The 576,716-nt window shown below is 41.0% G+C and overlaps 3 protein-coding genes and 1 long non-coding RNA gene across 6 annotated transcripts; 2 read left to right on the top strand and 2 right to left on the bottom strand.

Moving 5' to 3' along the window:
* Nucleotides 1-63,072: 63,072 nt before the first annotated feature.
* NAA30 (N-alpha-acetyltransferase 30, NatC catalytic subunit) lies at nucleotides 63,073-87,853 on the top strand. Its single transcript, XM_047079586.1, has 5 exons — nucleotides 63,073-63,133; nucleotides 63,411-64,179; nucleotides 69,872-69,995; nucleotides 72,020-72,075; nucleotides 81,461-87,853. The coding sequence occupies exons 2-5, from the start codon at nucleotides 63,412-63,414 to the stop codon at nucleotides 81,596-81,598; spliced, it is 1,086 nt and encodes a 361-aa protein (XP_046935542.1). The 5' UTR covers nucleotides 63,073-63,133; nucleotide 63,411; the 3' UTR covers nucleotides 81,599-87,853.
* A 44,235-nt stretch (nucleotides 87,854-132,088) lies between these two features.
* CCDC198 (coiled-coil domain containing 198) lies at nucleotides 132,089-160,521 on the bottom strand. 2 transcript variants are annotated; one of them, XM_047080228.1, is made up of 6 exons: nucleotides 160,299-160,521; nucleotides 157,830-157,912; nucleotides 143,208-143,294; nucleotides 141,268-141,369; nucleotides 140,297-140,456; nucleotides 132,089-132,324 (listed from the first exon to the last, which is right to left on the bottom strand). In XM_047080228.1, exons 1-6 carry the CDS (start codon nucleotides 160,519-160,521, stop codon nucleotides 132,089-132,091), a joined length of 891 nt encoding a protein of 296 aa, XP_046936184.1. The 2 variants fall into 2 exon arrangements, with proteins under 2 accessions (XP_046936184.1, XP_046936185.1); XM_047080229.1 differs by having other exon boundaries at nucleotides 141,268-141,366.
* A 45,288-nt stretch (nucleotides 160,522-205,809) lies between these two features.
* Nucleotides 205,810-510,064, bottom strand: SLC35F4 (solute carrier family 35 member F4). Of its 2 annotated transcripts, XM_047079584.1 has the most exons (9): nucleotides 509,875-510,064; nucleotides 489,729-489,839; nucleotides 236,452-236,637; nucleotides 231,156-231,453; nucleotides 225,615-225,834; nucleotides 215,125-215,250; nucleotides 212,932-213,124; nucleotides 209,260-209,349; nucleotides 205,810-206,222 (listed from the first exon to the last, which is right to left on the bottom strand). In XM_047079584.1, the coding sequence occupies exons 2-9, from the start codon at nucleotides 489,772-489,774 to the stop codon at nucleotides 205,981-205,983; spliced, it is 1,401 nt and encodes a 466-aa protein (XP_046935540.1). In that variant the 5' UTR covers nucleotides 489,775-489,839; nucleotides 509,875-510,064; the 3' UTR covers nucleotides 205,810-205,980. The 2 variants fall into 2 exon arrangements, with proteins under 2 accessions (XP_046935540.1, XP_046935541.1); XM_047079585.1 differs by lacking the exons at nucleotides 225,615-225,834; nucleotides 236,452-236,637; nucleotides 489,729-489,839; nucleotides 509,875-510,064 and having other exon boundaries at nucleotides 231,156-231,228.
* On the top strand, nucleotides 505,256-506,120 carry LOC124512157 (uncharacterized). The gene is made up of 3 exons (XR_006962081.1): nucleotides 505,256-505,380; nucleotides 505,480-505,559; nucleotides 505,666-506,120. It is a non-coding gene; the product is annotated as an uncharacterized LOC124512157 (long non-coding RNA).
* Nucleotides 510,065-576,716: the final 66,652 nt, after the last annotated feature.

The raw sequence follows: 576,716 nt of genomic DNA, 5'->3' as shown, positions 1-576,716 counted from the left end.
CTTGGTCTCCAGAAGGAAATTTTGAGAGTATTCTTTGCACACCAGTATTTACTTAGGCCATACAAATGCATACTGTTCTAGGCTGGTTCTGAATGTAGATCATAATAACATTTGTTAAGCACTTACTGTTAATTGATCCCTAGGCTTTTTATCTTTTAATCCTCCCAATAACCCATGGAAATTTGCTACCTGCACTTTGTAGGGGAAGGAAATTGGAGTTTGGTGAGGTGGACTGGTAGACCAGAATCTGGACACAGGGGAGCCAGTCTCAGGAGCTCTCTCCTCTATAATGCCTTCCAGGAAGCAAACCTCGTTCTTTGGCAGTTGGAATGAGAGACCTCACATCTATTTCCAGCACCTCCCCCACAATTGGTCTTTCTAACACAGGTAACAGTGAAGTTACTCTAAACACTGAAAATACCAACATGGATCCAGTCCATCTTTCCCTAATTAGGTTGGCATGAACATTTCTCTGCTTTCATCTTTCAAAGCCCTCCCTTTTACAAACCCACCATTCAGTTTGTATGTCCTCTCCGGCAAGTCTGCCAGTGACACTTTGCAGTCATCTATAAAATAAACTTTTAGTCCCAGCTCCGTCTCCACAAGCAAATGACTCACTCAGATTCCATCATCGAAAGGTGGGGAATGTAAATATGATGCTTTGAAATGTCTCCTTTGGGTTCAGGGAATGTACATGGTAGGGGCTAATTGTCAGGAAATTTAATTGTTACTCTGTGTATCGAGCTTCCCTTGTGTGCTGGGGCACACCATAGGTGCTAATAGTGAGAAAATTTGACTGTAGCTCTGCTGTGCTCTCTTCATTAAGCTAATGGAACATTTTCCTTTCATTTTCTCCCTAGGGTGGCTGTAGGAGTGCAACCTTATAATTGTTGCTCTTACTGTAATTGGAGGTATTAGGAGTATATATAATCTTATTGTCTTTCCTATGTGGTGGTAGTTTATTTATGACCTATTGATAATTCCCAGCCGGCAGCAGAAAAACTCAGTGAGTATTACATTAGCATTCCCTACTAGGAGAGCACCTACCAAACAAAGACTATTATTAACCAGGAAGAACACGTATGAGGGATGGCCCATCATACCAAATATAAACTTCATTACTGCAAAGATTGACCCTTCTGGGTATCATGGGTGATTATTTGTTTCGCTAAAATTAATAAAGCCATCGTCTCTATCTTTCTTTAGATGTATGAATATAGTTTCATGAATCTTTTTGGGAGGCTCTCAAGGCTACTGCATATCTTCAAAGTGATAAGGAGTTTTATTTGGCCACTGAGGTCCTTGGAGTGTAATGGGCCATGCAAAAAACATAAGTATTTAGCATCTACCACCCTGATTCAGGGCACTGGGGTGTGCTGAGTACAGCTTAGGGCCAGCAGGACCCTCCCCAAAGGGCATCCCAGGGGATGACCTGGGAACCTGTTGCCCCAAATACAAATGAGGAGATCTGCTGAGGCACAAACATCTGTGTTGTCAAATCTTGGCCTCCTACAACATATTTTGATGAAATAACCTTTTAATTTTTACAAGATGTAACATTTTTTAGGACACTGAGTATTCTCTGGATATTGTCCACAATCTATGTGTTCCATTTGGCTTTCATTAGAGTCACTGAAGAGAACTAGCATGTTAACTATTTTGCTGTTTAAAATGGTTCCATTCAAGGACTGCCCTTTACTTCTGAACAGAAAGTATCTTCTAAGGTCAGTACACAGAGCTCATAAATATAAACAAATTAGGCTGGCATCCATGAGAACATAGAATTATGTATTCCACCCCCCACTAGATTATTGAATATCAAAGAATTCAGTAGTGAACTGAATGCATAGTCAAATATCTAAATTGTTAAAACTTAAAATCTGAAAATTGGCATTTGGTCAAGTAGCTATTATGTGGCAAGCACAACACTACAAATCTCCAAAGATATTATTTCATTTTATACTCCTGTAGTAGGGCAGAATAATGGCCTCCAAACATGTCTATGTCCTAACCCCTGAAACCCCTGAAGGTCTCTTACCTTCTATGGAAAAAGAGGCCTTGCAAGTGTAATTAAGGTAAGGATAAGATATTGGAAAATTAACCTGGATTATCTGGGTGGACCAATATAATCACAAGGGTCATTATGAGAGGGAAGAAAGCGGGTCAGAGTCAGAAAAGAAAATGTGACACCAAAGCAGGAGTTGGAGTGATGCGGCCAGGAGCCAAGGAATGTGGGCAGCCTCTGGAGGGTAAAAAAGGCAAGAAAATGGCTTATCCCTCTAGAGACTCTGGAAAGAATGCAGTCCTGTCAGCCCATTTAGGACTTCTGACCACCAGAATGGTAAATGAGAAGGCTGTGTCATTTTAAGCCACTAAATCTGTGGTAATTTGTTATAGCAGCAACAGGGCACTATATAACTCTCCACAATTTTATAAAACAGGCCTATCTCCATTTTGCAGATTGAGGAAATGATATTTCAGGGACTCAAGTGGTTTAACTCACCCTGCTTCCTCTCCCAGTGCATGGAGTGTAGCTATTTTTGAGCGTACCTGTGTTTTCTCTTCAAGTAGTTGGGTCCTCCCAAGGTTCCGAAAAAGCTGCAAGACGCATGAGGTAGGTAATTCGCTAACTGCACATCCACACTTTTGTCTTCAACATAAGGTTAGATGACTTTCTAATGAGCTTAGCTGAGTTTTTTCTTTTCTAAAAAGTTGGCCGTTTTTGTGAAGATTAATTCAGCATTTCTGAAACCGGAGCTTCCTGTATTGCTCTCTCTTTTGGCAAACGTTTTCCTTTGTCTCACCATTTAAGTTTAGATTCAAAAACTAGACCAGGAGGGAATAAACAGTCTGTGAGCGGAAGGGGTTTAATGTGTTTCTCAGTTTGCAATAGTAACTTCAGTCAGGTAGGGTCTTAGAGAAAGATGTCCTATTCCAGTTTTAACTTCAAAGCCCACAGAAATGGAGAGCATGCTTTTGGAGAGTTAATGGTCATTTTCCATATCCTTAGTATTGTGGCTCCCTGGGTTCTGCAGCAAGTCTAGATATAAAGGTCTGAGCCTTTAGGTTTGTTCTGGTTTTAAGCACATTTGGTTCTGTAGTAGATATGTGTTCATTACCCATCTCCCCTAGCTTGGGGGAATATTCTTCCCCTTTCTGTGTGGTATGATGAGTGAGGGCAACCTAGCCATCCCCTTGTGACCTAGGCTTGGCCAATCAGAATACAGTATGTTAATTTTTTTTTTTTTCAACGTTTATTTATTTTTGGGACAGAGAGAGACAGAGCATGAACGGGGGAGGGGCAGAGAGAGAGGGAGACACAGAATCGGAAACAGGCTCCAGGCTCTGAGCCATGAGCCCAGAGCCTGACGCGGGGCTCGAACTCACGGACCGCGAGATCGTGACCTGGCTGAAGTCGGACGCTTAACTGACTGCGCCACCCAGGCGCCCCCAGAATACAGTATGTTATATCCTGACTACAGTGATTGGTTCAGGGATCAAGAAGGATGGTGCAGAGGTTTATATGTAACCTTAAATATTTTCTTCATGTATATATAAGCAACGATAAAAATACATCCCTATTTTCTCTATTTTAACACAGGAAGTATATTAGACATACTGTTCTCCAATGTGCTTTTTTCATCTAACAATGTATCTTGTCAATCTCTTCCTATCAATAGATAGAGAACTTCATCCCTTATGCAGCTAGATAGTATTACGGGATCCATTTTGATCAGAAGGACCTTGGAAAACCAGGTTGATTTTGAGGAGTTGGGTCAACTCTATATGAGAAAGGAGTGGTAGAAGGTTATAACTGGATCCCATCCCTTCTTCTACTGGCAGAGAACCAGTACCTGATTCTCTTACAGAGCTAGGAGAAAGAGTGTCCCTGGACTGGGAGGTGCTAGAAACAAGTTAATGGTGTTGACCTTATTTTGAAAGGATGAAGTTAAATAACGTATACATGCTAAATGTTGAAACTACTGCCAGCATGCCTCCCAACTTGGCTTCTAGACAGCAGACAGTTACTTTTATACCACTCAGGGAGGAATGAAAAAGGTTCTTCTTCAGAAACCTGACCCCACCAGGAAAGATGACCTAGAAATACTGCTGTGGGCTGGGAGTTCTCATCAACAGCCTGATCACTCTAGAGTGAGACCTTAGTCATCAAGCCTCCCAGCTAACCAGAGAACTTTCACTGAGCTTTTAAGTAATCTACTCTTAATTATCATCAAGCAGTTAAGAATTCTTAGATATCTGAGGGAAACTTCCAAAATAAAAGATATAGTCCAAAATGAGCCAAAAGCAAAAAAATAAGTAAGTTGCTGCTTGGAGGAAACAAAGACTACAGGGGGAGCTGAAAACTTTTTGAAAAAGCTATCATCAAAATCTTCAGAGAAATAAAAGATGATACTGCATCCATGAAACATGTTCTATTAAAAAGGAACATTCAGAAAAATGTAGAAGAATTATTGGAAATTTAAGAAAAGAGAAATTCAGCAAATGGATTGGAAGAGAAATTGAGAAAGTCTTCCTGAAATCAGATTAAAAGGCAAATAGAAAATATAAAAGCAGGCTTAAGAAAATTAGAGAAATACAGAATGTCCCTAAATATGGGTTTGTCTGATGTTTATTTTCATGGCTAGACTGGGGATATGGGTATTTGTGAAGAAGAGCATGGAGGTGAAGTGTCATTCTCGTCACATCATGTCCGGGGTACACGCTATCAATGTTACATCACTGATGCTGTTAACCAGGATGACCTGGCCCAGATAGCATTTCCCACATTTATCCATGTAAAGTTACTTATTATTTCTCCTTCCCCTACTCTACTCTTCAGAAGCAAGTCACTAAGCATAGCCCATGCTCAGGGGTGAAGAACTGAGACAGGTGGTGAGTATCTACTTAAATCGTTTAGAATTATACCCTTCTCCTTTATTTATTTTTTATTTGTTCAATTGTATATTCTTGGTTATTAATTTTATATTTTGGATTATAATCCGATACTACCTTATTTATTTTGTTGCCTAAATTTTTCCAGGTTTGTCCACTGGTGATCTGTTAGGTTGGCTCCTGTTCCCCTTTGATATGCCTCATTTTCTGTTTGTTTTTTGAGTACTTCTCTACTCTCTGGCATTACAGGATCCTCTGAGTTCATCTGGAATATTTTCTCCCTCAGCTCTATAATCAGTCATTTTCCCAAGGAGTCTGGTTCCTTTTATTAGAGAATATCATATGCCCCCAATTTATTGCTGTGATTCTTTTTTTTCCTTTTTCTTTTAGGACTCTACCCCCTGTCAACTTAAGAGCTATTGGGAATATCAGGGAAAGAGCAAGATTTTGACAAGTTTCCTCAGGATTAAGGTAGACTTTATTTTAATACCTCACTCTAGCTCCTTACAAGACAGAGGCTATATTAATTGTCACTTATCCTAAAAGAACAGTATTAGAAATTGGAATTTTCATCCTTAACCTTATACCCTCAGAAATATTATTTAACCAGCATTTTACAATTCATCCAAAGAATGCTAAACAGGTATTCCAAGAATTAGATTCCATGATATTAAGTATTTTAAGAGCAGGAATCCCATCAATACATAGGATAGTTAACTTCTTAGTCTTTGCATTTTTATTAGGAATATCTAACAGATTTTATAAATCCCATACTCTGAGTCATTCAGTGTGTGCACAGCTAGTGTCATTTTTTTTTTTTTACTTAAGAAAAGAAAAAGATGTTTTCACTCTATACATAAAATGAATAACCAACACTAGAATTAAAAAATTACTTTAGAAAGAGGCAGTTCAATTAATCTGAAATCTATACTATATAAATGTGAATTCAAAGTTAATTGTATTCTTTTTCCAAAAAGCTACATTTGCACTTACAGATATAAGGCTCAACTCAACTGTGTGTGTCAAATGACTTAATCTGGTTATTGGGTTTATGGAGGGATTTAAACATTTTAGTGAAAGGAGACAAATACAACATTCTTTTGTTTAAATTAAGTTTTGTAATTCAAAGGATTTGTTCATTTGGGCCTTCAAGTTCCTTCTTTCAACAGGAGAGAGTCTTGAAGGTAGAATCATTGCTTGAAAGGCTTTTGCTTTTGCATCTAACTTTTACTTTGAAACTAACCAAAAAGAAACTAAGTGTATCAGAAGCATACCTAATCTCCTGGAAGTCAGCATTGCATCAAGTGTATTAAAATTAAAAACTACTCTTTTTTTTCTCCTCCTTAAATAGGCATCTGGTAATAAAAGGCCAATCAGCTGGGTTAGGATAAAACAGACAGTGTTTTTCCTTCACTAGTTCATTTGGAAAAGTCGCTTTGCTAATTGAGAAAATTTTAATGAATTTCACTTGCATTAAAATAAAGGTGATTGCTTCATGGCAACAATGTACTCATTTGAGAAAGTCATTACATTTATGCATTGTGTTTTCAAGTAAATACTTTTGCCAAAATGTATTAGCAAGGAATATAATATTATGGTTCATGGTTCTTGTAGTATCTGAAAAGAATAATTGTATAACCAATCAATGAAAACAAAGTAAATGTTCCTCTTGGGTTTGTACAATAAAAATGGAATTAAAATTACTCAGGCTCAAAAATGCAAATATAATGCATCTCTACAGCAGAAAAATAAAAATTTTAAGAAAGAACTTTGTCTCGTAAGGCCAGTATTTCAATTCCTCTTAAAGGCTTCATTTGATTCCAGAACTGATCACTTCAAAATTCAGTTCCATGCATTTTTAGAAAGTAATCAAATATTTCACTGCTTTTAAAACAAAATTATCATTCATTCTCCTGAACAAGCTCACTGATATTCAGAACACATTCTGGGGAAAATTAATGCTAATCAGCAACCAAAATAGCACTTTCATGTATTAGACAGTAACATAAGATTAAATTCACATTAAACTCAAGAGCAAGTAACCCATATCAATTTAAATAGATTAAATCCTGGGAAAGGGCAAAGGTGAGAAATGATCTGAAGGGATAACCAAATTGTACTGAGAACAATAGGCCTTGTATTAGACAACAGCAACCCCTACCGGAAGCCTGAAGCTGCCTGGACAGGCGTTCTTGGAGGCTGCAGGGGTGGGGGGCGGGGGAAGGGAAGGAAGCTGAGAGGATGCTCAGACCTCCACCTGGCAGATGGAGGCATCGTCAGTCTCAGAATCACTTCTTCTCTATTGTGTAATCATAAACCTTAGGTATATCACCTAGAATTTTTGTTATTTCTCAACTACAATTCAGAAGGAAATTGATTCTGAAGGTTTTATTAGTAAACATTTAGAGTGCCTTTTTTTTAAAGAAAGCTCAAATTCTGTGATAAATACTTGATATGAGAAAGCAATATAAAAGCAATATCTGTTCATGCAGTGATTTTAATTAGGCTTCCTTAGAATTTCCCCCACAGTGCTCAAAATTATTCCTGTCCTTAGTAGAGAATGTTTCATAGGGTGCCTTGTTCTAATAATACTTCAACAAGCATGCATGGTGGCTATACTTAATACATCTTTATACAAATACATATGTACACACATATAGCATATATATATACATATATATACGCACATACAGTATGTATATACACATGTGTATATATATACATACGTACACACAGCATATATTATGTACAAATATACATGTATATATCACACATGTATACAAATACATATGTACACACAGTTTGTGTTTACACACACACACACACACACACACACACACACACTGTGTGCAGTCTATGGTTCAAAGTGGACCCTTGAGAAGCCTTGGTGAGATGGCAACCTTTCATCATCAATTTGTCCCTTAGGGTTCAGGTTTACAGCTTTTTTTTCTATGTTATTCTTTGAGTGACTAAACAACCTTAAAGACCACAAGAAATATGAAAACTTCTGAGGAATAGTAAAAGGCAATCATTTGACAAACAGACTAGCCATATATAAAACATCCTCTTTTTAAAATTAACGTAGGGGCATCTGGGTGGCTCAGTTGGTTGAGCATCTGACTTCGGTTCAGGTCCTGATCTCAGAGTTCGTGAGTTCCAGCCCCGCATCGGGCTCTGTGCTGACAGCTCAGAGCCTGGAGCCTGCTTTCGATTCTGTGTCTCCTCTCTCTCTCTCTGCCCCTCCCCCATTCATGCTCGCGCGCATTCTCTCTCTCTCTCAAAAGTAAATAAACATTAAAAATTTTTTAAAAAATAAAATAAAATTAATGTAAAATACCTAACAGTATTTTGAATTCAACAATTCATATAAATCAAATATTTTTAAACTGGGTTATGTTCTATAACTAAAGGACACCTCAGTCAAGCTGACGTGCTAAACATGTTTAAATGCCATAGCAATAAGTACAGAAATCAGACAAACTGAAGACAAATCAGGGGAAATCATTTTAGCAGATGGGGGCAGATACAGAGTGACTAGGGGAGAAAAGGAAATAGAAGCAAGCACTCACACCAGGTTTGGTTGAAAAGAAGCCTAAACTATTATGAAAAATGATCATGGAAACAACTCTCATCTTTGCATTTTATTTTCTGAACACCCACCCCACCACCTCCAGCACCAAATGCTTTAGTTCCATGACTAACCTGTGAATCGTTTTTATAAAAACCTACCAGGGAGGCCCATTCCCCGACCAAATGGATCCTATCCCAGAGACCGTGTTCATGCTCCCAGCCAAACGAGAAGGTGACTTTCCCTCCCTGCAATTTTTGAAGTGTGTGGAGGAGGCCAGGGGCAGCTGACTTGGAAGGTGCTCTGTTTAATTTCTCTTGCCTGAAATATGGAGTAAATTCGTTTCAGAAAGGAGCTAAGTAGCTATTGGGAGTTGTCTGTAGGTGGGAATGTTCATTTCCTGAGGCTAGAAGCTCTCAACACAGTTCTCAAAGCAACAAGATCAAAAGTATTTGCAATTACAGGTGCCTGAGGGAAGCAGTTTAGTAGTTGGAAAAAAACAAGAGTGGTGACAGAGGAGCCCAGACTGCTAACCCAGCTTGGCCCTGCTGTGTGCCCGAGTGTCGTTTAACCTCTCTGTGCCTTAGTTTCTTCATCTGTAAACATGAAGACCTCTATTTCCCAGCTTTTATAGCAAAAGAAATTTTCATGAGGGTACTGTGTTCATACAAGACCCGATCTAGCAGTGCTTCATAGAATCATCGTTGGTCAGGAAGAGAATGGGTTCACAGAATCGAAGAACTAAAGTTAATGGCACATCTTTCCTGGGTTCACTCCTTCATTTATTTATTCTTCAATAGCTATTTATTAAGGGTCTACTATGTGTCAGACTCCAAACCAGGGGATGGAATACAAATTTGAACAAAACCCAATCTCTTTCCTTAAAGAATTTGCAGCTTAGTAAGGAAAAAAGACAATTAGACGTGTTTTCACAGCATAGGGTAGCGAGTCCTCTGCTAGTATAGACCACAGTGCTGTGAGAGTGTGTCCAGAGGATCTCAACCAGGCAGGCACGGGTGAAAACTGTCACCCAGGATGTGTGGAACAGCCCTACCCAATTCCCACCTTTAACCATGAACAGGAGTTAGCCATGGGAAAAAAAAAAAAAAAAGAAAACAGGTATTTAAAGGTATTTTAAGCAAAGTGAACAGCCTAGAGCAGGGAGAGAACACCGTTCAGGCAACAGCAGACTGTTCAGTGTGGCTGGAGGCAAGAGTGTGTTCAGAGAAGAGGCTGCAGAGGGAGCAGGAATGTCCCTAAAGTGCTGAAGGAGAAAGCTCATTCTGCCTGGGGTGAGGGTGGGCATGGGGACAGGATGGAACAGATTGAAGGTTTTTAAGACTGGCGACAAGCAGACCAGTTAAAAGCTTGTGATGAAGAACTGTACCAAGACCACAGCAATGGAAATAGAAGAGAATAAATGTGCAAGTATTTATAAAGTAGGATTGACGGGGTTTAGTGACTGATTGTGTTTGGGGTGAGAGAGAGGGAGATGTTGAGGATGCCTTCCATATTTCTGGCTTGGATGGCTGGACACTGACAGCAATGTTGGATGATCAGTTTGGGCAGGAGGTGAGTGCATTGGGGGGGGTGTGAAGAATTCTGTCTGGGTCATTGGTTGATGAGGCATTCAGATGGAGAGGTCTATAAAAATTCTAGAGGATAATGGAGAGATTCAAGTCAGAGATACAGATTTGGGAGTTGTCTGGAGCGTTGTCTAGGATAGTGTAGTGTATCCTCATAGTTCATTGCCCTGAGAGGAACTGCCTTCTACCTTCTAAGCACCACCCACTTGCCCAACTAAGTACTGAAAAATCTTGTGGAAGGATTCTGATTGACTTGGATGGTATGCCCAACCCTATGGCCAAGAAGGCAGCCTCTACTAGGACCATTTACTTGAAAGGATTATTTCCCAAATGGCATAAGAGTGCTGTGGAAAGCAACAAATGTTGCAACAAATGTTCCCCAGTCAACTCATTTTTTTCCCATTTAGTATTCAATAAATATCTGTCAGGCAAATGATATTTTCAGCAGACATCCATAGCCTTTAAATTTTTATTCCGTAAGCATTTTAATAAATAGAATGAAACCTTTTAATCCTCTCTTGACAAAATACCCAACCAATAGGGTCCATTGAAGAATATGGCGAGGAAGAGGTGACCCGGTTACTCCTAGAGTTAAGTAAGTCACACCTACATAAAATGAACATCAACAGCTACCTAAGGAAATAAACCAAGATATTATAAATATGTGACCTAAATCCCCGCAGTTAGGAACACCCACAATTCCAATCAAGGTGATCTGGAAATTGTGTTTAGAAAGGATAAACTTGTATAGTAAATTAATTATGTGGTACCACAACTGGAAATAGAGTGTATGAACTGTTGAGGAAAGAAAGCGACCTCTGTGAATACACACTTACATTTTACCTGATTATTTGATTATAAGAAGAGAATGTACTAGTTTTGCAGATAAAAATGCACCATCTTCCTAGCAGCTATATTTCTCTGTATTTCTCATTGCCAATGAGAAATTTTGTATTAATTTGCCCATGTGTGTCAAGAGTAGCTCTAGGTACTTTATAGAGGTATAAAAATGTATGCAAAATTCTTTCCTTGAAATCTTATTTGTAATGATGTGCTATGGACTAAACGTTTGTCTTTCCCAAATTCAAATGTTGAAGCCCTAATCCACCTCCAATGGTATTTGGAGGTGAGGCCTCTGGGAGGTGATTAGGTCATGAGGATGCGCCCCTTGTGAGAATAGAGCAGGCTCTCACCAGACCCTCTATCTGCGGACATTTTGATCTTGGATGTCCCAACCTCCACAACTGTGAGGAATAACAAATATTTGTTGTTTAAGCCATCTAGTCTTTGGTAATTTATTATAGCAGCCCAAGCTGACTAAGACAGTGAAGAACTGGAATTAACTTAGACATTCAACGTGCAGTAATAGAATGTGATCCCAATTGGTAAAAACATATAAAGGAAGAGACTGAAGAGCTATACATCGAAACATTAATGGACAGGATCAGGTGTCTTTTTTAATAATCTGCTTTGTTCTCTTATGTATTTAAATTTTTTCTACGGTGAACATATATTTTATAATTGAGACATTTTCTTTCACTATTAATTCCTAAGAAGAAACTTCAATATTATTGTGTAAGTCTACAGAATCTTCTTCAGATTTTATTATTTTGAAAATGTAGGAGTTCTTATATTGAATTTTTAGAGGAAATACAGTTAGACTATCTCTTCGGTTTACTGAAGACTTGATTTGTCATTCAGCTTATACATATTTGGTTCTTCATTCCCAACAAAACCAATAGCGCAGCATCAGCCCAATTTTGCTTCATTACCATAGCAACATAACTGTGACAAAAGCACACAGGCCCTTCTCTCCCTCTCACATATGTGCCTTCTTATTGTTTCTCATCTACTTTCATTCATTGCCATTTTCTTCCATCCTTTTTTTTTTTTCATCCCTTTTCATATATTGGTTCCTTCTTCCCCAAAAAATTCATGTATGGCAAAAAAAAAAAAAAAAAAAAAAAAAGAGTCCATGTGACTAATCAAAATGCCCTAAATTTTAAATGCCAACTTTGTTTTCTCTGTTTTATTCTCTTCAGGGATCCTCCTCATTAACCCTAAGTAAGGAACAGTTATATTTTTCCTGGGAAGCTTGTCTAATGCAAATAGTTTCAATATTCAGAATTTAATTCAAATTAACTCTTAAGTAGAAGGAGAGAATGCATATGGGGGAGCTGTTAGCAGTAACTGGGTTTGATTGGGCTTTGTTCCTCTCCCCACAAATACACAATAAATTCACTATTTGGGGAGCTGTGAAGAGATGAAACTATCACAAGAACCATCACAGACAGATATTTTCTTTACTTTTTTTTTTTAATGGACAGTATCCTGGCATATTTTTAAAAATTTATTGTCAAATTGGCTTCCATACAACACCCAGTGTTCATCCCAACAAATGCCCTCATCAATGCCCATCACCCACTTCCCCCTCTCCCCCACCCCCATCAACCCTCAGTTTGTTCTGTGTATTTAAGAGTCTCTTATGGTTTGCCTCCCTCCCCCTCTGTTTGTAAATTTTTCCCCATTCCCTTACCCCATGATCCTCTGTTAAGTTTCTCAAGATCCACATATGAGTGAAAATATGGTACCTGTCTTTCTCTGACTGACTTATTTCACTCAGCATAATACCTTCCAGTTCCATCCATGTTGCTGCAAATGGAAGGATTTCATTCTTTCTTACTGCCAAGTAGTATTCCATTGTATACATAAACCACGTCTTCTTTACCATTCAACAGATAGATATTTCACTTGTACTTAAAATCAAAGATGTGGACATTGTTGTACTCTATACAGAAGGATGGCACCTGGGTGGCTCAGCTGGTTGAGCATCCAACTTCCATTCAGATCGTGATCTCACAGTTCATGAGATGGAGCCCGACATTGGGCTCACTGCTGTCAGTGCAGAACCCACTTTGGATTCCCTGTCCCCCTCTCTCTGCCCCTTCCCCCACCTGCATTTTGTCTCTCTCAAAAATGAACAAACGTTATAGAAGGAGAAGAAGAAGATGAAGAAAGAGGGGGAGGAGGAGGAGGAGGAGGAGGAGGAGAAAGAAGTGTGCAAGTGACCTTGCCTACCACATCCACCCTGGGCCCCTCCTTTTCCTATGCCTCTTCCTCCTTCTTATGAGTTCTAACTTTTGTCAGGTGGCTGCTTTCTTTCTGGAAGCCATGTCTTTTTGGGAGAGGATAACTCCAGCCCCAAACCTAGATGGTGAACCTTGATTGACACAAGCTAATTATGATGGTACCATTCCTTTACCAGGATTGGCCTAGGCATGGTCATGCAATGCTTGTCTGTCCAATAAGACATAAGAGAAGGTCTGCTGGTAGCTTCTGAGAAAAGTGACTGAGAGGTACAAGAAAGTGGCAGTGTCTCCTTCTTGTTGCCCACATGCATGCTTCACTTAGCCAAAGTGGTAGAAAGTTTCACTGGGCACACGGACATCCAGATTAAAGAATACATTTCTGACTCTCTTTTGCAGCCCATTGTAGCCTGATAAGTTCTTACCAATATGATAAAAGTAGAAGTGTGGTGTGGCAACTCCTGACAATCTTCCTTATTAGACACTGACATGTGCACTTTACCTTCTTCCTTTATTCAGCTGTATGGAATGCAGATATGATAGCTGGAGGTAAAACAATCACTTGGGACTGTGGACAACCTTGGGAATGGAGACCATGTATAGAACAACAACAGCAAAATGAAGCCACACCTAACCCACTGTTATTTTGGGTGTTCTGTCATTTATAATAAAATCAAACACTAATTCAAAGAAAGAGAGAGGGGGCCTGGGTGGCTGAGTGGGTTGAGCATCCAACTCTTGATTTCAGCTTGGTCATGATCCCAGCGTCATGGGATCGAGCCCCACATTAGGCTCCATGCTGAGTGTGGAGCCTGTTTAAGATTCTCTCTCTCCCCACCTCTGCCCCTCTCCTCCACTTACACTCTTTCTCTCTAAATTAAAAAGAAAATGCCTTTTAATTTAAAAAAGAAAGATGGCCTATTTTCAGCCTCTAAACGTTGTTGTTTCTAGATGTGATGTCTGGAACTACTGCAGCCATTGTGCAACCATGAAGGAACTAAGCCTGAAGCCTAGGCCAAACATAAGAATGGCAGGTGGTAAGACAGAGCTACAGAGTTAACCAACCTTCCAACGATTCCTGTGGATTTTTTATTATGTAAGAAAATATTTTCATTATCATTTAAGTCACTGAGTTGGTGATCTGTTTCTTGAAGCTGAAAGAAATCTAGCTGGTACAGAATTTCATGGTTTCTAATGATTGTAAACTACGTGCTCCTTCAGCAAAGACTTAGCTAACCAAATATTTGGAAGAAACAATTAAATATGAAGAGTTGAAAAAGGTGTGTTATAAAATATTTAGAAAACATAAAATGAGGAAAAAAACCCATAATCTTACCAGTACCAAATTACCAAGATGAGAATTTTGACCTTCTGGTCTTTAAAAAAAAAAAAAAACAAATGGCACCTGGGTGGCTCAGTCAGTTAAGTGTCCAACTCTTGGTTTGGGCTCAGGTCATGATCTCATGGTTCTGGGTTTGAGCCTCGCATCAGGCTCTGTGCTGACAGTGCTGAGCCTGCTTGGAATTCACTCTCTCCCCCTCTCTCTGCCCCTCCCATTCTCTCTCTCTCTCAAAATGAATCAACATTTTAAAAAAAGATTTATATATGATCACATATATTTTTACACAATGTAATCAAACTCTATGTTTAACTTTACCTCTCCCATCGAATATAAATAAAAACTCTGGACAAAAGACAAAAAGCTACTACCTGGAGACTCTGAAAAATAAAACAGGGCAGATTAAGGTGGGAATTCAAAATTTGGAAGGAAAAAAATACCCGCTGTGGTGGGGGCAGTTTTTCTGCTGAGAGTTTTGTGGGGTTTGGGGCCATTTTTTGGTTTTTGGCTTTCCTGCTTCTTAATCTCTTAGCTTTTACTGGAGGGCGGGCCAGATCAGTGAAATGCTCGGTAGTTGCAGACAACAAACACTTTCTGACCAGAGGACTTAAGGAGAATCCCTGCAAGCTGAAGGGTAAGGGAGGAGTCTTGTTTTTCTATTTTCTATTTCCTCTCCCAGCCCTAACCTGAGGCACTGTCACTGCATGAAAAGGGTGTCTTGTTATGTGAAGAGTATAGAGAAAGCCCCATTATTTTTCTCTCATTTTTTTCTCACTTTTTCACCCTGAAGATGGGTCAGTTGTGTGGACCTGGGATCTCCTTTAACACAGGAGGCTAAACCTCTTTTGTTGAGTCTTTTTTTTTTAATGTTTATTTATTTATTTTGAGAGAGAGAGAAAGAGAGAGAGAGAGAGAGAGAGAAGCAGCAAAAGGGCAGAGACAAGGAGAGAAAGAATCCCAAGCAGGCTTCATGCTGTCAGCACAGACCCCCACGTGGGGCTTGATCTCACAAACTGTGAGATTGTTGACCTGAGCCGAAATCAAGAGTCAGACGTTTAACCAATTGAGCCACCCAGGTGCCCCAGGAGGCTAAAACTCTGAAAGAAAACCATTCCTATGCCCAGAGGAGCCTGGAAAAAAGATCCACGGGAACTGAAGAGTATGAAGAAAATCTCCGAGAAGAGAGATCTGAAGAATGAACCTAACTCTGTAAGCGAACTGACACAAGTCCCAGGCTCTCCTACAAGCATCGTGAAGGCTTTGAGAACTGAACTGATATTGGAACCACACCACCCACAGATGGGCTAGAACTTGTGATTCAAACTATGCAGGCTGATCACCTGCCAGAAAAATAAGTTCAACATTTTCTAGACATTTTAACAGGACCCAGAGAATCACAATGTAATATTTGAAATGTCCAGGATACAATCCTAAAGTATTTAACACATAAAGAACCTTGAACTCTGACCAATTCGCATGAGAAAGACAATCAGTTAATGCACCTCCAAAATCATCCAGATGTTGGAATTAAAATACAAAAACTTTAAAGAAATTTTATAATCAATGTCTAGGAGATAAAGGTAAATATTAATGAAATCATGAATGGAAAGATAAATTATTTCAGCAGAGAAATAGAAAGTATAAAAAAGAACCAAGTGGGAATTTTGGAACTGAAAAATATAATATCTGAAATTAAAAAAAAAAAAAACTCACTGGATAAGTTCTGTAGCAGAATAGAAAGGGCAGAGCAAGGAATCAATATGCCTGAAGATAGATCAATATAAATGATCCATTTGGAAGAGAGAACAAAACAAAACAAAACAAGAGCTTCAGGGACCTGAGGGACAATATGGGAGGTGTAACACTCATGGTATTGGAGTCGCTGAAGGAAAGGAGAAAGTGATTGGTGGAGAAAAAATATTTGAAAACACAAAGGCTGAAGAGTTCCCAAATTTGGTGAAGGATACAGATTTACAGATTTCAAGAAGCTTGGTGAATGCAAAACAGGATAAATTCAAAGAAAACCATGTCCAGACATCATCCAAACCGCAGAAAACCAAAAGGTAAAGATGGCGGAAGAGGCTATGAAGGGGAAGGAGTTTCAATACCTGAGAGTTGATGGATAAATAGAAAGATGAAAATGAGGCATTCACTAATTTTGAATGAAATATGTGGTCTTACAAAGTAGCCCCAATCTCCATATTGTGTGAAATTCAGTGTGAACTGCAAAACTCTCTGATGCCTTGGGGTATGTGCCTGCTTCTGGGAAATTGTACCAGAGTCCTACTTCAGCTTCGATGAGGGCGAGACAGAGGCTGTCCTATGTCTTGTCATTTCTGATCACACACTCTTTCACTTGACCTTGCTGCTTGCTACCTGCTTTTCACTTTCTCTCCTTCTGTCCTTTTTCTAGATGGGAGTGAGCAACATTTTCTGCAGGATGGCCATCTCAGAAAAAAATCAAAATCTGAAAGCATATTAAAATATTATGTTTTAGACAAAAAAATATAATATCTAAAACCAAGCTTAGGTATTGAAACTTTTTTCCATTTCACTAAAGGGTTTCTCTTTCTTTGCTTTTTCTTTCTATCTTTTCATTTTGCTTGAAGTTCAGAAACTACATAATTAGTGCACATTGGAATATCGATTATACATTTCTGTAAACAAATTTTGTTGTTACATTGTTTTGGCATCTTTTTATTTGTTTGCCTCTTCTTGATTTACCTTTTAGTACACCTTCAAGACAGTATGGTACTACCTTTTAGTCTACTTACTTGCAAATGTTGATACCTCAGTAGGCTCCTTAAAATTGTGCTTCTTAAAACAAGAGATTTTCTGGAGTATTTAAGTGGCTCAGTTGGCTAAGCAGCCAACTTCAGCTCAGGTCACGATCCCACAGATCGTGGGTTCAAGCCCCGCATCACGCTCTGTGCTGACAGCTCAGAGCCTGGAGCCTGCTTCCAATTCTGCGTATGTGTGTGTGTGTCTCTCTCTCTGCCCCTCTCCAGCTCGTGCTCAGTATCTCTCCCTCAAAAATAAACATTAAAAAAATTATTTTTTAAGAAGAGTTTTTCTTCTCCATTTTAAACAAGATAAACAACTATGTCCTAATCCTCAGAAGAACTCCTTGATTCACTTATTCCAAACCATACATTTCATAGCAAAGATTTCCATTTTCATTATACTCCATATCCAGCCAATTTGGCCCCATGACCAGCAAGAAAATTCAATCCATTGTTTTCTTCTGTCTCCTAGGGAGGACAGAAACACTTGGTTTTCCAAAATAGGAGGTGGGAGCAATGACCAGATGGCTGGCTGACTTTGGCCATCCCTGGGCTGTTTTCTCCCATCTCATGAACTAAAGGATTCCCGAGACTAGATGCCAGGCCACAGCTAATCAAGATGGCCTCACCCTCACTGCCAATGGGCAAAGAACGTGAGGACAAATCAAAACAGAGACAACACTGGATAAGGAGAAAGAGGATTGGTGTCATCTTGGCAGCAAAATGTTCATTAATCCTGAAGAGTAGGCCACTGAGATGGTTGGGATGTTTCTCTCCTTCCTAGTGAATGGATTTTCTGATAATCACAGCTCAATAGTTGCTCCTTTTCAAGCAACAGCCTTTGGGTAGTGCCCTTTAATCAACTCTAAGTAATGCTTATTTTAAGATAACACTAAGGGGGAGCCTGGGTGGCTCAGTCAGTTAAGCTCAGGTCATGGTCTCATGGTTCCTGAGTTTGAGCCTTGCATCAGGCTCTGTGCTGACAGCTCAGAGCCTGGAGCCTGCTTTGGATTCTGTGTCTCCCTCTCTCTCTGCCCTCTCCCACTCACACTCTGTCTCTCACTGTCTCTGAAAAATGAATAAATGTTAAAAAAAATTTTTTTAAAAGGTAAGTAATATTGAAGAAGACTAAAGTGGGAGGCATCACAATCCCAGACTTTAGCCTCTACTACAAAGCTGTAATCATCAAGACAGTATGGCATTGGCACAAAAACAGACACGTAGACCAATGGAATAGAATAGGGACTCCAGAACTGGACCCACAAAAGTATGACCAACTAATCTTTGACAAAGCAGGAAAGAATATCCAATGGAAAAAAGACAGTCTCTTTAAGAGACTGGGAGAACTGGACAACAACATGCAGAAGAATGAAACTAAACCACTTTCTTATACCATTCACAAAAATAAACTCAAAATGGATAAAGGACCTGAATGTGAGACAGGAAACCATCAAAACCCTAGAGGAGAAAGCAAGGGAAAACCTCTCTGACCTCAGCCACAGCAATTTCTTACTTGACACATCTCCAAAGGCAAGGGAATTAAAAGCAAAAATGAACTATTGGGACCTCATCAAGATAAAAAGCTTCTGCACTGCAAAGGAGACACTCAACAAAACTAAAAGGCAACCAATGGAATGGGAAAAGATATTTGCAAATGACATATCAGACAAAGGGCTAGTATCCAAAATCTATAAAGAACTCACCAAACTCCACACCCGAGAAATAAATAATCCAGTGAAGAAATGGGCAGAAAACGTGAATAGACACTTTTCTAAAGAAGACATCCAGATGGCCAACAGGCACATGAAAAGATGCTCAATGTCACTCCTCATCAGGGAAATACAAATCAAAACCACACTGAGATACCACCTCACGCCAGTCAGAGTGGCTAAAACGAACAAATCAGGAGACTATAGATGCTGGAGAGGATATGGAGAAACGGGAACCCTCTTGCACTGTTGGTGGGAATGCAAACTGGTGCAGCCGCTCTGGAAAACAGTGTGGCGGTTCCTCAAAAAATTGAAAATAGATCTACCCTATGACCCAGCAATTCCAGCACTGCTAGGAATTTACCCAAGCGATACAGGAGTGCTGATGCATAGGGGCACCTATACCCCAATGTTTATAGCAGACTTTCAACAATAGCCAAATTATGGAAAGAGCCTAAATGTCCATCAACTGATGAATGGATAAAGAAATTGTGGTTTATACACACAATGGAATACTACTTGGCAATGAGAAAGAATGAAATATGGCCTTTTGTAGCAACGTGGATGGAAGTGGAGAGTGTGATGCTAAGTGAAATAAGCCATACAGAGAAAGACAGATACCATATGGTTTCACTCTTACGTGGATCCTGAGAAACTTAACAGAAACCCATGAGGGAGGGGAAGGAAAAAAAAGTTAGAGAGGGAGAGAGCCAAACCATAAGAGACTCTTAAAAACTGAGAATAAACTGAGGGTTGATGGGGGGTGGGAGGGAGGAGAGGGTAGGTGATGGGCATTGAGGAGGGTACCTGTTGGGATGAGCACTGGGTGTTGTATGGAAACCAATTTGACAATAAATTTCATGTTAAAAAAAAAGGTAACAGTGAGAACAAATTTTTAAATATTTTCTATGTTTTAGTATACACACGATTCGTTTTTCTAAGTGTGCTATTTATGTTGTTTTTAAAAATAGTCCTTTTACCATTAATAAGGGAATTGAGACAGTTCTGACATTTAAAAAATTCATGCTGCTTTTTTTACATTTTATTACTCGTAAGGCATTTATCTGTCAAAAGTGCAAAACATCTTTGTAGATACCAAGTGCAATTTTTAAAAAATGGAGTCATTTCAGAAGCTAACTGTCCAAATAATTGTTAAACTGGATATGCATAATACAGCGATGTGTATACAGATATTTGAACTATTTATAAACTTCAAATGTAGCAAATTGAAGATTACCCATGTTTAAAAAAATTATCTTTGGCCTGACACAGCTTGCAAGGTGGTAGCTTTTTGTGTAGTCTAAACGTTCCTCCTAGTTTTATAGAACAGAGACTAGAAAATGTTCACGAATGAATAAAAATAAAGGAGAATTTCAGGTATGAACAAAAACTGAAAAAGAACGGAAGCTGTTACAAACCTTTATCAATGCATTCATGCTGGCGGCACTGCAACGAAAGTGCTAGAAATGTTTGTTGTGATCAGGATATTGCAAATCAATGAAAAGCCAGGGAGGTACATAGAGAGAGCTGAGCTGCCCTACACCAAGAAGGCAGAGCCTGCGGTCCTGTGGGGAGAGGCAGTGCTCAGGGCACAAGGGCAGGAAGCCCAGGGGAGTCTGCTCTCGGGAACGCCCGACTGTCACCTAGAGAAACATCCATCTCCCTTATTACCCCACGGTGCTTTTCTGCCACACATCAAACACCAGATGGACAGCCAGCTGTCAGCACACACTGTCTGCCTGCCTCCTAAATGGAAGGATAGTGTGCGGAAGGTGCCGTTTTAGAGTCTTGTACTTTCATGTGAGACGAGCTTGTAAGGCAGCAGGAGCTCAGGGTGGTTATGTGTTGCAAAAATGTTCAGAAACATCAAACATTGCGCTCTCTGCAGAAAGGTAGACTCCAGCTTCGGCTGCTGATGCTTTTGGCTCAAGCTGAGTCAAGTAGTACACAAAGCATACACAAAAGCCCGCAAACGACTGGCAGTCGCCACAGGAGACGACAAACCAAGGCCAGCCGACTCCGGACATTGTTCCTTCTCTGCAGAAGACAGGCTGCACCTGCGTCTGGGTGAAGCGTGGCCGCATGTCCTCCCACCTCTGGAAAACTCTCCTCGGTGAGCAGGCACGACTCTGGCCACTGAAGCCCCTGGTTTCTGTACGTGTTTGAATGTGTATGCAGATGGAGATTTTACTCCTCAGGCTTCACCAGTTTTAAGCTTGAGCTTTTTTTAAATGAACTATAAAATGAGGCACGACACACTGTTAAAAATAATTTCTCCTTCAATAACTGAAGCCCAGTGCAGTTTCCTTTTTCCAGAGGCATATGGAATTAGCCATGTGCCTTGGATATTAGTTCTTCTATCTCCCACATTAGTTGTTGACAACCCAGACTAATCACTCTTTCAATTATCCACTGACTGTTTACTGCGAAACTAATCTTCACAGACCACTGTTCTGAGCGTCTTCTGCCCCTTGTCATGGTATATCAACTTTTTGAAAATATCATTGTTTTCTTCAATAAGAAGTAAAACAAAAAAGCATTTTCTTTCATTTAATATCACAGATGTCAAAAATAATAAGATACTTATTGGATCTTAAAAACAGTGTGCTCATAGGGTTTATTTCTTAAGTAAACACTTCTTAAATGTGTATAAAACATCCCACTCCGTAAGAATTGTAGTAGGGACATGAGAAATTCCTGCGATACTATCCAAAAGGTGATTTAACTGCTATTATTTTGTTCTCTTTCAGTGCAGGAATAGCATCAAGAAATCTGCACATTTCGATTCTTTATATGGAATGCAAAATTGTGGAAAGGAAAAACACTTCTCTCACCACCTCCCCTTTGGATTTTCTCCTGTGCTAACAGTAGGACAGGACTGCTGATCGCTGTTTACAGCTCCAGTGTGATCCTGGGCATCTCGAAGACAGGGCCTCCCTGAGTGGGAGATGTCTAGGGGTGAATGGAACCCTCAGCGTTCTGGAACAGTGGACGCAAGGAGGACTGGTCTGTCATGTTGGGCTTTCTTTCTGATTTGTAGCTGTGTAGTTGGAAGGCCCTCCTTACAATCAAGGGTCAGTCTTCTTCTACACAAGTACATGGCTATTTTTATGTTCACAAAGCACTCTCTTCAAAACTCGACCTTCATGGATGTAAATTAAAAAAATTTAAAAAATAAAGGAGAAGTCCCGAGAACAAGTGAGATAGCTGTCCACTTGTAACTGAGATATTTTCATAACTCGTTCCTAAGAGCTTCAGAGGAAATACTTTGATATTCTTGGTGCTAAGGAGGGCTCCTTTTGTTCGAGATAGTGATGGTTCCCTGCCCTTTTGGAACGTCTGGCCTGATGATTAAAAAAATATTGGCCCAAACAAACAAAAATTCGACCTTCAAATATCCTTGAAGGTGGAAAGGCAAACAAATGTGCTATTGTTCACTTAGATGACATGAGGCACCTCCCAACATTTGTTCTAATCTGCTAATACCCCGTGGCAGGTGGACAGAGTCAAAAGAATTCCCACGAGAGCCATTTTCTTATTTGAACAAGATGGAAATGGTGCTGGAATAAGTTCAAATATCGTCTGTGACTGTAGCATATAAAGACATGCAAGAAGTTTACAATACTGTGATGTCTACCCTTGCAACTATTACTCTCTTAAAATTCACCCCTCTAGCCCATTCCCACAGCTTGTTAAGAAAATACATTGTGAAAAGGTCAACAGCATAGCTTTTCACAGTATAGCTAGTAATCCACATATGGTTAGCAATTCATTCAGAGTCCAATTTAAAAAGACAAAACAAGTAAAAATGACACTGGGATTGTTTCATTCATGGTCAATCACACAATTCCTCAGTGTAGACATGATCACCACCATGAGACATGCAAGATACAAGTCGATCACTTGCCAAAAATAATTTCTATGGAAGGGCGCTTGGGTGGCTCAGTCGGTTAGGTGTCTGACTTCCACTCAGGTCATGATCTCGTGGTCCATGAGGTCGAGCCCTGCGTCGGGCTCTGTGCTGACAGCTCAGGGCCTGGAACCTGCTTCAGATTCTGTGTGTATCTCTCTCTCTTCCCCTACCCCACTGTGCTGTATGTCTCTCTCTCAAAAAGAAAAAAAAATCATTAAAAAAATAATAATTTCTATGGAAATTCACAAGAGAAAAATTCCTAGACAAGATGACTTCAAGAATAAAATAGTAGATCTGGTTTCTGAGTACAACTTAACAATGAACATATAAATAGAAAATGTACAAGTATTGCAGTACTGATGAGATTTTAAGTTCTGATAACTTGTACAGTGGTAAGCCAACAGACTCAACACAAATGTTCTACGATTTTAAAAAACCAATTAATTTTTGGAGAAGTAACTGATACCACTGTCTCAACAAAAATATTATCACAAAGGTAAGTAGACTAGTTTTGGCAGAGGAAAAAGTTAAATGAAGAAGCATAAAAATAAGACAAGTTATCTTAGTAAGTCTCTAGTTTCATGTAGACGTGATACATTTTAAAGACAGTTCAGATAATATCTTAAAGATATTTCTATGCTAACAAATAGTTATTAAGTGCATGGTGTTATGCATTTGTAACTGTTTCAACCAAGAAGCAGTTGTAGTAAAAACATGAAAACATGGAATATGGTATTTCTGGTGTCTTAAAATACAGCCTTTATTATACAGCAAACATAATTAATTTTAAACTTGATACTTTATTAAATCTTTATTATCTCTGTTCTATTGTTATGTTTTGAATGAAATGTACAAATTGGCCTGAGTAGTATAATACATCCTGTGGCAAAACAAGATGAATAGTGTTATCATACACGGAAGAATATTCCATAGTTACCAAGAAAGACTTCAAGTGGTCCTATTTAATGGGAAAAGGAAAGAAAACACAAAAGAGTCCTGACCATGGAGATAAAGATTTTCCTGACGTAGCAGTATTTCAGAGAATAAAACAAGGGAAAGCAGATAGAGTGATACCGGAGTTAGTAAAAAGAAAGTAACATTTGAAAACCAACTTAGGTTAAAAGAAACTGGTGGAAGTGTTGGTGGATATTTGGTTGGTTTTCTTCAGTAAAAAGAGATTTTTAATTATGCGAATAGGTGTAATGTATAAAATAGTCCATGTTGAGAATAAAATAGTATAATAAATGTGAGACCCTGTGATAAAAAAGAACTATACAACTGCAAAGTATATTTGCATTCATTTTGCCTTCATCGAGATGCCCATCTTGCTGTCATTTATAATCGTCAGCATTAATGTGATGCTGTAGGGTATTGACAATAATAAATGCATATTTAGACAAATGTTTGCCATTGCTACTAAAGTCAATGTAAGTTTAACTGTTCTATTAGAATTCTTTAAAAAAAAAATTCTTTTTTAACATTTATTTATTTTTGAGAGACAGAGCACAAATGGGGGAGGGGCCGAGAGAGAGGGAGACACAGAATCCGAAGCAGGCTCCAGGCTCTGAGCTGTCAGCACAGAGCCCGATGTGGGGTTTGAACCCAGACTATAAGATCATGACCTGAGCCAAAGTCAGACGCTTAACAAACTGAGCCCCCCAGATGCCCCCTAGAATTCTTAAATAAGATATCCCTTCTTTGTATATGCTTGATAATGTGCTTAGTTTCACTTCTGCTGCAGAAGGTGTATTAATTTCAATTAGTCATTTTTTAAAAATTGTTTTTACTTGCTTCATAAAAATGAAAGTCTATGACCATAATTTTGGTAATTTTTATATTATTCTAGGGAGGTTACTGAGCATAATTTATTATATCCCTCTTTATCTCAGGAAAATCAATATGGGGTAATTATTCACTATAATAATCTATGCCTATAAATAGTGCTCCAGCTGAAGCAAAGGAACTAGTTCGCGGAGATGGTCATCTGGAAATTCAGAGTTTAAAAATTCAGGTAACCAGTTAAATAAATCCCATTGTTTTTGTTTGTTTAATAGAGACACATTTTGAGCTCAGTCTCAATATCATTACATATTTTACCTCTTTGAGACTCTATGATTTCTTCATCTTGCCATTTCTCCAAGAAATAACAAGTATAAGAAGGATATATATTAACGTATCTTACGTTTGTCTCTTGACTAAGCCCCCATCTTTTTTTTTTTTTAATTTATGAAAACGTAGAGACTGTACTACCAAAATACACAATTTCAATACATTTATACGTGCTTCTACTTCCAGGTGAGAAATGAAACAGTATTGCTGAGAAAACTATTAGAAATATGAGCCACATCTCAGTTGTGATTGCCTTAAAATCAATATCCTTTTATTTGAACAAATAGCAGCAAGAATCATTAAGATAGGACCCTAGCAATTCAGGATAAATTATAGCTCAATGGTGAAGTTGTTATATCATTTGAACAAATTGTTTCAACAACAATTGCATTTCTGCCTCTTGTATGTATAATAAGCATAATCATCCTTGCTGGATGCTGTGACTTTGAAGAACATGTTTTTTGGAAAAATGTTTCTAGATTCTTAGGTATCTAATATAAGAGAGGAAAGATATTGCTATAAAAGTATTATCTGTCAAGAGGAAAGTTTTCATCACATATATATGAGACCATGTCCTTATCCCCATGTGAGTAGCATTCTCATATAATTTCAGAGGAACACAGTACATGAAATCAAACCCAGAATGGCCTTAAAAAAAAAAAAATAACAGGGCTCCTGGGTACCTCAGTCAGTTAAGCATCCAATTCTTGATTTTGGCTCAGGTCATGAAGCCACAGTTCCTGTGTTTGAGCCCCGGCATCAGGCTCTGTGCTGACAGTGGGGAACCTGCTTGGGATTCTCTCTCTCCCTCTCTCTGCCTTCTCTCTCTCTCTCTCTCTCTCTCTCTCTCTCTCTCAAAATAAATAAAATAAACAACTTAAAGTTTATTTAAACAGCTAGCATGAGCAGGGAAGGAGCAGAGAGAGAGGGAGAGAGAGAGGATACCAAGTAGGCTCTGTACCATCAGTGCAAAGCCCAAAGTGGGGCTCAAACCCACGAACCGTGAGATCATGACGATCTGAAACCAAAAGTCGGGCACTCAACCAACTGAGTCACCTAGATGCCCCAATAAAATAAACGTTAAAAATAATCATCATCATCATCATCATTATCATCATCATCATAAAGAGCTTGAGGAATAAAGCAGATGAGTTGATTTAAATGCCTGAATCCTGAGGACTCTATTCATTCCACATAGTATTCAAAACATGTTGATTCTATAAATTCCTTGGCTGATCTTGTTTTGAATTTCCCAAGTGAAAAACATAACCAAGAAACAAAATCCAATTTATTTTATTTATATATTTTTTAATGTTTGTTTATTTTTGAGAGAGAGACAGAGTGCGAGTGGGGAATGGCAGAGAGAGAGGGAGACACAGAATCCAAAGCAGACTCCAGGCTTTGAGCTGTCCACACAGAGCCTGACACAGTGCTCGAACTCACGAATTGTGAGATCATGACCTGACCTGCAGTCGGATGCTTAACCGACTAAGCCACCCAGGCGCCCTACAAAACCCAAATTTAGAATGAGCTCTACTGAGAGCTGTAGTTGTGACTGGTCATGTTTGAACAATGGCCAGCTTCTGCCTGCCTATGCAGGCCACCCGGCTGCCCCTCACAGCCCCCTGTTGTTCCAGGGATGACGTTCCATGGCTATCATCCACCATCTCTCTGCACCTACAGCCTATCAGACAAAACCCTCTGCTATTTCAGAGTAACAGAGTGCTTGCAAAGCCACGTAATTATCCTCCATAGCTTCAATTTTCAAGAATTTGAGCACTAGCTAAAACAACCATTTACCTAACTGTTCTCATAAAAATTATTTTCAATATTATTATTTCTAGTGGTTTCAACATTACAATATCTGCTATTTCTACTCTACAATGCACATCCTTTTCCATTAGCTCTAAGTCTACCTGAAATCTCAGCTAACAAGATCACCAATAAGGGGTACCCGGCTGGCTCAGTAGATAGAGCATGTGACTCTTGATCTCTCAGTCATGAGAAAAAAAATCACCAATATATAACGAGCCATTCCTTTTCTTTGAATGTCCTTTAAGACAGACAAACCGCAATGAAGACACACAGCTGGCTAAAAGTGCATCATTGGGTGATTCAACCACAGGCAGCAACTGCTAAAAAAATACCAGAAGTTGAAAGGAAATTCTGCTCTCCAGACCCAGGAATGTAAGAACTATCTTCCAGGAGCATTAGGATTAGCAGATATTAAGCCTCAGGTCATTGCTAGAAGATGTATTTCTTAGGGAGCTCATCCAAACTACCAGAATATCTTGGTCTTTCAGTTCTGCCTGGTGTATCTTCAAGAAAAGAAATTAACTATAGGGGAGACTGGGTGGCTCAGTTGGTTAAGCATCTGACTTTGATTTCAGATCAGGTCACAATCTCACGGTTCATGAGTTCGAGCCCCGCATCGGGCCTTTGCTGAGAGCTCAGATCCTGGAGCCTGATTCAGATTCTGTCTCCCGCTCTCTCTGCCCCTTCTCCACTCACACACTCTCTCTGTCTCTCTCTCAAAAATAAACATTAAAAAAAGTTAACTACAGTTTATGTTTGGAACTAAAAGAGATTTGTAGATTCACAATGTTTTCTCTGTGTCTAAAAATTTTAAGAGATAAATTTCCTTTTGTTCCAAAGATTATTATTCAAGTGTTTAACAATGTTAAGTCTTTTCAAAACATAAGATCTTCTTTTAAAAAGTGCAAATTCAATTTGTTAACATATCAGAATATTTTTTGAATTAATTTTAAGTATAAAATAACTAGTGCTTTTTACTCTATGCCTTCAGTTATTCATGTAGCATTAATTTAAACTGTATGAGTAAGTCATTTCTACTTTCCATGTATTACAAACTGTCTTGCCCCTAACAGGCAATTTTATATCACAAAAAATGAAAATTTCAATTTGCAATAAGTAGCTTTTTTTTCTCAGGTTGAATATCAAATACTATTTATAAAGTGTGTAAGCAGGATTTCTTTTGGTAGTGTTGGACTGTGCACGTTGACAATAATATTAGAAGGTGAGTAATGAATTTTCCTGATTTATGCATATTCTCTTAATATAGCTGGAAGATAAAACCAGTTGTATGAGTGGGGTTGTGAGACAGAGATTATCTGACATTTTAATTATCAATTGAAATTTCAATAGTCAAATACAGTTGTGATAGTGGCTTTGCAACCATTTCCAAAAGTCAAACAACATCCTTGCCTGCAAGCCACCTTAGTGTCTTGAGTGGCCTGACATGCTAGCTTTTCCACTCTCCATTTATGGCACTGTGATGGTGGCTGCCTCCCCGCTGGGGGTCTAATTTACTGACATACTGAATATCAAATCAGAAAATACACAGACAAGCGACTCAGTATCACGAAGTTAGGAACACTATGGGGGTCTTTTCACCTTTCCAAAACCAAGCACTTTCTAACATATTCAACTCCCATTTTTCACTGAAGACAGGTAGAGTTCCAGCACTCACATCCTGTAAACCATTTGGCTCCATAAATCTTATAGTATTTCATAATGTACCATAAGCCACACAGTTCAGAGGGTTCTAGTTCTGCTAGTATGGTTATTCTTCGCTCCTTCAAGTCTCCTGAAGAGGATGGGGAGGGAACTCATATATATTGATATGTTTGTGGGACTCCATTGGGTACTTCATGAATTTATTCAGCAAATATTTATTGAGGTTCGACTATATACCATGCACTGTACTAAGCCCTGGGGATATAAGGGTGAACTAAATATGTATTTAATTCTTACAACAACTCTGTAAGGTAGATATTGTTAATTCACATATTACAAATACAATTGTACTATCCGAATATTTTTAACCCACAGAAAAACATTAATACTTTGATCCTTTTACTACATGTTTAAAAAGGAAATTTAGTAAGCATATCTCTTTCTATGATGGAAGCAAAGAAAATTTCAATTTTTTCCCTATTGAAATCTGATAGTTTCCCTTTATTCTTAGATATTGATGGTGGGTATGTCTGTATGACTGTCTCTTGACAAACTCGTAAAAAGAAATCAGAACAATAAAAAAGACAACCCAAGTTAAAAAAAAAATGGCAAAGGATGTGGATAAATATTTCTCTAAAAAGATATACAAATGGCCAACAAATACATGAACAGATTGTCAACATAATTAGTCATCAGGGAAATGAAAATCAAAACCACAAAAACATATGACTTATTCTTACCCATTAGGATAGCAGTATTCAAAAAGACAGACAATTAACAAGTATTGGCAAGAATGTGGAGAACTTAAAATCTTCATACATTGCTAGTATGAATGGAAAATGGTGTAGTTCCTTTGGGAAACAGTCTACTAGGTTCCTCAAATAGTTAAACATAGAGGGGTGCCTGGGTGGCTCAGTCGGTTGAGTGTCCAGCTCTTGGTTTCGGCACAGGTCATGATCTCATGGTTTGTGAGTTCGCACCCCACGTCAGGCTCCATGCTGATAGTGCAGAGCCTTCTTTGGGATTCTCTCTCTCCCTCTCTCTCTGCCCCTCTCCCACTCACTCTCTCTGTCTCTCTCTCTCAAAAATAAATAAATAAACTAAAAAAAAATGTTAAACATAGAATTACCATACCACTTGTAGGTATATACAAGCGCTCCAATAAATGCTTGTACATGAATATTCACAGCAGCACTATTTACAAGAGCCAAGAGGTGGAAACAATCCAAATGTCCATCAATGGATGAATGCATAAACAAAATATGATATATCTATACAATGAAATTTAACTACAAAAAGGAATGAAGTACTAATACCTCCAGCAACATGGATGAACCTTGAAAACATTTTCCGAAGTGAAATAAGCCAGACACCACAGACCACGTATTCTATGATTCCGTTTACGTGAGATGTCCAGAATAGGCAGATCTATAGAGACAGAAAACAGATTAGTGGTTGCCAGGGACTCAGAGGAGAGGGACAGTGACGGCCAATGGGTAGGGGATTTCCTTTCGCGAGAATTAAAATGTTTCAGAACTAGACAGTGGTAATGGTTGCACAACTCTGAATACACAAAAATCTACCAAACTGTGTGTTAAATATTATATGTTAAAGGGAGAGTTTTATGGTATATTAATTTTATGTCACTTTAAAAAATTTTTGAAGTGAGCTAGACAGGGATGCCTGAGTGGCTCCATCAGTTAAGCGTCTGACTTCAGCTCAGGTCATGATCTCATGATTTGTGGGTTCGAGCCCCGCGGTGGGCTCTGTGCTGACAGCTCAGAGCCTGGAGCCTGCTTCGAGTTCTGTCTCTCCCTCTCTCTCTACTTCAAAAATAAATAAACATTTTAAAAAAGTGAGCTAGACAGATTTAAGATAAAATCTTAAGAGTACAGTTCCTGTTCCTTTTCACCCCAAAACATATCAAACATCACTGGCCTCAGTGTAATAAGGACAGCAATAGCACATGTAACTTCATGCTGCCTCAGTTTACTTTAGATATATTTCACAGTGAAGCTTGGAGTTCGGAGTTTTTTGTTTTTTTTTTTTTAATTTTTTTTTTCAACGTTTATTTATTTTTGGGACAGCGAGAGACAGAGCATGAACGGGGGAGGGGCAGAGAGAGAGGGAGACACAGAATCGGAAACAGGCTCCAGGCTCTGAGCCATCAGCCCAGAGCCTGACGCGGGGCTTGAACTCACGGACCGCGAGATCGTGACCTGGCTGAAGTCGGACGCTTAACCGACTGCGCCACCCAGGCGCCCCTGGAGTTCGGAGTTTTGAACAAAGGGACCCATGTACGGGGATTTGATTGTGTACCAACCTTGTGGTTTGAGCTTGGATTCCTTGGAAACAGCAGCTAGTATCATTTATAACATCTCCAGTGTAGGTACTTTACGGTTTTTACTACCGTTCCCACAGATATAAATGGGATTAGCTTCTTGAAAAAGGATTTCTCTTCGGAGACATGTAAAAATATTGATAAGAATAATTTTACTCAAGTAGATGAAAAATACCTTGCAACTTCAGTTTACACACACACACACACACACACACACACACACACGGTTTGTGTGTATGTATTTGTGTGTGTGTGCAATGGAGAGAATTAGAAATTCTTAAAGTTCCATTGGACTTAGAATGAGGTTTAGGCAAAATGTTAAGATGAATGAATGTTCTTAATTCTTAGTAAATTTGGCATTATGCACAATCTGGCCTGTGTGAAGTGAATTTTAAAGGGAGTGATCTTTTCACATTTCTTCATTAGTAAATATCAAGTAATCTTTGACTTGTAAAAAGTTTTCTAGTCCCCAGGAGTAAGGAACTAAGTTGGAATGCATGGGTTCATTAATTGGGAATGACATAGATTAGGAGATAATTGGTTAGGACCCAGTAAATTCAACAGTTCTTCAAACAGGCCGCACTTTATGTTATCACAAACATCCCTGCCTTTGTGCCCTAGAATCCTTGGAATCATTCCTAGCTTTCTGCTTCGGACTTGGACCAGTTCAAGTGAAAGTTCAGAAATCTTATTGGTAAGTGTTGTCTTTTATTGATCCCAGCCCAAAACAGTGTCTGTAAGAATCATACTTTTAAGAACAGACTTGTAAGAATCTCCTATTAAGAAATTTGAAGTAAAGGGGTGTCTGGCTGTCTCACTTGGTAGAACATGCGACTCCTGATCTTGGGGTTGTGAGTTCAAGCTCCATGTTGGGCATAGAGATTACTTAAGAAAAAGAAAGAAAGAAAGAAAGAAAGAAAGAAAGAAAGAAAGAAAGAAAGAAAGAGAGAGAGAAGGAAAGAAAGAAAGAAAGAAAGAAAGAAAGAAAGAAAGAAAGAAAAGAAAAGAAAAGAAAGAAAGAGAAATTCACAGTGAAGTATAGCTGTCTCAGGAGATACATGTGATTTGAAATAAACTATCAATATAATTATTTGTCTTCTGAACACAAAGTGAGATATTCCATTCTTTCCTTTCTCATATATCCAAAACAAAAAGTAAGAGAGAAATGGAATGCTTCTTTATAAACTTGTGGTCCTCTTTGAAGCTCAGTGGCTATATACTAAGAAGAACGTTAATTACAGAAAAAAAATAGATTCAGTAGTTAACCTGTATAAACCCCTGGTCCCTTCCCTTCAACACTATTTTTAAAGGTTTTGTTGCATCTACTCATAATTATCAAAGGTATTTCCATTGGTTATAAGGACTTGGGCAAATAAGATTCACATCTTCAGGAATCTTTAAAAGGACAGTATTTATCATTAGTTAGGTTCAGTGTAATACTGAATGTTAATACTTTCCTATTGATTACCATTTAACATTTATTTATTCAACTGAGAAGATATAATATGCAAAAGTTGAATTTGGAAGGTAACTTTAATAAGACGTGTGGTATGACAGAAGTAAGCATAAAAAGAAAGGATGCCGAATTTTAAAGGTATAGAGCCTCCTGAAGATAAAAGAGTAAGAACAGGGTCAGTCTGAGTATAGTTCCACTCGGTGACAAAAGAATGAAATAGATCTATGATTCTATTATTCCAAGACATTGTGATAATACAGAAAATAAGCTTATAAAAATTCTTTTTTTTTTTTAATTTTTTTTTCCAACGTTTATTTATTTTTGGGACAGAGAGAGACAGAGCATGAACGGGGGAGGGGCAGAGAGAGAGGGAGACACAGAATCGGAAACAGGCTCCAGGCTCCGAGCCATCAGCCCAGAGCCTGACGCGGGGCTCGAACGCACGGACCGTGAGATCGTGACCTGGCTGAAGTCGGACGCTTAACCGACTGCGCCACCCAGGCGCCCCTAAAAATTCTTAACACCCAAGGAAAAATGAACCATTCAAAGAAAGTAGAACAATTCTGAGCAATTGATAATCCTCCTATACTTTCCAAAGCCACTCAGAGAAACCAAATAGGCCACAACTCAAATGACTACTCAGAACACGATGTGTCAGAGGGTTGCTTTCAGTTTTGCCAGGTTTCCAAATCTTTCTTTTTTTTTTTTTTTAATGTTTATTTATTTTTCAGAGACAGAATGAGCTCACAAGAGCCTGGAGGCAGGAGGGGCAGGGGAGGGGCAGAGAGAGAGAGAGAGAGATAAGCAGAGGATCTGAAGCCAGCTCTGTACTGACAGCAGAGAGCCCGATGGGGGGCTTGAACTCCCATGAGATCATGATCTGAGCCAAAGTAAAAGTTGGACGCTCAAGTGACTGAGCCACCCAAGCACCCCTCAAAAACTTCTTAATGTCCTAAGTTATTAGCCCTGGGGAAAAGCTGTGGAAGTGGTGGTAGTTCTCGGGATGATACTCGTTGTGATATTTATGGTCTGAATTAGCAAATGCAAGGCACAAGTGCGGTATCACCCTCACTCATGGCCAGCATTTCTAGTTGATCATGCTGCTATGTCCCAGATTTGTCCTCTGGATGCTTTTCAGCGCAGTCCTACAGGCAGCACTAATTTTCATTTGGATCTGCCTCAAGAGAACAAGCTCATTCACCATAGGCTGCTCAAGGGTGCCCAGAGGCTGGAGGCCAGGGAGTGACTCATTAAGCAAGCACCAGTAGGAGCAGAGGAAGGAGGAGTCCTGGGGTCATAAAGAACAGAGTTTACTTGATCTCATGGCCCTCCTCCTTCCATAAGTATACCCACCGATGCCATATGTGGCTTGCACAAAAATGTAAGTGGTGTTATTTTTTAAAAAGCACACTAGACTTGAAGTCCAGAGGCAGAATGCTATTCCTGCTTCACCTCAATGAACCACTCTGGTTTGCCTGGCACTGTCTTTAGAGCTTTTATATGTATTTATGATATGCTTACATGAGTGTGCACTTTTGCTAACAAAACAATTTATTGTTATTTTGAAAATTCAACCATTAGTAAAATATATAATGGAGAGAATAAGTAAAAATCCTCCATAATGGTTCTGCTAGAGAAATAATCACTTTTAGTGGTTTTGTGTCCATTCCTCAATATTTTTTCATGCATATTTAGTTTAGTCTTTTTAACAATTGTATACTAGTCTACTCTCTAAATGTATCATATTTTATTTAATCAGCCCTTTTACTAATTGGCTTTTGAGTTGGGATAGTGTTATTCCATTACAAATAGCACCGCAGTGAACAACCTAGGATGTATGTTTTTGGGTACTTGTGCAAAAATTGCTTTGGGGGAAATCTCTAGAAGTGAAATTGCAGGATTAGAGAGTATGCACATTTAAAATGTTAATAAAAATTGTTAAGTCAACCTCCAAATTTATCAATTTATACTCTCACCCACAGTATATTAGACTGCCTGTTTCTGGTTTGTGCTCTAAGGAACACAAAAACAATGAGGGAAAATTGTTTAATATTAGGCTCATATAGTCTTAAGCCACAGTAATTAATAGAAAAACATCTGTCCAAAGGAAGTAATATTTCAGTCGCCTGCTGTGAATGCAAATATTACAAAATGCCTTCTTGGAGATTCAGTTGATTTCTGAGATTCCTCTGTATTATCAGAATGGAAAAACAGAACAGTACTTACATGGTTTCACATTAAGGGAGTGAGATAAAAGGAGAAAGTCAAAACATTATTATTATTATTATTATTATTATTATTATTATTATTATTTGGTTCATCTTCTGTTCTGACACTTTGTCTCAAGATCAAGACAGTATATTATTGAGAATAACATAATGTAAAAAATTAGGTTCCTAAAAGTGACAATGTATTTTCTTCACCAAATACCTGTGTTTGGGAAAACGAATTAAATAATAGATTTGGGTGGGAAAAAAATACATGCTTTTTAAAAATCACTTCTTGTTTAGTTTAAACACAATACTGCCTAGCCTTATGCTATTTGTATATTAAATAGTGAGAAAATGTAGCTTAATGGACAATATTTGCAGATGTTATCTCATTTGATCCTTATTACAACCCTATGAAGTAAGTACCATTTTATAGACTCAATACGTAATTTTTTCCCCTGATACAACATTTTAAGCACAGCCACCATTATAGGTGCTTTAGACGGGATTTATCAGGCTGGAAAGCACCTTATAGCTCATCTTCTTCCTTTGAGTCATTTCTCCCTCAGAAGAGGATACTGAGTGATTACACCTGTACTTCTCCTACCTTGGGTACTGTGAGGATTAAACATTAGCACAAAAATAGGACATGTAATCTGCTCTGGATTTACTTGAAAATGAAGTGGAGAATTTTAAACATGGTGGTAGATCCTTTCAACTAGGGTGAGCCGAGGAGGCTGGAATCCTGCTTACGGGATGGCTTGCTTCACTTCCTCCTTGACGCCCCTGTGGGCAGAATGTGGCTCTGCAACTCTAGTTTTCTTGACACAGAGCGTCGCAACAAGCCCTAAACAAGCAGCAGGAATAGGTCACTGGTGCTCATGGATAAGCCATCATGAGGACAATTTACCTCATTGATAAATTACTGTTGGACAATTGATAGATGACATTATAATGTGAGAGTAAAGCAGAAGAAAGTCCTAATCCACAGTAAAGCCAAAATTACCTTTGGCAGGGAAGATCCATGTAGAAAAAGAAGCATGCAAATCTTCATAGATACATGCCGGGCACAACATGGGCAATAACTTCTGAGTTCTGTAGACGAAATAATGGCATCACTGAAGACAAAAGAAGAGAAGAGACAAATTGATGTAAATGCGCAAAGGGGGACTGACCTTTGTTTCACTTCAATACAAAGGTATATTGGGTTTGTATTGAAATATCAAATCCGTACCCTAGTATATTCGTTTCAACGGTATTGCCCTTAGAGCACAGTGAGAAAGTCTCAGAACGTGTGCAGGAGGAGGGTCATAATGAAGCATCCTTGAATCAATTTGGTCAAAAGTAATGAGAGAGATGGAGAGGTAGTTGAGTGGTTTAAGCAGCAAAACTTAAAGGAAAGGACATCAGGTATCGCTGGTGTAATCTTTGGTATATAATGCATTTACAAATTAGAATTCACTTGCAGCTGCCATTCTTCCTCCATTTGAACAGTCATAGTTTATTTATTTACTTGTTTACTTGCTTGTTTGAACAGTCATAGTTTATTAACCTCAATTCCTGAACAAAAAAATATTGAGTGTCTGGCCATGCTTTTACCAGAGAAAAGATTCCCCATGAGAGGGAACATTTCAGAAATGAACTTCTCGGGGGCGCCCAGGTGGCTCAGTCAGTTAAGCGCTAGACTCTTGATCTCAGCTCAAGTCTTGATCTCAGGGCTGTGAGTTCAAGCCTTGCATTGGGCTCCATGCTGGGCATGAAGCCTACTTAAAAAAAAAAAAAAAAAAGAAAAAGAAAAGAAAGAAAAAAAATGAATATCTGGGCTTTTAGTTTCAAAATATCCTCCTTTTCAGAGCCTATAATTGCTTTCTGTCAAACTGGGAAGTTAATCTGGAATGTTCTCAGGATGCCCAAGTTCTCGCAAGCTTTATACCTAAAGCAGATTCACAGCTATGCAGAGAACAACCTTTGAAGTCACCATGCCTTGCTAGTGTCTCAGGTTCTGCTTTGATCTTTAGGAACCATTTTTCCTAGGAAACTTTCTTGCAATTGTATTTTCTGTCACCACGTATTTTTATTCTATAATGTCCATATTTCTTACTAACCAAGGGGGTTGTTTTTGGTGATATAAAGATAAGAGAAACAATATCACAGAAGCTATGTGATTTCTTTTATTTTATTTTATTTTTTTTAAATTTTTTTTTTTCCAACGTTTATTTATTTTTGGGACAGAGAGAGACAGAGCATGAACGGGGGAGGGGCAGAGAGAGAGGGAGACACAGAATCAGAAACAGGCTCCAGGCTCCGAGCCATCAGCCCAGAGCCTGACGTGGGGCTCGAACTCACGGACCGCGAGATCGTGACCTGGCTGAAGTCGGACGCTTAACCGACTGCGCCACCCAGGCGCCCCTATGTGATTTCTTTTAAATGCTCATTGTAACTGATTTTGATTAAAGTAATTAATTTTTTTTTATTTTTACCTTCTGGCATTTGAACAGGAAAAGTGGAGTCACTTGTTTGTAAACATTATGTAAAATGAGAAAGAGGCAGAAAAGGTCCAATTTCTTGATGAGTTTTATCCTTTTATTTGTTACAGGTTGGGTTTGGGGAAGCTTTGCATTAAAATATCTAACAACTATTTAATAGATGTTTAATATTTAATAAAATAATAATTATATTGCATATGCTGCTATATTTTTAAAATGTGATGACAAAAGAGGAGAAGAGTCAAGAGGAAAAAAGAAAGGAAGGGAGAAAAGGGGGAAATTTAAACAAGGGAAAATGGAAGTAAAAGGGAAAAGAACCAAAATCAAGGAAGAACATGAAAGAAAAAGGAAAGAGAGAAGTAGATAAAAAAATGAAGAGAAGCAAAAAGGGAAAAGGGGTAAACATGAAAACATGAAGCAATTAATTCTCTCCAAATCTTGCTATAGTTGTTGCTATTACTTCAAAAAATATATACTTCTTTAAATAAATGTTCTTATTACCTGAGCACACACGATACTAAGAAATAGTGACCCTGAATGCTTTTCTTTCCTATTATTATATTTTAAGGAGAAAGGCTTTTGAAAGTGATCTTTATTTCACAATGTTCTTGAATGCAAGGATAGGCAGTGTGGTTATTACTTCTTAGTTATGGTTAAAAAAAAAAGCATTGTGTAGATTTTCCTATGCTGATATTTACTGTTAAGATGTTCATATATTTGTTTTTTCTAAAAGTTAATTGAATAGATGAAGGGGTACTTTATTTCCCACCAAAGGAAGGTGCTAAAAAATGTTGGATAAATGAATAAACTGTAGATTCGTGTCTACAAAAGCTATTTCTATCTTAAAGTCAAATTTTACTCTGCAACCAAGAGCACACTGTATACACTGTATGTTAGCCAATTTGACAATAAATTATATTTTTTTAAAAAAAGCACAAATTACACTCTGCAAAACTGACATCCAATTCTTCCAGAGGGCAATGAATACTTTTGGGACCAGAAATTAAAACCGTTGCATTAAGACAATGTATGATAATCAAAAGTCCCTGATCTTGATAACAAATATTTTTAGTGCAGTTTTTGTTTCGAATGCAGCTTTACTACCAGGACCGCCTTGTGATTATAAATGCTATGTTATCAGTTAGAACTCAGCCTACTGCATTCAGTCCTGCCTATCTGGGCATTAGCTTTTTGGGCTGCCACGTACCTTGAGCGTACACATCGCCTACAATATGTACAGACAGATGCATGGTGTCTGGCACAGCACATAAAATATCTTTAAAACAAGCCTTAGCACTGGAATTTGGATCTGAATTTAAGTTGCTTTTTCAAATTTTCTTCCTTATAAGATGGCAGTCTTTTGAATTTCAGCCAGCTACTTGCAACACGGGGCACTCAGGCTAACCCATTTCAGGTTTATAAAGGTTTGGTCTTCTTGTTCCTACCTATGTGTTGGCACGCTGCAGTTATGTTGGAGCAGCAGAAGTAGCCGGGGATCAAGCCAATTGGCTACATGACATTGAAAGTCAATTGCTGAGGAAGATGAAGCCAAGTATAGCCTTCTCTGTAAAGAACAGCCAAGAAGATTCTAAAGGTATTTGAGGATCGTAAGAGAAACAGCCCCAGACAGGAATACTACTAGTCTTGGGGGATGGCTGATAATTTATACATACCCAGCTCCTCTTCTCCCTGGGGCAGAAAACAGGACATTTTGAAATGTGCAGCACCTCTGCACAATATACAATGGTACCTTTCATCTATTTCTTGTGACTTTTATTTGCTATTGTTGTCGGATCCCCTACATAATTGTAAGCATATCGCAGGCAAGCACAATGGTAAACAGTGGGTGGACACTTCCTCTGCAGATGCAGACAATATCTGCCTGGCTGGCACTGCTTAATTCAGCCATTAACCCACTTTTATATACTCTTTTGAGCAAAAGGTACAGAAAACCTCTTAAGAACTTAAAGGAGAAGACGTTTTTCAAATTTCACTTCCTGGTTGAAGATATTTTGGTGAGTCGTTCTGAAAATGCTAAGGAAAAATCAGAAAGAAAGGCCTTCCAAAGAGTCACAAACAACCCTGGGGCCTCTTTTAGAGTAAGCAACATGTGTGACCTTTGTCAGGTGCAATACTGCAACTCATAAAGCAACCCAGTCAGATAAAGAAATATATGGGTATATTTCAAGCAATCTTCTGGTGGGGTGGGGAGAGCCTCTGGATTATGGAAATTTTCAAATCACAAGCAAGCAGGCCTTTTGTGCCCCAGGCGGAGAGGGTGTGAAGGTGAGCGCATGCACCCTAACCCACTGTCTTTGGAAGTCTGGTGTTTGCTGCCTGACCTCTCTGAGGCAGCTGCAATTATTTCCTCTCTGGTTTTCCTGCCTCCATTAGTTTCTCCCCCTAATTACTTTTCCACAAAACTACAGCATAATCTCCCTAAGACACCAATGACTGAAAGCTTCAGTCGTTGACCATTTTCTGGAGAATATGGGCATAAGACCCTCTCCCACAGTTTTCTTAGTTGCGACATGCTCTCAAAAAACTGGACAAAGTACTTGAAGTTTCTGGACATGCCCTGTACTGACAAGTCTTTACTCATTTCTCTTCTCCTAGGATACCTACCCTTCACCAACTGCCCTCCCTTTTTCTCCTCTGTTGGAATATTATCCATTGTTATGAATGAAAATGTATCCCCTCTCTCCCCCTCTCAAAGACATGTTGAAGTCCCAACTCCCGTACCATGAATGTAATCTTATTTGGAAATAGGGTCTTTGCAGATGATCAGGTTCAGTTAAGATGAGGTCATTTAGAGCGGGTCCTAATCCAATATGACCGGTGACCCTATGCTAAGGGTTGCCAGCCCCCACCAGAAGCTGGGCAGCAGCAAGGAAGGATTCTACCCTGGGTTTCAGAGGCAGCATGGCCCTACCAATACCTTAACTTTGGATGTCTAGCCTCCAGAACGGTGAGATAGTACATTTCTGCTGTTTTAAGCCACCAGTTTGTGGTACTTTGTTACAGCAGCCTTGGGAGACTAATACATTCGTCCTTCAAGGCCCAGTTCATATGGCACCTACTCCATTAAACCTTCCCTGACTCCAATCTGTTTAAAGTAATCTCTTGCACTTCCTACAGCCTCGTAATATTATTTTAAGAGCACAGCTTTTTGTTTTCATTTTCTGTATTAAATTGTGAGCTTCCTGAGCTAGGCTTTTATCCATTTAATCTTTTTGTCCCCGTGGAGGGTACGGCTCTGCATTTGGAAAGCTTCCCTTAAGTGTTTATTGAACTAAGTGGAACGGAATCTGTTTTTCAAGACACCAATGACAAACAACTTCTTCTTAGAAGAAACTAATTTTAGATAATGTTTTAGTATCATCTGTTAACTCATTAACCATTTCTGGAAGAGCTCTTAGAAAAAAAAATGCAATGAAAAATGAGGAATGAACAGCAACAGGCAATTCTCAGAGTAAGGTATAAAAAAATGCAGAAAGAGATCACATTACTCATAATTAAAGCAATGGCAATTATAACAAGTTACCATTTTCCACCTATAAATAACTGTTGGCATTGATTTAATAAAACTGGCATTCTCATTCAAGATGGTGAGGATGTAAATTAGTAAAACTTCTTTAGAGAGTAATCTGAAAAATGCCTATCAATGTTTTCAATGCACATGTCTTTGACCTAACAATTGTGCTTCCAGCAATTTCTCCTCTGGAACGCTCACACAACTGCTCAAATATAAATGAGCAACTCTATTCAAGGCAGCATTGTTTGAAATAGCTAAAACAAATTTTGGAAACTGTTGATGAACAGAGGACTAACTGAACAAATTAGGATTCATCCTAAAATGGAATATTTTGCAGTCCATAGAAAAAATGGAATAGAACTACATGAGCTAATAGGAAATGATCTCTAACACATATTATCAAGAGAAAGCAAATAAAAATATACGATGTTGGGGCGCCTGGGTGGCTCAGTCGGTTAAGCGGCCGACTTCCGCTAAGGTCATGATTTCACGGTCCGTGAGTTCGAGCCCCGCGTCGGGCTCTGTGCTGACAGCTCAGAGCCTGGAGCCTGTTTCAGATTCTGTGTCTCCCTCTCTTTGACCCTCCCCTGTTCATGCTCTGTCTCTCCGTCTCAAAAATAAATAAAACGTTAAAAAAAAATAAAAAAATATATACAATGCTATATTTGGTATGCTTCTGTTTGGAAGAAGAAAGTATACATACATATATATGATTATGTATCATATGGTGATTTCATAATGATATATAAGAAACCACTGATTGTGATGGTCATTGGAAGGAAGACAGAAAGTCTCAGGTAAGAGGAAGATTATTTTTTACTCTGTACTTTCTTTTGTACTATTGGAGATTTTAACGTATAACATATAATTGTATAATTATAGCTGTAAAATGTATAATTATTCAATTTAAAATTTATTTTTTATGTTTATTAATTTTCTTATTTTGAGAGAGCGAGCACAGGAGTGGCAGAGAGACAGGGAGAGAGAGAATTCCAAGCAGGCTCCACACCCTCAGTGAAGAGCCTGATGAAGGGCTTGAAATTATGAAACCATGAGATCATGACCTGAGCCAAAATCAAGAGTCAGACACTTAACTGACTGAGTTACCCAGGTGCCCCTCAATTTAAAATTTAATAAAGAAAGTTTTCATAGATACTAGTATTCAGCATGTGCATAAAATATTATTTGATAATATCAATGTCTATTAGATTTATTTTGCTTATTGCAATAAATAAATGATTCATCTAACATGATTTGATTAAATATAATTTTATACCTGTTAAAATTTGTAATTTGCAGATTCACTTAAGTACATTTTGGAAATCAGACATTTTAGAAAGTTTCCCAATTTTATTACAAAAGCAAAACATGATCACTGAAGAATAATTAGAAAATAAAGACAAAAATACATAAATATCCTTATTTCCATCATCCAGAGATTATCAAGTAATAATCTGATGAGTATCTTTCCAGAATTTATTTTATGCTAAAATATGTATACACAGAAAGGACTTGTACATAATTATAATTTTTCACTGATAATATATTATTAATTTATTTCCATGTTTATATTTTAGAATGGAAGAAACCTTAAAATTAACTTAGAATAAAGAAAAAACTGCACTTGCACAAACCACCATACGTATACTGCCCTCCTTTGCATGTCCATGACAGATATGCTGACTCATCATGATCATGGCACGTTCTGGTAGAGTTGAGACACAGCCTTTCATCTTCCTCAACAAAGTGTTACACAAAACCACAACCAAAAGACTAAAGGTTAAAGTCAGGCAAGCTGATTATTTTTGACTAATCTAAGCCAATAATAAGGAGTCAAGTGATTTCCTGACCAAAGCCACACAACAGCAACAGGATTCAAGGTTAGGAACTTGCCAGAATATTATATTGTCATAAATTTAAAATAGCATTTTATGGACTACGCTTCACAATAGTAATTTTTAAACACTGAAATTAAAGGGATAAATGAAGTTTGGGGCAAAAGTATGTAATAATTAAGTGTACCTAAATTTCTATTTATTCTTTGTGTTTAATCCATATTTATACAGTGTGGCAATTTCACTGCTGCTGTGGTACCCTGTCCTGAGAACACAACTGCTCCTCTCCTTGATATTCTGCAGATTAAGACTTTTCAAATGTTTAGCAGATTAACACTGTTATACAAAAAACTAAAAGACCCTTCCAAACTCTTTGTTTATTAAAGCCGTCTAGGATTCGGAGATTCCCTGAAGCTCATGGTGTGCATTTTAGAAATCTGACAGAGAGGAATGTCACCTCTACCGGGCTCTGGGAGAAGAAAACCATCTGTGCGTGATTCATATCTTTGGATTCCTGAATTCTCAAGGCAGGTAGTAGCCTGTGGCCTTCACCATGTGATATGTAGTGGTATCTTAAACAGCCCAGGTTCACATACTATATGAGCACATCACTGCATTAGCAATATATTGTACCCTGAAGCACACATTGTAGGACCACACTCTACCAATACAAGATGATAAATACTGCCCATTGAGTCAACAATACTTAACAAATGTTTAATGAGCATTTATCTTGTGCCAAGCATTGTGTTAGGTTCTGAGGCTACAAAGATTGGGCAGACACAGTCCCTGACCTGAAAGAGCTTGCAATAAAACAGGGGGAACAGACATAAACAATTTTTTCTTACACTTTGAGGTTTTTCTATTGTTTATACTTATTTCATGGATAAAGAAACAAGAGGTGGGGCACCTGGGTGGCTCAGTCAGTTAAGCTTCTGACTCTTGATCTCAAGGTTGTGAGTTCAAGCTCTGCATTGGGCTCCCCACTGGGCAAAACATAAGAAATGAGAAACAAACAAAAAGAAGTGAGAAACAAAAAAACAAAGAAATGAGGCAATATTTATAATAATAATCTATTTTTTCTTTCCTAAATATTTTAACAAATAAATGTAGGAAACACCAAGTTACAGAACAATGTGCTTTGTTATTATATTCATAACATATATTATTTTATTTGTTGTTATGTTATTTATTTATTATTATTTACTTTATTTATATATACTAGATAGACAAAAGATAGACCTGTTAACATTGGTTATTTCAGAAGACCAGTATTGTCTGCGATGGGTGAAGTGGGAAACTGTCATATTTATTCTTTATCTGCCATTGTTGTTGGCTTTTTAAGTGAAAATATATTATTTGATAATTTTAAATAATAAAAGATATCTCTAAATAATTTCCATAATTTTAAGAATAATGGTATATTTTCTTAAGATCCTTTTATATCATAAAGCAAGTTTTTAAAGAGGTTTAGCTAATTCCAAAACTTACGAATTTGAGTGTTGTTTTTTTTTTCTTATAAATCAAAGCAAGTCTGCCCTGCTCCCCACATGTGGTGATTAAAATATTTCTACAGGACCAAATAGGTGTTAGAAGTAAAAGGGTTTGCATATATTTTTATTAATTCTGTAAAAAGAGTTTTCTCATACTGGAAGGACCATCTTCAGTCCTACACTTTCTTTGTAGACCTTGTCCTAATCCACGCATCCTCTTGAGGTCAACAGGAGCCTATGTCATCTCCAAACGGCATACAACTAGGTGAAAAAATTGCAATTCCATCTGACAGTAAGGACATGCTAAGAACAAAAGCTCAATAGAATCACACAAAATATTACAGCACTGTCCTTCCTACCACACTCTTCTTGTAATCCATGTTGTTACAGGCTAATATTAGGTACACTAAACCCTCAATATAAATAGGATACTGGAACAAAGAAAGCAATCCAAGATTTTATAATAATGATGATGATGATAATACTACAGTATTCCTTGCATGCAAAAATACTTTGGATGGACAATAAAACAACTACAAGGTAGCTAAAAATGTTGAAAATATTCAGTGTAGAAAGAAAAACACAAAAATTAAAAAAATGTTTTAGCTTTATAATAGAAACAATACTGACATACAAGGCACTGGGCATCCCATAGTGACAGCATCTGGACAGGTGACTGTATTCCCCTCATTCTCCCAACTTTTCAGATAGTCTTGTGTTTTTGTTTTGTTTTTGTATCTTTTTATTATGGTAAGATATATGTTACATAAAATTTGCCATAAAGTGTATAATTCAGGTGGTATCTGGGTGGCTCGGTCAGTTAAGCATCCAACTTCAGCTCAGGTCATGATCTCACAGTTTGTGGGTTCGAGCCTGGCGTCCAGCTCTGTACTGACAGCTCAGGAGCCTGGAGCCTGCTTTGGATTCTGTGTCTCCTTCTCTCACTGCCACTCACCTGCTCATGCACTCTCTCTCTCTCTCAAAAATGAATAAACATTAAAAAAAATTTTTTTTAAATAAAAAAAGAAACTATACTCGTTAAACAAGAATTCCCCAGTCTCCCTTCCCAACAGCCTGTGGTAACTTCTAATCTACTTTCCATCCCTATGAATTTGGCTGTTTTAAGTATCTCGTGTATAGGTGGAATTATGTAACATTCGTCCTTTTGTGTCTGGCATATTTCACTTAGCATGATTTTTTTTAAGATTCATTCATATTGTAGCATGTATTAGAACCTTATTCTTTTTCAATGCTGAATAATAGTTCATTGCATATGACACTTTGTTTATCCATTCACCTGTTAATGGACATTAGGCTTGTTTCTACCTTTTGGCTACTGTGAATAACACTGCTATAAATTTTTATACCACTTGGCTAGGTGGCTGTTTCCTGCTACTTCATTCTGAAGGCACAGGACTTTGATCAGAGCATACATTAACTTCTGAATAGTTTTTGTTTTTGCCATGAGTGTAGTGGGGCACTAAGGAACCCACAAATTCAGATTTATTTTATCATTATCATTATTTATTATTATTATTATTATTAATTATTAGAGAGAGAGAGAGAGAGAGCATGAACAGGGAAAGTGGCAGAGGGAGACAGGAGAGAATCCCAACCAGGCTCCACACTAAGTGTGGAGCTGGATGCAGGGCTTGATCCCACGACCCTGGGATCATGACCTAAGCCAAAACCAAGGGTCAGACCCTCAACCAACTGAGCCACCCAAACACCCCAGATTTTGACAAATGACGTCAACAAACAGTGAAAGACAAGACTCTGAAGCTAAAAGAATTTCTTCCTTTCATATAACTTGATCTGTGATATTAGCATATTTGAAGAAAGAATGTATCAACAATTGGAAATGGCTTATATAAAGGTGTAGAAAAAGCAGAAGGTGAAGATGCAATTTGAAGCTGGAGAACCCTGATAAGCAAACTGTAAATTATAAGTCTGTGGAATAGATACATTTATTGTGGAGACAGATGCAGCTATTTATTACAGTATGATAACATATTTAACTAAATAAACAAAAATACCAATGTATACCATAAAAAACAAAAAGTCTTTTCTCATAATCTACTTGATGATCATACCCTGTCACATGCTCTATAGCTCCCAGGACTTTTTACTCAGAGTTTTTAACTTGATAATTAGTTGTGCAATTATTTGTTTACTCTTTCTCTCCCTTAAGCTCAATGAGGATGGGGATTGTTTATCTTTTGTACAGTGCTAGCTGCATTTATAATCAGTCTCTTACAATCTTGGTTGGTCTAATCTGCTCAGCCCAGAACTTGGAAATTAAATGCCAGAACTTGAAAAGTTAAAGCTATAACTTTAAGTAATTCACCAAGATAAACTTATAATAAAGTCAGCCAGGCAATTTTCCCTAAAGAAATCTTCCCAGCCCACTGGGCACCCTCTCAAACCACAATAGCACTCAGAATTGCTCAAGCACCACAGGGATACGATAGAAATTTTCATTGATATTTCAAAATGACCTCTGTAGAAATGTGCACAAGCACTTAAATTACTGTGATTATTTCTTCCTAGCAAGATATTGTCAGAGTTTAACCACTCTATCCAAAGTGGAAACTAAAATATAGATGGAATACTACAAAGCAAAAGTACAGCATTGTTAATAATTTTTTAAATGACTCATTTAACTATCTACTCTATATTTCAAACAACTTAGAAACCATGATAAAGGACATGAAAAATTCACTCAAAGAACAAAAAGAATCACAGAGAATCCTTTACCTGTGCTCAGAACATAGCAATGGCAGTGACAAGAATAGAACTCATATATCTTGGGTTTCCAATTTCAGGGTTGCCTGAAGAGAAACTAGTTTCTGAATATGAAAGTGACCTGACCGAACCATCTTGTACCACAAGTCATGTTGTATATGACAGAAATAAGCCTCTGCTTATTTCCTTCTAGAAGGTGTTGCTTGTCTCATTTGCCTTCTCAGGAAACCTGTATCCTAACTCCACCATTTGAAGCATACTCATTAGTTCGGATTCTGTGAGTAACAGCACTGGACCTTAAGGGTCTCTTTAATAAAGAGTTTTATGGGCATTAAACAAATGACTTTAGAATAACTAACCATTTCTCACAGTGGAGGAAGAAGCAGATATGGTTTCTACATGGCTAATGTGAACAAAACTTTTACAGCATTTAGTAAATTGCTATTGTTAATTTCTGAGTCCTTCTCCCTAGGAACTATAGAAAACCCTTAGCCAAACTTACCTTGAAAAATGGTCATAACTGGGGTGCCTGGCTGGCTCAGTTGGTTAAGATCTGACTCTTGATTTCAGCTCAGGTCATGATCTCATGGTTCATGAGTTCGAGCCTCATGTCAAGCTCTGTCTCTCTCACCTTCTCTTTCTGCCTCTCCCCAGCTTGTGCTCTCTCTCTCTCTCTCTCTCTCTAAAAATAAATCATTAAACTCAAAAACAAAAAGAAAACTTGCTATAATCTCAAGTTTTTTTTTTCTTGTTTGTTCAGTATATCAAATAGGGTTCCTGCCTGTTTCATTTTTTAATATCAGGGTTCTTATTTCCATTAGAGATTTTCCTAGGCTGCCTCGCATAATAGAAATTATTAAATAAAGCTTACTTTGCACCAGACATTGCTCCAAGTATTTATATATTCATTTAATATACAAAATAAACTTCATGAGATGTGAATGATTATAACTGCACTATACATATAAGGAAAATAAGGCACAGAGAGGTTAAGAATTTGCCCAAAGTCACACAGCTAGTATGTGGCAGAAACTGAGGATTCATTCTCCATGTGATTAACTACTATGTTATGTTGCTTGTCTAAGTACCAGGTACTTGATCACAGAATTCTCTGGGCTTGCTCCCACCAGTATGCTCAGAAAAACACCTATTTATTTCTCTCTCTCTCTCTCTCTCTCTCTCTCTCTCTCTCTCTCTCGTTTGACACTCTAAACTCCAAATTAGTTTAAGGGTATGGGAAGTATGACCACACAGACACTATCTCTGTGCTTGCTTTGTAGATGAAATCAAGATCTGTGAGAATTTGCACATACAAAGGTGCATGTAATTGTCTTAAACATTTCATTTTCTCATGCTCTTAATTTTTAGGGCCTAGTCAGTTAATCAAGATTATAGTCTTATTCAAGTGTCAGGAAATTAAAGTATGTAAAAAAAATACATGTTTGCTTATCTAATCATTAGAACATGCTCTTCCTTTAGCATTTCATTAATTTTTTTATTAAAAAATTTTTATTTTAAAAGAAAAATCTCTTTCGTGGAGATTTAATGGATCACATATTCCTAGTCAGAAAAAAATGAAATGATTTCCATTTTGAAATATACATTCCAGGAGAAAAAAAAATTATTTTTGGTGTCACTTCTATAGTGGATCAACTTCCTTGCTTTTCTATAAACTGAAACCAGGCAATATGTAGTGGTCAATGGAAAGTAGATTCACTTCTTTTGAGAATTAAAAAACATAACTCAAACACATGCAAAATTCATTGTATTGATGTTGGCACTAAATTTTCTTGCAAAGTCACTCTTCTATCACTGTTAATAAAAAGATAACACATATTGACAAGATTTTAAACATCTATTGAAAAAATTACAGTTGATTAAAAATACTGAATTATTTTTTATCTGATACAAACATATTTATTGTTGTGCAATATTGCCCTCTTGTGTTTTCTCTAGTTAAGTCATTATTATTTTTATCAATTTAATATTCAGCTTTTAACTTTTCCATCTAAAATTAACTCACTCAATGACATGGGTGGGTCTAGAGAGTATTATGCAAAGCAAAATAAGTCATTCAGAGAAAGACAAATACCATATGATTTCACTCATACGTGGAATTTAAGAAACAAAACAGATGAACATAGGGGAAAGAAAACTATAGAGAACAAACTGAGGGTTGCTGGAGGGGAGGCGGATGTGGTAATGGGCTAAATGATTGATGGGTATTAAGGAAGGCACTTGGGGTGAGCACTGGATATTGTATATACATGATGAATTACTAAATTCTACTCCTGAAACTAATATTATGTTAACTAACTAGAATTTAAATAAAAACTTGAAACATTAAAAAATAAATTAATAAAAAAAATAAACTCACTGCTAAATGAACTTCAAAGCCTTATATTCAAAACCACCCTCAAACTCAATACCCAAAAGGAAATAATAACCCAGTTAAGAAATGGGCAGAAGACATGGATAGACACTTTTCCAAAGGGGACATTCAGATGGCTAAGAGACACGTGAAAAGATGTTCAACATCATTCATCATCAAGGAAATACAAATCAAAACCACAATGAGATACTACCTCACACCTGTCAGAATGGCTAAAATGAACAACACAAGAAACAACAGGTGTTGACAAGGATGCAGAGAAAGGAAAACCCTCTTGCACTGCTGGTGGGAATGCAAACTGGTGCAGCCACTCTGGAAAACACTATGGAGTTTCCTCAAAAAACTAAAAATAGAGCTACTCTATGATACAGCAATTGCACTATTAGGGTATTTATCCAAAGAATACAAAAAGAAAGATTTGAAGGGGTACATGCACCCCAATGTTTATAGCACATTATCAACAACAGCCAAACTATGGAGAAAGCCCAAATATCCATTGACTGATAAATGGATAACGATGTGGTGTGTGTATATATATATATATATATATATATATATATATATATATATACACATACACAATGGAATATTACTCAGCCATAAAAAAGAATGAAATCTCGCCATTTGCAACAACATGGATGGAACTAGAATGTACTATGCTAAATGAAATAAGTCAACCAGAGAAAGACAATACCATATGATTTCACTCATATGTGGAATATCAGCAATTCACTCATATGTTTAAGAAACAGAACAGATGAACATATGGGAAGGAGGAGGGAAAGAGAAGAGAGGGAAACAACCTACAGGAGACTCAATGATAGAAAACAAACTGAGAGTTGATGGATGGAGGTGGGTGGGAGATGGGCTAGATGAGTGATGGGTATTAAGGAGGGCACATACAATAAGGGTGTTGTATTAAGTGATTTATCACTGAACTCTACTCCTGAAGGCAATTTTGCACTGTATGTTAACTAAATAACATTTAAATTAAAAAACAAAAAACATCATGATCAGTAGTTAATGTTAGTGTTATGGTTTATGGTATACCTATTCCTTTAAATCTCTGAGTTAATTTATAAAATATTGTGATCAAAAGTTAAGAGAAGCAGAGTCAAGCAGAAGTAAATACATAAACAAAAATCTAGCATTATGTCAAGGAATACTAAAACCCTGACGCTTAGTACTCATTTTACCAAGTTATGGAAGATGCAGCCAATTTGTCTGTTAGGATAAGTCTGGCTTAATATCCTTGCAGTCCAGTTTCTCCCTCTAGCTTACTTAGTTTTTATGGCTATATAAATACACTGCTAAAATTTTAAATTATTTTGAAAACATTTTTCCTTGTCTATTAAATTAGCAAAATTTTCTTTTTAATATTGTCTAATTAGAACAAGTACTCTTGGAGTGCCCAGGTGGCTCAGTCGTTTGAATGTCCGACTCTTGATTTCAGTTCAGGTCATGATCCCAGGGTTGTGGGATCAAGCCCTGTGTCAGGCTCTGCACTGAGAGTGGAGCCTGTTTAAGATTCTCTCTCTCCCTCTGTCCCTCTCCCAGCTCATGCTCTATGTTTCTCTGAATAATAAAAATAAAAATAATAATAATAATAATAATAAAAGAACAAGTACTTTCATATGTTGAAAAGTAAATTTGGTACACTCCCTTTTGTAAATCAAGTTGACAGTATATACTAAAAGTCTTAAAAAAGGATTATTAGGTTTGCTTCTAAGAATTTATCTCAAATGCGCAATCCTAAGTACCCCAAAAATTTATGCTGAAACTACTCATCATAGCATTATTTATAGTGCAAACATTGGTAACAACCTAAAGATGGATGTGTGTTGAATTTGATTGGAATATATACAGTGAAATTTTTGCAACAATTAACATTTTAGTGTAATATTTAAAATAACATGAACTTTTTCTATGTTGTTAAGTTTTAAAAATTCAGAATATAAATATACGTGTGTGTATGTATCACAATGATCTAAAAGCAATTCTCCCTAAACTATAGACAAAGACTAAAATAAAATGCCTCAAAATATTAATAATGGTTATCATTTGAGGGTGGCACTATGTGTGGCTTTTTTTCTTTCCACTTCTCTGTGTTTATGTTGAACATGTATTACTGTTACAGTGGGGGGGAGCCTGCATGTTACTGCAAAATCGAGCAGAATCGAGGCACTGTCCTCTATACAAATCAGGAATTTTATGGGCTTTCTGTGCAAGCTCAGAAAGCTTTTATAAAGGAAATGAAGACTTTGGCAATAGGCTCAGGATAGTTGAGCCATTGTAGGAAAGTGGAGAAGTCCCTCAATTAGGAAAAAAAAGTGGGTAAGTCCCTTAGGATGGATACTTTCTCTTCTAACACTTCATTCTTTAGAAGAAGAGCAAAAGTAGAGTTAGGTGATGGATTCCTTTTCCAAATACATAAAGGAACAAAAAAGCAACAGCCATTTAGTTAGTGCTTAATATGTGCTAGGTTGGTTTGAAAGGGTGAAAAGCTAAATGTGATGAATGGGTGAATGAAAAGAAGGATGGTTACAGAATTTCACTTCCAGCCATCACATAGGAAGGACCCTGCGGTCAGATTATAGCTAAAGAGCTGGTCTTCCCACCTGTAATTCGGCAATAATCCTTGTCGCCCTTACCTCCCATTCCCATCCATCTTCAAGACTGCAGAGAGAGTGATCTTTTCAAAGAACAAACCTTCAACGGATTCCCAGTACCTCTCGAGATAAAATCTAAATTTATGGTGGCTGACAACGCCCTTTAAGATCTGGCTTTGACTTATATCTCCAGCTTCCTCTTCTGCTTCCTCACTCCACCTTCCAGGCATTCTGATCTTCCCCAGGGTTTGACCATCCAGTCTCTTTTGTTTAGCTAACTCCTGCTTGCTTTTCAAGTCTCTGGTTAAATGTTGCCTTCATTGGGAAAATACAGCTGCCCCTACAATATGCACCTACCATAATCACTGCTTTCCTTGTCAGCCCTTTCTGTATGTTACTAAATTCTCTGGTTTGATTGTCCTTATCAGGACTATAGGGTCTGTGAGGGCAAGGGCTAAGTCTGCCCTTCACCTTGATACCTACAATGCCTAACAGAGGAGCAACAGATGTTTACTGAATAAATGGATGAATAAGTGAGATTGTTTGATTATATCCAACTTCTCCAAAACTTTCTCTAAAGACTCACTCTCACTGATGAAAATGCATATTAATATAAAGATGATACACGTTGTGATGGTGGTGGTCCCGGGGATGCTTTGAGTTCTTCATTCAGCACTGTAGTCCTGAATCCTATTCTCACTTAACAGATACATGTGCATGTGTGTATATATTTCAAGAGATTTTTCAAATTAATTTTCATGCCCCTTATGGGGAAAAAAGAGACACTCTGATACATTAACCAATTGTTTCTAATCCTTACAAAAAGATATTTTCATCCAAAAATAGGGGAGTAAATATAATTCATAAAATAATTATAATTTTTAAAGACATAAGAAAATAATACAATACTTTTTATAAAAGTATACAAACTACATATACAAAATAAGCTAATCACTCCCATACATAAAAGTACATATTATATATTTACATAATAAAAAGGTTGGAAGAAAATGCATCATATACTGTGATTCCTTCTGAGCAACATCACATGTAAAATACTGTTCTTGGGGCACCTGGGTGGCTCAGTCAATTGAGCAGCCGACTTTGGCTCAAGTCATGATTCTCATGGTCCGAGAGTTCAAGCCCCACATCTGGCCTACTGCTGTCAGCACAGAGCCTGCTTTGGATCCTCTGTCCCCCTTTCTCTCGCCCACCCCTGCTCTCTCTCCTTCAAAAATAAACATTAAAAAAAGGGCACTTTTCTTCCTTACACTTTTCAGCATTTCTCTTCAGAATGAGCATGTATTACCTTGTTTAAAACACCAGAAGTTATCTTAAAAAACTTTATAATATAAAGACAAATTCGTTTATGGGTAGGCAGTTGTTTCAAATATTGTTTTAAGACAAAAGTCTAGGCATGAACATTTTTCATAGAGCACACATATATATTTAAAAATATTTTACTGGGGGTGGCTGGGTGGCTCAGCCAGTTAACTATCCGATTTCGGCTCAGGTCATGATCTCACAGTTAGTGAATTCAAGTACTGCCATGGGCTCTGTGCTGACCACTCAGAGCCTGGAGCCTGTTGCAGATTCTGTGTCTCCCTCTCTTTCTGCTCCTCCTCCACTCACGCTTTCTCTCTCTGTCTCCCAAAAATAAATAAACATTAAAAAAATTTTTTTAAATAAAAATATTTTACTGAATAGATGTAAAAATGCAAATATTTTATACTTAATAGATTCAATGATACAATGACCTTTAATGTAGATGCTACTAGAAGACACTACAGAACTTAATCATCTTTATGTTTTTTACATTTTTTTAATGTTTATTTATATTTGAGAGAGATAGCATGAGCAGGGAGAGGTACAGGGAGATGGAGACAGAATCTGAAGCAGGCTCCAGGCTCTGAGCTGTCAGCACAGAGCCCGTCACAGGGCTCGAACCCATGAAACCGCGAGATCATGACCTGAGTTGAAGTTGGTTGCTTAACTGACTGAGCCACCCAGGCACCCCAAGAACTATAATCATCTTGAATCTGACTTCTCAAATATCCTCATGTTCAGAGTTTTTCATATTTCTCAAGGGAAAACAATTCTTTTTTTTTTTCAACGTTTTTTATTTATTTTTGGGACAGAGAGAGAGACAAAGCATGAACGGGGGAGGGGCAGAGAGAGAGGGAGACACAGAATCGGAAACAGGCTCCAGGCTCCGAGCCATCAGCCCAGAGCCTGACGCAGGGCTCGAACTCACGGACCTCGAGATCATGACCTGACTGAAGTCGGACGCTTAACCGACTGCGCCACCCAGGCTCCCCAAGGGAAAACAAATCTATTAAAGAATATTTCATGAAAAGTTTTGGAAAGTAAATTAATGCACATATTAATATGCCAAACACAAATAAGATGGACATTTTTAAAAAAGGATGGGTGGAGGCAATTAACCAACCATACAGGTACTGTAAGTTGATTAGGGGAGAGGTAATTTGGGCAGAACTGCCTCTTTGAAACAGGCCAGAAGGAGCAGTTTCTACAGCTAGTCTGGGAAAGTCCCTCACCTGCACCACCTATCTCAATAGATCTAGGAAGTTGCTTTTTTTTGTTGTTTTTTTTTTTTTTTTAGCTTAACAATAGGTTCAGTGATAAGCAAAGTTGCCCTCCTCCAAAGCTCCCTGAAGTGCAAAAGGACTAAGAAGATCAAAGGAGCCATTAACCACTCCCTGAACTTCAAAGGTTTCTCCTATAAGAACTCTGAGAAGCAGCTGTGAGTTTATAGATTACTTAGGGACTTCCATTGCAGTGTATAAATATAACATAACAAATACCTTGGCTATCATATTCTTTTTATTTCTTTACTAGGGTTGCATTTTAGATTTTACAGTTTTGTACACATATGAAAATGAACAACAAATCAAAATATATTAAGACTAGAGACCTACACATTCCCAATGAACACAACATATTCTTAGCACTGTGCTCTCTTTTTGCTTTCTAAACCTAGCTTCTTAATGTCTTGTTTCTATATTTTCCCATTCAGAAAGAAAGTAATGAAACAACTACTTTGCTTCACATAGTTTGTGTTTTAATGCAATATTCAAACAAAATCTACAAAATCACTTACTTTTCCTGGATTGGTTTCCAGACTCAGGTCCCTAGTAATGAAAGTGTCTCTTCACTAAAGCATTTCATGCAAGCTGGGGTGACCCACAGCCCAAACAATTCAGTCAGTCATGTGCGTGCAGACTGTTGTGTTGTCATTGAACACGTCGTCTCAAAGTGGTTCATTTTAACAATAAGAACTGCATCTCTAAGTGATTTTTTTTTTACTTTTAATGAAATTATTAAAAAATTAAATTCTGTATTGAAATATCACATATATACATAAATCATAAGTTTACACTTCAATACATGTCTATAAAAAGTATACACTCCTGAAATCACCAGCATTCAGATTAAAAAAAAAAAACAGATTATAGAATATTTCCAGCACCTCAAAACTCTCTCTTTGACCCTCCTCTACATTCCTGACTTCTGATACCGACTATAGTAGCCAACAATGGCCAGACACACATAAAAACAGCTCTGACCCACAACCCGGAGCAACCTGCCCACCAACCCCCATCTACAGTGAACAACCCAGGAAGCCAGGCTGCTCTGATTTGGACCTGGAGGAAGCCAGAGTGCTACCTCTGCTAACAATGTGGGAATCCAAACCAACTTTTGTAACAACTGACCCCAATGACCAGGACTTGATTAATGACTGACAGCTTCTCCAGTTTTCGTCCCTGCTTCCAACTTCAGACCAATGCGAGAAAGACAAGTATGCACCCCTAGCCAATCCTGTGTTTATTTTAATAAAAAGAATCTGAAGTGAAAGACCCTAGAATATACTACTAGATTCTTAGGACCTTTGAGGATACTTTTCTTACCACTTCTAGTGATGAGAAGTCCTGTATAAATAAACGTGTTTAAAGACATTTATACCGAGAGACATTTACAATCTGAAAAGGGTAGAGCAAGATCAATCTTTGATTCATGCATTCAGAATTATGTATTATGCATCTACCAGTAAAAAGAGAAGTAAGACACAATTCCCATCCTTAAAAGTCTTCTATTCTAGGAGTGCCTAGGTGGCTCAGTTGGTTGGGCATCCAACTCTTGATTTTGGCTTAGGTCATGATCTCACAGTTTGTTAATTTGAGCCTCACTCAACCAGAGGGATTCTCTGTTTCCCTCTCTCTGCCTCTCACTTGTGTGCTGTCTGTCTCTCAAAAATAAATAAATAAACATTAAAAAAAAAGTCTTCTAAAAGAAGCCACAGAAGAGCAAAGAAGCCATGAGCAAGTTTGGTCACAGAAATCGGAAGAACTCAGAGTAGGGAGAAGTCAGTTTTGCAAGTGGTGAGAAGGTAGGCGTGTGTGTGTGTGTGTGTGTGTGTGTGTGTGTGTGAGAGAGAGAGAGAGAGAGAGAGAGAGAGAGAGAGAGAGAGATATTAGGAATGGTGGAGGTAATGATTTTAAAAACCAGTAGCAGGATGAGCACAGATACACAGACCAGAAAATCATCTTACACCTTACACATTTTGGGTATTACAAGTAGCAGTTTGGTTCAAAGTTCACTCATTCATATATACAATAATTATTAAATGAATGCTTTCGGTTGAAATTGTGAATGGCAAGAAATAACTCATGCTTCAAAATAAGATGATCAAGAGCGTCTGGTCTACGCAGTGAACACAAAACATGGCCTTCCTAACATCCATTCCCCATTCTTCTAACAGAACCTCAGTTTTGTTAGTATACACCTTTCTCCCCCAACATGTATGCCTCCAAAGAAGCTCACCCACTCTTAGTCCCAGGTAGCCTAGTATTATCCATATTTAATAAGTGGGATAAACCTAGTCTCTTTCCACTGGCTGACTCTGGAATAGCACATGAGCAATTATAATCAAGGGGACACCAAGAGAGGTTTGCTAGAGGCTTCTGGGAAAATAACTCTGTGAGTTACCGAAAGCCTGTCCCTTCCTTTCACTGGGCATGAATCAAGAAACACATAGCCCCAAACACTTATGGCAACTGTATTATAACTAGGAAGGAAAGCAGCTTTAGGATGGAGCTGACTTAATGAAAGGCAGGAGAAAGAAACCTGGGTTCTCAAATAATATCATTGAACCAATTAACCCTAAAGTTCACCTTGTCATCGATAGTCTTTTACATGATCTAGTTCACTCCCTTATTTTCTTAAAAGCTAGATTGAGTTGGTTTTTCTGTTATTTGTGACCAAAGCACCCCAATTAGATTTGATTATTAGGCAATGGGGAGTCACTGAAGAAGTTTAAGCAAAAGACTGAAATAATCGATTTGCATTTTTTGAAACATTTATTTATTTTTGAGAGAGAGACAGAGAGAGAGAGAGAGAGAGCAGGTGAGGCAGTAAAAGCAGGGGACAGAGGATCTGAAGCAGGCTCCGTGCCAAGAGTAGAGAGTCCGATGCGGATTCAAACTTATGAACTGTGAAATCGTGACCTGAGCTGAAGTAACACTGTGAATGACACTTAACCCACTGATTCACCCAGGCACCCTTGGTTTGCATTTTATGAGGACGACAGTGGCAGAAATGTTGAGGATAGATGGGTGGGATGGGAGAATGGCTAACATCTACTGAGGGCACACCATGTGCTTATATTAGTCTGAACACTTTATATATATTAATTCATTTAACCTTCCAAAACTCTATGAGGCATGCAGTATTACCCATATTTGATAAGAACAATCTGAAACTCAGAGACATTAAGTTGTCTAAGATCACATAGCTAGTAAGTGGCAGAGCCAGGATTTGAACCCCAATTTTATTATAGATATTTCTTCACCTCCCCTGGTCCCCAGCCATATATATCAGGAAAAGCTCATCTTACTCTCAGCCTCAAATATGCCTCATTGATGTAAGAGTATACCCAATAACTGGGTTTCCGGTGACCGACTCAGGAATAGGCCAGTCACCCAATTCTGGTCTGGCTTCTAACCACCAATTTATGCTGCTTATTTCATAGGGCTATTGTGAGAACTAAAATGGGTTATTGCTTATAAGATACTTAACATATGGTAGGCCCATAATAAATGCTAGCTACTGCTGTGATGATTTTGTCTACTATATCAAGAAAAACTGAGGAGGGGCGCCTGGGTGGCTCAGTCGTTTAAGTGTCCGACTTCCGCTCAAGTCATGATCTCACAGTCCGTGAGTTTGAGCCCCGCGTCGGGCTCTGTGCTGACAGCTCAGAGCCTGGAGCCTGCTTCAGATTCTGTGTCTCCCTCTCTCTCTGCCCCTCCCCTGCTCATTCTCTGTCTCTCTCTGTCTCAAAAATAAAATAAAAACATTAAAAAAGAATTAAAAAGAAAAAAGAAAAACTGAGGAGTGTTCAGAGGAGGAGGGCATAGGTGTGGTAGGACAGAAGCCAAGGGAAGGAGTTTCGGAAGGGCATAGCAGGATCAAATGCCATGGGAAAATAAAGTGACATGAGAGTTCAAGAGACTAATGGGACTAGCCTTTGGGACATACAAGTGACTTTTTGCCGGAGAGGTGACCGTGGAAGGGTTGAGGTGGAAGCCAACTGATTGGCTAACAAGAGACTTGCACCTGAGTGCAGACTGTGGCTACCTACTACATATTAGCAGTTTCACTGTGATGGAAAGCAGAGAGAGAAAGGATGGTAGGAGGAGTCTCCAGATGGGGTGCATTTATAAGCTTTGAGGCAACAGCCAGCAAACGTACCACTGAAAATTCAGGAGAGAGAACGATGATGGGACAGGTCCCAAAGGAGACTTGAAAGAAACTGTAAACAGTGTATCGTTCTACTTTTTACCCTAAAACTGCTCTAAAAAATAAAGTTATATATATACATATATATAATATATACACATTTTATATATATAATATATATTATATATAATAATATATAATATATAATAATATATAATTATTATATATAAAATATATTTTAAAAATATATAAAATATTATATATAATATATTATATATTATATTATATATTATATATAATATTATAATATATAATATAATAATAATATATAATATAATAATATATAATATACATATTTTATATATATTATATATTATATATTTTATATATATATAAAAATAAAGTTACATATATATATATATATAACTTTAAAAAAAAAGGAGACTAGAGAGAGGTATTAGTCTTGAAGAATTGGGTCATCTTCTACCCTCTAAAACTGAGGGGGAAGGATATAAGGATAAGTGCAGATATAGATGCATTTATTGACACGGGGGGATGGGAGTGGCGCAAGTGCGTCTCTGGAAGAGTTCCTTTTTCCTAGCGACGTGGAGGCAGGGGCATCTGCTGAGAAGGAGAGTGTGAAACAAGTAGTGGTCAAAGATGAAGCTAGCCTCGAAAACTGGTAAAAACAACTCTAGAGTACCGACAGCTGAGAGCATAGCTAAATTGGAGACCAAATATTTTCAATGGCTTTAATATAGAGGAATATATGATTCTGCCAGCACCTCTCACTTACCCAGGTGGAGATAGGAGAATCAGCCTGTCCCTGCCCTTGGCACGTTATGAAAGTACGAGGTTGAAAGTAACAGAAATAGTGACCATTTGCCCATAGTCCTCTCCCGTTCCTCATACTCCCCTGAGGCCTCAGTTATACAAACAAAATCTGTGCCTACAATTGGGACTGCCAAACACTGCTCTCAAAGGGACACAGCATTAAAAGAACAGAACGTCACTTCCTCAAATTCAAAGGGAAAAATCAAGTTGTTAATTAAAGCACTTTACCTGGGAATCTCGTAGTGTTCCAGGATTGCAGGTGGTAAAACAACATCCTTATATTCATCCTTTGATTAAATTCTATAGACCTCAAATTCGATGTATCCCCTTTCTTTCATCTAAGATAAAACAAAGAACACTCATATTCAAGGCTTTATGTATAATAGATAGGATTAGTAGGATTAAGAGCCACATGGCACATAAAACTATACAAATATTTAAATTATTCAGTATATGTGCCTATGGCACATAACATGACATCCTGCTGAGTCCAGATAACTTAAAACATCTCTCTGTTATTAACATCTTCATTCCCAGTTACCTTTATGAAAACTGGCCAATAAGAGAAAAATGTCTAGTTGTTAGAATTAGGAAGGAACTTTTCTCCTTTCAAGCTAACTTAAGGAAGCTGCTTGAGGATATTGTTTCAAAATTGATGTTGGTTATTTTAGTTGATTTAATGAGGAGTTTTTTCTTCTAAAAAAAAAAAAAACTTAAGGTGTGTCCTTTCATTATTCAAAAGAGAACAAAGACAATAGTAACTAAGTGACTATTGTATCATAAGATATTGCCAAGCAATGAAAATACTAATTATCCAGACAAAAGACTGTCCCTTGTTACACTTCCCTGCTCCAAGACCATTTCTTCCTCCTTCCCATGAAGTCATTGCTCATGGAGATAGTTGCCTTTTCAATGCCTCAAAATAGGCAAACATGCCCAAAGCGCTGAAGTGAATTAATCCTATTTCTATACCTAAAATAATGCTATCACCATATCAGCATATTACTCACAAACATGAGTTTGAAAATACTTTACAAATATAAGGACAGATTTCTTAGGGAAGTCTTCTGATGTCGATGGATCATCATTGGGATCTTACTACTGGGATGTAAAACAAGTCACTGGAGCTTAGATGTCAGAGATCCTATTAGCTTATTCACTAGGAAGGAGGCCAGAATTTACTTTGTAATTGTAAACATCCTGCACTGCTGAGAGAATAGCATAATGTAGTTAAAAAAAAAAAGAAAAGAAAACCCAATAGGTCCCCTTTTATATATTAAATATGTGAATACTAAGTGAAGAAGACTCAGTCACTGACCTCAGGTAGGTCTTTATAATTCTCATCTCTCTGAAAATAACTGTGGGACAACATTAAGTGAGCCCCTGGGTGTGGGAAAGCTCAGTGCCACGTGACAATATGGAAAGAACAGTAAGACTTGGTGCCGCTCATTCATTACAGTGGAGTCGTATCTTTTTTAGGACAGGGTTATTCCACAGATACGGAGAGGCATTTTGCTAGGTAAAAATTAAACATGTCTTGGGGAATTGTGTGGAGACACTTTGGCCATTTTTTTCCCCTGCACTACTTGAACAGATCATTGTTTCTTTGGCTGGCCCCCCAGGTTAAACTTAGAAACTATGTCATTTGAAAAATATGTATTGTTAAACAATGCATGTACATTTGAAAATATGGTTTTATTTTGTACTTTTTAAAAACCATCAGTGGGATCCCATTGTACTTATTAGTTTATTTTACCTCCTTATGGTGTTTAGAAGGTCTTAAGCACTTAAGACAATGTGTGTTTTCTAAAAATGGCCACAGCAGTATTTCTGGTCCCACATGTTCTCTACAAACTTTGCTTCTCCCTATCAAGAAGTAGAATCTATCTCCCCTGCCTCTGAACCTGGATGAGGCTTTATAAGGGCCTGGGTAAAGAGAACGCAGCAGAATTGACACTGCATGACTTCTAAGGCGGATAAACCATAATATGCTTCTACCTGGCTCTCGCTCTCTTAGGATACTCACCCTTAGAACCTAACCCTCATGCTGTGAGGAGCCCAACCAAGTCCACATTAAGAGACCACCTGCAGAGGTCTACAGGGAGTTGAGCTGAGGTCTCCAGCCTGCAGCCTCCAGCCAGTATCAATCACCAACATGAAAGTGAAAACTTTTCAGAGGATTCCCATCTTCAGCCTTCCAGTTGAGGCCCTATGCATAAGGGAGCAGAAAAAAAGTCATACCTGCTGTGCTATCTCAATTCCTGACGCACAGAATCTGTCAGCATAATAAATGGTTGTTTTTTACCACTACCTTGTGGGCGTAATTTGCAATGCAGCCATAGTACCTGGAAGTGTACCAATATATTTTATTATTAATAATTCAATATATTCTATCATATTCAATCTTTCAAACAATAACATAATTAACTATAGTATTTTGGTATCTTAAGCTTAATCATCCTGTATTGATAGACACTTAGGTGGTTTGGACTTATTTTTTCCTATTATAGACAAGGCTGAAATAAACATTTACATCTCTTTGTACACAGATGCCAGTATTTCTACAAAAACCTATAAATCAGTTTTTGTAAAAACCTATAAATGAGTTAATAAATACATGCAAGATACTTACAGCAGTGCTAGCACAGAGTAACACATTATTTTTATCACTACAGATTGAACTTCTAGATGGAACGTGATAGCTTTTCCTTGCTGTCTTTAGTGACAAGGATCCTAATTGTACCTAACTGCTATGCTACAGTAGAGGCCACTTTCTAGAGTTTAGATCAAGGCAGAAAGTTGTAAACATAATCAGTCACAGATTATGTCCCTGAAAACATCCATCTGCTGCTGACATGACTAGCTCTACAAATCAGTTTTCAAAAAACTTGAGTTTGCTCCGTGGGCTGGTGAGTTACAAGAACAGAACTGCTGGAAATCACCGGTTGCGGACTACAGGGGAAAGAGCGCAGCCACATGCTCAAGTGCGTGCGGCTGTTCTATCTGCATCCGCCTGGGCAGACCACTTGGTGGAGTGACTGGGGAGAAGGTTCTGGACGTGTCTTTCCCGGTGACAATTTGTGTCGCAAGTTTAGGAGTGTGCTTTACCAGACGTTGTCACTTTCTTCCACCATCTCTAACTCTTCCCCAGGCGTGCTTGCATCTGTCTAGCACTTTAAATCACATTTACCTCTAAATTCCTGGGCGGAGTGAAGGGGACAAGGAGAGAGGAAGAGGACTGACTATCTGTCCACCGTCTCTGGTCTCAAAGGGGCAGAATAGTTAAACTTAATTCACACTGCAAACAAACCAGTTTTCAACAGCTTTTAACTTCCTGTCTCTTTCGATTTTCTCCCGTTTTGCTCCATTTTTAACGGACTCGGGTAACCGCCCTCCTTTCTCTGCCTTCCTCCCCCGCCGCTCCTCGGGTCAGGGCAAAGGTAGCACAGCTGAGGAAGAGCATTTTTAGGAGAGTGGCGTGGTCAACAAGACACAAGCGGGCGGGCTTCGCGACAGCTCCGTGGGGGCGACGGGGTTGGGAGAGGGAGCGCCCGTCCAGCCTATCTCTCCCCGGTCCTGCGTCGCAAGCTCCGCGGGCTGAGGAGTCCCAACGCCGAGGACAGTGGACTAGGCGCGGGAGACTCCAAAGCCCTCAGCGACTTCCCCGCCCCACAGCCCCACCCATTAGCACGCAGCCTCCCCCAGAGCCCACAGGAGACACCTTCGTCCCCGCCCCTCCACAGGTCACCTCCCTCCACGCCCCTTTCCCTTGGCCCCGGCAGCCGGCAGGCAGGGAAGTGTCGTAAAGCCAGGCCTAGGAAACTTTACCCGGGGTAACAGCCGAGGCGCTTTACGGCGACGGCGGCTGAGTGTGAACCTTGGCGGCGGTGGAGGCGGCCGCGGCGGCGGAGGAGGCGGCGGCGGCGGCGGCTGAGGAGGAAGAGGAGTGGCGGCAGTGGCGGCGGGGACCTGTGCGGGGTGAGCCTCGCGGAGGGGACAGGGAGGGGCCGGGGGTGACAGGGCCAGCGGATGGGTGCGGGCGGACGGGGACGGTGGCCGGCTGAACAGCTGGGCGGCGCTGAAGAGCGGGGGGGGCGCGGAATTGGGGGGGCTGCTCCGTGAGGGACGGTTTCTGCCTTTGTTTCCCCCCTCCACCTTCGCCGCCCCCCCTCCCCCCCCCCGCCCGACGCCCTCTCTGCTCCGCGCTCGTCCGCGGGGTCTCATGGCCTCCCCTCTCGGTCTGTGTCGCCTCTAGGATGGCGGAGGTACCGCCTGGGCCTAGCAGCCTCCTCCCACCACCAGCACCTCCGGCCTCGGCGGCGGCCGAGCCCCGCTGTCCCTTCCCGGCGGGGGCCGCCCTCGCCTGCTGCAGCGAGGACGAGGAGGACGACGAGGAGCACGAAGGCGGCGGCGGCGGCAGGAGCCCGGCGGGCGGCGAGGCGACGGCGGCAGCCAAGGGGCATCCGTGCCTCCGCTGCCCTCAGCCGCCGCAGGAGCAGCAGCAGCTCAACGGATTGATCAGCCCCGAACTGCGGCACCTCCGGGCGGCCGCCTCTCTCAAGAGCAAGGTTTTGAGCGCGGCCGAGGCGGCCGCGACCACAGCCACCCCCGACGGGGGGCCCAGAGCGACTGCAACAAAAGGAGCTGGGGTACACTCGGGCGAGAGCCCCCCTCACTGCCTCCCCAATAATGGAAGAACTGCGCTCCCCAGCCCGGCGGAGGCAGTGGCGGCGAGCGATCCTGCGGCGGCCCGCAATGGACTGGCGGAGGGCACGGAGCAGGAGGAGGAGGAAGATGAGCAGGTGCGGCTGCTGTCTTCATCCCTGACCGCCGGCTGCAGTTTAAGAAGCCCCTCAGGCCGGGAGGTTGAGCCTGGGGAGGATCGGACGATACGTTATGTCCGATATGAATCCGAGCTACAAATGCCCGATATCATGAGACTGATCACCAAAGATCTGTCTGAACCCTACTCCATTTATACCTATAGATATTTTATCCACAACTGGCCACAGCTGTGCTTCTTGGTAAGTGGATGGAATGCAAAGAGGGTGAACGCAGCAGAGAGATCCAGGCCGTGCAGGGCAGGGAGTGTGAGGGCTGAGAGTGGCAGTGGATGTATACCTCTGCGTTTCATAGTACGTTACATGATGTAAAGTGCGTGTCCACACTCCTAGTTTTTTAATGAAACTGTTTTGAAGGTAAGACTTCTTGATCTGGCTTAACTTGGTACTTATGTAAATGCAACAAGCCTGTATGATGCATGTTGGGGGTCTTCGATTCTGTTTATATTAGCTTATAATCATGTTTAACCGTCTTTAATTACCCTCCCTCATCCTCAAAGCACTTTGCAATCATTTAATTTGAACATGGTTCTGTTCGGATACAGGCTTTATTAATCTCTCAATTACAGCCGTAATCAGGGAAGAGTGTATGCATAAACATGTTTTGGTGAACATGATTGTCAGTAAACTTGCTGTGGCCACATTGGGGAATTAAATCTTACAAGCGTTTTCCGTAATTATGGAGATTGTTTCCTTTTACTTCGACAGGACAATTCAGGACAATTAGCAGTTGTAGCCAGCCTGCTTTCTGGTGCTAGATTGTAGAAGGCACTACTAACACTTCTGGTGGCTGAAAGACCCTGAAGCTCGAACAAAATACCGTTTTGTGGAATGTAGGAAACTTAAGTGTGAAACTGTTACTAATCTCATTTTTTCCTTTAAGAAACTGATCATCCATATACGTACATCGTACATATTAATAGTGACACAGGCTGTGTAAAGCACAGTTGACAGAATTTTTTGATTTCCATGTAAGTGAAAAAGATTTGGCTATGAAACAAACTAAATAGTTTTCTTGGTTTTTTTTTTTTTTAATTTATGTAGTACTGGCAGTACCAATAGTTTTCTTCCCAAAAATATTGACCAATTTTATTCTGAAACCTTTCACTTAAATATTAACTGGAGGTATGTTTTGTATCGTGTCCTCACAAGCATTTTATTTCTTGAATTTCACCAAAGAAAGGCAACATGCTTTTAAGAAATATTTTTTGCTATGTAAAGGGAAAAGCTACTACTATTTATGTTTTAGCATTGACGTAATTGCACTTAGCACTTCGTTGCACATCCCCCCAAGATGTTTTGACAGTTCTTTAGAAATCCATCTTTCTGATTCTGATTCTGTATGTTGGTGGTAATCTAAAAATATAACCTCAGAATTGTAGATAATGGTAGTTCTGCTGTTTTCTATGTTCACTTTGCTAAACTTCAATTTAGTATATTTGTTTAAACTGTAGGAACTATCTTATATTCTACAAAACTGCTCTTACAGGATTCTAACCATTGTATCAACATAGAAGTTCTAAGACATGCCTATGTCAGTGCATATGGGGATGATTTTATAGCACTATATATGTGTCATTAAATGCCACTGTAATTGCTAAAAATTGTAGATTGATTTAATTGTAAATTTATCCACAAAAGTATATGACTGAGTCAAACCTTAAATTGAAATATGTATTTCTATTAATTACAGAAAATAGTTATATATATAATATTTAGTCAGCTTTGGGTTCTGATATTACCTGGACCTCTCTCAACTTGTCTTCCATTTTCGACTCTGATAAACCTAATATTAAACTTTAGATTTGATTTTACGTAGACTCCTTCCAGTTCGCCAGCTAATTTGTACTTTAGTTCTTAATAGTTTGTTTAATATTAAATTCTGAATATCTGGAAATTGAGATATGTACAAGTGGTTGACATCTAAGATTTATTAGTGCAAGTATGTATCTGAAGATATGGAACAGAAAACAATAGTTAATCGAGGCCACTTAGAATTGGGGCCTTTATGTTGGCATTTAAAAAATTTGAATTTCCTCTAAGAACAATTTAAAATAAATATAAGTGTGTATGTTTATTTTAAATCATATCATTTTAGAACTCTAACGGGTCTTAAATATAATCTAGCTCAACTTCATTTTTTTTTTTAATGAAAAAAATTAAGGACCTGAGTGACTTAAAAATGTTTAAATCTTCAGATATTTAGGGGTGCCTGGCTGGCTCAGTCCATGGAGCATCCGACTCTTTTTTTGTTTTTTAATGTTAATTTTTGAGGGAGAGAGAGAGAGTGCGAGCGAGCCAGCAGGGAGGGGCAGAGAGGAGACAGAGAATCCCAAGCAGGCTCCATGCTGTCAACACAGAGCCTGATATGGGGCTCTAATTTACAATCCATTGGATCAAGACCTGAGCTGAGATCAAGAGTCGAATGCTTAACCAACTAAGCCACCCAGGTGCCCCATAGCATGCTGCTGTTGACCTCAGGGTAGTGAGTTTGAGCCTCAAGTTGGATATAGGGATTACTTAAAAATAAAATCTTAAAAAAAAAAAAGCTTCAGATATTTAGTGGCAGAGAGGTAAAGTTAGAACTTTACCTGACCTCTCATTATGGAAATAAGTAAGAATCTGAAAAATGACATACCCTTGATCTTCAGGGAAGATCATTGTGTCCCCAAGTTATATTGTCCTGGCAAACATCAATAATCTCAAGAGATTAAAAACCTCCAAAATGTTTTTGGTTTCTATATATAACCTGTAATGGATCAAATGGAATGTATGAGGTTGAACCTTCCGTAGAAAATTGCCAGCACTTGACCAAACCTGACTAACAAAAATGACAGTTTCTTATGGCTCTTCTAATAATTGTAACAGATGTGATAGTAGAGTACTATACAAATGGGAGACCCTGTCAATTTTTCTGTTCTTAACTAATTTATCTTTGCCATTTTTGAGTTCATGGTATTTTTATCTTTTAGTGCCTTTTTGAACTTCTTAAACTTATTACCAGTGATGTACTATAGTATTTCTGTTTATTCTAAATTTAACTTTCTGGCTTCCTCTGTTTTCCTATGTATAGCATTCTGGAATTTGGGAATTTCTATTTCATACAACTTGTAGTTTTCAAGTTTTGTAGATTGACAAGCAATTGGCCTTGTAGAGTTAAGTCTTAATCTTGCCAAGATTTTTTCAGTTCCCATCCTTGAAAAAGGAACACATTTAATGGTATGACTTCCAAATATATGTGGAGAAGCTTTTATTTGGAAAAATTGATAAGCAGTTTAGTAATTCTTACATATTCATCAGCAATTTCTCAGGAAAAAATAGCAGGGTAGGCCTTCCTCTCTACGAATATCTTATTAGAGTACATTATATATTGGGCTTTTATTTTTTTGTAATTTAAAAAAAATTTTTTTTAACATTTTTTACTTGTTTTTGAGAGACAGAGCATGAATGGGGGAAGGGCAGAGAGAGAGGAAGACAGAGAATCTGAAGCATGCTCCAGACTCTGAGCTGTCAGCACAGAGCCTGACATGGGGCCCGAACCCACGAGCCATGAGATCATGACCTGAGTGGAAGTTGGACGCTTAACTGACTGAGCCACCCAGGTGCCACATTGGGCTTTTATTTTTTAACGATGAGTACCACTTGATTTTTGCTCCTACATATTCTTAATTAGGAAGAGTCAATCTAGTCCAAGCATGAACTGATAAAACACTTTGTTCGCCCTTTACTACCTTGGTCAAAAGAAGATTTGTTTGAAATTCCTATCCAATTTGGAAGTATTGTCCAAATGTATTGTGTCTAGTGGTTTTGATTCTTTCTTCTTTGGGATGGTTTATTAATTGTGAAATGTAGCTGTCCTACAGTTTTATATCATAGATTTATATAGATTTCTGTTTTCCCTAATTTACAACCTTAGGTCACAAAGTTTTTTAATGTGGGGTGCCTGGGTATGGCTCTGTCATTTAAATGTCCTACTCTTGATCTCAGGGTCGTGAGTTTGGGCCCCACGTTGGGCTCCATGCTGTGCGTGAAGCCTACTTAAAAAAGTTTTTAAATGTACTTTTGGGCCTAACATGTATGTACATACATATATACACAACCACATATATTTGAGATGAGTTATTTTCAAATCAGAAAATGCTGTCAGAGTTGTTCAACCAGGCCACTTTTGTGTGTATTTCAGCTATTATTTCATAAAGAAATTTTAAGTTGTTTTTTTATTTTTTTAATTTTTTTTTTATTTTGAGAGAGAGTAGAGTGTGAGTGAGAGCTGGGTAGGGCCAGAGAGAGAGAGAGAGACAGAGAGACAGAGAGAATCCCAAGCAGGCTCTGCACTCTCAGTGCAGAGCCCGACGCTGGGCTCAAACTCACAAACTGCGAGAACATGACGTGAGCCAAAATCAAGAGTCAGATGCTTTACTGACTAAGCCACTGAGGTGCCCCAGAAATTTTAGTTTTGAAAACAGCTTTTACAGAACCAGATTGATTTATTGTGAATGAAAATGGAAATAACAGTTTTAGAGGTTTATTGTCCAAGATAGTTTTGGATTGTGTGATAAAACAGAAATGAATTAAGTGGATTATTCAATTTAATATCCTTTCAAAAGGATTTTTCTGACCTAGTTCAGGTTTGTGTGAAATGGATTGGAATTATCTAAAAGATTTTTCTCACAGTTTAAAAAAGTCTTTTTAATCATTTTACAGAATGATGAATTAAATGTCACATCAAAATTAAGTTAAAATTAAGTGTAAACTGGGCTTTTTAATTTTTTAAACCAATTCCTGGTTTTTGCTGTTGAAATAGTTTCTTCTGGAAATTTTGTTTTATTAAGAGATAATTTGAAGTTTTCATATTTTTTAAATGAGTGCTCTTTAGAGCAAACAAATATTTCTAACTAGCTGCCACATTATTAAACAATTAAAGCTATTGCCCTATTGATATTTACCAGAATACAGTATTACTAGAACTTTTCATCAGTGACAGAACTTTTGAAAAACTTATTTTCAGTGGTAACACTGGAAATCTTAATAAAAATGGGGGATTATTAGCATTTATTCAGCATTTAACCTTTAATACGCTGGGAAGACATAAATTTTTATTAAAGTAGCTCTGTAAAATTAAAGCTTTCACTTTAATATGAAGCTCTGGTTTTAAGTGCTAGATATTCTTTGAGCTTTGTGATAATGACATTGTCGGGAGTGACTAGACCATTGAATATCTAGTCTTTGTAGTCCTTCACTAACAAAAACCCTTGGGGAGGATCCAACGAATACCCTAATAACCATCTTTTTTGTGAAAGTCGTTTGCATTTTTTTGTCTTTGTTTTTGTTTTATTCCTGCTCAAAATCGAACTCTACTGTGAGGTAGTATAAATATTAGGTGTTCTGTCTTTCACTAAAACTTTGTTAGAATTACATTTAAATTTATAGTACTTTGATAAGTTTCACAGTATTTTATACCCTAATGAAGAGACATTTTCTTTCTTTCTTTTGAAGAGACATTTTCTTAAAAAAATTACTTTCACATATTTCTCCCCAAATCTTAAATATGTAGGTCTTTATTGCAAATAATTATAAGCACTTCTTATAAAGTACTTGAGTATTAACTTTGTGGAAATCTTGCTTTTTCCCCCCAGGCTTTGATAATGAGCATAAGACATTTATGCCCTAAACAGTGTTGAAAGATTTTAAAACTGGAACTTCTGAAGGAGTTCTGGGATTTAGATTTCTGAAACTTCTGTGATTGCTCTGTTACTAGAATTCTTCTCTCTTCTTTCCTCAAAAATGCTGACCAGTGGTTGGTTGCTGTTTCCCTGGGTAATTGTGCGGTACCTGATGGCAATGTATTCTTCATAACTGTTTGTTTATTTTTAAGGCCATGGTAGGGGAGGAGTGTGTAGGTGCCATCGTTTGCAAGTTGGATATGCACAAAAAGATGTTCCGCAGAGGTTATATAGCCATGTTAGCCGTGGATTCCAAGTACAGGAGAAATGGCATTGGTAAGGAAAATATTATGTCACTAAAAGAATGCATAAGTTATTTTCATATTTGTTTTTTGAAGCAAAAGACTTAAATGTAAATGTATAGAAATGAGAAAGAAGCTAAGGGGAGAAAATTAAGGTTATTTTTATTTCAAAATATTTTCAAAATGTTCCTAAAATGAATTGTTTTCTTTATTAGTGTTTTGTTTGAGAAATTATCTTTCTAATAAGTAACAAGTGAATCAGTTTTTACTTCCAAACATTTTTTTTTTTTTTTTAATTTTTTTTTCAACATTTTTAATTTATTTTTGGGACAGAGAGAGACAGAGCATGAATGGGGGAGGGGCAGAGAGAGAGGGAGACACAGAATCGGAAACAGGCTCCAGGCTCCGAGCCATCAGCCCAGAGCCGGACGCGGGGCTCGAACTCACAGACCGCGAGATCGTGACCTGGCTGAAGTCGGACGCTTAACCAACTGCGCCACCCAGGCGCCCCCCAAACATTTTTTTGATCACATTCAAAATGCTTTGCATTGTACTACGTACTGCAGCTCTTAATAGCATTTTGGGGCACTTGATCACAGCCCTCTAGGAGCTGTCTATACTTGGGTTAAGTGGAGCTCAAGGCAAAATTAAGGAGAAATTGTTACCATTATTTAGTTCTAGTCCTCAAACATTATATTAGCAATTCAGGGAGGACCAGGAGAATTGTTTCCTACTATTCCCAAATTCATCTCTTTCTTGGGTCTACTTTTCCTGGCATTTTCAGTCAATCTTATACTTATGATTTATAATGGTCATTAGAATCATGTGGGTGGTTTAAAAACAAATGTTTCGGTCTCTCTTCCTGAGAATGTTGTGTGTCCTGTTAGAAGTAGGACTGAAGTGTCCCCAGCTGACTGTGATATAAGCCTGGTTAAGAACTACTGTCCTAGTGTCTAGGACCTACTGGCTCTTTGTTCAGGATGGGGGATTGAGCACTTGTCAGAGCATGTCAAATCCTGGGATCTAGTGAAGCTAAGTAAGTATTTGTGAAAGAAGAATTGATGCCTATTCCGGTATTTAATTACTAGCAGTTTGTCACTTGTAGTTTGTTGTTGTTGTTTCAAATACGAGTATTATTGTCCAATTTAAGAGTTTCATACAGTCTGAGAGGTCATGAGAAATCATTGTGAGTATGCTGACTTACTACATTAGTTTTAACCAACTTATTTTTTATAGTGTTAGAGTTTACTGCTAGGGTTTTTAATGAATTGGACCTGTTATATTGATGCATTGAAAAGAGCTGGTAAGAGCTCATGGCAAATGATAGGCAATTATCTGTCTAGTTCAGAGGGCAGAAACTGGTGGCTTGAGGATTGCATCCTGACCTTCAGACATTTTGTTTGGCCCATGTAATGTGTTCTTGTTCATGTACATGGTTTGAAAATGAAGAGATTTCCTAACAATTTGGTTTTCTTAGAATCAGATTTGTCAGTTTTTTCCCTTTAATGTACCACGTGTATCTGACCCTAAACCAGGATACATTTAGCTAGACATTTACAGAGATACCACTGGCATCATTTGGGAATGCCCGGACTCACTGGAAGGTTTGTAGGAACCAACCCAGTGTCTTGGGTCCACTCTGGGCCACAGCAGTTTCTGGTGTGATCTTTGGCAAGATTGGCCCAAGGGTCTTGTAGCTTCTGGCTAGTTCAAGGATTTCCTGGGCTGTTCTGGCCGTGCCATATCTTGCCTTTTTCTTTTTTCCCTTTTCTCTTACTTTCAAACAGAAGAGCACAAACTCCTGCTTGGAGCAAATAATTACACCTGAGAAAAAGAGATGCCTAAGGAGCTATGTCTTTTAAGAGGGAACTTATATTACTATGTGTAGGTTTGTTGGGCTCTCAGTTTAAATCTGAATTTTTTCTCACTTAAGATAGTCTGTTGTCTGCGTTCAAGGTAGAACCCAGCATTTGATATTTCTGTGCTTATAAATACGATAATTTAGGTATCCTTAAGAAACTAAATTTTCCTTCATTAATACTCAGATCTATATTCTAGGTACTAACTTGGTTAAGAAAGCTATATATGCCATGGTTGAAGGAGACTGTGATGAGGTAAGTCTTTCTAAATGTTTAAAACCTTTTTTCCTAGTCTGTATTTTATCAGTTTGGTTTTTAAATAAATATCCCACAATAAATTGTATTGCAGATTTCATTGCAAACTATTACTATAACATTGTAGCTTGTGGTGAAAAGCACTTGAGTTTTGACCTAGAACAAATTCTAAGATGATAATGGGAGCTAAAATTTGTTCTTTGTCAAAACATAAAGGTGAAATCTTAGACATTTTCAGTAAATAATTGGTATTCAGAGGAATTGGTATTCAGAGGATTTGTTATCAGTTAAGTCATTTAAGGTGGCTCTTATTACATATCTTACTGTAATTTCCTTACATATCGGCCTTAGTTTCTCTCTAAATAACTTTTTTTTTTGTTTAATCTATGGGCCAACTGTCAGTTCATATGAAAGACATTTCATGTTTGAAAAAAAAAAAATCAGCATTAGCTAATGATAAGGCTAAGGAGAAAAAAAGACAACCACTTTTAAAATTAGACCTGTCTATGTTTCAACCTAAGAGCATCTCTTCTGTTTAGCTTGTTTGTACAGCCTAACCATAGGTATAAATTTTTTGGTATCCTACAGCACTGTGCCATATACATGGTGAGTGCTCCATAACTAATGGTGATGGTTGGGAATGTTACAATTTACTGTTTCAGGTGGAAGAGAATAAGTATAAACTAGAGAAGTGTAGATGTTTTTGATATAGCAATGGTGACTATGAAGGAACAAAGTTGTATGATGCTAGTAACTTTATGAACGTTACAAGGGACAGTTGGCTTTGTTATTAGAGGGCAAATATGCCTTAGAGAGTTCTCAAAATACTTGAAATTAGGTAATTTTTCCCCAAAAGTTTGTAACTTGTTTTGGTAATTTTTTAAGGTGGGTTTTTTTCTGTACAAAATTTATACACACTCATTAACCATTATATGTATGTGTATATTTGGGGGTGCAAAGTCCCTTCTTTCACTGTCCTCACACTCTTCAATGCTTTGTTCTTCTTTCCACTTATAGCTACTGTTAATCTTTAAATATGTATCCTCACATTCTAAGTACACATCTTAGCTGTGTAATAGTTTTTCTTTATACAAACTAAACCATAATTATTATTCTGCAATAATTACTTTTTCATTTAACAGTATCTTGTGAACGTGTTTCCATGTCAGAATACAGAGATTTACCCTAGACTATTCTCATGCTCCTTGTTCACATTAGTTTGTATTCCGACAGGCCACACTAAATAATGGTTGTATGAGTAGGCCTACAGATACATTGGGTAGCACGGAGGAAGTCATCCTGAGATATCAGGGCATTCAGTGTTATTTCAAATAAGATAATTCACATACAGTGGAGGATCTCATATAATTCACAGCTATTAATATCAAGAAGTAAAAGATCCAGTGACCGTGACCATTTTAATGTAACTAAAATTTGCAGAGGAGGATTGGACTGCATATGTTGATCTGTTTGGACCATAGTCACACTGGTGTAGCTCATCAGGAAGAGAAGTCAAGCTTCATAAAAGTTGCTGAAGAATTTGGAAAAATCTTTGGGTTGATAAGACCATGTTTTGATCCTCTACTGCTCCTGAATAGAGTGGTTTCCAGTGAGCAGGGATGTTATGAACAAGGAGTATTATGTTCCTTATAGCTATGCGTTTTGTGAGTTATCCTAGTCACTACCTGCGAGACAGGGTGTGTGCCTTACCTTAACTGAGCAAATGTTTAAATGGTATTGGTTTTTCTTTGAAAGTTCTGGGGAATGATACGGAGATTTGGATTATATTGTTTTAGTCTCAAAGTTAGGTCCTAAATTAGTGATACGTTTTATGGTAGAAATACTCTTTTCATTGTGGACCTAAAGATCTTGTTCTGAATTTTCTTTTGAAGCAATGAGTTTTACTTAATATTAATCTGAAACGGAGATAGTTCAATGAACTTAACGTTTTTGCAGTTTGAATTACTCTGCCTTTGAATTAAAGAACTCTTCCATGTTTTTTGTTTTGTTTTGTTTTTAACTCTTCCATGTTTTAAACAAAATTTAGTGTGTCCCATATTGTTCAGATAAAGGATTTGCTCTATGCAGAGTTAGAATTTTGTTTACTCCTTATAAGGCTTTCACTCTCCCTTTCATTGAGTTTTAAACTATATAAGCAACAATTCTATCCCCCTCTCTCTTCTAATTCTTGATAATTTGTGTTTGTTGGTTCCACTTCCTTTTACTACCATTTCATCCCCTTTGGTTTGGTTTCTTCCCCCTCCAATCCATTGTAACTACTTTCTCACTGATGTGTTTGCTAGGCCTAGTAGCTTTTTGGCCCTCCTACTTGTTAAACTAGTTCTCAGTCTTTAAGACCCAATACAATAACAATTTTTTAAAGTTTTCCTTAATCCTTCTGGACAGAATCAATTGTGTAGTTTCTGTGGTTTTCTTAACGTTTCTTTTTGTAAAATATACTTCACTGAAATTTACTTGTTCAGAGTCTGCCTTAGCCACTGTGGAGAGCAGAGATGCCTTTTCTTGTTTACTGCTGTATTCTTAGTACTTAGTGTGGCATTTGCGATAGAGTATGATGGTTGACCAATTAGTTCTGTGCCACCAGCATCTTATCTGTACCTCCTTTTTTTTTTAATGTACTTGTGAATTTCGACTTGCATAATTGTTAACTTGTCTTTCTCTTTGAGCTTTCTATAAGCTTTCTGGGAAGAGCAGTTATCTTATTTTTGTACATAGTAAAATTTTTTGAAGTATCTACAGGGAGGGGTGCCTGGGTGTCTCAGTCGGTTTGGTGTTTGGCTTCGGCTCAGGTCATGATCTCACAGTTCATGAGTTCAAGCCCCACATTGGGCTCTGTGCTGACAGCTCAGGGGCTCGAGCCTGCTTCGGATTCTGTGTCTCCCTCTTTCTCTGCCCCTTGCCCACTCACACTCTGTCTCTCTCTCTCTCAAAAATAAATAAACATTAAAAATTAAAAAAAAAAGTATCTACAGCATTATTAATCAGTTAAAATACCTTTTGGTAAAAAAAAAAATTGCACATAAAAATAGTCATATATAATTCATTGTTCTGAGGAAAACTGAAATTTTAATTCTCTAAGGATGCAGTGACCAATTTTGAAATAACCAACATGTAATTTTACTTTTATTAAGTTAGGCCAACCTTCCTTTCTTTAAAAGTGTTAAGGAGTTTTGACAAATTATCAGAAATACATTTGAAAAGGGATTTAAATTACATTTTCTACTACTTAGGTTGTACTGTTTTTTTTTTTTTATTCTTATAAAGATAGAAATGTTTAAATCTATGCACCTGTAGAGAAAGTGACATTTGGAAATCTCTGTGAAGCCTTACCATGCACATCCAGTCAATTTTTACTTTCTCTTCTATTTGTAGAATTTGTGACCTTGAGCTGAGTTTATATTGCTCTTGGTTGCTCTTGTCATTTTTAAAATAATTTCACAGCATATTAAACCAAAATTAGTAATCACAGAGTTGAAATGTAGATCATGTTTTTGTTCAAATAATAATGAAAGACTCTCCTGATCTAATAGATGTTTTCATTTTGCCTTACTATGACTTTCCTAACTTTTTATGTCAGAATTAGACATGTTAAAACAGCATAACTAAAAGATGTTTTTCATTTTCTGTATATTTGGAGCTGTCTAAAAAATTATAGCATTAAAAAAAGAAACAAGGGGATTTGTTGCTTCATGAATGAGAATGCATTACCCATATTACTGATCTGGCTTGAATTTGGTTACACCCACACATGCTGTTGCTGCCATACTGGTGGCTACTAGGACAAGCATCTTGGCTTTGTGTATTACATTAGGGGAAATAGTAAGAAAAATACACACAAATAGCATGAATGAGTTTTCTAGGATGTCTTTATTTATTTATTTATTTATTTATTTATTTATTTATTTAGAGAGCACTTGCATGCACGCATGGAGAGACAGAAGGATAGGGGGAGAGAGAGTCCTAAGCAGGCTCCACATCCAGTATAGACCTCAATGTGGGGTTCCTTCTCACGACTGAGATCGTGGCCTGAGCTGAAATCAGTCAGACAGATGCTTAACCGACTGAGCCGCTCAGGCACCCCTAGAATGTTATTTTTAAAGTAGGATTCGTATATCTAAAATAACCCACACAGTGGCTGTTTACTTTTGTGTGCTTTTTTCCTGAAATAAATTAGAATGGGGTGATTGGTCAGCATGATGAACAGTGCTTTACCTTTAATCTATAGATGTCCTTTTGAAGTCTTCATCTCTGGGAATTTAAATTTCAGAAATTTTTTTTAGATTTAAAGTATGATTGCTGTGATGTCAATACTCAGAATTAACTCCTATATGATGAGAATACACCACATTTCTTAATTGAGTTTAAATGTGCTCTATGTGCTCTATTTTTAGTTGACCAGCATCTTCCCATTTCCTCTGGGATCCACCATTCTACTTTCTGCTTTTATGAGTTTATTTTAGTTTCTACATATAAGTGATATCATGCAGTATTTGTCTATGTGTGATATGTTTCACTTAGCATTATGTCCTCCAGGTTCATCCATGTTGCCACAATGGTAGGATTTCTTTAAGGCTGAAAAATATTCCATTGTTTGTATATGCTCCTTTTCTTTATCCATTCATTTGTTGACAGACATTGGACATATAGGTTATTTCCGTATTTTGGCTGTTGTGATAATGCTGTGATAAACATGGGAGTATCTATTTGATACTAAGTACCTATTTGAGGTCCTGATTTTGATTCCTTTGGATATATACCCAGAAGTGGGATTGCTGGATCACATAGTAGTTCTGTTTTTAATTTTTTGAGGAACCTCCGTACTGTTCCATGATGGCTGTACCAATTTACATTCCTACCAACAGTGGTCTAATTTAGCATAACCAGTAATAAATCTGTTACATAGTAACAAAATACATATGGTATTTAGTTATGTACAAATACATATCAGGTATTTTTATTATTTTTTGATAATGTACGAAGGTGACTTTTAAGCTTTCTATGTTTAACAATTATATGTTGAACATTTTTAGTTTCGCTGGAAACCTATTTGGCTATCAAACAGAGGCTGCTAGGTAAAGAACAGAGTAAAACGGAGTTATTTAAACTATAAGGATTTTTTGATCGAGTAGTCTGTCCTAATTAAAGAAAATTAAAGAACTGGGTATGAGAATCCTGGGTTCTAGATTCATCTTCTGTCACTTAGTAGTTGTGTGATTGTAGGCAAGTCATTTAACTTTTTATAGTCTTTCTCTTTGTGTATGCAATGTGGTAGTAATTCTGATCTTAAAGGAATGTTATGAAGAACAATAAAGTTTATTCAGCAGTGTCAGTATAAGGTCTATGAAGTGCCAGATGATAAGCTAGTGTTTAGGTTCTAACAGTGAACAGCTTGCCCTCCCTCCAGCAGTTCCAGCCTAAAATATTAAAAAAGGCTTTCTAAACTGTAATAGTTTGGCTTGTCCTGACAGTGGTTTGTTGCTAAGAGAATCCGTGGAACTTCACTGTAATCTTTTTTTTCTGTTAAGTAGAATTCAACTTTGCCAAGTTTCTTTGGGACCAAAATAACCTCATTATCCTTTGGCTTCCTATGTAATACTCCCATGATGTGGACTAAACGAATAGTTTCATACTGAGTTTTCATTGTAAACCCAGATTCTCTTTTAATTTAAGAGAATTTAAGTGATTAAGTATTAAAAAGTTACTTTTTTCTGACATTTCCTATTTTGTCAGATGATCTCTTTATTGACAGAATGTGAGTGTACCGAGACTATCCTTTGGTTTTAAATAAGGTCAGCCCTTTGTATAATTCCATGTCTGTGTAATTGGGCTGTATTTCACTCATCTGCTAGGATGCCAACAAAGGCGAATTCAACTCTTTACCACACCTCAAGTGTGTATTTATGTAGCCATAATTAGCCTCAGATGTGTCTTAATATTTTCAGTTGCCAAATACTAATGAACATGGACTTAGGTCCCCTTCATTGTGTCATAAGTAGGTTAGATCTCCCATTGCCGCTTTGGTTTACTCTGGGGAAAGAATCAGGGGGAGGCACAGAAGAGTGGATATTATAAGGTCTAGTTCAGATATGGAGTCTGGTCTGTTTTTGCACTACTGGTGGCCTTGAGTTTCATTCATTTGTTAACTGGAGAAAAATCATATCTATTTCATAGGATATTTATGAAAATAACATCACAAATGGATATAAAATGACAATGCATATAAATGCTTTACATAGCATTTAGTAAGCCATCAGTAAATACTAGCTTAAAAAAAAACAAACAAACCTGTCACTCCTTTTTCTGTGAAATCAAGTTCCAAGTTTTGAGTTGTACTTTTATTGCTTCACATATTGTTTTGATGTAACATTTTAGCTGTAATTAGGTGGTGGCCTAAAACAGAGTTCTAGGAGTTACCCAAGAGATTTGTTCAAAATTGAAAACCTGTATTGATCAGACTGGACTGTCCCAGACTGGAAGATGGTATACATTACTAAAAAATAAATTTCCATATTTTTAAGAGTAGAGAAAAATTGTTGACTTTTATTCTTATCTTAAACGAGCTTGTTTGCTGTACAACATTTCTTTAAATGTTCTTCCTAGGGGGGTGCTTAGGTGGCTCAGTCAGCTAAGCGTCTGACTCTTGATTTTGGCTTAGGTCATGATCTCAAAATTTGTGAGATCAACCCTGCATTGGGTTCTGTGCTGACAGTGCACAGAACTGTCTGTCTGTCTGTCTCTCTTTCAGAATAAACTTAAAAAGAAATAAGACAAATGTTCCTTCCTAGGAACATTTTCTCTTTATCCTGAATTATTAATTACCTGTTTTTAGATCTTTTAAAATTTAAGATTTAGCATGTGATTTGCTCAATTGCTTTAAGATGATGCTTTCTCTTTAAGCCCTTTGGTCATTTAAAAATTTAATAATACTTTTGTTTAATATTTAAGTAATGTGTGTAACATAATGAAAGGTGCTAAGGATGCATATAATTAACATATCTGAGAGCCTTCTATTTGTCAGGCAGTGTTAGGTATACAGGAAATGGCTGTGAAGGAGGTATACATGATCCTGCCCTTGTTGGGCTCATCAGCTAGGAGAGATGACATGGTCATCAAATGTTGAATGAAGTCAGCGGGGTAGTATAAAAAGAAAGGGATAATCCATCCAGTCTGGAAGTAACAAGCTAAGGCCAAAAGCAAAGAGGACAGGAAGAGCATCCTTCCAGACAGAAAACAATTTATGTGAAAGATCTAAGGTGGGAAAGATCAAGGTGGGTTCCAGAAACTGAAAGTTTAGTGTTGATCATGGAGAACCAGGGGGTAGACCTAAAGCAAAGTTGGTGAGGTAGGTAGATGCCGTAATTTGAGGGCCTTTTAAGTTTGTTTAGATTATCTTTATTTATTTTCTAAACTTTTTTTTAAGTTTATTTATTTTGAAAGAGAGAAAGAGTGTGGGAGGGGCAAAGAGACGGGGGGAGAGAAAGAATCCCAAGCAGGCTCAGCACAGAGCCTGATGTGGGTTCAGTCTCATGAATTGTGAAATCACAATTTCACATGATCATGACTGTCAGTGACTGACATGCCTGATCATGGCTGTCAATGTGGAGCCTGATGCGGGGCTCTGTCTAACAAACCATGAGATAATGACTTGAGCTGAAATCAAGAGTCGGATGCTTAACTGACTGAGCTATCCAGGTGCCCCTAGATTATCTATAATTTGTGAACTTTATCTTGAGGACAAAAGGGAGTCAGTAAGTGGTTCTAAACAGAGGTTAACAAGAACATCATTCTACTTAAAGAAAATGGGAGACTTTTTGAGTTAGGAGTATCTTGTAATTACAGTGAAAGTTGATGCCAGCTTGGACTACAGTGGTATGAGTAGGGATAGAAGGAAAAGAGGTTATTTGAGAGATTTAAGAGAGAAGAGAAATAGTGGTTGGATGTATATGGGGGGGGTGGGTAGAGAGGAAAGAAGCTCAATAGTGACTCCTAGGTTTTCAGGTTTGAGGCATTGTTACTGACACGTGGAATTGAGGAGGAGTTGAGTTCAGTTTTGGATATGATGAAGTACATTTTCTTCTCTATTATTTACATCTACTTGAATATTTGTCAAATGTTTTGGTAGCTTGAGATAGAAAGTGACTCATAGGCTTCACTTGGACCCTTGTTTAATTATACTTTGCCCTTTTGTCTCATTTCAAACACCTGAGGGTTATGACATCCCAACAGTAACTGTGGCTCACTTTGTTGACAATTCTCAATGAGGTAGGTTGAGAATCAATAGAAAGGCAAATAGAGCTGTGTATATAAAAGGTAGGAGGATGGGATAGAGGATGGTTGGGTAGAGGAAGGTAGAAATAATAATAATAAAAGAAAATCACACAATGTTCAAAAAGTGTCAGTTCTTCATTGTCAGGGCCATTGTTCAGTAATACTAAAAACAACTCAGAAGTTAATATTTTATGTGTTCTTCTGTTCAGTGTTGATGTCCCTAATGTATAGTCCATGGTTTCAGACTGTTGTTTTCCAACTAGCATCATCAGCATCAATTGGCGATTTTTTTTAAATATAAATTCTTGGGCCCCACCCCAAATCTACTCAGAAACTCCAGAGGAGGGTGTCTGCAATCCAGTTAACTAATGTTTGGGTATCTTTGGTCTAGGATTGGCAAACTTTCTCTGCAAAGAGCCTAATGGGTAAATATTTTAGACTTTGCAGACTATAGATCTCTGTTGCAACTGTTCAACTCTGCCTTGTATTGAAAAAGGAGTCATGGACATCATGGAAACAAATGGCCATGGTTGTGTTCCAATAAAGCTTTACTGACAGAAACAAGCAATAGACACATTTGACTCCAGGGCCGTAATTTGCAGATTCTGGTCTAGATTCTAGACAAATAGGGTAGTTGTTGCCAGGATAAATGACGACAAATTAATGAAAATATAGGAGTTAGGAGTTGGAGGTCAAATTGTATTTTCTTAAAGTTTGTATTGTTGATTTTTTTTCTTTTCTTCATCTTTTTGTCACACTACTTTTCTCCACGGGGAAATAATTCATCTTTGTTTTAGTATAAAATGTATATTCTCATTGCTAAAAATTCCAAACATCACAAAAATCAATAGAACAGAAAATGTCCGCATTCCTACCTCCTCTTGCCCCAAGAGAAAATTACTATTACGATGACCATTTTCTGGGTTCTTTCTTTACATCATTAACATTTATTGTTTTCACCATCAATCTTAAAACCGATATGGAATGTTTTTCTTAAGTATTTGATGTTTACTTTGTGATTTGTCAACTTAAGAAATTATAAGCTAATTTCAAATATATAAAATTATAACTTAGTTTTCTCATATTTTTTTTGAAGGTTGTTTTGGAAACAGAAATAACGAATAAGTCTGCTTTGAAACTTTATGAAAATCTTGGTTTTGTTCGAGATAAGAGGCTGTTCAGATACTATTTAAATGGAGTTGATGCACTGCGACTTAAATTGTGGCTGCGTTGAGAAACTGATACCAAGGAACAACTTTCCAACCACACAGAATCGACCTTTGCATGCAATGCAATTTGTACAGAATTGCTTTGCAGGTGGATTTAGTAATTTCCATGCAGCTCTTACCTGTCAGTGTCTCATTGAGTGTCGCACAATATTTGTTGCACTTTGGCATGGCGCATTTGTTCTGAATTAAAAGAGATTGTTTTAAACTTAAAGAGTTCTTTTGGTACCAGCAAGATGTGCCAGTTGATAGCCAAGATTTGTTTGTTCATTTGCAAAGTCTGCTGACAATGTTATTTACACAGTGATCATTTTGTCACAGAACCAGTAAGTGGAACATGATTTTTGTTCCTAAAAAAGCCAATGTAGATTGTAAAAATCTCTAAGTATACTAACATTTCACATGAAACCTGCCATAGTTTTCTGAAGGGGGTGGGGGAAAAGCTTCAATTTTAGGTTTTATTTTTTCAATATTAAATTTTCCATTCTTGGATATTGGTACCTCAGTGATTAGTGAATGAAAAAAAATGTTATGTAGGGTTGGGTGTGTCTTACAATGAGTAAAGATAACAATTAAATTGCGTCTGCCAGTGCCTGTGTAGATAAGTATATTTGTCTTCATCTCTAGTTTTTGAATGCATGCTCTCTTTTCCTTTTCTTTCAGGCCTTTGCAAGCAAACTTTTGTTTTTATTTAAATTCTAAATTTGATAATAAATTATTTCAGATTTTTATAATTTGGATACTTTTTTCCAGGTGAGTGACAGAGTGGTTTACTGTAAAGTCCCTTCTTTCCTTACAGTAAGAAGTTGAATCTACTTGGAAAATCTTTGAGAAATGACTCAAAAGGGATGAGAAAAGTTGATGGAGCCGGGAATTGCTGGGTTTTGGATGCACTTTTTTTTTTTTTTTTTGAGAGTGAGGGAATTTTTGGAAAAGAATAGAAAATTAATGTAAATCGGTATGATTTTATTTAATCAAAATTATTGCTAAGCTGTGAAGAACAGCTTTTACAAAGTAGCTGGAACTTTTTCCCACTTGATTTGGATTCACATTGCTTCCATTTCTTAAATTGTTTCACTTTTGGTTCTTGGCCTTGGAAATAAATTTGAAGGTTCATTGTATCCATTTTAAACTGATTTTATTTTCTTTTCACTTATTTAAGCAAATTCTTGGGGAAGCTTTGCTTAGTTTCCAGAAAAACAAAAGGGAAAATTGGAATATTTTTTTGGAGTGAGTTTTATGGGTTTTCTTAATAGTTATCACCATGTTCAGTTACATTGTATTTTGGTCAATCTGTGCAGTGTAACAAATTTATAAGTTAATTGCTTTCAACTGAGTCAGGAAACCTGTGATGGATAATTTAACTGGAAAACCTAGGGACCCATAAAAAAAAAAAAAAAAAAAGATTGATTCTCTGTGAAAAATGTTTTGTAGGAACTATGTTGTTTTTTCTTTAATTTGGATATGCTTTACTTCTGTTCTAGGATTTGGTTTGAATTTTATTTTATGGCTATAATTACTGTATTTTTAAAAACCCTACCTCCATTAACAGTTGGTAAAAGCCCCCTTTCAGGAAAGTTTGTTGCCTTTTTTTTTTTTTTTTTTAAAGGAAAGCTGCTCCTTGCTCAGTGCAGTGTCTTGAAAGTGAACATGGTAACAAGTATTTTAAAAATAAAGATACACAGATTTGGTGAAAATAAAATCTTCCTGCTGGTGGGATCATTTATAGTTCCTCATTTTTAAAGTCAACTTTTTCTTTCATTTTATATTGCTCTTGAAAGTTTAATGGGTAGAGTACTGATTGCGTTAAAATATAACGATCACTCAATACTCAGCTTTCCAGCTGACTGTTTTGAGTATGTCTTTGATCAAATGTCATTTGGGCTCTAGCATTTAGAGGAATGCCAATCATAGTGATGCTTCTGTTATTTTTGATATGGAGGGAACTGAACTAAAAGAGTTATCAAATTTTATCTCACCACTTTATATTTGACTTGCTGATTCATTAGTAATGATTGTTGATGAACATACATTTGCTTGACTCCCTAATGGGGACGGTTCTAAAGTAGATAGATACATGCTAGATTTTCATTTCAGCCATTATGTTTTGGCGAGCTGTCAATGAAACCATCTCTACTGACCTTTTCTCCCAGAATTGACCAGGTTTCGCTGAACTGACTGGGTGTTTGTAAACGTGACCTTAACCATGTGGCTAAAAAGTCAGATGGTTGCCGTATTGTTCAGCCTGGTGTATGTTGAACAGAAATGTCTACCTTATGTCTTTAATTGGGTATACAAAAATTGTTTACTTAAGTAGACTAAAATTTTAATGTCTAGCATGATAACCCAGCATCAAAACTAAGTCTCCATTCCAGTTGAAGCAGCATCAAACATTCATTTACTTTTTGATATTGGGCTTTCATCTTTCTTATATAATCTTAAAACAATCTCATTTAAAATTGATAGCGTGAGTTCACTTGGCTAAAACTGAGCAAGATTGGTGCAACTTTCTTTTAACGGGGTGCTGCCTCTTAAAGACTGACTGTACTATCCACTGACACTGGTTTGGCAGTTCGTACTGCTGAACATTTTATACATGCTACCATGAAGCTATATATGTTAGTATTGAAGAAGCTAACGGGTATGCTACCATTGATGTGTGGACTGATTGTAATTTCCCTTACATTAGGATGAAACTACTCTAGGGGAGTCCACAGATCAGAAACCAGACAGTAGTTTTTGAAGTTGAAGCCAACAAAATTAAAAAAGTAAAATTAAAAAATTGGTTTTTTACCCTCCCTACTTACTGAGTAAATTGCCCTCCCTACTTGCTTGACAAATCTGTGTAAAGGAGTTTGTTTGTCACATGTTTTAACTTTACCTTGCCCTGTGTTATGGTATTGGCTGACATGTATAAGACTGGATGTGTATATTTATTATGGTGTCTAAAAATCATGAAGTTCATCACTTTCCAGGAGCATAGATAAAAGCAAATTGGTAGTGCATCAGAGTTACTTTTCAGTGCACCATGACATCACTAAAATGAGTGCTATAATGTTACAGGGCTTTCAGGTTTGTAAAAACATAACCATAAATTATATTGACGTCAGATATGAGTTGAGTATCTATAAAATATCACGTGTATTTCAAAATATTGGACTGCTGTTTGATGACTGGATATTGCTGCATAATTTTCTTCTATTGTCCCATATCCTTTTGGAGAGAGAGATTTAATGGGATTTGAAATGTGCAAGCTGTCTAAATAAGATGCAGTCAAATAAAGTTGGTTAAGTTGTGTTTGCATTTTTCTTTTAGATACAGCTGTGTGCATTTTATGATTGAGTTGTTCTGCTTTTACCTACTAAGAAAAAAAAAAAAACCAAGCAATCTATTCAGCTCCCCACTTCGTGCCTCCCATCCAAGAATTATTTGGAAGAAGTGATATATAATTATTATCTACTTTGTGTTCTGACAAAGTAAATTTGAAAATAACATGAACTTGATTTTCCTAAAAGTATTCAAAGTTAGTCCACTCAGATATCAGATATCAATACAAATGAGAGCATTTTTGCATGCCTAAAACCGAAACTTGGTTTTTTGTCCTTGTTTGGTAGCAATTCCTAAGACTGTTTTTATTTTAATTTACTATTTTGTTGTTGTTGTTGTTTGTACTTAAGTAATGTCCCCCCCCCACCCCCCCGCCCCCTTGCTAAAACACCAAAGTAAAATAGAGCAATATCTGGGCTATTTGCCCCATTCTCATGAGAAGCTTTAAATGGTAGTTACGCATGCTTTTATATTTGAAGATTTATGGATATTAGTAGAAGAAAGAGATCTGTTTTAAATACGAGTGCTGAATTACTTTCATCATCCATGCAATCTTCACTTTGTTCTTTTATAGTCAGATAGCGAAAATATCTTGAGTTCATGTTTTACTTGAGTCTTACTTACATGAAACTCCTGAGTACCTCATAAATTGAGTGATGGTCGGAAAGTTGACACCGTCCTGTGACAGCTATGAGCAGAGATCACTATTCATCTGTAGCCCAGAGATATGGTGATACTTTTAAACAGCTTTCAAAAAGAGTGAAAAATCTCATGAGCATATAGCACACTGCACTTTCTTCAGATCAGTGCTATCCAATAGCACTTTTTACAATAATAAAAATGTTCTTTGTGCTCTCCAGCCACAAAGACTAGTGGCTCTCTAGTAGCCACTAGTCACATGTAGCTAGTGAGCCCTTGAAGAGAAGCAACTATGATTGAAGAAGTGAATTTTTGATTTTAATTAATTGAAATTTAAAGTCACATGCGGTTAGTGGCTATTGGACAGCATAGCTTTAGGTAATATTTAAGTGGGAGTAACTAAGGAAAGCATTTTTTCAGTAGAATTTTTAAGGCTAGTAATTTATTGAACTATGAAATGGAAGGGTCATGATTAAAAGTGATCTCTAAGCAAGAGTATAGCTGCACTGTTTCTATTGACTGTCTATTGCATCAATACAGTATTTGACACCACCTCTCTCCCTGCCCCCGTTGTGATGTAGCCCTTCTGAGAGCCCTCTCAGTTTTTATTTGGAAGTCTTCTGGGTTGCAGAGATGCACAGATTCAAGTGCCAAAAATGAGCTTTTGATGAGACTGTCCTGTCTTTTCAGTGTTAAGATATTTTACATAGTTAAGCCTAATAATTTCTCAGTTTATATGAATTTGAGGTCATTTCATCCCTAAATGAGGTTGGGCATTTCTCATTTTACCAGTAGTCAAACGAATACGAAAGTATATCATATTTATAGTTAAATTTTAATTCTGGAAGATCATTCATGCTGATGGAAAGGCAAGTGTTTTTTGGTTCTGAGAGAACAAGATTAATTTTGCTGTGTTCTCTGGCCACGTTGTGTGTTACCCTTGATTGTAGTTGGTCATCTAGTTCATTTAATTCATCAAAAGGGCAGGAGTGGGGGTGGAAAACACCTGGCCAAAGGGAGTGCTGGGCTTGGTACAGCTTGTCAACACTGCTGGAGAAAGAGCTCAAAGCATATGTTTGTGAGCAATCAGTGTTTGATCGTCAAATTAAAAGACCTAGGGATAACAAAGACCACCAAAGTGCCAAAATCTATCTTCTACTACTTAAGAAAATGTAAACAATGTAGGGGTTATAATGTAAGGTTTTTATAATGCCAAGAGATAAGCTCATTTTTAGTTATGGATTTTCGTTACTACCTCTGCTGTATAAATATATCTCAATTTTCTAATACCTCAATTTCCTGAGATTCTGTATATGCGCTTTTGTAAATAAAAGAATTTGCCATATGCTAGGAGAAGGACCTGGCTTTTAAAGAAATTGTATAAAGACATTTGTTACTGGATTTGTTACACAGTGAATCGATTTGAAATTTCTTTAAAAAACGTTTTATAGCCTTTTCTGGTCCCATTGAGAATTTTTGTTTTTGTTTTGTTTTTTTTTTAGTAAACATTCTTACTTAGTGAGATCTGTGTTCAGGAAGCATGTACCCTGATTTGTTAATTTACAGCCTAACAAAGATTTGTATGTCTCCTGTGTTTTCCTTTCATGCCAAAGAAACACTCTTTAAAAAGCCAGCAGGTTGCACGAACTGAAAAAAAAAATTTGTACCTTAAACAGGGATTCTTAAGTTTTATTTCCTGGGATTTAGATATTTTCCAGATGAAAATATCTTCAGTTTTTTAGTTAAAGCCAGTAGAAATAATTTGTGAAAATATATGTTTAGGAATGCATTAGTTCCATTAAGGACGTAATGACAATTTTAAGGAACTGTGCTGCATTAAAATCCACAATTGCATGAACGTTTTTAAAGCTGATCTAAGATATAATCACTAAATTTTGTGTATGTATGTGAACTACTCAGGATTCAATGGCCTAACATGTAGGGGATTGATCACTACCATCTTTAGGGACAGATTTCCCATGGTTGCACACAGCTATTGATTGTTTTAAGGGGGCTAAACCTGCTGCCTTTAAACTTTGCTACCTCCCTCCCTCCAACTGTGGTTGTAAACAGTGACTGCACAGTCAGCTAGCATTATACTTGATTTTATTGTGAATGCAAATAAAATTTGTTAAGTCCACCAAGTATTAACTAGGTAAATGTAAATTGATTTCAACCTTGTCTTTGGCCAAGTCTACGTGATAGCTTATGATAATTTGGAAATGAAGTACATCAATATGAATGTGAGCATTGTGTTTGAGTTATTGTGGGAATAATTATATTCTTCATATTTGGGACTGGTAATGAACATTTATTTAAAGTGTTTATTTCCATCCTTATGATATGGGGCAAGTTTCTTAACCTCCTCTGAGCCTTTAGTGATTACTACCTGATAGGCATATTGTGAAGAATAAATTGAGATAATTTATGTAAATCACGTTAACAATGCCTAGTAGCTTAGTGCATAGTAAAGAATAAATGGTAATTTGTATTATTGGTATTTAATATTGGTATACATAATGTTAATATACCATAGGATATAGTAATTTTGTATTTTGGTCATTGGGTTTTGTAGTAACATTTAAATGGCAAAAGTCATCCAAATATTATGTTAGATCTTATGAGAGTAGCCCAAACTATAGCAGGTGAAGAGAAAAAAACTTTCTGCCATTTTATTATAGAGAATATTAAAATAGAAGAGTATAGTGATCTCTTCATGTACTTCTCTTAGCTAGGTCCAACAGCATGGCCAGTCTGGCCCTATCATTCCCCACCACCCCTTCTCGTATCTTTTCAAAACAAATCCCAGATATTATATCTTACCTATAAACATTTCAGTATTTATCTCAAATGGTAAGGTCTCATTTTTAAAGCAAAACCACAATACCATTACACATAGTAATCCTTAATCATCACACAACCAGTATTAATGCTCCAATTTCTAGGAAATTGTTTTTCATAGCAGCATTGAGATGTATAAGAAGTGGAGGATAAATAAAATGAAAACAGAGGAGGCTACTTTTTTCTTTTCTTTTTTGAATATACTTTATTGTCAAATTGCTTTCCATACAACAGCCGGTGCTCATCCCAACAGGTGCCCTCCCCAATGCCCATCGCCCACTTTCCCCTCTCCCCCACATACCCATCAATCCTTAGTTTGTCCTCAGTACTTAAGAGTGGAGGCTACTTTTTTCAAAGAGGATGAAAGATTTCTGTTACGAGGACAGTAGATTTGGAGGTACAGACACATGACTAAGGGAAAGAGTAAGTGGGGAGGCAGAGTAAGGTTGAAAGCAGGGGCTGTACTTAGTACCCCAAGTACTTAGTGTTTTCCTGTGGGGAAAACATGGAGAAACATTGGGGAAGAAATGGAATTGATAAATCTGGCAAAATTGCCAACAGTGACAAAGGAATGACTACTAAGAGAAGGGCTTGGGCTTTTGAAATATCATCAACAGACCATGGCAGAAAAGACACTTGGGTGAGCAGGAAAGGATATGGTTGGTAAAATAGGCACAAAATTTTAATGGGGATGAACGCGCAAGTGAATGCAGGGGTTTTGTTTTTGTTTTTCTTTTTCTTTTGGAAGAAAACAAGGTGGGGAAAGGATAAGGATCACCCTATATCCAAACACCTCAATACTGTGGTCAAAAAGGGATCAACAGAGAAATAAGGACAAATTTGTTACAGCAATTATCAGAACTTTTTTTTTTTTTTGAGTCAATAGTTTATTCCTTTATATTGCTGGAAAGTTCCACTGTATGGAAGTACCACAGTTTGTCTACCCACTCATTTTTTTTAACTTTATTTTTTATTTTTTTAAATTTACATCCAAATTAGCATATAGTGCAACAATGATTTCAGGAGTAGATTCCTTAATGCCCCTTACCCATTTAGCCCATCCCCCCTCCCACAACCCCTCCAGTAACCCTCAGTTTGTTCTCCATATTTAAGAGTCTCTTCTGTTTTGTCCCCCTCCCTGTTTTTATATTACTTTTGTTTCCCTTCCCTTATGTTCATCTGTTTTGTCTCTTAAAGTCCTCATATGAGTGAAGTCATGATTTTTGTCTTTCTCTGACTAATTTCACTTAGCATAATACCCTCCAGTTCCATCCACGTAGTTGCAAATGGCAAGATTTCATTCTTTTTGATTGCCGAGTAACTCCATTGTATATATATACCACATTTTCTTTATCCATTCATCCATCGATCAATTATCAGAACTTCTAAGGAAATCCTAAACTACGTGGCTAGAGTTGCTAGGAATGTACCAAATCAGGAGATTTTGTGAAGGTTTTGGTAGTGTAGCTTATGCTAAATGCATATAGAGTGTGAATTACATACAGAATCTTGGTTCTCTCAAATCAGTGAGTCCAGTTTTCATTTTGTTTAAAAGAACAACTGACTGGAGACACAGAAGAACACCTAGACGTCTTTGTGCAACTGAGGAGAGGATCAGTGTGGTCTGGCCTGATACGGGATACTTGTAGCTGCTCGGGTGTGACCCCCTCAGCCCGGAGTTGGAGAGACCTGTGATTAGTGTTCTCTCTGCAATGCTGGGAGAGCAGCAGAGTAATAGTAGTAATAAGTTGGATGCGATGAAATGCCTTCTTACAGTTTTCAGAGCAGTTTCACCTACCTTTACTCCATCTTTTTTTAAGTTTTTAAATTTATATTGAGAGAGAGTGTGCACAGGAAGGAGCCGGGAAAGGTCAGTGAGAGGGAGAGAGAGAATCCCAAGCAGTCTCCGTGCTGTAAGAGCAGAGCCTGACACAGGGCTTGATCCCATGGAGCTTGAGATCATGACCTGAGCAGAAATGAAGAGTTGGATGTTTAACTGAGTGAGCCATCCAGGCACCCCTAATTCCATCTTTAAAAAGGTCTGTTGAGATGCAGAAAGAAAACTGATGCTCCAAGTGCTTAAATGACACTTCTGTCTAAGGTCATACACAGTGATGAGACCCAAACCCAGGCCTCCTGAGTCTCCTTGATCAGGTTTTCTTCCCACCACACTCAGTGTTTGATGAAACCGAAAGACAATAGAATCCAATGTGTTTCATTCTGGTGGATAAAATTAAAACGTTAAAGAATTCTACTAAATTATTTAAATTCAGCTGTTGGATTCAGCATAAAATTTAAATGCTCAAACTGTTTAATAGGTCCAATTTGTACAATCCTTTGAAGGATTTAGGATCAAGTGGTTCTTAATATCTAATTGCTGTCTAATCATTAGGTCTATAGTATCTTTCAAGAGGACTGAATTTGGTTTCTTTTTTAAAACGTTTCCTTGTGTATTGTCTCATTCTGTAAAGGTTGAACACTCATTTATATATTTGTTTAAATTTCCCAAATGTTTTGCTTTAGCATGTAACTCTTGCCATATTTCCAGTAAACTTTCACTTTGTTAAAAATCAAATAAGCCCATGGAAATACTTCTGTTTAAGGGAAAGGATGGAGTTCATAGAAAAGCAACCTTGATTATTAATCAAGTTTGAAGTCTACTTAAAGTATGTAAAAATAGTTCAAAACACCATGCAAAATTGGGGGCATATTAATATTCTCTTCGTAGTGCTAAGCCTACATTAATGCAAATATTAGGAGATTATATTTGTGTATATATGTGTATATATGTGTGTATGTGTATGTATTTATATGTGTATATGTATGTATGTATTTTTCAAATAGACCATTTTCCTGGTGGTAAAAACTTGCTTGAATTAGAGTATCAGTTGCTGGTTATACAGTGTAAAGTGATTGGGTTTGTCTATAAAGCTGCCTTTAAATACGTTTGGATGCTAATATACAGAAACGGTGCCACTTGATAACACTGGACAGTTCAGGCATGTCAGGCATAGTATGGAAGAAAACCTGTGTCATTTCCCTACTCATAAAAATGGGGTTATCACTATTGGCCTTTCAGGTTGGTGATACAGGTTCCACTGAAGTATAACTCCATGACAGTGGGGAATTTGTCCATGGCTGTATTTTTTCACTGCCTAGAATGGTGCCTGGAACATATTAGGCATAAAATAAATGCTTATTACCTAAAAGTATTACTTGATGCAGATTACTTTTTAAAGTGCACAACAGAAAGTTTTCAGACTTAACATCATCAAAAGTATCAAAGGTGTTAACTGGTAGACAATCTGTGTATTTCCCTCCCTCCCTTTCTCTCCTCTTCCAACATTCTTCATGGATGTGTGCATCTCCTGCCAATGTTCTTTACCTTTACATCATCAGGTCATGAGAGATTATTTCCTGCCATGAGGCAACAGCTCTATTCCATTACCTATTAAACAGTTACTGGGGACCTGCTCTGGGCCAGCCATCACGTTAAGCACAAAGAAGACAGGGCCAGTCAAATGGCTTTTGTGAGGCTTACAGGCCACCCTGAAGCTCTGTGTGGAACGCAGAGGTAATCGCCAAACTGTTTTGTTTTATGATTGCAGAGATGTTAAGAAGGCAAAAACTCTGAAGAATCAGTAAGATCCCAGATATGTTTCTTTCTGAATTTTTGTCCTGCTCTTTTAAAAAGAGAAACAAGCAAAGGCCTACTGTATTATGAACATAAAGATTCTTTTTATCATGTCAAACATTCAAATCCTCAGACACATTACAATTAACCCTGAGTTGTAAATGAGACCTATACATTTGAAGAAGAAAGTTGGATGGAAATTGAGATATCTGATTTATATATTTTGTCCCAAATGAAGTAACTTTTCATAAAACCTAATGCAGTTGGACGCTTATTTTGTTTTAAAGTTATTTGTACGTAACTTCAGTTATGAGGAATAACTTTAGTGCTTTAAAACTTACAGTGCTTGGGGCACCTGGGTGGTTCAGTCGGTTAAGCATCTGCCTTGGGCTCAAGTCATGATCTTGTGTTTGTGGGTTCGAGTACCACATCGGGCTCTGGTGCTGACAGGTCAGAGCGTGGACCCTGCCTCAGATTCTGTCTCCCTCTCTCTCTGCCTCTCCCTTGCTTGCTCTCTGTTTCTCTCGCTCTCAAAAATAAATAAACTTAAAAAAAAAAACCTGATGGTGCTTTTAAAACTTACAGTATACATTTTCAAGTTTTTCTAACCCATAACCTAAATTTTCCCATTCCTTGGCCACCCGATATGTCACTTCTGTCTCCCCCACCCAAAGAAACTTGTCAAGTCAGCTATACAGCCCATCTGCTGGCAGAGCCAAGAACAGGACACATCTTTTCAGTCAAATCAGCCTATTGACAGCAAGGAGAAGGCCAAAAAACAAAAATTGATGGAAGCAAAAGGGCCAAGAGTCTTGTCATTTAAATAGACAGAAGAAAGGGAAAGAATATTAGAGATTTTTGTGAATTGATATAGAGAGGGTTCTGAGTCTTAACACAGAATGATTTTATTTCGTACAAAAAGACATTTAAAAATCTTATAAGGATAATATCTTTCCAAAATGCAGTGTTAGCAAAAATCATTGCGTCTACCTCTAAAGATAGGTAGCTTTTTTGCTTAGTTTGCCTTCACTAAGGGGAAACTGTGATTGACTTTTCTGCGTGTGTATGTGAGTCAACCGTATTTTTGACTTCGTTGGGAAGTACTGAATTCTCTTTGGAATGCTATGTGTGAGCTCGGTTTTTATTTTTTTTAATTTTTTTTAGGCCTCAAGGATTTAACTAAATTAATTACCAGCTAGCTTATGTGTTTGGATACCTAGGTAGAGGGACACCTGGGAAGTAATTTCAATCCTTTTGGTACCAAGTCTGAGCCTGGGAAATGAATCTGCACTGGGCAGACAGTGGGCAACCATTCAGCACAAAGACTGAGGGACTGAGTGGTGGATTGTTGCAAGGATTAGAAGAGGTGTTTTGTGTGTGTGTGTGTGTGTGGTTTTTATTTTATTTTGTTTTATTTTACTTTATTTTTTATTTTTTATTTTTTTAATATATGAAATTGATTGTCAAATTGGTTTCCATACAACACGCAGTGCTCATCCCAAAATAGAAGAGGTGTTTAAATTCCCAGCTAGAACACATCATTTGGGCAGCTGACCTGTACTGAGCACCCACTATGTACCAGTCATGGCATCTAGCACTGTAGAGAAAAATCTCCACTCCTTTCACATCACATAGTCTGTGAGGTCCAAGACGGCAGAAGTCTAGAGAAGGGAGGAGAAGGGGCTAACTGAAGGCCAGGGGGTCCTAGAGTTATTTGTATTCTCCTAGTAGACTCCCTATATTCGAACAGGAAGCTTGGGAACACTTAAATAAGCTTTCAGATGTGTGGTGAGTCAGAGCTCCAGAAGGCAAATTTTGAAAGAGTCATTAGGAAACAAGGGAGAAGTCCTCTCACTTGTAAGCAGTTGAAAACTGGGCGACACGAGTAGTGCAACTTGGCTGGATCTGTTCAGCAGCCCAATTTTCTCTTTTCGGGTCATAACCAGCATCTTGGAGCCTCTCTTTGTCCTTCCTCTGAAAGACAAAATTCCAAGGCATTTGTGAGTATCGTGGATTGTGTGTGTGTGTGTGTGTGTGTGTTGGAGGAGGTGTCATCTACAAAGCTCCCTCAGAAATACCCCCTTAATCTTCCCTGCTACTGGGAGTGCTGCCCGCACAATCCTCAGCTGTCAGCCTCCCTCAGGAACTATCTCAGCCAAAGAGATCTGCTTTGCTCAATGTTCCGTGCCTTCCTAGGGCAGCGCATATCCAAAGCCTGAGTAATGCGGGCAGGAAAGGCCGGTGGCCCTGTGCTCAACGGCCATCCCAGCATCAGAACGCCCCTTCGATTGGCCGAGACTTGGTGGGGGCTACATGCCAGCCCAGCCATCTCTGCTCAATCCTGCTCCCTAAGAGTACTTCCTGACAAACTTCTGGATGCTGACCTCCATCCCACGGTCTGCTTTTCCAGGAAGCCCGTTTGCAACATAGGCATGCTTGGAGGACTCAAGAGACTTGTGGAGAGACTGAGGCCCTTTTAGAAAATGGTGTCAATGCTGACCATCTTTGTGTTTCTGCCTGTCAAGGATGATGGAATATTGGAGGACTGTGGCAGGAAAACCAGAGCCGCTGTCAGGGTCTAGGTTTAGGGGAAGGATATTGAAAGGGCAAAATCAACCCAGTCAAAATCAAGTCAGGGTGAAAAGCACTGCTTCGGAGTCAATGAGATTTGGGTTCAAATCATGTGTGTGTTACAAAGAAATGGAAAAACATTCATGCTCATGGATTGGAAGAACAAATATTGTTAAAATGTCTATAAAATGTATAGACTGTAGTATAAAATGTCGATACTACCCAAAGCAATCTACACATTCAATGCAATTCCTATCAAAATAACACCAGCATTCTTCACAGAGCTAGAACAAACAATCCTAAAATTTGTATGGAACCAGAAAGGACCCTGAATAGCCAAAGCAATCTTGAAAAAGAAAACCAAAGCTGGAGGCATCACAATTCTGGACTTCAGGCTGTATTATAAACCTGTAATCATCAAGATGGTACGGTACTGGCACAAAACAGGCAAATAGATAAGTGGAACAGAATAGAGAACCCAGAAATGGACCCACAAATATATGGCCAACTAATCTTTGACAAAACAGGAAAGAATATCCAATGGAATAAAGACTGTCTCTTCAGCAAGTGGTGCTGGGAAAACTGAACAGTGACAAGCAGAAGAATGAAACTGGACCACTTTCTTACACCATAAACAAAAATAAACTCAAAATGGATGAAAGGTCTTTAGGATGAGAGACCTAAACATGTGATAGGAAACCACAAAAATTCTAGAGGACAAAACAGGCAACAACCTCTTTGACCTCGGCCACAGCAACTTCTCACTAGACATGTCTCTCGAGGCAAGGGAAACAAAAGCAAAGATGAACTACTGGGACCTCATCAAAATAAAAAGCTTCTGCACAGCGAAGGAAACAATCAGCAAAACTAAAAGGCAACCAACAGAATGGGAGAAGATACCTGCAAATGACATATCAGATAAAGGGTTAGTATCCAAAATCTGTAAAGAAATGATCAAACTCAACACCCAAAAAGCAAATAATCCAGTGAATAATGGAAGGAATACATAAATAGACACTTTTCCAAAGGAGACATCCAGATGGCTAACAGACACATGAAAAAATACTCATCATTCATCATCAGGGAAATACAAATCAGAACCACAATGAGATACCACCCCACACCTGTCAGAATGGCTAAAATTAACAACTCAGGCAACGACAGATGTTAGCAAGGATGTGGAGAAAGAGGAACCTTTTTGCACTGTTGTGGGAATGCAAACTGGTGCAGCCACTCTGGAAAACAGTATGGAGCTTCCTCAAAAAATTAAAAATATAACTACCCTATGAGCCAGCAATTGCACTACTAGGTATTTATCCAAAAGATATAAAAATGCTGATTTGAAGGAACACATGCACCCCAATGTTTATAACAGTGTTAACAATAGTCAAATTATGGAAAGAGCCCAAATGTCCATCAACTAATGAATGGATAAAGATGAGGTTGTATATAGATACAACGGACTACTACTTGGCAATAATAAAAGAATGAAATCTTGCCATTTGCAAAATGTGGATAGAACAGGAGGGTGTCATGCTAAGTGAAATAAGTCAGACAGAGAAAGACAAATATCGTATGATTTCACTCATATGTGGAATTCAAGAAACACAACAGATGACCATAGTGTAAGGAAGGAAAAATAAGACAAAACCAGAGGGGGAGGCAAACCATAAAGAGACTCTTAAATACAGAGAACAAACTGAGGGTTGCTGGAGGGGAGGAAGATGGGGGCATGGGCTAGATGAGTGCAGGGCATTAAGGAGGGTGCTTGTTGGGATGAGCACTGAATGTTATATGTAAGTGATGAATCACTGGGTTCTACTCCTGAAACCCATACTACACCGTATGTCAACTAACTTGAATTTACATAAATAAATAAATAAATAAATAAATAAATAAATAAAGTCTCTGTTTGGCTTTAGATGAGTTATTTAAACACTTCAAACCTCAATTTTCTCATCTGGAAAATAGAAATAATAAAAATTACTTCATATATTTGTGGCAATGATTAAACATTACCAATAGCTATGACATGATGTACTCAAATTTGTCATCACCAACATCATCATCATTTAATAATGAAGTATTCAGAGCCTATGTCACATAGGCAGACCAAGGACAGAGCTTGGAGTACCTGTGACATCAACCTGTGCGGCTCTCTGAAGTCTGGGAATATAAGGGTAGAATCCAAATATAAGACAACACAATTAGTGGCTGCCACCTGGGCTGAAGAACCCATCCTCTGATCCTTTTGGACCTTGATCTGTAACCTGTCATCTTTGAGACAAATGTGACCAAAGTCAGGCCACCAAGGCCTAGATGATAATGGTCTACAACCAGAGAAGTCCTGTATGTGGGGATGACATAGAAAGACAAATACTGCATGATCTCACTTATATGAGGAAACTGAAATAGTCAAACTCACAGAAGCAGTGTGTAGAATGGTGGTTGGCAGAAGCTGGGGGTGGAGGATGGGGAATGGGAAGATGTTGGTCAAGGGGTACAAAGTTCCACTTATGCTAGATGAATGAGTTTTGGAGATCTAACATACTGCAAAGTGACAGTTAACAATCTTGTATGCTTGAAACTTGCTAAGAGCATGGACCTTAAGTGTTCTCAGCACACACACGAAAAAGGGAAAAAGGAAATAGTAACTATGTGAAGTGATGGATATGTTATTTATCTTGATTGCAGTGATCATTTCACAATGTATATGTATATCAAAACATCGAGTGGTACACCTTAAATACATACAATTTTTAAAAAATGTTTATTTTCGGACAGAGAAAGACAGAGTGCATGTGTGAGCAGGGAAGGGGCATAGAGAGGGAGAGAGAGAATCCCAAGCAGGATCCGCCCTGTCAGAACAGAGCCTGATGCAGGTCTGATGTCACGAACTATGAGATCATGACCTGAACAGAAATCAAGATTGGACACATAACTGACTGAGCCACTCAGGCACCCCATTAAATACATATCATTTTTATTTGTCAATTATACTTCAATAAATCTGTGTGTGTGTGTGTGTGTGTGTGTGTGTGTGTGTGTGATAGAGAGAGAGAGGGAGAGAGAATGAGAGAGATTCTTAGCCTTGCTTTCTATATCCCAGTCCTCACCATCCCTGTCTCCCAGCTGACGATGAAGAGATCCAGACTTGATAAGTATGAATTCTTGGGCAGCAGAAATTTCTAACAGACTTCATGCTTCTACTGTGCTTCCCCCAAATCAGCTATGATGGTGATCTAGGTAAAATGAAGTAATGAAAAAGAAGAGGGAAAAATACAATAGCGCTTAATAGGAAGCAATAACTTTAATCTAGAATATATGCAAATAATATATATCATTTCCCTAGCTACTTGTGACTTACTCCTGATGACAGTTAACACATAGAAGTTTACAAAAGGTGTTCTTCTTCGTAAATTAGAGTTAATGACATCCCTGTAATGATGTCACTTGAGTTCACATGATTCTGATATCCTTTCTTGAATGAAAGAGAAATGGGTAGCATTCCTCCAGAAAACGTATAAGGACGTGTGTCACACTTTAACTATCATCCATTGTGTATGGAAGCAGAAAAAAAGTTTGAGAACTCCTAGGACTGAACTAGGCGTTGGGGATCATGATTTTCTTCTAGTTGGGTCCTGGCTCTTGATACTCCCATTTTATTTTAGTATATACTGTTCAGGAGTAGCTATTTGCCATATGTAATGCTCAGGTGAGGAAATAAGGATGTTGAGTCAAGAGCCTCTAATTAAGAATATAAAGGAAAATTAATTAAAATTGGAGATGAGTATTCTTCAGTATCTTTTATAAACAACCTCTTCTGTCAGCCCTTTAACCAATGCGAACTAAAGATAGCTAACACTTACCAGTTTGCCACGGCAATGAAGCAACCAAAGGCATTGGCAGTATGGGAATCGGCTTTGACCTAAGGTAGCTCTTATTTGCAGGGCACTTCCCTTCTTTCTTGGGTTTGTGTTGAGATGGTTTCCATCTGGGCACCTCAGGATTTCTCTTAACTGAGATGGTACATATGTCACAGAATTTTGACCCTGAGTTATTACTAAAAACTGGAGTCTAGAGGGAACCCGAGAATGTTGAGGCATAGCACAGCATCTTATATCATGGTTAATTGTATCTGCTTTGATATTAGAAAGTCTGGGTTCAAACCCAGATGCAGCCACTTAACAGCTTTGTGATCCTGGAGAGTTTAATCACTTAGAGCATCTGGTTTCCTCTTCTGTAAAAGGAAGAGAATAATGATAGTCCTTATTTCACAGGGAAATGGGTATGATTAAATAAAACAACGCATGTAACATATTTAGCAGAGGGCCTGACGCAGAGTAAGTATTTAATACATGTGAATTGCTTGTATTATTATTGTTATTAGTGGAAAATACCGGGACTTGCATTCCGCAAAGTAAAAAAAGCAAGGACCTGTTATTTTAACGTGAAGATCTGTATATTATGTAAGTTTCTAAGAAGGGAATTTGGGCAAGAGAATCAAACTGTGGACCCAGGTCATCTTTGCAAAGGGTTATATACCAGGAAGCTGTCAGCAGAGGCTTCAGCTAAGGGGTTATCCTACACTCAGCCTGAGATCTGTTGTCTTGTTGTCTGACAGGTGGGGCTGCATTTCTTCCTGAAGAGCTCTGAGCATCCTGGACAATACCTTGTTCCTCCTGGATTGAGTTACTAATGTTCCTTACAGGGCTCTCTTCCTCAAGGGTAGACATTTACTACTCACTTATTTATGGAAATTAAATCTTTCCTTTTATGAAAAAAACAAAGAGGTTAGAGTGGGAGAGAGTCAAAGTATAAGAGACTTAAAAACTGAGAACAAACTGAGGGTTGATGGGGGGTGGGAGGGAGAGGAGGGTAGGTGATGGGCATTGAAGAGGGCATCTTTTGGGATGAGCACTGGGTGTTGTATGGAAACCAATTTGACAATAAATTTCATATATTAAAAATAAATAAATAAATAAAAATTAAAAAAAAATCTTTCCTTTTATATTTAATCTACCCTTCAGGGTTGGCACTTGAATAAAGCAAGATGACTATATATATATATATATTTTTTTAACTAAATTTCCAATTTATGAGGTTAGGGTACACATTAAAAACTTTTTATTTTGAAATAATTTCAAATTTTCTGAAAATTTGCAAATAATAATACAAAGGACTCCTACATATCTTCCATCAAGATAGCCCAATTGTTGGGACACCTGGGTGGCTTAGTTGGTGGAGAGTCCGAATCTTGATTTTGGCTCACATTGTGATCCCAGGGTTGTGAGATCAAGCCCCTCAGCAGGCTCCACATTGTGTGTGGAGACTGCCTAAGATTCTTTCTCTCTCTTTCTCTCTCTGCCCTGCTTGTGCATGCTTTCTCTCTCTAAAAAAAAAAAAAAAAAAAAAAAAAAAAGAGGTTTCCCAATTGTTAATGTAGGGAGCCACTCAGAACCTCAGAGTTGGTATCAAGATGATTTGAGAATAAAGAGATGCAGAAAGAAGCGTTTTTGGAGCTTTTCTGATCTAACTAAAAGCGGCAATTTCTGTAAAATAAATTCCTTCTTTTGGGAAGATCTACTCCCAGAAGGGAAAACATAAGTAGAGTTTAACCCAAATTCCTTCACCCAGGAGTTTTGTGGCCCTGAGGGAGACAGAAAAACCATTCATACCTATATTGACAAACACTATCACTTTCTTATCTCTCGATTGTTCTAAACACTCATTTGTTTGTCCTAAAGAAACCTATTTATTCCTCTCAGAAAAGTCTTTCTCTCACCTTTCCTTCTATCAAGTTTTGTATACAATAAAGCCTTGGATTGCGACTAACTTGTTCTGTGAGTGTTCCAGTGTTCTGGAAGACAGCAAACATTTCTAACAAATTTTAACTTGATAGGTGAGCAATGTCTTGCGAAACTGGTAGTACGTGATGCCTAATGTCACATGCTCACAACTGAGCCAACGGTTCTTTTCTCTCTGCCTCTCTCTTTCTCTCACTGCGGGACTGTGGGTGATCGTCTCCCATGCTCAAATGCTCCATCTCAGGCCACGGTAGAAATCAGGGCTTTTGCAGAACGTTGGAAGGTGCCCACAACTGGCACTAGTGTATTTTTTGTCACTTCAATGCGCCAATGGACAGTTCTTTGCTTTGCTTTGCTTTTTTCTTTATTTAATTTATCTTTTTAAATTTATATTCAAGTTACTTATCATACAGTGCAACAATGATTTCAGGAGTAGATTCCTTAGTGGCCCTTACCCATTTAGCCCATCCCTCCTCCCACACTCCCTCCAGTAACTCTCAGTTTGTTCTCCATATTTAAGAGTCTTTTATGTTTTGTCCCCCTCCCTGTTCTTATATTATTTTTGCTTCCCTTCCCTTATGTTCATCTGTTTTTTACCTTAAAGTCTTCATATGAGTGAAGTCATATGATATTTGTCCTTCTCTGACTGACTAATTTCACTTAGCATAATACCCTCCAGTTCCATCCACGTAGTTGCAAATGGCAAGATTTCATTCTTTTTTGATTGCTGAGTAATGCTCCATTGTGTGTATATATATTTATATACCACATCTTCTTTATCCATTCATCCATCGATGGACATTTGGGCTCTTTCCATACTTTGGCTATTGTTGATAGTGCTGCTATAAACGTGGGGGGGTGTGTGTCCCTTTGAAACAGCACACCTGTATCCTGTGAATAAATGCCTAGTAGTGCAATTGCTGGGTCGTAGGGTAGTTCTATTTTTAGTTTTTTGAGGAACCTCCATACTGTTTTCCAGAGTGGCTGCACCAGCTTGCATTCCCACCAACAATGCAAAAGAGATCCCCTTTCTCCGCATCCTCGCCAACATCTGTTGTTGGCTGAGTTGTTAATGTGAGCCATTCTGACAGGTGTAAGGCGGTATCTCATTGTGGTTTTGATTTGTATTTATTTCCCTGATGATGAGTGATGTGGAGCATTTTTTCATGTGTCAGTTGGCCATCTGGATGTCCTCCTTGGAGAAGTGTCTATTCATGTCTTTTGCCCATTTCTTCACTGGATTATTTGTTTCTTGGGTGTTGAGTTTGATAAGTTCTTTATAGATTTTGGATACTAACCCTTTATCTGACGCGTCGTTTGCAAATATCTTCTCCCATTCTGTGTGTTGCCTTTTAGTTTTGCTGATTGTTTCCTTCACTGTGCAGGAGCTTTTTATTTTGATGAGGTCCCAATAGTTCATCTTTGCTTTTGTTTCCCTTGCCTCCAGAGACATGTTGAGTAAGAAGTTACTGTGGCCAAGATCAAAGAGGTTTTTACCTGCTTTCTCCTCGAGGATTTTGATGGCTTCCTGTCTTACATTGAGGTGTTTCATCCATTTTGAGTTTATTTTTGTGTCTGGTGTAAGAAAGTGGTCCAGGTTCATTCTTCTACATGTCACTGTCCAGTTTTCCCAGCACCACTTGCTGAAGAGACTGTCTTTCTTCCATTGGATATTCTTTCCTGCTTTGTCAAAGAGTAGTTGGCCATACGTTTGTGGGTCCATTACTGAGTTCTCTATTCTGTTCCATTGCTCTGAGTGTCTGTTTTTGTGCCAGTACCATGCTGTCTTTATGGTTACAGCTTTGTAATACAGGTGAAAGTCTGGGATTGTGATGCTTTCTGCTCTGGTTTTCTTTTTCAAGATTGCTTTGGCTATTCAGAGTCTTTTCTGGTTCCATACAAATTTTAGGATTGTTTGTTCTAGCTCTGTGAAGAATGCTGGTGTTATTTTGATAGGGATTGCATTGAATGTGTAGATTGCTTTGGGTAGTATCGACATTTTAACAATATTTGTTCTTCCAATCCATGAGCATGGAATATTTTTTCCATTTTTATGTGTCTTATTCAGTTTCTTTCAAAGGCTTTCTATAGTGTTCAGGGTATAGATTTTTCACCTCTTTGGTTAGGTTTAATCTTAGGTATTTTATGGTTTGGGGTGCAATTGTAAATGGGATTGATCCCTTGATTTCTCTTTCTGCTGCTTCATTATTGGTGTATAGAAATGCAACCGATTTCTGTGCATTGATTTTTATATCCCGCAACTTTGCTGGATGCATGGATCAGTTCTAGCAGTTTTTGGTGGGATCTTTTGGGTTTTCCATATAGAGTATCATGTCATCTGCAAAGAGTGAAAGTTTGACTTCCTCTTTGCCAATTTGGATGTCTTTTATTTCTTTGTGTTATCTGATTGCTGAGGCTAGGACTTCCATACTATGTTGAATAACAGTGGTGAGAATGGACATCCCTCATGTTCATGACCTTGGGGGGAAAGCTCTCAGTTTTTCCCCATTGAGGATGGTATTAGTGGTGGGTCTTTCGTATATAGCTTTTATGATCTTGAGGTATGATCTTTCTTTCTTTCTTTTTTTTTAAATGTTTTTATTTATTTTTGAGAGAGAGAGAGAGAGAGCGTGAGAAGGGAGGGGCAGAGGGAGGGAGACTCAGAATATGAAGCAGGCTCCAGGCTCTGAGCTGTCAGCCCAGAGCCAGATGTGGAGCTTGAAACCAGGAGCTGTGAGATCATGACATGAGCTGAAGTCAGATACTTAACCAACTGAACCACCCGGGGATCCCGAGGTATGATCCTTCTGTCCCTACTTTCTTGAGGGTTTTTATCAAGAAAGGATGCTGTGTTTTGTCAAATGCTTTCTCTGCATATATTTAGAGGATCATGTGATTCTTACACTTTCTTTTATTAATGTTTCACATTGATTGATTTGTGGATATTGAACGAGCCCTACCTCCCAGGTATAAATCCCACTAGATTGTGGTGAATTATTCTTTTAATGTATTGTTGGATCTGGTTGGCTAGTATCTTGTTGAGAATTTTTGTATCCATGTTCATCAGGGACATTGGTCTAGAGTTCTCCTTTTTAGTGGGGGTCTCTGTCTGGTTTTGGAATCAACATAATGCTGGCCTCAGAGAATGAGTTTGGAAGTTTTCCTTCCATTTCTATTTTTTGGAACAGCTTCAAAAGAATAGGTGTTAAGTCTTCTTTAAATATTTGGTAGAATTTCCCTGGAAAGCCATTCAGCCCTGGCCTTTTGTTTTTCTAGGAGATTTTTTAAAATTACTAATTAAATTTCTTTACTGGTTATGGTCTGTTCAAATTTTCTATTTCTTCCTGTTTCCGTTTTGGTAGTTTATATATTTCTAGGAATTTGTCCATTTCTTCCAGATTGCCCAATTTATTGGCATATAATTGCTCATAATATTCTTATTATTGTTTGTATATCTGCAGTGTTGGTTGTGATCTGACAAGTTTATTAATAATGTACTGTGGTCAACATCCATATGCATGTATACAATGGCCCCCATGCAGAACAAAATTCCATTGAGCCAATAGATAGCAGTGAGTACGGTAGTGATAGTGAAAGTCATTCTACACAATAACGCTCCTCTCTGGTCTCCCTCACACCAGTCATGATGGTTTTCAAGGTAAGTGCAGGTTAATTTACCTTTCTTTATATTTCGTATTTTCTTTATTATTTTATATTATATTCCAGTATTATAATCATTTTTATATGAATATTTTTGGGTTGTGGAACAAATCATCTGAGTTCCCCTTATTTCTTATGGGGAAATTCACTGTGATATACAAGTGCTTTGGATTACAAGCATGTTTCTGGAATGAATTATATTCACCAACCAAGCTTTTACTCTATAGGCCTTTACCTTAAACCATTTAAGAAGCCAGCTACTTCTTTTACTGGCTCCCATGTGTACATGAATAAATCTTTTTCTCCTGTTAATCTGTCTTTTGTCAGTTTAATATGCAAGCCTTAGAAAAAGAACATTGACAAATTTTGCCTCCTCTACCTTAACATTTTACCACTTTTGCTTTATCATTTCCTCTTTCATGGATATTCCTAATTTTTCCTAAACCATTTGAGTTATTGCCCCTTAATACTTCAATGTATAATTCCTAAAAATAAATGCTCTCTTTTATATAACCACAAGAAATTAATGTTGAACAATGCTATCATCTAATCCACAGACCTCACTCAAAATTTGCTGACTGTCCCAATAATGACCCAGTAAGATCCTTAATAGTCCAGGATCCAATCTAGGATCATGTGTCATATTTAGTTGTCATTTCTTTTAGTTTCCCTCAATCTAGAACAGTTCCCTAGTCTTTCCTGTCTTTCCTTATCTTTTGTGACATTGACAGTTTTAAAAATTTATTCTGTGAAATGTTTCTCAATTTTTTTTCTTTTTGGTGTTTCCTTATGATTGGATTCAGATTATACATTTCTGGCAGGAATACTACCGAAGTGATGTGTGTTCCTCTCAGTGTATAATATCAGGAGGCACATAGTGTTTGTCCCATTACTGTAGCTGCTCCCTTTTGTCCCTTGGTTATCTTCCTGGTTATTTTATTATAAAATGAATAACTATTACTATTTATTAAAAAGCAATGAATAAGTGTTTTGTGGGCAGATGCTTTGGGATTATCTAAATATTATGTTTTTTGTCAAATTTTCACTCATTAGTTTTAGCACCCATTGGTGATTCAGAATTAAATAAATTAGTACCATTATAATTGCCAAGTGGTGATTTTCTAATTCCAATATTCCCTCTATATTTATTATTTAGAGTCCTTATAATTCAATTCCTTTCATTTATTTATAAGTTAATTTTTATCTGCATGGACTCATGGATTTCTGTTTTATTCAGTGTGTTATTACCTGTTGCTCTCATTATTAGCGCCTCAGGCTGGCTCCTATGTCCTTTTGACATGCCCCCAACATTCTCTGAGCACTTCTTTACTTTCTGGCACAACACCACATTCTAGGCTCATCTGCTATTTCCCTGCAGCAGCTCTGAAATCAGTCATTTCTTTAAAGTGTCCTGGTTTCTTTTAGTGGAGAATGTAATTTAGAAACCATGACCATGGTGATCATTAGTACTGGAATGTCATGGCTTTTAGGTCTTCTCAGCAGACTAGGAAATATGACACACTCACACATATACACATCCATATCTATCTATCTATCTATCTATCTATCCAGCCATCCATCCATTCATCTCTCCATCTATGTGTATATGTTAAAAACCATGAATTTCTGCTGATTCCTTCAATTCCAACGGTCAGTTCTCTTATGTGTAACCAATGTCCTAACCACACAGCCTGCCTCTTTGGCTCCAGCCCCACTGACCAAATTTATATCTTAACTAAGGGATATGGAAGAGGAAGAGATGGCATGTGTTCTTTTTAATGAAGCTTGAAGTGGAGATTCTGCTACTCAGTAGAATGTAAAGTGTTTTTCCTACTTAAATCCAATTCTAAGTTCACAGCAGACAAGGAAAAGCCTAAAAGAAAGGTTCACATTCACTTGTTACATGTGGCAAGTGGTTATCTACTGTGCTTCTTCTAATTATCAGAGACTGATGTAACACTCTATTGAAGCCATTAGTAAGTCGTTTTTATTACCTTATGGACAGACCTGCCCATTTTAGTACAATAAATGTGTTTGGTTAATGTAGTAAAATATCAAAAATCAGATTTTGCCACCAGTTTACACATTTCATATTTCACTCCATTTTTTTAACGTTTATTTATTTTTGAGAGAGAGAGAGACTGAGCGTGAGCAGGGGAGACAGACACACACAGAATCTGAAGCAGCCTCCAGGCTCTGAGCTGTCAGCACAGAGACTGACGCGGGGCTCAAACTCAAGAGTTGTGAGGTCATGACCTGAGCTGATGTTGGACACTTAACTGACTGAGCCACCCAGGCACCCCTCAGATTGCACTCCGTTTTAAAATTATAACCAATATTTTGGAATTCAGCACTTCAGTATACTTAAACACTGTTCTGGCTTGAAGTATTATCTATTACATATAGCCCTTTAAGCCTCAGTAGTTTGAAAGGGTTTGTTTAACCGGTCCTCAAATTTTAATGAGCATCCAAACTCCTGTGGTGAAGGTTAACATGCTGATCCCTGAGCCCACGCCTAGAGATTCTGATTTAGTAGCTCTGGGGATCGCCTCCATTTTAATGAGACCCCTGGAAGTTTCAGGAGCAGGTGGCCCAGGGACCACACCTTGAGAAATACTGGATTAACATGTTTTCACTCAAATCCAGGAGAGTTCCAGTTTAGAATCTGTAGTTGATCACTCCTAGTCATAAGCAAGGTAGAATTGTTCATTAGTGTAGCCAAAGTTCAGCTTTGCCAGAGCACCCGGCTCTGGGGACCCCAAAAGATCAGATTCTGCCACTCACCATGGACAAAAGCCAAAGGCAGGGAGACTAGTGGCGGTGAAACAAGAAAGGAATTTATTTCAGTGAGGCCAACATCGGGAAGACCACAGACTAGCGTCTCAAAGACTGTCTTCAAGGGGCCAAAAGTACTTCCAGATTTATATAAGGAAAATGTGGGAGAAAGCTACATGCAGGTGGGCAGTAAAATTCAAGTCGATCATTGTCTTGGGGTCAGTCACATGGGGTCTTCCTGGTTCAGGAGAGTCCTTACTGCCTGAGAGGGTAGTTTTGTTCCCATCAAGAGATGGCCCTGCCTGAGGAGTCTTTTGCCCGTTAAGAGATAAGCTGGAAAGAACTTAATCAATTAGAAAGTTTGGAGGCATGAAAATGGAGGCAGTTAAAGTCTTCTTTCATTAGGACTCAGCAAAGCTTTCACAGTCAACAAGTGTATCAGTGGGATGAACCTTGGTTTCCAGCACCTACAACTGCAGGACAAACGTTATGCTTGTTCATCACCATCCATGTGTCAAGGCTGTGCTAGTGTGTCCAACAAGGGTGGCATAAAGCCAGAACCTTGACTGACCAAGCAGAGTTGCAGCAGGCTGTCCTCCAGCATGCCAACTTGAAGGGCCAGGCTTTCAGATGTTTGGGTTTGGCTGGTTAGTGTTCTTTAAGACTCAGAAGTGACTGGAGACAGACTGAGTACACATGCCGCATGATCCTACTTAAAGCGTATTTCCTTTCTTTGGTTTTCCCTGTAGAACAAGGACACATGACTGAAAAAATTATACTCTTCAGCAGAAAGAAAGCAACTATCAATCAACCCCTCTTTAATCATTTATGCTGAGTCTCTTCACAGAGTGTTGCATTCAATCACCATAATTACCTGGTGAGGAGGGGACTTTATTATCATAGTTCCACAGATGAGGAAAGGGAGATGCAGAGAATATGAAATTTGTACACGATCACACAGCTAGTAAGTGGACATGAAGAGTTTTGACTCTTGGTCTTTTGCCTTTTCTTTTTTTTAACATTTTTATTTATTTTTGAGAGACAGAGAGAGACAGAGCACAAGTGGGGGAGGGTCAGAGAGAGAGGGAGACACAGAATCCGAAGCAGGCTCCAGGCTCTGAGCTGTCAGCACGGAGCCCAACGCGGGGCTCCAAACCACCAACTGTGAGATCATGACCTGAGCTGAAGTCTGACGCCTAGCCAACTGAGCCACCAGGTGCCCCTTGGTCTTTTGTCTTTAAATCCAGTGCTTTGTGCAAGAAACACTATACTGGGGAACCTCTTGTATTTTGATTTTGTTTTTCTTTCCAAGGGATGTTATTCATGGATGAAAGTAAGCCTAGCAGTAAGAGCTGGGAGCTGTTACACAGCACACTTCTCCCCTCTCTGAGATCTACAATTGTTAGAGAAAACAGTAGACTCTAGCCTGCTAGACAATCCTGGGTCTTTCCCTCTCATGGGTGGAGTGGGAACCAGGCCTTGATTATGCAAAGTGAAAGCAAAGATCCTCTTCTGAAGTGGAAATATTTCATAGAGGGTTCTTTCTCTACATTTGTACAATAAAAAGGGCCACTGTGTGATTTCATAAGAAAAGACCAGCCTGCTCTCCAAGGATTACTGTGGAACTCATCATTTCCAGATCTAAACTGCTACTTTGGATGCCTCCCACCTCCCCCAGCTTCTTCGTCTCAAGATTCCAGCCCAGTGCCCATTACATGAATCAAGGATCCCATGGTCCATAGACCTCAGTGGCAGCACCTGAGTTCATGACCCAGAAACTTGAATAGACCAATGTCTTCCAGCTTCTAAGAGCCAGAGCCAGAACTCAAGCCAGATCTCCTGATCTCAAGTGATTCCTCTTTCCTCAGAGTGTGGCAGTGGGTGTGAATATGTGTGAGTGTGGTGCGTGGGCTAGACAGCAGCCCCAGCTCTCTCCTAATAGTCTTCCAGATTTCATGTAAAATACTTGGATCAGTCCTTTTTGGGGACCAATTCAGTCCCTTTTCCTGGCACCCTACAACTCAACCCATCCAGTGATGCACTAGCACAGCCACCCCTAAAAGTCAGTGCTTTGGGTGGATACCACAGAAATAATACTGAGTATAACATGAAACTTCCATACCCATCATCATATCTAATCCATCACCGAGATGGATTAATTTTACTCTCTAAATATCTGCCCAATGGGTCCACTTCTCTCTATCTCCATTGCCACTATTCTAGCATAAACCACCAGTATTTCTGGTGGGGCCACTGCAGGGATCTCCTAGGGTCTCCCTCCTTTGTATACTCTGGTGCCCCCTTCAATGTATTCTCCTCCCTGCATCCTAGGTCAACACCTTCTCTCTTGACTGTCCTAAACAGCTTTCCCCTAACCCTTTTGTCTATGTAACGTCTGCTTATTCGTCAGATCTCAGAACCATCAGGGTTACTCCTTAGGGAGGGTGTTTTTGCCTCACAAGTTCTTGTGCTGTTCATTCGTATAGAAATATCCTCTATAACTTCATAGCATTTACCTCCAATCATAATTAAACACTCATAGATGTAACTATTGCATTAATGGATGTTTCCTCTGTTAGACTATAAAATCCACGAGAAAAGGGGATACATCTGTATCAGTCTCTCCCTCTCCCTTCCCTCCTCTGTTTCTCCCTACCTCCATTCTTCTTCCTCACTTAAGGTTTTTTCGTTTGTTTGTTTGTTTGTTTGACCATAGGAATTCTATCTTCTCATTGGACAAAAGGTATGAACTATTTCACATTGAAAAGGAAAAATGGGAGTTATTTCAAGTCAAAAAATTGAAGGGCAGGCTTCCAAATAACTGAGATGTTCCACTAAAGTCTAAGTTAAAGCAATTCTGCCAGGCCCCGCCCCCCCCACCTTTTATGCTTGTAACTCACTTCTCTCGCTTTTGTTTTTGCTTTTTTCATTCTTCCACAGTTTTATTTCTTAAACTTTTCAACAGAAAATTTCAAAATTAAATAGGTGAATACAGTATTATTAACTTTCATGTACTATCACCAGCTTTAACAGTTAATAGCGTCTTGTTTCATCTTTCTCTTTCCACTTTTGTTGTTGGTGATGGTGGTGGTAAGGTAATTTAAAGCAATTGCTGACATCATATCATTTTATCCGCAAATAGTTCAGTAATTAGCTTTACACACAAGGATTTTTTAAAACATAACTCTTAACAATAAAAATTCTTTCATGTAGTTTTAATAATATTTAATTCCCCATCCACGCTCATATCTTCTCCATTTTCTAAAAACTATACTACAGTTGATTCATTTAGGCTAGGATCAAACAAGATCCACACATTGCATTGTTTCTGAAGTCTCTCTCTCTCTCTCTCTCTCTCTCTCTCTCTTTTTAAGTTTATTAATTTCTTTTGAGAGAGAGAGAGAGAGAGAGCAAGTGGGGGAGGTACAGAGACAGAATCCCAAGCAGGCTGACATTGGGCTCGAACCCACAAACCATGAGATCATGACCCAAGCTGAGATCAAGAGTCGGATGTTTAACCAACTGAGCCACCCAGGTGCCTCTCCTGAGTCTGTCCTTCTCCTCCCATCTTCGAAAATTCCGCTGATTTGTTGAACGAACTGGGTCATTGATTGCATACAATTTCCTATATTCTAGATTTGGCTGATCGCTTCCTCCCCCAACTTGATCTTTTATTCCCTTGTTCTACCTGTCCTTTTATTATTTTCAAGCTAGCAGTGAGATCTCCAGACTTGGTGAGATCCAGATAATTCCTCTTTGGCAAGGATGACTCCTGGGTGGTGCTGTGTACTTCTTATTGCATCACATCAGGAGACATCAGACGCCCCATTTTTAGTGATGTGAAGATTGATCCACAGATTAGACTGTTGGTAGACAATTCTCCGTGGGGCTCTTGCGTTTCTCCATGTTTTGCAAGAAAGAAGTTTAACTGCTTTTTGTCTATATTATCTTTTCAAGGATGTTTACCTATGAACGGTCTTAGAAGAAAGAGATAGTGTCTGTTGCTGGAGCAAAGGACAGACAAGCTTGCTGTACAGTATGAAATATCAGAATTCCCTAAACTTGGGATTCCCGTCCTGTAAAACAACCCACTAAATATACAAGGTCATCTGATCCTTTTTGTGTTGCTCTATTAGAACTGGGGCTCAGGGAACCAGTTTAAAAATGATGATACTAAAAATAGCCACTGCTTATTGCTGTAATTGATAGTCCTTGGTATTAGACTGGATTCTCCAGAGAAACACACACACACACACACACACACACACACGAGAGAGAGAGAGAGAGACAGACAGAGACAGAGACAGACAGAGATGGAGAGAGACAGAGAGACTTATTTACTGTAAGGAATTGGCTCATATGATTACAGAGGCTGACAAGGCCAAGATCTGTAGTCATGCAGCTGGGAAACCCAGGAGGTATAAGTTCCAGTCTGAGTCCAAAGGCCTGAGAAGCAGGAAAGCTGATAGTAATAAGTTTCAGTCGGAATCCAAGTCTGAAGGTGGGAGAAGACCAATTATGGCAGCTGAGCTTGAATACAGAAAGAATTTTTTCTTGCTCAGCCTTTTGTTCTATTCAGGACTCGGGTGGAGCAGATGAGGCCCACCCACACTGTGGAGGGCAATCAACCTTTAGTCCGTCTACAGATTCAAATGTTAGTCTTATCCAGAAGCAACCTCACAGACACACCCAAAAATAATGTTTAAAGCAAATATCTAGGTACCCCATGGTCCAGTCAACACATAAAATTAAACATCACAGTCTTTAACCCAGAGTCTATACATTTAATCAGCTTCCATGATATTTGGCAGGTTAATTTGTTATCTTGCAAATGGGGTAAAATCTCAGACCCTTCACAGCTCTTGATATACCCTTCATTAAAAAAAGAAAAAGATTTGTCAATGGGTTCAGGGTGTGTCAGTCTGATCTCTCCACTGCGAAACTTCCAGCAGCTTTTCACCTTCAGATTTAGTATTCTTCGATTTTCACTGCTTAGATTCATTCTTTTTTTTTTTTTTTAATTTTTTTTTTTTTCAACGTTTATTTATTTTTGGGACAGAGAGAGACAGAGCATGAACAGGGGAGGGGCAGAGAGAGAGGGAGACACAGAATCGGAAACAGGCTCCAGGCTCTGAGCCATCAGCCCAGAGCCTGACGCGGGGCTCGAACTCCCGGACCGCGAGATCGTGACCTGGCTGAAGTCGGACGCTTAACCGACTGCGCCACCCAGGCGCCCCTAGATTCATTCTTTTATTAGGGGTTGCAAAGTGGTGTCCATCTAATTCTACCATTCTGTTTGCATTTATTTAGTAGGAATATTTCTACCAAGAAGAATTTTCTTTCATGCTATTTGGTTATGCTGAAATCCAATTTATACAGGAAAGGCAGGATTAATTGCTAGTTCCTTCCTGTTATTTACTAGTTTTAAGAATCATGAGTTGGTGTGGTCGAAACCTCCAAAGTGATGGGGCGTCTGGGTGGCTCACTCGGTTTGAGTGTTTGACTCTTGGTTTCAGCTCAGGTCATGATCTCACAGTTTGTGAGATCAAGGCTCACATCAGACTCTGCACTGACAGCATGGAGCCTGCTTGGGATTCTGTCTCTCCCTCTCTCTCTGCCCTTCCCCTGCTCATGCTCTCTCTCAAAAATAAATTAATTAATTTTAAAAAAAGGAAATCTCCAAAGTGATAACTATGTTTGTCTTTTGAGTTATTATTTTACTTATTATAAACGAATAGATTTTTTTTTTATATTTCATATCTGTAATTCATTGCAGTTCCTCTCTTGACTCAAATTGATCCATCTTTGGCCATTTGGAGCCCCTTCTGATGGCCACTGTAACCTTTATTTATTTAAAAAAAACTTTTTTAAGTCTTTATTTATTTTTGAGACAGAGACAGTATGTGAGCAGGGGAGGAGCGGAGAGAGAGGGAGTCACAGAATGTGAAGCAGGCTCCAGGCTCTGAGCTGCCAACACAGAGCTGGACACGGGGCTCGAACCCACAAACCCATGAACCGTGAGATCGTGACCTGAGCCAAAGTCAGACGCTCAACTGACTGAGCCACCCCTGCAAACGGTAACCCTTAAATATGATTGCAGCGGTACTTGATAATTTCTTCACTTTCTTGCACAACGAAGTGGCCCGGGATCATCTTACACATTCTTGCTGTTTCCTGGAATCAGTCGTTTCTCCAAGCAGTCCTGACTTCTTTCGGTAGTGTGTAGTCTTTAGAGGACACAATTTGGGTGGAGGTGGTACTCAAAGCTACTAGACTGTTACTGTTTTCAGGCCCTTTTAGGGGCTAGAGCTGGGAAGTATATTTTTTTTTAAAGAAAAAAATATGCATTCATATTGAAATTTCCAATTCAAATTTGTAAGTATAGAGTTTTACCGAACTTCTTTGATTTTATATTTAGCTGTCATGCTGAAAATCTTGGTTCATTATTATTTACATGCTTTAGTGTCTAACAAACACATGATAATTTCAAATACTATCACTATCAGTATGATAACTGATACAATTTATTTTCTTTACGGTTCTTTTACCTTTAGGCTTTTATCGTATATCCCACTCATGATATGGAGTTAAAATGCTGTGTTTCAGAGTTATTTGAAATAGTGATTCTCTGTGTGGTCATGCCACCAATTTGATATACTTGGGTTTATTTGTTTTCAATATTTAGACGATGCTTTTTAATTTTTGATTTAATTTTATTTTTGCTTATATAAAATATTTAGACAATGCCAAATCCTCTACCTAGTCTGTTCATTGGATTAGAACTTGAGGTGGTCTTTTCATACCGCCTATTCATTCATTCATTCATTCATTCATTCATTCAACAGATATTTGTGAAGCACCTGTCCTAGGCTAGTGTGGGGTCTATAGTAGTGAACAAACCAGACAGCAGTCCTTACCCCCATAGAGCTTGCATTTAAGTGTGATGTTTGGAGAAACAACTCTCTTGACAATGTCTGCAGTTCTCCCTTATGCCTTCTGTTCCTGTCCTCCCTTGTTTCTCTTCTCTTCTCCAGGGACTCTGCATGAAGCAGAAGTGGCAAATGGTCTTGGGTGGTAAAGGAAAAGGAAAATTTCCCTCAGTTCTCTTTTCTAGCTTCTCTACATTCACATAATATTAGTAAGTTACTTAATATTTCCAAGGCTGAATTTATACATATGAGAAATGTAAAAAGAAAAGAAAGAAAAATGTATTCCCCATCCTCTTGAGCCTGAGTCTTGAATCCGACTGCTTTGACCAACCAAACATGACAGAAGTCACACTGCCAATTTCAAGTCCAGCCTTTAAGAGGACTGACAGTTTCCATTTCCTTCTTGGAATCAGTTGCCATGTCATAAGGAAGCCTAAGCAGCCCATGGAGAGACTCCTATGGAAAAGAACTGAAGCCCTGGGCTGACAGTTCCCAGCTTATAGCCAACAATTTGCCTGCCATGTGAGTGAGCTGTCTTGGATGTGAATCCTCCAATGCCAGAAGTGCCCCCAACTGATGTCAAACGTAGAGAAGTAAGCTGTCCTACCAAGCCTCGTCCAAACTGCAAAATCTGAGCAATAAATAATTATTTGAAGCCACTGAATTTTTTTTTTTTAATTTTTTTTTTCAACGTTTATTTATTTTTGGGACAGAGAGAGACAGAGCATGAACGGGGGAGGGGCAGAGAGAGAGGGAGACACAGAATCAGAAACAGGCTCCAGGCTCTGAGCCATCAGCCCAGAGCCCGACGCGGGGCTCGAGCTCGCGGACCGCGAGATCGTGACCTGGCTGAAGTCGGACGCTTAACCGACTGCGCCACCCAGGTGCCCCTGAAGCCACTGAATTTTGAAGTGGTTTGTTATGCAGCAATAGGGCAGCAACGTAGTAGGTACTCATTGAGAAGAAGTTCTATTCCATAATATTTAAAAGTATTTACAAGGCTTAGATTAACCTTAAATCTCTGACCAGAAACCATGAGTTTCTGCTCAGGATTTGATGCATCTGTATATCATCAAGGATTTCTGTTACTCTCTTGACATTTAGATTAAGAAACTGTGGCAAAGACTGTCATCCACATTTCAAAGGTTTCTAACTCTGGCAATACTTTTAATTGTCTATATTTGCTGTGATCTCCCTATTCCTTGTCTTTGGACCACCATGTTGATTTGCTAATGATAAGTTTTATTATCATTATAATCATACCCCTTTACAAGTTATGGTTATTATAGGTCAGTCCTTATTAACTAGTTTTCACTTATTGAAAAAAAAACTTGCAATTCATTTGTGTCTATATTGGTATGTTTTAAACCAGATCTGTAGTGAATTGATTGATTACCATAGAATCAGATGTCCACAAGGAATTTCAAGACTTCCGTGGTTTGGCTTTCCCATACCTGTAGACAAATAGACAGATATTTTATTTTCCAGTATTTCCAGGGAAGATCTCAGCCTGCAGGATAAAGGGAAGAGATGCAGTGTAGCCCAACAGATTCTGAAGAGGAAAGAGAGATGGGGAGAAAAATAAAAAATGGGAATGGGGAAGAGAAAATAAGTAGTGGGATAGACTCTGCCCTCAGAATTTGGTGGGTGGTGCATCTTGTCCTGACACGTTCACTGCCTGGTCTGTAGGACATCACTGTGTAATACTTGGGATGGCTTTATGTGTCTACCTCTAAGAGCTCCAAGCTTATTGGTAATTAGATATTATTTTAAACACTTGGTATGTATTACATAGCCTATATTAGGAATACCTCTGATATACTAAGTCAGGAAAGAAGCCATAAGCTAGATAATATGGACTTTGCAAAGAATAATGGAAAAAACGGAAGCCAACTCAGTACAAGACAGAAGGTCAGGGCCAAATCCACTAACCTATTTTCCAGAAAGGGTAATAAGGAATACCCATTTTCCCAGGAAAGAAAACAAGCAAGGAAAGAAATGCTGGAGTGGGAAAGAGGACTGAAAGACGTTAGAAAACAATCTCACTGTCCTCAACTTTTTGTGATTACATTCCTTTCCTCTTCCTTCCTTCCTTCCTTCCTTCCTTCCTTCCTTCCTTCCTTCCTTCCTTCCTTCCTTCTTTCCTTCATTCCTTCCTTTTCCCAACTAAGGAGTACATACAATAAGGATGACCAGCAGAGGGCCTTCAAATGAACATTAGCACTGAACACTTTCATATCTGTGTGAGATCTTTGAGCTTTTGGTTCTCTTTCCTACAGGATTTTATTTTAAGAAAATTAAAAAAAAAAAAAACCTCTTCACGCTTTATTGGGAAATAGTTACAAAAAACCACAGACCTCAATGCATGTCTCTAACATTGAATTATGATTGCAACATTTCAAGGAGAACAAGGTACTTCAGCAAAAAGTCAGTAGGTGGCAAACTTCTACAACCCTTAGACTGAAGAAGGCCAGTAATGAGTAGATCACAGACTACAGAAATATTGGGGGTTCTTGCTTCTTTTTTGGAGGGTGGGATGGGTGGTGGCTGGTTTGTGTGTGTGTGCCTGTGTGTGTCTGTGTTATACTGCAAAACACACTGAGTGAAAAATAAGTCTCTTTCCAAATAGTTATTAAGACATTTACCAAAGAAGCTAAATCAGTATGTATCATAATCAGTTGGTCAACCAATCTCTCCTGAAGGTCACTATGAGTGCTCGGTTATCTCAACCCCTGTGGGAGAGACGGTGGAATAGAAGGTCCCTAAATTCCCCTTCATTTAGAGTCTGTGATTTTAGGTGTTTCACTTGATCCTAAGTCTTACCTGCCCTCAAGAAGCCTTTCAATGTCTTATAAACCAGACGTCGATGGAGAGAGTTCCCAAATTTACATGGTGGGATAAGGTTTGGATTATATTTTTGGAGGAAATTATTTTTGGGAAATGTTGAAGGATGACAGGAACATTTGTGTAAGTCCATTGGGGTACAAAAAACAGGACATTGTAAAATAACATTGTGTTTCCTTCCTGAAAACCTGGATTCAATGATAACATCTTTTCTGGTTCCTAGAATCTCCAAATTTAGAGTTTGTGCTGATAAATTCTGAAGAGAAATTATTTCTTTATCCATTCTCTCAGAGAGTCATTTCCTAGTAAAAGGCTGTTTCAGAACTCCCACTATCTCCTCCGTCACTGGCATGTTGTTCTTGGATGGGATGGCGCCATTGCTATGCTTTATACTTGCGTGATGTGTTAGGGACATAGCCAGTCCAGAAACATCCATTTGTCATGGACATGTGCTGCTTTTATTCAGTGTTCTTGAATCCCTTCTTGGGGGAAAATGCCCATCCCAACTCCATGTAGTTCTGCAAGGCTTTCAATCACTTGGACCTGCCTTCCCAAATGTGGGGATGTGATGCAGCATGCCCATTAGATTCCTTTTGGGGATTTGATTTTCATGCTGGGGGGGAGCATGCAATATGATATTTTATTTCCGTTCTTGCTAAACTTAAAGGATATGTAACTTTGGATGCTAATAGTCATGATGTCTGTTATATACTCTAAAGTCTACATTGTCTAATATTTTTTTAACTTGTTTTATTTTTTATTTTTTAAAATTTACATCCAAATTAGTTAGCATATAGTGAAACAATGATTTCAGGAGTAGATTCCTTAGTGGCCCTTACCCATTTAGCCCATCCCCCCTCCCACACCCCCTCCAGTAACCCCCAGTTTGTTCTCCATACTTAAGAGTCTTTTATGTTTTGTCCCCCTCCTTGTTTTTATATTATTTTTGCTTCCCTTCCCTTATGTTCATCTGTTTTTTATCTTAAAGTCCTCATATGAATGAAGTCATATGATATTTGTCTTTCTCTGACTAATTTCACTTAGCATAATACCCTCCAGTTCCATCCACGTAGTTGCAAATGGCAAGATTTCATTCTTTTTTGATTGCTGAGTAATGCTTCATTGTATGTATATATATACCACATGTTCTTTATCCATTCATCCATTGATGGACGTTTGGGCTCTTTCCATACTTTGGCTATTGTTGATAGTGCTGCTATAAACGTGGGGGTGTGTGTGTCCCTTTGAAACAGCACACCTGTATCCCGTGGATAAATACCTAGTAGTGCAATTGCTGGGTCATAGGGTAGTTCTATTTTTAGTTTTTTGAGGAACCTCCATACTGTTTTCCAGAGTGGCTGCACCAGCTTGCATTCCTACCAGCAATGCAAAAGAGATCCCCTTTCTCCGCGTCCTCGCCAACATCTGTTGTTGGCTGAGTTGTTAATGTTAGCCATCCTGACAGGTGTAAGGTGGTATCTCATTGTGGTTTTTATTTGTATTACCCTGATGAGTGATGTGGAGCATTTTTTCATGTGTCAGTTGGCCATCTGGATGTGTTCTTTGGAGAAGTGTCTAATCATGTCTTTTGCCCATTTCTTCACTGGATTGCTTGTTTCTTGGGTGTTGAGTTTGATAAGTTCTTTATAGATTTTGGATACTAACCCTTTATCTGACGCGTCGTTTGCAAATATCTTCTCCCATTCCGTCAGTTGCCTTTCAGTTTTGCTGATTGTTTCCTTCGCTGTTCAGAAGCTTTTTATTTTGATGAGGTCCCAGTAGTTCATTTTTGCTTTTGTTTCCCTTGCCTCCGGAGACGTGTTGAGTAAGAAGTTGCTGCAGGCAAGATCAAAGAGGTTTTTGCCTGCTTTCTCCTTGAGGATTTTGATGGCTTCCTGTCTTATATTGAGGTGTTTCATCCATTTTGAGTTTATTTTTGTGTCTGGTGTAAGAAAGTGGTCCAGGTTCATTCTTCTGCATGTTGCTGTCCAGTTTTCCCAGCACCACTTGCTGAAGAGACTGTCTTTCTTCCATTGGATATTCGTTCCTGCTTTGTCAAAGATTAGCTGGCCATACGTTTGTGAGTCCATTCCTGGTTCTCTATTCTGTTCCATTGACCTGAGTGTCTGTTTTTGTACCAGTGCCATGCTGTCTTGATGGTTACAGCTTTGTAATACAGGTGAAAGTCTGGAATTGTGATGCCTCCTGCTTTGGTTTTCTTTTTCAAGATCACTTTGGCTATTCAGGGTCCTTTCTGGTTCCATACAAATTTTAGGATTATTTGTTCTAGCTGTGTGAAGAATGCTGGAGTTATTTTGATAGGGATTGCATTGAATGTGTAGATTGCTTTGGGTAGTATCGACATTTTAACAATATTTGTTCTTCCTATCGAGGAGCATAGAATCTTTTTTCATTTTTTTGTGTCTTCTTCAATTTCTTTCATAAGCTTTCTAAAGTTTTCAGTGTATAGATTTTTCACCTCTTTGGTTAGATTTATTTCTTGGTATTTTATGGTTTTTTGTGCAACTGTAAATGGGATCAGTTCCTTGATTTCTCTTTTTGTCGCTTCATTGTTGGTATATAGGAATGCAACCAATTTCTGTGTGTTGATTTTATATCCTGCAACTTTGCTGAATTCATGAAGTAATTCTAGCAGTTTTTTGGTGGAATCTTTTGGGCTTTCCATATAGAGTATTATGTCATCTGCGAAGAGTGAAAGTTTGACCTCCTCCTGGCCGATTTGGATTTTATTTCTTTGTGTTGTCTGAGTGCAGAGGATGAGACTTCCAATACTACGTTGAATAACAGTGGTGAGAGTGGACATCCCTGTGTTGTTCCTGACCTTAGGGGGAAAGCTCTCAGTTTTTCCCCATTGAGGATGATATTAGTGTTGGGTCATTCATATATGGCTTTTATGGTCTCGAGGTATGCTCCTTCTATCCCTACTTTCTTGAGGGTTTTTATCAAGAAGGGATGCTGTATTTTGTCAAATGCTTTCTCTGCATCTATTTGAGAGGATCAGATGGTTCTTGTCCTTTCTTTTATTGATGTGATGAATCACGTTAATTGTTTTGCAGATATTGAACCAGCCCTGCATCCCAGGTATAAATCCCACTTGGTCATGGTGAATAATTTTTTTTAATGTATTGTTGGATCTGGTTGGCTAATACCTTGTTGAGTTTTGCATCCATGTTCGTCAGGGAAATTGGTCTATAGGTCTCCTTTTTAGTGGGGTCTCTGTCTGGTTTTGGAATCAAGATAATGCTGGCTTCATAGAAAGAGTTTGGAAGTTTTCCTTTCATTTCTATTTTTTGGAACAGCTTCAAGAGAATTGGTGTTAACTCTTCCTTAAATGTTTGGTAGAATTCCCCTGGAAAGCCATATGGCCCTGGACTGTTTTTTGGCAGATTTTTTATTACAAATTTGATTTCCTTACTGGTTATGGGTCTGTTCAAATTTTCTATTTCTTTCTGTTTCAGTTTTGGTAGTGTATATGTTTCTAGAAATTTGTCCATTTCTTCCAGATTACTCATTTTATTGGCATATAACTGGTCATAATATTTTCTTATTATTGTTTTTATTTCTCTTGTGTTGGTTGTGATTTCTCCTCTTTCATTCTTGATTTTATTTATTTGGGTCCTTTCCTTTTTCTTCTTGATCAAACTGGCTAGTGGTTTATCATTTTTGTTAATTCTTTCAAAGAAGTAGCTTCTGATTTCGTTGATCTGTTCTGTTTTTCTTTTGGTTTTGATAGCATTAATGTCTGCTCTCATCTTTATTATTTCCTGTCTTCTGTTGGTTTTGGGTTTTATTTGCTGTTCTTTTTCCAGCTCCTTAAGGCGTGAGGTGAGGTTGTGTATCTGAGATCTTTCATCCTTCTTTAGGAAGGCCTGGATTGCTATATACTTTCCTCTTATGACTGCCTTTGCTGCGTCCCAGAGGTTTTGGGTTGTGGTGTTATCATTTTCAGTGACTTCCATATACTTTTTAATTTCCTCTTTAACTGCTTGGTTAGCCCATTCATTCTTTAGTAGGATGTTCTTTAGTGTCCAAGTATTTGTTACCTTTCCAAAATTTTTCTTGTGGTTGATTTCGAGTTTCATAGCGTTGTGGTCTGAAAATATGCACGGTGTGATCTCAATCTTTTTGTACTTACTTAGGGCTGATTTGTGTCCCAGTATATGATCTATTCTTGAGAACGTTCCATGTGCACTGGAGAAGAATGTATATTCTGCTGCTTTAGGATGAAATGTTCTGAATATATCTGTTAAGTCCATCTGGTCCAGTGTGTCATTCAAAGCCATTGTTTCCTTGTTGATTTTTTGGTTAGATGACCTGTTCATTGCTGTGAGTGGATGTTCAAGTCTCCTACTATTATGGTATTACTATCAATGAATTTCTTTATGTTTTTGTTTAATTGATTTATATATCTGGGTGCTCTCACATTTGGCGCATAAATGTTTACAATTGTTAGGTCTTCTTGGTGGTTAGACCCCTTGATTATGATATAATGCCCTCTGCATCTCTTGATACAGTCTTTATTTTAAAGTCTAGATTGTCTGATATAAGCATGGCTATTCTGGCTTTCTTTTGTTGACCATTAACATGATAGATGGTTCTCCATCCCCTTATTTTCAATCTGAAGGTGTCTTTAGGTCTAAAGTGGGTCTCTTGTAAACAGCATATAGATGGATCTTGTTTTCTTATCCATTCTGTTACCCTATGTCTTTTGATTGGAGCATTGAGTCCATTGACGTTTAGAGTGAGTACTGAAAGATATGAATTTATTGCCATTATGTTGCTTGTAGAGTTGGAGTTTCTGGTGGTGCTCTCTGGTCCTTTCTAATCTTTGTTGCTTTTGTGTGTGTATATATATATATATATACACACACACATATATGTATATATGTATATATATATCAAATATATACACACATGTATATGTATATATATGTATATATATCAAATATATATATATATATATATATATATATATTTTTTTTTTTTTTTCATCTTTTCTCCCCTCAGAGGGTCCCCCTTAAAATTTCTTGCAGGGCTGGTTTAGTGTCACAAACTCCTTTAACTTTGTTTGTCTGGGAAACTTTTTATTTCTTCTTCTATTTTGAACGACAGCCTTGCTGGATAAAGAATTCTTGGCTGCATATTTTCCTGATTCAGCACATTGAATATATCCTGCCACTCCTTTCTGGCCCGCCAAGTTTCTGTGGATAGGTCTGCTGCAAACCTGATCTGTCTTCCCTTGTAGGTTAGGGACTTTTTTTCCCTTGCTGCTTTCATGATTCTCTCCTTGCCTGAGTATTTTATGAATTTGATTGTGATATGCCTTGTTGATGGTCGGTTTTTGTTGAATCCACTGGGGGTCCTCTGTGCTTCCTGGATGTTGATGTCTGTGTCTTTCCCCAGGTTAGGAAAGTTTTCTGCTATGATTTGCTCATATAATCCTTCTACCCCTATTTCTCTTCCTCTTCTGGGACCCCTATGATTCTGATGTTGTTTGTTTTCAATGAGTCACTGATTTCTCTAATTCTTAAATTGTGCTCTTTTGCCATAATCTCCCTCTTTTTTTCTGCCTCTTTATTCTCTATAAGTTTATCCTCTATATCGCTGATTCTCTGTTCTGCCTCATCCATCCTTGCCACCGCTGCATCCATCCGTGATTGTAGCTCAGTTATAGCATTTTTAATTTCATTCTGGCTATTTTTTACTTCTTTTATCTCTGCAGAAAGGGATTCTAATCTATTTTCAACTCCAGCTAGTATTCTTATTATCGTGATTCTAAATTCTGGCTCAGATATCTTGCTTGTATCTGTGTTGGTTAAATCCCTGGCTGTCGTTTCTTCGTGCTCTTTCTTTTGGGGTGAATTCCTTTGTTTTGTCATTTTGAAGGGAGAAAAGGAATTAATGAGGTAGAAAAATTGAAATTAAAATAAAATTAAAAATATTAAAATTAAAAAATTAAAAACACACACAAAATCTAATAAATGATGCTAGATCCTAGGTTTGTTTTGGTCTGGGTGTTGAAAGTGGTTTGACAGATTAGAGAAAAAAAGGTGGGGGGAAAGGAAATCGTTTGAGAATTTGAAAAAATGAATACACTGAAGTAGACTAAAATGAGATGATGGGAGTAAAATAGAATTTGAAAAAAATTACACAAAAGTAAAGAATATAGTAGAAAAAATTAAAGGAAAATATTTTTAATAAAAATTAAAAATAAAATGAGTTTTTTCTCTTTCTGCATTCAAGAAAAAGAAAAGAAATGAAAAAATGAAAAAAGAAAAGTTTAAAAAAAAGGAAATCGTTTGAAAATTTGAAAAGGTGAATACACTGAAGTGGACTAAAATAAAATGATGGAAGATGGAATTTGAAAACATTTCCACAAAAGTAAAAATATAGTAAAAAAAATTAAAGAAAAATATTTTTATTTTTATTTAATTTTTATTTATTTTTTTTAATGTTTATATATTTTTGAGACAGAGAGAGACAGAGCATGAATGGGGGAGGGTCAGAGAGGGAGGGAGACACAGAATCTGAAGCAGGCTCCAGGCTCTGAGCTGTCAGCACAGAGCCCGACGCGGGACTTGAGCTCATGGACTGTGAGATCATGACCTGAGCTGAAGTCAGACACTTAACCGAGCCACCCAGGTGCCCCAAAGAAAAATATTTTTAATAAAAATTGAAAACAAAAATGAATTTTTTCTTTCTGTATTCAAGAAAAAGAAAAATAGTGTAAAAGAGAAAAAAAGACAGAAAGAAAATTGAATAGATGGACCTGCTAACAGATTGAAATAGGACTGAAATTACTTCGTTTTACCCTGGAAGTCAGACTATGTAGTGCTTTATAGTCCATAAACTAACTAGGCGGTGAGACTTGTGTTCTTGAAGAGCGAGGTTGGCACAATTGGGCGGGGTTCAGTGTAATGGCTCCGTTCTCCACTGGGTAGCGCTGCTAGCCTACTGGGGTGGTTTGTTGCCGCGCTCGTACGTGCGTATCTGCGTTCGCGGGAGCGGTGAAAATGGCGTCTCAGATACCCAGTCTCTAGTATCAGAACTCTGTTCTCCCCGATCAGCAATGGCGCACCTGTCCTCTGTCTTCAGCTTTCGTCCGCTCCCTGCTCCTTCACTGTCGGTGACCAAGCCCCAGGCTGTACCTCTCGCCCAAGTTTTGTCTCAGATGTGCCTGTTTTCCCCAGCCCCTTATTTATGAAGGACTGCAGCTTTGACCCATTCCACCCCTCTGAGGGAGGGTCTCACTGAGCAATGGCCGAATGTCAGCTGCACCCAGGAACGCTTGCTGGACCCTGCTGTTGCCAGTGCCCCGAGACTGCGGCCAGGTGCCAGCCTGCCCCAGAAAAAGTTTGAGAGATAGTGTAGCAGCAGCATTTCAGGGATTATGGAAAATTACAACACACACCTGGCACCAGGCTTCACCCTTGACGACCTTGTTCCAGCACCAGTGAATGTGGCTGTTTTCCGGGGTCTGCTGGGACCAGGTGGCTTCAATAGTCTCTACCAAGTGTCCTTCCAGCAGTGGAACCGCTTTTCCCCGTGTGGCCCGAGAACCTCCTGGACTCCACCCTTTTCCTGGGGATTCGCCCTTCCCACCAGAGCACTGTCAGGTATTGAGCTGTGGAGTTGCAGACTTTGCACTCCCCTTGTTTACAGTCTCAATGGAATTTAAACACTCTCTTTTCTCCTTTCTCCCTTTTTAGTTTAGTCCCTGTGGCTGTTTCCAATTTTCCACTTTCTCTCTAGCTGCTTTTGGGGAGGGGTGCTTTTCCTGTATTCTCCCCCCGCCCCAGTCTCCATCTTCTCTCTGCCTGCAAAAGTGGCTCCCTGCCTGCCGCCAGCTTCTTTCTCCCCAAGTTCACCTCTCTGTGCCACATACCTGCTGAATTCTGTGTTCAGGTTGTGCAGATTGTTGTGTTAATCCTCCAATCGGTTTTCTAGGTGTGTAGGATGGTTTAGTGTTGGTCTGGTTGTATTTCATGGACGCGAGACACACAAAAAACTTCCATGCTGTTCTGCCACCTGGGCTCCTCCCCCTACATCGTCTAATATTAATATGACCATTCCAGATTTCTTTTGATGAGTGTTGACATGGTACCCCTTGTTCATTCTTTTACTTTTAAGCTACTTGTGACATTATATTTAAAGCTGGCTTCTTGTAGATAACACAGAGTTGGTTCTTGCTCTCTAATTCAATCTGGCCATCTGTTTTTAAATTGTGTTGTTGACCATTTACATTTAACATGATCATTGAGGGATACTGTAGAGATCATAGGTAGATTCTAGCTCCATAAGTCCTGTTTAGATAATCAGGCTGGAACCATACTGATTGATTGCTACCTGTCCTCTGAGTATAGTTAAGTATTTTGGCTATTATTCCTGCCCTTAGGAAGATTTGTTGACCTAAAAGCATAAAAGCTTTGTCTCTGTCTGAAGGGTGTATAGAAACATATTCTTTTTAGGGGCGGGGGGGAAGGTCCTCTTAAAAAAATTATGGACCTTCTTTGTAGCAACATCTGGGGGCTGCAGCAGAGGAATAATGGCAACAAAGCATGTTCCTGCAGACGGGGCCTTCCCAGCTGCATTCCCTAAGCCTTGACTCCTGCAGGTTACAGAGAGAATATCTGAAAATTTTCCAAGGCCTCCGAAGAGGGATAGGAGGGAGATGAGAATTGAGAGCCACTGGGACTCTGCATAGGTTGTGGGATGGACAGCCCACCTCAGGGACTGCATAGAAAATAGAGTTGATTCTTTGAGGGTGAGTAACAACATCCAAACTGAGCTGGGACCCAAGTAGGCAGGACAGAACCGTGGAACTTGCACACGAGGCAAGGCCAGTGCTAAGAGTACAGCGGGAAGTAACATTGGCCAGTGAGGTTTGGATGAGTGCTAGGGACAGGGAGGTCAGTGCCCAATATCTTCAAGATGAGTATCTTTGAGCCAAAGCCAGAGAGGACAAAGGGCAGCACTGTTAAGATATTCCCCACCCCTCACGAGGACAAGGTCATCAGCAAGGCCTGTCCTTGATTCCTTTGGATAGTGGCATATAATCACATCATCTGTGAATCATGATACATTTGCTTTCACGGTTTCATAGTTATGTACTTCTGGCTTCTATTTCGTGTCTTGGCGAACAGACAAGATTTCTAGAACCGCAGAAATTCTAATTTTGTTTCTAATTTCAATGGGAATAATACTGCTAGTTAACTAACATGTACTAAGCAGTTATTATTATGTGTCAGGTACTGTTCCAAGCATCGTGTATGTATTATCTTATTTCTCCGTCACTATCATTATTTCCACTTTACAATGATTAAACTGTGGCCAGAGAGTTTAAATAGCTTACCCAAGACAACAAGTGGCAGAGTTGGGTTGTGGGCTCTGACTCTAGACCCTGTTGGTCTTCACCTCTAGACAGGTGTGCTGATAAATACTTAACATCCAGCTCTCTGAAAAAAAGCCCTGATTTGTAACATATGCCAATTTTTACGATGTAAATACTCCCTCTATGGCTGACATGGCATCACTGAACATGGATTTGGAAAGAGATCCTTGTAGTTCCTCTTGGGAGCTGAAACTGGACACTGTAGCAAATTCTAGCACACCACAGTGTTACGCGGTAAGCAAAGAGGTGTTGTTTAAGGTACCTATTAGTTGGATCCTTTGTTGTTGTTTTTTATTTTTTTTAATTTATTTTTGAAACAGAGAGAGACAGAGCATGAACAGGGAAGGGTCAGAGAGAGAGGGAGACACAGAATCTGAAACAGGCTCCAGGCTCTGAGCTGTCAGCACAGAGCCCGACGCGGGCTCGAACTCACGGACCGCGAGATCATGACCTGAGCCAAAGTCGGACGCTTAATGGGCTGAGCCACCCAGGCACCCCTGGATTCTTTGGTTTTAAGAAATAAAAAATCAACTGGACCTGGCCCATCAGAAGATGGAATTTACTAGAAGGATACAGTCTCAGAATGAAGAGCGGGAGGCAACAGGGTCTCAGGAGGGTTGGGAATAAGGAACACATGTGTTATGGGGCCTTGACGGGTCCCTATCCCTCAGTCTCTGTTGACTACAGCAATGTTCCCGTACTCTGGCCCACAGGGCAGAACACTACTATCCATTGCTCCTGAACTTGCTCGCAGAGGTTCCTGCCACAAGCATAGCCTGAGGTCCTCTCTGACCAGTTCAGTTGGGTCAAGAGTCAGCCCCAGGTCAGTCAGCTATGGCCATGTGACTTTAGTGAGTCTGTGTGCCTCTGTTCACGATCATATTGGAGATGTTGGTCTAGATTAGGACCAGGCCCTTCTGTCTTTGAAATTCTGTTACACATAGAGCTCATCATCATATTGTGGTCCTCTGGGCTCCCCTTCATCTGGGCCCTGATGACCTTTCTGACTGATGTCATCCCTGTCAGTGTCCCCTTTGCTCCCTCTGCCATTCTGGCCTTCCTGTTGGCCCGTGAGCATTACAAGCTCATTCTCACCTCAGGGCCTTTGTACTTGCTCTTCCCCAGCTCTTCTCATGGCTTATACCCTCTCTTCATTCAGAGCATCTCTCCCTGAGTGCCTCCTTGAAACAGTCCACTCTATTCATGCCATCCTCCTACTTGCTTCATTGTTCTTCACAATGCTTAATATGACCCAAAATTGTATCACGTGTTCCACTATCTGCTTCCCACTGTCACATAACCCACTGGGAAATTTATTTGTTTATGGCTTGTATTTTCAGCATCTGGACTGGTGCTTGGCATGTAGTAGATATTCAAAATCCATTTGTTGAATGCATGGTTAAATGAATGAAAGTACGAATGAGTTGCAGAGTTATTAAGAATTATACATTTAACAATAAACCCTTCCTGGGGGCCTGGGTGGCTCAGTTGTTAAGCATCTGACTTCAGCTCAGGTCATGATCTCATGGCTTGTGACTTTGAGCCCTGCTTTGGGTGAGCCCCACTTCTCTCTCTCTCCCTCTTTCTCTGCCCCTCGCTCACTTGCGCCCTCTCTCTCTCTCAAAATAAAATAAAAATAAACTCTTCCTGCAATTATTATTACACTATATATTAACTGACTTGGATTTATTTATTATTTTTTTAATATAAAATTTATTGTCAAATTGGTTTCCATACAATGCCCAGTGCTCATCCCAAAAGGTGCCCTCCTCAATGCCCCTCACCCACTTTCCCCTCCCTCCCACCCCCATCAACCCTCAGTTTATTCTCAGTTTTTAAGAGTCTCTTGTGGTTTGCCTCCTTCCCTCTCTGTAACTTTTTTTCCCCCCTTCACCTCCCCCATGGTCTTCTGTTAAGTTTCTCAGGATCCACATAAGAGTGAAAACATATGGTATCTGTTTTTCTCTGCCTGACTTACTTCACTTAGCATAACACTCTCCAGTTCCATCCATGTTGCTACAAAAGGCCACATTTCATTCTTTCTCATTGCCATGTAGTATTCCATTGTGTATATAAACCACATCTTCTTTATCCATTCATCAGTTGATGGACATTTAGGCTCTTTCCATAATTTGGCTATTGTTGAGAGTGCTGCTATGAACATTGGGGTACAAGTGCCCCTGTGCATCAGCACTCCTGTATCCCTTGGGTAAATTCCTAGCAGTGCTATTGCTGGGTCATAGGGTAGGTCTATTTTTAATTTTTTGAGGAATCTCCACACTGTTTTCCAGAGTGGCTGCACCAGTTTGCATTCCCACCAACAGTGCGAGAGGGTTCCCATTTCTCCTCATCCTCGCCGGCATCTATAGTAACTGACTTGGATTTAAATAAAATTTAAAAAAAAAAAACCCTTAACTATTATCTTAGTTTTCAAATGTTTTTGCTTATTCTGCACCTGAGTAAAAAAATGTTTCTTTAAAAATGAGATGTAATTCACATTTTTAGTGCTCTGACCTTTCCTAACCTACCTCTTAGCCTACCTTCTCCCAGTCTTCCCTACAGTATTCTAAATTCGTGACATTTTGTGGTAATGTGTGGAAATAGGCTTTTGTTGTTCATTCGAGGCAGAAAATAGTTGATATTAATTATGATTTGATGATAGGTATGCCGTCTTGGAAAGAAAAGGAGTGGCTTAGAGAACCAGTGTTTTGTTTTCTGTTTTTAAAGGCTCTGAGATCCAATGGTATCTGCATTTACAATGCAAGAGTCACCTTTAGTTAAACCCAGCAGAGTAACTCAGAACTACCATCCAAATAGATAGACAGGAAAAATGGCCTCCTAACTGAAAGAAAAAAATCTAAAAAGCACATTCTCAAAAGGGTACCAAAAAAGGACATTTCTCTTTCTCACAAAAAATTCAGAGCAAGAAAGAAAATATTATTTTCACAAGAGAAAGCATGCATGTGGCCACAGACAAGCCCTTTTTCCTTCCAAAGCAGGAGATTTTCAGTTGAAGAAAATTGACAACTTTGCCTCCAGCCTGAATTTTATGGTTTTCACCAGCAACAGCTGTGTTTACTGATGGCCCTACATTGCCCCCAAACAAATTCAAGATTAAGTAAAGGGCTGGTGTTCTGAGACAATTACCAACAAAACGAACATTCTCTTACTGTTTGTGGAGCTCCAGGCTTCATGTCCTTACCTTTGAAAAATTAACTCAGAAGTTGTTGCTTTTAAAGGCAAAAGTTGATATATTTGGTAAAATAGAGTGTTTATACTGCTAAAGCTGTGGTTTTCAACCTTAGCTGTACCTTAGCCTCACCTGGGAGCTTTGAAAGGCATCACCAACCCAATACCCGAGTTCTACCCCAACCCAGGTAAAGGAAAAGGTGGGCCCGTAGATCCTAATTGTTGTTAGTGTCTTGATTAACGGAATCCCATCCTGGATGGGGCTTCCGGTGGGGTTGCTCACGATCCTGCTCCCGGACCAAACGGTGAGGAAGGTAAGCTTGTCTTGGCTCTCTCATCTGCCTTTGTGGACCCCTCTCCCTATTCCTGGAAACTTTCCCTCCTGAGCTATTCCTCAGGTGTTCTTATCTTGCCCTGTGCCCAGAGTGAAGCTATCAGCCTCCAAGGAAATTCTTCCTTGCTAAAAAAGAATCCCACAAAGCTCTGGCCCTTCCCAGTGCGGTATTATCCCTCTCAAAAACAAACAACAAAAAGCCCCCCAAAACCAAAAAATCCACCACGTACTAGAAAAAAAATGTGGAATGCCACACGTTGCCGCTGGTGAGTTTGAGGTAAAATTAAGGAGTGGAGAAGGGTGCTCCTGGATCCCATCAGGTCCCTTCTGGTCAGCAACAGTCTCCTCCAAAAGGAAGTTCTGCTGGGTGACTCTGGCAAGTTACTTAACCTCTCTGTGCCTCCGTTTCCTCATCTATAAAATAGGGATGGTATTAATTCTGACCCACAAAGTTGTTGTGAGGACTCAATATATAAAGCATTTCCCCCAAGAGTATTCGACACACAATAAGCAGTCCGTGCACATTAGTAGTTACTACTATAATTTCAAATTCTTGACTTTATAATTAAATGAGGGGGAGTTCCACATGGAGTGGGCAAATAAACTCAAACAGAGAAAGCATTGCCCTGATAGAGTCCCGAAAAATATTTTGAACTTCGACATCCTCACTGGCATATGTGTCTAGCTCCAATAACCCAAGGCAGTGCTTAATTTATGCCCTCCATTTAAATGTATAAATTCCAGAAGCCTTTGAAACAAAAATTCCCTTCTTTTTACTGCATAATCAACCTCGTATTTCTAGGAGTCTTGGGAAATGATGGAAATGAGGATGAACAACTGCATAGCTGGAGAGAAACTAGTACCTTTCTAATTGCCTAGTTAACTCAACACAGAAATTAATGAATTCAACAAACATTTAATAATAAACCCTGTGCCAGATGTCCTGCTAGGAAGTGGGGATGCCACAGGGAGGAGACATGGTCCATGTCCTGATGTAGCTCTCAGTCGAGGGAGCTTCTGGAAGGGGTATTGTCCAGTCTCAAGTCACAGCCCAGAGCGATGAGGATATGCTTAATCCCCATTATCATCAACATCTGTTTGAAGCCTTCCAGATGCACCATAATGTGTGAGGACATTATGAAGAGGTTGGACTTGTCTCTCCTCTCAGAGATCTTACTTTTTCAAGAAGACTGGCTGGTCAAACAATTTATGTATTCTTTTGCAGGAAATATGCAAAAAGAAAAGTAGGGGGTGGGAGCAGAAATGCCCAGGGGTGACCTAATTGCCTTCTGTCCTTGCAAGAACACGAATGTTTGTCCCCTGACATGCAGACTTCTCAGCTTCTTAGTGACTGCTCTGAATGTACTGGGTGTCAAATTTGGGTGGTGTTTCCCTATTTTCTTTTTAGAAGTTTCCCAGTGAAGGCTTAAAAGCATGTTTTTATTTTGCTTTGTTTTAAAGTTTCACTAAATTCTTAGAAGCTTCTGGCTGGCTTAAAACTATTTTTAGATTATGCTAAAAGTGGAGCCTAATATTACACAAAAGAAGCTTTTAAAATTGCCTAAAAATTGAATTTTTGTTAATAGTAACTTTTGAGCTGAACATTTCTAAGATTCCTTTTAGTTTTAAAGAGTCCTAAGATGTACATCGTAATCTAAGAGATCTTCATTTACTTTTGAGCTTTTATTCGCAATGACCTTCTGCAATTGGCATTATTCCACCTCTTTCCTGTAGCCTCTCTGTTATAACAAGTTGCTAACTCGCAAGAATACTTCAGTGAGCTTACTCTCTAATGTAGCATTACTGTGACTTTGGTTTAAAAACTCATTTGTATCCATTTTACTTTCCCATCCGTTTGTTTTATAAGATCTAATTTGCTTTGTAAAAGTGTGGTGTGGTGGCGAGTCTCAAAGATGAACCCCACAGACCCCACTTCAGAATCCGTGCCCTCGTGTAGACCTCTCTTTTGCAGATGTGATCTGGGGTTGTGATTTGCTTTAACCAATAGGATGTGGTAAGAGTGATGGGGAGCCCATTCCATTCTGAGGCTTTAAGAGGCTGGGCAGGTCTGCTTCCTCCTCTTGGAACGTTTGCCGTGGGGAGTCCTGTGCTCATATAAAAGTAAATTCACTACCCTGATGGAGAGACCACTCAGAGCAACCACATAAAGAGGCTCTAAGACTACATGGGGTAGGGGTGGGGTCCCACTGCTTCACAGCCCTGGTTGAACATCCAGATGACTCCAGTCCAGCTGCCTTCTGACTTCAGCTACATCAAAGATCCCACAAGAGGCCAGCAGAAGAACCACCTAGCTGAGCCCAGCAAGACACAGAAAAGAGGGACAATCAAATGCCCTAAGTTTTGAGGCTGTTATGCAGCATAGTTAATGATACATGACAAATCTGTTGACCGTAAGACTCCAAATGAAGAGATAGTGATTGGTTTCCTCCAAATAATTCATATAACCAACCTGAAGAATTTTTACAGGAAAGCGAACTTACAATGCACACAATGTCTAGGTCAGTGAATAGCATTTTTATTCTCGATCAAAAAACTCGTCAAAAAGTGGGATTCTCTCTGTCCTGGTCCTGACCAGTGCTTGTGGTTTCTTCTCGCTTTTCCTTAACTCATCTGAGTCAGAACTAGAACTGTCCCAGAGAAGCTGTCCCCGGGCCTCTTGTTCACGGAGCCACATTTCCATTTTGCCAATTTTCCGGGGACGACAGTCATTCCTTGCTTGATGTTCCCCCAAATCTTCATTCTGTGAATTTCCTACAGAAAATTTAAAGTTTATTGAATTTTCCCCCTAACAATGATTTATTTGTTTATTAAGTGCCTAGATTTTTATGAACACATAATAATTTGCTTGATGTTCTTATAAATATATATATTTGGGAGAGCTTGGGTTAGTTGAGTGTCCAACTCTTGATTTCAGCTCAGGTCATGATTTCATGGTCATGAGCTTGAGCCCCACATCAGGCTCCGTGCTGGCCATGGAGCTTGCTTGGGATTCTCTTTCTCTCTCTCTTTCTCACCACCCCTTCTTGCCCCTTTCTCTGGCTCATGCGCTCTCTCTCAAAAAACTTTTTTTTAATCTTCTGAAAGTCACAAGAATAATATAATACCTTCTTATATGCCCCAACTCATTGATAACGTTTTGTCACAATATTGCTTTCATTTTATACACATGCATGAACATATGTACACATGTTTTCAGCTGAGCTATTTGAGAATTAGTTGCAATTACATCCCCCCAAATACATCACCACAAATCTCACAGCAAGGGCACTTTTCCTACATAGCTGCAATATAACTATTAGGAAATTACTTAGGAAATTTAACATTGATATATTATTGTTTTCTAATATATGGTCTACATTCTAATATTCATGGTTGTCCCAGTAATGGTCTTTATAATTGCTTCTTGTTTGTGTGTTTGTGTTTTATTTTTTTAGATCCAGGATCCAATCTAGGATTATGTATTGCATTTTATTTTCTTGTCTCTTTAATTCAAGACACTTCCCTTTTTGTTTCTTTTCCTTTTTCTCTGTCTCCTCCCTCCTTCTCTCCTCCTCCTCCTCCTCTCTCTCCCTCATTCTCAGTCTTGATCCTCCCCTTCCTCTTCCTCCATCCCCCCTTCATTGTCTTCTTCTTTTCCCCAACAGTGGCATTTTAAAGAATCCAGATCAAATGTTTTGTAGAATGGCCCTAAATTTGGGTTTATACATTTCCTTGTGATTAAATTAAGGTTACACGTTTTTGGCAAGAGTATTGCACAGGCAATGTTGCCTTGTGCTATTTATTGAACATCTACTATGTGCCAGGCACATGATATACACTTTCTGACCTTGACATCTACTCTCACCTCATATTAGAGTCACCTATGGAGTCTTTTAGAAACACAAATGCTTGGGCTGTGCCCCAGACCTATAGAACTAGGGAGCTCAAAGGGTCATGCATTTCATTTCACTTTCTGTACTTTTTAGAATATATTTAATTTATTTGGTATAGGATTTTATGTACATATGTACATAGATTTTTATTTAAGCTCTACCCTTTTAAAGTGCATTTCAGAACAACAGGGGCTTTATTCAAGGAAGGAGGCTTTTAAGTAAACCAAAGCAGTGGCCACTTCTGAGCTAGGAAAATCATCCTAGGTCAAAACCCAGAATGTCCCCTCCATCTAGTTGAACCAGCCATAACTTTTGGATTTCATCTTAAGGATAATTGTTTATCAAACCTCATGGCATATTTCATTTAAGCCCTTGATAACTGATGTTACAAACTGTTATATGAGAAAATCAAGCATCTCAGTGTGAGGATTTGTGCTTTGTGAGTCATTAGTTTCCTTTCTGCCTCAGTAAGGGACTACCCTGATCCCCCCTTGAATGTTATTATAATTATTGTTATTGCCTATACATATAGTAGTGACAGAAAACGACAGTTAAATTATGTCTTTGGCCCCAATCTCTCTCCTGAGCTACAACTGGATGCCTCGATTTTTATGTCTCCTGGCAACATGTCAGACTCACCTTCTCTTTCTCTTCCAAACTCACTTTTTCTCCCAGTTACCCTAATCCAGCAAATGGCCCCAGTTTTCCCCCATCGTCTGCCCAGTTCTTCAAGAGAAACCCAAGAATCCTCCTGGCCTTCTTGCTCTCTCCACACACGCACATCTGATTCACCACCAGGTTCTGCCCCTCGTATCTCCTGAATATCTCACATTCAGCTCCTTTTCTCCTGTTACCCTACTTTCCTGGTCCAATCACCATCTCTCACTTGCATTTCTGCTATGTCCTTATCACTTGTCTCCCCACATCCACTTGCACTCTCTTCCCATTCATCCTCCACAGGGTAGACAGAATGATGCTTGAAAATGTAAGCCTGCTTGTGTGGCTCCCCTGACCTTTCAATGCCTTCCTGTGGATCTTAAGCTCAAGTTCAAAGTCCCTATTTGACACAACTTGCAAGACCTTGGTGCTCTGGGCCCTGCCTATGCCTCAGATCCATCACCGATCACTACCTGAATCTCTCTTCCCAGTCGAGAGCTTTTGCGCGTGCTATAATCATGAACAGTTCTGAATGTTCCAGCACCTTGGTCCTCACACAGATATGGATTCCTGTCCCCTTTGTCCAGCTACTTCCTGTCTCAGCTCAAATATCAGTTCCTCATGGAAACCTTCTGACTTTCAGGTTGTGAGGTCTCCCGGATGTACTGTCATTGTTTGTTTGTTGTCTGGACTATTGCATAGGCACCAAAGCCAGGAAGCGGGTCTGTGAATAGATGAGTGAACAAGTAAGCCAATCAGAGAATGTTGGGTGGTGAGAAGTACTGGTAACTGGGACCTGGGGAAGATTTCGTTCATTGGGGCCAGGGGGTGTAATCATCTCTGCTCTGCAAATGAGCCAAGCACTGCTAGAGGCACCATTGAGACTGGGAACAGAGATTTTCTGCTGACTAGAGGCAGGAACTTTGGAACAGAAAGAGAATGTTTGTTAATGGTGGAATCTAATGCAATATTAATAATAGCTCAAGTCCCACACCACTCTTGATGTTATGATAATGCAGGCCTAAAGTAGAGTGTGAGGCCAAATTCACATGTTCAAGTTTATCCTTGAAAATCTCTTAAATCATTCATAAATTATTATATACATAGTTCTGTGTACATAGCATTAAAGTTTGAGAACTTCTGAGCTGGATTCTTTTTACTTGTTAGATTTTTATAAATCCCTGCTTGATTCTCCGGCGTTGCTGGACTTAACAAAAAAGAAAAGAAAAATACGATGTTTAAAAACCTAAATGGGTTTTGGTTGAGCAGAGCAGAGGAAAAAGTGTATCCAACTTCAAAATTAATTTGGGAAGAGAGGAAAGCAACAGAGGTCATTGGGGCGAAAAGGGAGTGATTTTTCCACAGTAAGAGGATTATATAAAGCATCAAAAATATTTGATGGTGGGGTACACAGGTGGCCCAGTCAGTTAAGCATACAACTTTGGCTCAGGTCATGGTCTCATGGTTTGCGAGTTCGAGCCCCGCATCAGGCTCTCTGCTGTCAGCTCAGAGCCCACTTCAGATCCCCTGTCTCCCTCTCTCTCTGTCCCTCTCCTGTTTTCACGTGCTCTCTCAAAAATAAATAAACCTTAAAAAAGTTTGATGGTTATGCATTTTATAATATATATATATATATATATATATGTCTTAGCAAAATGCATCACCATTATATCAAATCCATAATTTCACAGCTATTTCATTCACAGGCTAAATTTAAAAAACACACCGGGTGCCTTGTTGGCTCAGTTGGCTAAGCGTCCGACTTCAGCTTAGGTCATGACCTTGCGGTTCATGGGTTCGAGCCCTGCATCGCATTCTGTGCCGACAGCTCAGAGCCTGGAATCTGCTTCGGATTTCGTGTCTCCCACTCTCCCTGCCCCTCCCCTGCTCGCCCTCTGTCTCTCTCTCTCAAAAATAAATTAAAAAAAAATAATAAAACACCCACCCCCAGGATACTTTAAAGAAAAATACTAAGTAGATAATAGAGCAGATGGCCAGATAAGACCAGAATTGAGAAGGTGACAATAATATATTTAAGGTGATACTTCCCCTTAAGCATACAGTTATTTTCACTATGAGACATCAGTTCCATCTTTCTTCAGTTGTCTATATTCTCATGCATGTGTTTGGCACTTTACATTGCATATATGCTTTTACACATATTGGATTAATTTTGACATAAACCCTATGTGGTAGACAAGACCTTATTCCTATTTTACAGACATGAAAACTGAGGTGCAAAGAGGTTAAATAATTGCAGTTGAGCAATAATCTCTCTCTATATATATACAGAATAAAGCTATATAGCTATATAAATATAGCCAATATTTATTGAGAGCCTACTGGGTACTGCGTTCTAGAGACAAAAAGAAGCCCCTGTTCCCATGGAGTTTGCATTTAGAAACATATTTTTGGGGCCTCAAATAAAGAACTTTGATTTCAAGTTCACTGCCTTTTCTTTATTTTTTTTTAAAAAATGTTTATTTATTTTGAGAGAGAGAGCAGGGGAGGGGCAGAGAGAGAGGGAGAGACAGAATCCCAAGCAGGCTCTGTAGTGTCAGCAAACAGCCTGACATGGGGCTGGATCTCACAAACCATGAGATCATGACCTGAGCCTAAATCAAGAGTCTGATGTTTAACCGACTGAGTCACCCAGGCAGCCCTCAGGTTCACTGCTTTTTCTACCTACTATACTATATCATGGCTTCTGGAAAGGGCAGGAGCCACATAAACACGGTAAAAGTCATAAAATTGTGCACTCAGAAAGCAGTGTTCACTTTGTGTAAGTTATGAACAAGTGGGCCATCATATGAGTTATAAGTAATTTTTGTATAAGTTATATGTAATTATTATATAATTACGGTATATGTAATTCATTATGTAACTATATAATGTATTTAAAGTATGTAAATGTAAAATATACGTAAAATTTTATTTTTTTTAAGTTTATTTATTTAGAGAGAGAGAGAGAGAGAAAGCACAAGGGTCAGGGCAGAAAGAGAGGAGAGAGAAAGAATCTCAGTCAGGCTTCAGCACTGTCAGCACAGAGCCTGACACGGGGCTCGAACCCACAAACTGTGAGATCATGACCTGAGCCAAAACCAAGAGTTGGATGCTTAACCGACAGAGCCACTGAAGGACCCCTGTAAATTTTTATTTTAAACAGGCAGCAGAAAACAAAGACAGAACTTTATCCTATAAGAGACCTAAAACTCTCATCCCACCTTCCCAAAGAGGGAACACGAAGGGGCAAATACAGCATTAAATGAGAGGAGATGGGTACAGCAGGATCTTAATTACCTGAACTGGACTAGCATTCAGAAAGCTCCTGTAAATCTATGATCTTGACTTTGCTTCCCTTTTAAGAGAAAGCAGATGAAGTGCTTTCAGAAGACAGAGAAAGCAAAGATGCTCCCTGGGAATAAGTAAAAAGGAATCGCAGCTCACGCATGTGCCTAGGATGGCGGGGAAATCTGTAGGCTTTGCAGACGGGCAGCCTGCTCTTGAAAGATAAGGTTGAAAAGTGACACTCTTACATTTGTAGGCTTTGCCAAGCTTGTCCTGGACAGAGCTCCAAGTCCCTGGAGTCCCCATGAAGATATATGAGGGGCTGGGGGTGGGTGGAGTGAACTTTCTGGAGGGAGAAAGACCTGGCCTGGAATCCTGGCTCTGTCTAATGAGGCTGAATAGTAACTCCTTCTATACAGGCTGCGTGAGGATTGAGAGCAATAATCCATGGTGCACGTCGAGGACAGTGTCTGGTTCATGGTAAGCACTCAACAAACCTTAATTAGAACAAAATGAATCCGCTTTAAAAAGCAGCAGAGGGGCGCCTGGGTGGCGCAGTCGGTTAAGCGTCCGACTTCAGCCAGGTCACGATCTCGCGGTCCGTGAGTTCGAGCCCCGCGTCAGGCTCTGGGCTGATGGCTCGGAGCCTGGAGCCTGTTTCCGATTCTGTGTCTCCCTCTCTCTCTGCCCCTCCCCCGTTCATGCTCTGTCTCTCTCTGTCCCAGGGATGAATAAACGTTGAAAAAAAAAATTTTTTAAAAAAAAGCAGCAGAATGCAGAGAACCCCTCTTCTCCACAGTCCTTCCTGGACCCCTCCAGATCTGGGACATCTTCCAAAGATTTTACCAATGTTGGTTTTTCTTGGCTTGCCCTCAAGCCATGACTCTAAGTATCTAACTTTAGCTGAGACGCTTTTTTGGATTGTTTGGTCAATGTTTTTTAAATTGTCGCAGTTGTTTACCTATGTGCCTACATAGCATATTTCATTCTGGCACTGGGAGTATAGGTTAAATAGATTCCCCAAGTAGCTTTTCAATTATTTAGCCTTTTCTTATTTAATGAACTTATTGATTAAGCATCCTATTCCTTTGAGCAGGAGCAGTGTCTCTTTCAGCTGGCAACTTTGCATCTGAGAAGCTCAGGACCTCCAGAGACATGGCCAGCATTTCTGTAGATCTCTCAGTGGTCAGTCTTGCTATGTGGAAAATATTATATATTCAAAGGGTGGGTTTGCCCTGGGGGACTATGGACAGGCAAACTTAACGGGATTCTAATTGGTGGGACAACACAGCACAGAGACTACGAACACGGTTATCTGTTGGAAATCACTGAGCGGTCTGGCCTGGCTGGAAGCAAAGTTGGGCCCAAGAATGGCAGCAGAGAAAGCCAGAAAGGTAGGCAGCAAGTAGATCTTGAAGTCTTAGAGTGCCAGGGTGAAGGGTTAAGTCTTTGTCCTCAGGCTGACGGATTTTTTTTTCTTTGTCTTCAGGCTGATGGATTTTCACTGAGGATTTTTTTTTTTTTAAGCAAGAGAATGATATGGTCAGATGTGCATTTGATAAGATTACTTTGCTATTGGTGTGGCGCTTCTAAAATTTTATTGTGCATGAGAATCACCTTGGAATCTTGATAAAATGCACATCCTGATTCGGTAGGTCCAGAGTGGGGCCTGGGGCTCTGCATTTCTAATAAACTCCCGGGTGATGCAGATGTTGCTGGTCTGTGGCTAATACTTTGATTACCAAGTAAAGCAGCGGGTCTTAAACCTTAGGAGTATCAGAATCACCTAGGGTGGGGTTAAAAACCCAGACTGCTGGCCTCCGCCCCTACATTTTCTGATTCGGTCACTCTGGCTGGGGCCCAGCAACTCCCCGGGTGATGCCGGTGCTGGTTGCCTGAGGACCATACAGAGAAGCATCAGGGTAGCGGGGTGAATGGAAGAAGGGGAAGACTTGGGGGAGGAACACAGTCAGGAGGCTGGTGTGACACATGACCTAAGGGTGGCCTTGGGAATGTGAGAGAGGTAAGAGTTCGGTGCCAGGTGACATCGACAGGACTTTGTGACTGACCAGCTGCTGGGAGTGGGAGCTGAAGGGCTGGAAAGACCCCAGGTCTCTGGCTCGAGTGGCCCAGAGTGTGGAGGGAGGTCTCACCCACTGAGACAGCAGATGCCCCCGGAGCAAGCCTGGGGTGAGCAGTGATGGTGGCTTCAGTTTTAGACATTCTGAATGAGCCTGGGAGGGCTGCAGGGGGAAGAGTGGGGTGGGGGAGGGTGTCTGCATATGGCCACGTGGTCCATTCTCTTTAATCACAAGATGAGGCTCTTTTGCCTTTTCCCTCCCAAGGTTGGAGCAAGGATTGCAAGGATGCCTGTAAAGCACAGTTAGCCTCTAAAAAGAGACATCTTACTGCAGTGCTGAAGCTTCTGTCTTTTCCTCCCAGCCACCCAAAATCACGTGATCGTGTGATCACTACATTCTAGGAAGCACATATCAGCAGAAACCCAAGGCTACTTGCTATATATATACCCAGCCCCTCCCTGGAAGTTTATTTGATGAAGCTTTAAGAACACGGGAAAAAAGGGGCGCCTGGGTGGCTCAGTCGGTTAAGCGTCCGACTTCGGCTCAGGTCACGATCTCGCGATCCGTGAGTTCGAGCCCCGCGTCAGGCTCTGGGCTGATGGCTCAGAGCCTGGAGCCTGCTTCCGATTCTGTGTTTCCCTCTCTCTCTGCCCCTCCCCCGTTCATGCTCTGTCTCTCTCTGTCTCAAAAATAAATAAATGTTAAAAAAAAATAAAAAAAAAACACTGGAAAAAAGACTATACTTTCAGGGATCATTTCTATAGTTCGTAAAAACACTGGAAATATTTTATTTTGCTAAAAAAAAAAAAAAAAGTCATGACTCACCTGGACTTCTGTTCAAGGTTTCATCTGGCAAAAAGGTTGGAAGGTCCCTGTCATCATTTCTTGGGATGCTTTGAAGGATTTTCTTGGCTTTATGGTCCCTCGGTTTTTGCTTATTAATCCTTGCCTCCCTGTGAAGACTTTTTTTCAACTCTGCTTGGGCCTGAAAATGATCCACTGTAATCGATTAGTGTTCTCCCCCTGAGCTACTGTCACCAGAACAGGTCAACAGATCAGTCACTTTGCAAGTTGAGTGCTTAACTGTGGTCCCCTAATCAGAACACACTTTTTTTTCCTATTAGATGGTATGGAAGCTTTCTCTTTGCACAGGACAGGCTCATTAGGAAAGGGGAGAATATATGCCCACAGTCTCAAAAAGCTATGGTTTGATTTAAGAGGAGCTTTGTAAAAACATTTGTTGGCAGGCAAGAGATGTATTTAGAATTGCAGAAGACAGTGACTTTAGGCTTAAACACTCGAGTAAGGAGTTTGGAATATGACACTTACAGGAGACATTACTGTAAAAGGGTGTGTTCTAAGAGATCATTCTGGTAAGATAATTCTATGGTGTGAATTATGGAGGGATGCCTAGGTATCAAAATAAAGACCAACTCACCCCCCCCTCTATTTTACTAAATCAAGAAAAATGATCTAACCTCATTTTCCTGCTGGAGCCAGAACATCATAGGAGCAATTTATGAAAAAAAAATATAGGAAAGGAAGAAAAAACAGACTTGGGGCACAGATATGTCCTTGTGACTGAAAACAGAGAAAAGACTCAACAGTCGGTAGCAGAAGGGATCTTGCTGATTCTTCCCAGCTCCAGTAGTGGAAGCTTCGGTGCCAATGACCAAATTTAAAATGCTAAGTAAAGACTGGGGATGAATGCTAAACTACATTCATATGCGAGGGCAGTGATTATGTGGAGTAAATGTGCTAAATATGGCACTCTTCTTCTCTCTCCTCATACTTACCTCTTGTCTGTTCCGGTTCATTTCCAACATTCTCATCTTATGTAAATATTGTCTTTTCCCGGGAATGTATCCTGGAGTTGGCATTGTCTTTTCCAGTTCCTGCTGTGAAAGATGCCGCACTCATTACAACTGGGCAATTTGTTACGGACTCTGCAATCCACAACTTGCAATTCTTTTTGGAACAGAGCGAGATCTTAATCAGTCATCAGTTATAATCCATAGAGATCTCTTATTATGTCAAAGGGGGATCATTGTAGTTCTTCACTGAGTCCTTTCCGGGTGGCCCTCAGTGACTAAAGCTTTGCTCTGTGTCTAATACAGTTTTTAAGCTTCCTGTAGAGTTTTGCAAATCTGAAATGGAAATATCTTTCCACATCTCATTTATTCCTATCTCCCCAGAAACGTGTTCTGGTTTGATAAAACTGGCCTCTTTCTTCAAAATGCCTCTTCTGCTATTGACTAATTGTCTGGACGTGAAATTAGAGGGGAGCCACCAAATGGCTAAGTGGAACGCATTTCCATAGACTGTACCCTCATATACCAACGTAAGCCCTGGAATATTAGGAAGTTGATCATTTGTGACTTTGGTGATCTCCCGTGGTGCATCGTAAACCCCAGTGGGACAGTGCAGTTACTGAGGGCAACCAGGGGTGAATACACCCTTGTTCATTCCTTGCTGTGGCCAGGAAAGGGAGCCAGATGTGCTCCGTGCTATCTTTTACGCTGCCCTGTGGACAGTGACTATGTTGGCTGTAGCGAGCCTCACGAGGGGGCCATCTCTACAGTGCTGTCAGCAGCACAAACATGACCTTGAGGGTCTAAATGCACCTGGGCATCTTTGACCACATCAGCTAGCTGTGCAGCAGTACCTTGCTGGCTTGACAATGAATCAGGAGTGGAAAGGGTTGAAAATCTACTACCTCACAGTTTTCATGTCTACACGAGGGGAGCTGTCTCAGCAGAAAGTGACAAACTTATAGAAGGAAAAGCTCTTTAGAAGACATTTTCCAAGGGGCGCCTGGGTGGCTCAGTCGGTTAAGCGGCCGGCTTCGGCTCAGGTCATGATCCCACAGTCTGTGAGTTCGAGCCCCGCATTGGGCTCTGTGCTGACAGCTCAGAGCCTGGAGCCTGTTTCAGATTCTGTGTCTCCCTCTCTCTGACCCTCCCCTGTTCATGCTCTGTCTCTCTCTGTCTCAAAAATAAATAAACGTTAGGGGCGCCTGGGTGGCGCAGTCGGTTAAGCGTCCGACTTCAGCCAGGTCACGATCTCGCGGTCCGTGAGTTCGAGCCCCGCGTCAGGCTCTGGGCTGATGGCTCGGAGCCTGGAGCCTGTTTCCGATTCTGTGTCTCCCTCTCTCTCTGCCCCTCCCCCGTTCATGCTCTGTCTCTCTCTGTCCCAAAAATAAATAAACGTTGGAAAAAAAATAAATAAATAAATAAACGTTAAAAAAAAATTAAAAAAAAAAAGAAGACATTTTCCGAGGATTCGTTTTTTGGTGAGGTTGTGGTAAATAAGTTAGGGACACCTTGTAGATAGGATTTCCACCAAAAGACTGAGAATGAAGGGAAAGCTTTAACTTGAGGGGACGAATAAAAGGAGAGTCATACTAGATTTTTCATAAATGTGAACACTTCTAGAATTAGCAGTGTCCAAGAAAAATTCCTCTCTCTTATCTACATCTTCCTGTTTTCACCAGGAAGTGGAGAAGGGCCCAGAGTTTACCTCACAGACAAGAGTCTTTGCCAGTTGGAGGCAGGCCTGGGAGATAATGGATAGCTTTGGAAGTCTTGACTCTGAATGACTTAATAGTTTGATTTGTCTTTGAGGTCTTCTTGCAGGGAGTAAATGAAAGGACAGGCCATCCCTGCCCCTCCCCCCGTCGCCCCCCCCCCCCCCCCCCCCGCCGTTACTCACCCCCTCCAGTTAGCGTTGCGTTTACCTTTGCTCTGTGAGTTGTTCTGGCTTCTTGCTGACTCAGGAGCCTTTCAGAAGTAATTACTTGTGGCAGGTCAATGGGTTCAAGCTTCTAGAAGTCCAACATTTAGAGTATTCAGCATTCCTCATGCCATGAGATGATGAAACGTAAAAGCCAGACATTAAACTATCTTACCACTTTGCAAAAGCAGCACTTATTCCTGAGAGCACACAGGGAAGGCGATTTCAACGGGATTACAGTTGTATCTGTGCAAGAGTTTTCAACTCATCTGGGTTCTTTATTCTCTTTCACCGACGCCAGTGACTTATTGATCTGAATATTTGTCAGGGAGTTAAAAGACTAAGAATCCTTTTCTGTGTGCATCGAGGGAGCAAGTCCAAAGTTATCAAACAACAAGGGTCTTAGAGTATTAACAATGAAAGAGGCACCAGGAATTTCTTTTATTCATTCCTTAACTGCCCAGCTGAACTCTTTCAGTCCTTAGGGAAGTAACCTATTTTTAAGATCTCCAGAGAACCTCCCTCAGCCTCCTCAATAATAATCACTGGTGCTCCTGAGGCACATTTACATGAAAGTGCAATGGGCTTACAAATCTTGGACACTTTTTTTTCTTTTTTCTTAGCAGGGGATTGTCTTTATGGGGAAGATCACATTGGAGTTTCAAGGGATCACTAAGACTGGGAAGCAACTGATGAACCAACGGATCTGCCTTCAACCCTATTTGCCTCGATGACTTAATGCTCTGGAAGTTGGAACACTGGGAAATGACTGAGCAGGCCTAGGAGACAAAAGGTGGGTCTCTCCACACTGACATGCAGGCAGGGACCTGGAAGGCTGTAGAATTTATGTGTTTACTCAGTGAGTACATACTGAACAACTAGTGTGTACCAGGCATGGGGGTGCAATGGTCAACAAAAGCAATATGGTCCCTACGGAGCTCACAATCTATGGGGGGAACAAACACATTTTGCTTGTGTGATTATTCATTGATAATTACAAACTGCGATCTGTACTTTGTAGAAAAGGTCTACAGGGCAGAACCATGAAAATATGTAACCAGAGGACTCCGCCTTGGAAACGGAAGTTGTTATGAGTTGAATTGTGCCCTCTACCCCAGTTTGTATGTTGAGGTCTTAACCCCCAATATGTCAGAATGTGATGTTATTTGGAAATAGGGTCCTTGCAGATATAATTAGTTAAGATGAGGTCACAGGAGCAGGGTGACCCTTAATCCAACATGTCTGGTGTCCTCATTACAAGAGGGAAATTTGGTTGCACACCCACATGCACACAGGGAGAACACCTGTGAAGGTAGAGATGGGGATGATACTCCTAAAAGCCAAGGAGTGACAAAGATTGCCAGGAAACCACCAGAAGTTAAGAGAGAGGCATGGAACAGATTCTTCCTCTCAGCTCCCAGAAGGAACCAACCCTTAAAACACCTTGATCTTGGACTTCTAGCATCCAGAATTGTGAGATAATACATTTCTATTATTTAAAGCCCCACAATTTGTTGTACTTTGTTACAGCAGCCCTAGAAAATTAATACAAGGGGGAGAGGAGTAAGGAGGCAGTCCAAGAAAGTTTCCTGAAGATGAATTTTTCAGCAGAAGTTGGACACTTAGGAAATTTTAGGGAACTAAGGTGTTCCAGGTGGGGAGAACAACATAAACAATAACCCTGAGGTAAGAGAGTGTATGATCTGTTGAGGAAATTGCAAGAAGTCAGTTGACTGCTGTTCAGAGTCGGGGGGCGGGGGGGAATGGCTCAAATGAGGCTGGAGAGGTAGGCAGGGGCCAAGTTTTGTAGGTCCTGATAGGGCATTCTAAAGATGTTGGTCGTCGTCTTCGTCGTCGTCGTCTTCTTCTTCTTCTTCTCTTCTTCTTCTTCTTCTTCTTCTTCTTCTTCTTCTTCTTCTTCTCCTTTGGTATTTATAAATGATGTAGATTTTTATCCATTCGGTTGGTGTACTATAAACTTCACTACTTAAATAGCTTTCTTTTTTTTAATATGAAATTTATTGTCAAATTGGTTTCCATATAACACACAGTGCTCATCCCAACAGGTGCCCTTCTCAATGCCCATCACCCACTTTCTCCTCCCTCCTACCCCCCATCAACGCTCAGTTTATCCTTAGTTTTTAAGAGTCTCTTATGGTTTGCTTCCCTCTCTGTAACTTTTTTTTCCCCTTCCCTTCCCCCATGGTCTTCTGTTAAGTTTCTCAGGATCCACATAAGAGTGAAAACATATGGTATCTGTCTTTCTCTGCCTGACTTATTTCACTTAGCATAACACTCTCCAGTTCCATCCACGTTGCTACAAAAGGCCACATTTTATTCTTTCTCATTGTCAAGTAGTATTCTATTGCATATCTAAACCACAACTTCTTTATCTGTTCATCAGTTGATGGACATTTAGGCTCTTTCCATAATTTGGCTATTGTTGAAAGTGCTGCTATAAACATTGGGGTACAAGTGCTCCTATGCATCAGCACTCCTATATCCCTCGGGTAAATTCCTAGCAGTGCTATTGCTGGGTCATAGGGTAGATCTATTTTTAATTTTTTGAGGAACCTCCACACTGTTTTCCAGAGTAGCTGCACCAGTTTGCATTCCCACCAACAATGCAAGAGGGTTCCCGTTTCTCCACATCCCCTCCAGCATCTATAGTCTCCTGATTTGTTCATTTTAGCCACTCTGGCTGGTGTGAGGTGATATCTGAGTGTGGTTTTGATTTGTATTTCCCTGATGAGGAGTGACATTGAGCATCTTTTCATGTGCCTGTTGGCCATCTGGATGTCTTCTTTAGAGAAGTGTCTATTCATGTCTTCTTCCCATTTCGTCACTGGATTATTTGTTTTTCGGGTATGGAGTTTGCTGAGTTCTTTATAGATTTTGGATACTAGCCCTTTGTCCCATATGCCATTTGCAAATATCTTTCCCCATTCCGTCAGTTGCCTTTTAGTTTTGTCGATTGTTTCCTTTGCAGTGCAGAAGCTCTTTATCTTCATGACGTCCCAATAGTTCATTTTTGCTTTTAATTCCCCTGCCTTTGGAGATGTGTCAAGTAAGATGTTGGTTTTCTTAAGAGCAGTGGGCAGTCATTGACATGTATGAAGCAAAGTAGTGGTGTGATTACATTTGCTTTTTAAAAAATGATTACTCTAGCTGCAGTGTGAAAACTAGAGAAGAGAAGTCACAGATGTGGGGACAGCATTGAAGAGGACCACAGAAATGGGTTGGGGGTTCATGGAGGGAAATCTATGGGCTCCACAAATATTTAAAACTGACCAAACAAGATTTGTTCTAGTTGGTGAGGGAGAGAGAAGAGTCCAAATGGCATCCAAAGGGATGGATAGTGTTATCATTCACTGAGATTGGAATCCTAGGGGAAGGCCAGGTGTGAATGGCATATAACAGGAGGATACAAATTCAGTTTGAGGCGTACCAGTGTATGTGTTGAGTAGATAATGAGATATACAGGCATGGAACTCAGAGGAGACATCTGTTCTGGAGATGCATGTTCAGGAATCATCCCTGGGTAGAGAATAACTGAAGCCATAGTCATGGAGGAGGGTAAGAGTGAGAAGAGCAGAGCCAAGGACTCAAGACTTGAGGAGCTCTAATACTAACAAGCTGGTAGATGGGGATGAGGTGGCCAAGGACACGGAGAAGAGATGGCTCAAGAGGAAGACGCCACACTGAGACAAACAGTGTGAGCACTACTCCCACCTTAGTCCAACAATACAGGCAAATGATAATTTATTCTGAAGTTATTTTTCCTTTTAGTCTGATTTGTTGCATTATTAAGGGGTAGACCTGGAAGCCAGCTTGGCTTTCAAGGTGATCAGAGTGAAAAAAGAGAAGGGGGAGACAGGGAAATGGATGCTGAGCAGCCAGCACTCGTGAGAAGCATGACCTGTACCTCCAGCTACTTCCCTGGAGAACAACTTCCTGGTCTCTGGGCCTGGGCCTGAGCTGTTCTAGGGGAAACATCCTGCATTCCTTTCTGCTGGAGCAACCCAAAGCTCACCGGGCAAGGAAGAAGACAAGGGGAAGGATTTGGAGATGGGGAGGAGAGACAAAGGGAAAGAACTCATCTTTAGGTTAGACATGTGCCAGGCAATTTGCATTTGTGGTAGGAAGTGGCTCTCTGTTCCACTCTCACCTTAGGTGAGAAAGTAGATTTTTTAACATAGCAACTGCACAAGAATGTAATGAGAGGTGATGAGTACTAGTAAGACAGAGGTTTGTCTGGCCCTCTTCTCTGCAGAACATAAAGATGATGGGCAAATGGGACCTGCTGGTGTAAGAAGTAACAGCTGATCAGATCAGAACGTGGGGGGAACAGAGATCAAGGGGAGATATCCATGTACCTGTGGGAAAAAGAATCAGCAAGGGCTGAAGGGGGATTTGGGGCATGAAGGGCTGAAGGGGGATTTGGGGCATGAAGGGGAGAGAACAAGGAAGTGTTTGTTCCACTCCCTGGACTTGGTTCAGGTTCCGGTTCTTCCTGGTGATGAGGCCCATGTGCCTTTACAGCTGCCCCTGTGTCTATCACACCCAGGGTCACACCATGTCAGCTCGTTCGATCCTCCTGTGAACACTGTGGGTAATTATGATGATTACCCATTATAGAGAGGTTAATAACTTGTCCAACGTTGCCTAGTAAGAAAGTGGCAACTCTAGAATTCAAACTCAGGTCTGTCTAGTTCCAAATCCCCAGCTCCCTCCTCTTCTCTGTGCTCCTAAACCTGGTTGATCATCAGAATCTCCTGGAATTAAAAAAAAAAAATCCTGGACTGTTCACTGGGGATTGCAATTTAACAGGTCTGGGAATGAATATATATATTATATATATATAAATAATAAACTTTAATTTTTAGGGTTCATAGCAAAACTGAGTGGAAAGTACAGAGAATTCCCATATACTCCCTATCCCCATATATGTACAACCTCCTCCATTATCAACATCCCTCACCATCTGTTATGACTAATGAGCCTACATTCACATGTCATTATCATTAAAAGTCCATAGTTTAACTTGGGGGTTCACTCTGGTGTTGTACATTTTATGGGTTTGCACAAATGTATAATGGCATGTGTATCTACCAATGTAGTATCTTACGGAATAGTTTCACCGCCCTAAAAATCCCCGTTTTGCTCATTCATGCCTCCCTCCCTCTCCCTATCCCCTGGCAACCACTGATCTTTTTATAGCCTCTGTTGTTTTGCCTTTTCTGAAATGTCAATATCCTTGGACTCATACAGTATGCAGCCTTTTCAGATTGGCTTTTTCACTTAGCAACACACATTCAAGTTTTGTCCATGTATTTTCATAGCTTGAGAGCTGATTTCTTTTTAGTGCTGAATAATATTCCATCATATGGATGTGCCGTGGTTTCTTCATTCATTCATCTACTGAAGGACATCTTGGTTATATCCAAATTTTGGAAATTATGAATAAAGCTACCATAAACCTCCACGTGCAGGCTTTTGTGTGGATATAAATTTTCAGTTCATTTGGGTAAATACCAAAGCTCATGATTGCTAGACTGTATGGAAAGAGTATGTTTAGTTTTATAAGAAAGCACCAAACTGACTTCCAAAGTGGCTCTGCCATTTTGCGTTCCACCAGCAGCGTGTGAGAGTTCCTGCTGCTCCACATCCTTGCCAACTTTTGGTGTCGTCAGTGGTTTGGATTTTGTGATTCTCATATGTGTATGGTGATATCTCATGGTTGTTTTAATTTGTATTTTCCTGATGACACATGACGTTGAACATATTTTCATATGCTCACTTGTCTTCTTATTCTCTTGACACTGTCTTTTGTAGAGCAGAACATTTTTTTTTAATGTTTATTTATTTTTGAGAGAGAACAAGTGGGGGAGGATCCCAGAGATGGGGACAGAGGATCCAAAGTGGGTTCCATGCTGACAGCAGTGAGCCCAATGTGGGGCTTGAACTCACAAACTGAGAGATCATGACCTGAGCTGATGTCAGATGCTCAACAAACTGAGCCACCCAGGTGTCCCAGAGCAGGTTTTAATTTCAATGAAGTCCAGCTTCTCAACTGTTTCTTTGGAATGTATCTCCAAGGGATTCTGATGATTTTCCAGGTTGGGGTCTAGTGGCTTCCCTACTGCCTCAAGTGAATAAAGGGGCTACATCAGAGTAGATCACAAAGGATTTGTGTGTGGAGCATTATTGAAAATGTGAGTCTGAAGAAACCAGCTATTTAAATATTTTCACCTATTTAAAATAACTTATCCATAAATACTTAGGGCCAGGTTTTTCTTTGGAAGTGTAAATTTATATTCTTCTATTTTCAGACTCATTTTATTTAAACCCATAATTCTGATAAGGGTTAAATAGTAGGTGTCTTTAAGAACCCTCTCTAGGCAATTGTTTTCTTCCTGGCCTTTGGAAAGAAACTAAGAATCACTCTATTCCTCCACAAAGGGCACTAGATGGCAGCAATGAACATTACAAGTAGAATCCCTCCGTTAAGTATTTGCACTTGGCCTGAGAAGCTATGTAGAAAATATTGTTGGAAAATTGGCTTCTCTAAAGAAACCAGTCAAATGAAATTGCCCTAGAATTCTGGGGTTCATATCAATGTTCCTTTTCCCTGATTAGGAAGCAAGATGCCTCACTTCATCATCTGAGAGAATACAAGGGAAGGACTTACTGGAGAATTGGAAGGGTAGAATGACAGACTTTTTTTTTTTTTTTTTAAGTCTTATGGTATAAAAAAAAATGTGTCATCTATCTAAAGGTTTCTGGGTTATTTGGCTTCTCAAATTAAACAAATGGTCAGGAAAATCAAGTGAAATGTCAGCTGAAAGATTTAGAAATGGAGATTAAAAATCAAGCAGAAGTCACTGAGCTTGGTGACGCACTGACCTGAGATGGTTGCTTCTGTGTCCTAACAGGAAGATAAAGATGGGCAGGAGCTCAAAGAAATTGCAAAATTTGTTTGGCACAATGACTCAAGAATGTATACCCTTTAAGGTTCTGGGAAGAAGGTAAAGGTGTCCAGAACAGTCTTGGAGTAAGAGATTATAAGCCCAAGGAAGAGTTTCTGGTCAAGGCATTGCAACGAATCCACATTTCAGTAACTTTCTTTGTCCCAAACATCTAGCAATGAAAACTAAAACATAAAACCAAAAACAAAAAAAAAATGTGGTTGGCCCTTAATACAAGATGTATATCTCCATGGGCCAGAAAAAAAGATAACATACTTAGAGGAAGCTGATCCATATGGCATTCAGGCCTCCTGATGGCTGTGAGTTATTTCTACAAATTAAAGGGGACCTAAAAATGCTCCATGTAAGATGGTAAACTAGAGCAAAGATCACAGCTTGAAATCAGAGGCTGAGTTATTCTCTACTTTTCTACCTGGTTTAAGAGAGCTGCATCAAAATGTAAGTTGGAAGATTAGTTTTACAAGCGTTACCAAAAAGTTGAATACGAAGAATATTATCTTCGTATTCATAAAAAGGATGAAATCTTGCCATTTGCTACAACATGGATGGACCTAGAGAGTATAATGTTAAGTGAAATAACATTAGACTGAGAAAGACAATACCATATGATTTCACTCAGATGTGGAGTCTAAAAAACAAAACAAGTGTATCAACAAAAAGCAGAAATAGACTTATAAGTACAGAGAACAAACTGGTGGTTGCCAGAGGGAAAAGGGGGAGGGAATGGGCGAAATGGGTGAAGGGAAGTGGGAGATACAGGCTCCCAGTTATGGAACGAATAAGTCACAGGAATGAAAGGCACAGCTTAGGGAACATCGTCAATAGTGTTATAATAACATTGTATAGTTATACTGATGGTAGCTACACTTGGGGCGAACACAGCTTAAGTGTAGAGATAGGGAATCACCATGAAACTCATGTTACATTGTGCGTCAACTATACTCAGAAAAAGTTTGTTAGAAGTTGAAGATGAAGTGGCACAAAAACAGACACATAGACCAATGGAATAGAATAGAAATCCCAGAACTAGACCCACAAACGTATGGCCAACTCATCTTTGACAAAGCAGGAAAGAACATCCAATGGAAAAAAGACAGCCTCTTTAACAAATGGTGCTGGGAGAACTGGACAGCAACATGCAGAAGGTTGAAACAAGACCACTTTCTCACACCATTCAAAAAAATAAACTCAAAATGGATAAAGGACCTGAATGTGAGACAGGAAACCATTAAAACCTTAGAGGAGAAAGCAGGAAAAGACCTCTCTGACCTCAGCCGTAGCAATCTCTTACTCGACACATCCCCAAAGGCAAGGGAATTAAAAGCAAAAGTGAATTACTGGGACCTTATGAAGATAAAAAGCTTCTGCACAGCAAAGGAAACAACCAACAAAACTAAAAGGCAACCAACGGAATGGGAAAAGATATTTGCAAATGACATATCGGACAAAGGGCTAGTATCCAAAATCTATAAAGAGCTCACCAAACTCCACACCCGAAAAACAAATAACCCAGTGAAGAAATGGGCAGAAAACATGAATAGACACTTCTCTAAAGAAGACATCCAGATGGCCAACAGGCACATGAAAAGATGTTCAGCGTCGCTCCTTATCAGGGAAATACAAATCAAAACCACACTCAGGTATCACCTCACGCCAGTCAGAGTGGCCAAAATGAACAAATCAGGAGACTATAGATGCTGGTGAGGATGTGGAGAAACGGGAACCCTCTTGCACTGTTGGTGGGAATGCAAATTGGTGCAGCCGCTCTGGAAAGCAGTGTGGAGGTTCCTCAGAAAATTAAAAATAGACCTACCCTATGACCCAGCAATAGCACTGCTGGGAATTTATCCAAGGGATACAGGAGTACTGATGCACAGGGGCACTTGTACCCCAATGTTTATAGCAGCACTCTCAACAATAGCCAAATTGTGGAAAGAGCCTAAATGTCCATCAACTGATGAATGGATAAAGAAATTGTGGTTTATATACACAATGGAATACTACGTGGCAATGAGAAAGAATGAAATATGGCCCTTTGTAGCAACGTGGATGGAACTGGAGAGTGTGATGCTAAGTGAAGTAAGCCATACAGAGAAAGACAGATACCATATGGTTTCACTCTTATGTGGATCCTGAGAAACTTTAACAGAAACCCATGGGGGAGGGGAAGGAAAAAAAAAAGAGGTTAGAGTGGGAGAGAGCCAAAGCATAAGAGACTCTTAAAAACTGAGAACAAACTGAGGGTTGATGGGGGGTGGGAGGGAGGGGAGGGTGGGTGATGGGTATTGAGGAGGGCACCTTTTGGGATGAGCACTGGGTGTTGTATGGAAACCAATTTGACAATAAATTTCATATATTAAAAAAATAAATAAATAAACATAAAAAAGTTGAAGATGAAGAAGCTAAGACTTTATAACAATAAATTTGAAAGCTTCAATGGATAAATTAATGATACTCTGGAAAAATATAAATTAGCAAAACTGAATCAGGAAGAAATAAGATAATTGAAACAACTAAGAAATTAAGTTAGTTGGAAAATTTCTCATTCCCCCAAAAGTCCAGGCGGCTAAAGGTGGTTTCACAGGCCTGTTTCATCAAACTTTTAAGATAATAACCGTGTTACATCAAATATTATAGACAACTGAAGAAAGAAAAAGATAATCAGTGAATTTTACAAAACTACTACAACCCTGGAAGCAAAACTAATAAAAGACAGTATAGGAAATTATAGGACAATTTTTTCTTATGAAAATAGACGTGAAAAGCTCAAGCATAGACAATCCTGCCATGTATTTGTATATGTATCTTGTGGCCAAGCAGGATTTATGCCAGGAATATAAGCATGGTTCAACATCATAAAGTTTGTTAGTGTACTACATTGTATCAGCTGGTTTAAAAAGGAAATTCGTATGATTATTTTAATAGATAAAGGGGGAAATATCAATAAAATTTCACACCGAGCCCGAAGAAAAACTCTTACCACACTAGGAATAAAGGGAATGTCAACAATTTAATAAATGGCGTTGTGCCAGATAGCTCCCACTTGGTTCTCTAGGTCCACTTGCCACATTTCTCTCCCCTGTTCTCTGCCTGTGAGTAACCAGTTTCTTCTGCCTTCAGGCTTTCCACTGGGTTTAGCCACTGAGACATCCTGGCAGGAGATCTGAGAGAAGAGACAACAGTGTATTTCTCCCCCTGGCTTCCTTCCTGCAAGGGCGTGTTGGCCTGGTTGTGTCCTCCTGTTTCTCTCAAAGCACCTGCCTCTACCTGACTATCTCCTTCCAGGTTCTAGAAGAGTCTCACTCTGAGTCCCTTTGCTCAGAGATGGTTATCCGTCAGCGGCCACTAGTGGTTATTGCAATATCCTTTGTGGTCCCCTTGATCCAAACCTCATAAACAGTTACTTATAAAGAAAATTTCCTTGAATTATTCTAATTTGAGTATGGCATCTGATTCCTTTTGGGACTCTGACCAGCATCTATCAAAACCCTATTGCAAATGTACTTAGTTTTCGAACCATATGTATTAATGTCATAGATAAGAGAAGGATGCCCATTGTCACTGCTGGTATTCAATATCGGAGGAAAACTCTAGCCAAAGCAAAAGTCAAGAAAACAAAAGAAGGAATAAGAATTGGGAGGAAAGAGAAAAAACTATTCTTATTTATGGAAGATGTCATCTACATAGCAAATCTAAAAGAATCTATAGATAGTTAGAATTCATTTCAATAAAGTTGTGGAACACAAAATTCAATCTGCAAAATTCAAAAGCTTTCTTATTCACAAGTAATAATCATTTAGAAAATTAAATGGAGAGGGGCGCCTGGGTGGCTTAGTCAGTTGGGCATCTGACTCTTGATTTCAGCTCAGGTCATGATCTCAGGTCATGAGATTGAGCCCTGTGTTGGGCTCCATGTGAGCATTTAGCTGGCTTGAGATTCTCTTTCTCCCTCTCTCTCAGTCCCTCCCCCATCTCTAAAAAAGAAAAGAAAGAAGAAAAGAAAAGAAGAAGAAAGGAAAAGAAAAGAAAAAAGAAAATGGGGTGGGGGGAAGACCTTATTCATAATAGGAGGGTAAAACCCCCGTAGTGTATTTTGATGGTCAGCATGGACTTGCCTCGGCTACAGCCTCCAGTTATTCAAACACTAATCTAGGTGTTGCTGTGAAATTATTTTTGAGATGTGATTAAGATCAATAATCATTTGACTTTAAGTAAGGAAGATTATTTTAGATAATCTGGGTGGGCCTGACTCAGACAGTTGAAATGTCTTAAAAGTAAAGCTGAGGCTCCCCTGAAGAAGAGAAAATTCTACTTGTGGACAGCAGCTTAAGCTCATGTCCTGCATTTGCAGCCTGACCTCCCTGATGGCCTGCCCTGTGGATTTTGGACTTGCCTTGCCAGCCTCCACAATCATATAAGGCAATATAAGCCAATTACCTGCGTGTATATATATATATATATATATATATATATATATATATACATGTATATATGTATATATGTGTATATATATATACACACACACACACACACACACACATATCACAAAGAAACATATAATAGAAAATGGGCAAAGAGAAAAGACAAGGAAAGGGAATAAACTGGTGGCAAATCATATAATACTGATAACAAACAATGAAACCGTCTGGGTCAGAACCAGCTTCCTTGTCTCTTCCCGGCAGTCTTAATACTCATCTTTTCCCCTTTGCCCTCATTCATTCAACATTTATGCAACTCATATTTATTGAGCCCTATTATGTTCCAGGTACTGTTCTAGACACTTAGATATATTAGTGAAGACAACAGACAAAAATCCCTGCCTCTCTGAAAGACTATATTCTAGCACTGTCAGGGAGGTGATGAAGAAAATACACAATGAACATTAGAGAAGTAAATTTCTTGGCGTGTTAGATGGTACTCTGGGGAAAAGAAAAGATCACGGAGGATCAGGGGACCCAGGATCGCCAGGGTAAAGATTGCAACTGTCAAGAGGTTATCATGATAAGCCTCTAGGAAGGTAAGATTTAAGCAAATCTTGAGAGATGAGGGAGGGAGTCATCTGAGGAAATCACATTACCTGGGGCCCTGGGGGTGGGGGCAGTTGACCATCTCCACCTTAGGTTGGACTAGAGATGGTTAGAGGAGAAAGTGAATTAGGCCAGGAGGGACAGTGGTGATCAACTTCCAACACAAGATGAGCACGTTGGATTCAGAGTTCCCTGGCAGAGGCTCCCAGAACTTAGCAGCTCCAAGTTGGAGAACTTTAGTTCATGACCTGCTCTTTACTTGAGGAGTAGATGTCTAGGAAGTGGAGAGTGCCAAATGTGCAACTCAAATTATTTAGGATGCAATTAGATTTGGTTTAATAATTAAAAATACTTTTAGAATTTTCTTTGGCAGACATTAGGCTATTAATTAGCATGTCATGGGAACCCAGCATTTATTATTCTCTCAAAAACCCATTTGTGGTGGAGAATGTGCTGAGCCTCATTTGTGAAGATAATTATAGTTGATATCTTTGGGAATGTCTGCCAAGTTCCCAGTGATTTCCCTCTTCTCTGGGAGCTGCTTCCAGAATTTATGGTGGGGGGGGGGGCTTCTCTGCCTACATTTCTACTGCATAAGCATATCCTCTGGTCATAGCTTATTGGAACAGAACTAGAATCATGAGCAAAGCTGAATCAATAAGATATTTTTCTCCTAGGAATTTCAAATTGGAGCCTAAAGAGCCAGGCGAATCTATTTGACTGGAACTATAAAAATATAAATTCAGGAATTGAAGTTAGTCCATATTTCACCAAGTGATCTTGAGGAGCAAAGAAAGTTGATCTGCAGGAAGAATAAAGAATGCATGAAGGAAAGCTCAGGGGAGACACAGAGAGAGTTGTGCCATTCAGGTTCCAAGGCAAAGCTGTTCCCTGAAGCCCAAGTGCCTCCCAGTTCTTGGGTTCAACAAACACTCCTATATCTTCATAATTCATCACGTTGGCAACTAGTCAATTAGACTTACAATACAGGATGTTGCGGGTCTTCAATAGCAGGGAGAAGGCATTTTGATTTTTGTTCCTACCAGGGATAATGGGTCACATTGTCATTCATTCATCTATTCATTCACCATTCATTCATTCATTCATTCATTCATAAGCTTTTTGGGAGTACATATTAAGTGTTAGAGACTAAAGATATAAGACTGAACATGATATAGTCTTTGCACTAAAATAATTCATTTTTCTTGATTTTTTCATTTTTAAGGGGGTTGGTTAGGATGTGGGGATACCCTCTTTTGTTCTGAAACACCAAAGTTCTCCTTTTTGCGCTTGACTGACTTGAGAATCAAAGCCTAACTTTAGCTGATTTAGGGTTGATAGATCTAAAAAGTACTTTGTGAACTACAAATGGCTACATATACTTTTCACTGGTTATGGCAATATCTTCTACTTGAGTTATTCAGCTCACTGGCTCCATAGAAACATTATATTAAACACACCTCTTTGAAAAGTTACATTTGATTTAGGAATAAAAGGTAAAGTTTTTAAATTGTCCAGTTTAGTTAAAGATATGCCCAAAAGTTTTAAAATTATATATCAATTTGATATAATTATATTTTATTTATCTTTTAAAAAGTTTTGAGGTTTCTAATATCTTAGGAAAAGATGCTCTTTTGGTGAACAAAAGGTATAATCATTTCAAATAATGATTGTGAGCTTCTGGAGAAGACAGGTAAATAAAAACCAATTGAAACAGAAATAATCCCCAGCAAATGAGCTCAAATACCTCTGGGATTTGTCCAGATGTCTGGGTGAATTGTGTATCAGGTGGGATTTGGTTCCAATTCCTTTTTTTCCAAATGTCAGTGATAGATCCTGCTCACAGGAGAGCCCAAACCCTTCTCTTAGCTGATGCTCATTTTCAGGTACCCACTCAGATCTCTTTCCCCGTCTAGGATGAGAGTCCTTAGAATTTCTATTTCTCTAGAGAGAATTCATTAAATTTTTATTAAGGTGAATGCATTTAAATCTCTTGCTTTGCTGCCTTGGAACCCAATGTCCTCAATTTCAGCAACCAGTTAACATTTACAACGATAAAAGATTAGGGATAGAAGGTCTGTAGAGATCAACTATGCTGCTGGTTAAGAGCATGGGCTTTGAAGACCTGTTTGATGTCTGAGCTCCACTGTCCTTGGACAAGTTACTTAATTCTCTAAACCACACCTACAAAGCAAAGGTACTAGTTCCTTTCTCATAGAGAGGGTGTGAAGATTAAATGATGGACATTGATCAAGTTGCCCAGAGTGTATCTGACTTGAAGTAGGTGGTAATTAGAATAGTACTAGCTGTTATTATTGTTACTATTGTTTGTTATAACTCATCAAATGCAAAGTGCAAAGGTCTTTTGAATCCCATCATGCCTGTGCCTTTGATACTGTATTTCCTTCTTTTGGTGGTGGTCTTAAAAGTGAAATCATTACAAAAGGAAATCCTAAAGAAATATGGTCTTTGCAGTTGATGACATTCTCTTTAACAACATTCTCATTAGCTTAGTCATTTTCAATATCCCTTCTTTATGGTTATAGTTAAAAAGGGATGTTACCATTAAATCCAAGAAATTCCTTATGAGGTCTTTTAAATTCATCTTACTTGAAGTCTTCGGGGTGGATGCCTTTTAATAATACTTGTTTCTCCGTGTTCCAGTGGGATATCAAAATACATGGCCCTGGGCCCTTGAAAGATTAGGAGAGAAATGAAAAAAAAAACATTTAAAAATTTACTATTAAATTGGGCTAATCATTAGACTTTGTTAATACATTTTGGCACCTTTTTAGTTATATGTGTCCAACCTACATGTTGAATGTGGAGGTGAAACACATAAAGCAAGGGTCATACATGGATGCAAGTGATAAAATATTAGCCCATATCTAGGATTTAATTTCTGCTTTACTCATTTCTTCCCTGGATTGATATTTAGAGGAAAATCTGAAAAATCAACAATGTGTTGACCACAAATATTGTTCAACCATAGAATTTGGGCTGGAAAATAGAAACTTTTTCACTTGTTTTCATTTCATGAAATCTCTACAAAATAAATTTGGGAAATCAGAAAAAATATATCCTTAAGAAATGAAAATAAATTCTCCTTTCAGATGAAAGAGATGAATTGTGGATAGATGGATGGATAGGTATTAGAGGGGTAATAAAAATGGACTATGAGTGTATAATAGGAGTATGCAACGTTTAGTGTTGTATGTTCCCAATTAAATAGTCTCTCCAACTAGGGAAAGAAATTCCCACAAGTTGCCCTATAATACAATATACAAATAGTCTTTCCTGATGACACAAAACAGGCTACAGAGTTAAGCCTTGTTAGAAACAGAGCTAGGACTCAAGAGGTCCATTATGGGTTTTATTTTTTAGCTTAATTATCCTGGGGTGTTAGGACTGCTACCATGGCCAATGCTGCATGAATGAAGTTTTGTCTTTTCCTCTTAGAAATCTGGAAGCATTCTAATTTCTAGATTGTTGTGTGGACTATCCTACAATTTCACTTTGCATTCTAAACAGAAAAATCCTTGCATAATTATGTGTTTCTATCCTTACAACATTTGAATGACCATGTTAAAAACTTCTCCACGTCCTTATTCTCTTTCAAGAGATGCCAGCGTATGGAACAAGACAGAAACAACAGTAATGACAAGAAATAGCATTTTTGATTAAAAGATGTATTTCTGGCAACAGTTTTTTTTTCAGCAGCCTGACTACTCCTTATTTTTATACTATGATTTCAGTGATAACACCTCATTATTTAATTCAATTCATCCCAAATGGCATAGGCTATGTCAGGCAGTTATTTTTACCCTTGGTTTATAGGTGAAGGAAATTGATGCAGTGATTTGCTCAAAGTCATACAATTTGGTATTTAGTGGAGCTGGGGTTAGACTATGGATCTTTTGAAATTGGCAATCAGGATGCTTACCATCCCTTTGTTATTTATTTTTAATGTGATTTTGTCACTTCAAAAATAAGAATATTTTCCAGGTGGGACTCTAATGCATTAGACTTAGTTTTCACTATTCAGTTACCAGAATCTTAAAACTCTGGGTAGAAGGTTTGGATAAAAAGGAATTCTTCAATGAAACTAGAGGAAAATTCCCACTCCCATGCTTAGGAAGTTGGAGAACATAAAAATAGGCCATATGCAACCAGTCAAGAGTTGTCAGTTCTACAGAAAATAGCCGTGACAATCAGTCCAGTTGAGATGTACCAGATATGGAACGAGAATATCAGGCTTTCTGGCCAAGGTGACCAATAATGGGAACTTATTTGTGTTATCGATCCAGAATATAAATACAGAAAAAAATTACATAGATATACACATATGTACACATTATATATTTATATTTCTCTTCCCAAGTGAGAATCTCTGTTCAATTATCGTTGCGATTTTCATAAAAATGTTACGTGTCTTCTAAAATATCCCAGGATAATTTATAGCCACTTCAGGCTCAGAGCTTCCAATCATAATGGGAAAAATTCTCTTAGTTCTGCAAATGACGGAACTTAGTGCATATTCTGCGTGAAGAATGTGGGCTTGGGGAGGGGATGACTCATCCTCTCATCTGTATTGCAATAAATCAATTGTGTTTGGGGTGGTTTCCAACTTCACATTAGAATGAATTCACTCCGAAAGGGTTGCTTTCAAAACAACAAAGCCTGATGCACTAAATGGGGCTGGAGAGAATGATTTGAATTTAGAATCTAACTGAAACATATGATTGTCATAATTTATCACATCTTATCTATATAATTTTAATCATCTGGCAAAGCTAGGTATAAACATCGAAAGCACTATAAACTAAGCTGAAACAGAATGATTTTTTCCCTTCCAGTGCAGAATGGTAAGAAGCCCTCTGTGCAGTTTACACACCCGTTCTAATGTACCCAGAATACTTACAATTGACAAACACTCAGCCTCGAGTTGAAAGATGTTCCCTTACATTTCAGCAATTTAGAAACTTTCTGATATTGTTATAGAAACAGACAGCCAGGTACATCTGTCAATAGCTCTCCTTGGCCCAAATACACAGATTTCATGATGGGTCTTATGTTTACCTGCAGAGTATCTTCCATACCAGGTCTCTCGTAGAGGCGGCAGCTGACCTTCCAGAGCTTTGTTCTGGTCCTGCAGTCCTGTGAACAAATACGAACTCTTTTCTTCCAGATTCTGACTGAATGCAAAGTCCACGGGGCTGGCAGAGGGGAGTTCTTCCTCTTTGTTTTGCAAAGGTGCTACTTTGGTCACTCTAGGGTGAGGCTTAGAGTGGCTCAGGCCCATTTCACGGTAAAGATACTCAAAGAACAACCCCGAGGGAAGTGGTGTGGGGCCTTTAACTTGGCTTGTTTTAATTAAGGTACTTCAGAATTTTACCCCAGCTGCGCAAAGCACTTCATGACATATTTCTAAGCTTTATTTCACCCCACAGTAACCCCTCTGGCCACTTCCTGGGAGCCTGGTTTCCACGGAGATGTCCCTTCAACTCCCACTCTGCCATTTCAGACCCAAAGAATCCAGTTAAACATTGACTTGGGTCTGCCACTTTCTGAAAGACTCAGTAGTAGAAACGAAACCACTGTTGATCATTACACAAATCTCTAACATCAGGAAGCCATTCACAGGGGTGGAGAGCAGAGGTTTAAAGAAGTCTTAAACTTGACCCTTTCATTGCACATACCTTTCAATACCGTCAAGAGCTACCAACTGAGAATAGCTAAATCGTCTTCAGAAACGAGGGGATGCATGCTAAGCATTATTTGGTAACCTTTAGTTTTAGCTGAAGAATTTGTTTTCCAAATAGGAAAGGTAACAGTAGAGTGGCTAAAATAATTTTATTTTTCTTTCAATGACTTGAACTGCCTTTGATTAATTGCCTTTGATTAATATATTACAGGAGGGCAGGTAGACAGTAGAATTTCTTTCCTGGGGACAAGGGGACAAACTTTTTCTTCTTCTTTTTTTGAAGTATATAGTTGAGATACAATTTTATATTAGTTTCAGGTGGACAACACAGTGATTTCACAATTCTGTACATTACACTATGCTCATCATGATAAGAATAGTTACCATCTGTCACTATACAAGGTTATTACAATATTATTGACTATACACACTATGCTGTACTTTTCATCTCTGTGACTTACTTTTTTAAAAATTTTTTTTATACAATTTATTGTCAAATTGGTTTCCATATAACACCCAGTGCTCATCCGAACAGGTGCCCTCCTCAATGCCCATCATCCACTTTCCCCTCTCCCCCACCCCCCTTCAACCCTCAGTTTGTTCTCAATATTTAAGAGTCTCTTATGGCTTGCCTCCTTCCCTCTCTGTAACTTCTTTTTCCCCCTTCCCCTGCCCCCTGGTCTGCTGTTAAGTTTCTCAGGATCCACATAAGAGTGAAAACATATGGTATCTGTCCATGACTTACTTTATATCTGGAAGTTTGTACCTCTTAATCCCCTTCACCTATTTCTCTCATTCCTCCAGCAAACACCAGTTTGTTCTCTGCATTTATGTTCTATTTTTGTTTGTTTGTTTGTTAATTTGTTCTGTTTTTTAGGTCCCACATATAAGTGAAATCATATGGCATTTGTCTTTCTCTCTGACTTATCTCACTTAGCGTAATAACTCTAGCCCCATCCATGTTGTTGCAAATGGAAAGATCTTTTTTTTAATGTTTATTTATTTTTGAGAGAGAGTGTGAGTGGGAGGGGCAGAGAGAGAGGGAGACAAAGAATCCGAAGCAGACTCCAGGCTCTGAGCTGTCAGCACTGAGCCCGATGCGGGCTCGAACTCATGAACCGTGAGATCATGACCTGAGCCGAAGTTGGACGCTTAACTGAGTCACCAAGGTGCCCCAAGATCTTAAATCTTATTCTTTTTTATGTCTAAGTAATATTCCAGTGTGTGTGTGTGTGTGTGTGTGTGTGTGTGTGTGTGCGTGCGTGCCCTGCATCTTCTTTATCCATTCATCTATTGATGGACACTTGGGCTGCTCCTATATCTTGGCTTGTAAATAATGCTGCAATACGCATAGGGTGCAGGTATCTTTCCAAATTAGTGTTTTCTCTTTCTTTGAGTAAATACCCAGGGATAAACTTCTTGAATAAATGATTCAAATAAACCTTAAGTTCTCAAAGACAGCTTATTTTAATTTTTTTTTATGTTTGTTTATTTATTTTGAAAGTGGGGGAGGGGCAGAGAAAGAGGGAGAGAGAGAGAATCCCAAGCAGGCTCTGCAGTGTCAGCACAGAGATGGACGTGGGGCTCAATCCCATGAACCGTGAGATCATGACCTGAGCTGAGAATAAGAGTCTGGTGGTTAACCGACTGAACCACCCAGGCACCCCTCAAAGATAGCTTGTTGACAATGTTTTAAAAATGGGCAAAAAAGACTGGAAGAAAATGTGCTGAAAGGTCAAGTAGTAATTTTTGAATGGTGGAATTATGTGGGTGATTTTTATTTTATTTTTCCAATTTAGAAACAAAACTGAATTTCAAGGTTTAATTGCTCATGATCACAGATTTCTTAGGTTTTCATTATTTCCCTATTGAGAAGTTTAGAGAAATATATTTTTTATTTTTTTACTTTTGCAAAATCTATTTGCTAAGGGGCTCCCTTGGATTTAGAGGATCTCACTAGCCAAGAGAGTTCATCTAAAAAGATAATCAAGCTTAATTTTTTCCTACTTACTCCCGTTGCTTTTTACACACAATTTTCTCTGTGGCAGAAAGACCTCTAAGAAAGAATCATGTATTAACAGTACCTGCAAGCAAATTTACCTCTGGCAACTGGAGACTAGTTTAATTACAAATATTGAAATACTTGAATCAGCTTTATCTCTGGATACAGTCAGTTTAAGTATTTTTAAGGGAAGGAGAAGGACGGCAAATGAATGGATAACGAGAAATCATGCTGGAAATGGTGGACTTTATGAATATGGACCAGTGAGAAGGGTGCTGTCCTCAACTTTAGCCTCATTATTATTTAATTTCAGGAGACTGTATCTGTGGAGAATATGAGACTTTGTGAAGGAAGTTGGATATTTGTTGAGGAAATGAGGTCGAAGAAGTGGATTTATACCGTGTTTGTTTCTCTTTTTATTACTGGCCGCTCTCAAGCTTTGTAACTTGCATGGATTACTTACCCATTCTGTGCCTCAATTTCCTCATTTGTAAGATGGGGTTAATAATACTTTATGAAGAATTTATCAATTGATTCCATGTGGAGCCCTAAGAATAATATCTGACATAACATTAAGCTCTCAATTAACATTAGCCAGTATTCTCCTCCTCATGAGAAAGTATTGCAACACATCTACATGTGATAGGAGGGTCCTTACTACCATTGGCATCCATTAAAATAGACATATTCCTGTCTAAAGGAGTTTACACCTAAGTATAAAAGAGACTAATGAGGAAAGTATACATTACTTGGGCCCCTGGGAAAACAGTGGTGCTTAAGGACTATCATTAAAAAAATGTTCATAGGCTGAAAGGAGTTTGATAAGGATGATGGTGAAAAATAATTTCACTAAAAGAGGAAAACCAGAATTTAATCTCACCTATGGGGTTATATGTAAGATGTAATTTCTTAACCATAAGACTGGAAAACACTGAAAGGTTCTCACCCGCCAAAACGTGGACTCCCAGACTATCAATGATGTGTAGAATGATCCCTCCCCAGTTCTAGCCTGGTTATGAATATGTATTACTGTGTGTAAAGGTGATAACATGATGCTATTTGTAATAGAATGGTGAATATGAAATGAGAATGTAAGTTTATCAGTCTCTTAAAAAAATTTTGTTCAAGTTTATTCATTTTGAGAGAGACAGAGAGAGCGAGCTGGGGAGAGGCAGCGAGAGAGAGGGAGAGAGAGAATCCCAAGCAGGCTCCGCACTGTCAGCGTGGAGCCTGTTGCAGGGCTCGAACTCAGGAGACAGTGAGATCATCACCTGAGCTGAAACCAAGAGTTGGATGCTTAACAGACTGAGCCACCCAGGTGCCCCACCACGTGTGCTACACTTGCAAGTGAGGGATTGAAGCCCCCAACTTGGAGCAGCACCGGAGGCAACCAGTACACGGAGCTCCCAAGTGATACCCGTGCCGCAGAAGCTCAGAGTGCTTGGACCTTTCTTTGAATGCCTTCCATCAAGACACTCCCTTCTTCAAGACAAGGAATGAGCCAAGCACCTATTAGCCCTATTCTTAACCTTCCTCCTCAGCCTTTACATCCAAAGGAAGGAGATAAAGCTACAAAGCTACTTTTCACAGCCAGAAATCTCTGCTTTTGTTCTTGCTTTACACCTAACTGTTCTTGTGCAAAGCTTAAGGGATCTTGTGCAGTGAATTTAAATTCTACAGAAACTCAATATACACTTATTGGAGATATGTGGATTTTCCTGCTCTCTAATGGTAGAAAGTTTTACATTTGAATGACAGAGGGCTTTATGTAGAAGCTTGGGATCAGAGAGTGGGTGAGGTGATCTCTACATTTCCTTACAGCTAGATCTACTCTATAATATCTAATCAGAGCTGGCAAGACCACAGCTATTTTTTTTTCTTGTGTGAAGACTTTTCCTAGTTGGATTTATAGGATTGTGATTTGATAACTCTTGTCTTAGTTTTGATGGACTTCCCAAGGGTCATTCCCACTCTCTTGACCCTCCACCTTGATTAGATGGCTCTTGGAGATAAGGAGACTGGGCCAAAGAAAGGCATAGTTTCTGCAGGGAGCTCGGCAGGTGCTATGTGATCAAACAGGAAATGGTGAGTGCAGTCGTGGTAGGTTCTGAGTAGCTACAGACAAATAGAAAAGTATACAAATGCTCAATGGCTGTGTATATTACCGGGTAGTGCATTATAAAATTCAAACAGCCTAATATTGGACAAATGAGTTTCTTAATGGGCTATGGATATATACATTGGATGTTTTATATTATGCAGATGATGTATGGTGAGGTGATTTTCCTTAGGGTAGGATGGTGGTGGTTTGGAGTCACTTTGGTTCCCCTGCCTTTTGATCCTTTCGCATGCAATTTCCTTAGAAAGGCTTCAAACAGGATTTAAAACCACACATATATAACTATTCCTTAGGGTTGAATTTAATTTCACACCTGGGTTAATTACTATGCATTGGCTGTTCAGTAAGTGGGGTTTTAAATCCTAAATGTTTATAGGATTCCTAAATTATGCTTCTAATAATGTTACAGGCTTTTCTGCAATTGATCTGTAATGGCTAAGCAATCACTGGAGTCTTTTCAGCAATGTGAATTATGTGTTTGGATGCCAACTAAGCAGAGTTGATGTATGACCCAAACCTTAATTTTCCTCCTAGTGATTATTTCCCTCTCTATTTATCCATACATTGAGCATGAGGGTGACAGTACAGCCAGAATTACTTGGTGGAAGTTGCTGAAGTGAAACAAATGGGAAAAGGGTGACTTGAAGCTTTTTAAAAAAATAAACCATTACATGAGATCAGTTGGATCAAATTTATATCGTTACCTAAATCTGCAAGGGCATTATTGAATGCTAAATGCTAAATGCTAAAACCTAACATCACAAACCCGCTACTCTGAAGACAGCCAGTGCCTACACGAGTTTCTTAAAATGGATTGCTAATGGATTTCACTCAGGTCAAGGAGTTTTTCTATATTTTATCTCTCATTGGGAGAACATCAGCCTTTGGTTATAATGATCTTTTTAAAGACGTCTTTAGGAAACCTTCCTTCTTTCTTCCTTCCCTCCCTCCCTTCTTTTGCTAAAATAAGGTTACATTTTAACTATTGTCCACAGTTTGTCTCAAGAATTTACACTGAAGTTTAACCTCTAATCTACCTTCTCTGGTCTAAACAGTCACTGAGGCTATGGGTCTAAATTGCAGATCATGCATTTTTCCCCCTAAGACAAAAAGGCTTCTTCTTACCAATGTCTACTAAAACCAAAACATTTTAGAGTCTTTTTTTTTCCCTTTAGAAATTTAAATTGTGGGCCCAGAAGTGAAAATGAGAGCTTTTAGCTTTCAAGAAGGCGTAAAAACAAGGTAGAGGTGTGCACGGTAAGCCAGACGTCCCAAAGCTCAGGGTCGGCCAAAGTGGTCCAGAGTGAAGCATTAGCTAGTGGCAGGTATCAACTGAACTAAATGCTAGTCAGACCATTGCTAGCGTCCAAGTTCATAAACCTCCATTGTCACTGATGTTCTGTAAAATGCATTTTCTCTGGGTTCTGCACAGGTCAAGGATGTCTCCTTGTTCAGGCAAAGTCTGTATTTTATTTATTTTTAATTGCTTCGGGAGGAAATGTAGAGGAAACCAAATAAAGAGACCTTCCCAAAAGATTTTCCTTTCCCTTCATACCCTCCTATATTATATTTCTTTCCGATTAAATGCAATGCCACCCAAAGGAGAAATACCACCCTCACTGCTCTGGCCTTCTGTCTGATAGTCTTCATTTGTCCAGGTGGCCCAGGAAACCTGATCTGGCTCAGGTCACTTGGAAGTGTGGTGAGGACAGCAAGCTTCCTGTTACCTGTGGCTGAGCTCCTGGCCACTCTGACATGTATTACTTTCCTCAGGGCAGAAGTTATGTGTCTGTGATGACATCCAGTCTTAACGTATAGGGCAAGTTTCTGATTTTCTTTCCTTTTCCTTTCTTTCTTTCCTTCCTTTCTTTCTAAAATGCAAACAGAAAGCAAATCAGCGTGGTTACTAAACAAACGGATATAGGCAAAGAAGTTGCTAACCTTAAATTCGCTTCCTTGCTCCAATTTGTATCCTAGTAAAGGACACAAATCTTGGTGTATCTTGCTTAGAACAATAGAATAATAGAACGACAGGCTCAATCTTAGTTTACTCCACCTGCTTCTCTCGGGAAGGAAAAAATGTAACCCAGAAGTTGTCAGGGTTCTTCTGAGAAGAAATTTACCAAGAATCTCCCATCCCAATACCCACTTGGACCCATACTCCTTCTAAAGTAGTTCTAAGAGCAGTACGCAAAGCCTTGCTAACAGTTTTGGCAAGCTTCCTGATCTTAGGGCTTAGGGCTTGTTCTGGATCTTGGCAGCAAAGCTCAAGCATGCCCAAGCAAGGCAGGGGCTTAGGATTCTCGTTATTAGCATATACAGTTTCCCACGGGTCTTTTTCAGGGCTCTCTCATTTTTCCTGTGGAAGGTTAGGTCACTGGTACTGGATTCATAGGCAGCCAGGTGCTCCCTCAGACCTTTGTCCCTTCTAGATGTTTCTTGCTACAACTAGCATGACGCCCTCTGTAGGATTTTACACTTAGACCTCAGATGACTCCAAGCAAAAAGCACTAGTTAATTACTACGTAACAGTTCACAGCCACAGTGGCTACAATGCATAACCTCTGTGTAACCGAAGTCTCTAGGGGTATCTCCAACTTCCTTGCCTGTTGCTCCTGGGGAAGCAAGGCCGGGAGGCTGCTGTTGCTGAGAAGCTGGAGGCAGCCCACTGACTGCACCAGGCACTACATGGCAAGAATCTGACATGAATGAGACACAGCACTTAAGACCCCTACTGGATTCAAAATCCAGGAGTGATGAATGAAAGGGAAGGAGGGGGGGGGCAGAACTTGGATCTCTAGAACACTACTAATAGCTGCAGTTTGGTGAGTAACTCAACAGCTTCCCACTGCCCGTAGGGTAAAAGCCAAACACATTTATGTGGTGTTAGACAAGGCTTCCAGTACAAGTGGTTTCTTTGGGATGTGCTCCTAGAAAACAGGGGGTATGTGTCGGGGTGGGGGGTGGGGGAAGTAATTCAGAAAAGGAAAAAAAACCACTACTAGGAGTTTATCCAAAGGATACAGGAGCGCTAATTCATAGGGGCACATGTACCTCAATGTTTATAGCAGCGCTTTCAACAATAGCCAAATTATGGAAAGAGCCCAAATGTCCATCAACTGATGAATGGATAAAGAAGATGTGGTTTGTATATACAATGGAATACTACTTGGCACCAAGAAAGAATGGAATCCTTCCATTTGCAGCAACGTGGATGGAACTGGAGGGTATTATGCTGAGTGAAATAAGTCAGGCAGAGAAAGACAGATAGCATATGCTTTCACTCATATGTGGAACCTGAGAAACTTAACAGAAGACCATGGGGTCTTTCGAACAGAGAGAGGGAGGCAAACCATAAGAGCCTCTTAAATACAGAGAACAAACTGAGGGTTGATGGGGGGGCAGGGGAGAGGGGAGAATGGGTGACGGACATTGAGGAGGGCACTTGTTGGGGTGAGCCCTGGGTGTTGTATGTAAGCGATGAATCATGGGAATCTACCCCCCAAACCAAGAGCACACTGTATGCACTGTCTGTTAGCCAACTGGACCATAAATTATATTTAAAAAAATAATAAAGCTAATAAGGGGGGTGTTCCCTAGCTTGTTCTACTGTGAGTGAGAAGAACTTAGTGCTCTGGGTTCATGGGAAATGAACATACTTCAGAGACACCCACCAGAGGGGCTATGTATATGTTCACTCCTGTCACTGGCCGAGAACTGTCAGGTAGACGGTAGAGAGATGTCGATTTCCTGGCACTTCCAGCTGGCCACACTCTTGAGGGCAGAGCAGGCTCTACCCATCGGAGAAAGCCCCCAAGACCCAGGGTGATTAGTGCTGGCAGCGTGCCCAAAGTGGCAAAGGCCTAGGGGATGGGGCTGGGCACCACCAGTCTCTGCTAAGCATGTCTTACTATATTCCCAAGCTGGCAGGCCTCCAGCCACTTTTCTGGCCTTAATTCAGGAAGACCAAGTATATGAGGGGCTTTGAATTTGGGGAGATGGTATTTCCAACAGGGTAGGTTAGGTGGTGTTACGTAAAGGAGCTGACCAGTGGTAAGCAGGAAGGCCTGCCATGATCAGACTTGTAGACATCCATAGGGAGGATGTAGTGTGTACCTGGATCTGAAGTTGATACCCACTGACGCTAGTTTTTTGGGTTTTTTTTTTTTAACATTTATTTATTTATTTTGAGAGAGAGGAGAAAGTGAGAGAGTGATCTGATCGCATGAACAGGGGAGGGGCAGAGGGAGAGGAAGAGAGAGAATCCTAAGCAGGCTCTGCATCATCAGCGTAGAGCCCAAGGCGGGGCTCGAACCCACGAACGAGGAGATCATGACCTGAGCCAAAGTCAAGAGTCAGACGCTTAACCGACTGAGCCACCCAGGCGCCCCAGTATGGCGGCTGGTTTCGGGCTCTCCCCTCTAGGTCGGTGCCCAACAGCCCTGTGAAGTAGAACTCATTATTCTCTTCTTGCAGGCAAGGATGTAAGGCTCGGGGAAGTTCAGTAACATGTCTGAGGCCACAGCCTTTTGTTTTGTTTTGTATTTTTGGTTGTTCTATGTCTAAAATGTCAAATCTTTTCATTTAAAGCAACCCTCCCACCTTTGCATGCCACTGACACACAGTCTCTTGCTGAAGAGACTGTGGACTATCCCTTATTCTGGATCTGTTTCCTCTTGGTGACATTTAACTTGTTTCTCCAGCCCCTCAGTTGTCCATAAATTGGGGCTTAGGTCTAAAGCCTTGTTAGATGCAGGTTCAATCAGTTAGCAACACTGACTCCAGCTGGTCCTGTATGCGGCAGACTGTGTCCACTGGGGAGGCTGGATGCTAAGGCTGCTCCATGGGTTTGCGAGGTGACGATCGAGCCATCCGTTGCCATCCTGCTTTGTCCCCCCCGCCCCCGTACCAGCAGTGAGTAAAGGGTAGGGTGATACTTTCAAAGCCTGTGCTCCTAACTCTAATGCAACGGAACTATTTCAATCTCAAAGTTTCAAATTAGCGTGGACCATGACAAATCTGACTTCTACCAAGGGGCTGAGCTTGTTCTGACGGGAGTCTCAGGGCTTCTTTAAAAAAATAAATGGAGAAGAAGTGGGATGTCCTCCTTTGCATTTCCCTAGATCTGGCCATGATACACAGCTTTATAACCTTATCTTTGCAGGTTCCACGTGAAGATATCAGTCAGGCCCTTGGGGCCACAGAGGTTGTACGCCTAGGGGGTCAGGACAGGGGACGTTACCACAGAGCCTAGAACGCTGGCCAAGGGGGAGGAACGGCTCCTCCTTTCGTGCATTTGCCTAGATTCATTCCAGATGATGCCGGCCCCCTTTGTCTCTCGTGCCAGCTGCTGCACGTCTCAAACAAGCAAAGAAACTGCCAGCTCCCACTGCCAATTATGTCAAATGGGTCTATTACGCAATCAGATCTGCTCGAGCCCCAGAATAGACCCCAAAGCACCAAGTGATTTGATGCCATTCCCATGCACTCTGTTTTCATTAACGCTCTGCCTCGCCTGATGAGCTGTTCTACAATATCCAGGTGTATCCCGGGGCCGGAGCGGTACAGGGAGAGCCCAGGGCTGACGTGCTGCTGCCCCCCTGGAGGCAGGCTCCTCTGGCAGCGCCTGTCATTTCCTCTGCACCATCACTGCCTGTCCTTGACATCCGGGTCCAGGGGAAAAGTTCATGGGCCCCTCCATTCCAAAAAAGTGACATCCGACTAATAATGATTGCGTTTGCTCTAAAGGGCAAGCATAGGGGTGTGGAGTACGTGACTGCAGGGCCAACCCACCTACAAGAAACTCTTAATGCCCTTCCCCCACTCACAGATCTTGCCAGGCCAGCAAAGGAGACATGGAAATATGCCTAAGAGAGAAAACTAGTTGCCCAGACTTTTGGTCGCATGTGTGATCTTGTTTCTAGAGGGCAGGAAAGACATCTGTGTGAAAGAAACAACTTTTTTTCTTTGATGTTTATTTATGTATTTGGAGAGAGGGAAACAGAGAGAGAGCAGGGGAGGGGAGGGGCAGAGAGAGAGGGAGAAGAGAATCCCGCGCAGGCCCCACGCTCAGCAGGGAGCCCAACTCGGGGTTCAATCCCACGAATGGCAAGATCATGACCCGAGCCAAAATCGAGAGCTGGACACTTAACCGACTGAGCCACACAGGTGACCCTGAAAAACCCAAGTTTTAAGGAAAAATGTTAAGGCTAACTGAGGATCCAGGGCGAATGGTGGAGAACTGGCGTTGTCTGCCCTGTGGTCAGGGGAGCAGGGAAGTTGGAGTCGAGAAGATTAGGATTTAGGAAGATTGGTTTTACATTTGGAGGGACAGGGCCCTAGGAAACAGTGCCACGAAGTCAGGTCCAGAGCCCAGGGAGTGGCTGGCACAAAGACACAGTGGGGTTAGAGCATGTACCGGTCTAGAGGTGGGGCCGGAGTTTGGATCCCTTGAAGAGAAGAGGAATCCTTATCTGGGGAGGACTTACAGTGCTCATTCTTGTCAAATGGTTCATGACACTTCCAGTTCTAGGGGGCCAGATTTCTTCAAAGTATATTCCTATTCGAAATACTTTTGTCTTCAGGAACTTTATCTTCATGGTTCTCATGATTAATGTGATTCTTACCTGCTTCTGGTTACTTACAACAATAGTAACTAGCGTGCAACGAGCCCTAACTCTACGGTAGACATTCTATACAATTTCTTAAATACATTATCTCATTTAATTCTTGCAGCAACACTATGATGGCAGTCCTGTTATTATTCCATTTTACCAATGAGGAAATGGAAGCTTGCAGAGGCCAAGTCGCTCACCCAGAGTCACATGGCATGTATTAATGGTATTAACCAGGATATGAATTCCAGCACCCTGACCAGCCTAGAATCCTAGCTCCGTCTTTTATTGTGTAGTAAATTATAAAGTCCTGCAGGGTCACGATCATACTCTGCTGTTTTTCGCCCCCACCCTCTAAACATTCAGTGCAGAACCTGTAACAGGTCCTTGTAAGCATTTATTGAAAGAATGGATAACTTCCCTGTACCCCTCCCTTCTGCCCCAGGCTCTGTGGAAAAGCACTCTGGGTGCCTAATTAGTTCTAGATCTTCAGAATAGCGTAAGAAAAAAAGTCCTTAAATTCTCATTAGGCTCCTAATGAAGCTTTATTATAGGCACAAAGAAGAACAGCAGTGACCATTTTGGATCTTGTAGCCGTTGATATGGAATTGCCTTGACTGTAACGTACAAGCCCCTCCATTTGAAGACGATCTTGGATGCAGAAGCTGCTTTTTAAAAGCCAAAACGTGTGTTGGGTGCAAATGTGGTATGAGGACTGTGGCATGCCTGCTACCCTGAAAGCTGAGGAACAACTCCCCTTCCCGTGGTCGGTCTGTGCTGCATCTATCCCAGCTGTGCAGGTGGAGATCTCCTCGCTTAGAAGGTGAAGGCGGGGGGCGCCTGGGTGGCTCAGTCGGTTAAGCGTCCGACTTCAGCTCAGGTCGCGATCTCACCGTTCATGGGTTCAAGACCTGCTCCTGGCTCTGTGCTGACAGCTCAGAGCCTGGAGCCTGCTTCAGATTCTGTGTCTTCCTCTCTCTCTGCCCCTCCCCGACTTGCGTTCTGTCTCTCAAAAATAAGTAAAAATGTTAAAAAAAAATTTTTTTTAAAGAAATCATTTGTGTCATGACTATAAAACTGAGTAAAAAAATCTCCATATAACCAGAAGGACTGTCGAGCGGTGACTCATGCTCCCTGTGTGTTAAGCAATCCTTGACTCAGTCCACCTCCGGGAGAACGAAAGAGCTTGAAATGGGGTTTGACTGATGGGGCTTGGGCCCCTGTGCTTCAGAAGTTTCATTCTGAGTCATTTGGGCCCTGACTTCCTCTGCTGCTGAGCAGCTGGTTTTTTGTTTTGTGTTGTTTTTCCCTTTTCCTTCTTTTCCAGGTAGCTCAGAACAAGGTGACCAGTGCAGCACAGTGAAAGCGATTCACCTGGCCACCAAGAAGCCTGAGTTATGGTGTGGGCTCCTTCTCTAGCTAGCAATACTTGTTCCTACTTTGTTGATTCCTCCCCACATGCGAGGTGTTGTATCGGGCACTTTAAGTGACCTAATGTAGAGGCAGTAGACTGAGTAGTTAAGAGCTTGGACTCAGGAGCCCACTGCCTGCTTTGAATGGTGCTCCCGTCACGTTTTAGCTGTGTAACTTAACATTTCTCTATGCCTCAGTTCTGTGCCGTAAAAGGGGAACAATAATAGTTCCTACCCGACAGGGTTATTGTGAAAATTAAGTAAGTTAGTCTGTGTGGAGCACTGCAAGAGGGTCTGGCATGGTAGATGTTTATAAATGTTAATTAATAACAGTAATAATAATAATAGTAATAAATAGAAAAAAAGCCTCACCACTCTATGAAGTAGACAACTTTTGCTTTTATTTCAAAGATGAGGCAATAGCGGCTCAAAGCAGTTCCCAAGCTACTAAGAGATGGAGTCTGGATTCCGGACCATGATCTTAACCCACAACACCTCGCTAGGCCTCAGTTTCCTCAACTGTAAAATAAGGGGGCAGGGTGGGCTCCGAGTTTCCTTGGGACTCTTAACACTCTACAGGCCCACTGTGCTCTCCTCAGTTTCTCTTTTGAAGGGCTTTCTCCCTTTCCACTTCGAGTATATGCCCAGATCTGCCTACGTCTAAGAATTCTGCACTGGGCCTTTCCGTCTGTGACAGCTCCAACATGCCTCTCTTACCCTTAAGGCCCAGGTTAGAAACAGTGGAGACCACGCCCACTAACCTCTGCAGGCTTCTCATCCTGCTGCTCAGCTGCTGGGGCTCTCCTGAAGGTCAGACATGGCTCCCTTCTATCCAAAGCCATCTGCCTTTTCTTAGTTCTTCCTGACTCAGCATCTTTGCGGTATGTGACACGTCAAAATGTAATGATTTTTTTTTTTTTAACTTTTAATGTTTATTTCTGAGAGAGAGAGAGAGACAGTGTGAGCGGGAAAGGGGCAGAGGGACGGAGATACAGAATCCAAAGCAGGCTCCAGGCTCTGAGCTGTCAGCACAGAGCCTGACTCAGGGTTTGAACCCACGAACCGCGAGATCATAACCTGAGCTGAAGTCAGACACTTAACTGACTGAGCCACCCAGGTACCCCCGAAATGTAATGATCTTTAATCATGGCCAGGTTCTACCCTGCCAGAACCCTCTACATTTGGCAGGTCTCTTTCTCCCTCTTACTCTCTCTCAGACACATAAATAGTTTCAAGTAATTCATAACATTGTGCCTCTTTTTATCCCCCCAACTCAACCTTCTGTGTTGGAGATCTTCCCATGTCAATCACTAAGAACATCTTCTGTATTTTTTATTGCTATGCATTATTTCAGTATGGATGCACATAATTATTCCCTTATTGATGGACACCGAGGTTGTTTTCAATTCTTTGGTTGCAAACAATGTTTCAATGAGCATCCTTGAATATGCTTCTTTGGACATATTCAGTGTTTTTCTAGAGTAAATTTGACAAGACAGACTTGCTGGGTTATAGGACACTGCATTTTAATAGATTAGTTTTCTTTATTTTAGCTGCCACCTTTTAGCTCAGCCCAGCTCAAATCCAGGATTAAGGCAGTTCCTAGTAGGGAGTCTCTTAGGCGATCCTATAGCAGCCTGTGATTCACCCTAAGCTGATTTTGCGGCTGCCCCACTGCTGACCAGGGGAATTCATTATCAGAGCTTTGGCTTTGTGTGTGTTTCGTTCCCTGTCTCAGTGGCTTGTCCTGAGTTCCCCCATATCTGGGTCCCTGAACCCTGAACCTACATCCCTGAGACATCCAATACCTACCTGTTAGAATCGCCACCATTTACTGCTCTTATAGCCTCCCCCAACACACAGCCTAGGTGAACTCACCAGCACTTGGCCTCTGCTCTGACCTTGACTTGTAGGATTCTGATCTCACCTGTCCTTTTCCCTTAGTGTATTGGTATCACAGTCTCTACTAGAGTCCATATTCCTCAGCTCTAGTTGTGCTATTAATACCCTAAAATGACCCTTTTGGGGGCCTTCTGCTCTATCCTAAAGTTCTGTCTGGACTCAGCCACTTTCTAGCCTGGTGGTTGTCCAAGTCTACATACTGTTATTATCAGGTTTCACAGTATCACACAATACCAGTTATCTTCCATTTCTAACCATAACTCTTGTTTTTTTTTCTTCAGTAAAAACTTCCTTTTTTCTTTTCCCTACTCTTTAATATTCTTCAAGCTTGGGTCTTTGTCCTCATATTCTTTCTAAACACTTCTTCAATATTTTCCTACTTTCACTTACCTTAATAGACGTGAATACGGTTTATTCCCAAATGTACATATCCAGCCTTCACCCTTCCCCATGTTCCATTACCGCATTTCCAATTGTCTACATAACACGTCCATTTGGATGTTTCCCATCACTTCAATTTCAATATGTCTAAACCCAACAGAACCATCTGTTCCCAGCCTCACCCCATCTGTTCCCTTTCCAGTTTTCCCTGGTTCTGTGAATGACATCACATTTTCCTGATCACTCAGACTAGAAATCTTGGAATTATATCTGACTTGTTTCTTTTTTCACCTCTTATATACAATCCATCAATCACCCTGCTGAAATTTTCTCCTTCGAAAATAACTTTGTGAGTGACTTCTGGTTGAAAAGGGGATTGTGTATATGCATTTCTCTCTGTTCCTTTCTGAAGTATAACTAAAATGGCAGTAAAGTTATGTTTTTAAAGGCAAAACCCCATGCAAGACAGGAAGAGGAGAAACCCATAAGTTGGGAGAGTACATGGATGAATAATTTATTTAGCACACCCCCAAAAAGCTAAACTATAAGCCAAGAGCAGAAAAGATCCTAGGAGCATCCCAATTTTTACATCTCTGAGCAACTCAATGGCTTTGGAATTTGGAGATTCTTAGGTATATCAAGAAGTGGGGATGAAGGCAGGGCTAAAGAGATGGATAACTTGAAAGCCTTTTTTCAGACAGTTAGAACCCTAGTTGCCCTTCCCTAATGCTCCCCACCCCACAAAAAGACTAGAGATTTACCCTCTGGAACAATAGGTTTCTGACCTAGGGACACCAGTAACTATTATAGATTGGTGCTGTACCAAAAACAAGGTGATCAATTAAAAGTTTATGTACTGGGTGCTGAGACTTTTCATTCACTTCCCCTGCTAGCCCTCAGAGCTCAAGCCTCTCTGAGGTAGGAAATGGAAGGTATCTCTCTGGGGACTCTGGCTAGATCAAGAGAAAAAAAAAAACCGAGACATACCAGAGAGTCTGTAGTGACATGGCCTGGCCAAATCATCTTCCAGGAAAGCCTGCAATCAATAAACACATGCAATCAATTTTTAGTGCCCCACTTTTAAATATGAACAGACAGAGAAGGATTGCCAGACATTCCAGGAAAGCCTTTAATATGAAAGGTGGAAAATAAAACAAACAAAAAATAAAGTGGGGGAAACAGAGAACATGCAGGGAGAAGAAAACTGGAGTGAAAAAACAACCTTCTATTAATATTTTCAAAGATCTAGGAGAATATTTTGCATCCATGAATAAGACTACAGATGCTATGTAGGAGAAGAAGAAGGAGGAGGAGGAGGAGGAGGAGGAGGAGAAGAAGAAGAAGAAGAAGAAGAAGAGGAAGAGGAAGAAGAAGAGGAAGAAGAAGAAGGAGGGGAGGAGGAAAGGGAATGGGAGGAGGAAGAGGGAGGGAGGGAGGGAGGAGGAGGAGGCAGAAAGAAAAAGAAAAGAACATTCAGAAAACAAAAAAGAGTTCTTAGAAATTAAAAATGTCATAGGAGAAAATTTTTTAATTTATTTACTTTTTATTAGAGAAAGAGGGGGTATGGGAGGGGCATGCTGACCATGGGACCCAATGCAGGGATTGATCCCATGACCCTGGGATCATGACCTGAGCTGAAATCAAGAGTTGGAAATTCAACTGACTGAGCCACCCAGGTGCCCCATGTCATAGGTGAAATTTTCTAAAACTCCATAGAAATCTTGAGAAATTAGTTGAAATTTCTACAAAAAAAATAATAATAAAGGAAAAAGATAAAGAGAAGGAAAACAGGGAGAACAACAGCAGCAGCGACAACAGAAGACATTTCAAAGAGAGAAAGAGAGAGCAGCAAAAACGGGAGGAAGTTATCAAAGACATGATTTATGAAAACCTCCCACAACTGAAGGACATGAGTTACCAGACGGAAAGCGTCCCCTGCATGCCCTAGCACAATGGATGAAGGCACTAAGTCGTCACTGTGAACTTTCAGAGCACCTGGGACCAAGAAAAGATCCTAAAAGCTTCCAGAGAGAAAACTCAAATGTTTTTTAAAAAATGTTTATTTATTTTTGAGAGAGAGAGAGAGACAGAGTGTGAGCAGGGGAGGGGCAGAGAGAGAGAGAGGGAGACACAGAATCCGAAGCAGGCTCCAGGCTCTGAGCTGTCAGCACAGAGCCCGAGGCGGTGCTTGAACCCACAAACCATGAGATCATGATCTGAGCCAAAGTTGGACACTCTACTGACAGCCACTCAGGCGCCCCAAGAGAACTCAAGTTTTAAATGAAGATCCAGACTTCTCCATGGGATTGTCAGAATCTAAAAGACAATGAAGTGGGGCGCCTGGGTGGCGCAGTCGGTTAAGCGTCCGACTTCAGCCAGGTCACGATCTCGCGGTCCGTGAGTTCGAGCCCCGCGTCGGGCTCTGGGCTGATGGCTCAGAGCCTGGAGCCTGTTTCAGATTCTGTGTCTCCCTCTCTCTCTGCCCCTCCCCCGTTCATGCTCTGTGTCTCTCTGTCCCAAAAATAAATAAACGTTGAAAAAAAAAAATTAAAAAAAAAAAAAAAGACAATGAAGCAATGTCTTCAAATTTCCGAAGGAATAAGATTTCTTCAGTGTTGAATTTTATACTTAAGCAAGCACAATTTAGTAGGAGAGTATGGGAAGAACCTTTTCAGGCATTCCATCTCTCAAGAAATTTACCTGTGCACCTTATAGCTAACATTAATCAAGTACTTGTTAAATGCCAAGCACCTTAAGTGCATTATATATAGGTCTCCGTCTTCATCCTAACCCTGTAAGGTTGGAACTATTATGATCTGCATTCACAGATGAGGGAATGAAGCACACAGAGGTTAAGAACTTGCTCAACAACACACATGAGAAGTGGTAAGGTTGGGATTTGTACCTAGTCTGACTCCTGGGTCTCTGATTTTGACCACGGTGTTATGTAGTAAAGGAAGTGTTAAATTCTCCCCATTGACTCAAATCCATGAAGTACTTCTTGGCAACAGTTCAGTGTGCATTTTGCCACATTCGTTTCATGTTCATATGAATATATGATATATGTATATGGGGCTCTTTTCCTTTTCTTTTTTCTTCTTCATTGTTTGTTTGTTTGTTTTTAATTCAAGTTAGTTAACATACAGTGTAGTATTGGTTTCAGGAGTAGAACCAGTGATTCATCTCTTACATATAACATCCAGTGCTCATCCCTAAAAGTACCCTCCTTAATGCCCATCACCCATTTAGCCCATCCCCCCACCTACCTCTCTTCCTGCAACCCTCAGTTTGTTCTCTATGTTTAAGAGACTTTTCTGGTTTGCCTCCCTCTCTCTTTTTATCTTATTTTTCCTTCCCTCCCCCTATGTTCATCTGTTGTGTTTCTTAAATTCCACATATGAGTGAAATCATGTGATATCTGACTTATTTTGCTTAGCATAATACTCTCTAGTTCCACCCACATTGTTGTAAAGGGCAAGATTTGATTCTTTTTGATTGCCGTGTAATATTCCATTGTATGTATTTACCACATCTTCTTTATCCATTCATTAGTCATGGATATTTGGGCTCTTTCCCAACAATTTGGCTATTGTTGACAGCACTGCTATAAACATTGGGGTGCATTTGTCCCTTCAAATCAGCATTTTTGTATCTTTTGCATAAACACCAAGTAGCGGAATTGCTTTGACCTCGGCCACAACAACTTCTTACTTGACATGTCTCCATAGGCAAGGGAAATAAAACAAAAATGAACTACTGGGACCTCATCAAGATAAAAAAAAAAAAGCTTCTACACAGCAAAGGAAATAATCAACAAAACTAAAAGGCAACTGAGGGAATGGGAGAAGATATTTGCAAATGACATATCAGAAAAAGGGTTAGTATCCAAAATCTATAAGGAACTTACCAAATTCAAGACCCAGAAAACAAATAATCCAGTGAAGAAATGGGCAGAACTCATGAACAGATACTTCTCCAAAGAAGACATCCAGATGCTAGCACACCCATGAAAAGATGCTCAACATCACTTATCAGGGAAATACAAATCAAAACACAATGAGATATCACCTCACACCTGTCAGAATGGCTAACATTAACAACTCAGGCAACGACAGATATTGGAGAGGATGTGGAGAAAGAGGAACCATTTTGCACTGTTGTGGGAATGCAAACTGGTGCAGCCACCCTGGAAAACAGTATGGAGGTTCCTCAAAAATTAAAAACAGAACTACCCTATGACCCAGAAATTGCTCTTTTCCTTTTTTAAAAAAGAATTGAAGCATACTGAATATTTTCATTTATTTCAGTTATCATTTATCAAACACACATTTTGTGCTTGGCACTGTGCTGGGTATTAGGATGAAATAAATAAGAAAGAGTTCCTGCTTATCAGGAGCTTCTAGATTAATAAATTGACTATCTTGGCTTATTGAGAGTTATTATCATAAAACAGTGAGTTTTTATTTTTCAAATAATTGGAGTCCAATAAATATATTCAGTGTTAAATTGTATCAAATTTAAATTTTTCTTTGATTCAGACACCAATTTACACCCTTGAAATACCTTTGCTTTTTTAGTATGAACATCAGATATCCTTAAATAATACAGCCAAAAATTCTGTTATTTGAATTTTCAGGTTTTTGGATTCTGGGGAAGTAAGTCTACAGTATGCATGCATTTAATCAGCCTGTCTGTCAACCCTCTTGTCTCAAATGCCATCCTCCCCATGGCCGCACACTGTGCTGATTTAATATCATTTCCTTGGCCATGGGCCAGATCCCATGTAAGTTTTTTTTTTTTTTTTTTTTAAAGCTCTAGATAATGTTGTCTAGGTTGTTGGTATGTCTAGTTCTTGGACTGGTGACAAACTTCATGGCCTATTTAGCAGAGATTTTGCTTCATCACGTCACCCCCGAAAGGATAAAACAGTCATAACTAAAAAATAAAGCCTGTTTGCTCAAAGACAAACTGTTGGCTCAGGATGCTGCTTGTTTGTGGAGTATAGCAAAGAGAAAGTAGGGAGTTTTTGCATTGATTTGTCTTGAGAACTGCTAAGTTTTTTCTTGTATGTGTTGGTGAAGCTGGGTTAGAGACAGAGCTAGTTTTGCTGTAAGGTGAAGACTGTCTGTTTGGAATTACTTGTCTTGAAGGTAACTGGCCACCTTTAAATCTGGGTACACTTCCTCATTTGTAATCTTCATCCTGCATAGCTTTCCTACAGTCCTTTGTGTGACAAAGGGAGAAAAATTATCGATGTTAAACTATAGGAGGAAGTGAGAGATCAGTCTCCAGGTTTTTATCTGTAGGATACAGTATTCCACTGCAGGTGGTAGTGGCCTGTTTGAGGTCAGGGAATATATCACATCCCCCAAACAAGAGTTGAAATACGATCTCTTCATTGTGACTGATGTTCTAGCATCTGGGAGCCTGCTTACTGGCAGTAATCCAGTTCCAGAGGCTGCTGCTGAACAACTGTGATTGCCATCCGCAAATGATTTGTGAAGAGGAGTGTCTGAGGAGGTGGGAATCACAGAAATTTATTTTGCTTTTTTTTTTTTCTCTGACCAACTTTATTGAAGTTTAGTTGACAAACAATGAAATGTATACATTAAAATTTTTTATTTTAAAGTTTATTCATTTGAGAGAGAGAGAGGAGAGAGAGAGAGAGAGAGAGAGCAGGAGGGGCAGAAGGAGAGAGAGAATCCCAAGCAGGCTCTGCACTGTGTGAAGGGCAACACAGGGCTCTAACCCACAAATCGTGGGATCATGACCCCGAGCCGAAATCGAGTTGGACATTCAACTGACTGAGCCACCCAGGTGCCCCTGAAATGCATACATTTTAAGTGTGCATTTCAATAAGGTTAGACAAATGTATACACCTGTGTAACTTTCACTTCCGTTGATATGCAGAATATTTCCCTCTTCCCCGGTTTCAGGCAACTGCCAATCTGCTTTTGTGGCTGCAGATTAGATCTGTAATTTCTAGAATTTCATGTAAATGGAATGACATGGTGTGCCCGCCTTTGTGTTCGTCTTCTAATAGCTGAGCATAATGATTTTGAGATTCATCCATGTTGTTTACATGTACGTGCAGTTTACTCCTTTTTGATGTTAAGTCATATTCCATTGTATGAATATACCACACTTCATTTAGCCACTTACCTTTTGATGGCATTGTTTTGAGTTCTTTCCAATCATTGGCTATTAAGACAAGAGCTGCTATAGACATTTGTGTACAGGTCTTCGTGTGGACCCAGGTTTCATCTCTCTTGGGGAAATGTGTAAAAGTAGAATTGCTGAGTCACATGTTGAGTGTATATTTAATTTTTTAAGAAGCTGCCAACTGGTCTCTCAAAGTGGTTTTACTATTTTACATTCCCGCCGACAATATATGAGAGTTCTAGCTGTTCTGTGTCCTTGCCAACATTTGGTATTTTCAGCCATTTAAATTGTAGTCATTCTAGTGGGTGTGTAGTGCTATCTCATTGTAATTTTAATTTGGATTTCCATTTGCTTACTTTACGTCCATCTATCTTCCTTGGTGAAATATCTGTCTCAAATCTTTTGCCCATTTAAAATCTTTATTGTTGCCCATTAAAATTTATTTTGGTCTTCTTATTCTTGAGTTTGAAGTGTTCTTTATGTGTTCTGAATAAAAGTGTTTGTTGTTGTTTTTTTTTTTTAAATCAGATATACACCTTTAAAATCGTTTCTCTCAGTCTGGGCTTGCCTTTACATTTTCTTAAAAGTATCTTTTGAAAAGCAATGGTTTTTAAACTTTGATGAGTTTTTTTTTTATTTTTAAAAATGTTTATTTATTTTTGAGAGAGAGAGCGCACACACACACACGCACGCACGCACAAGCGCGCAAGCGTGGGGAGGGGCAGAGAGAGGGGGACAGAGGGTCTGAAGCGGACTCTGGGCCGACAGCAGCAAGCTCCATGTAGTGCTCAAACCCCTGCACCGTGAAATCATGACCTGAGTTGAAGTTGGTCGCTTAACCGACTGAGCCACCCAGGCGCCCCTAAACTTTGATGAGTTCTAATCTTTTGAATTTGTTTATGGTTTTTGCTTTTCGTATTCTGAAAAACGTTTGCCTAACTGTCCTGCTGCTTTAAAAAAACTTTTCTTCTAGTGACAAAAATGAATCACTCAGAGATGATACAACTATGTACTTAGAAAGACCAAGGCAATCAACTTAACAATTACAAAAGTTAATAAGAAAGTTAAATAAGGTGACCAGAATGAGAGTGAGATGGCAATCTTCTTGCATTAGTCAGGGAGCTGGCAGAATGCAGCTCCCACATATTAAATATGGCCCATGTATTTAAAAGGGGTGACTCAATGAGCTATTTACTCAGCTGGGGGTTGGGGTAAGCACTCAGCATCTAAACAGTGGGAAGCCTGGGCCTGAAGTGTCAAATTCTAGAACCCAGGGAGGTTTATAGCTAGACAAAAGATCCATCTGATGGGACTGTTGTCTTTGGTAGAGGAATACAGCCACTGTCAGTTAACCTATGACCCAGCAGCGAGGGAGTCAGGTGAATAAGTACTTCAATCTCTCTCTCTTCCCACCCAGTGAATCTTCTGCTTCCATTGGCCAAAGTCAACTGGAAGCCAGATGGTAAGGAATACCAGCTGACACAGTCAACAAAAATCAGCCTCTCAGAGTTGACGATTGGTTCATTAGCATGAAAAGAGCCCTAACCTACTAGAGGGAAATCCCAGCTTCCAATTTAACAGAACACCAAATGTGTTTACCCGTGGAACCACTTCTCCCTCAGGCAGGATGCTTTACAGAACCATTAAATTCAAGGTTGCGGCATCAATATAAAAAGCCCAAACTCTTTTCGTGGGCTAGTAAATCTAATATTGAGAACAGCTACTCCCTTGCTTCCTAGACACAAGCATGCTCGAATGGGGAGGCGGCACTGTGTATTTGCTCCTGGTTTACTGCATATACTTTATCTTGTAGAGAGGCACCCACCTGCAGAGTTAGACCCTAGGCTTGGCTTTCAGAAATCCCAACCTGCAGCTATGGATATAACAGTTTCTTTCAGAGCAGTCATAGAGGCTGGTAACTTGTGCGGAACTTTGGCTAGAAATGCAAAGCCCTAAACTCATCAGTTTTTCCTCCAAGCTCTCCAGCTCACCTAGAAGCAACCAACCTTATACTATATTTCCACTAAAATGTTCTATAGCAGCAACTACTTGGTCATCCCAAAGCCTTCACCTTCTGTAGGGACTGGACTCCAGGTGACTACAGACCGTACTTTAGATAACACGTTTGTCACTCTGTGCCGTAGACTGTGTACCTTTCACCAATGGAAACATGGCCATCAATGCCTTTAAATCTAACCAGAGAACTGATGCCAGAATCCCACCCTCACCCTTGTGTTCTCCTGGAACTACTTATGTGTCAATAACTTTTTCAATCAAGCTTAGACAGGAGAACAGGGCACCTATGAGAATAATGGGGGAAGGGATTTAGCATAGGAATTGGACTGTACATAGTTATGGGGGGAGATACAGAACTGAAGAGCAGGAAGTCATAGTGCTCTTAAGACAACAGCCTTTCCGGTTTTTTTTTTTTTGTTTTTTTTTTTTAATTTTTTTTTTTTCAACGTTTATTTATTTTTGGGACAGAGAGAGACAGAGCATGAACGGGGGAGGGGCAGAGAGAGAGGGAGACACAGAATCGGAAACAGGCTCCAGGCTCCGAGCCATCAGCCCAGAGCCTGACGCGGGGCTCGAACTCACGGACCGCAAGATCGTGACCTGGCTGAAGTCGGACGCTTAACCGACTGCGCCACCCAGGCGCCCCGCCTTTCCGGTTTTTATAGCAACTTATGTCCGCTGTGCACAGACATTCTTGCACTCCAGATCCAGCCACTAGAGGAAACTATTCTGTCCTCCTTTGGGTTGTTTCCACAGCAAAGCTACAGACTCTATCAATGAGAGAAAAGCTCATTGTCTTCTTTTTTCCCTTTCAGCCTGTTACATGTTATAGAATCCGTTCATTCATTCAGCAAATATTTCTTAGGCACCCACTGATCTATGAGCTGGAGATACATTATTGAAAAAAATAGATAAGGGGTGCCTGGGTGACTCAGTCGGTTAAGCGCTGGGCTCAGGTCATGATTTCAGGGTGGTGGGATTGAGCCCCATGTCAGGGTCTGTGCTGACAGCACAGAGCCTGCTTGGGATTCTCTCTCTCCTTCTCTCTCTGCCCCTCTCCTGCTTCTCTCTCTGGCTCGCTCTCAAAAAGAAATAAATATACTTAAAAAATTTTTTTTAAATAGGTAAAAAACCCATGCCTTACAGAACTTGCATTCTAATAAGACTATAAACTAGGCAATTCAGTTGTTACGTATGTTGGAAGATGACGAGAAAGGGCTATTGATCGGGAGACCAATAAGCCTGGTAAGCAAATCCCCCAAAATGCACCTGGACATGTTGGCCTCCCTCAGTCTTACCCAGCCTTGCCTGGCATGCCTTGTCTTTCACTGCTCTCCAACACTAACCCACCTGTCTACCCAATGGGTCCTTTCTCCTTGTCCTTTCAACAAGCCTTGTCTTTCCTAAAATCGAGAGTCCCCGCCACCACCACCCCTCCGCGGTGTTTCCGTGGGAGCCCCTCCCAGTGCTTCTCGAGGCCTCCCTCTTTGATCATGGGCTGTGACACATTCTCAAGCTAAGTTTTCAGCCTCATATATTCCCAGCACATTTCCTCCTTCTGCCGCCAGACCCCTTTCGCCTCTCTCACAGGCACACCACATCGATGGTGCCTACAGTCACTGCTTCTGCTCCTGATTTGCAAATTTCTCTTTTCTGTGGGCTGAATCCTGAGGTGAAGCAATGTCTCACTTCACGAGAAACGGGTCAGGTTGCCAGGGCACAAAGAATGTGCACCGTTTGGAAATATAAATAAAAATGGCTGCAGGAGATAGATTGAGGTGGGGCAGGGCTTGATCTGCGAGTGGAGGTCATGCATTTTCCCTGCGAGAACTTGGCAGGTCTCATCCCCCACCCCCAGAATAGTACTCTTCCTGGGAAAGAAAGGGTGATTGCCAAGGTGCAGATCAAGCAAAAGGCTCTTTCCTGGGCATACTGATGCTCGCCCGTGCCTGGGGCAAAGGCAAGCTTAGTGATGGTTTGTGGACACAGGTCTTAGGAACCGCCCTTCCTTACATTCATGGGCCGAGGGAGTGATAGGTGTTCCATCTACGCTTGAGAGATCTAGAGTCAGCACCTGGGTCTGAACGCCTGGAAACATGCGTGGATCTTGTCTAACGCTGTTACCCAAGGTGAGTAGGGGTCAACACTGCCTCAAGAGCGCACGGGGAGTGGCGGGGTGTGGAGTTGGTATGAAGCTGCCTCAGGCCTCCTTCATTGTACCCCCACCCCCAACTCCGTCAGACTTCAGCAGTCATACCACCTCCTGTGGGAGTCTGAGCGAAGGGGGGCCAGGCTTAAGCTTGCTTCTGAATAATTTCTGGTCTGCTTTTCACAGTGAAGGCCAATTTCAACTCCAAAGACAACTCTCAGAAAATTCTCCTGGGAGTCTGCGGAAACAGTGTGAAGTCATAAGTACAGGTTGCTTTCCTATTAGTAGTTCCTATTAATATCTGTAGAATGCTTTTAGCCGATGTAAAACACTTCCATGTATACAGCCCCGGAATGCTTCACAGATGAGAAAGAGCCTCAAAGAGGTCACACAGGAAGTATATGGAAGACCCAGGACTTTGACCCAGATAATTCTGACCCCAAAGCCTGTGCTGTCAATACCATAGCACATTCCATTTTACCCAGTGGGCTGTACAATATTTGCAACCACTCTTTCTAAGAGTATTATTTTGCCTGGGAATTTGTTTATAATTGTGATATGATGAAAATATTTTTTTGTGGAATAGTAGGAGGCAGCATGTTTTGTTGTAAAGAGCGGTAGATTAAAACCCCTGCGCCTGAATTCAAGTCCCGGCTTGGCCACTAGATGGCTGTGTGACCCTGAGCCAGCTTGTTAACCTCTCTGGTCTTAGAGTCTGTTAAACAAGGGTCTCAAACCTGATGACATTTGTACTGTTTTGCAACTCTCGAATTGTCAAGTAAACCCCATCCAGTTGGGGAAAGCCCTGTAGGAACCACTGAAGACAGACTCTCTGAAAAAGAAGTTGAGAATGTCTAGTTCAGAATGTCCCATCAGAGCTTAACTTCTGTAAATCCAAGATTTGACCTAAAAGGCCTTGTGGTATCTGGATGGCCATAACTTTGTGTTCCTTTTTAGTTATCCAGTGTTATGTTGGCTGGGCTCAGCTGGTTCTTCTGCTCCCTCTGGGGTCACTCACGTGGCCGTATGCAGCTGGGGGTTTAGGTGGGGCTACCAAGTCCAAGATTTCCCTTAAACAGGAAGCTCACACACTGGGGCCTAGGTTCTGGCTATCGGCTGGAGATCTCAGCTCTCCTCAACCTGTCTTTCCAGCAAGACAGCTCTGACTTCTTTTCATGGCAACTCTGGGCCTTGAAGAGGGTGAAAATGCAAGTTACAAGGCCTCTTTAGGCCTCAGCCTGGAAGTCATATAGCATCATTTCTGCTGTACCCAATTGGTCAAAGGAAAGGCCACCCTGCATTCGAAGGGAGGGAGAAATGACCCCTCCGCCTCTTGATGGCAGTAGTGGCAAAGCACCTTTGCAAAAGAGTACACGGCATGCCAGCTTTAGAAACATTCCACAAAAGGGGAAGGAAACTATCCATGGAAGAACTGATGATGCAGGAAAACTGGGTAAGGCCGGAAGACTTCGAATCTCTGGGTGTGCTCCATTTCTCTAAGATCTCTAAGGACCTCCTTAGGGTACACTCTGATTCCTGAGAAAGCCATGGGCTTTTGGTGGTGCATTGGTTGAATGGATTAGCTGTTACCAGTTGTCTGCTTTAAGCCATCACCCCACGAGATCCTTCTCCTCTCTCCTTCTCCTCTCCACCTTGGTCTCCTCCCTGCACCATTTCCCTACCTCTTAACCCCCAGCCCACTCTTGTTGCCCTTCCAAGCCTTTGTACTTGAGCTATTTGATTTTTCTGGGGCTGGGGGCAAGGTATCTGGTGGAGAGCCCTCTTCGTCTGCAATTTGAATACATGTGCCCATACATGCTCAAGGCTGTACCTCTTATGGATTGTTAGAGAACATGTCATCTGGGGACCATAGTTTGGCTGCTGCAAGGTGTTTTGTTTTGTTTTATTTGACTTGTGTTCTTATGTGCTTACATTCCCAAATGTGTCCATAGACTCCAACAAACTCTGTTGTTTTACATACCAAAGCTGCCCCCTTTTTTCTCATTTCTATCATCTGCCACGCTCCTGAGGGCATTTATGTTTGCATCCTTGATCTAGTACAACACCCCAATTTACACCTGTTTAAGGGAAACAGGATGAGGTGATTGACTTCTCTAACCAAAACCACTAACACCCAACCTCTGCTTTCTCATTTATAATCTCTTTTCATCCTTTCAACAACCCAGTGCTAGAGTACATAGATGGGAAATCAATATTTTGGAGGTTAAAAAAGGTCCACAGCTTGGGTTTATTGCTTTCCCTTCCAAAATACTTTTCAATAGGGCATGCAGAGTTGGCCTGGAGCATAAGGAAGGAAAAGTATTTGCTGTTCCTTAGGTTAGGCCAGCATTTTCCTGGGATTCTGTGGGATCATTTGGACTCTCCCTAAGCTCAACCCCTAAGTATAGAGCATACTTCATTTGGTGTCTTTGAAAAACTCTGAGCAAGTGAAGTTGTTTAGAGATCTCCATGAGTCACTTCACTTGCAATCTTAGAGCAAATAATAAAAGTAAATGTGAAACTCAAGTGAGCCTATTACTCTGTGTAAACATCTTTCATCTTGCATTGTAGACTCCTAGAGAATAGGGGCCATTCATTCATTTGCTCAGCATCTATAACAATGAGTAGAAAATAGTAGGTGCTCAATGAATAGTCGAAAGCATGAGTAGATTCTTGGGGGAGTGTTCCTTAAGTGAGACCTCTTTGCTTTCTCCATGGATTAGTAGTTAGAGAGTTGGTTGGAGGCCATCTAGGCTGGCCTCTTTTGTAACCTTATACAAACCTCCCCGAACCTCACTTTCTTATCTCTAAAATGAGGTTAGAGAAAGCAATCACTTGTGTTTGTTCCAGGTTCAGAATCCTATCATTCTTTCATATCCTATTGTTCCCAGAAATGGGAAAAAGCACTCCAGTCAAATATTTTCTAAGTTTTGGTATCAGTGTCTCATTTTTTGAGTTTTGGAATTTAAACTCTCTTACAAAAAGAAGGAGTGGCAATCAGTGATTCTTGAGAGACAAGCTCAGGAAGTTGAAGAAATACATTGCCTCATGGTAACTATGGAGTGTGAGTCCCTGTGGCTCATTTTTAGTTTACACAGCCAAATCCTGGCACAAATGACAGTCTTGGGAAGGAGAGAGATAGAAGAGCCTATGGGTTTATAGAATAAGTCAACTATGAAAAATATCGTACATTTATTTAATAGATTGAAAGGTAGACTGAGACACTTATAAACTAGGAGATAATTATTTTTGAAGTTTTCCTGTATTAGGAAGATAGGCACTTCCTGAATATTCTGCTATGAATGTGAACAAGGACATAGTGTCTGGCATCAATAAAACTCTACTGAGTGAGCATATGTATGAATCAATGAGTGATCTATGCTGATTCATTCTTCATTGAGTTTTCTTCATTCTTTGTCTCATGGTTTGAAAGTTATGCATACTTCTCATACTCTTTTAGTGGTTGCCCTTCTGCTTCCTCCCAGGTACTAGAAAATGTAAGACTCCTTCAATGTGATTCCCAGTCTCACTCCAAAGAGGCAGCCACTGTTACAATCTTCTTATTTTTTCCTGACATTTAGAGGTAGATTTTCTACGATGCTAATGAAGCTGAGGTTTAGAGAAAGTCACTTATATGCTCTAACATTTTGGTACATATTTAAGTGTGAAGTTATTATTTCCTTCCTCCTCCCATGAAGAGGTGCAATATACGCATAAAGAACCGTGTGATATTTTTCCAATTTATAGAGACAGAAATCTGGAAAATGTGTGTGGGAATGGATATCAACAGTGTGTGATTAAGGTAGAAGGAATTTTTAAATTGGAAAGCCTTAAAAGTGGGGCTGAGGGCCCACTCAGTCGTTAAAACATGAGACTCTTGATCTCAGAGTATTGAGTTTGAGCCCTATGTTGGGTGTAGAGCTTACTTTAAAAAAGTGGGGCTGAGGTTGCAGAGGAAGTGGGTGGAGAGAGGGAGAGGAAGAACGGAGGAAAAAGAAGGAGGAAGTTAGAGGCAAAAAAATCTACTTGTGGGCAATGGCTTTATCCCCTGCCCGTGGGTTCTGGGCTTCTCCTGATCTTCCCATCCTTTGTGCATTTCCTGTGGATTCTGAACTTGCTTAGTCAGCCCCCACATTTGCAAACACCAATTCCTTGTAATAAATCTCTTAATATACTATTTCCTACTGCTTCTATTTCTCTGGTTAAACTCCACTGCTTAACTTGTCCCTGATTTCAAAGTGCACTTTTTCAAACTGTTCTCTTCCTGCCTTAGGGTTCTATTTCTTTTTTCTTCTTTCTAAATTTTTTAATTTTTTTAAATTTAATTACAAGTTAGTTAACATATAGTGTAATAATGATTTCAGGAATAGAATTTAGTGATTCATCACTTACATATAACATCCAGTGCTCATCCCAACAAATTGCCTCCTTAATGTCCATCACCCACTGAATACATCCCCCACCCAACACCCCACCAGCAATCCTCAGTTTGTTGCCTGCATTTAAGAGTTTCTATGGTCCCCCTCCCTATTTTTATCTTTTTGCTTCCCTTCCCCTATGTTCATCTGTTTTGTTTTTTAAATTCCACATAGGAGTGAAATCATATGATACTGGTCTTTCTCTGACTTATTTTGCTTAGCATAATGTATTCATGTTGTTGCAGATGGCAAGATTTCATTCTTTTTGATTGCCAAGCAATATTCCATTGTGTGTGTGTGTGTGTGTGTGTGTGTATACATACATATACATACACATACATACATACATACCACATCTTCTTCATCCATTCATCAGTCAATGGACATTTGGGCTTTTTCCATACTTTGGCTAATGTCAATAGTGTTGCTGTAAACATTGGGGTGCATGGGCCCCTTCGAATCAGCATTTTTTTATCCTTTGGATAAATACCTAGTAGTGTAATTGCTGGCTTATAGGATAGTTCTAGTTTTATTTTTTTGAGGAATTTCCATACTGTTTTCCAGAGTGGCTGCATCAGTTTGCATTCCCACCAGCAGTGCAAAAGGGTTCCTCTCTCTCTGCATCCTCACCAACATCTGTTGTTGCCTGAGTTGTTAATGTTAGCCATTCTGACAGGCGTGAGGTTGTATCTCATTGTGGTTTTGATTTGTCTATCCCTGATGATGAGTGATGTTGAGCATCTTTTCATGTGTCTATTAGCCACCTGGATGTCTTCTGTGGACAAGTGTCTATTCATGTGTTCTGCCCATTTCTTCACTGGATTATTTGTTTTTTGGGTGTTGAGTTTGGTTAGTTCTTTATAGATTTTTGGAAACTAACCCTTTATCTGATATGTCATTTGCAAATATCTTCCCCCATTCCCTCAGTTGCCTTTTAGTTTTGCTGATTGTTTCTTTCACTGTGCAGAAACATTTTACCTTGGTGAGGTCCCAATTCATTTTTGCTTTTATTTCTCTTGCCTCTGGAGATATGTCAAGTAAGAAGAAACTGTTCTCTTCCTGTCTTATGGCTCTGTTATATTTCTTGATTTATCTTTTAAGTGTTTTGAAAATTTTTGTTTAGGAGTCTTTCAAAAACAGTTACCTTATTAGTACTTCTTGATTGCAAATTCTCCCATTTGTTTCATTGATACCTCTTTTTTCCTATGGAGCATAGTTTTGAGTATGAACTTAATGTCAGCAGTGGTTTTTTCTCTGTGGAGGTCTGTATGATTTGGGTTGGGGAAGTATCCTTTTGCTGCATTGTCTCTATAGTGAAGTTCTACCAGGGGCCCAATGAGTTGTCATCAGCTGTAGACTATTTCATGCTAATTTACTGCCCTTGAATGTCTGCACCTTGAAGATAGTATGAATTCAGATCCCTCACCCTTGTAGGGCACAAACCTAGCTTTTAATATTTATAGTGACTCTTTTCCCATTACATGGTTCCAAGCAGATTGGGAAGATTCCTTCCATCATCTTTCAGTCAGTGGACAGAATATTTCTCTTTTTTTAAAGTTTATTTATTTATTTTGAGAGAGAGCAGTGGAGGGGAAGAGAGAGAGGGAGAGAGAGAGAGAATCCCAAACAGGCTCCACACCATCAGCATGGAGCCCAATGTGGGTCTCAAACTCACAAACTGTGAGATCATGTCCTGAGCCAAAATCAAGAGTCAGACACTTAAGCACTGAGCCACCAAGGTGCGCCTGGACAGAACATTTCTATTTGACATTCCTGAATGGGGCATACATGCTGTGACTCTCAGCTTTCTTCAGGCAGCTCAGGTCTTGATCCAAGCATACATAGAGACTGGGGCTGGAATCCCTTTTTCAGAGTGCTAGAATCCCAGCCTAAGACATTATAGGCTAATCTGGTAACTCAGCTGTTTGGATCAGGCTTGTTCTCCCACCTCTAACTTCTAGGTCTTTCTTTCTCTTTCTTTCTTTCTTTCTTTCTTTCTTTCTTTCTTTCTTTCTTTCTTTCTTTCTTTCTTTCTTTCTTTCTTTCTTCTGTGAACGTTTATTTCTGAGAGACAGACAGAGCATGAGCAGGGAGGGGCAGAGAGAGAGGGAGACACAGAATCTGAAGCAGGCTCCAGGCTCTGAGCTGTCTGCAAAGAGCCCTACGCGGGGCTTAAACCTACAGACTGTGAGTTCATGACCTGAGCTGAAGTTGGAAGCTTAACCAATGGAGCACCCAGGCACCCCAGTTCATACTTTATTTCTGGTGTGGGATGGGTTATCTTTCTTGGTTTCAATCTTATTGTAATGCGGCATTTGAAGAATAGAGAGATTTCCCTCATCAGTTTAATTTACCATATTGACTAGGAATGCCCTAAGTGTAGTTTAAGGAAAATTGCAATCCATCCTTAGTAAGTCATGTTCTTCATGTCCAGAGTCTCTAAACAGAGAATTCTCCATTTATTCTTAAAGACCACTTCAAAAGTTTCATTGGAGAAAGTTCTCCTCGTTCCCCAGAGTCCACCTCTTCCTCCTTATACAATGCTTTTTTCATCCAGAATTTATGCATTATCCTCAGGTATGTACAGATTATTTTCTACAGTTGAGTATAATCTTCCCCTTGTTCCTTTTTCCCATTCCCCTTAAAACTGGGAAGGAGAAGTCAGTGCTCTGGTTGTTTGAAGAACTTAAGATTAATTTTATTCTGAGTGAGGTCAGTTTTGATTCCATGTCCCCTTTTGAAAGGACTGTACTCTAATTTTCTATATTTTCCTCTTTGCAAAGGCAATGGCAGGGGAGGGAATGTTGAGAAGACTAGATATTGGGGGAGAAGCTACTTCCATTCCTTTCCCCCTTTCTCCCCACCTGGATCTTACACTCTGCCTCATTCTCTGAATATAGACCCTCTCATGCCCAATGAGGCTCATCAAAGTGTAAGTGACTCAGCAGCCTTAAGTCCCAGAGAGATTTTCAGCCCTTCTGTTTATCCCCAAAGGGAGACTGTCACTTACAAGGGACATGGAGACTGGTGAGCCCTTAGAATATAACACAATACAAGAAAGGAGATAGGTATTCTTAGTAAAATATTGCAGAAGATGTGCAATGGTTTAGTCATCATAGCTGAAAAGTGTTAGTTGTCTTCTAGACACTTTATGTGAGGGCTTCACATGCTTCTCTCTACAGTTGAGGACATGAATTGACCCCTTCCCATTCTATCCATTAAGGGGCACCAGAGAAGACACAGAATACTTACAACTCACAAAACTCACAGAAAGGCAAGATCCAGTACCAAGGAGTGAGCACTTGAAGACATACCAAACAGGCTAGAAACGTCACCCAAAGACTTGACATGGTTAGGAAGTTTTCAATGGCTTCTCATCCATTGGACTGGCTGAACATTCTCTAGGATTGTGTGTGTGTACTTGACCAGCTGACAGTAAGGCCGTTTTGTTTTAGGTTTAGCCATGTCTCCCTTTACAGTAGAAAGCATACTGGCAGAGTTATAGTAGAAAATGAAATGTCATGTGTCAGAGTAAAAACAGCCATAGTTCTGGAAGATTCCAATTTAATCACACTGCTTCTGATATTAAGGCCTCTTGATTCTCTCTATCCCACCATCGACTGCAGCAAGTCAGATTTCATGGATATGAGCAACCAGCATTGAGCCATTCTTATGATTTATTAACTCACTGCACCTTCCAGCAGTATCATGAATAATTTGTGCTGCGCTTAACACATAGAGGAAAGAATGGAACAGTTCATTTTCCATCAGCCAAACCTAAGAATGACTTTTTGGCCAGTCAGTTATTATTTGATCAATTGACCCCTCAGTTAACCCTGCACCTGGATTAAAAGATAGTTGATGGTGAAATTAAATCGGACTGTTTCATGAATCAAGGCATTCACACTGAAGAAAAATATTCCTCTCACAAACTGCAAGACTTTCATAAATTAGTACTGTGAAAATGGGTTCTTTTTAAATGATGTTTGGGGTTCCAGCTTAATTTTACTCTTTTCTGTGCTGTTTTAAGGAAATGGTGCTTTATTTACGCTGCTGGGCATAAAACTTTCCTGGTTTATCTGTAATAGCAGAATCTTGTTCTACTTTCTCAACCAAGTAAGGACAAGGATGATAAAAGCACAATGGGGAAATAACCAAAGACATCTGCTTATCAATTGGCCATTTTTTATAGGCACTGGCCTTGAAATTCGGTGGCAAATGGGACTTACTAATTTGGGAAGAGAGAACAAATGCTACTACTTTTGTGGAAGCTAATGCCTTTCTCTAGGAAGAGATGAAAAGTTAACTCTAGTGAAAACAGCAGTGACTAGAAGTCGGCCTGGTTTTAGGCCAGAGATCTACCACAAGCTGAAGTGCAGTCTTGGGGCAGGACGTTTCATTCCTCTGGATTTTGATTTTCTCAACTATACAGTGAGGGAACTTAGATGAGATCTAAGAATCCTTTCCCACTCTGACATTTTATAGTACTAATCAGTGATGATGATGATGATGATGATAATAATGTGTGTGCACGCTTCTATTCCCCATCTCCTTCTTGACAAGATGGCATATAACCTCACTGTGGTAGGTGGCCTTTAAGATGGCCCTTGGTGGCCCTTGTCGGTGCAATTCATACCTTTGTGTAGTCCCTCCAGCCCTTGCCTTGGGTGTGGGCTAGACTTATCGATTCATTTCTAACAAATAGAAAACAGTGGAAGTGATGGGATACCCTTTCTGAGATTAGGTTACAAAAAGACTGTGGCTTCCATCTTGTTCACCTGCTCTGAGACAAGCCAACTGCCTTGTTGCAAGCTGCCCTAGGACAGGTTCATGTATGTGACAAGACCCCATGTCTCTGTCCAACAACCAGCAAGGACTGAGTTCTGCCAACAGCTATGTGAGTGAGCTTGTAGCAGATCCTCTAAGGGACACCTGGATTTCTGATCACAAAAACTCTGTTAAATGTCTGTTGTTTTAAGACTCTAATTTTGGAGTAATTTTTTATGCATCATTAGCTAACTAACATACTCATCAAAAGCTTTGCCTTCTAACTTGACAAGCTTCTCTCGTTACCATTACTAATATTTTATTTTTCATCTTCAAATGAAGTTTATTTGGAGATTGGGGACAGTATTAGAAAGGGAAAAAAACCATCCTTTCTTTGCCCTAAATGTTTAATGATTTATAATAATAGCTTACCTTTATTGAGCACTTTCTACCTAAGAATTATGCGCTAATGCTCACGGCAGTTCCTTGAGGGTCAGTATTATATTGTACAGATGTGGAAATTGAGACTTGGAGAGGGTAAATAATGCAGGATGGTAAGAATGTAGTGGGTAAATAATACACATGAAGTAAACGACTGATGGAGATAGAGTGGTGTTGACAAGAGAAAGGATACTATCACTACACTTTTAAAGCTACAAAATGAGTGTTGAGTTCCAGTTGGAGCACCTCACATTAAAAAGGATTTTTGTATCCCTTAGCATAACACCATCCAGGTTCAGCATTGTTGCAAATGACAGGATTTCCATATTTTTAAGGCTGTATATGTACATAAAGGGTATAGACATACACAGATGCACACATACCACACACAATGGAATATCATTGCATTGTACTGTAGTATATATACTACATTTTCTTGATCCATTTATCCATTTACTGACACTTAGGTCATTATTACACCTGGGCTACTGTGAATAATGCTGCAATGAGCACAAAAGTTCAGATACCTCTTTGAGATCATGGTTTCCTTTCCTTTGAATATATACCCAGAAGTGAGGTTGCTGGATCATATGGTAGTTCTATTTTTAATAGCTGAAGAAATCTCCATACTGTTTTCCATGGTGGCTGTACCAGTTTACATTCCCACCAATGGTGTGCAGGTTTGTTTGGTTGGTTTTTTCTCCACATCGTTGCCAGAATTGTCATCTTTTGTATTTTTGTTAATAGCCATACGAACAGATGTGAGGAGACATCTCATTGTAGTTGTGATTTGCATTCCCCTGGTGATTAGTGATGTTGAACACCTTTTTATATGCCTTTTGGTCATTCATTGCATGTCTTCTTTAGAAAAATGTCTATTTGGGTCATTTGCCCATTTTTAAAAATTGGATTACTCGGTTTTTTTTGTTATTGGGTTGTATGAGTTCTTTGTTTATTAATTTATTATTAGATATTTGGTTTGCAAATATTTTCCCCTATTCCCTAAATTGTTTCATTTTATTTGTGGTTTCCTTTGTGTGCAGAAGCCCTTTAGTTTGATATAGTCCCATGTATTTATTTTGCTTTTGGTGTCACATTAAAAAAGATTATCGCCAAGACCACTGTCAAGGAGCTTAATCACTATGGTTTCTTTTAGGAATTCTGTAGGTTCAGGTTAAATCCACTTTGAATTGATTTTTGTGCACGGTGCAAGATGGGGCAAACAGAGAAAGACAAATGCTACATGGTATCACTTATATGTGAAAACTTCAAAGAAAAGTCAAACTGGGGCACCTGGGTGGCTCATTCAGTTAAGCGTCCAACTTTGGCTCTGGTCATGATCTCTCGGTTCATGAGTTTGAGCCCCACATCAGGCTCTGTGCTAACAGCTCAGAGCCTGAAGCCTGCTTCGGATTCTGTGTCTCCTCTCTCTTTGCCCTTCCCCCGCTCACACTCTGTCTCTTTGTGTCTCAAAAATTGTCGTTGGGACGCCTGGGTGGCTCAGTCACTTGGGCGTCCAACTTCGGCTCAGGTCGTGATACCATGGTTTGTGAGTTCGAGCCCCATGTTGGGCTCTGTGCTGACAGCTCAGAGCCTGAAGCCTGTTTCAGATTCTGTGTCTCATTCTCTCTCTGCCCCTCCCCCACTTGTTCCCTGTCTTTCTCTGTCTCTCAAGAATAAATAAGTATAAAAAAAATAAAAAAAAAAACTGTCATAGACTCTGGGTCTGGAGTTCTCTGTTGTCCTGCAAGAGAACAGGATGCAGGATTGAAAATGCGAGAGAGGCTAATGTCTGGGAGGAGACAAGAGCTCTGAATAAGAGTCCTTGCTCTGTTCTTATTAAGATCAGAAGGCTTACAAATGTGATGGATGTGCACAAAGAGACAATGAAACTGTGAACATAAACTCATGGGTGTGGGACAAAGGGGGTTTTGAAGATATGTGGTCTTAAAGGTATGGGTCAATAAGAAACAAAATCCTGGCACCTGGCAGATAGTTGTTTATAGCAGACGTGAAGCCCTACCTGTGTTTACCTAAATTGGCCTAGGGGACAAGAAAAACAGCGTGCTACCTCAGGGTCAACAAGGCATCTTTCTTTTGCTAATTAGCTCCGCTCTGGGCAACTTCACCTGGCTGCAGTCTATAGCACTATTTACCTGTTTACCTAATTTGGTCCTTCCTTCCTGTGAAAGCAGTTTTCTGCTATTGTCCCATACCTTTGTCCTATACTGGGGGCCTTTGTGCTGTTTAATCTTATTTACCTAATCTTGGGTGTTTTTCATCCAGAGGTTTCCTATTCCTTTGTCCTGTACAAGGGGCCTTTGCCCCATTTACCTAATCTTGTTTACCCAAACTTGGGTATGTTCATCCTATGGCTTTCTAATTCTTTATGCCTTGTTAACTCATCAGTGTAGACTCAGGGAATTCCTAAGCTTATTCCCCACGAAAAATAAATAAACATTAAAAAAAATTTTTTTGAAAAAATTAAACTAGAAACAAAGGAATAAAAGTGATTTCGGGGTTGGGGGCAGGGAAGATTAGGGAGAGGATGGTAAAAGGATACAAACTTTCAGTTATAAGATGAAAAAGACATGTGGAACTCATGTACAACACGTGACTATAGTTGATAACACTGTATTGTATCATTGAAATTTGCTAAGAGAGTAGAACTTAAATGTTCTCACCAAAAAAAAAAAAATAGGTGAGGTGATAGATATGTTAATTAACTAACAACAACAACAACAACAACAACAACAACATGGGATGGTATCCCCATGGGGCTATGATTGAGCTTAAAGGAAAAATCCAGGAGAAATATGACATACCTGTGTGTAAGAGAGATTTGACTTGTGTGGGCTATAAGTAACAGTTTGAATCATCAGGTGGAACTTTCAAAAAAGGCAAGTGTCAGCTCATTATAGGGAGGAAGTCTGTAACAATAATAAGCATTTGGAACCAGTGGGTTACTTAAAAGAGTGAAAATATGTTTCCCCTTGGGTGCTCAGGCAAAGAAAGGCTTGGTGTCTATCTACTCTTCTAGGGTGGGTTACAAGAGATTTGGGCATTAGGCAAGGCTGGAATGAAAATTCCATGAGGAACTTTCCAACTGAGATTTCATGATTCTGGACATTGATCTGAATTCTGATAAAGAGCCCAGACCTCTTGGCCATTATCCAAGTGAACTATTTTGCCCTTCTTCATCTTTTCATGCTTCCATCCAGAACTCTTACTGAAGTGGCTAAACAAAATATCCTATCTGAAACAATTTTGTCTGTGTTCTGGGATGGTTCACATTCTCCTGGCTCTAGTACAAATCCAGATATGTGTCTGCAAAGAAATCCAGGACACTTCTTTTCTCCATGTCAGCCTGGGGCCACTTGTCAGTAATACATTTGAGGAAAAACAGAATATTCGTAAGACTATTGACTAATTTTATTCTTTTAAGCCAGTGTCCTTAGTCTCTCTCCCTCCCTCCCTCCCCACCCCCTTGCAGTGATATTGAGTTTTGGCCACACAATGGGACATGAAATTCTAAGGACTAAAAAAATGTCAATAAATACTTGTTTAATAAATGAATAAATCTTTATCTTGACAGGACTGAGATTCCTTCTTTCTTCTTCCCACTAAATCCTCTTGTGAGCTATTGCTGGGCAAGGAAAGAGAGTAGGACAAAGTCTCTGTTTGCAAAAGCTCCCAAATGTTTTTGTGTACTAGGTAGTTCCATAAGCCTTTGGTTATTTGTAGCAAATATCAGAAATGATATGACTATTCGACAGAATAAGTAGATGATTGAATTTTGATATCATATATCTTATAATTACCATGTGAGTGATCACTTTTATGGTTCAGGCTTGGATTGCTGCCATTAAATGAATATTCTGGTTGATGTGTTGTTCTTATTTAGAAGAGCCGGACTTCCAATTTTCTAAGAGTCATGCTATATTCAAATATACCAACTCCCAAACCATATTGAACAGCAGTTTTTCTTGATGATTCAGAAGACATTTTAGAACATACAGAACGACAGGAACAACATTATGAATGTGGACTTTTGTACTGTTGTAAATTTAAAGAGAAAAATAAGAATGAAGAGGAAATACAGATATGCCAGAGAGGCTCTTGGAAAACAGAGTGATGTGATAAAAGTTAATATCAATATTGAGATGAGGTCATAGGAAGAGCTCCAGGGTCCAGCCAGAATATAATGGATGATGTCAACATTTCCAAGAGAAAAAAATCTATCAACCAAAGGTATGTGATCAACATGAAACAGAAAACATCGCAGTGTCCTCTCAGCACTGGTCAGGGATACAAGATTGTGTGTAGGGGTGGTTGCAGGGAAGGAGAAACCTTTATGTGAAAGGATGGAATTGGACTGGTGTTAGCTGACAGAAATAGAATTATTAGAAATGAAAATGTAGATAAATGTTGAAAATTATAAGTCCAAGTTGGATTTTTACAGAAGGCTTTATGAAAGAAGATGAAAACTGGAAATATTTTAACATGAAGATGAGTTAATGCAAATAAAAATATAGCAGGAGAGAAATTTCGGTCAAATGTGCCCAGATAAATCACATAACCAGTAAGATACAGAAGATAGAGAGTTCCTTGTGTCTGCCTTCGTGAGAAGTTAAGAGTGGGATAAGCCAGGGATGCTGACAGAGGTAGAGTGGGGTCTTGACCAAGACTGAATTTCAGCACATCACTTTCAGTTACCTAAGTAAACGGAACCCATAATTACATTATAAAAAGAAAATCATATTTAAGGGAAGTAATTACAAGCTTCTTATATAACTTTTGAATGTCCGATAGCTATATTAAAAGAGTATAAAGAAACAGTTGAAATAAATGTTATAATATATTTTATTTAACCCACCATTTCCAAAAAAATATTCTCGTTTCAATATGTAATGAGTAAAAGCTATTGATGAAATAGCCCACATTCTTTCTTCCCACACTAAGCCTTCAAATTCCGGTGCATTTGACACAGCACATCTCAATCTGGAACAGCCATATGTCAATAGCGGCGCGTGGCTTGTGGTTAACATATTGAACGGTATTCCTCCAGAATAAAGCAGCTAAGTTCACACTATTTGGAAAACTACGTCAGGAGTTTTTGGAACGTCTGAAGTCCATCCCTGAGAGGGGCTTCTAATCCTAGGTTGTAATTCTTGCTCCTAAAATTCCTCCAGCTCCCAAAGGATCTGATGTTCCTGTCTCCAGCAAACAATGACAAAGTGGCCTTTGCTTTTGTGGCTTACGTGGGGGAGGGTGGCACACTGACGAATCAGAACTTTAAAATGTGGGTCTTTTGCTCTTTCTGCCTCTGAATTTTGGGCACTAACACCCCAACTCCATCACATGCTGTACTCTTCTGTTCTTTTTTTAAATTTTTTATTCAAGTTAATTAACCTACAGTGTAGTCTTGACTTCAGGAGTAGAACCCAGTGATTTATCACTTACATATAACACCCAGTGTTCATCCCAACAGTGCCCTCCTTAATGCCCATCACCCATTTAGCCCATCCCCCCCACCTACCTCCCCCCTCCAGCACCCTCAGTTTGTTCTCTGTATTTAAGAGTCTCTTATGGTTTGCCTCCCCCTTTCTGTTTTTATCTTGTTTTTCCTTCCCTTCCCCTATGTTCATCTGTCGAGTTTCTCAGATTCCACATATGAATGAAACCACGTATCTGTTTTTCTCCGACTGGCTTATTTCGCTTAGCATAATGCGCTCTAGCTCCATCCGCATTGTTGCAAATGGCAAGATTTCATTCTTTTTCATAGCCGTATAGTCTTCTGTTTTTAACTCCACTCTCAGTTGCTACAGGTGTGTGTTGAGTGGGGGAGGGGGAAGACAAATAAATAAAAAGAATTAAAATTAATAGAGACTTCTTGTTCTGGCCTGCCAGATAAGCCGGCATCACCCGTAGCAGGTGTCCTTTGTACTTCTGACAGGGGCTTATGAATAAGTAAGAAAGAGGATTTGTACTTAAATATCAGGAACATTCTAATGCTTAGCCCAGTTATACCTCACTCTTTCATCGCTGGCATTGTCCTTCTCCAAATCATTTGTCCTCTGGTGGATCTTGACAAAGCGTCTGCACAAAACTAACAGGCGTGCAAAACCTGGATGAGCAAAATTGATTTGCCTATAATTTGTTTGTGAAGCGATCAGGCCGTGGTTGAAGTGATTTTAATTTCAGAGCCCAAGTCACCAGTCTGTCTTTTTGTCAGGCAATTAGTTCCACTGGCTGGGCAAGAATGCTGTGATGCAAGGGGCTGAGGGGAACTGGGCAAGTGGAAGTGGTCTACCCTTTCTTTTCGCTTCCCCTGAGTGTTCCTCATGCCAGGCTCCTTTTGTTTCTCTGGTTTATTCGAGGTAAAATTCCCTGCACACTCTGTGTGCCTCTGTTGACTTTGCTGGGCATCGTGCTGTGGATAAGTGCTCTGGATAAGGACCCAGAAGGAGGTAAACAGAGGAAACTCTAATAGTAGTTCCAACTTTGGGACGGTCTGGCCATGTGTTAGACTCTTCAACATGTGATTTTATTTAATACACTCGACAACCTCCAATGACAGGTGTTAACATCTTCATTTTACTAATGGCAAAATCAAGGGGCAGAGAGGTTGGTTATTAACTAAAGTCGCACATCTAAGAAGTGGAGAGTCATGGCCGCAGCGTGGGTACTTTCAATCCCTGGACTGTGCTGCCCATTCAAGCCATTGCCTTTTGGACTTTGGGGAGGAACCATGTTTGGATTTAGAGGCCAGATAACAGTAACCTCAACAAGGCACTCCCACCTACGAGGGCAGGGACTTTGTTAGTATCCTTCAAGCCCAGCTGAACCTGCTTCATCCTAGGCATATAGGAAGTGCACCCATATTTTTTCAGTGACTAAAATGCATTATCCCATCTGATTTTCACAATAAGAGGTAGCAAAGAAAGGTATTATTATCGTTATTTATGATTATTTTACCTGAATTGAAAGGAATATCTCATGTTCACAAAGTGACTCAAATAAATTTCTGAGTCATTTTAGTTGTCAGGTTGACAACTTACCTATAAAGGTTAAAGGTCCCAGATGCAGGGACCACTTCCTGTACATTCTGTATCCCCTTCCCCATAGTGCAGAGTGCATTGCCATGGTCAAGGAAAGTTCTGTCAGACAGTGCTGCTCTAGAGGCAGGCAGAGGCTGGTTGGTGATGACCTAACATAATACCCTACTTCAGAGCCAGAGGTAGAACTTAATAATTTTTGAATGAATAAATGAATGAATACCATAACGGAACTGTTTTCTTCATATAGACTAAGCTAATTACGGTGATCAGTCATAGGTCGAATTAGTGCTTTCCAGGGTAGGTGACTCCATTTTTCAAAGTGAATCATCAAAAACTGCAAAACAACTCATTTCTTAAACATGTCAAAATGCAATTTTAAATGTCATGCTAAGTAATGGCAAGATGCTGGAGTGGGTTAGTCAGTGATTACTGCTATTTAACAGTAATTTAAAAACAAGGCAAGAGCAATGTTTGTACCAATATGGCATCCAAATAGTCAAAACCAACTCTACTTAGATAATGAATTAATTCATATGTATTAATAATGTATTTCATTTATTTTATACCATTTTTCATGGAGTTTAAAACGAGTCATAGTTATTATGTTAGTTAATATCATGCCATCTGTCTACACCAGAAGACTGGCATTGCCTTTTCAAAAAATGACAGAGAAATGACAAAAAAAAATAACATTTTCATTTACCATGATGCTCAGCAGGTGTGATATCCTGAGTCCCCGTTTCTTGCCCTGCGATTGTCTCACCTATATTTTGGCGGGGGGGCACTTGAATAAAAAAAGAATAGTAAAACAGATGTTTGGCTTCTTATACTAAACTTCTCCGAAAGTGCAGATTATCTTACATTGCTATATGCTTTAACCAGCCTCTTTGGGAAGAAGTGCCTTTGAGCAATTCAGCAAGTTGGTATTTTGTGGCATCATTTAATCCCTTATGTTCCTTACTTTAACCAATCTCATCTGGAAAAAAAAGCCTTAACTACGATTGATCTAATACAGTTTGAGGGAGGGGCATACGTCCAGGGTAAAGCAACCCATTTATTTACTTATTGAATGTTTGCAAGTGCCAGACATGTGCTAGGAACCCAATGATGACTGGCACACAGTCCCGGCTCTCAAGGATCTCCTGGCCTACTGGGAACTCAGGCCAGTAGACTGGTCATTACCACAGAGGGTGACCAGTACTATAATAGGAGTAAGCAGAGTATTCTTAGGAAGCCACGTTGTTCAGCTTGGGGGAAAAGAAAAGATTTGCTGGGAAAATAGAAATAAATCATGTCATGATGCCTAGGTAATGGTTAGTCAGATGATGAGAGAGGCAAAGAGAATACAAGAAAGAGAGCACGTCTTGGTTGAAGAATTACAGGAAGTTGTAGTGTCGCTAAAGCACAGATTCAAGGGGCCACAGTTGGGTGGTATGGTGGAATGAGGCTCCAGGGCTGTGCTGTCCAATATGGTAGCCAATAGCCACAGGTGGCGATTTAAATTTCATTTCAAATCAATTAACAGTCAATAAAATTAGAAATGCAGTCCCTGAATGACACTAGCCATATTTAAAGAGCTCAATAGCCACTGTGGCTACTGCGTTGCACGTGCAGATATAGAATATTTTCATCATCACAGAAGTTCTGTTGGATGGTGCTTCTGTAGAGGTAGACAGGGGCCAGTCAGCAACCAACTCTGGATGAACTCTGAATGACACGCAAAGGTACTTGGAGCTTATACTGAGAACAGTAAGATGCCATTGAAGTGTGTGTGTGTGTGTGTGTGTGTGTGTGTGTGTGTGTGTGTGTTTATATTTATTGATTGATTTTGAGAGAGAGGGAGCACATGCATATTGGTGGGGAGGGGCAGAGAGAGAGAATCACAAGCAGGCTCTGAGCTGTCAGTGCAGAGCCCAAAGTGGGGCTTGATTTCATGAATCATGAGATCATGAACCTGAGCTGAAATCAAGAGTTGGACCCTTAACCGACTGAGCCACCCAGGTGCTCCACAACTGAAATGTTTTATACAGGAGAGTAGAATGATCACATTTATTTATTAAAAGTCACTCTGTGGGGGCATAAAAGGAATTAGAGAGAAGCAAGACTTGGAGTTCGACCAGTGCATAGAGAGACTCTTTCATTCATTACAGAAAGAGATGATGAGGGGCTAGAATAGATGGCATAGTAAGGAAGTGTATGGAGTCTAGAAATATTAAGAAAGAGAATCAGCAGGACTTACAGTTTAGATGTGGAGGGTGAGGAAGGCAGAGGTTAATGTTCATCCTTGCTTGGGCAGCTGGCTAATGATGGCACCATTAACCTCGACAGGGAACAAGGGAGAAGGAATAGATCTGGAGAAGAGAGATGATAAATTCAGCTTTGTTCTTGAATTTGAAGTCAACAATGAGGCATCCAAGTGAGCTCACAGAAGGCATTTCGGAAGTCAGATCTGAAGGTCAGGGGACAAATCTGGGCTGGAGATAAAGATTTTTAAGCCAACACTGCATGGATGACATTTGAAGCCCAAGGAGTAGGTGAGATCTCTGAGGGAGAGAGTATGGAATGAGATGCTAAGAAGGCCAAAGACTGAACACTGAGTGAGGAGACCAGCCTCGGAAGAGGTGCCCAGAAAAGCAGCTGGTGAGGCAAAAAGAGAATGAGGAAACTGTATGGGATTCAAGTAAAGAGGATATTTCAGGAAAAAGGAGTGATCATCATGTCAAGTGCTGTAGAGATGTCCTCTCTGTAATCCCTGTGCCATTTTAAAATGTCTACCTCATATCAGACATACAGTGAAACCTTGGTTTGTGAACATAATTTGTTCCAGAAACATGCTGGTAATCCAAAGTGCTTGTATATCAAAGTGAATTTCAAGAACCATTGGTTCAGTTGTGATCATGTGACGTTCAGTGTCACATACTACTCGCGTTGCAAGGCATCGATTGTTTATCAAGTTAAAATTTATTAGAAATGTTTGCTCATCTGCAGAACACTCGCAGAACAAGTTAATTGCAATCCAAGGCTTTACTGTATTTGTAACCACTCTTATTCTCTGTACTTCTCTAAGCACACTGGAAGTACACACTAAGTCTTCTATATTTTCATGTTCATTTTTCCCAGAGTAGGTCTTGCATATAGAAGGTGCTCTTTTGTTAGTCGTCTAATTATTTTCCAGCCTTAAAATTTGAGGCTTTTATTGGACTTAAATATATATAAAGTGTGTATCCTTTTCATGTGTTTTCCTCTTACATCATTTTCTCTGATTGAATGAAAATGTCTTAGTTCCTGGTGAGGGTAAGGTCACGATAAACTCATAACTTAGTAAAATCTCATGTTTTCAGGAAATTTTTCAAATTGGGGGGGAGGGGACAATTCCCTCTGAAACAGAAGAAACAGAACTAAGATGGATGTGTTTTCATAAAAAATTTTTATTATGATCATTTACACCAGTTCCTTGATAAGCATATAAATGTAAACTTTTATCATTGGCATTGTTTCACATATGACTTATCCAAATTCAGAGTTAATATTGTCATTTGAGTGTACCGGTAGTGAGAAAATTTTATTATATTCACAGAATATACATACACGTGCATTCGAAATGGGTCCCTCGTTAAGCCAGTGGTATAGACACTGTCCCATTGGCCCTGCTTCTGCTCCGCAGATGTACATTGGAATCAGTAATGTCGTCCACATGCTCCTCGCTCTTCTTTTCCTTCAGGCTATTGATGAATCTGAGGGTAATTTCATCCCACTCCTCTGGCAAGAGCATCAGCAGAAACCCAATGCAGATGATGATCGTAGCGGCCAGGCGGACAACATTGAATATCACCTCCTGCTTCAGGAGATCCACAGCTAGGGAAGAAAAATCAAGTCGCAGTTTATGACTGTTTCGAAGCTTCTTTGAAAGCAAATGACCAAAGTCGTTGCTATTTCTAGAAATTTCTTTCTTTAATTTTTTAAAATTTGATGGGGGGGGAGGTGAGGGGCAGAGAGAGAGAGAGAGAGAGAGAGAGAGAGAGAATCTTAAGCAGGTTCCGTACTGAATTCAGAGTGCAATGACAGGCTTGATTCCATGACCCTGCGATTATGACCTGAGCCAAAATCAAGAGTCGGACACTCAACCGACTGAGCCCCCGCCCCAAGGTGCACCAACTACTTCTAGAAATTTCTGAAGTCTCCCTTGTTCTTTCAAGCTCGTCTTTCCTTTCTCTATATCATATTGTTCCCTTTGTTTGCATTCTGTTCCTTCTCTCTAAATCAGACTCATCTTTCAAGGCTCATGTCATCTCATTTAATTACAACTCTGCAGTTTTTATTTCTTGAAACTTTTCTTCTGTGTCCCTTCACACTTCTCCAGTTTCATTGGCCGCTGAAGATTTTTTCAAATGAGCAAAGCTTTTTAATATATACGCCTTTACACATGCTGTTCTTAAAAATTTTTAATTGAGGTGGAATTCCTATCAATTAAAATTAACTATTTTTTTTAAAGCTTACTTATTTACTTTGAGAAGAGAAAGAGAGGGAGAGAGAGCGTGCATGTGCGTGAGCACCTGTGAGGTGGAGGGGAATCAAAGAAGGAGAGGCAGAATCCCAAGCAGGCTCCACACTGTCAGCACAGAACCTGATGTGGGGCTTGATCTCACAAAGCATGAGATCATGACCTGAGCTGAGATCAAGAGTCAGATGCTCAACTGACTGAGGCACCCAAGCACCCCTAAAATTAACTCTTTTCTTTTCTTTTCTTTTCTTTTCTTTTCTTTTCTTTTCTTTTCTTTTTATTCATGTTTGAAAGAGAGCACAAGCAGGGGTGGGGTGGAAAGAGAGGGGGACACAGAATCAGAAGCAGGCTCCAGGCTTCGAGCTGTCAGCACAGAGCCCAGCGTGGGGCTCGAACCCACATACCGCAAGATCATGACCTGAGCCGAAGTCGACGCTCAACCGACTGAGCCACCCAGGCGCCCCTAAAATTAACTATTTTAAAATGAATTTAGTGGTATTTTGTACATTCACAATGTTGTACAACCACCACCTTCATCTGGTTCCAAAACATCTCCATCACTTCAAAGTAAAACCCGTTAAGGGGCGCCTGGGTGGCTCAGTGGGTTAAGCGTTCGACTTCGGCTCAGGTCATGATCTCTCAGTTTGTGGGTTGGAGCCCTGCCTCGGGCTCTGTGCTAACAGCTCAGAGCCTGGGGCCTGCTTCCGATTCAGTGTCTCCCTCTCTCTCTGCCCCTCCCCCGCTTGTGCTCTGTCTCTATCAAAAGTAAATAAACGTAAAAAAAGAAATTAGAATCCGTTACCCATTTGTTTTGGGAATGGGAATCTGCTGTCTGTTTGGGAATCTGCTGTTTGTTTCCATGGATTTCCCCATTTTAGGGATTTTGTATAAAGGCATCTTTTTGTGTGTGGTTTCTTTCACTTAACGTGAAGTTTTTGAGGTTCAACCATGTGGTAGCATGTATCCATACTTCGTGCCCTTTTATGGTTGAATGATGCCCCATTGTATCACAACTTGCTTATCAATTCATCTGTTGATGGACGTTTGGGTGCTTTCACCTTTTGGCCATTGTGAGTATGCTGCAATGACCATTCATTTACAAGCATATTTTTGAGTCCCTGTTTTCAGTTTTTCGGCACACATAGCTAGCAGCGGAATTGTCAGTCGTACATGTTGTGCTTTGTACAAGCAATGCCCTTTCCTTCTCATATCCACACCATCCAGCTAATGTCTCCATTAGCTCTCCCTTTTGGCTTCTAGCAGGAAGCTGGCTGGATGCCCTTCCTGGGTGCTCTCAGAGCCTGCATTACATACATTCCTCTATCAAAGCAATTCTGTCTCTACATCATATCTACTCAATTCCTTTGGTCTCCCTGTCTCCACCACATGGTCTTGAAAGCAGACAGTGTGTCTTATTCAGGATCTATCACCAGCGTTAGGCACAGTTCCTGGAACATCCTAAGTGCTCAGCGATGCTTTATTGAATGAATGAATCCCTGGATGAATGAATGATCTTCCATGATAACTCCACTCCTTTCTGATATTTCTTTCCTCTGAATATCTTATAGTCCCAACAGTCTGTCTCACACAATTTGGCACTTACTAACAAATGGTACGTGGAGTTGTAAGTTATTTCATACACATCGGTCTTACTTTCCAAATTCAGTGAAAGTTCCTTTGGGAATGTCCAGGGTGTTTTGTTGTTGTTGTTTCTTTTACAGTCTTGCGCAAAGTAAGTGCTCAGTGAACACTTGCTGATTGTCCTGGGGGCAAAGAAAGCTGGGTACCCGAGACTTGGAAAAATAGAATTTTACAGTTGGAAGGACTGTACAGTCTTCCAAATCACTCACTTTCATTACTTGTTCCACTGACAGCTTTCACTAAAAGATTACTCTGGAAAAACAGCTTCTCTTCTCATCCCTGAAGTGAGTCAAATTGCCTTTTCATGTATCTGTTCCAGAGGGCCATCTGCTCTGCCCCCAGGAGAAGCTTCTGCAGCTCCCCATGGATAGTCTGATGGGGAGCCAACACCCTGTACATTTCCTACACTTTCATTAGTGACGTTTACTTGAGAGTCCTATGCTGGGATGCCTTTTGTTTCCATAGGACTTCCTCTAAAAATACCACAAAATTAGGTTGTCAGGGAGATTACATGAAACCCAAATGATACATTTGGTGTTTAATTCTAAAAGCACGACCAAGAAAAAACAGTGTTTATAGCTGCAAATTTTAAATCTGCTGCATAGTTATTCTGTTGTCTGCCACCTTCATGATATTTAAAAACATCTTCCCAGGCAAAGGACATAATTCACAATTGCTCGAAGAAACAACTCGGGGTGTAAAAGGAACATGAGCAGAGACTTATTTGCACATGTCAAATCACGCCAGTACCTGCATTTCCAGGAACGCTGAGCACTGTCCCAATGGAGATCAGGATTGGGTATGTCAGCACCACGCCGACATTCACCAGGATGTTGAAGGCTGTAAAATAATGGAGGATACAGAGGATGAAAGGAAATTGACACGCTGGGCTCTTTCCTTCTTAACATAATAGAACCGATGTTTTTGCTAAACGTGCCTTCTAAACTTGTCCTCACCTTTGGTCAATTAATCCTCTAATTTGGGAGATGGATGTAGGAGTTTCTCGATTGAAGTAGTCCTATTCTTTTTTCTCCTCTGCCACCTTGGCTGCCTGATGGCAAAGGGTGTGCGAAGCAATTGCAAAGCAGTGAAATAACCAATTCACTCCACCGCTTATTAGCACTATAAAGGTAGGTTGGGGCCAGCCAGAGGTTGAAAGCAGACTACTGATTGAAGTTTGGGCTTTCTCCCTTTAATGCTTTGCTCTATTATGCCATATTCCTGGATAACTAACAGGCTCTAGTGTTACTACCTAAAGGAAGATCTATCCAAGGATGGCCTATGCTGTTTTGTTCCCTCTCTCTTGCAGTGGGCATCAGGCAGGCAAACAAAAGTGTATTCTGTGTAATGCACAGAACCTCAGGGACCCTTTCCGCATCCCAATTTGTGCACAGACTACCCAGGGGCAGGTCTGCAGAACCAAAGGAAGGTATAACTAGATACATTTAATTAATATCTTTGGGTCCTTTTAGTAAAATATAAAATCGGTTAAAATAATCCTCTACCTCCCACAAAAATGATCAAAACTCTAGGTTTTCAAAAGAAAAACAATGATAAGCCACATAGAACTGTTTTCATAGATTTCAATCCGGTGTTTGTTTTAGGGTTGAGAGAGGTGAGTGTTAACAACTACAAATTTGTCCTCAGTTCAGAGAGATCTCTATGTAACTGACTCAACCATGTTGCCTGTATCTCTATAGAACCAAAGATGGTTCTAGAGCCACTCCAGTCAGGACAGCGTTTACTCTTCCATTGCTATCTATAATGCTTGCTTTAATTAAACCCACTAACTTGGTTCTCTGGAGTCACTTGGTAGTTAGAGACAGTGGGTTTGACTTTCATAAAACTTGGACTCCTTCATAGTTACCATACAAGAGTAGTGGCAGTCAAGGCGGAGGACCTTCCTATGTTAATAACTGCTCCTCCTTCCTGGCATAGCCACAATGGGAATGACTATTCCAGTACCTCCACTCTCTCCTCAGACTCGGGGAATAAAATATAGCACATTCTAGCAGGTCAGGAATTAGTTAAATTCTACACAGACGCTGCTGAACTCCTGAACTGCAATTTTTTTTGGCTGAACTGGATATTTCAGCAGATTGAAAGTATTGGTATTTGGGTGAGAACTGAGTCCTGCTCACTCAGCAAGAAGGAGGTGGTTTCACCAAAATGCGTGGTCTGTTTCTAATTTGTTCTTTAGGTAGCACACTTACTTTTCTGCCACCCTAAGGACAAGAATATATAAGTCAGTATGTTATCTGCAGCATGGGGCCCAGCCCAAGTTTAAGTGGGACTCAGACGTATCAGGTAAATTTGGGTGAAGGCATTCCCTGGCAGATAGGCCCAACTGTGAGAAGGAAGGAGGCACAGTGAGCCTAGGCGAATAAAAGCTGTAGTTACGGGCAATGTGGACGGGTCAGAGGACCACCTGCTGTTCGTCCAGCCCAGCTCCAACCAGGTCATATCTGGTTACTATGGAGAAGAGAGGGATCGAAACAAAAACTTAAGAACAGGAGCCAGGTGGCTCAATCAGTTAAGCATCTTGATTTCGGCGCAGCTCATGATCTCACAGTTCATGAGTTCAAGCCCTGCATCTGGCTCTGCGCTGACAGTGCGGAGCCTGCTTGGGATTCATTCATTCTCTCCCCCTCCCCATCTCTCTCTCTCTCTCCCTGTCTTTCTGCCCCAACCCCGCTCATGCTGTCTCTCTCTCAAAATAAGTGAACTTTTTTTTTTTTTTTTTAAAGAAGAAGAACAGAATCAGTGAAGTTTGTAAAACACCTGGGGTGTGTAACACTGTCAGGAGAGAGGCTATCGCCTCATTTTGTCACAGAGCAGCTTTGGCACAGGGAGGACTGCAGGGCACTGGGGAAGGGCTGGGTGGAGCAGCTCTAGTTCCGGGTGATGCTCTACCCTGTGGAGTCTGGAGACCATGTTGCTTGCTTGGTGGAGACCTGGTATCCTGCCGGCCTGGGTGATACCCAGCCTGGCCGGGCTTGTGTAGAAGCATGTGTTAGACATGCCAAGGGATATGTGTTGGTGAAGGGCAACTTGGCAGCAAGCTGGAGATATGTGTACACAGCTGGGGCCAAGAGTCAGTGAAATTTAGATTATGACTGTTCCCAGCTAGATTGTTTTGGGCCGGGAAATTATCTCGGCACTTTTAATTAGGATGCTTGGGTCTTATGGGAACACTGCTATTGATTTCTACTTAATTTAGCAGAGGTTATGGAAGGTCGTGACTCCACATTTTTGGACTTCAGAAGTAAAATTCAAAGGACCAACATGACTGATCGTTCTCTTATCTAAGACCTCCCCTTAGGGGCCTGGGCCAAAGTAGACCCAGTGTCTATGTGGGAATGAAAACCAGGTCATGTTTGTCTCCTGGGAGTTATAGTGCTGCTTCAGATTTTGTCACCTTGACAAAGAAGGTCAGCTGAGGGTTGGCAGATGTCCTGCAGGTCAAGTGCGGTGGGTCAGTGGGGACTAGATGGAGGGGGCTGTCCTTAGGAAGGGTGAGGAGAGAGGAGCAGGATGAAAGCGATTTGGTTCTGAGTAAGGGGACACTGAGTCATTTAGCGGTTGCTGTTGTTCAACTGCTTGGGGCGGGAAGAGCAGGCTTGTTATTTTTCGGGTTCCTCTTAAGTCCAGTGACAGAAGCAACACAGCTAGAAAGTGGGAGCCCCCTGGTTGCTCAGGTGAAGCAGACCACCTTGAGTTTGGGGAGTTTTGAGAGAGAACATTAAAAAGTTCAAGTCAATTGGCCATTGACTAGGCACAGCCTCCTTAGCAGGGAGACCAAGTCTAATTCTGCCTTCTCCTCTTGCCTGCTGAGGGCTTCCGATCTCAAATTCATTCTCCACACACAGCCAGCCTGTGTGTGACTAAAATGTAGATGTGCGCCTGTCACCTCTGCTTAAAGACCATTAAGTGGATTTTAAATCTACTCCCCTCAATAGCTTTCCAGGCCCTTCATGACCTGCTTCCTTCCAGATGTCATCTTCTTCCTTCCTCCCCATTCTTCCTGTACTTGGTGCGTCAGCCATTTTGATCCATTCTGAGTTCCTTGAATACACCATCTGTTCTTTCCCTCTGCCTGATGCACCGTGATCCACCTGGGACACGGTAACATCATACAATATATCATGAAGGATGGACAAGGCTGCTTTAAGACCAGTGGTGATCAGAGTGCCCTGGGCCTCCAGCTCACGTCTTAACCCATGGGAGGTATACCGGTTGAACAGCTCTGATCTAATCAAGCAATAGCCTGCAGAGGACCTTCTAACCATTAACCAACCTTAGATAAATTTGGAAAATAGAGGACAAAGGCTCCCAAGGGAATAGCCCTATTATGATCATTCATCTATCCAAGGAAAGGTCAAGTGACATAGGGAATGGAAGGCAAAACCTGGAGCCACTTACCCAGCCACAGCCCGGCCATCCCACAGAGATAGCCCCACGGCAGAGCTGCAAATGAGGACCAGTGTTCCACCTTGGTGAAATACAGGACGACCGGGGTGAAAGAGATGAAGATTAAATTGAAGAAACCCAACGTGGAGACAAAGTGTGCCGCTTCACCAAAGTTGGCACTTCCGAGAAACATCTTAAACAAAACCTGGATTGGGAGAGAAACCCCTTAGCCACACAGTTAGAGACTTCGCCAGAGCAGAAAGGCAGGTTCTACACAGTGAGCTAACCAGCCCAGAGTTTACCCTCTATTTCTCCTTATCCCACCACCTCCATGGCACAAAATGGACTGTGAATAAGTGATTAAAATGCCCTGCAGTCTTCACATGAAACAGCAAATGCCATAAAATGAACTCCTCGTGCTGTTGGAAACTGCTGCAAGTCCTGTACTCTGTTAGCACCACCCTCAGTTACGGGTATAGGGTGAATGGTAAATAAGAGTGCACAGGAGCCCAGGAGAATCTAGGATTGAGATGCCATCAATTCTTCCCGTCAGGCATGGGATGCATTTTACCCTTATTTCGACAGATACTGAAAACTAAATTAGACAGAGAGAGCCTGTCATTATATTGTTGAGAGAATAATAATGGTGCCTTGGATTTATAAGCACTTTCCTCTCTGAGCTTAAAACACGTGCACAAATACTGTGTTTATTCTCCAGATTAAAGCTATTTTTTTTTTTCTGGATATAAATCTGTGTACAGGGGAAGAAGATAGCAAGGAGATGTCAATGGCTACCATCAAGTTATGTTGGGCTGAGGAGGGGCTGGGCCTCTAGTCCATACTTCCTGACTTTATAACCCTTCTGCTTCCTATGTGAATCCTCAAACAATGTCAAATGGAGCAGATCTTTCCGATGGTGCCCATATGGTTTTATGCATGTCAGCATATATTACCACTCCCAGAACGAACACCCCTGTAGCATGGTCAGGAGAATTGTCTCCATGAGATAGCCATCCCAGTGACACCGCAATTCCAGGCATGCTTTTAATGTCAACTGGACTTATTATTTTTGCTCATGAGAGACTTAAGAGGACTTGACCACGTGCTGTTCTTTGGTCACATCAGACACCTCAGTGGGGTCTCAGTTGGGGGCAAGTTAGACGCCAATGGCAATTGAGTGAAAACTTGTCAAGCTTGTCACAGAATCAGTGGGCCAGGAAATGTCAATATGGAAATAGACTCCGTGTCTTCAGAGCCGCGGTGTTGGCAAATAATCAGAACAGGCATCCAGGAGGGATGCAAAGGGCGTTTTCTGCTTTTCACAGAGAATCTTCTCATTGAAACACCAAGAGAGGTGAAAGTGGAACAGTGCTTTAGCTACAACCCGAAAGCAGGCTCTGACAAGTGGAGCTTTGGGGATAACCTTTTAGATCTGCTCTCTCAGTCCTTGCTTCTGAAGTCAGGGGCAATGACTATAATAGATTTTCCACGGATGGCAGGCGGCTCCAGTGGAGAAGGAGTGGTAAGTACATAGTGCAGACCAGGAGTATCCATCAGAGAGGAAAGGACGTCCTTCATTTCGCTAATAACCGGAGTTCCTGTGGCTTGGGGTTAATACATGGCAGTCGACTCTCAAGTGACAGCTTGTTTGTTCTTTTTAACACCTCATTGGAGTTAAAATAAGGACAGTGGTAGTTAAAGTAAAGAAATTTAAGAGCAGAATGGTCTTTCTCAGCCCCCGCTGCAACCAGTTGATTTCTGAGGGGCAGAGGCAGGGAGCATGGGCTTTGGAGGTGGCCAGTGGGAATTTAAATCTTGCTATCACTTGCCATCTGTATGGCCTTGGGCAAGTTATTTAATCTTTTTATTATTATTATTATTATTATTTATTTTTATTTTTTATTTTTTTAAACTTACATCCAAATTAGTCAGCATATAGTGCAACAATGATTTCACGAGTACTCCTGAAATCAAGTTATTTAATCTTTTAAACCTCCGTTTCCTCATCTGGAAAGTGGGGATAAGTACCTGTGGCTCACAAGGGTGAGTTAACACAGGTGAAAATTTCTGGCAAGTACTCAGTAAATGGTACTTATTCTTATTTAAGCCACATTTCCCCCCCCCTCTAGCCAAGATTTTCTTTGTCCTGCCTTCTTTTATGACTTAAGTCTAAGCTATGACTACACAAAAAAGTGCACGACATACCTTGTATAATGCAGACGTAGAGGCTGAACCCACTGCAAAGGCCACTCCTATGATCGAATCAGTGTGGAAATTATCTGCATATGCCATCATGACGATGCCGGTAATGGCCATTATTGCGGCAACTATCTGTCAAATAGAATGCAAAGGAATTAAAAAAAATTGATGCCTCCATATCTCAGAGCAAGCCATTGAAGACTTCATGAGAGTTGCTAAATGCCTCCTCAAACCCAATTACCTCTTGTACGTCGCTGTTTCAATGCGAGAAGGGTCAGTATTAACAAGAAATCAGTATGCTCCTGAGACATCCAGGCAGAGAATATAAAAGCTGCTCCCATTCTAATTAAGGGTTAGTAATTTTAGTGTAATTTTTTCGCTCAACTTCCCAGAGATTAATATCCGTGTTGGCGAAATGAATTTCACAGGAAATCACTCCAGAGCATTTTCGTCTATACTGTATGCTTTTTCTTCAAAACAATTCAGCATACATTTTAATGAGCTCCTTGGATCAATGCATGGTTTTGAAGATCGACACATAACCAGGACTTGATTAGGGAGACCTAACATTGATGCAGCTAAGAGGCAAAATTTAAGCCACGGGGCGGGGAGCGGGGGGGAAAGGAAAGCAAATCATCTCTTATAGTGATTTACAAGGAGTGGGCAGAGTTTTCACTGGTACTTGGAATGTCAAAGGGAGACTAGTTCTTCCTTCTTTTTACGTGCGAATTAAACCACAAAAAAGATAATTTCATCTCATTACTCTAGATCATTAACCGCACAAATTTGATTGAAATCATAATGGTACGATATTTCGATAGGATGCTTGAAATATTCAAAACAGGAGTCCACTCCCTTAGTGAAATGCTGATTTACATCTGTTTCTTAAATGATCTTGAACTGATTCTGCTGGAAAACATTTCAAAGGTATAGTAAACAGTAAAATAACAGGCCCTGGAATAGGAAACAATACGTCATTTCCTTGTGAAATAGTCTCACTCACTTTTAAATCAAGATGCAACTTTGCGAGAAATTTATAGGTTACGTGGCAGTTAATTTTGTTAGGTTTCAGTTCTGAGTATTCCCAAGTAAATCACTTCCTCCGTAGATAGCTTTTCCACGTATGTGGGGTTTTTTTTTGGCCCTTCTGAATATTAGTGAATTATTTATTTGCAACAAAATGTAGATCTTCAACATGTAACCATAGACTTGCTCCAGGCCAGCGCGGAGTATGGTGGCGATGACACGTTATCGTTTAGATGATGCTAAAGCAATTCTTTTGTTAATGACCACGAGAAGCAAGTGCACTGTTGGTTTCAGACCTAGCTTCATACTAAAGCATCTTTTATGAAAAACAGCAGGAGTACTTGAGAACAGACGCTGACATGTCAGCAGTGAAAAACCGTCTTCATAAAGCGTTTTTCCGGGAGGCTGCTTGATGGGAGGCGTTTCTCTTGCTGAGTGAATATCGTGTTCTCTAAAGCTCCCAGGCATGTGTTCTAGTTAGACCATGCCTCAAACTATAGGGAATAGAATCTAATACACACACCATGAGATGTCAAGGAAATTTTCCAAACAAGAAGTAATAGACTCATAAATAAACATGGTGTAGGGGTTATCTAGACTTAGAAATTGTGTGAGCGTTATCATTTTCTTTGATTTGGGGATTTATAGTTCAGCCAAGGACTTGCAACAATCCTTTGGGCAGTCTGATTTCAGACAAATGAAAAGTCATGTTAGACACTGGCATTTTGTTTTTGTTTGTGTGTTTAAATAATATTCATGGGTCGAAGTCTTCAGGTGCACAAGTAGATTTCCCTCATAAGACTGAATTTGCAGGACAATAAATCTGAATTGGTATTTGTTTTCTTTCGGCCAAGCATCAGTTGTGTTTTCTTGTTCACATCAAGATGGGATTAATAGAATACAGTGTTAATTGTAATTAACTTTAACTTTGTCACTTTAACTGTAACTGTAACTGTCACTTTAACATGATGTACTGTTTCATATTTAAAATTATCAAAATTATTGTATAATCCATAATATTTGGGTTTAGGCAACTGTGTATAATATATAATTCTGAGTTTAGGGAATTATGAACACAAACAGCCTATACAAAATAAAACAGAACATAAAAACACTGTCTGGAAAGTGATGAACATTTAACACTAATCACCCCCCGGCTACGACTTCAGTTAGGAGCACTTCCTTTTCTGAGTCAGCCTTTAGTAAAAATATATATGCTTAGTATGTCTACTATAAGTATTCCCAAGATAGAAATTGGGTATGGAGAAAGATGATAAATTTTATAGCAATTCAAAATTATAACTATGATGGGCCTCTTAAAGGTCTCCATTACATTTTATATTCAAGTGCTTGTGGAAATATTAGCCAGACCACTTAAATTGACATTATCAATTACACCAGTGTTTCTTTCAATTGCTTTCATGGAGAGAAGCATTTTTCATGTCGCAGGGCTGGACAGTGTGGTTAGTTACATTCTACAAGCATGAAAATCTGAATATTTGAGATGTTAGAAAAATTCTTTTCTATGGTATGAACAGTAATTGATAGGTTATATAGGTTTGCTGTGGGGGGGAGAAGATAAGCTAAATTATTTTCCACATTTTTTTACTTAAATCTCACAGCTAAGAGAACATTTTCCGTGGCTGCGTTTTAAGAAATGTTCAATGTGCTTCTTATCTACAGAGTTGGAACTAAAGGACGAGAGCTCAGCTAATCTAGGAAATGCAGGAAAATGCTGGATGGAAGGCTCAGTGGAGTGGTCATGCGGATGCTCCCACAGTGGCTCTCCTTGGCACCACTGGTTAATTGCAGAATAAATACTATTCAAATTTCCAGAGAACAAATAGCCTCAGCACAGATCTGAGTCTCAGACATCTTCAGAATTCACCAGTTATCAAGGAAGGATGAATAGTCTATTCTTTTGAATAAAAGACATAAAATGACTCTTCTCGGGCTCAGGACACTGGAAATGTGCCTGCAGAAAGCCAGTGCCTTAAATACTGTGTCGGAAATGCGCGTGTGTGCACATCCACATGGTGACAGCCACAAAAATGCCTTTGAGCCCATTAGCATCCGTATGAGGGACGCTTCTGCTGAAAACACACCATTTCATGGCAGCACATGTTTGGCTTCAGAAAAACGTGGCTCTCCTCACAATCTATTCCAGTTCCAGCCCTCTAGCCAACCAGACTTGTTCTGAATAAGACAGAAAACGCACCACTGCCACGACCTGAATCTGCTTTGGGTGAGAATGTTAGTAACCATAATGACCATAAAACTGCCAATGCCTCAGTTTCAACTTTGGAAACCTCTCAGTCCCCTCACATCATGGTGTGCCCATCTTGGGTGGGGGGTGGGGAGGGGAGTACCCTGTGGAAAAGAATTTATTTAGTCCATTTTCCCAGCCTACCTCTTCAGGGACATTTCTTCCTGAGCCAGCTACCTTCCTTTGCAGGCTCAGCCCCCTGTGAGAGCCTCCCATCAACTTTCAGGGCTGATCAGAGGGGGACCATGAGGCTGTTTGAGTGTGTTCCTAAAGCCCAAAGATGGATTTCGAGTAAACATTTGATACTCTCACCGTGGTATATACCACATGCGACCCTGCAGGAAAGCTACGTTTCTGTCATCTTTCAAAGAATTCGTAGATGAATAGCTAGAGATAAAAGCCAGAGAAGCATCTGGCTTTTGACTGTTTTTATTTCCCTGTATCGTCATTTCTTTCCTTTTTCGTCTCGGGCCCTCAAAAACCACAGGCGTCTGGCCCTTCTCTTGATCTCCGTGAGGGTTTACCAGCCTCATTACTTCGCTGTGTTTCTCATTGACAAAATGGCTTCCAGAATTATTATTTGAGTAACAGTATCAGTTCTTCTAGGGTTCAGGGTATTGAGATGAAGCTTTAATTGCTTCTCTTTCTAATTGCAACTGGAATAGCTTTCCTCAAGTTGCCTTGTGGTTAACTCTGTTTCTAAGGCTGGGTGAGCATGGAGGCGTTTCACTGGCTCACGACGGACCCCTGAATCCCGAGACTACAGCAGCCTCTAGAATGGAGGGCCTCAAAGCGACACTGCTGGCAGGACTGTTCTCAAGTTCGAGACTAAAGGTCGGCAGCTGAAGGTGGGTTACACGTTAATAGCTTGGCCAGTGAGACCTGCACTGATGATCATCCTTGTCCTCTCTGAGTACATTTTCTTTCTTTCTATCTTTTAAAAAAATGTTTCTTTTTTACTTATTTTTGAGAGAGAATGTGTGAATGCAGGGAAGGGGCAGAAAGAGGAGAGCACAGAGGATCCAAAGCAGGCTCTGTGCTGACAGCAGAGAGCCTGATGAGGGGCTTCCCAACCTGCGAGATCATGACCTGAGTCGAAGTTGGATGCTTAACCCACGGAGCCACCCAGGCTCCCCAATAGAGTCCATTTTCAAGGAACTGGGACTATGCAGAATCCTTCAACTTGTCCGCATGCTACATTTAAGGTTCCATGAAGGTGAACCATCTGTTTTACTCAGATCCCGTGAAATTGGACAAGAGTTGAAGTGTGAGAAATGAAAGAGGTGGGCAGTATATAGCTGTACAGATTGTGTGTGTGTGTGTGTGTGTGTGTGAGGGTGGAGGGTGCCTGGGGACAGGTCCAACCCAAGGAGTTCAGAGCCCCAAACCAAGACTCCCACGCTCCACCCCCCTACACACACATCTATTTTTATATGAATAAAATCTGTCTGAAAATGATCTCAAAGGGAGACCAGGATGGAAAAGAAAGAAAGAAATGCCAGATGGAAAGACCTAACAGGCACATGTGGAGACTAGAGTAGATCTGTTGATGACATCTTGTTAAGGGGTTACGGATTCCTTGTGTGCATAAAATTGGAGAGCCATTCCACCTCATCTTTTTCCTCTGTATTCACAAATTCTTCTCCTGCCAGGAGGGGGATGAAAAGGATGAGCCCAGCTACGCATCCTCTGGTGCCTCCTCCAGGAAGCATGAAGGTTCTGGGTAGAAGATTCTGCACTGCACGTGAATGTACAGCTACTGCATCAATGTCAACCAAAGGCAAGATGTAAACAAAAGGTTATCTTGAATCTTATCTAAATATGTAATATTGGCACGAATCAGTACGAGCTCACCTCCAGGGCCCTGATTTAGGGCACTCTGGAGCCCAGTTTGAATTTGGAGAACTGCAGGTTGAGCAATGAAAGATTCAGTTTAACTGACATACTCCAGTCGGTCCTTGGCGGATCTTGGAAAGTGTCCAAACGAGGCACAGTTTGGAAAGTTAACTGCATAGGGACCCAATTACAGCTAGGAAATATGTGGGTGTCAAACTGAGGAGACACAAATTCATTTCCTGAATCTGCTAAGGAAGTTTGGGGTCTGCTGAACCATTTACCACTGACCAATTTTCTCCCTACGTTCAAGGAAATTTAAAAATGAAAGAAAATTTTCAATCAATAATATAAAACGTAAAGGAGGGACAAGATCTGAAAGAAAGAGTTTCAACTTTCCAGTCTGACATTTACTTTTCAAATTTGAGTGAAACTGATACCAGAGACAGAGAAGAAAACCCCCAACCAGTGGCTCATTTTCTTTGAGGAGAACCTTTTTTTATTAATGCAATTTCTTTGGTTTTCATGAATTTAAGAACCGTAGCTAAACAAGACAGGTTCTTGAAGATGAGAACCTGGCAGGTTCCTCAAAGCTGAAAGAGCTGAATTCTCACCAATAGTTGTGCAATTAAAAAAGAAAGATCTTTTTAAAAAGTTTACTAATTTTCATGGGATGATCATATATCAGCCGTAAGCAACTGGTCATGAAAGGGTTTTTAACACAACAATGTTGACCAGCAAACTGGCTGAAATGATTTTATGAAAGAAATATAATTGTACAACAAAATTACCTTTCCATCTGTAATTCAAATAATATTCCAAAAAAACACAAAATATTAAGTTATTCATAATATGTAATTAATTTTTCTGTGAGCATTGCTATTTCTAGCCAATTAGTGCTCCAGAGAAACACATATTTACTGGTTTTACAACTTAAAGCATCCTTCTTTCTGTCCATGGTGTCATATTTTAAAATGTTTATTTCTTTTGAGAGAGAGAGTGAGTGGCTGTGAGGGGGGGGAGGGGCAGAGAGAGGCAGGGAGAAAATCTCAAATGGGATCCCACTGTCAGTACAGAGCCCAATGCGGGGCTTGATCCCACAAACCATGGCATCATGACCTGAGCCGAAATCGAGAGACACTTAACTGACTGAGTCACCCAGGCGCCCACATGGTATCATTTTTGATGTGAAAAATAGAAGTAGGAAATGTGATCATCTTAAATGTGATCATTCTTGGGGTCAAATGAAAATTATCCAAAAACTGTCAATTTGTAAACCACTGAAGCCTCAGAATGAATCAAAAATACACATTTTAATCTGATGACTGAGAGCACCACTTTCAGGGGCACCTGGGTGGCTCAGTCGGTTAAGCCTCTGACTTTGGCTCAGGTCAGGTCATAATCTCACCATTCATGGGTTCGAGCCCCACGTCAGGCTCTGTGCTGTCAGCTCAGAGCCTGTAGCCTGCTTTGGATTCTGCGTCTCCCTTTCTCTCTGCCCCTCCCCTGCTCATACTCTGTGTGTCTGTCTCCCTCAAAAATAAATAAACATAAAACATTTTTTTAAAAAGAAAGCAACACTTTATAAAAAAAAGAGAATAGTCTAAGCGGAGTGGCTTTTGCAGGCCATGCTTTGATTACTTATGGACATAGGCAATAAAAACTACATTTATGTTGTCAGTATTCGAATTGCCCTCTTTTAATTTCTCAAATGACCCAATTATACATGTTCTCAATATGTCTCATGAAAAAAAGAATGGCTGATACTGTCAAAAGGCAAAATGCTGAATATGTTTTGGTTCTTCTCATATTCCATGACCTGATTATGGGCATCATTAAAATTACACCTTGGCATGACATTAAACACTTCCTAATGTTTCACAGTGAGGAGTGAAGCATTTCCTGTCATTTAAGAAGAAAAACATGTGACTTCTACCAGCATGCTTGACATTGTTTACCATTTTGCCATCTATGATATCTTAATTTATGTATATAAATGTATGTGTATATTTATTAACAAGTGCTCATTGGCTATTTAACATTTTTTTTTCTATTGGGTCTTATTACTTACAGAGGCTGTATTAGTTTCCTGAGGCTGCTGTAACAAATTACCACAAACCTGGTGACTAAAAACAACAGAAATTTATTTTCTCACAGTTCTGGAGGCCAGAAGTTCACAATCCAGCACACCCATGCTCCCAGCGGCAGCTCTAGGAGAGAAAGCATCCCTTGGCTCTTCCAGGTTCTGGTAGCTTCCCTGGCTTTCCTGGGCTTGTGGCCACAGCACTCCAATCTCTGTCTGGTCACATTGCCTTCTCCTCTTCTGTGTGTCTGTCCTGTGTGTATGTCTTTTATAAGGATATCTGTTATAAGGATATCTGTTACTGGAATTAGGGCCACCTAAATACTCTAGGATGATCTCCTCTTTCTAAATCCTTATGTTAATTGTGCCTGCAAAGTGTTTTCAACAATAGCCAAATTATGGAAAGAACCCAAATGTCCATCAACTAATGGATAAAGAAGACATGGTTTATACATACAATAGAATACTACTTGGCAATGAGAAAGAATGAAATCACGCCATTTCATGATTCCATGGAACTGGAAGGTATTATGCTAAGTGAGATAAGTCAGAAAGATAGATATCATATGTTTTCACTCAAATGTGGACCTTGAGACTCTTAACAGAAGACCATGGGGGAAGGGAAGGGGAAAAAATAGTTACAAAGAGAAGAAGGGAGGCAAAACATAAGAGACTCATAAATACAGAGAACAAACTGAGGGCAGATGGGGGCAGGGAGAGGGGAAAATGGGTGATGGGCATTGAGGAGGGCACTTGTTGGGATGAGCATTGGGTGTTGTATGTAAGTAATGAACCATGGGAATCTACCCCAAAATTCAGGAGCACCCTTTACACACTATATATATGTTAGCCAACTTGACAATAAATCATATTCAAAAAAATAAAAATACAAAATGAAAAAGAAAAAATAATTACGCCTTCAAATAAGGTCACATTCATAAGGACTGGGGATGAAGGTGTGGGCACCTTATTGAGGACCATCATTGAACCCACTATAGATGCCAATTTATTTTTAATTTTTTATTTGAGAGAGAGAGAGAGAGAGAGAGAGAATCTTAAGCAGACTCCACGCTTAGTGCAGAGCCTAATGTGGGGCTTGATCCATGGGCTGATCATGACCTGAGCCAAAATCAAGAGTTGGATACTCAACCGACTGGGCCACTCAGGTGCCCCTATAGATGCCAATTTTAAAATGGCAATGGTTTGTTGCCTCTTGGCAGATTTCCTAAATCTTTGGTTTAAATATAAGTTACACAGCTGAGTTTTTTTTTTTTTTTTTTTAACTCTCAAACACAGAACCTCTTTTGATAGGACATCTTGCATCAGTTAAGTTCCATGGTTAAATGCATTAATTCACTCTAAAACAACTGATTTTTCTCACTGGTAACTCTGATAGTGAATGTACTGATTCCCTTTGCGTATTTAGATGCCATTGAAAAGGCAAAAAAAGACCCTATATCTCCTCTCTTTCCCCTTCTTCTGACAAGGCCTTCCAAACTCTCATGGATAATCCATGATGCTAGCAAATAGAAGAGAGACAGTCCTCGTAAACATGAATTTATTTACTATATCCTCAAATATCTACTGAGCTCCATTTTGTCCCCTGCATTATTCTAGGTATTCGAGATAGAGGCAGAGCTGGCTTCATGGGCATATGGCCTGTGCAGATGCATAGGGCTTCATGATTAGAAGGACCTCGCCCTTGGTTTCATGCTCTGTTGTTGCTGTCTTAAAATTATTGATAATGTTTTAAAGAGTGATCCCTGTGTTTGCTTCCACACTAGGTCCCACGAATTATATAGCCCATCCTGAATGGGGCAGCAAGCAGTGCAGGGAAGGTCCCCGCTCTCCAGGATTTGTCAGGGTACCTGATGGTAGGCAGCCAGCACGGGTGCTCGATGTGCAAAAACACGATGCTAAGCTTTCTGGATGTCAAATCTAAGATTGGCTGGCGGAGAGTGTCGTACCATATCTGGGTATACTCTAATGCATCCTGGACTGATTCAGAGTTTATCTTATCTTCTTCTTTTATTTATTTTTTATTTTTTATTATTTTGGGAGAGCACAGGTGGGGGAGGGGCAGAGAGAGGGGTACAGAGGATCTGAAGCAGGCTCTGTGCTGATAGGCTGACAGCAGTGAGTCCGATGTGGGGCTCAAACTCATGGACCGTGAGATCATGACCTGAGCCGAAGTCAACCTACAGAGCCACCCGGTTGCCCCTCTCATTTTGTCTTCTGTAGCTTTCTACTTCTCGTTCATGTCAAGCTTCCATTCTGAATTTCTGAGTAGCATCTCCCAAGACATAATCAGAATTTTCTATTAAAAAGAAGTTTTAAGGGTTAATGGCTGTCATCAACTCTCTAATATTAATTTCAGCAATTAGGGGGACAAGGACCCTGGGATCATTGCAGTAAGAACAATATTTTGATAGCAAAATATGTTTCACATCCAGTCTTGGACATCTCTTTCAGAGAAGAATTGTGTGATGATTATCTTCTGGGAAAAGGCTTTTCATTTCATTTCTACTCTTTCTAAAGAATTATTTTCTCAATATTTTCATCATGGTGGCATTCCAGATACATGAATGAGATCTGGCTCCTGAAACCCCCATGACTTTCCATCAATCTAACAGAACAAGCATGCAAGATAAAATCTTTTAAGAAGTCCATATCACTTCTGAAAGGAATAAACTCAGAACTGAAGTGGTTGGTGGAAGTTTAATACAGTTCAATTGAGGATCTGTACCCCAAAGTACAAGTTGGTGCTTTTCGTTCCATTTCTGGATTAGTCACGCTAGATATATAGCCACTTTTAACAGCATTGTGCCATTACCAGTGACTTTAATTACTGTTTGGTAACCTTATCTACTTACACCAATGTTAATTAAATCCATCTTGGGCTGGGGGGAGGGAAAGCATGAGGGAATTGTCCCAACGTATGGTGACTGAAAAAAAAAAAAATCATAATCTTTGTTGTGACTAATTTTCCCAGACCCCTTCACCCTGAGGATAGAAGGAGTTGGTCACACCATTAATTCTAAAAAAAGAACTTATCTTCTCTGTTTTAGTGCCTCCTGTCGAAATCAGCCGACTGCCCAAGGGAGACCATCTCTGTCTTTTCATGATATTGTAACTGCCTGGGTGTTCTAATGCATCTTCAAATTCTAATTTGTACTCAGAACCAATGGGGAAAGTTTTACAGAAATTTCATGAAACAAAGCAGCACTCCTGATGCCAAGGATCTACAATTACGGGTGGCCTCACACATTGAATCAAGTGTGCCATTACCCTCACTCCCATGAACCTGTCTTTCAGCACGATCCACGACAGCAAGAAGACAAAGGCTTTGTTACAACAGAACAGAGCAGAGACATCCGTGGCTGTCAACTTCTTTAAAGCCAGTAAATACAGGTAATTAGTCAAAGTCCATAGAATAGAAAAGGGAGCAGTTCTTTTAAGGAAGAGCTTCAATGTCAGACCATCTTCACCAAAAATCCGACTGCATTCCCTAGGAAAGAAAAAAAGGTTGTCAGGTATTAATTGTGACATACTTTGTGTTGTCTAACTCTTGACGGTCATTTTCTGGCAAGAGCACAAACGCCAATGCCCATCATGCATCTGTGGAACTTATTGAACCCAGGCCTCCCATCTCTGGGCCACTACAGGGGCAGAGGGTTCCATGGAAAAGACCCCATGTCTCTCCAGGCGCAGAGCGAAGGCCCTTTCCTATCTAGATATTCTCTCGAGATGGCTGGGACAGCATTCTGCTGCTGAACATTCTCAGAGAAGCCTGGAGAAACAGGGCAATGAGTCATTTTCAGAGTTACTGTTAGAAGAGAGAGAAGGTTCTTTCCCAATGGGCAAATGCAATAGGACCAGGAGGGTCGCTACTGTGTGAACAGGTATAGACAACTTGCAGCTTCACATATGGTGGAGAGCCACACACAGTTTGGAATTTTATTTTTCCTAAAAGACTATGCCTCTTCCTTATGTTTCTGCCCAGTTGAATAATTTGTTTTTCCTCTAGCATTTTTAAGACAGGAAAAAAAAAAAATGAAGGAAGGTTCTGTGATGACCTCCAAATGGTAAAATAAATAAATAATCAAATGCAAGCTGTATTTATATACACACAATTGGCTGTTTTGGAGGAATTACATGAATTTAATTGTATAAAAATAATCAGTTCCGTTAAATCTTTGATTTGATTTCTCTTTGCTTATTTTTTTTATGTTTATTTTTGAGAAAGAGACAGACATAGCGTGAGTGGGGCAGGGGCAGAGAGAGAGAGAGAGAGAGAGGGAGGGAGACACAGAATCCCAAGCATGCTTTAGGTTCTGAGCCGTCAGTACAGAGCCCAACACGGGGTTCAAACCCACGAACTGTGAGATCATTACCTGAGCCAAAGTCAGATGCTTAACCAACTGAGCCACCCAGGCACCACTATTTGATGATTAAACCAAGGTGCCATTTCAATCAAAACATTCAAACTAGTGATACAGACAAGCAATAATGATATGATAGAAAAACTTTGACTATGGACTGAAAATAGGCTTGCCATTGGGATAACTCAGATTTATTTTTTTTTTATTCAGTTCATGAACATCCAAGAATTTACTGGGCAACTATAATGTTCCAGGAAGTGTTTTCAAGAGTAGCATAAATATCTTGTTTAAGCAACAAGTTCCTAATGTTTGCATGGTTATAATGAAATTACGCGGTTCTAGTTGGTTATTAGCATTAGTTTTTCTTCTAAGTTTTTCTGAAGAGAAACAGTTGTGCCTCAAAGTATTGCAAACCAAAGTAATCTCTAGCCAATGTCTGCCTCACACGCATGAAGCAACTTACTCCACAGGAGGGCCACATGGAGGGAGGGAGTGACAAAGTGATGAGGCTCTAAGCATTGGAGTATGGCCTTCAATGTCAAGTCTCATGGCAAACGCTGCTTCCCAGCAGCTGAGAATTCTGGGAATTGTAGGCCAGCAAATCCAGGGAGGTCAAAAATGCATATTGCACATATAGAAACTTGTGTAATAGTTTTACTGTTTATGTGGGAGACAACGAAAAAGGAAGGATTGTTTTTAAATAAAAATGTGATTTAAGCATGGGACCCTTGATTTCGGCTGAGGTCATGATCTCACGGTTTTGTTCGTGGATTTGAGCCCCGAGACAGGCTCTGGGCTGACAGCAAGGAGCCTGCTTGGGATTCTCCCTCTCTCCCTCTTTCTGTGCTCTTCCCTCACTTGCCCTCATACATACTCACGTGCTGTCTCTCCCAAAATAAATAAACTTTTTAAAAAATGTGATTTCCTGAAGGTAAATTTTAACTTGAAAGAGACAAAACTTCAAGGAAGGGATGAAATAACCGAAAAACAAATTCTTTTGTAAACAGAAATCGCACACCCTCACACACACAGGGAAATGGACAGCATCTCGCAAGCCCTGCAGCCAAGGAGATACAGTGAATCAGAGCCACACACAGACCAAGCAGCAGTTTGCCCGGGACATCCTGGCATTTTCTGCATTCTCTTCATTTTCTGCATTCTGGTCGTGCTCCCAAGGGGATCTGCCCTGTGAGAAAGTCTGCCAGAGAGAGCTGGCGTTCAGAGTCATGGGCTCATCCTGATATCTATAACTACTAAATGGCTTTTTATGTATTTTAAAAACTTTTAAATATTCCTTTATATGTATATTTTTTCAATGTTTATTTTTGAGAGAGCACGAGCCAGCACAGGGTGGGGGGGGGAGGGGCAGAGACAGGATCTGAAGCAGGCTTGCGCAGACAGCAGAGAACCCAGTGCTGTCACAAGTACCCCTGAGATCATGACCTAAGTCGAAGTGGGTCGCTCAACCCACGGAGCCACCCAGGCGCCCCCCAAATGGCTTTTTAAATACACATTTATGAAGAACCACAACAAACCCATTTCTGATGAAAGGATTTCTTTTCATATCATTGGCCCTGGCCAGTGATGGTCCTTCCTTCCCAGAGCCCACCATCTTGCTGGGTTCAGGGCACTCAAGCAAAGACTTTGAATCCAGGAGAGCACACATTCTGAACCCACGGGGAGGCACAGGGACAGGGAGAGCCCCTCCCCCGAGGGGGTGGAGATTGTTCCTTTCACCTGGCTCATCCTGTCCCCCTCCCTGGTGTTGGCTTCCTTAGTGTTCCCCTCTTTCTCCCTCCTCTCACTGCCAACCTTCTTCTCCCTGTTTGTCACTGCTATAGCAGGAATTAAAAATGCTCTCCGCTCAAACACCAGGTCACCTGTGTAGAACTTTATGCTATTTAAGCATTATGTACTAAGAAATGGGAAAATTCAAAAAAAGAAAGGATTTCTATCAATAAGCAAGTAACTGGTCTCTCCTTGGAATGATGAGATCAGAATTTCTAGACAAGAGGCACTGATGGGTGGTAAAGCTTAGACTGAAGCTTAGAAGCTGGGGGACACTAATAATTATGTTCAACATTGTTATAGCACTCAGTAGTTACTGAACCCCTTCTGTATGTCAGATGACATCTTAAGCACACTTCATAGGTGTATGACATAGACAAATATATCTTTAGCTCTAGCTTCATGCTTTCTAGAGACTTTTTCCTTTAAGGAAACACCCCTGTCAAAACTATGGCTTATAAATTTTTTCTTATTAAATTTAAAATTCATGTGATACAATTAAATTCTCTTCATGGTTTATATGAAATGATTGTAATATCCAAAACAATTTCCAAATGCACAATTCCCACGATCTAGATCTGATACATTATTGAAAATTCTTTTGAGGTTAGTGATAAGAAAACCACTGAAAATGCTTTCATACCATTCAAAGAAAATGAGAAAATAGAGGGTCTGGCGCAACGGGACAAATTCTGTTTCCAGTCTCATACACTAAGTCTGTTTTCCCTGTGTTCTGCCACGAGAGCTTCGGGGAGTGCCTCCTTGGCAGATGGTGTTAATGAGTCTACAAGGCAAAAAGATCAAGGATCTTAGGATGTTCTGGCAATGTTTACCTCTCATACGGAGGGGCCCTCTGGAGAATATTCTCTTCAAAGACAATGTTCTCTGCTTGACAATAAAAGCTCTTTGATTCGGCTTCAGAAACGGTCAAGTTCACTCTACCTGCCCTAACAGGTGGAGGCGTCTCGTCAAATCACAGGTCTCACTAAATGTAGAGTTAGTCAGACATGAGAGATGTAGTGGAGATGAAACTCATTCCCAAAACAACATTTCTGTCAGCAGCAGCCTCTTGGTGTAAATGTGTTATCTTAAATAAAACCCACTTGGCTTGCTTTGAGGCGTTCTGAGGTACTACATCCCATACTAAACTTTTGTGGTTTTTATCAGTATGTGTGTCCAAACCCTAGGAGCGCTGGAGTAAAACATACATGCTACGGGTAAACTATTTTCAGACAGGGAGAATTTTAGTCTGATCATCATGTCCCCTGCAATCGCTTATTAAATATTGTTATTAAAAAGAACTTATGCCCCAGGGCGCCTGGGTGGCTCAGTCGGTTGAGCATCCAATTTCGGCTCAGGTCATGATCTCACGGTTTGTGAGTTCGAGCCCCGTATGGGACTCTGTTGCTGGCAGCTCAGAGTCTGGAGCCTGATTGCAATTTTGTATCTCCCTCTCGGCCCCTCTCTGGCTCACCACCTTTCTCTCTCTCTCTCTCTCAATAAATAAACATTTTCAACAAACAAACAAAAAAGACCTTATTCCCCAAGATCATGTCTATTTTGATGGGAATCAAATACAAAGTATCTTTAGCAGTCACAAATAGGTATAAGACTTATTTCTTTCCTTCAAACCAGAAAACATTTATTTTTTTATAAATTGGTTTTGTTTAATTTTAATTGAATTATCATGGATACCATGGAAAATCAGCTCACAGTGTGACTCTAATATTTCAGGGCACTTCCAAGCTGGTGATAGAAAATGGAAGTTGAAGGTACACGCTTTGCAGTTTGTCTGATAAATTCACTTCTTTTCATTAAGTACAGGGGCAAGAAAGAAATGTTGTTTTGGCTTCTGCAAAATGTATTTATTGTCATTCTACCAAGGAACAATAAGCTGGTGTGAACAACTGTCCCTCTCCCATTGGGTGCTGTGCAGGGCTGGTCCTGCCAGCTTCCTGAGCCTTCCAAGATGGCGCTGCAGAAGCCAAGTTCAGCACAGAGAAACTACTGGAACCATGGCACTACCAGGTTCAGAGCCGGCGAACCAACAGTGAAGGCCCCATGTGCTCCTAGCCAGCAAAGAATGACATCTTCTAAACCATCAGGGCCAAACTTCCTTTTGCATGAAACCAGGTCTCTTTATCTGCTTAGGCACCACAGCTTCCAGAATATTGAGCAAATGTTTTTATCACAATTAATCTTATGAATACAGTTTTTTTTTTTTTTCTGGGCCTGCGACACGAGGGTGTTCTTTTAAAACATGACTTTCAGAGATAATTCTGGATTGAAATCTGGGTCATTTGGAAGTATTGACCTTGGACAGGTCATGTAATCTTTCTAAACCTGTTTCCTCTTGGGTTAAAATGGGAATAATACCACCACCCTCAAAGGTAGATGTTACCACCAATGATGATTAATTAAGATAAGATCTACAAAAGCACCAGCACAGCACCTGTCATGTGGTAGATATTCAATAATTTTTTTGGTGGGGGGCCCAGATTCTTCTTCCTAGTGCTCATGTATTCATTACCAACCCTAGATCCGAGCTCTCCACACTCCCCAAGTCAACTCGGTTCATATTCCAAAGAGATAAAGTGATGGATATTTTCATAAAGTTATTTTAAAACATCTCGTGTTGGCCATTTAACATGAAACCTACCTGAATTTTTTCATTGGAGACTGCTTTTCTTGAGCAGTGGCCAGATGACCAGAATAGTAGACTGGGAAAAACATAATGTTCCAGTTTGTTGAAAACCAAGTCATGAAAAATGGACAGTAGAAGTTCTTATAAGTAATTTTTACAATCTGTGTGGTTCCAACCCAAGACGATGAGACTGACAAGATGATCAAAAGTCCCCAGACGGCCTTCAGAACCATGGACGTGCATGACCGGCAGCGAGCCTTGATTCTGTTTTCTTGGCTGCTGTTCTCAGGATGAGTCTGTGTTCCATCATCCCCTGAAAACAGGAAAGGAATACAAATGTGTGGAAATCAGGTTATAAAACAGTGACCAAAGAGGCACACAGTAGAATTACCAGTGTTTTTCTTTTTTTTACCATCATTTAAAGAGACTGATAACTCTGGCTCACCTTCTCTCCAGAATCTCTCCTCTGTAAGGTACAGTATATATCTCATCCCCCGTCCAAGCCATGACACTGCTCATGAACTTGGTGGATGCTACACTGCCCTTCCATGTATCCTACCCACTTTCTTATAAAAGCATTACATATTTCAGCCCCAGAGACTTCGGCCTTGGCCACATGTCCTGCTTTGTCTAATCAAATGTGAACAGGGAGGTGTGAGGTATGCCACGGCCCAGCAGAACTGTTAAGAGGCATGACAAGGCCCCACTAAACTCTCTTGCTCTTCTTCTCTGTCACTAGAATGGAAATTCCCAAATAGGAGCTGTCTTTTCAGTCTCTGTGGGAGAACGAGCAGAAGCCAACCAAGGCAGCCTTGTCTCTGCTGACATGAAAAGTAAGTGAGAAATAAATATTTGTCGTTAGACTCCACTAAGGTGTTTTTAATTTTGTTTTTGATTTTCTTAAAGTGCAGCAAAGCTGGCTCTTAAATTGAAGAGCAATGTGCCCCAAGAACAGGGCAAATCCTGACGACACAAAATCGTTTCCCACCCACCTCAGAACAAATTACTATTTAATGTATTTCTGGGAGCACAATGAGTTCAGCTTTGTATCTTTACATTTACTAAGAAAATTCAGCAGCAGTTTTTACATTAAAGTAGGCAAAACTTTCTGAAAGTGACGATCATAAAGGCCTTCTCCCTTGATAGAGAAAACAAGTTCAACACAATAACTTTATGCACCTCTCAGGAAACTAAAGGGGAGCAGAGGTCATCCTGAATCCCCAGGCTGAGATCCCAGGTGGTAGAATCCTGAGGGAAGGGAGGCAGAATTGCCTACAAGTTCTCTCCTGTCTCCAGGTACCTCCTCTGAGTACAAGGTTTATCCCGGGGGTTAAGAAAGTGGTGTGGTCCACAGATTGCAAGTGGGAGTGGATGGTAGTCATTTTACCTCTCCGGAACCTGCTGACTCTCTCGTGCTGAATGTGTTCCTCCTATTGCTTAATGAGCCAGGCGTGACTGCCCCGCTGGAGTAAAAACTTTCCCATAGCTAAGGCTTTCTGTTATAATTATTTGGGGAGCGGGGGGTAGCAAGCCTTTAAGGTGAATTCTGAATTGGGGAATATAAACCAAGTAATGACAAACACAGCAATTACCACATGACTTCCGAGTCTTATAAACCGTACTGAATTCTCAGGGCCAAGGCCTCTAGAAGATGAAAACTGGTATTCTTTCATTTATATATTCAACAAAATACTTGGTAATCAATCAGATCACCAGGAGCTGGTTAACTAGTTGGGTGCCAGGGGTTCAAAAGTGAAAGACGTGGGGCGCCTGGGTGGCGCAGTCGGTTAAGTGTCCGACTTCAGCCAGGTCACGATCTCGCGGTCTGTGAGTTCGAGCCCCGCGTCAGGCTCTGGGCTGATGGCTCAGAGCCTGGAGCCTGTTTCAGATTCTGTGTCTCCCTCTCTCTCTGCCCCTCCCCCGTTCATGCTCTATCTCTCTCTGTCCCAAAAATAAATAAACGTTGAAAAAAAAAATTAAAAAAAAAAAAGTGAAAGACGTGAGTTCACATCCCAGTGGAAAGCCAGAACACACATCCAACACAAGTGTGATAAGGGCCAAAGACGGTAGATACTAGGCCACATGGAGGCAGAGGAGAAGCACTGGTTAAGGGATGGGGTGGAAAGTGATTAGGAGAAACTTCCATGATGCAGTGACATTGAGTCTCGAAGTGTGAGCCAGCTAGCTCCCTTTACTGTGTATAGACAATACCTGCTCTTGATAAGAGTTCTGCAAATCCTCCCTACAACCATCTGACTTATGCAGAGTAGAGGGGAGAAAATAAAATGAGTAAGAGGGTAGAATAAGAGACTCTTGTCTTGGGAGGCTGGGGGAGAAACATTAACCTACTCAGTTAAATAGGTATTACCACTTCCATTTTACAGATGAAAAAACTGAGGCTTATGTGAAAGGTTGCCCAAGGTTGAACCCAAGTCAGCATGACTCTAGGCTCCAAAGATTTTATTCTGAACACTCCTTCTGTCTAGGTTTCAGGCTTGAGCTCTCCATTCAAGCACTGGAAGTTTCAGAAGGGATTTGGAGACAAATTTCTGTTTCCTGATGGGAATGGTAGTCTTCTACAAAGTTTAAGAGGAGTGATGTCTAAGAGAAAGGTATACTCTACATTTCAGATTATTAATTCTCAGGGACTATCTCATAAAGGAGGAATGATTCTACAGAGATTCTCAATATCCCTTTAAGTTGATATCTGCCTTCACTGTCACCTTCTCTGAAGGTCGCTTGGTGCCACCATCATACCATAGACAGTACTTTTGATGACATTAGTCGTCACCTAAATCCCTCCATATCTTTGACCCATTCTTCTGCTAACTAGATGTAATTGTTGCCAATCTTTAATTTTACCGCCTATAGATACCCTAGAAAGACTGGGTCTACAGAGCTCTTTTATTTTTCTGGTCATTTAAAATTTTCGACAGTCCTGCTTAGCTTTATGGTTTTGTATGTATCCTTCAAACTGATATACCAGGAGTTCCATCCCTTACTACGAGCCTGGATTAGAGTCATTACTGGTAGAGGCCACTGGAATTTGGACACATGAGTAGAACCATTGTATGGCCTTGTGCACATGTCTGATTCTAGCTTAGCTTCTTCATCTGCCAAACAGTGATAATATTTGCCTCATGGGATTTGTTTTGAGGTTAAGTACATAGTATATTCCTGAAAGCATGGTGAGCTGCTCTTCAGATTATTCTCCTTTTCTCATTTTTCTATGGTGCCCTGGAATAACCCTAAGTGCCTTCTGAATCATCACAGAAAGAGTAAATTACGTCCCATGTGATCTTTCATGGTATAGCCTTTGACATGTGTAGTTTGCATGTGACAGATATGGCAAGTCTTTGTCAACCAGTATATTTAATTTGTAGTTTGCATATGATAGATAAAGCAAGTCCTTATTAACCAGAATACTTAATTAACTGGAACATTCTATTCTGCAGATAACTGGGATAATAGGAATATTACTGCAACTTATTAAAGCCAATTAAAATTTTCTGAAGATTTATGATGGCATTTTCTTCATTTTTTTTAAAAAGAGCCTTAGCCTTAGGGTCAATAGTTGCTGATATAGTGTTTTAAAATATTGTCACTTTTTGAAAAAAATATCTTTTCTTATATAAAAAAAAAACCCTCTTATCCAATTAGTAGTACCCTAGAAGAGGCTTTCATATTTCCTGTATACCTTTGTTTACTGCCCCCCATCCCTGAGTCCCCTGAATTTCCATTTCCCTTCTATTTATTTTTTTAGGCCAGTTTTCTCCAAGTTATGTTTTGTTTTCAACTAACCACTTATTTTGGATGGAGTATTTTGTTGTTGTTGTTTGCTGTTTGATTATTGTTTTTAAGGATGCAAGAGATGTTAAATATGTTACTGATAAAGCAGAAGGAATGAGTGGAAGGAGAGATTGCAAATGCAGGTGAAAAGTGATGGAGAGGAAGTGATCATGGACATAGCAAAAGGAGTTCACATCGGAACGGCAGGAACACACACATTAAAGACGGTCCCAAAGTGATGGTCACTGGCAAACAAAAGAATGGAGACATTAAGGCAAAGAGGCAAGCGTCTGTTGGCATACAACTGTTTTGCTTTTTGCAGAAACGGAAGTGTGGTCATGTGACGAAAGGAAGTGAGTATGAACTGGGTACTTGAGCACATTCTCTGGGGAAGGCCATAAGATGTCCACCGCCAAGAAGTATTGGTGTGGGCAACAGCCTAGTGGACTCAGGTGCATTTGGAAATTATACATTTGCTGGGAAACTCCTGGACCTAGTTATGAGATGTACCGAGCAATTCCAGTAACCCAGGAGTTGTTGAGTGTGGTCAAATGTATGTGAGGAAAGTGTAGAGGACTTGACTGATTAGTTAAATGCTGATCAGGGAAGCAGGCGGTGTCCTGAAGGTGCAAAACTGGGGAAACTAGAAGGGCTCCAAAGACCGGCAGTCCTGACGAGCACAAAAGCAGAGTCTGTGATTTTACTAACAGTGTTTTCATTCTTCTTAGAGTGGGAGTGCGCTACCACTGACTCCCAGGGCTAAGAGCAAAGATGCTGGCTTTTGACATCTTCAAGATGCGGAAACTAGATACCCTGTAAACTTAATAGGGTGTCACCATTTATTTATTTATTTATTTATTTATTTATTATTATTTTTAACATTTATTTATTTTTGAGACAGAGACAGAGCATGAACGGGGGAGGGTCAGAGAGAGGGAGACACAGAATCTGAAACAGGCTCCAGGCTCTGAGCTGTCAGCACAGAGCCTGACTCGGGGCTCGAACTCACAGACTGCGGGATCATGACCTGAGCCGAAGTCAGACGCTTAACCGGCTGAGCCACCCAGGCGCCCTGGGTGTCACCATTTAATCATATGTTAAGCCCTGCAACGGCAGGTTTTGGTATTTGCTTTCTCTGCTACACTGTACGTATCCCACTAACAGATCCCATCTATACATGTCCCTTCTTCCTTCTCCTCCCACTTGATAAACTCCCCACTCCCACTCCTCAGAGTCCATGTAACATCCCTGCGTTCTGGGCCAATGGTGTGATCTTTCACGGCTGGTTCGAAGGTTACCTAGGTGTACTGTTATTTAAGAGGAGGTCAGAGAGGGAGGGAGCCAAAACATAAGAGACTCTTAAAAACAGAACTGAGGGTTGATGGGGGGTGAGAGGGACGAGAGGGTGGGTGATGGGTACTGAGGAGGGAACCTGTTGGAATGAGCACTGAGTGTTGTATGGAAACCAATTTGACAATAAATTTCATATTTAAAAAAAAAAAAGAGGAGGTCACCAGCTCACCTGATCTGTTCTGCCTTTCGACTCTATGTCCGCAAACTCCAGAAGATCCTCGGCTCTGAAGTTCAAGAATAGGAGCAGAAGAATCTTCGGTGACAGAAAGAGGGGACAGTTGCCTACTGATGCCACTGTGTGAACTGGGGCAGTTGGCTCCTGGTTTACATCGAGTAACTGATGATCTGGAGGTACCTGGGAAGAAAGAGTTCATACCAGTTTGAGAACCTGCCAAAAGGAAAACTGGAAACAGATTTTGTTCGTTTGTATTATTTTTTTAAAGTAGGCTCCAATGCAGGGCTTGAACCCACAACCCTGAGGTCAAGACCTGAGCTGAGATCAGGAACTGGACATGTAACCAAATGAGCCACCCAGGTACCCCTGGAACAAGATTTTAAATGCCCTGGCAGTAAAACACACAGCCCTGATGGAACCTTCCTTGAGCTCATTTCTAATTTTATCAGAGGGGCTCCTAAAAAGAAAAGTCTGCGTTGGCAAGGTCTGTGTCCCTAAGGTGAAGGATCTTTTTAGATAACTCTGTCCACCAAAACTGAACTTTAGAAAATGGCGCTTGGTCTGATGCATCTGTTCTGAATTAGAACTGCTAACAACAGTCAAACAGTTTACCTCAAGGGAGGGAAACTGTGACGTCATGCTTGCATCCTCCTTATTCTTCCTAAGGTTGGCTGTTGAATTCCTAACTAGTGAAAGTGCCCACAGTGACTCCTGTCGAGTCCACCCTACGCTTTTCCATCGGACTGGTCACTAAAGTCCAATTTGGTTGTGTCTCCTCAATCACCTCTGGCCTCTACCCGCTCTTACAGATGAAAACGCAGGCCTCAGGATCCTCCATGGGTTAAGCCCCTCCCAATCCTGATTAATCTCCATGGACCCCCACCCAGGGTTGGCTTCATGGGCCTGGAGCCAGTGCAGTCACACGGGGTGCTGTGCTTCTTTGGAAGAACCTCACACACCCCACCCCCCCCTCCAAGGTCCAGGGTGCCACATGGGAATTCTTTTACATTTCAGTTTTTTTGCGTGTGACTTTTTTATTTACTTACTTATTTAATTTTATTTTTGAAAGACAGAGAGAGGCACAGAGCATAGGCGGGGAAGGGGCAGAGAGAGAAGGAGACACAGAATCTGAAGCAGGCTCCGGGCTCTGAGCTGTCAGCACAGTGCCCGATGCGGGGCTTGAACCCATGAACCACGAGATCATGACCTGTGCCGAAGTTGGATGCTTAACTGATTGAGCCACCCAAACTCCCCCTTCTATCTTTTTTTTTTTTTTAAGTTTATTTACTTGAGAGAGACAGTGAGAAAGCATGAGAGAGCATGCGCAGGGGAGGGGCAGAGAGAGAGGAGACAGAGAATCCCAAGCAGGCTCCATGTTGTCCATGCTGAGCCCGATGCGGGCTTAAACTCACGAACTCCAAGTCATGACCTGAGACGAAATCCAGAGTGGGTCACTTAACCTACTGAGCCCCCCAGGTTCCCCTCTAAGTGACTTCTGATGGGATAATGGAGCACAAGCAGGGGGCTTGGAGCCTCAGCTCAGGCTTGGTTTTGCCTCCTGTTGTCTCCCCACCTCCTGGGGTGGGTTTTCAGCCACCACACCTGAGTCCTTGACTAACAACTGTACAGGGACCTGGGTACTGGTATGGGGAGTGTTGGGATCTCAGGGTGAGACTCCCAGTGCCTGCGGGGGCCTGCATTCACCCAGCAAGCATCCCTCTGTCCAAGGGAGCAGATGTTAAATAGCAAATAAAAAATGCCATGGTGAGCAGAAAGAGAGAGAACGTAAGAAAGGAGAAAAACCATTTTCTGCTTTTTGAACAAGGAACTTGACATTTTCACTTGGCACCGGAACCTCAAATTACATAGCTAACCCTGCCCCCATCTGAATACTCCATTCCAGCGAGGCTGGTTCTGGCTGCGTTCTGACACCTTACTCTTAGTACTGATAGCTTTAAGCCTTTTACTGGGTTGTCCCTCTACCTGGAACATCCTGAATCTACCCAGGCCTTTAAACAGTAAGATCAGATCCTGATCGGTTCATTCAGTCTTTGCTGTAAAGTCACATGCATCTACACTTTCTTTGAACTTTCACCGAAGGAGCTCATTTTGACGGTAGTCATGCACTGGCTTCCCCAGGGCTTCACTTTCTCACGTGTGAATGCTTCGACTCTGCAGAAGCTGCCTGCCTCTCCATCTGTCGGAGACTGTTCTACACTCTCTCACCGTCCCTTGCTCTGAGTAAATGTTTAATTTTGAAATAATTTTATATTTACAGAAAGGTCGGAAAGATAGTCCAGAGAGTTCCCAGATGCTCTTTACCCAGGTTCCTCCAATGTTAACATCTTGCATCTTCTGGTGCATTTGTCAAAATGAAGAGATTAACGTTGGTAAGTACCATTGACCACATTCCAAATGTTCTTTGGATGCCACTAGCTTTATCACTAATGGCCTTTTCCTGGGCCAGGACTCCACCCAGGACACCACATTACATTCAGTCATCGTGTCTCCTTGGCTGCCTATGTTTGTTCACAGAGTACATTTATTTTTCCTTGTAAGTTAGGAGTGTCTCTATTTCCAGTAGATACTCTGCTCTGCAGAACAGAAGCTATCATCCTCTCTGGGTCACAGAGGTTATGTCTTGGCGTGGTGCTTTCTGAGATGGTAGAAAACCAACCAATGAAATGCAAAATCTTGAAATAGCAATGGCGTCTTGGCTTTAGTTTGGCTTTGAATAATCATGTCACGGACTGTGTGAGTAATCATGTAAAGCAATCTAATCAGAACTTTGAGAAGCAGTGGTGTCCAGAAAAAGAACGCTTGAATTCCTGAACCATCATCTCCCGCAAGAACCGAGCAGAACTGCAGAGTAACTTAGCTGTGAGTGTTCGTTCTGCGTTCCAAGCCTCCCCATCTCTGACAAAAGTGTATCTTGTTTTCTTTCCTTTTCTATTTTTCTCAGTCTTGGGAAAAACAAGGAGAAGTCTATAAAAATGGAATTAGCTATAGCATCTATTATTAAGTGTCTCAAGTTGCCCTAATTAAAATGTATTATATAATCTTGCATTTAAAAGAATAAAAAATGTACGAGTACTCAAAAAAATCAATAGAAGAATTAGACCAATTATTATGCCTAAATTAATGCTATATTAGTATTGTTATTACAAAAGTGTCAAAACACAGAAGGTTTTTATTTTACATATCCAAAATGTTTACTGTGACTTTCACAACTATGTTTGTTTTTTTTTAATTTTTTAAAATATTTATTTATTTTTGAGAGGGACAGAGTATGAGTGGGGGAGGGGCAGAGAGAGGGAGACACAGAATCTGAAGCAAGCTCCAGGCTCCGAGCTGTCAGCACAGAGCCCCATGCTGGGCTTGAACTCACGCACTGTGAGATCACGACCCGAGCCAAAGTTTGCCACTTAGCTGACTGAACCACCAGGCACCCATCCAACTATGTTTCTAATTGAGTATTTCAAATTCAATGAAAAGAGTCTGTTTAAAATCCAGTGAACTCTCATTTATGTTCTTCCAGAGGGGCTGACACTCAGATACTCCAGGAGTCATTTTTAATTTATCTTTCAAGTATTTTTCACTAGTGAGTTACGCCTTCTCATGTTTTCTTAGGGGAATATCAGGTTTCATTTTGTGATCATTTGGCAATTACAGGCCAAAAGGAGGAAGTCCAAAAATAGGTTGGGAAGCTAGTTGAGCAAGGATTGAGATAAAACATTGGCCGGGGCGCCTGGGTGGCGCAGTCGGTTAAGCGTCCGACTTCAGCCAGGTCACGATCTCGCGGTCTGTGAGTTCGAGCCCCGCGTCGGGCTCTGGGCTGATGGCTCAGAGCCTGGAGCCTGTTTCCGATTCTGTGTCTGCCTCTCTCTCTGCCCCTCCCCTGTTCATGCTCTGTCTCTCTCTGTCCCAAAAATAAATAAACGTTGAAAAAAAAAATTAAAAAAAAAAAAAAAAAACATTGGCCACAGACACTAAGAAGTTGGTAAATCATGTGTATCTGGGAGCGTTGGATTTGTAAGCCAAACTAGTGATTTCTCCGGCTTCCTCATTTTCACTAAGTGTTATGTCCTGGCTTCTGCACCTCCTGGTCCCTAAGCAATACAGCTCAACACCCATCTTCTGCTGCCTCACACTGGTTGATTTATGGGCGAGATCCGGGAGCAGTTGAGCCACTGGAGACATTTAAACCATTGTCCTAAAAAGGCACACTTTAAACTTCAGAGCCTGGCCCAGAGGCACGGTCAGGGCTTGGGCCATGAAACAGTCATCTCCAATCCTGGAAGTGAAAACACCACCCCACGCTACACAGTCTTGTGCCATTCACTTAATATAAAGCCAACTCTGACAAAAATCATATTCAGAATGTCACCTGGGATGCTAGGTGACATCATATCTATTTTCTATTGTCTATGCCACAGTGAGCGCCTGGGCATCACAAATTCAGTTAGTGAAAAGTGTTTAGACTTTAATAAGTATTGAGAGTAAACTGTATTAGAAGTGATAGGTTGGAAGTCTCTCATTAGTCACCCAGACGGCCCCCACTCTTCCTTGTAAAGGCATCTGCTCACGTGAGCCATAGCAGTAGGGCCATCTTGTGTCATTTTTCATATTTGTCCATGCATAACGATATAATTTCTTCATTCACACTGGTTAGGCTCTGAATGTTCCCCAAATCAACTTAACTCAACAAATAGTTATTAAGCCACGATTCTAGGGCAGGTATTGTGTCAGGAACAGGAGTTAGATAATGAAGAATACACAGTCCCTGCCTGCATGGGGCCTTCAACATGGTATTGGGATCAGACTTGTAACCAATTAACCATAATTTAATGTGAATTGGAGAGCAAGAAGAAAGGGAGTGATTCATTCTGCCTGGAGCAGGGAAGTCTCTATGGGTTGCTACATCAAAGTTGGCTTTGAACGATGAGCGGGGCTTTGCCAGACAGAGTTCTAGGCTGAGGAATAGGCGACAGAGTCAGAGAAAACCACAGGAGCAAATACTCAGAGGGGTAAAGAGGACGCTATGAAACAATGGTGAGATGAGCAGCTCTAAGGTGCTGAATTCTGAGTACAAACAAGCATTGAAAATCCTTTCAGGAGTGTTGTTCAGATTAAATGGTCCACACAACGTACGCAATCAATGTACGCTATTATAAGGAAAAATAAGCAGCTAAACAAAAATGATCCTTAATGGTACTTTATCAGTGAGAACGTCTGACTTCAGATCATAGAAATCCAAACTCGATCAGTTTACGCAAAAATGGGGAGTTTTTAGGAGCTTAGCAACCAAGGGACAGGGCAGCCAGGAATGTCCCTAAACCTCAGGAACACCTGGGACCTGGGGAAGCGTGTAGGCAGACAGTCCCCATCTCCCACTGCAGGTGCCAGATTCATGTCTTCTCACTTGGCCTCTGTTTGCCTTTCTCTGCAGAAAATTTAATCATTTGAAGCTCCCAGCTTTCCAGTCTTGTAGCTAGCCTCCTGGGAGAAATCTAGTTGCCCAGAGTCAAAAATCTCGAGGCAGGAAATTGTGTCTTACACTGATGCCTGGTACAATTTCTGTGGCCACAGATCACGGCGACAACACCAGGAAAGGGCAAGTGGGGCTGGGGTGACAGGGCCCTGGGCGTCCACTTAGAAACCTCAAAGCAAAAAGGGCAAAGAAATGCTGAGTAAAGCCCAATCAGAGTGGAAGGTGTAGGGTTCTCATATGACAACTTGAAAAGCCGTGCAATAAAAAGTAACTAGGAAAAGGTCTTTGGAAAGTAGATGAGAAAGAAGCAATGTGTCAGGTAAGAGTCTGTGTGAGCAAGCACAAGACGACTTGGAAGATAATGGACCAGACTCTACACATCATTCTAATAAGAGCCCTGCCGTTAACTCTCATCTCTCATGAACACAAAAAATCAAGGACATATTTGGTTCTACTAAGCATTATACTGAACAGTGAGCTAGAGATCTTATCCTCACTTGCCCCAAGCTATGCCGCATACTTACCTGAAACACCACAGGTAGCCCTGATGCCCAAACATAAAGACACCGTCCTGGGGATGGGGGATGTGGGCGGGGGGTGTTGGGAAGGAAAGTGGAGTCGGAGAGGTAGGGGCTGTACGACAAGAGGCAGCATAAAGTCCTGGAAAGGCTTCCCGGAAGGGCAGGGCACCGATTGTCTATGTCCTCTCAGGTAAATCACTTGACTTCTCATTGTCTGTATTCTTTCATACTCTGAAATTTAGTGATTGAGCAAAATGATCTCCTAAATCCCTGTAGCTTTCTCTCCTTTGAAAGATATTTCAAGCAAGCACCTGCAAATCATGTTTAACCATAAAACAAACTCTGTCGATTTTCAGCTAATTTTTTATACCCATTTATATTAGTCAAGGTTTCAGAAGGAAGGGAGAGCAAACTCAAAATTAGGATACTTTATTAGAAAGGTGGTCAAGGTTTAGGGCTATAAGGCTATATGGTTCCCTAAGCCGCCCACTGCAGCATCACCTGGGAGCTTGTTAGCAATGCAAATTCTTAGGGCACCTGGGTGGTTCAATGGGTTAACTGTCTGACTTTGACTCGGGTCATGATCTTGCGGTTCGTGGGTTCGAGCCATGCGTCATGCTGTAGGCCAGAGCCTTCTTTGGATTTTGTGTCTCCCGGTCTCTCTACCCCTCCCCCGCTCATGCTCTGTCTCTCAAATATAAACTTCAAAAAAGATTTTTTAAATGCAAATTCTCAGCAGCCACTTCAGACTATTAAATTAGAAACTGCAGTGGGGGTAACCTATGATTTAAGGAGCCCTCCAGGTGATTCCAATGCAAGTTAAAATTTTGAGAACCACTGTAGGTGATACCACAGGGGGGATGGAAGTACCCAGGTGTAACAAAGGCTCACTCTTACTATACTTAGGCCTGAAGGGACAAGGAGAGGGAGTGATTGGAAAAATCTGGAAGGAGAGGCTTGCCTGAGATGAGTTATGACTTTTCATTAAGGTAGGCATCCAGCTGGGAGTTCCTGAAAATAGTCCTTTCCTTTGATATCTCTTAGGGACCCCCCTTGATAGTAAACCAAGGCCAGAGGGCAAGACAGCCTATTTCCGTAGTCCATACAGTTCAACTGCCACAAAGAAAGAGAAGTAGAGAAAGGTTGTGGGGCAGGTAGAAAAAGAATCTGGAGGGGCAAAGGTATCTATATACCATGTTTCTACAATAATATTATAATCACAGAATCAGGGCCTAGACCACAAGATCTCCTAGCTGTAAGCTTCTTTGATGAATGATTCTTCTTTGATGATTCTTCCAACCAATCTCTTGAAAGTCATACTTTAAGCATAAAACTAGCTTTGACTATTTTCAAATAATCTTTTATAAGTGTGTTGCTTTTAAATATGCATGATCTTTCCTGCCAAGATGTTACAATCACTGAAGAAACATCGAAGACAGAAACGCAATCCTGAATTTTGACTTGGAGTTGGTTGGAAGTTACAACAATCACTTTGACATTCTGTCTTATAAAAACAGGTAAGATACCAACAATTCAACAAAAGGTTATGTAAAAAGCCATATTTCAGCTTATTTTTTTAAACTCATGTTCCATCAAATTACAATGGCAGAAAATATTCCTTGTAGTGAGGGAATATTTATTGTCATCAGTATTGGTTGAGTTTTCATTGAAGTCTATATGGAATTTGCAAAAAAGTTACTCACTTCTTAGGTAAACACTTAACCCTAGGATTATTGAAAGGGGTCAGCATGGTGGATGGTTAATATACAAGCAATATACCAACTTTCTGTTTCAATTCTGCACTGCCTTACTCTTTAAAGCCCAAGGTCTCCTGCACAACACTGTTTTACTTACTAGTATTATTCACTCTATGTAGCTCTGAACACTCTTGATTCATTTCACAGAGAAATATCTTTTAAAATAACCTAGATGTTGGTTATATTATTATCCGTATTTTTTGTACCAAATTTTTTTCAAGACTTGCTAATTATCTTCTTGCTAACCATCTCATCTTATTCAGACGTAAATATGAAATATTTGGGTACCTATATAGGCATATTAAAGTGACCTTTTAGGGGAGCCTGGGTGGCCCAGTCGGTTAAGCGTCTGACTGTAGCTCAGGTCATGATCTCATGGTCCGTGAGTTCAAGCCCTGCATCGGGCTCTGTGCTGACAGCTCAGAGCCTGGAGCCTGCTTTGGATTCTGTGTCTCCCTCTCTCTCTCTGCCCCTCCCCTGCTTGTGCTCTGTGTCTCTCTCTCAAAAATAAATAAACATTAAAAAAATTTTTAAATTAAAAATTAAAAAATCTTTTAAAACCTAATTAGTTTTTATTTACCTAAAATGTGTAATTAGAAGAAAGGACTAATAATTGCTATATTTATGCTATACACATCTTGTTCCTAAAACAGTATTAATTTATTCTATCTGGAATAAGATTTATTTTCTCTACCTATAACTAACTTTAAAACTAAAAAAATATGTCACTTCTCCCTGTTTTTACAATGTAAAAATAAAAGCGTCTAGCACTTATTTAACACCTACCATGTGCCAAGAGCTTTACATATATGATCTCTAAACAACACAACACTGTGGGGTGGACTTTACTATTCTTATTTTACAGAGAAGGAAAGTGAATCTTCAACAGCCCAAGTAAGGGTTTAAAAAGTCGAGTCCAGTTCCAAAGTCCATATTCTTTCCAATACGCTCTGTTGCCCTTTCCATTTCAGCTATTCAGCACTGTTGAGCTCTTTCTGTATGTAGGGGAAATAGTTCCATCGTACAGAAAATAAGGACAATTATTGTTCAGAGAGCAGAGAGATCAATTTCAGCCTGGACAGTTACAGAATACTTAGCAGAGGATGATGGGTTCCAGCAGATCCCAGAGCAGGGCAGGGTTTATATAGGAAGAGAGCCTGGAACAGCTTCCAACAAAGGAAAGTGGAGATTTTGCCTTTTTAGTTGTTGAGAGCAAAAGAGGCATTTTGAAGAGGGATGATGGGTTGGAAGCAGAGTCTCACGAAGGCAAATTTGGGAGAAGAGGGCAAGATGCACAGAACAAATAGAACCTGGAAGAAAGACATCTAATGGAAGTTGTTCACGCAAAAACATGCTCTTTAAAGAGAGACAGGATTTCCCCTTTAGAAATGTGTATTGCAGTAGGACCCTTTCTCCCCCTGCTAAAATCCAGGCATTCACATGGTAAAAGTCGAAAGAACACCAATAATCATAGTTTCTTGTGCTTGGAAACTGGTCATACTTACTCTTCATGGTCATGACTGAACCCTTGTGTGATGCAACCAGAGCACCCCTTACCCCAGGTCTATGTCTGCCAGAGGGGCTCCATTCTTACTTAGGCAACCCATGTATCTGTCAAGCACATGTTCTGGATTTGTACTCTAAAGAAGATTTTGGGATTAACATGCATTTCTCCTGGCTCCCTTCTCCCAAAGAACATATGATCCTTAACACTTGCTTGTTTAGATCATTTCTGGACCCATGTCTCCATCCAGTATCAAGCATTTATTTCCTCACTGCTGCTCAAAGTTGTCACCCTTCCCTCAACTATGGCTCCAAATCATGCCCATGTTTTATTAAGTCTACAGTTGTTTTCCTAATTCCAGCTACCTCTTATCTTGCCCATACTCAGCCTCTGACTACTCAGTCTTGTTACTCCTTACACCTTCTGTCATCTGGAGAGTTAGATTATAGGTTGACCTTGACGATTTTTGCTGAACATTCATAGAAATCTGAAATGGATGTTTAAGTATTCCCAATGTACGTAAGAAAGAATTTCAAATCTATTTGGCTGATCCTAGATATGAATCAGCAGAAATAGTATAAAATTGCCTTTAACATTTTTTTTGATGATAGTCTCAGTCTTAAATAATTTCCCAGATGATAGAAAGGTTTTTCACTGCAAAAGAATAACAATTTTATTAAAAATCTCTAAGCCCCATTAACAACTCCTTGAATGTTTTTTTAATGTGATTACCTTAGGCCTCTGTCCTACTTTTAACTGCTCAGCACTCAACCCCCTTCCCGTTTAGGGGGACCTTCCCCCCCCCAACTACATAAGTCTTGTTGGGAAAGTGTCCCATATCCCACAATGGAAGCCAAAAGAGGCTTTTTAAAAATTATTTACTACTACTACTATTATTATTATTATTATTATTATTATTATTATTATTTTAGAGCACAAGAAGGGGAGAGGGGTGGGGGGAAGAGAGAGAGAGAGAGAGAGAGGGGAGGGGAGGGGAGGGGAGGGGAGGGGAGGGGAGAGAGGAAGAGAGAGAGACTCTTAAGCAGGCTCCATGCTCAGCACAGGGCCCAATCCCATGGCCCTGGGATCATGACCTTAGCCAAAATCAAGAGTTGAATGCTCAACTGACCAAGCCACCCAGGCATCCTCAAATGAAGTTCTTTAGGAAGTATAACGCTCTCCCTGCCCCTGACAATGGGGGGCAGGCATGACTGGGTTTCACTCCATCAAAGCCCCGTATCCAAAACTATAAATCTCAAGAAACCAGGATGGTTAAAGTTCCATGAGCGACAGTGGCAGCCGGGTGTTGGGTTGTGATGGCAACAGCAGTATCCTGGAGGATGTCCCGGCTGCTCGGCTGTGAAGGCCCTCAGTTCCTGCACATTTTCCAAGGTTCTGTGAGCCTCCCTTCCCCAGTCCATCCACTAAATCTCCCTTTTGCTAACCAGCCATAACAGCTTTGGAGGCTCCCAGTCAAGAGCTCTAAGACCAACTCTCTAGGACTTGCATGTGCACCCAACCCCCTGGTGGCCTCTTCTCATGTCCTTTCCCCTTTTCTCTAATGTCCTTACTTGCTACTTTTCTTGTATTGTGGCCCTATGAGTAACACACTCTGTTCTCAGGGAGGGGCCCACTGAAAGATTTAGGAAGATTTAGAAAAGGTGTTTTGGAATTCTTGCCAGCTAAGCTACACGAACCCAATGGCAGACATTCTCGAGGGGGTATAGTTGGCCGTTACCTTTGCTGAACACCTGGGCACAAGTTTTCCCCTCGAAGAGAGATGGCTGATTCCTGGGTGAAGGTGGAGAGGGAGAATCTCTATGATCACCAACCCCACTTCTCTCCTATGTCACTCAAGGCTCTGTGATGCCAAACAGCAGGCAGAGATTCATTGACCATACAGTAAAAAGGCCTGTCCTGATGGTTCTGAAATATTCACTTTAAGCCAGAAAAACCGAAAGACATTTAGGATCAACTTTAGAATATTTCCCACAGAGACCAGCTCAATAAATTGAAGCAAGAGAGATTAAGAGAATGCTGTGCCACATACCTGGTCTGGTATAAATCTACAGCTTGGTTACTCTGGAGTATTAAATGCAGTCCTGGAAATTGTGCCTTTGAATACCCACCCCTGTGTCTCAGTTGGTAAGACACTGTCATTAAGACTATACAACTATTTTCTTTTTATAATACCATACACACTATTCCTAATGCATATACAGATAATATAATGGTATTAATCATATTTTACATGAATTAATTTTACATTAATCATATTTCAGCTGCGGGTGGGAGTGTTTATGCTTGAAATAATAACTTCTTGTTAAAATAAGTAACTGATTCTAATTTGTTTTCTAAGTTAGATTTTTATGTTGAGCTTGCTTCCTTGAATGATCTTGTTTGCTTTTCATTAAGCCTTCACGTTGACTTTCTTCGAGTTGAGCCTTTGTCTCTTCTTCCCCTCAAGTCTTCATTTGCTTGTAATTTGACCTGGAGTATTTACCCACGTGCATGTGCACATGAAGGGAACTAAGATCCCTATGTACCTTACAACATCACTACCACCCTCCAGCAATGTCACTATTGCCCTGAAAATCTTGAAAAATATGCCCTACTGACTGTTCAGTCCCACTATTGCCCTGAAAATCTTGAAAAATATGCCCTACTGACTGTAGAAACCCTTTACTTACAAATTCCTTCCTGGTAGGTTCTCCTGGAATATACTTTTCCTTCCAAATGGCCCTGGTGAATTTCATAATTGATGGATTAGACAAAGCATTCACAAGGCAGTCTCATAATTTATTCTAGTCAAAAAACAATTCAGGATAACCCAAAAGACCTGTGGCTGTTGACCTAACTGTGTGATAACCCATTAATTAAGAAGTTATTGATGCCTACTATGTGTCTGGCCCTCTGCTAAGTGCAAGGAAGACAAGAAGGCATGATGCTTACCCTCATTTTCTTATGTTCTAAGAGGGGAAAAGCCAATTACACAGTAATTTCTATAAACAGCACTGAATTCTGAATGGGTGGACAAGCCAGCTTTTCATCCCGGAGCCAAGGGATGGCTCAGCCCCTTGCAACTGCCAATGGTCCACCAGTATCTTCTCATTTGGGACCTGCCTTTTAAACCACAAGCTTATGGATCAGTTCACAAAATATTTATGCCTTATGCATGAGTGGAAAGAAAGAAATGGGTAGAAGAGCATGCCAGGGTACAGCTAATGCTGTTAGCATATACATTTGTCACTAGGGAGGAGGACAAGTCAGGAACTGGCAGAGGCAGCTGCTTTGGCAGCTCCACTGTGATTTAGGCCACAATCTAAACACAACACTTTGTAAGTTTCCGCCCCGGGGGATATGGGAAAAGCTACACGGTCAGCATCAGGTTATTTTCACAATTGTTATGGGTGTCCATACCTACCAGGTGGGTGCACTGACATGGCCTTGAATCTAAACCTGCAAGGTTAAGTCCAAGCTCCACATTCATACAAGCCTCTTCCTCACTCACCTAGACTCTACTGTTCCTTCAATGTCCAGCTCAAGGCCTACCATCAGCTGTCTGGGTCCAATGTCTTCTTCCAAGGGCACTTGCTACCACTGATGACCTAAGCAGGGAAATGGAGTGATCAGATTTGGGTTTTTCAAAGAGTGCTCTGCAATGTGGAGAATGGCTTGAGAGGGAGTAACACCAGAGATAGAATGACTTGTTAGGAAACCACTGGAGTGGTCTGGAGAAGAGATAATAGTGGCCTTGCAGAGGTGGTAGCAGTGAGGTCAAAGAGGAGGTTGATTTGAGAGCCACAGCACTGCCATAATTTGGTAAATGATTGGGCATGGTTGTAGGAATGAGGGTGAAGGAGTAGTCAAGAATAAGTATCAGTTTCTGTTCGGGACAACTGAATTGATAAGACACCATTCTTAGACATGTTAAGTGTAAGGTGCATGAAAATCATTCAAGGGAGATGGATGGTGGGCAACTGACACACAAGTCCAGAGTCCAAAAGACATTTTTGGGATGGAGACATAGACTGGAGAGTCAGCAGTATATGGACAAGTCATTAAAGCTATAGGAGATGTTATGGGTTGAATATATCCTACCCCGCCTCAGTTCACATATTGAAGTCCTAATCGCCAGTAGAGCAGAATGTGACCTTATTTGGAGACAGGATCTTTATAGAGGTAACCAAATTAAAATGAGGTCCTTAGGGTGGGCCCTAATTCCATAGGCCTGGTGTCCTTATAAAAAGGGGAAATTTGGACACAGACATACAAACAGGGAAAACACTATGCAAGATGAAGCCAGATACTGAGGTGTTGTTTCTAGGAGTCAAAGAATGCCAAGGGTCATCAATATATCACTAGGGACTGGGCAAAAAGCATAGAATAGATTCCCTCTCACTGGCCCCAGAAGGAAGAAACCACCCTAACACTGTGATCTCAGATTTCTAGCTTCTAGAACAATGAGACAATAAATTTCTGTTATAAGCCACTAAATTTGTGGTACTTCGTTATGGCAACACTAGTAAACCCATACAGGCAGGAATGAGATCATCCAGAGAGAGAAGGCTAACTGAGAAACACAGATAACCAGGGCTGAGATGCAAGAAAACCAAGAATTAAAGGGGTATGAGCCTATAAAAAACAAAGCAGCCAAAATAGTGAGGGGAAGAAACAGGAGGATGCAACAATATGGAAGCCAGAGAAAGAGTGGGAGGAGAAGGCCATGGCACAAAGTTTGGCTTTAGTCATTGTTGACTGTGGAAAGAATACTGTTGGTGGAGTAGCAGGGGCAAAGGGATTGGCCTTTCCTGAGAAAGGCGTGGAAGCTGAGAAAGCACAAGCAGGAAGTGTTGACAGCACACAAGTGCAAAGAGAAAGGCATTATTTTCTACACAGATTGTGCAAATAAAGAAATGTGATGTTAAGGAGTAGACAAACCATTCCAAATCTGTTATGTAGAGGATGGGGATGGACACTTTATGCAGATGGATGAATGGAGGGACAAGATCAAGTCTCTCTGCCTTAGTTCACAGTACACTGGGGCAAAGAGACCAGAAAACAGGTGAATTATAACCCAACATGCAAAGCCCCGGTATAGTGACAAATCCTGGGCTTGATGGAAATGAGAGTGGCAGGAAGGATGGAGGGAAGATGACAGAGCCAGGTAATTCAGGGTAGCCTTGTTACAAGAAAGATAACCCCTTATTCACGGTGCAAAAGATTCATAAAAATCATGCACAGTGCTGTAATCTAATAGGAGAAGACGTGAAATTTTTTTTAAGCTTCCTGAAACCTTCCGACCCAGAATTCAGGGGAACTGATTTGGCATGTTAATTGCCTCCCTGCCCCCCACGGTCATTTCAAATGTTCAATCAAAACCCTTACTATCAAAGCCATTTCTTGGCCGGAGATGAGGAATCAATATTAAAGTGTTTGCTTTGTTTCTCTGGTAAGCAAATGAGAGTAAATGATCCTCTGGGAGTACTGTATTCACCCATGGGAGGCAAATCAGAGCAGCTAGGAAAGTACTGGAATGCGTACTGCACTGGTACTGATGGCTGAGCATAATAGATTTAAAAATTCTCTTGCAGAGGCAGCTCTTGCAGTCTGTTAGACACGCTCTCCTCTTGCAATCCTAAATTTATCTAATGGAGTGGAAGATACTTCCATGGTCTGGAAGATGACTTAAATTTACCGCATAGCCCTAGAATACGTTAAAGGGTCCTGTTGGCATCACCCTCTAAACATTCCTTAAATCTAGATCCTCTTGCCATCCTGACCCCTAAAATTCCCCACATTATGCCCTCCTTTGGCTATTTCTTGCATAACTGACTGCCACATGCTCCCAATCCCCAGGGTTGCACAGAGCGGCTGTCATGTGAGGATGGAAGTTATCTGCTATCAGGGAGAAAACTCCAGGTAAACCTTGACCCACACACCTATAGCCCAGAGACTAATTTTCCCGGCCCCTTGTTTTGGCTAGAGGAGATCTGGCAACTCTCATTCATTCATTCATTCATTCACTCTTACCGAGGGGTGTCCTGTGTGCCAGACGTTAAGTTAGGCTATACGGGCTTCGAAGAGGATGAAGACCAAGTCTCTCTGCTGTGGTTCAGAATATACTGGGGCAAAGAGGCTGGGAAACAGATGAATTATAACCTAACAAGGAAAACACTGATATGCTGACAAAATCTTGGCCTTAATTAACATCAGGATCTTGAGGAACCTGAGCCTGGAGGGTCTGAGAAACTACAAGATTCCAGAAGTAGGAACAATACTTAATAGGGCAAACGCTTCAGATGAAGAAGACAGGACTGGTCACACAGAGTGTAATCATTAACATAAAAGAGACAGAGGAAAGCAGGACAAGAAATTAATCATCTAAAGCTATGAACACAGAGCAGATGCCCAGAGGATCCAGGATGAACACTCCGGGGAAGAGTCCTGGGGACTCTATCAGGTGGTGGAGAGACTGAGGCCAGCAAACAAAATGAAGGAGGGTCAGAGGCAGAAGCAGAGTCACAGAGGTAAGAATTCAAGAGAAGAGAGTTTATAAAAGGAGATTCCATTAACCATTTCCAATACTACCAAGAGGTCAGGGAGACTGAAGGTGGAAGAAATGCCCACTAACTATGGCTATCAGGGATGTCACAAGTGACTTATGAAGCAGTTTTTGTAGAGAGAGAGGAGATGAAGGAAGTGGAAGGAAGAGGAAAGAGGCAGAGGTTTGAGAAAATTGCAAGGATTCAGCATCAGGGCTGAGTGAAGGGTTATTCAAGGTACGAGAAAGTTCTAGCTATGATGAAGTAGCTTGTACAGGACTAATCCTCCCTTCCACTGCAAATAAAATACAACTTGACAAACCGTATGAGGCAACTGTTTCTAGGCACTGGCCAACAGGTGGCATGAGATTGCAATCTCTAAGAAAGGTCCTAAGGTCAGCCCCTTGATCTCCAGCTTTTCCTTGGGGACAGTTTCTTCCCCTTGGAGCACAAAGGGGAGTCTGAGCAGAGCCCTGAGGCACCACTGAGGAGAGAAGGCAGAGATCAAAGTTTGGGGGCCCCCCGCAATTCATGGGGCAGTTGGAGAGAATGGGTCTGTGACCCCTGAGACTGTCACAAGCAAGTACAAGCTTGCCTTTTACTCCAGCCAAGCCGTTGACCACTTCTCCCCATCCAACCCCTGGGCCTGCATTCTGTGAACTCATATTTGAGCTTCAAGACTCCATTGAAACTCTGCGCACCCTCAATAGCATTCCGTGACCATTTGCTTTCTGTGCCTGTTCCACTTACCTAATTATGCCATACTGTATGGCAATTTCTGGTCTACATATTTTGCCCCCTGCCTGTTAGCTTTTTACTAGTATGGGCTCTATCTGGGCTATTTCTGTGTCCCTGGGCCTGGCACTCAGTAGCTTTTTATGAGCATTTGTGGAGTTGCCTGGCCCTTCCGGAGAAACTTAGGGGCACCTAATCATGCCTGTGTTCAGTAACTTTAATGTGTATATGTCTTATCACCTGAAACATGCTTAACAAATATACGTTTCACGACTAAATGAATAAACTGGCAAGATTTAGAAAGGCCCTAATTGAGGATAAGAATGAACTTTTACTTGTTTTGAGTCTCTTATTCCTCTACCAAAGGATGTTAGGCACACGCCAACTATCCAATAACTACTTGTGAAACTGGTTTTTAGCAGGGAAGTCAATAAACTCCAGATACCTCAAGACTCCCTCCCCCCCACCTAGATGCAGCTTCTCGGCTCCTTTTGGTCTCTCTGGTCCAGCCTACTCATGTTGGCTCCAGCCTCCACCGTGTCCATCAGAGTGACCCAGAAGTCCCACATGGGATCCACCTCTGGCCCCCCGGGGCCTTCAGCAGCTTCTCATACAAGTGTGTGTTGTGCCAAATCTGCTTCTAGGCTTTCTCCTGAGTGGGCAGCAGCTTCTGGGGTGGCCTGGACACCAGCATGAGTATGGTCTGGGCATATGGCGGGTCTGGGGGTTTGGGGGGGGGCGGGCATCACAGCTGTCTCCTGCAGCAGAAAACAGCTCAAAGCAACAAGAACAATGTGCTCAGGAGCTACATCGACAAGCTTTGCTGGCAGCCGGACACCGTGGTCCAGGAGAAGCTGAAGCTGGAGGCGGTGCTTGGCAATACGCAGGGGCTGGCGGAGGACTTCAGAATAAATACAAGGAAGAGATCAAAGAGCGTGCAGAGATGGGGAATGCATTTGTCGTCAAGAAGGCTGTGGACAGGGGCGCCTGGGTGGCGCAGTCGGTTAAGCGTCCGACTTCAGCCAGGTCACGATCTCACGGTCCGTGAGTTCGAGCCCCGCGTCGGGCTCTGGGCTGATGGCTCAGAGCCTGGAGCCTGTTTCCGACTCTGTGTCTCCCTCTCTCTCTGCCCCTCCCCCGTTCATGCTCTGTCTCTCTCTGTCCCAAAAATAAATAAACGTTGAAAAAAAAAAAAAATTTAAAAAAAAAAAAAAAAAAAAGAAGGCTGTGGATGAAGCTTGCACGAACGAGACAGAGCTGGAGTCGGCCCGGAGGGGCTGGCCCACCAGATGGCCTTCCCCAGGTTGCAGTGTGAAGAGGAGAGCCGAGAGGTACGGCCACAGCTCTCCAACATCTCCACAGTCCTCGCCGGGGACAGCTGCTGTCCCCTGGACCACACAGCATCATCACCAGGTGAAGGCTCAGTACGAGGAGATTGCCAGCTGTCACGGGCCGAGATTGAAGGCTGTACCAGGTCAAGCAGTAGGAACGCAGACGTTGTCTGGGAAGCACGAAGATGGAGATTTCCTAGATGAGCCAGAACATCAGCCGACCCCTGGCTAAGATCCAGGGCCTCAAAGGCCAGAGGGCTTTGGTGGAGGCTGCCCTTGCTGATTGCTGGGAAGCGTCAGGAAGCGGGTGATTCAGGAAGCTGTTGTGACGGGCTGCGAGAATACCGGGAACACGTGAATGTCAGGCTGGTCCTGGACAGCGAGATCGCCACCTACCGAAGCTGCTGGAGTCTGGGACACAGAACATGTATATCCCTAATGGGACCACCAAGGGTACTCAGGTGGCCTGAGCTCCGCACACAGGGTCTCACCGGCCCTGGCATCCACTACGGTCTGGGCTCCTTCCAGTCCAGCTTAGGCTCTGGTGGGGATTTGAACTCCTTCAGGCACGTCAGCTCCACCAAGGCCGTGGTTGTGAAGAAGACTGAGACTCGCAACAGAAACTGGCACCCGAGTCCTGTGATGTCCTGTCCAAGTGAACAGCCACTGAGGTCCTTCCCAGTCTCCACCCTCCTGTGGCTGCCATAGAGCCTTTGGGGGAAGGAGCTGTGCAGGGGAGAGTGGGGAACAGAAGACCCACCTGAGGCTCAGCCCTGTCCCCAGCCTACCTTGGTGGGGAGTCTACTGCCCCGCCTACTCCATCTTGGCCACGCCCCCAACTAAAACGCCAATTCAGGTGTCTTTTCCAAAATAAGCTTCAGCTGGTTTTGCTTCTAACCCCCAAAAGGGTTTCCTTATATTTGCATCTTTGAAATGTGAGCACGACATAGAAACTGCACTGGCAATTGCCTTTAGATCTCTCATGAATGCCAGGTGCACTTGACTCTAAGGAGCTATCGTATTTAAGATCTGGACAGCAAGGACAGGATTGCTTTTGTGTCTCTGTTTCTATCTTCTGGATGAAAACCATTAACAGACATGCTGAGCTGGTCAGATCAGCAGGTGCATAGAACAGAATCAGCTCTCCAGGATTTCTGGCCAATCTTAATAGAGTAATTATATAAAATATTATGTATCTGGTTCCATCAGGGGTTTAGATCAAAAGTGAAATATGTGAGGCTTGATACCTACAAAGTCTTGTTGAGGGACAAAAGGAGAGGCTGTCATACACTCCCCCGAGAAGATGGCTGTTTATGACTCACCCTGCATCCCCTTCTCTCCTCACCAATAGAGTTACAAGCTCCAAGTCTCTCTGTCCTCCAGAGTCTCAGTTGTTCCAATGACACTTTCTGATACCCCAGTAACTTGGAATAGCATTCACTAAGAGGCATTTCTATATAGCAACACTCAGAGGAAACTTGTTCCCATCTGAGATTTAACACGAATTCTTTTTCTGGAAGCTGCTGACAGCATAGCTTCCAAGGATTTTCTAAGGTCCAGCATGGCTCCCAGCATAGTCTCCTTAGAGTGTAATTTCTGCACTACAGCACAGATTCGGAAGTCAGATGACCCAGGACGGAATATCAGCTCTGCTTCTCACCATGTTGTGCTCTTTCCTCTCTAAGCTTCAGTTTCTTCACTGACAAGAAGGAGAGTGGTATCTCCCTAGTAGGGATGTTGTAAGAATTAGCTGAGATAATGTACCTTGTTGTTGTCATTTTATTTGCAGAACATCACAGCACCTGGAATGGTGACTTTCACCCAGAAGGGCTCTCAAAAAATATGTACTAGGTCACCTGGGTGGCTCAGTCAGTTGAGCGTCTGACTTAGGCTCAGGTCATGATCTCAAGGTTCGTGGGCTCGAGCCCCACGTTGGGCTCTGTGCTGACAGCTCGGAGCCTGGAGTGTGCTTTGGATTCTGTGTCTCCCTCTCCCTCTGCCCTTCCCCTGCTTGTGCTCTGTCTCTGTATGTCTCTCTATCAAAAATAAATAAACATTAAAAAAATGTTTTTTTAATGTACTGATTGAATTTTACTTAAGCTCAAAGCATATATCATAGGCAAAATTTGACTTATAAACTGGAGTTTTTCCCAACTCTAAATGCATTTCCCCACATAAACAAAGTTATAAATTGTGGTTTGACCGAATATTGGTACTAAAATCCCATTTAATGCATAATGTTTTTAAAATACTGTACATTTGCAGTGAGGAAGCACAGTCATTAAGCAGAACAAGACAACATTGACTAAAAGCAGTTTTATATTTATCTAGAACATTTGCAGTTGAGGAAACATAGATTTAATTTAAGGAAGAGGAAGAAGTTGTAAATAATGATTGGAGGGGATCCTGAGGGAAATTTCTGTGTGTTTCCCAAAAGCTCTCAGTGTCGATGCCCTGAATCTTTATTCTGTTTAATTTCCCATCAAACCTTAGGACTTCCTTCTTCAATACAGCTATCAAATTCCTTATCAACATGACAAACATTTCTTTTAGCTCAGAAATGGTGGGGTTTCAAGAATCCAGTTGTTATTTCCCAAGAAATAGGCAACTGGAGGGAAAAACAGGATGCATGAGAGAGAAACAGGGATTTTTATAATAACTCTAAGAAAAGGTGAAAAAGAATTGGGAAGTAAATGGAGTTATAAATAGGGGTGTGTGTGTGTGTGTGTGTGTGTGTGTGTGTGTGAGAGAGAGAGAGAGAGAGAGAGAGAGAGAGAGACGCAATTCTACCTCAGGCAATCATTTTAATAAAGAGGTGAGGAAACAGCAGAGGAAAATGGCAAATGAGCTCTCTCTTTCTGAGGGTGAAAATGGGGGTGGTGGCCAATTTCCAAACAGAAAGTTCCCCATAATGGCTTCTCTGTGGTGTATCAGCCATTTGAGAACTTGCTTTCTGTTCTAAATAAATGCATAAGAAATTTTTGTAAGGCAACATGAAGACCTTGGGAAGTCATTCAACCTTCCTAGATTGGGGTGTTCTCATTTATAAAATGAGAAAGTGGGACTAGACACTCTATGGGAAATTTTGGTGTAAAAATTTTAAATTTTATGAAGACCTTGTGACTTAATACCAACTAGCACTGTTTCTAGCTAAGTACAAGTTAAAATCATAGACTTTGCTTATGCAACCCAATATGGTCCTTCCCTCTCACCTCCTTAAAAAGTAATCTTCCCCAAGCATCACCATGACAACTGAGAAATAATCCTGTGTTTCTTCTAAGGAAGGGATTTTCAGATTTATACCTAGACACAGGGCAGGATATTTTTCAGGAAATATCGATGCATTTGGAACTTTCCCTAGAGTAAAAGATCTAAGTGAGAATCCCTGAAAGAATAAGAAACAGAAACTGACTTTCTTCTAAAATATTAAAGTAGCTCATACATTGCAGTGTTAAATGCTGCTTTAAAGAGTGAACTTTCCAGAAAAAATTGAATAAGATAGATGACAAATTTATTAAACTCATGTTTTATCAAAGGGCATGGTTTTAAAATTGCCTGTACACATTGTGAAACTGATCATTTTTATAGAACAATATTACGAGGCTCTTGAAATCTCAGTTATGCATACCAAAGGGATAGGGTTGAACCTGGATTTTTGCCTGAAAAGAACATTGTACCCGAAATTAGGATTCCCAAGGGTTAGAGGCCAGTTTAGCTCCTGACTAATCATCTCTTTCTGGATGTTTCTTTCATCATTCTCTCTCTTGATTTTCTATGTATGAAACGGAATTTTCATATTATTTTCATATTATTCCTTTATGTCAAACTCATTGATTGCTATTCTCTTATATTTTTATTGTGGGATACCAACGAATTTATCATTATAACCATTTATAAGGGTAATGTTTAGTGGCATTAAGTATATTGATATTGTTGTTCAATCATCACTACCATCCGTTTCCAAATTTTTTTCATCTTCCCAAACTGTAACTCTGTACCTATTCTCTTATGTTAAGAGTATTTCTCTTAATCCACTCAGAGCATCAACCCAGAGGGTTCTCATACCATGTACCCTCTTATTATGGTGGTGAGAAAAAAATTTTACAGAATTATGAAGGGGAAATGAAAAACTGCAGATATGCTGGTTTGATGTCAAATATGCTACAAAGTTTTACACATCAAGTTCTGATGATTAAAAGTGTAGTTGGGTTACACTCAAAAGTTTGAACTCAAACGTTCCATCACTGAATGTACATACTCCCCCTGTGAAAAGCACACCAAGAAGAATCTTGCCCCTCTTAGTGAAAACTGCCAAGTCCTCGCAGAGAAGACTAACAGAGTTAAGCATTCTGGGAAGATCAACCTTCTGAAGAAGTGGACGAATCAGGTGGGATGGTTGCGTCCGTGCAGAAGAGACGCCCTGAGCATCACTGGTTCTGGGGACTTCCCAGGCTCCAGTGCTCTCCTGCGTACTCTGCCATTTGCTGTTCATTTTGAATCCAGTTCCCTTGACTTGCTGCTTTGGACCATCCTTGTTTCCCTGCCTCTCCTCCTTGTCCATAGGTCCCAGGCCCTCCTACCCCTCATGCGCAACTCCACCCTCATCTTGGATAAGGACAAGGTTCCCTTTTGCTTAATCCCCCGCCATTGTAGGTCAGCCTTCTCCACTCCTCTCCTGGCCACGGCTGGCTAACACTTAGCCCCCTTTGCTCTCTTCCCTTTACCCTCTCTTTCACTCACAACCAGAGCCACAGCCATTGCATTGAACACCAAGAAAATGTGGTTTTCTATGGTTTTTAAAAACAACATCAGTATTAAATCAGATAATTTGATTGATCTTCAGCTTTCTGATTTATAGGTCAGACTTCCAGGCAGAGAAATCCTGTATTGAAAATCTGAGCTCATCTACCTGAGCACTTATTCTTTAAAAAAAAAAAAAAAAGACAGAGCTACCTAATCAGAGATATCTTATATCCAATGAGTTATGCTTTGTTCATCCATTATCTCAACAAACATTTACTCAATACGCTGCACATCTAGGAACTATTTAGGTGCTGGGAAAATAACTGTGAACAAGCAAGTCATTGCCCTCACAGAATTGAAAGTCTTCAGGGAAATGTAGACCCCGATGGGCAATTGCAATAATACAGATAAGTACAGATAAGCACAGATACTTGTAATAGGAGAGGTAGAGTGGGTCTGCATGAGCAGTGACTGGGGCATCTAACCAGGCATGAGGCTCAGACAACTCTTCCTGGGGAAGTGATATTAAGCAGGAGTCCACGAGAAGCCAGCCAAGCAACATAGTAGGAAATCTGGCATACACTGCCTGGCATTTCATGATAATTTCATTTGTTTTCCAAAAATTAAATGTCTCTCTTATCCAAAAAATAAGATAAACTCCTACCCGATGTGTAGGCAACAGAAAGCACTTTGACAATGCCATCTAAATACAATAGAGTCTGCTTGTCCTTGGGGTAAATAATGATGCTGTCTTTTGATGAGATTTATTTTCTTTTTGCATTTCAGTAATAAAATCATGTCAGGTGGGATCTGAGAGAAGATTTAAAACCAGCCTTAAGTGTTTCTATCTAACATTTAGAGTTTATTATTAGTACATTAGTACATGAGTAAAACAGATTGATGACATGGCCAAGACTTGAAAGGAAAATGTTGGAAAACTTTGTAAATTTGATTTAAAGAATCCAGTCGTGCATAAGGCATCAGTAATGCCTTAATTCTTTACCAGTAATGCCTAAATGCAGTTAATTCTGAACTCACACGTGAAAAGATGCATGTGTTCCATCAGGGGCTCTTTACCCAGGGTCCAAGGGTTTCAGGAGTTCCCCACGTGTTGGGAAATTATATCTAAAAATTGTGTGTATGTACATATCACTGGGGAGATGTTCCGCAACTTTAATTGGCTACTCAACACAGAATCTGTGTCCCTCAAAAGGTCAAGAACCACCGCTCTGTAGGTTGGTGTAAGTGCTAAAAGGACAGTAAGAGCTGGATGGAACTTAGAGATCATCAAATATGAATTATTCCATATGTGGATTGAGAAATGGAGGTAGAGTTTCAAACTGAATGTGCTCTCTAGGAAGGAAAATCAAAATGTAACAGTAAAGATTTTGGCTAACATAAAGACAATTTAAGAAAGGAATTCCAAACAGTAAAGATTGATAATCATTAGAGTAGTGATTCTAAAAAGGAGAGGAGGACTTTTCTTTTTGAAAAACCTTAAGGTAAAATATGAGGTTTGGGGTACTTGGGTGGCTCAGTCAGTTAAGCATCTGACTTCGGCTCAGGTCATGATCTCATGGTTCTCGAGTTCGGGCCCCTCATCAGGCTCTGTGCTGACAGCTCGGCCTGGAGCCTGCTTCGGATTCTGTGTCTCCCTCTCTCTCTGCCCCTCCCCTGCTATGCTATCTCTGTCTCAAAAAGGAATAAACATTTTAAAAGAAAGAAAGAAAAACATGAGATTTTTATCCCCTGGAAGTGAAGGTGGGATTTTCCTAGCTAACGGCAAGAGAATACACAACGTGACAATGCAGTCTTCAAATGCTCCCTCTTCTCTTTCCTGGTCTATGGTAACACTGAGCAAATTATAATTCAAGCCCATCCAAAGGCAACTGCAACATATGGTTTTTAGAACACTAGCTTCTGTACGTAAAATCAGCAGCTGGAAAACAGTGTGCTCTTTTCTCCAGCTTTGCCGATTGGAAGTAATGGGAGACTTTTCAGGCCCTGTAGCTTGTTGGAGGATGAACATAAAAGTCCACTATTTGGGATTTAGGTATTTTACATTTTGTGACCAACTGGACATAAACCAGATTGGAGTTTAGTTTTGTGACCTCGAAGAAGGATCTGGTGGATACACTGAGAGTAGCGAAATAGATTGAGGAAGGACGGTAAACCTGCCAGAGCCCTCTGCAAGCATCATCTTCATATCCAATATCAACAGTGAGTACGCTAGCTAGCAGGAGCATACATTCCTTAGATCAAGTCTAAGCAAAACTTTGCTGGCTAATTGTTTATGAAACTGTATCTACTTGAAATAATTCAACTGCCTTTTTAAAAAGAGGCATTTTTGGGGCACCTGGGTGGCTCAGTCGGTTAAGTGTCCGACTTCGGCTCAAGTCATGATCTCATAGTTCATGGGTTGGAGCCCCGTGTAGGGCTCTGCGCTGAGAGCTCAGAGCCTGAAGCCCACTTCGGATTCTGTGTCTCCTTCTCTCTCTGCCCCTCCCCTCTCTCTCAAAAATAAACATTAAAGGGGCACCAGGATGGCTCAGTCAGTTGAGCATCCGACTTGGGCTAAGGTCATGATCTCACGGTTGTGAGTTCGAGCCCCGCGTCGGGCTCTGTGCTGACAGCTCAGAGCCTGGGGCCTAGTTTGGATTCTGTGTCTCCTTCTCTCCCTGCCCCTTCTCCACTTGTGCTCTGTCTCTCTCTATCTCTCAAAAATAAATGTAAAAAAAGAAATAAAAAAAATAAACATTAAAAAATTTTTTTAATAAAAAACATTTTTTAGTTAAAACTTTACTATGGCTTAGCTGAGCTTTCCACCTAATTAATTTGATGTTTATTGCTATTCATCACAGAAATAGGAATGAAATACACAGTTTCCCAGATGAACCAGAGAAGTGATATAACAGAAATGATCATATTATCCATTCTTGGATACAATACTTATAAAGCAGTTCTTAGTAAAAGTAACGGTAAAATATTCCTTCATAAAATAAAGACATTGTCAATTTACCAATCCAGTACTTAAAACTCTGATGTCTAAACCCACACAGGCAGGGTTGGTAAAGAGAGAATTGTAATTTTTTTCCTTAGACAAAGAAACAAACCAGGATTCAATGTATGGTGAGTCTGTAAGATTCAGTATTAGTTAATGTCTATGAGTCAAAAGGACTGACAGATTCAGCTTAAACAATTAATGTTGTTTTCCCCTTCACAAGCTTACAACAAATGTCCTATGTCAGTTGCGCTGACAAGGATCTCAATTCAACCATGTAGGAAAAGAAACATTTTGTTCAATTTCTTTCCTATTCCTTCATTTCTTCAAACCTTAGACTCTAGTACAGAAGTCTTACTTTCTATACTTTCCTTATGCCTGTTGTGAAAAGAATGGCAACTAAGCATAATTACTGAAATACTAGAGAAGTCAAAGACAGAGACTGCAGTAATTAGAATTCAAAGAGAGTTCAAGCGCCAAACAAACTGATACCTAAATAAGTCAAATCTAAGCAACCTTAAAACTTTCCTCTTTTGCAGAATCTAACAAATTTTCTCTAAAATAATTTTCATCTCCAAACTGCCAATTCTTTGAGTAAAACCCGAATGTTGGCAATAGGTAATTTAAGCTGTATCTCAAGGATTTCTACAGAGAATATAAACACAGTGACAATAATAATGAGCCTGAAGACATAAAACCCAGCCACACGGAGAAGAACAAATGGCCAGTAAAACAGCATTTACCATCTGAGAGAGGTGAGTTTCGTTCAGAAACACCGTAGGATGCTAAGGGCATCACTCTTGAAGAATGTTTCTTCATCTTTTGAAATGGTTCGCCTCGTTCACAGTGCTTTTTCTGAGGTGGGTTGAGACTCCTATTCTATAGCAAACACTCTGCTGTGGCTGGTGTCCAGGTGCTGTTCTGGAGATGCTGCTAGAAGCCACAAGCACTGATGTGCTGTTTCCCTGGGAAACCATGTGCCACATGTTCAAGCCATGTTTGACCTCCACTAAAATTGTTCTCTTAAGCAATTGTTAGGCACAGTGCAAAACTGTGAAAAATGAAAGGGAAAATTAAGATTGCTTCCCACTAAAAGCACAGCAGGGTTGCTAAATAAAGCATTACCTTTCTAAAGATGTGGGGGGGGTGGTGCGGCAGGGGCTGCCTGGGTGGTTCAGTCGGTTAACCGTCTGACTCTTGGTTTCATTTCAGGTCATGATCTCACAGTTCTTGGGCTCAAGTCCCACATAGGGCTCTGTGATGACTCCACAGAGCCTGCTGGGAATTCTCCCTCTTTCTCTGCCCCTCCCCTGTTTGTTCTCTCTCTCAAAATAAACTTAAAATTTTTTTAAATAAATAAAATAAAGGTGTGTGTGTGTGTGTATATATATATATACATATACATATATATATATATGTATATATATATATATATAAATGTAACTGAAGCATAGTATTTCCATAGTACTTCCAGTGCAACCAGAAGGAAGCAAAGGCAACAAAATCTCTGGAAAAATGTTGAGTTCATGGGCAAATCACACGGAAAGACTAGCACCCCAGGGTAAACATTTTGACTTTGGTGAAAGATGATTAATTTGTATAGAACCTCCAAGAGTAAAATGTTTCCATAAACAGAAAAGAAACTGAATTTTCTCATTTTGTGATCGCAGAAATTACCACTACATATGCATCAATTTACTCACGACCAGCACGGATAGTTCTGACGGGTTGCTATGCACTTGGATGCCAAGACTGGAACCCAGAAAACAGGGATGAGCCGAGAGCATCGGTGCAGAGACTACAGTCATGGGAGGGGCTGACAACTCGCAGGGAGAGCTGCAGGAGGTGGAGAAAATCAGGCCTCGGGCTGAGCCCTGGAAAATACTACCTTAAAAAAACCTTTTTGGTTCGAAATAGAAGCTGCAAAAATTGTACAGGGACATCCTGTGGACCCTTCACCAAGCATCCTATTGCATGTATGGATTTGTCTAGCCACCACCACAGTCAGGATATGCAACAGCTTTGTCACCCCCCAAAACCTCCCTATAGCATAAGACCCTGGAGATCCATCCAACACTGGCATGTGTATCGATAGTTCGTTCCTTCTTATTGCTGAGTAGTATTCCACAGGATGAGTCCACCCCAGTTGGAACACTAATGTCTAAGGGTCTAAAAGAAGGAAAGAAGCCCACATATGAAAGTGAGGAAAATGAGACCAGCAAAGGGAAAGCAGGAGGGCCAGAGTCCAGAAGTAGGGGAAGGGAGGTGTGCTTCAGGGACAGTGGGCTCAGCTGTGCCAAAAGCTGCTGAGTGAGATAAGGACCCAAAATTTAGCAGGACAACCACAACCAACAAGGTAGTGGGCACCCGTCACATGCTAGGGATGTGCTAGGCCCTGAAAATAAAATGGGAAGCAAAACCAGACATGGTCCCTGTTCCCATGAGTTGAGATGAAGAGATTAAATGGAGCAAATAAACCTTACTAGGAAATATAAATTGGGATAAGTATGGATAAAAGAAAGGGAATGATGTTACAGGAATCAATAACAAAGGGGCCAGATCTAATCTACAGTTCATTCATTTATTCTTTTCTTTTTTTTTATTTTTTCATTCATTGTGCAAGACATATTGAGTATCTAGTATGTGCTAGCTCTGTGCAAGATTTTGGAGATATATCATTAAACAATATGGACAAGGTTCTGAGTGTACATTCTATGCTATGGAGGTGATATAGGAGCTGAAAGATCTGGATGATAAGAAGTAATGAACTGGGTGGAGGATAAGCTATTCCACAGCAAGGGAAGCATATGCAAATGTCCTGTGGCAGGGTACAGCACAGTTCATTGGAGAAACAGAAAATGCCTAGGTGGCTGTAATGTCATGAGTGGGAAATACATGGGTGTGACATAAAGCAGAAAAGGCCAGCTTCATGGATTTTTTTTTTTCTAAGTATAATTTAAAGGTATTCGGTGGTCTTAAACAGGGAAGAAAGCTGACCTTATGAATAGTTTAAAAGGACCACCAGGATAACTGGAGAGTGGACCGTAATGGAGTGGAGACTTCAGGTGAGCCATGGTGGCTTTGACCAGAATGGTCGAGTGAAGACAAGGAAGCAAAGCCAAGACAATTTTGGAGACACCTGACAAGATTTGGTGACAAGATTATCCAGTCCAAGCCAGGAGAGGGGTAGAAGGTAGAAGATGAGAAAGGGAAAGCATTAAGAACAAGCCCTATATTTCTGGCTTTTGCAACCGGATGGACATTACCGAACACTGGAGAAAGAACAAATATGGGAGATGGATGATTGGGAAGACTAAGTGATCCATTTCAGGTGTGTTTAGTTTGAGAAGTCTAAGAGACATCCAAGGTGGAGGGGGAGGTGTCCTAAAGGCTGCTGGATTGCAGTCTGTTGCTCAGAAGATAACACTTAGCTGGAGAATCATCAGCGGGGAGATTTTTTAAATCTACAAGTTTGGGTGAAGTCAACTAACACACAGAGCCGAAGAGGAACCAGTACGGAGCCTCCAGGCCTCTAACATTGAGAGATGAGGTGGGTCTGGAGCCAGTAAAGGAGGCAGATGCTTACTAAATAAGCATCTGTGAACTGAAATTCAGAAAGGCCTCAAGGATGATGGCTGAATACGCCGCATTTGAAATGCCAAAAGAAATTATTTTCCAGGAATTACAAATGTATTCTTGGGCGCTAATGAACTGTTTTGATTTCTGAGAACAAATTTAAATAAGTTTGAGAAATTCCATCAAACAATTTATGCCAGTGTATGTAATTACACCAACACATATGGCACTGAGAAACCACTCACTCCTCAACAGCATGTGAAAATGTTAGCGCAGCAAGGGAGAATCGAGCCTCAACTCAGAGCTTCCTGGCTATACCAGGTGAAGTCAAATAAGATCCTGTTTAGGATCTTATTGTTGATTTGTTGAAGGAGGTGTTGCATGCTTTTAATAGATGCCTCAAGAAAATTGCCAGGAACTTCCACAGTGAGCCTTCATGATTGCTTCACAATCACCAAATTAGCCCAAGACATGAGGGGAGCAGCGATGGGCATGCAGGCAGCTAGGAGAACGAGAAGGAGCTGGGCACTGTTTAATTCCTTGTAGAAACCCATTCAAGCTTAACCACTGGGCGAAGGCTCTTCTGAGGGGGTGGGGTAAGGGTAGGGGATGGAAATAGCCTGAGGGAGACGGTTCTCTGTACAATGGATTTACACACTCAACACGTTACCAAAACATTTTGAAAACTTACTTTCTACTCTTCATTGCTGAGGCCACCTGGGAAATACAATCCTCAGCAATGTATTCCTTGGGCAGTTTGTAATGTAGGCTGCTTTCACAATTTATAAAGACTGCTCAAATACCCCATGTCATGTCACCTCCATTCATCTGGATGGCACTTATCTTTGCTTAACTGACGAGGAAACCCAAAGCTCAAAAGTGTGGCTAAAAGTAATTTGTCACATGGCCAACAGGTTTCCAAGTACACCTAATATTGTTTTATTCTGGAATCAAGTATTAAGCGATTGCTACGGGCCAGGCATTGTGCTAGAATCTGGAAATATAAAGACAAATTAGGTAGGATTTCTGCTCAGAGTCCACGGGTACTTATTAGTGGGGTTACCAGATAAAATCCCATACAATATGTGGGATGGACTTATATTAAAAATTATTTATTATTTGTCAGATTCACATTTAACTGGGCATTCTGTATTCTTATGTGCAAAATCGAGCAACCTCACATCATTAGAAACATTTTATGAATCACAGAGGCCAACAGAGCCCTCCTTATTCTTTTTATATTATACAAAGTGATTCGAAATGTTTTTTTTCTCAGAAAAATTCTATCTACCAACAAAACACAGACTGATGTTTATTGAGTAGAACATAACTAGACAACAAACTATAAGGCTCTAGTTAAGAAAAAAACTTATCACTTTATTATATATAAAAGTACTTTTTTGGTTTACAAAGCATTTTGCATATATTATCTCATTGGCTCTTACGCAGATGAAGGGATATTGATCCCAATTTATAGATGAGAAAACCAAGGCTTAGAGAAACCACGTGACTTGCTTTGAGTGAATAGTAAGTCATGACACTCTGAAACCAGTCAATGAACCTTCAGTTCAAGTGCCTGTTTTTCTACAGGATTCTGGATGCTGACAACAGTAACTGCTAAAGTAGCATCCTAAATTGAATTCTTCCTCCTTCAGTTTTGGATGAGGCCACAAAGGCAGAAAACAATATAAAAGATGTCAAATATGCCCCTGATCTTAAAGTCAGGGCACATCACCTAAGCCCACTTGTAAAAGAGACCTCTCTGGAGAGAGTTATTGATATGCTGTGCCATGGCCCCCTCGCACCCCTCACCTCGAGGTGCGGGAGGGGGGTGCTTTTTCCTCTCTTTGGGGGGAGGGGCAACTTGGCATGTGTCCACTGGGGTCTGGGGTTCATAAGGTCTGCAACCTGAGTCTCCCCAAGAGAAGTTAAAAGGTGGAATTTGGCAGCTGGAGATGTCCCTGTGTGACAACGGTGTATAAAGAGCAGCACTGGGAGCAAGTAGCCCTTCTTCCAATGACTGGGCTAATCGGTATGTCCATATGCTGGGGACCACCGAGGGAGCCGGCCTGCTGGTCTTAGAAGAGCTCCTGTCCAAGATGACTCCCAAGAGAGGTGACATGACCACAACAGAATGGGGTTTGGGAAACCCAGGAACTGAGAGATGGGGAGGGACATCATAATCAGTCAGTTTGTGTGAGAAAGGCAATTTCTTGGAACTCTTTGAATTGTTTGATATACATCGGCTCTTGTTAGTTTACATCATATTCCTATGAAGATTCCTATGAATATTCCATCATATTCCTAAGTACTATTATTATCCCATTTTACAGAGAAGGAAACTCAAGCACATATGCAGGTGAATGAACCAGCCTAAGTTCATACAGGTGATGAAGAGGAATGTAAGCTAAGAGAGGCTCTTAAGCTCTACTGATTCTATTAGGTCCTTACCTTATTTAATCCTCAAACAACCCTATTTTGTCCTATGGTTACATTCAGCTAAGTCAATAGGATATGAGGATATGAGTTTTCAGACACTATTGATATTGACATAGAGAAAAAAAATGAACGTTTCCTTTTCTTGATGTTATATCACCACACGCTAAGGAAGGAGATGTGATAAATATGTTTAAGTTATGGAACCACGCAGGTCATACTCCCCATACACTATTCTCAAAGGCTCTGGAGATCATTGGACAAATAGCAGAAATGAAAGACAAAAGAATGTAGAAATACTGCACCTCATGGGCAGTCTCTGGCTATAGGCTTCTAATATTCAGTCATAGATAGTAGGTAGGTGGTAAGAAGTGAAGAGACAAGAAACTAAAAATTCTGACCTTAACTGGTATAATAGAAATTTAATTTACAAAAAAAGCCTGCAGTCTTATGCATATTACACGGAAACACATGCAAATATATGAATATATGAAATGAGATCCTCCCGAGGAAGCTTCCAGCCAGGACGACCATACTAAGAAGGAGGCTCAATCTTCCAAACTAATTGATGGAGGTGCTAAAAGTCACCTCTAAAAGGAATTATCACCATTAGACTCTACTGTTTTACATATTCTAAATTACCGTTTTAATAGAATTTTATACGAACATTATTACAAATATTTCCTGAGGAGACTAGGGCATGAAATCAGCTAGTTTGGTGTTTTAGAGTCAAATGGGACTAAAGCAAGAGCCAGCCTTTCTGTCTGGAGAAAGGCTACGGCAGAGAAAGGCTGGAGGGAACACACATTACTCTTGCCTGCCCCAAACCACTTCTTCACGATAAGCGCCTAGGATTTTCCTATGAGGAACCACCCCCATTCCAGTCTAGATCTATTGTTTAGGTGAACCTGGACCCCTCCTCCCGGATGCCCCTGAGTCAGGGATGGACACATGACCCTGTGCTGGCCAATCAGTCTATTCCATAACTTGACCACAAAAGACTCAAAGCAGTGAGGGCCAGCTCCAGGACTCTTACCAGAATCGTATGGAAGGGTGCTTTTTCATTGTTGAGATAACATGTATTGGTAAAATGAAATCCTAGAGTTATTGGGATCATCATTGCCTCAAAAGAAAATGGAGAGAGACAGGGTCATCATGGTTTTGGCACTCATATCAGGACTCACCTGAACTCAATACATCCCCTGGACTTTTCAGTTTCACAAGACAGTAAATTCTGGTTTTTTGTTTGTTTCTTTTTAAAGTTTATGTATTTATTTTGAGAGAGGAGAGAGCATGAGTGGGGGAGGGGCAGAGAGCGAGAATTAGAGAATCCCAAGCAGGCTCTGTACTGGCAGAGCCCAATGTGGGGCTAGATCTCACGAACCGTGAGATCATGACCTGAGCAGAATCCAAGAGTCCGTTGCTTAACTGAATGAGCTGCCCAGGCACCCCTTGTTTTATTACTTTCTGTTTTGTTTTGTTTTCTGAACCCAGTTTGAGTTAAGGATCTGTCACTTGTAAATTAAGGAGTCGTGCCCATTTCAATCACCCTAACCAAAGAAGTTATTAACAGCTGACCTAATCACCCACTGCCAGCACTTAGAAAACAATTTGAAAAACAACTTCTTTAGCTACATTGAAGATTAGGTCAATTACACAGCATTTGACCTGACAAGAAATAATGAGAGATGCCCCCAAATTGCCATATTGCCTATTTCTTGCCCCAAATGTATCCTGCCTCATTAGTGAAGAAACTATCCCACTTCTTTTTCTCTTGTGAAACCATTTGTCACCCTCTTTTATCTATGTGTATAAATTAAAAAGACAGAAGATTCATCAAGAAATCTCCATCTCCCCATGCCATGTCAATACTGTATTTTCTGTTTGAGATTAGCTTGGATCTATAAAATTTCATATTGGTTCATGATTATGCTTAGTTTATTGTGCACCAAAACATAAGTCAAATAAAGGACATATTTATATGTTTCATTAGTGTCAGACAAAACTTTGGAACATGATCTCATATTGAAGATCTCATAAGCCCATATTAAAATAATTCCAGGAACATTACTGCCTTCTTGATGAGAGGCCTGGTAATTTATTAAGAAATGTGGGTCAAGACAAATCAGCCCTCAACAAATACAAAAAGATTGAAATCATACCGTGCATATTTTCAGATCACAACACTATGAAACTTGAAATCAACCGCAAGAAAAAACTTGGAAAGATATCAAATACTTGGAGACCAAAGGACATCCTATTAAAGAATGAATGGGCTAGCCAAGAAGTTAAAGAGGAAATTAAAAAGTACATGGAAGTCAATGAAAATGATAACACCACAGCCCAAAACCTCTGGGACACAGCAAAGGTAGTCATAAGAGGGAAGTATATAGCAATCCAGGCCTTCCTAAGGAAGGAAGAAAGGTCTCAGATACACAACCTAACCTTACACCTTAAAGAGCTGGAAAAAGAACAGCAAATTAAACCTAAAAACCAGCAGAAGACAGGAAATAATAAAGACTAGAGCAGAAATCAATGCTATCGAAACAAACAAACAAAAAAAAATCAGTAGAACAGATCAATGAAACCAAAAGCTGGTTCTTTGAAAGAATTAACAAAATTGATAAACCACTAGCCAGTTTGATCAAAAAGAAAAAGGAAAGGACCTAAATAAATAAAATCAAAAATGAAAGAGGAGAGATGACAACCAATACAGAAGAAATAAAAACAATAATAAGAGAATATTATGAGCCATTATACGCCAATAAAATGGGCAATCTGGAAGAAATGGACAAATTTCTAGAAACATATACACTACCAAAACTGAAACAGGAAGAAATAGAAAATTTGCACAGACCCATAAACAGTAAGGAAATCAAATTAGTAATCAAAAATCTGCCAAAAAAACAAGAGTCCAGGGCCAGATGGTTTTCCAGGGGAATTCTACAAAACATTTAAGGAAGAGTTAACACCTATTATCTTGAAGCTGTTCCAAAAAATAGAAATGGAAGGAAAACTTTCAAACTCTTTCTATGAGGCCAGCATTACCTTGATTCCAAAACCAAAGACTCCACTAAAAAGGAGAACTACAGACCAATTTCCCTGATAAACATGGATGCAAAAATCCTCAACAAGATATAAGCCAACCAGATCCAACAATACATTAAAAAAATTATTCACCACGAGCAAGTGGGATTTATACCTGGGATGCAGGGCTGGTTCAATATCTGAAAAACAATTAACGTGATTCATCACATCAATAAAAGAAAGGACAGGGGCGCCTGGGTGGCTCAGTCGGTTAAGCGGCCGACTTCGGCTCAGGTCACGATCTCGCGGTCCGCGAGTTCGAGCCCCGCGTCAGGCTCTGGGCTGATGGCTCAGAGCCTGGAGCCTGCTTCTGATTCTGTGTTTCCCTCTCTCTCTGCCCCTCCCCCGTTCATGCTGTGTCTCTCTCTGTCTCAAAAATAAATAAACGTTAAAAAAATATTAAAAAAAAAAAAGAAAGGACAAGAACCTCTCAAGAGATCAGAGAAAGCATTTAACAAAATACAGCATCCTTTCTTGATAAAAACCCTCAAGAAAGTAGGGATAGAAGGAGCAAATCTCAAGATCATAAAAGCCATATATGAAGATCCAATGCTAATATCATCCTCAATGGGGAAAAACTGAGAGCTTTCCCCCTAAGGTCAGGAACAAGACAGGGATGTCCACTCTCACCACTGTTATTCAACATAGTTTTGGAAGTCTTAGCCTCAGCAATCAGACAACACAAAGAAATAAAAGGCATCCAAATCGACCAGGAAGAGGTCAAACTTTCACTCTTTGCAGATGACATGATACTCTATATGGAAAACCCAAAAGATTCCACCAAAAAACTGCTAGAACTGATACATGAATTCAGCAAAGTGGCAGGATATAAAATCAATGCACAGAAATTGGTTGCATTCCTACATACCAACAATGAAGCGACAGAAAGAGAAATCAAGGAATCAATCCCACTTACAACTGCACCAAAAACCATGAAATACCTAGGAATAAACCTAACCAAAGAGGTGAAAAATCTGTACACTGAAAACTATAGAAACCTTATGAAAGAGAATGAAGAAGACACACAAAAAAGGGAAAAATATTCCATGCTCCTGGATAGGAAGAACAAATATTGTTAAAATGCTGATACTACCAAAAACAATCTACATATTCAATGTAATCCCTACCAAAATAACTCCAGCATTCTTCACAGAGCTAGAACAAACAATCCTAAAATTTGCATGGAACCAGAAAAGACCCCAAATTGCCAAAGGAATCTTGAAAAAGAAAACCAAAGCAGGAGGCATCACAATCCCAGACTTCAAGCTATACTACAAAGCTGTAACCATAAAGACAGCATGGTACTGGCACAAAAACAGACACTTAGATCAATGGAACAGAATAGAGAACCCAGGAATGGACTCACAAACATATGGCCAGCTAATCTTTGACAAAGCAGGAACGAATATCCAATGGAAGAAAGACAGTCTCTTCAGCAAGTGGTGCTGGGAAAACTGGACAGTGGCATGCAGAAGAATGGACCTGGACCACTTTCTTACACCATAGACAAAAAGAAACTCAAAATGGATGAAAGACCTCAATGTAAGACAGGAAGCCATGAAAATCCTCTAGGAGAAGGCAGGCAAAAACCTCTTTGATCTTGCCTGCAGCAACTTCTTACTCAACACGTCTCTGGAGGCAAGAGAAACAAAAGCAAAAATGAACTACTGGGACCTCACCAAAATAAAAAGCTTCTGAACAGCAAAGGAAACAATCAGCAAAACTGAAAGGCAACTGATGGAATGGGAGAAGATATTTGCAAACAACATATCAGATAAAGGGTTAGTATCCAAAATCTATAAAGAACTTATCAAACTCAACACCCAAGAAACAAATAATCCAGTGAAGAAATGGGCAAAAGACATGAATAGACACTTCTCCAAAGAAGACATCCAGATGGCCAACCGACACATGAAAAAATGCTCCACATCACTCATCATCATGGAAATACAAATCAAAACCACAATGAGATACCACCTTACACCTGTCAGAAAGGCTCACATTAACAACTCAGGCAACAACAGATGTTGGCAAGGATGCGGAGAAAGAGGATCTCTTTTGCACTGCTGGTGGGAATGCAAACTGGAGCAGCCACTCTGGAAAACAGTATGGACGTTCCTCAAAAAACTAAAATAGAACTACCCCATGATCCAGCAATAAATATTAGGTATTTATCCAAAGGATACAGTTGTGTTGTTTTGAAGGGGCACGTGCACCCCAAATTTATAGCAGCACTATCAACAATAGCCAAAGTATGGAAAGAGCCCAAATGTCCATCGATGGATGAATGGATAAAGACGATGTGGTATACATATACAATGGAGTATTACTCGGCAATCAAAAAGAATGAAATCTTGCCATTTGCAGCTACGTGGATGGAACTAGAGGGTATTATTCTAAGCAAAATTAGTAGAGAAAGACAAATATCATATGACTTCATTCACATGAGGAATTTAAGATACAAAACAGATGAAATGGAAGGAAATGGAAGCAAAAATAATATAAAAATAGGGAGGGGGACAAAACATAAGAGCCTCTTAAATATGGAGAACAAACAGAGGGTTGCTGGAGGGGTTGTGGGAGGGGGGATGCGCTAAATGGGTAAGAGGCATTAAGGAATCTACTCCTGAAATCATTGTTGCACTATATGTTAACTAACTTAGATGTAAATTAAAAAAAATAAATTTAATTAAAAAAAAAAGAAATGCGGGTCAAGGTACTGATTTCAATTTATTCCATAAATGACAATGGTCTAAATCTACTAGACTGCTAGGTGTACTCATCATGAATCTACAAGTACACATGACTATTACTATTTCTACCAGCAAACCTCCTGCCTTAGAAAACATGGCCTCCCAGATGTCCTGGAATAATGCAGGGAAAACAGGATAATCTATCCAGAAGACCCTTAGGAAACCCTGTTTAGCTCATGGTATCCATCAACATCATGAATATGTGAGATATCATCTTAAGTCCAGCTTGAAAAAGCAAACCTTTCCTCAAAGCTGCCAAAGACCAGCCCTTTCTTCTATATTAAAATTCTTCTGTCTTCTCCATTCACTACAACCCCTTCCTTATAAAACTATAACAACGCACATCTCATAATAAATCATTGAGGGGTGCCTGGGTGGCTCAGTCAGTTAAGTGTTGGATGCTTAACCGACTGAGCCACCCAGGTGCCCCACATATTTTGGATAACATATTTCCCATGTTTGTTCACATATATTATCTCTATCAAATATTACCTAGAAAAGATAAATATTTTTGTGTTTGATCTGTAAAAAGAACCACTTGAGACTCAAAAGGAATCAGGTGAAGGTTTACAAATGATATTAACGTAAAAGTAGAACTCACATAGACCTGACTGGAGCCAGACAGGTGATATACTGTGGAATTTATGAAGTAAGAGAAAATAAAAGTTCATATGAGCCATGAATTAATTGGTCTGACTGCGCACACAAATATAATGGCTTTTAGTCTTTTTAAAAATTCATTTTTCTTGCTTGAAGGCATTATTACAAAAGTGAAAATCAATAGTGTTATAAAGAAACAGATGTCCTGTGAACAAAAACTAGGCTTAGAAAGGAAGCAGAGGTAATTAGCTATACAATCTAAGCCTTTTTCTGTTCAATATCAGAAGCTCCTGTTGCATATTATTTACTCAGAGAAAAGATGATCATGGACATGCTAAATTTAAAAATAAAGATGTGTTTTTTTTTAAGTTTATTTATTTCTCTCTCCAGAGAGAGAGAGGGAGAGAGAGAGAGAATCCCAAGCAGGCTCTGTGCTGTTGGTATTGAGCACGATGTGGGGCTCAAACTCACAAACCGTGAGATCACGACCTGAGCCAAAATGAAGTGTCAGACACTTAACTCACCGAGTTATCCAGGTGCCCCTAAAAAACCATCTCTAGTTTTAGGGGTGCCTGGGTGGCTCAGTCAGTTGAACATGTGACTTTGGCTCAGGTCATGATCTCACAGTTCATGGGTTCAAGCCCCACACAGGTCTCGCTGCTGTCAGAGAAAAGCCCACGTTGGGTCCTCCCTCACCCTCTCTCTCTCTGCCACTCCACTTGCACCATCTTTCGCAATAATAAATAAACATTAAAAAAATAGAGACGTTTTTTAAAATAAGGTGGTGATAAACAATACCATCTCTCAGTTTCAGTGAACATTTTACAAGTGTCATCAGAAATGACCCTGGAATAAGATGCCAGGGACCTGAACCACCAGGTAAGCCTAATCTCTCTGGGCTTCAGTGTCCTCATCTTTTGAATAAGTGTGTTGGACTGGATGGCCATAGACAGCAAAAATCAGCAATAAAGCAAAAAATACTCTCCAAAAGAACTAATAGGAGGAAACGTAGACACATTTTCTTGCTGAAGGTTTGTAACTAGTCAGTTGTAGTTGTGACCTATTTCAAGAAAATTCCATACTTAAGCCTTCAAACTCACAAAATGAATGAACTAGGAATTACGAGAAAATGATTCATCCCATTGTTCTTTTAAATGTCAACATTCTGTGGTACAAATAAAAAAATACTTGATTTATAAAAAAGAAAAGATCACCTACAAAATTTTAATACTGTAGCTATCACATAGAACAAGACACTACATATTAATATGTCACAATTTATGAACTCTTGATTTTTTTATGGAGGACATGGACATCTTTATGAAGATAAGCAGTTTTCATCTGTCTAGATTAACTGAGGAACACTGCAGTCTTAAAAGGGTGGGTGTAAGTAATGTCTAGGCTTATGATCCCCTGTTTTACTAAAAGTCATTGGAAATTATTATAGATTGTTTTATTTGAACACGACAGTGAGGATTACATAATTAATTCTAATCTATAAACACAAATAATCATTGTGTTAACACAAACACAGTCTCTATTGCTGGACTGTCTGCCTATTTGGGATGCTTGATCTTAGAGCTTCATTAGACTTTAACTGCCTTACTTCATTTTATTAGTTTGTCCCATACTTGCCCACTGATAAGTGAAATAGCAATGAGGTCACTTTCTAAGGTGAAATCAAGAGGTGATTTCTAACCTTATTTGGATGAACTCCTAACTAACCTTGGTTTCAACCACCATTTCTTTCCACGCTCAACCCCCACTACTATTGATAAAAGTTTCTGCACTGGCCCCTGGGTGCTAAGGAAAAAGACACTCCTTTGAGGATGATTTCATATAAACAACCAATTAACTTGTGCTTAGCTGATAATTTCATTTTTCCAGAAGATTACAGTAGTTTGTAATATTTTTTTTTAATTTTTTTTTTTTATTTAAAAAAAAAATTTTTTTTTCAACGTTTATTTATTTTTGGGACAGAGAGAGACAGAGCATGAACGGGGGAGGGGCAGAGAGAGAGGGAGACACAGAATCGCAAACAGGCTCCAGGCTCTGAGCCATCAGCCCAGAGCCCGACGCAGGGCTCGAACTCACGGACCGCGAGATCGTGACCTGGCTGAAGTCGGACGCTCAACCGACTGCGCCACCCAGGCGCCCCAATGAATGTGTAAACTTTATTGTAATTCCTAGTGGCGTGAGGGAACAACACCAACCTCTTCATGTTTCAATCAATAAACCATTTAAGGACTATCTGAGGAAGAAAAGGAATCCTGGCTGAAAGAAAACCTTCCAATGGCACCTTCTGGAAAAAAAAATGCCAACAGCATATCTTATGTGGTGTTAGCATCTTGGAAGAAAATTTTGGAGACAATAATGGAGGGAAAAATGACATATCCCCATCACTCTTGATGGTACAGCATAGAAAATATAGACTTCAAAAACAGAATTGATGAGTGATTTGAACAATTCAGGCATTTAATGTTTCATATGTTTGAGAGATCGATGCTAATGTTTTATGTCTAAATTAGCCCAAGAGAGCTCTTCAACAAATATAAAATAAGAATTCAAAACAATAAGAAAATAATGCTCACAGATTGGAAGAACAAACATTAAAATGTCTATACTACCCAAAGCAACCTACACATTTAATGCAATCTATATCAAAATACCACCAGCATTTTTCACAGAGCTAGAACAAACAATCCTAAAATTTGTATGGACCACAAAGGATCCCAAAAAGCCAAAGCAATCTTGAAAAAGGAAAACAAAACTGGAAGCATCATGATTCTGGATTTTAAACTATATTACAAAGCTGTAGTCATCAAGGCAGTATGGTACTGGTACAAAAACAGACACTTAGATCAATGGAACAGAACAGAAAACCTAGAAATGGACCCACAACTATATGGTCAACTCATCTTTGATAAAGCAGAAAAGAATATCTGCTGGAAAAAAGTCTCTTCAACAAATGGTGTTGGAAAAACTGGACAGCAACATGCAGAAGAATGAAACTGGACCACTTTCTTACACCATACACAAAAATAAATTCAAAATGGATGAAAGACCTAAATGTGAGACAGGAAACCATCAAAATCCTAAAGGAGAATACAGGCAGAAACCTGTATTGCTCTTTGACCTTGGCCAGAGCAACTTCTCACTAGACATGTCGCTGAAGGCAAGGGAAACAAAAGCAAAAATGAACTAGATAAAAAGCTTCTGCACAGCGAAGGAAACAATCAACAAAACTAAAAGGCAGCCTATGAGATGGGAGAAGTTATTTGCAAACGACATATCTGATAAAAGATAAAGAGTTAGTATCCAAAATATATAAAGAACTTATTAGACTCAACACCCAAAAACAATCCCACAAATAACCCAGTTAAGAAATGAGCAGAAAACACAAACAGACACTTTTCCAAAGAAGACATCCAGATGGCTAACAGACACATGAAAAGATGCTCAACATCACTCCTCATCAGGGAAATACAAATCAAAACCACAATAAGATACGACCTCAGACCTGTCAGAATGGCTAAAATTAACAATACAAGAAACAGCAGGTGTTGGTGAGGATGTGGAGAAAGGGGAACCCTCTTGCACTGTTGGTGGGCATGCAAACTGGTGCAGCCACTCTGGAAAACAGTACGGAGGCTCCTCAAAAAACTGAAAATAGACCTACCCTATGATTCAGCAATTGAACTATTAGGTATTTGCCCAAAGGATACAAAAATATTGATTTGAAGGGGTATGTGCACCTCAATGCTTATAGCAGCAATATCAACAATAGCCAAAGTATGGAGACAGCACAAATGTCCATGGACTGATGAATGGATAAAGAAGATGTAGTACATATACACAGTGGAATATTACTCAGCCATCAAAAAGAAGGAAATCTTGCCATTTGCAATGACATGGATGGAGCTGGACTATATTATGCTAAGTGAAATAAGTCAACCACAGAAAGACAAATACCATAATATTTCACTTGTGGAACTTAAGAAACAAAATAGATGAACATATAGGAAACAAGCCACAAGAGACTCTAAACGATAGACAACAAGCTGAGGGTTGACAGAGGGAGGTGGGTGGGAGATGGGCTAGATGGGTGATGGGTACTAAGGAGAGCACTTGTTATGAAGAACATGGGTATTGTATGTAAGTGATGAATCACTGAATTCTACTCTAAAGCCAATTGCACTGTATGTTAACTACCTAAAGTTTAAATTCAAAAAGGGGAAAAGAAGAAGCAAAGAATAAAGAAATGGGAATGATTAAAAGAAGAAAATAACATGTCATTATCTTCTAAGACCTATACCAAACATTGGAGCACCTTAAAAACCTTAGACTCCATGAAATACAGTGGGTTTCAGCATAGATGCCACGTGCACCAAATGAGCGGTGGTTGCACAAAGAACAAATTTGAGGGGGACTTTGAGACCACAGCCGGGCTCAGTAGAAAGGAGGGTGACCAGAGTTGTCTACAATGAAAGCTGGAGGGACCAGTGGGGCCCCTGCCATTTTTCTTCCAGTTCGGCCTCTCCCTGGAACAATAATCCTCCTCCCTTTCTTAATTTTTCAACTTAAAAGTATAAATGTGGGTGGCTCATGCACCTTTCTTTGATACGTGGGGGTTAACATGAGCTTTCAGAAAGTACACACAAGGGCGCCTGAATAGGTCAGTCGGTTAAGTGTCCGACTCTTGGTTTCAGCTCAGGTCACGTTCTCATGGGTTCATAGGTTCAAGCCCCGCATCCAGCTCTGCACTGGCAGCACAGAGCCTGCTTGGGATTCTCTCTCTCTCCCTCTGCCTCTGCCCCTTCCCCACTCGCTCTGTCCCTTATCTCTCTCAAAACAAATAAATAAACTTAAGAAAAGTGCACACAAAGCATTTTTTCCCTGAAAAATAAAATCGAGCTTTATTCAAGCTCTTCAGCAGTGCCCTGTGTGATCTGACCTCTGCATCTCATTTCCCTCATGCCTGCTGTGAGATAAAATACAGATAGGATATACTTATACTAAAAATAATATATTGCCTAGCTGAAGTTCAAACTTAACCGGATGTCCAGTAATTTTATTTGCTGAGCTTGGCAGCCTTTCCCATCACTCACTGCCCTGGTCTCTCTACCCTCATTACCCTGCCTGTCTCTTCCCTGAATCCCCCGAGCTCCTGCCTCCCCTGTTTCCACATGTGCTGCCCCCTCGTGGTCTGCCCAACTCCTCCTCATCCTTCTGCTCCCAGCTGGGGTCACTCCTCAGAGAGGACTTGCTGATTCCTTAATCAAAATCAGTTCCAGTGTTGAAACTTGTCACACCTTTTCCTTTCCTTCATAGCATGTATCACAATCAGTAAGCACTCACTTTATTTCTGTACTAATACGATTAGCATCTGTACTAGTCTTCTCTTGCTGCAATAACCAATTACCAAAACTTAGTGGCTTAGGACAACACAGATTTATTATTGTGCACTTCCGACGGTTAAAAGTCTAAAATTGGCTGGCAGGGCTGCATTCCTTCTGGAGGCTCTAGGGCAGAATCATTTCCTTGTCTTTTCTAGCTTCTAGAAGCTGCTTGCATTCTTTGGCTCGTGGCCCCATTTCACTCTTGCTTCCGTCCTCACATTTCCTTCTCTGCCTTTGACCCTCTTGCCTCCCTCCTGTAAGGAACATTATGGTTAAATTGAGCCCACCCAGATCATCTAGGATACTCTTTCTGCTTCAAGATATATAATTTATACACTTCTGCAAACTCCATTTTGCCATGTGGGGTAACATATTCACAGATTTGGGGATTAGAATATGGCCATCTTTCAGGGATCATTATTCTGCCTCCCACAGCATCTCACAGACTATGGAAATGGGCCATGTCCATTTTTTCCCACTGTATCTCTGGGGGCTGGCATATAATGGGCATTAGATAAATGTTAGTGAAATAAATGAATATATCTTTTATGTTTCCATACTTTGAAGCAAACAGCAAAATCCCTTACACAGTTTGCCAAGTAGAACTGACTAACCTGAATACTTAATTCAGGGATATACTATTGCTTTTTTTTAATTTTTATTTTAAATTTCATTTATTTTGAGAGCAAGGGGGAGAGAGAGAGAGAGAGAGAGAGAGAGAGAGAGAGAGAGAGAGAGAGAGAAAGCATGGGGGAGGGGCAGAGAGAGAGAGAGGGAGAGAGAATCCCAACAGAGCAGAGCCCGACCCGGGGCTCGATCTCATGAACCATGATATCATGACTTGACCCAAAATCAAGAGTCAGACGCTTAACAGACGGAGCCACCCAGGCGCCCCAGAATTTCAAAAGGGAGGCTATTTCAAATGGGAGGCAGACGCGTAAGAAATCCTGCACGTGCTGTAGCAGTATCAGATGTACAACCCATGTTTCCATGCCTTCCATCATCCCTCCTTCCCTCTCAGAAGCACTGGTTGCATTTGATCTTTCTTTCCGTCTTTAAACACTCACCTCTTTGCTTCCAAGACCCCAGAGTCTCCTGGGTTTCCTCTTCCCTCCACAACAGTTCCTTCTTAGTTTGCTTTCCTGGTGTGACTTCTCCACCTGACCGCTCATGTGGGGAGGGGGGGCCGGGGGCCCTGGTGCAGGGTCCCTTCTCGTCTTTGGCTACACTCAGTCCCCCAGGTGATCTCACCCAGGCCTGTGGTTCTAACTTATCTACCTGTTGATGGCTCCAAAATCACATATCCTGCTCCCTACTTGGTACCTTTACCCGAGGGTCTAATATTATCCCAGCTTAGAGTGTCCCAAACAGAACATTTTATTCCTCTCGCTCCCAAATATAATTCTCCCCTCAGAGTCCACATCACATCAAAGAGCATCACCATCTAACCACTTAGTGTTCTTCTCCCAACATCTAATTCACGAGCACACTCTGTTGATTCTGCCCAAAATGTACCTCACATGCATCCACTTCCCTCCAACTCTGTGCCCATCACCTTAATCCATGCATCCAGCATCTCTAGCCTGGCCCATAATAATCTGCCAACAGTCTCTCTGCTTCCAGCCCCTCCTTCCTCCTATACTACGCTCTCCACACAGCGGCCAGAGTATGGTCTTTTCAAAGCGTCAGACAGACCATGCCATTCCCTGCTTAAATCCCTTCAATGGCTTTTCTGAACTTAAATGCAGACTCTTTTCTTTGGCTTGCAAAGCCCTCCAAGACCAGACCCCTGCCCACCTCTCCAGCCCCATCTCAGGGCACTCCTCCTCTCACTCCCTGGTCCCTGTAATGTTCTCAAACTGGCCAAGATTAGTTATCTGTCAGGGCCTTAGCCTATGCTGTTCCCTGTACTTGGAATTCTTCCCCAGCTCCTTGCATGGCTGGGAACTTACACTCCTTCAGTTCTGAAAACAAATATCACCTCTTTACAGGTGATTCCCTGAAGCCTGTATCTGAAGTAGTTACCCTCTCCATCACACTCCATACTCTACCTCGTCAATTTCCTTCAGGCACATATCACAATCCAAAATCATCTTCTTCATTTATGGCTTGTCCCCCCCCCCCCCCCCCCGTGAGGGTACCAGCTCTTGCCAGTCCTATTCACAGTGAGATCAGGGCCCAACACAGAGTAGGTGTTCAAACAAGGCTGGCAGACTGACTTAATAAATGAACAAAAGGTTTAACAAGACTCAATAACCCAGAGCTTGCCGACTACACCAATATCAGACTGTTTTACCTTTGCAGCGGCTCACTGGGGAGTCTCCAGTGGGGCGTTCTGAGAACTGAGTCATCCTGCGGGTGAACAGGAATGATGGCAGTGCTGAGCTGCCTGCAGCCTCGTGAAGAGAGAGAGAGAGAGCACCCAGCCAGCACTGGTATCTGAGGGCCCCTGCCTTCTCTGCAGTGCTGTGGTAGATGAGGAATGGCGTGCTGTCTCCACAGGAGTGCCCTGGAGTACCAGGCACACCCCCCGGGCACCAAGAGGAACCAGGGCTGCCCTTGGAGCAAGAGAAGGGCGGTCTTCCTCCTCACAAAGGGAGGAGCATGGTGTGGGCACAGGCCACGGCTAGACCAGCCATTCAAGCCCCGTGGTGGGGGCACGGGAGGATGTCTGTGTTTGCGAGTGTGAGTTGAGGGCCCTGTTTACCTAAAGTTCTGTCATCTTGAGAAAACAGGCCCAAGGGGGCGAGAGGGACCAGAGGTGGGTGCAACACTAAGGGAGAGAGGTTCGTCCTCCTCCCATGTCAAGAAAAAGTGCTGTCAAGTAGGACCCTAGCCGGGCAGAGCAGTAGGCAGGGACTGTAAAGCAACAACAGCCAGAGATCTGGTTTCTTCTCCTGGAGGAAATAATAAACTAGATAAACACACTAAACTGTGTAGGTGTCCGAGGTTCCTAGAGGACCCTCAGGAAAGAAGCTCCAAGAGGAAAGAAAGACATTCAGGCCACAAGCAGGATGGGAGTCTCTAACATAAATCTCAAATGGGATGTGACCTAACTTTATTTCCCAAGTGGGTAAGATTAGATATGTGAGTTTAGTGTGGATGAGGCTAGAATTTTCCAGAAGCTTTCGTGAACTTGATTATTAATTCTACAGGGCTTTTAAGTGTTTTTTTTTTTTAATTTTTAAATTTATTTTGAGAGAGAGACTGAGAGCACGAGCAGGGGAGGGGCAAAGAGAGGGGGAGAGAAAGACTCCCGAGCAGGCTCCATACTGTCAGTGGGGAACCCAATGTGGGGTTTGAACTCACAAACTGAACCATGATATCATGACCGGCGCCGAAATCAAGAGTTGGACACTTAACCAACTGGGCCACAGGGCTCATATTTTGATGACTGTCAGTAAACCAGGGACAAGACATAATAAGAAACCATGGACAGGCATGAGGGTGTTTTGTGCTTCTGTCTCCCGGGGAAATATTTCAGCCAGGTACCTTGCTCTTGGTAACTAAAAACCAACCATGATGTGTCCTCATTCCTTCCCAGGAGGAATCCAAAAATCAACGTGTTGGAAGCACATTTCTTCCCTCATTTAGATTGGTGGTTCTCAACAGGGAGTGATTTTGCCTCTCAGGATATTTCGTCAAGTTGCGAGATATTTTCGATTGTCACAACTTGGAGGACAGGATGCTATTGGCATCCGGTGGGTAGAGGCCAGGGATGCCGTTAAACATCCTACAATGCACAGACTGGAAGCCCTCCACAACAAAGATTTATCCTGCACAAAATGTCAATTTTTTTAGTGCTGACTGTGGGAATTCTGATCTACACTAAAATGTACTCAAATCTCTTCTCTGTTGTGGCTCTGTAATCATGAGAAGAGGGGAAATGATTTGTGATATTGAACCAAAGCTGACAGTGCATCTTGCAAACAATTCTAATCCAGAGCAGTTTAACCAAGCACTAATTTCCTTTTTTATTTAGTGCTGATGCCACCTCATGGAAGACTGTGCCCGTGTGTTTTCTCCAGGCATTTCTCCCTCCATTGAGTAACCTCTTTGGATTACAGGCAACCCCTTCAGACTCTTAGAAGCATTTCCCCTCGATATATTAAAAAAAAACCTCAAGCGCATATTCCTTCGCAAGTTCAATATCACAAAAGTCACAAGGCCATTTACAAGGATTACTTTCAAAGGCCTTTTACGGTTACTATTAAATAAATTATATGTTCAGTGTACTGGAGCTTTAGAGAAGAGATCAAAGTAGAACCCCTGCCCTCAAGTGCTTGCAATACGCTGTGAGGCCCAATAAAATAAGACATGAAAGGGTACTTCAGTGTGACGAGAAAAGTCAGGTCGCACTGGGGAAAAAACTCACAAGGGAAACTATTTCAAAGCGAGGACCCAGTGACACCAAGGCTCTTCCCTCTGCTAAAGAATCGAGTGAATGGAAGGCAGTGGGGGCTTGGCATCAGTCACTTAACACGTGAGGTTAATGGGGAAAGAATCATTGGCGGGCAGGGGCTCCCAGGGACCACCTCTCAAGCTGTTGGCTCGGTGTCCAACCTGGTAGTGAGAGTAGTTCAGCTCTGGGCCTTGGATTTACTTTCTAGCCCCCCAAATTTAGATACCAGAGAAAATTCTGGAGACACAAATGTATTTAGCTTCTTTGCTTCCTAATCAAGACCTTAGTTATATTCTGAAAATGTGGCACCGGAGCAATGTATCCCATGGTGCTTGCCGCCATGTGCAGAAGAGAGGCCTCTCAGGAATAGCCACCTTATCAGGGCTGGGGAGCACCCTTGGTTGGTGCATTACTTTGCTGGGGCTGCTGTAACAGATCATCACAGACCGAGTGGCTTAAACAGTCGAAGCTTGTTGTCTTATGGTTCCGGAGGCTACTAGAAGTCTGCAGTCAAGATGTCAACAGAATTGGTTCCTCCTGAGGGCAGTGAGGAAGAATCTATTCCATACTTCTCCTCTCGCTTCTGGTGGTTTGCTTGCCATCTGATGTTCTTTGGCTTATAGAAATATCCTCCTATCTCTCCCTTCATCTTCACATATTGTTCTTCGTGTGTGTGTGTGTGTGTGTGTGTGTGTGTGTGTGTCTGTGTACAAATTTCCCCTTTTTGTAAGGACACCATTCCTAATGGATTAGGGCCCACTATCTCCAGGATGGCCTCATCTTAACTAATTATAACCACATTAACCTTATTTCCAAATATGGTCAAATTGCGAGGAACTAGGGATTATGGCTTCAACATAAGAATCCCTGGAGAATATAATTCAACCTGTAACAGGAAGCTGGGGAGCACTGTGTCAAGAGCTGCGGAGGGACAGCATATGACAAGTGTCTGTCTAGATCAAGCATACTGTGGGTCAGACTGCTTAAAAGTAAAGCAACAACACGTCAGCATATCTTTATATCCAAGTGATCTGAGGACCTATTTAGGACTTCAGAATCCAGGACTGTTGTGAAATCCCCAGTGGTGAAGATGGGTGGGTATTTAGGGCTGCAGCAGAGTGTGTGTGACATCAATCTAGGGGTTGCAACTCACAGCTGGTACCTGTAAAGCTGATGCCATGCACGGCCATGCCCTGTGGCTCTATGCTTACCATCTTCTCTTCACTTTCTCACCCTTGTGGTACGACCTCATCCAAAACCGTCACTGCAGACTGAATGCTATAGACATTGCTGTAGACTGAGTGTTGCCCCCAAATTCATAGGCTGAAACCTAACCCCCAAAGTGATGGTATTTGAAGATGGGGCCTTTGGTAGATGATTAGGTCATGAAGGTGGAGGCCTCATGGATGAGATTAGTGCCCTTATGGAAAAGCTCCCACACTGCTCCCTTGCCCCTCCCACCATGTGAGGACACAGGGAGAACTCAGGCATGTATGTACCTGGATGGGGGCTCTCACCAGACACCAGATCTGCTGGTGCCTTGGTCTTAGAGCCTTGGTCTTAGGCTCTAAGTACCTGGATGGGGGGTCTCACCAGACACCAGGTCTTAAGGCCTTGGTCCCTAGCCTCCGGACCTGTGAGAAATAAATGTCTGGTTGGGAGCACCCCAGTCGGTAGTGTTTTGTAATGGCAGCCTGAATGGGTGAAGACAGCTGTATTTCTGCCAGTGTTCATGTCACAGGCTTCCATGACCCTTCCTTGGTTCTTGTTGTCAACAGCTGTAGACTGGCACTCTATACCAACTCTCACCTCGTGCTTGAGTGTCACAACCAGTTATCAACAGCATCACTCCTCATTTATCACCCATAATAAACTGCCAATGTTTGGAAACAATCATTTCATAGATAAGTGTGGTTATCCCTTAGTGCCGCTCCTCTCACTCATTTATATTCTGATGCGTGTGATCACCCAATCCCGTAATCCCTGAGGAGGAAAAGAAGAGAGCATACTCTGTGGATCTGCTGCCAGGATCATCTTCCTAAGGCACAGGGTTGATCCTGTCACTCGCCTGTTCAAGACTCTCCAAGACCTTCCCTTGAATGAATGTTCCATGTCTTAGCACAGATGACCCCAGAGTTCACTCCATCTCTTCCCTACCCGTGTTCTCAGCCTCATCTTCTACTTGCCTCCCTTCACATCCTGCATTCTATCCAAATTGGACTACTGGTTTCATTTAAACATTTTCTTTAACTTCCCATTGCTGTGCCTTAATTTTTACTGTTCTGCTTGATATTCTTTGCCCCAGTGATCTATGCCAAATCCTCCAAATTCCCCCAACAGGAATCTATCCTTCCCCCCCTCCCACCATTCTGTGCTTCCATAACACTGTTAGTATAAGTGATTCAGCACAATTATCACATTTCATTGCAACTTCATTTATTTTGCATCTTGTCTCGACTATTAGATACTATGTCTGTAAGGGATATACGTGCCTGTTTACTCAAAGCACTAAGCACAGAGACTTACATGTGGCAGGTGCTTGGTCAAGATTCAGTCTCCACTAGACACAAAAGCTGCCAACAAACCAGAAAGCACTTATTTCAGCATCATCTGGTTGTTGACACAAATGGCCTTTTTCTTTCTCCCTTTCTCCTTTTTTCTTTCTTTCTCTCTCTCTCTTTCTTTCCATGACTTCCTCTCTGCCCAAGTTTTTTCCATAGTAATTCATTTCCAAGTGTGTATTTTTCTCTTTATCTTTCTCCTTTCAGGGAATGTGGAAGGACGGGGCATGGGATTCCCACCACCTGTCCTTTCCTGGGACTTGTATCATGTTAGGATATCGTCTCTGTTAGAATGCAGTCAGCACAACTTTTCCACCGCTGATCTTTCTGATACATCAAGTCAGGCTTTAAGTAAGAACTGAGGCCCTCTCATGCTATGAGTCTGTTTGTTCTTTTCATGAACTTTCTACATTAACAACACATTGCCATTGGTGATTTTGGGGGGGGGGTGGGTTTGGTGTGATATTTTACCCTACCGCCTCAGGCTAGTGGTTGCTAGAAAGGCTATCACAATATCCTGTATGCATCACTTCCCCAAAACTACAGGATTTGTGCTGGTCCTTGCTTTTCTCCACTGTGCCACAAATAGCATTACACATGAGATTCTGTGCAGCTGCAGAAAGTTTACACTATCAATGGAGGCTGGATAGTTTTTCTCTACACTGGCTTCGGTCCAGACTCAGAAATCAGGCCCCGCCTATGATTTCGTTAGCATAATAATACTGGTGAATAATTCATTATCCTGGGGAATTTGAGGCTTTGAAGCATCCTAAAATAATTAGATAGAGAAGACTCAGGTGAGAGCAGTACCAAAAAAGAAAGGTTTCAGTTGTGTTTGCCACTAATTTTGTTACAGATGACGCATATGAACTTGGGTAAATTACTATGTCACTGAGCAAGTTACTTAACCTTTTTGGGCGTCAATTACTGTACTTATTCACGGAGCTTTTTCTGAGAATCAAAAGAGAATACATATAAAGCGCGTTGGTAGTGTGCCTGCCACATGGTATGTGCTAGATGAGAAGTAGCTATTATGATTATGAAAACTCAGGCACGTTGCTTTTCTCCTTGGTGACTCTATTCTTCCCTCTTCAAAACAGAGATTATCATTGTCTTTTAGCATCATCTGATGAGACTGTTTTATAACTTAATACCCATTAAATGCACTGAGAGTCTCAGATGAAAGCCTTTCTATGAAGGGAGAAATTTATACTATTTTTCAGAGAAGCAGTTAGGTATGATTTAATATGAAATATTTGTTCTCCTAATACTTTATTAATAAAACTGATGCCAAATATGTAAGCTTTCTAAATGTTCCCATTCATTACTTTAAGTGCCTCTTTATCAAATGGAAACATCTGTGTTGAAACAACTTTGATTCAGTACTTGCCACAGTGACAGTGGAATTCGTCAGGGCTGCAATAAATTTCTTTGCATGTTTGCATATATTTGAGATGATCAACAATTAATTAGAGAGGGAAGAAGTTCCTTCAGTAAAAATAAAATAGATAGGAAGAGGAATCCTTATTCATCCGGTTCCAAGGGACCTTCTGACATTTTTGTTCTATTTGTTTTTTAATTTAATCGGCAAATCACTAATTCTTAATTTGATTGCCAATTCCTAAACCGAGATCCTGTGTAAAGCCAGATATGGCTCTGGTTGCCAAGGTTCCTTGGAGAGATGCCAAGGGTCATGAGTAGGCAAGGCTTTGTAAATACGGATGTCACCTGCCCTGCTATCCCAGCCCCAGATGCAAAGAAGACAGAAAAACAACCCCCAGAAGAGTGCCTGGCACACAGTAAACACTCAGTATGCATTTCTAATAAATAAGCTCATTTCTACACTTCTAGGGCTTATGCTCACTAGCGAGACAGTTGTCCCATAGCTGGGGAGAGTGATCTCCCTGACACATGAGAAAACAGCACATTCTCATCCTTAGAGGTTCACCAGGCACCATTCTTGTATGCTTCTCATGTCTACTGGGTCATGCTGTCAAGATCCAGAGTTTTCTGGATCTATTTTATTACAGTATTTTACCAGCCCAACCTAGGAAGGACAGACATATGACCCAACATTACTGACTTTTTGGCTCTACTCCCACCTTTTAGGGACCTTTTAACAGGATCTTGGCAATGCAATCATTTTAAGCCAGCAAATAACTGTAGCAATAATAAATCAGTAAGAACAATCCTAATATTATTGATAATAGAGGTCAGCTTCCTAAAGCTGAATGAGGACATCAAACGAGGAGTGCCTGTGTGAAGGAAAATGAGGGTTACGGATCCAGGGGAGAAAGATAACAAGGGCCCTAATGTCTAGAGCAGCAGGTCTCAAACTTCGGTGAGCATCAGAATGCCCAGGAAGTCTTGTTAAAACAATTCGTTTGGCCCCATTCCCAAAGTTTCTGACTTAGTATGTCTGGAATGGAATCTATTAATCTGCATTTTAACAAATTCCTGGGTAATACTGGCCACACTTTGAGAAACACTCCCCTGAGGTTTAGATGGAGGGTAACAAACTCAGGAAGTGTTCAGGGGCACCTGGGTGGCTTAGTCGGTTAAGCATCTGACTTCGGCTCAGGTCATGATCTCACATTCTGTGAGTTCAAGCCCCACATTGGGCTCTGTTCTGACATCTAGAGCCTAGAGATGGCTTCGGATTCTGTGTCTCTCTCTCTCTCTGCCCCTCCCAGCTCATACTCTGTCTCTCAAAAATAAATAAACATTAAAAAATTAAAACAACAAAAACAAACTCAGGGGGTGTTCAACAGCCAGAAAGGAACATAAAGAACCGGATGTAACATCAGGGGGTGGTGAGGTCTATGGTGAGCTGCCAATTCATGATTTAACAGCCACTCAAACCAAATGCATTAACTGTTTATTTTAATCACAGCGCAAGAAGGCAGATGTCTGGGCCCCCGGCTCAGGTGTTCGTTTGCCTCTGTTCACTGAAACACCTCTAAACGCATGCTTTAAACAAGCTTAGAAATTCATACCATAATCAGAGCTCTATAATTTGGACTGAGCCTCTTTTTTTCCCTAGTCCTTTCTCAGAGAACTTCTAGATCATTAATAATTATGGCACTGTACTAAATAATGCCTGTTGGAAATGAACTGACATTGCCACTTGGGAAATGTGATTAGAGCCTCTGCTAAGAGTCAGCAAGGTGTACTGCATATTCTGAGTCTTCTCCCCCGCCCAGACTCTCTATCCTCTCCCACCCTGCTCTGGTCCCAGAGGCTGACCTCTGGGGACCCAGGGAACTGGGCTCCCTTGCCTTCCAGTTTCTGGCTGGGATGGCCAATGGGAAGCACTCATAGGAGACCAGAGGCAGGAGGAAGGAGAGACCACCCCCTGCCCCCGGCCCGGGCTGGGGCGGTCAGTGCTGCTGCTACTCTAAGACCACAACTCCCATCAGGTGGCCCTCTCCTAGAGTGACAGCTACTTTTTCTGGGAAGCCTTCCCTTTCCCAAGTCACTTCATGTCTAAGGGCACAGATGGCTCACTGATTCCCCAGTCCCTGCTGGTCTCCCTGAGCCCCGACCAAACCTTAGTAACCAGCCCCTTTATTGCACTCCAATCACTTGCCCCTTTTGAATGTCATGTGTTCCCGACCTGATTCACAGTTTTTACACACGGTTTTATTCCACGATGTGGAATATTCCTCATTAATATCAAAATTACAGAAGATAATTTAGCAGCAACAAAGCAAACAGCAGAACAGTGATCATTGGTCCTTTGCAAAACTAAGCACTAAATGGTGCCCAATTACGGAATTAACATTTTTTTTTTCAAGTGCCCATCAGCATTCTACTTCTGGAGCCCAGGTTCAGGTCATTCAGGGGAAGACCACATAACCACAAAATCAGCCTTACAGGGAGGGATCCTGCTGCGGAATCTTCAGAATTGTTATTGTTATCTTGGGCCTCTAGGCTCAGGGGCCTCTGAAAGCAGTGGTAGGAGCCCCTGAAAAAGACTGTTACTATTCAGTGACCACAGAGCCAGGGTGTGGTTGCACACATCTGACATCGCAACACGACTATTCACATTCCTCTGGTCTGTGACACATTTGGGACAAGCACCAACCCTTTAGTTCTGCAAGGTTCTGGCAATGGGAAATGCCACAGGTAACTAAACACAGAACTTGACAATCTCCACAAATTGGCCAGCCGGTGAAATCAGGCTGCCAGGCCCTTGTTAGGAGTGACAGGTCAGTATCACTTCTTATTCCATGACATGAAAATACAAACCATCCTGGGCCATGAGACAAAGCCATAAGCGAGAGGTCACAAATTGGAGGCTCAGAGGCACAGCGCAATCCCCAGGCACGTTTCAGTCAGCCCAAATGGTGCTTTTATTTTGTTCATTTGGTTGCCATCATGTAGTATTTTGAGGATGTCGTATAATATTTAGACTTCCAGCTTTTACTGAAAAAAATTTCCCTGTAGCTGTCCGATGCTGTACATAGGGTAAAATACTTGATAAGCCTTGATGGAAATATTAATGGCTATAAACTAATAAGAGAATGAGAAAAGTTCAGTGTGGCCCACTAATTAGAGACACTAATAATCAAGTATCTGTGGATGGCAAGGCAGCCACTCGAAATAGATGTACAGACAATACACATTTAGGTCAGCCTCAGGTTCAGCAAGCAAATTGCTTGCGATTGCATAATTGCTAAGGAATGACTGTGTCCAAGGGCATTATCTTCTCTTTGGTCACTGGAATGGTGGGAGACATCGATTTAACAGGTAGTATGGGGCTGGGAAGCTGGACAGCCCAGCTCTGAACCATGGGTAACACCAAACTCATAATGAAACCGTCCTTCCTCTCATGCGTGGCAATAAATGCATCAGCGACTAGAAAGGTTCTTCTATGAGATCCAGGCTTTCTGACCTCCAGGCCTGTCTGATTCACTAGGGACACTAGGCCACAGTGACAGATAAGGCTCCGGGGTTTGAAAACAGCCTAACCAGCAGTGAGAGTAAGAAGTGACATTGGCTTCCTTGGGCTTGCCAAGAAGGTGGGCAGGCAGGGACTGTGTGTGCTCCATTACTCCATGGATTGACTTAATGACATGTTTCCACTTCAGTGTGGGGCCAAACCATTCTAGGGACCTTCTTTCATCTTCTCCTTCTCTCCCCTTTGTCATCTTTACTTTCAAAACACACACACACACACACACACACACACCACCTTATAGACAGAGAACATAGTTTAAAGAGAAAAAGACACTTGCCAGAGTGGAAAACATTCCATTCCTCAACTCAGGCTTTCCAGACAGCCCACCCAGACTCTTCCCTAAAGTCTGGTTAACATGCAACACAACTTCAAATTTTAAATAATAATAACAATAGCTAATATTTTATGCACTAAACATGTAATTATGGGCCAGGTAGGTATATATCACTTTATTTAGACCTCTTCGTCTTTTTTTTTTAGTTTCAAGTTTTTATTTAAATTCCAGTTAGCTAACATACAGTGTAATACTGGTTTCAGAAGTAGAATTTAGTGATTCATCACTTACATATAATACCCACTGCTCATCCCAACAAATGCCCTCCTTAATCCCCATCGTGCATTTAACCCATCCCACCTCCCACTTTCCCTCTAGCATCTCTGTTTGTTCTCTATAGTTAAGGATCTGTTTTGTCTCTTTCCCCCCCACCCTCGCTATGTTCATCTGTTATGTCTCTTAAATTCCACATACAAGTAAAATCATATGGTATTTGTCTTTCTTTGACTGACTTATCTTGCTTAGCATAATACTCTCTAGCTCCATTCAGATCCTTGCAAATGGCAAGATTTCATTCTCTTTGATGGCTGAGTAATATTCCATTGCATATCTATACCACATCTTCTTTATCCATTCATCAGTTGATGGACATTTGAGCTGTTTCCATAATTTGCTATTGCTGATAATGCTGCTAATAAACATTGGGGTGCATGTGCCCCTTTGAATCAGTGTTTTTTTATCCTTTTGGTAAATACCCAGTAGTGCATTTGCTGGAATGTAGAGTAGTTCTATTTTTAACTTGTTGAGGAAGCTCCATATTGTTTTCCACAGTGGAGGCACCAGTTTGCATTCCCACCTACAGTGTACGAGAGTTCCTCTTTCTCTGCATCCTCGCCAACACCTGTTGTTTCCTGTGTTAACTTTAGCCATTTTGACATGTGTGAGGTGACATCCCATTGTAGTTTTGATTTGTATTTCCCTGATGATGAGTGATGTTGAGCATGTTTTCATGTGTCTATCGGACGTCTTCTTTTAATTCTCTTGACAAACCTATGAGGCAAGCACCATTCTATCTCAATTTTAAGGTTGAGGAAACTCAAACTCGGGAATGTTAAATAACTTGTTTAAGGTCATCCCAACAGTAAGTGGCAGAGGCAGGATTCTAAATTGAGTTTTTTGATCCCAGGATCAGAGTAAATATATTACATTGAATGTAATGTACTAAGCTGGTTGCCTCAGAGATTATCACGAAAAAGTCCTGTGTTGCATGAACAGACAGGGAAGCACAAAGAGGTTAACAGTTTCCTCAACATCACAGTCTCTACATGAGTAAGTGTGAAGAGAGGCCCAGAACTTGAACTGGGGTATTCCCAGGGTTCTAAATAACCAAATCCTGCCTCGTTTTGTTTTCCTTGTTCAGCACACTATCATGCAAGCTTCACTCAAGGCAAGATTATAAATCAATGACCTTTGGGTTTCCAGGGCCTGAGGGAAGCCTTCAGACTGCTTCTAGCAAAGAGCCGGGGAGAAGTGGGGGGGGGAGAGGTGTGCTCATTCTCACAACCACAGAGAAAGGAATTTTTCCTGCAACCATAATGAGCTGGGAACACCCCTGGGTTGATACCTTGATTGCAGCATTGGTAGGCACCGAGCAGAGGACCCAGTTAAACCATGCCCACACCCTGACCCACAAAAACTGTGAGATGCTAAATGTATGTTATTTTTAGCCATTAAGTTTTTAGTAATTTATTATACAGCAATAAAAAAAAAACCCTGATACACAAACAACAAGATAGTGTTGATGGCCAAAAAAATATATGCATGTGTAATTTTTGTTTCAACTGACAGCAGTCACTAGGAGAAACCAGGAGCAGGCAAGAAAGCTAACAAAACAGTTTCTAAATGCTTCACTCTGGGGGACCTACCATGTGTGCGGCACTCAGCTTAGTGGAGGCTGGGCTTGCTAGAGGATCCAAATATGCCCACAACACTGCCCTCAGGGAGACAGAGACTCTGAACAAGGAACTGTGATACAGAAAGTTCTAGAAGAGCAGGATGCTTGCGGAGATCTGGAGCTAGAACCTGAGCTATCAGAGGAAAGCAGGCGGAAGCTTGGGCAACAGCCTCAGGCAGGGGTACTTCTGATTTAGGCCCTCCAGGGAGAGGATTGAGAGCACCTTACAAAGCATTTCATTGTTACATTAGTGAAGTAAACAGCCTAGTTCTGCTTTGCCTTGGTGAAGAAGATCAAGCAGACCCAGGAATATTCTATGAAGCCCTCTCTGACTTCTATTAATTCATATTTAATATATTCTTTTTAAAAAGTTTTTAATGTTTATTTATTTTTGAAAGAGAGAGAGGCAGAGTGCAAGCAGGGGAGGGGCAGAGAGAGAGAGAGAGAGAGAGAGAGAGAGAGAGAGAGAGAGACCCAGAATCCCAAGCAGGCTCCAGGCTCCGAGCTATCAGCACGGAGCCCGATGTGGGGCTTGAACTCACGAACCGTGAGATCAGAACCTGAGCCGAAGTGAGATGCTTAACTGACTAAGCGACCCAGACGCCTCTCATATTTAATATATTCTAATCCCAGAAAGATTGCCAAACTACAGAAGGTGCAGCGGACACTAGGTCCTGTTGGTAACCCAGCCGTTCCTTTTATTGGCTCTGTGCTCCCATCCAGCAGCACCTGTGACTTCTGAGGTTCACCCTTGAGCACTGGAACTACCTCACCCGTACAGACAGCTGGAAGTGCCCAGGAGGTTACTTATTACCTCTTCTATCCCAGTGCCCCCACCTGGCAGCCAGTGATATGATGAACAGCGTGTTACGAAAGCCCAGCTTCTTTCCCATGAAGAAGGACAGACCCTGGAAGAGTTAATGCTCCAGAACTCCCAAGAGAATCAGACATCACTTAAAACCACTTCCTTTCTTGGCTGCTTCTCCATTCCCTAGCCTTCTTTCCTTGCTGGGAATGCCCCTCCTGGGAGCCTTTCCTTAATAAATCTCTCACACTCAAATCCTTAGCTCAAGACCTGCCTTGAGGAGAACCCACATTAAGAGAAAAGAGAAACAAAAATATCCCATGGCCCTAGACGTGTGGTGTTTGGTTTCATTTTGGAGCTCCGTGATCTACTCTGCCCCGAGAATATGTCTAGAACATTCTCTGAAGTGGGCGGAGTCACAGCATCATGCCCATCCGTCTAGGTCACATACTTCTTCCAAAGTGTTCCATTAGCAGGTGCCCACTCCTAAAGCCCATCACTTCTTGCCACCAACTTGCAGTTGCTGCCAAGCTCAGTCAAGTCGCCGGGGACAAAGATCCTGCAAACAATCCACCGGGTCTGGACAGGGGACTCTGTGGCCCAGTCTGACACCCACATTTAAAAGTGAAAAATCCTATGATGCTAAGTAAGTCAGAGAAATAAAAGTACCATATGATTTCACTCATATGTAGAATTTAAGAAACAAAACAGATGAACACAGGGGAAGGGAAGGAAAAATAAAATATGATAAAAACAGAGAGGGAGAGGGGCACCTGGGTGGCTCAGTCAGTTAAGCACCCGACTTCACTCAGGTCATGATTTGCAGTTCATGGGTTCGAGCCCCGCGTCGGGCTCTGTGCTGGCAGCTCGGATCCTAGACCCTCCTTTGGATTCTATGTCTCTCTTTCTCTGCCCCTAACCCACTCATTCTCTGTCTCTCTCTCAAAAATAAACATTAAAAAATTAAAAAAAACACAGAGACAAATCATAAGAGACTCTTAACTATAGAGAACAAACTGAGGGTTGCTGGAGGGAGGGAGGTGGGGGGAGGGGTAAATGGGTGATAGGCATTAAGGAGGGCACTTGTTGGGATGAGTGCTGGGTGTTATATATATGTGACGAATCCTAAATTCTCCTGAAACGAACACTACACTATTTGTAAAGTAACTTGAATTTAAATAAAATTTTGGAAGAAAAAGAATTGAACTGAAAAATCAAGAACTGTAAGTGATTTCAAGAAAAACTGTAATACAAAAAGTGATCTTAGCTCCTTAACCCAAAACTTGTGCCATGACATATACTATACATATACTATATACATATACTATATATATGTATGGGTTATACGTATACTATAACCCATATGCTCTCTAATGGTTTATTATGGAGGGAAAATTCAGGTCTTTGGCACTTTCTTTATTAAGCTCACAAAGATATGCTATTGGCCCTTGTGAAATATGTTAAATCAGGACAATATTAACGCTACTAATATATAATTGTAAAATAACTCTCCGAAAAAGTGAAAACCCTTCCGTGTATCATTTATTGCATCCATTTATGCTTAATCTACTAAAAGAACTTGCCATATGATTTTTTAGAGTTGGAAACCAAAGAGAAAAAAAGACATGAATAACATATGTCCTTACTTGGATCCTTATCCAGCATGGTAAGCAATATCTAGAAGGTAAGTTTTACTCTTTTCACTTAGATTTGGAACAACATAGTTGAGTTAGGACAGAAAAGTAGGCCACCAGCAAAAGCTGGATCCCTTCGTATGAAACAGAGACTTTTAACCACACCGCCCCCTCCCACCAAGTAGTTTTCACAATTTCACAGAGCTATTTTAAATTTTTCTTTAAGGAAAACAGAAATTAAAATTTGCCTAAAACATTCCTTTAAGAAAAAGGCAACAAAGCGTTTCGGACTTGAGTCAGCAATTTATTGCATGAATCCTGTTTAATCTCCATATACTACTTGCAATATATCATTTTGTTTGTAAGACAAATCACTTAAGAAACATGAACAACAGACCTGGGAAGTGTCAGAGGATTATAGCGCCAGCCATATAAAATGGGAATGAAGCTCAATGTGTCTGCAATGATGCAAAGCATGAATAGTGAACAGTGTGTAGTCTCAGCGGTAGGAGTAGAAATGAGCACAGTTTATGGAATTAGGAAGTTCCAAGTTCTATTTCCAGCTGTGGAGCTGATGACTTTGAGTGAGTTACCTCACCTTAGTGAGCCTCATTTTTCCGGATCTGTAACGTGGTGTTAATAATAACTTGCATGGGGTCAGGGTGTGAATTAAAGGTGATATGTATATGTAACAAGATGGAGAAAATATTTATTGACCAGGGTTCCAAGATATCTGGGAAAGGTAGACTGGTCTGATAGGGTTGCCTCCTGTATGCTACCCTCATTTTCAAGAGGAAGAGTTGAAGGGCTTGACACTTCTCAAAGAAACGTCTACTATGAGGAGAGTTCAAAGTAAGGAGTGCAGGCTGGGCAGTACTGGAGTTTAGAGGAACTTAGAGAATATCTCCATGGTTTGGAATAGTCAAAAGTTTCTTAGAGAAGTCACAGAAAACAATATCCATAAACAAAAAATTACATATTAGACTTAATCAAAATTAAGAATTTCTGTTCATTAAAGGATACCATTAGGAAGTTTAGTAGGTAAGCCATAGACTGAAAGAAACATATCCAACAAATGACTGATATCAATGAAGCAATAAAGAACTCCGTAAACAACCCCCCAAAATGTGCAAAAAATTTGGACACTTTATAAAACAAGATCTATAAACGACCAATTAATCCACACACGTAGTGAACATCGTTAGTAATCAAAGAAATGCAAATTCAAACCACAGTAAGGGGGTGCCTGGGTGGCTCAGCCAGTTGAGGGTCCGACTCTTAATTTCAGCTCAGTCACCATCCCAGTGTCATGGGATCCAGCCCCATGTAGAGCTCCTTGCTGAGCATGGAGCCTGCTTAAGATATTCCCTCCCTCCCTCCCTCCCTCCCTCCCTCTCTCTCTCTACCCCCCCCCCCACCCTGCCCCTCTCTCCTGCTCATTCTCTCTCTCTCTCAAAAAAAAAAAAAAAATTAAAACCACAATAAGATACCACCACAAAAGCTTCCAGAAGAGCTAAAATGAAAAAGACTGACATCATCAAATGTTGACAGTGATACAGAAATTGGACCTCTCCTACATACTGGGAGAATATATAATGACACAATCCTTTTGGAAAAAGGTTTGGCCATTTTCAAAAGAACACCAAACATATGCCTGCCTTATGACGTAGCAATTTTACTCTAAGGTATCTAGCAAGGATTTTCATAGCACTTTTACTCGTGATAGCTGAAAAACCTGGGTACAGTCCCGAAGAATGGAGAAACAGACTGTGGAACAATGAAATACTACTCAGCAATAAAAGAAAAAGAATTACTGATAAATGCGACAAAGCAAGTGACTCTCAAAAACATGTGGAGACAAAGAGGCTTGACTACATACTGTATGTTAAGAACTGTGAATGGTTGGAGACTTTATTTACCCCATTTGGGAGCCAACCAGCCTTGCCACCTTTTCACGGATGCTGGTAAAAGAAACAGGGCTCGGGGCACCTGGGTGGCGCAGTCGGTTAAGCGTCCGACTTCAGCCAGGTCACGATCTCGCAGTCCGTGAGTTCGAGCCCCGCGTCAGGCTCGGGGCTGATGGCTCGGAGCCTGGAGCCTGTTTCTGATTCTGTGTCTCTCTCTCTCTCTGCACCTCCCCCGTTCATGCTCTGTCTCTCTCTGTCCCAAAAATAAATAAAAACATTGAAAAAAAAATTAAAAAAAAAAAAAAGAAACAGGGCTCCTGGGTCAGTGACAAATGACTGTAGTACTGGCAGCTATAGCAACAGCCAGAGCATCAGCATTTTCCTGCACAGGTCCCCAAACCCAATTCCCACAGCTGCACATGCAGTGGAGACCCTGGGCTTGGCGAAGCTGCATCCTTTATAGTGGGCAGCGAGCGCTTCTGCTCTTTGCTCATGAGGTAGATGTGATCTCTGCATTTCAAAGCCACCTGATAAACAAACATCCTTGAAAAGAGCCCAGGACAAAGGCCATCAGTGCCTGTGGTAGCCACGTGTGCAGAAATGCGAGCAATCCGTGAACAGAATTGTATCCCGTATAATTCCACTTACATGAAACTCTATAGAAGGCAAGTCATTTACGGCAGAAAGGTTTTCTTATGGTGGTGTGGAGGCAGGGGAGGGGGGGGGTCATGGAAGGGAACTTTCTGAGGTAGTGGTAATGCTCTACATCTTGATAGGATTTGGGGCTATATAAGCGTATAAATTTGCCAAAACTCAGTGAAAACACACTTAAGATTTGTGTATTTCAGTGGGGGTAAATTTTACATCAAAAGAAAAAAGTACAAACAAATACTGAACTTTAATTAAGGATATGCATGCCAAAGTGCTTGGAGGGGATGTATACTGTCTGCGATTTACTTTGTAAAACACTGAAAATAAACTGGATTAACAGATCAATAAAGAGATGAATACATGGAAAGCTATGCATAAAGCAAGCACAGTACAACGTTAACAGTAGAATCCAGATGGTGCTTTTACAGATGTTTGCTGTAAAATGCTTTCAACTTTACTGTCTGTTTGAAAATATTTAAAACTAAAATGTTGATGAAAAAATGAAAGTCTACTAAAAGGATAAAAAGAAAATATGGATAAACATGAGGAGATGGCCTTTCTAAATCAAACAACAAAGAAAAATCATAAAAGGAAAAATTGATAGAGATGATGACTACATAATTTTTTAAACTCACACATAGGCAAAATGCACTTCTACCCCCCACCACCCATGCACACATAGTCAAGTGGTGAAAATTCATGAAGAGTTCCAACAAATCAAAAAGAAAAAAAGATTAATACCAATAGAAAATTGAGCAAGGCTCACGAACAGGCAACTCACAAGGATGCAAAAGTCAATAATCTATTACAAACACAATGTGCAGCATTATTAGTAATCAGAGATGCAAATTAAAACATCAATGAGATGCCAGTTTTTGCCTGTTTGATTGGCAAATAACTTTTAAATGACCATACCCTATGTTGGTACGGACATAAGGCTGATTAACTGGCTAGACTGACGCTCAACTCCTCCTCTTAATGAACTGAATGACCATGGGCAGGGTACCTAATCTTTCTGTGTCTCAGTGTCCTCATCTATAATGTGAGAAAAATAATATTATCTATTAAGTTAATATACTACACTTCAAAACTATATCTGGACACAGAGAATATGGCAATAGTCCAAATAAAAAAAACCAAACTAAATCAAAATAAAACTCAGTACGAAAATTTTTGGGAAGGTCAGAGCACAGAACTCACAAGATCCAAATCATGAGCTCAATCACTGTGAGAGGGACTCTGTTCTATGATGAAAAAGAAATACTTCAAATATGGTTCAGATAAAGATATGACTAACTCTTTTTTGAGGATTTTAAATGTAAAACTGTTGTATTATTATTTTCCCAGAGTAAAGCATATACTTGAGCTAGTAGAAAATAACGCACATCTTAAAGAAACCTTCACAAAGTCACATTTGAATTTTTTCCTTTCACAAACAAGATAGAACAAAAATCATCAAAATTATTTCCATGGGAGACTTCCACCATTGTGTCAAGTTATAAAAAAAAAAACAATAAAATAGGAGGAAAAGACACTTTTAAAAGGTGGATTTATTATTTTTTTAATTTTAGAGAGAGAATGAGAGCATGAGCTGGCAGGGGAGAGGGTCAAAGGGAGAGGGAGAGAGAGGGAGAAAGAGGGAGAGAGAGGGAGAGAGAGAGAGGAGGGAGGGAGAGAGAGAGAATTCTAAGCAGGCTCCATGCTCAGTGCAGAGCCCGACACAGGCTCAATCCCATGACCCTGGGATCACCACCTGACCTGAAATCAGGAGTCAGAGGTTTAACTGACTGAGTCACCGAGGCGCCCTTAAAAAGCTGGATTTCTTAAATGTTAGCAGCATCTCAGACCTAGATCAACTGTGGGGCTATTTCCAGGATCACCTTCTCCCCTGCCATCACAGAGACTCTGGGCATTATCAGTGCCTGGGTCTGGGAGGCCACTTCTGCCTAGCTGTTTCAGGGCTGGATACAGACCTGCCTGGGGGCCCCAAGCATTGTCTCCCAGTTAGAATCACAGACATCTTCTCTCTTCCCTGACCAATGTCTAGGCTGCATTCGACTACATTTCCTCTTTTTTCTACATCTTAGTGACCTAATTTTCTGTCACTTCATTTTTAAAACTAGTCCACTCCAGTTTTAAAATGTCAGTCTAATACCTTCAGCCCCCTCCCCCATCATAGACTGGAGCAGACAGGCCTTCACGCAGGGGCAAGAGGAGGCATGCCTACCCCTGAGATTCTTCCTCTCCCACCAGCATCTGATGGTAACCAAGTGAACCAGAACAGAAACCACAGCCAGTTCCCATCGTCAACCAGTCACCCCTATGTGATATTCTTACCTCACCTGTTCACCTCTTAGCCCAACCCCAGAGGAGCTGAGTTTGGATGGGGGTGATTATTTTTGTGGGGAGGGTGTTCATTTTCCATCTAGGTTGCTCCATCAGAGGGGCACCTGGGTCTCCCTATAACTCCTCTTCATTATTTCCTGTACTCTTGTGGGAGCCAGAGAAATCAGCGTCTCTCTCTTCTTTCAGAGCCTTGGAGAACTGCAGGGGTGGAGGATGGTTGGCAATGTCTCCTTCCTACACCTCATACCTCTGTGAGCACAGGCTGTTCTGTGGGCCTCTCTAGACCAGGCATAGGCCCTGGGCTTATCCTCACACCCTTAGCCTTCTTGGTCCTCCAGGGGCACCCGGACAATTCTTCCCAGCCTCTCTCCTCTGGAGACACTAAAATGGGTCTGTGGATTGAGTACAAAACCACATGGAAGAAAGAATGTTCCCTCTGTCTCTCTCACAGGGGTCTCTCCAGGATTAGAGGGTTTGTGGGCAGATTCTGTAGCTCCTTTTTTAGCTGCTGGGGAAGGGGTTACAGAGGGTGGAAGATGTCTAGCCCCAGTGGTGGCTGGCCATGGGACACTTAACAACATTTGTTTTGAGCTTTAAATTGTAAATCGGGATAATGTGAAAATTCCCACTTGATATTACATGAGCATGCATATTTCTAGTTTGCTTGTTTAAGTTTTTATTTAAATTCCAGTTAGGTAACAGACAGTGTAATATTAGTTTTTTATAGTGTTTATAGTTTTAGTTTTATATAGTTAATAGTTTTATTTATAGTTTATAGTTTTATATAGTGTTTCAGCACTTTCATACAACACTTGGTGCTCATCACAAGTGCTCTCCCTAATCCCCACCCCCTATTTAACCCACCTGCCATCCTCCTCCTCTCTGGTAATCATCAGTTTGCTCTCTATAGTTAAGAGTCTGTTTCTTGGTTTGCCTCTCTCTCTCTCTTTTCTTCCTATGCTCATTTTCTTTGTTTCTTAAATTCCAGATTTGACTGAAATTATATGGTAAATGTCTTTCTCTGACTGACTTATTCTGCTTAGCATAATACTCTAGCTCCATCCATATCCTTGAATGTGACAAGGTTTCATTCTTTTTGATGGCTGAGTAATATCCTGGTGTGTGTGTGTGTGTGTGTGTGTGTGTGTATGTATATGTGTATATGTGTATATATGTATATATACATATATAAATATATATAATATATAAACATATATAATGTAAATATATATAAATATAAATATATATAATATAAATATATATACACACACACACATATATATAATCACATCATCTTTATCCATTCGTCAGTCGATGGACATTTCAGCTGTTTCCATAATTTGGCTATTGTAAATAATGCTGCTATAAATACCAGGGTACATGTATCTCTTTGAATTAGTATTTTTTCATCCTTTCGGTAAATACCTAGTAGTGTACTTGATGGATCATAGGGTAGTTCTATTTTAACTTTTTGAGGAACCTCCACACAGTTTTCCAGAGTGGCTGCACCAGTTTGCATTCCCTCCTACAGTGCAAGAGGGTTCCCCTTTCTCCACATCCTCACCAACATCTGTTGTTTCCTGTGTTGTTGATTTTAGCCATTCTAACAGGTGTGAGGTGATAGCTCATTGTAGTTTTGATTTGTATTTCACTGATGATGAGTGATATTAAGCATTTTTTATGTGTCTGTTGGCCATCTGGATGTCTTCTTTGGAAAAATGTCTACTCATGTTTTCTACCTATTTTTAATTGGACTATTCATTTTTTGGGTGTTGAGTTTTATAAGTTCTTTATTGGATACTAACCCCTTATCAGATATGTCATTTGCAAATATCTTCTCCCATTCCATTGTTCGCCTTTTAGTTTTGTTGATAGTTTCCTTCACTGTGCAGAAGCTTTTTATTTTGATGAAGTCCCAATAGTTCATCTTTGTTTTTGTTTTCCTTGCCCCAGGAGACATATCTAGTAAAAAGCTGCTATGGCCAACATTAAAGAGGTTACTGCTTGTGTTCTCTTGTAGAATTTTAAAGGTTTCATCTCTCATAGTTAGGTCTTTGATCAATTTTGAGATTTTCCTCTATAGCCAGGAATAAGACAGGGAGATCCACTCTCACCACTGTTATTTAACATAGTACTAGAAGTCCTAGCCACAGCAATCACACAACAAAAAGAAATAAAAACAATAAAGAAATAAAACTTTCACTATTCACAGACAACATGATACTTTATACAGAAAACCTGACAGACTCTACCAAAAAATTGCCAAAACTGACACACAAATTTAGTAAAGTCTCAGGATACAAAAGCAATGTACAGAAATTTGTTGCCTTTCTATACACCAATAGTGAAGCAGCAGAAAGAGAAATTAAGGAATCAATCCCATTTACAGTTCCACCAAAAATGATAAGATACCTAGGAATAAGCCTAACCAAAGAGGGGAAAGACCTGTACTCTGAAAACTATAAAATACTGATGAAAGAAATTGAGAGTTCACAAAGAAATGGAAAAGCATTCTAAGCTCATGGATTAGAAGAACAAATATTGCTAAAATGGCTACACTACCCAAAGCAGTATGCATATTTAATGCAATCCCTATCAATACACCAACAGCTTTTTTCACAGAGCTAGAACAAACAACCTAAAATTTATATAGAACCACAAAATACCCTGAATAGCCAAAGCAACTTTGAAAAAAAAAAAAAAAGCAGAGCTGGAGGCATCACAATTCCAGACTTCAAGTTATATCACAAAGCTATAGTGATTAAGACAGTATGATACTGGCCCCAAAATAAACGCATAGATCAATAGAACAGAATAGAAAACCCAGAAACGAACCCACAACTATGTGGTCAATTAATCTCCAACAAAGCAGGAAAGAAAATCCAATGGGAAAAAGCTAGTCTCTCCAACAAATGATGCTGGGAAAAGTAAACAGAAACATACAAAAGAATGAAACTGTACCACTTTCTTACACCATACATGTCCACGTATATTTCTTCCAGAAAAGTGGATAAAAAAAGTATGGATGAATCAGTATACATTATCTGAGAAGCAGATTTTCAAAATGCTGTAAAAGGGGTGGGTTAGTTATATCTTTATTGGAAGTAAGGGCAAGCAGTATTATTATTAACTCTGAGCAAAGATAAAGACATTGGACAGAACTTTGGGCCTCCAGGAGGTCTCTGGTAGTTTCTGTTGCTGGATTTGCCCTACCCAGCTGATTAGAAAGTCAGAGTCACATGGGAAATCAAGTACAAACATATAGTGCTCACTCGACCTGACCACCAGAGATTATACCCAAATTGATTTTAGTGACTAAAGGGATTTGGAGAAGAGAGCAGAGAATGCCCTTTGGTTAGAACAATTGTAAAAATTTTTGGCTTGAGGCATCATTGGCGAAGGGGTGATTTTTCCTCAAGTATTACTTTTTTCAGTACTAAAGCTCATTTGATTAAAAAAAATTTTTTTTAAAGTAAACTCTACCCCCACTTGGGGCTTGAACTCATGACGCCAAGATCAAGACTCTCGAACTCTACCAACTGAGCTAGCCAGGCACCCCTGATTTTTTATTTTACTTGGACCGTATCTTTCCAAAGCATTTATATACTTCCCTATGTAAACAGAGCACACTGATCACTCTTCTTAACTATTCAAGGTCATCATTACAAATCCCAGTTGATGTTCTAGGATATACCCAGTGGATGTTCTAGGATATAATACAGTAGCATACTCAAAAGCCACTGACATGAGCTGACTCTCTGCCTCACAGACTGAGCAATCCCCAAATTCACTGCTTTTTAAATTATATGTTTGTTAGAGACTTCTTAAATTTTACTTATGATCACTCAGATGACCCTTCTCCCTGCTGCATACAGTCCATTAGAAGTTCTTATAATCTGGGGTGCCTGGTCTTTGGGTTTGGAAACTAGATAACCCCATTCATTTGAACTGCATGAAAATCAAGAGTAAATTAGTTTTGAGAGTGGTTCTGAGCAGATCTCCAGGAAACTAAGAGCATTATCTTCACTGCATGTGATATCAAGGTTTGCTGCTCAGGAACCATTTGTGGTTAGTTCTTCATTCTTGACTATCTTCAGATGGGTGAGATTACCCCCAGACACATTATTTGAGTTCCAAGGAAGTAATCTTGAACCATGATTTCTAGGTAGCAATCGGGCATTATTGGGAGGCATTAATTCTCATATCACTGGGTCATTATTTCAATTAAAAATCTATTGAGAAGTGAAAATAGTGCACTTTTGAAAATGCTTTAATGTTACCAAGGAATCAGTTACTTACTAACCTGGCCCATATCTTGAAATTAATTCCTAAAGCTATTTATACTATGCAGGCTGTCCCTGGAGCCACACTTTAAAGGATGCTATTTCCAGCATGAGCTCAGTTGTTCAGGGCAGTATCCTGGGGTTTTCAGTTCAAAAAATCAAATTAGTACAGCTGGGCCGATTACCAAAAGCCATTAGAAGACTCCAGTTGCCTTTTTAACAGCTCCCTACTCTCCTGCACTCTTCCTGCCTCGGAACCACGGATGTTCAGTGTGAGAGCCTTTTTTTCTGAATTGTTCTTGGCACAGGCTGCAGGCAGGCAAGCATGTGGTCAGAAGCTCATCCAGAATCAAAGTTATACGACAATGCTGGATCCTGGCTCCTAAAGTCAAGAGGAGAGTAGCATTTTGGCACAAGTCCTTCTGCTCTGACCCATGTCAAGGATATTCACTTATTTTTCAAGGCTTTTGATAACCTCATGTCAATGTTAAAATGTGGGCCCAAGATAATAAAAAATTATCACTAAAGACTGTATCAATTATATTTTCTGATTTATTAAGAATTCTTTTCTGGGGCGCCTGGGTGGCTCAGTCAGTTGAGCGTCTGACTTCAGCTCAGGTCATATCTCATAGTCTGCAAGTTCGAGCCCCTCATCAGGCTCTGTGCTGACAGCTTGGAGTCTGGAGCCTGCTTCAGATTCTGTGTCTCCCTCACTCTCTGCCCCTCCCCTGCCCATGCTGTGGTTCTCTTGGTCTCAAAAAGAAAAAAAAAGAAAAAAAAAAGAATTCTTTTCTGTCTAGCTTTGCTATGGACTGAATTATGTCCTCCCCCAAATTCCTATGTTGAAGCCCTGACCCCCAGTCACAGAATGTTACTATTTAAAGATGGGGTCTTCAAAAGGGTAATTAAGGGGGTACCTGGGTGTCTCAGTTGGTTAAGCATCCAACTCTTGATTTCAGCTCAGGACATGATTTCATGCTTCATGAGATAGAGCCCTGCATCAGGCTCTGTGCTGAGTGCAGAGCCTGCTTGGGATTCTCTTTCTCCCTCTCTCTCTGCCCCTCCTTGCTCGCTCTCTCTCTCTCTCTCTCTCTCAAAGATAAATGAGTATTTTTTGAGAGTAATTAAGTTAAAATGAGGTTATTGGGGGGGGTGCAACCCAATATGACTGGTGTCATAAGAGATGAGGATGGAGAGACACAGAAGGACAGAAGGAGGACTATGTGAAGACACAGGGAGAAGACTGCATTTACAAGGCAAGGGGAGAGATCTCAGGAGAAAACCACCCCCACCCCCACCCCCCACTGACATCTTGGTCTTAGGCTTCAGTCTTCAGAACTTTGAAAGTAAACTTTGTTTTTTAAGCCCCCTCATTGTTTGTTAAAACACTCCTAACACACTAATATAAGGTTTCAGTGGTTAAAAATCCACATCATAGGGGCTCTGTTGATTAAGCGTATGACTCTTGATTTTGGCTCAGGTCATGATCTCATGGTTTGTGGGATCAAGCCCCACATCGAGCTCTGACCTGATAGCATGGAGCCTGTTTGGGATTCTCACTCTGTCGCTGTCTGTCCCTCCCCTGCTCATGCTCACTTGCTCTCTCTCCCTCTCAAAATAAATAAACTTAAAAAAATCCACATCCTAAATAAAAGAGGTACAAGAAAACTTAGAACCACATATGGCAGCAGTGGTACCAAGGACAGTATCTGAGTTACAATTTAAGAGTATCTTTTCAGGGTACCTGGGTGGCTCAGTTGGTTGAGTGACCGACTTCGGCTCAGGTCATGATCTCGCGGTTTGTGAGTTCGAGCCCCACATCAGCATCTGTGCTGACAGCTCAGAGCCTGGAGCCTGATTTAGATTCTGTGTCTTCCCCTCTCTCTGTCCCTCCCATGCTCATGCTCAGTGTCTGTCTCTCAATAATAAAAAATGTTAAAAAAAAAAAAGAGTATCTTTACTCTTTCACTCTAATTGGACCTGTTTATTTATTCTTAGGTATCATTGACATAACATCATATTAGTTTCAGGTGTACAACATAATGATTCGATATTTGTGTATACAGATTTGTGTAAAGATAGTGAAATGACCACCACAATAAGTCTAGTTAACATATATCACCATGCATAGTTACAAAAAAAAATTTGTTTCTGTGATGAGAACTTTTAAGATATATTTCTTAGCAACTTTCAAAGATCCCATACAATATTATTAACTGTAATCACATACTGTATATTACATCGTCAGGACTTATTTATTTTATACCTGGAAGTTTGTGCTTTTTGACCACTTGCACTCATTTCACCCACTTCCCTAACCTCCACCAAACTGCTCCCTGTATCTATGAGCTTGGGTGTGTGTGTGTGTGTGTGTTTGGGTTTTGTTTGTCTGTTTTTTTAGATTCAACATATAAGTGAAATTGTATGGCAATTGTCTTTGTCTGACTTATTTCACTTAGCATAACGCTCTCAAGGTCCATCCATGTTGTCACAAATGGCAGGATTTCATTCTTTCTTATGGCTGAAAACATTAGATTGTGTGTGTGCGCACGCATGTGTGTGTGTGTCTGCGTGTATAATTTTCTTATCCACTCATCCATCGACAGACACTTAGATTGTTTCCATATTTTGGCTGTTTTAAATAATGCTGCAATGAACATGGCAGTGCAGATATCTCTTTAATGTTTTTGTTTTCTTCTGATAAACACCCAGAATTTGAATTGCTGGATCATAGGGTACTTCTAGTTTTAATTTTTTGAAGAACCTCTATACTTTTTTCCACAGTGGCTACACCATGTCACTTTTCCACCAAAAGCACGTAAGGCTTCCCTTTTCACCACGTTATTGCCAACACTGGTTATTTCTTGTCTTTTTTAATAATAGCCATTCTAATAGGTATGAGGTGATATCTCATTGTGGTTTTCATTTGCATTTCCCTATTAGTGATGTTGAGCATTTTCCCATTTAGCTATTGGCCATCTGTATGTCTTCTTTAGAAAAATGTCTATTCAATTCTTCTGCCCATTTTTTAGATTGTTTTTGTTGTTGTTGTTTGCTATTGTAACTGGCCCTCTTTAGATATCATTTATATATAGAATTTGGAGTCACTCATGATCTATTCGCACAAAATACTCTTTTTTAATTTTTTTTCAACGTTTATTTATTTTTGGGACAGAGAGAGACAGAGCATGAACGGGCGAGGGGCAGAGAGAGAGGGAGACACAGAATCGGAAACAGGCTCCAGGCTCTGAGCCATCAGCCCAGAGCCCGACGCGGGGCTCGAACTCACGGACCGCGAGATCGTGACCTGGCTGAAGTCGGACACTTAACCGACTGCGCCACCCAGGCGCCCCACAAAATACTCTTTGAACATCTGTTCTTTGTCCTATTCCTAATATGAAACATCTTCCTCACTCTGAACACTATTCCCACCTTCTAGGGCCCAATGAGCTCTTCTGAATTCCAAGTTCCATGTCCCTTATTTCTCCTCTAGGGTCTGTGTGTCAGTTAAGCTGACTCTCTCCCTTCCCAGTACTGGCTAATTAGCCTCTCTCCCACCATCTCCTTGGATCTGTTTCTTCTCCAGCCAAGAGGGAAGACCCTCCTGTGAGACACACAGATAGGCAGGTGCTGCTTGTCAATACCTTGTGTGTTATTTCCTTTCTTGGCCTTAACTTAGTCACCAGGAATTAATCACTTATTAGTACTAGAGTTCTTTACTTGCAAAAAGGGAAAGATTCATCCACATACTAAAATGTAATTCCTGAAGACATAAACAAGAGAACACTTGTTTGAGGAAAAAAAAATATTTTCAATATGAATACTGAAGAAGCTGTGCATTCAGATTAAAATTGTAGAGATAGAAGATAAACCATCACACCGCAAGTCTGTGGAATCATCCATATGATCCTGCTCCTACAGAGGTTCTCAACTCCAGGTGAGTTCACGAAGGAATGTTTACAAAATTCTGATAGATATCATTGACAGAGAACCTGAGTTAAATGGGTCTATTGGTGGGTATTTAAAAAATATATCAGGAATTCAAAGGGGGGGGTTATTAATGAGGGAAAAAGAGAGAGAGAGAGAAGAGTGAGAAAGAGACAAAGATACGAAAAATTGAAAGATGGAGGAAGAAAAAAGGCATTGGTTTATTTTTTGTTCCTAACTGCTATGCAGGACCCAGTGTTTCCTTTGTAAGCAAAATTTGGAATAAATTAGGTTTGATTGCAGCTAAGAGCATCATATTAAGACCTTAGAAAAACAGCTCAAATTGTTGCATTGCAGAATGGATGTTATCTTTAACTGTGGCATCACCCTGAGACAGCTTTATAAATTACAGGGTACGTCAGGTTATTTTGATGAGATTATGGGTTCTTTATATTGCTTACTCAGACAGGGATAATAACAGAATACAACCCTGTATGTTTACAGTTTCTATTGAAAAAGCCTGTAAAGACAACCAGAATGGAATTAATGATAATCGCATCTCTGAGGTGTATTTTCTTTATAATGAGGTTAGTCCCACCCCTTAATCTGAGCAACCATATTTAGATGTGAAGGTGAGTAAGATCCCATCTAGATGTAACTAATGGTCTATCATTTTTTAATCTAAGAGACAACGGGGAAAACATGGTTAAAATAGCGCTGTGGCAATACAATGTTAAGCACCAGGGAAAGTAACCACACATAAGGAAGTCAGCTGAGATGATATCAAAGTTACTGTACAAATTATTTGTTAGTCAGCTGCAATATAGAATATTTTTATAAAGCTATTAAATGAAAGCACAGCATAAGATAACCACTGTTTTTCTGTCTCCTCTTTCTTCATCTGAATAACTTATAAGTGTTTCAAATTCAGCATGCTTCAAGATGAGCTAATTTCCTCTCGCTCCAATTTCTTCTCACTTCCTAAATTCTTGACCTCAATTAACAGCATCATCCTCCAATCAAATCAGAAGCCTCCACATCATGATCAACTGCTCGCTTGCTCGCTCTCAATCTCTCTCATCCCCAATTCACTTACCCATCCAGCCAGTTCTACTTCTTAATCTTTCTGGGGTCCAATGCATCACTCTTCAGGCCGCTGCACTAGCTTACTACAGATCTAGATCATTTCTGCCCTGGAGAACGGCAAGCGTCTTCCTAAAGGAATGCTAAGCCATCTCAAATGCTCAGATACTTTTAGGAATGAGGTTATTATTAAAACAACAACAAAAACTCCCCATGCCTGGTCTCCCTTCTCTATCCCCATCCCCTAAGCCATTTCTATAACATTTCCAGAGTTATCTTTTGAAAATAAAAATGGAGTATACTATTCCATCGCTAAGACCTTCCAATGCTGTAAAGGTATGGCTCAAATTTCTTAGCATTCTAACCACTCATCCTTGCCCACACTGGATGATTCCATGTACTTCTCAAACAAGCCACACTCTCACTTCTAGGTCTTTATAGACTCCCTCTCTCAAGAATATCCTTTAGCCTTCCCTCTTGATAGTCCTAAACTTCTTTTCTACCTCAACTTTTAAGCCTACAAACAAATGTTACCACCTGGCCAGCATCTCTTGGAATGAGTTAGTTGCTCCTTCCTGCCACCAACTCTACCACTGTACAGATCCTCATTATAAATTGGATGATAATTATTGAGCACTACTGTGCTACATGCTAGGGCCACAGTAGCAAATAAGAAAGGGAATGTCCATGTTCTCATGTAACTGATATTCTAGGGGGGAAAGATCATAAACAAACACAGAGAGTAGTATCTAGAGCGATGTAGGGGCAGAAATCCAACCAGGACAGATTGAGGAGAGACTAGGAAATGAGAAAGTGGAGTCAATGTAGCACGTTTTGGGGGTTTTTATTTGTTTCCATATCTTCTTTGTCCTCTAGACTGTGACCCACAAAAGAGCAATGACATTTTATTTATTGATGTAAATGAGGGCACAGCACAGTGTCTGGCTTGTAGCAAACAATCAATAAGTGCTGGATTAAAAAACAAAGAACAAATGAAGGATGCAAAGAAGGAAGAGAATCAAAAGATGAAACTTCATGTTCAGTTTCTGCCACACCAGCTTTTTGGTAAGATACCAAACAGAAAGCAAAAAGCTTAAATGCTAAAGTTAGCAGATGATATAGTTTAAATATGATGGACTGATATCTGATTTTTTTTTTGCACATGTTGAAGGTCAAAGGCAGTCCACAGCCAGGGTGAGAGTTCACCTACAAGGATCTTGTAGATGTCATGGGATCTGATCCAGAACTGATATGGGGCACATGCTACTGACATGCGATAATACTGGAATCTGAATAATCAACAAAAAACTTGAAGATTATGGTGGCTATGTAAAAGTGATATCAATTGCAGATATCAATTTATGTAAATTTTAAAATTTCCCTGAGGCAGACACAGAAACACAAATACTACATGTTGTCACTTTTACACAGAATCTAAAACAGTTGAACTCACAAGAGGCACAGAGTAAAATGGTAGTTTCCAGGGACCGGGGGGAGGGGGGTGGTGAGAGAAGTGGGCAGATGTTTTTCCAAGGGTATGAAACTTCAGTTATGCAAGATGAATAAGTTCTGGAGATCTAAGGTACAGTGTGATGACACAGTTAACAGTACTGAATTGAATACCTGGAAGTTGCTCAGAGGGTTGATCTTAAATGTTCTCACCACACAAACACACAAAAGGTAACTATGTGAGGTGGTCAATGTGTGGACGAATCTTATTGTGATAATCATTGTGTGATACATACATGTATCAAATCATCACATGTACACCTTAAACCTATACAATGTTCTATGCCAACTGTATCTCAGCAAAGCTGGAAAAAATTTTTACATTTTTAAATAAAAAAGGAAGATACTTGGAAAAAGGTATTCTAGAGTGTACGAAGTTCAGATGTGGGACACTGTGGTTTGTGCCCAGGAAACCATGAAGAGTAAAGGCTGACAGAAAAATAAAATATGTAAAGTGGTGAATCGGAGAAAAGATTGGAATAGTGGATTGAGATGAGATTATGATGGTCAAGTGAAAGTTTATATTTTATTCACTCCTTATCAATTTCCAGAAAACGTTCAACTGCATTTGGAATTCTCTATATTGTGTCCAATAGGTTTTCTTATTCCCAATCAAAACCCCTAGTATAAGAAAGTTCCAACATAGAAGGATTCCTAAGGGGCAGTTCATACAAGTAAATCCATTTTTCACTAAGTGTCATCCAGCCCTTTAGACTCAACATCACATTGTAGATTTGTGCTATAAATGGGTGATAGAACCACTTTAAAATTCTCATATATTAATTGCTTGTATTTGGTTGTTTATTGATTTTTAATTTCTCACTATCTTACCTTCCAAAAAAGATTTTTAGACAGCTTCTCACTTATGTTTGGAAAATAAGGTTTGTCTGTCAATAACCCATTTTGGTTTTCCATTCACTCTGACAAATTTCCCTGCCCTGAGGTATTAAATTACATTAACTTCCTATTCGAGACATCCCCTGGACTCCTCTTGTAGAAAATGATCAGAGTTTCTCTTTGTTCATACCTGAACACCACCAAAGAGACACAATCTCACTATAAAACCTTCACTTATAACCCAAAAGGCTGAATAACTGGCCTGTAGTACATTGCAGGTATGTACGTATGTATGTATTATTTGTGTGCATATCTCCACCTCCAGGTGGAGCCAGTGTTCTAGGAAGTCCTGGGAAATGCAGACCAGTCTCCACTGAGATAAATGCTTCCAGAAACACCCATTATCTATTTAACTGTATCACACAATTTTTGGTAACTACCTATTGGAATACTCCAAACATGACAAAAAGAAGAAAATACTATATGTTCCATTTTTCCAAAGGCTATACTATTAATTTAAAATTTTTTCAGCAGTGGGGCGCCTGGGTGGCGCAGTCGGTTAAGCGTCAGACTTCAGCCAGGTCACGATCTCGCGGTCCGTGGGTTCAAGCCCCGCGTCAGGCTCTGGGCTGATGGCTCAGAGCCTGGAGCCTGTTTCCGATTCTGTGTCTGCCTCTCTCTCTGCCCCTCCCCTGTTCATGCTCTGTCTCTCTCTGTCCCAAAAATAAATAAACGTTGAAAAAAAAATTTTTTTTAAATAAAATAAAATAAAATTTTTTCAGCAGTGTGGGAGCTAGTTTTGATTCTTAAAGAGCAGACCATTCAGAGAAAATAATAAATGAAGGCAGTTCCACAGTGCTTTCCCTTTGTATTCAGTTCTATTTAAAAATATGTATACTTCTCTGCAAACAGCTGAAATTACCAAATGAGTTGGGCATCTAGACCAGATTTATGCAAGGGAAGTGTTTTTCAACAATACAATATTGTTTGTTTTGCAACATTTTTTCTGAATATGTGAAGGTTCTATGCCCACTCTATAGAGTTGGTTAGATTCCCAATTGGGATCTGAGCATGGACCAGATAAATTTCCTTTCCCAAGATCTTTAAATCTGATGTATTTATAATACTTCAACCCAGAGTTAAACCTCAAAAATAAAAGAATTTTATCCAGTCCAACGGCTTCATTTTTTTTAACTTTTAAAAAGTTGTAGACTATAACATAGATTTAGAAAAACACAATAAACTGAAGATGTAAAACTTAATAATTTGTAACAAAGTAAACACCATATAATCACTTCTCAGGGCAAGAAACAGAACATTGGGAGTACCTGAGAAGTCCCTTTCACATCCTCTCCCAACATTATGTTCTCCCTCCAGATAGAACCACATCCTTGGTTTTCTTCATAGTTGGCTACCTAAGTGTGCATCTCTAAATTCTATTGTTTAGTTTTGCCTCATTGTTTTTTGAATTTTATATAAATGTGATAATACAGCATTTGGATGTTCCTTGATTCTTTTATTCTATGTAATGTTTGTGAGATTCATACATTTTGTGAAGCTTTCATTTTGTGGAAGTATTCACTTTCATCACAGAACAGCACTCTATTTTATGAATATACCACAGTAATTATCCATTCGTGTGTTAATAAACATTGTTTTTTTTTCTCATTTGGGACTATTAAAAATAATGTTGGGAGTTTGATAGGAATTGCATAGAATCTATCAATCATTTTGGGAAGAGTTGACATCTTTACAGGAGGAGCCTTCCAATCTATAAATGTAGTATATCTTTTTATTTATTAAAGTCTCATTTAATTTCTATCAACCATATCTTATAGTTTTCTGTGGAGAAGTCTTGCATATAATTTGTTACATTTATTCTTACATAATTTATTTTTTCATGCTATTGTGGTTTTTTTCATTTTATGCTTATTGCTAACATATAGAATTGCAATTACCTAATTGTATATTTGTAAAATGGTGGCACTGATAAATGCTCTTATTAATTTATCATGTAGAAAAAAGATTTTCTTTCTTTCTTTCCAATATGTATATCTTCATTGCTTTTTCTTTTCTCATTGCACTGGCTAAGATCTCTAGTAAGAGAATAGAAGCTGAATAGAAGTGGTAGCAGAGACACCCTTGCTGGTTCTCAATATGAGGGTAGAAAGAAAGCTTTGAACATTTTATTATTTCTATGATATTTCTTGTAGGTTTTTTGTGTACAACGTTTAACAGATTATCAACCTTTATTTTCCTATTTCCATAAGCAGTTGTTTTTTTAAATATGGATGGATACTGAATGTTAGCAAATAAACTCAATTGAAAGTTAAAAGACTTCTCTAAGTACTTCTACACTTTCAAAAAATATAAAACTTTGACAATTTTATTGGCAAGTTTTGCCAAACCTTTACAATGGATAATGCCTATCTTATACAAGTTGTTTAGGAAACTAGAAGAAAGGTGGAGATATCCAACATATTTTTTGAGACTTGTGTAACCATAATACCAAAGGATAGAAGGATAGTGTGAGAAAAGTATATCCCAATAGTCCTTTTATTTACTTTTCCCAGCTTTATTGAGGTATAAATGACAAATCAAAATTCTATATATTTAAAGTGTACAACTTGATATATGTATACATTGTGAAATGATCACCAAATCAAGCTAATTAACATATCCATCACTTCACATAGTTATCTTTTTTGTGTATGGTGAGAACATTTTAGACACCTTCTTAGCAGCTTTCACTATACAGTATGATATTGTTAACTATAGTGTTGTTGAATTTGGTTTGCTAGTATATCAAGGATATTGGCCTATAGTTTTCTTGTGATGTCTTTGTCTGGCTTTGGTATAGGGTGATGCTGGCTTCATAAAATAAATTTGAAAGTGTTCCTTCTTATATTTTTTGAAAGAGTTTAAGAATTGGTAGAATTCACCCATGAAGCCACCTGTTCTCAAGCTTTCTTTGTTGTTAGGTTTGAATATTGATTTATCTCTTTATTTATTATTGGTCTATTCAGGTCTGTTCTTCTTGATTCCATTTTATTAGGGTGTATGTTTCTAGGAATTTGTCCATTTCCTCTAGGTTATCCAATTTTTTAAAAGATTTTTTTAATGTTTATTTTAGAGAGAGAGGGAGTGTGTGTATGAGCGGGGAAGGGACTGAGAGAGGGGGACAGAGGATCCAAAGTGGGCTCGGTGCTGACAGCAGACAGTCTGATGCAGGGTTTGAACTAATGAACTGTGAGATCATGACCTGAGTGGAAGTCAGATGCTTAACTGACTGAGACACCCAGGTGTCCCTAGGTTATCCAATTTGTTGATACATAATTGTCCATAGTAGTCTGGTATGTTACTATTTTTGTTTCATTTTTAAGGCATTCGTTGTAATGTCTCCTCTTTCAGTTTTTATTTTATTTATTTGAGTCTTCTCAATTTTTTTCTTAGTCTAGTGAAGAATTTGTTGATTTTATTTTTGTAAAAATTTGACTTAGTTTTGTTGATTTAATTTACTTCTCTAATTTTTATTATTTCCTTTTCTTCTGCTCACTTTGGGCTTAGTTTTTTATTTTTTTCATTCCTTGTGGGGTAAAACAGATTTCAGATTTTCCTATTTTTTTTTAGATCTTTCCTATTTTTTAATGTAGACATCTGTTGCTATAAACTTCCCTCTTAGTACTGCTTTTGCTGTGTCCCATGTTTGGTATGATGTGTTTTGTTTTGTTTTGAAATAGTTTTTAAATTTCCTTTTGATTTCCTATTTCATTCAATGATTGCTCAAGAGTGTGTTGTTTGGTTTCCACATATTTGTGAATTTTCCCATTTTCTCACTGCTCTTGATTTCTAGTTTGATTCCATTGTTGTTAGAAAAGATACTTGAAATTATGTCTGTCTTATTAAATTTGTTAATATTTCTATGTGAATTACTATGTTGTCTACACTAAAGAATGTCTCATATACACTTAAGAAGAATGTGTATTCATCTCCTGTTGGGTTCAAAGTTCTATATATGTCTGTTTGGTCCCTTTCTTCTATAGGGTTGGTCAGGTCTGATGTTTCCTTTTCAATTTTCTGTGTGGATGATCTATCCATTATTAAAAGTTGGGTAATGAAGTCTCCAACTATTATTGTATTGCTATCTATTTTTTCCTTTAGATCTTCCAATATTTGTTTAATGTATTTAGGTGTCTGATATTTGGTGTGTTATCTATTTATAATTCCTATATCTCCCTGTTGAACTGACTCTTTTATCATTATACAATGACTTTCATTGTCTCTAGAGACTGTTTTTTGTTTGGTTTTGTTTTACTGAAAGTCTATTTTGTCTGATACAAGTATAGCCAACCCTGGTTTCTTCTGGTTATCATTTTTAGGGAATTTCTATTTCTATCCCTTCACTTTCAGCCTATGTGAGTCATTTATAGTGAGCCTGTGCCTTTTGATTGGGGAGTTTAACTCATTTACATTTAAAGTAATTACTGATAGGTGAGGACTTACTATTGCCACTTTATTAATTGCTTTCTGTTTTGCAGTTGTTTTGTTCCTCTCTCCCTTTCTTGCTGCCTTCCTTTCTTATTTGATGATTTCTTGTAGTGATTTGTTTGGTTCTTTTCTCTTTATCTCACCTAATTATCACTTTATTTTTTTCTATCCAATTATTAATTTAAAACATGCCTGTAAAAGTTCTGATTTTATCTAGAATTTAATAAAAATATATACTTAATATAATATATATAATAACAATGACCATAATAGACACAAAATTATTCATTAAAATTAGTTTCTCATTTGTAATAATTCTTTAAAATTCTTAGCCAACAAGGAACAAAAGGAACTTCCTTAACTCCATAAGGGTATATATTGAAAACTAACAATTACTAGCTTAATAGTGAAACTTTCAAAACATTTCAATTAAAGTCAGGAATTAAGGATGGTGTCTATTGCTCTTACCCTTTAACATTATACTGTTGATCCTATTTTATCCTAAGTTAAGGAAAATTAATGAGAAGAATAAGGATTGTAAAGGAAGAAACAAAATGTCCTTAGTTGTGAGTGCCATAGACTATCCCAAAGAATTTACAATTAAAATTAATGAGAATTCAGCAAAGTTTCTGGTTACAAGGTTAAAGTATAAAACTCAATACCATTCTGACACAATAAAAACTATAAAGCAATTTCAAGACCTTCTAAAATTTTTTGTGCCCATTTGCTAAACCCCTGCTCTGACCTTTAGTTCCTGGAAACCACTGATTTGCTTTATGTCCCTATACATTTATGTCTTTCTCAAAAGCCATAAAAATGAAATCATATAGTATTTAGCCTTCTGAATCTGGCTTCTTTCACTTAGCACAAAGTATTGGAAACTCATGCATGTTGTCACATGAGTTAGTTCATTTATTTTTATTGCTATGTAGCATTTCACTGTATGATGTACTACTGTTTGTCTTTCCATTTACCAGTTAAAGGACACTGGGATGTTTTCAGAGTTTTGCAATTCTGAATAAAGTTGCCATAAACATACATGCACAAGATTTTAAGTGAACGTAAGTTTTCACATTTCTTGGGTAAATCTAGAGGTGAGATAGCTGCCAAACTATTTTCAAACTTGACTGCATCATTTTGTATTCTTATCAGAAACATATGAGAATTCCAGTTGTTCCACATCCTCATCAGCACTCGATAATATCAGTTGTATCTGTGTGCGTGTGTGTTTCTTATTTTAGATATCATAAATAGTGGTATCTCAATGTCATTTTAATTCATATTTCCCTAATGGCTAATGATGTTGGTTTGTAGGGTTTTTTTTTTTGTTTGTTTGGTTTCTTTTAATGTCAGAATGATGGTGGCTTTATAGAATGAATTGGAATGTGTTCCTTCCTCCTCCATTTTCTGGAAAAGACTGTGTAGAATTGGAATTGTTTATTCCTTAAATAATTGGTAGATTTCACCAGTGAAGTCATCTGGGCCTAGAAAGTTTTTAACTATGAATTCAGTATCTTTAATATATATACATAAAAGAATTCACATTTTCTATTTCTTCTGTGAGCTCTGATAGTTTATGTCTTTCCAGGAGTTTGTCCATCTCATCTAATCAAATTTATAGGCATAAATCAATTTGTGATATTCCCTTACTATTTGTTTAATATCTCAAGGATCTATAGCAATATCTCCTTTTCCATTCCTGATATTGATAACTTGTGTCTTCTATTTTCTTGGTCAGTCTGGCCAGAGGTTTATCAGTTTTACTGATGTTTCCAGAGAACCAATTTTTGGTTTCAATGATTTCCTCTACTGTTTTACTGTTTTCAGTTTCATTTCTTATTTTTATTATTGCCTTTTAATACTCGCTTTGGGTGTAATTTGCTCTTTCTACCTAAGTTTCTTAAGGTAGAAATTTAGATCATTGACTTAAGACTTTTATTATTTTCTAACGTAAGTATTTAATAATATAAATTCCCCCTCTAAGCATGGTTATAGATTCATATCACAAATTTTTACCTGTTCTGTTTTTATTTTCATTTACTTCAAAATTTTTAATTTCCCCCTGGCTTTCTCTTTGATTATTTAGAAGTGTGTTGTTTAATTACAAATATTTAGGAATTTTTCAAATATATTTCTGTAATTAACTTCAAGTTTAATTCATTTATATTCAAAGAATATACTTAGCAAGATTTCAATATTTTAAAAATTTGTTCAAGTTTACTTAATACCCAGAATATGGTCATTATAGAATATTTAGAAAGTTCATATAAGCAAAATGTTTTAAAAGTCCATTGCTCAGAGAAACATAACACTTTGATATATATTTTATGATTTCTTTCATTATTCTCCCATATATACATACACAAACATATGTATGTATACATATATATGTATATGTAGATAGATAGATATAGATAGATATATAGACACGTACATTTACAAATGCAGACTTGTGCCATACAGATACTTTGTAATCTACTTTATCTTTTTTTTTAATGTTTATTTATTTTGAGAGAGAGAGAAAGAGAGAGAATCCCAAGCACGCCCCACACTGTCAGGCTGTCAGCACAGAGCCTGATGCAGGGCTTAATTTCATGAACCATGAGATCATGAGCTGAGCCAAAATCAAGAGTCAGTCACTTGACCAACTGAGCCACCCAGGCGCCCCTGTAATCTACTTTATCTATGTAAAGCAGCCTACATCAGTGGTTAAGATGTGAGCTCTTAAACCCACTGCTTGGTCCAAATCTGGGTTTCACCATTCACCTGCTATGTAACCTTTGGCAATGTTTTTAAATTCTCTGTGCCTCAGTTCTTCACATGTAAAATGGGGATGATAATAATAGAATTTACCTCATGGGAATCAAGAGAATTATTTGAATATAAACAAACTACTTAGAAAACACCTGGCACCTTGTTAATGTTACATAAGTGCTTGCTATTTTCTGTTATTGCTTTCCCCTGCCACGGTTCCAGTGTAAGGATGCACTACAGTTTATTTAGCTCACATGCGAGTAACAGGCATTTGGATGATTATTTCCTTCCCTAGAATGAATTCACAGAAGTGCAATTGCTATTTTGAAGAACCAGCATATTTTTATTATTATTTATTGATTTACTTAAAAAATTTTAATGTTTATTTAGTTTTGAGACAGAGACAGAGTGTGAGTAGGGGAGGGGCAGAAAGAGAGGGAGACGGAATACAAAGCAAGCTCCAGGCTCTGAGCTGTCAGCACAGAGCCTGACTTGGGGCTCGAACTCACAAACCGTGAGATCATGACCTGAAGGCTGACACTTAACTGACTGAGCCACCCAGGTGGGCATATTTTTCAAAAATTTCTGATGCTTGGGGCACCTGAGAGGCTCAGTCAGTTAAGCATCTGACTCATGATTTTGGCTCAGGTCATGATCTCATGGTTTGTGAGATGGAACCCTGCGATAGCGTGGAGCCTGCTTGGGATTCTCTTTCCCCACCCCCCCCTCACAAAATACATAAATAAACTTTTAAAACATTTCAAACTTTCCGATGCTTTTGCACAAGTCCCAGAGAAGGGTTTTTGGTTTGTTTTTCAATTCATTGAAAAACCATTATGTAACAAAGTATACAAATGGGTCAGAAACTATTTTCCAAAATCTTCCCAGGTAATTTTTTTTTCAAATTTTGAGTAGATAATAGTATTAGAAGACAACTTAACAGGTTAAGTTTCAAAGAGCTACTCAGATAAAGGATTTCATTCCAGGACCTCAGAGCAGGAACGTGTTACTTCCACAAATGAATCCCAGAAGGATGACAACAGACGCTGACCAAAAATAAAGAGATTGTGCTGCTCCACTGAACAGGTTTTAAAATTGTATTAATTAAAGCTGGAAAATCAATGAACTGATTAAGGAAGATTGTCCTTCAGGCATTTATAGCTCTTTTAAGTAAGACATAAATCCATCTTCTGTGGATGTAGACCCACAGACCTTTTTTTTTTTTTTTTAAGGAAAATGTTTGATGGCATTATAGACTGCCCAGAAATATAAATTTTTCTGTTTCCCTTTCTATTCTATATACATAATGAATTGGAAAGTGCTTCCTTTTCTTCTGCAGCTATATAAATATGTAAAAATAGGGAAGTTGTTTCTAGCCATGAACACTTAGCTTCCTGATGAAAAAAATTCTATTGACTGAACAAAAAAAAAATGATTTGAAGAGAATTTCTTTTTTGTTTTAGCACTGAAATCCTAAATGGCAGTGTCTGGGGAGGTATAAAATGTGGCATGAAGAGGTCTTTAATAAAATTTTATCTAAACCTTTTCCCACACTAGACCCCATTTCCCAATGTGAATAGCAAATGTTTGAGAAAATTCTGGTCAGCAAGGAAATACAACCAAACCCAAATCTAGCTCTTAATGTCAGCTAGAAAAGTGTGGCTCATGGAACCCAGAGCAGACATTCTCACATATTAAAACCAAACCTTAAAGGTAAACAGCTTGAGCCCTTATTCTTTAAAAAAAAATTTTTTTTAATGTTTATTTATTTTTGAGACAGAGAGAGACAGAGCATGAACGGGGGAGGGTCACAGAGAGATTGAGCCCTTATTCTTACAAATCAAGACTTGCCATAGGATAAATTTCACCATACTGAGAAAGGGATCACTCCAGGGAAGCCATCTTACATCAAGAAAACTGTAGCAGAACAAAAAGGCAGCCCTATTTGGGAGAAAGAATTGAAGAAATTCTATTTACTTACAGTAAGCAAACCAACTGACGGGGAACAAGGTGATCTGCTTTAAGGACAAGTAGGCCCCGAGCACCAGAAAAATGAGGTTCACAAAGTTTTATTCACTAACAAAGCTCTCTTTAAAAAGAATTACAGATTCCCCTAAAATACAATGTATACCCAAAGTTTAACTTTTCTTTGAGTCCAGATTCTGTGGGATTTTTATAAAAGGTAAAGTTTCAACCGTCCAGAATAATTTACTGTATCTTCGATATTTCGAGAATGTGAAGAATACCAAACGCGCAATAGCCACAAGAGACACAAAACTGTGTTCATGGGATTAATTAGAAGGTGGTCTGCCTGCAAAACAGGATGATTAAAATATAACTGGTATCAAACCTGAGCTTGTTCCATTCGCTTTACTTCCCTCTACTTTAAATAATATTCTATTCACAGTTATGACTGGATATGTCCTCCCACCTGACAGGTCTTCATGTGAAAAATTCGTATTACTTTTGGCATCTTTAATTTAGTTGAATAAAAGATCTCATTCTACAAGTTAGTAATGACAGTTTATCAAAATGTTTGCTCCGTGCCTCTTTCATCACAGTGTGCATTAACAGAAACAGTAAAATGTGTAATATCAACACTTCATCCAGCTTAGACATCTTATGACTAAAAGAGATTTCAAAACTAATTTGTTCTAGACCAGCAAAATATAGCACCAGCAGAACGCTCTCTTTTCAAAATGCTTGTCTGTTGTTAATCACTTTATCTGCACAACGTTCCATGAGCCGGTTCAGTCTAATCCCCATTTTATGGATGAGTACATGGGCACATGAGACAACAGTAATCTGCTGTGGGCTATAAAATGAAGGCAGTGGACAGTGACCACAGCTGATGAGGACGGTGATTTTCTAAGCTCCAGTCCTATCTTTTCTGTAGATTGTTAGGATAAATTGTCTTTATTTTTTTAAAAAAAAAATACATTCACACATCCACGCAATTCTCTCCCTCAAGCTACAGTTTATATTGACCTTGCACACACAGATCTAAAACGAACCGCCAGATGTTCTGTTGAGGCAGATGGCACAGCAGAGTAAAAGGAAACTAGAACTCTGGAATGAAGTAGACCAATTCTAACCTTGGTTTCGCCATCAACTTGCTACACAACCCTCTCTGAGTGCCATTTTCCTCATCTGTAAAATGGAGCTGACAGCATCGTCTTCGCAGAGGAGTAATGAGATAACAGCAAACGCAAGCATAGCAATTGGGACATAGGAGATACTTGACTATGTGCTCTCTTTCTCCTTCCCTTTCTCATGAGAAAATATGGTAGGTGGCTACGTAAGTTAAATCAGTGTCCTTTACTACTGAACAAGTGATAATTTGCAAGTTGGCAAGTACAAACAGTAAATAGCACAGGCAAGAAGACTAAGTCAGCTGAGAGCGAGCCTCAGATAAACTGCTCACAAGTGGCCAGGCAGGTGTGAGTAATCCCCTTGTCCCTCTCATTACCTACTCTAGTCCAAAATGCTAATGGCGGTGGCAGTTGCCAAGAGGTGGGCAGTGGGAGAGGCTAGCCATCATGGACAAGATGAATCCAATGCCAGACAATTACTCTCCATACAATTAGGGGTTGTATCAGTGCACAATGTCCAACGTCTTCCTTAAACACTTCTCTGTCCCATGGATGTTAAGCTTACATTGGTGAGCTACTCTCTTACTCCTTTTTACTTAGAAGCATTAGAATAAAAATTACTCGGGAAATTCTTTGCCATCTATTTGAAAGAGAATAGCTCTAAGAAGCTGGAAATATCAAGATACTTTTCAAATCACTTTCATACTCTTTCAATACTCTTCTTTTTTTTTTAACAAATGCCTCAAAGGGCTCATTTCTTTCTTCAAAAGGACAATCTGTGTCTTGTTCTCTAGAAAATGGACTAGAGGTATGATGCAGTGACCCACAGACTCCCAAAGATTCTTGGGGTTCCCTGCTGGAACCTTCCACTGCTGCCATCCAAGGTCTAAACTATAGGACCCTGATCCTGAAGTATTTCTCCTCATCTTTTCTCCAGCACGTAGGACTTAGAATGCAGCATTGAGGGGCACCTGGCTGGCTCGACTGGTTAAGAATCAAACTCTTGATTTGGGTTCAGGTTGTGATCTCATGGTTTTTGAGTTCGAGGTCCGCATGGGGCTCTGCTGCTGACAATGTGGAGCCTGTTTGGGATTCACTCTCTCTCCCTCTCTCTGTCCCTCTCATGCTCTCTCTCTCTCTTTCTCCAAATAAATAAACTTAAAAAAAAAAGGATGCAGATTTCAAAACTATTTTTTTATGTGAAGAAACGTAGGGATCCAAAATTTCATTGCATGACCTTGAACAAGTGTTCTAACTTCTCAGAACCATACAGACAGAGACTGGTAGCAAGTTTGGTATCTCAATCAGCACTCCATGGTTTCCTATGTGGAAAGACAGTCTTTGTCTTTGTGTATGGAAACCTCTGACCTAGGAGCTGGAAGGCCTGGTTCCAGTCCTACTTCTGATAACATTTATGTGGGACCTTGACTTCTATGGCTTCAGGGTCTCCCATTTATACGATAAGAGTCAATGGCAAGATCAGTGATTCTGATGAAATGTGGGGACCGTCATCCCAGAAAAATGATCAAAGTCACAATGACTGGCAAAAAATACCAGGAGGTACCCCGGCCCATGGGGCTGGATGGGCCTCCCTCCATGAGGACTCTATGGCTACTGTCCTCATGTATCCTGACAAGATATAATATGATTTGCCCTCCCCTCCTCCAGACAAGAAAGGGTGTCTCCTCACTCACTGGCTCTTGTTGCTCTAATTGCAGGAGAGAGGAAGAATGGATGAAGGAGAAAGAAGCATGAGAAGGCCAAGGTGAGATGTAATGACCAGATCAGGAGCTCGGCATCCTCCCCTTACACATAAACATTGGTCTTTGTGGAAGGAAAGGGCTCACTCTGTGGCTTTGTGTGCCCCTAGGTAGGATGTCAGCCAAAAAGGTCCTTTATTATTGATGCTGTATGCCTGAGAGAGAGCCTGCCCTGAAGTCACTCCCTACCTAGGAATACTCCAGCAGAAGCTCCTCTGCATACAAATCGCTCAGCAGGGCCTCCTGCAGCAGAGTGGATGTGAGAAGTGCTCCTGGGCCAGCCCACACCTCCTCCAAGTAAGGGTGGGCAGCAGCAGCCTCCGCAGCAACAACTGAAGGTCCTAGCAGCACCTCAGCAGCAACGGAATAAGAAAAAACAAGATACGGTTCTGCACTGCCTACTACACTAACTAGGCAATATAATAGCTAGCTCATAAAAACTAGTGCTGAGAATTAAATGAACTGACATACATAAAGGGCTTTGAACAGTGCCTGGCACTAAGATAGGAAGGATAAATATTAGCTATTAGTACCAAAAATTAATTTACAAAGAAAAAAACCCTACTGGAATTCAACCCAACTGTGCACATGGAGTACATATGGGCTAAATTTTTTTTTTCTTTTACTCAATCGTTGCATAAAAAGACTAGGGACTAGAAGATATGCTAAGTCCTTAATTCATCAATTTAGCACAAAACGAAGTACTGACTGTAATGCATATACAGCTATTATAAAATCCAGCACCAGTTATATACCACCTGTGCTATTTCTGTTTGACTCCCCCCCCACCCCCCCCCCCAGATCCATTCTCTACTTTTCTCCGCTCTACTGAGGGTCCAAGAAACCTGACCTCTATCATGTGGGATCCCTCCCCTCACTGAATGTTGACTGGTCTGGACAATGAGAGGCTCCAGAAAGAAATGGGAGCAGCGATGCTCCTCCTCAGCTACCGCTCTTGCTGAGTGGGTCACCCCCATGGCCCCAGCTCTCTCAGGGTTTGGGTAACACTGCCCGCACCTTTTACCCCTTCAAGCCAAAAGACTGGACCCTGGATTATTTCGCATCCCTTGCTAGTCCCCATAACACTGTCCAACACCTCTGAAAATAGTCTATCACACTTAACTTTAATTAAATCTTTTTGGCTGTGGCATCTGTCTCCCTCCACCATACTAACTAAAACACTGTCGTATGTTCTTATCTAGATATTTCCTTGAAGTCAGTCGTTTCTCCCCAACTAGAAGTTAACAGGGTTGCTTTCACTTCCCCATGCATCATTTCTTCTACCTCCCTCCCCATCTCCCACCTCAAACACCAAGAGCAATGTGCTGGGGCCAGAAAAATATGGCGGACATGCTAGTCCTCCATTCAATTCCATGACCCCCACCCCCCCAAAAAGTACCTTTAGCTAAAGACATCATCTCTAAAACTTGACGTGCCTGTGCTTCACAACTGAGCTATTCTAGATAGATGAGACCAAGTGTTTTCAACTACAAAGTCATCCGTAATACAGCGCTGAATCTACTGTGAGCTCTGCCATAATAATTGGTTACTGATAAAAACTATATGTTAATGTTATAGATCTTATGTCTATGGTTATCTATATAAAAAATTAAGGGAAGACTCAATATTTGTCAAAAATATCACTATCCTCCTTAAATTTTGTCTTTAAAATGAGAGAGAAAATAATGTTATTACCAACAGGGCAATGGGAAATTTATCGGCAATCGCTAAGAATCTTATTTCAAAAGCTGAAAGTATTCATGAGTGTCATTTCTTTTTTTCATTTACTACACGTTTGTTGAAGTCTGCCATGTGGCAGGCCCTATGCCAAGCACAGAGGGTACAGCAGTGAACAAGATAGAAATGGTCTCTGCCTTCAAGCATTTTACAGTGTGATGGTAAGGACAATTTTGACTAAGTTTATGAGTATGATGAGTGTAGTAAAGAGATTCAGATGCTATTTGAGAATATGACAGGGGACCTAACTTACCCCAGGTGGTCAAGGAAGGTTTCTCTGAGGAAGCAAAGCTTAAGCTGAGCCTTGGAAAACTGGCATTGGCTAGGTAAGTGGAGATGAGAGATGGAACAGAATGTGTAGAGACCAAGAGATGGAAAAAAAGATCACATGCTCATAGAACTGAAATAGGCCAGCATGGTTATAGTAGAATGAGTACGGAAGTAGAAGTAGAAGTAGGCTGGATAATGCAGGATCTGTAACCAAATTAAGAATGTGGATTTTATTTTAATGCCTATGGGAAGCTATTGAAGGGCTTTAAGAAGGAGAGTCACTACCAGATTCTGAAAAGATCTATCTGGACCAATGAAGACAGAGACAGGTGTAGGGAGACTGGTTTGGAGGCTGGTGCCTTTAGTCCAAGCCAAGGATGACATTTGTTTGAAGTAAGAAAGCGGTGATGACAGAGAGAAGTAATCAGATTCAAAGGTATTGAGAAAAAGAATTGTGAGACTTGGAAGCTGGTGGGATGTGGAGAATGAAGGAGAAGGTAGAGTTCTGAAAACTCCCAGTTGTCAGGCTTAGGTAGTGGATGGATGGTGATGCCACTTCCTGAGATGGGGGAGTGCAAACTAAAGACAGTCCTGGGGACATGAGAGCATCTCCTATTGGATAAGATGAAGTAAAGTTGGTTAAGAAGTACTGAGTTAAACTAAGGGTTAAATCATATGAAATTGTCAATATTAGACTGGTTTTGATGTATAAAAATGGAAATTTAATTTGGTCCAACTTAATAGAGGCAGTACTGGTACAACAGCCTCTCTTCTGGAATTAACACATTAAGGAACCACCGTTTGATTATGGCGTACTAAGAGCCTTTCTTCAAGACCAAGTCAAGAATGTCTATCATCATAATCAAGAAGAAGTCATAGAAAGGGGGCACAGAGGTACATGCACACACGTACACCAGGAGGCCTAAATCAAGGTGTGAAAAGGTGCAGATTCATCAAAGCCAAGGGAAGAAAATTAAGCTGTATGCTGTACTACTATAAGATCAAATAAATCCAATGTACCCCAGAGCTATTCTAGGACTATTGGAAAACACTTATCCAATTAACTCACAGCCTGCAGAGAAGTCAGAGTTTAAAAACTGGTTCACACTTATTCACCATAATACCAGGAAAAGCAGGCCAGAAATGTACTATGTTTGTTTCTAATTTTAAACAGGAATCCAGGTTTCTCACTCTGGAATTCATTTAGAGAAACAGGTAACAGCACAACATATGGAGGTTCCATCCTAGATCTTGGATCACTGTCAATCGTCTCTATTGCATCTTGGAAGGCTGCAGCTCTTCTTTCCTGTGTTGAGTGCAAGAGTCCCATAGAGCACAATAAGGGGTATTAACCAGGGTCTACCACTTCTCCTTGAACTTTCTAAGAGGATTCTGCCACCTTCTTGTGCTGTGTCCTTTGCCATTGAATCCCAAGGTTCTGTGCCTATTTATCTTGAAGCAAAATCACCACTGTAACAACAGGGCAGCATCAGTTGTGTATGCAATATGAGATTGCTTGCACTGAGCACAGCTCCATCCTGAAGGTCACTTCAAATTAGGGATTTGCTTCCCTTTGCTTCCGTTTGGTGTTAGTATATTACTCATCGTTAAATAAGGGACAGAGAACTATGCTGCTAGTTAAAGGTAAAATTGCACATTTAAAAGACTCAAAACCTTAATATATTAGCTGCTAGCTCTAGTTAATATTAGCCTAGAGTTTTTCAAAGTATTGATATTAACAAGTTGATTTCTTACACATGGTATTTTCCGTGTGATGTCTCATGACCAGGCTTGTAATGGTACCTGGCTGTTTTCCTCATTCCCCCCAACCCTGGGGGGGAAGGAGGAGAGGAAGATGTATACCCCATATTTAATTATCTTCTTTGCTTATTTTATTTCTGAACTGCTTTAACAAATAGATGGATTTTTAAGTAGAAAAGAATATTTTTAATTTCTATGACATGTATTCGTTTCTTAAGAACACAATTGCATATTTCTATTTCAGAATTTTAAACGAGCTTCCACATGCCTATCAAAAGAGAAGATGTCATTATAATCTACTTATCGGGTGATTTAAAAAACTCTATAGACATGCCTGTGGCTAGTTGGTTGTATCTGGTTAGAGCAGTGATTCTCCACCTTTGGGGATCTTCAGTATCTTCTTGTTTTGTGTTTGATTTCATATTTTCTACCACCTCCACATGGACACACCTTCACATAAGTTATCTAAGCCAGAAACCCCAAAAATATCCTGAATTCCTTTTTTTCCTTCATCTAATCCTCTTCCCAGATTCAATCAAGTCACCAAATTCTGTTCATTCTCCCTGGAAAGCATCTTTCTAACATCTCTGCTCTGACAACCCCCAGAGCTCCCCACTCTTTTCCCTGCTTTTAATTATTTTCCCCCACTCAAGCCACCCACAGCATATACAGCGTGAACTTGCTAAACACACAGATCTGGTCACTTCCTTCCCATTACAACCCTTCAATGGCTCTCCCTTGCTTATAGAATAAAGTTCAATGTCCTTAGCAGGACACACAAGACCATCTATCTCATGGCTCTTTCCTCCCTTTCCAGCCTCATTCCCCTTTCCCTATCCTATACCCCCCTCTGGGCACCAGCCATGACCAATTACTTGAAAGTTCTTGAATATGCATTATGCTGGTTCACACATTTACACCATTATACATTTATTCTCTTTACATAGGAATCTCCCCTGCCAAATTAAGATTTCCCTCTTTTGTGCCAGCACCAAACTGGGTAGATATCTCTATTTTTGCATTTATCACACTATACAATAATTCTGTTTCTGTGGCTGCCTTCCTTTGTAGAACACAAGGAGGTCAAGGAGTTTTCCTATTCATTCTACCTAGCATGGTGTCTGACCTGTGGTATGCGATCAACAAATGGAGGGATGAGATGTTATGTGGCATCTCCTTAATTTCTTCTTCTTTTTTTAATGTTTATTTATTTTTGAAGGAGAGGGAAACAGAGTGTGAGTGGGGGTGGGGCAGAGAGAGAGGGAGACACAGAATCCAAAGCAGGCTCCAGACTCTGAGCTGTCGGCACAGAGCCCGACGGGGGCTTGAACTCCTGAACTATGAGATCATCACCCTAGCCGAAGTCAGACGCTTAACCAACTGAGCCAACTGGGCGCCCCTCCTTAATTTCTTAAAAATTAAATTAATGAACATTATTTTGCTCTAAGGTTATACAGAAAGTCACTTCAGATGAATAAATTGTAAAACGTTGCCCAGTCTTCATTGAATTGTTAGAGCCCCGCTTCCACCCCAAGGGATCTGCTTCTTTGTGCTCATGAACCATAGACAATCTCTGATTCCCAATCACCCCCATGTCTCTACAAATGATGACTAGGCACACATACACCACTTGGAGAGAAAAAATTTCACACAACATATCTAACAGAGGGATGGAAGCAGCATCGTCATATATAAGACATGCCTTTTATGCAGATTAACATTCAAGAGGAGAAACGCCTACTCAGAGTCTAGAAGCAATTTAACAATCTTTCTTTACACTAAAGCTACGTTATTTTTAATATCATTATTCTTTGGCTCATCCCAAAAGAAGGAGATCCCCTCCTAAATTGTTCAGGTCATAGACCTGACAATGAAGCATCTGCATTAGTTAAGCCAGATTTGCATCAAGACGCAATTAAAAAAATAAAAATCCCAGGGCCTGAGTAATGCTTTAATTTTATTATTCACTCTTTTAAGATGTTCAGCCAGAGCAGCTAAAATGTGTTTCCCAATTGAGAATCTTAAAAATAAACTTTAAACTTAGGAACTCTGTGATTCCAGTCTCTTTACAGAATGAAGCCATTTTATTTGTTCGCTTTGCCTACAAGTGAAAACATACAGCCTCTGTTTAGTTCAATTAACCAAGGATATAAATTGCCCTGAAGTGTTTGTTTTTCCTTCTCTTTATAAATAAGAAGAGCAAGAAAAAACACAAAAGATATTGCCTGCCTGCATGCATTCACTCATTCAGCAAACATCTAGGAGAAGCCCTTGCTAGGCCCTGGGGCTACTGAGATGAATAATTCACAGTCGTCTCCTCCAAGAATTTTCTAGCCTAGTGGGGATATGATACTTAATCAGGTAATTGTAAAACCTTGTGGGAGGTTAGTGACAGAGACACGCACAGGGTTTGGTATAAGCCCAGAAGAGGAATATCTAAGCCACAGGTGGCTGAGCAGAACAACAGATATGCATCTTTGAGATTTCAGGGACCCACACTATAGGCATTTTAGAAGTAAGTTCACGGTGAGGAATGGGAAGATGAGGGAGTTTACAGTTACTATAAACTCAGTTCTCTCAATAGTGGAGGATTCTAGCTCACCTGCTGGGAGAGAGGAATTGAGCATTGAGCAGGGGCATCTCTTCTAAGAGTAGTGAAAAGTGTGGAATCATTTCTGGGAGGAATAGGAAAGTGAGGTACTACTGATAAGAAAGCAATTGGAGGGTGGCTATGACAGCTCAGTTAGGGGACTGAATCTGTAAATAAGACAGAAAAGGCAAAGAGCAACACAGGTCCATGTTGGGGTTCTGTAGACCCACATGGCAGAAGAACACCAGAATGAAAGGGGGCTGGTAAGCAATCGGGTTCAGATGGCTAACTGACAGGTTGCATAAGGAAAAGAAGATGACTCAGCAATGCATGATGACTGGTGGGTGACTGTATGTTCCTGTTTGCCCAGGACCATCCTGGTATAATTATTGTAGAGTCTCCTTTCACTTGCCAAAGAATCCTTGTAGGGCAATATATTAAATGGTCCCCAAGTGATGGCCTGGGAGACATAATAAGACAATGGGTGTCTGTGAGGTTAAAGGGATAGTGTGGCCAAAGAGTGAAATGGAGGAGTTATGATCAAAGAAAGGAGGGCTTCCTGAGAGACAGATAATTAAGGGTGTGGTCCTGGGAACCAGTAGCTGAGACGACACAGAGATGACAGTCTTTAGGGCTAAAGCAGTCCCAGAAAGATGATGCTAAATGGTTGGATAGGTCATTCTCATGGTCACTGAGATCACCTCTGGCACTTCATTGAACATGTTCCATATATGTTCGAGGATATGGCAGGAGGTACAGTGGGAAGGGCGACTATGCATCAGGTCCCAATGAATCAGACAATAGGGGGCTGGCCAGAAGAGGGGAGACAGAAGTGAAGAAGGGTTCAGGATGGCATAGATGTGTGCCTGACATGCAATATAAAAATGTACTTTTAGGAGTACCTGAGTGGTTCAGTCAGTTAAGCGACCAACTCTTGATTTTGGCTCAGGTCATGATCTCACAGTTTATGAGTTCTAGCCCCAAGTTGGGCACTGTGCTCACAGCACAGAGACTGCTTGGGATTCTCTGTCTCCCTCTCTCTCTGCCCCTCCCCCAGTCATGCTCGCTCGCTCTCTCTCTTAAAAATAAATACATGAACATTTAAAACATAAAAATAAAAATGTACTTTTAAAAGAGGGAGGAAAGGTAATGATCAGACAGCAGTCAGGGGGCAAGCCAATAGTTTGTGGTGTATGGGAGAGTAAGAACACTCCACAGTGTGAGCTACAGAAGAAGTTCTGTCTCCTGGAGAGGGGAACGGTGGGCACCACTCTGAGGCTTCCACGCGGTCTGCAGAGGGCAGCAAAGGTCCCATTGGGGGAGAGGCCATGGGTTCTGTCTCCACGTAAGTGAATCCTTCTGAAGTCAAAAAAGGTCCAGAAACCAAATTCCAACCTGCACATGAAGTTTTTTGTAGCAGGTAATTTCTCATGTACTGTTTTTCTTGTACAAGCCCAACCCATACCTTGGAGAGCTGGTACAATGAAACAAAGCATTAGCACTGCTTAAACCTTTCTTGGGCTAAAGTGTTAATTACATTATTTTTTGCTATTAATAATTACTAGAAAAGATGACTGATACTTATGCATAAATCATTTCTACTTCCCACATATGTAACTTGTCTTCAGTCTTTGGAGAGAGAACTGTAACCTGTCCCAACATGCCTCTTCCTGTCTGCATGGGGCATAGAGATCTCAATAAATAACTACCCACAACTTGTTCTGGATTCCCTGAAAATATATGACATAGTAAATATTCCCCAGATATTTATCTTTTAAAATTTTAAATGAAATTATTATCACCAAAGAAGCGAAAACTCAAAATGTTTTAATTCAACCAGAAGAATTTCATCAAATTCAACATTTTTACAATAATTTGAAAATCTTGTTGAATAACTTGAAAATGCCTCGCTCCCTGTCCTTACATCATAGTTTGGAGCAGAATGGACAGCAAACATTGAGAGAATTTTGGACCTACTGACTCAGGGAGGAAGGGAGACACTGTGAAAGGAGAAAGGAGAGATGTTCATCCCCAAACGTATTCCAGCTCCTGGATCTCCTACATATCACCCCTGTCCCAGCTACAGGGAGGCCTGAGACACATGTCCTGGAGCACATGGCAAAAGTCTCTTGACTAAAAACGTCCTGTCCACCCAGTACTGACCTAAGTATTTCCATCTTTTCAGGTGTTGATTAGGATGGTGGTTCTCAGGCCCAGGACTCCAGAGGCACATCTCATTAGCTGTCTACTGTGTGTTCATGATTTTTCTGTGGGGCAACCCCAGTCTAAATATCAAACAAGATAATGGAAAGATGATAACCGAGGTCACCCATTGTACACAAATATGGGAGGTGACTTTTATTTTGGTTTGTTCTTAGGAGGAACTCTTCTGTGTGAATAATCTAAACTTGATAAAAATACCACTGTCTTTGCTAGGAACAGCTCTGAAAAATGGTAGCAATACAGGTATGCATTATTTGACTTCTCCCTGTTTCATAATTTAGATCCACACGCTTCTGGTAGGTATCTATATTTATCCCATAAGTCTGTCAAAAAAACACTGCAGCTGCAACTGTGAGTTTAGCCAACAGACACAAATAAGAGACCAGCACCCTTTTTAAAGGATTTCAAATTTCAGATCATAATGTCATTTTGCATGGAGACACATAAAAAGCTTTTCAGGATGCAGCTTGTGGTAGGGGCAGTGGTGACAGTCACAAGTGGAGTTGCTAAGGGAAAGCATTATATTTAAAGTAAAGGAGCAGTGCCTGGGTGGCTCAGTCAGTAAAGCATCTGACTCTTGATCTCAGCTCCGATCATGATCTCATGGTTCGTGAGTTCAAGCCCTGCATCAGGCTCTATGCTGATAGTGTGGAGCCTGCCTGGGATTCTCTCTCTCCCTCTCTCTCTCTGCCCCACCCCCCTCAAAAATAAATAAATAAACTTAAAAAGAATATTTTTCAATAAATAAAACAAAGGAGAAGAAGATGCCTCTTGGAAAGGGGACATTTTCCTTCTTAGATCCAAAGAAGGGAAGGACTTGACAAGACAGAAGGGGTCATTTAGTGCAACCTCTTCATTTTACTGAGGAAAGAATGACAACCCGGAGTTTTAGGTCTGCTCAAAGACACACAACAGAGCCCAGGTGAGAACCTGAAACCAGAATCCCCAGGGGAGGGGGTCAAAGCTCTACTTTCTATAGCCTCTTCTTTAATAAATGGGTATCAAGCCATGTTTTCATGTTTGGAAATAACACAGCAGTGGTTTCCACTAAACACCCGATGGCTATCATGAATAACTGTCATTTTTTAAAATGTTTATTTATTTTTGAGACAGAGAGACAGAGCATGAATGGGGGAGGGTCAGAGAGAGAGGGAGACACAGAATCTGAAGCAGACTCCAGGCTCTGAGCTGTCAGCACAGAGCCGACGCGGGGCTTGAACCCATAGACCGTGAGATCATGACCTGAGCCGAAGTCGGAGGCTCAACCGACTGAGCCACCCAGGCGCCCTGAACAACTGTCATTTTTTAACCACCAAGCACTATTTCCTAAAGTACAGTACTCTGATTCTTTTTGTGGAATCACCTATCTCCTCCTGGGAGGTCTTGATGGGAGGGTCCATCCAGACACCTGCCCCTCCACTGTACAAGCTAAAAACAGACCCTGGAGTCTCTTTTGCCAGAGCATTTTTCTTCCACCCTACAGCAGCCAGCGGCAGACATATATTTGGGTCTAATGACTCTAGCAGCTGACCCAGCAGCCAAGACTGTCAGGCAGTCAGTTCCTGCTCCTGAGACTTAATACCTACGCTACCTAAGTCTGTGTTTTGAGCATTGCCTTCAGTCCAGATATTTTCCTATATCTTTGCAACAAAATCTCATTTATCTTAAGGTAGAGTCAGAATTGATTTCCATTACCTACAACCTGAAGCTTCTTGGAGGAAAAGAATGCAGAGGTCTGAGGGACAGAGAGATCCTAACTAATTCTGAGACTAGTTACATACATAGAAGGCATTCCTTTAATTGAACATCCCCACTTGTGGCAAAACAGAGAAAAGCTACAAGTCTGCTGAGATTTGGGTATGAATAGCTGATGAAGTTTTGATGTCATGCTGGCATTATCTTGGAGTTAAAATCATTGAACTTAGAGCCTTTTAGAAGAATAGAGAAAGTTTTGATTCCAAGCAAGATAAAATTTAACAGGAGTTCTAAAGAAGGAACACACACGAGTCTGAGGCCAAGACACGAATTAAATTAAAATTTAAGAGTGACACCTGGGTGGCTTAGTCGGTTGAGCATCTGACTTCGGCTCAGGTCATGATCTCACAGTTCAAGAGTTCAAGCCCTGAGTTGGGCTCTGTGCTGACAGCTCAGAGCCTGGAGCCTGCTTTACATCTGTGTCTCACTCTCTGTCTGCCCCTCCCCCACTCACACTCTGTCTCTCTGTCTCTCAAAAATGAATAAACATTAAAAAAATATTTTTAAATAAAATTTAAGAGATAACGGTAAGATCAGTGTGGAAAACATCTACAGCTAGATGTTTATTTTTAAATCTTTCTCTATATTTATTTAAACTCAGATTTTAGAAGTCTTGTAATATTACATTTTCCTATTTTGAGCTTTAGTCTTTGAAAAAATAAGAGAGCGTGGACAAAATGGTAAAATAAGGAAGAAAAAATGTATCTCAGGTAAAAAGATCACCTCTATCTCTGCTACGGCCATGATTGAAGCATAATCGCCTCCTTGTGGTGGCATACTTTAATTGCAGGCTCCATTTCTCTGATGATTAACCCCATGAAATGCAATAAGCAAAGGCAGTAGAGTCATGATTTATATGTAAATTAGAAAAAATTTATTTTATATGATCATAAAAGGTTTTTAGTTCCACAGTGCTGTGAGAGTGAAAAATTCTGGTTGATGGTAATTAGGATAAGCTAAATGTTCAATCATATTTTACTCTGTGTGTCATATTCTTCATCCTAAGACTTGTAAATCAATGTGTTGAGCCAACAACTCTTGGGAAACTAGAAGTTGAGGCCTCCAGTTGTAGTAACCAGGCAGATGGCACTACAAATAGAGTTAAAGAGCTTCTGTCAGGGAAACAGGTTTTACAAGTTGGAATGAAGAAAACCCAAACTGAGCTAAATTGGGTTATGGGAATGCAATAAGGAATCCTTTTATCTTAGTTGTAAGGAAAATTTATCCACAAAAAGAATCACCCAGAATATCAGACATCAGAACATTCATGCAAGCAGATAAAAGCCAACATGAATTTCTAACACATAAAAACCATTTTCACAGACTGCATGGAAAATAAAAAAACTTACTTCAAAATTCACATTGCCTTTTGAAAACAAGCCATCTGTTGTTTGTAGGAAAGGTGCTAGATTTTTGAAGAAAAGGATACGAAGTGAGTTTCAGAACCAAAGGTGACAGGAAGGGCACTGATTCATGTATAAACATGAAAATATGGAAAAAAAAAAAAAACCAGCCTCCAGATTCCTAGAACATAGATAATTTATCACCAGAAATTGCTAACACCAAGAGCTGCACTGCTTTGCTACTGTTTAGCTTGGGCCTTGGTCCAACTACCATATCATAGGTTTGTGTAGGCGATATCAGAAACCCTAACTCTTTGGCCTACTGATTTGGAAATTATGTACTTTGAAAAGGAAAGTTTAATATTCAGAAGTCAAGACAGAAATATTATGATGGATTTTTAAAATACATTTTGGCTACAAGGGAGTGTCATTTAACATTTATTTATTTTTGAGACAGAGAGAGACAGAGCATGAACGGGGGAGGGTCACAGAGAGAGGGAGACACAGAATCCGAAACAGGCTCCAGGCTCTGAGCTGTCAGCAAAGAGCCCGACGCGGGGCTCGAACCCACGGACCGTGAGATCATGACCTGAGCCGAAGTCGGACGCTCAACCGACCGAGCCACCCAGGCGCCCCAAGGGAGTGTCATTTAAAAAACTGAGGGCTCCTGGATGTCTCAGTTAGTTGAGTATCCAACTCTTGATTTCAGCTCAAGTCATTAGCCCAGGATTGTGGGATAGAGTCCTACACCGAGCTCTATGCTGAACAGGGAGCCTGTTTAAGATTTTCTCTCTCTCCTCTGCCCCTCTCCCCTGCTTGCACTTTCTCTCTCTTTCCCTCAAATAAAAAAAAATGATCATGACTACTAATAATAACAGCTTATATATCCAAAGATAAGTAGAGATATAGTCAATCAATAAATAAATTTAGAAATATCCAGGGAAACTTTTTTTGTTCGTTTGGCCTGTTGGGGGGGAGGGCAGTCCAGCAGACACAAAGGAAGCAAGACTGAGCTTAGAGGCATATGTTGAAAAAACAAACATCTTACGCTTTCAGGGTGATGTGTATTTAAAAATAGTGGAACACTTTTTCCACTGATGTATAGTAACATTAAGGGCATTTTTCATATTATGATAAAAACACTGAATTTTAAACATTTTTAGCTTTTTAATTATGGGAAATTTCGAATGTACACAAAGCTAGAGAGGATGGTAATAATGAATTTTCAAGTACTTGTCAGCCACCTTCAGTCATTATCAATGCATGGCCTAGGTATGATATAACTCAGGATGTGGAAAGCAATCTCAATATGGTATAAAGGACATACTTTTAATTTATTTTCCAAAAGAACTGTTTTGCTTCACCCTATCCCATGGCTATCATCTGTATTTTTATTTTCATTTATTTATTTTTTAAAGTAGACAGAATTTTACTGAATACGCTGCAAGGAAGAGGCAGGACAGCAAAGGAGAGACTGTCGCAATGAGGCAGGGAAGTGAGGAGGTACCGGGAGGCCTGAAATCTCCCCTTTTTTTGGTTACTGTGCCTGATCGTAAGTAGCCCATTGGTTAGTTAGGGTCTATGGATATTTTGAGGTGGGTCGCCTCATAGGCCTGTCTGTACTCAGCCAGGGGTCACTGTGGGCCCTTTCTGCATTCCATCACTCAAACCTGCTGCCTAAAAGCTCCCTCTCCATCCCTCCACACCCCCCCCCACCCGACAGACTGGCAATGACAAAGCCTTGGCATCTGGGCAGAGGTCTCATCTTTAGTAGCTTTGTAGAGATGTCCCTACCTAAACTTATCCCTCAGGGGTTCTGTACAGTTATAGACCAGAGCATGGTATTAACGTGCTGATAAGGCAATTGGAGGGAAATTTCCTGGTGGCCCCGTCCACAGGATTTAGGGCTGGAATCCCTGTTGAAACGTCACTTGTACATAGAACTGTTGGATTCACTGAGATACGTAGGAAGGCATTTACCCACAGATCAAGAGGGCAGCTTGGATTCACGGGAACAGAAGAAAAGGGGCAGAGGCCAAAAGAAGCAAGGCGAGATAGCCAGGGCCAGGAAATGGTCCCCGCTGAGGGCGTAAGGTGTGCGAATTGGCCCTGGGCTAGCCTCTGCTGCCAGCTGCACCACACATGGGGAACAATCCTCTGGGGGGTCGGAATGAGAAAGCAGAGGAAAGGGGTCGTTGGCCCTCACAGGCATGGGGAATCCAAACTGTTCTCCCTCAGACAACACCAGACAGCCGCCTTGGCCAAGGATCTCCAGTCATCTGGGAAGTACTGGGGCCGAAAAGAGAAAGGAGAGAGAGAGAGAGAAGGATTCCTCTGAAGGGCAGAAAGGTTGAGCCGGCTGCCTCTGGGTTTCGGACCCTCACCCGGGAGTAACCTCAGCTGGAGGTCGTCAGTTCCCCAAGGAGTACTAGAGTCAGTCCACCAAGGGAAAGTGCGAGAGATTCCCAGAGAATCTGGGGAGAGCCCCCGACTGGCAAAGCTCCTCATGTGGAGTTCCCCTAAATGTGTGTGGGGGGGGCACAAAGTCTCCCCGCATGGGGCTACCAAATGTGGTGTCTCTCCTGATCAGATGGGGCCCCAAATGTGGGGAGACGATGGGGTGGAAGCCAGGGGTGCTGGCGGTAAAAGGATTCACCCAGGACAGAATGAAGGAGATAGAAGTTTACTGAATACACTGCAAGGGAGCGCCAGGAAGGACAGCAAAGGAGAGAGAGCCTATCGTCTACGTTTTTAAAACTAGATACTGTTTATAGAACCAAAGCACAAGTTGAAAGAAACTTACAGATCATTATCTAGTCAACCACATTCCCATGCAACTCAAGTACCCTGACCCAAGATCCTCATACAGTGTAAGGAAAGTCTTTCTAGAAACAGTAAGAATCATTTAAAATTCAGGAAAGCTGCCTTATGAGACCGTGGATACCCCATCCCTGGAAAGGTTGAGATACAACCTTAAGCAACAACTTAATAGCATATGGTAGAGTAAGAATGCGTGTGTGGGGGACACACTTGAGTCTGAATCTTGACTTTGCCACTTGGCACTTCCTGCCCTCTCCTCTGAGCCTCAATCCTTCCATCACAGGGTTGCTATTAGAATCCAATGAGGTAACATAAATAACATGCCCAGCACACAGGAGATACTTGATAGACATCTCTTTCTGTCATCTCCTTTTACTCCCCAAATCAGATCCACATAATGACAGAGAAAACATGCAAACATGTAAAAGTATTTCACTACATGAAGTCACATACATGTATCATCTTTCAGTCACTGTCTTATTTTGGGATAGCAGTAACTGAAACACTAAGTTCTTAGTGTTGAGTTTTTTTCATGGCTAGACTTTTCCCTAGACGATCCACATGTAAAGAGTATATATGGAAAACACAGTGCTTTCATATCAGTATATTAAGCTGGGGCGACATAGGGCAAATCACTCCAGAGATTTATAGCAATAAAAGCTAAACCAGGTTTTTTTTTTCCTTCAGTCACATTATTATGCTATAGAGAAAATATCAGATTTGGAAAAAGAAACGCTTTGGACAAAAGGAGGAGAACTGTATTAAAAGGAAATGGAAAAAAATCTCAAAGCAGATAAATTCTTAATTACCCTTTTTGTCACTATCTTAATACCCAGCTCCAATGGTATAGTATTTCAAATTAACGACCCCTAGATGGTTTCATTGCCTGTGAACCTTCAGAATAAAGTAAGTCCCCACATAACCCTGTGCCCATAATCAGCATCTCTCTGAGGAGTGGCTGGCTCTCTCTGCCTTCTAGTACTCACTCCCAGTGTGGAAAATTTCTAACAGCTACATGAGATATCATTATTACTCCATATAGAACCAATGTGTGTGTGTGTGTGTGTGTGTGTGTGTGTGTGTGTGTGTGTGTTTAAAGATTCTTTCCTAGAAATACCTGCCATATGACAAGTACTGGTGTTTGTGACATAGCAATACAATATGCTGGGGCATTTGAGAATCTCTGGATTTGATTTCTCATATATGGTGCACAGGGCTTTAGTGGCTTGATTGCAGTTGTTTTTCTTCCTGAATATTGTGCTCTGCTGTCAGAAATGCTACAGGCGTCAGAGCAAAGATGATTCTATTTTTAAAGACTACATATTAAAATCAGTTATTGAGAATGGTTCAGTTAGCCTATGATGCATAACAGTTCAACCCAAAACTTGTCGGCTTACAACAATGCTTTATTTTGTCTCACGGTACCACGGCTTAGCTGAACAGTTCCTCTGCTGGTTTCACCTGAGCTCATTCCTGCAGCTGCATTCGGCAAGAGAGTTGGCAGGGCCAGAAGGTTCCAGACAACTCACTCACGTCCAGCAGTTGATGCTGACTGTAGTCCAGGGTGCCTCAGTTCTCTACTACTGACCCTCTCATCCTCCAGTAGGCCAGCCTGGCTTTTCTACATCACCATCTCAGGGCAGTGTCTTTGTCCTAAACACTCTAAGCAGAAAGTGCAAGGCCTCTTAAGGCCTTGGAAGTTATATAACATTGTTGTCATTGCATTCTACTGATCAAAACCAAAGACCAGCCCTTACTCAAAGTATGGGAAAATACACCCCACCTCTTAATGGCAGAGGTGGCAAAGTCACACCACAGAAAAGTTGGGGACGAAATGTTACAGCCACCGTTGAAAACAATCAGCCACAGAGGGTTCTAAGCAATGTTATCAAATGAAGTGCATTGCCTTTCTCAGAACTAAGCTTGCCCTCCCTAAAACTTGAGCGTAGCACAATGCCTTTGGCTGTAATTTCCTAAGAATCAGAATCTAAGCCTTTGCCTAGAATTGCAACACCTCTCTCAGTGTTCTGGTTGCATTAATAATCCATTTGTCCCCAGGGAGGAGCCAAGATGGCAGAACAGCATGGAAGTTTTTTGTGTGTCTCACATTCATGAAATATAGCCAGACCAACATTAAACCATCCTACACACCTAGAAAACTGATTGGAGGATTAACACAACAATCTGCACAACCTGAACGACAAAATTCAGCAGGTAGGTGGCACAGAGAGGTGAACTCAGGGAGCGAGAAGGCACGGGAAGGGAGGTGCTTTTGTGAGCAGAGAGAGGACGGAGACTGGGGGGGGGGGGAGAATACGGGAAAAGCACCCCTCCCCAATAGCAGCTGGAGAGAAAGTGGAAAATTGGAAACAGCCACAGGGACTAAACTAAAAAGGGAGAAAGGAGAAAGGAGAGGGTTTACATTCCATTAAGACTGTAAACAAAGGGAGCGCAAAGTCTGCAACTCCGCAGCTCGATACCTGGCGGTGCTCTGGTGGGAAGGGCGAATCCCCAGGAAGTGAGTGGGGTCCGGGTGGTTCTCGGGCCACAAGGGGAAAAGCGGTTCCACTGCTGGAAGGACATTTGGTAGAGACTGTTGAAACCACTTGGTCCTAGCAGACCCCAGAAAATGGCCACATTCTCTGGTGCTGGAACAGGGTCATTAAGGGTGAAGCCTGGTGCCAGATGTATGTTGTGATTTTCCATAATCCCTGAAAAGCTGCTGCTACACTATCTCGTGAACTTTTTCTGGGGCAGGCTGGCACCTGGCCGCAGTCTCAGGGCACCGGAAGAAGCAGGGTCCAGCAAGTGTTCCTGGGTGTGGCCGACATTCGGCCATTGCTGGGTGAGACCCTCCTGCAGAGGGGCGGAACGAGTCAAAGCCACAGTCCTTCAGAAGTAAGGGGCCAGGGAAACAGGTGCATCTGAGACAAAACTCAGGGGAGAGGTACTGCCTGGGGCCTGGTCACGGACAATGAAAAAGTAGGGAGTGGACGAAAGCTGAAGACAGAGGACGGGTGCGCAACTGCCATCCAGGAGAACAGAGTCCCGATACTAGAGACTGGGTAGCTCGGTGGCACCATTTTCACCACTCCCGCGCATGTGCATACGCACCAATGAGCACCACATTACCCCACCCCAGTATGCTACCAGCGCCATCTAGTAGAGAGCGGAGCCATTACACTGAGCCCCGCCCAAATGGGCCAACCTCGTTCTTCAAGAACACAAGTCTCACTGCCTGCTTAGTTTATGAACTATAAAGCGCTACATAAACTGACTTCTAGGGGAAAATGAAGTAATTTCAGTCCTACTTTAATATGTTAGCAGGTCCATCTATTCAATTTTCTTCATTTTTTTTCTCTTTTACACTTTTGTTTTTCTTGAATACAGAAAGAGGAAAAAATCATTTTTATTTTCAATTTTTATTAAAAATATTTTTAATTTTTATTACTATATTTTATGCTTTTGTGTGAATTTTTTCAAATTCTATTTTACCGCCATCATTTTATTTTAGTCTACTTCAGTGTATTCACCTTTTCAATTTTTCAAACAATTTCCTTTTTTTTCTTTTTTTCTCTTTTTCTTTTCTTTTTCTTGAACGCAAGAAAGAAAAAAATTCATTTTTATTTTTAATTTTTATTAAAATACTTTAATTTTTTTCTACTATATTCTTTACATTTGTGTACATTTTTTCGAATTCTATTTTACTCCCATCATCTCATTTTAGTCTATTCAGTGTATTCATTTTTTCAAATTCTCAAATGATTTCCTTTTTTTTTCTCCCCCCCCTTTTTCTTCTCTAATCTGTCAAACCACTTTCAACACCCAGACCAAAACTCAACTAGGATCTAGCATCATTTATTCGATTTGTGTGTTTAATTTTTTAATTTTAATATTTTTTAATTTTAATTTTAATTTTTCTACCTCATTAATTCCTTTTCTCCCTTCAAAATGACAAAACGAAGGAATTCACCCCAAAAGAAAGAGCACAAAGAAAAAACAGCCAGGGATTTAACTGACACAGATACAAGCAAGATGTGTGAACCAGAATTTAGAATCATGATAATAAGAATACTAGCTGGAGTCTAAAATAGATTAGAAGCCCTTTCTGCAGAGATAAAAGAAGTAAAAAATAGCCAGAATGAAATTAAAAATGCTATAACTGAGCTAAAATCACGGATGGATGCAGTGGTGGCAAGGATGGACGAGGCAGAACAGAGAATCAGTGACATATAGGACAAACTTATGGAGAATAATGAAGCAGAAAAAAAGAGGGAGATTAAGGCAAAAGAGCAGGATTTAAGAATTAGAGAAATCAGTGACTCATTAAAAACAAATAACATCAGAATCATAGGGGTCCCAGAAGAGGAAGAGAGAGAAATAGGGGTAGAAGGGTTATGTGAGCAAATCATAGCAGAAAACTTTCCTAACCTGGGGAAAAACACAGACATCAACATCCAGGAAGCACAGAGGACCCCCATTAGATTCAACAAAAACCAACCATCAACAAGGCATATCATAGTCAAATTCACAAAATACTCGGCAAGGAGAGAATCATGAAAGAAGCAAGGGAAAAAGTCCCTAACCTTCAAGGGAAGACAGATCAGGTTGGCAGCAGAGCTATCCACAGAAACTTGGCAGGCCAGAAAGGAGTGGCAGGATATATTCAGTGTGCTGAATCAGAAAAATATGCAGCCAAGAATTCTTTATCCAGCAAGGCTGTCATTCAAAATAGAAGAAGAGATAAAAATTTCCCAGACAAACAAAAATTAAAGAAGTTTATGACCACTAAACCAGCCCTGGAAGAAATTTTAAGAGGGAATCTCTGACGGGAGAAAAGATGAAATATATATATATATGTATATGTATATATGTATATATATGTATGTGTATATATATATATATATATACATATACATATATACATACATATATATATATACCAAAAGCAACAAAGATTAGAAAGGACCAGAGAACACCACCAGAAACTCCAACTCTACAAGCATCATAATGGCAATAAATTCATATCTTTCAGTAATCACTCTAAACTTCAACAGACTCAATGCTCCAATCAAAAGACATAGGGTAACAGAATGGAGAAGAAACAAGATCCATCTATAAGCTGTTTACAAGAGACACACTTTAGACCTAAGACACCTTCAGATTGAAAATATGTGGATGGAGAACCATCTATCATACTAATGGTCAACAAAAGAAAGCCAGAGTAGCCATACTTATATCAGACAATCTAGATTTTAAAAAGACTGTATCAAGAGATGCAGAAGGGCATTTTATCATAATCAAGGGGTCTATCCACCAAAACCTAACAACTGTAAACATTTATGTGCCAAATGTGAGAGCACCCAAATATATAAATCAATCACAAACATAAAGAAACTCATTGATAGTAATACCATAGAAGTAGGAGACTTCAACACCCCACTCACAGCAATGGGCACATCATCTAATCAGAAAATCAACAAGGAAACAATGGCTTTGAATGACACACTGGACCAGATGGACTTAACAGATATATTCAAAACATTTCATCCAAAAGCAGCAAAATATACATTCTTCCCCAGTGCACATGGAACATTCTCCAGAATAGACCATATACTGGGATGCAAATCAGACCTAAGTAAGTACAAAAAGATTGAGATCATACAATGCAAATTTCAGACCACAACGCTATGAAACTCGAAATCAAACAGAAGAATAAATTTGGAAAGGTAACAAATACTTGGAGACTGAAGAACATCCTAGTAAAGAATGAATGGGTTAACCAACAAGTTAAAGAGGAAATTAGAAAGTTCATGGAAGTCAATGAAAATAACACCACAACCCAACCCTGGCAAAGGTGGTCATAAGAGGAAAGTATATAGCAATCCAGGCCTTCCTAAAGAAGGAAGAAAGATCTCAGATCCACAACCTAACCTTACGCCTTAAAGAGCCGGAAAAAGAACAGCAAATAAAACCCAAAACCAGCAGAAGACAGGAAATAATAAAGAGTAGAGCAGAAATTAATGCTATTGAAACCAAAAAAACAGTAGAACAGATCAATGAAACCAGAAGTTGGTTCTTTGAAAGAATTAACAAAATTGATAAGCCACTAGCCAGTTTGATCAAAAAGAAAAAGGAAAGGACCCAAATAACGAAAATCAAGAATCAAAGAGGAGAGATCACAACCAACACAGCAGAAATAAAAACAACAGTAAGAGAATATTATGAGCAATTATATGCCAATAAAATGGGCAATCTGGAAGAAAGGGACAAATTCCTAGAAACATATACACTACCAAAACTGAAACAGAAAGAAATAGAAAATTTGAACAGACCCATAACCAGTAAGAAATCAAATTAGAAATCAAAAATATCCCAAAAAACAAAAGTCCAGGGCCAGATGGTTTTCCAGGGGAATTCTACCAAACATTTAAGGAAGAGTTAACACCTATTCTCTTGAGGCTGTTCCAAAAAACAGAAATGGAAGGAAAACTTCCAAACTCTATGAAGCCAGCATTACCTTGATTCCAAAACCAGACAGGGATCCCACTAAAAAGGAGAACTATTGACCAATTTCCCTGATAAACATGGATGCAAAACTCCTCAACAAAATATTAGCCAACCAGATCCAACAATACATTAAAAAAATTCACCACGACCAAGTGGCATTTATACCTGGGATGCAGGGCTGGTTCAATATCTGCAAAACAATTAACGTGATTCATCACATCAATAAAAGAAAGGACAAGAACCATATGATCCTCTCAATAGATGCAGAGAAACCATTTGACAAAATACAGCATTCCTTATTGATAAAAACCCTCAAGAAAGTAGGGATAGAAGGAGCATACTTGGAGACCATAAAAGCCATATCCGAACAACCCAACACTAATATCATCCTCAATGGAGAAAAACTGAGAGGCTTCCCCCTAAGGTCAGGAACAAGACAGGGATGTCCACTCTCACCACTGTTATTCAACATAGTAGTGGAAGTCTTAGCCTCCGCAATCAGACAACACAAAGAAAAAAAAGGCATTCAAAACGCCCAGGAGGAGGTCAAAGTTTCACTCTTCGCAGATGACATGATACTCTATATGGAAAACCCAAAAGATTCCACCAAAAAACTGCTAGAATTGATTCATGAATTCAGCAAAGTTGTAAGATATAAAATCAACGCACAGAAATCGGTTGCATTCCTATACAGTAACAATGAAGTGACATAAAGAGAAATCAAGGAATCGATCCCATTTACAGTTGCACAAAAAACCATAAAATACCTAGGAATAAATCTAACCAAAGAGGTAAAATATCTACACAATGAAAAGTATAGAAAGCTTATGAAAGAAGTTGAAGAAGACACAAAAAAATGGAAAAAGATTCCATGCTCCTGGATAAGAACAAATATTGTTAAAATGTCAATACTACCCAAAGCAATCTACATATTCAATGCAATCCCTATCAAAATAACACCAGCATTCTTCACAGAGCTAGAACAAACAACCCTAAAATTTGTATGGAATCAGAAAAGACCCCGAATAGCCAAAGCAATCTTGGAAAAGAAGACCAAAGCAGGAGGCATCACAATTCCAGACTTCAAGCTATACTACAAAGCTGTAATCATCAAGACAGCATGGTACTGGCACAAAAACAGAGACTCAGATCAATGGAACAGAATAGAGAACCCAGAAATGGACCCACAAACATATGGCCAACTACTCTTTGACAAAGCAGGAAAGAATATCCAATGGAATAAAGACAGTCTCTTCAGCAAGTGGTGCTGGGAAAACTGCACAGTGACATGCAGAAGAATGAATCTGGACCACTTTCTTACACCATAGACAAAAAGAAACTCAAAATGGGCGAAAGACCTCAATGTAAGACAGGAAGCCATCAAAATTCTCAAGGAAAAGGCAGGCAAAAACCTCTTTGATCTTGGCCTCAGCAACTTCTTACTCAACATGTCTCTGGAGGCAAGGGAAACAAAGGCAAAAATGAACTACTGGGACCTCATCAAAATAAAAAGCTTCTGCACAGCAAAGGCAACAATCAGCAAAACTAAAAGGCAACTGACAGAATGGGAGATGATATTTGCAAACGACATGTCAGATAAAGGGTTAGTATCCAAAATCTATAAAGAACTTATCAAACTCAACACCCAAAAAAACAAATAATCCAGTTGAAGAAATGGGCAAAAGACATGAATAGACACTTCTCCAAAGAACACATCCAGATGGCCAACCAACACATGAAAAAATGCTCAATATCACTCATCAGGGAAATACAAATCAAAACCACAATGAGATACCACCTTACACCTGTCAGAATGGCTAACATTAACAACTCAGGCAACAACAGATGTTGGCGAGGATGCGGAGAAAGAGGATCTCTTTGGCGCTGTTTGTTGGTGGAAATGCAAACTGGAGCAGCCACTCTGGAAAACAGTATGGAGGTTCCTCAAAAAACTAAAAATAGAACTACCCTACGACCCAGCAATTGCACTACTAGGCATTTATCCACAGGATACAGGTGTGCTGTTTCAAAGGGACACATGCACCCCCACGTTTATAGCAGCACTATCAACAATAGCCAAAGTATGGAAAGAGCCCAAATGTCCATCAATGGATGAATGGATAAAGAAGATGTGATACACACACACACACACACACACACACACACACACACACACACAATGGAGTATTATTCGGCAATCCAAAAGAAAGAAATCTTGCCATTTGCAAGTACGTGGATGGAACCGGAGGGTATTACGCTAAGTGAAATTAGTCAGAGAAAGACAAAAATCATATGACTTCACTCATATGAGGACTTTAAGAGACAAAACAGATGAACGTAAGGGAAAGGAAACAAAAATAATATAAAAACAGGGAGGGGGACAAAACAGAAGAGACTCACAAATATGGAGAACAAACTGAGGGTTACTGGAGGGGTTATGGGAGGGGGAATGGGCTAAATGGGTAAGGGGCACTAAGGAATCTACTCCTGAAATCACTGTTGCACTATATGCTAACTAATTTGGATGTAAATTTTAAAAAAGAAAAAAAGAAAAAAGAAAAATAATAATCTGTCTGTCCCACCTGCAAGTAGAAGTTTGAGGAAGAAAATGAAAGTTTTGTGTGTTTTTTTCCACCACGGTTAACAATTTTTTTCTCCAAATGGGAAGAATACTGTAGAGAAACAAAGTTTAACCACTTACAAGAGAAGCAAATGCTATGCTTGGGGAGTCCAGGCAGTAAAATCTTTGAGACCCTCAGGTGGAGAACTTAATCGGGATGGCACAGTGGCCATCCGTGCACCCCCAGGATGTGACTGTGAGCACAGAGCAGCCTTCCCCGCATGCAACATGCCTCAACAAAAGCCAAGAAGCAACTGAATACCAACAACTGGGTGTGGATCACGCCTGGACTGGTACTCAGAAACCTGGAGCTCTGAATTCTCTGACTACTAGTTGTTATCAGACCGTGAACCTGACTCTTGTGTCTCTCTCTGCCTGACATTATTGCAATTGCCCACAGGATATGCAGAAAGCATTTTAGATGTCTCTGGTAAGATAAAATGGAAAAATACCAGAGTATTATTTTTCCCCCAATTTTGACTACTGCTAATCAGTGGGACATTTAAAGAAACTAGAGTGCAAACAGGAACTTGCTCTAAGTTTTATAATATTTCATTTGGAAAAAAAAACATAACCATCAAGTTATTATAAGGCTTTGAGAGCCAAAACTTAGTTTCACTGTCATCAGAGTAAACTATAGTGACGAACACTATATAGATTTATTTCCTATAAATCAATGACCAGTATCTTCATTCTTAAAAGATTTTATAGACTATATTATGAGGTGATTTTATGGACTATATTACTTGGTATTTTTGCTAGTTTGGAAATTAGATTCACATTTTGCTCTAACAAGAGATACAAGAATATGGCATCTGTGTGTGTGTGTGTGTGTGTGTGTGTGTAAGAGAGAGAGACAGAGACAGACACACACACACACACATACACACACACAGATCTCATTCATTTCTGCTACGTCAGGCACCTTTAAAGGAAAAATTCCACCTAATGTCCAAAGCAATACGTGCTTCTATTGACTATCTGACTGCCGGTCTTCCAAATAGGTTAGCGTCCATGATAGGAATACCTGGGATGATATATCACAACTATAGATCTTGTTTCTTTCAACTTGCTCCCTATTCTGCACCTGCTCAGATCCATCCATTTATGTTCTTACTTTCTTTTGAAGGTTAACTGATGACAAATATTTTATTACTTTGAAAGAATATAAGCTCTACCATTGTCTTTTGACTACAGACTGTGAATTACGGCACTTAAAGAACGTACAGTGTCCAAAAGTGTGAACACATAACAGGGAAGGAGTTAATGGCAAGGTTGCAGCAATGGTAGAATGACCCAGGTAGCTGTCAGAGGTCAAATGCATGAGCTGTTGATGGCAGTACTTGCCAAAGGCTTCCAGTTTTAGAATACTCAAGTTCAGACCTCAGATTCTGACGTATAATCCTCCCTCTAGACTCGCCGCTGGTACCATAATGCACATTTTGACTGTAAGCCATGCTATGTTGGACTTTCTCAAAGAATGATGAAATGCTAACAGCTCCAACAGAATGTAGCAGTACAATGAGAACAAAACCACACATGAACAGAAGCTTGGCACCCAGTGCCTGTAAGGGCAGAGCCGTTAAATTAATCTTTTCCGAATGCAACTAATTGGATCTTCAACTCCAAAGTAAATAGAGATAAGGCTTATTAGATTACAATATTCGTAAGTGAGGAAGGATCAGCAAGTACTAGGCATAGCTGGAAAAAAGAAATTACATTAGGACAAAGATTTAAACATGCTAAAACTTTGGTCAAGGAAAAAATATATAAGCAATTTCCATTTAAAACGTTCTTGTAAGTGTCCTAATTATGTCTACAAGTGTAGGTTTAGTAATCTAGAAAGTTAATTTCCTAGTCCAGAAATGCTGGTACATCCCTACCTTGGAGTATATTCGGATCTCTTTGACTCCAGAGGGATAGGTACCACCTCACATGCACTCACTGATTTCACAAAATTTTGTTGATCTTTCTTTCTCTTTCTTTCTTTCTTTCTTTCTTTCTTTCTTTCTTTCTTTCTTTCTTTCTTTCTTTCTTTTTCTTTCTTTTTTAATCTTATTTATTTTGAGAGAGAGAGAGAGAGAGAACAAGCAGGGGCGGGGCAGAGAGAGAGGGAGACAGAGAATCCCAAGCAGGCTCTGCGTCATCAGCACAGAGCCCAATGTGGGCCTCAATCTCACAAACCGTGTGATCATGATCTGAGCTGAAACCAAGAGTCGGAAGCTCAACCAACTGTACCCAGGCACCCCTGTCAACCTCCTCTTTTTATGGTCCACATCCATCTCAGCATCTATCAAAATCTCAGCAAAATGGCCTCTATCCTAGAAAGAGAAGTCATCAATTCTACCATTGCTAAGACAGACTTTCCTCTAAGCCAAGTCTACCTGGGTCTCCATCCCTTTCATGGACTTCCTGTACCTTGACTACCTGGATGTCAGCCTCCATCCACTTCTTCCTCCATTTGATTCTACTTCCCCATTGTATGTGGGTTCTTGTTGGACCGAGGGCCTGGCTATCTTCCCTAGCTGGGCCCTGCAACCTACTATTCTGGTACTACTATTCATGGCTGCCCATGTTCAGAGGTAGATTATTTCATGCAAAGATGTTTGGGGGGGGGGATTAACAGGCAAATTTAATTAACCTGATTTTCAACCAAATTAACTTTTGTTTTGTTTATTTCTCAAAATCATTGGAAGTCTGCCTAACCCCACTAGATTTACCATTCCAAATTCATTACAGGCTTTGTTTCATAAATGTTTGAATTTTCATAGTTTTTTAAGCTGCTGTCATTGTTGTAATTCAGAAGTCTCCTAGTTGTGTTCTAGAAGCTTTCCTCCAGATTGGAAACAAAGAAACAACTCTTACCCTCACTTTGCAACTTGTAAAAAGAAAACAGTCCAAGTTTCCTTTGTAATCATTTCACTGATGGTGGCCAAGCTTCGTGTATGTGACATCCTATCTCTTCCTATACAAAAACTGTCCTGGGAACAGTCAGGCTTATGCACTGTGCTAGGAGATGGGGCTTCTGGCTTCTGAGAATAGGACTGGGGAACAGTCTTGGGACAGAGTTCTCAGGGTGCCTCCAGGGATGATGCAATCCTTTATACTTGTAGGTGTTATAAAATCTCCATGAGACACCCCACCACCATCCGCCAGAGGATCCCAATTTGAGAAGCTCATAACAGGACTCCTAAGGACTTGGGGGGCAGAAGGACCCCCAGCACATGAAGATTTAGCACTTTGCTAATTACTTTTCCCTTTCCCTTGTCTATTGGAAGAGTTCTTTATGTGGTAAGAGTAAAACAATGCAGCACTGGTTTGGGGAATTATTTATTCTTAACCACACGATTCCTAGGTCTAACTGGTAAGTGCATGGTTTCCACAAGCAGTTTTGGGCTCTGCGCCCCAGAACCCATCGTAGTGTCAAATGCCATAATAAGTGAAAAGCCAGAATCCAGAGATCCTCCCTTCCTGGATCCCATTGCCCCCCTGTGGGTTGTGCTGCAAAATGAGCCCCACAGCGATGCACGAGGAGTGAGATTTAGTGGCAGCAGTGTGGGGTCTCAGCTTAGGCCTGGGCTAGAAGCCTGCCTATGCCATTTATTACATTCCTCAACTGCGCTGAATTTCCTCATCTATAAGTCAGAGGTAATAATTCCTACCTGACAGGTTTGGTGTGACAAGAAAATAATCGATGCAGGGCATCCTAGCACAGAGAATGCGCCCAGTAAATGGTAGCTATCATTATTTTTCATTTAAAACGTAAGATAATGATAACTTGACTCCTGTGAGACTATCATACCTATTTGGGATAATTTATTAAGAGCCACAGAACTCTAGCTTTTAAAAGATTAAGAAAAACTATGATTACTAGCCATATATTGCATTTTCCAGGTACTTACTGACATAATTTGGGCCATTTATTTCAGGACTGGAAGTTACTTAATTGTTGTTTTTCTATTTTTCCAGTAGCATGCATATTTTGTCTCCAAAAATGCTGATACGCTTAAGCTGTCTAAACTCTATCCACAGGAGGTACACAAGGAATGCTTGCTGGAGGAATGATAAGCTTTAGTGATTCTAGCGTTTTGTTTGTTTTGTGGGGTGTGTGTGTGTGTGTGTGTGTGTGTGTGTGTGTGTATGGGGGGGGTGTTGTTTTTGTCTTTCAAAGCTTTGTGTCATTCCAAAATGACTCAAGGGATAGATACTATGCAAGCACCATTTATTAACTGGAAATGTAAGGACAGAAAAAAATGTGATTTAAAAATACAGGAAGGTTATTATGAAGGAGTGAAGAGTACTCTCTGGAGTATGTGGGCCATGTCTGAGTTGAAGCATGTTTCTACGGGCTCTGTAGCAGCTCACATTGGGGATCCATTTGCCATCTCCTGCCCCACACAGGGAAAGAAACCTGGAAGAAATCCTAAGTGTGGAAGTTTTTGAGATAATCCACTTACCAAATAACTGAGATTTTATTTTATTTCATTTCATTTTTTGAGAGAGAGTACATGTGTGTTCACGTGAGCAGGAGAGGAGCAGAGAGAGAGGGAAAGAATCCCAAGCAGGCTCCATGCTGTCAGCACAGAGCCCAATGTGGGGTTTGATCAGTAACCGTGAGATCCTGACTTGAAACAAAATCAAAAGAGGGACACTTAACCAACTAAGACACCCAGATGCTTCCCCCCACCCCTCCTTTTTAAAGATATTATCCATTCTATTAGGATTGAGACTCTTGGGGAATAAAATATAACAAAAAGGAAATAAACATGTGAGCAGTAATGCCCCCCCCTAAAATATTTGTGTTGCTCTTTGGAATTGGAAAGTCTTAAGACTTTCAAATGAAAGTCTTAAGACATAAAGCCAAGAATATTAGAGAGCAAATGCTTACTGCACTGGGCAGTGGGGGACACCATGCCATCAGAGATGTCCTCCAGAGACTCAGGGCATTCTTCCTCAGTGAGATATGCAGGGGTGTTTTATACCAGTGGATGAAAATGTGAGATTCCTACTGGTTTAGCCCACACTTCCAATAAGGACAAACAGAAAGAGTGGCCTTCGTCTTGCATACAACACTAAAGAGGCTTTTAGTTTAGACTTTTTCGTTAACATTTTCATATGAAATATTTCAAATCGATACAAAAGCAAAGAAAATGGTATAATGAACCCTCAGGTACCATCACCCAGCTTCAATAATGAGCAGCCCTAAGCTGACCTGGCTCTATGTATCCCCTCTCTACTTCCCCTGTCCCTGGATTATTTCCAAGCAAATCTCACTTCACTATATCACTTCATCCATTAATATTTCAACATGTGTCTTTAAAAGATTAGAATTCTATTTTAATACCCAGTCACAACACTAGTATGCTGTTGAAAAACATTTACAGTGACTCCTTGATGACATTAAATGGCCAACTACCTTTTGCAAGATCACACACAAGTTAATTACACACAAGTTGATGCATTCACATGAAAACGACAACTGCCATAGGTAGGGACCCAACATCTATGAACATGCTTCGTTAGAATTAAATTATTGATAACAAAGACTGTCTAGCATAAACTTCAAGAACAAAAGTCTTTTTCAGTGGAGAAAGCGATCCACTTTTAGGAACATTTGCTTTCCCCGGTGAACTTAAACAGTACATTTAATCCATCCACTTAACTCAAAGTGATGGAGTGCCTGCACATGGAAAATTGAAAGCATGTTATTTTTAGGCTCAAGTTGTAGAATTCTATATATGACCAAGAAAACATCACAGAAATCTAATGAAGCCAGCTTAACCAGGCCAGCAGTTGGCTAATATGTTGGTTTATTAAAGGAAAACTACCTGAAATTTTTCACTGGTAGGTTAGAAAAATCAGCAATAAAAACTATTGAAAGCAAAAAAACTAACTACATCTGAATGTTGAGGTTGCTTCTATAGTACATTAACAGTCTGGATCTTGTGTGTGTGTGTGTGTGTGTGTGTGTGTGTGTGTGTGTGTGTGTGCGCGCGCGCGCGCGTGTGTATGAGAGAGAGACAGTTTTGTGCAATTTTATAATGTGTAGATTTATGTGACCATCAGAGTCAAGATATAGGACAATTCTATTACAACAATCCTTCATACAGCTCTTTTTTTTAAAAGATATGATTCACAAACCACCTTCATCAAAATCAACTGGGGGCCAGTTATTGCTTGTAAATTGCAGGGCCTCACTACAGAACAGATGAATCAAAGGTACTGCAGGCTGGGTCTAGGAATTTGCATCTTAACAGGCTGCCCAAGGAATTTTTATTTATACTAGGTTTTGAGAACCTTTGTTATATTTCAGTATTCTGGCCTTAGTATATATTTTACCAAAAACTAGGACTGAAGAGAGTTAGAACTTTTAAATTAAGGTGCAATCAGAATTGTTGCATCTAAATATAAGGAATCTAGTCCAAGCTCAAATGGAAAGGCTATTTTGGATTTTGGAGAGAAATGCAATGTGTACAGTTTACGTGGCTGCATCTAGAGTCAACTAAAATTGCAAAGTTTAGACTGTAAATCCCCAATGATGTAATGTAAAACAATCCTCTTTGCAAGTTCCTGGGCACCGTGTCAGGCGCTTTATCAATACAGGATATTTAATGCTCACTATAATTCTATGTTGTGGGTCTGAAGGTCCACATTTTACAGATGAAGAAACAGTGGGGCGCCTGGGTGGCGCAGTCGGTTAAGCGTCCGACTTCAGCCAGGTCACGATCTCGCAGTCCGTGAGTTCGAGCCCCGCGTCAGGCTCTGGGCTGATGGCTCGGAGCCTGGAGCCTGTTTCCAATTCTGTGTCTCCCTCTCTCTCTGCCCCTCCCCTGTTCATGCTCTGTCTCTCTCTGTCCCAAAAATAAATAAACGTTGAAAAAAAAATTAAAAAAAAAAAAAAGAAAGAGGCTCAGAGAAATAACATGTCAACAGATACATAGCTGGTAAGCAGCTGAGCAGGGATTGAAATGCAGGTATGTCTGAAATCAATATTCACGCTCTTACCACAATGCCAAAGGATTTAGATATAACAGAGGCAGCTGAGTTAGATTTATATGAACGATATCTAAATTTCCTATTTTCTTTCTTTTTTTAACGTTGATTTATTTTTGAGACAGAGTGAGACAGAGCATGAACAGGGGAGGGGCAGAGAAAGAGGGAGACACAGAATCTGAAACGGGCTCCAGGCTCTGAGCTGTCAGCACAGAGCCCGACGCGGGGCTCGAACTCACGGATCGTGAGATGATGACCTGAGCCAAAGTTGGACACTTAACCGACTGAACCACCCAGGCGCCCCTAAATTTCCTATTTTCTTATTGAAACTGTATCTTTGCTAAATTTTCTGCTGGTTTTGTTATCAGTTTTGTTTGAAAGTAGGATTATGATAGGCTAGGGCAGCACCACTCACAACATCTGTTATGAGACTGTGACAAAGTAAGTGTAGAAATTGAGAGTCAGCATTTAGAAATGTTCATAGCAATCTGACAACGCCATGACATCCAAGAGAATGACCAGTGGATCTACCTCCTTAAAGGTGATATAGGCCATTCCAGAATGCCAAACTCTCATGATGCATCCTGTGTGGCTCAAGCCACAGGCTGGTCCTATATGGCAGGACCACGTACTACTTTGTGATGGATGGAGAACAAAGAACAAAGAACTGGTCCTTCCCTACAGAGAGTCTGAAAAGTACTGAGTTTCGCAACTGACAAATTTAAAGATGTAATAGATGCACTTTGCTTATGTCCACCCTGCCCACGTTGCTGATCAACCTCTCAGAGGCTGCCTGAACCTTATAGAGCCCACAGCTATCTCCCAATCCACCATCACTGTAACCCCAACTGCAATCCACATGTTTTTCATGCAGTGTCCATGCTTAGTGGAGAACTAAGGAGAAGGAATCAGAATGCAGAAGTCACTCCCAGGTCCCTCACACAAAACTCGCAGTGGCATCTGTATTGGAGCAAAATGATGATAAATGATGGACAGTTTCTTCTGTTGCTTTTATTGCTCCCCCTACTGACCACTTTCATTATCAGCCCAGGAACCTTTTGATTTGGTTTTTTTTTTTTTTTATATATGAAATTTATTGACAAATTGGTTTCCATACAACACCCAGTGCTCATCCCAAAAGGTGCCCTCCTCAATACCCATCACCCACCCTCCCCTCCCTCCCACCCCCCATCAACCCTCAGTTTGTTCTCAGTTTTTAACAGTCTCTTATGCTTTGGCTCTCTCCCACTCTAACCTCTTTTTTTTTTTTTCCTTCCCCTCCCCCATGGGTTTCTGTTAAGTTTCTCAGGATCCACATAAGAGTGAAACCATATGGTATCTGTCTTTCTCTGTATGGCTTATTTCACTTAGCATCACACTCTCCAGTTCCATCCACGTTGCTACAAAAGGCCATATTTCATTTTTTCTCATTGCCACATAGTATTCCATTGTGTATATATACCACAATTTCTTTATCCATTCATCAGTTGATGGACATTTAGGCTCTTTCCATAATTTGGCTATTGTTGACAGTGCTGCTATGAACATTGGGGTACAAGTGCCCCTATGCATCAGTACTCCTGTATCCCTTGGATAAATTCCTAGCAGTGCTATTGCTGGGTCATAGGGTAGGTCTATTTTTAATTTTCTGAGGAACCTCCACACTGCTTTCCAGAGCGGCTGCACCAATTTGCATTCCCACCAACAGTGCAAGAGGGTTCCCGTTTCTCCACATCCTCTCCAGCATCTATAGTCTCCTGATTTGTTCATTTTGGCCACTCTGACTGGCGTGAGGTGATACCTGAGTGTGGTTTTGATTTGTATTTCCCTGATAAGGAGCGACGCTGAACATCTTTTCATGTGCCTGTTGGCCATCTGGATGTCTTCTTTAGAGAAGTGTCTATTCATGTTTTCTGCCCATTTCTTCACTGGGTTATTTGTTTTTCGGGTGTGGAGTTTGGTGAGCTCTTTATAGATTTTAGATACTAGCCCTTTGTCCGATATGTCATTTGCAAATATCTTTTCCCATTCCGTTGGTTGCCTTTTAGTTTTGTTGGTTGTTTCCTTTGCTGTGCAGAAGCTTTTTATCTTCATAAGGTCCCAGTAATTCACTTTTGCTTTTAATTCCCTTGCCTTTGGGGATGTGTCGAGTAAGAGATTGCTACGGCTGAGGTCAGAGAGGTCTTTTCCTGCTTTCTCCTCTAAGGTTCTGATGGTTTCCTGTCTCACATTTAGGTCCTTTATCCATTTTGAGTTTATTTTTGTAAATGGTGTGAGAAAGTGGTCTTGTTTCAACCTTCTGCATGTTGCTGTCCAGTTCTCCCAGCACCATTTGTTAAAGAGGCTGTCTTTTTTCCATTGGATGTTCTTTCCTGCTTTGTCAAAGATGAGTTGGCCATACGTTTGTGGGTCTAGTTCTGGGGTTTCTATTCTATTCCATTAGTCTGTGTGTCTGTTTTTGTGCCAATACCATGCTGTCTTGATGATGACAGCTTTGTAGTAGAGGCTAAAGTCTGGGATTGTGATGCCTCCTGCTTTGGTCTTCTTCTTCAAAATTCCTTTGGCTATTCGGGGCCTTTTGTGGTTCCATATGAATTTTAGGATTGCTTGTTCTAATTTCGAGAAGAATGCTGGTGCAATTTTGATTGGGATTGCGTTGAATGTGTAGATAGCTTTGGGTAGTATTGACATTTTGACAATATTTATTTTTCCAATCCATGAGCAGGGAATGTCTTTCCATTTCTTTAAATCTTCTTCAATTACCTTCATAAGCTTTCTATAGTTTTCAGCATACAGATCCTTTACATCTTTGGTTAGATTTATTCCTAGGTATTTTATGCTTCTTGGTGCATTTGTGAATGGGATCAGTTTCTTTATTTGTCTTTCTGTTGCTTCATTGTTAGTGTATAAGAATGCAACTGATTTCTGTACATTGATTTTGTATCCTGCAACTTTGCTGAATTCATGTATCAGTTCTAGCAGACTTTTGGTGGAGTCTATCGGATTTTCCATGTATAATATCATGTCATCTGCAAAAAGCGAAAGATTGACTTCATCTTTGCCAATTTTGATGCCTTTGATTTCCTTTTGTTGTCTGATGGCTGATGCTAGAACTTCCAGCACTATGTTAAACAACAGCGGTGAGAGTGGGCATCCCTGTCGTGTTCCTGATCTCAGGGAAAAAGCTCTCAGTTTTTCCCCATTGAGGATGATGTTAGCTGTGGGCTTTTCATAAATGGCTTTTATGATGTGTAAGTATGTTCCTTCTATCCCGATTTTCTCAAGGGTTTTTATTAAGAAAGGGTGCTGGATTTTGTCAAAGGCCTTTTCTGCATCGATTGACAGGATCATATGGTTCTTCTCTTTTTTTTTGTTAATGTGATGTATCACGTTGATTGATTTGCGAATGTTGAACCAGCCCTGCATCCCAGGAATGAATCCCACTTGATCATGGTGAATAATTCTTTTTATATGCTGTTGAATTCGATTTGCTAGTATCTTATTGAGAATTTTTGCATCCATATTCTTCAGGGATATTGGCCTGTAGTTCTTTTTACTGGGTCTCTGTCTGGTTTAGGAATCAAAGTAATACTGGCTTCATAGAATGAGTCTGGAAGTTTTCCTTCCCTTTCTATTTCTTGGAATAGCTTGAGAAGGATAGGTATTATCTCTGCTTTAAATGTCTGGTAGAACTCCCCTGGGAAGCCATCTGGTCCTGGACTCTTATTTGTTGGGAGATTTTTGATAACCGATTCAATTTCTTCGCTGGTTATGGGTCTGTTCAAGCTTTCTATTTCCTCCTGATTGAGTTTTGGAAGAGTGTGGGTGTTCAGGAATTTGTCCATTTCTTCCAGGTTGTCCAATTTGTTGGCATATAATTTTTCATAGTATTCCCTGATAATTGTTTGTATCTCTGAGGGATTGGTTGTAATAATTCCATTTTTATTCATGATTTTATCTATTTGGGTCATCTCCCTTTTCTTTTTGAGAAGCCTGGCTAGAGGTTTGTCAATTTTGTTTATTTTTTCAAAAAACCAACTCTTGGTTTCGTTGATCTGCTCTACAGTTTTTTTAGATTCTATATTGTTTATTTCTGCTCTGATCTTTATTATTTCTCTTCTTCTGCTGGGTTTAGGCTGCCTTTGCTGTTCTGCTTCTATTTCCTTTAGGTGTGCTGTTAGATTTTGTATTTGGGATTTTTCTTGTTTCTTGAGATAGGCCTGGATTGCAATGTATTTTCCTCTCAGGACTGCCTTCGCTGTGTCCCAAAGCGTTTGGATTGTTGTATTTTCATTTTCGTTTGTTTCCATATATTTTTTGATTTCTTCTCTAATTGCCTGGTTGACCCACTCATTCGTTAGTAGGGTGTTCTTTAACCTCCATGCTTTTGGAGGTTTTCCAGACTTTTTCCTGTGGTTGATTTCAAGCTTCATAGCATTGTGGTCTGAAAGTATGCATGGTATAATTTGAATTCTTGTAAACTTATGAAGGGCTGTTTTGTGACCCAGTATATGATCTATCTTGGAGAATGTTCCATGTGCACTCGAGAAGAAAGTATATTCTGTTGCTTTGGGATGCAGAGTTCTATATATATCTGTCAAGTCCATCTGATCCAATGTCTCATTCAGGGCCCTTGTTTCTTTATTGACCGTGTGTCTAAATGATCTATCCATTTCTGTAAGTGGGGTGTTAAAGTCCCCAGCAATGATCACATTCTTATCAATAAGGTTGCTTATGTTTATGAGTAATTGTTTTATATATTTGGGGGCTCCGGTATTCGGCACATAGACATTTATAATTGTTAGCTCTTCCTGATGGATAGACCCTGTAACTATTATATAATGTCCTTCTTCATCTCTTGTTAAAGCCTTTAATTTAAAGTCTAGTTTGTCTGATATAAGTATGGCTACTCCAGCTTTCTTTTGGCTTCCAGTAGCATGATAAATAGTTCTCCATCCCCTCACTCTGAATCTAAAGGTGTCCTCAGGTCTAAAATGAGTCTCTTGTAGACAGCAAATAGATGGGTCTTGTTTTTTTATCCATTCTGATACCCTATGTCTTTTGGTGGGCGCATTTAGTCCATTTACATTCAGTGTTATTATAGAAAGATACGGGTTTAGAGTCATTGTGATGTCTGCATGTTTTATGCTTGTAGTGATGTCTCTGGTACTTTGTCTCACAGGGTCCCCCTTAGGATCTCTTGTAGGGCTGGTTTAGTGGTGACAAATTCCTTCAGTTTTTGTTTGTTTGGGAAGACCTTTATCTCTCCTTCTATTCTAAATGACAGACTTGCTGGATAAAGGATTCTCGGCTGCATATTTTTGCTGTCTAGCACCCTGAAAATCTCGTGCCAATTCTTTCTGGCCTGCCAAGTTTCAAAAGAGAGATCAGTCACGAGTCTTATAGGTCTCCCTTTATATGTGAGGGCACGTTTACCCCTTGCTGCTTTCAGAATTTTCTCTTTATCCTTGTATTTTGCCAGTTTCACTATGATATGTCGTGCAGAAGATCGATTCAAGTTACGTCTGAAGGGAGTTCTCTGTGCCTCTTGGATTTCAATGCCTTTTTCCTTCCCCAGTTCAGGGAAGTTCTCAGCTATTATTTCTTCAAGTACCCCTTCAGCACCTTTCCCTCTCTCTTCCTCCTCTGGGATACCAATTATGCGTAGATTATTTCTTTTTAGTGTATCACTTAGTTCTCTAATTTTCCCCTCATCCTCCTGGATTTTTTTATCTCTCTTTTTCTCAGCTTCCTCTTTTTCCATAACTTTATCTTCTAGTTCACCTATTCTCTCCTCTGCCTCTTCCATCCGAGCCGTGGTGGTTTGCATTTTGTTTTGCATTTCATTTAAAGCGTTTTTCAGCTCCTCATGACTGTTCCTTAGTCCCTTGATCTCTGTAGCAAGAGATTCTCTGCTGTCCTGTATACTGTTTTCCAGCCCAGCGATTAATTTTATGACTATTATTCTAAATTCACTTTCTGTTATATTATTTAAATCCTTTTTGATCAGCTCATTAGCTGTTGTTATTTCCTGGAGATTCTTCTGAGGGGAATTCTTCTGCTTGGTCATTTTGGATAGTCCCTGGTGTGGTGAGGACCTGCAGGGCACTTCCCCTGTGCTGTGGTGTATAACTGGAGTTGGTGGGCGGGGCCGCAGTCAGTCCTGATGTCTGCCCCCAGCCCACCGCTGGGGCCACAGTCAGACTGGTGTGTGCCTTCTCTTCCCCTCTCCTAGGGGCGGGATTCACTGTGGGGTGGCGTGGCCTGTCTGGGCTACTTGCACACTGCCAGGCTTGTGATGCTGGGGATCTGGCATATTAGCTGGGGTGGGAAGGCAAGGTGCACGGCAGCAGGGGGGGCAGGCTTAGCTCGCTTCTCCTTAGGTGATCCACTTCAGGAGGGGCCCTGTGGCAGCCGGAGGGAGTCAGATCCGCAGGTTTGGCTCCGGAGGTTTGGCTCCGCAGAAACACAGAGTTGGGTGTTTGCGTGGAGCGAGCAATTTCCCTGGCCGGAACCGGTTCCCTTTGGGGTTTTGGCTGGGGGATGGGCGGGGGAGATGGCGCTGGCGAGCGCCTTTGTTCCCCGCCAAACTGAGCTCTGTCGTCCGGGGGCTCCGCAGCTCACCCTCCCTTTGTCCTCCAGCCTTCCCGCTTTCCGAGCAGAGCTGTTAACTTATGACCTCCCAGACGCTAAGTCGCGCTTGCTGTCGGAACACAGTCCGTCAGGCCCCTCCGCTTTTGCAAGCCGGGCTCGGGGGCTCTGCTTGGCTGGCGAGCCGCCCCTCTGCCCCGGCTCCCTCCCGCCAGTCCGTGGAGCGCGCACCGCCTCGCCGCCCTTCCTACCCTCTTCCCTGGGCCTCTCGTCTGCACTTGGGTCCGGTGACTCCGTTCTGCTAATCCTCTGGCTGTTTTCTGGGTTATTTAGGCAGGTGTAGGTGGAATCTAAGTGATCAGCAGGACGCGCGGTGAGCCCAGCGTCCTCCTACGCCGCCATCTTCCTGTCGACCCCCCAGGAACCTTTTGATTTGGAATATGGCATCCCTTATTCCGTCTGCCAGCTCTCCTGTCTCCTTTTACCTAATATACATGATTTAGAATATCAGGATCATCATGACAGCAGCTATCACACGCTAAAATCATGTGTCAAACATGGCGGAAGGACTTTATGTAAGTTTTTTCATTCAACTCATAAAACTACATAACATATTTAATTATCTCTATTTTTCGTAAGTAGGAACCAAAGCTTAAGAAGGTTAAGTTATTTCTCTGGGTAACATAGCTAATAAGAAGCCGGGAAAGGATCTACCTTCAAACCCTATGTCCTTAACCAGTTTCTATCAATGAATATTCAACACTATTAATATTTCCATGTAGCTAGTAGTAAATATCTCCATTTCACAGATAAGAAAACTGAGATATAGAGTCAGACACCTTGTAATAAGACAGCTAAGTTCTCGTGATTCAGAATGATGACTTCAGACCAATACTCTCTTAGAGATGTTTTTCCTTTTGTTACTACTATCCACAAATGTCCCACTCTGTTGTTTCAAAATCATTACTTGTGCCACATAAATGGAGATTTACCTGAGCTGAGTATCTCAGAAAAGGCAACAGCAAAACAAATCATTTCACTTAAAGTTATAAATGCCCAGAGTTTCTGGGCTACATTTTTATTTCAGTTAATATTTAATTTAGCCTCCTTGAAGGTGAAGGCAAAATGAGGTTGTATACAAAGAAAGAAAAATGAACTACATTACAAGGAATAGGATAAAAATACAAGGATGTTAGTTCTCAAATATGATGGAAGATACGTTAAAAATTCTAGACTTACAATGAAAATATCACATAGTATTTATGTGGGCATTGGCAGTTTTTTGAGGCATAGAATTTGGCCTTCATTAAATTTTTAATAAGTCAATAAGGAACGCTGAATCCAAACACTGAGATTCTAAACATAAGCCCTTAAAACACACTGTGTGTGTGTGTGTGTGTGTGTGTGTGTGTGTGTGTGTGTCTGTGTCTATGTATGTATGTGTGTGTGTGTGTGTGCGTGTATTTTGTTTTCCTCACAACCAGGCAATCCATTATTTTTTCCCAGATACTTGCATAAGGAAAGTAAGATTGCTAACTAGACCTTCCTACTACTCCAGGCTCTTAGAATCGTTCATTTCTCCCCTCCCATCATTTCCATGTCTCTGATGGAGCCGAGGTACTCAAGGCAATCCCTAGAAAGTAACTCTGGAAAGAGCACTGTACTTTGCCACTGTCAAAGTCTTCACTCCTCCCCTCAGACTTTGGAACCCTCAGGAGCTCTGCTTTATCACTGAGGACAGAAGGGGAGAGAAAAGAGATTTTGCTTGTGGGACAGAGCCACAGGTTCAGGGTGGGGCTGTGCCTGTGGTCTCATTATGATTGGGACTATTTCTGATGAATATGGGCAGCTTCTAATGAAGAGGTGATCTCTGCAAGTTGGCGTATGCAATCTTCCTGGGGCAGTGTTCAACTGCACCCAAGCTCCCATTATCTCTGAGGACACCCCTACAGCCATATCATCCTCTTTCGGGTGGGGTTTCCCTAACACTTGGCCCAATGGCACCTGGGCATCCCCATGCTTCTTGACTCTCTTCCAACTCCCATGAGCCTTTACAGGGAACCCATAGGTGGCTCGGAGGTATTCTTCTATCATTTGAAGGCTAAGAAGATAAAGATGGGGTAAGAGTTGCTTCCTTCTTTTTTCCCAGATACCTCATGTCGTGGTCTTTTCAAACCCTGTCACCATGGGATGCTCCAATGGGCCCTCAGACATCTCTAGACCAGATGCAGGTACCCACTGTTGTGTTCTCAAATTTCAAGGAAACCATGTTAAACTTCCTCTCACATACACCACCCTGAGGGCAATACCAGAAAGGGACTGTGATATTCAATTCAGTGAACATTCAATCAGCTGTCCTTCCAGGCTACCCAATCTCTGGTGAGTTTTCTGCGATCCCTCCCACTTAGATAAAGGGGAGGGAACAGGGGTCTCCCCTCCCCCCAGGTTAGACTGTCTCCATTAGGCCCTTTTCTTGCATTGTTTAGACTGGAAAGTACCTGTGCCAACTGCAGTGTAACCAGTGTGTCTGGATTGTCTTGGCAGGGAGCTGTCTGTCCCAAATGGGGTCAGCTCTTGGGCAGCTCTATGGATTGAGAACATACACAGTAATGATTTCCCTTCTCTCGCAGGTTTGGCAAAATTGTCAGGACAGTAGGAAAAGTCTCTCTAAACCTCATTAACACACGGATAAGATCCTTTGCGATTATGAAGCCAATGCATTTTAATTGTCCCTAACTTGCCTCTTTCTTCCTGTGTGGTTTATCACCCAAGGGAAGAAAGCCCACACTTAGGACTTCTTTACCAAGACTCCAGGCTTTGCTAAGAAATCAGATTTGTGGATTCCTCTGTCTCTCATTCAGGGACAGCCTCCCAGGTGCATGACCAGCGCAGTCCCACAGTGTCCCATGCTTGTCACTCAGTGTTCTGCTCTCGCCATCCTAAAATTCCTAATAAGTTTTGGAAAAGGGGGCCCTGCATTTTCAGCTTGCACTGGGATGTGTGAATTATGCAGGCATCCTGCTTCCATTGGCAGATCCCCCTATCGTAGGCCCCAGGGTTTCCAGGCAAAAGGAAGATAAGAAGCAGTAGAAGAGAAAAGAAAGAAAAGTCAACAGTTTCTGGTCAGAATTGTAGAAGGAAAGCAGGAGGGGTGGGGAGGGATGTAGGGAGCAAAGCAAGGTGGTGAGTAATGGGTCTTGATTTGCCCCTTGAAGGGAGGTTAAGCAGCATGGAGGAGCCAGACAGAAGAGGGACTTCAACTCCCAGTGCTGATCAGAAATCTGGTGAGAGACCCAGTCTGCCCCTCACCAAAGTGGGCTGGCCCAGCAGTCCAAGCAGTGATAGAGTGTGGCAAAGGCAGGGGAAGCCTGGACACTTAGCTTTCCTGGCCAATCTGGCTCCAGTGTTCTGTGGACTGGACCCAGATATTCCTTGGCCTCCAGGGACCGACTGGAAGGACCCCAATTTGGCAACTCTCTGACCACCCTGGATTTGCCATGAGGTTCCTTGTGCTCACAGAGTTCCCAGTAGTGTCTGATGTGGCAGGGGCCCACCTGGCCTCTATCATGAGGCTGAGCAAGCCAGGCCCTGACCAAGGGGCCCCTGCCTCCAACAGCCAGGTAGTTTAAAAATACCTAAATTATCAATCTCAAACATCCTTTCTTTCAGTGAATATAAACACTCAGTTTCTCCAGTTCTCTTTGAACCAGCTTTCCCATCTTGCTAGTCTCATCATTAATAAGTAAGTTTTTGAAATGTGTTCATTTTATATTTAAGTCACATTTTTCACTTTTTGAAATTTGTACTTTGATAATGCTTTCTGCCAATATCCAAATACCCACCTTCAAGAAATATCCTGGCCCTTCATTCTCTCACTCATTCGTGGAAAACAAAAATGTGCAGAGAAAGAAATCTTTTCTCTTTAAAACTAAGGTGTACCAGAGAGTATCTTTTAACCTTTAAAAAGGTCTAAGATAGAAAGAACATCAAATGTTCAGAGGCAGGATCATATCACCGTTAAGAGGGTGAACTCTAGAGCCTGAATAGCTGCTTTTACTGGCTCTGTAACTCGGGACAACGTTTCTTTCCGTAATTCCATCTTCTATAAATCTGTTGTATCTACTGTGTTGTCAGGAGAACTGAATGTCTTGGTATCTACAAAAAGCTTAGATTAGTGCCTGAAACATGTAAAGTGCTATACAGGTATAGCTAACATTATTGTGTTATTATATCATACGTATTATATTATTAACAAGTATAGTTAGCAAGTATGTTAACATTATTAATGTTTGTATTACAGGCTTACAAAGTACAGATTTATAATCTTTTAATAGCCAATGATACCATTTTCCAAACACATGTCTGCCATTCTACACCATAGTAGCTTATATTTTCTAAAGGGAATACCCCAGTAGACACAATACTATTTCTTAGCTCATTTAGTACTTTAGAATGTAACCTCAGTATACTTTTGTCAAGAGGTAGTATCTACGTACCCTACCACTGAACCTGGTCTGACTTAGTGACTTGCTTGACCGATGGATATGGCAAAAGTGACATTCTGTGATTTCTGGAGTTAAGTCATAACAAACCTTGGAACACTTGCTATTGCAATGTCTCCTTTTAGAGCCCATCCACTGTGCCCTAAGAAGCCCAAGTCACACACAGAGGCTGCATGTGGGTACTCTAGTGGACTGCACTGGTTGAGTTCCTGGCCAATCACCAACATCAACTGTCAGCCATATAATTGAGTCATTTTGGATGTCTACTCCAAGCGAGCCTTCAAGAGATTCCAGCTCCACCCAACTCCTTTTGGACTCAAATTACATGACAGATCCCAAGCAAGAATCTTCTAGCTGAACCCAGTCAACCTACAGAATCATGAGAGATAATAATAAATCCTTATTTTAAGCCACTAGGCTTAGGAATGATTTGCCATGCAACCATGGACAACTAAAACACATACCCTTTTGATCTCCCTGCTGTAAGGTTCTAATAACAAGACCATCTTGGATTATTTCACCCTTAAGTTCATCTATCTGAAGCATTATGCTCCAAGCAAAAGCAAAACAAAATTCTAGATGCTTAAAAAACCATCAGTCTTCTTGGACATGCTCTAGGGAGGCTACATGTTCACAGTTCATTTATGGAACAGGTATTTTTAGCATAAATATTTAAAACTAATGGGAAGTCTTTCAGATGTTTCCTTACTTAAGCTCTCCCCTCTCCTCAGGAATTCTAAATTGCCTTTTTATCAAAGTTACCCTGCTGCTATTGAGTTCCAATATTTTTTAAACCACACATGGGTAAAAACTTGAAAATACACCATTTAACAACTGCAAATAGTGGAAAGCCAATAGGCCTTCAATTATGCAATAGTATTACAAGGGCCTCTTTCTAAAAATGGGGAGGTTTGGGGCTGCCACTCAAAGGAGCTGGGTGTTCTGCACCCAGTGTAAAGATTTGTCTCATGGGTGAGCAGAATTACAGGTTTATAGATAATACTATCTTTGAAATAGTGATTCTCAAACCTAAAACCATTTTTTAATGTTTTTTTTAATTTTTATTTTTTAGAGAAAGCAAGCAGGGGAGAGGGGTAGAGGGAGAGAGGGGAAGAATCTTAAGCAGGCTCCATGCTGAGCATGGAGCCCGACGTGGGGCTCGATCCCACAACCCTGGGATCATGACCTGAGCTGAAATCAAGAGTCAGATATTCAAACAACTGAGCCACCCAGGAGTCCCTAAAGCCACTTTTCAAAAGAAAAAAAGTACTGGAGGCCCCCATCACTCTTTTAAATTATTTTTATTATAAAATTATTTAAATATGTACACATGTAAAACAAATATGCATCGAGTGACTACTGTGTGCCAGATAAGCTCTAGCATTGGTGACAGGCTATATCCCTGACCTCAGGGAGTTTATAATTTGCAGAACTGTGATTATACGTGGACCAGACCACTTACTAGAAAATAACGTGGCATTATTCAAGACAGAAATACACGGTATTGTTCAAGACAGAAAAATCCATATTTGGGGAAACGTACTAATGCTGCACTATTGTAATCTGATGTCTTTGGAAGGCCGAAGAGCAAGACACATGGCTGTACGGAGGTGGAAATGCTCTGTCAAGAAGTCAATGTTCATGCTGCCAATCGTCCTAGAAAAGGGTTACAGCAGGTGGCATGAAATGGGGATTCAGAAAGCAGGCCTTACAGTTGAGGTCAAGAGAACCTCTCTCCAGGTTCCCGTCAGTCAGATCTGGACTGTGAGGCAGTTGTCCACAAATTCCCATTCTGCACTGGAAACTATGGACAAGCATTTTAAGAACCAAGAAAAATGTTTGAAAATTGGGAGAAAAATCATTGGCTCCAAAATGAGAAAACTGTTCAATCACTATTAATAGATGTTTAAATGCCTACAAAAATGTAACTTTGTGTCAACAGCACTAATTGTTAAAATTAGTATTCATTAAAATGTCATTACATTTGGAAATAATTAATTGGCCAGATTATGTCATTTTGCAAGAACTCTCAAATATGTACAAATGCCAAGAAATCATTGCCAATCATAAATGAGCTGCCAAATAGTTTCCAAAGGAAACTTATAAAATTTCTTTCATATGGTTAATATGAAATTAATGGGCAATATGGGTTTGTATAAATATGTTTGATAGGAAGTGGAGTATGATCTCTAAAAGTTTAAGAACTTACAGGCAACAAGGTCTTAAATGCTGAATAAAGGTCTGCTTGCCCAGAGCGCTCTGGACAATGTGACGGGGGTGGTAATGAAGCAGGCCAGTTGTCAAGTAGGGAAGTATATTAGCAAGGGGCCACCAGGGCCACAAGAAGCCCAGACAGTATCTTTGTGTCATTTAGAGAAAGGTGACCCTTCCAAGTAGATACAGTCCCATCCAGAGACCAGAACTTGATGAGCTAGGTGTGGATTAGATTTCAGCACCTATGTATCTCCTGGGCCCTTATTCGGGACACAACATACACAGGCACTCAGGATAGCCAATGACAGTACTCTGTGGAAATGTCAGACTCTGTACAGTAACTGTTGCCTACTCTGTGGCTCTCCTTCCCTCCCAAAGTCTTGAAACCTTAATCAAGTGTTCATGGAAAGTTCCTTGGTTACCGTTTTGCCATAGGAAACTGAGGGGCAGGACATGTCCCACACGTGGAACAAAAAGAAAAGCAAGAATCCCTTCCCTTAGGTCAGCATGGCGTAACTGAAGATAGGTGTGTGCAGTAGAGTGGGAATATGATGAAAGTCACTGGCAGTCAAGGCAGGTTGGGCCAGAGCCCAGGAGCACAGAAGTCTATCCTGAGCATGAGAGCCCTTAGAAATAACTGGTAGGTAATTAAGTAATTGGGTACTTAAAATTAAGCCCAAATTTATTTTGTAGTCACAGGTTAGTGAAGCTACGGTACTAGGCTTCTTTCCTTTTCCTAACAAAAAATTCAAGCAGAATAAGAGAGGGTTCAGTAGAAAATAAAAATAAAAGCTGCTTTCCCAACTTCATCTCTACCGTATTACTAATTAATTTACATGTAAATAGTGTAACTATACCAATCAAAAGGCGAAGATTAGCAATGGGTAATAAAACACAGCTCATCTAGATGTTGTTTATGAAGAATTCACTTCAAATTCAATAACATGTACAGCAAAAGTAAACAGATGAGAAAAGATATACCACACAAATGATAATTTTGAAGAGCAAGAGTGGCTATATTAATATCCAAAGAAGTAGACTTCAGACAAGAGAAAATTACTAGAGGTAAAGAAAGGCATTACATAATGACTGAAGGATCCATCTACCAGGAAGATATAATGATCCTAAATATGTGCTCATCAAACAACAGAGCCTTAAAGACACAAAACAAAAACTGACAGAGCTGAAAGCAGAAATAGACAAATACACAGTTCTAGCTGGGGACTCTGACATCTCCTTCTAACCAACTGATAGAACTACTAGGTAGAAAATCAGCAAGGACATAGAAGATCTGAAAAAGTCAGTCAACTTACCTGATCTAGTTGACATTTAAAGAACACAAGAGTCAACAATGGCAAAATACATTTTTAAAAATCATCCATGGAACATTCACTAAGATAGTCCATATCCATGGCCATAAGACAAACCTAACAAATTTAAAGAGGTGAAATCTGACCATAATGTGTATTCTCTGACTATAATGGAATCAAACTAGAAATCAATAACAGAAAGAAAGGAAGACAATCTTTAACCATGTGAACATCAAACAGCGCACTTTAAAATAATCCATGGGTCATAGAGGAAGTCTTAAAGGAAATTTTAAAAATACTTAGAACTGACATGATAATCTAACATATGAAAATATGTAGGGTGCAGCTAAAGCATTATGGAGAGGATAACTGATTGTACTAAAATCCTTACATTAAAAATACAGAAAGGTTTTAAATGGATCAAGAAACTACAAAAAAAAAAAAAAGCAAAATAAATCCAAAGCAAACAGGATGGAAATAATAGAGGTAATAGTAGAAATAAATGAAATTGAAAATAGGTAAGCGGTAAGGAAAATCAATGAAACAAAAGCTGGTTCAAAAAAAAAAAAAAAACAAAAAACAAAAAGATAAGCCTCTAGCAAGACTCCCGAGAACGAAAAAAGAAGGGACCCAAGTCAACAATATCAAGTATACAACAGAGGATACTACTACAGATCTTGCCACCATTAAAAGGATAAAAAGGAATTACTACAAAAAGTTTTATGAACATAAGATCAACAACTTAGAAGAAGAAATGGACCAATTTTTTTTAAACTGTAAACTACTAAAATTGAAGTTTTTCTGTTTGCTTCACCTACACCAAAATGCTTTTTTCATTTTATTCAGTAAGAGATATGGATACATTTTAAGAATAAAATTTGTCTTCCCAACTTAGACTACAAGTTCTACTCTTCAAGTGAAACTATTTCTGAGAGAATGTACTGAGAATTCAATTTTTGGTGTAAGAGGATTCAATGATGTTCTCAAAATCGTTCTGTGAACAGGAAGGTTCATGGTACCACAAGCAGTAAAGTATCCTGGGGGAGGGGATTCACAAAGTCAATTTCTTATTTTTGGTCTTCAACATTCATGGATTCACTAACCAATCCCTCATGAATCCCTCCTTCAAGTCTACAGTCTCAAAAAAAAAACTTCCTAGAGGAAACCCTCAAGATCAATGGCCAATCACAATTTTTCTCCATTTTCTTGGGTTTGGAATTACCATAAATTCCACATAACGTGAGAGGAAAAAAGAAACAAATATCCCAACCATGGAGTAAACTAGAAGAGTCAACCTTAGTTCTCATTTTTCTTTAGTGCTCTAAAGAATCCTGTTTGTGAGGAAATTCCAGAAAACATTACCTCTGACTTCAGAGAGCAGAGCAGCTAACCCATCCCAAAAATACTGGCATCAGCCCTAATACTTAAGAACAACCCATATAGCCTTTCCTAATAAGCCATTTTGCTGCTCTGCGTCAGTACCTTGTGGATAGACTCTAGCACTCCTACTGGGCTTCCGTTAGCAAGAACGGTCATGGGCCCAACTCACCCAAGGGGCCAGGGACGCATCCTTTTCATAACATAATTTTTTCGAGCTCAGCCATTGGACCTAATGTGCATGTTTTTCTTGAAGCTGTCCCCATGCAAGCCAGGTGAATTTATTCTCTAAAGAATACATGCCAGAATGTTAAACATACTTCCACAGAAATACAAGATTGGGTTCTGAATCTGTGCAGATGCAATCAGCCCAAACTTCCTAAAATAATTGCATAACTTCAGTGTCCCACATCCATCATGTTACCCATTTCTTTTAACATTTAGTGAATGGAAACTGCCTTTCTCATTTTGGAAGGTGATTTCATGGATTCGAGTAAGAAACATCATTTCTGAACAAAGGCTACACAGAACCACAAAGGCAGGCATTCAACCAGAAAAACTAAGTCAGTGCTGGAAGGGTCATGTCAGCACCCACTGCAGGGCCCTTAGGAAAAGTATGGGAAATTGGACAAAGGATACTTAATATAATGTTGCCTGGGTGCCTCGAGATTCTGTAACAGTGCTTCAAGTCACGTTTTGAGAGAAATGAAAATGAATTTTCTGCCCCTTCCTTTATAAGACCCGATGTAATGTAAGTTTTAAATGGATTTTGACAATTTCCCAGAGCCTGAGGGTAAGTCTTTTTTTAAAAAGAGCAGCCATATTTTTGATATTTTACCGATACATTGCATTAATCATTTACAAACACCATCTGCCTCCTTTGTGAAGGGCCCCAGTTCTGAATTTAGAAGACAGAGTACGACCAAAAAACCCAAAGAAACAAAAATTAATCTATAAAAACTCTAACCCAGCGATAAGTTCTATAGACAGCAGAGGGGGGTCCCAGGTGATCCATTTAGAACAATGAAATGGAAGCCAGCACTACTGAATGAACAGTCTATTAAAATGCTTCTCATCAGTGGCACGGAAGTGCACTTTTGAGAGCAATTCGGAGGGAAGGGCACCGGGGTCACGAGGCTCTTCCTGTCTGATGAGTGTGGCAGAGCAAGTGTAAAATGACAGGACATCGGTCTGTCTGATTACCGTGCAGTTGTGGTCTTTGGCCAACTTGCAGCATTGGGGGCTGTTGGGCGGCAGTGAAGGTAAAGTTGAAGGATGTTGGGCAGGCCTTGTTTTGCTTTTACACTAAAGAAGCCAGAAATATCATTGAGATGAGGGTCACCTCAAAACTGGTGACCAAAATTCCCAGAACAAAATATAAAAGGAAGCATTCTGAGGGGTGGAAAAAAAGGCCAAGGCAGGGTTTAAGCTCTTGGGTTATCTTTCCACCTTCATGGCCTCTGTCTTGTGAGCTCCCCAAGCACCCCAAGATGTGAAGTGAGGGAATCTCTGGCACCAGGAAGGGCTAATGGGAAGAGGGTTCGCATATATGTGACTTGCAAGGACTGTCACGTCAAATCTCACAGGTGCTTTTCTTCGTGAATATGGGTCCTGCTACATGTTTTAACCCAGTAAATGCTTGGAACTTTCAGGGCAACTTATTACCCTGTAAGTGCAGTATAGGATAGAGAAATCTAGTTGGTACATCTATCTTGGTGCCCTTAAAAACCATGGTAGGGACTGATGCCGATAGATTCTGATTTATCTTGCCCGCTCAGGGGACAGAGTTTCTTCAAATTTCTTAATATGGGAAACAGAGGCAGGAATACTTCAACAAGCTCAAAGCCTAACTGGTTAATTTTACATTTCAAATCAGGCTTTCCCCCATAGGTTCCCCACAAGTCACTCCACATCTCATAAACAATTCCAGTGTTATTTCAAGGCCTCTGACTACTTTCATGGCATAGATGGAGTCTTCTGGAGAGTGTAATTTCACCTCATATTCTTCTAATGGCTTTTTTCCTAGCTTCAGTTCCCTTAAGCCTAAGTCTCCCCTCACTCGGCACTTAGTAATTGTAAACCGACCTGACTGGAAATGTCACTACACCCACTTCATCTCCATTGTGTTCCTACCCTGTAGATCCAGTTAATAACTATGGAGATGAATTTCTAGCGTGGACGTTCAAATCCCTTCATAAGTGGGGTTGAAAATATTCCTCCCAGCTCACAACTCACTTCAGGCCACAGGTGCTATAATGGAAGCTGTAATGGAATCTCACAAATACGACAGTAACATGTATGAGGAAACTAGTGGGGCGATATTTCCTGTCAACACAGAATGGAAGGCAGAAGGTTAGTTCCGTATACATAAAGTCTGCTACCCACTGTTTCTCTGAAGTTTACAGGTTGTCACTTTAGAGCATTGTCCAATATTTTTTAAATTGTGTAATTAGGTTTTTCTAGATGCATCTGTGCTTCATAGTATGTTCTCATAATTAATTTCACTTTGCAGAGCATTTGTTATATTTTGCTTTATATCCCCTTTACAATTGCTATCCTTCCCTGTGTCTCTGTGTATAATTACACAGAAATAGGAAAACTGGGGTGCCTGCGTGGCTCAGTTGGTTAAGAGTCCACCTCTTGATTTCAGCTCAGGTCATGATCTCACAGTTCATGAGATAGAGCCCCACATCAGGCTCTGCACTGACAGCGTGGAGCATGCTTGGGATTCTCTCTCTCCCTCTCTCTCTCTCTCTCTCTCTGCCCCTCTCCCACTCGTGCACATTCCCTCTCTCTCTTTCAAAATAAATAAATAAACATTTTTTTTAGTTCTAAAAAAAAAGGAAATAGGAAAACCTATCTGTGAAACAACAGCCAAAAAATACACTTGGGGTACCTGGGTGGCTCAATCAGTTAAGCGTCTGACTTTGGCACAGGTCATGATCTCGTGGTTCATGAGTTCAAGCCCCACATCAGGCTCTGTGCTGACAGTGCAGAGCCTGCCTGGGATTCTCTCTCTCTCCCTCTCTCTGCCCCTCCCCACTTGTTCTCTCCCTCCCTCTCCCCAAACCCCCTCTCTCTCTCAAAATAAATAAACTTAAAAAAATATACTTGAGGGGCACCTGGGTGGCTCAGTTGGTTAAGAGTCCGACTTCGGCTCAGTCATGATCTCACGGTTCATGAGTTTGAGCCCCACATGGGGCTCTGTGCTGACAGCTCAGAGCCTGGAGCCTGCTTCGGATTCTTTGTCTCCCTCTGTCTCTTTCCCTCCCTCATTCATGCTCTGTCTCTCTCTCTCTCAAAAATAAATTTAAAAAAAATTTTTAAATACACTTGAGGTTCATTTAATATGTTGTATTACACATGCTCTTAGCCACTTTATCACCACAGGAAGCAAAATGCCAAACTGAATTGGCAGGAGGGGGGACATTTTTCTCAAATTTTCTCTTCCAGATCATGGAAGTCAATGTAATATTCAAGGTCAAACCCAAGGAATAATAAAAAAATATATAGTGAAACCAGTGAAACCAGACTGTTTGCTGCTTCCCTGAAGAAAACTGTTTCCCTTGAAGACAATTCTGCATATTACATAATATCAACTAGGTTTTTTTTCTTTTTTAATTTCTTTTAATGTTTACTTATTTTGAGGCAGAGAGAGACAGTGTGAGAAGGGGAGGGGCAGAGAGAGAGAGGGAGATACAGAATCCAAAGAAGGCTCCAGGCTCCAAGCTGACAGTACAGAGCCCGATGTGGCACTCGAACTCATGAACTGCAAGATCATGACCTGAGCCAAAGTCGGACACTTAACTGACCGAGCCACCCAGGTAACCCAATATCAACCAGGTTTTAGTGAGCATTCACTGTGTGCTAGGCATATGTGTTATCCACATAAACCATAAATAGCTCACCAACCCTACAAGGAAGTTATTATTGAACCCATTTTATGGAGGTGGCAACAGGCATCATCCTGTTGAAGCCTTACAGTTAGTATCAGAGAAAGCCAGTAAACTGTAAAATCACAGTTTGTATGAAACAAAGGCAGAGTTCATGCCCGGGTGCATCTGCCATCAAGGTTTGTGCTTTTCCTGTCTGCTACATTAAGGGGCATCTTCTATTAGGAAAGCCAGCCTAGTGTATTTGGCTATAATTTTTCCACCATAGATGGAAAAAACGACCTCTTAAGGACTAAACGATCATACATATTGGCATCAAAGATTAATGAAAAGACCAGAAATCTTCAAGATATCAGTAGAATTCAGAGTATTGGGTTTTGAATTCCTGTTTCACCACTTACTAGCCAGATAACCTCGAACAAATTACATTATTTCTGGCAACCAAACTTTCCTCACCTATTAGAGATCAAACGGGCTCCTTGCCTCATAGGGTTGTTATGAGAATTTAAATGAGATGATATATGTTTATCACAGGGCGTGGCATTTCATAAGTGCTCAATAAGTGTTAATTGCTAATATTTTCACTAAATGTGATCATATCCTTCCCCAGTTTGTATGTACAGATACAGCTTAAGATATTTGCCACATTGGATGAATGGAAAAATAGTAAAATCTTGGCAAACAAACTTTGATGTTTTGTCTATGACTTTCATGCATGTGTTCAGCCCTCAAGCTTCTTTTAGATAATCTAAAAGAAGCTCAAAAGAGTTGATTCATTTTGGAAGCATTCATGGAGGCCCCAGAGGTATGTAAAGAAAAAAGGATTTAAGAGCTTGCTTCCATGTTTACCCCCAATGACCAAACTGACCACAGTGACGTTATCAGAATTTCCGGCTAATTTTACACATCTGAGTCATTTAACAAATGTGGCCATGTGGTGATTCAATATAATAAAAAAAATCCCAAATCAGCCATGACACAGCATTATAGATTCCATCAGAAAAACTGGCTACAAGAAAGCCACTCAGAAATCCAACGGACTAGATAGATGGCACTAGATGGAAAAAACCAAATCTCACCCCTTTGAAAAAGGAACATAAGGAAATAAGAGGTTGATTTCTAAACAGAATTCATGAATTACAGTGATACACAAATTATAGTATAAAAATATTTCTGCTGTGAACTTATGAAAAACTATGAAGTTAATAATACAAATATTTAACTTTTAATTTCTACAGAGCAGGATTTCTCCAGCCCTGTTTTGCAGGTCTTCATATCTGGCAAATGGTCATCTTTTGTTATTTTTATGTGGTTCATGAACCTATTCTTGATCACCTTAGCACAGAGTAAACTGCTGCTAATTCTGATCTGTGAATTTCACTTTTGATGTATCTTTTTTTCAGTTGAAATTAGAAGTGATTACAAATATTATTAAGATGAAAAGGTCGCACTTCTATCTAGGCAACTTGTTTCATATTGACGTCGATGTAACATATCAAAATCATATACACACAAGCATCAAGAACAGAATAGTTAATGGAAAGAACTTCTTAGGGAGCATAAGACAACCAACTGAATTTCGATTCTTCCTCCCAAATATGTTTTTTAAAAAAATTTTTCATGTAAATAGTTTCATTCTAAAGCACCATATGTGCAGAATGAAACAGGCAGACACAGCTGGCTCCTGGCCATAGCAGATGGAAGGAAACCAATAAAGCAGTTAAGCATCAAGCTGAAGGGCTCGCACGCACACCCAGACTCTTAATAAATATCATCTGATGTTGATGAAGTACTTGGTTTCACAGGGAAGCTCAGATGATAGGGGGCAAAAATGAAATTATTAACAACTTTATAAACACTGACAAGGTGGATGTGTTCTTGCTGCTCAGTTAAAATATGGAAGCACATTAATGTGCACGGGCACACACACGATTCATCTCAAACTTCCTAATTTTGTGACTTCTTCCTGCACAGAGGGCTTTGAGAACTATGCCCAAATTTCCACACCAAATGCTTTGCTATACCCTCCCAGCGACTTCAAGGACTCACAACAACATTTTTTAAAACGTTTACTTATTTTTGAGAGACAGAGAGAGTGCAAGAGAGGACCAGACACGGTGGGGCACAGAGGATCCAAAGTGGGCTCTACCACAACAGCAGAGAGCTGGACGCAGGGCTTGAACTCACAAAGAACTGTGAGATCATGACCCGACCCGTGCCAAAGTCAAACGCTTAACTGACGGAGCCACCCAGGAGCCCTGAGACCATTTTTAAAAGGCATCCTGAACTAAGAGGTTGTCAACCTGGCATGCAGATCTGTGACTCAGGCAGAGACCAGCAGTCCCAGGCTTTGTCATCCCTGTCAGTGGAGGACGGACACTCACTCTCTGCTGGGCGACTTGCTGGTGGGACTCCTTCATGCCCCCCTTGCCCCAGGTAATGTACTATCTGGTTTTAGTCTTTCTAATGTGGGCAGGCCAGCTGAACTCCTCCCATGAAGTGGCACTGTGGACTGGCATAAAATGAAATAGGATATATGTGCCAAAAAGGAAAAGGAACTTTAGAATGTCCTGCTCCCCACCCTGCACATTAGAATATACTGTCACTGACGAGCTGTGTGTTCTTATGCAACTCACTTACCCCTTTGGATTTCAGTTTCCTAACCTGCGGAATGATAAAACTGTAACTCTAAGGCACCTTTCAACTCAAACACTCCATGACAAGTAGCTGTGAAGTATTCCATGCCCATAAAACTTATGTAAGGCTATCTGGGAAGAAGAGTCTGTGATGAAAAGGCATTTAAAATGCACAGAAAAGACCAGTTGCCTTATAAAAATGGAAACCAATAGAGTAAAAAAAAAAAATCTAAGCCCCAAACATAACTTGTTGAACAACTGCGTGGTAAACAGAATTACTGGTTTCAATTTGTCACTGTCCTGTATGTGGTATATGTCCTTGCCATGTATTATATACTGACAGCATATGGAATGTACTTCTCCACGCCTTGACCTTTGACTTGGCCATGTGGCATGCTTTTGTCAATGGGGTATTAGTGAACGTAATACAGAGACTTAAAATGTGCCTGTGCACTGGGGTTGCCCCCCTGAGCATCTGCCATCGCCATAGGGAAAACATACCACAGGAGTCACTGCCCATTCCACCTAAACCCCAGAAGACACTCATGGAGCAGTCCTAAATAGGCCTATAGCCTGAAGCCAGCTGAGTCCAGGTAAACATCGCAGACCCACGGGCAAGAAAAAAAGTACTTTTGTTGTAAGCCACTGGGATTTTGAGGTTATTACACAGCATGATTGCAAGAAAAGGTGACTGATAAACCCTGCAAGGAATTAACAGAGGGAGTGTGCAGAAAATGCCTAGAGAACATGAGAAGGTAAGCACCTATCTATGTAGTTTCTATGTAAATATCTATCTAGGTTCTCGATCAGAGCACTTACAATGATGTGCACTCAACGTGGTCACAAGTTTGTGAAGACGACAGGGATGTCCATTTGAAAACTGCATACAAATTACAAAAGGATCTTCTACTCTCAATTTAAAACAAACATAATTTAGGGGCGCCTGGGTGGCGCAGTCGGTTAAGCGTCCGACTTCAGCCAGGTCACGATCTCGCGGTCCGGGAGTTCGAGCCCCGCGTCGGGCTCTGGGCTGATGGCTCAGAGCCTGGAGCCTGTTTCCGATTCTGTGTCTCCCTCTCTCTCTGCCCCTTCCCCGTTCATGCTCTGTCTCTCTCTGTCCCCCAAAAAAGAAATAAACGTTGAAAAAAAATTTTTTTAAAAAATAAAAAAAATAAAACAAACATAATTTATAGACATAAAAGGTTAGCTTGATAACAGAATTAGATCTTTATTGGGAAAGTGCTAAAATTATGGAAAAATCTCAAAGTTCCCAAAACTTCATTTACGATACTGGTCTTCACAAACTACCACAGACTGTCTTTTTTGCATTGCCTGCAGCCTGGGGATGCTGCAGATGTTTGCCACCATAAGCCACACACCTTTTGTCCCTTTGCAAATGGACTTTTATTTTTTAATTTTTAAAAATTGAGATATGATGGACATATAACATCCTATAAGTTGAAGGCATGCATGTTGGTTTGACACATTTATATATTGCAATATGATTACCACCTAAGCATTAGCTAACATTTCTAAATATTACATAATTATCATTTCTTTTTTGTGGTGAGAACAATTAACTAACATCTAGTCTCTTAGCAACTTGGAAGTTTAAATACAGTATTGTTGACTATAATCACTATGCTGTGCATTAGGTCTCCAGAAAGTATTCACCTTCTAGTTGCAAGTTTGTACCCTCTGACCAAAACCTCCCCAGTTTCCCCACCCACCAGCCTCTGGTAACCACCATTTTACTCTCTTTTCAGAGCTATGGCTTTTTTTTGATTCCACATGTAAGCGATATCATACATCATTTGTTTTTCTCTGACTTATCTCACTTAGCATAATGCCCTCAAGGTCCACCTATGTTGGTGCAAATGGTAGGACTTCCTTCTTTGTCATGGCTAAATTAGAGTCATTGTATATATGTATCACATCTTTATCCACTCACCCATTGTCAGACACCTAGTTTGTTTCCATATCATAGCTATTGTAAATAATACTGTAATGAATATGAATGTGCAGATATCTCTTCAAGTTACTAATTTTAACCCCTTCTAGAAAGGGTAGAATTTCTGGATCATATGATAGCTCCAGTTTTGATTTTAAAGAAGCCTCCACACTGTTTTCCATGATGGTTGTTTTCCATCTTCCATTTCCGTTTCAATTTTACATTTCCATCAACAGTGCACAAGAGTTCACTTTTTTCCACATCCTCACCAGCATTTATCTCTTGACTTTTTGACAACAGCCATACTAACAGATGTGAGATGGGATCTCATTGTGGTTTTGATTTGCATTTCCCTGATGATTGGCTATATTGGGAATCTTTTCATAAATGTGTTGGCCATCTGTATGTCTTCTTTGGGAAAATGTCTATCCAAGTCCTTTTCCCATTTTTAAATTGGGTTATTTGTGGTTAAAAAAAAAAACTGAGAGCTTTTCCTCTAAGATCATGAACAAGACAAGATGTTCACTCTCACCACTTTCAAGCAACAAAATATTGGCAGTTTGAGCCACAGCAACCAGACAAGAAAAAGAAATAAAAGGCATCCAAATTGGTATGGAAGAAGTAAAACTTTCACCATTTGCAGATGACATGATACTATATGTAGAAAACCCTAAAAAACTCCACCAAAAGCCACTAGAACTGATAAATGAATTCAGCAAAGTCACAGGATACAAAAATCAATGTATAGAAATCCATTGCATTTCTATACACTAATAATGAAGTAGCAGAAAAAGAAATTAAGGAAACAATCCCATTTATAATTGCATCCAAAGTAATAAAACATCTAGGAATAAATTTAACCAAGGAGGCAAAAGACCTGTACTCTGAAAACTATACAACATTAATGAAAGAAATTGAAGACAACACAAACAAATGGGAAGATATTCCATACTCATGGATTGGAAGAACAAATATTGTTAAAATGTCCATATTACCCAAAGCAATCTACAGATTTAATGCAAGCCCTATCAAAATATCAATAGCATTTTTCACAAAATTAGAATAAACAATCCTAAATTTGCATGGAACCAAAAAAGACCCTAAATAGCCAAAGCAGTCTTGAAAAAGAAGACCAAAACTGGAGGAATTACAATCCTAGATATCGAGATATACTACAAAGCTGTAGAAATCAAACTGGTATGGCAGTGGCACAAAAATAGACACATAGATCAATAGAACAGACTAGAGATCCCAGAAATAAACCCACAATCATATGGTCAATTAATCTTTAACAAAGGAGGCAAGAATATCCAATGGGAAAGACAGTCTCTTCAACGAAAGGTATTGGGGAAACTGGACAGCTACATGCAAAAGAATGAAATTGGACCACTTTCTCACATAATACACACAAAAAAAACTTAAAATGGATTAAAGATTTAAATATGACACCTGAAACCATAAAAATCCTGGAAGAGAGCGTAGGCAATAATTTCTTTGACACCGGCTGTAGCAACATTTTCCTAGATATGTCTCCTGAGGCAAGGGAAGCAGAAGCAAAAATAAATGTTTGTGACTACATCAAAATATAAAGCTTCTGCATAACAAAAGAAACAATGAACAAAACTATAAGATAGCCTACTAAATGGGAGAAGATAATTGCAAATGACATATTCAAGAAAGGATCAGTATCCAAGATATATAAAGAAGTTATATAACTCAGGGGCACCTGGGTGGCTCGGTCGGTTGGGCGTCCGACTTCAGCTCAGGTCATGATCTCACGGTCCGTGAGTTCGAGCCCCGCATCAGGCTCTGTGCTGACAGCTCAGAGCCTGGAGCCTGTTTCAGATTCTGTGTCTCCCTCTCTCTCTGACCCTCCCCCATTCATGCTCTGTCTCTCTCCGTCTCAAAAATAAATAAACATTAAAAAAATTTTTTTTAAAGTTATACAACTCAACATCAAATAATTACTAATTAATCTAATTTTAAAATGGACAGAAGACATTAACAGATATTTCTCTAAAGAAGACATACAGATGACCAAGAGACACATGAAAAGATGCTCAACATCACTATCAATCAGGGAAATGCAAATCAAAACCACCATGAGGTATCACCCCATACCTGTCAGAATGGCTAAAATCAAAAACACAAGAAACAACAAGTGTTGGTGAGGCTGTAGAGAAAAAGGAACACTTGTGCACTGGCTGTGGGAATGCAAACTTTGTAGACACTGTGGCAAACAGTATGAAGTTTCATCAAAATTTCAAAATAGAATACCAAATTTAAAATAGAATTACCATATAATCCACTACTGGGTATTTACCCAAAGAATATGAAAACACTAATCCAAAAAGATATATACACCCCTATGTTTATGGCTACACTATTTACAAGAGCCAAATTATAGAAATAACCCAAGTCTGTTGGTAGATGAATGGATAAAGATGGTATATACACACACACACACACACACACACACACACACACACACACACACACAATGGGATACACAATGGGATATTACTCAGCCATTAAAAAGAATGAAATCTTGCCATTTGCAACAACACGGATGAGCATAACTCTAAGTGAAATAAGTGAGTCAGAGACAGACAAATACTGTATGATTTTATTCACACATGAAATTTAAGAAACAAAACAAATAAAAAAAGAGACAAACCAAAAAACAGACTCTTAGCTATGGAGAACAAACTAATGGTTACCAGAGGAGAGGTGAGTGGGGTGATGGGTGAAATAGGTGATGGGGATTAAGAGTACACTTATTATAGTAAGCGCTGAATAATGTATAGAATTGTTGAATCACTATATTGTACACCTGAAACTAATATAACACTGTATGTTAACTATACTGGAATTAAAATTAAAAAATAATAATAAAAGGGGCACCTGGGTGACTCAGCCGGTTAAGCATCCAACTCTTGGTTTTGGCTCAGGTCATGATCTCACAGTTCCTGAGTTCAAGCCCCGCATCAGACTCTATACTGGTGGTGCACAGCCTGCTTGGGATTCTCTCTCTCTCTGCCTCTCCCCCACTCATTCTCTCTAAATAAATAAATAAACATTAAAATAATAATAATAAATTAAAAATAAATTGGATTATTTGCTTCCTATTTAGTTGTAGGAGTTCTTTATATATTTTATATATTAACCTTTTATCAGCTATATGGTTTGTGAGTATTTTCTTCCATTGTATAAGTTGCCTTTTCAATGTATTGGTTGTTTCCTTTGCTGGGCAGAAGCCCTTTAGTTTAATGTAGTCCCACTTGTTTATTTTCGTTTTTGTTGCCTGAAGAATACATTTTCTAAAGAGACAATGTTTGAACTTTTCCTGGGATTCAGAAGCTACTGAATTTGAACAAATCAACTTTATAGAGAAACGTGTGCATATCTGTCTCATAATTAAATAATATAATTACCATGTTGCATCTAATTTGTATGCCGCTCTGTCTCTTGGAGCCAGAAATCCCACCCAAGCAACCTTAGGGTTTCTATTATAAATGCACCTAAGTCTTTGTTTTATTTAACAGACTCACCAGAGAAGACCAGAGAATAAACTAGTCAGAGAGGATAAACTCCCAAAACTCAAGTCAATATCAGAGCACCAGTCACAGTAATAAGAATGAAGTGTCTGTTATTTTATACCACTTGATAATAGATTATGTAGCTAATGGAAACAGATTTTGCGGAAAAATTGTGATAATCTATAAATTAATTATGTTGTGATTTTAAATTTTAAAAAGCACCATACATAATACTATCTGTAGTAGGATCATAGCAGTATTAAAAAAATGTGCACTAGAAAACTAGATTTGGAATGTTCTCAAAATTTGTCAACACATTGTCTTTGAGTGATAGAGCATTTGAGTGATCACATTTTTTCTTTCTATTTTTCTGCATTATCTGTATTTTCCAAATTGAACATGCATTATTTGAAATATCTTTTGAAAATACGTTTCCTAAATTACAATTTTATTCTTTCAAAATGCAGTTTTCCTTTTACGTATACCCTGCCCAGTCTTCTTCCACATCCTTACCAAAAACTCCAAATTAACATTGAAAGAGAATTTATGTATTTATATCTGATCCTCAAAAGTTTGGCTGATTACCAACAGCACAAATGTTTGGTCCCAAAGTTAAAATTTCAGGTGCAGTTTTTTTTAAACCTAATGTTAACCAGAACAATGAAATGATATAATCCCTACAAAAGAGTTGACAGTGTCTTACAACATGATCATTAAAAATGAAGATGCCGTCTCGTTACTGCAAGACCAGGGAAATTTTGACATTACACAGGACATGAAAATATTGTATCCCCAAAACATGCCAATCATGTCTTCGAATTTGTAATTATTTCAACAGAGTGGATTGGCCTGACTCAAAAGTTGTATTTAAAGAAGTTATAAATATTATAATCATAAAGTAATAAGTAATTAGCATATTCTTCATCCCAGAGTGCATCAAGGACTTCATTTAATAGAATATCATGCTCTCTCTCTTCAAAGACAAGTAGAAAATAGAAATGAAAAATAATTTTCCTAAGGCCACACAGAGTAAAATATGATTGGACTAGATACCTCCTGATTTATGAATCTCTCCTGAGTATGTCATTAGAATCTTGAAAATATATGTTACCACTGGGCTAGGCAGAAGCACTGTTTTTTTATCAAAATTCCCATGTTGCAAAAGTGATTTTATATAAAGCAATATTTAGCGTTTTCATTTCCAAAGCAAACATTAAAAAAAAAAATAAAACTACTTCCCACTTGACTTTGTGGGAAATCGCTACTAATAACTATTGTTAAACAGTTTGCAAAAATATGACATGCTATTTCATTGCCTGATAATAATAAGCTTAGCAGAACAAAGCCTAAATAGATAGCTCTATGCTATTGTTTCTCAGCTTCAGAAAATTACACATGCTTTTACTAGTTGATAATTTTGTGCACTTAAAATCTAGAAACATTCATTAAAAATTAATAGTCTTGTATCATAAATAATATAAGCGTATCTTTAAAAGATACGGAAGATAGATTATTGGCATTTTGTAAAATTGATAAGGAAAGACTACTATGTCCCACTTCAAAGATTACCTACATTTCTAGGAAGGCTCAGGACCAATTTTGGGAGTTTGCTTTCTGTGTAAATTCTCTTATGATCTGTAAGGGCCAAGAAATAGCAACAATTACCTCCTATCTCCCCCCCCCCCCACACACACTCACTAGTTATGTCAAAGCAACAAAGAGCACCTGTAAATTCATTTTTATTTTAAGCAATGGCTCCGGTACTTTTTTTTTTTTTTGGTCCTCAGAAAGAGAAAATACTTTTGCTTGCTGCCAGCTGGCTGTGGTGGAGAAGCAGAAGCCTCACCAGGATTAATGGAAGAATGACCAACTTATGGAGGAGACTCCAGCGAATGATGTCATGTGTGGTTAATACTGGAAATAGCAATGCAGACATTTTCAAGTCCTAGGATTACAAAGAAGACCTAACAACAGAGAACCATAACAATGCGGGGGGCTTTATTAGAAACAATTCACCTCCATGAGAAAGAACTTTTCCAAAGCATGCCCTTCTACCCTTGGGGAAGAGGAGTGACAAATGAGATTGGTAAATTTGGGGCAAATAGAAGGGCATGCTCTGATCAGCTGTACTTTTCTTCCACTTGAGAGTGTGCCTGTTCACAAAGAGCATGAGTTCTCTCTGCTCCTCTGTGCCCAGAGCCTCTCCTGGGCAGGGGTCCTCCTCCAGGGGAATTCTGCCCCAGCCAGCCGCCACTGGGGCAGTCAGGCAGTTCTGCCTAACTCAGGACTTTAGCTGTCAAGCGACCCACGTGGCCAGCAGAGCCCAAGCCATCGCCTTACTTCTGGCTTCTGGAAGTAAACAGGAGAGATACTTGGTCCCTGCCTTTTCACTATTTTATATCTGAACTTTTTCAAAAACTGAGCCTCTTTGGGTATCGGTTTGGATGGTTATGTTCCGATGGTACCATAGCAAATCACGACACTTACTCTCAGAAAAGGGCTTTCATTCACTGCCCACTGATTTGCAAAGACTCCAAGCCAAATCTACTGCCTGATTTATAAGGAAGTCATCAATCATCACATGAGACACTGAGTCCACACTTGAATAATCTGCTTATTCAACATCACAACATCACAATTCTGACCGTAGCACATTATGGATCTGTGCCATTATTTATTAATGTCTCTCTTTTGAAAGGCTCATTATTTTTTACTGTAAAGTATTATCCCAAAAGGAAAGCACATTCCCACTGTGGAAGGAAAATGAGTCCCACTTGTCAAAGATTAACACCAAAAATGTACACAGCACTTAGCATACGCCAGGCACCATTAGAAGTGCTTGACAAATATTAACTCCTTGACTCCTCCCAACAATCCTAGGAGTAGGTACTATTACTGCTGTCACTGATAGAAGAGAAAACGGAGGGATGGAGAGACCAGGAAATTTGCTCAAAGTCAAGCAGCTAGTGAGGCGCAGACTGGGATCAGCCCCAAGTATCTTGTGTCAAGGTCCTGGCTCTAACGTCAGCTCTGACGGACCCCAAATGTAGAAAGTGACCATAGTGACAAAGGCAGCAAAAAGAAAAATCAATGTTCTCACTGTATAAAAACGAAAATGAAACGCAAAGCATGATAACCAATTAACAAAAATTCACTCCTGAAAATTTCATTTTTCTTGCACAAGAGATATCTGTTAATAGGCAGTTGATAATATTTTTAATTGAAAAATGAAAATGAAATGCAGAGAATAATAACTGATTTATAAAAATCCACTCTGGAAAATTCTATCTTTCTCATGCAATAAATAACTGTTGATGGTAAGTCAATAATAAAAGCTTCATTTTGAGTAGCTTTATTTTAAGATTAATCAGAGTAAGATGCCCTGAAAGGGAAAGGAGTGTTTTAATTCATTTTTGCTTCTCTTTTGCTAGGTCCTGAGCAGAAATCTACAGAGGTTGAATCGACCTGAATCACTCTGAGTTTATCTAATGGAATTTTTCCCCACCACATTCTTCAATGTGCTTATCAGTAGTGATTCTTATCCCTCACGCACCTCTTTCTTTCACAGGAGCCTGCCTTCAAGTGATTCATGTGGTGGGCAGGAAGTGAATTATAGTTCTTGGCCCTGTTACTTCAGTTTCACCCAAGCAATAATACTGTATCTGTGAAGTCAGGCATTGATGGGCTATTCTTTTCATAAAGTATGCATGAAGTGAGACAGCATTAAGCCTCCCCCACCCCACTCCTTTGCCTCCTAGTCACATGGTGACTATACATTTCCCAGCCTCCCTTGCAGTTAAGAGGAGTCACATGGCTGACTCTGGCCAATAAAGTGTGAGCAGAAGTGAGTCAGGGCACCTTCAGGGATCTTGAGTGTCCTGTCTTTGTCTTTGACTGGAGAAAGCCGACTCAAGGATCTAGAGGAACCCAAAGACCCCAAATAGGAGTCTGAGTCCTTAAATGATAGAACAGAGGACTGACTCCCACCAAAGCCCACAGTGGACTATGATATAAGGTGAGAAATAACCTTTTACTGTCACAACTCACTCAGACTTTGAGATGGTATGACAGCAGTTACTTTATTCTGATTAATATGATGCATTAAAGCAAATGCTTACCTCCTGCTATTTGAAAATGGTTTCTCTATATATCCTTAAAATAACAACTCTTTGGTAAACATGATGTAGGAGGCACAGCCCCAGCTTACACAGCTTGGCCATTCCATAGAAAATGTGCTTCCAGACACTGATGGAAATCATCAAAGGCTGTATCATCCCAAGTCATGTTGTAGCTAAATCTGTTCTAGAACTTACTGATTTTTTCTCTTTCTGCTAATCCTTCACTGTGACTGGCATATTGAACGAGTACAACTCATGAGTTTAAGTGGGTGATGGGCATTTGAGGAGGGCACTTGTGGGGATGAGCACTGGGTGTTGTATGGAAACCAATTCGACAATAAATTATATTAAAAAAATAAAACTCAAAACACATAAATAAAATTAAATAAATGGGGACTGTCTCCATCAAGACTCACTGATGGAACTGTCATCAGTATTCTTTTAAAATGCAAAAATGTCCATATGTAGAGAGTCAAATATCACTGTACATAGAATTGATGAAAAAAAGGCTTTAAAACGAGGGAAAAAATAATCACCAAAACTTGTTTTTCTCCACTGTCTCTTTAAACGCAGTCAGATCCTTCTCTTCACCCTGACTTTTATGATCATGCTTAGCAGGGAGGAAGGGAGGAAGGGAGGAAGGAAGGAAAGCATGGGAGGGGAAGGAAGGAAGGAAGGGAGGGAGGGAGGGAAGAAAGTAAAATCTACTGTCTTTTTAAGTCACAACCGCAATCTCAATTTGGGATTTTTAAGTGGTGAACTGAATATAGTAATCAACAGAGCAGTTGTCAAAGTTAATATTCCTCCCTTCCACATGCCCTTCCCCATCCTGGGCCAGCAGCCAGCTGCTCCCCACCTTACAGGACGAGAGTCTGGTTAACATCTCCTGTGTTAAATGCGAAATTTCTCCCCCCACTTCCCCACTGCTATTTCCGACCTGTGTCCCATCCAGGGTTGAAGCTACAGGAGGAAGAAGTAAAAGGGCAGGAAAATTCCTACTTGACAAGTCCTATAGTAATACAGTGCTGTTTTTTTCTGGTGCTGGTGGACATTTATAGCTGACTTGTTTCTATTGTGAGTATTTCCATGGGTTCAATGGAAACTTTTCTGGGTGCCTCTGACTGGACCCCATCGGCTCACCGATGCCTCTCATTTGGCTGCCCATTCCCCAACACCCTCAGCTTCTGTCCCCTATCCCCTCACCCCCGTATTTAAGTTCTCTTGCCAGTTTATTTACTTGCTTATTGTCTGTTCTGCTCCACACCTCCACCCCCATCCCACTAACCTGTCAGTTCCATGACCACTGCCATGGTGTCCTTACCCTGCCTTTTACTGCCATGGTGTCCTTACCCTGGAGAAATTCTCTTGGAATTATTCCAGACCATTGGTTCAGCGGCTGGTCCCTAGTATTCACATTCCATCACAGACCAGAGTAGTTATGCAGACGGTAGAAGCAGCAACTCTTCCTGGCCAGAGCACTCACTGCCCCCATCTCTCTGGCTCCTTTAATTCCCCAGTGAGGCTGGGAGAAATGAGACACCAGTTGGCCAAGCCCTTCTACCCACAAGGGTCATATTTTAAGCTCTGTGGGTAGCCTGGTGAAAGTCCCCTCATCAGATTTTGGGGTGAGGGGCTAAGCACATCCCTAATTCTCTTGCTTAGTTTGGGTGGAATCATAGTACAGCTTTCCCCTGCGAAACGCTCCTCACAAAATCATTTTAATTTTGGGGCGCCTGGGTGGCGCAGTCGGATAAGCGTCCGACTTCAGCCAGGTCACGATCTCGCGGTCCGTGAGTTCGAGCCCCTCATCGGGCTCTGGGCTGATGGCTCGGAGCCTGGAGCCTGCTTCCAATTCTGTGTCTCCCTCTCTGTCTGCCCCTCCCCCATTCATGCTCTGTCTCTCTCTGTCCCAAAAATAAATAAACGTTGAAAAAAAAAAAAAAAACAAAATCATTTTAATTTTGAACTATCGATTCACTTATCTTTGACCTAGATAAGGGGCTTTATGAGTCGTGTAACTGGTTTTCAGACTTCCCTTTTGAATTCTGCATTTGGTTTAACATTCTTTTTGGAGTGGACCTTCTATTTCTCTTGGTGCCTCCACCGAAACTCCACAGTCCTGTTATCCTAGTTAAATCCAGGTCTTCCTTTCGAGCAAGCATTCGAGTAAATGCCTATTTTTAGGCTTCTGGTATCATATTTAACACGTCTACACTTCAGTGTGGCTTACCTGTTATGTGCTACACATAGCAATTGCTTGATTTGGCATGGCAACAGCTGTTCCATTTCCATTGCCTTTAAGCAGACGATTTAATTTTCTTCCAACCACCTCCATTGGGGACTTTGTCAGTCCTAGTTTCTGTTTTTCCATATTCATAGGGTAACAGTCCAGTTGGAAGTGAAGGCCAAAGAACTATTCCTGAAGTTGTGGTTGCTTTGTTTTTACTCAGAATATGTGTTGAAGATCAATAAAAACAGCAAAATGTTCTAAAGATGCTTTGCTTCATGCTCAACACAGATGAGAAAGCTTCATTGTCTACCTCTAAGTTATCTTGCTAATTTATTTGTTTACTTGCTTACTGTCTTTTCCTCTTCACATCCACCTTACCCCACTGACATGTCAGTTCCATGAGAGCAGAATTTAGCCATCGGGTTGACTACTGTTAACTATGCCCCATGCCAATGACTGACTGTGACAGAGAAGATGCTTTCCAAACTTTTGGCATGATTCTAATCATTTGGCATGATTCTAAATCAAATGCAATTTGATGGAATAGTTGATTTTAACCAGTAGGCCTGGGGTGGGCCAAGGAGACTGGTTTTTTTTAACCATTTCCCAGGTGATAATGATGGTCTGCAGACAACCACCCTCTGAGCAGCAACGTTAAAAAACCTTGTGGGGGCGCCTGGGTGGCTCAGTCGGTTGGGCGAACGACTTCGGCTCAGGTCATGATCTCGGGGTCCGTGAGTTCGAGCCCCGCGTCGGGCTCTGTGCTGACAGCTCAGAGCCTGGAGCCTGTTTCGGATTCTGTGTCTCCCTCTCTCTGACCCTCCCCCGTTCATGCTTTGTCTCTGTCTCAAAAATAAATAAACGTTTAAAAAAAAAATTAAAAAAAAAAACCTTGTTGACTGAATTTTCCTTTTTACTTCACTATTTGTTATGTACAGTATTTTAGAGAGAATGATGGAGATTATGGGGCAAAGAGCCCTTCAGAATTGTCCCTTGCCACCACCACTGTCTGTCCCCAATTTTAGCCGCTGGTCTCATCTTTCTTGTCATCAACATCCAATGTCTTTCACTCAGATTCACGTGAGGCCATCCTTCCTGCGACAAAGTCTCTGAGTGCTGACAGCAGTAAGATTACCAATGTCTGCTCCTGGTGTAAGAAGTATTTTAGAGGACACCATGCAAAAGGACCAGACCTCAGTTTGGGGCCGAGGACTCCAAATTGCATAAGTCTCAGCAAGGCTCAAAGAGAAAGCGTCATCCCATGTAGCAGTGACTACAGACTACACACCTGGGAGGTGTGGCCCCATCTTACTTTTTAACTCCTCTAAAGCGGATGGACGCTTTGCATAAATTTGCATAGTATTAGGTCATTCTGATCCTGTCCGGTGAGAAAATGACTTATTAAGAGAAACTTCTGTCCCAAATTCCAGCTGGGGAGACAATGAACAAAACAGATCTATTTCCCAGCAACCTGAGTTCAAAGCAGAGGGCAGGGTGGGTAGCAGAGGCCCTGACAGAGCTGAGATGGAGAGAGGCCTCAGTGAGGCCTGCAGGGGGGGGATCTGGAATCACAACTGAAGCAACAGCTTCTCCAAATGCAAGTTTGAACTACTTATCACTTGAGCTGGGTAATTCTCTTTACATCCCACCATAAGGGAGCACTGCAGCCAAAAAAGGTAAAAAGGAGGGTGGGGTGAGAGGGGCAAAGATTTCGGTGTGGATTCCCTTCCAAATTCTCCACTTACTGACTGTGTGACTTGGAGCAAGTTACATAATCTCTCTGAGCTTGAACTGTCTCATCTGTAGAGGAGGGACAAGAATAACAATCTTGCAAGGTCACTATGAGAATTAAATAAAATATATTCCAAGAGGCTCAACATGATGCCAGCTTTTCGCAGGTACTGAGCAAATACCTCCTCCCCCTTCAAGGACCACCACAGACAAGGGAGACATCTGGTATTCTGTAGGCTCCTCAGGCCTGTAAAGCACCTTAACTTTGAAAGCATCTTCACAGGTGTTTACTTACTTTGCTTTTCTACAAAAAGAGAGAGAGAGAGAGAGAGAAAAGGAAGATGTGAAGAAAAGAAATACAGGGGCGCCTGGGTGGCTCAGTCGGTTAAGCGTCCGACTTCAGCTCAGGTCACGATCTCGCGGTCTGTGAGTTCGAGCCCCACATCGGGCTCTCGGCTGATGGCTCAGAGCCTGGAGCCTGCTTCCGATTCTGTGTCTCCCTCTCTCTCTGCCCCTCCCCCATTCATGCTCTGTCTCTCTCCGTCTCAAAAATAAATAAACATTAAAAAACAAAAAAGAAATACAAAAAGAGGGAGCTGTGGCAGAAAAGGAAGATGTGAAGAAAAGAAATACAAAAAGAGGGAACTGTGGCAGAAACACAGGACGTTGTAAAACAAAAACAAAAGCCTACAGCCCCATCGGACATAGAGATGTGGCATGTGACTATCAGAGGCTCTCAGGAGGCAGATGAAGGTCAACTGACAGCGAGTCAAGTCTGCAGTAAATGCTCTCCAATTAAAATAAAAGTCAAGCCTCTGAGTTTGTTGTGAATTTGACCCAGAAATTAAGTTTTGAGAAGAAAGAAGTCTTGCTATTCCAGCTGCCTGCACGTGGAATAATAGTGGCACTTAGCCTTGCTAATCACTGATGTGTATTCCCTGGTGGGACCCTAAGGGATACGGCTGAACCACGCTACCCTATTAAAACTTCCTAAATATAGCCTCTGAGGTGCAATGTCTGCTGGACCCTTGTACATGTCAAGATCCAAAGCAAGTTACAGATCTGCAGTGCAGATAGAATTGGGGCCCAGCGGAAGCCCACACTGTGCCCTTCCCCTCTCCACCTTTTGGGGGCTACTTACATGGAACCGCTGGGTATCTTCCCAGATAGAGATGAGTTAGGCTAAAGGAGGAGACAGTCCTCCACCAGCCTGGCCCATCAGCATTGCCCCTCTGGCCTTTGACTAAGTCTTTAGAAAGAGACGGCTTTGAGAAATAGCCACAAACCATACTCACGTATATCTGAGAGACACTGGCCACAGCAGGCAGTGGAACTTTGGGGGCATAGGACAAAGACAACGAGTGGAGAAAAGGAGCTGTCCCCATGTCACTAGTGTGACATTTCGCCCAGTGATCAAGTGTGCTAGCCCAATGGACCTGGGTTTGAATCCAGGTTCTGCCATTTTCCAAGTATATGAGGTGGGGCAAGTTTGGTAACCTCAGTTTCATCATCTATAAAATGGACACAAAAATGGAAGCATCTCTTAGAGTCTCTCTGAGGCCTACATGAGACCCATGTAAAAGCAGTGCCTACAACTATTCTCAAGTGATTACAGAAAATAACACACGTACAGTATAATCCTCTGACACAACAAAGTAGCTTAATCCCAGAAGTAACAGCAGACCACAGACCCTTGGAAACCGTTCTCTGTGAGGACTGAAGGGACAGTAATAACAACGGCGATAGCAGAAAGCACCTGCACAGTGCTTCCTATGAGCCAGGTGCTGTTCTCAGTGCTCTAATTGATTAACTCGTTTGGTTCACACAGCAATTCTTATGAAATGAAAACATTATTATAATCTTTATTTCACAGATGAGGAAACGGGCATGGAGAGGCTAAGTAATCTGCCCGAGATTACAGGACCCGTGAGTGTCAGGGCAGGTCCAACCCAGGCAGTTAGATCCAGAATCGTGCCCTCCACCATTAGGCAACACAACCTCTCGATACCATGGCCCAATGCCAACCAAGAGGTGGCACCACACTGGGGCCCGCTAGAGTACAGCCCTTCTCACCATACCACCCATAAGGCGTCTCACAAACATCAGTATTCACAGAGCAGCTCAATCAAGCGTGCAGATGCCCCAACAAGATCCACAGCACCAGTGGGTTGGACAGAGCAGGGCGGTCCAGCGCAGACGACAATGGCACCATTAGCTGTGGCAGGAATCACAGAGAGACAGTCCCAGCTGGCCCAGCAGCCAGCCATACCCCCAGGAGAGGAAAAGGAGCAAAGAAATGGTAAATTCCCCATGGTGGTGAGTGCTCTGGGGTGGTAGCACTCTCTAGTAAATTCCTGTGGGACACATTAGTGGAGGCTAGAAGTCTAGCGTTAGTGGGGGGGGGGGAATTAGAGCTATTCTGGTTTTTAACTATAGGTATTACAGTCAGAGTTACCCCTAAATTGGCCCTCCTGAAGAAGCCCACAGCTGTAAGCATCTGAACATCAAACCTTTATCTTGCTGATTATAAATTTTAAGTTCCCGAAAGGCAGAGAATGCGTCTCTTGCATTTTGATAGTCCCCACCAGTTGCCGGAGGCCTCTTTTCACACAGTAGGCCATCAATAAATGTGTAATGAAGTTAACCAAATATATTTAATAAAGATTTACTACCTAGGGCTAGCCCTTAAAACAATTACTTTCAACTTTGCAATTTTCTTTGTAGAGGCGATGGCATAAACCAACTTTTCTGCTCTAAGTTTCAGTAGGAACAAAAAAGCTCGTAACGGCAAAACTAAAGACCTAGTCCAACCTCTGAGCACATTTATTGCACAGTGACTCTAAACACTAAGGCAAAGTCCTTCCTCTGTAGTGAAAAGAATATAAATTATATATATACATTTACATATATATGTATCATATATATAATTATATATAAATTATATATAAATAGGCTCTTTGCAAACTCAATCTTGTTGCTTCCCCTGAGTAAAAGCACTCATGGCTAATAGCAGCTTTCATTATTATTATTACTATTATTTTTGCTAACACTTACCAATCCTGAATGTATCCAATCCAATGTTATTTGTTGCTACGACTCAAAGAAGAAAAGTTGCTGCAATTTGTGCCATAACTCTTTAAGTCAATTGTTGTCAAATGTATAAAGGTGACTTAAGGTCAGCCTGGAGCACTGGTTGCCATGTCCCAATGTCTGGACCCCTGGTGCAGGACTAGACTAGGGCCAGAATGTGATGGAGTGAACATAAATTAAAGGAGACTGCACCTTCTTTCATGGAACCCCCAGAGATGTTAGTCATGGAAACTGAAAATCGCCGTTCTACAAAATAAATGTAATTTAGCAGTGCTTTAACAGATACCAACTTCTCAGTGACAATTTTAACAAGGGTCAACAAATGATAGCTTGTGAGCCAAATCTAGCCCCTCTCCTGTTTTCCAAAGTAAAATTTCATCGAACACAGACACACTCATTCATTTATGTGTTGTCTATCACTGCCTCTGCCACACTATAAGTGCAGAGTTGACTAGTCTCAAAAGAGGCTGAATGGCTTGCAAAACCAAAAATATTTTCTCTGTTATCCACCGAAAAAGTTTGCCAATCCCTGGTTTAGATTAACACCAACAGTCACAGACACCATTATCTCATGACAATTTGGAATGATACCAAAATTCACTTCACCAATCCAGCCCAACCTCCTAAGACATCAGAATGTAATTAGGGTCATTAAGTTTTCTTATGCATTTATGAAGTTCACTCCTTGAGTCATCAACCCAATGCCTGTGAAAGAAGCATAAGCTTTGCCATAAGGTGATAACAGGAGAAGTAGAAGAGATAGGTCCTGCCCTTTATATTGACAACTGGCATCTCATTCCTGCGCAGAAAATCAAATACGTGGTTCTTATTGCATTTCCTTCCATACGTGAGTGTTGTGCCTGTCTCTTTCATGAGCTGAGACAAACTCTAAAACATTAAAATGCATAATATGCATTTTAAACACAAAATGCATAAGTAAGATGATGCTTGTCTAGCTGCGGCCTTGCTAGCCTGCCCACCCCCAAACGGCTCCCTGGCCAGACAGCACTTGCCTAATGACGTGTGAACGCCTCCTGCAGGAGCCTCGAGACCCCACTCACTACACATTTTTCTTCCCTCACCTCGAATTCCCTCTAAGTATCAACTACATCTCCCAGGAGGCTTGACAAGCAGAGAATAGCAGTGTTCTCATTCTTTCCAATAATAACTTATTTTTCTTACATTCCTCCTCCCAAGCCCAAACAGTGGAAAAGTGTAGATGGAGGAAAATTTAAGAAGTGAAAAGGAAAGACAGTGGTGAGGAGTTAACATGTGGTAAAGAAAAAGGTTGTTGGAAAAAGAAGAAAGAGGTGTGCAGGACTACGCCGAAGGTAAAACCTTATCAATAAAGAAGCAATAGCGAGCCGGGCTGTCAAAAGAGAAGGAAGTAAAAACTTGACAGTGCAGGGAATGCAGGACGTTTTAGTTTTACCGTAACACTGACCTTGTTCTTTCAAGGCACATCTTATGTTTTGTCTGCGAGGATGGGCCTGGTATTGCACTTCGTGGCCCTGCTCTCCAGGGAGAACCGCAGGGATGGTGGCAGACCTCTCTTCACAGCTATTAAGCCCCATGCATGTAGAATCTCATTTTCACAAACTCCAGAGTGCATTGTAACGTCTCTGTTTTACTTCTCGCTAAATGGAACCAAATGGCTACACTGCAGAAGAGGCTATTATCTACTGATAATTACTGAGCAAAACCAAATCAAGTACCGAAACTCAGACACCGGCTTGGGATCCACCTCAACTAGTCATGCAGAAAATCAGTCTCCCTGCACTCCACATTTCCACCATGCAGAAACCTAGCTCAGGGCCTGCCTGATTTGGGGTCCATCACTCCAACACCTGAACAAAGCGTCTGTTTACCACCTCGAAAGCTGAAAACACGTGATACCATCGGACATTTAGGAGATGTTTGTTTTATTGATGATAAAAAATACGGTAGGGTTTCCCTACCTATTCATAGACTGGGAAGTGGGGCTGGAATCAGGATAAAGCCTTAAGGAAGATGCCTAGAGCACAAAATTTAAGGAGGCACTCACTTTCGGGATCATGTAAGCACAGAGTCAGCAACCTCTGAGCAATGGGGGATGGGAGTTTGTGGATAAATGCTTCACCCTTCCATCCCTCCAGTGTACAAGCTGAGCTGCATTCTATAAGCAATGCAGAAGGATATTATGATTGTGCTCCAGTTGCCCAAGCAGTAACCACTTGAAATAAACATTTGCATTTGCTTTTCCCTCCTCCTCCTGTTTCATCCTTTTGAAATTCTCACTCAAGTTCCATGAAGTCACCCCTCAACTACCATTTCCTAAATGCAAGCCTATACCCCAGGTTCTGCCTTCTGAGAAAACCCAACCTAAGAGAATTGGTGTAGGATTTGCTATAGGAAGCAGATTTTCGGGACTGGATTTTGGAACTAGTGACTGACCAGGGACCAGGGACACTATCTTAACACTCACTTATAGCAAATGGAAATGAGGTATAGGTGAATAGTGAACGATTGGTTTGTGCACTTGAACAGGATAGGGGGAATGAGAATTTTAAGAATTGGGGGTTAGCTGGCATTCGTTAACTGCAACCATAAGGCATATTGTGTTCAAAATTAGGTTCCAGATTTATTACTAAAGACATAAAGGGGCGCCTGGGTGGCTCAGTCTGTTGAGGGTCTGACTTCAGCTCAGGTCATGATCTTGTGGCTCGTGGGTTTGAGCTCTGCATTGGGCTTGCTGCTGTCAGCACAGAGCCCACCTCAAATCTTCTGTCCCCCTCTCTCTCTGTCCCTTCCCTACTCTCAGTCTCTTGAAAATAAATCAAACATTTAAAAAATTATAAAAAAATATGTAGAACTACAAGAGGTCTTTGATGTGTCTCCTATGTCTAAAGTATACCAGTGGACTTGATAGGATAGGAGTGGGCCCCTGAGACCTGGATGTAGAAAGACCTGAGAATCTTGTATCTCTAGAATCCTTCGAATTCTCCCACCCTAGAATAAGCAGCACCCTTTCTCGTTCCAGAGAACAGCCTCCTCTCACCTGGAGATCTGCCTCGGGTGAGGCAGGTGCTTCATTAAGGCTTGTCCCCCTCAAGAGCTAGTCCGCTTTCTGTTCCTGAAATCTGTATGAAGGTGCACCACAGGCCAGGGAAGGAATACAGTCCCTGCTGTGGTAGAAAGGAGGATGCATGCTCATAGCATTGCAGGACCTGATCATGTGTGCAAGTAGGAACCTGGAGACTGGAGAATACAGATCTTTGAGGTTCTGGACTAGAAGGCAGAAAATATAGGTGGGATCAGGAAGAATTTCTCCCATGATTTGGGAGCTTGATATTCTGGCGAGACCACCCAAGACTCGTCCAAAAAGATGCCTCGAGTAGCCTCTTGAAGACTGAGCATGACAATGGCCCACAGTAAATGAGAGAGAGGTCATGAACTTGCCCTAGCACAGTACTGAGTGGGAGTCAGAAGACTCCAAGAGGTGAGAATACTGGAATGAATTTAAGGTTAGAGAACCCCGCACCTGAATTTATACTCCAGAAAGGCCCAATGGCAGAATGCACAGGTGATACTCCCTGAGAAACTAGTCAGTGGCTGTCCTCTGTAAGTTAAAGCTGACAGTATGAGATACTGTTGGGGAACTGGGCTCCTGACTTCAACATCAACATATCATGGTGTTGATGGTATGTGGAGATGGCAGAGGCCAAATGGTGGCACTTCATTATCAGAGACAGGGTGGAGATAATTACGTTCATGGCATGGAGTCTGGAGTGGAAGTCAGGGGGCTTCATCCTCAATAACTGAAATACACGGCTGTGAAACCAACAGGTGGAAGTAGGATTGGGCCCTGTCCCCATTCCTCTCAGCGGCCCCCTTGCCGAACGTGTGTTTCTTTTCTCTACAACCTTAGCAGCATTTGCTTGTGGACCAGACGTCCAGGAGGTTCGCGGAGAAGTGGAAACTTCTACCAGAGGACACAGTGTGAACCTGAAGCTATAATTCCAGTTTATCATATGGGCTTCTCATTCCAGTAGACTAGTAGCCAAAGAAAGGATCACTTGGTCACAGTGGGAGTTACTGACCCTGACTGCAAAAAATGAAGACCTAGGATTGCCGCTATATAATAAGAGCAGAAAAGAGAGTGTCTAGAAACTAGAGAATGCACAGGGATATTTCACGTGCCCTGCAATCATATTAATCGGAAATCTCGGCAACCATGATCCAATGGGTGTTAAAAATAAAAATAGACAAGGGCTTAGACCTCAAAGGGATGAAGATCTGCATCACTGACCAGGCAAGCAACTAAGACATGCTGAAATAATGTCTAAGCATGAATGAATTCTAGAATGGTTACAGAAGAGTGTGATGATGAATATTAATTATAACTTGAAGAACAATTGCAAAGTGAAGACTGTAGCTTGTTCCAATAACCCTGCTGTCTTACACCTTTCATAGGATTGCAGCAATTTTGCTGATAACCTGATACCATTTTTACCAAAAACCAATGGCAAGCATCACATTGAATAGTAAAACTCTAGAAATACAGTATTTCCTTTAAATTCAGTGTCAGGACAAGGATCCAGGCTGAGAATTCTAGTTAATACCCTGCAGACATCCTAACCAATATATTAAATCAAGAAAAAATTGAGAGATATAAGAATTGGAAAGGATGAAATAAAATTGTCCTTTATTGTACACGATATGATTGTCAGTATAGAAAAATCAAAGAAAATCTGTGAATAAATTACTAACACTGATAAAAAGATTGGCCAACTTGTGAAACACAAAATCCACATTCTTTTTTTTTTCTTTTCAATGTTTTATTTATTTTTGGACAGAGAGAGACAGAGCATGAACGGGGGAGGGGCAGAGAGAGAGGGAGACACAGAATCGGAAACAGGCTCCAGGCTCTGAGCCATCGGCTCTGAGCCATCGGCTCTGAGCCATCGGCTCTGAGCCATCAGCCCAGAGCCCGACGCGGGGCTCGAACTCACGGACCGCGAGATCGTGACCTGGCTGAAGTCGGACGCTTAACCGACTGCGCCACCCAGGCGCCCCATAAAATCCACATTCTAAAATCAATAACATTCCTTTAAACCCATAATATTGGATTAGAAGGTAAAGTGTAAAGATATCACTCACAGTGAAGGATGTAAAGATATGTGATGTGGAGAAAATTACAAAAACTTTATGAGAAAACCTAAAATACATGAATAAACAAAAAGATAACATTTGAGGATGAAGAGAATCTCCCAATTAATCCACAAGTCAAATGTAATTCTGGCAGAAATGTCAACAAAGTTATTCATGAAATTTGATAAGTTGATTCCATAATCTACATGGAAAAGCAAAAAGCTAACAAGAGCATAGACAATTTTGAACAACAAGATAGGAGAACCAATCCTTCCAAATAACAGTGCTTCTTATAAACATGCACTAATTGAGACTATGTGGTATGGGTAAGGAGATTAGCAAACTGTGGAACAGAAGAGCGAGCTCAGAAATAGGCCCAGGCTGGGCTCCTGGGTGGCTCAGTCAGTTGAGCATCTGACTTCAGTTCAGGTCATGATCTCACGGTCCTTAAGTCCGACCCCCACATCAGGCTCTGTGCTGACAGCTCAGAGCCTGGAGCCTGCTTCAGATTCTGTGTCTCCCTCCCTCTCTGCCTCTCCCGTACTCGTTCGTTCTCTCTCTCCCACCCCCCACTCTCTCTCTCTCAAAAATAAACATTAAAATATTTTAATTTAGAAATAGACCCAGGCCTATGTGAAAACCTGATCACTAGGAGGGGTGAAACTGCTAATAATTGGTAGAATACATAGATGAATAGTTGAATCCTGGGACAACTGGTTATCCATGTGGGAAAAATAGTAAGTTTGAATTCCTATATCATATCATAAACAAAATTAATTCCAGGTATACTGAAAATCTATATATGATAAAATGTAAAATTTTTAGAAGAAATGTAGAATTTTTATGATCTTGTTCCTAGGAAAAGATTTCTGGAAAAAAAAATCACACACACACACACACATCATAAAAGGCAAAGAGATCAGCACAATGTTTAGCCAAAAATGTAGACATCTTTCAGTATATGCTATTATTAATTGATTACATACATCTTCACTTTATCGGTGCCACTTTGTTCTAAGTAAATTAAGAAAATCAAGAGGAGGTTGAACAGTTTTTAGGGCAGTAGTTAAAGGCAAAATGTGATACTAGGTTAGAGGAAAATGGCATACCTTATAGGATTTGGAATTCTTCACAGCACAGAAAGGGAGCAATGAGGGAGACAAATGATAAGCCAACACAAGGTATGTTTCTCACTAATAATCAGAGGCGACAATAACTACAGATACCTCAGTAATTAATGGTTTTTTTTTGGAACTTCAATTAATTGTTCTCTTCAGAGTATCTGTAACACAGAAACCTAAATTACTTCATATGTTTTCCATTTTGAAAGTATTTGCCAAGTGAGTATGAATAGAAAGGAGGAAAAACTTCTCTTTTGGTAACAAAACTTTTTGAGTTTTCGATTATGAAATGAGTAAGCCTCTGAGAATTGTTATTTTGAGTGTCAGACCTCATGACGAGGCACTGGATTCTACAAGGATCATCAATCTCAGAAATTTAAATTGACTGAAGCAATAAGAATACTTGGAAAAATGTAAATCTAGAGTAGAGGAAGGACTCAGATTTTTAATCATACAGCTAACACCTTGGAAACATGTGTTAACAAAAAGGGAAAGCCTGCAATCCGATAAATTTTATAAAACACCTTATTCTTTAATGTGATATAATTTTTCAGCTTGATTTACTACATGAGTTATTAGTCCTATTCCATTTTTCATATTTTTAAGACTTCCTATTTCACATTTTTAAGACTTCATTCACTCAACGATTGCCATTGTGGCCTGATCTCTCATATACCTAGTTTGCTCCTTATGATAACAAGTCAAAGGCTAAAACAATGTTATTTCAACCACAATTTCAAAGTCAAACACGCAGCTTCGTCCTAGGCTTTCAGATTTTTGTGACAGCACACCAAATGATACTAGAATCCAGACTATAAAATTGGGTTCTTCTGGCAGGGATTACAATTTAGTGCAGAAATTCACTTTACGGCTCAGTCTACCACCTGACAAAAGCAAATTTTAAATAACCAATAGGTTTCTAGTGGCAAAATGAAGGATGTGTTCATGCACCATATTAACCACAACAGCAGGTAATAGCAGCATTTTGCAAAACTAAACCAAGACATTCCCGGAGAAACAAACTTGGCAGGGAAGTTCACTTATGAACTTGTCCATTCAAGTACAGTTTATCTGTGGACAACCACCAGCATCTCAAATATTATCAGTTCTTTGTCTCCTACCATGGTTGGGGAATCCTGGTTAAATCAAATAACTGGGTCAAATACAGTATTAGAAAAATAAATTTTCAGAAATGGGCTTCCGGCGAGCCTAAAGCCAGGCTCCGTTCTCAGTAGCAGGGATGCCTGGGAAATTGTCCTCTATTTCACCTGGTGCTGAAATTATCGCTGAGAAACAGCATGTTCTCAGCAAAAATTTTGTTGTTGTTGCCATGTTATAGAAGAGTGATTTATTAGAACACATTCCATGGCAAATCATCTAAAATAACCATTTTCTGAAAGACATCCATGAGACCACCTGAGGTACCTACAGAGGTACCTCTGAGAAGCCAGACAAGTAAGTTCCCAATCCCAAGTTGAAGACCAGAGTGGAGAGGAACCCAAACTTGTGAATAAAAAAAAAAAACAAAAAACTGTACAGTGATCACCAATGGGGGATGTGGATGGAGAAGGGCATACTGAATGAAAAGAGAAAGGCCACTGCTTGTTTCTAGGGGACAAGCTATAGGCAACGGTGTGGCGCATGCTGGGCACTGGGCCAGGACAGAGCAGGCTTGCAGGGGCCCAGTGGGGTCTTAAAAATAACGTTTCACAGAGGTGTGAATCTCTTCCCCTGATGTCCCAGCCCACCAGTGCCACATGACAGCCCCAAGTGGCTACAAGTGTTGCTGGCCTAACGGATGGGCTGGGGGAGGGGACAGAAACTGAAGGAGGAGCCCTGGAGTGATCAAGGCACAGGTATTACATGCATGGCGTGGGTGAAACCAGAGCCAGGGCACCACAAGGTCAGCCCAATGACCACATCTTCCTTCTTGAAGAAGCCTCGGGCCTTGCCAACATTCCTCGTCAAGACATTCACCCAGAGGTCCACATCCTCAGCCCAGGCCTCCTACACTGGGTCTTTACGCACCACAGAGAAGACGCACTCTACAGGTGGGCCTAGCAAGCTGCCTGGTGATTTGGGGTCACAGCAATGATGATGGCCTAGTGACAGCATCTGGCTGCCTGGTTTACAGACTGGCCAGACTCCATCAAGGTTGTTCTGCATCAGTTACCGATGTGGACCTTGTGAGGAGGCCCACATACAGGAAATCCAGAGCAGTTCAGAGAGACTGGGGCCAGGCCCTGAACTAGGGTTAAGGGAAGTTACCTCCCCGTGTGCAAATCTAAGAAGGTGTTCACACTTAGGCACTGACTGGACCTTCTGCACACTCCCGAGAGCGAGAGCCTCTTTAAATTTTGTGCCCTGGTCACTTCATTCTCCTCACCCTAGTCCTAGCCCCGGCCAAGAAGATGTTGACAAAGAAGAAAACAAAACCCGAGTGTGGACACTGAGCCATCCTCAGGCCATTCTGATGCTTCTCTAACCACTGAAGTCCTCATGGAAACTTGGGGATCTGGAAAGCTTGCACCTCTGTATGGGAGCAGGTTGCATCATCTGATTTGTACGGTTACCTGCCTAGAGGTAAATTTCTGTCTCCTCTGCAATTAAATAATTTTTACATCCTTTAACTGTGTCTCTTGGCACTTTTCCAACAATTGCATCACTGTCATGTGCTATCACCTATGCAACACTTAACACTAAAGTAAGATTCAAAATCAAAGTAGAGAAAATCAGGGTCAGCATTATGAACATCGGTGATCATACTGCAGGTGTTAAGGAGTTAGCAAATAGTAGACCTGTGGGAAGAAGGCTAGGCAAACTAGGTTATTCTCTACATTCACTTAAAATTTCTGTTTATTAGCTATTTGACAGTTTCTTAAGTTTTCTCTCTCTTTTTGTTGCCTCTTGTAAGATAAAGAAAATCAACATGTTACTGGCTTTAAATAAAAATTGGTAATTCAGGGGCGCCTGGGTGGCTCAGTCGGTTAAGCAGCCGACTTCGGCTCAGGTCATGATCTCGCGGTCAGTGAGTTCAAGCTCCGCGTCAGGCTCTGTGCTGACAGCTCAGAGCCTGGAGCCTGTTTCAGATTCTGTGTCTCCCTCTCTCTGACTCTCCCCCTTTCATGCTGTGTCTCTCTCTCTCTCAAAAATAAATAAACGTTAAAAAAAAATTGAAAAAAAATTGGTAATTCAAATACTGACAAAGAAATATATTTGTTTCTGTGCAAAGGGCAGTGGGCTTTCTGCCTAAGGACAACTGACTTGAGTGTCCAAGGGATCTCCTAGAGCTCTAATTATCGATTGCTAAGTATCTATTACAATGACCTACCTTAAAATTCTGTGGCTCAAAACAGTAAACATGTTACTATATCTTTTGATTTGGGGGGTTAGAAATTCTGCCCCACAAACATCAAATGGGGCCATTCAATGATATGCTGCTGGGCTGGTCTGAAGGCTGTAAGACAGTTTCATTCACACGCCCAGAAGGCTGGGCTCTGCCGGGCTCCTGTTGTCCTCCATGCAATCTCAGGGTCTCTCCATGTAATTTCTCCATCACGGTAGCCAGGCCTCTTACGTGGTGTCTCGGGCTCCAAATGCTAGCATTCCAAGAGACAGGAAGTAGAAGGTGCCAATCTCTTAAGGCCAGGACTGAAAACGGGCCCAACATCTTTCTTACCCTTGTGCTGTATTCTGTCGATGTAGCCACAGAGCCCATATAGTTCCAAGGGAAGGGTAACAGACCCCACCTCTTGACGGGAGGAGTATGAGGGAGTCTTTGGTCATCTTCATTCCACTGCTTCTGACTATCTTTCATCTAGGTAGGGCATTTCACTGCACCCTAGAGCAGTGCCAGAGATGCCCAGCCCCTGTGGGGCACATTTTACGTTCTCTTTTTGGTTTGAGTGTATCCATAATTACTCCTCAACTCCATGAAAGCAGAGAGGGAAGACTGAACCAATTGCTAGGAGAATCAGAGAAGCTACACACCTGGGCTACCCGAGTAGAGTCAGCAAAACACCTAGAACTCAGTGAAGCCTTATGTGAGATGGAGTTAAGAACATCAAGGCCGCTCGATGTGGTTTCACCACCAAGGCCTCTGACCAAGGCACCAAGTCCTATGGCCACATTACTGTCGTTATCTTCCTTGACTTCTGAGTAGGACTGGACACAGTTCAGCAATCCCTCATTCTTTCAACATCATTGTCTCTTGGTTCCCATGATAACACATCCCTGATCTTCCTCCTATTTCAAGGTCCATTTTTTTCTCCACCACTTTTGCTATCTCCTCCTTCTAAAGTCTCTAAAGTCCGGGGTCCCTCAGGGCTTTGTCCAAGACTTAGTCTCTTCCATATCTTCAAGTTCATCTCCCAAGTGTTCCCATACATCAAAACGCCCATGTACGGATGTTCTCCAAGTTTGAGTCTCCACTCTAGACTTCTTTGGTGAACTCCAGGCTCATCATGTTTCTGGCTATCTTATATTTCCACTTGAATGGAAATAGGCATTTCAAACTTATAATCAAAACAAAGTTCTTTTTAATTCCCTCAAAGCCTATTTCTCCCCAGTCTTTAATATGAACCCAGTTGCTCAATCAAAGACTTAGGAGTCACCCTTAGTTTATCCCTTTTCCTTCAGCTCCCAACCCCAAAACCCTCTCTTTTGACCCCCAAACCTCACTCACCACATCTAATCTATCACATTACCTCCAAAACGTGTCCTAAATCCAGCTATTTAGGATTTAGACCATCTCCTGCCTAGTCTGCAACAAAAACCTTCCAACAAATTTTTCCCTTTCCCCTTTTATCCCTTTACATCATCTCCATTCAGTGGACAGAGCAACTTTAAAATAGAATTAGATCGTGACATTCTCCCCCCGCCCTTTTAAAACCACTCATGGCCTCACGGAACCTAGAATGCCACCCACACTCCTTACCACACAGCCCCAAACCCTGCATGATTTGGCTCCCACTACCCTTCTGGCATGATTTTGTTGGATTCTGCCCCTGGCTCACTACGGTCCAAACTTCCTGGCCTCTTCTTCCCCTCTGCCTGGAACACTCTTGTTGAAATGCTCAGCCTCGCTCTCTGGCCCCAGCTTAAATGACACCTGTCAGTCTTGGGACCACCTACCCCACTCAAACAACTCTTCGGAAAATCTGTAATTAGCTCATTTATTATTTGATTGTCTGTATTTCCTTCTCAAAAATCCATCCCATGCTTTCAGGGTTAGTATTGCACAGCATATCTGAACCGTGTCCTGGGGAAGCAACAGAACTTTAAGCAACACAAAGGCCCTGGAGGATCCTGCCATCTTGGTTTTTGCTATATTCCCAGGGCCTGACACAGTACCTAGTACTGTGCCTAATATTTTTCAGTGAATGAATGAATGAATGAATGGTTCACTAGTTCATTCATTAGTTCTGGGCCCATCATTTCAAAAGGCTTGGGGGCTTTGAGCAGCTTGCTGTCTGGCGCTACATCTACTCAGCCCTCCTTGAGTATGCATAGACACTGAAAGCATATTATTAAAATCATGCTAGATAACATTTTTTTCCTATTTTACTTTTAAAAATTGGTTTATTTTTATAATCATTTCAAATATTACTTCTGTTCAGCATATAAAAATTGTAACTCACAAACATAAAAAATGAAGAAAATAAAAGTCACTCATTATCCACCTTTCAGATGGATAACGTCCTCAATATTGTAGTGTTTACTATTTTGTTTCCTTGCACTTTTTGAAAATTTTCTCTACCCTGTAGACATTTTTCAGTATGGAATTTCAGCTGATTTTATGTCACATTTCTTGGGATCAGAGAAAGCAAGAACAATATTCTAACAACTGGCAATACTTTGAGAAGGCCTGGAGGACCATTTTGATGCTTTCAGATGATCTTAACTAGACTACTAGAATAAATTATCTCACTTAAAAGGTTTGTAAACAGTTAATCAACAAAACATTACCCTTAAAATCGAGCATGCTGTTTGTATGTATCACAAAAGTTTGGTAACTAGGTCAGAAGCCTGAATGACTAAAGGTAAAAATTAGCACACATTATTCATTCACTCAATGTTCCATCAACAAATGTTTACTGAACATCCACAGTGTCGGGCAATGTTTCAGACCCTGGCAACAAAGCAGTGACCAAAATCTCTATTTCTCAAGAGCTTGGTCCAGCTGGAGGACAATAGAGAGATGGCAGCTAGATGTTAGATAGATGATTGATTGATAGATAGATAGGTAGATAGATAGATAGAGATGGATAACATGTAATATGTTTGATGATCAAAAGTGCTTTGGAGAAAAACATGGCAAGGAAGGATGACAGAGGGGTTGCCATTTTAATTAGTAATTGGGGTTATCTGAAAAGGCCTCACTGAGATCTGAAAGAGGCGAAGGAGCCAGGCATAGGAACACCTGAGGGAAGAGTGTTCCAGGTGAAGGAAACACCCTTGCAAAGGTCCAGAGGTGGGAGAGAGTCTGGTTTATTCCAGAAAGAGTACAAAGTCAGTGTGGCTGGAGTTGAGTGACCAAGGGAGAAAGCAGTAGAAGATACGGTCACGGCAGTGCCATATTATTCAGAGCCTTCAAGGTCCTGTAACGAATTACGGCTTTTGCTTTGGAACAGAAAGCCACTGGAGGGACCTGGGACTTAAGAATGGTATGATCATACTTAAAAGGATCTCTGTCTGCTGTGCTAGGAATAGACTGGGGGTGAAGGGCAGAAGGAGGAGGAGTCACGAGGGTAGAGCAGTATTCCAGGATAGAGAAGGATGACCCAGACTGGGGTGGAACAGTGCAGGGGCAAGACTCAAGACATATTCTGAAGGCAGGGCATGACAATCCTCATGGAGGACTTGCAGGTGAGATCTTTATGGTCCCAAAGTCTTTGGCCTGAGCAACTGGAAGGTTGGAGTTGCCATTTACACAGAAGTGTAAGACCATGGAAGTAGAAGGTTTCAGGGGAATATTAGGACCATCCAAGCAAGCAAGAAAGCAATCATATATATATATATATATATATATATATAAAGTGTAGGAAATAACTGGCTATGGTAAAAGGGAGAAAGCAGGGAGCACAGTGAATACTAAGTGAAAATAAATGGGGAGTTTAAGAGCTGGTGCAATTAATAAATAGGTTAAATAGGGTCTGTTCTGATACTAGGTGTGTTTCTTTTACAGAGTCAATAAAAAAGTCTCCAAGCAGCTGTCAGAGGAATTTGACACTCCCTATGGACCCCTATAGAATAACTTCTTAGAAAGGATCAATTCACAGAGCAATAAAATAAAATTCTACAAGCTTAACAGCATGTTCAGTAACAAGAAAGTAATTACTGATTTTTCTCTTGAGAGAGTTATTTTCTATGCTCATCAGATGTTTCTCCAGATGTCTGTAAAAATGAAAGGCAAAACACAGAGTTCTGCAGCAAGTGGCGTCCAGTTGTCCCTTGCCAATGGTTGAGGGAAAAGTTAACAGCCCTATGTGAGATCCCCAAAATGGGGCGCATTGGAAGCCAACATTTTGGCCATTTTTTGTTGTTGTTAACTACCTTGTGTAATATAAAATCATAAGGCAGTCCCTGTGCCCACTTCTTGCTTTTCTGAGAAATTAGCAAATAAACAACTTGTTCAACAGACACTTGGGCATACTGGCTATCTTTCTTAAATGCATAGACAATTTTTACAAAGCATGAACATCAGTGTGAGACATCTGAAGTCTTCCGACTAACAACCTGCATCTACATTGGTTTGGGTTGGGAAGGAGCTCTATGATGAATCCCAAGCCCCGTTAATGAGATCTTCTCCCAAGTTTCTTCTCATATAATTTCTGTAAAAAGGAAATGCAGAAGTAATTACCGAACTAGGCAAAAGTCAATACTGCCTCTCACCACCAGGCAGGCCCTTTTCAACAAGCTCCAGCTGAGATCACAGGGAGCCCACTACATCAGTGGTTCTCAGCCTGAAAAGTACATTTGAATCTTGCAAGAGCCTTTTGAAAAAAAACCTAGGCCCCAGACCTAACACTGGAGATTTCTATTTAATTGGTCCGGGAAAGGGGTGGGGATTTTTTTTTTTTAACACTTATCTGATGATAATGCACACCCACAACCAAAACCACCACACTAGAAAAAGCTATGAGCACAGCCTGTTTTGTAAGGAATTTCAACACCAACAGAAAGAGTGTATTCCAAACAATAATAATACGTAGGAATCCAATACACGCAGGGCCAAATTCTCAAGTGATAGGAAAATGCGGGTGGCGGGGTGGGGGGGAGGTTAGAAAATGCGGGCAAAGACCATGTTTTAAATTTTTAAAAGATTAGGGGCACCTGGGTGGTTCAGTTGGTTAAGTGTTGGACTCTTGATTTCGGCTCAGGTCATGATCTCACGGTTCCCGAGTTCCAGCCCCACTCTGCACTGACAGCGTGGAGCCTACTTGGGACTCTGTCTCTCTCTCTCTTTCTCTGCCCCTCCCCTGCTCGCTCTCTATCTCTGTCCCAAAATAAAAATACACTTAAAAATGATAAATGAATAAATTTTAAAAAGATTACCTTTCCACGGCAGTCATAGATATTCTTCTCACAAACACCGCTCCCCAAAACCCTTTCAACGCAATTTTCTTTCAAATCCCATACAAACAGACTGTGCTCCTTGCCCAATGCTTAAATATGCACAAGGAATCCATTGTGTCACAGAATGTTGCCCAGAACCACCCTTCGTCTGGGAAGCCAGCTTTTTCCACATCTTGCTGGTAAATCCAGAAAACTGGGGAGGAGTTGTAGGGAACCATTCTTCTAGAAAACCGCAGAAGTTCTCTGGGCAGCAAGAGGTGTGCCACGGGGTGGGAATTCAGCAATTCCATCTTAGGAAACAAAGGTGAACAGAGCCCCACAAGAGTATCTTGGAAAGGATATAAGGTTGTGCAACAGCAACAACAACAATTTCCCCTTAGCCGGCGCTCACCCACAGGACACTTTTTAGCTGTATCACGTGGCTGGTTGTTTTTGAACAGCCATCCTGGTAAGGCCTCAGATAGGAAAACACACTGTCTGCAGCAGGTTTAAAATGCCCTCAGACTCAGATTTCTGGGCACTTAGTCTGCACAAAATTTTGTGCAATTCAGTCTGCAAAATTAAGTGCCCAGAAATCAGCGTGTCAGCTGCAGTGGGTAATACACGGGCCTGGCCCTCCAGGCAATCGCGATTTTGTCGAAGCAGGGGAGTCCCCACGGGGACACCAAGTATGCTGCACAGAGAAAAGATGGCAGAGGAGTTCAGAGGGGGAGACCACCACAGGCAGGAGTCACCAGGAGAGCTTTGGGGGCAGAAATGAACAATTAGCCCAGATCACGAAGCGTGGTTAAGGTTTCCGAACAAGGAGAAGATAATAGGCGGGGATTGTCCTGAGCAAGGGCACCGTGGCGGGAGCGGAGAGTCCTAGGGGAGGGAGACACAACCATCCAAGTGACTGTCAACAGGTGTGCTGCCGTCTCCAGCTGCTAACTTTTATTAATGTGGAAAATACATTTATGCTACCACCGAGGAAAGCTGCCGTTAAAGCAGCGTCTCTTTGTGACAGATGACGAGCGGGGAGAGTCGTGCAAAGCCCCATAAAGCAGCTCTTAAGCTTGCTGTCGCCAAGAGGGCAGACCAAGTCAGCAAGCAAGGAAGGTGGTGTGCCTCGGGAACCCGTGGCAACATTCCCTCTCAAGTAGGAAGGTGTGGCCCTGGCCTCGACCTGCAACACAGCACCCAAGGGCAGCCAAGGGCAGCCAAGGGCAGCCAAGGGCAGGGGAACGCCACTTCCCTGTGGCCGCTTTTATGGGTGCCACAAGACCACTCACTACTGTGACAGGGAACGTGTTGCAGTGATTGCTGACAAGTTTTCTGGGATTTTGAGTCTTTTAATCCCTTCAAGCATGCAGTAAACGATATGAATATTTCAGAGAATGCTGTGAATATAAAAGAGAAAAAAGTTGAGAACCTCCAGACCAAGCAAGTTGGACCACATCCTGTATATGCAATGGGGAACCACTGATGGCTTTTCACTGGAGAGTGACTTGGAAAGGACACGGCAGAAAGAATAATCTTGCCATTAAACGCAAGTTAGAATGAAAGGAGGAGAGAGTATACAAGCAAGGACAAAATCATTTCAATTCCCCTAACGTATTAATTTTGAAAAGCAGGAAAAGAATATATAACTTTCTACTTCTCAACAAAATTTCAAATGTATTGTCTTCTACCTAGGGAAAAAAAAAAACAATGGAATTAAAAACAGAAAACACTGTCCCAAGTGCTTATCTAGTATTATTTCCCCTTTACATATTTTCCATTTATTCCAACTTCATAACATTTTAGCTGTGCGGTTTTGGTCAAATTGCTCTACCTCCATAAACCTTGGTTTCCTGATCTGCGACACGAAGAAAATATGGCTATAATGCCACCCCATGGAGTCACTAAGAGGATTATATGAAATAATGTATATAAATCACCTCTTCCATATGTATGGAGAGAGACAGAGACAGAGAGAGAGACAGAGAGAAGCTTTTTGTTGGACCTCCTTAGCTTTGGGCAAGAAACATACTTCTTACAGTCCTTCTTATAGGGCTTCCCATATGAGGGTTACAACCCAATTTCATGTTATGCTGTGGAAATCCTAAAAGACATCTCTAGGAAGACCTACAGTCTGGCATGAGAAAGATTGAAAGTTTGAATTAAGTGACTCAAAACTCATTCAAGAAGCCAATCAACTAAAACTTCATCGTCAAAGGAGTGCCGTTGGTTCTGCTCAGGCCTCACCCACCACCTTCTTCAATGGGAAAATGGGCCCTGCTGGCCACACTTTGTAACACAGCAATAGCACCCATGAGGATAGGGGCCAGAAGAGCACAAGTTCCAGAAATAGATAGTGGCTGGTGGTGTCGCAGGACGAAAAATCACATGCTCTCTCTAGCCCTCCTGTGTGACCCTGAAACTGAAAATCCAGGGCCGCTTCATCAGATTCACCCCAAACTGAATGCATTGCTCATTTCTGCACAAAGTACCTGCAAAGTAAGTGCAGGAACACTTGTGTAGAGAGCATCAGCCACTTACTCTAGGTGCTGGGGGCACAGGACACATCCCTGCTCTGTCATTGCTGGTGGAAAATGGCCCACGTGTTCTGTCCAAATTTCTCAACCTTCCTCCCAGCTGTGATCCCCCCACTGTGTTCCAGTTTTTGTTAGTACACCATTACTACAAACCAGTCACTTAGGCTACAGCTGGGACATTTTCAGTTTCTCCCATTCCTCTCCTCACTTTTTTTAATTAAAAATTGCACGTATTTAAGGTGTACAACATAATGATTTAATATACAGTAAAACCTTGGATTGCTAATAACTTGTTCTGCGAGTGTGGTGCAAGATAAGAAAACATTTCTTTTTTTAACTTTTTTAATATTTATTTATTTTTGAGAGATAGCGAGCGAGAGCGCGAGCACAAGTGGGAGAGGGGCAGAGAAAGAGGGAGACAGACTCTGAAGCAGGCTCCAGGTCCCAAGCTGTCAGTACAGAGCCCAACGCAGGGCTCGAACTCCCAAACCCCGAGATCATGACTTGAGCCGAAGTTGGACGCTTAACTGACCGAGCCACCTAGGCGCCCCAATGAGCAAACATTTCTAATAAATTTTAACTTGATAAACAAGCAATGTCTTGCAATATGAGTAGTACATGATGCCAAACGTCCCATGATCACAACTGAATCAATGGTTCTTGAAATTCACTTTGATATTAAATGCTTTGGATTACAACATGTTTCTGGAATGAATTATGTTCGCAAACGAAGGCTTTACCGTATATACATAGAGTGAAACGATTACCTCAGTCAGGTATTTGAGACATCATCTCCTCACATGCGTACTTTGCTCGTGTGTGATGAGAGCACCTGAAATCTACTCTCTTGGCAAATTTCCTGTATTCAATACAGTATTATTAACTGTAGTCATCATGCTGTACATTACATCTCTAGACTTATTCATCCAATATAACCACAACTTTGTACCCTGTGACCAACATCTCCCCATTCTCCCCACTTTCCTGCCCCTGGACACCACCATTCTACTCTCTACTTTTAGGTTTTTAAGTTTTTTTAGATTCCACCTACTAGTTGTTTTCTTTCTGTGTTTGGCTACTTTCACTCAGCATAATGTCTTCCAGGTACATCCATGTTGCTGCAAATGGCAGGATCTCTTTCTTTTTAAGGCTAATATTCTATTGCAATATTCTACTGCACATATATATACACCACAATTTCTTAATCCATTCACCCATCAACAGACACTCGGGTTGTTTCCACATCATGGCTACTGTGAATAATGCTGCAATGAACATGAAGGTGCAGAAGTCTCTTCAAGGTACTGATTTCATTTCTTCTGGGTATTTACCCAGAAGAGGGATTTCTGGGCCCAATGGTAGTTTTATTTTTAATTTTTTGAGGAACCTCCACACTGTTTTTCCATAATGTTCTACCAATTAATATTTCCACCAACAGTGTACAAGGGACACCTTTTCTTCACATCTCACCATTTTTGATAATAACCCATCCTAACAGATGTGACATGATATCTCATTGTGGCTTTTGTTTGCATTTCCCTAATCCTCTTTAGTGATTTTGAGCACCTTTTCATATACCTGTTGGCCATTCATAGGTCTTCTTTGGAAAAATAATCAGATCCTTCCCAGTTTTTAAACATATTGTTTTTTGCTATTGAGCTATATGAATTCCTTGTATATTCTGGATACTGACCCCTTATCAGATATGTAATTTGCAAATATTTTCCTTCAGTTCATAGGTTGCCATTTCCTTCTGTTGATTGTTTCCTTTGCTGAGCAGAAGCTTTTTAATTTGATGTAGTCCTACTTGTTTACTTTTTGTTTTTGTTGTCTGAGCTTCTGATGTCATATCCAAGAAGTCATTGCCAAGGTCAATGTCAAAGAACTTTTTCCTCTATATTTTCTTCCAGGAGTTTTAATGTTTCAAATCTTATGTTTAAGTCTTTAATCCATTTTGAATTGATTTTTGTGTAGGATGAAGGATTCAATTTCATTCTTTTGCATGGGTTATTCAGTTTTCCCATCATCATTTATTGAAGAAACTATCCTTCCCCTATTGTGTTTTTGGCATACTTGTTGAAAACAATTGACTGTATATGTTTTCGTTTATTTCTGGGCTCTCTATTCTGTTCCAGTGGTCTATGTGTCATTTTTTTATTATTATTATCATTAATATAGCTACATTATTTTGATTATTTTAATTAATATAGCGACAAAGCTATGTAATTTTGAATCAGGAAGTGTGATGCCTCCAACTTTGTTCTACTTTTTCAAGATTGCTTTGGCTATTTGGAGTCTCTTGTGGTTCCATGCAAATTTTAGAATTGCTTTTCCTATTTCTGTGAAAAATGTCATTGGAATTTTGATAGAGATTGAATTGAATTTGTGTGTCACTTTGGGTAGTATGGACATTTTAATAATACTAATTCTGATCCATGAACACAAGATATCTATTTATTTGTGTCATCTTCAAGTTCTTTCATCAGTGTTTTATAGTTTTCAGTATACAGATCTTTTTTTTTTAAGTTTATTTGAGAGAGAGAGCAATGAAAAATGGGGAGGGGCAGAGAGAGAGGGAGAGAGAGAATCCCAAGCAGGCTCCAAGCTGTTACTGCTACTAATGATGTGGGGCTCGATCTCATGAACCATGAGATCATGACCTGAGCTGAGATGAAGAGTCGGATACTTAACCAGCTGAGCAACCCAGGCACCCCAAGTGTACAGATCTTTTACCTCCTTGGTTAAATTTATTTCTAAATATTTTATTCCTTGTGATGCTATCATAAAGGGAATTATTTTCTTGATTTCTTTTTCAGATAGATCATTGTTGTTGTAAAGAATGCAATTGATTTTTGTATGATTATTTTACATCCTTTACTGAATTTGTTTATTCTAACAATTTTTTTGCAGAGTCTTCAGATTTTCTACATAGAGAATCCCATCATCTGTAAATAGTTCTTCCTTTCCAATTTAGATGTCTTTTATTTATTTTTCTTGTCTAATTGATCTTACTAGTATTTCCATTACTTTGTTGAATAGAAGTGGTAAGAGTTGGCATCTTTTCCTTGTACCAGATCTTAGAGGAAGTGTTTTCAGTTTTTTTTCCCCATCAATTATGAATGTTATCTGTGGACTTTTCATAAATGGCCTTTATTGTGTTAAGAAAATTTCTTTTCACACCTCTTTTGGTGAGAGTTTTTATCTTGAATGTATGTTGAACTTTGTCAAAGGTATTTTTGTGAGTCTACTGATTTGATCATGTAGTTTTCATCTTTTATCCTCTTAATGGGGTGTATCACATTGATTGATTTACGTATATTAAATTAAACTTGAATTCCAGGGATAAATGCCACTTATTCATGGTGTATAATCTTTTTGATGTGTTGTTGGACTTGATCTGTTAGTGTTTTGTTGAGTATTTTTGCATCTGTGTTCATCAGAGATATTAGCTTGTAGTTTCCTTGTGGTGTCTTTGTCTGACTTTGGTATCAGGCTGATACTAGCCCCATAAAATGAATTTGAAAGTATTCCTTCTACCTGTTTTTCAGGGGGGAAGAGTTTAAGAAAAATTAGTATCAATTCTTCTTTGAATATTTAGTCATGAAGCCATTTGGTCCCGAACTTTTCTTTGTTGGTAGGAGAAAGTTTATTAGTATTTCAATCTCCTTATTTGTTATTTCAGGCTTTTGACTTCTTCTTGATTCAGTCTTGGTAGATTGTATGTTTTTAGGAATTTATCCACTTCTTCTAGTTTATCCAATGTGTTCATATGTAACTTCAGAACAGTCCCTTGGGATCCTTTTTGTTTCTGAGCATCCGTTGTAATGACTCCTCTTTTGTTTCTGATTTTAATTGAGTCTTCTTTTTTTCTTAGTCTAGTTAAAAGTTTGTTGATTTTGTTTATTTTTTCAAAAAACCAATTCTGATCTCGGTACATACAGATACCAAGTTCTATCACCCTTCTTCCACAATATCTCTAATATTGTTTCCTCCTTTCATTTACTCTATTAACAACCCTGTTCATTTCCTCTCACCCAAATGATTACAATTGCTAGGGAACCTGTCTTCCCATCCCCAATCTCCTTTCCCTCCAATCCATTTGAACTTTTAGAAGGACATCTCTAACTGGTCATCCCTGTGCTCAATTATATTTATGACTCCCACTACCTTTATAGTAAAATATGAATTCCTTAACTTGACATTCAAGACCCAGATGATCCATCCTCAAACTATTTTTTCTTTTTTCCCACTGTTTAGCTGTATTCCCATTCCTGGAAGCTGTTCCTGGTAGGACCACTAGCAACAACCTAACTATATATCTAAAAGTGTTGGAATGTACAGGAATACAATTATCTACTCAATATGCAGCCTTCCAAAATGGCCCTAGTGATCCCAGCCTCCTGGAGGTCATACCCTTGTATAGTCCCCTCCCCTCTGAATATGGGCTGGACCTAGTAACTTGCTTCTTATAAATAGGATACAGAAAATTTATGGAATTCACTTAAATATTGGGTTATAAAAGACTGACTTCCAACTTTCTCTTGCTCTTTCTTTTGCCTTCTTTCTTGGTTGGTCTGATGAAGCAAGCAGCCATGTTGCAAGATGCTCTATGAAGTGGCCCATGTGCCAAGGGACCAAAGGAAACCTCAGGCCAACAGCTCATGAGAAACTGAAGCCTCAGTCCAATAGCCTGCTAGGAAATGATCTTGCCAACAACCAGGTGGATGAGCTAGGAAGGAAATTTCCAGGTAAGCTTTGATGTGACTGTAGCCTTGTGAGAGACCCATAGCAAGAAAATCCAGCCTAAGTCTCACCTGTATTTCCGACCTGCAGGAACTGTGAGATAATAAATGTTGTTAAGTTCCTAAGTTTGGGGATAATTTATTACATAGCCATACATAAATATACAGCCAGCTTTTCTGAGCACATAATTTTTAAGAAAATAATTTGATGTTCTGATAAATAGTATTTCTCCCCATTTCCAGTTTCTCTTTGAAAGCTAAAGCTAAAAAATATTCATTCATATGACAAAGATTTGCTGAAAGAGTTCCATGTGCAGGGCATTCAACAAGGTATTAGAGGAAGATAAAAGTCTGAAAAAGGCTGGATGCTCACTCTCAATGCATTTATAGTATGAGTAGAAAAGTGATATTACAACGTATAACCACGGAGTGAAGAGATTATTAAAAGGGAAAGTGAGAGGGTGCTGATGGCATTTACAGTCTATTGGGCCATGGGGGGAAAAAACACATAAAGTAGGTAGCAAATGAGTGGAGCAAGTCAAAGGACAGATGTCAATAAAGTCCTGTGCAAATGAAGAGGAGGGAGGAGGACCCACGCACTGTAATAAGGGAAGGCTTCTTGATGGAAGTGCAGTTGACATGAACTTTGATGATCAGGGAGAATTTTGACATAAAGGTTAGGGAAAGGGAATGACTAAGGGAAAAGCAGTTCAAGACAAGCAAGGAATGCAGAACATATATAGAGAAGATAAGTAGTGAAATTCAAGCTAAATGTATCCCCAACTCAACTTTTCCTTAACTGGATCCCCAAACTTCCAACAATCACTCCAATACCACTTGCAAAGAATGAGTCAAAGTATGAGAGGGGGACACACTCATTTCTAGGCCCTAGGAGGGAGCCTATGCAAGTGAAGCATCCTGAAGCTTCGTGGTGTGTCTGCCTCTGGTAAGGGTCAAGAGAGTCTCTCCTATTTTTTCCTCTGGCTCTAGGTTTGTGAGCAGGCTGAACAGGGAAAGCTATAGGTCTTGTCATCAAATCAACGTCTCTATGTGTAGAAAGATTACTGAGGTTTCTCTACTCAGATAATTTTATAGGTCTAATAATAAAGCAGGTTTGTAAACCAGGTATTAAATTTGATATTGACCAGAATTTGCTGTGAGGATAAAATTCGAGGATTTATTAGAAAGCACTTGGCAAACTCAACTACATCTGACACGATGTAAATTATACGAAAATTATGAATTCTAGTACAGGAAGCTGATCGTTGGAGATGTTCAGTGCTTGTGAAAGGTCACACTGAGCCTATCAGAGCTGGAACTCAAACCCAGGACTCCCCCTACTAGGGGCACCCATTTCATAGTTAGCCAGAACACAGGGTCTGGGGTTCAAAGTTCAGCTTGATCACTTACTAACTATAGCTTGGACAAGTTCTTTAATTTCCCTGAGCTTCAATTTCCTCATCCATAAAACAGAAGTTATAAAATGTACTTCATAGCATTGTCAAGAGAATGAAAAGATATATACACGTAAATGCTGGCCCATAACAAACACTCAGTAAATGGAAGTTATTATGATGATTTTGTGCCATTTTCACTGAACCAGACAGCACCCAGTTCTAGTAGCTCACTGGTCATGATTTCTGGAACCAGGCAGGATCCAAAAGAGACAGAACCTGTCTTCAACATCTTACCACTCCCCTTTCCAAGTGCTTCTTCTCCAGGTTTCCCTTCCTGGGCTGGAACCTCACATTCAACCAATGCTTGTCCTAAGCATCCTGTCCTTCTCCATCTCAGCTTCGACTGTGTCTCATTCCTTCTGGATCTCAAACTCTGCTTTCCAAAGTAACAACTAATTACCTGACAGACTAATCTAAGGGACTGACTGCTAAAATTGTATAGTGCATTAGTCTCCCCACCCCACCTGAGATACCTTCGTCCTACCAGGAAACTGCTTGGCACACGAGCTGTGTGTAAACCATACAGACGGCCCTGCCTCCTATAAATCTATCTGTAACTCCATGTCTGAAAGTCTATAGGACACAGAAAACTAAACGACTGGATCAGGTTTTGTATAAGTCTGAGGGAGAATGAGCAGTAAAATCAATTTCCCATAGCCTGGTCGGAAAGAATATTTTAAAAACTCAAGCTTGCAAGAAGAAAAAAAAAAGATTTCTAAAAAAGATGCAGAAATAAAACCAACACATTAGGTAGATGTGAGGACAGACCAAATTTCCCTCTTTAAAAATAAGCAGGAAAATGCAATATATAACCAGGTCCATCTGGCAAGAAGAGAAAGAAGGTTAGGAAAGGCAGCCACCCAAGATGTACCCTTCCAGGATGTTAATACAACACCAGCAGCCTTAAAGCCCGGCCCCTTCTCCTGAGGGCTCGGACTCCATTTCTCAGGTCCTTAGTTTTGTTGCCAAAGAAGGGGCCCCAATAGCATCATGATCGTGCCACTCTTTAAAAATATCCATTGTTTTTCTGAGGGTGTCAGGCTGAAAAAATACTTTCTCATTTATAGTAATGTATGTACTTCAATACAGAAAACTAATATTTGACTTAAAGGGATGTATATTTGTAGAATATAGAAAGTAACAAGAAGAAAACTCAAAGTCATCCATAATCTCCCTGCCAAAGGATAATCAGTGACAATTTTTCAATGTGTAGTTTTTCTTTCTGACTTCTTCTCTATAGATCGATAGAGAGATACAGAGATATAGATATATATGTGCATATATATGCACACATACATATAAACAAAATGAAACAGTTGAGTTCATCTGGTATATAAAATTCTGCACTGTGATTTTTTACCATATTATATAACATTCTTTATAAACTTAACAACTACATGGTATGCTATGTAAAGGTATTTTAATTTGTGAAATCATTTCCACGCTGTTCAACATTTGCCTATTTACATTTTCATGAATTAATACAAAGAACAATACTAGGGGGTTATTGCACACATATCATTCCAGTTTCAATTATTTCCTTTGGATGGATTGCTAGAAGTGGAATTACTGGGTCAGCAAGTTAAATATTCTGAAGGCTCCTACTATAAACTGCCAAATTTCTTTCCATCGAGTTGATAGCAATTTATCATCCCACCAGAAAATACAAAATGTTCATCTTGTCCCGTCCCCACCATGCAGTGACTATTATTTTTAAAGCAAGACAAGAGAGGAAGATGTATTTTTAAATCAAGGAAATTTGTGGCCTCTTTGCCAAATCACTTCAATAGCCATCTCCCCCCGAGTAAATGAAGAAATGAATATTATAAGAACACCAAGTGCAATGAACAGAGCACTGATGTTGTAAGGAGGTTCTTAAGTGATCTTTTATAATGAACTCTTCAGACAGTGAATCAGTCAGAATCCCAGCAGGAACTGGACGCTGCTTGAGAATGGGGAGTTGACCAGCATTTAGCAAGCGGTTGTGTACAAAAGAGTGGATGGAGTCCAGACTGGCAAGAGGGCAGTAGGACAGCCTGAAGGAGCTGCCACCACCGTAGGCCTACGGGCAGAAAAGAGGGAACAAGACCAATCGCTAGAGAGAGTAGGGATGCCCAAAGGTAGCTGCAGCCCCGCAGGTGGGAACCAAGAGAAGGACTTCACTCTCCTCTAGCCTTCCTACCAGTGCCTTCCATTACACAAATACAGCTCAATTCCAGAGGGCAGGGCAAGGGGCACAGGTGACTATGCACTAAGTGTGTGCCACCCCCCAAATCTTAATGTTGAAGCCCTAACTTCAGTTAAGATGCTGCTCAGAGGTGGGGCCCTCAGGAAGTGCCTAAGTTTACATGAGGTCATGAGGTTGGAGCCCCCATGCTGATATTAGTGCTCTTGTAAGAGGAAGAGACTAGCCTTCTGCAAGCTAGGAAGAACCTTCACCAGAAACAGAATTCACGGGCACCTCGATCTTGGACTTCCCACCCTCCAGAACTGTGAGAAATAAATATCTGTGGTACGTTGTTATAGCAACCCAAGGGGAATAAGACACTGGGAGATACATTCATAGAGCTCAGCCTCCCAGGTCACAGAAAAGGGCAAAAGGACAGAGAGAGGAAGTGGACCTTGGGGGGCAAACTGAAACCATCCAGTGCAGACGCCTGGTAGGAGACAAGCAGAAGTTGCAATATGGCGGCAGTCTCTGCTCCACAAGCCACCACAGTAAAGAACTCATCTAGCATTACTGTTTCCTGTGGAATTCTCAAGCAGCAAGTGGGTATATTACAATGTAACAATTTCCCTTTACTTCAGTAATTTAAAAGGTGAAATTTTTGAAGCTTTTTTCTTCAAAAAGCGTGTATTTGTGGGTCCAAAAGTGCCTTTGCAAAATAGAAGAAACATTACCTTTATCTTTACATCACCCAGGCAGAGGAATGCATTCTAATAAGCAATTGAGTGAAAAACCCTACTGTGATTGAATTTATTTTTCCAGAGAAATGCAGGAAATAGTCATGAATGTTTCATTAAAACTCTTCCTAATCATAAATGTATATCCGTGTCCTAACAAGTACGTGGTTTTAACACTGCGACTCTCCAAGCCAGCAAACAACTCTGTAAAATTGTCTTTAATCCCTCACAAATGACTCTGGAGTCCCACTGAGGCTTTATCACACATTATTTAGTAAATCCATGAACCTACAAGCCAGGAGACATGGAAAACCATAGCAACCAGGGACAAGACTGGAGAGGTGGTCCGTGTTTGAACAACAGCTCTAGGAGGGACATGCAGCCTTCCTGAGCTCTGAAGCCCACTCCCTCCCAGCCCACCCTGCTTGACTTGACCTTGCCTTGATCACTCCTCTCTCCCCTGCGGACCCTGCATGGGAACTTGCATCCCGAATGGGTTTAGCAGTTTAACTGGTCTGGTCTTCTGCTTGCAGACAAACTATTATCATTTTATACATGAGGAAAATGAGACTGAGACATTTTGAGGGGCTTGCCCAAGGCCACAAAACTCATACATGAAAAGGGAGAATACTAGAATTCAAATCCTGATTCTAGCCCAGTGCTTTTCCCGACTGTAATTTCTGCATGGTCTGGTTCTTTAAATGGAATGAGGCAAAATGGAACTTGAATTCTACATACATCTCTGACAGCAATAAACAAGCTGTTATGGCCATTGAATCTGAAACTGAATCTATAAAATTGTACTCACTAATAAAGAAATTTCACATTTCATAGCAAATTTACCCTGCAGAAAATATCATGAAATGTATCAGGTGCTGGTTTCTGTCAGCAAAGCTAATGCACACCTAGTGTATTTTTATTCTTTCTAAGGCCTCATAATTGTTGGAGGGTTTGTTCATTTAGCTAATGGTAAATATTTTAAGAACATGAGAGCAGGTGTCCTCTGACCAATGTTAATTATGCAGGAAAAAAATCACATATGCAACACAGAAGTATAACCAGAAAAGTTCTCTACTTAGAGCTAATAAAAGAAATAATACCTATATAAAGCTTAGAGCCACTTGTCATCATCATCACCATCACCACCGTTTTCCACTCTCAGAGCAACATCACCGGAGACAGACAGAATTCTCATCTTCTTTCATGGTCTGTACGAGTTTACTTCTTTCATGGTCTGTACGAGTTTACCTATCCCTAGCTCTGCATGCTCTGGGATATTAAATAGCGTCTGTCAAGGACCATCCCTGCTAAGCAAGTCAGGTTTTCTCATTCTCTTGTGAACATCAGTACCGATTTCCCAGGCCTTGCACCTCTAGAGGATCTGAGGACGAAGCCTCTGGGACGGAGCCCAGGCATCAGTGTGTGGTGAAAGGTCCCCAGGCGATTCTGATGAATCAAAACACAGATGCCTGGGCTGTATCCCAGAACAACTGACTCGGTATCTCTGGGGTTTAAGACCTGGGAGAGCTCTACTGTGAAAAAGCTCCCCTAAGTTGATTTGCATACATACCAAAAAATGAGAAATGCTCTCTTCAGCTGACAGGCACAGATCTAACCACACCACCAGGGGGATATATTGGAACAACAAGCTATGTTAAATGAATACCCAAATACAGACAGACTCCAGCCATGCCCACAGCTAACCTCTCATTGGCTTTCCAACTTGGATGAATGCTAAATTTGCTCCTCGGGGCAGCTGTTGAGTGTATTTAAATATACCATGGAGACTGTATGCACAACCCTGATGCATCTCTGATTATTTTTTCATACATTCACAAATCACCTTTATGGACACTAGCTTCACATCAAATAATGAAAATGCACATTAAACAAGAACAAAAACCAAGCAGCAGCCTCAATTTGAAAACAGTGTTTAATTGTACTCTAAGAATCGTTTTGTTATTTTCAGAAGTTAAACTAAATCTGAATCTATTTACAAAATCATGTGCTAAATTAAGTGAAACATAAAAGAACACACATCATTGAAAGTTTGTAAGTTGAAATAATATAAAAAGTAGACTCCAAAATCCATCTAAGACAAAAGCACCCTGGCATTGCAAGGAACATTTTACCAGAGTACAAGTCACCAAACGTGACATCTTAAACCTTCAGAGTACAAAATGTCAACATCAAAAGGACCGAGTTGGTAAAAATTAAGAATAAGTGGGTCCCGAAAAGTAAAATTTGTTTCAAACAAAACAAACTACTATAAGAATTTTGCACTTCCCTGAATAACTGCAGCATATTAGTGTATTCACTTTTTCTACCTTCTTTTTCCTCTGCAGAGTCACTCTCTCTGCTTTGCCTCAGCCCTAACAGTGAGTTACAAAAATGTCGTAAATTACAGAGTGTAAATAGTGTCAAATCCTATGCTCACAGGGAGGCCCAAAGTGGTGATCATGTAGTTCTCAGTTTTAAATAGACAGAAAAACATGCCTCTTGCCTACAAAGTAAAATGATGACAACTGCAAAAACATCTCAGTAGAGCTGATTCCTGGTCTCTGCTACCGATGAAGGGGGAGTGGGGAGACAAAACACAGAGTGTCGGAGTAGAAGGTGGCATAACTAAACCATCACACTATTAATGGAAAGTCCAAGTACAATGGAAGAGCAACATCGTATTTACTCCAACTAAAATTAGATCAAATCCTTCGTGTCCAGCGAGCTGCTTCTCAAAGCACCAAAATAGAATGAAGCATTAACAGACCAATACAAAAGCCGCTCTTTGCTGCAGAAACTTGAAAACAGAACCAATGTTATTCACCGCCCCCATGGGGTGACCCAACTCATCTCCCTCAGATGCTGCAATCATATTGCTGTTCCTCGTGAAGGGTGAGGTTATTTAAAAAGCCACAAAATCCAGATAAGTCTCAGAGGATGTCTCCAGTTAGCCCCTGCGGTTCACAAGCCCTGGTGAGGCCACATTAACTTCAGCTGCCTCTTAACACTCTGAAGTCGGGTAAAGAGATGGACGGGGGAATATAACTAAAATCCAGTAATAATGGAAATGTTTACATAGCCCATAGTTTCTAACTCTCCCATCTTCCAAGCCTTTCTCAACACCCCTAAAAAGCAACAAACGATTGATTTGCATTTCACACCCTCTCCTTTCTTACAGAATAATACTCAAAATATGACTGACAGGAGTAAGAGAGGGGAACACAAAGATTCTGTAACACTTCTGCTATGTAATTATCTCCTGAATACCCCAGAGCTGGTTGGAGAGAAATGGCCCTGCCCAGTTTCTGTTGCTGTCGGCATCCTGGAGCAAGGAGGACCCCCTCAAATTTAACATGCCTAAAACCTCATTTACCAATGACCATCCAAGACCTGGCCCCCACCAACCTCTGCGGCCTCCCTAATCACAGTTGCCAACATTCCACCATGGAAACTTCGGAGTTACCTATGGCTCCTTCTTATCTCGGCATCAAGTCACAGCCCTTCTTCCCAAGTGACTTCAATTCTTCCTCCCTACAGGGCCTCTCAGAATGGTCCTTTCTTTTCCCTTCCACTGTTTGGACTAAGCATTAAAGAATGGGCAGGAAGTTTCTACGCAAACACGTTGGGAAGGCATTCCGAGAAACAGAACCGTCTGCCTCAAGACCTGGGTGTGTGAGAGCCAAGAAACGCCCGGTGATCTGACATCAGTGCATCCTAAGTGGCCAGAAAGGAGGTGAGAAGGGACTCTAACAGGAAGGACCTTCCATCCCCGCACAAAAGACCTGAGCTTTTCCCAGGAGGCCAGTATTTTGTGGACTTCGGTAATTTGACTAATGCCTTACCTCCATACCACCTATAGAATCAATTATGGAACTGATTTATTTTTCGATATTAATCAGTTTACTTAACATTTTCTTTTTCCTTCCAAATTTTTATTATGGGAATTTTCGAATGTACACAAAAGTGGAGACAATAGAGGAATACACCTACTTAAGCCGAGGACATGTATCAACCAATGTCTAATTTCATTTCCCTCTACATACCCCTTACCACACCACCCCCACCAGCCACATACAGCTGAATTACGTCATCTGTGATGAACAGATCACAGGAACTATATCGTTTCATACGTGTAACGCTTTATAAAACCGAACTGCAATCCCATCATGACATACAAGAAAATTAAATATCCTAACTATCATCTAATGTCCAGGACATTAAGATTTTACAGCACTGCTATATACAAAAAATTAAAATCAGTTGCCAGCCATTTTTAAAAGAAAATACTATCATTAAAATTACGGCGTGACATGCCTGCATTTGGAACACTCAGCTTGAGGCCTGTTCTCCCTATTAAAAATGGAGATTAGCAAAAATGTTAGATATACCCAGTTTTATACTTCCTCGTGGTCAAAAGTAGAAGGATTGAAAAGGAATTTAAGAAGGAATATGTTTCTCACTATGCAACGTAAGATGATTTCATGTAATGCCTATATAAATCCTAAATCATCCTGCATTTCACCAGGAATCTTTGTCTCACACTTTGGGAGACACTGCTATGGGGAATAAGAAACCATCTAAGAATTCTGGACCTGATGGAATCTATGATTTGGAAAAAATGTTCCAGCAGTAGCAAGAACGGAAGGTGTTTACGAAGGACGAAGGGACAGCCTCTTACTGCGCCTTCCACCCCATTACTTCTTGTGGTCTTGTCTCGTTCTAGTAGAGCATTCTCCTAGCGCTCTAGTAGGGGAACACACAAACTCACTCACATGCCCTTGACCAAAGAATAGACATCCTCTACTGGGGAAGGTTTTCTCTGATTGATCTCAGAGCTTCAGGGGAAGGGGATACACATACATGTGCAGCAAGGGGGAGGATAGAGACACCATCTAGCCAACCAGACCAGCTGGGTCAAAGTTGGCAGTCAATGAGGTAATTGCTGATGTCGCAGCTAGATGGCCCTCACATGCCACCCCATCATTTCTTGAACGTTCACTGTCCCCCAAGCAAACCTCTACCTCTCCAAAGCCAATCTTCCCCCAGAAGGGGCTTTAGTGCCAAGCCCCAGATCCTCTTTCCTCATGAGCACACTCTCTTGTGACTAAATCACCAAGCCTTCAAGAAATGCCAAAATGTGACATTTTCCAGAATATCTCTCACCCCCCACCCCCACACATTACACTCAAATATCTTCCGTGGCTCCCCTTTCACACAGAGAAAAGTTCACATCTTGGCTGTACTATTCAAGGATCTCCCAGATCCGGCTCTCGCTAATCTTTCCAACTTTATCCTTCCAGAGTCCTCTGCTTTAGATTACCTGATTTAGTCTCTGTCACCCAAACATGATGAGGCACAAAATCATTCATGTCAGCCTAATATAGTTTAATACTACCTAACGGTCCTGATGATGTCACTCATTATTTTGTCCCATGTTTCCAAGGTAAAAGCCAGAAAAGTCACGTCTCCAGACTCCATATTAGGGTACAGGAATGTGACTTCGCATCTCACTATTGCTCTCTGGTGTGGAGATTGTGTGAGCTCTCAGAATTCTTTCATAAATTCCCTTTTGACTTAAATTAGCTAGAGTTGGCTCTACGGTGTGCAACCCCAAAACCCTACCGATGTATCATCCCTGTTCCTTAACTTACCCCATTTCCTCGGCTGAAAATGAGCTCCCCGGTCTTCCACACATAGCTCCATCTAACCCCTCTTTCACATTCTACCGCGCCCAGGGTTTCTTCCTTAAGTTTCTTCAAACATTCTTTCCAAATCCAGGCATCTCATTGTATGTATCCCTCATTGGAACGTTAATACATGCTTTTCTGTTTTATAGCTATGGTCTTTTGCCATACCTATGTCTACAATTTGAACATGAGTCCCTGTGTTTTTACAGCTTCAATAGTTAACGAGTTCTTTCTGTGGGTGAAGTGTTGTGCTTAATGCCAGTGATACCAAGAGGCCTACGCCAAAAATCTAAGTCCTTGGCAACTCATAGGCCAGTGGGAGAAGTAGGTTCACAAACAAAAGGATACAAAGCAATGTTCCATAATAGAGGTTCTATGAGTTCAGGTGGAAGAAGAATTCACTCTCCCTGGGTAGGCTCCAGGAAGGTAGGGAGGGCAGAAATAAGTCTTCTTGGGCAAGTAGGAATTTACCAGGCAGGCAAACAAAGAAGAGAGGAATGTCTCCTACGTCTTATATTCCCAGGATCCCCAAAACTTAACTTGTTCCCTAAACATTCTATGTGCTCAAATTACCTTCTAGTTTGGGGCCAGCAATGTGTATGTCTAAGAGTTACAAGGATACAGTAAAAGAAAATTAAGGAATCAGAAGAAAATGGAGTCAAACAAAATTTTTCCAAATCAATGTATCTTCACTGAACACTTGCTGTATGAAATATAATTTAATACTGCCCCTGTCTTCAAGGTCCACTGCTTGTTTAAATTCAGTCTAGCTGAGGAGCTATATATATAAAAGCAAGGAGACTTATACAACAATAAAAGACTTGGCAGTTCAGTCTAATAATAGAAAAAAAGACATAAGTAGCACATGATCAGATACCAAAATTAATGCAACCATGAGATTTTTTTTTAAAGAGTGGTCACTTTACACTGTGTGAGTCAGGGGAAAATTTATAGAAATATAGATGTATATAGGGAAGTGCTAAGTGAAAGGCAGAAACACACAGAACAAGCTCAGGGATTAGTAAATAAATCAGATTGGCTGGAATAGAGAATTTGAGTGGGAGAAGAGCAAAAATAAAAGAACTAGAAAAATAAGAACTAGAAAAAGAAAACTAAAAAAATTGGTTAACAACCTCAGGAGCTCCCCAGATGAAATCTGAAACTTGCCCCCATACACGGAGGACAAGGAGACACTGAAGAAAGAGACAGAACTCCAGATTGGTAGGCGGCAGATTTAATAAACAAGGAAACTTACTTCTGAGGCTTATCATGGGCGCACAAGATGAGTGGGTCTCTGCACCTGTCTGCCAGAATCTCAAAAGTTTATAGAGAGGCCTTAACTGGGTTCAGTCACGTAGACTGTCCAGATGGTCTCAACAACACATTAGTTAGTATCTCAAGGCTGTGTCCTTGAAAATGGCTGTGGCTGTGGGAATAGTGGGCAACACATAAATTCCAAGGACAGGGCAGGGGGCGAGGAGCCTCCAATAGCCTATGTTTAGCTGGAGTGTCAACCAGCGATGAGATCCTCTCAGTGACCTCCTCCAACGAAGGGTCACTTTGAGGATGCATAAAGCGTACACACACACGCACGCATGCACATACGCACATAGGACAGTAACTATGTTTTAAGCACCTGTTACCCATAAATCATACAGGTACCCATAAGTTATCTAAATTAAGACTCAGATAAGAACACAGGGGGCTTAGGTTATATGTTTTATTCAGGGTTATCCAGAAATATCCAGATGCAAAAGACAGATGTGCCTCCTGACCTCCAGGGCTTATAGCCTAGCATCTTCAGAGCTCGTAAGTGGAGAAGCTGAATTCATACCCCAACTCCCAAGACCAGACGCATATTCTCTAGTACTTCTCTGTTCCTGTCTAGCACCCAGCTAGGTCAAATATTAGAAAACTTCACTCTCTCTTCACCTCACACCTTTCAGTCATTGTGTGTGTGTGTGTGTGTGTGTGTGTGTGTGTGTGTGTGTGTAGTATAGATGGCAGGGATTCTGCACATCACAATCACCTGTTAGGCTTTTTAAAAATGCGTATGCCCCAGACCCAGTCCCAAAGACCTGAATTGCAGCCAGGCACCTATATTTTTAAAATACTCCACAGGAGATCCTGATCACAACCAGAGTTAAGAGGTTGATAGATACTCAACAGTTCAAAACATGCCTCAAACCTTATTAGGAAATCCACACATGCCCACTTTATTCTACTCTCTTGTAAATAATCCAGATGAGTGATCTAATAACGATGCTAATGATACTAACATTAATAGCTACCTTTTATTGAGTGCCTATTCTGCCCTTAGGCAGGGTGCTCATTTTTTTTTTTACACATAGTATCTGATTTATTCTCACGAAATCCAAAGAGGAAAAAACTTTTAAGATTCCTGTTTCCAAAACCATAGAGCTAGATGGAAGCATTGGAATTCAAACCCAAGAGTACATTGATCCAAAATAAATGCTCTTTTACCCACTTCACTAGACTGCTTTCCAAAACTAATGGTATTTATTTATCCATGGAATATCTGATCAAGTGCCATCTCTACCCCAGGTACTGTGTCCTCAGTCTCATACAGCATAAATCAATACTCTCTCACTCCAAGGTAACAGCACATTTACTCAAGTCTCAATGAATAAAATTTGTCCCAGAGACTATACCAAATAAGCTGAAAAATAGAATGAACAACAAGTTTTGTTACTCAGTAACATAACATGATCAAGATTTCACTATCAGGAAATTGGGTTTCCCTGGGGAGAAACAAAAAACAAGTATGAGTAATAGTTAAGGAAACACAGAAATGAGGCTTTGAGGAAATGGACTTTGACTGTGATTCCTACAGGCCTAGACTTTGAAAATCTGAGTCCCGCTCATCCTCATTCACTTCCGGGAGCTGAAAGTTAACTGTCAGATCACCTCATTATGAACCTCCAAAGAGAAACCCTATTCACATTTTTTAAGATCACCTGAGCATCCCTTGGTATTATTATTTCTCAATATGCTGCTACAAAATATCCAAATGCCCTAAAAGAATGAATGTTTTAAGAAAGGTCAGTCATGTATTCCTTTCCTTCCTGTACCTTCCATTCTCTCCTGTGGTTATCTTAATCTTTTGATGACCATGAGTGCTACTGAGAATCTAGACTTTCAGAAGTCTTTCAGACTATGAAGTATCTTATGAAGACTTTCAGAAGACTTTCAGAAGTAGACTTTCAGAAGTCTACTTATGAAGACTTTCAGAAGTAGACATATGTCCACGCATATATCTTTAGATGAAGAATCCCTCATCTAAGCAACTATTTCATTTGTTCTTTTTCTATTCAATTTTTTAAAATTAAGTGCTATTTCAGGGACTAGGGTTATTTGATTAACAAGAGAGAGAAATGGTCTTCACTCCAATGGAGCTCATCTATAATCTAGCAGTCTTACTTACTACTAGGTTTTGAAAAAGAAAATATACAAGAAACCATATTATTAGTTACCAAAAGCACATAAACCACGAATGACTAGCTGTACAAGTATGGCTAATACCTGAACAATTGGAATACAGGGCTAAACAGGAGATCAATGGAAGCTCAACTCCCAACTGATGAGAAATGATCCAAGAAGGTGAGAAGTTTGTAATCTGGAAAATCTGGCAATAGGTACTGGAGATGAGGCAAAGGGGGCTGCGTTCATTAGCAGATCTCCAGTCCCTAAGAAGACACGGGTCAAGGTTTAAGGCAAAGCATCAATCTCTAGAGTACAAGGCAGAAAATCAAAACAGGGATTGAGGCATTGGGCTCTTAGAAACCCAGACCTGTTCACTGACACTGGGATAGGGAAGGGACTTGGTCAAATGGAAACAGGAAAGACACCACACTTGGAATGGACACAAGATCCGAATGAGACTCACAGGGCACTGAACCTGGGAGCCACTGGCCTACTGTCTCTCAGTTCCATCCAGTCCCCGGTCTCTCAAGGATGGAGGACTAATATCAGGGACCATGGCAAAGGGCAAATCTATAGGTGAGGGTCAAATAATTAAATAGAGCTGTAGAGATTATAAATCTACAGGGACTAGGAGCCAAAACATCATTACAAGTAGTAACCACATTTCACAAGATAGCTCCTATTATCTTGAAATCCTGAGATGCGATTCTACTGAAACAAAAAAGTTGGAAAACTAGAATACAAATTCAGCTAAATACTTGGAAATGTTCGTCTACTGAATGTCAAGCATCTTGATATTTAGAAATTACATAAAGCAGATATTTGGAATACCAAGTTATTGTTGTGCCCCTATCAAATTCTGGCAGTAATGATCTATTTTCTGGTTAATGCAAATTCTTCACAATAGGTAATTCTACGTATTGTAGTAGTTCTCTAATTCCTACTGGAATGCTGGGCTACATAGTGCTTATTCTGAGAGTACGGGAAAAGGTAGAAAAATAAGCTAAAAATGATGAACAATTCACATAGCTGATGGCTTGTTTAGACCATTAATAAAAATTACAAAACATTTGTTTCCTTCACATTTTCACATATCCTTTCCCTATATGGGTTCATAGCAATTAAATGGAGAATTTTTTACGTTTACTTATTTATTTTGAGAGAGAAATAGAATGCACACGTGAGCAGAGTGGGGGCAGAGAGGGAGAGAATCTCAAGCAGGCTCCATGCTGTCAGCATAGAGTTCCTCAATCCCACAAACTGTGAGGTCTTGACCTGAGCCAAAATCAAGAGTTGGACACTTAACCAACTGAGCCACCCAGGAGCCCCTAAATGGAGACATTTTAAATTTCTCCTCTAGTAGGGAATTCTGAAACAGGGCAGAAAGTCGAGACAGCTAAACCCAAAAGGATTGGGGGAAAAGGAGATGTCCCTTGCTAGAGTGCTGGAGATAATTCATTAATTATAATTTCCTCTCCACTCCTGCTATGTGGCCTGGAGGCTGAGCTATATGCTCTACCACTGTGGCACTCAGTGCTCCTCAGTTCCCATTATGTTCAGGTGGTGGAGAGCACCCACCCGTAGGAGATGGGAGGGAGAATGACATCAAGATACGTGTACCCTAGCTCCCTTGCTTAAGGTCACTGCAGATTGTAGAGTCCTTCCATTCAACACTGGTGCTGTCAGGTGGCCCTCTCCACATAGCCACCCTCTCTCCCCATGTTCCAGGACCTGACCTCGGACTGTCACAACCCACTATACCAGCCCTGAGGCTCCTAATGCTTCCAGTTTCCCTACCCTCTACTCATTCCTCCTCTAACTGCCCAAAATGAGTGTATATCTATTTCCTGCCAGGACCCAGACTGAATATCCCATTCCACAACCAACCCTCCAGTGGACCTGGCTTAGGGGTGGGGGGCTGGGGTAAAGTGACCTCCCCTGGGAATACTGTTTGAATTAGTGTTAAAAAGTTTCAGTTCTGGGCGCAAGGGAAGGAGGTCTGTTGTTTCTACTTCACAAAGCATCCTGAGGGGAGAGCCAAATCTCACGTTCCCCCTGACTCAACTTAGTAAGTTAAAAGATTTTGGTTTCCAGGTATCATGAAGAACAAAAAATCATCTCACCTAAACCATCAGTAACTCTCCAAAACAGAGCTACCAAGAGAAAGATCTAAAAGGCTGGAGTACAAAGGGTTTGAATCTCAGTTTTTCCCCATTTGAGTTTTTCCTAACGTTTAGAACATTTCTCTCAGTTGTTTAAAAAAAAGTTTAAAACTGAATTTGCATTCTTCACTTGCCAGATTCTCAAAAGAATTAGAATATGATATTCCTACAACGTACTCAAAACTACAAAATAATTTCAATAGCTCTGCAGGATATTATAACCTCTTGGTAGCTTCTTATAAAATCAGTTTTTGTTTTTGTTTTATGTTCAACTCTTATCGAAGATAAGAATAGGTTACCCATTAAGCATAAACACAACTGATTTAACATTTAAAAAACCCACTGACCTTATTAATGCCACAGCTGAAAAACTTGGAAAGGCCTGTCTAAAGCTATTCATCTAGAAATGTGGGAAACAAGCATGGTTTACCTACAATGGAGGTGAATCTAATGACTCTTAAATCTCACCCAGAATGAGGCATCACTACAAACACACTTGCATTTCTAAGGCCATTGATAGAAATCTGCATCAAATCTTGCAGAAGACCCACAAATATAAATAACAAAGAGGGAGACTATAGACCAATACAGTCAATATTAAAGCAGTATTGGACGCCTTTTTCTGAAAAGGACAACAGCAACACCAGTATCAAGATTCCAATGATTTAAGCTGTAACTAGAGAAATTTCACTAGATATTAGAACAAGCATTGACAGCTAAGATGTATGGTCAAAATTCCACAAGAAATGAGTGTGTGAAAGAGAGGAAAGGCAGCTCAAGGGGGAAGGCAGTCTCTTCCTGTCTCTCCACTGCCTTTCTTCTCTCTTTCCCTAGAAAAGGAGGAGGCTCCAGATACCAATTGGACCTTAGTAGAGGTGTCTATGGCAGTAATGATCTATTTTCTCTCTCCCTCTCCCTCCCTCTCCCTCTCTCTCTCTCTCTCTCTCTCACACACACACACACACACACACACACACACACACACACACACACTCTTATTCTTAAGGCCATCTTGATCAATCTCTCCTCTTTCCAAAAATATCCTTTAAGTGCAACATCCATTTGAGGTAAAATTCAAACTTGGAGGAGAGGGTGAGGCTGCGTAAGTCCTAGACTAAGTTCTGTATCAATGCTGTGCATTGCAAGTTACAAGCAAACGTTGCTAAAAAAGGAAGTGGAAGTTGATTATCTTTTCCCATGACTTCAGGGGGAGGTAGAAGAGCTGAGTCATGGGAAGATCTGAATTTTACAATTTTGACTTCTTGTTACTCTCTTTAGTAGAGGGTATGGGTTTGGGAAGCAGACAGCTCTGGACTCAAACTCTAGTCCTGGCATCTGTAGCTGTACCATGGGGCAAGGGAACCTCTCTGAGCCTCAATTTCCTTGTCTGCAACATAGTGATAATAACACTCCCTTCACAGAAAGACTGTGAGTTATCATGAGATCCTATGTTCTATTGCTTCGTAATGTGTTAAAATGCTACACAGATGACAGATAGTGGTAGTAGCAAAATTCAGAATTCATAACCTGAATCCTTTGTGTCTAGGATAAGTTAAACCCCTGCTATTTCTTTCAAAGTGCTTGTTTTGAATCTCATAAACATTTCATCTTTACTTGATCTTCAAAGATTACTCTGCACAAAGTTCAGCCTTACATTCATTTACAATCCACCATGGCTGTACATAGTACACATTTTGGGTATAACTTTCTATTAAAAGTCACAGGATAACTTTTTCTTAAGTTCTACTATATGCTGAGATTCCCATTTCTGCTTTTGTCTCTAATAAGTTTTCATGTGCCAGATGTTAGATGTGCTTGGGCTTTTACCTGCATGAGCTTTATGTGTATAAAACTTTAGGGGTGCCTGGGTGGCTCAGTCGGTTAAACGTCTGACTTTGGCTCAGGTCGTGACCTCGCAGTCTGTGAGTTCAAGCCCCGCGTCGGGCTCTGTGCTGACAGCTCAGAGCCTGGAGCCTGTTTCAGATTCTGTGTCTCCCTCTCTCTCTCTGACCCTCCCCCATTCATGCTCTGTCTCTCTCTGTCTCAAAAATAAAGGTTAAAAAAAAATTTTTTTTTTAAACTTTAAAGAAGATAGAATCTAGAAACAACTAGACACATTGCCTCCATTTTCCATCTCTTATCAAGTAACTAAACCTGAGTTGGGAAAGGTACTCAAGCCCAAAGTCAAACATATGCTCTCCCTCCTTTCTGCTTCTTTTTTGGGAGTCAGACCTAAGTCACACGTAGGAAAGCCACTGTGAAATTCTACACTCCCAACAAATATAATGAGAATATAATACAAGTCAAGATGAGTAATAAGGCCATTGAAGACAGCTTTATTAAAAGCCACACAAGGGACTGAGAGTGCAATTAACAACATCTGGTGTGGCCTTTGGTTGTCTAATAAGTGTAATTGTGTCATCTTCTCTGAAACAGGTGAGCCAGTACTTAGAAAGGGAAAAACAAAAACAAAAACAAAAAGTAAGAGATGCCTTGGAACATGTTAATCAGAAAATCTGCTTCAACTAGAATTCAACTGCATTGCCACCAAAATAATCTTCCAAAGGGAAGGGGATTAGATGTCACCGTAAAATGATTCATTTGACTCATTCTGAACTCCTCCCTAAGATTAAGTTCCCACAAATTCCAAACCTCACTCTCCATCCCATGCTTCATAAACCTAATGGGCTTCCTTCCACATGGGTAAATTTCCATGTTCCCAGACTACTGGGCCAAGGATCTCGGGGTAGCAAATTATAGCAGCCCACTTCTCATTCAGCCCTGCAAACACCACAGGCAGCCTCACAGGCCTCTGAGTGAAACGCCGGGTATCCTTTGAAGATTTCAGCCCATGTAACAGGAGAATTCTCGCTGCATTCTAGCCTACAGTGCAAAATCACTAAGAACAAGGTTCTTGAGAGTCTTCAGCGGATTTTTCCCTGAAATTCACTTAGCCATACAACACACAGATTAGATCCACTACAAATATACACGAGGTCACATGCTAAGATGTTAGTAGTCAAGAGTGTTTCCCGGATTTATACAGCTGAAGGAAAATAATACTTGAAAAATCTCAAATGAAGCCATGAGTTCCTAACAGTGGTTTTCACCCCATGCTTTCAGAGCCCAAAAATGCATCAGAGTAGATGCAGTGTGTCAGGAGGGCTGTAAGAGAATGAGTGGGAACACCCCCTATAGGCCTCAATGCAAGTCCTCTTCAGTCTCCAAAATGACTCCACAGAGAGGAGAGGATATGGATACTTGGCTTGTGCTAAGAAAGAAAGAGTATTCCATTGCCCGAGTGGTAGATGTTACCCAACGGGTGCTCTGTGGACTGGTACTAGCCATGAACTGCTACCAATGTGGGACCAGATAAATATGGAAATTGAGAATAAACATTAAGAAAACCTTGTCGCAAGTTGACAGTGCTACGGTATTTCAGTGCATGATTATTTTTTCTCTTAGCTCATTTTTGATTTTGCAAGATTTTTGATCTATAACAAGTTGGAAATTTAAAAATACAGACTGGTTGGGGCGCCTGGGTGGCGCAGTCGGTTAAGCGTCCGACTTCAGCCAGGTCAAGATCTCGCGGTCCGTGAGTTCGAGCCCCGCGTCAGGCTCTGGGCTGATGGCTCAGAGCCTGCAGCCTGTTTCCGATTCTGTGTCTCCCTCTCTCTCTGCCCCTCCCCCGTTCATGCTCTGTCTCTCTCTGTCCCAAAAAAAAATAAATAAACGTTGAAAAAAAATTAAAAAAAAAATACAGACTGGTCCTTTAGCACAGATGGTTTCAGAAGCCGTGTTCTAGACCTATGTTCACAGCCTTGGATGTTCATTGGACTCTCCCGGGGAGCATAAAAAGGACCGATGCCTGTGTCTCAATACCAAAGAATCTGTTTTAATTGGAATGTAATTTACCCTTAGCATTGGGATAGTTTTTAGAACTCCCAGTTGTTTCTACTATGCAGCAAAGTATTTGAGAACCACTTCCTCATACTGACAACGGATTCGGGGATGTGCTTAGGGGTCAATAAACTGGGAACACACAAAAATAATTATTTATGTTACTCTGAAAATTTGGAAAATAATTTTAATTCAATGTTTTATTAAAACTAGGGTAAAATGGACTAGAATGCTATGATATATAGTCATGTTACATACGATTTTCAATGTAAACTTTTTATCGCAATATAACATCCATACGGAAAATTACACAGACCTTAAGTGCCTGCTTGATGATATTTTCACAGGGTAAACACGTCTGTGAAACCAAAATTCAGATCAGGAAACAGATAATGCACAATACTGTTTGCCCCCATGTTATGATATCTAAAATAGCTTCCCACCGGGAGGAAATCAAGATAATGTACTCTGCCACCATGAATACGGCATTTATCTCAGTTTATAGTAGATCTAGTTTAAGTGGGAAGATTTCAAAGAATAGAAGTAGAAAAGACAATGATTCTTCCTGGTAAAGATGGTAGACTGAGGGGCGCCTGGGTGGCGCAGTCGGCTAAGCGTCCGACTTCAGCCAGGTCACGATCTCGCGGTCCGTGAGTTCGAGCCCTGCGTCAGGCTCTGGGCTGATGGCTCAGAGCCTGGAGCCTGTTTCCCATTCTGTGTCTCCCTCTCTCTCTGCCCCTCCCCCGTTCATGCTCTGTCTCTCTCTGTCCCAAAAATAAATAAACGTTGAAAAAAAAAAAAAAAGATGGTAAACTGAATACACACATCTCTATTTGTTCATTTAGGAAATTCCACTAAAATGACAAGAAGTGAATTTTTTAAAGGTGTAAATCCACAAGAATCAAGAGTGAAGGCAGTAACATTTTACCTATTCACTTTTTAATAACAACATGTTAGACGCTAAAAGTAGCAAATGACTTTTCAGGCCTGAGGAAACTGAAACCGAAACTGAGGGTAGAGGAAAGTAGATATCCAATTCACAACACAGAATTGTCCTAAGTTACCAGTTACCACTGAAAGAGTGAGGCAAAAATCTGTAGCCTTGGTCGAGTCTGTTTTTAGTCTCTGACTCGGGAGTTTCATGTCTTCTGCTAGCAGCCATGAAATTGCAGCAGGCTAACTTGGGGCAAGACCCTTCCTGGTTCTTGACCTCCTCCACCATTCCCACAGATTCCAAATAGCTTCGGAGCCCTCTACTCTAGAATATAAGAAGGTACACAAAAATCACAAAATTTCAAGTATATTGGCTCACAATAATAAAAACTTAAAAAAAAAACAACTTGGAAAAACCAGCCCATTCAAGAGAAGAAAACAAACAAAAACATATTAGTAACTTCCTTAGAGAATAAGAGAAGTTATCATATCCTTAACGTAAGAACAATAGGCCATATTCTTAAAAGAAATATTAGAAAAACAAAAGAAACCTATTAAAACTTCAAGTAAAACTTTAAGTGAAACAGAAGACCATGGGGGAAGAGAAGGGAGAAAAAGTAGTTACAAACAGAAAAGGAGGGAGACAAACCACAAGAGACTCTTAAATACAGAGAACAAACTAAAGGTGGACAGGTGGGTGGGGGAGAGGGAAAATGGATCATGGGCATTGAGGAGGGCACTTGTTGGGATGAGCACTGGGTGTTGTATGCAGGCCAATTTGACAATGAATTTTATTAAAAAAAAAAGAAGGAGAAGGAGAAGGAGAAGGAGAAGGAGAAGGAGAAGGAGAAGGAGGAGAAGGAGAAGTGGTGCCTGGGTGGCTCAGTCAATTAAGTGTCTGACTTCGGCTCAGGTCATGATCTCACAGTCCGTGAGTTCGAGCCCCGCATCAGGCTCTGTGCTGACAGCTCAGAGCCTGAAGCCTACTTCGGATTCTGTGTCTCCCTCTCTCTCTGCCCCTCCCCCGTTCATGCTCCGTCTCAAAAATAAATAAACATTAAAAAAAATTTAAGAAACAAAAAAAGAAAAGTTAATTAAACACTTTTAAAAGAAAGTCAAGAAAAAGTCCACACCACAAGATGGAAAACAATAGTCTCTAGGTACTTCACTACAGCATAAGCCATTAAGTCAGCCACCCCACCTCTCAACTTACTGCTCTAAAAGAGAATAAATTCCTTATTGCTTAAGCCAATAGAAGTTGAGTTTTCTTGCAGCCAAATTCATCCTGGGGAGACCTTGGGAACCAGTGTGCCTTGGAAATGGATAAACTGGTTTGTGGTCTGCAGCAGGGGATAAAAATGGAAGCCTTTATCAAATAAAGTCTTCTCCTCAAGCTGTTTATTTGCCCCAATTTTGATGCAAACATTGGAGACACGGGCAGCTATGCTATTTCCCTTTAGCAAATAACTGTATGTCTCCCAGTGCTTCCCATCCTGATTTTCTGTTACAGGCACATGAATACCATCTAAGGACAGTGCCTATTCTGTGAGCTTCTTAGGAAGCACGAAAGGTTACGATGTCAAACAAACAGCACCTGGGGAGAAAAGTAGGTTTGTGCTCCCGCTTTGGTAATGAAGGGAAGTTTGCGTATCACTGTAACTTGGATAGATTTTATGACATGCTTTTTCACTGAAAGATTTAAAGTCACTATTATAATGCAGGTGAAAACCACAAGTTCCTTTGGAAACACAGCTCCTCAGGAAAACAAGAATCCAGAATGACATGTCATAACATTTCTGTGCAGATCAACAATCTGGGAGTATCTAGATACACTGCAAGATGTACTTGAAAGCTAATTATGCTTAGACAACCTCAAAACTGAAACACAAATCCATTATCCTTTCTTTTCTGTCAAAGACAGCATGGATGACGCGGATCTTGCCTCAAAAGTGACCTCAGTGACTTGAGTGCAGTGGAAATGATGACTCCCATGCCTAAGACCACTCCAGAATTTCAGCTTTTTATTCACTCCAGACTATAAGAACGTCCTCGTGGAAATTCACTTTTGAATAAAACTGAAGTTCACTCCTATTTTAGTTAACACATTTGAATTCTTTCAATTTTTCCAGGCATTACCGTTAAATTTTGTACGCATTCTCATAAAACAGAAAAACAGATACAACTCATTGCAATTATCCACTTTATAGCCCATTCCTGTGAAATAATAAATTTCCAGTGTAATAAAATAAACTGCATGAAAGTGTTTGGTATGTATGTGTATTTGGGGGTGAAGAGGTAATCTATAGCTTTATCTAGATTTTTCAAAGATTTCTGCATCCCCCTAAGTGTTAAAAAGTAGAAATACTAAGAACTACTGTTCTGAGGGTTGATGGGGGGTGGGAGGGAGGGGAGGGTGGGTGATGGGCATTGAGGAAGGCACCTTTTGGGACGAGCACTGGGTGTTGTATGGAAACCAATTTGACAATAAATTTCATATATTGAAAAAAAAATAAAAATAAATTAAAAAAAAAACTACTGTTCTATGCTATGGAACAGTCCTCTAAGATAGTATGTAATTTCTATGTCAAGTCGTAGGTCATTTCTAACATGAATTTAATCCAGTATCACCTTGTAAACTAGTAGTTATGTTTTCAAATGTGATCTGACCCAAGCCCTAAAAACCTGGCCAGAAAATTCCTATAAAATTGAAGTTATCTTTTCATTAAAAAGCCTACTTAAGAAATATGACAATTGAATGCAACAGGCCAGACCAGATCCTGGACCAGAAGGAGAACCTTAGTGGAAAAACTAGTGAAATTCAAATAAAGCCTGGAGTTTAAGTCACAGTAACGTACCAATATTGGTTTCTGAGTTTTGACAAATTTACATTGGTAATATAAAGTGATAACAATGGGGAGGGTGGGTGAGAGAGATACAGGGATTCTTCGTATTATCTTAACTTTTCTAGAAATTCAAAAATATTTCAAATAAAAAGTTGATTTTTTGCAAAAAGTCTACTTGAAATTTTTAACAAGCCTTGATCACACATTCAACAAATACTTATGGAGTGCACAGGCACAATTCTGTGTGCAGGGCACACAGTGCTGAACAAAATGGATCCATCCCTTAGGGAGCTAAGAGACCAGTGGGCAGGAAAGACATTAAACAGTCACAGCAATCAACATAAATTGTGAGTGCAGTTTGTAGGAAGTGCTGTAAAGGAAAAGTACAGAGGAGCGAGGTGCAAAGCTACAAAGTGCTCTCTGAGGCAGTGGCACTGAATATGAGACATGAAGGATGGCTAGGAGCCAGTCAGGTAACAGCACCAGGAGTGGGGGAAAGCCTGTTCATCAGTTGGGAGAAAAGAAAGGGACTGGAGCACGTGCCACTATGCCCACAGCATAATCGGGGCATGGAACAGTGTTGCCATCTGAAGAACTGGACCATGTAGGACCTACCTTTGTAGACTGGGTTTAGGGTTTTACAGTTTTCCAAAGAGATATCGAAAGCCACTAAAAACTTTAACCAGAGGAATAATCCAATTAATGCTTTTAAAAAGACCCTGATGGCTGTGAACCAGAAAGGAGCACGGCAAGAAGCTAATGCTTCAAGTGCTCACATATCATATGTATGTATGTGTGTATATATATATATATATATTTACATATATATATAAAATGAAGAAATATATATATATATATATAATGGAGAAATAAAAAGTTCTCAACTTCTAAATATATTTGTTCTAAAAAGTCCCTGGTAGACAGAGACCCAGTAAAAAAAGAGAACTACAGGCCAATATCCCTGATGAATATGGATGCAAAAATTCTCAATAAGATACTAGCAAATCGAATTCAACAGCATATAAAAAGAATCATTCACCATGATCAAGTGGGATTCATTCCTGGGATGCAGGGCTGGTTCAACATTCGCAAATCAATCAACGTGATACATCACATTAATAAAAAAAAAAGAGAAGAACCATACGATCCTGTCAATCGATGCAGAAAAGGCCTTTGACAAAATCCAGCACCCTTTCTTTTTTTTTTTTTAATTTTTTTTTTCAACGTTTATTTATTTTTGGGACAGAGAGAGACAGAGCATGAACAGGGGAGGGGCAGAGAGAGAGGGAGACACAGAATCGGAAACAGGCTCCAGGCTCTGAGCCATCAGCCCAGAGCCCGACGCGGGGCTCGAACTCACGGACCGCGAGATCGTGACCTGGCTGAAGTCGGACGCTTAACCGACTGCGCCACCCAGGCGCCCCAAATCCAGCACCCTTTCTTAATAAAAACCCTTGAGAAAGTCGGGATAGAAGGAACATACTTACACATCATAAAAGCCATTTATGAAAAGCCCACAGCTAACATCATCCTCAATGGGGAAAAACTGAGAGCTTTTTCCCTGAGATCAGGAACACGACAGGGATGCCCATTCTCACCGCTGTTGTTTAACACAGTGTTGGAAGTTCTAGCATCAGCCATCAGACAACAAAAGGAAATCAAAGGCATCAAAATTGGCAAAGATGAAGTCAAGCTTTCGCTTTTTGCAGATGACATGATATTATACATGGAAAATCCGATAGACTCCACCAAAAGTCTGCTAGAACTGATACATGAATTCAGCAAAGTTGCAGGATACAAAATCAATGTACAGAAATCAGTTGCATTCTTATACACTAACAATGAAGCAACAGAAAGACAAATAAAGAAACTGATCCCATTCACAATTGCACCAAGAAGCATAAAATACCTAGGAATAAATCTAACCAAAGATGTAAAGGATCTGTATGCTGAAAACTATAGAAAGCTTATGAAGGTAATTGAAGAAGATTTAAAGAAATGGAAAGACATTCCCTGCTCATGGATTGGAAAAATAAATATTGTCAAAATGTCAATACTACCCAAAGCTATCTACACATTCAATGCAATCCCAATCAAAATTGCACCAGCATTCTTCTCGAAACTAGAACAAGCAATCCTAAAATTCATATGGAACCACAAAAGGCCCCGAATAGCCAAAGGAATTTTGAAGAAGACCAAAGCAGGAGGCATCACAATCCCAGACTTCAGCCTCTACTACAAAGCTGTAATCATCAAGACAGCATGGTATTGGCACAAAAACAGACACATAGACCAATGGAATAGAATAGAAACCCCAGAACTAGACCCACAAACGTATGGCCAACTCATCTTTGACAAAGCATGAAAGAACATCCAATGGAAAAAAGACAGTCTCTTTAACAAATGGTGCTGGGAGAACTGGACGGCAACATGCAGAAGGTTGAAACTAGACCACTTTCTCACACCATTCACAAAAATAAACTCAAAATGGATAAAGGACCTGAATGTGAGACAGGAAACCATCAAAACCTTAGAGGAGAAAGCAGGAAAAGACCTCTCTGACCTCAGCCGCAGCAATTTCTTACTTGACACATCCCCAAAGGCAAGGGAATTAAAAGCAAAAATGAATTACTGGGACCTTATGAAGATAAAAAGCTTCTGCACAGCAAAGGAAACAACCAACAAAATTAAAAGGCAACCAACGGAATGGGAAAAGATATTTGCAAATGACATATCGGACAAAGGGCTAGTATCCAAAATCTATAAAGAGCTCACCAAACTCCACACCCGAAAAACTAATAACCCAGTGAAGAAATGGGCAGAAAACATGAATAAACACTTCTCTAAAGAAGACATCCGGATGGCCAACAGGCACATGAAAAGATGTTCAACGTCGCTCCTTATCAGGGAAATACAAATCAAAACCACACTCAGATATCACCTCACGCCAGTCAGAGTGGCCAAAATGAACAAATCAGGAGACTATAGATGCTGGAGAGGATGTGGAGAAACGGGAACCCTCTTGCACTGTTGGTGGGAATGCAAACTGGTGCAGCCGCTCTGGAAAGCAGTGTGGAGGTTCCTCAGAAAATTAAAAATAGACCTACCCTATGACCCAGCAATAGCACTGCCAGGAATTTACCCAAGGGATACAGGAGTACTGATGCATAGGGGCACTTGTACCCCAATGTTTATAGCAGCACTCTCAACAATAGCCAAATTGTGGAAAGAGCCTAAATGTCCATCAACTGATGAATGGATAAAGAAATTGTGGTTTATATACACAATGGAATACTACGTGGCAATGAGAAAAAATGAAATATGGCCTTTTGTAGCAACGTGGATGGAACTGGAGAGTGTGATGCTAAGTGAAATAAGCCATACAGAGAAAGACAGATACCATATGGTTTCACTCTTATGTGGATCCTGAGAAACTCAACAGGAACCCATGGGGGAGGGGAAGGGAGAAAAAAAAAAAGACGTTAGAGTGGGAGAGAGCCAAAGCATAAGAGACTGTTAAAAACTGAGAACAAACTGAGGGTTGACGGGGGGTGGGAGGGAGGGGCGGGTGGGTGATGGGTATTGAGGAGGGCACCTTTTGGGATGAGCACTGGGTGTTGTATGGAAACCAATTTGTCAATAAACTTCATAAAAAAAAAATAAAAATAAAATAAAATTGAGAGAAAGGAAAAAAAAAAAAAAAAGAAATTGTGGTTTATATACACAATGGAATACTACGTGGTAATGAGAAAGAATGAAATATGGCCTTTTGTAGCAACGTGGATGGAACTGGAGAGTGTGATGCTAAGTGAAATAAGCCATACAGAGAAAGACAGATACCATATGGTTTCACTCTTATGTGGATCTTGAGAAACTTAACAGAAACCCATGGGGGAGGGGAAGGAAAAAAAAAAAAGAGGTTAGAGTGGGAGAGAGCCAAAGCATAAGAGACTGTTAAAAACTGAGAACAAGGGGCGCCTGGGTGGCTCAGTCGGTTAAGCAGCCGACTTCGACTTCAGGTCATGATCTTGCGGTCCGTGAGTTCGAGCCCCGCATCGGGCTCTGTGCTGACAGCTCGGAGCCTGGAGCCTGCTTCCGATTCTGTGTCTCCCTCTCTCTGACCCTCCCCCATTCATGCTCTGTCTCTCTCTGTCTCCAAAATAAATAAACGTTAAAAAAATTTTTTTTTTTAAAAACTGAGAACAAACTGAGGGTTGATGGGGGGTGGGAGGGAGGGGAGGGTGGGTGATGGGTATTGAGGAGGGCGCCTTTTGGGATGAGCACTGGGTGTTGTATGGAAACCAATTTGACAATAAATTTCATATATTGAAAAAAAAAAGTCCCTGGTAAATAATAATGTCACCTTAGATGTATTATATTGCTTCTTTAGAACCTGCCACCATAAGTCTAGCAGAGAAGACAGTGTTCCAAATGGCTTCCAACTCACTCAATCTGGATCTTTCCTCCAGAATGACTGTGCTTAGACATAGGTATGAACAGAAACACAAGATAGATACCAAAGTCACATGACTTGGAACTTAGCAAGGTATCAGAAGCAAAAATCTGCATGCTCTGACCCCCTTAGGAATCTTAGCTTTCACAGGAGATAAACAATTCTTAGTATGTCTGGTTTTCAAGACCACAAAACCATTATTGATACCTCACTAGTGCCATCTTGGCATTAACCCAGGACTAAATATAGAAAATCCCAGACTGCAGAAAAGTGTAATTTTCAATGCCTGTTTAAAATATACAATGTTAAATGTCATCCTCAATTACCATACCTTGAACCTGAAGGAACTGGTGTGCTGCCCTATCTGAGCTAGAAAACGAAATATGTCTTCCAAACTTGATGTAAGCAGTAGCACTTCAATAAAACTTAATAAGTAGTCTGCAGTATTGGTTGGATACTTCTTAAACAGAACTCCCTAGGGACTTACACTCTAAACAAACACCTGGATTTTCTTAGTTTGTAGAAATATTGTCTCTATAACCTAAGTATGATCTTTATATACTCCAAAAACTATCAGAAACAGAAAAAAGAAAAGATTGGATCTTGATTAAAGCCTATGATTTGAGTAAGAAACTTTTTTATGCAAGCTCTGTGAACCAATAGCGATTAAGTTGACTGTCCGGCCAATTGCTCCTTTTCACTTCAAACAACCTTTTCCCCTACAGTCAAAAGAGCTACTGGAGAGAGTTTCTGGCAGCCATGATTGCATAACTTGACCCTGCCCCAAGCCACCATAGTCCATAGAATCAAGAGTATGCACTTGACACAAATTGGGCCAAAGAGTCCCTTTCTCCGGGAATCTGGATTTAGAAGTAAGAGATTCTTGCTCAATCTGTCTGCTCTCTTGAATAGAGGACACGTAAACACTGGAACTGCTGGCAGAGGCTATTTTCAACCATTTGGACAAGGAAATTGAGAAAGCCAGCCTGCAGCAAGAGACAAGAATGGAGAACATGTGCCAGAAAAAAGAGATGAAAGGCAGAGAAAGAGGGCTTCCTGTTTTCCCTATCACCCTCCAGGACCTGATGCTAGCTCATCCCACCTCATCCCTGCCCCTAAAATCCATAGAATATTCCCAGTATCCTTTCAATCACTTCCATTTTTGCTTAAGCCAGTTCACATGCAATCTTGTAACTAGAGATCAAATAAGTCCTCACGAACACTCCAGGTCTCTCCATTTTATTTAGTCTCAAATAACTGAGAACCAGTTTGCACAAATTTTTTAAGGCAAGATCTCTGAAAGGAGAATCTAATTCCAGCCTCTCAAGGCAGATAAGTGCAACAAAATTAAAAATGCTTATCCTAAAATGTTAAACGGAAGAGAAGCAGGGCACAAAATCGTGTATATATCAGAATTATGACCACACTATAGTTTACATTTGCCAAAACTCAAGAAGGGGAGCCCTATACGCATTAGGAAGAAAGGAAGGAAATGAGCCAAAATAACAGTAGTTGTGCTAGAGTGACAAGTTTATTTTTCTTTTCCTCTATATTCTTCTGGGTCTGTAAATAATTAAACGCTTTATAACTTAAAAAAATTAACTCCAGAGATTATGTAGAAATATGTTTATATGTTTATAACATATATGTTTATATGTTTATAACATAATGATGTATTTTTTAAAGTAGAACATAAAACACTCTGTTATGTTTACTGCTATATAAACAGCCCAAAAAGGAACTGTGCCTCTAAAACTCTGCATATTAAAGAAACACTGCAACTTTCAACAAACTGGCTCCAAATTAATCCTCAGGCTTCGCTTCCTCTCCACCTGTTTGCCCTCCCAATCCTATCTAACCCTGCTTGTCCCCAACCCATGCTACCCATCTTCAAATGGGCTTCCATGCTTCCCCTCCCCCACTCTCTTGCCCCTATTTTCCCACACCCCTGGCACCCTTGCACTCCCTTCTCCTTTGAGGTCTGGGTATCTCTAGATATGCAGACTCATCGCGTCCCTCATAGGCCCTAGATTTGTCTTCTCTCTTTTAGATCAACCCATTGGGAATAACCTCATCACAAATGGCCTCCAGCCCATTTTAAACTATCCTTAGGGGCAACCCAGATAAGTGTAATACACTGCCCCTTTCGATTATAACACCAGACAAGCCAGAAATGGATAAGGAATGGAAAACCATTGTGAACTTGGAGAATGTGCAAATGATCTCTAACATCGCTCTAACACAACTTTCAACACCAATTCAAAATGCAAAGCTGAATATGAAAAACAAACAGCAACAAAAAAAAGTGGTAAGTCGCTTATTTACCAGGAAAAAATGAGCAAGGCTCTTGGATGGTGAAACCAATTCTACTGTCTTCCTCCATAATCATTAACAACTTCCATATATTGAACTGTGCCAGACATTCTGCACCCATTGTCTTACATAATCCTCCTAGTGACCTGTGAAACAACTACTTTTATTCCCATACTACAGGAACAAAATTGTTGAGCTGAGGTGTTTAACGGCTAAGAAGTGGCAGAGCAGAATCTTAAGGTCTTTGCATTAGACCTCATGGCCTCAAACAGGCCTTAGATATACTTTCTTTAGAAAGCCTGTCTGAAACTTAATGTTAAGCCCACGTGTTAGCTAGTAGTCGTAGTAGTATTTTATAATACAAATACCCAACTTACATGTAAATTTATTTATTTATTTATTTATTTTTTATTTTTGGGACAGAGAGAGACAGAGCATGAACGGGGGAGGGGCAGAGAGAGAGGGAGACACAGAATCAGAAACAGGCTCCAGGCTCTGAGCCATCAGCCCAGAGCCTGACGCGGGGCTCGAACTCACAGACCGCGAGATCGTGACCTGGCTGAAGTCGGACGCTTAACCGACTGCGCCACCCAAGCGCCCCGTAAATTTATATTTTAAATGAAAAATACACACCAAAATTAGCACTGTAGAAATAGCATTATCCAACGTGAATAACATAAACAATGATACTCATACAGTCCTTGTATATTACAGTGAAAAGCTACGTAACAAAGACTTCTCAATACTCCACATCGATGGTAATTAGAACCGTCTATGAAACACTACCTATCACATACAAAGCAATATAAAGCTTATTATCAGGGTAAAACAGAACATGAACTGGGAGAAATAGTGATGGCGTTTGTGTCACTAGCAAGAGACGATTTTATAACTTACTCCAGCCAGAGTTGCTTAAATGTTACATATTGTACCATGAAGACCAACATCAACCATTTTAAAAGGGGGTGGGAGGAAGGACCACATTGTATTTCTTACAATTCTACCAACTTTGTACTACTCTGTATTAAAAAAAAAAAAAAAAAAAAAAAAGCCTTTGCCCCTTTCAAGCATAGAGAAAGTGATAAAGAAAACAAGAAGGGCAAAAATGCAGAAGTTACAACCACAAAGGTAAAGTGATACCATCTGATGTATTCTCTGAATAGGCACATCTGTTTGATTCATTCATAGCTGGTGAATTTTTTCTCCAATTGCTACTATCATGGACTCTCTCTCTTTCTGTGAGAAAATAATTAACTCCAATTTCTTCAAAGGAAACTATAATCATTCATTCATTAGTACGACAAACTTTATTGAGCACCCAGGATATATACCAGACACTTTGCCTAAGAGGAAAATACATAAATAAAGATAAGTCCTTGCCCTCCCTCAGCTCCGTGGGTGAGACAGTCTTGTGTAAACAGCCAAAAATAGTGTGCTAAGTGCTGGAGCAGAGGTGAGTACACAGTATTATAGGAGCACAGAGGGAGGATTAACCCAGCCTGGGGCAATCAGGAAGCTTTACAGAGGACAGCGATTCAACTCAGCCTCAGCCTTCAAAGAGCTTTCCAAAGAGTGATGAAGGAGACACAGGGAGAGGAAGTCATCTGGCCATAGTGTAAAAAAGCATTGAGGAGGAGAGCATGGGGACAATAATGTTATCGAAATAATGAGCCCCTTGATGAGACTATGACCAGGGTTTATGGAGGCCATGTGAGATATGAAAAAAACAAAAAACAAAAAAACAACCTGGGGGCGCCTGGGTGGCTCAGTCAGTTAAGCTTCTGACTCTTGGTTTCGGCTCAGGTCATAATCTCACAGTTTCACTGAGTTTGAGCCCCTAGTCAGGTTCTGCAGTCTACTTCAGATTCTGTCTCTCCCTCTCTCTCTGCCCCTCCCCCACTCATGCTGTGTCTCTCTCTCTCTCTCTCTCTCTCAAAAATAAACTTAAAAATTTAAAAAGTGGACTAAAAATCCAACAACCAAGCAGATTAAGGTGCTCGAATATATGGAAGACTATGAATACATTATCAAATAAATTAATAATTATATAATAATTAGTGTGAAATAAAAAGAATTTGCATGTATTTATGGATATAAAAAAGACTGAAAGGATAATATTAACCAAAATGTGAATACTAATCACCTCTGGGTGATGGAATTATGAGTAATTTTGTTTTAATCTCCCTTTGCTTCTCTGCCTTCCAGATTTTCTGCATTAAGCATGCATCACTTTGGCAATTAGTGGGGGAAATGCGTGCTAAAATAGAACAATGTAAGCTGGGCTCAGGTTGTGGCATGCTAAGGAGTTTGGACTTTACTCCACAGAAAATCAAGATTTATTCCAGGCATTTGATGAGGGATGCGAGATGAACAGATCTGCATTTTACGAAATTAAATGTTAAGGTGTGCATACTAGATTAGAAGGGTTTGAGGCTGGAGGAAAGATGTGATGGATAGAAAGAACTAAGGTAGTGCCAGTGGGGATGGAAAACACATATTTAGGGAAGAACAGATAGGACTTCTTAACTGAATATGGGTAAGAAAAAAGGGTAGAGGTTTGAGGATAACTCCAGGTTTCCAGGCAATTGGTTAGATGCAGATATTGGAAGCTAAAAAGTATAACAAGAAGGAAAGGGCACATTTTAAGGACAGGCTGATGAATTTAGTTTTATGTGTGACATGCCTAGAGGACATCCAGGTAGGAAGTCTAGTAGGAAGTTCGAAATGGCCTGGGTTTAGGAAAAGAGAACCTAGATATACAGACTCATAGGAGATAGCGAAGCCAGGGGATTGAATGAGCTTACTCAGGGAAAGTAGAGTGAGAAGAACCAACTGAGGCTGGAACCTGGGGACATGCTAAGTCATAGCAGCAGTCAGAGACATCAGAGAGCCAGAAAAGCCAGAAGCTGATAGAATTCTTTTTGGAGATAAGATGCTCAGCGCTGGGATCAGAGTAAGGGGAAGAGGTTTCACTGTTGCAGCTACCAAGAGTAAACAACCACAGAACCTGGTCACTAATGGGCATAGAAAAACAAAAGGCCAACAGGTGCAAAAAACATAGAACGAAGAAAGACAACTGGTTGCCATCTGAGATGGAAGGTGCAGTGAAGAGATGGGACTTTTGTGAGAGCTGTCAAAGCTGACCTACTGCATGGCTGTTCTGAGACAGCAAATTCTATACTTTTTTTTTTTTTTTTTTTTTTTTTACAAACAAGGAAACTGGCACAGAGAGGGTCTCAGAGCCAGCTCCTGGCAGGTTTAAGACTAGAATCAATCTCCAAATCACTAGGGTTTAATTCACTACACACCAACATACCACCTCCTTATACAAACACAAAAAGAAGTCTCACCTCAAGAATATCAATTATGGAATACAATAAAACCTAAGTTGACTTATCCTTTGACTTGACTAACGGAAATAACTTCTTACTGCATACAGCTCTCTCTCTGACCACCGCCTCTCATCTTCCAGCTAACTTCCGCTCCCCTTTGATCCCACTGAGGTTGCAAACCACTGATCCTACCATCTCTTCACCCTCCCTAACTACCTTGATTTCCTCTCCTCTACTTACCAGCTTTAAATTCTACGGTCAACCATTACGGTAATACCTTTCTTGCATCCATTTACTACTCCCTTTCCCCTATTATTTTATCATACCCATTGGATAATCTGCACTCTGGTGAAGTCCTTCTCTTCACTTCCTCCAAGTCTTCATTGTATCAGTGAATGTAACAACCTACCGACTGGTCTCACTTTCAATTTGTGGCCAGAAACTTTAAATGGGTTCTTTAAGGCAGCCAAACCACTTTACTGCACTTCCCCGGTCTGGTCATGCTCCCTACTCAATTATTCACACCTTCTCTCTCCTCCAACCACTACCACACCCTCCCCCATCCTCACTTTCAGTTGATTCCTTGCTTCCTCTTTGGAGAAAATTAAAGCAACCAAAGAGAAACTCAGCTGCCTCCCACCATCTTGGTTATCCACCTTCCAGAACCTGCGCCCACACACACTGCCCTGCATGAAGTGTCTTTTTTCTTGTGCAGTAGATTCCATGCCTTATCTCTCCCACATTATGGATTATTCTTTCTCTACTGAATCATTCTCAAGTCCTTGCAAACTTGCTGTTATTTCTTCCATTAAAAGAAAAAAAACTTCTTTGATCCTACGATCCCCATCGGCTCTGCTCCCCTTTGCACAAAAAATCCTTGAAGAGTTGTCTATGCTCACGTTTCCAAGTCCTCTAATTCTCTTATACACATTCTAGTAAATTTTATCCTACCTTACCTGCTCTTGTCAGGGTTCTTGTCAAGGTCACCAATGACCCCCAATTGCCAAATTCAGTGGTCAGTTACAAGTCTTTATTTCACTTAACTTTTCAGCAGCATCGGACTCAGCTAATCCCTTCCCCTTGAAACTCTTCACTGGCTTCCAGGGTATCACAAGCTCCTGGTTTTCCTCCCACCTCCCTGGGAGCTCCTTCTTGGTCTACCTGCATGGTTTCTCCTCTCCCCCAGCCTCTTAATGTCTGAGACCCTCAGGATTCAAACCTTGTTCCTTTTCTCTACATAAATTCACTCTTGGAGCTCTCATCAGTCTTAGGCTTCAAATACCATCCAGATGCTGAAAAATCCCTAATTTATATCCCCATTCAGACCTTTCCTATGAACTCCAGGCTTACCTTTCATCTCCAATTACATTTAACATTCCTCAAATAGTATCCTTAGCCCCAGACTCCCTCTACCTTGAAGCCTTCAGGATTCAGCTGTTGGCAACTCAAAGTTGGTCAAACCAGAAAAGATGGAATCACATTTTGCTCCTCTCTCTCTTGCAGATGTCATATCCGGTGCACTGGTAACCCCTACTGGCTCTAACTTCAAGTATCTGCAGAATCTGACCACTTCTTACCACCTGTTACCACTCTGATTCAGGCCGACATCATCTCCCACCCAGGTTATTGCAATAACATAGCTAGTCTCTCTGCTTCCACTCCTGCCTGAATACAGCAGTCAAACTGATCCCTTTGAAAAGTCAAGTCACATCACTCCTTTGTCAAAACCCCAGAAAGGCTTCCCAAAGGACTTACAATGGCCTCTAAGGCTCTACTTTACCCGACCCCTGCATTCACAGTGACCCCATCTCTACCCATTCATTCTCCCAACTGCTCACTCCACTTCAACCATGCAGATCTCCATGCTTTTCCTCTAGCATGCCAGGCACGTTCCAGCTCAGAGCCTTGCACTGGCTGTCCACCCTGCCTGGAACATCTTCCAGATGTTCACGCATCTAACTTCTTCACATACTTCAAGGCTTTGCCTGGTTGTGATCTCCTCAGTCTTAACAGGCTGCCCTATTTAAAATTGCCACAATCTCTACCCCTCCCCCTCAGAATTGTTCATTCTTTTTCCCCTGTTGTGATTTTTTTTAAAGCACCTATCACCTTGAAGCATACGACATTATTTGTTTGTTTATTATTGTCTGTCTCCACTCACTGAAACTTCAGCTCCAAAAAGGAACACGTTTTTGTCTGTTTTGTTCATGGGCGTATTCTCGGCACACAGGAGGTCCTCAAATAGCACTTGTTGAATAGAGGAGTCTATTTCCCCCACCAGACCAAAAGTAACTCAAGGCTAGACAAATGCTTCCATCATTTCTGCACCCTGATTATTATCCTGATAATATCATACCCTGACAATACATCTCATACACACACACACACACACACACACACACACACACTTCTTTTTGTATCAGTCTGACTACCAGCATTTCTTCCACACAAGGCACTCATCTTCCTGATTGCCAGGGACGGCACCAGTATACATTAACAGGAGGCTGATCACTGATGCATTTTCTCAGAGCTGAGTCCCCACCTACTTCTAAAAAGGTAAATGGCATAGATATCAAGAGATCATCCTTAAGGCCTCACATGTGACCAGTCAGAAAATGGGAAAGTCACCTTGCCTTCACATATTCTATATTCCTCACCATAGCCTTTCCCTTAATATATCCCTCCAGACTTCCCCCAAGCTGTTGCTCATTCCTGGTAACAGCTAAATCAATTGGCCATATTGTACTGGTTTGCTTCAATGTGTTTGTTTACTAGTTGAGGCCTGCATTAAGGGCAGGATTATTTCACGGTGCTCGGCTGCCTGGCTCTCTTCCAGCTCTCTCCTCTCCTCGTCTCTCACTGTGCAAAATAGCAATCTCTTTCTACCTCTGAAGGCACGAACATCCTGAAAGTTATTTGACTATCATGTAATTCTCTGTGCTCATGAGATTGTCTGCACTGACTTCTGTGGCCTCAAGTTAGATAAGTGCCCATCAAAAATAACTACGCCAAATGTACCTTTATCCCTGTTCGCTTCAGTTACTGTCTCAGCCCATGCTCTTCCCTCTTTTTGTCCTATTATTGTACTGCAAATGAAACAAGGGCCGCTATTTGAATGAGCATGAAAAGATAATATGAACATGATTTTATTTAAAATGTCACTTTTCCAGTATTCCATTTGGTTTGTTCTTTATTAACCACAGTTCCATTGTTATAAAAATTATATTAATAAACTACCCTGAGTCTTGAAATTTCAGACAGCTTCCACGTTCTCTAAGCAACCAAAATCCCATGGTTCCTAATTAAAACATTCAATTACTTGGTGAAATCCAACTAATGTCCACATAGCATACTTTCCTCGCCATAGTGCTTTATGGTGCCTCATAGCATAGTGCTGTCCTTAAGTTTCTAGGGTAAAAAAAGAAACCCTTTGCCAATAGGGGGAAAAAAAGAAGTTTTTGAATCTATAGTACAAAGACTTCAAACTGCATTCCACAGTGTGTTATTTTCTTTCCAGAAAATTCTAACACTATATAATTACTTTTGTATGGAAAATGAATAATGTAAGCTTCTAAAAACAGCTAGACTGAAACCATCCAAATCAGACAGGCCTTTCCTGAAACCAAATGAAATATCAAATGAGAAAATATCTCTATGAGAACAAAGCTCCTGAATTATTATTAAATAGAGATGCAGCATAGTGGGGGAGAAAGTTACATGAAAAAAAAAGTGTTTTCTCCTCTACGTGTCAGGGTTTGTCTGCTTCAGAGAAACTATAACATTGATCGGACCCCAAAATGTCACAGAAAAATACCAATCAGAAATGCATCGAGGATCTTGCACGGTTTCTGGTTAAAAATAACAGCAAAAACATCAATTAGGCTCCATCTATTGCGACAGAAATGCATTGATACAGGAAAAGCGAGATCCCACCTGCATGGGAATTAAGCCGCAACTAGTCCCCCAATTCGGAGAAAAATGAGCTTCACTTTGGTCGCTGGCTGAACTAATTCCAGCAAAGACAGCCAGTGGGGTTTGTGTGTTGGGGGGAGGGGGACAGAGTAGAGCGCACCTCATCGCCCTCCCCGCGAAACTGCTCTAGCAATGTGAAAGCATCCGCGCCGCACGACCCGCCCCCCCCCCCCCCCCCCTTAGCCGGGAGAAAGCCTGTGCAGAACCGAGAAGCCTACTCAGGCTGAGAGGGAGCCGCGACGTGCCGCCGGCCGCGCGGGAGCTTGGCCCTGTCGCGCCTCCCGCTTGCACACACCCCACCCCCAGTCGTTTGCACCGGTCTCTGGCTCCAGGCGCCGGCACTCGGAGACCTGAGCAGGTTTCTCTCTGCCCGGGGTGGAGGACCTCGCAAAGACATTTTAGCAGGAGTAATTCCCGCGCTGGCGGCGTCTCGACAGCCGGAGTGCACAAGCAGAGCCGGCCTGCGCCGGGACCCAAGTCTGCCTCTGCCGCCCCCGCCGGCCCCACCCCCGAGCCTACCCAGCCAGCGCGCCCCGCGTGCAGCCCGGCACCCAGTAGGGGCTGGGGGGAGTGCAGCACCTAGGGCTGACTTTCCGCTAAGTAAACAGCCATGGCAGCCTTCCCCTTGGTGGTAAATGAGCCAGAGGTGAGCCGGCCGACGGCCGCCCGGAGCGCTCACCCGGTCCCCCCGGCGCTTCCGACCCCAAGGCTGCCACTGTTTCCAAACTCCTAGGCGCAAACGGCCCGGGCCCCCGTTCTCTCTCGTGGTTCAGCACCGAGAACAACGGACATACTTTTCGCCCCAGCGGCCCCACCGCCAGGAAGGTAGCGTTAGCGGTACCGGCAGGGCTGCAGGTGTCCGGACCGCGCGCCCTCCCGCATCCCACCCGCTCCGGTGCCTGGAACAAGGCAGCCCCGCGGCGTCTTACTTTTCTGGCTGGAGTAACCCGGGTAATAGCCATAGTAGCCAGTGATCCGCAGGATCCGGTCCTCGATGGTGGCCACCCCGTTGGGGGCCGCTTTGACATCCATAGAGAGCGCGGGGCGGCGGCCCCGGGCGCGGCAGGGCGGAGAGCGCAGCGCGGGGCCCGGGAGCTGGTGCAGGTGCTGCTGCCGCCGCCGCCGCCGGTGCTGATGTTGCAGCTCGTGCTCCCGCGCCCGGGCTCTGACTCCACCGCCCGGCGCAGCACCGGCTCCGCATCACAGCGGCGGCGGCGGCGGCGGTGGCGGCGGAGCGGCCCCCACTCGGGCCGGCGTCTCCGTCAGCCTGGCAGCTCTCCCGCCCGCCGCCCGGCGCACTGCTGCCCGAACAGCGCCCCCTCACCTCCGACGCCCACCGCGGCCGGGCGGGTGTGGGCGCCCCACCTGGCCGCAGACTCTCCTCGTTAACCCTTCTGCACTCCTTCCCCGGGGACTAGACATCCCCCGACCCCACCTGCCAGAAGGGATGCCCTGTCCGGGGGCGTGGGAGGAAAAGAGAAGGTGAGCTGGTGGCAGGGGCTCAGGGAGGCCCCCTGGGTGGAGGGGTGGAGATGGAAGAGACCCAAGCGGAACCAAGTGTTAATGTGAGAGGTGCACCGTCGCTCGGGAAGATGACACCTCGGGGGCGCCCCCGGGGCCTGGACCCCGCTAGGCGTCTGCACCACCTGGGATCAGCTGATGCGCAAGTGTTCCCAGGAGTTAATCAGTTGTCCAAACTTGCCTAGACGACGAGGAGTCTTTTTCTTAAGAAATGAAAAGAAAAATGAGGCCTCCGCAGGTGGCACGTGGAGTGATTATCCCGGTATTGCGCACACGGAGACTTTAAAAGATGAAGCCCTCGAGTCTGACGGTCCATGTCCCGACCCTCCAGCCTCCCAGTGAAAACAAAGGCTAGGGAGACTCAGCTGTGCACAGCATGTTTATTTTGCCAGTTTCAAATGCCCTTAGGAGAAATGATTTTCTCCCTTTATTGCCAAAAACATCAGGGGGGAAGCCCTTCAAACTGTAAATATCTGGACGGATGAAAGTTTTAGCTACAGCCTAGAGACCTTCCATCTGAGTCGAGAACGTCCTTGAGCTGTGTGTTCAGAGCAAACACCCTCCCCTCAGGTGTAACTCTTCTGTTTTCGCGAGATACCCACCGGGTTAGAATCAGTGAGTAGTGGAGATGATTTCTCTATTCAGTTGGTAGTCACAGCCTCCTGAAAATAATCTTCAAAATTTCAACTCAGAAACTAAAGGGGATGGGGGCTCAGGTGTCAGCTCATCAGCTTAGAGGTCATTATGTTCATTTTCCATCCAGACCCAGTTTAAGACACATCCCTGCCAGATTTCACATTTCTAAAATTTAGGGAGGAGGTGGGGGGGAAAACAAGTTGACCTCAGTGCCCCTTCAGAAGCCTCCAAAGAGCCCATCACAGCATTCTGCCTTCAAGCATTTTCCCCATTGTGTGTATATCCTTAAGTGGGAAGAAATGTGCAAACTTTTTAAAAGATGAATTAGATTTAAGCATAGGAAAATGCAGTATTAAATTCCACAACGTGTTAAGGGGTTTCATCCAGACACAAAGCCTAGCACAGAATTTTGAGAGTGGAGTGAATCTGAAATGATTGTGGCTGGAGAAGGGAGGGTTCATAAAGTAGCCAATTTCCTCCCACACCTGCTTCCTGGGCGCGGAAAGATGGAAGGAACTTAAAGGTCAAAATGAACTTAAAGGAAAAACCAACCTTGGAGGCAATGGTGAGGAACTGAAATTTAAAGCAAAAATGGAAGGATTATGCCTTTATACTCTGCTGCCCAACACCCCACCCCCGACAGTGATTTTCAGCACACTTTGGTACTTTTATTACTTTTATTTCGGTGGCAAACCTTATACAAAATGTATGCATTGTACATGGTGAAATGGGTTGTTCACACTAAGATGTCTCTTTTGTTTAAAGTTTCTATAAGACAAATTTGCCTGCATTACATCTAATATGTGTTTAATAACATCATAATCCATAGCATATTAATATATCAATGATTCAATGAGAGAGAAATTAAGAAACTACTCCAGCAAAAACCTTCTGGGGTAATAGGAATATGAATATACACAGACTTTAAAGACAAGTGGTTTTGCCCTATTAATGCTTATAACTTATTTTACCATAATGTATTTAAGAGCTAAATTACACTTACTCTGTAAATTATTGCCTTCTTCCTAGTTTTGCTTTGTTTTTAGAAATGTCCAGAGTAGTGGTTAGAAATGTACTTAACTGAATCTCATCATTCGTACAAACAGCAAATTCAGCATAGATTTAAATAATGTAAATATACCCACAAGAGTCTATGTTTCCTAAAATAAACTATTTTAAAAAATCTCTGACTGACCTGGGAATTAATTTCAAAACAGCAGAGCATTTACAAATGTCTCCCTAATCATCTGTAATAGGGTGACTAAAACAGTAAATGCAAGCACATACCGCAGTCTAGGCCACACATTTTTTTTTTTTTTGGCCACACATTTTTTTAATGGAACTGAAATTCTACAATTATTAATTGATCAACAATGAGAAGCAAACTTCTGCTAGTTGATAAGCACTCTCTGTTGCATATGAGAAAAGTTTTTTAACCTTTCAAATTTCACATTGCATATCATTAAAAGTTTATGGAACTTCTTTTGAGGGGAAGAGAATTTTTACAAAACATTTTTATATGGTCAGCCCACCAGTGTTCACAAACCCAAATACAAAAATTCAAATTTACAAAATGTGAAATACCCGAGTGTCTCAAATCTGTTCTGAAAAAAATGAGGAAAGATATAATTGAACAAATGAAGACTGAAGGTGGTTATTTGATTCGAAAATGGTTCCTCATAGTAGCCAGTTTCACACAGCCAATTTCCCTATTAAATCAAATAGTAAATCAATTTTCAGGTAAATCATAACTCAGTTTAGAAAAATGTGGTTTGTAGGCAGGAATATTTCTAATGCATTATTAGCACAGGGCATCTGTCTATGCCTCCAAGTGTGTTTTAATAGCTAGACCATATTCACTTTGATCATCTAACCAAGTCAGATTAGGTGTTTGTACTAATTGAGTATATAAAACTTGACCATTTGTGTTATAAAAAAAAAGGCATACGATTTGTAAAATGGTTTATATGATAGTCACTTACAATCTTTATGTCTGATGCTAAAATAACTACACCAAGGAATAACATTAAAAACTATGATCACTGAACATAAATTCTATTCAAAGATATACAGTCTGTCGTAAAATCATTTTAAAAGACTGCATCAGCCTTTATACTTTGGAAGGGTTAGTAAAATAAAATCCATGGAATCTACTCTTCTTTACTGTGATTAGCAGCTAGAGGCCAGAAAATCTGGATTTTAGTCTTCTTTCCTTGGCAGGAACAAGTTGCTTAATCTTTTTGACCACCTATTCGGAGTTACCAATAAAAGATGCTAAAAGAAGGATTCTAGTATAGTGCCCCTACCTCCTTGAGCTAAGAGTAACTTGGCTGTTTGGAGAGCCAAAAATGTTTAGGTTTAATACCCATGGGCCAATGTTGCCTTGTATAATCATCAGCACTATTTACAGAGTTGACCCCAGGTAGTTTGCACAGTGTTTGTGTTTAAAAGCATCTGGCATCTAGCCAACTAGGTGATAAGCACTAGCATCTGGAGAGAAAAAAAAAGTAGTGTTCCTATTCCATTTTCAGGAAAGCTGTTTTGAGCATTTAACCACCAGGTCATCAGCTGTCCCATTTGGAACACTGATACTGCCTTTCTATCCCAATCTTAGGCAATGTTAGGCATTGTTAATTTGTCTTTCAGCCGATAGTAGGATTGAAAGGGCTTGAGAGGACTAGCACTCAGTACCTGTGTATGAAATCAGGGGATAGTCCACTCTTCATTGACCTCTGGCACCAGGCTCCATCACAGGACTATTTCTGAGGCTCATTTCCTTGGAAATGTGTTGAAATCCTTTGGGGAAAGTCTGAAGTCATTTCAACATATACATTCAAATTTGAGAATTTGTCTATGACGTGTGTGTGTGTGTGTGTGTGTGTGTGTCTGCCTGTCTGTCTTCTCTCCCCCCTCCCAACCTCTTTTCCTCACCCCATCCCTCAGCCATATAGTACAATGATTTAGAACATGGACTTTGGATCCAGACTGCCAGGGGTCAAGTCTTTTTCCCCATTTTCTAGCTGTGTGACCTTGGGTGTCTCTCAAACTCCATGACTCAACTTCCTTATCTGCAAAATAAGAATATTGTACTGTTAAGAACAAAACAACAGGCCCAAAATGGTGTCACTCAAGCTAAGTCACCAAATCTGAACTTTATACCTAACCTAACTGCAGTTTCAACTTCCCCCAGAAATGTAGTCTTAACTCTTCAGTCAGGAATTTTCTGATCAACATCAGGGAGGATTCTGTCACATGGGCCCTCTCCATCCCCCAAAGGAAAATGAGGTAATCCACCTAATAAGATTCCCTGCCCTTCCCCCTAAGGGAAGGTGACTTTAGCTGAAACAATCCTTTCTTTTCCTTTGCTAGTAACTTCTTGCCTCACTCTCCTTCCTACAAAAACCTTCCATTTTGTACAACTTTTGAGAGCTTCCTAGTACACGCTAGATGTTGCTTGATAAAAGCAATTAGATCTTTAAAATTTATTTGGTTGAATTTTGTTTTTTAATAGTATTTACCCCATGGTAGACTAAATAATTTTATATTCATAAAGACATAGGGGTGCCTGAGTGGCTCACTGGGTTGAGCATCTGACTGTTGATTTCAGCTTGGGTCATGGTCTCACTGTGGGATTGAGCCCTGTTTGGGCTCCATGCTGACAGCATGGAGCCTGTCAAGGATTCTCTCTCTCCCTCTCTCTGCCCCTCCCCTTCTCTCTCTCTCTCAAAATAAATAAACTTTAACTATTATATTCATAAAGATCTTATAACAGTGGTTGCCATATAAAAGCATCATAAATGGTAGCTATCATTATTATTATGTTTTATGGATACATAGAAAACTTTGAGTTTTAGTTTTCCGTCTGTAAAAATGGGCTCACACTCACCACTTAATAGTGTTGCTATGATGGTTAAATGAGATAACATATGAAAATATCTTACCAAGGCCTGGTACATAGTAGGTGCACAATAAATATCAATGTCTTCCTCCCAACCCCATCCCTGCCCTGCCCATTCTTTATCACTAAAGCTAATTCACTTGGACGTTTCATTTCACATCATTAGGAATTTCCATGTCAGTTGCTGTCAGGAGTCTCCTTTATTTTTTTTTTTTTAATTTTTTTTTTCAACGTTTATTTATTTTTGGGACAGAGAGAGACAGAGCATGAACGGGGGAGGGGCAGAGAGAGAGGGAGACACAGAATCGGAAACAGGCTCCAGGCTCCGAGCCATCAGCCCAGAGCCCGACGCGGGGCTCGAACTCACGGACCGAGAGATCATGACCTGGCTGAAGTCGGACGCTTAACCGACTGCGCCACCCAGGCGCCCCAGGAGTCTCCTTTAATCCCTTCAACAATTCCATGACAGCAATCACATGAGGCAGATCTTGGAATCACACTGGCAGACCAATGGAATAGGTGGGCCACAGAATTTAAGTGCTTTGCAGAAAAAGATGCTCTAGGTCAGCAGTTCTTCCTGTCCTTTGAGAAGGCATGAGGACCTGGAGAATATGCTTCAGACTAACAACAGCACCAAAGTTGGTGGTCCCCAGGCACGGGAGGGACTCCAGTCCTGCCTGATGGCAGTGCCCCAGGGAAGCGGAATGGCCTCAGAGAGATCACAGGGCAGTACCCAGAGGGAGGCTGGGCTATTAGCCTTGGACTTCACAGCCTCAGTAGAGATTCTGGTGCCTCCAAGCTTGGCCCAAAGGCAGCAGAGCTGCTAGCTCCAGAGATGTGGAATATGGGCTTGATCAGTGTACATCTCAGTAGAGACAAATGGACCAAAGACCAGCATGTCTCCCTGAAGCTTGAGCTTAGCCAAAGATCTCCCCTGACTGTGCAATCCTGCAGCAGGAGAGCCCCAGTAATACTGAGATTGCATTTTCCACTATTCTTATTGACTAATAAATATTCAGTTAACCTCTTTAAACAGATATGTTGGTGGTTATACATTAAAACTTGCTACGTCTTCCTTTTACAAATAAGACTTTAATTTCAACATCTAAAATGCCATGCATGCCACAGCTTCAAACCTGCTGCATATGACTTATCTCACAAGGTTTTCTGTAACATTACCAGCTAAAAATGTCAACCCTGCCGGGGTAGTGGTTGGTATTATTTGCCAAATATCCACGGTTCTCCTTTATTGGAGGCATACCACAGAATTGCATCTCCTGCCCCCTTGTGGTTGTATGGGGGCTATGCGACTGGTTGTACTAAAGGAAAGGGAAAGTGAGCATTTCCCAGCCAGAGACAGATCGTACATGTCACTCAGAGTTCTCTCTTCCCTCTGGCATGATGACCATAAACATTCAGGATGACTTTGACACGTGAAAGTCAAGTCACTAAAACATTACAATCAAAATAGGCTTGAATTCTTTCTCTAAGCGCTGCATTAAATTTTCAAATCTTATTTTCCTTATCCTTTGTTTTCCAAGGGCATACTGTGCATGTTCAAGTATATGTTTACCAGTTTCTGAAACAACGATCAATAAACAATAGTGAAGGCACAGTAGTTGGAAAGGAACATTATGAATAGTATGGAAAAATCAGAGAATAGAATATTTAAAACTCATTAGAACGTATCAACAAGGCAAAAAGAGTCCAGAAAACATATATATATATACGTATATATATATACGTATATATATACATATATATATATATACATATGTATATATATATATATATATATATATATATTCAATACATCCACATCTTGAATAGCTATGGCCAAAATCAATCTCAGGAATGACTTTGCCTTCAGCTTCGAGAACTATTAATTTGTAAGAAATATGTTCACAAGGTTTTACCTCATCATTATTTTCAGTGTCAGTGATACCCATCAATAAAATTTGCTCCTCAAACACACTGAGATAACACAGACCATCAGTGCTGAAGTGGACATTTGTCTTTTTTGATTTTTCTGACTACCTAACTGATGGTAGAGGACGTTCCTTACTTACCAGAAAGAGTACACCTCTCAAGAGAAAAGCTAAATGGTTGTACCAAATACCTTTCATGCTTCAGTTCACTTGCTCTTGCTTCACCTTTGCAGGGACCAACTCTGCGTGGATCCCCATCAACTTCACACAGACACAGCCTGGCAGCACCCCACCTCCTGCCAATGCCAAGCACCTCTAGCCTCCTGCCCCAGGGCTTCCCCGTTGATGCTGAGACATGAAAGTGGATCCACTTGGATCAAACCCGCGTGCAGCCTGAAAGTGCAGGGGCCACGTGCAACCTGGGCGACTGTGTGATAACAGGAGCCAGGAGCTGGGGTGTGAATTCTCCGTTCTATTCTGTATGGACGGCAGTGAGGGGCCGTCGCTTATGCAGCCTCCCGCCCACAAGACAGAGCAGTCAGATCGGTCAGTCTCGCTGCCAAAGGATCGTCAGCTCAGTAACATGCTTTTGTATCGTTAGGAGAAGTATTAAGGTATTCAAAATTCAAAAAGTAATTGTTAGAGTAATTTTCCAAACTCCCTGATCTCTGACTTCCCTGCTCTGAAAATGAATGCACACACACACACACACACACACACACACACACGATCAACCCTAACACCCATTCTAGCTCTATTCTCCAGTGTTGCTGGGTTTTTATGTGCAATGTGTTGGGAGAGTGCCGCCTGCCTCCACATTAATCTCTTCAGTAATTGCAATTATCTCCTTTCCAGTGAATGTGATGAAGTCTGACTAAAGGTCTCTAATTCTTCCGTCCCTTCGTGTTCTCATAAATAATAAAACAGGACTCCATGACAACGAGTACATAAAAAGTTTTGTAACATCTCAAAGTAGTCCTAAAATCTTCAGATTTAAAAAAAAATGCTTATTCATTTATCTTGAGAGAGAGAAAGAGAGCACATGAGCAAGGGAGGGACAGAGAGAGATGAAGAGACAGAGGCAGAGAGAGAGAGAGACAGAGAGAGAGAGAATCCCAAGCAGTCTCCACTCTCTTGTGGAGCCTGAGGCGGGGCTCGATCTCATGTCCATGAGAGCATGACCTGAGCTGAAATCAAGAGTCTGATGCTTAACTGACTAAGCCACCCAGGCACCCCAAAAGGCTTCAGATTCTTGAGGTAACAAAGTACACAGTTTTCTGTACATACGTGATGAGTTATAATCACTTGGTTCTATGCAGTAAGACCATCGATGCTTGAGTAGTAGTTACAAACGCGTGTTCATCTGACCAATGCTACTCATCCTTCAGCTATTTGCAAAGGCGTTTCTCCTCTGGGAAGCCTTCTCTGAGCACCACCCTTCCCGGAGGGCTCAGCTATTTGCCCCATCGGAGCTTTTTCCATACTGCGTGGTCTTTCCCACACTGTACACTTAAGTTCCTCAAAGGCAGGGACTGCATTGTTCAGTACAACGTGGCCAGGGGTTCTCAGGGTGCCGGTCACACACCAGACAATCAGAACATGTTCAGGCCTGAGAGAATCGTTGTAATAAAGAAAATCTTGCATCAGGACCACTTTCTGGAAGAAAGGGCAAAGCACGTACCCTCACTCAGGAAAGGTTGACGTATGTCAAGACCAGAAATGGAGCAACTTCCCCGGGTTACAAATGGGGAAACTGAGGCTAGAGAGGCCCTTTGGTGAATTAGTGACAGCCCTTATTGTCAGTATATGACAGCACCCACCATCCCCAGCCCCCCCTCACCCTTCCCAAGTGGATCAAAGATTTGTCTTCCTCGTCTTTCTATCCTCCCTAGTTAAACCCTGGACTCAGCAGATGGGGGGATGCCCAGCAAGGGCTCTGTTAAATGAAAGTGAAACCTACGATGTCTATTTTCCAGTCATATGTGAATTATATTTCTGGCATAATAAATTACAATATTACCCCTCATGTTTTGGGTACTGGGGGTAGGGTTGATAAATGGATTATATTGTGTTTAGATATGAGGAAATAAATAGAATTATATCTTTTCTCATTAGGGGGTTGATATTTTAAAACTCACTGCCATAAATAACATGGGCTCATTTTGACAAATCTTTTGGGAATCATAATTAATTAGGAGCTTGAATCTCCCTTATGGGTAATCTACTACAATGTTCAGAAGATTTGTGTACTTGTTTCTTCATTGATATAAGTTAAAAAAAGGATCATCAGCTGGGCATGCAGAAGGTAGTGAGTGTATGTTCTCCTCTTCTTCCTTTCTCTTTAATTTCTTTTTAATGTTTTACTTATTTTTGAGAGAGAAAGAGAGGGACAGAGTGTGAGCAGGGAAGGGGCAGAAGGAAAGGGAGACACAGAATCCGAAGTAGCCTCCAGGCTCTGAGCTGGCAGCACAGAGCCCGACGCGGGGCTTGAACCCACAAACTGCGAGATCACGACCTGAGCCGAAGTCAGACACTTAACCGACTGAGCCACCCAGGCGCCCCTCTTCCTTTCTCTTTAACACCCTTCCTTCCTTTCTTCTACTCTGCTCTAAAGTCCACTAGCACATGCATACCACTGCAGTGATGTCCAAACTGCACTCCTACCATCTAGCTTTTACCACACACCAAAGAACCCCAAACCTTAGTGGCTTAAAATAACAACCATTTGTTACTTCTCACCACCTATTGGTCAGCTGGGTATTTCTGCCGATCTGTCCAGGCTTCTCTGATCTCAGCTGGGCTCACTTATGCATCTGCGGGTCAGCTGGGGACTGACCAGCCTAGGATGGCCTCTCTCACAGCAACAAGTGGGCCACATAGCTCATCCTCCGGCACGCTAACCCGGTCTTGTTCAAGACAGCAATCAAATCCCAAGAGTGAGAGCCAAGTTGCAAGGCCTCTTGAAGCCCAGATTCAGAACTTGCACTGTATTGCTTCTGCCATGTTCTATTGGCCAAAGCATGTTATAAGGCTAGCCGAGATTCATGAGGTGGAGAAAAATATTTTGCCTCTCGATGGAATTGCTGCAAAAAAACTGTGGCCATTTTTGGATTCTACTACATCCACCAATGCAAATCAATGCCAGTGTTGCAAAGCGTATTGATCAGAGATTTGAGAATGTCCTTTCTGCAGAACGTGTCCTTTAATAGAATTCCCTGATTCCAGATCAGATCAGCAAAGCAATCTTCCACTCAACATTAACAAAGCAACGTGGAATTGACTCCATTAAGCAAAATCTGGCATTAAATGTTACCTGCAATAATATTTTGTCTGGATAGGAGCTGCAGCCTTTTGTATGGCATATAACTCCAAACCCTCTAACTTAAAAATGGGGAGCCAGAAGTTGGACACCCACACAGGCTGGGTCTGCATAACGGTGTACATTCAGACACAGAACAAAGAAATGCAGGGAGTTTGACACAGTAGGGCTGTTCCTACAACCAAGGCAAAAAGTGGGGACCTGGCAAGTTAAGGTATTCACTGTGCTTACCGCCCCCCCCCCCCGCCGCCCCGTGGAGGCATTTATCTCACTATAGTGAAGATCGATGGGATTAACTTCCCTCCCCCACTAGATTCCCAGTTTCTTTGAGACACGAATAAATCTTTTAAATCCATATTTCTGTATGTAATACAGAGCCTGACTGTTGAAGGAAAGGAGAGAGTTATTTCTGTGACTCAGAAAAAGACTAACCCAATATAACCACATTTATATTTTTAAATGAATCTTTGCAAATACTCAGAAATTCTCCCATATGAAAAATTACAGAAGTACTGGTGAAAATAAGTGATTCCTTACAAAAACAGAAAATGCTACTATTCAGCTTAAATCAGAAGGAAGAAGTTGGTGATATTCAAATTATAATCCCGAGGAAAGAGGACTGAGAAAGGCATGTTTTTGCTTTGTAAGTCAACAGAAACCCTTAGACTTTCAAAAACTTGAATCTAAATTTTCAATTCAAAATTAAACACTTACAAGCATATATGTGTATATACACATATACATTATATATAATGTACACATATACATTAATAATATACACATATACATTATATATAATATATAATATAATATATAATATAATGAGAGAGATATTATATATTATATAAAGTTATATATATTAACTTTCTAATTGTTCTGTGGCACAAAGATACAAGAAATTTTCTTCACATTATTATAATTATTATAGTCAATCTCATTCCAAACGGAATCAAAGTGGCTTGTAAAGATACTACATTTTGAGACTTAAAACAATAACAAGCAAGTAAGGAACTGGGAAGAAAGTAAAATTAAAAATAGGAACCAGTTGGGGTGCCTGAGTGGCTCAGTCAGTTAAGCGTCTGGCTTCGGCTCAGATAATGATCTCATGGTTGGTGGGTTCAAGCCCCATGTCAGGCTCTGTGCTGACAGCTCAGAGCCTGAAGCCTACTTCGGATTCTGTGTCTCCCTGCCCCTCTCCGTGCCCCTCCCCACTCCTCATCCCCCCACCCCCAGCGCGCGTGTGTTCTCTCTCTCTCTCTTAAAAATAAATAAACAACAACAACAAAAATGGAAAGCAGAAAATGAAGCCAGAATGAGGTCAGTAAATGCCACAAGGGCTAATACATTTTGCTGGAAGCAACAATCATTTGGCTTGGGCTTCCCAGACACCAACCAAAGAGGAACTTGTGGTCCCTAAAACTACTTATCATGGTCAGAGCTCAAAATAAAGTCAGGAGAAACAGAAGTCATTACTGGTGTGCACCGTGAGAGTAAGTTTTCCAGGATCTTTCTATAAAGGATCCCATGTAATGTTCTAAACAACAGTCTGAGAAACATCCATAAGAAGATGTAAGAACATGTAACCTGATGGCACAATGTTAAAGCACTATGGAGTAAAATCACATTGATAAAACACTTCAAACACAGTGCCCTCTTATAATTCTTAACTAATCCAAAACCAAAGTTTGGAGACTCACAGGCTCTCTATCCTTCAGGAAGGTCTCTGTAAATACTGAGACTCTCAAATGAGAAACTGGTTAATATCACCAAATCCCATTGATGATAGTTCCCAGTTGGTCTTTTCCTCCTCTTTTTCAATGCCACTACTCGAGGCCAGGTGACCCTCCTTTCAGCTTGGATTACCACAAAACCTTCTAACTGGTTTGCCCAATTCTAATCCATTCTCCAAACCACAGTCAGTCTGCTTTCCCTAAAACAAGGCTCTGCTGCAAACACCTCGAAGGTTCAAACAGGACTCAGCATGAGTTCCACACCTGTCATCACTGAATAGACTTTGGCCTCCACATCTCCAGCCTCAACTCCCAGACTGTTCCCCTCATTCCAGCTGCCTAAATGAACCTCTTTGAGATTGCTGAAAAAGTCATGCTCTCTCTCACCTCTGGATCTATAAATGTGCTGTTCCCTCCGTCTGGAAAGCTCTCACCCACAACACTTTGCCCCCTGCCTTTGTCTGGGGCTTCTCCTCCATGTCTCACACTAGAAGCTCCATCTTCTGGAAAGCTGTCTTTACCTGTCTAGCTCACTCACTGGACCGGAAGCTCTACGAGGGCAGCTGCTGGCTCTGTCTTTGCTCACCATTGTATTTCCAATGCCTAGCACAGTGTCAGGTGCTGACTAGCTTAATTTGCATAATTAATTGATTAATTGATACTGATTATCACAGGCAATTCCTTGGAGCCAAATATTCTGTATTACTACTTAAAGGAAGACCCATTTACCTTCTTTAACAAGCAATAAGTTGAAGACTATTTTTGATGATGCCTGATGAATTTTAACAGCGAGCATGCCTACGTAAGGAACATACAATCTCCACCATCTCCATCCAGGAAAGGTCAAAGTTTTCTTCAGAAAACAAGTCATAATTCATTCCTAAACAAGGATCTATGGGCAATTGATTCCCCAATGTCTTATGCCCTTATAATGTTATCATAAGTTTAGTGTGAGAAAAACATCAAAATGGTGTTGCCAAATCGTGCACTGCAAAAAGTTTCACAAGGTATTTGACATTGCACTTTCCAAGAAGGCATTAGTTTGAGGATCTCATCTCACCACGCAACAGCAGAAAAAACAGAAGGCTTAGATCCTATCTCGACTTTGTCGCTAACTCCATGACCATGGGGGTCATGATCTGTCTCATTCCTTGACTGGAGCTGGACAACTGAATGCCCCACCCCGAGCCTGCCCGGCTTAATCAAGCTTAAGCCCTGGGAGTCCCCTAAGAGCTTCCCACTGAGCAAGGCGGGGTTCCCTTCTCCTACCTTCACATCTGCCTGAGGTTGTCAGCTTCCATCTGTTTTGTTTGTTGAGCTTTTGCATAATATTTCATTTGAATGAAATATTCTACAGCTAATCAGAAATATGAAAACTCATGCATTGAATGATTTTCAAGTTTCTTTTCTACTCAAGTATCTACTCCACACCAGAGGTTATTCATTTATTCTGGATATACCACTGCATCCAGTTTGAAATGGATACAAAGAAACCATGCCATTCATTGGAAAGACCAAAGATAGAACCTGAAAGAGGCTTCGGAGATCATCTAACCTGTTTGATATTCTGCAAATGAGGCCACTGAGGTCCAGAGTTTCAGTGACATGTCCACTGGCACACAGTTGTGTGAACACAGAGCCAGGATCAGAACCAAATCCTCCCAGGCTTCAGGACAGAGCTCCAAGTGACGGAGAGTGCTCCAGGCCCTCTTGAGATCAGGCTGGAGAAATGATAAGTGAGGAGAGACCCTCTCCTTAGACCCCCACTGCTAACTGCTATGATCCAGCCCCCTCTCCCATCTCTCAGCCAGATTAACTCCCAGTCTCCTAACGTGGTTCCACATCTCTAGTGTTATCCCCTTCCAACCTCCCTTCCACACCATTTTGGATATTTCCAAAACACAAGTGTCATCACATCACTCTCCTAGTGAAATCACTGTATTGGGTTCTCCATCATGTACAAGGTTAAGATGAAGTTCTAGTTCATAAATGCCATGCCTTTCACATCAGACCACCCCCACCTCTTACTCCCCAAACTTGGCTTTTCCCAAGATTTTCCTCCAACCCCGCACTTCAGCCAAGCTGACAAGATATTCCTGGTTGTTTCTCACCTTGAGACTCGGCCCTTCCTTTGCCTGGAAGGCACACATCGCCCTGACCGCTCCTAACCCCTCAACCCCTCCCTGCCAGGAGAGTCTCTTGTACATTTCAACTGAGGCATGTCTTCCACTGGAATCTCTCATGGGATCGAAACTTCTCTCCTTCTCTCGGGGCTCCTGTGGTACTCTGTTATAGGAGTGTCTTCCCCATTGGCAATAAGTTCTAAGAAGCATGGATCAGCCTGCATTCCTCTTTCTATTCCCACCACCAAACACTGTATCCAGCACAGAATAAATGGGGGAAGGACGAAGGGAAGGAAGAAGGCCAACTGATCCTTTCAAATATCTCCTGGGCTTTGCAGTCCCCACAGTCTTCTCACTGGTAAACTGGGAATAAAAGTCGAACTCACTTCCTAGAGTTGTTCCGAGGCCGGAACGGGATGGTGCACTTAAATCACGCAGGGCGGTATCTGTACATGGTGAGAACACAATAAATGTGGAGCATCATTACCGTGTGAAAAGAGAGATGGCGCATGAGAGGAACAAGGACTGAAGGATCCCGCTCATTTTAAGGGGCGCACCCTGGTGGTCCCAGCTGTGTCAAGACGGAATGTGCGGCCTCAGGAGACAGTACAGTCTCCAGCCAGGAGAATTCCCAGCCTGGCCCCGAGAATTACCTGGCAGTGTTTTTCCTAGGAATTCATACTTCAAATGCACAGATAGGCAGTTATTCCCAGGTTGAAGTTAGTATTTCTTTCTATCTGGAGATTTCTTGATGCCAGACTATTCCACTGTATTTTAAAATCTAGATATTGACGTCTAGCCTTTCTTTTTTAACCTAAGAATTGTATTTGGTTATCTTGTTGGGGGAGGTCATGGAGAGGACATGACTGCCAGTTGACCTGTGAGCTGGACCCTGGCAATCAGAGGCTCCGCAGGCCTTCCCCTGCCCTTGGGATGTGGCTCCGTCTGCCTTCCCCACTTCAGAAGCTGCTCCAAAGGCGTAGACTTGAGACAGTGATGTGGTGTTGAGATCGTCTGGAAGTATACATGACCAAACCCAGTTAAGGCCTCTAGATAAACTTTTAACATTTGGCAGACGGATGTGGAGATCTATTCATCTTGCAGCCGCCTGAGACAAGCCTTCTAAGTAAATTCCTTTGCTTTTTAAACCCACCACCTACCAATCTGGAATGTTCTGCCTTTTCTTCAGTCTCTCCCTGCCCTCCAGGTAGGGGAGGGGAGTAGTTCAGATGACAGGAAGCTCCAGAGGGGATTTGAACCAATATGTCTGTGATATTTACAAGCTCCAATTAGTTTCAAAGTTGAAAATCACAAATACAAGGAGAAAACAACCTGCAACCAACAAGTCGGGTGATATAGCTCATAATAGCGGTGGATAAAAGTAACTTCCAAATGATAACCATAGGTTCCTTTACTCTTTAAGCTGCTTTTCCAAGTATTCCAAATTTGTTTTTGTTTTCGTTTTTAGTTAATGTATTTTTTTTAATGTACATCCAAGTTAGTTAGCATATACCGCTATGGCACTTCCTTAGCATTCTGATAATATTGACAAATGCTGCATCCTTTTATATCAAAGCTCTGACAGTAAATCTTTTAGGCACTTCTCATTTTCAGGAATCCAATTAAATAAAGCCAAAGGTAATTGGAGCATCTGTTCTTCCTCAACAGATTTTGGCTTTTAATCAGGTATGAAATCACCTTTAACTACAGCCCTAAATCAACCAGTAGAGTATGTTTAGTGATGGGATTAAATGTTTAAAAATGTAATCCCACTCCCTCTGGTGGTGTAGTCTCCAAACATCCGCTGGGTTCACAATTTCGTTAAAATGTTCAAAACAGATTGGGAGTTCTTTTCTATCCTGTCTCCTTTTCACCCAAGAGATGCTGACACTAAACCATGCCTCCATAGGGGATATTTTAGTGCTACAAGTTTCCTAAAAATGCAGGACAAAGAAGCAGCCATTCTTTTCATACTCCCAAATGTCTTACATAATACCAATATATACAGAAAGAACTTCTCTGAAACAGGTCTAAGCATCCGTTGTTTACCTTTGCAAGTAGAAATTCAGTTCTCAAAGTTTTAAGATTTTATACAAGGTAGTTTTGTTGTTATGACTAGTATAAAACAAAAAATAATTACTGTGTCATATGCCACTGACTCCCCAGGTTTATGAAAACAATTATTAAATGATCAATCAAGTTACAGCAAAACATAGGAGGTGTTCTCCATGTTGGAAAACTGTCCCCCCTCTACGCTTTGGTAAGGACATCATAAACAGTAGGAATGCCAAAGATGTTCCAAAGAGTACAATTGCACATAACAACATGTTTCCTCAAAAAGAGATCATTAGATACGCACATCGCTTTTTATTACTTTACAACATTTCTTTTCCATCAGAAGATAGTTCATTTCTACAATATATACAGGCACAGTGGCCTAAGCAGAGAAGTAGAGTCCCCTGCTCCCAAACACACCTTATAATCCCTTTTGGTTTGTATGTAAGTGAGTATTGTGCAGTGAAGTACAGATTCTGGACCCATCCTGCCCAGCTCAGTCTATCACTAGCTATGCCACCATAAGCAAGTTAGCTGAGCCACACCATACTTTTGTCATACAGGCAATGCATTACAGGTAATGCAGGTAATAAAAGCTGTTCTGAGGGGGGCACCTGGGTGGCTCAGTCAGTTAAGCATCTGACATTGGCTCAGGTCATGATCTCAGGGTTCATGGGTTTGAGCCCCACCTTGGGCTCTATGCTGACTGCTCAGAGCCTGGAACCTGCTTCAATTTCTGTGTGTGTGTGTGTGTGTGTGTGTGTGTGTGTGTGTGTCTGCCCCTCCCCCACTCGTGTTCTGTCTCTCTCTCTCTCAAAAATAAACATTAAAAAAAATTTTTTTAAGCTGTTCTGAGGTATGAATAAGTTTGCAAATGCTTCAAACAGTGCTGGCACAAAATAAGTACCATACAAGTGTTCGCTAATGTTGTTTGAGTAACAGAACTATAAGCATGGAAGGGTCAGCTTAGTTAAACTGGACTTCTCTTCCAGTTGTTCAAATAAAACACTTTTGTCCAGCCTTAGGATCCTTGTACATGTTGTTCCCTTTTCCCTACACTTCTAACACTGTAGCAACAACCCACACGTGGACCTATTTAAATGCAGATGATTTAAAAGTAAATGAAATTTACAAGTCAGTGCTTCGGTTGCACTGGCCACCTTTAAAGCCATCAATTGCCGTAAGTAGCCAGTGGCTCCTGGGTTGCACAGAACTGACATAGGATCCTTCCAGCCTCTCAAAAAGTTCTGCACAGCGCTGATCTAGACTCTTCTTCCTTCCGCTGTTTATCCCCTTCTGCTACTCAGCCTTCATTTTGCTGCTTAAACATTACTTCCTCAATCCCTGCCTGAGTCTAAGGTCCCTTTATATCCTCCCATAGCATTCTGGATTTTTCCTTTAGAATACTCCTCATAGTTATAAACATTTTTAATAAATTATTTTCCCACTAGGCCGTAAGGAGTTTGAAAAAAGGGATTACGTGGGCACAAAGTAGCACCCAAGTTGCTGACTAAGGAACTATGAAAGGAAATTTACAAAATTCCTTAAAATGTTAATAGCTCCTTACAGTGTGCCAGGCAGTATTCTAAACACCTTAAAAACCTTAATTCATGAGATTCTAACAATGCCATGAGGTGGGGGCTTGTGATAATTATGCATTGCTGCAAAAAAAACGCCACAAAAGTAATGGCTTAAAACAACACGAGTTTATTATCTCACAGTTTTGTGGCCAGAGGTCTGGACGTTGCCCAGCCCTAGTCCTCTGCTCAGGGTCTCTCAGGCTGCCATCAAGTGGCGACTAGGCTGTGTTCTCACACAGAGGCTCAGTTTGGGAAGTCTGTTTCCAAGTTCACTCAGAGTGTTGGCAGAATTTATTTCCAGAATCAGTTAGACTGGGTAACATTCTAAATAAGGCCTATCTCTGCCATGAGCTTAAGTAGGGATTTTGAGAGAGAGAGAGGGAGAGACAGAGTGCGAGCAGGGGAGGGGCAGAGAGAGAGGGAGACACAGAATCCGAAGCAGGTCTCAGGACCTGAGCTGTCATCACAGAGCCTGATGTGGGGCTCGAACCCACAAACCATGGGATCATGACTTGAGCTAAAGTCCGACGCTTAACTGGCTGAGCCACCCAGGCGCCCCCAGTTTTCCATTTTTAACGTTACCCTGTTCCATGCTGTGCTATACTAGTCTGTACACACAGCAGCCTTTGGTTAGGGGTTCTGGGTAATTTAGGGATAAAGCAGTAAAGGAAATTATAATTTCCCTGTGGACCAGCACTGCAGGTTTACGTGGAAGGAGGCCCTACACCTGTCATTTTGAGCAGGAACCAGGCAGCACTGAGAAAGGTGGTTAAGGGCCAGGTACAACCCAGTGGAATTGACAAACTTCTTCACTGAGTACAATAGAGGAATGTGATGACCCTTGAAAGGAGGGAGCTAGACTAGTGGGCTATGTTCAAGCTTTCTAGGTCCAGGATGTTTTCCCCACACCTTATATGATAGCATCATGCCAGGTCAATTGTTCTACAGGGAATACAGACTGTGCCCTGCAGCTGTCCCACCGAACCTGATAAGCAGAGTGCTATTACATCACCTGGGGAATTGTGCCGTTTGCTAAAACTGAAAGCTGAAAAATGGAACCCCTCTTTGCCCTCTGAATGGGCAGCCCCTCTGTGAGTGACAAACATGGCTTTCACAGGTGTCACTTTGAAGGATGAGCAACCATCTTCTCCATGAGGAGTTACACAGTGATCAGAAAGCTGCAAGCTTCGGTCCCTTTTCTCTCTCGCTGCCAAGGGAATCGCTGCTTATAGAGCCCCGGCAACAAAATCCATCCAGGGAAGTGTCAGAGGCAAGGTAAGGATTAGAAGAGCTACTGTCAGCCTGTGCACAGCCTCAGCTGGGCAGGATTCTCAAGAGGGAACCTCAACACATCACCTTCACCTTCTCTAGGGTGACACAAAGTCATAGCTAACTATGCAAAATTTGTAATTGACTGCTTTGTGGATGTCAGCTGACAGTCACACACACACACACACACACACACACACACACACACACACACTGATCTGCTCAAGGTAATTTTCCTGCAGTAAACCATGGTAAACATCTTCTCGTGGCCCATGCAATTGCCAACAGTGCAGATTCCTTGACCCAAGAGACACTATAGATAGCCTCTGGCATCTCAGTTAAACTATCTGAAAAGTCCTCCATGGGAGGCGCCTGGGTGGCTCAGTGGATTAAGTGACCAACTCTTGGTTTCAGCTCAGATCATGATCTCATGGTTCATGGGTTTGAGCCCTGCATCAGGCTCATGCTGACAGCACAGAGCCTGCTTGGGATTCTCTCTCTCTCCCTCTCTCTCTGCCCATCCCCTTCTTATGCTCTCCCTATCTCTCAAAAAATAAATAAATATAAACTTTTTTGAAAGTCCTCCATGGAATTCTTAATTGTAGAAGACCCACTCTGCAGCCCCTTGCATGGTGGAAACACAGCTGTAAAAGACACAGACTCGAATCAGAAAGACTAGCTTCATCATTTACTATTCGAGAGAGCTGTGAGCTCCTTTGCAAAAGGTAATGATAAGATGCTCCACCTCACACATTTGCTTTAAGAATTAAATGAAATAATGCACACGAAATGCTTAGCACAATGCTTGATGCCTAGTAAATGCTCAGTGAATACTAGGTGTCATTATCACACTATTGTCTTTATCGCTCTCATCACTTTAAGTGATATGATCAGAGGGGAGATCTTGGGAGAACAGAGAGCCACGATAGAGAAGTTAGACCATATGTACTTTGTTCCAAACTGAAAAACAAAAACAAAAAAAAAAAAAAAAAAAAGAAAGTCACTTCATTCTGGTTTGGAACTTATTTTACTTTATCAGATACTATATAATGCTTACTATGTGCCTGTTACTTCTCTAAACATAGAACTTATTGAATCAAATTTCATTTAATTTTCAAGTATTACTAATTTGACAACATCGGATTATAGCATGTTGGAAAAAAATCATTGTAAAGCCAAATATAAATAATTTGAGGAATGCATATGTTTTTCTTTCATGCATTCCAAGAATACTAACTGAATATATGCCAAAAGCTGGCTCTGGTACTAGTCACTGGGCTGATAATGTCAAACGAGACAGATAAATCGCCTGCCTGAAATTTACATTCTGTTGAGATGGTTGAAATAACCAATCACCCCACTTTTTTTCTGCATGAAGTTTCAATCTAGACCAAATGTAACATAGTTCAACCATTTATTCAGCAGCCAGACTTGGATCTGCCCTAGATAAACTATTTGGCTTCCCCAGGCAATTCGTCAGTACTCCCAGAAACTATGGTCAACATGGGTAACCGGGCAACATTGCCCGGTGCTGCAGCAGTGAGTCAGGTTCGGCTGCCAGCACAGGTGTCAGGATCAGCAATGGCAGGTGACCAGGAAGCGTGAGCTGTCTCAGCTGACTCTAAGTGGAGTGGACAGCAGAGACACCTGAAGTCCTCCCTGCAGCAAAGCTTCAAGCCATGTGATCCAGCTGACCAGGGCCACAGTAACTGGGGAAGCTGGCCTCGAGCGATCTCTGCCGGGTGATTCGTGTTCGGCAGAATAGCTCGTGGGGAGGGAGGCTCTATAGTCACTTCAAGTCACAGGATGCCTTCGTGTTTATGTGGTATGGAAGGGCTTTCTGGCCAGAAGAGCATCTCTTGAGCTGTGCTCACCATAGGTCAAATACAAAGGACATCAGAATATAGACACATGAATATATTTGTGCACCCATTATAATTACCTTAGTACAAATCGTGTCATACATTTAGAAATGTCTTATTAAAAGAAATGCCTTTGTTATAAGGAAAATAGCCTACTGTGTTGCCATCAATACTATTCTTATTCTGCTATTGCTGGTTCTCTATTAATTGGCTTCCTCGTTCATTTATTCATTCATTCATTTAACAAATGTTCCTTGAACCACTCTCTACCTGTGCAGGGTCCTGAAAATACAGTGCCGAGCAAAACAGACCCAAGTTTTGCCTTTGTAAGTTTACAGTCAAGTGGGCTAGGTGATCATTGAGATTACTGTTCAGCAAACATACACTCCCACAGTTTGAGAAGCAGATGTTATTTCTCCGATGGTGGGTGCGTACCTCCCTCTGCCCCCATTGACATTGGACCTGGGTATGTGACTTGCTTTAACCCAAAGAATGTTAGCAGACAAGACAGGAATGGAGGCCTTCAATGTGTTTGCTTCTTGCACTCCTGCCCTTCGTCATAAGAACTTAGTGTAGCCACTAGTCCAAGGAGGAGGAGAGGACATGTGGAGCAGAGATGAACCCACTCACACCCAGGAGACAAGCCCGGGTGACCCGGGTGACACAAAGGTGCCCAGCGAATACCAGTCTAGAGCAGTGGATAGAATCAGCTGAACTGCAGTAGATCTGGAGACCCATTAGCATGAGAGTAAATGCTTGTTTTTGTAAGGTTCTGAGTTTGGAGATGGTTTGCTTCACAGTGTAATTGTGGCAATAACTCTCTGATACAGAGCCAAACAAAGGAAGAAAATTTCCAACATTTTGAAAGTTTGATTATAATGTGCTGCTTATTTTCTATGAACAAAAAACTATCTCCCCACAGAGGCATTTTGGAAACATCAAGTTCCTTACCCTGTCTCTGTGGTTGTAACCCCCTCTCCCTGTGCCACATCTGCATAGCGGCTTCATTTATCAATGTCCCTTCTTCTGCATATGAATAAAGGGAGAGTAGGTCTCCCTGAAAAACCTATGCACAAGGTGTTTTTTCTAATGCACTCACCATTGTATGCCTAGTTTTGTGGATTCATATTTTAAGCAAGCTGTGAGCAAATTGGAGAAAATTTAGAAAAGAATGAGAAAGGTTATCAAAGTTCTTGTAAATAAGGCATGAAGCCAGGGGAAAGCACAGCACCACGCTCATAATAGAGACTTTGTAAATATTGTTGATTGATGTTAGAGGAGAAAAATTGGAGGAGAAAGATAACAGGTTTCCCAAAAATATGAATGTAAAATATATTGACAAACTCTTTCTTCTTCTGCACTCAGGAGCAAACAAAATTAAGCAAGCTCTTTATAGCAGGATAGTTTTAGGTTGGATGCAGGAGAAAAGTCTATCAATTGAAACATATTTCTAGGGGAAACTGGACATCTCCTCATAAACTCATTTAACATGAGCAGAAAGAGCAAGGGATTCGGGGCTGATCAGAACCAGAGGAACGTATCACACTGCTGTTTTCCCAGTATTTTCTAGGTTGTGAATCTCTTCAATGCAGTGAAAACCTCACAGACCATATCCCCCGATGATCCCCCCATATGCATCAAAACAGTTTTTAAAGAAACTCACTGGGGTCGCCTGGGTGACTCAGTCAGTAAAGCGGCCAACTTCAGTTCAGGTCACGATCTCGCGGTCCGTGAGTTCGAGCCCCACATCGGGCTCTGGGCTGATGGCTCAGAGCCTGGAGCCTGTTTCCGATTCTGTGTCTCCCTCTCTCTCTGCCCCTCCCCCACTCATGCTCTGTCTCTCTCTGTCTCAAAAATAATAAATTTAAAAAAAAAAAAAGGAACTCACTGGATCTATGGGAAAACTGCTTTCCATTGAGATGCCCACTAAGGTGATATCTTTTAAAAATAGATATTCATTCATCCCTTCAACAAAATTTCATTAGGCTTCTACCATGTGCCTCGCCTTGTTTTTTGCAGTTTTAATACTGCTGTAAACTAGGCAGATTGCCTTCCCTCGTGGAGCTTACCTTGTATCGCAAGGGTGGCAACTTCGCATAGAAATAATAATATCAATACAGTAGAGTGGATTGACTGCTTAAGACTCTTTCTGGTTCCATAGTTCTTAGATAATTGTAGAGAAGGTCTATGAATTTATTATTTCTTATATATATTACAGTAAAGACAAAGAACTTTCAGAGCTTTTAAAAAACAAGAATATGATGATGGGGATCATTTTCCCCAAATCCTTGTGTGTGTTCATTATTCATGACATTCTAAAATTTTAAGATAAAGTTAGTTTGGGGGTGTTTCTCCTGTCCTTGTCTAAGTGCATTTTCCTTTATCTCTTCACTTCTAATCAATGAAGAAAGAGATCAGGAAAATGCGGCCTGAACAGCGCCTTATAATTCCACAACGCCATATTATAGGGAGGATCTGAGATTATGCATGGACGCTGGGCCTCCCGTTTTGTGAAGAACTGTATTTAGACACATTAGTCAGATGACTAATTGGTCTCATGAAAAGAAAAACTTCCTCCCATCTTTTCCACACTGTCTCCCAGAGGACCCGACCCCATGAGGAGTGGCCTCTGGCTGCCCAGCTGGGGTCAGCTTGCAGAGGGTGTGGCTGCCTCTGTCAAGTCCATTAACACATTACAGGCAGCTAAAAGGTGTGCTGAAAATAATTCCACTCTTCGATCCATGGCTCCCAGAACGACTTGGCAGGGGAGAAACCTTCCTGGCAGATGTTACAGACACAATTCATTTGAAGTTTCAAAGCCGATTATGGGTATCAATACCCAATACTCTGCCTCAAGTGAGGGATTAAGCATGGATCACAATGTTTCGCTTTGCATCTGCGTCTCACAATGATTTGCATTAGAACCTTGGTATTAGAGGTCGTACCCAGGATTGGTACTTTTTGCAAATCATGAAAGCAGTCATATTTATCAGTGAATAGTGTATAGAGCCCAGTAACGGTACGTCACCTTCCTTTGCCCACAAATAACAAAAGCTCTCCTTGCACACCTACTCCTTTACAGTTCCAGCAGCCTGCAAACCTGTGGGACAACCTGGCTTTTTAAAATTTGACTTGTTAAAAAAAAAATCTATGAATAGTTTTTATTATAAGTTGCATTTAGTTTAAATCACTCTGTTTCTTGCTTAAAAGAAAGAAAAACACCCAAAGGATAGAATTGGACTTTTCTGAAGATAGGGGGGAAAAGTAGTCAGGGCTTTAAATGCTTTTTATCAGTTAGGAATTCCAATTTAGCTCTCTGCCACCTGCTTACGCAAGCTTCCTAGAAGCTGTCTAGAACTTTCTAGAAGTTTCAGGAAGTTCTGTGGAAGGACTTGTCCTGAAGTCACCTTTGTAAGATACGGAAGCAACAAATTCTCTTCTAGTGCCCCCTTTTGGGCAGCCCTCACTTTCTTCATAAAGCTATGGGTCCTTTAGCTATAGTCCATAAAGCTATGGGTCTTCATCTATAGAAAAACAACATACACTGAGCACGTATTGTGTGTCACTATAGTCCATAGTCCATAAAGCTATGGGTCTTCATCTATAGAAAAACAACATACACTGAGCACGTATTGTGTGTCACTATAGTCCATAGTCCATAAAGCTATGGGTCTTCATCTATAGAAAAACAACATACACTGAGTACGTATTGTGTGTCAGTTGTTACACCCATTATCTCATTTTAACTTAACAACTATTCTTTGAGGCAGATTTAACTTCCATTTTTCAGATTGTGAAACTGAGGCTTAGAGGCTAAAAATATTCTCCAAGGTCACATAATTAGTAAGTGAAAAAGGTTGGATTCAACCCCATGTCCTCTATCATTACACCACACTGCCTCCTACTCCCAAGAAGGCATTCATCTTATTTCAGAAGCTTCATCCCTTTAGTGAAGGTAGTCAAGATAACTTGTGAGCAACTCAGTTCAGGCTCTTTATGTCCAAATGCCTAATTCATAATCCATGTCCATTTTCCATCAGTTATGAGAGACCTCCACTCTTGGTAGCTTTTTTCCTTCAAAAAGGATGAGTCTATGCTGTTCTTATAAATTTTTTTTAATTTTTTTAATGTTTATTTATTTTTGAGAGAGAGAGGGTATGAATGGAGGAGGAGAAGAGAGAGAGGGGATGCAGAATCTGAAACAGGTTCCAGATTCTAAACTGTCAGCACAGAGCCCAACATGGGGCTCAAACTCAAACTGGGAGATCATGACCCGAGCTGAAGTTGGATGTTTAACCTACTGAGCCACCCCAGGCGCCCCATTCTTATATTTTTTCTTAATGTTTATTTATTTTTGAGAGAGAGAAAGATAGAGTATGAGCAGGGAGGGGAAAAGGAGAAGGAGACACAGAACCTGAAGCAGGCTCCAAGCTTGAGCTGTCAGCCCAGAGCCCAACGTGGGGCTCGAACTCCTGAACCATGGGATCATGACCTGAGCTGGAGCCAGAGGCTTAACCAACTGAGCCACCCAGGTGTCCCTGAATCTATGTTGTTCTTAGCCAATATGTCCATACACACTTTCCCCTGGACCAGAAAACTAACAGCCAACCAGCAAGCAAAGGAGGCCAACCTTGTAGGTTTCAGTCCCAGCAAATTTGCTTTGTAGATGCCCTGTTACTCTCCGCTCTTGAAAGATTAAATGAAGTTGGGGGGCTGGGGATGAAGTGGGTGCAAAATGGGTGAAGGTGATGAAAATTTACAAACTTCTGGTTATAGAATAAATTAAGTCCTGGGGATGTAATATATAGCATGGTGACTATAGTTAACAATATTGTATTGTATATTTGAAAGTTAATAACAGAGTATATCTTATAAGTTCTCAGCACAAGGGGAAAAAATGGTAACTATGGGTGATAATGGATGGTAATTAGATTTACTGTGGTGATCATTTGGCAGTATATACAAATATCAAAGCATTATATTGTATACCTAAAACTAGTGGGTCAGTTATATCTCAGTGAAAAATAGTAAATTAAATAAAAAGAGCTAAATGAAGCTCTCAATTGTAAGAGGACACTCTTCTCCATGTCAACAAAACAAACCAACCCCTCAAAGCAAGTGTTGAGTGAACTTCAATGTAAGTATATGAGAGTTCAAACCCCTTCTCAAACCAAAATAATCACAGGGATTTTATTTTTCATGAAAATTCAAAAGTATTTGCATTTAATTTTAAATTTAGATAACTAAACACTAACTATATCACATACCCGCAACCATAAATACAGTTAGAAGATGTCTCTGCATGAGCTAACTCATAGGAAGTTTTATTAGCTAATTCATAGGAAGATAGTGAATGCAGATAGACCACATCAAGTCCCTTAAACAATTATACTCCTATGAAACAAGATAATGTAAATTAAGAATTATAAAACTCAATGTTTAGCATTCGTGTACAGGTGTACATGAATATCATTCAAGGTGCTGTATACTGACATTATGCCAAGCCACATGAAATTAAATAAAAAGAACCTTAAAACAATTTGTGATTTTTGACCTGGTAATTTCCACATTGCAGGAAAACAGCTCAAAAGAAAGGAAGAATCCCTTTGCAGCACTATTTAACCAGCAAAAAAAATATAAAAACTCAAATGCCCAACATGAGAAGATATGGTTCTACAAGCTATTATGGATATAAATATGATAACCTTTGAGAGAGAGTTATTTGGACTCTATCAATACCTAGAGAGATAAAATAACAGTAAGTAATAACAGCAGAACAAAAACAACGACAAAAATCTCATCTTGGTACTGGCATGTTTTCCTTAGGATGATGTGTTGAGCTGTACATGATCTGTGTATATTTTTGTAAATATTTCAATAATTACACTTCTAAAATCTATTGCTGAATTGTTACCAAATTCAGAGCAATACTATTGACATTCATGGGAATAAAAAAAATTCACTTTCCGGGATGCCTGGGTGGCTCAATCAGTTAAGTATCTGACTTCAGCTCAGGTCATGATCTCACGGTTCATGAGTTCAAACCCTGAACTGGGCTCTCTGTTGTCAGCACAGAGCCCACTTCCTGTCTCCCTCTCTCTCTGCCTCTCTCTATCAAAAACAAATAAACACTAAAAAAAATTTTTTTTAATTCACTTTTCACTCATTAAAGAGAATGACAAATTAAAACAATCAGTGATTTCCATTTTTTTTATATGGTTCCACTCGGTAAACTTAATCTAGTCATAGAGTAGAGCTTCATCTTCTTGACAGAACCAGGAAAAAATAAGAAACCATTTGAGAGTTTTGGAGGATAGACAGGTTTACCTGGCATCATCAAATAAGGAAAAATATCTTATTATGTAAATAAGGAGCTATTTGTCTTATCTTTAACACCTATTCTAAGTAAGCAGATAAGCCTTTTATTACACTTCACTCCCAGGTCAAACTGAAAGTATGCCTCAAGTGCCTAATTTGTGCGGTGTGCTAAAGGGAACATGTTTGGAAGCTATTGAACACAGATGTCAGAAAGGGAGACTACCTGGTATGCAAACCCTGTCATCTGGCCTTCGCGGGGTCTGATGGACAGCATTTCGGAGCTGAAATGCACTCCTGTCCATATACACAGAGTTGGCCAGTTTCTCAAGGACAGGATCATACTGGCCAAGCACATGACATGGCAACAAAACAAGCAAGAAGCCCAAGGTATTATTTTAACAATGATGTTTTGACTGAGCTGATTATGCCTCCTATTTAGGACCCACTTCTAGATATGCAGGTATCTTGGAAGCCAATCAATAATTAGAAGATTTCTCAACGAGAGAGTACTCAAAGCCAAGGACAGAAATCTCGAGAATTTCTTCCTCTTTATGATCCTCCTGTAGGTACTCTACAGCTGTGGTACAACCCACCACACCGAATTGAATGTATTAATTTGTATAATTGTCTTTCCACGAACTTCCTATGTACTCTTAAAGAACAGAAGCCACGCATTAGCTGCACAATAAATGTATGTTGCAATGAAGTGTTTAAATTGGACTCTCTTTACCTCAAAATGCAACCCAAACTCGTAAGAATGCCAATGTTTGCCAGAGTCAATGTGCATGTCTCCCTTAGAAAGGACAAAGAAAACCATTCTGGCTATGTAGTGCAGGAAAGATCTAGAAAGCAAATGGAGATGCCAGCAGACCAATTAGGAGCTAACTGGTGTTTTAGGCAAGAAGCAATTGCAGGAGGACAAATAATTGTATACTCATATAACAGAAAACTATACAGTAGAGAAAAGGAGCAAACTATTGATCTGTGCAACAACATAAATGAAGCTCATAAACATAATGTTACATAAAAGAGGCCAGACCCTAGTTATGTATAGTATGAATCTTTTATATGAAGTTCAAGAGGAGGCAAGACCAATTTATGGTGATAGGGACCAGAATAATGGTTTCCTCTGGGAGACTATCAACTGGGAGTGGGCAGAAGGGAGCCCTACAGATAGAAATGTTCTCTATCTTGATCAGGGTGGTCCCCATGGGTATGTGTACGTATGCACACTTAAAATGCGGGCACCTTATTATATCGTGATCTTTTTTTTGTTTCACAACGTTTAAAAATACTGTAGGTGGCCTGGGTAGGGTGGTGGCAGTAGAGACTGGCAAGAGTGAATGCATGAGAGATTTGACAGATGAAGTCACTGAGAAGAAAAAATGAGCTGATGCCTATCAAGTTTTTGCACGGTGCCTGGCATACAGTGAAGCTCAGCACATCCTTGTTATGATATTGCCGGAAAAGTTTGGTGAGCACATTAAATTAAATAATGTTTGTAAAGTATTTAGATCCTTGTCTGGAACCTAGTAAATTCTCCATGAGTGGTAACTTTTTTTTTTTAATTGATTAAGCTGTAACTTCTTTTCACATTTACTGTGCCTTGCTAGGCCCACTTCTCGCCATTATCTGGAAGATAACCTACCTCCTACTAGGGTATGTCCAGAAAATTCATTCTATCCCCTGCTAGACATTTTATTAACTTAACTAAGTGCACCGCCATAGCTGCCTACATATTGGTCCCTAAGGCATCCTAAGGAACCCCTCGTCATAAGCTTCACCAGAAGCACTGAAGATAAAATCATATGAAATTGATGCATGTACACTTTTACTCTCCCTCTGGTTGCTGCTTTATCATATCAGGATTGTTAGCACCATTTCCTGCAATAGTGTATCAAGACTCCCTGATAGGGTTAAAGCTCCTTAGCATCATGTGGGAGAGGACATCCCAGCACCATCTGCCAGGCCTGCAATTCTATTAAACTGTCAGCATGATAAATGACAAAGAGAAGGCATTGGAACAGGAGAAAATCTACAGTGAAGCACTGTGGTCATAAAACAAGAAGAACCAAAATGGATTTAGGGCAAGAACACAAACCATCCTTTATAATAAAATTTTCGCTTGCAAGGAGGGAACAAAGAGACTGAACTATAACTCCTGGGTCCAAGCAGAAGGCAGTAAGACAATCAGCCAGCGCTCAGCCTGGATGTGCGGTCACACATCAGTGATGCACGCTCCAGAATTTCCATCTCTGCTCCCAAGCAGGTCTCTTGGGGCTCAGTGAAAACACACCTTGCCCACTTTGTGTGAGGAGATGGTATTTGGAGAGCTGTCTACTCGGAGCGTCCCTTCTCCTTATAAAAATAAATAAATAAACCTCTCTGCAATGGAAAATAATTTAGTTACTGCTCTCCAACTACAAATTATCTCAAGAGAGAAGTCACCAGTGCATTGCTGCCCTGCTTCTAAATTTAGCCCCCACCAGTGACATCTTCTGTAAACAGAGCATAGGTAATCGTGTTTCTGAATATTTGGGTTTTGGAATGAGTTCCAGTGAGTCTCATTTAGAGTCACCAGGTAATAATGCCAATAGTAAAAGCAATATTGACTCAATGGGATGGTAATAGATGACTACTGAGGTGCTAAGAGATTAAAAAGGCTTTGAATATACCTTCTCTAGGTAGCAAAGGAGCTAGTGGCAGCAAAATCATGAATAATCTCCATGCATACAATGTTTCCAGAAGCATCTCGGAGACTGGTCTTTCTAAAGAGAAACTTCATAAACACTGAATGGTAATTAGCACTTACATCATCTTGGATTTTTCTGACACTTCAACCAAAACAAGACTAGTGGTGGCAGAGTAAAAATGCAATTACCTCAATAACAAAACTAGGCATATTAGATTCATAACAATGTTGCATCTTCTGCATTTTCTGTGTGTATGCTGTGTCAGTCACCACGCTGAAATGCCTGAATGCAGCAAGTTAAACACTATTCATTGCGTGCCTTAGGTTTAGGACATATAATGATTTTCCTTCTGGGGTTAAGGCACGTGGGATTGGGGTATTTTATTGCCTTGGAAATGGAAAGTTAATAACTATGTTAACCAGTTAGACACGTGGGCGCTTCAATCAGATCATTAAACACAAACCTTAATGAGTTTCTTGGGCAAAACCCAGAAGAAAACAGAAACACAGGAAACAGAGCCATAAAAACACCTCCTGTCTCTGCTAATATATAGGCATGTGATGCAATTATTCATCCATTTCAAGTGAGGCAACAGCACTTAAAATATCTGGCAGTTGATCTACCACTCAATTTGCATGTCAACATTTCCATTATATTAAAGGAAAAAGAAATGAAGTCAGCGAATTTGCTAAGAGCTCTGTTGCTTTTTGCCCACTTATTCAATATGGAAATAAATATCCAGTTATATGATACATTTCCCCATGTTGCCTTATGGATTCGGTGAATCTTTGTTATGTTTTCTTAATAGGTTTTCTAGGAATATCTTTCAATATATCTATAAATCAGAATTCATGATTTAATATGACTCGGGGAAAAGACTGGAGGACTCCAGAGCAGCAAGTCCATGCCTCCGCAGTGAATGTCGTTCTGTTTTGCTCCTAACAGCCATCCGAGCACTTGTCTGCTACTCCGAAGCTCTACCAGATCAAGCAACCACAGAAGTTTGCTGATTCATGATAGGATGGGGCAGTGGACTGTGGCCTGGTTGGGGTCACAGCACTAATCTTCTCCAGCTCTGGGATTTTGCAGACATTAGAATACTAGTTACCTTTTTCTAGCTTGACCACTTGCTATGGCCACGTACGACACTAAGCATTTCTTCTTCTCCAGCTCATCTAATCCACTGAAACATTTCTGTGGGCAGTATTATTTCCCCAGTTTTTCAGACAAGAAATCTGAGAACCACAGAAGATGGTAACTTGCTCCAAGTTCCACAGGGAGGAAGTAGCAGGTCTAACCTGAGTGTTGAACTGGCTTAAGACCACAACACACACTGCTCCAGGCATTTGACCTTTAAAGTTGTATGATAGCACTACCCATGCTTACCTCACAAGGATGCTGGGAGAAACCAATGGGAAACACATAACATGGGACACACTTTGTAAACTAAAAAAGTGCTACACAAATGTGTACAGTGTTTGTATAATTCTGAAATCTTTGGGCTTCGAATTGCAAAACATCCACTGAAACTGGATTAAGCAAGAAGAATGTGTTGGTTCACGTAACTGGCAAGTCGGAAGCAAGCAGAGCTGGACTTGGGGGTGGGGGGTGACACAGGTAATGCTGTCAGGGTTTTCTGTTCCAGTCTCTTGAGTCTCCATTCTCCCGCTTTGGCCGCACCACCCTGCAGCCTCTTCCTCACGATGGCAAGACCCTCAACCTATTCTCAGACCTGGGAAAGGAGGATGCTCTCTTGGATGCTACAGCGAATAGTCCAGGATTAGACCTCATTATGTCACGTGCCCATCCCTAAACCAATCACTGCGATCAGTGGGTGGAGCGATGTGCTGATTGGTTTAAATCTGGGTCATTTGCCCACTTCAAGAGCCTAGTGCAAAGTCAGCTTCCCACATACCACCTGGATTGGGGGTGGCAGTGGGGTGCGGTGAGGATGCGGGTGCCCCAGGGAAACTGGAGCTCTCTTAATAGAAAAGGAAGCCACACAGGACAATATCCATTAAAATATGATAATAATAAAAACTGTGTACACTTATCTTGAAGAGCACTAAGAAATGCATAGAATTGTTGAATCATTGTATCGTACACCTGAAACTAATAAACACTGTGTTTTGATTTTATTTGGATAAAATAATAATAATAATAAACACTGTGTTTCATACTTATTTGCAGGACAATGACAGAGAATTCTCAGCAAATAATATTAGCTACCTAATATATGTAGAATTCTCCAAAGTTAGAAAGTGCTTCTATACACACTATGTCCTTCTATTCTCATTATATTTTTACCAAGGACAAATCAGCATTTTGAAGATGAGCAAACTGAGTCTCAGCATAGTTGCGAGATTTACCCACAGCCACACTGCTGATAGGAGGTAAAGCCAGAACTTGAGCCTCTCCTGACCCCAATTCAGTACTCTGAGGAGCTGGTGTAGGTTTCATACTGTGGATTTTGATTAACTGTGCCCTGGAAGCAAAATTGCCTTAAAGGAGGCATTAGCAAGCGCAGGAGCTCAGATAACAATACCTTTCCAGCCAATACTTTGAGGAAATAATTAATTGTCCCTCTGAGTGTGGACGTTTGCGACAAAACATGCCATTCTGATACGTACTTCTTTACTATATTGGACATTCCTGGTGGCAACGTAAATTTATTGATCCAGTCCTTTGGGGAGGCAATTTGGTAACAAAATACCGAGAGCTATAAAAAGGCCAGTATTCTTTGACTTAAAATTCTACTCCTGGAAATTTATCCTGTAAAAATGATTGAAATAATTTAAGAAAAATTCATACGTGTAAAAACATTCGTGGCAACATTAATCATAACATTAACATTTTTGAATTCAGAGAGAATATATGTAAAGCACTTAGCAGGATGCCTCATGACCAGTCAGTGCAGGCTGCAATAATTCCCTGCTTTTTCTAGAATGCTAACAGGTCATCACATTTGTGTTCCATCTGCATGGAAGGTTCTTCTCCCATATGCATTTGACTCGGTCCTTCCTTTTATTCGGGCCTCCACCCAAATGTGACCCACCAAAGAGGATTTTCCAAGCCACCCCTCTAAACAGCATATCCTTCTTGTCTTTTTCTATCTCATTACCATGCTTTGTTTTCGTTAGCACTTATTCCTGCCTCATACACTACATATTTATTTGGTTTTTGTTGTTGTCTTTTTCACCCCCAGGAGAAGGTAAACTCCATGAGGGCAGGGACTTTGGTGAGTTCATCACAATGTGTCTAACATCTAGAAGAACGTCTGGAACGCTGTTGAATAAATATTATTTTTATCTTTATTCTTAAACCCTTGGCTTCCATATTTCTTCAGTTATCAAAAAATTTTAGTTTGCCAACTCCTTCATTTTTGTCAGAAACATGGCTCAGGCAGAGGCAGGATGGATCAATCTGGGGAAGACTCTGACAAGCAGATCCAGAAGGGCTAGTGGTTGGTCAAAGGGCCGAGATCTGAATATATATGCACAGGCCAGACTTGACATTCTTGGGAAGGGCATGGGAGAGATAAGTCTTATGGTGAGTCCAGACCTAGATAATCAGCTCGCAAGAAAAGAATGGGGAAATCTAGGACATAGGACATTTGATATCTGTCAAATCTGGCATAGGTCAAGCCATCAATAAGGGTGGTCAATCAATCTCAGAGAAGCACAGCCTCCCTATGGTGTCTATCCTGTCATAGGAAAAATAAGGTTCTGGTGGGAAAAAAAAATTTCAGCCACTGGACCATATGAGATGCCAGAGAAGAATGTTATTACTGAGAAACTTCGAGCCAAAGCAGAGGTCCCAGTTACTGACATACACCGAGGACCAACACACCGGTCAGTCAGAGAGCAAGGGCTGTCCTGGAGGGAAGTAAACTTCCAGGCATTTCCATGGAAAGCAACCCCAGTAGCCTAGGCTCATCCATCCAAAAGAGGAGCTGTAGGTGCTGGCTGAGAGGCCAAAGCATGCCGAAACCAGGCACAGAGAGTAGGCACCAAAAACAAATGGTATAAAGGATCCAAGGATGTGCTGGCTTTACAATATGGTGAGGTATCTAGGCTGAACCACACTTCTCAGAATTCCCATCCAACCAAGTTTTCAGTTAGGGAGGACCAAAAAATACACTTTGCGCAAGATTTGGAATAAGAAAGTGGAGCAGGCCATTTTTTAATATGAATAAAAAATTTTAGAAGAACAAAAATAAGGTCGTTTTTATTCTTCTGCTCAGAAGGTGGAAGCAGCCATTTTTGGTAGCTCGCACATGTTACTGCTTATCTGCCGGCTCACCTCACTGATATGAAGAAGTGACCAGGCCTGTAACTCACCCTTGTATGAGGTAACTCCAGGGTACTCCGCCTTGCCCTGGATCATCTCGCATCTTCTGCCACTTCTGGGTCAGTTGCGTTCAGCTCCATGACAGAGGATGTCAGCGACTCCTACAGGACAGCCATGATGTCAAGGTAGGGGACAGTAAGAATTAACGTCCAACTCATGCTCGTCGATTCCAGCTGGCCCTTGTTCTCCTAGCTTTCTTTCTATCCATCTTCTTTTCCCATCTGCTTGCCCTGCAGACTTCAGGATCCACCATCAGATATGAGATCACAGCCTTACAGAGACTGTTTAACCAGCTCCCACAACTGGATCAGGTGAAGTCCCTATTTTAAAAATCATATAGGGGCGCCTGGGTGGTTCAGTCGGTTGAGCGTCCGACTTTGGCTCAGCTCATGATCCCACGGTTTGTGGGTTTGAGCCCCGCATCATGCTCTGTGCTCACAGCTCAGAGCCTGGAACCTCCCTGTGTCTCCCTTTCTCTCTGCCGTCCCCCACTCTCACTCTGTGTCTCTGTCTCTCAAAAATAAATAAACATTAAAAAAATATGGGGCGCCTGGCTGGCTCAGTCGGTTGGGCGACCGACTTCGGCTCAGGTCATGATCTCACGGTCCGTGAGTCCGAGCCCCGCATCATGCTCTGTGCTTACAGCTCAGAGCCTGGAACCTGCTTCAGATCTCTGTGTCTCCCTTTCTCTCTGCCGTCCCCCACTCTCACTCTGTGTCTCTGTCTCTCAAAAATAAATAAACATTAAAAAAATTTAAATTATATATATACACAAATCATGGAGAGATATATATGTGTATACATACATATATATATGTATGTGGATATATATATATATATATATATATATATACACACATATACACTCGCCTAAGACAAGGAGTTTACACAACAGTCTAAAGTGCAGTTACAGGAAATCTCTGACAAGAAAAATAATTATGTAAAAACTTTAAATTATTTACTCTAAATAAAATTAATTCTCATCCGTAATGCTGGAGATCTATCCTAATGGGTTGTTTAAAACTAATTCTCACAAACGTTCTTATGACCCAGCAATAGATTTTCCTAAGCACATGGTCAATTTCAATAAATCTTTTCATTCTGCCATTAAACATGAATTTTACAAGTTCTATTCCTAAACAACTTAATTAACTGGTTGGGAGATTGAAAAATATTCTTGCAAAGAAAAAAAATGTGCTGCCTTTACAGCTCAAGTTATTAACTTGGGAAAGCGAACCACTCAGTAATTGAATAAAGAATCACTATAAATATTTAGTAGTTCTATATTCTGATGCAACTCTGCATCAGTCTGTCACACTGATAAATTCATTAACAATTTAAGCCTGGAGTTTGGGTCTAAACACACTCTGAATTATTTATTCCATCGTAAAACTGTACAGCCTCTCTGGAAGGTGTATCTGTTGGTGGTAAAGTTCCACTCATGTGCATTTATATTAATAAGGAGAAACAATGGCAACCACGTCTCTTATGCTCTAAATCAGAGAAAATGCTAAGTCTATTGAGAAAGGGCCCATTTTCATAATGAAAATCTGAACATTGTGGTTGTATCCATTGCAGAAGGCAGATTTCTCAGATTTCTCTTGATCTAAGGTAGTGGTCAAAACATTCTCGCGGACTCCTGTGCTCCATTCTAAGGTTAGGATATTTTCATTCACACAAAAGCAAGACACTGATAAGGAATGAATTTAATAGCAAAGCAAAGTTGAACTGAAATAAAATTTTTGTTAACTTTATATACAGCTGACCAGAAATTAATTAATAGGAGAAACATCGAGGGGAGTTTTCTACCTTTGCTGTTAGGTCTACTTGTCCTTTCTTTTTTTTTAATATATTTTTTTTCAACGTTTATTTATTTTTGGGACAGAGAGAGACAGAGCATGAACAGGGGAGGGGCAGAGAGAGAGGGAGACACAGAATCGGAAACAGGCTCCAGGCTCTGAGCCATCAGCCCAGAGCCCGACGCGGGGCTCGAACTCACGGACCGCGAGATCGTGACCTGGCTGAAGTCGGACGCTTAACCGACTGCGCCACCCAGGCGCCCCTACTTGTCCTTTCAAAGATGACATTTACTAAGCATTTACTCTGTGTCAGGATCTGCGATAAGTTTTTTTTTTTTAACCCATATAATCTTTAATTTAGCTCTGCTGGGTGGGTACCATCATCCTCCCCCACCTTATTTTGTTCCAATTTTACTGAGATATAATTGATATATAACGTTGAATTAGTATATGGTGTACAACATAATGATTTGATATATGTATGTATGGTGAAATGATTACCACAATAAGTTTAGTTAACATCCATCATTTCACATAGTTACAAGTTTCTTTCTTGTGATAAGAGCTTTTAAGATGTACACTTTTAGCAACTTTCAGATATACAATACAGTATTGCTAATTATAATCACCATGCTGTATACCCCCAGAACTTATTTATCTTATAACTGGAAGTTTGTACCTTTTGACCACCTTCACTCACTTCCCCCGGCTCCCAACCCCTGCCCCTGATGTCCACCAATCTATGCTCCATTTCTGAGTTTGGGTTTCTTTTATTTTTTTTATTTTTTTTTTTTTGGCATTTTATTTTATTTTATTTTATTTTTTTTATGAAGTTTATTGACAAATTGGTTTCCATACAACACCCAGTGCTCATCCCAAAAGGTGCCCTCCTCAATACCCATCAAGTTTGGGTTTCTTTTAGATTCCACGTGTAAATGAGATCATACAGTATTTGTCTCTGTTTGATTTATTTTACTTAGCATAATGCCCTAAATGTCCATCCATATTCTCACTAGGGCAGGGTTTCCTTCTTTTTTATGACTGAATAATACTCCATTGTATATCACATTTTCTTTATCCATTCATGTTTCAATTGACACTTCAGTTGTTTCCATGTCTTGGCTACTGTAACTAATGCTCCAATGAACAATGAATATGGGAGTGTAGATATCTCATTGAGATAATGACTTTGTTTCCTTTGGATATATACCCAGAAGTGGAATTCTTGGATCATATGGGAGTTCTATGTTTAATTTTTTGAAGAACTTCTGTACTATTTTCCACAGTGGCCACACTAATTTACATTCCCACCAAAAGTGCACAAGGGTTCCCTTTTTTTCCACATCCTCATCACCAACATTTGTTATTTCTTGGCTTTTTGATGATAGACATTTTAACAGGTGTGAGGTGATATCTCATTTTGATTTTGATTTGCATTTTCCTGATGATTAGTGATACACAGCATCTTTTCATGTATCTGTTGGCCATCTGTATGTCTTCTTTGGAAAAATGTCTATGCAGGTCCTCTGTCCATTTTTATTTCTTTTAAGTTTATTCATTTATTTTAAGAAAGAAAGAGAAGGTGAAGAGGTAGAGAGGGAGGGAGGGAGAGAGACAATCCCAAGCAGGGTCCACACAGTCAGCATAGAGCCCAGTGTGGGACTCAATTCCACGAACCATGAGATCATGACCTGAGCTGAGATCAAGAGTCAGATGTTTAAGCTTAACCCACTGAGCCACTCAGGTGCCTCTGTCCATTTTCAGTTAGGTTGTTTGGGATTTTGATGTTGAGGTTTTGTTTTTGTTTTTTGTTTTTTTTAACGTTTATTTATTTTTGAGACAGAGAGAGACAGAGCATGAACGGGGGAGGGTCAGAGAGAGGGAGACCCAGAATCTGAAACAGGCTCCAGGCTCTGAGCTGTCAGCACAGAACCCGACGCGGGGCTTGAACTCACGGACCGTGAGATCATGACCTGAGCCAAAGTCGGACGCTTAACCGACTGAGCCACCCAGGCACCCCGATGTTGAGGTTTTTGAGTTCTTTGTATATTTTGGTTATTAACGTCTTATCAAATATATCATTTGTAGATGTTTGCTCCCAATCCTTAAGTTGCCTTTTCATTTTGTTAATGATTTCCTTTGCTGTACAGAAGCTTTTTAATTTAATCCCACTTGTTTATTTTTGCTTTTCTTGCTTTGATTTTGGTGTCAAGTCCAAAAAATCATTGCCAAGACTAACGTCAAGGAGCTTACCTTCTATGTTCTCATCTAGGAGTTTTATGGTTTCAGCGCCCCCCATTTTAAAAACATGACAAATAAGGCCCAGAGGAGTTAAACAACTTGTTCCAGGGTCACAAAACTAGAATCTCATGGTGCTGGGATCTGAACCAGGTCTATCACGAAAGCCTATGCTCTTAGTTACCTCTCTCTACAGCCTTAACTTGACAAAAAGTAAACCTAAAAAGACCATGGAGAGAAGGGCCATTTCTTGTCTTTGGGACATGGCTCTGATATTACTCAGCTAATGCTGTGGAACAAATGGTTTATACCAACATACAAGTGGTTTATAACAATAAGAATCATTTATTCTCTCGTAACTTCATATACGTCACTTCGTAAGTGTGAGTCAAGCATTTGGCAGTGTCTTGGCTGGAGGGCCATGGTGCAGGTCTCTCTTGGGGCTTGATGTCTGTCGGGACGTTAGCCACCTGAATCTGTAGTGAAGCTGGAGGACCTGCTGCCAAGGTGGCACACTCAGATGCCTGTCAGGTTGATGCTGGCTTTTGGTGGGAAGCCTCCATCCTTCTACGTGTGGGCCTTCCCAGCGGGCTGCTTGAGTGTCCTCACAGCATGACGGCTGGCTTCACCCAGAACTGGCAATCCACGAAACCAAGTAAGAAGCTGTGAGGTCTTTTACGCTCTAGCCTCAGAAGTCATACACGGTGACTTCCACAGCATTCTACTGGTCACACAGGTCAACTCTGATTCCACGTAAGAGGGAACTGCAGAACGGTGTGAATACCAGTAGGTGAGGCCCCTTGGTGGCCATGTTGGAGGCTTGTCACCTCAGTCCTCTTGCTATTCCTGTGGCAATTAGCAGATTATATTCGGCCAGTGACCGTGTTTCAATTGCCTCTCTGGCCCTCCAGAGTTAGAAAGTCACAAAATTACTGCAAAACTACTGACCCTCAGAGTATCCTTAGCTGGTGATATGAACACCAGCAGCTGAAAGCGGGTGAGCTCAGACTTTTAGCTACAGCAGGTGAGGGAGCATTTGCTACCCTGATCAGAGTGCATGGCAATAAACAGCAGCAGTTAGAAAAAGATGGCTTTCAGAAGATGGACTCTTCAGAGAGAAAGAAAGTCAGCATGAAAGTCAGTGGAGAGCAGAGCATGGAGAATGTGGAAATTACAGGAGGAGAAGGAGCGCATTGAAAACTGAGGAACAGGGAAAGGGTGTGTGAGGAAGGCAAAGCACGTCTAAAAGGATTCGAAGCAAAGCAGCACACCCCCAAAAGGCTGAGGCACTGGCAGCGAGCGAGTGCGTAAGAAGGAAGACCTTGTACCCAGAGCACCTTTCTGCAGCACAAGGACAGGAGATCAGCAAAAGGACACAGAAGCAGAGCTGGGACACACACCCAACCCCCACAGACACGAGAAGAGAAAGCATTTTTCTGGTGAGGAGTGCTTGCAACCAAAACTAGGCCCACACCTCAACAGGGTATATTTTTAAAAAAATATTGCCTGGGGGGCCTGGGTGGCTCAGTCAGTTGAGCATCTGACTTCAGCTCAGGTCATGATCTCACAGCTTTTGGGTTCAAGCCCCGCATCAGGCTCTGTGCTGATGGCTCAGAGCCTGGAGCCTGCCTCGGAATCTGTGTGTCCGTCTCTCTCTGCCCCTTCTCCGCTCACACTCTATCTCTCTGTCTCTGTCTCTGTCTCTCTCTCAAAAATAAAAAAAAACATTTTTTTAATATATTGCAAAAGTGATACATGTTTCTAAGTACTCAAACACTGCAGAAAACAAAAACAGAAAGTTGAAGCCCCCCAGCCCCTGAAGTTGACTACCCATTTACAATGTGGTACAAACCTTTGCAGTCCATTTCTGAGACTCTACAGCCATACAAAGAAAGACATGAGGTTGGTCTGTATTTTACTGCAATGGCTTTTCCACAGACTAACACACCTTTCATATGTTTCTGTATGAGTAACAGAAATGCCTCATTCTTTTTAAGTGTCTTGATATTCTGTTTTATGATCGTTGCATGACTTATTTAATCAATCCCCTAAGAAAGGATGTTTGAATTATTTCTAGTTACTCACTGCGATAAACAATGCTTAAGGAAACATCCTCTGCAATACACTTGCATAACTGGGGGAACACTTCTGTGGAAAAATTCCCAGAAGTAAGATTGCTGGATCAAAGAGTATGCGCATTCAAATTTTTAATAGATATTGCCTTCCCAAAAGGTTGTACCAATTTGCATGCATGTATTTTACATTTCATGTTTATGATTAACTTTTAAGCAAACCCAACTATAAGCTTATTCATGATTTGCATCAGTTATTGTCAGATAGTTCTAAGCCTCGTGTGTTATGGTGCAAAGTCCATGCATTTGGGAATAATCTGTATATTGTGGGGTAAAATAAGTCAGATAAATAAAACACCATACTTACTCAAGTAATTATGTATGCATTTCCACAGATTCAAGGTACATACATGAAAACTGTTCAGCTACTATATGGCTCCAGTCCAGAAGCCACAGTGTCTCCTTGATTTTCCCTCCACTTCCCAATTCCCAACCTTTTTCAGGAATTTCTTCTATCAAGAAAAAGCATCTAGGGGCGCCTGGGTGGCTCAGTCGGTTGAGCGTCCGACTTCAGCTTGGGTCATGATCTCACAGTTTGTGAGTTCGAGCCCCGCGGCGGGCTCTGTGCTGACAGCTCGGAGCCCGGGGCCTGTTTAAGATTCTGTGTCTCCCTCTCTCTCTGACCCTCCCCCGTTCATGCTCTGTCTCTCTCTGTCTCAAAAATAAATAAACATTAAAAAAAATTTTTTTTAAAGAAAAAGCATCTAATAGCCAAGATCATTTTAGTGTGTGTTGTATTTATTAATGACCTTTTTCAGGAGTATTTGCAGTTTAGAACTGAGTGCAGAGAAATTAATTTTTAATAGTATTATTTCTGGTTAAAGTGTTAAAGGGGATTTAAACAACTAGAAGGGGAGATAAAAGTCACTAATGATAACTTCCTAGTTGCCTAGAAACTACTTCTAGGTAATGAATGGAAGGTGCCACCGCCCACTCTTAGGTGTATCTAATAGCATAATTTTGTGGTCCCAATCAACAGACTGTCATCTACTAGCACATATTTTCAATTTTGCTTGGTCGATCCCTAAAATTGTCACTACCAGCCGACCTCCTCCTTTCCCTGCCCTCCTGTGTCCCCTTCATTTATCTCATTTGCCAGGAATCACAACAGGCAGAAGAACACACAGCTAGGACAGACCCACCCCCTTCCCGAATCCCTGGAAACACTCCCTTCTTAGTGCAAACAACATCCCTGGGGACTTGACTACCAGTCACCTCCCAGAGGCCTTCACGGATGAAAGGAAATGAAAAGCAGCTCCATTTCACCAAGACCTGAGGACTATTTGAGGTTAATGTTTCATTAGGCCAGTCTTCAGGATAATGAGAATGTTTTTCACGATATTATTTTCTTCTCAACAAATACATTCTGTATTTCTTTCTTACCTGTTTCTCTATCTGGTCATAAAGCTTGTGAACTAAATTCTAGGTAGACATTAAAACACCCATTCAGTATCCATGTGTCTCCCCCATAAGGATATGACCACTTCATATTTCCCTCCCGGTAGCACCCAGCTGACAACCACAGTCTCCCCTGCTCCTGTTTCAGCGGTGAGAGGGAGGACAGAGCTCTCACATGTCAGCTCTGTGACAGGGGCAGGGCCTGGCTGGCCATGGTGATCAGGGCCAGATTAACCAAGACTCCTGCAGAGTGAGTCTCACTGCCCCGGCCCAGTTTGGAAAACCAACATACTTAGTTACAATCCTAAGTAACTATTCGCATAAGTTGTAAAAAAAAAAAAAAAAATCCTCTTCTTAGCAAATAATGACTAGAAAAGACCCATAGAAGTGTTAGTTCATGAGCACTGATGTCAAAAAGCATGAATCAGGGTGGCTCCCTTATGTTGGATGGTCCCCACCTTAGGTTAGCACTAATAAACCCTATTCTCCTTATTTGGGACGCATGGGTTAGTTGGTATATAAAATGTTTAGGACCCTGACATGCAACATCCCTTGAACATCGTTAAGCCATTAATGTTTGTTCTTCTGTTTATTTAACACATATTTATGAGAACCTGTATGAGCAAGGCACTGGATTGGGGCTATTGTGGAAACACTCCCAGGTACTGAAAGATGAACAAGCATGCCCAAGACATGGTCTTTTAAAAAATATATTTACTTTAGGGGTACCTGGGTGGCTCAGTTGGCTGTGTCTGATTCTTGATTTCAGCTCAGGTCATGATCTCATGATTCATGAGGTCGAACCCCATTTCAGGCTGACAGTGTGGAGCCTGCTTGGGATTCTCTGTCTCCCTCACTCTCTGCCCCTCCCATGCTCACACATGTGTGCACACTCTCTCTCTCTCTCAAAAATAAATAAACATTCTCATTTTCCATTCTATTTCAAACTATTTTCCTTAGCTAGGAATTAAGAAAATTTAGCTGATTAAAGTGGCTCATATTGGGGCATCTAGGTGGCTCGGTTGGTTAAGCATCCCGCTCTTGATTTCAGCTCAGGTCATGATCTCATAGTTCATGAGTTCGAGCCCCACTTCAGGCTCTGCGCGAACAGTGCGGATCCTGCTTCGGCTTCTCTCTCTCCCTGTCTCTCTCTGCCCTCCCCTGCTTTCTTTCTCAATATAAATAAATGAACATTAAAAAAATAATGTGTGTGTGTGTGTGTGTGTGTGTGTATTTACTATAGCAAAACCAACAGGGGAAGAAATAAGCATATCCTTCTCCAAACTTGTAATTATCTAGAGTGGTGTTGCATAATAAGGAAGGTTGATAGAGCTGCAGACAGTGGATGGGGACCCTGACTCACAACTCGCCACTGGCCTTTCTATACAACAGCCCCTGCCATGCTTTGCCAAAGCTTCCAAGGGGTTGGCTTGGGTCTTGTAGTGGAGATTGAGCAATACTGGGGTCCAGCACAACTCAAGGATGGCTTTGAAAATTCTTCTTGCTGCACTGGAGTGAGGTGGTTAGGTAGGAGATAGACATGTGAGTACAGCACTCTAACCCACGCTAAGTTAGCATAGCGTGACACAGACAGCTAGCTAACCCTCCTGAAATCTATGTTCCTTCTTCTGTGGTGTGAATTCGGGGCTAGGAGGTGACTGTCTAACCCCAGATTTATTTCCCAGTACCCTTTGCATCTAGGCGTGACCATATGACTAGCTTTCACCAATGGAATGCGAATAGAATGGTATGTGCCATTTTCAGGATTTTCCATTAGCTAGAAGCAGAAGACAGAAGATCCACAAGATGGAAGGAACCTGGGTGTCTGAATTACTGTAAGTAAGAAAGCTCCCTGCTGAGCAGAATTATGCACATCAGACTGTCACATGATGGAGAAATAAAGAGTTCTTGTGTTAAGCTTCTAAACGGCGAAGGTTTAGTTATTATAACAGTTTTACCCTATCAAATAGAGAGAACTAAGCTTATGGAGTGAGAGGCAAGCACTTACTCCCTATACTCTGTCTCTAGGGAAAAAAGCATTTGGAAGTTTTCTAATTCATAGCACCGAGAAGGAGTAGGGGTGGGGAAAGGTTTCAACACGTAGTTAACATATGTCAGAGTGAGCATGAAACCAGTTCAGCATCTCCAGGAAATAGTCTGCTCTCAGTTTCCCTGGTTTCTAATCATACTTGACTTCTGCAGGCAGCATGGGGTCCAGAAGCAGGGAGGAGAAAGCTAGATCTTTCTGCAGACTAATCTGAGGACCAGGGGCCTTACATCCTCCAGGTGGGCCAGTAACTAAGGCCACCGGATCAAGGAGTTTTCAACTGTAGAATCTGGGGGTGGGAGTAGGAGCGAAGAGTGGATAGAGAACATTCCCAAATAACTACAACAACAGGCAGAGTGAGGTGCCTGCCTAGATGTCTTCCCAGGGGGAAGATGTCACAGTCCCTTGCAGGACGTGGAAGGCTGGGGAGAGAAGGGCATTGGAGATTCATTCTGAAGAGGGGCACGATTTTGACAAAGGCTTTCATGTAGATAAAGGCCCAGTGAGAACATGGTGATTCTTTTGGAGATGGTTATTCTTTGATCATTCTTATAGAACATTCTCTATAAACCACTCCGTCAGCCTTCAGATCACTTCTGCAAGCCTTACCTCTTCTGATGTTGGCTTACAACTGTGGGAGGTGAGCCTCCTTGTTCAAACTGCCATGTAAAATCTGTGGTGTAGACATGATGCTTGCACGTTGTTTCCTCATCTCTTGATTAACAACTCACATTCCTGGGGTGCTTGGGTGCTCAGTTGGTTAAGCATCCGACTCCTGATTTCAGCTCAGGTCATGATCTCGTGGTGTGAGTTCAAGCCCCACATTGGGCTCCCCACTGATAGTGTGGAGCCTGCTTGGGATTCTGTCTCTCACATTCTCTCTCTCTCTCTCTCTTTTTCTGCCCCTTCCCCTGCTCTCTCTCTCTCAAAATAAATAAGTAAACTTAAAAATATAATAATTAAATAAATAAATGAATAAAATAAAACTCACATTCCTTACTGCATAAAGTGTATGTCTTCAAAAAGCCAGTTTTATTTATTAACCATGCTAGCTCAATTGAATCACTACCAATGGGCTCATTGTATATTTGCCTTTGGTTATAAATTCTTCTGATTTTATATTTCTTGAATCAGGTATAAAATATTAATGAACACATATAAAAAAACAGGCCAATTATTTCACAGGGGATTAAAAGCCTTTGGAAAATTCTGTTCGATTAATCTAGCCACCACTTCCCCTCCCCAGGGAGCAGCCTGGGCTCTTAGGTGAGGTAACAACTGTAACATTCGTGGGTCAATAGAAACAAATATAGCAAAGTATTATAATCAGGGCTACAACCCCTTATGGGATACCTTCTAGTCCAAGGGGCTTGAACCTTCAAAGGATCTTATCAGTATCAAGAAGCTTAAGAAGAAAAAAAATGTAACTAAAGCCTCTGGAAACATTTTTACAGCAAAAGAATAGATCACAAAGCTCTTTTTATGGCAATATAAATGATATCACAGATGTAAACCTCCCTCCCAACTTAAAAAAAAGAAAAACTAAAAGTGATTTCCATTTTACATGTTGTAATCTCTTAGGCATAGACCATCTTCATAGCAACTTTGTACTTTATTCACGTCTCCAGTTATTATAATGTTTATTTCAGGAGATTACTCATCTCGCTGAACCAGACGTCCATCAACCCGGTGGAAGCTCAGGCAGAGGTAAGCTCATTAGCACCCACGGCGGTGACAGCACAGAAACCAGGCAAAACCCAGAGCTGGGCTGGCTATTGGCTATTGGAACCCAGGTCAGCATAGCATACCACACGGGGGTGGGGGGGGGGGGGGGGACAGGGATGCAGCAAAGGGCAAAGCAGGTGCGGTATCAGAAAGTTGGAAGCCATTCCATGAGAGGCCATTAGTTCAGACAGCTCCAGGGTCAGAGAAGACTACCCTGGGTTTTATCCTCACCCCACCACACGGTAGCTGTATGACCTTGGACAGTTACCTAAAACCTTTCCATCTCTAAAGTTGGGGTGAAAACAGCACCTAAGGTTATTAGACCAGTCGGTGTATTCGTTTCCTAGGGCTGCCATGCCAGAGAACCACAAACAGGTGGCTTAAACGACAGAACATTTATTGTCTCATGGTTCTGAGACTGTCAGAAAGTAAAGAGTCTGAAATCCAAGTGGTGGCAGGGTTGGTTTCTTCTGAGAGCTATGAGCGAAGTCTGTGTCCCAGGCCTCTCTCCCTGGCTTACAGATGGCCATCTTCACCATATGTCCCTTCACATCATCTGCCCTCTGCATATTTCCGTCAGATTTCCCCTTTTTACAAGGACGTCAGTCATACTGGCTTAGCGGCCCATCCTATTGTGGTATGACCCCATCTTAACTAATTACATCTGCAACAACCCTATTTTCCAAATAAGACACCCTGAGATACTGGGGTTAGAACTGTAACATAGAAATTTTTGGAGGGACCCAATTCAAACACAACAACTAGCGTGCAAAAAAAAAAAAAAAAAACCCACATTAGCTGCTGTTTTGACCCCAGTGCAATTGGGGGCTTGTCAGCCTCCAGGATATCTACAGCTACACTGATAGGCAATTGATTTGGCTCTGCCAGATTGGCATTACCTGGGCTCCGCTGCTGAATGAGATGCTTTCTCTGGAGTCACACATGTCCAGTTAACTGGTCCCACTGCAGGGTGGAGCCCTCCTGGGCCAGGTCCCAGACGAATTATAGCATGTCTTCTAGGTCAACGGCTCTCAAACTTCATACACCCAGGGAGCTTATTAAAACCACAGATGCCTGAGCTACACCCAGGAGATTCTGATTCAACCAAATCCACCTGACTTAAGGCCCAGGAATTCATGCTACTACTTTCTGCTTCTACACCCAAGGCAGGTATTCATCAATTAGAGAGCTCTATCTTGTTGAACCTGGAAATGGTCACAGAATCCTTCTAAACACAGCTCCCCAGGCAACTAGCAATAACTAACAGTGAGATGAAATCAGTCTGCCATTCCTGCCTATGCCTTAGAGCAGCTCCGGGTCTCCTTAGGTGAAGGAGCCACACAGGCTACCTAAAAGCCTGTATTACCTGTGCCTGATGGGAAAACTGACTCTGGGGCACATTCAGGTTTCTCTTTATGCCTCTCCTCCCTGCCCTGGGTTTCTGTTGGTTGGATGAAACACTACTGAAATGTAAGTTCAGACCAACTATCTTGGGCAACTTAGTCCACCCTGTGGAACTGGCAGCTTGGACCTGGGCAGCAGGGATCTTGACAGGGCGAGTTTTGTGGCCTAAGTATCTCTGGGCTTTGATTTCCACCTTTGTAAACTGTGGTATCAATCTCGATGAGCTGTCATGTCCTTTCTTCCTCTAACACAACCGATTCTGAATGCTGGGGTCAGCGAAAATTCAGAGCCATGATGTGGTCTAACATTTCAGTGAAGTGGGTTCGGTGGAAAAATTAACATTTGAGTGCCTATAATGTAGCCAAAGGCTCTGTGTGTTTTACAGGCTCTTACTGTGCCCCGATGAGGTATGTTGGTATTGTTTTTATCTGTTTTTCAGATGACAAAACTGGGGCCCAGAGGAGTTGAGCTAACTTGCCCAGGATCATATATCTGATTTTTTAAAAAGGCTCTAGGGCCCCTGGGTGGCTCAGTTGGTTGAGCGGCCGACTTCGGCTCAGGTCATGATCTCGCGGTCCGTGAGTTCAAGCCCCGCGTCAGGCTCTGTGCTGACAGCTCAGAGCCAGGAGCCTGTTTCAGATTCTGTGTCTCCCTCTCTCTGACCCTCCCCCATTCATGCTCTGTCTCTCTCTGTCTCAAAAATAAATAAACATTAAAAAAAAAACTAAATAAAATAAAAAGGCTCTAGAATTCAAATTCTTCTGTGTCTTTTGACACCAGACTCCATTCCTTCCAACATATTCAGTTTCAAAATCCTTTTATTTATTTTTTTTTTCAACGTTTCTTTATTTTTGGGACAGAGAGAGACAGAGCATGAACGGGGGAGGGGCAGAGAGAGAGGGGGACACAGAATCGGAAACAGGCTCCAGGCTCTGAGCCATCAGCCCAGAGCCCGACGCGGGGCTCGAACTCACGGACCGCAAGATCGTGACCTGGCTGAAGTCGGACGCTTAACCGACTGCGCCACCCAGGCGCCCCTCAAAATCCTTTTAAAACATTGTAGAAATGGATTTAAAACTAGGAGAATGTATGTAATTGAGTCGTATGAAATTGCTAATATTCAACTTATTTTGTCCTCTAAAAATGACAGTTTCACAAGTTTAACTTCACAGGTGATCCTTGAGTTGATTTACTTTGCTCACCCACATCCCTCACACCAGCCAGATGGTCAGGTAAACTTGGCCCTGTGTCTAAATCCTGGAATGAGGCAAGCTTGGCAGGGCAGAGATGCAGTAGGCTCCAGCTACTGGAAATGCAGACAGTATCCACCAGCAACCTAGAGTGACCGCAAAATTGCTCAAACACCTGTCTCGACTTCCTTGAAATCAGTGACGGTGATTCTAATACATGATCCCACCCAACCACACCTCATTCCCAGTCCGTATCTGCTCCAAAGCCTCCCTCTCAATGCTCTTATCTTCCCTCCCTTCTCCCCTGCTCCCCATCCCTTCATTTTGCCAGTTGACTTGGCTTCTGTGGAGGCAAGAAGCCTCCTTAGTTGGAAGAAGAGAAGATTCGAACTCGTAATCAAAGTCTTGTTAGAGAGCTGGAAGGAGGTGGGTTGTTTGAACATTCTCACGTTAATTTCTGCCCTATACCACAAATCTCAGGTTGGCATGTTGTTTGTTTTTTTCATACATTCTCCTTAGCCTGTGTGGAGTCCCAGCAAATGAAGAGTTTCTTTGAATAATGACTTTTTGATGATAGTTTATTTTAGTGCTCACTCTGTATTTTCTACATCTTAGAGGACTGGTTAACTTCCAAGGCCAAGATTTGACAAGGACAGATTCTCCTAGGAAATGGGAAGGAAGGAAGAAGACAGACAGGGGTGTCCTGGGGTAAAATAGATTAGAGAAACACTTCTTTTAAGTGGAAAGTTCTGAGCCAAGTTTGAAAGAAGCTTTTCCTTTCAATATAAATGGAAGGATAGCATTAATTCACCTTTTGTCAACAAGATAATTTCTGTCACATTGCAAAGTATATGGACATGCTTGAGCTGGCTTGCTGTTACAGCACTCACATCCAATTAAAACAATACCAAAAATATCCTCTAGCTTAGGCATTAAACATAGTTCACAATTGATATTCATGAAGGGCTCACTCGACATAACCATCTCTCTCTCCTTCAGTATCTCATAGCCTTTGTCACTGGCCACTTCCCGGGCAATTAGTTAGCATTTCCCATTTACTGATTGTTTTCGTTCTCTTTTCTGTTGAGAGATAGTATGGCGTACCCAGATCCGGTTCATACCTGACCATCACCATTTACTAGTTCTGTGAACAGGAGCAAGTTCTTGAATCTCTTCGAGTATCCATTTCCATATGTGGAAAGTGGGAATGATTCTCACCACCTTACAGAATGATGGAAGGCTAGTGCTACTAACGCCCTGCCTGTTAGACAGCACATACTCAAAACAGGCCAGCCACCATTTTTACTAACAAACCATAAAGTCCTTATGGCAGGGACGGTGTCACTAACCTTTTTACACCCTTGGCACCTCTCCCAGTGTTTGGCACATGACCTATAAATGTTTGCTGTTGTGATAGCTATGGCTGCCAACCGTTAGGATATTTCCATTGTTTCTTTAGACAGGAGTTCTGATGCTTTCACTAAGGAAATTTACAAACAGACAATGCAACTTCGTTTTCCATCATTTACACAATCACAAAACCACATTCACACAGTCTTGCACTTCAGCAGTCTTGAACTGCTGCTAGTGTGACTTACATATATTTAATAGGGGAGAAACAGCTTTCCAAAGATTAAGGCAGTGATGAGAAAGCACATCTGTATGAAGGTACATCTGTCACTGTTGCACGCTGGTCTTGCAAACCAAATGTGAGGAACGGGGAAATCTCTAATAAACTGAATGACTAATATGATTTCTTTCTGTTGGGGAAGATATCCTTAATTGTTTCTCTCTCTTTTTTTCTAAAGGGAATACAACAGTGGAGTGGGCTGGGAGGATAGATGTACATAGCAAAAGGCACAATGATGCCTTGGAGAAGGGCAAGAAGGTGAGTGAGCCTGGTTTGGGATTACCAATGTTTTCAAAAAGTATGCTCAAACTGAGTTCTCCCCTCCCCTCCCCAGAGACCTGCTAAATCCTGCTTAATCCCACAGCTGCCCTGGGCCTCTCTTCTGTCCTACTGAGTAGAGAAGAAGCATTGCTGAAATGAGCCACATGCTGAAGGAAAAAAAAGAAACACCCACCAAGTGACCAGACTTGATTATGAAGGCAGCATTCCCAAACATCAGCTCCAGCCTTCCTACAGGTACAGCAGGTGTAACCTGCCCCCGAGACAGCCCCTCCAAGCATCACCCCCATCAACATTACAACTGAAGGTCTGGCTAGGCGACCCCTTTCTGTGGATCAGAGCTTTGCCACTCTGAAAGCTGTCCAGTTTCTGTTGGAATACAAGAACCCCTTAGAAGAGTAGTAGTTATTAAAACTTTAGCATAGCAATGTCTGCTTTGGGTGTAGGCCTGCAGTTTTAAAGACTGTCGTATGGGGGCGCCTGGGTGGCGCAGTCGGTTAAGCTTCCGACTTCAGCCAGGTCACGATCTCGCGGTCGGTGAGTTCGAGCCCCGCGTCGGGCTCTGGGCTGATGGCTCAGAGCCTGGAGCCTGTTTCCGATTCTGTGTCTCCCTCTCTCTCTGCCCCTCCCCCGTTCATGCTCTGTCTCTCTCTGTCCCAAAAATAAATAAACGTTGAAAAAAAATTAAAAAAAAAAAGACTGTCGTATGTACAGTTTTTTGGGGGTGCCTGGGTGGCTCAGTCAGTTAAGCGTCCAACCCTTGATTTCAGCTCAGATCATGATCTCACAGTTCGTGAGTCTGAGCTCCGCTCCGCATCAGGCTCCTCACTGACAGCACAGAGCCTGCTTGGGATTCTGTCTCTCCCTCTCCCTCTCTGCCCCTCCCCTGCTCGCGCTCTCCTCTCTCTCTCTCATAAATAAATAAATAAATAAATAAATAAATAAATAAAATACTCTCAAATGTACAGGTTTTTTTTTTTTTTTTTTACTTCTTGAAGGCTCTGGGCCATAACCAGAGGCTCCTCCTTGTGGCTCAGAAGGACCCAAAGTTTAGAACCATGCAATCTCATCTCCAGAATTTCTGAGTGGTTACCTTTGTCTGGAAAACCTTTGCTCTCTTTGACTTACTAGATTGTTGTTGTTTTCAATTAAAGTTTCTATATTGCAACGATTATAGATGCACATGTAGTTGCAAAAAATAAAACTGAAAGGTCTCCTGTATTCTTTACTCAGTTTTCTCCACAAGGGGTAACATCTTGCAAAACTATAGTGTAATATCACAACCAAGGTATTGACATTGATACAGTCAAGATGAGGAACAATCCTGTCACCAAGCATCTCTCACTCTTGTCCTTTCGTAACTGCATCTACTTCCTTCCTGCCTCCATGCCCTCCTTAACCCCTGACAACCACTAATCTGTTCTTCATCTCTGCAATTTTGTCATTTCGAGAATGTTATATCAATGGAATCACATAATATGTAAACTTTTGAGATTGCCTTTTTTCACTTAGCATAATTTTCTAGAGATTTATCCAGATCGTTGTATATAGCAGTAGTTTGGGGCTTGGCGGGCAGTGGGGGGGGGGTGGTGGGTGGGGAGGGTGTTGTTGTCATCATTGTTGTTATTTGGCAAGACTAGTATTCCATTGTATGGGTGTTGCAATTTGTTTAATCATTCACCCACTGAAGGAGTAGGTTGTTTCCAACTTGGAGCTATTATGGATAAAACTGCTATAAACATTTGTGTTAGTATGAGGTGTTAGCATGAAGATAACTCTTCACTTATTTGGGATAAATGCCCAGGAGTGCAATTGCTGGGTTGTATGACTGTTACATGTTTAGTTTTCTAGGAAACTATCAAACTGTTTTCCAGAGTAGCTCCATCATTTTATATTCCTACCAGCAATTTAGGAGTGATTCAGTTGCTCCAAAGCCTCACCAGCATTCAGTATTGTTGATAGTTTTTTTATTTTAGCAATTCTGGTAGATATACAATGATGTCTCATTGAGGTTTTGATTTGCATTTCCTTAATGGCTAATAATATTGAACACCTTTTCCCATGTGTATCTGCCATCTGTAAATCCCCCTTGGTGAGACATCTCTTCATGTCTCTTGCCCATTTTCCAGTTGAATTGTTTGGTTTTTCACTATTGAACTTTGTGAGTTTGCGGGGTTTTTTTTAATGTATTCTAGATATGTGATTTGAAATACATTCTCCGAGTCTCTAGCTTGTCTTTTCATTCACTTAACAGAATCACACAACTAAAGTTGTTAAATTTAATGAAGTCCAATTGATCAAATTTTCCTATGATAGATCATGCTTCTCACATCAAGTCTAAGAATTGCTTAGCTAGCCCTCGACGCCCACTGTGGTCTCCTATGCTTTTTTCTAAAAGCTTTCCAAACGGTAGGTTTTACATTTAAATCCGTGATCTAAGATGGAAAACTTTTTAAACAACTGTTCTATTCCACCATAACGCCACAGAAAAACTGTGCACTCAGCCTCACCCATACTGGCCAAAGCTAAGTGGGGAGCTCAGACTTCCACTCACCCCAGGATCTAATGAGGCACCCCAGTCAATACCGCCTGCATACATCAGAGAAGGCCAAGTAAGAGGCCAAGATTTTTATCTTTGCCAGTAATAAGAGTCTCCTCTCTCCTCCTCTACTGACCCCCACTGTGCTAGTGAAAACCATGTGGGGAACCTGTAGTTCTACCTCCATCAGGCACAAAGGAGGCACCTCTCCTCCTCCCCTCTGGGGTGATGTGATGTCAGAGGTGGTCCAGTGGAGAGTCAGGACTTTCACCATCATCCAGTAGTAACAAGGTCACCCCCACTGCAGTGTCATTGAAGACCATGTAGGGAACCAACATAATGGCAGCCCCCTCCCTCAGGTGTCAGTTGAGGCTGAATGGGAAACCTGGACTTCTATGTCCACCTGGCAATAAGATAAGGCCTTCCCTTCCTTGCCAGAGTAGTGTCAGATAAAGCCAGTTAAAACAGAAGGTTTAATTAAGATCCAGGATCTCAAAACATAATCTGAAACACCCAGTTTCAATAGAAAATCGCTTGTCATCTCAAGAACAAGGAAGATCTCACTAAACAAAAACAAATAAAATAAAATATACCAACACCAAGATGATAGAGACATCAGAATTATTTGATCAAGATTTTGAAGCAGCTATGATAAAAATGCTCAACAAGCAATTATGAATACCTTTGAAATAAATGAAAAAAATTAAAGACTTCAGCAAAGAAATAGAAGAACCAAATGGAAATTTAGAACTGAAAATTTCTATTGTTCTTTTTTCCACTTCACTGATCCTTTCCTCTGTTTCCTCTCTTCTCCTCCATCACTTCAGTTATTGAGTAACTGAATATAAGTAACTCAAAATAAAGAGCTCAGTGGATGGGTTCAACAGCAGAAAGGAGGAGATAAAGGAAAGAACCAGCAAACTGGAAGATAGAACAATAGAATTAACAAATCTGAACAACAGGGAGGAAATAGACTGAAAAAAACCAACAGATCCAAACCTACAGGGGAAAAGCACTGAAATGTAAGTAGTCTCCAGGCGTAAGAGACTGTAAAGGCATTAGGCATGTGCTTCTTTTTCCCCATTTGCTGTTCTCCTCACTGGTTGGCCAAACAAATTGGTCTAGTCCCTTGGCCTCTCTTTGTCCAGTGGACAAGGTAAAAGAACTAATGAAGGAAAGTAAACAAAGCAAAGTAGAGTGAAAATAGAATATTCGAAATTCAAGATGGCATCTAAGTTTGGTGGGATGGAGTTCATCAGGAAGGATTGGTATTGCGTCTAAATTCTGTAAATAGCAAGGAGTGTTCCTCACTTTTGCATCCAACCTTTTCAAAATCCTCTCACGGCTCCCATTTTTGGAAACACACAGACTTGATGTACATCACTCTTACCAAACTTCCTTAACTACTCCAGTGCTGTAACATCCCGAGTTGCTTGTAAGGTTAAAAACATGAATTATTAAAGAGAGAAGAGACACTGTATAATAATCCACACTTTCCAGAAGAAATCCACATGTGATAAAATGTCAGAACAGTATGAAACAAAGACACACATCAAATAAATGAAACCTCCCCCCCAGCCAGCATAGCACTGAAGATCAGTGAGTCTCCTGGCACGTCCTTCTAACCCCACGCTGTCACTGTCACGGAAAATTCAGGGTGGGCACTACCAACACTGACCGGGAGTCTAAGTGGGATTCTTCTTTCTCCCTCTTACCAGAAACTAGTTCTGTTAGAAAGTCACTGCAGCAACCTACCATGCTTAGAATCTCAAGAGACAGCGTGTTTTCCGAAGGGATGGGGGAAGGTTTACCGTCCTCTTCACCTCTAAAAAAACTTCCTCTCCGAAAGCAGCGGTGTTAGCAAAACTCCCTGTGCAGAACATTTTCTTCTCGACTCTAATTATAGATCTGAAATTCGGGCGAAATGAAAACAAAGAGATTCTGGAGGAGCCACAAGAAAGTGTCACAAGTTAATACAATGTGATTCTCCCCTCTCCCCGCCCCACCCCTTGCCTTTTTGCACTCAAGTGCTCATTGAGCAAGGAGGAACTGTACTAGTTTTGTACAGACTCACGTGGACAGACCCCGGCTAAGGCAAACTGTGAGGCAAATTTGTTCTTAGGTACCCCTGGTGTCTGCTGACTTCCTTGTTCCCAGCCGCCCACAACTCTCCCATTCCGGTGTCCCTTTAACGTCCCATCCCCCTCCCTCCCTGGCTTCTCATGGTCTCTGACTCCCACCAGGTAGCAACACCATGCACTGTCCCAATTTTTGATGTATCACTCACTGCTCTGCCCTATAAAAATATTTCCATCATCTGTCTCTGGCTTCAAGGTGCTGTGGTCAGTTAGCCAGCTCATGGGGAAAACCCAGATAAATATGTTCCAATTGAGCTGAAACAAGCTTAACGTGTTGTGTCTCCCAGGACATATGTGTATTAATGGAGTGCAGGTGCCTTATCTGCAGGAAACAAATTCCTGAGGACGGAATTTCGGATTTCAGAAGGAGGCCATGTTGTCTTCAAGTGCCATTTAAAAGGCAGTGTCCTCACCTGATCATGGCTGTCAAGACCATGGAGAAAGGAAGAGTAATGAACCCAAAATAGTGCCTCACTCAGGGAAACTCTGAAGTTGTAATTAGGGGGAAATATAGGAAAAGTTGAATATTAAGTCAAGAAAAATATTTTCACGATTTTTCACTTCGTAAGAAAACAAAGTAACAAAGTCATAGATGATGTTAGACATGAAGGGAATCCTAGAAACCAACTGTTTCCACTGCTCTCATTTTACACTGCAGGGCACTGAAGCCCAGAGATTCAACATCACACGATGAATCACACAGTGTCGGAACCAGAGGCAGAACTTGGCGCACTTGATTCCCAGTCCAGGGCTTCCAGGACCTCACGTTGGTGGTGCCCAGTTTTATGGATAGTAACTTGACATGTGTATCTGGTTCGTTACCCAGAGATGAGAAAAATAACTTTTCAGTCTTTATCCATACTTCTTACAATGTCATACTCGAATTCTGAATTTGTTATGTTTCAATGCATCCCCTTCTACGTATAGAGTTAAAGGAGGATTGCTAATAGACGCCAACAAAATTACTGTCTGACAAAGGAAGGATGCAGACCTAGGGAGATTCTCTAAAGGGTGTGTGCAGATGTGACAGCCAGCTGGCTTGGTGATGTGAGTTTGGAAAACATCCCATTAGAACTGAGAAACCGTAAGTGCAAGTCACGTAAAAATGAAATTAGACTTTCCCACATGACTGGGGAGGAGAAAACAAATTGCTGCACCAAACAGAGATTGGTGACACTGCATCCTCCTCCTTGAACATTATGTCCTGGGGGTCGCCCTGCCTACAGGTGCTCCAATTGCTGGAGGCCTGTGGTTCCTCCGATCTCTGGTCACCAATTATCTCACAGATGTGTCTCCATCAGAGAAAACACCCCAAGCCCCACTCCATCTTTACACTGAATGAAGCACAAAGCACAGCTCAACAGAGGACCAAAAACACCCTAAGGAAGTTGTTCAAGCTTAGAATAACACAGCCCGTGTTAATCTTCCTGATCGCCCCTCCCCCCACCACTACCAACGTGTGCAAAACGCTTTAGTGAGGTATGAGAAGTTAACTACAATCTGCAGAACAGACTTCCTTATGTAGGAATTGGATCAGCAAAATGCCCAAATCTGCTCATTTACTCTCGCAAGCCCCCTGTGTTCTTGAAGGAGATCTTGTTCATTCTCTGGTCCATCTTGCCGTCTTGCTGACATTGTTAAATCATTCATATCTGTTATGGGGAATATGTCCTCCTTATAACACCCCCCGCCCGTTTCCCATTCATATAACTCAAAGACAGAAATTGGAATATCAACTTTCTAGAGTTTGGCAATGCTAGCTGTTTGTTTAACCAAATCTTTCTACTGTTTTTATGAGAGTATCTCTAGTTCTTCTTCTCTGTTGGGTTCCTCCTTCACCTCTTTCTCCCCTCTCAAAACACTGCAATTTCCAGACAAACTAACAGAGAAACTGCTTCAAACCATGATTTGTAGGTAATGTGACGAAACGTTCTAATTCACCCAGAACACTTTCAGTGCATACCCATTCTCCCATTGAATTATTTTTTTTTTCAATGTTTGTTTTTGAGAGAGAGACAGAGAGCAAGTGGGGGAGGGGCAGAGAGAGAGAGGGAGACACAGAATCCGAAGCAGGCTCCAGGCTCTGAGCTGTCAGCACAGAGCCTGACTCCGGTCTCCAACTCATGAACCCAGAGATAATGACCTGAGCTGAAGTCAGACGTTTAACTGATTGAGCCACCTAGCGCCCCTCCCATCGAATTATTTTTTTTTTTATTTAAAAAAAAATTTTTTTTTTCAATGTTTATTTTTATTTTTGGGACAGAGAGAGACAGAGCATGAACGGGGGAGGGGCAGAGAGAGAGGGAGACACAGAATCGGAAACAGGCTCCAGGCTCTGAGCCATCAGCCCAGAGCCTGACGCAGGGCTCGAACTCCCGGACCGCGAGATCGTGACCCGAGCCGAGGTCGGCCGCTTAACCGACTGCGCCACCCAGGCGCCCCTCCCATCGAATTATTAATAACACACCCTGCCAACCAACAAATGCATTTGTTACAACAAAGTATAGGGCCATCCTACCTATATATTTGTATGAATGGATATGGAAAGATCTCAAAACTACAATTGTGAAAAATCAAGTCACTGAATAGTGTGTAAAGTACAATCCTATTTGTCTAAAAAATTCAAATATATGTGCTTGAAAATATGTACGTAGAAAACTTAGGAAAGAAACTTGGCTATGATTACTTTGAGAATTTGATTTGATGAGAATGTGAGTGGGGGTGGTGAGAGGGATTTTTTTTTTCACTTTTTGTCTTTCTATTTGATATGTTTTCCATTAGCATGAATGTATTTTATAATAATAAAAGAACAATCTTTAGGAATGAAGGTTTAGAATTCCCATGATGCAAAGGGGCTGCCAAGGTTTCTTTGCCACAGTGATTATTTTATCACAACTAATATACCTGCCCAAAATGGTGACAACTACAAAGTATGCAGCAACAGCCAGTGCCATGAAAGGTATGATTCAGAATTCCTGTCTTCTGTACAGTTTCTCTTCTCTTACATGAGTAAGAAAGAAAAAATAGGGGCACCTGGGTGGCTCAGTCGGTTGAGCATCTGACTTCAGCTCCGGTCATGATCTCGCAATTTGTGAGTTGGAGCCCCGCATCAGGCTCTGTGCTGATGGCTCAGAGCATGGAGCCTGCTTCAGATTCTGTGTCTCCTTCTCTCTCTCTGCCCCTCCCCCACTTGTACTCTTTCTCTATCAAAAATAAATAAAATATTTTTTAAATATTTTTAAAAAGAAAGAAAAAATAAAGGAGATAAAGGAACAAGAATATAGTTCGTGGGGAATGATGCCATGGGTGAGCTTGAACCAGGCTCCTGGGTGGCAAATGTTATCTTTTGGTTTCTGGTGTGGGTCCTGTGCTAGGAAGCTCCCATGACCAACCTTCATTTCTCTCTCTCTTCCTGCCTATTTCTCTCCCCAAGACACTCGTGCATGCAGCTTGATTTTTCTCTGGCTACAATTATAATATAATGCATAGAACTCACAACTAACTAGAAGATCATGGTTATCAATTAAAGGGAGGTTCTGCACCTCTGAAACAGTGCATCCTCCCTCCCATGGGAAATTGGCATGTCCCTATTTTCCTGCAGGTGTCAACCCGAGGAGATCAGGAAAGCAAAGTTCCCTCCTATTTACTTTTGAGGCTGAGTGCAGTAAGTTTGCTATCTCATCCAAAGAACCCACAAAGTGCTGGGTAGCACATTACTCACAACAGAGAGCCCCTAAGCTATGGAGTGACCAAAGCGAGTTACTTGGTCTCCTTGTTAATCAGTGAGGCCCCTGTCTTGTATGCTGCTTTCTCTCCTATTGAAAATAAGAGAACAACCCTGATGCCAGTCTGTTGAGTGGCTAAGTCAGCCAAGAGGGTTTGGCAGAAGATTCCTTTCTGCTCTGGCACATTGCCATTTATCTGTGAAAGGTCGCTGGATAGCATCTCCTTGTTGAAATCAATGCAGATTGCTTAACACAAATATTGACAAAATGAAATAGAACCAAATGGGGAAAAAAAAAAAACTTAGGGGATGTTAGGCCTCGATAATCAATGGAAATATTCCTTTTAAAATGACATTAAGTACAAAGCATAACATGAATCAGATAGAGATTGTACCAATTATCTCTCATTGAGTGCACCTGAAGCAAAAAAAAAAATCTTGGCATGAAAATATAATTAAAACACCGTAACAATTTAAGCAGGATACATTTGTTTAGAGAACATGATTCTTTGTCCTAGTCACTAGATTTTGCCTGCAAAGTCCAATGGCGTGACTGATGAAGGGCCACTGATTCAGTCTGACAAAAATAAAAAAATTAAAAGTAAAAAAACCCACAAAGATCAATTTAATAGGTGGGAGCCTTCATGGCCAAGTCCCAGGTGATCTGGGCTTCATGCAGTAAGGTTTTCAGTGTCCTTATTAACCAATTCCCAGTGAGGCTCAAGAGAAAATGGCCTACTTCCTTGCTGATTTTCATTTAGAAAGGCATCTTCTCTTCCCCACCCAAGACAAGCAGCAGGGAGTTGTCTTGCACCCAACTTTACAGGTGGATCCATCTGGAGAATGCAAACATTCACCTCAGCAAGATTTTCCTACCAGGGGCATCCAGATTCTCATCTGCTTCCTCTCACTGCCCTGGCCAGGGTCACATTCACATATTTTGTGAAGTATCTTGGCACACAATTACGCTTAAAATGAGCAGATTCCCAAGACATGGAAATTATTATTATATCAATCTCTTACCAGGCACTGCAGTGAGGCCTTTCTCTGATTAAAGCACCAAATATGCACAGAAACTGAGCCAGATTCTCCCAGGATCTCTGTTGCCCTCTAATTGTTGGATATATTTGATCATTGCAAGCGACTCTTAAGCAGCGAAGATGCTGTTCAAGCACTATTGCAGAAAAACACAAGCTGGTTTCAATGTTCTTTAGGGTCAATAATCTTCCAGATAGGCTTTTCTCGGTTTTAGGCCTCACTCCATAGATTGTGCTGTAGTGTTGGGGGAGGAAAGGTTGCAAAACTTCCCCTAACTCCTGCCTCCGTCAAGCAGTACTGAGAAAGATGGGATCAGCTGCTGGCCCAGCTTCCAGCTCTGAATCCAACAGAGGGGGGTGCTTCTCCTCCCATTTTCCCCTGCAGTTACTCTGAAGTTACACTGTCCTCCCTTGTTCCTCCAACACTCAAAGCTCATTCCCACCTTATGGCCTTTAGACTGCCCTGCCTCCAGATCTTGTCATGACTGGCTTCTTCTGGTCATGTGGGTCTCAGTGCCGATGGTGTCTTCTTAGGGAGGCCTTCTCTGCTCACCAATCTAAGTGAGCAATCTCTATTTCTTGGCTTAAGTGTCCCAGAAGAGATGAGGATTCATGGCAGGTAATTTAGTAAGGATACACTGCCTGGGGAAAGCAGTAAGGGAGAGGGAGACACAGAAAAAGACATTAGAAGAAGCCATGAAAGGGTGTGGACTGAGGCAAAAACCCAGGCTTGTCCTGATTCTGCAGGAGATCTGGGGGTATGCTGTGGCCTGAGAGTCAGTCTGGACACATTGCAAGGGAGCTGGTCTTCCACACACTCCTGTACCAGTCAGTCATTGGTAAGGCTGAGGAGGGAACATGGACATAAACTCCTAGGCACTCCCAGCTCCTGTACCTGCCCATGCAGGGGCTCTAGCAGACCAAAGGCAGACTTTTGAACACAGTCACAGGTACATGCTATATGAGGTCCCATGCACTCAGAAGCAGGGGTTGGGCACACAAACCCAGTAAATGCACCAATGACACCCACTCACCCTCCAATCCATCATTCTCCAATATAAATCCTTGTTGAAACAAATTTGTTTGAGTGCACTTACTAGTATCTGAGATTGTCTTGTTCGTGAACGCATTCACTTATTCTCTGTCTTCCTAACTTGGCCAATATCTGCATGACGGCAAAGATCCAACTGCCTCGTGCACTGTCCCCCACCAGGGATAGAACCAGTGCTTGGCACACAGAGGATGGTTCAGTAAATATTTAGTGAGTAAATGAGGGAACCAGGCCAATACGCTAGGACTCAGAGGAGGGACTGACCCTCGGACTCTGTCCTGGAAAGGCAGAGGGCAACTGTGACAGAGTGAAATAAGCACAGGATCCGGGGTCGGGAAACTTGGCTTTCACAGTCCTGTGAACTCAGGCAAGTAAAGTCACTATGCCTCCCTGACCTCAGTTTTCTTATCTGTGTAGTAAAGACAAGTGTGTAGAGACTTGTCTACAAGGACGTTTGTCACACTGTTGTTTATTACAGCCAATCATTGGAAAGAACATAAATATTCAGCCCTGGGGAATTAATCGTACCCACACAATGGATCGCCATAGAAATGGTAGAAATAATGTTGTGAAAATATTACTTAATGCCAGGGCGCCTGGGTGGCTCAGTCGGTTAAGCGGCCGACCTCGGCTCGGGTCACGATCTCGCGGTCCGTGAGTTCGAGCCCCACGTCAGGCTCTGTGCTGACAGCTCAGAGCCTGGAGCCTGTTTCAGATTCTGTGTCTCCCTCTCTCTGACCCTCCCCCGTTCATGCTCTGTCTCTCACTGTCTCAAAAATAAATAAACGTTAAAAAAAAATTTTTAAAAAAATATTAATGCCATAAAAAGATTTCTAAAATATATGATTACATGAGAAAACAGCGGGTCGCAAGACAGTATATGTAGTACAACTCTATTTTCATGTATTTTATAGGTGTATATTTGAATCTGTATACATTACAAAACTGGAAGGATACACATGAAAATGTTTATAGTGGTTGCCTCAGGGTGGAGAGATTGTGGGTTTTATTTACTTCCTCCTCTTATTTTATCTGCGTTTTCTAAACTCTCCAAAGTGAAGTGTATCACTTTTGTAAAGGGAGGAAGGGATTGTTTAAATTGCTTTTCTCCCAATGCCAAAATAATCTCCGAGGACTAGTCTAACACTGTTTGTTCTTGTGAGAACAGTTTGTAAAGCTGTCGAAAGAGCATCAGACAGGCTCTAGTTTGGCCTCTGCTCCTTGTTAACTGGTTGCAGGGGAAGGGCTGATGGGGAGGGTGGACAGTGTTTAGTCCGCTTTGAAACATTAATCTCTCTGGGCTCAGCTTCCTCACCTGCACAACCCATATGTTGCCAAAAACCCCTCCAGACCAGGAAGGTATGCACTGCATAAAAGAGCAAACAGTATACCTATGCCCCACACATCGGAAGTAAGCACGTACTAAATGGCACGCATAGTTCACTCTCCCTGCACAGAGGGTTTACTGTGTGTCTGGATTTGAACATTTAGTCATTTAGGCTGACTTTGTTACAGCAAGTATATGGCAAGAAATTCTGACCAGAAGGACAGAAGGGATGAACAATTCTTAGCACTTGTCATGTGCTCATACACAGCAGTAAAAGGTTTTTTGTCCCTTGATGGAGCCAGGTTCTCCCTAAAGGCTTATGGGTGACCAGTAGCCGAGCTGTTACTCTTACTTGATAGTATGTGTAATGGTGGCTGAGAGTTGACAGAAAGTTTGAGGCTGATGACTAATCACCCCTTTTTCTTCCCTGACTTTTGAACCAAGTAGGAAAAAGATGCAGCAAAATGTTGGAGGATTAACATGCCAGCTCTATCACCAATCAGCTTGATCACCGGTATGGGGAAGAGGGCTTGGGTCTGCCATCACAGTTGGGTTTTGAACACTTTCTCCCGTGCACTGAATTACCAACCCCAAACTGCAGAACCCCAACCTCCCAGGAGAGCACTCGACAGGAAGGAGCAGTAAGAGGTGCTTTGGAAAGAGAGAAGGGAGCTGAGGTGCACAGGTCACACCCATCCCCCAGTCTCAACCATCAGTAGCCTCTCTTGCAGAGGAGCCAGTAGAAGTGCCAGAGGGAAGGTAGAAGCTACTTCCCCAATATTTTTCCCCTTGGAATCAGATGTTCCTTCTTGAAATCCTGAGGATTTCTCTCTTTTGTTCGCTGCTGAATCTGAGTCCCTAGATCTCAATAAATATCCACTCACTAAAGAATGGATGAATAGAAATATGAGAACTAGCGTCACCTGGGTGGCTCAGTCGGTTGAATGTCTGACTCTTGATTTCGGCTCAGGTAGAGATCTTATGATTCATGGGAGGCAGCCCCGAGTGGGGCTCTGTGCTGACAGCATGGAGCCTGCTTGGAATTCTCTCTCTCCCTCTCTCTCTCCCTCTCTCTGCCCCTCTGACACTTGTGCACGTGCCCTCTTTCCCTCAAAATAAATAAATAAACATTTTTTTAAAAAAGGAAATATGAGAACTAGGGAATGGGAATTTCCCTAATAATAAGGAATTGTTTGAAATTATTTCTTTAGCTCAACTAGCGATTCATTGGCTCAGTTGAAAGTACGAGATACAAAACAGCAGCATTGGCTGTCCCTGTTGAAGGGTGTCTTGGCGGCTTAAAAGGGTCGTCAAAACACCCAAGATGCTGAGAGGTCTTGGAGAGACTGGAAGGTGTGGCTCATTGGGCCCCAAGTCATTGAACTGCATTCTAGTTCAGGATTAGGCAAAAGATAGCAAGTTATCAAATCCTCTGGGCCCTAGTTTTCTCATTTACAAAATGATGCCTCCTAGTCTTAGCCTTCTTAGAGTCCAGACAACAAAGACTAAGAACAGGTGTTAGTGGAGCAGTAGATCTATCCACACAGCTGTAGGGTCTAGACCCCCTACAGTTCAGGTGGTGCCTTGTTTACGGTTATTGCTAATACTTTGCCATTTCCACGTATCGTGTTTCTTCCAGAGATGTAAACCAACTGGACACGTTTCTGTACAGTCCAAATAATTGCTCATTCATTTCCTATATTCCAAATGCTTTGCACGAGCTTAAGGAAGAAAACCATTCCAATTTAAAATAAGGGTTTTGATTTTGAAAGTAATGGCATTGAAGTCAATTCTTCATATTAAAAATAGACGCAGAAATAGGTTCAGATTAAGTCAGCAGTATGTGTACTTGAAATAAATATTGGGAACTAGGAAAGCATCTCTGCAAAGATCTATATGTTAGGTTTCAATTTCATTCTTTACTGACTCTCTGAATTACAGACATACTGAAGACAGACCTTGGTTTAAGCTTTCTCATTTTTTTATTTTAAAATTCCATACGAAAGAGATATTCTCCAAGGAATATTGTGCATATTCCTTTTACCTTTTATTTTAGTAATTTCACAAGCATAAAGAAGGACCATTTTTTAAGCTTAAAAAACATGATAATGAAACTACCAGCTAGACACAGGCACAGATCAAATGCATTTTTTCTTTCTAAAGGCTGTTACAGCCAGACAAAGGGGATAAAGCTACAAAGATTAATTTTGAACCTCATACAGAATATAGTTGTAAAATTATGTCCTCCAAGTCAATATTCTAGATTGGATGGAAGACATCCTGTGACATGATTTCTGTGTCTCAGACAATAATTCCTACCCTCTAACCTTTCTGTGAATATTGACAGCCCCATTGGTTCAAATTTTTCATTACATTAGACCAAGGGTTCTCAATGGGGACATTCTTGAATCTCTCCTTCCCCCCAGGGGACATATGACAAAGTCTGAGGTGTTTTTGGTTGTCACAATAGAGGGAGGCCATGCTACTGGAATGTACCAACTAGGTCAGGGATGCTGCTGAACATTCCATAATGTATAGGACAGTCCCCTACAACAAAGAATCATTTATCCCAACACGTCAATAATGCCATGACCAGGAAACTCTGCCCTAGCCTCTTAATGTTGAACAATCTTCTGGATCTGTGATGTGGGATAACTAGGAGAAGTAAGTCTTGTATTGAACCTTAAAAAGATGGGTATGATTTAGATAAATGGAGGGGCATTCTAGGAGAGAATTCCAATGGAGAAAAGGGGGTCTATAAGCAGGCACACACATAAAATGTTGAGGGGACAATGTTCAAACCAGTCTGTCTAAAAGGAGAGCCCACACTGGGGTATAATAAGACATGAGTGAAGTTAGGTTCGGGAAAACCTTAAATGTGTTACATTAAGGAATTGAGCTCTATCCTTATATTTGGTAGTGAAAAACTGATAACTTGAGAGCAGAAAGTGAATATATATTTTACCCACTTTTGAAATGTGGACACCCTGAACTAGTCCCAGGGGTTTCACTGGGTGTAGTTCAGATTAGAGATGAAAAATCAGGAGACAGAGAGATAACATACTAGATTCTCATAAATAACCAAATACATGAACCCAAATCAGAGTAGGGGATGATGAGAATTGAAAGAACAGAACAAGAGAAGAGAAGACATCCAAAAAAAGTAACGGTTTGGCTAGTCTTCAGGCAGTGTGGTAATGGTACATGCAGGGATTCAGAGGTGAGAAGCTGGGACTCTGAGAACCAGGAATACACTGAAACTGAAGTTCTGGGCAGGATGTGGCTCAACAGCCAGACATGTGATAAAGGGTAAAGAAGAACACTGGAAGCAAATCCATAGTAATGCGTTATCACATCAGGTACTAGCTAAGCATAAAGGAATAAATTATTATCTCCCCAACATCGCCTGCACATTCTTACTGCTGAACCATTTTACAGGTTTTCGTCTGTAATACTCTGTCCGCTTTGCAACTAAAACCACCTTTGAAGACCAGCTGAAGACCCATCTTCCTTATTATACTCTCCATGCCATTGCAGAGCAAGAATATAGAGGATTGTCCAGCATTCACTTTAGAATGGTACAAAAAGACATCAATTTTTACAGATTAGGGATAGAGCCTAGACATACAGGAAGGCATGGGTCAGAAATCCAGGCAAACAGTTCAGTTCCAAGAAAACCTAGACACCAAAGACAAATAGCCAGGAAATCCTCAAGCAGACAGAGGAAAAAGCACAGGGGTAAGATATGAGATAGTGTTTAGTCACAAAGAAGGAAAGTACTTGAGGAAGAGTATGGACACAAATTCAACACGACAGCTTGGTCTGGTAAAGAACAGGAGCTTCGGAGTCAGACCATCCAGGCTCAAATCCAGCTCTCTGGCCCATTGGCTGTGAGATCATCAGCTCTTCCTTTAACTTTCCTGAGCCTGTTTGCTCAGTTATAAATGGAGACAGTTATGTCCACTTCACAGGCCTCTTGTGATTAAATGAGATAGTCAATGAGATGAGATGAGATGTTGAGATTAAATGAGATTAAATGATATATATGCAGCAGGCAAGATGTTTTGAATGTAGTAAGATGTTTTTCTCTTTTCTCTTTGGTTACCTGACCTTTGTCTTAGTCCACTGCTTCTTTTCAGTTCAACTTACCGCTTGATTGTGTTAAAATGCAAGTTCTGCTTCAGTAGAACTGGGAGGAGTCCAGCCTAGGCTAGACTCAACACTCCTAAAAAGTTTGGCTGGAGATGCTGCTGCTGCTGCTGCTGTGTAGACCACGCTTTTAGTGGCAAGACCTTAGGGTGCCCAAGGCATGTGACTGATTGGGATTTGTTACAGAGGGGGATTTGTGACAGAAGGCAAAAGAAAGACTGAGATAACATTCAACCTCTGATGTTCAAAAGTAGGATTCTGCAGTATGACAGTAGACCTGTGAGCAGGTTCAGGGCTAGACCTTAGCATTTTATATAAACGATGTCCACATTAGAACAAGACAGGGAGGCAGTCAACTCCATCCAGCCCCAGGGGACTGTGGGAAGAGGAAGCTAGTGGGAAGTAGCAGAGCAAAGCGTGGAGATGCACACTTCACCGCTCCTCTCCCCCGAGAGTGGGGAAGGACATCAGATAAATGATGGTAATAGTAAGGAAAAGACTTAGCTTTCCCCAGCAGTCCTGTGTTTCCATGTTGGTTTGGCAGGTTTCCACTATAGCTGAGCGTCTGACTTGGAAGCTATTCAGACAACTATTCACCACCATGACATTGGTGGAAGACTCCAAAGTAGACCCCCTGAGCTGGGGCCGAATGAGGATTACAGCTAGATGTCAAAGCTCCTCCATCAGCTGTAGTGGAGGGGAAGCTAAGTCATCCAAGGAGCAGGACCACAGTCTGCCCAGAGCAAGGAAGAACAGACACCAACTTTAGCCATCTTTTTCAGCAGAGTAAGCAGTACCCAGGACAAGAGACATTGGTCTAGACACCAGAAGAGAAAAGGACATCACCCCTAAGAGCCCTCCTGGTTCTTCCATGTTGCCCTAGGGTGGTGGAAAGCTGCCCCTCCCTGCATATCCCTAAACCACATTTTAGGGGGAAAAAGCAGTGAGGGAGGGAAGCTTTATGAGAAGTTGAGTATTTTTATCCAATACAGACTCAATGCTACCTAAGGGAGCAATTTAATTTATAGGATTAGATTAAGTTTGGGATTGGATTGGACAGTTAAATAATTTTCCCCAATGGATTGGAGCTTGAGAAGAAGAGAAAAAATAATTTTATCTTTTCTTAGAGTCAAAATAAGGATATTATATTTTTCTTTACACATCCAAGTTATACAGTGAGTTAAATTTGCAACCACACTACAAATATATAAAGTGCTTGGCAACATGCAGGCTATACGGAAAGTGATCGATAAACAGTCACTAGGTTAAACAGGTTAAGTAAGGAGTAACAAAAGGCTACTGGATCTGGCAAATAAGAAGACACCATTCCCTTTTGGGAGAGCAGTTGCAGCAGAGTGATGGAGATGGAAACCAGCCATGGAAGACAGGTATCCCAATTGTGACAGCCATTATCCACAGCGTTCAGTGTGGCTCTCCTGTAAAGGAGAGGCAGGGAGGAGTGAGAATACAGTACAGAGTAAGTCCGCCCCTCCCAGGTCAAGGCTCAGTAGTATCATCCATTGAGCGGAAGTATCCCTTGAGAAAAATTAAATTCAGGGCACCTGGGTGAGCAACTGACTCCTGATTTCGGCTCAGGTCTGATCTCTATTTGGGAGATGGAGCCCCACATCAACCTCTGTGCTGACAGTTCAGACCCTACTTGGGACTCTCTCTCTGCCCCACCTCCACTCACGTGTGGGCTCTCTCTCTCTCTCAAAGTAAATAAATAAACCTAAAGAAAAAAGAAAGTTTAAATTCTGTTTCTGGAAATTGGCTCCAAAACAACTCTCTTAATGAGACTGGGTTTTTTGCTAAGTGTGAGATGGCAGTCAAATATGAAAAAAACATTATACCTTCCAAAGCTGTAGCCAAGAATCCTTCATTTGAAAACAATCCTGAAAAAATTAGTTCACTCTACACACCCCAAAATTGTGATTTTAAATACAAGGTTTTCACCACTTCATAGTCTGGAGAGAACACTTGATTTTCTGAAAGCACTTCACTTCTCTTATCTCCAATGAAGGTTGCTGTTCACTCATGCTCCATGGTGTAGTTTTCCTAAAGACCAGTGCATAGCTCTTCTTCTCCTTGAGCAGGGAGATCATATCTTCCTCAGTGGAGTAGCTGCTCTTAGAGAAATTCTGAAATAGGGAGGCTGGTTCTGACGATCTCCACTTTTCTCTCTGGGATCACACAACTGAATTTTGCCCTCCTTCCAACCTCACCAATACACAGAGCCCTCGATCCACCCCCTGGTTGCCTAGGTGTTTCCTCTTCCAAACGCTCTTACACAACTGATCCCCTTCCCCAAACTCAGGCTGTTCCCCAGGCCTGCCCTCCCCTCCCTCCTGCTCCTCCTCCTGAACCTCCTATCAACATTTGCTAGTTCTCTGTGCCATGACCTCAGGCCCCACTCCCTCCAAGGGACAAAAGTGATAATGCCTTTCACTGACCAGGCATCATTGCTCATAGGTATCTTAGCTACCTTGTAAAAATACTTAAGGTCACATGAAAAGATGGCCAACATCATTAGCCATTAAGGACATCAAATCCACAATGAGATACGACCTTACATCTACTAAGAGAGCAATAATCAAAAATGTGGAAAACAACAAGAATAACAAGTGGTGTTGAGGATGTGGAGAAGTGGAACCCTAATACATTCCTTCTGGGAATATAAAATGGTGCAGCTGCTGTGGGAGATCACCTGGCACCTCCTCAACAAGTTGAACATACAGTTAAAAATGTGACCCAGCAGTTCCGCTCCTAGGTATATGCCCAAAAGAACTGAAAACGACTGCTCATACAAATAATTGTACAAGAAGGTTTATATTCACAATAGCCAAAAGGGAGAAACACCTGAGTGTTCATTGAGAGATGAATGAAAAAACAAACTGTTATATACACACAATGGAATATTACTCAGCCTTAAAAAGGAATGAAGTACTGATGCAGGCTATAGTAACATGGATGAATCTTGAAAACATGAGGCTAAGCCAATAAAGCCAGACACAAAAGATCACATAGTGTATGATTGCATTTATATGAATATTTGGAACAGGTAAATCCATAGAGACAGAAAGCAGCTCAGAGGTTGCCTAGGGCTGGGGCGAGGAGGAGCTGGTGAATGACTGGTGATGCACGTGCAATTTTGTTTTGGAAGCACAAAAATGTTTTGGAATTTTACAGAGGTAGTGGTTGCACAATATTGTGTATGTATTAAATAACACTGGATTTTTCACTTTAAAATGATTTGATGTTAGGTGAATTTCATCTTAATTAAAAAAAAAATGCTTGTATGCTTAAGACTATTAAAAAGCAACCCAGGGGGAGAATACATGGTCTCTAAACTTCTTGAGAACAGAAGTAGTATCTCGTAAAAATTATACCCCTATAAAGGCTAGCCAAGTGCCTGGTATATAGACATTGAACGACTTGTAGCCTAACTGAATGGGCGAATGCATTTCCAGCACTGTATGAAGTGTTTTGTGGCAAGCAGCTATCAGCCCTGCCCCCATGCCCAAAGACAGCTGCCAGTCCTGTATCTCACCTGACGATGATCCCATCTAGGAGTTGCAAAACATCTGTGGGCTGGAAAATCCTCTCCTGTGTCCCAATACTTTGGGACTTAGTAAGGAATCTGTGCCATTCTTTTTCTCAACTTAAAATTGCACATTTTGCTATCCTGGTTAGAGAGATGCCACTGACTGAAATATCCTGCCTCAAGAGTGGGTGATGTCAGCATCTCATTATCAAAACTTTTCTCCCTGCAGAGCTTTCATGTTCTTACAAAGAATGTTCCAGTTTAATGGTAAGCCCCTTAAGATGCAGGGTTGTAACTAATTGCAGGGGAGGAAAAACTGTTGTAATACAGGTGGCTAACCCATTCAAACCGTGAGAATTTAATTTCCTGAAATTAGTTGAATCTTATGTCCAGGCCCTGATTCTGGACTGAATTTATCTGTAACTCATTCGGGATCCCAAACCCTAAAGTCTCATGCATGACACTGTTACTTTCTTTGTTGCCCAATCTAACCATAGGTGAGATCAGTTTAAAACACCTTTTGGGTTTTATGTCCTTTTTAGTAATTGTGAGTATCTTCCTCAAGCCAAATATGGGATGAAAGGTTCTAGAGGAGATTTTTCCATTTGTTTCATGATACGGCATTTTCATTTTTTTTTAATTTATTTTTATTTTCTTAATTATTTTTTAACGTTTATTTATTTTTGAGACAGAGAGAGACAGCATGAACGGGGGAGGGGCAGAGAGAGTGGGAGACACAGAATCGGAAGCAGGCTCCAGGCTCTGAGCCATCAGCCCAGAGCCCGACACGGGGCTTGAACTCACGGACCGCGAGATCGTGACCTGAGCTGAAGTCAGACGCTTAACCGGCTGAGCCACCCAGGCGCCCCTGATATGGCATTTTCAGAATTTCAATACAAGTTTATCAACACCAACTCACACAACCCAGTTTCCCAAAGCCAGATATGCTATTGGAAGAAGAGCTTTAATGAGAAATAAATTTAAGAATTAACGTAACTGTGCTCTTGGAAGCCACTGCTTACACTTGTCCTTGATAACATGGCATCCAGATCAACCAAGGTTATAGCTCTTAAAATAAAAACGCAGATGTGATTTTTTTCAGTTTACCAAGAACTTTCGCATACCTTATCTAATTTGACCTTTCCAAATACCAATGAGATTAGCAGGACAGTTATTGTTACCTCTATTTTAAAAATTTAAAAACTATTTAAGTTGTAAGAATTGGCATAAGATCACATACTTAGTAAAAGCATAGACCAGGCTCAAATCCAGTTTATTAAAAGCCAGAACTCTGGCCTCTCGCTTCTGTGCCAGTGTTTCTAATCCCTGTCCCCCCAAAAACATCGGTAAGCCACCAAAATAATGGGAGAACCTTGCTGAAGCAATCTGGCCTATATTGCTTCTTTTCACCTTGCAGGAAGAATTACTATGCCCTCAGTTCCGGCTGCAGCCCCCCACAGGTTTTGCGTACAATTGGCAATATTAAAGACACCATAGGAAGGAACTAAGTTCCTTTTTCAAATTATCCACCTTTCTTCTATGCAGCTGCTGTTTACTGAAGGCTTTGGCAAAGAGCAGTGGGATTCTTATCCTATTCCTGATGTGATTTTTAATTTCCTGCTATTCCCCAATCTCTTTTCATTAAGTACATTTCTCCCATACACAAATTTGTACTCTTTCCAAAAGTGGAGAGGCTTGATGTCGCATGCTTTGATATCTGTGATTTTTCTAGCTCCTGGACTTCTTTATTCCTCACCTGTAGTTAACAGTCTCACCACATTGCACTTCAGCCTAGCACAATGTAGTGCAAGGTCCAGCAGCAAGGACAGAGGTACAGTGGTACAGACTGGGGCAGCGTGGCAGGGGCAGGAACAAGAATGGGCACAGAAAGGACGGGGAGAAAGCATGGGGAGAAAGCAGAAGGGCAGGAGAAGAAGGGCTGCCATTTATTGACCACTTCCTGTGTGCTATGCCCTACCTGTGTGCACTTTATAAACAATATTTTGGTATTAGTATATTTATATGGCATACGTACTGCTGATTGTACAGATCATTTGTAAAGTACACACACACAATTTTTCTCTATGTTAGGAATTATGAATTTTTTCAGTATTTTTTTTAATGTTTATTTATTTTTGAGAGAAAAAGATAGTGTGAGCGGCGGAGGGTCAGGAGAAAGGTGGGGGAGGGGAGCAGAGGATCTGAAGCCGGCTCTATGCTGACAGCAGAGAGCCCAATTCAGGGCTCGAACTCATGAACCGTGAGATGATGACCTGAGCTGAAGTCAGGCGCTTAGCTGACTGAGCCATCTAGGCACCCCAGGAATTATGAATTTTTAGTTTTCTTCTCTGTGTGGCTTTCCATTTATAGTAGTGATATCGTCTTTTAATATTTATTTTTCTTTCAGTCCACTTATGGAAAACCCGAAATAATGTCAAAACTCATAAAGGCGGTACATGAATGCCTAAAATTTAGGAAATCCAGCGTTTACCTCTTTTGATCTCAAAAAACCCAGTGGGAGGAAGGTGGAATTAGACGTAGGTTACAGAAGAAGAAACTGACGTTCCAAGAGGTTAGGTAACACTTCCATGACATACAAGTACTGATACAGAAGGAATTTAATCTCCAGTCTGTCTGGCTCTGTTCAGGAGACCCTGCTGCCCAAGACCTGCCCCAGCCTGACACACAGAGGTGACTGCCCCCTGCGGTAGAAAGCCATGGGCAGCGCTGCACGAAGATGCAACACATCGGCTTCAGAGTCAGGCCCTACCACCCACCAGTCCCACGGCCACAGACGAGTCATTTCTCTTCCTTACGCCTCACTTTCCTACCCTGAAAATGGGGATGATAACAAAACCTGTCTTGTACGTCCGCGATCAGGATTTGTTATTAAGAGCGTAGTAAAATGCCTGCTACATACAAAGTGCTCCATAAACTTTAGTCACAATTGCCTTTGTTTCTAACGTTAATAATACTCTTCCCGGCTTTTATACTGAGGCTGTGGACATTCCTGGTCAGGCCAGGCTTAGGAAATGAACCTGGCTGAGACTCCACCATGAGGGAGGGCCTCAGGGTCTCCGGCTGGGAGCAGCTGGGAAAGGCAGGATCTGACCAGGAGTTCATCAGGCACTACTACCCAGAGGCAAGCCGGTGTGGCCAGGGCTCCAGAGCCAGTCTGCCTAAGACAAGTTACTTCTCTGTGCCTCAGTTTCCCCATCTGGGAAATGGAAGTGTTAACAATAGTTACCCATAAGATTACATCTCTTAACTCGAAGTTAATACATGGCACATGATAAGAGTTATGTAAGCGTTAGCTATTTTTACTGGATCCTCTTTCCTCTCTGAGGATGCTGGCAGTTGTGGTGGTGACGACTGCTCAGAAGACCCCGGTGCTGAACCAAGATTTCAGTGCCCAAGGACCCCCTGGGTATCCGTTGTGGGCATACCTGACCCCAGGCAGCCATAAACACACTACCCTGGGAAGACAGTAGCCTTGGGGCTCACGCAGAAGCCACACGACAAAGGTCTCTGCATCCGGCACCACGTATAGTGGGACATCTCTAATATCTCCTTTGGTTCCCTTCCCTTTTCAGGAGACCCATGATTTTTTTAAAAAATGATCCCAAATATTTCTTAATATCTTGAAGTCTCTCTCTGTCTCTCCCTCTCTTTTGTTATTCAGCTGATCTCTACCCAGGGATACTTAAGAATGCTCAGTTACGAGGAACAATGAACACAAACAAAATCAATAGACCTTGGGTGGTCCTGCCAGTAACCCTAAACAGGAAGTGAAAAGGGGATCAAAGACACTTTTGATCAAAGACAAAGGGGATCAAAGGGGGCAGGACAAGTAACTTTATTTAGGGTGGCCTTGATCCCTGGAGGGAACTGGGAGATTTGTCTTTTCTGAATGTCATGAGCAGTTCTCCTAGTTGGCCGGCAGAGAATGGACAGCAGAAGAAATCAAGGAGCCATTGGGGGTGGGGACAGAGGGCGGTGGGAGAAGTAAGCTGACCCCGAAGGAGGTGGCCGAGGGCCCCCCCACAGCTCCTGATGTGAGCTCTGTCTCTCCTGGGCACTCCCAGTCTCCCACTTCGAATGAGTGCATAAATGATCTCAGGTTCCTGAGGAAAACACTGCTGGCCTTTCTGCACCACCCCGGGCAAGTGTGAAGAGTGAGCCCCCCTGGCAGCTGCCAGGGGCAGGGGTGCGACACAGTGTCGGCAGTGGGCCCTGATGCAGCTTCTGGCAGCATGATGATGCACTGGGCAGGTGAGTCAGCTGTCTCCGCCTCCCATTCAGAGACAGAGCCGTGATTTTTCAAACTGCTGTCATTGTCCTGAGCCCTGGGACCCATAGCTAGTGAGCTGTGGGCACTGGTCCGGCTTCCTTGTACCCCACAAAAACCTGCATTGATACCAAATACCATCTCTTGGAAAACAAATTGCTTTTAATAATTCATTGGCATAGTGGTGGGGTGTAGAGTCCCAGTAGAACACCGAGGACATCCAGAGGAGAAAGAGAAAATTCCTGGCAGCCTGCATTGCAGAGAACAGAGAGGAGCTACAGAGAAAACAAGTCCCAAGGAGAGGGAATGGAGCTCTGAAATTAACTGGTTGTTCTGTGAAACCACAGGGTAACCTAACACCCCTTGGGTCTTTTCCTGTCTCGATTGATTCTTGCCTCCATCCTAGCTTAGCTTCCTCACATTAGACAGAGCCAAGGCTTTATCAAACATCACAACTAGGTTTGATCATGTCCCCCACCTGCTTAAAATCTTTCGGTACTCTCAGGTCAAAGTGCAAGGTTCTCATCACCTGTGTAAATCCAGGCATGATCAGCCCCCCAACCTCCAGCCTCGTCTCCACACCGGCTTCTCTTGCCCATTACTTCATATCCAACTACACTGGTCTCTCACAGAATGTCCTGCCCCAGGATCTTTGTCCATGCAGCCCTCTCCAGCTGGAATGCTTCCTCGTATTTGCCAGGTTCATTCCTTTTCATTCTCCAAGCCTCGGCCCTCCTTTCCTCACCAGAATCATCTGGCCTTCCTGTTGTACATCCATGCTGCTCCCTGTAGTCCCTTCACAGACTGACCGATGTTGTGCATAATGATCAGCATCAGTGTCTGTTTAATATCTGCCTTTCTCCAGGGACTTTCAAGATCCGTGAGAGCAGAGACAAGGATTACCCAATGTATGGCACAGGGTAAGGACTCAATAAATATTTTTGAGGAAATAACTAATTAAAGGAATGAATGGATTGGTCAACCCATAAAATGTGATTGCAGGACTCGCTTAAGGTTGTACAGCTGGAGTCCTCATTCACGTCTGTCTCAAAGCTCATGCTGTAAACAACTATATTATATTTATACTTTAAAAAGCCTATATGAATTTATGACTGTGTCCTCGCATTTCAAGATTGTTCAAAGAGGGGCGCCTGGGTGGCTCAGTCGGTTGGGCGGCCGACTTCGGCTCAGGTCATGATCTCGCGGTCCGTGAGTTCGAGCCCCGCGTCGGGCTCTGTGCTGACAGCTCAGAGCCTGGAGCCTGTTTCAGATTCTGTGTCTCCCTCTTTCTGACCCTCCCCTGTTCATGCTCTGTCTCTCCCTGTCTCAAAAATAAATAAAACGTTAAAAAAATTAAAAAAAAAAGATTGTTCAAAGAGAAGAAAAATTATATCTATATGGTTAGTAGAAAATGTCAAGTGGCCAAGAGTCCAGGGTTACAAGAGGCCAGAGGTCTGTGTGGCCTGTTGGGATGGCAGGGAAGGGACAAGAAGCCAATAGGTATCACTTCTGGGTGATGTGGCCTGACCCTGACTGCTCTAGAGGTGAGAATCTAAGCCCAAGTCAGTCCAGCCAAGAGGCTCTGGGTGGCTCTGGTCAGGACAGGAATGTCTTGGTCCCAGATCCTCAGCCCAGTTCCTGCCTAAATCAGGAAAAGGATTCCTTTCTTCAAGATGTTCCTGCCACCTGCTGAAAACAAATACTACATGACACCTGCATGCCTCTGACAGGTAGGGCACCCCCGGAGCCTTGCAAAGCCAAGTGCTCACCATTATATAAAGCAGCCTCAACGGACTAGAGAGGCATTGAATCAGTTACTGATTAAAGCCATGAGGAAACGGGAGACTTGCCTAGCGGAACAAGAAAACAACGGGCTGGTATGTGTCCCAGAAGAAACTTTATAAAGAGCCCTTCCTACCTCTTTGGATGCACCCCTCCCCCACTCCTTCCCTGCTGCTGTACCTTCTGGCAGCTCACAGCACAAAACCTCAGGTTTGTTTGTTAAAGAACAAAGGTTTTCCTTAAACGTTTGCCGCGCCCCACCTACGACAGGCTGCATGCTGGAGGCTGAGGGAACAGCAATGCACAGGGCTGTCTTTCTCTCCACTGAGTAGGAAAAAACAGGAAAAGAAAAACATGCTGCTTCGCAACGCCCTGTGGTCTGCTGGAGGCTGTCAGCGTAATACAGGTTGCAAGGATCCCAAAGGAGACCCAGAAGGAGTTGCTCTAAGGCCACTCCTTCATCTGGGCCTTCTCACTTGGGTAATTTATGGTCCAGAGAAGCTCTGATCTCTTCCGGGTTAAAACTCAGGATAGTCTAGCCTTGTTTGCTTTAGGTCAGGTGGATCCTTCCAACCCCTCCATGGGGACAGTGGCTGCTGCACAAGGCAGCCAGTCCAGGCTACCACTGGTCAGGTACTCAGCTTTTCTCATGCTCTCGAGACATGACTGCTGGTCTCTGAAGCACAGTCCCCCGAATGAGACAGGCCAGCACAGAGGAGCAGGGATGGAGCCCTGAGCACCACGCAGGGAAGGGATGTGCTCTCCTCTGAGCTCCTTGCTCTCAGCTCCTCAGCTTCCGTGGCCCAGAGGCACCATCCTCACAGCAGCCCCTGGGGCTGCAGGCTCATTGGAGAAAAGGAACAAAGGGACACAGGCTCAGTAGCAGGTCCCTCTGTGCAGTTTCCTAGAAGTCAAGAAAAAAAAAAAACCCAAGCTGTCACCAAACAGATATGAGCCATCTGACCTCTGCAGAGGGAGTCAGCTTGTCAGTTGTCATCATCCACAGAGGGCTCACAGTAGACACAATGCCTGGGTGCTGTGAAAAGACAGGCGACCTCTGTCCCATCTTTGAGGACAGAATGCCAGAATTTTCATTCTAACAGAAAGGCCGTTCGAGAGCCGTTGTACCTGTGCATTTACTAGGACAGGCAGACCTGGAGGGAGACCCTGTCTCACTCCAGAGATGTAAATAACCTCCTTGGTAAATGTGAATCTGGTCTCAACAATCTCAGGAGGCACAGCCATGGGGAGAAAATAGACGAAGCCAGGTAGCATGGCTGGCAAGTTCAGGGGAAAAGATCACCCACTCGCTATAATCCACTAACCTCCCACCTGCACCAATGTGTTCAGTTTCTCTGAGAAGGAAGGAAGAAGAGAGTGCAGTGGGGCAGAGAGGGGCCAAAGGTATACCTTGATTGTGGCCTGAATTTTTCCAAAGGAAAAGAGATTCTAGATTTTTTTTTAAAAAGTCAAAGCTCCTGCAGAAACACTAGAACCAATACTTCTGTAAATGTGGAACTTACTTTTCTAAGTGGCCTAACCAAGCAAAGACCAAACCTGGAGGTCTATCATGGGGGTCAATAGGGTTAAAATGGTGATTTTCAAGTTCTTTTCTCCCTACATCTGACCTCACCAGACCTAACCTACCATGTTATAAGGGGGAGGAACCTTCTTTTTTCTCTGTGGGAAGAAGGAGTCCTGCAGAATTCCTGGTGTTGGTGCAGAAACATTGCACTGGGTGCGTGCAGAAGGCTGCTGGTGGTGGAGGCGGAGGGGGATTGGAATTACAGGTGACCACAGAAGTGACAGGTAAAATGCATTGGTGAGTGCTTGGCAGCTGGGAGGAAAATCACAGCCCGGGGAGCAGGTCAGGGTAACTACCATGGAGAAAGGTCTTTGTATATGCACTCCTAGCTTATAAATTGGGATTTGAGGAACATCACTAGTCCTCCCAGTGCCTCCAGGTATCTTTTGAACTTGTCTTCTGTAATGACTAATGTTCTCATGGAAAAAAAACAACAACATTGTTTTAGATTAAGGTGCTATGACCCCAAGTGGCCTCACCTAAAATATTAGTATCCTGTTGCTGCTGTAACAAATTATCACACACCTAATGGCCTAAACCAACACAAATTTATTATCTTACAGTTCTGTAGGGCAGGAGTCTGATAAGGGTCTCACGGGGTTAGAATCAAGATGTCAGCAGGGTTGTGTTTCCCGTCCAAAGGTTCTAGGGGATAATCCATTCCCTTGCCTTTTTCAGCTTCTAGAATCTGCCCACATGCCTTGGCTAGTGTTCCCTTTCCTCTGCCTTCAAAGCCAGTATGGTGAGCTGAGTCCTTCTCACATTGCATCACTCTGATCTCTTCTACTTTCAAGTTCCCTTGTGATTATGTTGGATCCACATGGGTAATCCAGGAAAATCTTCCTATTATAAGGCTGCCATTAAGGGAGCAACCTTAATTCCATCTGCAACTTTAATTTCCTTTTGCCATGTAAAGTAACATATTCAGAGGTTCCATAGATTAGGACATGGCAGCCAGTCCAGGCTAAGCATCTGACTTCGGCTCAGTCATGATCTCGCAGTTTGTAAGTTCGAGCCCCGCGTCGGGCTCTCTGCTGACAGCTCAGAGCCTGGAGCCTGCTTCGGATTCTGTGTCTCCTTCTGTCTCTGCCAGCCCCCAGCCCCCTCTCACTCTGTGTCTCTCTATCTCTCTCAAAAATAAATATAAACATTAAAAATTTTTTAATAAAATAAATAAAATAAAATAAAATAAAATAGCTATCACCCAGAAGGATGCATAAACTTGAGTTCCTGAGGCTCAGCCCAGGTACATTCTGCTGCAAAGCAGGAATTGAAAAAAGGTCACCTCATTGAGTACAGAAAGGGCTGCAGGTCCTAAAGGGGACCCAGTGCTTCGTGTGAGGATGTAAGAAAATAAATATTCAGTCTACAGAATTACTTGCCCTGTTCTTTATCTCATTTTTCAAGGATGCACAAAGATTCTTAACCCAGAGATATTTTAACTACCCATTCCAAAGTCTCTCAGTACCCAGTTAGCCAGATTTCCTTCCCCTGATATTTTATCCTTTTGTTTCCTAATCTCTGGGCAGATGAAGAAAAAGTATCGACTTAGGACATTTGGCAGCATCAGATAAGTACCAGTGACGCCCCAGCAATGCATGGCCCACCATCTACCTGCATCAGAACACCTGACCCATCTTGTCTGGGAGTGGCATCCAAGAATCTGTATTTTAAGAGTCTTTTGGTGATTCTGAGACAAACTAAAGCTTGGGCCCGCTCTTGTAAAGTTCCCCAATCTCTGCATAGCCTCTCCCACCTCTTAGCTGCTCCCCATAAACTATTTGCCTGATCAATGTTCTATCTACTGTGATTCTCAGACATATAATATTTTTCATCAGCATAAAGTTTGTTCTTCTGCCTGGATAAAGAAGAAGAAAGCGAATAATACTTCAGTTGCAGGTCTATGGACTGTAACTGAGAATTCTCTAATATATCTTTAAATATTAACTAACAAGATGAAAGCTGATTGATACATAATTCATTGGTGGAGCTAGTAGACCAAAAGTGTCTTTCATAATTTAACAAATTGACATAAACTATTAAAAAGTTGTAAAAGAGACAGTGTTGATTTATGCAGATTGATCCTGGCTATGCATAAATACAGTACAAAAGGAAAACAATATTATGTCACTTCTGCCAAACTATTAATAGCAAGCAACTTACCTGGGGAAGGGAAAATGTACTTTTTAGAAATTAAAAAAAATCGAAAAGTTTTAAAGGAGAGAAAAAAATGGCAGGAGTCGAAACAAATTTACAATCAGACTGGTGTCTCTTATTAACGATTAAAATAAATAATGAAATGTTAACAGTCTGAATTATTACCCAGAATAAAAAAAAAAGAACAAAATTTCAGTTTTATTAAGGTCAGAATGTATTCGTATGTAACAATTCTTTGCTTTTTTCACTTTTGACTTCAAAATGTTATTTATTTTTGAAATCCTTAATCAACCCACGAGGTGGCTTTCTCTGAGAGAAGACACATTGGTGGCCTATAATAAGTACAGTCAGCAAGCACAAGTATTACTAAATAAATCCATCATGTAAAAATAACATTACTGGTAAAGCAAAAGTCCCCAATTCATTCAGTCCCTTCCTCCACTCTACAGAGGTAAGTACTAATATATATTCTTCTAGATCTTATTCTTTGCATTTACATGTATGTATATGTACCTGTGAAAAGCATTCAGAATTGTTTGGAGCATTTTTTACATATATGGTGTCTTACCGTATGCATTCTTCTACAACTTGACTTTTTTCACCCACTATGCCCTAGAGGCTGTGTGCCAAATATTGTATCAAGTATTGAACACATATTATCTAATTTAATCCTCACGGACTTTTGAAGTGGGTACTACTATTGTTATTTCACAGATGGGGAAAATGGAAGCTCAGAGAAGCAGAAAACAAACAAAACCCTTCCACAATCACACAGCTTGTCATCAATGTAGAGTTAAAAATCATACCCCCAAATATTTTAGATGACCCTCAACCAAAATTAAGTTGAGACAAGAAGTCATCAGCTTCTATAACAGGAGCTTTTAGATGAAAGTGCTTCCTAAATGGAATGCAATGAATTAGCAACTAGCCTTCGTCTTGATAGGTAAGAGAGAAGGTTAGTAAATATTTAAATACCAGTTCTCATAAAGGTCAAATAAAGCTGTAATTATTTTGCATCTTGACAGCATGCATTTTCAAGTTACTATTCTGTTTGTCATGAGAGGCAAAGAACTGTAATAAAGCCAAGGACTTTGACTTATAACCTTGAGATCGTGAATGCTTATTTAAAAAAAAAAAAATACACGTGTGTCAGAATATTTATTGTACAAACTGCCACCCCTGACCTCGTGATGATATGCCCACTGCCTCTGACTTCACTGATCTGGTTCTAATTAATGCAACAAGTGCATATCCGCTTTAAATTAGGAGCATAGCCAAAGGTATTCTTCCCCTTAAAAAGTTATTTTACCAATAAATAAAATGATTCTAACGTGTGAAATTAAAATCATAATGCAGATTCTCCATTGTCCTCACCGTTGAAGCACGGTTTTCAAACGCAATCTGATTCCAGAGCTGACACTGGAACCCAGAGCTGACACAGCTAACCTCTACCCAATGGCACGACTACGTCTACCACCCTTTTTCCTGCTGTATAACATTCCATAGGATGACCAGTCTTGGCTGTTCACTTACTGATAGCTGTTTACTTGGGGTCCTACTACTTTGCATTCCCTACTAGTGCCACAAGTACAGTATGTCTGTTCTTCTACATGCCTCCTTGTGTTGCTGCACAAGTGTTTCTTCACAGCAGTCGTGGTCAAAGTGGTCCCCAGACGGGTGTAATTACCATCATCTGGAACTTATTAGAAATGCAGGATTTCAAGTCTGACCCCAGAGTTTCTGAATCACAAAATGAATCACGGGCCTGATAATCTGTATTTTAACAAGCCCTCCAGGATTCTTTGATGCATATTTAAACTTGAGAACCGTCTCACTGGAGATCAGGTTGGTACAAACACCAGAACATAGGAAGCCCTTTCTGTGAATGCCAAAAATTAAACTTCCCCAAAGTATCAAGTATAATTTTTTTTAATGTTTATTTTATTTTTGACAGAGAGAGACAGAGCATGATCAGGGGACAGCAGAGAGAGAGGGGGACACAGAATCTGAATCAGGCTCCAGGCTCTGAGCAGTCAGCACAGAGCCCGACGCGGGGCTCGAACTCACGGACCGCGAGATCATGACCTGAGCTGAAGTCGGACGCTCAACCGACTGAGCCACCCAGGCACCCCACCAAAGTATCAAGTATAAAGGTGAAATATCAGAAATGTTAGCATTTTAGTCAGACTTTTTAAGGAAAATCTTCCCAGAGTTAGGACTCCACTAAGCTTGTCAAGAAAAATCAAGACTAGTTTTAGAACTCAAATATGTTGTCTGACCAAGCATAGACCTTGGAGATGTAAATTTGAAATTACAATTTATATTCAAAGATTATTTACTATAATGTGAAAGAGGAGTTGAGCGATCATTGTCTGAGGAGGTCATCAGGCACATGAAGGCACAATGTCCACAGATGTTAAGTATCTTTGCCAAGCTCATTGTGTTGGTCAGTGGCAGAGCAATGACTAGAGCTTTGGACCCTGGTTTTAGATCAGCGTGCCAGACATTATTACATCACACAACGTTATGCTCTAATCAGAGACAGCTCTTAAGAGAGTTTTTACCACAAACTTAGAAAATTTTAATACACAGAGTATCCTGAAAATAATTTTGAGAAGAATAAGAACTGGGTGTTTATTCTAGAAGAATGTTGCCAAAACCAAATAATTCCAGTGTAAAGAAAATGTTACCCAAAAGTGTCCAGAAAGAGATCATCATGAACCTCTCCAGTGACACTCTCATCATCTTATAATCTTGACTTTTTTTTTGCAAAATTAAATAGTTTTTACGGATGTATAATATAGAATGAAAGGAAATTTTTTTTTCAGTGTACCCACAGCCCTAATATGCTTGTCTTTGTATTTCTGTGCAATCTATCCATTTCCTATACATTTATATTTATTTTCACCCAGTTGTGAAATGTTCTGCATTTTTTATCTTAAAATGTTTAGTAAGCATTCTTGCATATTTCCATGTTGCTGTGTAATATTCATAGTTGACTTATAGCTCTTCAGTAACCTATGCAATATGCTATAATTTACTTGGCCATGTTACCGGATCTCTAAATGATCTCAGATTCGTTTCATATTGTAAACAATGCTACAGTGAACTTTGTATATATATTTTTCTTTCCTCTTTTGAATTACTTCATTTGGTTAAATTCCAACAAGCAGACTGGGGGTGGGGGGTACGGTCACTGAGCTAGCATCTATTTATGGTCCTTGATCTAAAATACCAAACCCTTGGGGCGCCTGGGTGGCTCAGTCAGTTAAGCGGCTGACTTTGGCTCAGGTCATGATTTCAAGGTCCGTGAGTTCGAGCCCCACGTCGGGCTCTGTGCTGACAGCTTAGAGCCTGGAGCCTGTTTCAGATTCTGTGTCTCCCTCTCTCTGACCCTCCCCCGTTCATGCTCTGTCTCTCTGTCTCAAAAATAAATAAACGTTAAAAAAATAATAATAAAATAAAATACCAAACCCAATCTTCAGTGTTCCTGCAGAATTTTCACTGAAATTGCAACAAAAGTTTTACACTAAGTACTCATTCCGGGTGGAAAGAAAACATGGCCCAAATTAAACCAAGTCTAAAATAAACCAGGCTTCAAATAAAGAAAATTAACCCAAAACACTAACTTGAATCCACATTCTCAATTATTTACCTTTAACTGGAGCCCAAAACCAAGAATTCTTCTCAGTAATTTGAGAAGATTTAAATACAAAACGGACTTCAAGAGCTTTAAACTAGCACAAAATTTAATTGACTGACCCTGGGAAACCTTCATTTCTCAACTTTTCCGCCTGCCAAATGGGAGCAAATGTATTTGCCGAACTTGGAGAGGCAATGTACATAAAAAGAAGATAAGGTTGGTGAGTAAATACTCTTACTTTTGAAAAATGCAGCCTGATCACTTTTAAGAACGATTTACGTCTAACAGGAAGCCACGGAGTCGCTGTCAGTGACAAGATGATGCTCAGTTTCCAGGGTCTGGCCCTCTGTCCCATCAACTCTGAAAGTCCATGTGACAGTCAAGACCTAGAGCTCAAGAGGCCTTGGGATGATGGGGGACCCCAACAGACAGGTCTAAGTTAAAATGTGTTCACAACACGAAATAGTTTATAAGCCAATTATTTATAACAAGAAATGTATCTGCCAAGATACTGGAGTGATCCAGCCAGGTTTTATCCCCCTATAGGTAAAATCTGCAAAGAAACCCAAATTATAATTAGGAAGAAGCCTGCTTGATAAGCGTGGAAATAAGCCCGGGGAGTTGGCTCTATGACTCAGGTACTGGATAGCTTCAGGCTCTGCTGCACCCACCTCCACCAAGACAGGACAGGCTGTGTCCTTGGACTTGGGCAACCTCTAGACAGGGTTTGAATGACACTGCCAACAATGGTCTCTGGGAATTTCCCTTTTCCTTGCTTCCATGGCCAACTCTCCTTTCTTTTGAAGGACATTTTCCCCTTCAGATATGTTAATAGCTTAAATCAAGTTCCAGTCAGGTTTTGTTGATCTGGGAACAATTCCATCTCGTTAGAGATGACTTTGCCTGTCTCTGCTCTTATCTCTTATATGTTGATCAATGGTTCATGGTCAGGTTAATAAGTTGCCAAATAAATGGATTACCTGAATTGTTACAACAATACAAAAATTAACAACTCACAACTTGTTGTCAAGCTGAGCCTTACCAGACTAGGGACTTTTTGAATTAAGGACGTTTGATTCGACATCATTAATCATCAGAGAATGCAAATCAAAACCACAGTGAATATCACCTAACACCTGTCAGAATGGTTATTATCAAAAATACAAGAAATAACAAATGTTGGTGAGGATGTAGAGGAAAGGGAACCCTTGTGCACTGTTAGTGGGAGTGCAGCCATTATGGGAAACAGTATGGAGATTCCTTTAAAAAATTAAAAATAGAACTGCCATGTTCCAGCAATTCCACTTGTGGGTATTTACCCAAAGAAAATGAAAACAATAACTTGGAAAGATATATGGACCCTCATGTTCATTTCAGCATTATTCACAACAACCAAGATATGGAAACAACCTAAGTGTGTATCCGCAGATGAATGAATAACGAAAATGTGTATAACAGTGGGTTATTACTTAGCTGTAAAAAAGAATGAAATCTTGTCGCAACAATGTGGATGGGCTGAGAGTACATTATGCTATGTGAAATCTCAGACAGAGAAAGATGAATGCCTTATGATCTCTTTTATATGGAATCTTAAAAACAAAACCCAAAAGAAAAAATGAAAACCAAGTTCATAGATACAGAGAACAGATTGGTGGTTGCCAGAGTCAGGGGGTTGGAGATGGGCAAAATGGGTGAAGGGAAGTAAGAGTCACAAACTTCCAGTTATAAAACAAATAAGTCTTGGGATGTAATGCACAGCATGGTGACCATAATTAATAATACTGCATTGCATATTTGAAAGTTTCTAAGAGAGTAAATTATCAAAGTTCTCATCACAAGAAAAAAAAAATCTGTAACTATGCATAGTGACGGATGGTTAACTAGACTTCTCGTGGTGATCATTTCACAATATATAGAAATATCAAATCATTATGTTGTATACCTGAAACTAACATAATGTTGTATATCAATTATACCTCAATGAAAATAAAAGGATCAGACACTTGACATGAGCACTAGAATGTACTAGATTACTAGAATGTACACAGATTCTTCTATAAAGGCCAAAATCATTTTTTCTCTTTAATAAGATAACCTATATTCCCACAATCTTGTTTTCTATTTATATTCAACTTAGTTAACATAATGTAATCTGCCCTTCAGGAGTAGAACCCAGTGATTCAACTCTTGCATACACCATCCAGCGCTCATCCCGAAAAGTGCTCTCCTTAATGCCCATCACCCATTTAATCCACCCATCCCCCACCTTGTTTAAACTATAAATTTACTTGGTGAACCTTATCTTCCAAGTTTGTAGGTAATTTTTAGCTCAACTCAATCCTGTTAAATTATAAAAGATTTTGAATTAAATAGACCCAGACTGATGAACTTTTAGTGTAGTACTCCATGAAAAGGAAAAAAAAAAATAGCAAGAATTATAATATAAAAGTTGGGTTCTTCCACTCTGCCATAAACACACCCCTCTATTGTGATTCCACTTGATGGAGTTTGATATCAAATCCTCAACTATTTTGTTTTTACTTTTAGCACTTACTAATAACCTTATTTCTCATCTACAGTGTTGCTCTGCACAAGAACTTAACCCAATGCTGACTTCAGCTATTGGCTGTTTTACCCTCAAAATTATAGACATAAGATTAACCTAGAGTTTCATAGAGACAAAAGGTATATTCGTGGTTGACAGGGCTGAGGGGGAGGGAAGGATGGAGAGCGACTGCTAGTGGGTATAAGGTTTCTTTTGGGGGTAATGAAAATATTCTGAAGTTAGATAGTGGTGATAGTGCACAGCCTTAGAAATATATACTGAACATAGCAAAAACTGTGGTTAAAACTCAATTTAAAAGGGTGAATTTTATCATATGTGAAGTCTTTCTCAATTAAAACAAATTATTTCAGAGCAACATGGGTCTTCTCAGACTACTGTATTTAGGCATTATTCATTGCCCATGGGCAAAAATTACAAGAGACATAAAGAAAGGGAATTGTTCAAACAATCTTAATTTGAAAGAGATTTAAAAATTTTTTTACTGTTTATTTTTGAGAGAGAGAGAGACACAGAGACAGACAGACAGACAGAACACAAGTGGGGGAGGGGCAGAGAGAGAGGGAGACACAGAATCCAAAGCAGGCTCCAGACTCTGAGCTGTCAGTACAGAGCCCGACGTGGGGCTCCAACCCATGAGCTGTGAGATCATGACCTGAGCCAAAGTCCGACGCCCAACTGGCTGAGCCACCCAGGCACCCCTGGAGGAGATTTTAGGCACTGAATGAAGTTGAAACCAAATTCACAGGAGATTGAAACCCTTCTCATATCTGCTGAGGAGCTGGTGAGTGACAGCCATCAGGCTGCCCAAGCCCATAGAAAATCATGAGAAAACAGCATTATCTGTTCTCTAAGTGGCAAGGTTACATATTATATTAAGATTTTGATGGCTCAGCTCAAGACAAGAACTCAGGGTGGTCATCAGATTGATCCCCCCCACCCCTACGACACTGGAAGGTACCTGTTCCTCTAGAGGAAAATAATCCACTTCTGTGCATAAAAAGTGGCACAGGCACGAATAAGAAATAGATGATAGAGAGCTGAAAATGCAGTCTTTATACTGAGTTTGTGTAAAGCGTACCACCTTTCCTCCACTCATTTACATAAAGATCTCAGAAATGTGTTAGTAAAGGAGGTGGTAGGGGTGGAGGTGGGTATGTTTGGCCTCAAGCAATGTAAGACTTGCAGTTAAAATAGCCTAGGTTTCTGATAAGCAGTTACAAGCGTGTTGGCTTTCCAGATATTTGGGAGGGGAAGCCAACTGTACGCAAAGGAATCCAGAGCTAAGAGTGTCTTCTTTCCAGATGTCATGTAAGGATAGTTGGCCACACAGCTCCGTGTGTATACCACAAGTGATCAGGCGAGTGTGCGGGTGGGGCACCTCTCAGGGCCACTTTGTTGAGTTCAGAGCATTTACACATTCCCCAGCGTCTGACCTCAATACTCTTTTTTTCTTTTTAGGTTTTTATTTAAATTCCAATTAGTTGGGGCGCCTGGGTGGCTCAGTCGGTTAAGCATCTGACTTTGCCTCAGGTCATGATCTCATGGTTTCTGAGTTTGAGCCCTGAGTTGGGCTCTGTGCTGACAGCTCAGAGCCTGGAGCCTGCTTTGGATTCTGTGTCTCCCTCTCTCTCTGCCACTCCTCCACTCACAATATTCCATTGTGTTTCCATAATTTGGCTATTGTAGATAAGAAACATCAGGGTGCCTGTATCCCTTTGAATTAGCATTTTTGTATTCTTTGGGTAAATACCTAGTAATGCAACTGCTGGATCATAGGATAATTCTATTTTAACTATTTTTAACTTTTTGAGGAAATTCCATACTATTTTCCACAGTGGCTGCACCAGCTTGCATTCCCACCAACAATGCAAGTGGCTTCCCCTTTCTCCACTTTCTCGGCAACACCTGTTGTCTCTTGTGATGTTGAAATTAGCCATTCTGACAGGTGTGAAGTGATACTCTTACAGACCTGTAGGCACAGGTGAAATTTCCCTGACTCAAGGGTCTCTCTACTTACGCAAACTATTCACTGAAGTGGAGTGTAGACCTATTTCATCTGATTCACTTTGCATATTCAAAGAAAGGGTCATCATATGGATGCCCACACTGCTCCAGTCAGAATGAGCCAAGTCGTAGTCAGCTGTGCAAGTGTTCCTGGCCACTATCCCCCTCACATCCCTGAGTTTCCCTACCAACTTTGCATTCAAATGCTCTCTATTAATATGGATTCTTTAAGTTTGAGGGAATTTAATTATCACATCATTAACAAAATACCATTTACTTTTAATCATTTTTAATCCAATTTGTTTGACATGATGAGCTGTCATATTGCAACTAAAAAACTATGGAGTGAGAGGTCTCCAAACTAGTATTTCTAGAATATATCACTCAGCTTCAAAAAATTAGAAACTTAGGGGCATCTGGGTGGCTCAGTCAGTTAAGCATCCGACTTCAGCTCAGGTCATGATGTCATGGTTCATGGGTTTGAGCCCCACATCAGGTTCTGTGCTGACAGCTCAGAGCCTGTAGCCTGCCTCGAATTCTGTGTCTCCTTCTCTCTCTAACCCTCCCCCACTCCACACTCTGTCTCTCTCTTAAAAATAAACATTTTAGGGGCGCCTGGGTGGCGCAGTCGGTTAAGCGTCCGACTTCAGCCAGGTCACGATCTCACGGTCCGTGAGTTCGAGCCCCGCGTCAGGCTCTGGGCTGATGGCTCAGAGCCTGGAGCCTGTTTCCGATTCTGTGTCTCCCTCTCTCTCTGCCCCTCCCCCGTTCATGCTGTGTCTCTCTCTGTCCCAAAAATAAATAAACGTTGAAAAAAAAAATTAAAAAAAAAATAAACATTTTATTTTATTTATTTATTTTTATTATATGAAATTTATTGTCAGGGGCGCCTGGGTGGCGCAGTCGGTTAAGCGTCCGACTTCAGCCAGGTCATGATCTCGCGGTCCGGGAGTTCGAGCCCCGCGTCGGGCTCTGGGCTGATGGCTCAGAGCCTGGAGCCTGTTTCCGATTCTGTGTCTCCCTCTCTCTCTGCCCCTCCCCCGTTCATGCTCTGTCTCTCTCTGTCCCAAAAATAAATAAAACGTTGAAAAAAAAAAAAAAAAAAAAGAAATTTATTGTCAAATTGGTTTCCATACAACACCCAGTGCTCATCCCAAAAGATGCCCTCTTCAATGCCAATCACCCCCCCTCCCCTCCCTCCCACCCAAAAATAAACATTTTAAAAAGGTTTTTTTAAAGTAGAAACTCAGAGCATTCAGTGAGTGTCCACTAAACAAAATTTTTGCACAGACCTTAAACTCTCATGAATGCTATTCTCATATGAAAGAAGTAAAAAGAAAGCAATAGAATTATTTTTTTTTAAATACCCACCTTGTCTTTACCCCTAGATTTGCAAAGCAATGCACGTAGGAAATCTGAATATATAGAAAACTATTTTTTAAAGCTTGGATTGTTTGCATGTCTGTTTCCTCCAAACTAGAAAAGAGAGATCACATCTTGGTAATGTCTGCCTCATAGTATATTCTCAACAAATTGTTGAATTAATGATTGTGCAAAAATCTAGAGGTCAAAGAAATTTGGGGATCAAAAGGAGAAATTGTTTATACAAAAGGTAAACAAATTTCTTGAAGGCATAAGTTTTAAAAATCTGGTGCATTTTTCAGGTGCCTGGGTGGCTCAGTCAGTTAAGTGTCTGACTCTTGATTTTGGCTCAGGTCATGATCTCACGGTCCCTGAGTTTGAGCCCCACGTGGGGGGCTCTGCACTGACAGTTTGGAGCTTGCTTGAGATTCTCTCTCTCTCTTTCTCTTTCTCTGCTCCTCCCCAACACGATTGCTCGCTCTCTCTCTCTCTCTCTCTCTCTCTGTCTCTCTCTCTCTCTCAAAGTAAATAGATAAACTTAAAATAAATCTGGTGCATGTTTTTCTTCTTGGTAACTTTAGGGAAGCAGTATAATAAATATAGTGTTCTAGGGTTAAAAGTACAGGATTTGAATCCCAACTCTGCTGCAAGTTACTAACCACACTAAGCTTCAGCTTGCTAATCTATGAGAAGGAAATGGTAACAATAAGTAACCAAAAGAGTTGAGATGTTAGAGATAAAGGCTAGCATTCCATTAGCATTCATTGTTAGCCATTATCCATATTACTTTGTATGATACTACCTTAAGTGCGTACAATAAAGATAACTTTTTTTATTTTATAATTTTTCTTTAATTTTTTTTTTTAATGTTTGTTTATTTTTGAGAGACAGAGACAGCATGAGCAGGGGAGGGGGCAGAGAAAGAGGGAGACACAGAATCTGAAGCAGGTTCCAGGCTCTAAGCTGTCATCACAGAGCTCGATGCAGGGCTCGAATCCACGAACCTCGAGATCATGACCTGAACCGAAGTCGGATGCTTAACCGACTAAGCCACTCAGACACACCATTTTATAATTTTGTAAAGAGGAAAGAACAATAGAAAAAGTATATGGATTGTACATGAAAGGAAAGAGAAGTAGTGGTAGGTTCGAATACCTGCTCCAGACCTTTTAAGAATCTGATGAAAGCTATGGATCTTCTTTCTAGAAACTGAGTCTCCACACAAGATGTTGTATCCAGTTGCAGAAGGTTCTGGACTCCTGGGAATGCATGGTTACAGGGTCAGGAGCCCCTGGGCTGATGGGCGGAAGCCAGGTTGAAGTAAGTCCACATAGGGAAGTCTTGGAGGGACAAGCGTGAGTGGACGTTGGGCAACTTGGTTTCTCACCCATTCTGCTACCAACCAACTGTGACCTTGGTCACGTCACCTGATCTCTCAGATCCCTCCTGGCTCCCAAATGAGGTTTTGCCTGGACAACATTTGATTTTTTTCAATAAACCCTTTACATTTTAATTCATTTTTTCTTAATTCGTCATATGTCTTAAGATGGAAATCGTTGTGGAGTGCCTGGGTGGTTCTGTGGTTGAATATCTGACTTCAGCTCAGGTCATGATCTCGTGGTCCGTGAGTTCTAGCCCCATGTCGGGCTCTGTGCTGACAGCTCAGAGCCTGGAGCCTGCTTCAGATTCTGTGTCTCCCTCCCTCACTGCCCCTCCGCTACTCATACTCTGTCTCCCTCCCTCCCTCCCTCTCTCTCTCTCTCTCTCTCTTTCAAAAACTAATAAATATTTTTTTTTAAATGGAAATAGTCATTACAATTACTCCCTTTACATACTCCTTCGGATGTAAGGCTCTATGAATCCATTAACTCTGAAGTTGTTTTATTTAAAGAAAGGTAAACATAAATTGTTCTGGAAAATAAAGAACTTTATTTTAAATATAAATAACTAAAACAATTTTTTTTACTTTGACTTAAGATTTGAGATAACAGGAAAATGTCTTTCATATAATCTATTCCCTCAAGTTAGCACCCCTCTCCCCAAAAAAGAAACCGAAAGAAACATATTATAGGTAGCTCCTCCCCACCCACTCTCCCTTTCCTTCCTCATCACTCTCACCAAGGGTGACGTTTCAGGCTTCTCTCTCCTCCACCTCTCTGGGGCCCTCACACACTAGACACACTAGAAGATTCACATCTGCCCCTAAGAGCCACAGCTACTCCCATGCCCCTCTTCCCAATCGCTCCAGAAAAATCCTTCCCTCCCCCATCATGGTTCCTCCCCCGATTCCCAGCACTGGACCCTCATGCACAGATCCCTGCTTCTCCTCTGTGCATGCGGTCTGCTCCCTGGCAACAGCTCCTGTCCTCCCCAGGCCTCCATTCCTCCTCTTAAGTTGGAAGGGGCAGGAGGTGGAACCCATGTTTATTCTTTTGTTTTCCCATCACCCCACTGAGTGACCTTTCCTAGCATCCGAGTCATAAGAGACTCGAAGCCTTTACACCTATCTCACAGGGTTGTTAGCACCAAGGAACTGTTGAAATGTGAGCTATTTCTATCACAGTATATAAGACCTGATAGCACTTAAATTCCAACTAAAGACAAATGCACGAAATTTGCAAGCAGAAGGTTTGGGTTCTAACTCAAGCTTTGACACCAACTAGCTTTGTAGGCTCACACCCTTTTCTCAACCATTCCAGGGTACAGTGCCCCCACTGAGAGTAAATCACCCCATTCTTCCCAGTACAAGGAGCCTGATCAGATGTGGACATGAGGTCCTTTCCAGATTTGGGACCAATTCACAATTTTCTAAACAAAAACACGAATTCCAACAAGGGCTAGGGGTAAGGAAAGAGCTTAAGGGTCCTGAGGTCATTGCACAAGTGAGACAAGTCTTCCTTGCTGATGTGGGACATGCTGATGTGGAGGCAGAGGCTCATATTTTAGGCAAGGGAACCTGTGTGAGCAGAGGCACAGAGGTGGGGACAGACAGTCAGTGGCAGCCATGTGTCTGAAGGCTCAGATCACCTTGGTGTCTCTCTAAGGACTCACCTTGGCCAGGGGAGTGTTTGATACAGGACTATAGTAACACTTTGGGGGGTGTCTTTCCAGGCCCTAAAGACTTTCTTTAGTCTGGAAGCCATGATTATATAACATGACCCTACCTCTCTGTTTTCACAGGCTTCCAGTTCAGGAAATGAGAGCGGCCAGCTGCTTATCAAAAGCCAGTACTTCAAATAGCCAGCATGTGGGGTGCCTGGGTGGCTGAGTCAGTTAGCTGTCTGACTCTGGATTTCGGCTCAGGTCATGATCTCAGTTTGTGAGTTCGAGCCCCACATCAGGCTCTGTGCTGATAGCACAGAGACCGCTGTGATTCTCTCTCTCTCTCCCTCTTTCTGCCCCTCCCCTGCTCATGCTCTCTCTCTCTCTCTCTCTCAAAATAAATGAATAAACTTAAAAAAAAAACATAGCCAACATGTGATACAAATTGAAATGTTAACCTAGACTGAGTTTAGGCCTCCTTCAGATGCAATCTTCCAGAATCAGGGAGGGCCTGGGTTCAGGTTGACAGTCACATAGGCTAAAGGCTACCTGGAATTTATCTGCAGGGTGAGGTACAGCCAATCACTTATTCAGCAAATATTTATTATGCCTCTTGGATGAATCAGACCCTGCGTTAGGCGCTGCGGGTAAAACAGTAGACAAGAAAAACAGGCTCGATGTTCATGGAGCCTGTATTCTAGTAAAGGAAACAAATAAAAAATAAGTAAACAAATTAAGGAAATGAAATTGTGATTAAGAGCTAAGAAGAAAACAAACAAAAAGCTCAGATGGAAAAGCAGTGGGAGAATCTACTTTAACTACATTGGGGAGGACAGGTCTGGCTGAGCAACAGAAGTTAAGCTGAGGACTGACGGTCACGAAGGGATAGCTCTGGGATGTAACAAGGAATATTCCAGGCAAAGGGAACAGCATGCGGTAGAAAAGAGCTCAGTGTGTTTCAGACACTGGTGGACAGCCAGAGTTGGATGATAGTGAAAGAGATGGGGTACGTAGCATCAGATAAAGAGATGTTGGCAGGAGCCAGATCATGTAACACCTTGTAGATCATAAAAGGCATTCGTGGTTTATTCTTAAATGTTATTTTATTTTATTTGAAATATATAACAAGATACACTGATGGTTTTAAGCTACAGAGAGACATTTAAAAAAATTTTTTTTAATGTTTATTTTTGAGAGAGATAGAGAGACAGAGTGCAAGTTGGGGGAGAGGCAGAGAGAGAGGGAGACGCAGAATCTGAAGCAGGCTCCAGACTCTGAGCTGTCAGCACAGAGCCCGATGCGGGGCTCAGACTCACAAACCGTGATATCGTGACCTGAGCCAAAGTCAGATGCTTAACTGACTGAGCCACACAGGCACCACAGCTAGAGAGTGACGTTTTTAAGCAGAGTGCTCTGGGGGCTATCTGGAAAGAGCTGGGAAGGGAGCAGGAGCAGGGGCTCAGTTAGGAGGCTAGAGCAGTGGTCCAGGTAGGAGACGATGATGGCCTGGACAAGCATGTGGCAGCAGAGTTGGATAGAAGTAAACAGATCCAAGCCATAATTAAATAGTAAGTAGCTTTAGAAACAGGGAAAAACAGAAAGGAGCATCTCAATGCATTGTGCTGAATTTGGAAGGAGGCTTAGCATCTTCTCATTTTACAGCAAGGGAACAGAGGCCCAAAGGGCTGGAGTGATTGGTTCCGAGATGCTTGGCTCACTACCGGCAGAGCCGGGATCCAAACCCAGGATCCTGCCCTCAGCCTAGCAGTCTCACTTCCCTCCCTTCTCCTGGAGCAGCAGAGCCACCGTCATGGCCCCAAGCAGCAGAGTCCGAGCAAGGTGTTTGCAGAATGCCACATTCCCAGCATCCATCATCCCCTCAGACCTCAGGATGCCCGGGGTGTGCAGAAGCCCAATCACTCCCTGCCCAGCACAGCAAACAAAATCGTGTCCGTCAGCCTTTGACAGGGACATGGGACATGATGAGGAGGACGACTAACTTCTAGTTCCTTTACTACATGTTGGATGCTGACCTTAATGCTTTGCACAACTAGGTCATCTAATCCTTATAACCACACTATGAGATAGGTACCATTTTTAAACTGACTCTACAGATCAGTAAAATGAGGCACAAAATAGATGAGCCATTTCCTAAGCTCCATGCAAATGGTGTATTGTCCCTAGACTGTCCAGCTCCCCCATCTAGCTCTAAACTGGGGGAGAGGTTGGCCTCCTTTTTGCCCCCAGAGATTATGCTCTGCTCTTCTCACATTACCTGTTGTGTGGTCGTGATATTTTCCTTTCCAGCTACTTGCCAGGAAGTTTTCTGTGGATGATTATATGGGAATAATTAGTCTTTATGTAAGTGCTGCCCTGCAGGATATGAAACACATAACTTGCGGGCAGCCAGAGAACCCAGGAGGCTGCTTGTAATCACTAGGTTTCATTGTCTCCAGGAATAATTATGAATTTCAACTACAAATCACCATTTCAATTGGGTCTACACACCTTAGCTTCTCTAGCGATGTTCTAGGCAAAGGTAAAGGGAAGAGGGGCAGCATCCTGTGGTTCTTTTTCCCTGCTGGGGACTTCTCTTCAGAGGCCGAAAGCCGATGCTGTTTCCTGTGGAATCAATGTCATGGTCTAATCACAACCCTCCGAGGCATAGGACATGGGGGCCAAGAGGGACCTTACAGAGTCTTAATTCAAGCTCTTCGGATGGCATATAACAGGAGCCCGCTTCAAACCACCTGAAGCAGAAAAGGGGAACAGGATATTGCATGGCCCCAAGAAAGGAAATTCAAGCAAGCCTCAAGTCAGACTCATGCCTGGAACTGAAAGTTATCAGCATTCTCCCCTCTTGTTTGTCACACGCTCACTGGCGAACACAGTTACAAAGATAATAGCCATTCTCTAACATATGTGCATACACACTCCCCAAAACCCACACTGCCCCACCACATCCTCTCCCTCGCCATCCCCCACTACCAACACCACCACTCTTCAAAACTGGAGAGTGCTTTGATTGTCCAATGCTGTGTGACAACTACCCCCAAAAGTTAGTGGCATACAACGTCAATCGTTCTGTTAAATTTCATGAGTCACAAGTTCTGCCTTTCCGTACGGTTTCAGTGGAGGTCACTTGGTAGTAGCCAGCTGGCAGGTGGGCTCGTCTAGAGACCCATGACAGCTTCACTCACATGTCTGGTTCCCTTGGTGGCACTGGCTGGAAGGTTGGGCTCAGCTGAGCTGACAGTCTCAGGTGAGCCCCTACCATGACCTCTCGAGCACGGCAGCTGCGGGGTAGGCAAATTTCTTAAGTGGAAGCTTGGGGTTCCCCAGAACCCCAGGTGGAAGCTGCAAGCCTTCTTGTGATCTATCCTCAGAAATCTCAGAACAATACTTCTCCATATGAAAAGGTCACTGAGGCCAGCTCACATGCAAAGTGAGGTGAATTCGACTCTACCTCTCTTTGGAGTACTAATTACTTGGTGGCCCTCTTAACCTCCTACGGACAGGTTGCTAGACACTGCTTAAATATTTGCTGCTCACTTAGATCCAAGGGAAAGGTAAATGAGAAATGGAAACAAACATCTCATCAAATGGTTTGGGGGACTCGGAGGACATAGCTTCCGGATGGGCTATAAAGGGACTTCTCGGGGTGGCTGAGGTGGAGACTGGCCTCCATCAATCCTTTCCTTTCACCAACGGGCAGTAGCTTCAAGAAATGACAGAGAAGGCATCCTCTGTAAAGAGAGGATGAGAATGACATACCTTCTTCACCAGGTTGCAAAGACTGAACAGATTGTATATATGGGAAGCACTTAGAAGAGCACCTGGCTGGCACACAGTAAGTTCCTGTTAGTATTTGTCATCATCATCATGCTTGATGGGCCATATGAAAACACTTCCCAACCTTGGCGAGGCGTCAAAAATTAACTCCTCAAAGGCTGATTTTTTAGGACTATACTGGAAAGCAAAGGAAGGAAGAAATGTGGTTTACAACCGCCTTATATGCAAATCACCAGGCTTAATTCATTCAGGATTCTCCAAGTAAGTAAGTTTCATTTCAATGTGTTACCTAATAAAAATAATAATGTCACTTTAAAGCTCCCAGGTGTCCGCCCCTACGTGAATCGCAGGAATGATCATATGACATAAAGACTTGATGATCAAAGTGACCATTTTGTGACAGCGACCACTTTTCTTTTTTTTTTTTTTTAAATTTTTTTTTTTTTCAACGTTTATTTATTTTTGGGACAGAGAGAGACAGAGCATGAACGGGGGAGGGGCAGAGAGAGAGGGAGACACAGAATCAGAAACAGGCTCCAGGCTCTGAGCCATCAGCCCAGAGCCCGACGCGGGGCTCGAACTCACGGACCGTGAGATCGTGACCTGGCTGAAGTCGGACGCTTAACCGACTGCGCCACCCAGGCGCCCCAACAGCGACCACTTTTCTTACAATCCCCAGAGTCCCAGAGAGATTTGCTGCAAGCTGACCTAGCAGGAGCAAGTAGCCTTCTCTCCACTAGTCATCAAAAGCTGGGGCTAGCCTGATGTCAGAGCTTCAAAAAAGCCATCCCAGTAGTGTATTAGAATCAGCTTTGGGTGTCCTATCAGATTGGCGTACCTGAGTTACATGAAAGTGTGCACAAGCTTTTCACGCCAACAGCCTTTTTTTTATAGAAATAAATACTGATGCCAAGGCACTTGGGAGTTTGTGGGGCCTTAAAACCTGATGACGGAGTCCAGAAATTTCACTTTCCAAGAAGCAGAAAATTCCTCCAGCTTACTGGAAGAGATAAGATTTGATATCAGGCATATTCCTCTGGCTTATTACCTTGGCGAGGTATAGGAATAGTATCAGAGCACCCATATAACTCTTCCTACTATTCTGGCTCTTAATCCACAGGTCAGGGACTCAATGTGAAAGTCCTGCCAACTATTAATAATATCTATTCCAATTATGCATTATAGGTATGACCCTTGTACACTGTTGGTAGGAATGTAAATTGATGCAGCCATAATGAAAAAAAAGTATGGAGGGCCCTCAAAAAATTAAAAATAGAACTACCCTATGATCCAGCAATCCCACCTCTGGGTATATATAGGAAGGAAATGACATCACTATCTTGAAGGGCTAAGCATGGCCCCATGCTCATTACAGCATTATTCACAACAGACAAGATATGGAAACAATGTAAGTGCCCATTGATGGAAGAATGGATAAAGAAAATTAAATGTTGGGAATATTATTCAGCCACAGAAAAGAAGGAAATTCTGCCTCATCCAACAACATGGATGAATCCTGAGGGCATTATGCTAAGTAAGAAGTCAGACAGAGAAAGGGAAATATGAACTCAGTTGTCTGTGGTATCTAAAAAAAGCCAAAATCACAGAACAGAGAGTAAAATGGTGGTTACCAGGGGCTGGAGGGGGTGGAAATAGGGAGGTATTTGTCAAAAGTACTATAAACTTTCAGTTATACGATGAATAAGTTCTAGGGATCTAATATACAGAATGATGACTACAGTTAACATACTTGAAAGTTGCTAAAGAGTGGGTCTTTTTTTTTTAATTTTTTTTTAATGTTTATTTATTTTTGAGACAGAGAGAGACAGAGCATGAGTGGGGAGGGGCAGAGAGAGAGGGAGACACAGAATCGGAAGCAGGCTCCAGGCTCTGAGCCATCAGCCCAGAGCCCGACGCGGGGCTCGAACTCTCGGACCGCGAGATCGTGACCTGAGCTGAAGTCGGACGCTTAACCGACTGAGCCACCCAGGCGCCCCAAGAGTGGGTCTTAAATGTCCTTACCACAAAAAAATTTATAATACTGTGAGATGATGGATATGTTAACAAACTTTATGGTAGTTATCACTTTGCAATATATTCAATTATCAAATCATCACATTTCATACCTTAAACTTACACAGTGTTACACAATGTTATCTCAATAAAGCTGAGGGGATAAAAGAAGTAATCAATTGCTCAGTAAGCACCTATATGTAGCGGCTGGCATATTGAATCACACAGGTATAAAAATCTTCCATCATCACAGACAGTGCTGTGAAAGAACTGTAGCATTTGTATCACAGGCTCAGAGTGTCATGGAACAACCATGACTGAATATATCAAGGGAGAGAGGGGCTCTCCTCTGTTTTCTACACCTGGAATTCTGTTGCTGAACCCCTTGAACTTCCTTCTGAAAGACATGCCAGGAAGAACTGCACTAGCCCTTGGGACAGCTAGCGACACATTGTGGTAGCAAAAGTAACAACAGCTAAAGCATCCCCTCTCCTTGGGGAGCTGAGCTGAGTTTCTCATCTTCTGTCCTCTGAGCACATGTAACCAGAACCCAGCCACTGTGCTTAAAAAAGATTATAACATTATTGCTTCCCATGCAGCAGTGACTAAGTGCTAAGCGCTTCAAATGTGTTTTCTCACCTAATCAGAACAACAACTTAACGAGGTGGAGGCCATTGTTATTATCCCCAGTTCAGAGATGAGGAAACTGAGGCTCCGGACTACTGAGGCTCATTAGTAGCCAGGCTGGGAAGAAGGCAGTTCTCGTGCCGGGAGATCAGGTTACATAGTCATGTAAACTGAATATTAAAAGAGACGTGACCTCATTCCTACCCTAAAATGATGGGTCGGATAGAGTATAGCATGAACAAACACAGAGCACTGGAGGAATGTTGCACGTGTTAATTTTCTGTGTCCATCCTTTCATCTCTTATGGGGATGACTTCGCATCACGCTTTTGTTATTGACAGCAGTAAATCAAACTTCCCTGTTCACACATTTCTAACCCCAAATGAATACATTCAAAGACTGAACCTCAGCAAGACTGCGTGGCTTAAAAAAATTAAATTTGAAATAATAAACTTGCTACTAAGTTATATTACAGCCCACTTAAGAAAGTCAAAGCATGTCCATACTGGGTTCCTTTGTCAGCCATTTCAGCGACTTTTTATAAATTATAACCAAGGAACAAAATTATAGTATTACCTGCAAAGGTTTTTCAAGGTCTCCAGTTGCTTTTTTTTTTTTTTTTTTTGTCAACTCAGACATTGACTTCTGCTGCATGTCAAGTGTGCTTTTCGTGGGCTTCCACACCTGTCAATCATTCTGAGTCCTTAATTAGGGCTCTTCCAAGGAGAGGGTGACATCCCAGGGAGTGATGCTTCCACACGGCTCCTCGCCCTCTTTTCCAAATTAAAAACCATGTCAGCAGACACGGTCAAAAGAGGCACTTGCTACTTCTTGGGGACTTATTTTCAAGGGTAGGTTTTTAAAGTGCGGGTAGGGGAGATGGAGTGAGCTTTGGGAATGCTGAGTCGTAGGAAGCAGGGCAGTAGAAACTTGCTGTGCTGACAAAATGGCGTCCAGAGCCCCACTCCAGCCAACAGCAGTGAAGTGTTGTTCTGATGATTTTGTGTGGCTGAAAAATTATAGGTGATGCCTCCTGAAAAGTACGACTCAGCAAAAACAGAGCTGGACACTGCTGAAAGGGCTTCCCAGCACCAGCTGTGTCCACAGCTGCTCAGCTTCCCAACTTCCCTGATGAACCAGCATTCTTGTTTGGGGCAAGGATTGTTCCACGTTGCCTGTGATTCAGAAAAGCCAGTGGGATCGAAGGGCAGGGATGTGAGCAGAAAGAAGAAAAGGGCAGGTGGGGCTATCCAGATAGGGAGAGAATGGTTTGTCGTAGGAAGAACACGATGCTAGGACCCAGAAGAGGTAGCCTGCTTTCTTACTGGAACAATAACCTTGTTTCTGGAGGAACCACTGGCTACTAAAAACGTCAAAGCATTGGATGCCACCCCAGAAGGGTGTGGCTCTTGCCCCATCAAGTCTTTTTGGGACCCTAATTCAACTGGCCTCACTTCTCTCTCCATTTATGGGAAATAGGTGGGTCCCAACCCTCATTCCCGCTGCAGCAGGCCCTACTCAACAACTCAGTTTCCCACACTGCTGTGACTCTGCCCCCCGAACACCAGAGGTTCTTGCTGCTCAGGCCCTGTTCTCATGGGCAGGAGGGGAGGGCCACCCATCTTCCTGCCTTGGCATCCCAGTGGCTCCTGCCTCTTTGCCACTCTGCCTCTGAACTTTAGACTCACAGATATTTCTACCCCAGATTTGTGTTCCCAGCAAATGTGACAATACTCTCTCTCTCTCTTTTGTTTTAACTATCTGGATATAGTAAGTGATGAGTACATATTGATTAGCTTTCCCTTCTTTATTTTTTTGAATGTTTTTTATTTTTGAGAGAGAGAGAGACAGAGCATGAGTGGGGAGGGGCAGAGAGAGAGGGAGACACAGAATCCGAAGCAGGCTCCAGGCTCTGAGCTGTCAGCACAGAGCCCGACATGGGGCTTGAACTCACAAGCTGTGAGATCACGACCTGAGCCAAAGTTGGACGCTTAACCGACTGAGCCACCCAGGTGCCCCGACAGTACTCTCAATCTTAGATGTCCTGCAATCGTATTGGGGTCCTCAAACACTAGGGTGGCCATATCATTTACGTTTTTGAGAATGAAGGGGCACTATTATTAGCATGCCAAGACAACAGGCATAACCTGGGACTGTCTCAGACAAACTGGACATATGTTTATTCTCCCAAAAACCAGTCACTCTAAGCTTTGAGATTTATAACCATCTCTGTGGGGAAGCAAGCTTTTCATGAGCCAGTGGGGGCAATTTAGGGGTCATCTCCTTGGGGTACACACTTTGTCCACTTTATTGGGCTTTATTCTTTTTTTTTTTCTTTTGAGAGGCGGCAAGCAGCAGAGGGAGAGGGAGGGAGAGAATCCCAAGCAGGCTCCACACTGTCAGCATGGAGCCCAACATAGGGCTCAATCCCACAAACCGTGAGATCATGACCTGAGCCAAAATCAAGAGTCAGACACTTAACCCACTGAGCCACCCAGGCGCCCCTATACGGGTTTCTTTTGAAATTTCTTCATAACTAAGGTAAGTGCATGTGGGAGGAGGGGTGGGCAGGGATTCACAAGTGATAGGCTTGTGAATGTTTTTTAACACGGAGAACACAAAGTCCACGAGCATTGTTTCCAGAGCTTAATGAAGCAAAAATTCAAAACAGAGTTTCTGTTATGGTTTCAGCTGTCTAAAAGCCATGTAGTCATACAACGAGGACCAGAAGGGAAGAGAAAAAATGAAATATTCAGAGTATAGGTGTGCCAGGATGGAGAAGATGGCTTTCTCTATTTCCTTTTCTCCTATTACAGCAGCTATAAAGTGGAGAATAATTCAACGGAATGAAGCACTCTCAAACACTAGGCACTTCAAAAAGAAAAGAATTCCACTTATGCAGCAAAGACGGGCCCTATAGCAGATGCTCCTGGCTCCTCCTGGGCCATGGCTCAGCCGTGGGCACAGTATCTTTCCCGTGCAAGCAAGAGCCAGAACAAAGCAGGACTGGGTCTCAGGGACACATTCTGGCTGTGTGATAGTGACACCACCAGAGCCTCTCAGTGTGTGACTAGAGGCAGGTCCCATGTCGGCGCTGCTTGCCAGAGCCAGACCAGCATCTCCTTGTCTCTCTTGAGGCTCTCCCACCAGAAGGCAAGGACTGAACCCTCGTGGCTCTATTTCCTTGTAGGATCGGGCAGAGCCATTATTCAGTCTTATGTTGGGAGAAACATTTAATCTCTTAAAACCTTCTCCGGCTGAAACCTTCTCCCCTGAGCTTGACAAGTGTAATTCTTGATTCATGCTACATCTTGGGTCAAACTGCAGTCACTCTCCGAATGCTGGCCTTGACTTTATTTGAGGGTGAAGATGAATAGTTGAAATTTCTGTGACCTTTTCCATGGAAACCCACATGGAATTTTGTGGGCTGGGAAAGCCTGTGTGTCCTTCCACAGATATCTGTGTTTTCAGGTTCTTTAAAAATGTAGGTAAGAGGGGCACCTGGGTGGCTCAGTCGGTTAAGTGTCCGACTTCAGCTCAGGTCATGATCCTGTGCTTTGTGGGCTCGAGCCCCACGTGGGGCTCTGTGCTGACAGCTCAGAGCCTGGAGCCTGCTTCGGATTCTGTGTCTCCCCCTCTCTGCCCCTCCCCTGCTTGCACTCTGTCTGTCTCCCAAAAATAAATACACATTAAAAAAAATTTTTTAAATAGAGATAAGAAATGATAGGTGTACCAGGTACCAAGCAATCTCATACATGATCTTGTTTAGTCCTCCCCCTAGGACACCATGCCCTCCATTCTCCATCTACTCCAACTCCTACACTACTACCAGCTGCTGAGCTCTGTGGGGGAAAAGGTACAATAATTATCCTCACTTCACAGATGAGGAAGGAGGCGCTTGGATGAAGAAACTTGCCCAGGTCACATTCAGGATTGGGCACGAGGTCTGTGGACTCGTCAGCCATATGCTTATATCGCCTTGAGTAAAATATCTGTGGTTGATCACTGGATTGTTTAAACTAAGGTTTTCTTTTTTAGCTGTTTGTTCTAACCTCCAGAAACTCTAGATCTGGAAGAGACCGAGAGCTGATTTTTGTACGTCTCCTTTCTTTAAAGAAGAAACTGTCATCTCTGAACCCTTGGATTAATTCAGGTCTGAAAGAGCGAGGTATTATGCTTAGCCAGGTCAGCTTCTGGGCTCAGCCTGGGGACAGTGAGGGAGGGGGGAGAGTCCCTTTTCAACACAAAAGAAATGTGAGAACATCTGTGCTGGGCAGCTCAAAGCCATAGCTGCTTGTGTCTATGGGTTAGGCCAGTCCCAGAATCTCCATGAACACACCAATTTGTTATTTCTTGGGGAAGGAAAGTGATTATCTATCCCCACCCCTGGGACTGCTCACCCCCACAGAATTTGAGTCTATAAATAAAACTGGTCACCTCCATCAGACAGGCTAAGCCTCATCTAGCTTGACATATTAAATATCAACAAGGCTAAAAAAAAAGTGTGAGGAAGGCTACTGCCAACCCTCTGATTCAGCGTGTTACTCACCAGCCGTGACTAGGCATCTATGGGCCGCTGAGTATGATCCCTCCTGGGTTATTCTGCAGCAAGGACCAAGAGGGTAGAGCCTCAGGGAATCAGGATTACAGCCCACAAAAGAAGCGTCTCTCCCTGCAGCCCAGTGGTTACCTTTAACGTCATAATAATAGCTAACAACACCGAGCATGTCTCACGGGCCAGACAGGGAGCTCCAAACTCACATGCGCCATCTCATTTAAAATTTACCATGTGAGGTACCTGCCATTACTATCAGCATCCCCATTCTACAGATGAGAACACGAAGGCTCGTTGAAGCTGGGCTGGTAACACTGAGTTTGACTCTCTGTATCTGTTCTGTTCCCTTCCCTGCACTGCTTTGTGTCCCTGGGAGACTGGCCTCTGTGACTTGTATCAACAGGGCCTCTTTGCCCTGTGGTCCAGATGAGTTGGGCCAATGGGAGGAAGTGGCTTGAAGAAAAGTGTAGGCATTTCACCCCCCTCCTCCTTCGTGTGGGGCCAATTCTGGCGGTGGCTGCTTTCCTCTTCCAGGGCCACAGTTCCGGCCCAGGGGGCCCCACAACACTACAGCCCTTCCCAGTGTGCAGGTAACTCTGTTCCTTCCTCTTGTCCCTTCAGGGAGAAAGGTGACAATGGTTTCCTCTGCAGCTAGTCCTTGGGGGTTCTACTGTCCCTTGCTGGTTACCCTGACCTTCCTAAACCTCTGAAAACAATCCTTGTTAAACCCTTCGCTTAAATTCCTTGAGTGTGCTATCTCTTTCCTGCCAGGACCCTGGCTGAGGCAGAAACTGAATTTCTTGCTCAAGTTAGCACAACTAAATATGGTAAAGCAGGGATTAGGAATCTTGGCAGCTGACTCCAGAATTCACATTTTAAACCACTATCTCCTTTGCCTAAAGCACCAGATAAGGCCACCAATGGCAGGGAAGAGAGTCCAGCTCCTGATTTCAAATCCACGGTCCTTTCCCAGACACTGCCCCTTAGGCAAACATGGTTCTTAGTCAGGGCTATGTCCCCGACCCCACTTCCTCCCCAGACTGTCAAAGTCACCCCCCCCTCCCCAGAATGGCCAGGGCCACAGCGAGGATGAGGATAACATATCCAGAGCGCAGGAGGGGAAGCGTTTCTCTCAGCCAGGCCACGCCCATTCTCTCACGGCACCAGCAGGCAGCCAAACCCATCACCCTGTGGGATGTAGGTAAGCCTACTGCACACTGCTGGCCCCTCTGCTGTCCTCCCCTCCCCCCCACCCCCCCCACCCCCCCCACCCCCCGCCCGGGGAAGTCCAAAGGGCCTTGGTGGGTTCCGCTTCTCCCCCTATCTTTGAACCGCTGCTTCGGCTGAAACATCTCACCTTCTGCCTCCACTCTCCACCCATACTCCAGCTAGTGTTTGGGTCACATTAGCCCAAATGTGTAACGTAGTCCTGTGCTTGATTTCACGAACACTTTCCGCAGGGCCTGTGTATATTTAATGGACTTTTCAAGGAAGCAATGCCAACAACTTCAATCAAACACTGAACATCCTTATCTTTAAAGGAACTTCAGACACTGTAGCACCCTGGATTTGTCACCGGTTGTTTCTCCCCACACAGAACCCAACTTTCCCTCTTCTCTCTTCCCCTTCTCTGCCTTTTCTCCTCTTTTCAAGAATAAAAAGCAAAGTTAGGGGCGCCGCAGTGGCTCAGTTGGTTGAGCATCAGATTCTTGGTGTCAGCTCAGGTCATGACCTCACAGTTCGTGAGTTCGAGCCCCACGTCAGGCTTCACGCTGGCAGTGTGGAGACTGCTTGGAATTCTCTCTCTCTCTCCCTCTCTCTCTCCCCCCCTCCCCCACTTGCTCTCTATCAAAATAAATAAATAAACTTTAAAAAAAAGTTAGTGGTTTAATTGGCTTCTTTCTTGCTTGGGCTCCTGCACCCTCTTCAGCACAGAGACTTTTTTTTAAAGCTTTTAACAAAGCTCCCTCCCTAAGAAAAATTCTGGGAGCAGCTGTCAAGTCAGTAGTCACTATGTTGCACATCAAGGTAGATGGCCACCTCTAGGGTGCAAGTGGAAGCCACTTTCCTGCACTGTGCAGATCAGAAGTCTGGAGAAAGACGTGCATGATTTCACTGCAAGCAGAGAGAGTGAACTGGGAAGCATCTGAAGGTGCAAAACAGCAGGGAGACTGGTAGAAAGCAAAGAGCCCAGGATTCAGCCCAGAGAACTTGCTAGGGCCTGTCTCTTCCACTAACTAGCTATGGAATCCAGCCAGCTATGTCCTCCGTCCAGGATTTCATTCCTATTAAATTTGAGAACCCATCTACTAAATCAGTGGTTCTCAAAGTGTGGCTCTCAGACCAGCAACATCAGCACCTCCTGGGAACTTGTTAGAAACGCAGGTTCTCAGGTCCCACCCAGACCTACTAGATGAGAAAGTCAGAGGGTAAAAGTCATTTCTGGTCTGAGAAGCCTTCCAGATGATTTCAATGCACACTAGTTTAAGAGCTATTGTTCTCAAATATTGTTCTAGATATTCTCTGAATATTGTTCTAAAGCTGTTCTCTCACGAACCTGCTTGTATGATACCATTTGATGGCCAATTTTCTCCACCAGATATTTCAAAGCCCTTTATTCCCCTTCCCTGAAACGTAAATTCTTAAGACATTTGCACCTGTTGTTCTCTCTGCCTTGAATGCCCTTCCCAGTGGCTTCTTCACCTCTCTCAGGTGACCTCACTATACAAAACAAGGGCCTCCTAATATTCTTTATCCTGGCACATCATGCATTTCCTTTATAATATCAGTTACCTTCTATTATCATTTCAGTTGCATATTTTTTGTCTCTCTCTCCCCACTAAAATGTGAGCTCATGAAATAGGGACCATATCTACCTTATCTGCTGCATCCCCAGAATTTAACAGTGTGCCCAGCATGGCTAGAACTATCCAGCAGAACTTTCTGTGATGATGGAAATGTTCTATACCCACTCTATCCAATATGGTAGCCACTAGACACGGGTGGCTACTTAGCATTTGAGTAAGGCTAGTATGACTGAGAAACTGAATTTTAATTTTTATTATAATCTATTTAAATTTCAGTAGCCATGTGCAGCTACTTTCTACCATAGTGAACAGCTCTAGGCACCAAAAAAATAAAACTGTATCAAATAGACGAATGAATCTGTTATCAAAAGCACCAAGAACGTTATTAAAACTTTTGTCATTGATTTGCAAAAATACTCTCGTTGACTTTGATTCCTACAACTAAAATTTGTGTTCCATGCTACTTTAGGTAGAAACTGTCTTCTTCGTTTCAATGAAATTACTTTCAAGTTATCACCAGCAATCTGGTAGAACCTTTTAGATGGGAGTGGGGAGGAAAAGGTAGAAACTAGGCATGGTATTATTTTTTTTTAATATATGAAATTTATTGTCAAATTGGTTTCCATACAACACCCAGTGCTCATCCGAAACTAGGCATGTTAAATTGACCTTGATGCTAAAACTGAGTCATTCCCCTCCTAAGAGCTATGTGGTGAGGGACTAGAAGGAATGATCAGTGATCTCTTTCTACCTTTGATGGACTCATGCATATAGCCCTAGCAAGGCTACCTATAAACTCTAAAACTACTGAGGATAGAGGAAACCGGGGCTTCTCTTTGGCAGAGAAAATATGATAAGGGGGGAATAGAAAGAATACGATCAAAAGTACTTGGGTTACAACACATTTTAGAAAGTCACTTAACCTCTCTGGGCCTCCACCTCCTGCTCTATAAAATGGATATAATAGTGCCCACCTCACGTGGCTAAATACGTCACATTCTTGGTGCGCAGAGTGCCTATGTTCCTTTCTTTCGTGGCCAAAAACGTAACAAATCCCAGGAGAAATCCATCTGCTGGAAAGGTTTTTTCTTCCTCTCTCTCTCTGAAATACTCCCACCCTCTGTACCTTTTGAACATAGTCAGCCTTCAGCTAACCTTATTCTAACCCTGTTTCCATTTTGCTTTGTCTTCAAGACTCAGGTATATAATTTTACAATTTGGGGAATATTCATCATTATTTTGGTTAGTGCTGGATGGTTGGATATACTGTGAAATCCCCTTTATCACATGTCCTGGAATATATCCACAGCCCAAACTTCCTTTTCTTTAAAATAAAGGAGTTGAGCTAAAAATGAGATCCAAGGATACTTTCAGCTCTAAAATTGCTATATCCTGTGGTTACAGAGTTTCTAACAAGGAAGCATGTGGCCTAAATGTGTCATCTTCATTATTAGAGATATCATAGTACTAAATGGGCTCTGATGTCCTGAAATACTCCTGCAGTTTAATAGCAGATCAGTTTCTTCCTCTGCTTTGTACCTACAACTTGCCGACTTTCTCTTGCTGTCTTCATCTGGGCTCTCCCCCAAACAGAACCTGAGACAAAGTCTTAAATGAAGCAGTTTGTTTGAAAATGTGATCTCAAGGAATAGGAGTGTAGGGCAGAGGAGTGAAAAGTAGAGGAGGGACAGGGTTATCAAGGATACATTAAACAGGTTGGCCACTGTTACAGGTGACTAGCTGCCTCTCCTACCAGATCTCCAAGGAGCCCTGAAAATTGTAACCCCAAAAAAGGAAAGCAGTTATCCATCAACTCTCATGCTTACTAGTCAAAGATGGCCTTACAGATGTCAATTTCCTCATACATGTGAGTTGCACATGACAGCATGGATCTGGTTCCCAGGGTGTGGTGCCAGAACACTCCAGCATCAGATAAATGAGAGGGCCAAGCATAAGGCTCATCCTTGTCAAGCTGCACTGTGCAAAGGCCCAGCAACCACAAAGGCATGAGCAGGAAGACTTAGAGTATGGCACAGAAGGTGGCGGACACAATCCATTTCTCATACTTGTTTGCGCCCCTCTTTATATTCACTCTGTCATAGTCCCCTTCAAGCTGGCAGCCAGCCATAATCTCTGCAAAAAAGGTTGCTGCTGTTACATCTTCCTTCTCCATCTCCCATCTAGATTCCTCCCACCTTTGGCCAGCATCCTGGCTGGTCTAGTTGCTTGCTTGGAGGGTGACCTTGGAGATAAGAATTTCAGCGCAATATGCAGATGAGTCTCCTAAAACACTTCCATAAAGGCATTTCTGGCTTTCAGAAGATTCCTTGTGTTGACACGTGACTGACCTGACCCAATCATTTTCTTCATTTTCTTTTTTCAAAGCTTCTAAGGTAGTCTAAAAACACCAGCCAACTCAATCCTTACAATTACCATAGTTCCCATAGTGCTTAGGGACCACAGCTACCACACAACCTTATATTTTGCCTTCTGCTTGCACCCCATACCAACTCACCACGGGTAAGAGTAAGAGTCTCAGTACTTGAGATGCAGCTGACCAGGTAGCACCACCCCGCCTACCACCAACAATGGGGTCCTTATCACCTGTGGCGGGTGAGGGATCACACTCCAGAATTTCAGTCCCAACTCATGTAGCCTGGGTTCCCTAAAAGCAAAGCCTGAGACAAAATTTTGCATACAGGCTGGAGTGAAACAGAGAAGGAAGAAACACAACACATGGATGGGTTCTCAAGGCACACTACAATGGACAGCCCAGTGCTCCTTCCTAAGAAACATGCTGAGAGGCCTCGTGAATGAATCTGAGAACCAGCCATTTGAGCAACCCATCAGCTTCCATCTCCATAGGTTAACGCCCACAGGATTAGCTCCCCTGTGTTTCCAGGTTGTACACATGTGAGGGCAGAGCATGGCCCCACAGCGATTCATACTGTGACACCAGAGCAGACTGGGGAAGAAATAGAGGTAGGCGGTGCATGCTAAAATGAGGTACTGTTGGGTTGCACCTTTGCCAACTGGTGAAGCCTGTGCAGAACTGATGGCTGCTGCACTGGCTGAAATAAAAGCTAGGATTTGGAGTGACACAAGGGGTGTCTGATACACTCCCTCCTAGATGGCCTTAGGTCCCAGTTTGCCCAGGACAATACCAGTTTATGCTGATTGTCCCACTGTAATTATTAATAGTATCTCCTTTCACTCTCAGATGTGTCCCACTTCAGATCATAAAAATATTGTCACTTCGCTCTTACACACACACACACACTTTGAGAAGCACACACACAAATATTCCCACCAGAATTATAGTTTCATAGTTGTTGTTTCTTCTTCATTGTTTTTTTTTCATATTTTTTCTACTGCCCTCTGAGGAAATGTCTCTGGATAGAATACACTTTCTTTATTGAGGCAAATGAAGAATGGACCCAAAGAAACCACCTTCTGCTAATTCTTTAGCCAAGGAACAGATCCTATGCCACACAGATTGTACTTTAATATACTTAATTGAACAAAGTACTGCACTGCATAAATGCAACCTGAATGATAAGTCTCTTTAGGGATAGAAAAATCATGTTAGCAATGTCAAGTACCAGAACTATACATAAAAGCTTTGTGGATCTAGAAACCAACAGTGTATGAACATAGCGCACTCTCATCTTTTAAAATGCGGCTGTTATAATACGACAGATTTTCTAATGACATAAGTTTCAAAACACAATTATTCCTTTTGGTTGTATTTCAGAACCAAACACAAGTATTTGTAAACTATAAAATTATTTCAGATTTCGGTAATAAATTTGAATTTCCTGCTAAAGAACTGCAAACTATTTCTCCAGTAAATGATAGAAGCTAACTCCAAACCATTTTTGCATAATTGGATTGTCTGTTGAACACTATCTATTGAAGCAAGGTGTTTATATGGCCACAGGTATTCATTCAATGATTTCCAGATGTAATTCAATATGTAGTCTTCTTCTTTCTGGGCTTCTCACCTTGGAGCCCCTGGGAGATAGGTTATCTGCCTGGCATAGATTGAATGTTTCTGTGTCTCCCCCTCCTCTCCAATATGCATATGTTGAATTTCTTACTCCTGGTATGATGCTATTTGGAAGTGGGGGCTTTAGAAAGCAATTTGGTTCCAGGAGGGGCCAAGATGGTGGAACAGCATGGAAGTTTTTTGTGTGTCTCGCGTCCATGAAATACAGCCAGACCCACACTAAACCATCCTGCACACCTAGAAAAATGATCTGAGGATTAACGCAACAATCTGCACAACCTGAGCCACAGAATTCAGCAGGTCCACGGCACGGAGAAGTGAACTGAGGGGGAGAGAGAAGCCACGGAGGGCAGGAAGCCGCTTTTGAGTGAGGAGAGAGGACGGAGACAGAGGGGCAAATACGGGAAAAGCACGCCCCCCCCCCAAAAGCAGCTGGAGAGAAAGTGGAAAAGTGGAAACAGCCGCAGGGGCTGAACTAAAAAGGGAGAAAGGAGAAAGAAGAGGGTTTAAATTCCATTAAGACTATAAACAGGGGGAGCTCAGAGTCTGAAATTCCACAGCTCAATACCTGGCGGTGCTCTGATGGGAAGGTCGAATCCCCAGGAGCAGAGCGGGATCCGGGGTTCTTCAGGCCACACGGGGAGAGGTGGTTCCCCTGCTGGGAGGACACCTGGTAGAGGCCATGTGGGTGCCCCAAAGGCAAGGCCCCAGTAGACCCGGGAGAACAACCACATTCTCTGGTGCTGGAACAAGGTCGTTGGGGTTGAAGCCTGGTGCCAGATGTGTTGTGATTTTCCATAATCCCTGAAACGCTGCTGCTACACTATCTCACAAACTTTTTCTGGGGCGGGCTGGCACCCGGCCACAGTCTCTGGGCATCGGCAGCAGCACGGTCCCTCGAACGTTCCTGGGTGTCGCCAGCACTTGGCCATTGCTCAGTGAGACCCTCCCACAGAGGGGCGGAACAGGTCAAAGCCGCAGTCCCTCAGAAGTAAGGGGTCGGGAAAAACAGCCGCATCTGAAACAAAACTCAGGAGGGAGGTGCTGCCTGGGGCTTGGTTGCGGACTTTGTAAAAGCAGGGAGTGGACGAAAGCCGAGAACAAAAGACAGGTGCGCGATTGCTGATCACGGTTCAGAACAGAGTTCCGATACTAGAGGCTGAGTAGTTGGGTGACGCCATTTCCAACACTCCGCGCATGCGCATACACACCTACAAGCGCCACAACAATCCCAATAAGCTAAGCAGCGCCATCTAGTGGAGAACAGAGCAATTACACTAATTCCTGCCTGACTGGGCCAACCTCACTCTTCAGGAACACAAGACTCTCTGCCTGCTTAGTTTATGGACTATAAAGTGCTTCATAGTTTGACATCTAGGGGAAAACGAAGTAATTTCAGTCGTATTTCAGTCTGTTCATGGGTCCATCTATTCAATTTTTTTCTCTTTTTCATTTCTCTTTTTCTTGAATACAGAAACAATTCATTTTTATTTTCAACTTTTATTAAAAATATTTTTCTTTAACCTTTGTCTACTATATTTTTTAATTTTGTGTTAATTTTTTCAAATTCTATTTTACTTCCATCATTTCATTTTAGTCTACTTCAGTGTATTCATTTTTTCAAATTTTCAAACAATTTCCTTTTTTTTCCTTTCCCCTTTTTTCTCTAATCTTTCAAGCCTCCTTCAACACCCAGACCAAAACACACCTAGGATCTAACATCATTTATTCGATTTTTGTGTGTGTGTTTTTAATTTTTTAATTTCAATATTTTTTAATTCTAATTTTTAATTTCAATTTTTTTACCTCATTAATTCCTTTTCTCCCTTCAAAATGACGAAATAAAGGAATTCACCCCAAAAGAAAGAGCAGGAAGAAATGACAGCCAGGGACTTAACCAACACAGATACAAGCAAGGTGTCTGAACCAGAATTTAGAATCACGATAATAAGAATTCTAGCTAGAGTCGAAAATAGATTAGAATCCCTTTCTGCAGAGATAAAAAGAAGTAAAAGCTAGTCAGGAGGAAATAAAAAATGTTATAACTGAGCTGCAATCACGGATGGATGCAGCAGTGGCAAGGATGGATGAGGCAGAACAAAGAATCAGTGATATAGAGGACAAACTTACGGAGAATAATGAAGCAAAAAAAAAAAAAAAAGAGGGAGATTAAGGCAAAAGAGCACGATTTAAGAATTAGAGAAACCAGGGGCACCTGGGTGGCTCAGTCAGTTAAGTGTCCTACTTCAGCTCAGGTCATGATCTTGTGGTTTGTGAGTTCCAGCCCTGCACTGGGCTCTATGCTGACAGCTCAGAGCCTGGAGCCTGCTTCTGATTCTGTGTCTCCCTCTCTCTCTGCCCCTCCCCTGTTCACTCTCTGTCCCTCAATAATAAATAAACGTTAAAAAAATTTCTTTTTAAAAAGAATTAGAGAAATCAGTGACTCACTAAAAAGGAACAACATCAGAATCATAGGGTTCCCAGAAGAGGAAGAGAGAGAAATAGGGGTAGAAGAGTTATGTGAGCAAATCATAGCAGAAAACTTTCCTAACCTGGGGAAAGACACAGACATCAAAATCCAGGAAGTGCAGAGGACCCTCATTAGATTCATCAAAAACTGACCATCAACAAGGCATATCATAGTCAAGTTCACAAAATACTCAGGCAAGGAGAGAATCATGAAAGCAGCAAGGGGAAAAAAGTCCTTAACCTACAAGGGAAGACAGATCAGGTTTGCACCAGACCTATCCACAGAAACTTGGCAGGCCAGAAAGGAGTGGCAGGATATATTCAGTGTGCTGAATCAGAAAAATATGCAGTCAAGAATTCTTTATCCAGCAAGGCTGTCATTCAAAATAGAAGGAGAAATAAAAATTTTCCCAGACAAACAAAAATTAAAGGAGTTTGTGACCACTAAACCAGCCCTGCAAGAAATTTTAAGGGGGACTCTCTGAGGGGAGAAAAGATGAAAAAAATATATATATATATACACATATACAATATATTTGATATATATACATATATATACATAAACATGTACATATATTTGATATATATACATATATATACATATACATGTACATATATTTGATATATATACATATATATACATATACATGTACATATATATCTATATATATATCTAGATCTATCTATATATGTCTAGATATAGATATATATATCTATCTATATCTATATATATCTAGATCTAGATATATGATCTAGATATATATATATCAAAAGCGACAAAGATTAGAAAAGACCAGAGAACACCACCAGAAACTCCAACTCTACAAGCAACATAATGGCAATATATTCATATCTTTCAGTACTCACTCTAAATGTCAATGGCCTAACACTCCAATAAAAAGACATAGGCTAACAGAATGGATAAGAAAACAAGATCCATCTATATGCTGTTTACGATGGACCCACTTTAGACCTAAAGACAGATTGAAAGTAAGGAGATGGAGAACCATCTACCATACTAATGGTCAACAAAAGAAAGCCAGAGTAGCCATACTTATATCAGACAATCTAGACTTTAAAATAAAGACTGTATCAAGAGATGAAGAAGGGCAGTATATCATAATTAAGGGGTCTATCCACCAAGAAGACCTAACAATTGTAAACATTTATGTGCCAAATGTGAGAGCACCCAAATATATAAATCAATTAATCACAAACATAAAGAAATTCATCAATAGTAATACCATAATAGTAGGGAACTTCAACACCCCACTCACAGCAATGGGCACATCATCTAATCCAAGTATCAACAAGGAAACAATGGCTTTGAATGACACACTGGGCCAGATGGACTTAACAGATATATTCAGAACATTTCATCCTAAAGCAGCGGAATATACATTCTCCAGCGCACATGGAACGTTCTCGAGAATAGACCACATACTGGGACACAAATCAGCCCTCAAAAAGTACAAAAAGATCAAGATCATACCGTGCATATTTTCAGACCACAATGCTATGAAACTCAAAATCAACCACAAGAAACAATTTGGAAAGGTAACAAACACTTGGAGACTAAAGAACATCCTACTAAAGAATAAATGGGTTAGCCAAGAAGTTAAAGAGGAAATTAAAAAGCTCATGGAACCAATGAAAATGACAATACCACAACCCAAAACCTCTGGGACACAGGAAAGGTGGTCATAAGAGGAAAGTATATGGCAATTCAGGCCTTCCTAAAGAAGGAAGAAAGATCTCAGATATACAACCTAACCTTATGCCTTAAGAAGCTGGAAAAAGAACAGCAAATAAAACCCACAACCAGCAGAAGACAGGAAAATAATAAAGATTAGAGCAGAAATTAATGCTATCGAAACCAAAAAAAAACAGTAGAACAGATCAATGAAACCAGAAGTTGGTTCTTTAAAAGAATTAACAAAATTGATAAACCACTAGCCAGTTTGATCAAAAAGAAAAGGAAAGGACCCAAATAAATAAACTCAAGAATGAAAGAGGAGAGATCACAACCAACACAGCAGAAATAAAAACAATAATAAGAGAATATTATGAGCAATTATATGCCAATAAAATGGGCAATCTGGAAGAAATGGACAAATTCCTAGTCACATATACACTACCAAAACTGAAACAGGAAGAAATAGAAAACTTGAACAGACCCATAACCAGTAAAGAAATCAAATTAGTAATCAAGAATCTCCCAAAAAACAAGAGTCCAGGGCCAGATGGTTCCAGGGGAATTCTACCAACCATTTAAGGAAGAGTTAACACCTATTCTCTTGAAGCTGTTCCAAAAAACAGAAATGGAAGGAAAACTTCCAAACTCTTTCTATGAAGCCAGCATTACATTGATTCCAAAACCAGACAGAGACCCCACTAAAAAGGAGACCTATAGACGAATTTCTCTGATGAACATGGATGCAAAACTCCTCAACAAGATATTAGCCAACTGGATCCAACAATACATTAGAAAAATTATTCACCATGACCAAGTGGGATTTATACCTGGGATGCAGGGCTGGTTCAATATCCACAAAACAATCAATGTAATTCATCACATCAATAAAAGAAAGAACAAGAAATATATGATCCTCTTAATAGATGCAAAGAAAGCATTTGACAAAATACAGCATCCTTTCTTGATAAAAATTCTTAAGGAAGTAGAGATAGAAAGATCATACCTCAAGATCATAAAAGCCATATACGAAAGACCCAACACTAATATCATCCTCAATGGGGAAAAACTGAGAGCCTTCCCCCTTAGGTCAGGAACAAGACATGGATGTCCACTCTCACCACTGTTATTCAACATAGTATTGGAAGTCTTAGCCTCTGCAATCAGACAACACAAAGAAATAAAAGGCATCCAAATCAGCCAGGAGGAGGTCAAACTTTCACTCTTTGCAGATGACATAATACTCTATATGGAAAACCCAAAAGACTCCACAAAAAAACTGCTAGAACTGATTCGTGAATTCAGCAAAGTTGCAGTATATAAAATCAATGCACAGAAATTGGTTGCATTCCTACTCACCAACAATGAAGCAACATAAAGAGAAATCAAGGAATCGATCCCATTTACAATTGCACCAAAAATCATAAAATACCGAGGAATAAATCTAACCAAAGAGGTGAAAAATCTATACACTGAAAACTATAAAAGCTTATGAAAGAAGTTGAAGAAGACACAAAAAAATGGAAAAAGATTCCATGCTCCTGGATAGGAAGAACAAATATTGTTAAAATGTCAATGCTACCCAAAGCAATCTACATATTCAATGCAATACCTATCAAAATAATACCAGCCTTCTTCACAGAGCTAGGACAATAATCCTAAAATTTGTATGGAACCAAAAAAGACCCCAAATAGCCAAAGCAATCTTGGAAAAGAAAACCAAAGCAGGAGGCATCACAATCCCAGACTTCAAGCCATACTACAAAGCTATAATCATCAAGACAGTATGGTACTGGCACAAGAACAGACACTCAGATCAGTGGAACAGAATAGAGAACCCAGAAATGGACCCACAAACGTATGGCCAACTAATCTTTGACAAAGCAGGGAAGAATATCCAATGGAAGAAAGACAGTCTCTTCAGCAAGTGGTGCTGGGAAAATTGGACAGCGACATGCAGAAGAATGAACCTGGACCACTTTCTTACACCAGACACAAAAAGAAACAAAATGGATGAAAGACCTCAATGTAAGACAGGAAGCCATCAAAATCTTCAAGGAGAAAGCAGGCAAAAACCTCTTTGATTTTGGCCTCAGCAACTTCTTACTCAACACGTGTCCAGAGGCAAGGGAAACAAAAGCAAAAATGAACTACTGGGACCTCATCAAAATAAAAAGCTTCTGCACAGCAAAGGAAACAATCAGCAAAGCCAAAAGGCAACCGACAGAATGGGAGAAGGTATTTGCAAACGACATATCATATAAAGAATTAGTATCCAAAACCTATAAAGAACATCAAACTCAACACCCCCAAAAAAATAATCCAGTGAGGAAATGGGCAAGACATAGACACTTCTCCAAAGAAGACATCCAGATGGCCAACTGACACATGAAAAAATGCTCAACTTTACTTATCATCAGGGAAATACAAATCAAAACCACAATGAGATACCACCTTACACCTGTCAGAATGGCTAACATTAACAACTCGGGCAACAACAGATGTTGGCGAGGATGTGGAGAAAGAGGATCTCTTTTCCACTGTTGGTGGGGATGCAAACTGGTGCAGCCACTCTGGAAAACAGGATGGAGATTCCTCAAAAAGTTAAAAATAGAACTACCCTACAACCCAGCAATTGCACTACTAGGTATTTATCCAAGGGATACAGGTATGCTGTTTCGAAGGAACACATGTACCCCAATGTTTATAGCAGCACTATCAACAATAGCCAAAATATGGAAAGAGCCCAAATGTCTATTGATGGATGAACGGATAAAGAAGATGTGGTGTATATATATACAATGGAGTATTACTCGGCAATCAGAAAGAATGAAAAAATCTTGCTATTTGCAACTACATGGATGGAACTACAAGGTATTATGCTAAGCGAAATTAGTAGAGAAAGACAAATATCATATGACTTCACTCATATGAGGACTTTAAGACACAGAACAGATTAACATAAGGAAAGGGAAGCAAAAATAATATAAAAACAGGGAGGGGGACAAAACAGAAGAGACTCTTAAATATGGAGAACAAACAGAGGGTTAGTGGAGTGGTAGTGGGAGGGGGGATGGGCTAAATGGGTAAGGGGCATTAGGGAATCTACTTCTGAAATCATTGCTGCACTAGATGCTAATTTTGATATAAATTAAAAAAATAAAATTAAAAAAAAAGCAATTAGGGTTTGAGGAGGTCACAAGAGAGGAGCTCCCATGATGGGATTAGTGCCCCCCGTAAGAAAACAACAGACATTAGAGCTCCCTCTCTTACCAGGAGAGGATACAGCAAGAAGGCAGCCATTTGCAAGCCAGAAAGAGGGTTCTCTCCAGAACGCAACCACACTGCCATCCACATCTTGGACCTCCCAGCCTCCAGAATTGCGAGAAATGAATGTTGCTGTTTAAGCCACCTGTCTATGGTATTTTGTCAGAGCAGGCCCAGTTGACAAAGACATTATCCTAAAGCCAACATTCACTGTGGGTCGATACAATAAAAATTGAATACTTTAAAAATTGAGGCAAAATCATGGCTAAAGTGCTATATAGTTTCCACAGCATGAAAAATAACCAACAAAAGTGTTATTAGAGGTCTTTTTTTATGTTTCTGTTGTCAAGGATAATTATTTGCTAGAAGTGAGATTTCTGACATGAGTAGAGTCACTGGTGACCTAGGGTGCCTCCCTCATTGAATTTGGGATGAATCCAGTGAGTTTTCCCTTGTAAAGCACTGAGCAGAGCATTCATCCTACAGTAAGAACTCAATAAGTGTTCATGGTTTTATTATAACTGAGTAGAAATAAATGTGGATTTCACTAAAACTTTTTAAATTCACATTTTATTTAAATAGCATAAAACTCACCTATTCAATAATACCCCACAAGTGAACTTTTAAAAAGACCCTCATTACTTAGAATAGACAATAAGTAAGACCTTAATTCATTTATTTGCAAAGAAAATTTCCCAGCTGCTTTTGATGGACTCCTAGCCTTAAGCAGGAACAGAAATGTGTCCTGAAGAGCATCGTCTTCCCAATGAAAAGTCAGCCAAAGTTTGCCAAGTGCTTACTTCCATTCTATTTTAATCTAGCAATACCTAATGAACAAGAATTCACTTTCATAACCAAAGAAAATATTATTAGAATAAAATTCACGGGGCATTATTGTGTGCCTTATTTAATTTCATATCCTACTCTGTGCAAGAAATTTGGAGGGTATGGGTTAATGGAGACACTTGTAAAGGTCTTGGTCAAAGGGACCACCAGGCTCCATTAACTGTTTTTAAAGAGACCTAAAATTTTAGGAAGATGTGGAGGGGGAATGTGAAAAGCTGTGATTTCTCTGTATATGACACAGAGAAGAAAACAATGGACAGAACAGTGAACATTTGCCTATTTAAACTTAGCCAAGTGAAATCAAATACAGAAAATAGTGTGGGTTATAATAAATGCCACAAAAATACTAATTAAGTTCAAGAGGATTGAACTGAACCAATTCAGGTCGCGTTAACCAATGTAGGTCATTACAGCAAGTGTATTCTTCCCCATTATTTCTCACACTACCACCTAGTATCCACACTCATGGTAATTCAGTCTTTCCGTCTAATCACAAAAGTTTACAACCTTTGCCTTGACAGCAAAGACAGAGAGAGGCAGGTCTCAGGAGCCTGGGTGGCTCAGTCAGTTAACCATCCAACTTCCACTCAGGTCATGATCTCATGGTTTGTGAGTTCGAGCCCTACATCAGGGGCCCATGTCAGCATGGAGCCCGCTTCGGATCCTCTGTCCCACTCTCTCTGTGCATCTCCCCTGCTAGTGCTCTCTCTTGCAAAAATAAATAAACATTTTTAAAGAAAAAGAGAGAGAGAGAGTGTGGGGGGGGGGGAAGGTCTCTAATCCCTCAGAGCACAGGGATAGGACATTTGCCCATGGGCATTGTGTCTGAGGAGACTTTTCCCCTTTCAACTCTGGTATCATTTATATCATACGTAAGTGTCTTGAGGTAACTGGGCAGTCACAGACAATCAAATAGCAAGTAAATCTTAATGAGAAAAAAACAGCTTCTTCATTCAAATACAACCTCAGGATATTCACAAGCTCTTTTCTTTCCCTTTATTCCTTTTAAACAACCATGAAAAATTGTAGCTATGGGGAGGTAACAAGACAGCAAGTAAAATGATAATCCTGATTTTGTGTACAAATAAAGCATGTATATAGAACATATCATAAATACACAGAGAAAAAGATTAGAAATACACAGACCAAAATGTTCACAATGGTTATTTCCAGGGAGTGAGACTGAGTAATAATTATTTTCTTCTCATGCTTTTCTGCATTTCCTCAAACCTACATTGTTGCCCTGAGCCCTCCAGAATCCAGCCTTGTGTTGACATGGCAACCGTGGAAAACCTGCGTTATTTTTCATATGCTAAGGAAGATTAACCACTTGGTGATCAGCCATGACAACCGTCAAAAGTTCGCAGAAACCACTCAGCGCTGGGAGATGGAGCCTGCGCGGCTTCGTAGCCGCACACCCAAACCCGGACCTCATCCTCATGCGGAACCGTCTTGAGAGAAGCCTCCTGGATTTGTTTTCAAGAAAACAAGATCCTGGGGAGTGGGGTAGGTTGTGTGGGAAAATTGGAAGAAGGTGGTCAAAAGGTACAAACTTCCGGTCACAAGATAAATGAGTACACCATGACGATGTGGCGTACTTCAAAGTTGCTAAGAGAAGATCCTAGAAGTTCTCATCACAAGGAAGAAACATTTTTGTAACTATGTGAGGAGATAGCTGTTAGCCAAACTTCCTGTGCTAATCATGTCACAATACACGTATGTCAAGTCATTACACGGTATACATCTTTTTTTTTTTTAATTTTTTTTTCAACGTTTTTTATTTATTTTTGGGACAGAGAGAGACAGAGCATGAACGGGGGAGGGGCAGAGAGAGAGAGGGAGACACAGAATCGGAAACAGACTCCAGGCTCCGAGCCATCAGCCCAGAGCCTGACGCGGGGCTCGAACTCACGGACCGCGAGATCGTGACCTGGCTGAAGTCGGACGCTTAACCGACTGCGCCACCCAGGCGCCCCTACACGGTATACATCTTAAACTCACACAGAGCTGTATGCCAACTCTCTCAATAAAACTGAAAAAGAAATGAGAAAGTAATCCTATAGACATACAATGTATCAAGTTGGTTCTTACAAATAACAACAACAAAAAAAGAACCCCAAAAACCCCACAAGATCCAGAGCTTTGGTTCTCATCAAAAAAATAAGAAACTTACCAGTCTTTTCAAAGTGAGAGAGGCAATCAGAGCTCAGATAGTAATTCATACCTGGGCTCAACCAAAGTCATATAATCATTTAACGGTATTTGGAGGGTTTTCGCCAGATGTTCCATTTAAGTTTTATTAAATTTAAAGTTTTTCTTTGGAACCTACTATTAAGTTACAGAGAATGAACACAAACTCACATACATTATGTAGAAAGTTAAAGTTGCCTACACATTTCTGGCAGACATGTAAGGTTTTTTTTGTTTGTTTGTTTTTGTTTTTTTTTAGGTGAGCTGTGCTGGAATAACATAGTCAGTCCTTCAGAAGCCAGGACACTAGACTCCACAATATCTGGAGAGCCTCAAAAGTGTCATGACCCTGGTCAGCTTTAACCACTGTCTTTTCCCCCATCTGCACTTCTAGCCAACCCCTGAGTCCTGTTTCCCTGCCCTAAACCCCTCCTGGAACCATCCTTCCCTTCCATTCACTCCCGCAGCCTTGGTCCAGGCCACAGTCACCTCTCACCTGCATTGCTGCACCAGCCCCTGACTGGTGTCCCCAACTCTAACTTTGCCAATCCATGAACTCAGCCCTGATCTTAACACTTCTCATCATAAGATCTTTCCATGACATCTAGGAATGCCCTCAAAATGAAGTCCTAATTCCTTGACGTGACCTAGCAGACTCTTTAGGATCAGCCGCCTATTTCTCATTGCCATTTTCCACCCCTGACCCCAACCCCAACCCTCACCTCCCCAGTATATCCAGCACTCCAGCCATACTAACTCCTTGATCTCTCCCTGCTGAATTTTCCATGATCTCTCACTGCTGGCTTCTGCACATGAGGTTCCCCTGGCTGGAAGACCCATCCCATCCCCCTCTTCACCTGACTAACCCTGACTCATCCCTCTGGCTTCAGGTTTGATGCTACCAGCTCTGGAGAAACATCCCCAATCTTG

This window comes from Lynx rufus, unplaced genomic scaffold (assembly GCF_022079265.1).
Source record: "Lynx rufus isolate CCGP_SWC_20201006 ecotype Redwood Valley unplaced genomic scaffold, mLynRuf1.p SCAF_17, whole genome shotgun sequence".
NCBI lineage: Eukaryota > Metazoa > Chordata > Mammalia > Carnivora > Felidae > Lynx > Lynx rufus.
The sequence above is the reverse complement of the archived record's forward strand: the minus strand, read 5'-3'. Positions and strand labels throughout refer to the sequence as shown.

What these genes read in the sequence shown, in the direction of transcription:
- SLC35F4 (XM_047079584.1), bottom strand. Translation starts at nt 489,774, where the DNA reads ATGATCCAGGGCAAGGCGGAGTACCCTGGAGTTACCTCATACAAGG. An exon ending in ACAGGTTCATGGGAGTGAGG is followed by an intron (nt 215,251 to 225,614) that starts GTAATGGCACAC and finishes TCTATTTGACAG; the next exon opens with ATAGTTGCCGCAATAATGGC. An exon ending in CAGCGTTCCTGGAAATGCAG is followed by an intron (nt 206,223 to 209,259) that starts GTACTGGCGTGA and finishes TTTCTTCCCTAG; the next exon opens with CTGTGGATCTCCTGAAGCAG.
- CCDC198 (XM_047080228.1), bottom strand. Translation starts at nt 160,521, where the DNA reads ATGGGCCTGAGCCACTCTAAGCCTCACCCTAGAGTGACCAAAGTAGCA. An exon ending in GTATGGAAGATACTCTGCAG is followed by an intron (nt 157,913 to 160,298) that starts GTAAACATAAGA and finishes TAATCTTTCAAG; the next exon opens with GGCCCAGGGCCATGTATTTT. An exon ending in AACCTTGAACAGAAGTCCAG is followed by an intron (nt 132,325 to 140,296) that starts GTGAGTCATGAC and finishes AATTTTCTGTAG; the next exon opens with GAAATTCACAGAATGAAGAT.
- NAA30 (XM_047079586.1), top strand. Translation starts at nt 63,412, where the DNA reads ATGGCGGAGGTACCGCCTGGGCCTAGCAGCCTCCTCCCACCACCAGCA. An exon ending in GGCCACAGCTGTGCTTCTTG is followed by an intron (nt 64,180 to 69,871) that starts GTAAGTGGATGG and finishes TTTATTTTTAAG; the next exon opens with GCCATGGTAGGGGAGGAGTG. An exon ending in TTGAAGGAGACTGTGATGAG is followed by an intron (nt 72,076 to 81,460) that starts GTAAGTCTTTCT and finishes TTTTTTTTGAAG; the next exon opens with GTTGTTTTGGAAACAGAAAT.